The following is a 576716-nucleotide window of genomic DNA, read 5'->3' as shown; positions in this document are numbered from 1 at the left end:
CTTTGGTATTAGTTGGCATCATAGAATTAGTTAAGCAATGTTCCTTCTGATTCAATGTTTTGGAAGAGTTTAAGCAAGATTGGTGTTAGTTCTTTCTGGAATGTTTTGTAGAATTCACCTGTTAAGCCGTCTGGCCCAGGGTTCTTTTTTGTTGGGAGGTTTTTAATGACTGATTCTATCTCTTAACTTGTGATTGGTTTGTTGAGATCATCAACTTCTTCTTTTGTCAATGTAGGCTGCTTATGTGTTTCTAGGAATTTGTCCATTTCCTCTAAATTGTTTTTATGTTGGAATATAGGTTTTCAAAGTATCCTCTTGTGATAGTCTTTATTTCTGTGATATCAGTGGTGATATCTCCTTTCTCATTTCTTATTTTGTGTATTTGCATCTTCTCTCTTTTTTTCTTTGTTAGTCTAGCTAAGGGTTTGTCTATTTTATTGATCTTCTCAAAGAACCAGCTCTTGGTTTTGTTTATTTTTTCAAGTGATTTCTTATTTTCTATTTCATTTAGTTCTGCTCTGATCTTGTTATTTCTTTGATTCTTCTTCCTTTGGGGTTAGTTTGTTGTTGTTTTTTAACTAATTCTTTCAAGTGTGCATTTAGTTCTTCAACTTTAGCTCTTTTTCTTTTTTGAATTTATGAGAGTCATTCTTAAGACAATTTTTTCTTCTCCTTGGGACCTTATGGGAAGCCACCCTTTCCATGGGCTTGCCCAATACCCATTTTCTTGGTTCCACCCTCGTCAAGCATCCAGATGCCAACCATGCCCCAGCCAACACCCTCTGAGAGAGCATTGTGGTAATTGCCACACTTTACCCTATTTCTGGGTTAGAGTCTTAACTCCCTAGTACAGTGACATGAAGACAATATTCCCCCTAAAATTTGGCATAGAGGTTTAACCCTCTCAGAGCAACGAGTTGAGCACCTGGCCTTCCATAACCTTTAGCATGCAGGCTCAACCCTCTCAGAGCAACGAGTTGTCCACCTGGCTTTCCTTAATCCATGGGGAACAGGTCCATCCCTCTCAGACCTGTGGGGTGCTATCCTTAACCACCCTAATCCTTGGGGAATGTGCTACACACTCTCTGTACCCTGGAACAGCAAAACTCTCCCCAAACATTGGGCTGGAACATTCACCCTCTTTGACAACTGGGGCAAACTCTCCCTCTCTGTACAGAAGAGTGGGGTTCCTCTCTTGGCCCAAGATGATGCCTTAATTCAAGATCTCAGCTTCCATGGTTTTTCTCTTAAAATAGATTCCCCTTCAATCTCTCTTTTCCATGTCTCCTTTATTACTGGGTGACAGTGGTTTTGTTCATACTGCTCTCTCAAAAAGTCTGTTGGTTATATTGCTACAGTTAGCTTTAAGACTTTGAGGCTAAGCCTATTGTTATTTTTTTTGTCTTTATTTATTTTTTAATGTTGCATTGAAAAATATGAGGTCCCCATATACCCCTCACCCCCCTCATGCCACTTCTTCCCCCATAACAACAACCTCCCTAATTGTCGTGCGACATTAATTGCATTTGGTGAATACATCTCTGGGCACTGCTGCACTTCATGTTCAATCACATTTCCATGCTGACCACTTCACAAAATTAGATAGATATGTTGTACTAGCAAGGGAGAAATAAAAATGAAGGACATTTAAAAAAAAAAAAGTCTGTTGGTTTAGCATGCAGGAATTAGGGGTCCAAGCCATCAGACAGTAAGACTTTCCACAAGTCTTTCTGACATAACTGCATCTTCAATCTGATTTACAAGTTCCAAGTTTAGTTAAGCCCTCCAATAGGGCAATTTCTTCTGGAAGCTTGATTTCCAGAGGCTTGGAATTTCCAGAATCAGTTTCTGTTTTCTTTTTGCCCAACTGTTCAGTCCTCAGCATATCTCTCTCGTCTAGCATTCTGCTATAAGCTGCAAACAGAATTCAAGCCGCATTTTCTGGGTTTTCTTTGGAAATTTCTTCAGCTAAATGCCGAGGCTCACCATTTTCAAATTCTGCCTTCCATAAAACACTAGGAGTTAATCTTGCTAAGTTCTCTACAACATTAAAACATGGATCAACTTTCCTCCAATCTCCAATAATGGTTGCATCATTTACTTTTAAGGCATCATAAAAAGTCTCTTTAGCATCCATATTCCTACCAAGAGTCTCTGCAAAGCAATGCATGTCTTTTCTCCCAAACATCTCACATTTCCTCCAAAAAAAACACCCCTTACTCATTTATAAAACTGTTCCAGCATTTTGGTAATTGCAAAAACACTTCCCTACTCCTTGGTACCAAATTCAGTATTAGTCAGTCACCTTGGTGCTGATTCAAAATACCAGAAATCTGTTGGCTTTTATAAAGGGTATTTATTTGGCATAGGAGCTTACGGATACCACATCATAAAGCGTGTTACTTCCCTCACCAAAGTCTATTTCCACATGTTGGAGCAAGAGGGCTGCCAGCATCTGCCAGGGTTCGAGCTTCCTGGATTGCTCACTTCCCAGGGCTTGCTTCTTTCTGGGTTCAGGGTTTTTCTCTTTCCTCTGTGTGGTTACTTCCCAGGGCTCCAGCTTAAGACTTCAGCATCAAATTCTAACATTAAAGAACCCTTAAAAAAACCCTCCAACTCTGTTCCTTGCCATGTCTTTTATCTGTGAGTCCCCGAGCACCAAGCAATGGAGACTCAACACCCTACTGATGTAGCCCAATCAAAGCCCTAATCATAATTTTAACATGCCCAGTTACAGACCAATTTACAAACATAATCCAATATCTATTTTTGGAATTCATAACTATATCAAACTGCTGTACCTATCTACCTCACCAGCCTGCACACACAGAGAAAGTATTGCTTACCACACATTGAATTCTAGAAAACCTATTTATACACCTCTCTGAGGGTATTTATATTTTTGAAAAATCACAAAATGGGAAGGCAATATTCTAAAGTAAAAAAAATTAAGGATTTCAGGCATGAGGAGGGAAGATAAATTTTTTAATGAGTGGTCTTTCTAGCATTTATATTACAGAACTCTGTCCCTCCGTCTGGTGGTCCAGTTCACCCTTTTTTCCCAAGATGCCATCCTTTATCCTCTGACCAAAAAGTCCATTCATCTTATAGCACTCTACCCTTAAGGCCTACATTTCTGACCTTTGAGTAGTAGCAACCGATTGATCAGAGAAATGGGTAAACAGATCATCACAGCTGATGCATTAGCTCATGAAAAGCACTTATTTTATCCTGGAGTAGTAGCAAGATTCCCTAAGGAGCGATTTTAGTAGTGGGAATTACAAGTACAGGGGAGATTTTGGGGCTAAATATGGTTTAAGTTTTCCATTGGGCTGGAAAGAATGGCCTTGGAGCTCAGTCTCAGCTGACTTATTCCAAAGGCTTACTGGAAGAAGCGACATAGTTCCTCTGACCCTGAGAACATGACTTGACATTAACATCTTTGAGTCAAATTAGTACTATTGGCTAAATCATTTTCTAAGATAGCTTCCAGTTCTAATACCCTCAGTTTCTTCTTGAACCTCAATCATTGGCCAGGGTTAATGGACTTAACTTAAGGAGGGGGTAGAGAAGTTGAAACAGCCATGAGAGGTGAAGAAGGTACCTCCTAGCTTCTCTCACCCTGACTTGCCTGGATACTTCAATGTGGATATGGGTGAGTACACTGATTCTCTTCCTTCTCTTTTCTCCCTTGCAGAGAAGTGTTGACCAGTAAAACTATTCCAGCTATCTCTGAAGGAATAGGAAAAGAACAAGGGCCCAATTCAACCTCCATGACTCCCTGTGAAAGATAAAACCTGCCTTACTTCTCCCCAGAGGACCCCACTTCCATCCTGGACTTCTTTGAGTACAAGAAAGTAGCAACAAACTTAAGGTGTCGGGGAGTTTCCACAATTGGCATTCGGTTCTCTAAATTTTTGTTTGAGTGCTTTAGTTTCTCAACTACTAAATCAAATACAATGAGATGAGTGGCTTAAACAACAGGAATTTATTGGTTCATGGTTCTGAGGCTAGAAGTCCAAAATCAAAGCATCAGTGAAGGCTACATTTTCTCCCAGAAGACTGCCATTCTGGGACTTTCTGTCAGTGAACCTTGGTCCTTGGCTCCTCTGTCACATGGCAATGCACTTGGAGGTATTTCTGTTTTTTTCCTTCTTTTCCAGGTTCCATTGACTTCCAGCTTCTGTCTGCTCCCTGTAGCTTTTTCTCTGTTGTCTTCCCTATAAGGACTTCAGTATTAAGATTAAGATCCGTCTCTCAGACTCTGCTCAGTTGTGCATAAGGGCAATCCTTCTGACAGCCTCCAGACTCTTTTTTAGAGACTTGTAGCCATATAAACTCATTTCTCCTTTCCATTTCCCCCTTACATTAGGTTACCTGTTTAGAATGCTCGGAGGGGAGGGTCTGATGCAGGACGGGCTCCTGGGGAATGTCTAAATGCTCATTCTGCCAGAGTGGGTGACACCATGGGGTAGAAACCCAAGTAGTGAGAGTGGGGGTGGACCCACATCCTGGGGAGGACTAATGCCATCAAATAGAGGGAACTGTATCCCTTGAGAGAAAGGGTGGCTCCCAGAGCATTGGGGCAGTTGAGCAAATTAGGCCCTGAACACTATTCCATCTATCTCTGGAAGCGGCTCCTCAGGAAACGGAGGTTGGCTGTCACTGTGGGCACCAAGGTGGAAGGGAAAATGGACGTTAAATGTGTGGAACCAAGGTAAATGGGGGGTAAGAGAGGAGTTTCTTGAGAGTACACAAGGATGGATATAAAACATGTAATATTACACCATAACATATAGGAGATGACAGACTGATAATGTAAACCATAATGTAAAACATAGGATAACTAAGAATGTAAAGAACTGTGTATCCTAAAGTATGCACCATAATGTAAGCACAGATGTCACCTTGTTAGAAAGCTAATGTCTCAGACTCTGTAAATCACGTTAAGTAACTATGATGTGAATAGGGTGTAAGAGTATCGCTGTGGAAGGAAAAAGGTTTTGTGGTGGATGTATGGGAGTGCTGTATACTATATATATGCATTGCTGTGGTCTAGGACTTCTGTGAAGAGAAGCTGAATAATTAGGGGGGAAAAAAAAGATAGGATGTAGAATTTTTTCAAGTCAACATTCTTTATCTAAGTTCTTTATCTAACTTTATCCAAGTTCTTTATCTAACCTTTAAATCCATCGCTATATGCCATTCCCTAGTAAGGGACCATGACATTATATTGGGCTTCAAATTTCGGGGAGTTCTGGATCACAGAGTGTTTCAACAATGGCAATGGAGGGATACTGGTATGGGATACCAATGACAGGTGATATATGGCTGACAGGGAGCTGTACAGAACATATGTCCAGGGTGCATGGTAATGTTTGGATATACTCATAGTGGCAACAATTAAAAACCACAGCAGGGGGGGTACTGGGTTCCTGACCAGTGGTGCTCTGTCGTGGTCCCTAGGGGAGCAGCGACAGTCTCCCAGGTGCAGCGGCGGGGACCGGGAGGGAGTGAGGGTTCAACAGTGAGCCCCTGATGCTAATGACTATGCTTGTGAGCTGATAAGCCTAAAATAAGAACAAGGCCTAGAGCAACATTGTACCTGGGAATTTCCTCCTGTCAGCCTTCATGTTACTCAAATGTGGCCAGTCTCGAAGCCAAACTCAGCATGTAAATGCAATGCCTTCCCCCCAGCGTGGGACATGACACCCAGGGATGAGCCTCCCTGGCACCGAGGGACCACTATCAACTACCAACTGATGATGCAACTGGAAAATGACCTTATATGGAAGGTTCAATGCGGATCAGCAGAATATCCCTGTCTACATAAAATAACATGACTTTAAAATGCTGTTTGACCTAAAGTAAGGGGGAAATGGAAAGGAGAAATGAGTTTATATGGCTACGAGTTTCTAAAAAAGAGTCTGGAGGCTGGTAGAAGGATTGCCCTCATGCACAACTGAGCAGAGTCAGAGAGACAGATAAAAAAGCAGATACAACCCCCAGATATTGGTTCCTTTGAGGGCTAAAGAGACCCATGGGAGTTATGGTCATGGCCGATGGGGTTAACTACCAGGTCAGATGGCCCCTCTTTGGAAATGGTGTTTATGTGTGATGAATCTGGACTCAGATGGGATCTTCCTTCATAAGACTTTCATGCTAATGTGCTGGAGGTGCAGTTAATGTTGGGGTTTAAGATATATTTAGGAGATTTGAATCTCTGGACTGACAATGTGATAGCCAGGTCCTGAGCCTCAACAGACTCAAGCACCTACAATCTGATTTATTGGACTTACCACACTCAGCTAAGATGGAGTTGAAGAAGGACACCCACCACACCATGGAGCCTAGAGTGATTACAACTGAAAGTGGGAGGATTGCATCCAGCATCCATGTGGAATCTGAGCCTCCTCTTGATATAGAGGTGCAATGGACACAACCAATCCAATGTCCACATAGAAGAGGTGGCATTGGATTGGGAAAAGTGGACATGGTGGCTGATGGGTATGGGGAAAGGCAGGAAGAGATGAGAGGTGGAGGCGTCTTTGGGACATGGAGCTGCCCTGGATGGTGCTTCAGAGGCAATCACCGGACATTGTAAATCCTCACAGGGCCCACTGGATGGAATGGAGGAGAGTATGGGCCATGATGTGGACCATTGACTATGAGGTGCAGAGGTGCCCAAAGATGTACTTACCAAATCCAATGGATGTGTCATGATGATGGGAACGAGTGTTGCTGGGGGGGGGAGAGGTGGGGTGGGGTGGTGGGGTTGAATGGGACCTCACATATATATTTTTAATGTAATATTATTACAAAGTCAATAAAAAAAAAGATTAAGATCCATCCCCATTCAGTTGGGCCACACCCTAATTGAAGTAATTTCATTGAGAGATTCTATTTACAATGGGTTCACACCCAAATGAATGGATAAAGAATATGTTTTCTAGGGTACATATTTCCAAGCCACCACATTGAGATATTTCACATACCATAAAATTCTTCCTTTTAAAATGTAAAGTTCAGTGATTTGTAGTATATTCACAGTGTAATGCAACCATTATCACTACTGAATTCCAGAACTTTCTCATTATCCCCAAAAGAAACCTTGTACCCATTGGCATTCACTTCCCATTCCCTCTTCCCTTCAACCCCTAGCAACCACTGATCTACTTTCTTTGTCTATGGATTTGCCTATTCTGGACGTTTTGTAGAAATTGAATGATACGATTTGTGTCTTTTTTTTTGTCCGGATGTTTTCACTTAGCACAATGTTTTCAAAGTTCATCAATGTTGTCGCATATATGAATACTTAATTACCATTTTATAGATATACCACATTTTGTTTATTCATTTAGCTGATAGACATATGAGTTGTTACCACTTTTGGATATTATGAATAACTCTGCTATGAAATTCACATACAAGTTCACATACAAGGTTTGTGTACATAAGTTTTCAATTCTCTTGAATGTATACATACTTGATGAATCACTGGGTCACATGGTAACTCTACTTTTAATTGTTTGAGAAACTACCAGACTGTTTTCCAAAGCAGCTACACTATTTCTTATCCCTACAGTGTATGAGGGTTCCAATTTCTCCACATCTTCAACAGCACTTGCTATTGTCTTTTAGATTATAACCATTCTAGTGGTTGTGAAGTGGTACCTCATGATTTTGATTTGCACTTCCCTGATGACTAATGATGTTGTCCATCTTTTTATGTGCTTTTTTTGAGCATTTGTGTATCTTCTTTGGAGAAATGTCCATTTTTAATTGGGTTATTAATCTTTTTATTATTGAGTTGTAAGAGTTCTTTATACATTCTAGATACAAGTCTCTCATTAGATATATAACTTGTCAATATTTTCTCCCATTCTGGGTGTTGCCTTTTCACTTTCTCGATAGTGTCTTTTGAAGCACAAAAGTTTTAAATTTTGTGTTTTTGATATCATAGCTAAGAAACTGTTGCTTAATCCAAAGTTCTGAGGATTTACTCCAATGTTTTCTTCTAAGAATTTTAGAGTTTTAGTTCTTACATTTGTGTATTTGATCCTTTTTGAGTTAAGTTTTTTGTATGGTGTTAGGTAGGAATGCAACTTTATTCTTTTGCATGTGAATATCCAGTTATATCAGTACCATTTGTTCAAAAGGCTATTCTTTCCCTACTGAAATGTCTTTGCACCTTTGTGAAAAATCAGTTGACCATAAATTCCAGGGTTGGCATTCAGTTCTTTCTTTCAAAACCACTCATTATATATTTTCTTCAGGCAAAAGTAATGTATATTTATCCCAGAAAAATACATGTAAGCAAAAATGAAGATCACTTATTCCATCAGTGTCAAAGGTCACACATTCTGGCACTGTTAGCATTTTAAAAAGATCCTTCTAGATTTTTTTCTGTTTGTACACACTAATTCATGTATGGTAGTATTTTACAAAAATGGTATTATACTATAAAGCTGATCTGTATCTTGCTTTTTTTTTTAACTTTACGTTGTCCTGGATATCTTCCCATTTCAACAAATATAGATCTACATCATTGATTTTATTGTCTTCATGGTAGTCCATAGTATGGATATACCTTAATTTCCTTTATCTCATCACTTATTTTATATTAGGTAGTTTCTGATGTTTTCCCATTGTAACCTAGATGTAATGAATACCTTTAAGTGTGCATCTTTGTACACCTGTGCAGTTATTTCAGAGGTAGCAAGCTGCCAACTCACTGGCTGATTTTTATACACAGATGTGTTTTGTTGGGACAAAAAACCTTTGGGCAGCAGATCTTTTAAAAAGTAATTTTGAATTGGAATGATTTATTAGGAGAATTCCTAGAAATAGGATTGCAGGGCCTCATGGCATTTGGTTGTAATTTAGGAAGGTTCTGCTACTTGCTTGCCCCCAAATGACCACTGGGCATTGGGCATTCTCTGGACAGAGATAGCAAGGATGATATAAGGAAAGCTTTAGAATTTTTCTCTGAATTCGTTGATGACCTAGCCAAAAATGGCCACTTTAGGGAGGCAGCATACCAAACTAGAAAGAGTACTGGATTAAGCATCAGAAGACATGGATCTAGCCCTAGCTCTACTATTATGTAGCTCTGTGACTTTGGGCTAGTTAATTAACCTCTTTTGGTCTCATTTCATTATAAGATGTTAGAAGAATCAAATGAGATCTTGTGTGCCAATATATTTTGGAAAGTACAAAAACTTATACAATTATAAGGCAGTACTATTCTTCTAAATTGCCAAAATTATGTTTATGCAGGGTCAAATAGACCTAAACTTAGGATGTAAAGCATTGCAACTCCCAAAACCCTGCTTTTATAGGGGCTAGTTTCCAAGGATAGAGGTGACTTTCAGTTGCCAGGGTCTGATCTGATGCACTTCAATTCTACAATCATTTATGGATGGTTTCACATGCCAGACACTGTGGATATAAAAATGATTCTGATTAGTCCCTATCTTTGAGAAGTTCCAAATTCCACTAGAAAGAGATAAGCAGTCATTGAGTTCATTAGGAAACAGAGGGATAAGGGGTGTACTGGAAGAGTCAAGACTAGAATGCATAAGAGAAACCCTTGAGGCCTGAAAAAGAAGGGGTTTGAGGCAGGGTTCCATATATAGGTTGAGGAAGAGAAAGGACCAGGTGTATGTTTGCATGGGTATGTGTGTGTATGTATGTGTGCATGTGGTAGGCTATGCCAGTTGAGACAATCTGGAACTAGACATTAACTTAGAAACTGCATTTCTATGCATTTACATTTTCTGTTTTTAGTTTTGTGTTTCATTTCCTAGGAAAGTTCTTTTTGAAAAATGTTAACCTAGTTTTAGCTGTACTAACAGAAAAAGAGACTTGTCTACACCCATGCCAAGAAACTTGGTGAACCCATAGTGTTCTTGAAGCCAATCATGCTGGTGAAAGTAAAGAGTCCATTTGAAAACTAGGGAAGAACTTGGATGCACTCCCTCCTCCCTTGCCTGCTTCATCTTGTCTTCTTTCCAGATAATTTCCGGACCCATCACTCTCCAAACATTTGTCTACTGCCACTATGGCAGCAACAATCACAGAAAAGGCCAGGTAAACATTTCCTTGCCCCTCTTTCTATGTCATCTCTTTCCCCCAGTTTGGGTCACCTGAACTTTTAAATGCCAAAAAAACACAAACAAATCTAAATGCAATGATTATTGGAGACAGAGGAAATAAAGGATGTTGTTCTATTCTTAATGCTTATTAAATTTGGACTTAATCTTCTTCATTGTAATTAAGCCTTTAAATGAACCAATATATTTAAACGAGGTGAAATGAAAAAACTTACTGTAAGAGATGACAGGAGGTCCTTCAGGAAATTAAAATCACCAGAGATTTCCAAAGTGAGTGCTACTGAGCCAGGATGGGGAAAGAAAGAAAAGGATCTCTGGAACTTAAAAAACAGAATGCCAATTAGGCCTTGGGATTTAAAAGCTAGGTGATGTGTTATCAGTGGGAGGAAGAGTTAACCAGATCCAAGGAATTAATGAGCACACTGTTAATAGCTCCTTCTTTGATTCACTATTTTTTTAAAACTGGCTGAGTGTTTTTCTTTGTCTCAGTTTGACCTTCTGTGACATGGTGATGAGGAAATGCCTACCTGCTTGTGTTAAGATTCAAAAAAGTCTTTCCCCCATTTACCAAGTCTCAATACTGTTCTGACATCACTAAGGTCATAACTTGGGTGAGCTTCCTGCCGAGTGGCCACAGATTGAGACTATGCCATCTCCGGAAGGATACTAAAGTTACCCGATAACCCAATACAAGATTGGGCTGGAAAAATGAACTCTGTAGTACCATTTTCCTGCCGCCTTTTTAGACAGGGAGCCATTCCCTAGATGCCATTCCTTCTTTCACCTCTCCCCTGGGGCAGACCAGAAACAGCCTGAGGCATGGGAAGGAAATCTCCCAATTTGGGAGACTTTCCAAGACCCCAGTTTGATTTACTGGCACCATCTCTGGGAAGACAAATAACCCCCTCTGACTGTGCTGGTGAGATGCAGAGAAGGAAGGAAAGAAGGAGAAATAATTGGAGGAAGGCAGATTGGTAAATCAATAAATACCTGTTTGGCATTATTGATGAATTCCAAAAAGAAATACTGGATTATATCTGTAAAATGGTCTGTCTGAAGTTTAACTTTTACTTAGTTAAATTATGATTAGGGCTTTGACTGGGCCACATAAGTAGGACCTTGAGTCCCCACCCCTTGGTGGGTATGGGTTCACAGATAAAGGACAGAGTTGGAATTTTTTGAGCTGGAGTCTGGGAAGTATGCCCACAGAGAAGCAGAGCAGCTGAGCCTGGAGAGAATCAAGCCCCAGGGAGAGAGAAAGAGCCAGCTGCCAAATAGTCTACAGTTGACCGTGGGGAGAAAGGACAGCAGCTGAGCCCAGAGAGAAGTGGAACCCCAGGAAGAGAGGAACCCAAGAAGCCTAAACTCTTGGCAGATGTTGGCAGCCATCTTGCCCCAACACTTGGCAATAGACTTTGGTGAGAGAAGTAACTTATGCTTTATGGCCTGGTGACTGTAAGCTTCTGTCCCACATAAATACCCTTTATAAACGTCAACAGATTTCTGGTATTTTACATCAGCACCCCTTTGGCTGACTAATACAGAATTTGGTACCATGGAGTGGGGAAGTGCTTCTGCAATTACCAAAATGCTGGAAAAGTTTTATACAGGGGGATTTTTTTTGGAGGAATTGTGGAGGCTTGATGGAAAAGTCCTAGATTGCTTTGAAGAGACTGTTGTTAGTAATGTGGATGCTGAAGAGACTTTTTATGATGCCTTAGAAGTAAATGATGAAACTATTATTGGAAATTGGAGGAAAGGCGATCTGTGTTTTTTTTTTTAAAGATTTATTTTGTTTATTTATTTAATCCCCCTCCCCTCCCCCCGTTGTCTGTTTTCTGTGTCTTTTTGCTGCGTCTTGTTTCTTTGTCCGCTTCTGTTGTCGTGAGCGGCACAGGATGTGTGGGCGGCGCCATTCCTGGGCAGGCTGCTCCCTCCTTCGCGCTGGGCGGCTCTCCTTATGGGTGCACTCCTTGCGCGTGGGGCTCCCCTACGCGGGGAACACCCCTGCGTGGCACGGCACTCCTTGCGCGCATCAGCACTGCGCATGGGCCAGCTCCACACGGGTCAAGGAGGCCCGGGGCTTGAACCAAGGGCCTCCCATGTGGTAGACGGACGCCCTAACCACTGGGCCAAAGTCCGTTTCCCCGATCTGTGTTTTAAAGTCACAGAGAAGTTTGTAAGATTAACTCCTAGTGTTTTATGGAAGGCAGAAATTGAAAATGGCAAGGTTGGCATTTAGCTGAAGAACTTTCCAAATTAAACTCGGAAAATGCAGCTTGACTTCACCTTACAGCTATAGCAAAATACTAGATGAGAGAGATAAGTTGAGGAGTGAACTGTTGGGCACAAAGAAACCAGAAACTGATTCTGGAAATCCCAAGCCTCTGAAAATCAAGATTCCAGAAAATAGAGCCTTATTTGAAGACTTAACTAAACTTGGTACTTGTAAATCAGGATTGAATATACACTTATCTTAGAAAGACTTGTGGAAAGTCTTACTGTCTGATGGGTTGGGCCCCTGCTTCTTGCATGCTAAACCAACAAACTTTTGAGAGAGCTGTATGAATAAAACCACTGTTGGCTTGGACAAAAAATGACATCAACAAGAGAGATGGAAGGGGAAACAATTTTAAAAGGAAAGCCATGAAAGCTGAGAACGAATTAAGATATCACCTTGGGCCAGGAGAGGGACCCCACCCCTGTGTACAAAGGGGTGAGTTTGCCTCAGCAGTTGAAGAGGTGGATGTTCTTACATGAACTTGGGGGAGAGTTTTGCCACCTCAGGGTACAGAGAAGGTGGAGCACATTCTTCAAGGATTAGAGCAGTTAAGGTCACCACACCATAGGTCTGAGAGGGGTGCTCCTGTCCCCTATAGATTAGGGAAGGCCAGGTGTTCAACTCATTGCTCTGAGAGGGATGATCCTGTATGCCAAAAGTTGGAGAGAATGTTGTCTTCATGCCACTGTGCTAGGGGTTTTAAGACTTTAACCCAAAGATTGGGTAGATTGTGGCAATCACCCCAACACTCTTGAAGCATGAGGTCTGGAGCTTGGTTGCTACCCAGATGCTTGATTAGGATGGAACCAAGAAAATGGACATTGGGCAACTCTGTGGAAAGGGTGGGTTCCCATAAGGCCCCAGAAAGAAGAAACCATCATCTTAAGAATGACTCTCAGACTTTGATATCTAATGAAGTATGCCCTGCAGGTTTGCTGAACTGTAGAGGACCCATGACTCATGTTTCCCTCCCATTTTCTCCTTATGAGAATGGAAATGTTTATTCTTTGTCTGTCCATTTGTGTATTGGAAGCAGATAAATTGATTTCAGAGGTCTACAGCCAGATGGGACTTTGATCTAAGAGAAACTGCATTTTCATAATCTGATTATGATATAATTCTATATTTAACATCGTTGCTGAAATAAAGTTTTTTGAATATTGTAATGTCTTTTGTAATTCAGAGGTAGGAGTGTAGTAGCTTGGTATTATTTTTGAATTCCAAAAATAGATACTGGATTATGTTTGTAAACTGGCCTGTTTACAAATTAACTTGTATTAGATTCAGAGGTTTACTTTTACTTGATTAAATAATGATTAAGGCTTTGATTGGGCTACATCTGTGGCCCAAGGCAGAGCAGAGGAGTTAGTTGGCGTTTTGATGCTGGAGTGTTTGAGCAGGAGCCTGGGAAGTAAGCACACAGAGGAACAGAGCAGCAGAGCCCAGAGAGAATCGAGAAAGGAATCCAGGAAGCCTGAACCCTTGGCAGACATTGGTAGCCATCTTGCCCCAACGTGTGGCAACAGACTTTGGTGAGAGAAGTAACTTATGCTTTATGGCCTGGTAACTGTAAGCGTCTACCCCAAATAAATACCCTTTATAAAAGCCAACAGAATTCTGGTATTTTGCATCAGCACCCCTTTGGCTGACTAATAAAATACCCAAGGGTTATATAACAAATAAACAAACAAAAATTCCTCACAGAAAGGTGGTGGATGTCCTGAGTTGGTGATGTTGAAGTGGAAGGGTGACTTTTTTTCCTTCCTTCCTTCCTTCCTTCCTTCCTTCCTTCCTTCCTTCCTTCCTTCCTTCCTTCCTTCCTTCCTTCCTTCCTTCCTTCCTTCCTTCCTTCCTCCCTTCCTCCCTCCCTCCCTCCCTTCTTTCCTTCCTCCCTCCCTCCCTTCCTTCCTTTTTCTCTCCCTCCCTCCCTCCCTCCCACTCTCCCTCCCTCCCTCCTTTCCTTCCTTCTTTCCTTCCTTTCCCAAGGATAACCTCTTCAATTCTGGTACAAACAATACAGTATAACTCTTGCAGTTACTATGACAGTGAAAATCCCTCTCCTCTGATGTCAGCTTGCTCCCTCCTTTGTAATTCAGAAAGCCAGTTTTCTTTCTGCAATAAATGCTGCGCTTGGTTTCAAGGGCTCAATGACGAATTCATCTAATAACTCTCTGTCTCTCATGACTGTTCTAGACCCCTAAGGTCACATTCCTTTAGGGAGGAGGGAGCCTGATATGGGGGAGACTAACCAGGGCTGACAGATTGTTCCAGTTAGGCATGCATCCTATTTCTGCTGATGTCTATGCTAGTCTCTCATGTCTATGATAGCCTCCAATCAATCTCAGGTGCACACATCTTTTCCCTCCATGTTACACTTGCCCATGCTGTGGGACAAATTCAGGTCATGCCTTTAGGATAGCATGAGACCAGGGCCTGCTTTGGAGAGTATGCTGTGGCCTGTGATAAAATTTGCATTCTTCTGCTAAACATCTCTTCCCCAGTTGGCCTGCCTGAAACTCACATTACTGAAATGGTTTTTACACATGAACTCCTCAAAGGTAGCTTCCAAATGAAAGTGCTCTTTGTGTAGGGTCATAATGACTAGCTTGGAGCATCTTAGAGTAAATGAGAAAAGGAGGATTAAAGTTCTGAAGGACCAGGATATGGGACAGATCGATTTTGATGCAACAAAGTGAAAGAATAGGTTCATAACATTGGGAACTGCTCAGTAACCAATGTCTTCTCATTGTCTTCCCAAATCTATTCCCCTCTCTATTTCCGATTTCCATAAACCTGGGAGGTATTCTTGATACATTCCTTTCAGCACTTGAGTCCAATCAATCATTAATTCATACCAATTCTAACTTCTTAAAATATCTTAAATTCATCTACTTCTTTTCACCTCCAAAGCCACTACTCTAGTATAGACAACCATCAGTTCTCATCTGGGTCACCTCTAGCCACAGCAACTACTCTTTGTGGTTTCTTGAACCCATCATATTTCTGATCCTAGGGACAAGAGGCTTGCTTTCCCTGGAAAACCTTCCTATTTCCTTCCCCTCCACATAGTTTACACCTATTAGTCCTTTTTGTTTTTGAGTTAGGTGAGTAAAAAGAATTTATTGAGAAATGGAGGAAAAGAACAACAGAGCTTACTGAGAAATGGGAGAGATGTATGGAAATATGCACTGAAATTTGGGGTGGGATCCTCTAGGCAGAGAAAGGCTCTTTCTTTTTTTTTTTTTTTACATTTTTATTGCATTTTAAAAAAGACACATAGATCACAAAAATGTTATATTAAAAAATATAAGAGGTTCCCATATACCCCACACCCCACCACCTCCACTCCTCCTACATCAACAATCCCTTTCATCATTGTGGCACAGTCATTGCATTTGTTTTTTTTAAATTAAAACTAATGGGTCACAAGGAATGTTACATTAAAAAACATTAAAAAAAAGACTCAAGAGTTTCCCATATAACCCACTCCCCACCCCCACCACATCATTTTTGTAAATTGTATTTTTAAAGATATATACATCACACAGAAAACTTACACTAAAAAATATAAGAGGTTCCTTTATATGCCCCACCACCCCACCCCACTCCTCCCACACCAACAACCTCCCTCATCATTGTGGCACACTCTTCACACTCAGTGAACACATTTTGGGGCACTGCTGCACTACACAGATAATAGTTTACCTGTAGTTCGCACTCTCCCCCAGTACATTCACTGGGTTATGGCAGGATATTACGTCCAGCATCTGACCATGCAATATCATTTAAGACAACTCAAAATCCCAAAAATGCCCCCACATCACATCTCTTCTTCCCTCTCCCTGCCCTGAGCAACTACTGTGGTCACTTTCTCCACCTCGGTGCAACATTTTTTTCTATTACTAGTCACAATAGTTTTATAGTAGAATATCAGTAAATCCACTCTAGTCCATATTATATTCCTCCATTCTGTGGACCCTGGGATGGTGATGTCCTCTCCAGCTCTAGATTACAAGGGGGCTTAGATTCCACATGGATGAAGGATGCAATTCCTCTGCTTATGATTGTAGGCACTCTTGATTCCCTGGTGTGGTGGTTGACCATCTTCACCTCCCTGTTAGCTGACCTGGGTAAGACCAATGAACCAGAGAGTAGGAGTCACCACTCTACTGAGGCTCATGGTCTAGCTGGCACATGGGCAGTCCAGAGATTCAAGTCTCCTGAGTATGGACCATCCCTAGCACCAACCACAGGTCGAATAAAAGTGACAGAAGAGATATGTGTAGAAAAGTCACATTTGAGTCCATGACATGGCACAGAGCTCCAAATCCATCCGCCATGACTATATCCCTGTGGATCTCCATAGCATTCAGGAGAACCAGTACCTAGGGTTGTATCTGCTTTGACTTTTTCTGGGATCCTGCTGAGGTGTGTGTAAGCACAACCCTATGATGACCTCCTGACTCTTTTTGGGAGACTCTTAGCCATACCAACTCATTTGTCTTTGCCTTATCCCCCTTTTATTCAAGGTCAAAAAGTGGATTTTAACACTTGATTCAGCATGTAGACTAAGATATTCTGCTGGTCTGAGGTGACTCTTTTATTCGAGGTCTCTTTCCAGTTGCTTCTCCAGTTAGTGATTGGTAGTAATCCTTCAGCACCAGGGAGGCTCATCCCCAGGAGTCATGTCCCATGTTGGGGGAAAAGTAATGCATTTACATACTGAGTTTGGCTTAGAGAGTGGCCACATTTAAGCAACATGGAGGCTCTCAGGAGGTAACTCTTAGGCACCCTACAACTCTAGACCTAGTTCATATTTCAGGCACACAGGCTCTTAATCATAGTCATCAGTATCAAGGGCTCATTATTGTACTATCCTTCCTTGTTGATCTTTGCTGTTGTACTTGGGGGATTATTGTTGTTCCATTGGGGAATGTGACAGGGCTCCTCTGGGTGAGAACTCAGTACTTCCTCAGTTGACGTTTGTAACTGCAATTACTATAAAAATAGCTAACATATATCCTAACATATTTATGTTCCCTATATATATGCCCTGGAGAATTCCCCCCCCCACCCATGTGCCCCACATCAATAACATCCTACACCAGAGTTCTTCCCCTGCCATAGTTGAACTTCTCTGGTGTTCAAAACTTCTTGAACAATGAATCCTAATATATTGCCAAATTCAATTAATAGGAAATTGAAATACAGTGATAGGTTGAAAGTTTAGAAATAGAATACATAGTAATTTAGAAATACTAAAATAAAGGAAAAATAAATTGGTGTATTAATAAAATGAAAAATATTATAAAGCTTTGTTTCTAATGTTTTCCCTTTCATCACTCTAATAGGTGTTGCCCTGTATGTACAGTGGCAAGGCACTTTCTTTCATTTCTTCCTCAGTGTCTATATCCTGTCTTTTTTTTTCCAATTTTTAATTTTGTCTTCAAAAATTTTTAGATCACAGTAATTCACATACACAATATAGGGAACTCCCAGATATCCCACATCAAATGCTTTTCCCCTTTCCCCAGCAGTGATCTTTTTACATATTCATGTTATATTTGTTGCAGCTGAGGTACAAATTTTGAAACAAAGCTATCAAACATGGTTCCATATTGGTTTACATTATGATTTATATTTTAGACTGTACAAATTTCTAAATTTTTGGTTTTCTTATGTTTTAAATTATAGCTTATATTTCACGTTATAGACTTTTATACACTTTAGATGTAAGTTGACATTTCCATCATTACATGATGTTGTGGAGCACTTCCATTGTCTCCCAGTTGCCCTGCTTCCATTCATGCTATACCTCTCTCCCCCACTCCTCAGGGCACACCATGACACTCAATCTTCACTACTTGAGAAACCAGATTTTCAGGTACTGCAACAATGCTGAAGGCTTGACATACTAGACTCCTCTAACTAATTGGGAGCCAGCCAAGCCCACTCAACAGGGAGAGAATGGCCTCTTCAACAAATGGTATCTAGAGAATTGGATATCCATATGCAAAAGAAGGAAAGAGGATCACCATCTTACACCTTATACAAAAATCAACTCAAGATGGATCGAAGACCTAAATGTAAGAGGCAAGACCATAAAGACCTTGGAAAACAATGTAGGGAAGCATCTACAGGGCCTTCTAATAGGAAATGGCTTCATGAACTTCACACCCAGAGCACGAGCAGCAAAAGAACAAATAGATAAATGGGACTTCCTCAAAATTAAAGCCTTTTGCACCTCAAAGGAATTTGTCATCAAAGTGAAAAGAGAGCCTACACAATGGAAGAAAATATTTGGTAACCATATATCAGATAGGAGACTTCTACCCTACATATATAAAGAACTCCTATAACTCGAAATTAAAATGACAAACAACCTTTTTAAACAATGGGAAAAAGATCTGAACACATGCTTCTCCAAAGAAAAAATACAAATGGCTGAAAAGCACATGAAAAAAATGCTCAAAATCACGAGCTATTAGAGAAATGCAAGTCAAAACTACAATGAGATACCATCTGAATCCCATAAGACTGGCAGCTGTCAAAAAACCAGAAGTCAGTGCAATGGACACAACCAATCCAATGTCCACAGAGAAAATGTGGCATTGGTGTGGGAAAAGTGGCCATGGTGGCTGCTGGGTGCGGGGAATGGGAGGAAGAGATGAGATGTGGAGGCATTTTCAGGACTTGGAGTTGTCCTGGGTGGTGCTTCATGGACAATATATGGGACATTGTAGATCCCCTCAGGGCGCACTGGATGGAACGTGGGAGAGTATGGACTATGATGTGGACCATTGACTACGAGGTGCAGTGATGCCCAGAGATGTACTTACCAAATGCAATGGATGTGTCATGATGATGGGAGAGAGTGTTGCTGTGGGGGGAGTGGTGGGGTGGGGGCAGTGGGGTTGAATGGGACTTCATATTTTTTGAATGTAATATTTTTTTAAAAATGAATTAAAAATTTAAAAAAAAATAATTTTGAACAAACAAACAAAAAAAACAGAAGTCTACAAGTGCTGGAGAGGATGTGGAGGAAAGGGAACACTCATTCACTGCTGGTGGGAATGCAGAAAGATTAAGCCATTGTGAAGGACTGTTTGGCAATTTCTCAAAAAGTTAGCTGTAGATTTGCCCTATGATGCAGTACTTCCACTGGTGGGTATACACCCAGACGATATGAAAATAAGGACACAAACCGATATATGTACACCAATGTTCATAGCAGCATTATATATTATTCCCAAATTTGGAATCAACCCAAATGCCCATCAATGGATGCATGGATAAATAAAATGTGGTATATACATACAATGGAATACTACACAGCTATAAGAAGGAATACAGTAGAAACACATGTGATAGCATGGATGAATCTTGAGGACCTTATGTTGAGTGAAGCAAGCCAGGCATTGAAGGACAAATACTACAAGACCTCTCTGATATGAAACAAGTAAACCAAGCTGTCTCAGGGAGCTAAAGACTGGAAGGTAGGTGTAAAGGAATTTGGAGGGGAGAGGAAGGTTGTGAGCTGACGCCTACATGGGTGAGGTCTATGATAAGCTGGAGGTAAGTATTTGTACAGGGAAGGGATAAGATGGGGGCATAGGGATACGTTTGGGTGGGACTTTGTGGGCTTGGGGGTGGCTAGGGTTGGGAGGATGGGTCAGATGACCCAAGGATTTGGGGGAAGGGATGGGAGGAACCGTTGAACATGGGAGAATGTCAGGTATATTGTTGAAACTATACTGTGGAGAAAACTCTTTAGAAAATATAATAAGGAAAGATTGTATGTTTAAGGTGCCTAAGGGGGGGGGGCATCTGGTAAAGGGGCAAGCTTCTAGGAGTATGTGAGTGCTAATTTTGTCATAGTGTGTTATATCATTGGGTGGAGACCCATACAATGAGTGGTGTACCCACATTTTGGGGAGACCTGATGTTCCCAAAGAGAAGGAATTGTGTCTCTCGAGAAGATTGCTGGCTCCCAACATTCATTGCATTTGATGAATACATTTTGGAGCACTGCTGCACCACATGGATAGTAGTTTACATTGTAGTATACACTCTCGCCCAGTCCATTCAGTGGGTTATAGCAGTATATATAATGTCCAGCATCTGTCCCTGCAATATCATTTAGGACAACTCCAAGTCCTGAAAATGCCCCCACATCACATCTCTTCTTCCCTCTCCCTGCCCTCAGCAAACACTGTGGCCACTCTCTCCACATCAACCTATTACAGTGATGAAAGGCAAAACGTCAAAAGCAAAGTTTTATGATATTTTTCATTTGTTAACACCCCAATTAATTTTTACTTTGTTTTAGTTTTCCTAAATTCGTGTGTATTCTACTTCTAATCTTTCATCCTATCATTACTATTTCATTTTCCTACTATTTGAATTTGGAAATGTATTTCACTTCATTTTAAAAAATATATATTTATTTTTTTCCTTCCCTTGTTGCTTGCTTGCTGTCTGTTCTCTGTGTCCATTTGCTGTGCATTCTTCTGTGTTTGCTTGTCTCCCTTTGTTGCACCATCTTGCTGTGACAACTCTCCCTGGGCGTGGGCCGTCAGCTCTCTGCAGGTGCAGGCTAGCTTGCCTTCACAAGGAGGTCCTGGGACATGAACCCAGAGTCTCCCATATGGTAGATGGGAGATCAATTGTTTGAGCCACAGCTACTTCCCTAGGCTTCATTTTTTAAGACGTTTTGGACCACAGAGGGGTTCAACTATGGCAGGGGAGGAACATTGGTGTGGGGTGTTATTGATGGGGGACACATGGTTGGAGGGAGTTCTCCAAGGCATGTCTACAGGGTGTGTAAATGTTCAGATATTCGTTGGGTATTGTCATAGTAGGTAGAGTTACGAACGACAACTGAGGGAGTGCTGAGTTCGTAGGCAGGAGAGCTCTGTCACATTCCCCAGTGGAACAGCAGCAATCTTATTAGGCCTTTGACGTTCCGCTAATGTATCCCTGAACCCTTCCCTTTTCCTTAGTCTAGGTTAGTTGTTTTTCTCTCAAGAGTCCACAGGAATTATGCATCTCTCAGGAAATGCACTTGCCACAGTGTATTGTAATTAATTGTTGACTTATCTATATCCCAGTAAACTGTGAGTTTCATGAGGAGAAGGATTGTGTCTTATTCATCATTATATATCTAGTACCTAACACAGTGCCTGTCAATCAGCAATACTTAGTAAATATTTGCCGAATGAATGAACAGGACCCAGATGGTATGGTTAGGCTAAGAGAACAGCTGCTGTTCTTGGAAATTAGTATATTTTAAATATGGCATATCAAATCAAAAGGGAAAAGACAGATTACTCAAAAATTACATTGGACTAGCTGAATTCTCTAACTCACTCTACATCCAAATTAGTTACAGACGAATCAAAGAGTTTGTTGCAAAAAATGAAACCTTAAAAGTGCTTTAAAAAAGTATGGAAGAATTTAAATATACATAATCCTGGAAAGGGGAAGGCCTTTCTATATTCCATAAATCCAGAAACCATAAAAATTTGATAAATGTGACTAACATAAAAATTAAAACTTCTGCACAGCAAAATATATATTTTTATATGAACAAAATCAAATGACAAAAGGACAAAATGTAACAAGATATTTGCATTGATATGACCTCTCTACACATGCCTCTTCTGTCCCTTTTACTGAACCTGTGGTTGGCACTGGAGTTGGATGTTTGCTCAGGAGACTTGAATCTCTGGACTGACTACGTGCTGGCTGGGCTCTGTGCCTTAGCGGAGTTGCAGCACCTTCTCTCCAGTTTGTTGGACATGCTCATGTCAGCTAACAGGAAGGTGGGGATGGTCAATCACCACACCAGGGAACCGAGAGAGTCTACAACTGCAAGCAGGAGAATTCCACCCTACAGCCAAGTGGGATCTAAGCCTCGTCTCGCATTAGAGGATGAGTTGGCATCACCATCCCAGGGTCCTCAGGATGGAGGAATAAAATATGGATTAGGGTTGACTTACCAGTATTCTACTATAGAATTATTCTGATTCTAGCAATGGAAGAAATTATATCATTGATGTGGAGACAGTGGGCACAGGATTTGCTGAGGGCTGGGAGAGGGAAGAAGAGATGTGATATGGGGGCACTTTCAGGACTTGGAGGTGTCCTGAATGATATTGCAGTGACAGATGCATGACATTATATATCCTGCCATAACCCAGTGAATGGACTGGGGGAGAACGTAAACTACAATGTAAACTATGATCCATGCAGGTAGCAGTGCTCCAAAATATATTCATCAAATGCAATGAATGTGCCACCACACTGATGAAAGAAGTGATGTGGGAGGAGTGGTGTGGGGTGGAGAATGGGGATATATGGGATCTTCTTATGTTTTTAATGTAATATTTTGTATGACCTACGTATTTTTAGGAAAATTTTTAAAATCTATGAAAATTTTAAAAAAACAGGAAAAAACCCCATTTTCAAAGTAATTACTTTTGACACTTTTTTCCGGTTTGCAATATTATATTAAAGATTATTTTCCTCCAATGGAAAAAAAAAGAAAAAAATGTGAAAAAAGTACTAATTTCTTTAATTTCCAAAGAGCTCAAACAAATAAGAAAAAAAAAACACCAATGACCCAAAAGACAAATGAGCAAAAGGATATGGAAGAGGTAGTTAAATGATGAAGAATACAAATGGCAAATATACATATAAAAGATGTTCAGCCTTGCTCTGAAAATAATGCAAATCAAAGCAAGATGACATTTTCTTCACTAAGAATACTGGCAAATGTTAAAAAGATTGGCAATGTCCAGTGCTAATGAAGGCAGAGGGGAATAAGCATTTTGGTTACTATAATTTTAATGTACCTATCCTTGACTTAGCAGCTCCATTTACACAGCATAGTAGTTAAGAGTACAGGTTCTGAGGTCAGACTGTCTGCATTCAATTTCTATCTCTACAACTTGACTTTTTGACCTTGGGAAAGTTCCTCAACCTGTTTAAGCCTTGGTTTCCTCATTTGCAAAATGGGGATAATAATAATAACTACCTCACAGAATTGCTGTGAGAATAAAGTGAGATAGAGCATGTAAAGTGCATAACTCAATTAATGGTAGCTCTTATGATGATGATAATGATGAGATATACAAAAAGGTATTTATCAGTATTTTTTCATTGCAGTATTGTTTAAAATAGCAAAAAGCCCACAGAAACAATCTAAATATCCATCAGTAAGGTACAGTTTCATACATTATGATATACATTATACTGCTAGGCCACCACAAAGAAGAATGAGATATGATGTAGATACATCTCTAAGCTATAAACAGTATAAAACGTATGATTCCATTTGTGTAAATAAAAAAGGAAATATGTCCCATACACGCACATATACATGCGTATGTGTGTGTGTGTTTGTGTGTGTGTTCTTAAAGGTTAATTAGGATACTGAAAATAGCATTTACCTTTTGGATAGGATCTGGTGTGGATAGATGGAAGGATGAAAGAATAGAAGGGAGTTTTGTTTTTCATTTCTCTATTTTTTGCACTGTTTCATTTTTATTTTTTACTGTGTACATATATAACTTTTAAAAATTTAAAAATTTTAAAAATTTAAGAAATACCCCGGGCCTCCTTGACCCGTGTGGAGCTGGCCCATGCGCAATGCTGATGTGTGCAATGAGTGCTGGCCACGCAGGGGTGTCCCCCGCGTAGGGGAGCCCCACGTGCAAGGAGTGTGCCCCGTAAGGAGAGCTGCCCAGGGCGAAAGAAAGTGCAGCCCACCCAGGAATGGTGCCGCACACACGGAGAACTGACACAACAAGATGACACAACAAAAAGAAGCACAGTTTCCCGTGCCGCTGACAACAACAGAAGCGGACAAAGAAGACACAGCAAATAGATACGGGGGGCAAGGGGAAGGGGAGAGAAAAAAAAAAATTAAAGAAATGATCTGAACTCATATCTTCTCGCTGTTTATAACCCTCCAATGGCTTCCTACCTCCCTCTGAGTAAAAGCCAAAGTCTTTCCTTTGGCCTCCAAGGTCTTCATGATCTGACCTATTTCTCTGTCATTACCTCTCCAACCTCATCTACAGCCACGCCCTTCCTTGCTCACTCTGCTCCAATCACAACCGCTTCCACCGTTTCACAGACATGCCAGACCGAGTCTCACCTCAAGACCTTTGTCCTTACTGTTTCCTTCTACCTTTGAAGTTCTTTCCATAGTTATCCACATGAGTCACTCCTTCACAAACTTTAAGTCTTAGCTCAAATGCCACATTCTCTGTGAGGTCTTTTCTGCCCTCTAAAACCTTCCCCCCATTTAAAATTGCAACTCTTTTTTTTTAAGATTTATTTATTTATTTATTTCTCTCCCCTCCCCCCCCCCCCCCTGGTTGTCTGTTCTCTGTGTCTATTTGCTGTGTCTTCTTTGTCCTCTTCTGTTGTCAGCGGCAAGGGAATCTGTGTTTCTTTTTGTTGCATCATCTTGTTGTGTCAGCTCTCTGTGTGGGCGGCACCTTCCTGGGCAGGCTGCACTTTCTTTCATGCTGGGCGGCTCTCCTTCCGGGGTGCACTCCTTGCGCATGGGGCTCCCCTACGCGGGGGACACCCCTGCGCGGCACAGCACTCCTTGCGCGCATCAGCACTCCTTGCGCGCATCAGCACTCCTTGCGCGCATCAGCACTGCGCATGGGCCAGCTCCACATGGGTCAAGGAGGCCCAGGGTTTGAACCACGGACCTCCTATGTGCCCTAACCACTGGGCCAAGTCCATCGCCCTAAAATTGCAACTCTTGACATTCCCTATTCCCACACCCTGCTTTACTTTTTTCCACAGTGTTCATAGCAATCTAAAATACTATATATTTTCCTTATTCATTCATCATCTCTCTCTCCCTGATATCATGTAAGATCATGGGGGCATGGATTTTTGTCTGTTTTGTTCATGTTCATGACTCTATCCCTAGAACCTAGAACAGTGGTTTACAAAAAAATATTTATTGAGTGAATGAATAAATGAATGAGCTTTCCAGGCAAGAAGAAGCCTACATATTCAGCCCCTCCTTTCTCCTTATCCAAGCTCCAGTCTGGGATTCTCTCTTAATTCTTCTCTTTTAAATTTCCAAGTTCTCCTTTAACTTTGTGCTTAGGACAAAACTCAATAGATATTTGTTGAACGAGTGGATATATGTATTCATTTTGAGATATGAGTGATTGATAACTAAAGAGTAAAATCCTGGAATATTTGCGTTTTAATAAGGATCAAAATCTACAGGCAAAAGCATTAGGCAGCTTCTTGAAGGTCCTGAGATCTCAGTGTGCACCCATCAGAATCTCTAGAGACCCACCACCTCCACTTTACTCCTCCCACTTATTTAATGGCCCCCATGAGCTTAGCAGTAGCTTTAAGGTTTCTGTGTGATTTTTCACAGTTCTCAAGGTCTAAAGAGCGTATATAACAAGAAAATAAACTCAGAGTGCAAATTATGACTTTCTTATGGAAATACCCATACATAAATACATACACACATTTACATACACCAGCTGTCAAAAATATATCAGATCAATTTCTAAGCAACTTTGCAAAAATGACAGTCATATTTTATATACTTAAAACAATAAAGTCCTGTATCTCTTGGCAGCTCAGCCAGTACCCGAACCTGTGGCCACTGAAACTGTGGATTCTTCAATCTGGTGGTGCCTAGGGCCAATAAAAATGTAATCTCAGATCCAGGTACTTCCATATCACACAAAGTGGTTCATTCTTCTCCCAAAAGGCAGGCAACAGAATGAACTCTGCTGATAGAAATATACCTGGATATGGGCGAAGGCATGGCAGGGAGGAATCATGATCAACCCATTCAGTTTTATTTAGGTGGCCAACAACCATTTTGTGTGATTGTGCATGTGTGTTTTTGAGGATATCTTCTATCTTGAATAGTGGGATTATTAACCAAGAGTCCAAGGACCCTCAAGAGGCCCATGGAAAGATTTCAGGGGGTCCATGAGCTCGAAATTGAAAAAAATCAACTTATCTTTATTTTCTCTGACCTCTGACTGAAAGCTAGCATTTTCATCACTTATGAATGTATGTAATAAATCAATTACAGTAATATTCATTTCACCTGACTGACAAAGAGATCCGTGGAACAAATTAAGTTAGGCGTCCCTGGATTAGAGGATCTTAGAGTCATCTCAGCTTCCATCCAGTGTTCATACCAGACACATTTCTTTCCCCAACGCTGGCTCCAATATCTTCTGTTGGCCAGGTTGGAAATCCCTTGTGGAGATTTGTTCATTCCTGGGAGGTGGAAATGGTGGCTGCAGGGCTTAAAGTCAGATGGGAAGTTGGACCATAAGGGATACCCAGCAGGAACCCCTGGCACTAGTCCCCACCCAAAAAATTTGTGACTAGCAACAAGAACATGAAAAAGCTCAGAGAGAAGAATAGTGATGCCAAATATATTCGCTTAAAAATCAAGTTACTGGTATGAAAGAATTTCCTATTGTTCAGGCCTCAGCTTATTTGACCTATCATGGGAGATACCACTTTATATTAGGATAATGGAGGCCTAAGGAGTCACACTCATTAGAATTAGAAACTAGGGTCAAAACCCATTATGGATTCATGGATTCCCTGAGCCATACAAACAATAACGACTAATGTTTATTGAACTCTTACAGTGTGCCAGGAACTATGCTAAGTGTTCATATGAATTATCTTATTTGAAACTCCCAAGTACTGTTATTATTCACATTTTATAAATGAGAAAATGGAGACACAATGAGTTTAAGTAAAGAGACACAACCTTATTCCTTTCTTTGATTTCCAAAAGAAATCTTGGTAGGTGATACAAGGGAGTTTTGAACACAGACAGTCTCACAGTAAAGCCCAAACTTTTAACCACTGTATTACACTGTCCTCCCTGTTACGCCATTGCCTGATTCACATGAAGTTTGAAGGTAGATTTTGCTGATACATCTGTCTGCTATTTTCCCAGGAGACACACTGAAAAGTCTTGATTTTGTTTTCCTCTTCCTCAGTGATCATGGGTGGCTTACGTAGTAAAATTTGGTGACAACTTTTAGCTCTCCATGGCTCATTTTTCGTTGTATGTTTCCCTGTGTAGACAGGTTATAATCAGTACCTTCCCTCAGGCTCACATCAGCCCAGAGCTCTGGGCTGGTTATTTTCAGTGGGCCAACAGCATTTATGCATCTTGCATGCATGCAATCATCAGTAGACATCAGCTCCAGATGATAGGCTCTAGAACTTTGGATGATGGACAAAGGGCCTGCATATTTCAGTTCCCAACAATATTTGCTTTCTGTGTAGGTGGCAGCAAGTAGAGAGGAGAACCAGATGAAACAATTCCAGGAGTTGCCCAAGTCCAGATCCAATAAGAGCTTTCTTTGAAGCCCCCATTTCCCAGAAGAGAGGAGTATGGATGCCTCAAAGCCAAAAAACAAACCTTCTCTGAATATATTAAACCCTCTGCCTCAGAGGTAAAGCTCAAAACCAAAAACTGGCCAAGTAGCTCTGATGATGCAATGCCTGTCCATCCATCAGACTGACCCAAGAACTGATCAGACCACATAAAGGATGGGGAATAAATCCACATGTGTTGAATCAACTGGATCCTTAACTGTCAGAATCAAAAGTATTTTGTTTTTTTTTCTTTTTTTGAAAGATTTATTTATTTATTTAATTCCCCTCCCCTCCCCCGGTTGTCTGTTCTCTGTGTCTGTTTGCTGTGTCTTGTTTCTTTGTCCGCTTCTGTTGTCGTCAGCGGCACGGGAAGTGTGGGCGGCGCCATTCCTGGGCAGGCTGCACTTTCTTTTGCACTGGGTGGCTCTCCTTATGGGTGCACTACTTGCGAGTGGGGCTCCCCTACGCGGGGGGCACCCCTGTGTGGCACAGCACTCCTTGCACGCATCAGCACTGTGCATGGGCCATATCCACACGCGTCAAGGAGGCCCGGGGTTTGAACCGCGGACCTCCCATGTGGTAGACGGATGCCCTAACCACTGGGCCAAGAGCGTTTTCCAAAAGTATTTTGCACTACTGCTGATGGCATTAAGATAAAAAGGTACCGTGGCTTATTTATGGTGGGAATTGATATATTTGCTTAGGGATCATATACATATATGTCTTTACCTCTTCTCTGTGTGGGCATCCTCTCTTCACCATTCAATTACCCATGCAATTACTGCACCAACTCAGAAGTCTTTTGGACTAGAAGTCTGAGTGGCTTGGCCCAGCAGTAATCCTTTGTATAAAAGAAGGTTTTAGTGAGGAAAAGGAACTGGTGCTTGTTGGCCTATTAGATCTTAATAGATTTTTTTGTGGATTCAGCTGAAGATGCCTGTGCTGTGAACCCCTACTTTTTAATTTGATTGTGACTTTTAATTTCAACCTTATCTCTGCTGAACTAAGTGATGTGTCCAAAATTGGCTAGCTTAGATAGGGGAACAGTGGGTAGTCAGAGGCCAGGTGAGGGGATGGCAGCATCCAGCTCAGTTAGGATTTCAGGAAAAGCTTGCAGATGTAGAGGAAGGGCAGATGGAGTGTGGAAGACTTAGGAGGAGGAGGGAGGAGCTGAGGCTGTTGCATCCTTCCTGACAGAGTTTGCCCTTCTACTTTGATTACCCTGACAGGTATAGCTGCACTACTTAATTTTAAAATCTCAGTCCTTGCATGAAGAAATGCACCTGATTCATAGCACCCGAAAAAGGAAAGGCCAGAGGACCAGTGGGCCCTGGTCTCAAGCTCAGTGAAGCATTAGATTTTGGCTACTGCTCAGTGGCCAAATTGTGCCAGTGAGCAGGATGGGAGTCTTTTCAACATATTGATTGATCTATCTTTCACCTACCCCAACACTAGCACTAGCCAAATCTGTATGTGAAAGGATAGATCCAAGAGGCAAGGCCTCAAAATCTGAAAGTTGTATGGGTTTCATTGAGAGATTCTGAGGGCTTGTGAGGAAGCATTTAGAATATTATTGTAGGTTAGACATCTTTACAGAGAGTCGTTGTGGTTTCCTGTCTCAACTGTGCTTGAATGGAACCCAATGCTCGACCCTGTCAGCCAGCTGTTACAAGCCAGCCCTCTGCCATGTCCTTACAGCACCCTAGGACTTCCCCATGGCCTCCACCATCACTCCAGCACAATGCAGCGACCACCACCTCTCCTCAGCCACCTGCCATGATGACCGTGTTTGTGGCAGGTGCACCAGAACTACAACCAGGACTCAGAGCGCTATGCCTCTTACATCTCCCTGCCCATGTCTTACTACTTTGACCATAACGATATGGCTTTGAAAACTTTTACAAAATATTTTCTTCACCAATCTCATGAGGAGAGGGAACATGCTGAGAAATTTATGAAGCTTCATAACCAATGAGGTGGCCAAATCTTCCCTTAGCATATCAGGAAACCAGAACATGACAACTGCGAGAGCAGGCTGAATGCAATAGAGTATGCATTACACTTGGGAAAAAAGGTGAATCAGTTACTACAGGAACTGCACAAACTGGCCACTGACAAAACCAACTCCCACTTGTGTGACCCATTGAGATTCATTACCTAAATGAACAGGTGAAATCCATTGAAGACTTGGGTGACAACACAACCAACTTGTGCAAGATGGGGGCCCTGGAATCTGCCTGTGTAGAGTATCTCTTTGACAAGCACACTCTAAGAAACAGTGATGACCAGAGGGCTAAACTTTAGGTTGGCTTCCCCATAGCCATGGGGGTGACTTCCGGGGTCACCACGGCAAGGCATGCATGTTGGGTTTACCTTTACCTTTTCCATAAGTTGCATCAACATCCACAAGTTCTGTCATTTGTACCATTCATTCAAATAAAGTAATTTGGTACTCCCTCCAAAATTATTGTAGCCAAATCTGCATGTCATCTCTGTTCAAAGATATTCATTATTATGACCAAAAAAGTCCATTGAGTGTCTTCTCTTCATTGAGTAAATTAAAGTCTGTAGGCACCTTTGTATAAAAGAAAGTGTATTATAGGATCTTTTGCTTGATGCCTCTGCAGATCTCCTCTTTCAGTAGAGCTCTGGGTGTGTGTGGGTGGGTGGGTGGGGGAGAAACTTCTGAGAAGAGAGGGGATGGGATCCCAGGCTCTCTTCTTAGAAATTCCAGGTTGAGGAAATCTGATGAAGTGGATCAAAATAGACCTGACCTCAGTATCTTGTCAGGAAAGGACAATGAAAGTCCTGAAGGGATGCCCAGTGTTATGGAATGGGTGTCTGCCGTTCTAGAGAGCTTCCTTTCCCCAGGTCCCCACTCTACTTCTGGTTTTTCCATCTGCATGTGCTGTTTTTATTTCCCCGGAGTCAACAGGTATAACCTTAGTCCTTTCTTTGATTTCCAAAAGAAATCCTTTCCTATCAAGTATTTAGCAAATCTGGGTGACTTTACAGATGTTTTGGAAGAACTCTGTGCCTTCTTCCAGTCCCCTTTCACTCCTTTCTCCCTCCTCCCTTTTCTTCTCTTTTTACTCTCACAATTGTAGATTGTGTTTCCACCCCTCATGCAATTTCTTTTCCCTCTTTTAGAGCATGTAGGAGATCAACACATCAAGGCCTCAATAGAATAAAGACACTTTCTTCCATGTACCAGAAACCACCCTCTTAGAAGGAGGTTGGGATTATACATAGCTATTTATTTGTTGCTATGCCATTTATCCTCATACTTTCTCATAAAACATATGGAAAAGATGAGGTAATGGAGAGCCATTTAGCAATCCAATAGTATTGTTTAGCACCAGGCACAAGATCTCTGTATACTAGTGTAAGAAATGGAGATTAGTTTAGTTTTCACATAAAGAAATAAAATATTAATTAATGTAACCTGGCAGCCTACTTCCTCAGTCGCCCACTCCCGCGTTAAGCAGGAACGAAGGAAACCAGCTTAAGCCAGTCCTATAGCCAGTAAAAAGGATGCACAAGAAAGAGCTAAGTCAATACTAATTCAGCTCTAAATTCCCTTCCTTATTTGGCAAAAGGAGCAGGTAAAAGCTAAAACGGTTAAAATGTGATGGGTAAGTGGTTAATCAAAAACTCAAAAATTTGCATGGGAAAGTTAGACTTCTGGGATAAGCGGTAACCTCTGAAGTATCCAATCAATGGAGAAACAGAGGAAGGGCTTGCATCCTAGACTGAGGGGTATAAATTGTGTCATTTTTCTCTGTTTGGGGTGCCAGCCATGTTTTCTGGTTGTGCTTCCTTTCTTGCAAGATTGAGAATATTTTTTTTTTTCTCCACAATTGGGTGAGGCTTATTTTCTTCCAGAAGATTTTTTTCTTACACTAGTCTGGTTCTCTCTTCTCCAGAGCACTCTACCTCTTTTTTTGTGGTGGATTATCCAACTGTACATATTCTAATGGGAAATCTTTTCAGGATAGTGAATGATCTCATTGCCATCCCCTAGATTCCATGCTTCCCTAGGATCACAGGGGAATACATCCTCTATCCAGGAGTTGGAAACTCTTTGAATACAGCAAAAGACCCTTCTAAGATCTAGGAGTATGGCCTAACTTGTGTGGGGATATATTTCCACTTTTCAAAAGAACACTTCACCCTGGCTGAGAGGGAAGAAGTAAGGGGAGGGATGACTACAAAAGGCTGAGAAAAGCACTCTGCCATAGAGGTGTTTTTAAAAGCCAGATAGCTACCTGCCCCTATGGTTAAGGGAGTCAACCAAATACTGGGCCTGACCAGGAAGGCCTGTGCCTTCCCTTGCACAAAGAACAGTTGCCCCAGATTTCTGTCTATAGAGAAACAGAACAGAGCTAGGGAAGCCCCACTGAAATTCTAAATGCAGATGTGATCATGAAATCTAGGAGACTCTATCAGAACCTACTTGAGGCTTGAAAGAGGTACATTTAGACAAAGACAAATAAATGTGATTTTTATGCAACAGGAAACAAATATATGGAATTCATCATCCTTAAGAGTTAGTGTAAACTGAAAGTATGTATAAATACCTTTAATAAAAGGGGTTAAATGCATTCATAAATTTATGCATAGCTGGTTACTAAGGGCAACTAGGATGTTTTCATAGAAAGCTGGAAACAGAGGAGCCTTTAGGCAGCAGCTAATCTCTACCCTTCTAGGCCCTCTTGCCTCTGTAGTGAGGGAGGTGGGAAGAAGAGGGCCTCCTATGGCCAAAAAGGGAAATAAACTTGGATCCAGTGATTCCTAGTAAACATCTCAAGCTCCCAGGTAACACCGCACTTTTCCTTCAGAGTTAGGTTTTGAAATAGAGGGGGAGGGAGCAAACAGGCTTAAACGTCTCCAACTGTCAGCTTTGTGCCTAAAGGAGCCACAAAGTCTCTGTGTGGGGTAAGGTAGGGGAGGGCGAACAGGAAAAGATAAATAAGAAGAACTTATCCTTCCCTTGGGGAGATCACAATCTAATGAGGGAGATACATAAGTAAGCAAATATTATGAGTTTTTGTATAGCATAGGAAGGTATATGGTGGGTGTATAGTAGAGATAAGTACTGTGTGCAAAGAAGATGGGGATAAGGGCAAACTGGCCTCCAGATGTGAGAGAGAACCTGAAGAGAGTGTCAGCTTTGGTTTAAACACTTTCACGGGGAACAGTTAGCCCTAACATGGCCCAGTCAAACCTATAGAATCAGATTAGAGTCTGTGCTTATTCAGGAGCAATGTGAATGGCATCCCCCTGGAGTTTTGCATCTAAGTAGCCCTCCTCAAAAATCATCTACTACAACTCCCTCATTTCCTGATAAGAAAATGGAGGCCTGGAGTTGTGAGTGAGTTGACAACTTGGATCTTACAGTAATTTCACGTCAGAGTTTGTTTCTGCTTCACCTATTTTTTCGTTAGGTAGGTTGAGTTGAGATATCAAAGGCAGCCACTTCTGTCACAACACTTGCCTAGAGGCCCCATCATCAGGCCACAGTTAGCTAATACACATTAGAATTAATTAATTAGATTTCATTAATTAGAAACAATTCTTTCCAAGAAAAAGAAAGAGTGCATCACTTACCCCAGGCAGATTCACTTACTCAGCTGGGTGTCAATACATTGAACAATCTGCTCAATCCTATGAGGTAACCCTGCCCCTTAGGGAAGGAATTTTGGACTAAAGAGACTCTGAAGATAACCCAGGATTTCTGATTTCCTACCCAGAATGATTTAGGACTATGCTAACCTGAAAATGCCTGTGACTTATGAACCAGCAATGAAATCCCTGTGTCAAGGCATTTCCTCTGTCAGGTAGGGAGAAGAGGTTCATTGTATTTGACTGCCTAGGCCCCACCAGAATTGAAGAGGTCCCTGGAATTACAAAGTCAGAATCCTCTACTAGGAGGTACTGTTTGTTAAAACAGGCACTAAAAATGAAGTTTGGCACCACGTTTGAGAACTTCCAGCGGTGTTGAAAGAAGTTGATTCTTTTATTTTTTCAGGTAAAACTTAATTGTTATACTGTTTACTTAATAGTGTGATAAGGGAAGCGGACTTGGCCCAGTGGTTAGGGCGTCCGTCTACCACATGGGAGGTCTGCAGTTCAAACCCCGGGCCTCCTTGACCTGTGTGGAGCTGGTCCATGCGCAGTGCTGATGCGCGAAAGGAGCCCTGCCACACAGGGGTGTCCCCCCATAGAGGAGCCTCATGCACAAGGAGTGCACCCCATAACGAGAGCTGCTCAGCACGAAAGAAAGTGCAGCCTGCCCAGGAATGGCGCCGTGCACATGGAGCACTGACACACAAGATGACGCAACAAAAGGAAACACAGATTCCCATGCCGCTGACAACAACAGAAGCAGACAAAGAAGAAGGTGCAGCAAATAGACAGAGAGAACAGACAACTGGGGCGGGGGGGGGGGAGGGCAGAAGAAATAAAATAAAATAAATAAATCTTTAAAAAATAGTGAGATAATAAGTCTTATGTTTATGAACTGTCTTATGGCCTGAGGAGGGATTTCACACAACTTTACAGACTTCAAAATCTGAGAGAAACTAAACAGGGATTTCTGTCTTCTACCCCTTAAATAGCACCATCTGGGGGATGGGGAGCAAGAGTGCAGAGGAATTGGCTGAGGCAGTAGCAGTGGCTTTGCAAAAAATTCTGTCCAGGGCAGGCCCACCAAACATTTCCAGAATCAGGCCTCCTATTGACATATACAGTAAGGAAGTTTCTACAGGTGAAGGGAACCTAGCCATTTGGCAGTTTGGCCAGGATTTTGCTTGGAGAAAAGAGAAACCAGTATGAGCTAGGTTGGACAGGGTGCAGATAGGGTGCCAATTGTTTGCTGAGGTAATACAGTACCTGATCAAACTCAGAGGGGTGGACTATTTCATATCCTGTCAGTCAAAACAGGGCAAAGCTAGAAGAAAGGGACAATTCAGCTCTATTAGGGCATTTAGCAAACCTCTGGGTGCTGTAGGCAGCCTTGCCTTAGTGTTGGTAGAGAAGACAAGGGCCTGTGTACCTTGGATTCCTGACCCACTCCCTTGAAAACCCATATTTAACCTTCATCCCAGAATCTTCCTCAAACTTGACTATCAGCATCACACGGGGAACTTTTTAAAAATACAGGTTCCTGGACCCTCATCACCACACACTCTTATTCACTAGGTCTGAGGTAGAACCTAGGAATCTGCATTTTAACAAGCATTCCAAGTGATGTCAAGGTAGATATTGCTCCAACCATGTTTGGAGAAATATTGATTCTAGATTGAACAACACTCCAGGGGCTGGAACTAATCTGACCCTTAGTCTGAAATCCTGGCATGTAACTCAGCATGAAGGGAGGCTTTATCAGTCCTGCTTTGCTTTCAGGGACTAAGATTTTCCTAGTACTCCCCAGGTTGCTATGACTAGGTCCTAAATGTTTTGTGGCCAGGAGAGCTCCTTGCTGTGTAAAGTTTAATATTGAGGGTAATTGAGACTGTAGGTCCCTCTGAGTAATAAATGAAACACACCAAGTCCATTGAGGAATAGGACAATTATCACCCCTCTCCCCTCCCCTCCTACCATATGAAGCCACAACAGAGATGACTTTCCTCCCTTAGAGTCAATGAAACAGACTCTTTCTTATTGATGGCAGCCCTAAAATGTCTATATGGGTGGGGCTTGAGAGGCACTCTGATTGGAAGGGGAAGGAGGTAAGGACCTTGTATTGAAGTTGCAATGGCAAAGCAAGCGAAATGGATATTTTCAACATGATATTTTCTAAAGATGGATTGTTTACATTTAACATTAAGAGAACATGACTTGTACCTATTAAAGAATGAGGAGGGAGGAGCCAGATTATGGGTCTAAGGACCTACAGCCATGACTCTGACTGAGAATAATGCCTACTATCTGTGGATTGTGAGAACAGAATTGTGTCTCACAACTTGTCTCCCCTCTAAACCATCTGTCAGAATTGTGGGCTTTTAAACAAAAACAGAATTTTTTGAAGTTGAGCCTGTCTGTGCTCCTTCTTCTATTTTTTCTTAGTTTCCTGTGGTCCAGAAGATGAGATTGAGCACAAAGCATGGACTGAGGCCCACTGGCTTCATCGCTTACTAGTGCCCAGAGTTCTCCCACAATAATATGATTTTTAACTAATGGATGACTCTAAGAATTCCTAGGTAATAACAAATAGCTGTGATAGGAAGAATACATAGTATCAGTTGCTAAACCCACAGTGTGATTGCATTTACCATACAATGAGGCCACAGGTACATGAATCAAGAGACATGCAAGTATTCCATACTAGATGTAGATGTGCTTTACCAAAGTTAACTGTAAAATGAATTCTGGTTCTTCTTTGGTTCTCTCTCTCTCTCTCTCTCTCTCTCTCTCTCTCTGGGGTTAACTATAAAATGGAATTATTATGGAGGTAAATTCCTTTAATAGACTGAGTCAAAATGTTAGATAATATTTTACCGGGACTGGAGAAGGAGGGGAGGCTGGAAGGGCGGAAGTGTTACTGTACCTGGAACAATCTCGGGCAGGCACAGTAACACTTACTGTGTAAAGCCTGAAATGAAAGTGGGATTAAGACCAGTGGCAGAGAGAGTGTGGGCTATGATGTGGACCATTGACCATGAGGTGTTGCGGTGCTCAGAGATGTATTCACCAAATGCAATGAATGTCTCATGATGATGGAGGAGATTGTTGCTATGAGGGGAGGAGTGGAGTGAGGGGGGTGGGGGGTATATGGGGACCTCATAGTTTTTGACTGCAATATTAAAAAAATAAAGACAAAAAAAAAAAAAAGACCAGTGGCAGAGCCCAGCACGTGCTGCAGGTTTTAGGAAGAGGAGGTCTTTTGCAGCTCTTTCAGAGTCTAACTGTTCCTTTACTCTTCAAGCCCCATCTCCAAGAGCTTCTGTCTCCTCATTTGTACTTTCCAGAACAATTTTTTTTCTTTTTTTAACCTACTCATTCATTCATTAAAGATAGGTATTTAGTACCTACTATTAAAAACATTAATTTGATATCTATTTATTGACAGCCTATATATGTACCAGGTACTGTATTAGGGCTGGGGGTAGCGTAACCTTGCCTTCTTAGAACTTATATTCTAGTGAGTAAAATCAACATTGAATAAATAAATAGACACATAAAAAATTACAATTTTGGTGAGTACTAAAGAAGGAAATAGTATGCTATTATGGGGGACAACTTTAGAAAGAGTGGACCATTGGCCATGGGGTGCAGAGATGCCCAGAGATGTACTCACCAGATGCAATGGATGTGTCATGATGATGGGGGAGAGTGTTACTGTGGGGGGAGTGGTGGGGTGTGGGCGGTGGGGGTGAATGGGGACCTCATATTTTTTTAATGTAATATATTTTAAAAAAATGAATAAATAAAAAAAAAGAAAGAGTGGACAGGAAAAGCCTCTCTAAAGAGGCGACATATTAGCTGAGAACTAAAACCTAGATGGAGTCAGATTTCAGAAAAACCTAGAGAAGAACTTTCCAGGTAGATGGAACCAGATGCGCAAATATCCTTAAAACAAAGAAAAGCTCATCAAGTAGGAATAAATGAAATAAATCCAGTGTGTCCGGAGCATAGTGATCAAGGGAGACAGTAGCCTGAGGGGGTCTGAGAGGTGGGCAGGGGCTAGACTTTATAATCCATAGAGAGTAGACTGTATTTCATTCTAAATGAAATAAGAAGATTTTGAAGGGTTTTAAGCAGGATCATGGCATGATCTGATTTACATTTTGAAAAGATCACTCTGGTTTCTGTGAGGAAAATAGAATGGAAGGGAACAAGAGTGATGGCAGGGACACCAGTTAGAAGCTATTGCAGTAGTCTAGGCAGGAAGAGTTGGGTGCCTGGACTTGCTGGGGTGGGGGGCAGTGGCAGTAGAAATGGAGAGAAGTAAAAATGAAAGAAGGGAGATCTATTTTGCCAGGCACTGGGCTAGACATTTACAAGCAATCTTCATACCTCCACCCTGCCATGGATGGTTGCCTTTCTCCACTTCCAGTTTGAGGCTTTCTTTTTTTTTTTTTTTAAACAAATGAATTTTATTGATTAATAAAGCATAAATCCATCTAAAATGTATAATCAATGTTATTTGGTATAATGACACAGTCATGCATTCATCACTTCAATAATTATTAAAGCATTTTCATGATTCCAATAATAATAATAATAAACTAAAAACAGACAAAAACCTCATCACCTCTCAATCTCTCTATGCTTCCCCTGCCATACATAGCTGTTCTTCTGTTTCTGTCTCTCTAGTTTATTTGTATTTATTTTTTATAAAAAGTCATATATATGCAATATTACACATATTCATATTTCACATGAGGTTTCACTAAGTTATACAGTCCCATGTTACATTTTTCGTTTTCCTTCTATTAATATACATGTCCTTAGACTTTCCCTTTCAACCAATGTCATACCCACATAATAGCTCTGCTAGTTACAAACTATGATGTGCTGAAACCATTTCCATTATTTCCAAAGATTCACAAACAACCTTTTTACCAGTTCTTCACAGATTAACCTTCATCTTCCCATTCTCTATCCTCATTCTATTTTCTGGTGTCCCATATTATACTTATTAATGTCATGAGTTTACGCAATATATTTAGTTCATAATAGAGCAATCAAACAGTCTGGATTGTTTTGTGTCTGGATTGCTTCATTCAACATAATGTCCTCCAGGTTCATCCATGTTGTCATATGTTTCACAACTTCATTTCTTCTTACTGCTGCATGATACTCCATCACATATATACACCACAATTTGTTTTTCCATTCATCAGTTTATGGACACCTGGATTGTTTCCATCTTTTGGCAATTGTGAATAATGCCACTATGAACATCAATATGCAGATGTCTGTTTGTTTCACTGCTCTCAGTTCTTCTGGGTATATACCTAGTAATGGGTATTGATGGGTCTCATGGCAAGTCTATATTCAACTTCCTTAGGATCTGCCAAACAGTCCTCCACAGTGGCTGTACCATTCTACTTTCCCACCAACAGTCCAGACCCACTTTTGATCTCCTTGCCCGTGAAGACCTCATTTGTTTTTTTATGCCTATCTCTAAAACATCCTCTCTCATTCTCAGAGGCTTTCTTTCTCAAGAACCTCAATTGCACAGAAGCTACAAAGTCACCCCATTGGTTCCTCATTTTATCCCAGTATACTCTGGGAGTAACTATTATAGTTCCCTGAGCCTATCAATGACATATGTTTTGGGGGACCACTCTTCTGTTTCCATCCCAAACAGGTGTCTCTAAATTCTGGGCACATTCCTAGTAGTATACACCTTGAGGATCACTGTTCTCATCTCTTCCAAGTGGGTGACATTTAGAATTATTGTTTAGCAGTATTCAGGCTCCTATTAAATGGTATGACAGAAGGAAGAACTTTGACTATCAGGGTGATTAGACAGTGAAATGGATTGACAGAGGAGATTATGAAGTCTTCTTAGTCAGACAAGCTGCTGAAATAGGAAGACATTAGATATCAACGTGAGCAGCATCTTTATACTCTAAAAGTGAGTGGAGAAAGCAATTCAAGTAACAAAGGGAGTAAGGCAGAAGGACACTGTCAATGCTAGGTCATGGATGGCTGTCAAACAATCCATGTCAGGACTTACAGCTACGTTGGGCCAGCAGGTGGATAAGAAAGATAGAATGAGTGACCAGGGAGCTAGTTACAGTAAATTAAGGAGGTGAAACCAAGGTCTAATCCTGAGTGTAATGTCAAATTGGAGAATACTGACAAAGTCTGTAGTCTGAATAAATAGGCAAAAATGAACATGCAGAGGTACAAGCCAGGCAGAAGACAGTGTCAGGAGAAGCCTGATCTAAGTGGTATTGGTTTCTGGGCTGAGTTTCAATACTGGAAAAGGGAAATAAGTGGAGATAAAATCAGAGCAGGAAAAGTATCTCCTGAGTCACAACATCGAGGGTTTGGTCTACACCGTAAGTCTACCAAGGTGTGTCAGTAGATCTTGGGACGGGAACCCATCTGCCCTCTGCTCTGGTTTGAAGCTTCCTAGAGAGAGGTGAAATTTAGCAGCTTCTCCTGACTTCAATATAGGGTTAGGGGCTCAGGAATGGGGGATGGGGAGGAATCACTGGATGACCTGCTGCCTCTGTTCCTTGAATTCCTTGTTGGAAAATGGGCTGGAAGCAAAATCGAGTTCACAATATAATCACACAAAAAAAGGAAATTCTCTGTCTCTGCCTCTGCCTGCATTTGCCTCTCTTCAAAGCCATACACCAACCCAACTATTTCATTTTTTAAAAAGTTTTATTTTTTAGGAATTCCTGGGGAGGATTGAACCTGGGACCGCATACATGCGAAGCAAGTGCTCAACCACTAAACTACACCCTTTCCACACCAACTATTTCTGGGTGTCCCTGAGAGGTCTGTCACACAGATTCATTAACAGAATCCTCTCACTTCCCTGGTGACTTCCACCATTTTCTACTTTCCTTTTCTAGCTCCGGGGATGATATTCTCCTGCCAAGGCTTCTGATACCCATAACAAAGGCATTAGTGCAATGAAGTGGTTGCTGCAGCTGCTGTCACAAAGCTGCCTCCTGCTCAACTGAAACTACTAAAGCCAATGATTCTGATGGGGCCTGTATACTCAATACCTCATAGAGATTTTAGTGAAATGATCTTTTAAATTGGCACTTACTTTTACTGTGCTCTATTGAGGACTCAGGATGAGCCCTGGGTGCTGGACCAGAAGATAACCAGGGTAGTGGCTTTTGGCATGTATTATTTTATTATTGTTTCTTTGGAGGTTTTTTTGGCTATCTGTCTGCCCAGCAAGCTTTCCCACCCTGCTCCCTTTCAACTAGTTATAGACTTTACTCTTAGTCTCAGAGGTAACCATGTGATTAGGCTTAGGTGATTACAGAACATCCATTCTCCTGGCAAGAATAATTGCACCAAATGGTACACATATGACCAAGAAAGACCAACCAGATTTCCCCCATGGGATAGTTCCATTGACTCTGGGAGATAGAAATGCCCTTTGCTAAGCTATTGCTACTGGCAGCCATGTTTTCTGCCATATGGAAAAGACCAGTCTGCAATGAGAGATTGAGACAAATGGGAAAAGGGAAGCAGAGACAAGCAGAGATGAAATACAGATACAGAGAGTTCTGACAATGTTGAGTCTCCAACCCTGTTTTCTTTTGAGTATCCTACTCTCTTTCCTAGCCTTTTTTTTTTCCTTAAGCTGAATTGAATTATGTTTTTCTCACTTCTTATTTTTAAGAAAGCCCTGGCTAACTACAACCTGAGAATTATACTCAAAGTATTCCCTCCCTTTCAACCCTAAGTTCCAGGAGGAACCATATATGTCCATTATTTCTTCCCTTAAGAGGAACCTTGGGCTCCCAAATAAATAATTTCCCATTGGGCCCATCTCCTAGATTCCCTCATAGAAACACATGCCTTATGTGACTCCTAGAACAAATCCAGTTTAGGATGCCAAGTTGGGGACACTTCCACATAATTATTTACTCATTTAACCAATATTTATTTATTGAGTGCATGCTATGTGCCAGAAAGTTTTAGAAGCTGAGAATATAGAAGTGAAAAAAACACCATTTTTGCCCCCATGAAGTATACATCCTAAAGAGTAATAAATAACCAACAGTAACTTGTATAATATAATCTCATAAGTATTTTGAAGAAAAATAGAGCAGGTTTATAATAAAGAAACTAAGAGGGTACAGGTATTTTTGCCACTGTAGTATGGGAAGTCCCTTTGAGAAGTGGACAAATGAAGTGAGGGTATGAGTGATACGGATATTTTGGGGAAAGATATTATAGGTTACGGGGACAGAAAGTGCAAAGTCCTGAGATACTTAATATGCTCAAAAATAGCAAGGAGGCTAGGGTTTGTGGGGTAAGGTGAGCTAAATGAAGAGTGGTAAGTAATTAGACCAGAAAGGTAACAAAGCACCAAATCATGGAAGGCTTTGGAGGCTGGAGTAAAATGTTTGTACTTTACTCTAATTGTGCTGGGAAACCATTAGAGTGTTTTGATCTAGAGATTTCCTGTATGAGATTTACCTTTTTTATTTTACTTTTTCTTTATTTTTAAAGTAGCTTTAGATTGCAAAAATTTTACATAGAAAATAAAGAGGATAACCATTTCCCCAACCCCTCCTGTTCCCCCAGTTTCCCCTATTAACAGTATCTTTCATTAGTGTGGTACAAGTGTTACAGTTGACGAACACATATTGAAGCATTGCTACTAACCATAGTCTATAGTTTATATTATGGTTTACACTTTGCACCATGCAATTTTATAGATTTTGACAAAATGTATAATGGCTTGTATCTGTCATTGCAATGTCACACAGAACAATTCCAATGTCCCCCAAATACTCTATGTTACACCTATTCTTCCCTCTCCCACCCCTCAGAACTTCTGGTGACCACTGTGGTTTTTTTAAAGATTTATTTTATTTATTGTTCTCCCCTTTAACCCCATTGTTTGCTCTCTGTGTACATTCGCTGTGTGTCCTTCTCCATCCGCTTGCATTATCCAACGGCACTGGGAAACTGCATCTCTTTTTTGTTGCGTCATCTTGCTGTGTCAGTTCTCTGTGTGTGCAGTGCCATTCTTGGGCAGGCTGCACTTTTTTCATGTGGGGTGGCTCTCCTTTCGGGGTGCACTCCTTGCACGTGGGGCACCCCTATGCAGCGGCACCCCTGCATGGCACAGCACTCCTTGCACGTGGCAGTTCTGCGGTGTGGGCCAGCTCACCACATGGGCCAGGAGGCCTTGGGTATCGAACCCTGGACCTCCTATATGGTAGGCAGATGCTCTGTCAGTTGAGCCACATCCACTTCCCTGACCACTGTCTTAATAACAGTGTTACAAGTTATTCCATTACTAAAATAATAATGTCTACTTTAGTTGATGGTGATTTCAACTAGAGTGGTAGTAATAGAAGCATTGAAATAGTTTGATCCAGTATATGTGCAAGGGAGAGTCAAGGATGACTCCAAGTGTTTTGGCCTGAGCAACAAGGAGAGTTGGGATGCCATGTATTGTAAAGAGGAAGAATGAGGAAAACAGTTTGGGGATAGGCAAAATCAAGAGTTTAATTTGGGATATGCTAAGTTTGAGACACTTGTTAGACATCTAGGTGGAGATATCAAAAAGTCAGGAAAAAGGAAATATATGTCAAACAAACAGATGCAAAGTGTGATGATGAAAAAGAGGACCATCAGAAGCAAAGAATCACACAAACACCCACACAGGCCACATCACACAGCCAATAATCTAAGAAGAGCATATAAATTCATTTTCTCTCTTCTCAATTTCTTCCCAGCCAGGGTTTGGCAAAAACTCAAGCTATATTAATAGGATGAGGGTTTTGATACTGCAAATTAAGGCAGCTAAAGGAATAGACACTTTTTCAGCATAATAATCCAGGTAAAGCACACCAAGGGAATGTTAATATTAGCAGTGTGAACTGTCTGATTTTCTTATAGATATTCCACCCTGAGACCTGACTTTGGTGAAGGTCTCTTCTCTCCCTGACCCCACAACACATAGTATCAAAAGATTCCCCACATCTCTATCCAGAATTGAAACTGGATGGAGCAAAATGAGTAATATCCCAGTCTTAGAGACCCACATTAGAAAAAGAAGCTCCAAGATGTCCTGGAGGAGGGGGATAAGAGGCAGAAGTGGTTCCCCCACTGACTGCAAGTGCTCTAGGGAGTCTAGAATGAAGGTCTTATGCCCACTAGGAAACTGAGAATGAGTGGAATAGTAAGAGGCCACTAAAAAATCTACATGCTCCATTGCCTCCATGATTTGAACTGGGAATGAAGGACATTTTTGTACTTTCTTTTGAACTTCATGTATATATGAAAGACATATTTGCAAGTGTTAATAACCCTCTTCTTTCCACTCTGGGGTTACACAAGTATTTTTTAGTTTTTTTTTTTTTATTTTTAAAGAAGCTTTAGATTATATAAATGTTACTTCCCATATACCTCATCCCCTCCCCCTCCCATACTTTCCCCATTAACAACATCTTTCATTAGTGTGGTACATTTGTTGTAACTGATGAACACATTGAAGCATTGCTACTAACCATGGTTTATAGTCTGCATTATAGTTTACACTTTGCACGGTACAGTTTTCTAGGTTTTCACAAAATGTGTAATGGCCTCTTTCCATCATTGCAATATCATGTAGGACAATTCAAATAACCCCAAAGGATCCCATGTTGCACCTATTCTTCTCTCTCCCTCCCCTCAGAACCTCTGGTGGTCACTTCCTTTATATCCATGATACAAGTTCTTTCATTACTAGAATACTCATAAGTCTACTTAAGTCCATAGCTGCATTTCCACATTCTGTTTGTTATTTCCTCAATCTTGAGGATTTTGGTGATGCCAACTCTATTTCCCATTGAGAGGGGGCATAGATCCCATGGGACAGATGGATGGAACTGTTTTGCTTGCAGTTGTAGATACTTCTACTTTTTTGGGATGGGCATTGTCCATCATCATCCTTTTGTTAGTTGTCCTGGGTGAGTCCAATGAACAGGAGAGTAGGTATTGCAACTCTTGCTGAGATTCAGAGCTAAATCAACATATGAACAGACTAAGGATTTAAGTCTCTGGGACACATATTTAATGGGTATAATGTTAATTATAGATTCAAATAAAAGGGGCAGAAGACTTATGTGTAGGGAGATGTAAATGAGTCTAACTCTGTTACATTGCGGAGCATATATTCCAAAGTAAGGCCCTTGACAGGGTGCCAAGTTCCTGCGATTGTCTGCCCTGCCTATAGTGTCTACATGCTTCTAGAGCCCTTAGGAAACTTGCTGTTTGAGGCACTGTTTACTGTGGCAGGTCAATGAGATACTGCTGAAATGTGTACATAAGCATAACTTCTGGAATGACTTCCTGACCCACTTTGAAATCTCTTAGCCATAAAAAACTCATTATTTGATCCTCGGAGGGGGAGGGTCTGATGCACGACGGGCTCCTGGGGAATGTCTAAATGCTCATTCTGCCAGAGTGGGTGACACCATGGGGTAGAAACCCAAGTAGTGAGAGTGGGGGTGGACCCACATCCTGGGGAGGGACTAATGCCATCAAATAGAGGGAACTGTATCCCTCGAGAGAAAGGGTGGCTCCCAGGGCATTGGGGCAGTTGAGCAAGTTAGGCCCTGAACACTATTCCATCTAGCTCTGGAAGTGGCTTCTCGGGAAACGGAGGTTGGCTGTCACTGTGGGCACCAAGATGGAAGGGAAAATGGACGTTAAATGTGTGTAACCAAGGTAAATGGGGGGTAAGAGAGGAGTTTCGTGAGAGTACACAAGGATGGATATAAAACATGTAATATTACACCATAACATATAGGAGATGACAGACTGATAATGTAAACCATAATGTAAAACATAGGATAACTAAGAATTTAAAAAACTGTGTATCCTAAAGTATGCACCACAATGTAAGCACAGATGTCACCTTGTTTGAAAGCTATTGTCTCAGACTCTGTACATCACGTTAAGTGAATATGATGTGAATAGGGTGTAAGAGTATCGCTGTGGAAGGGAAAAGGTTTTGTGGTGGATGTATGGGAGTGCTGTATATTATATATATGCATTGCTGTGGTCTAGGGCTCCTGTGAAGAGAAGTCCAATAATTAGGGAAAAAAAAAAAAAGTAAAAGATAGGATGTAGAATTTTTTCCAAGTCAACACGTATTCTTTATCTAACCTTTAAACCCATCGCTATTTGCCATTTCCTAGTAAGGGACCCTGACATTATATTGGGCTTCAAATTTCAGGGAGTTCTGGATCACAGAGTGGTTCAACAATGGCAATGGAGGAATACTGGTATAGGATACCATTGACAGGTGATATATGGCTGACAGGGAGCTGTACAGAACATATGTCCAGGGTGCATGGTAATGTTTGGATATACTCATAGTGGCAACAATTAAAAACCACAGCAGGGGGGGGACTGGGCTCCTGGCTAGTGGTGTTCTGTCGTGGTCCCTAGGGGAGCAGCGACAGTCTCCCAGGTGCAGCGGCAGGGACCGGGAGGGAGTGAGGGTTCAACAGTGAGCCCCTGATGCTAATGACTATGCTTGTGAGCTGATAAGCCTAAAATAAGAACAAAGCCTAGAGCAGTATTGTGCCTGGGAATTTCCTCCTGTCAGCCTTCATGTTACTCAAATGTGACCAGTCTCGAAGCCAAACTCAGCATGTAAATGCAATGCCTTCCCCCCAGCGTGGGACATGACACCCGGGGATGAGCCTCCCTGGCAACGAGGGACCACTATCAACTACCAACTGATGATGCAACTGGAAAATGACCTTGTACGGAATGTTCAATGCGGATCAGCAGAATGTCCCTGTCTACATAAAATAACATGACTTTAAAAGGCTGTTTGACCTAATGTAAGGGGGAAATGGAAAGGAGAAATGAGTTTATATGGCTACGAGTCTCTAAAAAAGAGTCTGGAGGCTGTCAGAAGGATTGCCCTTGTGCACAACTGAGCAGAGTCTGAGAGACAGATAAAGCAGATACAACCCCCAGGTATTGGTTCCTTTGAGAGCTAAAGAGACCCATGGGAGTTATGGTCATGGCCGATGGGATTAACTACCAGGTCAGATGGCCCCTGTTTGGAACTGGTGTTTATGTGTGATGAATCTGGACTCAGATGGGATCTCTCTCCATAAGACTTTCATGCTAATGTGCTGGAGTTGTAGTTAGTTTGGGGTTTATGATATATTTAGGGGATTTGAATCTTTGGACTGACAATGTGATAGCCAGGCCCTGAGCCTCAACAGACTCCAGCACCTACAATCTGATTTATTGGACTCACCACACTCAGCTAAGATGGAGTTGAAGAAGGACAACCACCACACCATGGAGCCTAGAGTGATTACAACTGAAAGTGGGAGGATTGCTTCCAGCATCCAGGTGGAATCTGAGCCTCCTCTTGACATAGAGGTGCAATGGACACAACCAATCCAATGTCCACATAGAAAAGGTGGCATTGGATTGGGAAAAGTGGACATGGTGGCTGATGGGTATGGGGAAAGGCAGGAAGAGATGAGAGGTGGAGGTGTCTTTGGGACATAGAGCTGCCCTGGATGGTGCTTCAGGGGCAATCACCAGATATTGTAAATCCTCACTGGGCCCACTGGATGGAATGGGGGAGAGTATGGGCCATGATGTGGACCATTGACCATGAGGTGCAGAGGTGCCCAAAGATGTACTTACCAAATGCAATGGATGTGTCATGATGGTGGGAATGAGTGTTGCTGGGGGGGGGGGGGGAGAGGTGGGGTGGGGGTGGTGGGGTTGAATGGGACCTCATATATATATATATTTTTAATGTAATATTATTACAAAGTCAATAAAAAATAAATAAAAATAAAAATTAAAAAAACACACACACACACACACAAAAACCTCATTATTTGTATTTAATATTTCCCCTTTTGTTCAAGGTCTTTTTTCAGTAGCATTGCTAGTTGGCACTTGGTTATAATCCCTCAATTCCAGGGATGCTCATTCCTTGGAGTCATGTCCCACACTGGGGGGATAGTAGTATATTTATATGCTGAGTTTGATTTCAAGAGAGACCACATTTGAGCAACAAGGAGGTTTTCAGGAGGTAACTCTTAGGCAATATATAACACTAGGCTGTTTCAATTTCTCATCAATATGAAGGGCGTAGTGTAATAGTCTGTCCTTCTTCACTAGGCATTGCCCATGTACTTGGGGGATTCTTGTTGCTCCATTAGAGAATGTAACAGGACTTCCAGGATGGGAAGTCAATGTTCTTTGGTTATTGTGTGGGTCTCCACCCACCGAGACAAAACCTCATGACCACTTGAACATATTCATAAGCCATAGAGGCATGCCCCAGGTGCACCCCTTCCCACACATCCCCCCATCACTGATACCCTGCACCAGTGATTCTCCCCTGCAAAAGTTGTGACTCTTCTGCAATCCAAAAGCTCCCCAAAAACAAAGTAAAAAAATAGACAAATAAAAATAAGAAAATAAAGTAATAATAATAAATAAAATACAAAAATAAAAAGAATAAAAAATAATGCATGATAAACATTTTTTTCAGTGTTTCTTTCATCACCACAAGATCTGTTATCTTTTATGTATAGTGGCAATTTCTTCCATATGTTCCCTAAGTGTTTTACTTTTTTCACTTTATTTTCAAAGAAGCTTTAGGTTACAGAAAAGTTATATAGAAAATATAGGGGATTCCCATATACCCAACCCCCTCCCCCTCTCCCCCCTCTCCTCTCTTCCCTATTAATAACATTTTACATGTGTATGGTACATTTGTTACAATTAATGTATAAATATTGAAGTATGGCTACTAACCATGGTCGGTGGTTTAATTATGGTTTACATTTTGAACTATACACTTTTATAGATTTTGACAAAATTTGAAATGGCCTGTATCTGTCCTTGCAAGATCATGCAGAACAATTCCAGTGCCTTATGTTCCATCTATTCCAGAGGTTCTCTACTTTTTTGTTCCACAGACCCCCTTTGCTAGTCAGGTGAAAACCACGGTCGCCTTACTAAGTCCACACTATACTGTGTATTATTTAATAAATATATCACAACTGCACCAACATGCCCTCACAAGAATAATGCTTTTTTGAATTTCAATTCAAGCTCATGGACCCCTGGTTAAGAACCCCTGAATTCTATTCTTCCCTTGCTCTCCCCTCAGAATTTATGGTAACCACTAAGCTTCAAATTTTGAAGAATAAGGTTCATAGTTACATGCAATAATATTGATGGCTTGACATATGGGTCTGTTTTCTTTTATTAGGCACTGTCTATGTTCTCAAGAGATTCTTGTCCCTCTCTTTGAGAACATAGCAGGACTCCTCTGGATGGGAGTTTATATTTTCTTGTTTATTGTGTGGGCCTCCACCTACTGATACAACAGAGTATGACAAGATGAACACTTACATACTCCATAGAAGCCTGCCGTAGGTGTACCTTATCCTGCATATCTCCCCACCCCCAACACTCTACACCAGTAACCCACCCCTCCCATATTTGCTGGAAGAATATTTACACCATGGTAGTTTAAACCACAGACCTACAAATTCCCAGAGTTCACCTGCTCCTTCCTCCAGCCCTCCCCCCAGTTCCATGGAGAGCCCAACACAGTCCCTCCCACTCTACTCCCCCTCACATTTCAGCACCATCAAACCCAATCACATCACTCCACCACTCTCACTCCCATTCACTGCCCAAGCACCACCTTCCACTTTATCATAGGTTTTGCCCATACTGAGCATTGGCTATCTCCTGATATCCTGTCTTCCAGACTCTAACTCTGAGTCTGCTCAATTTGCTTGAGTCATATTGGTGAGGTCATGTAATATTTGTCCTTCAGTGACTGACTTACTTCACTCAAAATAAGGTCTTCCAGATTCATCCATGTTGTCCCATGATTACACAGTACTTAAAGCACACTGAAACATTGAACCCTTTGAGGGCAAGAACTAGCATTTAAAGTTCAGTATCTGGCACATAGTAGGCACTCAAGAAATGCTTTTTGAACTTTAAAAAATCATACTAAAAGAGTAATCCAAAGAGACTGAAGTGAGAGTCAAATCAAAGCGACTAGTAAGCCAAATAAGAGGAAAGGAGAGAAAAAATGTAATTGTGAGGGCTAAGAATTCTATGGTTTGGACTGCACGTGGGAGGATAATAAGATGCAATAAGTGCAGGAAAATATAAAAGGAAGCAAATTAGAAAAATTGAAGTTATCATTAGAAAAAGGTAGAAGTGAGCAAGCATTGGCTGCCAGATTTTCTGCCTGACTCCTGCCAACAGGGTGTGCAGCTTTGTTGATGGGGACCTTTTCTAGGCTTTGTGAAACAATAGAGCGGACACAGAAGAAATTTCATAGGTTCATATTCAGAGGTCAGAGCCAGGCAGTGGGGAAAGTAGTCAGACTTGATCAATGCAAAATTGATTTACAATTTAGTGCTTTTGTGTTTCAAAGTAAGTTACTAAAAGAGGATGACTGGGAAGCGGGCTACAAATTTCTTTTGCCAACATTGAAAAGCTAATAGGAGGAGCACGTCACTAAAAGCAAGATATACAGTACTGGGGAAGTGTGACTTGTGGAAAGGTCCTGACAAAGAAAAGGTAAAGGATAAAAGAAAGTCCAAGGACCTAAAAGAGATGATCAGGAAAGTGATGTAGAGAGAAACATTAAAGGGGAGCAAAGCCCATAAAATAAAAATTGATGGATGAGGGAATGAGCACATTAAAAAAGATCTTTAAGAGGCTTCAGGGAATGCAAGAAGGAGGGCAAAGCAGAGATGTCATGGAGAACGTTTTACATAACAAGCGCTAATGAAAGTCAATATATATAACATTATTATTGCAAAAGAGGTATTTATGTGGGGGGCGCACCCCAGCACTCCGTGTCTGAATGTACATTAAGAGAGGGAAAGCTATGACTATTGAGATAATGGGACCTTGTTAACATGAAAGAGGCTGCTATGTGCCCACTATTTTATACAGAGAAGATTCTCAGGTATTGTGATGACCAAGTATTGATTTCAACAGAGTGATATTTGTGTCTCAGTTTTGTTGTTTAAAAGTTAACTACTTTAGGCAAATTCCTTTAACTTCTGAGCCTGTTTCCTCATCTTTACGATGGGAACAAAACCCAAAAGACAGGGTTGCCATTAGGATTAGCAGTGCACGGACAGTGTCTTGCACATAAGAGGCAGTCATTAAATGGTAGATATTACTACTACTACTACTATAGTAGTAGTAATATATTTATAGTATATATTATATATAGTATATATTACTACTATACGACTACTACTTTTTCTCCTATTAAACAATGGTCTTTTTACTTAAAAGGAAAAATGAACAAACAACTGTTGAGGATAACCCCAGTCCTGATTTTAAAAATGAAACAACAACAACAACAACCCAAAAACATCTGTGTTCTCATGATAAGGAAAGAAAGTGAACCAAAAGGAGAAGGGCAAAAAGGCGTGATCTTAGATATAACAGAAGATGGCTGATGGATGTGGTTATATCAAAAAATCAGAGCAGGAATAAGTATACACTAAATAAAGGATGAGGGGGGGCAATGGACAGAGGAAGGATGAAGATTAGAGATTTGTGTGCTGAAAAAAGTGACAGTGACTATTTGTGGATAGATTTTAGTGACAGGGACTGAACTAAAAATGGGCAGAATATTCAAAATCCTTTATAATTAAAATCCCCATGAAGTGGCTTTCCTGGAGTGCTCTAAAAATTAACCTCTCATCTATCTGGCATAAAGATGTGGCTCTATGGAGAGACAGAGAGTGGAAATGGATAATCTTTTTTTTTTTTTTTTTGTTAGCATGTATCACATTTATTTCTAATCACTCCTTTTTTTTCTTTTTTTTTATTGACTTTGTAATAATATTACATTAAAAATATATATATATGTGAGGTCCCATTCAACCCCACCCCCCCACCCCCCCTCTCCCCTCCCAACAACACTCGTTCCCATCATCATGACACATCCATTGGATTTGGTAAGTACATCTTTGGGCACCTCTGCACCTCATAGACAATGGTCCACATAATGGCCCATACTCTCTTCCATTCCATCCAGTGGGCCCTGTGAGGATTTACAATGTCCGGTGATTACCTCTGAGGCACCATCCAGGGCAGCTCCATGTCCCAAAGACGCCTCCACCTCTCATCTCTTCCTGCCTTTCCCCATACCCATCGTCCACCATGTCCACTTTTCCCAATCCAATGCCACCTCTTCTATGTGGACATTGGATTGGTTGTGTCCATTGCACCTCTATGTCAAGAGGAGGCTCAGATTCCACATGGATGCTGGATGCAATCCTCCCACTTTCAGTTGTAATCACTCTAGGCTCAATGGTGTGGTGATTGTCCTTCTTCAACTCCATCTTAGCTGAGTGTGGTAAGTCCAATAAATCAGATTGTAGGTGCTGGAGTCTGTTGAGGCTCAGGACCTGGCTATCACATTGTCAGTCCAGAGATTCAAATCCCCTACATATATCTTAAACCCCAACATTAACTGCACCTCCAGCACATTAGCATGAAAGTCTTATGAAGGGAGATCCCATCTGAGTCCAGATTCATCACACATAAACACCATTTCCAAAGAGGGGCCATCTGCCCTGGTAGTTAACCCCATCGGCCATGACCATAACTCTCATGGGTCTCTTTAGCCTTCAAAGCAACCAATATCTGGGGGTTGTATCTGTTTTATCTGTCTCTCTGACTCTGCTCAGTTGTGCAAGAGGGCAATCCTTCTGCCAGCCTCCAGACTCTTTTTTAGAAACTCGTAGCCATATAAACTCATTTCTCCTTTCCATTTCCCCCTTACTTTAGGTCAAACAGCATTTTAAAGTCATGTTATTTTATGTAGACATGGATATTCTGCTGATCCGCATTGAACCTTCCGTATAAGGTCCTTCTCCAGTTGCATCATCAGTTGGTAGTTGATAGTGGTCCCTCGTTGCCAGGGAGGCTCATCCCCGGGTGTCATGTCCCACGCTGGAGGGAAGGCATTGCATTTACATGCTGAGTTTGGCTTCGAGACTGGCCACATTTGAGTAACATGAAGGCTGACAGGAGGAAATTCCCAGGCACAATGTTGCTCTAGGCCTTGTTCTTATTTTAGGTTTATCAGCTCACAAGCATAGTCATTAGCATCAGGGGCTCACTGTTGAACCCTCACTCCCTCCCGGTCCCCGCCGCTGTACCTGGGAGACTGTCGCTGCTCCCCTAGGGACCACGACAGAGCACCACTGGCCAGGAACCCAGTACCCCCCCTGCTGTGGTTTTTAATTGTTGCCACTATGAGTATATCCAATCATTACCATGCCCCCTGGACATATGTTCTGTACAGCTGCCTGTCAGCCATATATCACCTGTCATTGGTATCCCATACCAGTATCCCTCCATTGCCATTGTTGAAACACTCTGTGATCCAGAACTCCCCGTAATTTGAAGCCCAATATAATGTCATGGTCCCTTACTAGGGAATGGCATATAGCGATGGGTTTAAAGGATAGATAAAGAACTTGGATAAAGTTAGATAAAGAACTTAGATAAAGAATGTTGATTTGAAAAAATTCCACATCCTATCCTTTTTTTTTTTTCCCCCCCTAATTATTCAGCATTTCTTCACAGGAGTCCTAGACCACAGCAATGCATATATATAATATACAGCACTCCCACACATCCACCAGAAAACCTTTTCCCTTCCACAGTGATATTCTTACGCCCTATTCATATCATATTTACTTAAGGTGATGTACAGAGTCTGAGATATTAGCTTTCTAACAAGGTAACATCTGTGCTTACATTATGGTGCGTACTTTAGGATACACAGTTCTTTACATTTTTAGTTATCCTATGTTTTACATTATGATTTACATTATCAGTCTGTCATCTCCTATATGTTATGGTGTAATATTACATGTTTTATATCCATCCTTGTGTACTCTCAAGAAACTCCTCTCTTACCCCCCATTTACTTTGGTTCCACACATTTAACGTCCATTTTCCCTTCCACCTTGGTGCCCACAGTGACAGCCAACCTCCGTTTCCTGAGGAGCCACTTCCAGAGATAGATGGAATAGTATTCAGGGCCTAACTTGCTCAACTGCCCCAATGCCCTGGGAGCCACCCTTTCTCTCGAGGGATACAGTTCCCTCTATTTGATGGCATTAGTCCTCCCCAGGATGTGGGTCCACCCCCACTCTCACTACTTGGGATTCCACCCCATGGTGTCACCCACTCTGGCAGAATGAGCATTTAGACATTCCCCAGGAGCCCGTCCTGCATCAGACCCTCCCCTCCAAGCATTCTAAACAGGTAACCCTCTTTATTATATTTTGATATGATTTTCTCGGCATTTTATTCTCCACCACCTCCTGAACCTCTCCTGTGTTCGTATGCTACCCCTCCCTCCCCCCACTTTTGGGCAACGTTACCCATCCGTCCCTCCCCAGCCACCCTCAAACCCGTAAAGCCCCAACCAAAGGCAACCCCTTGCCCCCCTTTTATCTCTTCTTTGTGTTCATACTTACCACCATCTCGTCTTAAATTCCACCCCTGCAGACATCGGCTCATATCCTTCCTCCACCCTCCGATTTCCTGTAAGCCTATCGTTCAGTCTCTTGCTATCTAGGGCAGCTTGTTTATTTCATATCATTGAGGTCATGTAGTATTTGTCCTTCAATGTCTGGGTTGCTTCACTCAACATAAGGTTCTCAAGATTCATCCATGTTATCACATGTGTTTGTAGTGTGTTTGTTCTTACAGCCGAGTAGTATTCCATCGTGTGTATATACCACATTTTATTGATCCACTCATCTGTTGATGGGCATTTGGGTTGATTCCAACTTTTGGCGATAGTGAACAATGCTGCTATGAACATTGGTGTACATATATCGGTTTGTGTCCTTGTTTTCAGTTCTGCTGGGTATATACCCAGCAGTGGTATTGCTGGGTCATATGGCAAATCCATGGCTAGTTTTTTGAGAAACCGCCATACAGTCCTCCAGAATGGTTGGATCCTTCTGCATTCCCACCAGCAGTGGATGAGTGTTCCCCTTCCTTCACATCCTCTCCAGCACTTGTATTCTTCTGTTTTTTTCATAGCTGCCAATCTTATGGGTGTAAGATGGTATCTCATTGTAGTTTTGATTTGCATTTCCCTGATAGCTAGAGATTTGGAACATTTTTTCATGTGCTTTCTTGCCATTTTTATTTCTTCTTCGGAGAAGTGTCTGTTTAAGTCTTTTTCCCATTTTTTAAATGGGTTGTTTATCTTTTTATTTTCAAGATATAGGAGTTCTTTATATATGCAAGTTATAAGTTTCTTATCAGATATATGATTGCAAATATTTTCTCCCACTGTGTGGGCTCCCTTTTTACTTTCTTGACAAACTCCTTTGAGGTGCAGAAGGCTTTAATTTTGAGGAAGTCCCATTTATCTATTAGTTCTTTTGCTGCTCGTGCTTTTGGTGAGATATTCATAAATCCATTTCCTATTACAAGGTCCTGTAGATGTTTCCCTACACTGCTTTCTAAGGTTTTTATGGTCTTGGCTCTTATATTTAGGTCTTTGATCCATCTTGAGTTGATCTTTGTATAAGGTGTGAGATGGTAATCCTCTTTCATTCTTCTACATATGGCTATCCAGTTCTCCAGACACCATTTGTTGAATAGGCCACTCTCTCCCAATTGAGAGGGTTTGGTGGCTTTATCGAATATTATGTGGCTGTATATTTGAGGTTCTATATCAGAGCTTTCAATTTGATTCCATTGGTCTATGTGTCTCTCCTTATGCCAATACCATTCTGTTTTCACCACCGTAGCTTTATAGTATGTTTTGAAGTCAGGTAGTGTGATTCCTCCAATTTCGTTTTTCTTTTTCAGTATGTCTTTGGCTATTCGGGGTCTCTTTCCTTTCCAAATAAATTTCATAGTTAGTTTTTCTAGTTCCTTAAAGAAGGCTGCATTGATTTTTATTGGGATTGCATTGAATGTGTAGATCAATTTTGGTAGGATAGACATCTTAATAATGTTCAGTCTTCCTATCCATGAACAAGGAATAGTCTTCCATTTATTTAGGTCTTCTTTGATTTCCTTGAACAATCTTGTATAGTTCTCAGTGTATAAGTTCTTTACCTCTTTAGTTAAATTTATTCCTAAGTATTTGATTTTTTTATTTACTATTGTGAATGGTGTTTGTTTCCTGATTTCCTCCTGATCTTGCTCATTATTGGTGTACAGAAATGCTACTGATTTTTGCGCATTGATCTTATACCCTGCGACTTTACTAAACTCATTTATGAGTTCTAGAATCTTCGTTGTAGATCTCTCAGGGTTTTCTATGTATAGGATCATGTCATCTGCAAATAATGAAATTTTGACTTCTTCCTTTCCAATTTGAATGCCTTTTATTTCTGGTTCTTGCCTCAGTGCTCGTGCAAGTACTTCTAAGGCAATGTTAAATAGGAGCGGAGACAGTGGGCATCCTTGTCTTGTTCCTGAGTTTAGGGGGAAGGAGTCTAGGTTTTCTCCATTGTAAACAATATTGGCTTTAGGTTTTTCATATATACTCTTTATCATGTTCAAAAAATTCCCTTGTATTCCAATCTTTTGGAGTGTTTTTATCAAGAAAGGGTGCTGTATTTTGTCAAATGCTTTTTCTGCATCAATAGATATAATCATGTGATTTTTTTCCTTGAATCTGTTTATATGGTGTATTACGTTGATTGATTTTCTTATGTTGAACCATCCTTGCATACCTGGGATGAATCCCACTTGGTCGTGGTGTATAATATTTTTAATGTGTTGTTGAATACGATTAGCAAGTATTTTGTTAAGTATTTTTGCGTCTAGGTTCATTAGAGAAATTGGTCTGTAATTTTCCTTTCTTGTGATGTCTTTGTTTGGCTTTGGTATTAGGGTAATGTTGGCATCATAGAAGGAGTTGGGTAATGTTCTTTCTGTTTCGATGTTTTGGAATAGTTTCAGCAGGATTGGTGTCAGTTCTTTCCGGAATGTTTTGTAGAATTCACCTGTGAAGCCATCTGGCCCTGGGCTCTTCTTAGTTGGGAGATTTTTGATAACTGATTCTATCTCTCTGCTTGTGATTGGTTTGTTAAGATCATCAATTTCTTCTTTCGTCAATATGGGCTGCTTATGTGTTTCTAGGAATTTGTCCATTTCCTCTAGATTGTCATTTTTGTTGGAATATAGTTTTTCAAAATATCCTCTTATGATAGTCTTTATTTCTGTGGGGTCAGTGGTGATATCGCCTTTCTCATTTCTTATTTTGTGTATTTGCATCTTCTCTCTTTTTTTCTTTGTTAGTGTTGCTAAAGGTTTGTCAATTTTGTTGATCTTCTCAAAAAACCAGCTCTTGGTCTTGTTTATCTGTTCAAGTGCTTTCTTATTTTCTATTTCATTTAGTTCTGCTCTTATCTTTGTTATTTCCTTCCTTCTTCTTCCTGTTGGGTTACTTTGTTGTTGTTTTTCTAATTCCTTCAAATGTGCAGTTAGTTCTTCAATTTTTGCTCTTTATTCTTTTTTGATATATGAATTTATGGCTATAAACTTCCCTCTCAGTACTGCTTTTGCTGCATCCCATAAATTTTGGTATGTTGTGTTATCATTATCATTTGTTTCAAGGTAGTCTTTGATTTCTTTTGAGATTTCCTCTTTGACCCACTGTTTTTCTAAGAGTGTGCTGTTTAATTTCCAAATCGTGGTGTGAAATCTGGGCTTCTGTCCCTTGCAAATCTCCAGCTTGACTCCACTGTGGTCAGAGATAATGTTTTGTATGATTTCAATCTTTCTGAATTCATTCAGCCTTTCTTTGTGGCCTAGCATATGATCTATCTTGGAGAATGATCCATGTGCGCTTGAGAAAAATGTATATCCTGCTCTGTTTGGGTGTAGCGATCTATATATGTCTATTAGATCGAGCTCCTCTAATATACTATTCAGATGTTTTGTTTCTTTGGTGATTCTCTTTTGAGATGTTCTGTCCAGAGTTGATAGTGGTGTATTAAAATCCCCCACTATAATTGTAGATGTATCTATTCTTTCACTTAGTTTTTCCAGCGTTTGCCTGACGTATTTAGAGGCACCCTTGTTAGGGGCATAGATATTCATGATTGTTCGATCTTCTTGACAGATTTTCCCTTTCACTAAAATGTAGTATCCTTCTTTGTCTCTCACAATTGTTTCACATTTAAAGTCTATTTTGTCTGATATTAATATAGCTACTCCTGCCTTTTTTTGGTTATTGTTAGCTTGTATGATTGTTTTCCAGCCATTCACTTTCAATCTCCATGCGTCTCTGGGTCTAAGATGTGTCTCTTGTAGACAGCATATGGATGGGTCATATTTCCTTATCCAATGTCCCAGTCTGAATCTTTTGATAGGTGAGTTTAATCCATTGACATTCAGTGTTATTACTATCAAGGAATTATTTGTGTTAGCCATATTTTGATTGGATTTGTGTTTGTCATATTTTGTTTGTTTATTTTTTTTGTCTTTTTTGTTGTTGTTGTTGGTCTTATACTCTCCTCCAACTTTGCCTTTCCTGTTTTTTCCTTTCTTCCTGCAGCACTCCCTTTAGAATTTCTTGAAGGGGAGGTTTCTTGTTGGTATACTCTTTCAGTTTCTGTTTGTCTGTGAATATTTTGAACTCTCCATCATGTTTGAATGCTAGTTTAGCTGGATAGAGTATTCTTGGTTGGAAGTTTTTTTCCTTTAGTACCTTGACTATATCATACCACTGTCTTCTTGCCTCCATGGTTTCAGAAGAGAAATCAGCACTTAATCTAATTGAGCTTCCCTTGTATGTGATGGTTTTCTTTTCTCTTGCTGCTTTTAGGATTTTCTCTTTGTCTTGAGGCTTGGATAATTTGATAAGTATATGTCTTGGGGTGGGCCTGTTGGGGTTTATGACTTGTGGAGTGCGCTGTGCTTCTTGGATATGTACCTCTGTCTCTTTCAGTAGGTTTGGGAAGTTTTCAGCCATTATTTCCTGCAATACTCCTTCTGACCCCTTTCCCTTCTCTTCACCTTCTGGAATGCCTATAATACATATGTTTGAGCGTTTTGCATTGTCATTCAGGTCCCTAAATCCTAATTGGATTTTTTCTATCTTCTTATTGACCCCTTCTACTATCTGTTTGATTTCTGATGTACTGTCTTCCACATCACTAATTCTCTGCTCTGTCTCTTCTAGTCTGCTGATATTTGCTGCAAGTGTATTTTTGATTTCTTGAACTGTGGTGTTCATTCCCATCATATCTGTTATGTTTTTGCGTATGTCTGCAATTTCCCCTCCAAGTGATGTCTTCATGTTGTTAACCTCTTTCATTACTGCATCAAATTTGTCGGTGATAAATGTTCTGAGTTCTTTCATTGCTTGTGCCAAGTTTTGCTCCCCTTCGTGATTATTGGTTTGTTGATTGGATTCAGTCATGTTTTCCTGGTTATTGGTTTGGTTTGTAGATTTTTGTTGCTTTCTGGTCATCTCTTTATTTTGACGAATTTAATCAGTTCCTTAGCTTCTTTGTCTTCCCACCGAATTGACGTCCAGACACCTTCCAACCAGCAAAAATCCCCGAAACAGCGCGGTCCCAAAGAGCCTTCAACGCTGCCCAGCCGCCCCCTGCAGAGACATTACCAGGCAAGCTCACGCAGCCACCATCTTGCCTCTCTCCCTCGGAAATGGATAATCTTAATCCTTTTCAGGGCTTCCTCCTTTTGTTTCTTTTTTTTCTCCCAACCCAGTCCCTACCTTTATTCAACTGTCTCAGAGCCTCAGAGTTGTGTGAATCCACATATTGATAAAATGTTCACCTGGCAGAGCCTGATAGAGTCTGGGCAATTTGTTTCCTTTCTTTTCTTTTTTCTTTTTGTCATATGCCTTCTTTTAATAACAAGTGACAAGCAATGCAGGGAATTCTCAGACTGAGGGGGAAAAAGACAAGATAAATAATTCTCAAAGCTTTGGTGAAAGTGTGTTCCTGCATAAGGGATTGGGAGCACCACCCACAGAGAAATACATGTCACCTATATTTCTGAAGAGGAAAAGGAACCGTAGGTAAGGATAGAGATTGGAACAAGTCATGCAGGCAACCAAATAAAAAAGCTGCCATTAAGAAGAGCTAGGCTTTGAGCAGCTCAGCCAAGCAAAAGGATTAAAGATGTGAGCTGAGAAATGCAAAAGGTTACCTACTTCTGCACTGCAGTGTGCAGGCTGTTGGGGCTGAGGCTCTGTGGCAGAGGCTCAAAGAGGCCCTAGGTACAGAACTGACTACATAATTTGCAAGCCCCAGTGTAAATTGAAACTATGGAGTACTTTGTTCAAAAATTATTGAGAATTTTAAGACAGTAACAGCAGAGCATTAAAATAAGTAGAGGGCCCTTCTGAACACATGGCCTCCTGTGACTGCATAGGTCACATACCCATGAAGCCAGCCTTTCCTAGGACCATTTTTAAGTGGATAACAAAATGTAGGCTCACTATTTCAGTTAACAAACCAAGAAGAATGGACTAGAATGGGTTTTGTGTTATTTTATTATGAGTTTTGTTACAAGAATTTTAAAACTTTTAAAAATTATTTTCTTTAATTAATTAATTACTTATTTTTAAAGGAGCTTTAGACTGCATAAATGTTACATTAGAAATATAAGGGGCGAGAGGCGGGGCAAGATGGTGTCTGAGTGAGTGCACCTCACAGCCTCTCTTGCAAAGAAGCAGCTGAGGGGGTTGGAATCTTGCCGGAGCAGGCTGTTTCGGGGGCTTGCAAGGCAGGAGGTGTATGGACATTGAATTGGAGAGACTGTGACAGAAGTAGCGCTTGCTACAGGTAGAAGTGTGGGTTATAAGCACAGAGGTCGTGAGCTGTGGGAGGCAGGACACTTCCCCCTAGGGCTGGTGGCCGCCGTGTTCCCTGAGAACTGTTGGATGTGCGGTGGCATTCCCAAACCCTGTGATCCCCAGATGCGTGGTCCCCAAGTCTATGTCCCCTAAGCCCCCAAAGCCCACGATCCACAGACCTTCATACCCTGGGTCTTCAGTGTCCTGGACTTCCCTTTTCCCTAGTCCAGCACTCCCAGATGTCCGGGATTGCCCTAGCCCTCTGGTTTTGAACTGACTCTGTGACTGGGAGGGATTCAATGGGGGGGGGTGCAGCAGAGGGGCTGGGCAAGTGCGGGTTCAATTTTCTGGACACCCCCCCCTTTTTTTGTGCTTGGAGGGGCATACTAGCTGGCTTGGGGAGAGACTGGGAAGAAAGGAGTGGTGAATCTGCTGAGAAAGCCCAATTTACCTAAAACCCTGGGATAGGAAACTTGGTTTGGAAGAAGGTGGAGTCAGAAAATCAACTAAACTTCCAATAGCACAACTAAAAGTGAGGGACTATAGGAGGTGCTTTCCAAGCTTCCAGTTGCATACTTAGGGTTCCTGGTGAAGTGTGGGTACTCTCTCTCTGGAAATTAAGTCACTGTTTCCTGTGTGGAGCTCATTCAACAAGGACCCACTTGAATCTCCTACTGGACCTCTCAGGCAGCATTCCTATGGCCCTGGGAGAGAGGGAAGTGAGGAAGGGAAAAAGGGGGAACGTCAGATCCCTAAGCATTTTATTTAACTGCAAAAGAGATTCCTGGCTTGAAAATTTGTCTGGTATTTTGTTGGTTTGTCTTCTTGTTTTTCCTTCCTCTTTAATCGCCCAAGACCCCTTTTAGTTACTTTTCTCTTTTTCTTTTTCTTTCTTGCTTCCCCCCTCCCTTTTGTCCATTTTCTTTCATTCTTTCTCTTCCTTTAAAATTTTTTTTTATATTAGGTGCTGCAGGGAGCAAATCATCTATTTCTTATTTTCTGTGTGTATTGATTTTGGCCACCAACACTATCCTCTCTCCTTTACATCTTCCCATCCTCCATCATTTATTGTTCCTCTTACATTACACCTCTCTTTGTTTGCCCCCCTTTTTTCTGACTTTATTTCTAATACCTTTGTTCTGTTTTCTGTATTAAATTTACTCTTTGTACTACTGCCCATTCTTTTCGCTTTCCCTCTATCCTGAACACACTGGCCCTTTAATTCACACTATATTACTACCCATATTCAGCTGACTGTCTCATTATATGTACTCTACTTTTCTTACTGTTATAAGTCTACATATCTTACATGAGTCTAATATCCATTCTGCCAGATCTCATATGGTTCCTCTGTTAATATTTACTATCAATACTACTATTATTCATTTTCATTTCTTACTCCATTTGCTTTCTCTGGCCCTAATATTTTCCTTCAAGTGAACTTGGCCAACAACAAGGAAATAGAATAAGAAAAGCAAAGTGACAAAGAGAAGACTTAACATGCATGCAAAAACAACAACTAATTGAACCCCAAACTAGACAAAGAAGCTAAACAACTGATTAAACCCGTCAAGATAAAATGATGACCAGACAACAACAAAGAACTACAAACCAAAGCAATAATCAGGAAAACATGCCCCAATCCAATGAACAAACTAAACACCAGGAAGAGGAGCAGAACATTGAACGAGTAATTAAAGCTCTCAAAACATATATTAGGGACCAATTTGGTGAAGTGAAGGATGAGATTAAGAATATGAAGAAAAAATGTGAGAGAATACATAAGAAATCACAATCATACACAAAAAGAGAACAGATATGATGGTGATGAACAGCACAATTCAAGAAATCAGGAGTACACTCTCAGAAAATAACAGCAGACTCGAATAGGCAGAGGAAAGAATTAGTGATGTGGAAAACAGTACATCTGAAATCAAACAGTTAGTAGAACTGATCGATAAAAAGATATAAAAAATCCAGCAGGTACTTAGGGATATGAATGACAATGGAAAATGCACAAACATATGCATCATAGGCATCTCAGAAGGAGAAGAGAAGGATAAGGTGACAGAAGGGGTGTTGGGGGAAATAATGCCTGAAAACTTCCCAAACCTATTGAGGGAGATGTATATACATAACCAGGAAGCACAGCGCAACCCAAACAGCATAAATCCCAACAGGCCTAACCCAAGACATATACTTGTCAAATTATCCAATGCTCAAGACAAAGAGAAAATACAAAAAGCAGCAAGAGGAAAGAGAACCATCACACACAAGGGAGGCTCCATAAGATTAAGTGCTGATTTTTCATCAGAAACAATGGAGGAAATAAAGCAGTGGTTTTATATAGTCAAAGTACAAAAAGAAAAGAATTTCCAACCAAGAATACTCTATCCAGCAAAGTTAGCATTCAGAAATGCTGGAGAGTTCAAAATATTCACAGATAAACAGAAACTAAGAGAGTATACCAACAAAAATCCAGACCTTCAAGAAATACTAAAGGGAGTTCTGCAGGAAAAAAAAAAAGAGAGAGAGAGACAGAGTTGGAGGAGAGTAAAAGAGCAACTAAAAAGACAAAAACAGGAAAAAAAATCAAAGAACATATGGCAAACATAAATCCAAAGAAAATATGGCTAATATAACTAATTCTTTGAAAGTAATAATACTGAATATCAATGGATTAAACTCACATGACAAGAGACTTAGACTGGAATATTGGATAAGGCAATATGACCCATCTATATGCTGTCTACAAGAAACACATCTTAGACCCAAGGATTCAAGGAGGTTGAAAGTGAATGGCTGGAAAACAATCTTGCAAGCAAAACAGTGACCAAAAAAGGGACGGAGAAGCTATATTAATATTGGAAAAAATAGACATTAAGTGCAAAACTATTGTGAGAGGCAAAGACAGACAATACATATTAGTGAAAGGGATAATCTTTCAAGAAGAAAGAACAGTCATAAACATTCATGCTCCTAACAAGGGTGACTAAAAAATACGTGAGGCAAACACTGGAAAACCTAAGTGAAAAAATAGATGCTTCTACAATTACAGTGGGGGACTTTAATACACTACTATCAACTTTTATTTTTATGCATTTTTTACAAAATATTGCATTCAAAAAATATGAGGCCCCAATTCACACCCACCGCCCCCACCCCACCACTCCCCCCACAGCAACAATTTCCATGCTGTACCCCATGGCCAATGGTCCACACCATAGCCCACATTCTCCCACATTCCATCCAGTGGGCCATAGGAGGACGTACAATGTCTGGTAATTGTCCCTGCAGCACCACCCAGGACAACTCCAAGTCCCAAAAATGCCTCCACATCTCATCTCCTCCTCCCATTCCCCGTACCCATCAGCCATCATGGCCACTTTTTCCACACCAATGCCACATTTTCTCTATTATTAACCACAGTAGTTCATGAATAGACTATCATTAAGTCCACTCTAATCCTTACTTTATTCCTCCATCCTGTGGACCTTGGCTTGGTTGTGTCCATTCCACATCTATGTCAAGAGAGGGCTTAGATTCCACATGGATACTGGATGCAATCCTCCTGCTTTCAGTTGTAGGCACTTTAGGCTCCATAGTGTGGTGGTTGACATTCTTCAACTCCATGTTAGCTGAGTGGGGTAAGTCCAATAAATCAGAGTGTAGAAGCTAAAGTCTGTTGAGGCTCAAGGCCTGGCTATCATATTGTCAGTCCAGAGATTCAGATCCCCTAGATATATCTTAAACCCCAGCACCAACTACAATTCCAGTAAAGTAGCATGAAAGGCTTGTGAAAAGAAATCATATCTGAGTCCAGCTACATCACGCAGAAACACCAACTCCAAAGAAGTGCCAACTGACATGGCAGTGAACTCCATCTGCCATGACCATAAAACTGTGGGTCTCTTTAGCCCTCAAAAGAACCAACACCTGGGGTTGTATCTACTTTATCTGTCTCTGAGACTCTGCTCAGGTGTGCATAAGGGCAATCCTTCTGACAACCTCCAGACTCTTTTTTAGAGACTCATAGCCATATAAATTAATTTGTCCTATCCATTTTCCCTTACTTTAGGTCAAACAGCATTTTTAACTCCTGTTATTATATGTAGACAGGGATATTCTGCTGGTCCACGTTGAACCTTTAATTCAAGGTCATTTTCTAGTTACGTCATCAGCTGGTACTTGATAGTGATCCCTCGGTGCCAGGGAGGTTCATCCCCGGGTATCATGTCCCACGCTGGGGGGAAGGCTTTGCATTTACATGCTGAGTTTGGCTTTGAGACTGGCCACATTTGAGTAACACAGAGGCTGTCAGGAGGGAACTCTTAGGCACAGTGCTGCTCTAGGCCTTGTTCTTATTTCAGGTGTATAGGCTCACAAGCATAGTCATTAGTATCATGGTCTCACTGTTGGACCCTCATTCCTTCCTGGTCCTTGCCGTTGCACGCAGGGGACAGCCACTGCTCCCCTAGGGACCTTGACAGAGCCCCCCCCGGCCAGGAACCCAGTACCCCTCCAGCTGTTGTTTTTAATTGTTTCCTCTATGAGTATATCCAAACATTTCCATGCACTCTGGACACATGCCCTGTGTAACTCCCTGTCAAACATAGGTCCCCTGTCAATAACATCCCATACCAGTATTCCTCCGCTGCCATTGTTGAACCATTCTGTGATCCAAAACTTCCTGAAAAGTGAAGCCCAATATAATGCCAGGTTCCCTTAATAGTAAAATGGAATATAGCGACGAGTTTAAAGGTTAGATATAGAATACATATAGATTTGGAAAAATTCTACATCCTATCTTTTTCTTTTTTTTTTTCCTAATTATTGAGCTTTTCTTCACAAGAGCCTTAGATCACAGTAATTCATATATACAATATTCAGTACTCCCACATATCCAATATAAAATCTTTTCCCTTCCACAGCAATAATCTTTTAACATATTCATATCATATTTACTGAAACTGTTGTACAGATATTGAGACAATAGCTTTCAAACAAGGTAACATTTGTGTTTACATTGTGGTTTATACTTTAGGCTATACAATTTTCTAAATTTTTAGTTATCCTATGTTTTACATTATGATTTACATTATTAATCTGTCAGCCCCTATGTGTTTGTGGTGTAATATTACATGTTTTATATCCATCCTTGTGTACTCTTGTGAAACACTTCTATTGCCCTCACAGTTACGCTGGTTCCATCTATTCAATATCTATTTCCCCCTCCCCTTGGGGCCCACAGTGACAGTCAATCTTCATTTCTTGAGGAGCCATGTTCAGAGATACTTGCAACAGTGTTGGGGGCTTGACTTGCTCAACTGCCCTAATGCCCTGGGAGCCACCATTTCTCTTGAGAGCTACAGTTCCCTCTATTTAATGGCATTAGTCCTCCCCAGATGTGGGTCTACCTTCACTCTCATTATATGGGTCTCTACCCAATGGTGTAACTCACTCTTGCAAAATGAGCATTCAGATATTCTCTAGGAGTCTGTCCTACGTTAGATTATCCCCTTTAAGTATCTTAAACAGGTAACTTTCCTAACTATATTTTGAAAAGGTTTTCTCAGCATTATACTCTCAACCAACACCTGACAATCTCCAATGTTCGTATGTTGCCCCACCCTCCCCCCAATTTCTTGGGCAATATTACCCATCCTCCCATTCCTAGCCCCCTGAAGCCCACAAAGCCCCACCCAAAGGTAACCCTATGTCCCCATTTTATCCCTTCCTTGTACACATACCTCCAGCTTATCATAGATTTCACCCATGTAGATGTCAGCTTACATCGTTCCTCTACCCCCCGATTTCCTGTAAGCCTATCTTCCAGTCTCTAGCTCTCTGAGGCAGCTTGCTTATTTCATATCATTGAGGTCATGTAGTACTTGTCTTTCAATGCCTGGGTTGCTTCACTCAACATAAGGGTCTCAAGATTCATCCATGTTATCATGTGTGTTTGTAGTGTATTTGTTCTTAAAGCTCAGTAGTATTCCATTGTGTATATATACCACATTTTATTGATCCACTCATCTGTTGATGGGCATTTGGGTTGATTCCAACTTTTGGCGATAGTGAACAATGCTGCTATGAACATTGTTGTGCACATATCAGTTTGTGTTCTTGTTTTCAGTTCTGAAATGCTGGGTCATATGGCAAATCTATGGTTAGTTTTTTGAGAAACCACCAAACTGTCCTCCAGAATGGATGGATCCTTCTTCATTCACACCAGCAGTAGATGAGTGTTCCCATTTCTTCATATCCACTCCAGCATTTGTATTCTTCTGTTTTTTTCATAGCTGCCAATCTTATGGGAGTAAGATGGTATCTCATTGTAGTTTTGATTCGCATTTCCCTGATAGCTAGAGATTTGGAGCATTTTTCCATGTGATTTTTAGCCATTTGTATTTCTTCTTTGGAGAAGTGTCTGTTTAAATCTTTTTCCCATTTTTTAAATGGATTGTTTATCTTTTTATTTTCAAGATATAGGAGTTCTTTGTATATGCAAGTTATAAATCTCTTATCGGATATATGGGTGCCAAATATTTTCTCCCAGTGTGTAGGTTCCCTTTTTACTTTCTTGACAAACTCCTTTGAGGTGCAGAAGGCTTTAATTTTGAGGAAGTCCCATTTATCTATTTGTTCTTTTGCTGCTCATGCTTTTGGTGTGATGTTCATGAAGCCATTTCCTATTACCAGGTCTTGTAGGTGTTTCCCTACACTGCTTTCCAAGGTCTTTATGGTCTTGGCTCTTATATTTAGGTCTTTGATCCATCTTGAGTTGGTCTTTGTATAAGGTTTGAGATGGTAATCCTCTTTCATTCTTCTACATATGGATATCCAGTTCTCCAGGCACCATTTGTTGAATAGGCCATTCTCTCCCAGTTGAGAGGGTTTGGTGGCTTTATCGAATATTATATGGCTATATATATGAGGTTCTATATCAGAACTTTCAATTCGATTCCATTGTTCAGTGTGTCTATCCATGTGCCAATACCATGCCACTTTCACTACTGTAGCTTTGTAGTATGTTTTGAAGTCAGGTAGTGTGATTCCTCCATTTTCATTTTTCTTTTTTCAATATGTCTTTGGCTATGCAGGGCCTCTTTCCTTTCTAAATAAATTTCATAGGTAGTTTTTCTAGTTCCTTAAAGAATGCTGTGCTGATTTTTATTGGAATTTTATTGAATCTGTAGATCAGTTTTGGTAGGATAGACATCTTAATAATATTTAATCTTCCTATCCATGAACAGGAAATATTCTTCCATTTATTTAAGTCTTCTTTGATTTCCTTCAACAGTGTTGTGTAGTTTTCTGTGTATAAGTCTTTTACATCTTTAGTTAAATTTATTCCTAGGTATTTGATTTTTTAATTTACTATTGTAAATGGTATTTGTTTCTTTTTTTAAAGATTTATTTATTTATTTATTTCTCTCCCCTCCTCCCCCACCCTGGCTGTCTGTTCTCTGTGTCTATCTGCTGCATCTTCCTTGTCCACTTCTGTTGTCAGTGGCACGGGAATCTGTGTTTCCTTTTGTTGCTTCATCTTGTTGTGTCAGCTCTCCGTGTGTGCGGCACCATTCCTGGGCAGGCTGCACTTTCTTTCACGCTGGGCAGCTCTCCTTACGGGGTGCATTCCTTGTGCGTGGGACTCCCGTACATGGGGGACACCCCTGCATGGCAAGGCACTCCTTGCATGCATTAGTACTACACATGGGTCAGCTCCACATGGGCCAGCTCCCATGTGGTAGACGGACGTCCTAACCACTGGGCCAAGTCTGTCACCAAGGTATTTGTTCCCTGAGTTCCTTTCCAGATGGCTCATCATCAGTGTACAGAAATGTTACTGATATTTGTTTGTTGATCTTATAACCTGCCACTTTACTGAAGTAATTTATAGGTTCCAGAAGCTTTGTTGTAGACTTCTCAGGGCTTTCTCTGTATATGATCATGTCATCTTCAAATAGTGAAATTTTGACTTCTTCTCCTATTTGGATCTCTTTTCTTTCTCAGCCTTTCCTCAGTGCTCAAGCAAGTACTTCTAACATAATATTCAATATGAAGGGGTAATAGTGGGCAACCTTGTCTTCTTCCTGATCTTAGAGGGAAAAATTTAACATTTCACCATTGTAAATGATGTTAGTTGTGGGTTTTTTATATATACCCTTTATCATGGTCAGAAAGTTTCCTTCTATTCTGCTCTTTTCCAGTGGTTTTATCAGGAAAGTGTGCCATAGTTTGTCAAATGCTTTTTTGGCATCTATAGATATGACCATGTGATTTTTTTTACTTCAGTCTGTTTATGTAGTGTATTATATTAATTGATTTTCTTATGTTGAACCATCCTTGCATACCAGGAATGAAACCCACTTGGTCATGGTGTATAATTCCTTTAATGTGTCATTGAATATGATTAGCAAGTATTTTGTTGAGGATTTTTGCATGTAGATTCATTAGAGAGATTGGTTTGTAATTATCCTTTCTTGTGGTGTCTTTGTTTGGCTTTGGTATTAGGGAAATGTTGGCATCATAAAATGAGTTGACAATATTCCTTCTGTTTTGATTTTTTGGAAGAATTTAAGCAAGATTTGTGTTAGTTATTTCTCGAATGTTTGGTAGAATTGATCTGTGAAGCCATCTGGCTCAGGGCTCTTCTTAGTTGGGAAGTTTTTAAAGACTGATTCTATCTGTACTTGTGATTGGTCTGTTGAGGTCATCAATTTCTTCTTTTGTCAATGTAGGCTGCTTATGTGTTTCTAGGAATTTGTCCATTTCTTCTAAATTGTCATTCTTATTGGAATATAGTTTTTCAAAGTATCTTCTTATGATAGTACTCATTTCAGTGGGGTCAGTGGTGATATCTCCTTTCTCATTTCTTATTTTATGTATTTGCATCATCTCTCTTTTTTTCTTTGTTAGTCTAGCTAAGGTTTTTTCTATTTTATTAATGTTCTCGAAGAACCAGCTCTTTGTTTTGTTTATTTTTTCTAGTGCTTTCTTATTTTCTATTTGATTTAGTTCTTCTCTGATCTTTGTTATTTCTTTCTTTGGGGTTAGTTTGTTGTTTTTTCACTAATTCTTCCCATTGTACATTTAGTTCTTCAATTTTAGCTCTTTCTGCTTTTTTGATGCATAAATTTGTGGCTATGAATTTCTTTCTCAGTACAGCTTTTGATGCATCCCATAAGTTTTGATATGTTGTGTTATCATTTTCATTAGTTTCAAGGTAGTTATTGATTTCTGTTGAGATTTCCTTTTTTTTTCTTTAAAGATTTATTTATTTATTTAATTTCCCCCCCTCCCCTGGTTGTCTGTTCTTGGTGTCTATTTGTTGCATCTTGTTTCTTTGTCTGCTTTTGTTTCTTTGTCCGCTTCTGTTGTCGTCAGCGGCACAGGAAGTGTGGGCGGCGCCATTCCTGGGCAGGCTGCACTTTCTTTTCACGCTGGGTGGCTTTCCTCACGGGCGCACTCCTTGCGCGTGGGGGATCCCCCACGCGGGGGACACCCTTGCGTGACACGGCACTCCTTGCGCGCATCAGCACTGCACATGGCCAGCTCCACACGGGTCGAGGAGGCCCGGGGTTTGAACCGCAGACCTCCCATATGGTAGACGGACGCCCTAACCACTGGGCCAAAGTCCGTTTCCAGAGATTTCCTTCTTGACCCACTGTTTTTCTAAGTGTGTGTTGTTTAGCTTCCATATCTTGGTGTCAGATCTGGATCTCTGGCCCTTGCAGATTTCCAGCTTCATTCTCCTGTGCTCAGAGAAATTATTTTGTATTATTTGAATCTTTCTGAATTTGTTCAGGCTTTCTCTGTGGTCTAGCATGTGTTCTATCTTGGAGTATGATCCTTGGGCACTTGAGAAGAATGTATATCCTGCTGTATTTGGGTGTATTGTTCTGTACATGTCTATTAGCTTCAGAACCTCTAATATATTGTTCAATGTCTTTTTTCCTATTGATCTCTTTTGAGATGTTCTGTCCAAATTTTATAGTAGTGTGTTAAAGTCCCCCCACTATAATTGTAGAGGCATCTATTCCTTCACCTAGTTTCTGTAATGTTTTCCTCACATATTTGGAGATGCCATTTTTAGGGGCATTAATGTTTATGGTTGTTCTTTCTCCTTAAAAATTATCCCTTTCACTAATATGTAGTGTCCACCTTTGTCTCTAAAAATAGTTTTGCACTTAAAGTCTATTTTGTCCAATATTAATATAGCTATGCCTGCCTTTTTTTGGTTATTGTTTGCCTGTAAGATTGTTTTCTAGCCATTCACTTTCAATCTCCTCGAATCCCTGGGTCTAAGATGTGTTTCTTTTAGACAGCATATTGATCAGTCATATTTCCTTATCCAATCTTCCAATCTGTGTCTCTGAACAGGTGAATTTAATCCATTGACATTCAGTGCTATTACTTTCAAGGAATTACTTATATTAGCCATATTTTCTTAGATTTGTGTTTGTCATACGTTGTTTGTTTTTTTTCTTCTCTTTTTGTCATTTTAGTTGATCGTACACTCTCCTCCAACTCTGTCTCTCCTGTTTTTTTCCTTCCTTCTGCAGAACTCCTTTCAGTATTTCTTGAAGGGTTAGTTTTTGTTGGCATACTCTCTTAGTTTCTCTTTATCTGTTAATATTTTTGAACTGTCCATCATTTTTGAAGGCTAGCTTTGCTGGATAGAGTATTCTTGGTTGGAAATTCTTTCTTTTAGTACCGTGACTATGTCATACCACTGCCTTCTTGCCTCCACACTTTCAGATGAGAAATCAGTACTTAATGTTATGGAGCCTCCCTTGTATGTGATGGTTCTCTTTCCTCTTGCTGCTTTTAGTATTTTCTCTTTGTCTTGAACATTGGATAATTTGACAAGTATATGTCTTGGGGTAGGCCTGTTGAGGTTTATGCTGTTTGGGCTGCGTTGTGCTTCCTGGACATGTACATGCTTCTCCTTCAATAGGCTTTGAAGTTTTCAGCCATTATTTCCTCCAACACCTCTTGTGTCCTCTTTCTCTTCTCTTTTCCTTTTAGGGTGCCTATGATGCATGTTTGTGCATTTTGCATTGTCATTCAGGTCCCTAAGTCCTAGCTGGATTTGTTCTATTTTTTTATTGATCAATTCTACTATCTGTTAGATTTCAGATGTACTGTCTTCCACATCACTAATTCCTTCCTCTGCTTCTTCAAATCTGCTGTTATTTCCTGACAGTGTATTTTTGATTTCTTGGATTGTGCTGTTCATCCCAATCATATCTGTTATCTTTTTGTGTATGATTAAAATTTCTTCTGTATGCTCTCCAAGTATTTTCTTAATATGCTTCATCTCTTCCTTCACTTTATTGAATTGGTTCATTATACATATTTTGAGAGCTCTAATTATTTCTTCTCTTCCTGGTTTTTTTTGTTTTTTCATTGGATGGGGCCATGTTTTCTTGATTATTGGTATGGTCTGTAGTTTTTTGTTGCTGTCTGGTCATCATTTTATCATGTTGGGTTTATTCAATTGCTTAGCTTCTTTGTCTCAGGGTTTAGTTAGCTGTTGTTTTTGTGTGCATGTTAAGTCTACTCTTTGTCACTTTGTTCTTCTCATTCTATTTCCTTGTTGTGGGCTAAGTTCCCTTGAAGAAAAATATGAGGGCCAGAGAAAGCAAAAGGCATAAGAAAATAAAATATAATAGTTGTATTGATAGTGCATGTTAGCAGAAGAACCATGGGAGATCTAGGAGAATGGATATTGAACTCACATAAGCTGTGTATAGTTATAACTCTAAAAAGTGGAGTATCTATAATGAGATAGTAAACAATATGAGACAGAATATAATATGAAGTAAAAGACCAGGGAGGTCAGGAGAGAGGGAAAGACAAAAGAAAGGACAGTAATATAAAGGGTGAATAAAATATAGACAACAGATTAGAGGTATTAGAGATAAAAAGTCAGAAATACTGGGGGCTAAACAAAGAGAGATGAAATGTAAGAGAAACAATAAATGATTGAGGATAGAATGATGTAAAGGAAATGGGATAGCATTGATAGCCAAAATCAGTACACAGAGAAAAGAGAAAATTGAGGATGAAGAAGCACAGCAAATAAGAAATGTTGCCTGCACCACCTAATATAAAGAAGAAAAAAAGAAGAAGAAAAAGAGGCAAAATAAAAAAAAAAAAAAGCAGGCAAGAAAATGAGAAAGGAAAAAAAAGAAAAAAATGGGCTGTTGGGGCTATAAATCGGAAAGAAAAACAAGAAAACAAACCAGCAAAAAGGACCAGAAAAGGCCTCTTTGCAATTGAATAAACTGCTTAGGAATTTGACCTTCCACCTTTCTCCTTTCCTCACTTCCCTGTCTTCCAGGGCTGCAGAAGGCTGAATGAGGGCTCCTGTAGAATATTCAAATGGGTCCCTGGTGAACCAAGTTACCTCAGAAAATAATGTCTCTTAATTTCTTGAAAGAGAGCAGCCTCCCCTTGCCAGGAACCCTAAATATGCTATTGGAAGCCTGTGAATCTTGTCCTCCTGTCCCTCTCCCTTAGGTGTGCTACAGGGGAGTAATTAATTTTCTGACTCCACCTTCTCCCAGACCAAGTTTCCTATCCCAGGGTGTTTAGGTAAATCAGGCTCTTTCAGCAGATTTGCCTCTCCTCTCTTCCTAGGCTTTCCCCATGTCAGCTGACATGCTCCTCTAAACTCAATAAGAGCAGGGGACCAGAAAATTGAACCTGCATTCTTTGGGCCCCTTTGCACCTCCCACCTAAACTCTCCCACTCCTGGAGTTAGTCCTCGACTGGATGGGTAGGGCAATGCTGGGTTTCCGGGAGTGCTGGGCTCAGGAAACAGAGCCCCAGGAGAATGTAGATTCAGGGTATGTAGGTCTGTGCAATGTGGGTTGTGGGGGTTCAGGGAACACGGACTTGGGGTTCACACGTTTGGGGAGCATGGGGCTTGGGAACGGGGCTGCATGACTGGCAGCTCTCTGGGAGCGCTATGCCCTCAGCCCTATGGGGAACTGATTTACCTTCCCATGGCTTCCGAGTTCAGTGTTAGAAATCCGCAGTACTACCTTGAGCAAGCACTATATCTGCTGCAGTCGCTCCAGATTAACGTCCAGACAACTCCTGCCCTGTAGGTTCACAAAACAGCCCGCTCTGGCAGAATTCCATCACCACAGCTGGTCCTTTGTGGGAGAGATGATGACAGTGTACTGACTTGGACGCCATCTTGCTCCTGGAAAAGCCATTTACATTTTGAATGTGCCTTGTGTTCCCTCTAACTTCCTCTCTCTTAAGCAAACTCTCGCCATCACGTGAACCTGAATTATTAGTCGTGAGTTTCTTGAATCTCCATTTTTATTTGGCTCCTCAGGTGATTCTCAAATCTGATAACTACTGACATGAGACCTCTAAGTAATCCAGAGGAAATTAAGGATCTCACACTGCCTTTCTCTAATAGAGCCAGAAACCTGGACCTGATCAGCAGGCCAGATAAAGACCCAGGGGTCTGTGGAGGAGGGGAGGAGGAGGAGAAATTAAAGAGAGAATGGATTCCATATAACCCTCCCAGATGCCCTATGTGTGACCTGTTAGAGGACCCGACATTTTGGAAAAGTCAAGCCATTTTATATACCATCATTTGATGCCATATTTTATTTATGATTGGATGTAGAAAATACTTTCTTTGGAAGACTCACTCTTTCATATATTATAAACCTAAGTTTTTTCTGTCTTACTACAAGCTCCATGAGAGTATGGACTTTTTTTTGGCATGGCCTTCATAATGTCATGCACAGTCCTAATCATACACTTGGTGCCTAATCTTATTGATTGATTGATTTTCACTTCTAAAAGTTTTGCTGGGGAAGAAGTTATAAAATAATGAATAAAATTGATTCATCTTTCGAGTTGGCTGCAGTTGTCTCATGTACATCAAATTGACCAACTGATCAGTTATTTTCAATTCTTAATATCTATGATACTAAGGATCCATGACACATTCACTACAAAACACTATAAAACATTAAGCTGCTTGAAGTCTGAACTCTTTAACAGTTTGACATTTCCTTTAAAAGCTGTTGGAATTCCTCTCTCCAGGAAGCCCAGTCAGAAGGAGGTTAGCATTTCACTTGTCCAACTCTTTGCAGCAATGAATTAAACATTATCAAAAAGGGAGGTATCAAATCTTGTAGCATCTCCCTTTCCCATACCAAGTTGGCACGTCCCAAGAGCAAGGCAAATCAGTCTTGTCAGGGAACAACAGAGTGGACAAATGTATTGGAGAGGAGTGAAAAAACAAAGAAAACCCTTTCCTTGACAAAGAAAGTCTTTGATTTCTCAGCTCATCATCTCTGACAGAGTTGTAGAGATTGTTCCTTCAGCTCCCAGCAGCTCCACTTGACCTGTGGTGAACTGACAGGCATGAAGGCACTGTGAATGGGTGGAGGAAGCATGAGATAGATACTGCTGTCACAAGGTGAAGAGCAAAAATGCTTAGGAAAACCTGGCCCAACCCTAATAACAAACATCCATTCTGTTCACCATATTCTTTGTAGAGCACATTTACATCTATGACTTCATTTCACCCTCACAAGAACCTTAGAAAATAAGCAGGACAGGTAATAATCCCCCCTCATTTTAGATAAGGAAAAAAGCACAGAGCAATGAAGATGTGTACAGTCAAACAGTTAGTTGTTGGTAGACCTGGGACAGGAATATAGGTGTTCCAGACATGAAATTCAGGGCTCCTTCAAGTATGCAAAGCAGAATGACTCTCCTTGGGATAAGAATTAATCTAACCTTCTTGACACCCAGATTATAAATAGGGAAGAAGAGGAAAGGATTTGCACCATATACTTTTAGAATTGAAAACTAACCTTAGAAACCTTCAGAAAAGAGTACAACAATCCAGAGTAAGACCCAGAAGGTCCCTAAAGGTCTATTTCTTTCCATAATCCATATTGTAAAGCCACCTCTCCGAGCTCACCTTTCTGCTGCCTCTTCTGCAACGTCCAACTCAAAGAGGCTTCCCTACACTGAGTCCTGCTTACCTCTTTGGTTTCTTCTTCCTCTGGGCCTCTACTAGTGTCCCATGATTGAGCCAACAAGACTATGAAAAGTTCCCAGAACACGCTGGGCTGTTTTATACTTCCCAGCCTTCTTACATCTGCTTTTCTACCTCACAGAGGCCTTCAGTATCCTGATTCTTCTATTTGCCCAGCCTGTAATGCCCTTCTTAGTCACCCTTCCTTCTCTACCAAGCTATGTCTAGTGGGTGAGCACCTGAACCCTTCCCTCAGCTTTACTCTCTCCCCTTTGCTGATACCCCTAATATCTGCCACACTCACCCAAACACCCCCCAAATGTGGAACAACATAGCACACTGCAGTCTCTGCTCCCACATTTGAATAGCTAAGCCTTGCTGGAGGCAAATCCCACAACTGTAGAGACTGTTCCTGCACAGATTTCCAATCTCCAACCTCTGTTGGGTCCACAGTCCCACTCAGTAATCCTCTCAGTTGTCCTCAGATGTCAGAGGGTACAATCCCTCTCAAATTCCCCTCAATGATGTTTTCAAACTTTTCACTATCTTTCTCAAGCCCTTTACTTGGCTCTGCTTTCCTTGCTTTTGGAAGAATCCTTGGCCTCCTATATCATTGAGAAAATTGGGACAAGATGACTCTCTTTAGTTTTCCACCAACTACAGTCTCACCTCCACTTATACTCATGCCTTCTTAGTTCAAAATCTTGATAGAAGAATTCTGATTAGCAGCCCAGCTCATTTTCTCACCAGGCCATAGGTCATATGTCTCTGGTCAGTTTACAGATTGACTGTCCTTGGGTCAGGGGCCAACTCAGGTCCCATTGGCTGCAGCCAAAGAAACAAGGACAAGGAGTAGGGTGGGCTGTAGGGAAGAAGAGGTATGATGTGGGGGCATTTTCGGGACTTGTAGTTGTCCTGAATGATATTGCAGGGACAGATGCAGGACATTATATGTCCTGCCATAACCCACTGAATGGACCAGGGGAGAGTATAAACTACAATGTAAATTATAATCCATGCAATGTAGCAGTACTCCAAAATGTGTTCACCAAATGCAATGAATGTGCCACAATGATGAAAGAGGCTGTTGATGTGGGAGGAGGGGGGCGGGGTAGGGGTGGGGTATATGGGAACCTCTTAACATTTTTAAATGTAACATTTTTGTGATCTATTTATCTTTTTAAAAAAGACAATTATAATGGTTAGGCTAAAATGTCAACTTGCCAGGTAATTGTGCCCAGTTGTTTGGTCCAGCAATCACTGGGCTAACTGTAATACAAGGGCATTTAGGGGCTTTAGTCACCATTGACTTTACTGCAATGGTAAATCATAGATAGCTGGTTATAATTAGATCAATCAGGGAGATTGCCATAGGCAATGAGTGACACTTTATCCAATCAGTTGAATGCCTTAAAAGGGGAAGTGATTCCAGTATTAAGGGAGAATTTCCCAACTCGTTTTTGGACAGCCAACGTCTCCCAGAACTCATCAAGAACCTTCACTCATCTTTCACCAGAACCCCTGGCTACAGCCTGCCTGCAGAACCTGGACTTGTGCATCGCTACAGTCATGTGAGAGACTTATAAAATCACATACTATTGACAGATATCTCTTGTTGATTCTGTTTCCATAGAGAACACTGACTAATACAGTTTAGTACTGGGAATGGTTCTTGAGGTACAGAGTCTTAAACATGGTGTGTCTGAGGTGGTTCTGAAAGTTTTGCTGTTGGCTCTCTACTCTAATTGAACTCCAGGGTACTGATGACTCCCTTTCCAAAAACAAATAGGCTGCTAACAGTCCGTGGCATGGAGTGGCAATTGAGATATGCAAAATATCATCACTGGATCCCCCTACTTACACACTTATAATAAGTAAGAATCTGGGTGAGAGTATTTTCAACACTTTAACAGATTTTTGTGGAGTCAAATGGTATAATGACGTGGGCTGGCTCCTCCTAGATACTCTGGATTCTGTTACAAAAAAAAAGATGAGTTAAAGACTTCAAATTTGAAGCTTAAACAGTGCATGAATGCTGCAAAACTTTCTATGTGTGCTCTGACAGAAAATCTTGTATCAAGCGGCTCGATGTATCTGAGAACCAAAATTCAGACTCTCATTGAATGAGTACTAGAGTTACAAAGGAAACTAAAATCTCATCCCTGTAGGGTTTCTGCAGTTAAAGTGAAGGCATTGATTGGAATAGAGTGAAATCCAAAGAATCGGAATGGAGACATACGGGATGATGATAACATTATTAGAGACAACACCTTGCAACCTGTATCATACAGCCTCCAGCCTGCCCCAGGGAGTCTGAAACAATGCCCAGCCCTGAGGTGGGCACCAGCCAAACTGAAGCCTGGCCTGCCCAGCCTCTGGCTTGCCCCAGGGAGTCTTGACTTCCTCCCAGCCTTGAGGCACATACCAGCCAAATACCTGCATTGGCCAAGCCTCCTATCTGCCTAGCCTCCTGTCTTCCCTGAGGAGATTGCCTTCCAACCCCTGCCTAAAGACATTAATCCTGTCTCACCAGAAGAAAATGCAAGGGAATGCCTTGAGGTCAGGAGCTTGCAAGGTATTTCTAATCCTACTCCTTACCCATCTGCACTCCTCTCTTGTCTTTGAGACCTATTACTAGACTAAAATCACAACAAGCTCCCAAAGGTGAAATACAAAGTGTGACCTATGAGGAAGTAAGGTATACTTAGAAAGAACTGCATGAGTGTTCCAACTTATACAGACAGAAATCAGGGGAATATGTGTGGGAATGGATACCATGGGCATGGGATAATGGTGGAAGAAATATAATGGAAGGAATATAAAGTTGGATCAGGCTGAATTTATTGATATGGTCCTCTAAGCAGAAATTCTGGATTCAACACAGTAGCTCGAGGGGTTAGAAAGAGTTCTAACAGTTTGTTTGGGTGGTTGACTGAAACATGGGCCAAAGATGGCCTAACATGTCTGAGGTTGAGATGCCCGATTTGCCCTAGGATACAGTAAAAGAGGGAATTCAAAGACTTAGGGACATTGGAATAGTAGAATGGATTTTCCATCTGATAGCTGCCCAACCACTCCAGGAATGTCCAGATGACACACCATTAACCAGGATTGTAAGGAATAAATTTGTAAGACTAACTTCATCTTCCCTGAAGAGTTCTGTGGTTGCTCTTCTCTGTGGACCAGATATTACTGAAGGGAGGGCTGTGATGGAATGAGAATCCTTAAATATTATGAGGATGATCAGATGTCAGTCTGGTAAAAGTCAAGTATTGGCAGTTAATCGCCAAAGTCAGGTTGGGCGTGGCTACCACAGTGAAAGGCAGATTCAAAAAAGCACTCAAAATAGACTGAGTTATGGCCTTGGCTAATACATCATAGGGTACCTAGAAGTGAAATACATGGGCAGTCTACTAAATTTCTTCGCGATCTGTATAGACAGAAGAGTGTTAGGTTGAGTGAATGAAATCCTAACTCAGATCACAGATGCAGAGAATCACTGCCCCTTAATCAGTTCCAAGACTTGAGACAGTTTACAGACCCAAAGCCTCTTGAATGAGGAGAAGGCAGGGTCTCCTTGAGGAAGGACCCTGTCAAAGTGCCCAAAATTTATACTGCTAATCTTCCTCCCACCTTTCCCCAAGGAGATCAGTGGACTTTTACCAGAGTAAAATTGTGCATTGGGGAAAAGAAAATGATTAGATATTTTGGGGATTATTAGACACTGGCTCAGAAGTGACTTTAATTCCAGGAGACCAAAACGTCATTGTAGGCCACCAGTCAGAGTGGGAACTTACAGAGGTCAGGTGATTAATGGAGTTTTAGCTCACATCCATCTCACAGTTGGTCCAATGGATCTCAAGACCCATTCTGTGGTTATCTCCCTACTTCCAGAATGCACAAATGGAATAGACATACTCAGTAACTGGCAGAATCCCCACATTGGATCCCTGACTTGTGAAGTGTGGGCTATTATGGTTGGAAAGGCCAAGTGGAAGCCACTGGAACTGCCCCTACCTAGCAAAATAGTAAACCAAAAGCAATACCAGATTCCTGGAGGGATTGCAGAAAATAGTGCCACCATCAAGGATTTGAAGGATGCAGGGGTGGTGATTCCCAACACATTGCCATTCAACTCTCCTATTTGGCTTGTACAGAAAACAGATGGATCTTGGAGGATGACAGTAGATTATCATAAACTTAAGCAAATGGTGACTCCAATTGCAGCTGCTGTCCCTGATGTGGTATCATTGCTTGAGCAAATAAAAATGTCCCTTCTATCTGGTATGCAGCTCTTGATTTGGTGAATGCTTTTTTCTCAATTGCTATTAGTAAGGACCACCAGAAACAGTTTGCTTTCAGCTGGCAAGGCCAGCAGTATACCTTCACTCTCCTGCCTCAGGGGTATATAAACTCTCCAGTCCTATGTCATAATATTGTCTGCAGGGATCTTGATCATCTTTCCCTTCCACAAGACATCACACTGGTCCATTATATTGATGATATCATGTTGATAGGACCTAGTGAGCAAGAAGTAGCAAAGACTCTAGACTTATTAGTATGGCATTTTCATCAGAGAGGATGGGAGATAAATCCTACTAAAATACAAGGCCCTTCCACCTCAGTGAATTTTCTAGGTGTCCAGCAGTGTGGGGTATGTCGAGATATCCCTTCTAAAGTGATGGATAAGCTGCTATATCTGGCACCTCCCAGAACCAAAACTGAGGCACAATGCTTAGTTGGTCTCTTTGGATTTTGGAGACAGCACATTTCTCTTTTGGGTGTGCTACTCCAGCTGATTTACCGGGTGACCAGAAAAGCTTCTAGTTTTGATTGGGGACTGGAAGAAGAAGAGGATTTGCATCAGGAACAGGATGCTCTGCAAGATGCACTACCTCTTGGGCCATATGATCCAGCAGAGCCAATGGTGCTGGAAGTTTCAGTGGCAAATAGAGGTGCTGTTTGGAGCCTTTGGCAGGCCTCTATAAGAGAATCACAACACAGACCCTTAGGATTTTGGAGCAAAGCCTTGTCATCCTCTGCAGATAATGACTCCCCTTTTGAGAAACAGCTTTTGGCCTGCTACTGGCTTTAGTGGAGACTGAATGCTTAACCATAGGCTTTCAACTTACCATGAGAGCTGAGTTGCCTATCATGAGCTGGGTATTGTCTGACCCACCAAACCATAAAGTTGGGCATGCACAGCAGTAGTCCATAATAAAGTAGAAGTGGTATATATGAGATAGGGCTCAAGTAGGTCCTGAAGGCACAAGTAAGTTACATGAGGAAATAGCCCAAATGTCCATGGTCAGCACCCCTGCCATGTTACTTTCTTTTTCCCAGCCCATAGCTTTGGCTTCTTGCAGAGGCCCTTACAATCATTTGATTGAGGAGGAGAAACCTTGGGCTAGGTTTACAGATGTTTCTGCGCAATATGCAGGTATCACCTGAAAGTGGACAGGTGCTTCACATCAGCCCCTTTGTGGGACATACCTGAAGGACAGTGGTGAGGGCAAATCCTCCCAGTGGACAGAACTTCGAGCAGTGCACCTGGTTGTTCATTTTGCTTGGAAAAAGCAATGGCCAGAGGTGAGTTGTACACTGATTCATGGGCTGTTGCCAATGGTTTGGCTGAATGGTCAGGGAATTGGAAGGAACATGATTAAAAAATTGGTAACAAAGAGGTGTGGGGAAGAGGTATGTGGATAGACCATTTCGTGTGGGAAAAAAAAATCCATGAAAATATTTGTGTTTCATATGAATGTTCACCAGATGGTGACTTCAGCAGAGGAAGATTTTAATAATCAAGTGGATAAGATGACCTGCTCTGTGGCTCATGCTCAGCCTCTTTCCCCAGCCACTTCTGTCATTACCCAATGGGATCATGAACAAAGTGGCCATGGAGGTAGGGATGGAGGTTATGCATGGGCTCAGCAACATGGACTTCCCCTTACCAAGACTGATTTGGCTACAGCCACTGCTGAGTGCCCAATCTGCCAGCAGCAGAGACCCACACTCAGCCCCCATTATGGCACCATTCCTCGAGGTGACCAGCCTCTTACCTAGTGGCAGGTTGACTACATTGGGCCACTTCCACCATGGAAGGGGCAGCGATTTGTTTTAACTGGAATAGACACACACTCTGGATATAGGTTTGCATTTCCTGCATGCAATGCTTCTTCCAAAACTACCATCCATGGACTTACCGAATGTCTTATCTATTGCCAAGACAGTCCGCAAAACATTACTTCTGATCAAGGAACCCATTTCACAGCAAATGATGTGCAGGAATAGGCACATGCCCAAGGAATTCACTGGTCTTACCATGTTCCCCATCTTCCTGAAGCAGCTGGAATGATAGAATGGTGGAATGGTCTTTTGAAGACTCAATTATGGTGCCATGTAAGTGGCAATACCTTGCAGGGCTAGGGCAATGTTCTCCAGGAGGCTGTGTATGCTCTAATTCAGTGTGAACTGTATGGTGTTGTTTCTCCCATAACCAGGATCCATGGGTCCAGGAACCAATGGGTGGAAATGAGAGTGGCACCACTCACTATTACCCCTAATGATCCACTAGGAAAATTATTACTTCCTTTCCCAGCAACCTCAAACTCTGCTGGTCTACAAGTTTTAGTCCCAAAAGGAGGAATGCTGTCATAAGGGAACACAACAATGATTCCATTGAAGTGGAAATTAAAACTACTTCCTGGACACTTTGGACTCCTCTTACCTCCGAATCAACAGTCAACAAAGGGAATTACTGTACTGGCTGGGGTGATTGATCCTGACTATCAAGGGAAATAGGACTGCACATACATAATGGGGGTAAAGAAGAGTTTGCCTGGAATACGAAAGATCCTCTAGGGCATGTCCTAGTACTGCCATGTCCTGTAATTAAAGTCAATAGAAAATTGCAACAACCCAATCCAAGCAGGACTAATAATGGCCCAGAATCTTCAGGAATGAAAGTTTGGGTCACCCCACCAGGCAAAGGACCATGACCAGCTGAAATGTTTGCTGAGAGCAACAGAAACATGGAATGTATAGTGAAAGAGAGTAGTTATAAATACGAACATCGACCATGTGACTAGTTACAGAAAGGAGAACTGTAATGGTCAAGAATCTTTCTTCCTTTTTCATTATGATGGTGATTGTATATGTACACAAAACAAATTTGTCTTCTTCCCAAAACTTTTCCCTTATTATATAACAAGTTGCATCAGTTTCATGTCATAGTATTTGAGGATGCCAAGTTTAAGAGTGAATATTACCCAAGAACCTGCATCCCATTTTGTGTGGAATTAATACATTTCCAGTTGTATGTGGGAGAGTTCAACATTATTAGGTGGAACAAATATATATATATATATATGCATGTCTGTTATTGTTTTTACTTAGAGACCAAGTATGGTTTAAGGTAATGTGTATGGTTGCCAAGTTAACAAGGGGTGGACTGTGATGGTTAGGCAAATGTGTCAACTCAGCCAGGTAATTGTGCCCAGTTATTTGGCCCAGCAAGCACTGGGCTAACTGTAATACAAGGGCATTTATGGACTTTAGTCACCATTGACTTTACTGCAGTGGTAAATCATAGATAGCTGATCACAATTACATCAATCAGGGAGATTGCCATTAGCAATGAGTGACACTTTATCCAATCATTTCAATGCCTTAAAAGGCCAGTTGATTCCAGCATTAGGGAGAATTTCCCAGATCATTTTTGGACAACCAACATCTCCCAGAACTTGTCAAGAACCTTCATTGCACTTTCACTGGAGCCCCTGGTTGCAGCCTGCCTGCGGAACCTGGACTTCTGCATCCCCATGGTCAAGTGAGAGACTCTTATAAAATTGCATACTATTGGCAAGTATCTCTTGTTGATTCTGTTTCCCTAGAGAACCCTGACTAATACAACAATTAATAAAAATTTAAAAACAAAAACAAAAAACCATGGTTACTTGGGCAGTATAGTCAGAGGATGTGATAGATTCTCTTAGAAGTGGCGGGCCATGACTACTATCCCTACTATAATCTAAAATACAAACATTTCTAGTACAGATACTCCACAGATCTTTAAACTATCCAAAATTCCTGCTAAGTGTTTCCTCTTATATGCTGCATAAGCATCTTAAACCCAACATGTCTAAAATGGAAATTCTCCATTTTCCATCTAAATCTGCTGTCTCCTGAATTCCCTATTATAGTTGATGGCCCTACTATTCTTCTTTTTTTTTCTGGCACTACTATTCTTATTACTATTGTTTTTACTGTTATTATTATTATCTACATAGCTACCTAAGCTACTCATTACTATTTGGTGTAATTGTTGACATCTCTTTCACACATATCATCCATATCAAATTAATCACAAAACCCTGACAATTTTAATTCTTAATTTTTTTCTTAATTCAGTACTCCCCTTTGCATACACATATCTCCAATTTAAATCACCATTATCTCTCACTTGGACAGCAGAAACAGCCTCCCAACTCAGTTCCACTTTTCTTGTCTTGTCCTTCTACAGCCCATCCCTCACGCTATCAATAGAATGATCTGTATTTCCATAAACATACATGCCCATATTCTTCTCCACTGTTTTAGAACTTCCAGGAGTGAGGCAAGATGGTCGCTGAGTGAACTTGCCTTTGCGGTCTGTCCTGGGAAGAGACGGCTGGGCGTGGCTGCAGGTTCTCCAAGGCGGGGCTTTTTCAGGATTTTTGCAGGGCAGAAGTGCCTGGACATCTATTGGGTGGAAAGTTATTTTAACTCAATTATAGAATAGGTGCGGCAGGAAACACCTCACATTTGCTGGGTTTTCTCATCCTCCACTGCCTCATTTCTGTGTGAACTGATTTAGGCTACCTACACTATCCTCTTTCCCCTACATCTTGATATCCGCCACAATCTACTATCTCTCCTATATTCCACCTCCCACCTCCCTTTCTTCGATCCACGAAGGGTCTAAGTCTTAATTTCTAATACGTTTGTTTTGTTTTCTGTCTATTATCCACTCTTGAAACTATTACCTTTCTTTTCTCTTTCCCTTTCTCACGAAAACAATAGCTTTTTAGCTCATACCATATTCCTCCCATATTCAATCATCTACCTCATAATAGGTACTCTACCTACTGCTATAACTCTACACAATTTACATGAATCTAACCTCCATCCTCCCAGATCTCATAATTCTTGCTTTGTTAACATATATCACCAATACTACTTTACACTTTTCCCTTGCTTACACAATTGCCTTTCCCCAACACTAATACTTTCCTTTAAAGTGAACTTAACCAACAACAAGAAACTAGAATAAGAAGAAAAAAGTGACAAAGAGAAGATATAACACCTATGCAAAAATAACAGCTAATTAACCTCCAAGAGCAGACAAAGAAGCTAAGGAACTGATTAAATCCGTCAAGATAAAGAGATGACCAGAAAGCAACAAAAGTCTACAAACCAAACCAGTAATCAGGAAAACATGGCTGAATCCAATCAACAAACCAAAAATCACGAAGGGGAGCAAAACTTTGCACAAGCAATGAAAGATCTCAGAACATTTATCACCGACAAATTTGACAAAGTAATGAAAGAGGTTAACAACATGAAGACATCACTTGGAGGGGAAATTGCAGACAAATGCAAAAACATAACAGATATGATGGGAATGAACACCACAGTTCAAGAAATCAAAAATACACTTGCAGCAAATATCAGCAGACTAGAAGAGACAGAGCAGAGAATTAGTGATGTGGAAGACAGTACATCAGAAATCAAACAGATAGTAGAAGGGGTCAATAAGAAGATAGAAAAAATCCAGTTAGGACTTAGGGACCTGAATGACAATGCAAAATGCTCAAACATACGTATTATAGGCATTCCAGAAGGTGAAGAGAAGGGAAAGGGGTCAGAAGGAGTGTTGCAGGAAATAATGGCTGAAAACTTCCTAAATCTACTGAAAGAGACAGATGTACATATCCAAGAAGCACAGCACACTCCACTAGTCATAAACCCCAACAGGCCCACCCCAAGACATATACTTGTCAAATTATCCAATGCTCAAGACAAAGAGAAAATCCTAGAAGCAGCAAGAGAAAAGAAAACCATCACATACAAGGGAAGCTCCATTAGATTAAGTGCTGATTTCTCATCTGAAACCATGGAGGCAAGAAGGCAGTGGTATGATATAGTCAAGGTACTAAAGGAAAAAAATTTCCAACCAAGAATACTCTATCCAGCTAAACTAGCATTCAAACATGATGGAGAGTTCAAAATATTCGCAGACAAACAGAAACTGAAAGAATATACCAACAAGAAACCTCCCCTTCAAGAAATTCTAAAGGAAGTTCTGCAGGAAGAAAGGAAAAAACAGGAAAGGCAGAGATGGAGGAGACTATAAGAGCAACAACAACAAAAAAAAAGACAAAAAAAATACAAACAAAATATGACAAACACAAATCCAATCAAAATATGGCTAACACAAATAATTCCTTGAAAGTAATAACACTGAATGTCAACGGATTAAACTCACCTATCAAAAGATTCAGACTGGGACATTGGATAAGGAAATATGACCCATCCATATGCTGTCTACAAGAGACACATCTTAGACCCAGAGACGCATGGAGATTGAAAGTGAATGGCTGGAAAACAATCATACAAGCTAACAATAACCAAAAAAAGGCAGGAGTAGATATATTAATATCAGACAAAACAGACTTTAAATGTGAAACAATTGTGAGAGACAAAGAAGGATACTACATTTTAGTGAAAGGGAAAATCTGTCAAGAAGATCGAACAATCATAAATATTTATGCTCCTAACAAGGGTGCCTCTAAATACGTGAGGCAAACACTGGAAAAACTAAGTGAAAGAATAGATACATCTACAATTATAGTGGGGGATTTTAATACACCACTATCAACTCTGGACAGAACATCTCAAAAGAGAATCACCAAAAAAACAAAACATCTGAACAGTATATTAGAGGAGCTGGATCTAATAGACATATATAGATCGCTGCACCTAAACACAGCAGGATATACATTTTTCTCAAGCGCACATGGATCATTTCCCAAGATAGACCATATGCTAGGCCACAAAGAAAGGCTGAACGAATTCAGAAAGATTGAAATCATACAAAACAATATCTCTGACCACAGTGGAGTCAAGCTGGAAATTTGCAAGGGACAGAAGCCCAGATTTCACACCACAATTTGGAAATTAAACAGCACACTTTTAGAAAAACAGTGGGTCAAAGAGGAAATCTCAAAAGAAGTCAATGACTACCTTGAATCAAATGATAATGATAACACAACATACCAAAATTTATGGGATGCAGCAAAAGCAGTACTAAGAGGGAAATTTATAGCCATAAATTCATATATCAAAAAAGAACAAAGAGCAAAAATTGAAGAACTAACTGAACATTTGAAGGAATTAGAAAAACAACAACAAAGTAACCCAACAGGAAGAAGAAGGAAGGAAATAACAAAGATAAGAGCAGGACTAAATGAAATAGAAAATAAGAAAGCACTTGAAAAGATAAACAAGACCAAGAGATGGTTTTTTGAGAAGATCAACAAAATTGACAAACCTTTAGTGAGACTAACAAAGAAAAAAAGAGAGAAGATGCAAATACACAAAATAAGAAATGAGAAAGGCAATATCACCACTGACCCCACAGAAATAAAGACTATCATAAGAGGATATTTTGAAAAACTATATTCCAACAAAAATGACAATCTAGAGGAAATGGACAAATTCCTAGAAACACATAAGCAGCCCATATTGACAAAAGAAGAAATTGATGATCTTAACAAACCAATCACAAGCAGAGAGATAGAATCAGTTATTAAATATCTCCCAACTAAGAAGAGCCCAGGGCCAGATGGCTTCACAGGTGAATTCTACAAAACATTCCGGAAAGAACTGACACCAATCCTGCTGAAACTATTCCAAAAAATCGAAACAGAAAGAACATTGCCCAACTCCTTCTATGATGCCAACATTACCCTAGTACCAAAGCCAAACAAAGACATCACAAGAAAGGAAAATTACAGACCAATTTCTCTAATGAACCTAGACACAAAAATACTTAACAAAATACTTGCTAATCGTATTCAACAACACATTAAATGAATTATACACCACGACCAAGTGGGATTCATCCCAGGTATGCAAGGATGGTTCAACATAAGAAAATCAATCAACGTAATACACCATATAAACAGATTGAAGGAAAAAAATCACATGATTATATCTATAGATGCAGAAAAAGCATTTGACAAAATACAGCACCCTTTCTTGATAAAAACACTCCAAAAGATTGGAATACAAAGGGAATTTTTTGAACATGATAAAGAGTATATATGAAAAACCTAAAGCCAATATTGTTTACAATGGAGAAATCCTAGACTCCCTCCCTCTAAACTCAGGAACAAGACAAGGATGCCCACTGTCTCTGCTCCTACTTAACATTGTCTTAGAAGTACTTGCTCGAGCACTGAGGCAAGAACCAGAAATAAAAGGCATTCAAATTGGAAAGGAAGAAGTCAAAATTTCATTATTTGCAGATGACATGATCCTATACATAGAAAACCCTGAGAGATCTACAACAAAGCTTCTAGAACTCATAAATGAGTTTAGTAAAGTCACAGGTTATAAGATCAATGCGCAAAAATCAGTAGCATTTCTGTACACCAATAATGAGCAAGATCAGGAGGAAATCAAGAAACAAATACCATTCACAATAGTAAATTTAAAAAATCAAATACTTAGGAATAAATTTAACTAAAGAGGTAAAGAACTTATACACTGAGAACTATACAAGATTGTTCAAGGAAATCAAAGAAGACCTAAATAAATGGAAGACTATTCCTTTTTCATGGATAGGAAGACTGAATATTATTAAGATGTCTATCCTACCAAAACTGATCTACACATTCAATGCAATCCCAATAAAAATCAACACAGCCTTCTTTAAGGAACTAGAAAAACTAACTATGAAATTTATTTGGAAAGGAAAGAGACCCCGAATAGCCAAAGACATACTGAAAAAGAAAAACGAAATTGGAGGAATCACACTACCTGACTTCAAAACATACTACAAAGCTACGGTGGTGAAAACAGCATGGTATTGGCATAAGGAGAGACACACAGACCAATGGAGTTGAATTGAAAGCTCTGATATAGAACCTCACATATATAGCCACATAATATTCGATAAAGCCACCAAACCCTCTCAACTGGGAGAGAGTGGCCTATTCAACAATTGGTGTCTGGAGAACTGGATAGCCATATGTAGAAGAATGAAAGAGGATTGCCATCTCACACCTTATACAAAGATCAACTCAAGATGGATCAAAGACCTAAATATAAGAGCCAAGACCATAAAAACCTTAGAAAGCAGTGTAGGGAAACATCTACAGGACCTTGTAATAGGTAATGGATTTATGAATATCTCACCAAAAGCATGAGCAGCAAAAGAACTAATAGATAAATGGGACTTCCTCAAAATTAAAGCCTTCTGCACCTCAAAGGAGTTTGTCAAGAAAGTAAAAAGGGAACCCACACAGTGGGAGAAAATATTTGGCATTCATATATCTGATAAGAAACTTATAACTTGCATATATAAAGAACTCCTATATCTTGAAAATAAAAAGATAAACAACCCATTTAAAAAATGGGAAAAAGACTTAAACAGACACTTCTCCAAAGAAGAAATACAAATGGCTAAAAAGCACATGAAAAAATGTTCCAAATCTCTAGCTACCAGGGAAATGCAAATCAAAACTACAATGAGATACCATCTTACACCCATAAGATTGGCAGCTATGAAAAAAACAGAAGAATACAAGTGCTGGAGAGGATGTGAAGGAAGGGGAACACTCATCCACTGCTGGTGGGAATGCAGAAGGATCCAACCATTCTGGAGGACAGTATGGCGGTTTCTCAAAAAACTAGCCATAGATTTGCCATATGACCCAGCAATACCACTGCTGGGTATATACCCAGCAGAACTGAAAACAAGGACACAAACCGATATATGTACACCAATGTTCATAGCAGCATTGTTCACTATCGCCAAAAGTTGGAATCAACCCAAATGCCCATCAACAGATGAGTGGATCAATAAAATGTGGTATATACACACGATGGAATACTACTCGGCTGTAAGAACAAACACACTACAAACACATGTGATAACATGGATGAATCTTGAGAACCTTATGTTGAGTGAAAGCAACCCAGACATTGAAGGACAAATACTACATGACCTCAATGATATGAAATAACCAAGCTGCCCTAGATAGCAAGAGACTGAACGATAGGCTTACAGGAAATCGGAGGGTGGAGGAAGGATGTGAGCCGATGTCTGCAGGGGTGGAATTTAAGACGAGATGATGGTAAGTATGAACACAAAGAAGAGAAAAAATGGGGGCAAGGGGTTGCCTTTGGTTGGGGCTTTGCGGGTTTGAGGGTGGCTGGGTATGGGCGGATGGGTAATATTGCCCAAAAGTGGGGGGAGGGAGGGGTAGGATATGAACACAGGAGAGTGTCAGCTGTTGGTGGAGATTAAAATGCCGAGAAAATCATATCAAAATATAATTAAGAGGGTTACCTGTTTAGAATGCTCGGAGGGGAGGGTCTGATGCAGGATGGGCTCCTGGGGAATGTCTAAATGCTCATTCTGCCAGAGTGGGTGACACCATGGGGTAGAAACCCAAGTAGTGAGAGTGGAGGTGGACCCACATCCTGGGGAGGACTAATGCCATCAAATAGAGGGAACTGTATCCCTCGAGAGAAAGGGTGGCTCCCAGGGCATTGGGGCAGTTGAGCAAGTTAGGCCCTGAACACTATTCCATCTAGCTCTGGAAGTGGCTCCTCGGGAAACGGAGGTTGGCTGTCACTGTGGGCACCAAGGTGGAAGGGAAAATGGACGTTAAATGTGTGGAACCAAGGTAAATGGGGGGTAAGAGAGGAGTTTCGTGAGAGTACACGAGGATGGATATAAAACATGTAATATTACACCATAACATATAGGAGATGACAGACTGATAATGTAAACCATAATGTAAAACATAGGATAACTAAGAATTTAAAAAACTGTGTATCCTAAAGTATGCACCACAATGTAAGCACAGATGTCACCTTGTTTGAAAGCTATTGTCTCAGACTCTGTACATCACGTTAAATGAATATCATGTGAATAGGGTGTAAGAGTATCGCTGTGGAAGGGAAAAGGTTTTGTGGTGGATGTATGGGAGTGCTGTATATTATATGTATGCATTGCTGTGGTCTAGGGCTCCTGTGAAGAGAAGTTCAATAATTAGGGGAAAAAAAAAAAGAAAAAGATAGGATGTAGAATTTTTTCCAAGTCAACACATATTCTTTATCTAACCTTTAAACTCATCGCTATTTGCCATTTCCTAGTAAGGGACCCTGACATTATATTGGGCTTCAAATTTCAGGGAGTTCTGGATCACAGAGTGGTTCAACAATGGCAATGGAGGAATACTGGTATAGGATACCATTGACAGGTGATATATGGCTGACAGGGAGCTGTACAGAACATATGTCCAGGGTGCATGGTAATGTTTGGATATACTCATAGTGGCAACAATTAAAAACCACAGCAGGGGGGGTACTGGGTTCCTGGCCAGTGGTGCTCTGTTGTGGTCCCTAGGGGAGCAGCGACAGTCTCCCAGGTGCAGCGGCGGGGACTGGGAGGGAGTGAGGGTTCAACAGTGAGCCCCTGACGCTAATGACTATGCTTGTGAGCTGATAAGCCTAAAATAAGAACAAAGCCTAAAGCAGCATTGTGCCTGGGAATTTCCTCCTGTCATCCTTCATGTTACTCAAATGTGGCCAGTCTCGAAGCCAAACTCAGCATGTAAATGCAATGCCTTCCCCCCAGCGTGGGACATGACACCTGGGGATGAGCCTCCCTGGCACCGAGGGACCACTATCAACTACCAACTGATGATGCAACTGGAAAATGACCTTGTACGGAATGTTCAATGCGGATCAGCAGAATATCCCTGTCTACATATAATAACATGACTTTAAAATGCTGTTTGACCTAATGTAAGGGGGAAATGGAAAGGAGAAATGAGTTTATATGGCTACGAGTCTCTAAAAAAGAGTCTGGAGGCTGTCAGAAGGATTGCCCTTGTGCACAAATGAGCAGAGTCTGAGAGACAGATAAAGCAGATACAACCCCCAGGTATTGGTTCCTTTGAGGGCTAAAGAGACCCATGGGAGTTATGGTCATGGCAGATGGGGTTAACTACCAGGTCAGATGGCCCCTCTTTGGAAATGGTGTTTATGTGTGATGAATCTGGACTCAGATGGGATCTCTCTCCATAAGACTTTCATGCTAATGTGCTGGAGTTGCAGTTAGTGTTTGGGTTTAAGATATATTTTGGGGATTTGAATCTTTGGACTGACAATGTGATAGCCAGGCCCTGAGCCTCAACAGACTCCAGCACCTACAATCTGATTTATTGGACTCACCACACTCAGCTAAGATGGAGTTGAAGAAGGACAACCACCACACCATGGAGCCTAGAGTGATTACAACTGAAAGTGGGAGGATTGCTTCCAGCATCCAGGTGGAATCTGAGCCTCCTCTTGACATAGAGGTGCAATGGACACAACCAATCCAATGTCCACATAGAAAAGGTGGCATTGGATTGGGAAAAGTGGACATGGTGGCTGATGGGTATGGGGAAAGGCAGGAAGAGATGAGAGGTGGAGGTGTCTTTGGGACATAGAGCTGCCCTGGATGGTGCTTCAGGGGCAATCACCAGATATTGTAAATCCTCACAGGGCCCACTGGATGGAATGGGGGAGAATATGGGCCATGATGTGGACCATTGACCATGAGGTGCAGAGGTGCCCAAAGATGTACTTACCAAATGCAATGGATGTGTCATGATGATGGGAATGAGTGTTGCTGGGGGGGGGGAAAGGTGGGGTGGGGGTGGTGGGGTTGAATGGAACCTCATATATATATATTTTTAATGTAATATTATTACAAAGTCAATAAAAAAAAAGAACTTCCAGTAACTTTGTACTGTCTAGTGGATAAACACTAAGTTCTTAGAATGACATAGAATACCCAGCTTTTCCTTCTGCTCCAGCTCATTTATTGCCATGACTTGCCTTTCATTTTATACCCCAGCATTGCCACACTGCTTATTGCCTCCACACACCATGCTATTTCTCACCTCTGTGCTTTTGCTTGTGTTGACTCCTTTCTCCTTGGAATACCCTCCTCCTACTCCTTCTTCCACACCCCTCTGCCAGGATAATTCAGATTCTGTTCGGTTATAACTTCCTCCAGGACCTCTCTGTGATCCAGAACTTCTTCGAAAGTGAAGGCCAATATATTGCCAGGTTCCGTTAATAGGTAAAATGGAATATAGTGATGAGTTTAAAGGTTAGATATAGAATACATATTAAGTTAGAAAAATTAAGGTAAAAATAAATTGGGTGTGGGATGTTATTGACAGGGGACACATGGTTGGCAGGGAGTTCTCCAGGGCATATTTTCAGGGTTCATAAAAATATTTGGATATTTTCATAGTGGTTACAATTAAAAACAACAACTGAGGGAGTGCTGAGTTCCTAGCCAGGGGAGCTCTATCACAGTCCCTAAAGGAACAGCAACAATCCCCCAAGTGCAACAGCAAAGACCAAAAAAGCAGGAAGGTCCAACAATGAGTCCTTGGTACTAATGACTATGCTTGTAAGCCTGTGCACCTGAAATAAGAACAAGGCCTAGAGCTGTAGGGTGCCTAAGAGATGCCTCCTGAGAGCCTCCGTGTTGCTCAAATGTGGTCAGTCTCGAAGCCAAACTCAGCATGTAAATGTGTTGCCTTCCTCCCAGTGTGGGACATGACTCTCAGGGATGAGCCTCCCTGGCACCGAGGGATTACTATCAAGTACCAGCTGATGATGTAACTAGAAAATGACCTTGAATAGAAGGGTCAGCTCTGACCAACAAAATATCTCAGTTTACATATAATACCAGGAGTTAAAAATGCTTTTTGACCTGAACAAAAGGGGGAAATGGAAAGGAGAAATGAGTTTATATGGCTATGAGTCTCCAAAAAGAGCCGGGAGGTTATCAGAGGGGTTGCCCTTATGCACACCTCAGCAAAGTCTCAGAGACAGATAAAGTAGATACAACCCTGGGTATTGGTTCTTCTGAGGGCTACAGAGACCCAAAGGTTCTATGGTCATGGCAGATGGAGTTCAGTGCCATCTCAGTTGGCCCTACTTTGGAGTTTGTGTTTCTGTGTGATGGAGCTGGACTTAGATGTGATCTTTGTCCACAAGTCTCTCCTGTTACTTTTACCGGAACTGTAGTTGGTGTTGGGGTTTAATGTATAACCAGGGGACCTGAATCTCTGGACTGACCTTATGATAGCCAGGACCTAAGCTTCAACAGACTTGCAGCTCCTACACTCTGGTTTATTGGACTTACCCCACTCATCTAACATGGAGGTGAAGAAGGTCAACCACCACACCATGGAGCAAAGAGTGCCTACAACTGAAAGCAGGAGAATTGCATCCAACATCCATGTGAAATCTAAGCCCCCTCTTGATACAGATGTGGAGTGGAGACAACCATTCTAAGGACCACAGGATGGAGGAATAGAGTATGGATTAGAGTGGACTTACTGATATTCTATTCATGAACTGTTGTGATTAGTAATCGAAGAAAATGTGGCATTGGTGTGAAGAAAGTGGCCATAGTGGCTGCTGGGGGTAGGGAGTGGGAGGAAGAGATGTGATGTGCTGGCATTTTAGGGATTTGGAGTTGTCCTAAGTGATGCTGCAGGGACAGTTACCAGACATTGTATGTCCTCCCATGGCCCACTGGGTGGACTGTGAGAGAGTGTGGGCTATGACGTGGACCATTGACCATGAGGTGCAGCGGTACTCAGAGATGTATTCACCAAATGCAGTGAATGTCTCATGATGGTTGAGGAGGTTGTTGTTCCGGGGGGGGAGGAGTGGGGTGAGGGGAGTGGGGGATATATGGGGACCTCATATTTTTTTTAATGTAACATTAAAAAAATAGAGACAAAAAAAAAATAAGTTCCTCCAGGAGATTTTCTCTGTCTCCTCTCACTTTTCAGTTTGAATAAGGCAGTCTTCTATGTTATCGCTATGTCCTGGTCTTCTTTCTACCATTTAACATCTTTTCCATAAATATTTGGGCTCCTTAGATGACAGAACCTGTGTCTTATTCATCTCTATGTTTCCAACACCTTGCATAGGCCTGACACACTTTAGAAGTTCAATTTATGTTGAATGAATGAAAGAAAAAGGAAGCAGAAAAGAAGCTGAGGTAAAAGTAGGCAAGCTAGTGAGACATACATTGCATATAGAGAGAAAGAGCAGGAATGGGAACCACACTGGGTTGAAATCAACTTTCCTCTGATCTAACACAGAGAAACTAATCAGAGAACTGGGACCTGGCTGATCCCCTTCTTCCATCGTCTAGAATCAGAAAAGCTGGCAGAACTATGTCAAGTGTTGGGCACAAGGGACCCTGGAGGTAGTTGAAATGTGGGCTAAACTGACAGCTGAACTTTAGAATTTGGTCTGTTTTCATATTTAAACCAAAAAATAGTTATAGCCAATGCCCCCTGAGATTTTTATCTGCCATGGTATCCAATGTGAACATACCAGTGTGATGTGATAGAATGGAAAAAAGCACAATAAAAATAATTCACACACAGAAAAAAGAACTGACAGCTGTAGCCAAAGGGCAGCAGATTATAAGAGGATGAGGTCCTGCTGGGCTGCTGGAACTAGAGATAAGAGAAACATCAGTTATTAAAAGCCATACCTGAGCTGTGGGGGCCCAGAGAGGTGATAGTCTCCAATTGGTTAGGGTTCCACTACACAAATAAGCAGTTGCTTCAAACATCTGTGGGTAACGGTATAGTTCCCAGAAAGAAGCCAGAGTCCTATCATCCAACCACAAGGGCCCTGACATAGAGAAAAGACAAATGGAAAGATCTTTAAAATAAGAAACTGAAAGGCTAGAAATGAAGACAGTGTGGTCTGGTCTCAAGTAAGGCCAATACTAGTAGAAGCAGAAAGAAGGCCCTTCTCCCTTCTCGCTGAACAGGCTGCTCCTCCATCATCTTGTTACCCTCAAACTTCTTTCAAGCTAAGCTTCCCCTTTTCTGTCAAGGTTATCAACAGCCTTTCAGTCACTAGGCTCTTCCTCACCAATTATCATTACATGGTCAGGTCTAACTCATTTTTTCTTCAAAATCTCTCTCTTGCCTTTCCTCAATTAAGTTCCTATCACTTCATACTCAGGCTGACATAGTTGACTTTTATCGCCCAAAGTCTTTAGTGGCTCATACTCCTGATTCCCAGCGCTCTTTTCAATTTTGTTTCCTATCATCACCAGAATGAATGATTTATCCCTGCCAATCTGAAACTCATAATTCTCTGAACTTTCTCATGCTGTGCCATATTTGTACTTGACTTGGAGGTTCCTTCCACCTGAAATGCTCTTCACAAATCTCTTCCCCCAGTACATTGCAGTGGTAAGTACTGGTAAGTATTGGTTAGTCCATACTTGAAATCAAGTCCAGTCCTTGTCATTTATTATCAGTGTGACCTTCGACAAATTACTTTGCCTCCCCAAGCTTCAGTTTCTTCATCAGAAAAGGGGATAAAAGCAATAAAAGCATTCAGGGCTGTTGGGAAAAATACATAGTTTTTAAAAAGCATCAAAAGCTCTTCATTGCAAACAACAAAAGCCAACTCTAGTTATCCTAAGCAGAAAATGGATTTATTGAAAGGATACATGTTGTTCAGAGAATCAACTGAAAGGCTGTCTAGTCAGTTAAGAAAAGGGTTGGGGACCAGGTAAGGCTGGATAATGGGGCTCCAAATAGTGCACACCACAGACTCAATCTAGCTAAAATGCCACTGCTGATGCTACTATGCCACTGGCATCACTCCTGGAATCCTAACTCCTTTCTTTTTGATATTTCTTCAAGATTCAAAGTTCCACACAAGAATATCAGCTTGGCCAAGTGTATGACATGTGCTGTGCCCTTGGAACCAGGGAGTTATTAGAGGGACTATCTGTCCCTTCTGTTTTCAGTACATATATGTAGCCTGGATCCTGGCATATAAAATGCTCAGTAAATGGTAACTTTCATATTAAATTTTGTTGTTGCTGTTGTTGTTTAGGAGACGCCAGGGATTGAAACTGGGACCTTGTACATGAGAAGTAGGCACTCAACCACTGAGCTACACCTGCTCTCCTCATACTAAACTTTTACCATTTTTCAATGTGCAACTCAATAACAATTAACCCTACACATGGAACTTATCAGTTTACATTTCATTTAAATGTTAGCTTACTTGATCCTTCCAAGTGACTTGTCAGGTAGAAAAGTAGCCAGCTGGGACAAGATTATTAGCCTCAGGACACCTAGCTAGTAAATGACAGACTCAAGCTCAGGTCTTCTGTCTCTAAATTCTATAATAGTAAAATTTATGTGGTGACTACTCTGTGCTAAGCACTGTTCTAAGTGTTTCATCTGTGTTAACTCCTCTAATCTTCATATAACCTGATGAAGCAAGTATTATTATTTAGCCCCATTTTCAAATGGAGGAACTGAGGAGTATAGAGGTTTAGTAATTTGCCAAGGTCACATAGCTAGTAAATACCAGATTTGAATCTAGATAGTTTAGCTTTAGAGTCTATCATCTTAACTTCAACACATAAGCAGTCTGCTTTAGAGACTAAGTTTTTAACTGCTACACTATACTGCATTGCAAGTCTTGGACCCTTTTTGTCCCAGAATAATTCTCCTCCTTCACCAGCGACCAGTCACTGGTGATTGGAGTCCAATCGCTCCAGCTAGAAGTGTTGCTATATACCTGGTTCATCTCTTAACTTCCAGGATAGATAGGTATCTTCTACAAGACATTAAGTTCCTTTAGTGCAGTGTGCTGTATCCCTTGCAGCACCTCACTAACTGTTGAGTGAGTGGGTAAATGAGTAAAGGAGTAAGCAAACGAATTAAGAAACATGACAAATGAGTTCACCTATGAAGAAATGCACATCGGACTTGGGTTGAATATGGGAGAATGAGTACAGTTTTGGTCAGGCACCACGCTGGAAGCCCAGATGATTCAGGCTCAGGGTTGGATCTGAGGTTATCCCAGGTACCTTAAATCTGAACTGAAGTCCAAGGTTTGTCTTCGATTGAACCCCAACTTCCATCTTAACCTCGGCTTTCTACCACCTGAAGTAAAAGGGAAATGGATGTGGAGTGAAGTAGGCCTAGCTTCCCAGAGTGTGTTAACAAGGCCCTGTGTAACTCAGTGCTTTTATTTCTTGGCACAGAAGTGGATAGAGAGTATCTTTTGGGATTGAACTTAAGGTTAAACAGGACAATACTGCCATTTTAGTGCTTCCCTTCCAGATATATACAAAATGAAAGTTGTACCATCTGGCTTTTAATATTCCATTTGGGTGCTGTCTATTTAGTTAATAAAAGAAAACCCTAATCGCTGTCCTTTGCTAAGTGAGGTGTTGTAACATCTGTTTGAACCCCCTACTCATGTAATTAAATAAACACAGTGTCCTTTGGGAGTGAAGCAGGGAAGTCATAGCTACACTCACAAAGTTCTCCAGCTGTACAATTCCCGACATCCCAGAATGCTAGTTCATTCAGCAACTATTTACTCAGTGTCTACTATTGATCCAGTTTGGGAGAAGTGGGTGGGCATAAAGAGAGAGACGGAAAGCACAGTTCTTGCCCTTTAGGAACTCACAATCTTGGTGGTAGAGAAAGACATGTAACAATTACAAGATGCTGTGATCAGTTCTATGGCAGATGGAAACAAAGGGAGATGTGCAAACAGATGAACGACATTTCACCTGGCCTTGCAGGCCAAGAAAGGCTTCCCAGAGGAGAAGAAGATGTAATAGCTCAATCCTGAAATAGAAGTAGAAGTTAGCTAGTTATAGAGAAAAGATAGCCTGGGGTGGGAGGGGGTGACTAGATACTGCAAGCAGGGCAATTGTGTTGTACAAGTTCATGGAGTGCCTTTCATACTTTTGTCTATAATGTAAGCAGTGACTCTTAGAGTTGTGCAACTTGGCAACGTAAAAGAGTTGGCCTGCCAATTTTCCAGAAAACCTTTAAAAAGCTAGGCTATGATGTTTCTGGCATGTGGGACCACTTATCCCTCCCAATAAATCTGATAATCATATATTCCATTTATTTAAAAAATGCTGGTGGAATTCTTATTGTGATAGCATTGACTTTGTATATCAATTTGGGTAGAGTTGACATCTCAATTATATTTTGTCTTCCCATCTGTGAGTATGGAATGCTTTTCCAATTATATAGGTCTTTTAAAATTCATTTTAATAATGCATTGTACTTTTCTTAATATGAGTGCCTTACATTATTAGTTAAGTTTATTCCTAAATACTTGATTATTTTAGTCACTATTGCAAATGGAATTTTCTTTCCCGACTTTCTCCTTGGGAATCCTGCACATGTGCATGATCGTTTTAAAAGTTCACAATTTCTGTAATAAAAATACATTAAAAAAAAAAAAGCTAGACTATGGGCCATGGGCCAGATGGCTGGGGAAGGAACCGGGTGTCCCTGCTGTGAGGCCCTGGGTCTGCCTCCTGCTCAGCTCGGTCACTTTTAGAGGAACCCAAGCTGGGTCAAAACACGCCGAGAGCCACAATCACAGAGTCTGGGGTCCACCCAGGAGCAGAAGGTGGGCACCGGCAGTGAGCCAACAGTGGTTGGAGCCCTAAGTCTGGGCTGGGCACGTCAGCTCTCGGGCCTTGGCTGATGGGGCCATGCCGAATAAGGTCCCCTGAAATTGCAGCCCGTGCCCCTGGCCACCCTCACCACCACATCAGAGGCTGAGTTCCCTGCATGTGGATGGTGGCCCTGCCCCTGTGAGGGCAGGCGGTGTGTGCCTGGGGTGCAGGCGATGAGGCAGCAGCAACTCAATGCCCGTGGCCATCGGGACAGCACAGGGCCCTGACCCCACGGGGCTCCTCTGGGGGACTCAGGCCAGGCTTTGGGGCTGGAGGCGCCGGGGCCTTCCCATTGCCATGCATGCTTCTCCCTCTGGGAATATGGCCTCTGCATGGCCTCCTTGCTGCTCTTCTGCCTGGGCTGGATCTCCTACCAGCTGGGGGAGGGCACCCCCCCCACTTCCTGATGGACATGTGCCAGTACCTAGGAGACACCAGAAAAATGGGAACTCCCTTGGGGAACAAGGCACCTAATCACTTGATCCACCTCCACTCCCTGCTTGTTGTGTCTCTCATTGTGTTTCTTCATTGTGTCATCTCATGGCATCATCTTGTTGCTGCAGCTCACCACACCAACCCATCATGTCAGCTGACTGTCTTGCTCATTTTCTTTGTGTAGCACCTGGGAACTAAACCCAGGACCTTCCATGAGGTATAGGGCTGAGTCACTTTTAGCAAAGTTCCAGGTACTGGGAAAAAAAAAGACAGCTCTAAGCATGAGCCTGCCAGAGAGCTCCTGGGAGAATCAAAACAGTTAATTCAACAAATGGTACTGGAAACACTGGATATCCATCTGCAAAAGAAATAAGGAGGACCCTTATCTCACACCTTATGCAAAAATTAACTCAAAGTGGATCAAAGACCTAAATATAAAAACTACAACCATAAAACTCTTAGAAGAAACTCTATGGCAATATCTTCAAGATCTTGTGGTAACCAGTGGTTTCTTAAACCTTACACCCAAAGTATGAGCAACAAAAGAAAAAATAGATAAATGAGACCTCCTCAAACATAAACACTTTTGTGCATCAAAGAATTTTTGTCTAGGAGGTGAAAAGACAGCCTTTTCAATGGGAGAAAATATTTGGAAATCACATATCCTATTAGGGTTTGAGATCCATGTTATATAAAGAGGTCATCCCACCCAATGATAAAAAGACAAGCAACCCAATTAAAAATTGGTAAGACTGGAATAGACATTTGTCCAAAGAGGAAATACAAATGGACAAAAATCACAAGAAAAAAAAATGTTCAACATCATTAGCTATTAGGGAAATGCAGATGAAAACTACTCTGAGATATCATTTCACACCTTATAAACTGGCCATTATTTAAAAAACAGAACTACAAGTGCTGGAGAAGATGTGGAGAAACAAAAACACTCCTTCACTCTTGGTGGGAATCTAGAATGGTGCAGCCTCTGTGGAAGACCTTTTGGCAGTTCCTCGAGTAATGAATTATAGAACTGCTGTAAGATCCAACAATCCTGTTACTAGGAATATATTCAGAAGAACTGAAAGCTAGGACACAATCTGACATTTGCACACCTGTGTTCGTAGCAGCCTTATTCACAATTTCTAAAATATGAAAATAACCCAGGTAGCCATCAACTGATGAGTGAATAAACAAAATGTGGTATATACAAACAATGGAATACTATTTATCTGTAAGAAGAAATGTAATTGGGATGCGTATGACAACATGGATGAACCTTGAGGACATTATGGTGAGTGAAATGTCAGATACAAAAGGACAAGTATTGTGTGGTCTCACTAATATGAACTAAAACCATGAATAAACTCACCCAGAGGTAAACTCTAGAGTATAGGCTAATAGGAAATAGAATGTTGGTTGAGAATGGGAGCTGATGCTTAATGCATGTAGAATTTGTAATGTTTATTGTAAATGTGTGGAAATGAATAGAGTTGATGGTAAGACATTATAGTAAGTATAATTAACACTGCAGATTTATAAATGTGGTTGTGACTGGCAGGGGTAGTCTGTTGATGTAATATTTCAATTGAAAGAAAGCTAAAACTAAGGTAGGGACTAGATAACATCGATTTTGGTGGTGGATGTAGATTGTGGTTAATAGTATAATTATGAGAATATTTTTCTTTTACAAAACGTTAAGAATATGGTGATACATGGGAAAATTGCAACTAATATAACATATGGATTATAGTCTACAGTGATATTTCAATATTTTTGAGCAGGGTGTCAATAAGTAGTATGGGTTGGGGAAAAATACACCAAATGAAAGATATTGGTTATAGTTAGAAGTAGTATTTTGATGATGCTCTTTCATAGTTTATAACAATTGTTTCACAACAATGCAAGGCATTGGTGTGGAGTAATGTATGGGAGCCTGTATGACGATATGCATGTTTGTTTTGTAAGTTCACAACTTTTACTATACATTTATTATTCATGATTGCTCATGTTTGAATAATAAACTTTAATTAAAAAATAAAAAGCTAAGCTAAGAATGTGGGCAAAGTCATATGCTAAATGCAGAGAAGTGGTCTTCAGGAAGGGGGAGGAGGGAAATAGCGGGAGACATGAGGGTGGGAGGGGACTTCCAGATTCTCGCAAAGATTGAGTCTGAGCCCTTCGTTGAAATAATTTCAAAATGCCCCCAGGAGAAATCGGAACACTTTTTCACTGTTGGAGGGAATGTAGAATGGTGCAGTCTCTGTGAAAGACAGTTTGGCGGTTCCTCAGGAAGATAAATATGGAACTGCCGTATGATCCAGCAATCTCTCTACTAGGAATATATCCAGAAGAGCTGAAAACAGGGACACAAACAGACATTTGCACACTGATGCTCATAGTGACATTATTCACTATTGCAAAAAGATGGAAACAACCCCTGTCTATCAACCAATGAACAGATTTTTAAAAATTGGTGTGTATATATATATATTGTGAAATACTATGTTGCTGTAAGAAGAAATGGAATTGGGATACACCAGACAATATGGATGAACCTTGAGGACATTATGCTAAGTGAAATAAGCCAGACACAAAGGACAAATATTGTATGGCCTTACTAATATGAACTAAGTAAGAAGAATAAACACAAGGAATTAAAACCTAGAGTATAGGCTATTAGGAGATAGGATGAGGGCTAATAAGGGGTACTGATGCTTAATATATGTGGAAGTTTTGAGTGTGGAAATGGATAGAGTTGATGATAACACATTATAGTGAGTAGAACTAACACAGCTGCTTTATAAATGGAATTGTGGCTGAAGGGGGTAGTTTAGGGACATAAATGTCAATAGGAATAAAGTTAGAGAATAATCTAGGGACTGATTAACACAGGGAACCCAGTGGTAGGTGAGGATTGTGGTTAGTAGTACAAATACAAGAATGTTCTTCTATGAGCTAGAACAAAAGTACATCACTATTACAAGGCAGTAAGAATATGGTGATGCATGGGAAAATAGAATTAACATAACTCATGACTATAGTTAACAGCAATATTATGCTATTCTTGCATCAATGTCAAAGAAGTATAACAATGCTAATGGTCAATAGTAGGGAGTATGGGATTTTTTTCTTTTGAACTAAAGAAAACGTTAAAAAAATTCCTGAGTGTACACTTTGTATGGATGGATTGTTCAGGGCATAGGACTGTGTAACACAGTGAACCATCTGGTGGATGATGGACTGTGGTTAACAGTAAAATATCAGTGTTCTCTCAGGTACTATAACAAATGTACAATACCTATACATGGTGTTAATAATAGGGAAGTGTATGGAAAACATACCAAATGTAAGCTATGGACCATAGCTAGTAGTAATATATTGATGATGTTCTTTCATAATCTGTAACAAATGTTCCATAAAAATGAATGGAGTTGGTGGTGGGGTGATATATGGGAATTCTGTACCTTATACATGATTGTATAAGATCCAGGAATGCTAAGAGACATGACTGATCCCTACCGCAAACCAGGCAAAAAATTCACACGTAGTTTCATGTTTTGCAATCCGAAATTGCTAATTTTCATAAACTCAGTTTCAATAAGAGATAGCTTTGGACAAGATTGTAAAATAAAGTAATCACAATCCTGTAATTCATACAACAATGGCTAGTTTATAAAATGTTTTGTTAGTCTTTTTTTTTTCATCTGAGCCTCACAACTGTCCTATGAGGCAATCAGAATAGGGATTGCCATTCTTATATGACAAAATGAAGAAACTAAGGCCAAGAAAAGTTATTGCTCTAAACCATACAGCCCTAAATAGATCAACCAGGCTAGAATTCAGGTTTGTTGGGACCTAGCCCTTGATCTTTCCACTATACCACAGAGTGGAGCAAGTTGCTGTGTGGGGCATTGTGGGAACACAAGCTCAGGCACAACAGAAACTTTCAGCAAATGACGGCCTTATTACTTACACAGAAAAAAGGATCCAAAGATCAGGGGAAGAGATCCCATTATGGCTGGTTCCAGCAGGGAGGCCAAACTACTCAGCTTAGTGTTGGTGGATGGCAACTCTGCATGCCCCACTTTGTGTTGGAGCCAGGAGGCAAATCTGTGCTGTTTGAGTGTTGAGTATTTTTCCACCCTAAGGAGAAGAGGCCCCTGCCACTGAGTTCCTACTCTGATAAGCATATGGGGCTGCTCCTTCTTGGTTTCCAGGTTCAGACCTTTTCATTAAACTTAACATCTTTCCTGGGCTGTGAAATGGAAACAGACTAAAACATTATCACACAATAGAAGAGGAGGTGAGGGGTAGGCAAGGTCTAAGAGATGGCTGCTGAGCATATGTCTGTGCATCTCCAGAAATCTACTTTTCCACCTCTTAACCAGGCCTTGCCTCTTCCTCTGCATTAGCCCTCACAACATAAACTCTCTTCCCACCTTGGACTTGAAAGCAGAAATTGGTCAGGTCTACCGGTCATGACTTTCAACAAGATTAACAGTAAAGGTTTGGGTACACCAGTGACTACAGCCCATTAGAAGGGCTTCACCTATGTATATCATTACTCCAAGCAGTGTGATAAGGTCTGTCTGCAGTAATGGTTGCATCCATGCCCCACTAACCCTGGGAGCAGCTGAAGAGGATCAACATAGACTCTCTGTACATTTTGCTGCCAGTGGACTTGCTGTTAGATTTTAGTCATCTCCTGTTCTACTTGCTCTGAGGAGGCGGTGTTAGAAATAGCAAATTTGCCTCCTTGTTGGACTAGGAGGAAGTCTAGGTTCATGCAGTTATCAAGCACTACGTTGGCTAGAGAAGATAAACCCTGGAAGGATGCAGTCCACCCCTAGAGAGTCACTAGTCATCTTGGGAATATTAGCGGAAAGATGAACTGAGCCATTTGCCAGTTTCATTAATGGGGAGTTGTTGCATTCCATTAGGTTGTCCAGGAGTGTGAAATAGAAGAGTACACAACCAATGACTGTGCCATCACCTGCATTACAAGGTATAAATGAAGGGCTTCCTAATACTAGTTCAAACATGAAACAGGGAAAATCATCATCTTTAATGTCAATCCAGACTCAGCAAAGAAGGGAGAGGAAGCTTGAGTGAGGGGTCAGATGACAGATCCAAGATTAGTCAGGTTTCCTGATGCCAGATGGACAAAGATGTTTTCCTTCCAGGTTGCCCACAGGCCAGGGTTAGGGTTAGGGTTAGGACAGGTCAAATTTATAGAAAACAAGAGAGGGAAGCTGTAACTAGTCCTTGCGTAGTTGTTGTGCAACCACTTCTTATGGGAAGCACTTTTCTCAGCCTATTTGCAGTAACATATTTTTCTTCTAAGGCCACAAAGACTGTCTGCCCCTTTCCCATTGATCTGAATGCCTTACCCATATCTTTCAGCCCACTTCTACCCCTTCTTGGTAAATTGGAGTTTTCAGGACTCCTCAAAGGTTTCCAAGGAGACTGGGGGCCCAGCCAGGGATACGCATCACTCACTAACACCCAGTATTTGTGTGTCAAGCCCCATGGGTTCAACCCATTGGATTGTCGCCCCATGTGTGTTAAGCATTTCTAGGCCTGCTTCTGTCATTCCACCCTCTGCCTGGTAGGCCTAACCTCTCATAAAACTGGGAATCATATGAAGAGTGTAATGGGGTAAAAAATGGAATGATTTCCTGGCAGTGACTGAAAAGGACAATTACAAGTGGTGTGTCTTTTGCTCCCCTTTCAGGGCCAGTCCTTATCTTGATGAGTGTAAGGGAAGGTGCACAGCAAAGCCTTGATTCTTCCCCCAACCTTTTCCCCTTCCAGTGCTATGAAACAGGATAAGGCTGTGTTTCCCTTCTGGGAAACTGCTGAGTTCAGCTTCTAGAGGGTCCCAGTAAGGTGAACAGTCTATCCTGTAAGAGAGTTGTCAGGGTGTAGATGCTGAAGCTCCTTTTTTAGTTGGACATTAAAGTTCTACACAAGCTGGATGGCTATGGGTGGTAGGTGATGTGCAAGGCCCACCTAATTCCATAAGTCTGGGCCCATTGTTGAATGGATTGTGCAGTTAAGTGGGATCCTTGGTCAAAGGAGATGTCATTTGGGTATGCGAAGGAATGGCAAAGCTGTTTTTTCAAGATATTCCATGTTTGTATTATGTCTGCGTGATGAACTGGAAAGGGAAAGCCATAGTCTGAATAGGTGTCTACTGAAACCAAGGCATAAGACATACATTGAGATAGCAGGAGGCCGATGTAGCCCACTTTCCATAAAAAGCTTGGTGCAGCTACTCTGGGAACAGCTCCTAAATGCCTTTTCAGGCTCTGGCCTGTAGTTGACCTATCCAAAATTGTTGGGTGTGAAAAGCAGCTTGGTACATCGTTTAATGGCTACATCATTCCAATGATGTTCATCTTGATATTGGCTGTTGCCATATGCATCAACATGGATAACATAGGTGGTACTTTTCCACACTGTCAGTTGTTTCCAAAGGTCCCTTCCCCACACTTAGGGAACGTTGATTCTCCAGTTGTGTTCCCTCCATTAGCCTGACCAGACCATTAAATTGTTGGGAAAGGTCCATGAGTCAGTAAATGGTACATGGGGTTGCTGGACACTGAGTGTTCCAAGGATAACAGGACTGCTTTCAATTCAATCCACTGGGCACTTTTTCCAATGCCAGAGGTGGAATACAGTCTGCCCAAGGCAAAGGAAAAAGCACTGCTTTCCAATAGATGTCAGATGGCTTCGGCTTGGTGGATGCATCAGTAAACCAGTCTGAGTATTTGATGGGCCATCTTTGAGTCAGGGTCCCAGAATGCCATTGCAGATTGAGAAGGGTGCTCATCTGACATTGCAACAGGATTCTTGCTTAGGTGGCTTCCACCACCTGCTCATGCAAGTGTGTCACTCCCTGGAGGTCCAGGTGAATATGATCCTGAATGTGCCACTTCTAATTGATGATACTTCGTTGCTGGTCACTGCCTAGGTGAGGGTTCTGATTATGCAGGACCCAGGAAATGATGGGGATTTCTGGCCTCAGGGGGACTTGGCAGCTCTCATTTATCTTTTCCATTTCTACCAAAGCCAGGGCTCTGTGAATTCCTGTTTCTCCCTCTTTCTGCAAGAGTGACCAGTCTGGGTGGGTCCAGGCGGCAGAAATTTGTAGCTCAAACAGAGATCCAGGCTCTAAAGTTCACAGAGGCAAGATGGCTGAAACAGGAGCTTTTACCTCTTGCAGGAACTGCTTCTCCTCCATTCCCCAGTGGAAAGTACTTAATTTCCATGTCACCCTATATAGGGGTGCCAGGAGGATACCAAGATGAGGAATATGCTGGTGCCATCTGCAAATAGACCAATCAACCACTGAGCCTCCTTTTTGGAGGTGGGTGACTTCAGGGACAATAATTTGCCCACTACTGGGTCAGGGATCCAGTGCTGGGCTTTGGAACATACACTGCCTAAGAAGATGACTTGCTGGGTTGGGCCTTGTAACTTGTCAGGATTTATGGCCCATCAGAGTGTCCAAGCTCGGTTAGCAATTCATACAATCCCTGGATGGTTTGCTCCTTGCTCTGGCCCACTAATATGATGTATCAACATAATGAAACACTTGAGGAGTCCTAATAAGTAGCTTATTCAAATCCTGTCCCACTCAATGGTGGCAGATAGTGGGGGCATTTAAATACCCCTGCAGCCATACAGTGAGGGTATACTGAGGTCTTGCCACTGAAAAGCGAATTGATCCTGGTCCTCTTACCTGAGTGGGATTGTGAAAAATGCATTGCCAGGTCAACAACTGCATAACAAATGTTAGAGGAGGCCATAATGGTTTCTGTGAGAATCATAATGTCTAGGAGCACGAGTGCCAAAGGGGGCGCTTCTGCATTCAGGCCCTGGTAGTCTATGATCAGCCACCATGCTCCACTTGCCTATTTCATTATGGGCCACATTGAGCTATTAAAGGCAAAGATACTGGAATGGAGGACACCCACAGATAGAAGGTCCTTTATGAATTCAGTATTGTCCTTTTGACTACCAGAGAGGCAATATTGCTGCTGCTGAACAATGTGGTGAAGAGATGTGAATGTTCAGCCTGCCAAATCTATCACTTGTCTGTCCATAACGGCCAGAATTTGTTGGGATGGAAGAGTGTATCCTTGCAGTTCCTGCTTAGAGGTGCACTGGTGCAGGATATCAATTCCTAGAATGCATTTTTCTGGTAGGAAACATGGCCACATGGGCAGCCAAAGGCCCATAAGGACCAACCAACAGGATAGCTGTAACCTGTCCCCATACCTGTGTGGAATGCCTGAAACCTGCCAATGCAGTCTGTATTCAAAAGTACCTTAAAGTTTTGTTCACTGCCCCTAAATTGTATATGTACTGGGGCATATGGCCTTTGTTCCCTGAGAAGTTGGCAGGGCTGTTGGCTCCACCCCTAGGCCATTTTCAATTTACAAAGAGGTCTCTCCTGGAAAACAGATTCCTCAGTCAGGGCCAAAGGAAGAGGCAGGAGGTCTGCAGGATCTTCATCCTCCTCTACTGTCCACATCTGGGGGTTGTGGGGAGGTGTTTGGGCAGGAGCAGATTATTCCTGTCAATCCTGTGGCCCTTCTAGTTTATGTTTTTCCCAAAGTTCTCCATCGGAGATTCCTTCTAAAGTGTCCTTAGGGACCACTTGTCCTAGTAGCCACAAGAACAGCTCAGCAATCCATTCCATGGATCTTAGGGTTGCCCCCACTCAGGAGGTCCCTTTCTTAAAGAACTATCAATATCCTGCAGTGAAATGGGAACTGGTGGGGGTAGAATATTCATACGCCAACATATGTGATGACCATGACTTCCTCCTTGTTACTCCAAGTCTTTGTTGGAACTCAGGGAGGTCACTTAGAGTGGGATATGCTTTTCTGACTCTCTGAAGGATCCAGTCAAATAGGCTGCAGTTGTGATTGTGGCACATCTGTGGCTGCTTCATCAACTGCTCCCTCCCCACCCAAGCCTCCTTTTCACTTAACTCCAACCAAATAACGGCTCGTTGGGGGATGGGGTTGTATGTGCAGTGGCCAAGACTCCTTCTTTTAGCCTGTTTGGTGGTGGTAGTGGCACCCTCATTGCAAAGTCGGGACAGCCAAGAGAGGAGATCCTCTCCAGGTTTTTGTCTATACCTATATTTCATAATCTGTATCTCTTTCTGCTAAAAGCTCGTACTCTCGTTTTGAACTTGGGCCCCCCTTTACATTTCTACTGTACTCTCCTGAATGACTGACCTCACACTAACCTCGAGATCAGTCTGGGTGACATGACTATGGGTATGTCTGGTACCAGAATAAGAGCAGATATAAGGGGTCATGTGTCAGGGGAGTGTACACCTGCTGGTGGAAGCCCCAACCTCATAGATATCGTGTGCCAACTCCCCAGCGTTCATGGGGGATTCTCAAAATCCCATTTATCGCTGTCCTTCCCCCAGAGGACAGAGACACCATGCCCTAGATTCCACAACTGTGAATCAGTTCCTCTGTCCAGGCTAGTTAGATAGGAGTGACCCTTCATTTTAACCCACAATGCCATGAGTCCTGTGTTGCCAAAGATGCTCTGAGTAAAAAAGGAATGCTAGAGTGATGAAAAGAAGAGCCAAATAAAAAATCAACTTACTCCATACTTCCCCGTGTACCCTGCTCACTGTGCCAAAATCCGTGGAGAGAGTTGATATACAGAACATTGTGCGAATACAGGCTCAGGCACAAGCAGAAACTTTCAGCAAATGATGGCTTTATTACTTACACAGCACAAAGGGTCCAAAAGAGAAAGGATAAAAGATCCCATCATGGCTGGGCTTTCAGGGAGGTCAACTGATCGGGTCAGGATCTGTGGGTGGCAGCTCCACATGCCCCACTTGATACCACTGATGAGAGACAAATATGCAGTGTTTGAGTATTGAGTATTTATCCACCCCAGGGGGAGGGGGCTCTGCCACTGAGGATTCCTGCCCTGATAAATATCTGGGGCTGCTTATTTCTGGTTTCCAGGTTCAAGGTATAGTCAGACCTTTGCATTAGCTGTAACATTTCCCTGTGGAATGGAAATGGATTGAAACATCTGGGCACAATAGAAAAGGAAGTGGGGGTGGGGGGGGGGAGATGGCCACTGAGCATATGTCTGTGACTTCCCTAGCAAGGCTTACCTTTAACAACCTTTCCAACAGCTTCTTCCCCCATGTCTCCTGCCCTGATTTGGTGCACCACACTCCTTACATTCACCCCTGGGAAACTTCTACCTTCTGGTTTGCCCCCTCTATTCCAGGAATACATTTTTTAGGCTGCACCCTCCTAGCCTTCCTCTTATCTCCAAATATTTTCATGCAGAGGAGCTACCCCACCCCTTTTAAAAATAGTATGGTTCAAGTTCTCTGTTTACATATTTATCTTCTGTCTAGATGTTTTATCCTTTTTTTTTTTACTTCTTATTGTAGTAACAAATACATAACTTTCAGGTGTACAATTCAGTTGTATTAATTACATCCACTATATTGTGTTACCATCACCAATAACCATTACCCCAACTTCCACATCACCTCAAATAGAAACTCTGTATTCAAGAAGCAATAACTCCCTCTTCCACCCCCACCCCCAGGCCCTGGTAACCTGTAAGCTAGGAGCTCCCTTTAAGGTTCTATTCCATGCAGGAGGTGGTAGAGTTGTCTCACTAGCCTCACTTACTAATCCCTGCTCCCTGCTGAGAAATTTGGGAAATGATTGTTACTCCAATCATTTTGGGTAACAGTATACTTTAACAGAAGTTTTCAATGTTCTCAACGCCTTAGTTCAGAGCATGGTCTCCAGTGGTAGGAATTTTGGCATTTTGGCCTATTTTGAAGCAGGGGGCATTTAAAAATTTTTGTTTTGAAGAAACTTTAGATTACATAAAATATATAGGGGATTTCACTATGCCGTACTCCCTCCTCCTCTCACGCTTTCCCTCATTAACGACATCCTTCATTAGTGTGGTACATTTGTTACAATTGATGAACACATTTTGAAGCATTGTCACTAACCATGGATAATAGTTTACATTATAGTTTATACTCTGTCCCATGCAATTTTGTAAGTTATGACAAAATATATAATGGCCTGTATCCATCATTGCAATGTCATGCAGGACAATTCCAACGTCCCAAAAATGCTCCCATTTTACACCTACTTTTCCTCTCCATCCCCACTGCCTCCACAGCATTGATAAAAGTTCTTCCATTGATAGAATAACAATAAGTCTATAGTAGAATAATAGTAAATCTATTTTAGTCCATTGTTTATTCCCCACTCTTGAGGATTTTGGAATGGTGATGCCCACTCTGCCTCTGATTGAGAGGGGGCTTAGTTCCCATGAGGCAGATTGATGGATCTATCTTGCTTGCAGTTACAGACTCTTTCTGATCTGTGGGATGAGCATTGTCTATCCTCACCTCCTTGCTAGTTGTCCTGAGTAAGTCCAATGAACTGGAGAGCAGGTGTTACAACTCTGCTGAGATTCAGGGCCCAGCTGGCACATGGATAGCTCAAAGTTTTAAGTCTCTTAGACATACACCTATCAACTCTGGTACAAACTATAGGTTCAAAAAGAAGGGGCAGAAGAGCCCTGTGTAGGGAAACCACAACTAAGTACAACTCTGTCACACTGGGGAGTATAAGTTCCAAAGTAGGGCCCACTGGCAGAATGCCAAATTCCTGAGCTGCCTGCCCTGCCTATATTGTCTGGATATCTCCAAAGCCATCAGGAGCCCTGCTATTTGAGGCAATTTTTACTGTGGCAGTCAATGAGATCCTGCTGAGATGTACATAAATGTAACCTCTGGAATGACCTCCCAACTCACTTTGAAGTCTCTTAGCAATATAAACTCATTTGTATTTACCATTTCCCCCTTTTGGTCAAGGTCTTTTTCTAGGTACATTGCTAGTTGGCACTTGGTAGTAATCCCTCGATGAGCAGGGGGCATTTTGAAACATCTCAGATCATATCATGTAACAGCCACTCCCCCCCACCTGGGACCAGCTTGCCATGGGTGAATTAACAAGCTTCTCTAGCCCTTTCTGCATAGTTTAAATAAGTGTCTTCCTCCCCTGAACACTGTGTACCACAGCTGAAGACTGGCACCCGTGGCCAGCTGTCACTGAGAGGACTTCCAGTGATAGTCAGCTTTTGCTGCGATAACACACTACTGCCTGGTCTGGAGCCCTGCCCTCACTGCCACAGCTGTCCCCTGTCCTTCCCTCGAGGTGTCTAGACCTTCCCTTTTCCCTCTGAGGTACCCTGGGCTCCTTAGCAAATAGGAGCCAGGAGGCATGCTGCCCAAATTTGTCAAGTTTGGAAAACTAACTCTGAGCTGTGTGTTGAACTAAGGCACAAGTCCTGGTGCAGGCACACCCAGGGCCCCTAATAAGACCCTAGGAAGGAAAAAAGAGATAAAGAATTCATTTAAAAACAAACAAAAACCAGGGAGGAGAGTGGATTTCTCTAAGAAGGTCTTATTGCCAGCATCAAGCTGAAGACTGGCGATGCCCTGTTGCTGAGCTTAGCCACTGCCACAGACTTCCTGCTAACTGGGAAAAGGAAAGGAGCTGAATGTAGGCCTGATAGGGGCACTGGGGAAGGGTGGGAACCCTGAGAGGAGGCTCATTTCACTCTTTGTTTCTACCATCTGCCTGGGACTGGCCAGTACACAGGCTGAGCGCCAACTCCTCTCCCAGCAAGTCTATTGGCCTCCATTCTCAGGGGCACACATTTGCTCAGCTCCAGTGGAGATATCGCTCAGGCAGGGAGGGGACATCTTTTATTAGTCCATGCCACCAGCCCTTAGGCCACAGCTCAGGCCCTGATATGCCCTCTTGGCCTCCCCCAGAGCTTCTTCCAGTGCCTGGTCTCTCCTACCCAGGCCCTCAGCCAGCCCTGCTGGTTCTCCAGTCCCCTCCTTCCCCAGCTTACTTAAACCAAAGTGCTGAGTTCCCCTGTTCTCTTAGCTTTAAAGCTGCCTGACTAATTCAGCTCTCTGGCCTTGATTTCCCAGTTGAGGAGTATATATCTTCCCTCCTCCCCCTGTCCTTTCTTTTCTTCATTTATTTTCTGAAATCCTATTTGCCTTCCTTGAGTCTTCACAATTGGAAGTGAAATCAGAACTGTAATATACACAACATGCCCATGGCTGTAATGAAAATAATTTAAATGTTCCAGAAGTCCCATTAACTGTGTTGAAGCTTTTACCAGCAGCAACAAGACATTGGAGAAATAAGTATTAAATGTAAATCTAGTTTAGACCACCAACAGATCTCATTCAATATGATTGGTCAGAACAGGTAAATCATAAGAAAAGTATGCCCTTCTAGTTAGGAAAAGCAACTTTATATATTCTATCAAAATCTATTTTTCTTCTTTTTTAATTTTTGTAACATAATGAAGAATTATTTAGAGAGTGAGGAGATTGATAAAGCAAATTCACTTAACCCCACATTGTTAAAGTACTTTTCACAGTCTAGGCTTGTTCTCTTCATATAGCATGGAAATCAAACCTTTATCAAATATGTGGTTTCCAAATATTTTCTCCTCTTGAGTACGCTGACATTGTATCTTCTTGACAAAATCTTTCGAAGCACAAAATGTTTAAGTTTGAGGAGGTCCCATTTATTGACTTTTACTTTCATTGATCATGCTTTCGGTGAAAGGTTTAAGAGATTCCCACCTACCACCAGGTATACATTTTCTTCTAGGAGTTTTATGGTTCTTGCATTTATATTTGTTGTTTTTTTTTTAATTCATTATAAGGTGTGAGATAGGGTTCCTCTTTCTTTCTTTTGGGTATGGATATCCATTTCCTCCAGCACTATTCATTGAATAGACTGTTGTGCCCCAGCTACATGGGTTTGATAGCCTTCTCAAAAATCACTTGACCTTAGATGTGAGGGTCTGTTTCTGAACCATCAATTAGGTTCCATTGGTCTATGTGCCTACCCTTATGCCAGGACCATGCTATTCTTACCACAGTAGGTAGGTAGTATTATTTGAAGTCCGGAAATGAGAGTCCTCCAGCTTTGCTCTTCTTTTTAAAGAATTTTTCTGGGTATTTGGGGTCCCTTACTGTACCAAATAAATTTGATAATTGTGTTTTCCATTTCTTTTTAAAATGCTGGTGGAGTTTTATCAGGGTTGCATTGAATCTGTATATCAATTTGGGTGAAACTGACATTTTAATGACATTTAATCTTCCAATCCATGAGCACAGAAGGTTCTCCCATTTATATAGATATTTTAAAATTTCTTTTAGCAATGCATTGTAGTTTTCTGAATACAAGTGTTTCATGTCCTTGGTTAAGTTTATTCTTAAATTTTTTATTCTTTTGAAGCTATTGCATGTCGAGTTTTTTTCTTGATTTCCTCCTCAGTATGTGCATTACTAGTATTTAGAAACACTTTTTGTTTTCAGGTATTAATCCTGTATCCCACCACTCTCCTGAAATCATTTATTAGCTCTAGCAACTTTGTTGTAGATTTTTTTTAGAACTTTCTAGGTATAGGGTCATATGATCTGCAAATAGCAAAAGTTTTAATTCTTCCATTCCACCTTGGATGTCCTTTATTTCTTTTTCTTGCCTGATTGCTCCAGCTTGAAGCTCTAGCACTATATTGAACAACTGTGGTGACAGTGAGCATCCTTACCTTGTTCATGATCTCACCAGGAAAGCTTTCAGTCTTTCACCATTGAGTACAGTATTAGCTGTGGGTTTTTCATAGATAGTCCTTATCATCTTGAGAAAGTTCCCTTCAATTTTTTTCTTTTGTAATATTTTTATCAAGAAAGGATGCTGTGGGAAACGGACTTGGCCCAGTGGGTAGGGCATCCATCTACCACATGAGAGGTCCACGGTTCAAACCCTGGGCATCCTTGACCTATATGGAGCTGGCCCATGCACAGTGCTGATGCACGCAAGGAGTGCCCTGCCACACAGGGGTGTCCCCTGTGTAGGGGAGCCCCATGTGCAAGGAGTGTGCCCCATAAGGAGAGCCGCCCAACACGAAAGAAAGTGCAGCCTGCCCAGGAATGGTGCTGCCCACACTTCCCATGCTGCTGAAGACAACAGAAGCAGACAAAGAAACAAAGACGCAGCAAATAGACACAGAGAACAGACAACCGGGGGAGGGGGGGAAATTAAATAAATAAATAAATCTTTAAAAAAAAAGAAAGGATGCTGTATTTTATCAAATGCGTTTTTGTGTCAATTGATAGAGTCATGCGATTTTTCTTTTTTGATTTCTTTTATTTAATTCATTTTTTTAAAAAAATTACATTAAAAAAATATGAGGTCCCATTCAACCCCACCGCCCCCACCCCCCACTCCCCCCACAGCAACACTCTCTCCCATCATCTTTTTTTTTTTTAGATTTATTTATTTCTCTCCCCTCCCCCCCCAACCCCGGTTGTCTGTTCTCTGTGTCTGTTTGTTGCATCTTCTTTGTCCACTTCTGTTGTTGTCAGCGGCACAGGAATCTGTGTTTCTTTTTGCTGTGTCATCTTGTGTCAGGTTTCCATATGTGCGGCACCATTCCTGGGCAGGCTGCACTTGCTTTCGCACTGGGCGGCTCTCCTTATGGGGCACACTCCTTGCACCTGGGGCTCCCCTACGCGGGGGACACCCCTGCATGGCAGGGCACTCCTTGCACGCATCAGCACTGAGCATGGGTCAGCTCCACATGGGTCAAGGAGGCCCAGGGTTTGAACCGCGAACCTCCCATGTGGTGGACAGATGCCCTAACCACTGGGCCAAGTCTGCCTCCCTCTCCCGTCATCTTGACACATCCATTGCACCTGGTAAGTACATCTCTGGGCATCGCTGCATCCCATAGTCAATGGTCCACATCATAGCCCACACTCTCCCACGTTCCATCCAGTGGGCCCTGGGGGGATCTACAATGTCCCGTAGTTGTCCGTGAAGCACCACCCAAGACAACTCCAAGTCCCAAAAATGCCTCCCCATCTCATCTCTTCCTCCCATTCCCCGCACCCAGCAGCCACCATGACCATCCTTCCCACACCAATGCCACATTTTCTCTGTGGACATTGGATTGGTTGTGTCCATTGCACATCTATGTCAAGTGGGGGCTTAGATTCCACATGGATACTGGATGCAATCCTCCTGCTTTCAGTTGTAGGCACTCTAGGCTCCATGGTGTGGTGGTTGACCTTCTTCGACTCCATGTTACCTGAGTGGGGTAAGTCCAATAAATCAGAGTGTAGAAGCTGAAGTCTGTTGAGGCTCAGGGCCTGGCTATCATATTGTCAGTCCCGAGATTCAAATCCCCTAAATATATCTTAAACTCCAACACCAACTACAATTCCAGTAAAGTAGCATGAAAGTCTTGTGAAAAGAGATCCCATCTGAGTCCAGTTCCATCACGCAGAAACACCGGCTCCAAAGAAGTGCCATCTAACATGGCAGTGAACGCCATCTGCCATGACCATAGAACCTGTGGGTCTCTTTATCCCTCAAAAGAACCAATACCTGGGGTTGTATCTACTTTATCTGTCTCTTAGACTCTGCTCAGGTGTGCATAAGGGCAATCCTTCTGACAACCTCCAGACTCTTTTTCAGAGACTCGTAGCCATATAAACTCATTTCTCCTTTCCATTTCCCCCTTACATTAGGTCAAACAGCATTTTAAAGTCATGTTATTATATGTAGACAGGGATATTCTGCTGATCCGCATTGAACCTTTAATTCAAGGTCATTTTCTAGTTGCATCTTCAGCTGGTATTTGGTAATGATCCCTCGGTGCCAGGGAGGCTCATCCCCGAGTGTCATGTCCCACGCTGGGAGGAATGCACTGCATCTACATGCTGAGTTTGTCTTCGAGACTGGCCACATTTGAGTAACATGAAGGCTGACAGAAGGAAATTCCCAGGCACAAAGTTGCTCTAGGCCTTGTTCTTATTTTGGGTTTATCAGCTCACAAGCATAGTCATTAGTATCAGGGGCTCACTGTTGAACCCTCACTCCCTCCCGGTCCCCACCACTGTACCTGGGAGACTGTCGCTGCTCCCCTAGGGACCACGACAGAGCACCACTGGCCAGGAACCCAGTACCCCCCCTACTGTGGTTTTTAATTGTTGCCACTATGAGTATATCCAAACATTACCATGCACCCTGGACATATGTTCTGTACAGCTCCCTGTCAGTCATATATCACCTGTCATTGGTATCCCATACCAGTATCCCTCCATTGCCATTGTTGAAACACTCTGTGATCCAGAACTCCCCGAAATTTGAAGCCCAATATAATGTCATGGTCCCTTACTAGGGAATGGCATATAGCGATGAGTTTAAAGGATAGATAAAGAACTTGGATAAAGTTAGATAAAGAACTTAGATAAAGAATGTTGACTTGAAAAAATTCCACATCCTATTTTTTTCTTTCCCCCCCCCCCCCCAATTATTCAGCTTTTCTTCACAGGAGTCCTAGACCACAGCAATGTATATATATAATATACAGCACTCCCACACATCCACCAGAAAACCTTTTCCCTTCCACAGTGATACTCTTACGCCCTATTCATATCATATTTACTTAAAGTGATGTACAGAGTCTGAGACATTAGCTTTCTAACAAGGTGACATCTGTGCTTACATTATGGTGCATACTTTAGGATACACAGTTCTTTACATTTTTAGTTATCCTATGTTTTACATTATGGTTTACATTATCAGTCTGTCATCTCCTATATGTTATGGTGTAATATTACATGTTTTATATCCATCCTTGTGTACTCTCAAGAAACTCCTCTCTTACCCCCCATTTACTTTGGTTCCACACATTTAACGTCCATTTTCCCTTCCACCTTGGTGCTCTCAGTGATAGCCAACCTCCGTTTCCTGAGGAGCCACTTCCAGAGATAGATGGAATAGTGTTCAGGGCCTAACTTGCTCAACTGCCCCAATGCCCTGGGAGCCACCCTTTCTCTCGAGGGATACAGTTCCCTCTATTGGATGGCATTAGTCCTCCCCAGGATGTGGGTCCACCCCCACTCTCACTACTTGGGTTTCTACCCCATGGTGTCACCCACTCTGGCAGAATGAGCATTTAGACATTCCCCAGGAGCCCGTCCTGCATCAGACCCTCCCCTCCGAGCATTCTAAACAGGTAACCCTCTTTATTATATTTTGATATGATTTTCTCGGCATTTTACTCTCCACCAACACCTGACCCTCTCCTGGTTCGTATGCTACCCCTCCCTCCCCCCACTTTTGGGCAACGTTACCCACCCGTCCCTCCCCAGCCACCCTCAAACCCGCAAAGCCCCAAGCAAAGGCAACCCCTTGCCCCCCTTTTATCTCTTCTTTGTGTTCATACTTACCACCATCTCGTCTTAAATTCCACCCCTGCAGACATCGGCTCATATCCTTCCTCCACCCTCCGATTTCCTGCAAGCCTATCGTTCAGTCTCTTGCTATCTAGGGCAGCTTGTTTATTTCATATCATTGAGGTCATGTAGTATTTGTCCTTCAATGTCTGGGTTGCTTCACTCAACATAAGGTTCTCAAGATTCATCCATGTTATCACATGTGTTTGTAGTGTGTTTGTTCTTACAGCCGAGTAGTATTCCATTGTGTGTATATACCACATTTTATTGATCCACTCGTCTGTTGATGGGCATTTGGGTTGATTCCAACTTTTGGCAATAGTGAACAATGCTGCTATGAACATTGGTGTACATATATTGGTTTGTGTTCTTGTTTTCAGTTCTGCTGGGTATATTCCCAGCAGTGGTATTGCTGGGTCATATGGCAAATCTATGGCTAGTTTTTTGAGAAACCGCCATACTGTTCTCCAGAATGGTTGGATCCTTCTGCATTCCCACCAGCAGTGGATGAGTGTTCCCCTTCCTTCACATCCTCTCCAGCACTTGTATTCTTCTGTTTTTTTCATAGCTGCCAATCTTATGGGTGTAAGATGGTATCTCATTGTGGTTTTGATTTGCATTTCCCTGCTAGCTAGAGATTTGGAGCATTTTTTCATGTGCTTTCTTGCCATTTGTATTTCTTCTTCGGAGAAGTGTCTGTTTAAGTCTTTTTCCCATTTTTTAAATGGATTGTTTATCTTTTTATTTTCAAGATGTAGGAGTTCTTTATATATGCAAGTTATAAGTTTCTTATCAGATATATGATTGCCAAATATTTTCTCCCACTGTGTGGGCTCCCTTTTTACTTTCTTGACAAACTCCTTTGAGGTGCAGAAGGCTTTAATTTTGAGGAAGTCCCATTTATCTATTAGTTCTTTTGCTGCTCGTGCTTTTGGTGAGATATTCATAAATCCATTACCTATTACAAGGTCCTGTAGATGTTTCCCTACACTGCTTTCTAAGGTTTTTATGGTCTTGGCTCTTATATTTAGGTCTTTGATCCATCTTGAGTTGATCTTTGTATAAGGTGTGAGATGGTAATCCTCTTTCATTCTTCTACATATGGCTATCCAGTTCTCCAGACACCATTTGTTGAATAGGCCACTCTCTCCCAGTTGAGAGGGTTTGGTGGCTTTATCGAATATTATGTGGTTGTATATGTGAGGTTCTATATCAGAGCTTTCAATTCGATTCCATTGGTCTATATGTCTCTCCTTATGCCAATACCATGCTGTTTTCACCACCGTAGCTTTATAGTATGTTTTGAAGTCAGGTATTGTGATTCCTCCAATTTCGTTTTTCTTTTTCAGTATGTCTTTGGCTATTCGGGGTCTCTTTCCTTTCCAAATAAATTTCATAGTTAGTTTTTCTAGTTCCTTAAAGAAGGCTGCATTGATTTTTATTGGGATTGCATTGAATGTGTAGATCAATTTTGGTAGGATAGACATCTTAATAATGTTCAGTCTTCCTATCCATGAACAAGGAATAGTCTTCCATTTATTTAGGTCTTCTTTGATTTCCTTGAACAATCTTGTATAGTTCTCAGTGTATAAGTTCTTTACCTCTTTAGTTAAATTTATTCCTCAGTATTTGATTTTTTTATTTACTATTGTGAATGGTATTTGTTTCTTGATTTCCTCCTGATCTTGCTCATTATTGGTGTACAGAAATGCTACTGATTTTTGTGCATTGATCTTATAACCTGCGACTTTACTAAACTCATTTATGAGTTCTAGAATCTTCGTTGTAGATCTCTCAGGGTTTTCTATGTATAGGATCATGTCATCTGCAAATAATGAAATTTTGACTTCTTCCTTTCCAATTTGAATGCCTTTTATTTCTGGTTCTTGCCTCAGTGCTCGAGCAAGTACTTCTAAGACAATGTTAAATAGGAGCGGCGACAGTGGGCATCCTTGTCTTGTTCCTGAGTTTAGAGGGAAGGAGTCTAGGATTTCTCCATTGTAAACAATATTGGCTTTAGGTTTTTCATATATACTCTTTATCATGTTCAAAATATTTCCTTGTATTCCAATCATTTGGAGTGTTTTTATCAAGAAAGGGTGCTGTATTTTGTCAAATGCTTTTTCTGCATCAATAGATATAATCATGTGATTTTTTTCCTTCAATCTGTTTATATGGTGTATTACGTTGATTGATTTTCTTATGTTGAACCATCCTTGCATACCTGGGATGAATCCCACTTGGTCGTGGTGTATAATTCGTTTAATGTGTTGTTGAATACGATTAGCAAGTATTTTGTTAAGTATTTTTGCGTCTAGGTTCATTAGAGAAATTGGTCTGTAATTTTCCTTTCTTGTGATGTCTTTGTTTGGCTTTGGTACTAGGGTAATGTTGGCATCATAGAAGGAGTTGGGTAATGTTCTTTCGGTTTCGATGGTTTGGAATAGTTTCAGCAGGATTGGTGTCAGTTCTTTCCGGAATGTTTTATAGAATTCACCTGTGAAGCCATCTGGCCCTGGGCTCTTCTTAGTTGGGAGATTTTTAATAACTGATTCTATCTCTCTGCTTGTGATTGGTTTGTTAAGATCATCAATTTCTTCTTTTGTCAATATGGGCTGTTTATGTGTTTCTAGGAATTTGTCCATTTCCTCTAGATTGTCATTTTTGTTGGAATATAGTTTTTCAAAATATCCTCTTATGATAGTCTTTATTTCTGTGGGGTCAGTGGTGATATCGCCTTTCTCATTTCTTATTTTGTGTATTTGCATCTTCTCTCTTTTTTTCTTTGTTAGTGTTGCTAAAGGTTTGTCAATTTTGTTAATCTTCTCAAAAAACCAGCTCTTGGTCTTGTTTATCTGTTCAAGTGCTTTCTTATTTTCTATTTCATTTAGTTCTGCTCTTATCTTTGTTATTTCCTTCCTTCTTCTTCCTGTTGGGTTACTTTGTTGTTGTTTTTCTAATTCCTTCAAATGTGCAGTTAGTTCTTCAATTTTTGCTCTTTCTTCCTTTTTGATATATGAATTTATAGCTATAAACTTCCCTCTCAGTACTGCTTTTGCTGCATCCCATAAATTTTGGTATGTTGTGTTATCATTATCATTTGTTTCAAGGTAGTCATTGATTTCTTTTGAGATTTCCTCTTTGACCCACTGTTTTTCTAAGAGTGTGTTGTTTAATTTCCAAATCGTGGTGTGAAATCTGGGCTTCTTTCCCTTGCAAATCTCCAGCTTGACTCCACTGTGGTCAGAGATAATGTTTTGTATGATTTCAATCTTTCTGAATTCGTTCAGCCTTTCTTTGTGGCCTAGCATATGATCTATCTTGGAGAATGATCCATGTGCGCTTGAGAAAAATGTATATCCTGCTGTGTTTGGGTGTAGCGATCTATATATGTCTATTAGATCGAGCTCCTCTAATATACTATTCAGATGTTTTGTTTCTTTGGTGATTCTCTTTTGAGATGTTCTGTCCAGAGTTGATAGTGGTGTATTAAAATCCCCCACTATAATTGTAGATGTATCTATTCTTTCACTTAGTTTTTCCAGCGTTTGCCTGACGTATTTAGAGGCACCCTTGTTAGGGGCATAGATATTTATGATTGTTCGATCTTCTTGACAGATTTTCCCTTTGACTAAAATGTAGTATCCTTCTTTGTCTCTCACAATTGTTTCACATTTAAAGTCTATTTTGTCTGATATTAATATAGCTACTCCTGCCTTTTTTTGGTTATTGTTAGCTTGTATGATTGTTTTCCAGCCTTTCACTTTCAATCTCCATGCGTCTCTGGGTCTAAGATGTGTCTCTTGTAGACAGCATATGGATGGGTCATATTTCCTTATCCAATGTCCCAGTCTGAATCTTTTGATAGGTGAGTTTAATCCGTTGACATTCAGTGTTATTACTATCAAGGAATTATTTGTGTTAGCCATACTTTGATTGGATTTGTGTTTGTCATATTTTGTTTGTATATTTTTTTTTGTCTTTTTTGTTGTTGTTGTTGGTCTTATACTCTCCTCCAACTTTGCCTTTCCTGTTTTTTCCTTTCTTCCTGCAGCACTCCCTTTAGAATTTCTTGAAGGGGAGGTTTCTTGTTGGTATACTCTTTCAGTTTCTGTTTGTCTGCAAATATTTTGAACTCTCCATCATATTTGAATGCTAGTTTAGCTGGATAAAGTATTCTTGGTTGGAAATTTCTTTCCTTTAGTACCTTGACTATATCATACCACTGTTTTCTTGCCTCCATGGTTTCAGAAGAGAAATCAGCACTTAATCTAATTGAGCTTCCCTTGTATGTGATGGTTTTCTTTTCTCTTGCTGCTTTTAGGATTTTCTCTTTGTCTTGAGCATTGGATAATTTGACAAGTATATGTCTTGGGGTGGGCCTGTTGGGGTTTAAGACTTGTGGAGTGCGCTGTGCTTCTTGGATATGTACATCTGTCTCTTTCAGTAGATTTGGGAAGTTTTCAGCCATTATTTCCTGCAACACTCTTTCTGACCCCTTTCCCTTCTCTTCACCTTCTGGAATGCCTATAATACGTATGTTTGAGCGTTTTGCATTGTCATTCAGGTCCCTAAATCCTAATTGGATTTTTTCTATCTTCTTATTGACCCCTTCTACTATCTGTTTGATTTCTGATGTACTGTCTTCCACATCACTAATTCTCTGCTCTGTCTCTTCTAGTCTGCTGATATTTGCTGCAAGTGTATTTTTGATTTCTTGAACTGTGGTGTTCATTCCCATCATATCTGTTATGTTTTTGCGTATGTCTGCAATTTCCCCTCCAAGTGATGTCTTCATGTTGTTAACCTCTTTCATTACTGCATCAAATTTGTCGGTGATAAATGTTCTGAGATCTTTCATTGCTTGTGCCAAGTTTTGCTCCCCTTCGTGATTATTGGTTTGTTGATTGGATTCAGCCATGTTTTCCTGATTATTGGTTTGGTTCGTAGATTTTTGTTGCTTTCTGGTCATCTCTTTATTTTGACGAATTTAATCAGTTCCTTAGCTTCTTTGTCTGCTCTTGGAGGTTAATTAGTTGTTATTTTTGCACAGGTGTTATATCTTCTCTTTGTCACTTTTTTCTTCTTATTCTAGTTACTTGTTGTTGGTTAAGTTCACTTTAGAGGAAAGTATTAGTGTTGGCGAAAGGCAATTGTGTAAGCAAGGGAAAAGTGTAAAGTTGTATTGGTGATGTATGTTAATAAAGCAGGAATATGAGATCTGAAAGGATGGAGGTTAGATTCATGTAGATTGTATAGAGTTATAGCTGTAGGTAGAGTACCTTTTATGAAGTTGATGACTGAATTTGGGAGGAATATGGTATGAACTACACAGCTATTGTTTTCATGAGAGAGGGAAAAAGAAAAGAAAGGTAATAGTTTCAAGAGTGGATAATAGACAGAAAACAGAACAAAGGTATTAGAAATTAAGAGTTAGACACTTTGTGGATCAAAGAACGGGAGGTGGGGGGTGGAATATAGGAGAGGCAGTAGATGATAGTGGATATCAAGATGCAGGGGAAGGGGGATAGTGTAGGTAGCCTAAATCAGTTCACACAGAAATGAGGCAGTGGAGGATGGGAAAACCCAGCAAATGTGAGGTGTTCCCTGTAGCACCTATTGTATACTTGAATTAAAGTAAAAATAAGTGGAAGATGAGGGACAAGAGGAAAAGAGAAAACCGAAAAAAAAAAACTAATTATAATAAAGAAAAAAGAAAGGCAAGAAGAAAGGAAGAAAGAAAAAGAGGATGGGCAAACGGTGGGGAACAGATAGGGAGAAGAGAGATACAGGTACACACGTGTCACAATTGCAACACTATCTAAAACAACAACTTCCCCCCGCTTTGCCCTAAAACCCCCCGTCTGTCTGCCCAAATGGGTCTGCAAGCACCTCCCTTCCCACAAACCCCCAATAGGCCGCCCAGGGCCCACGAACTCCCCAGTACTGCAGATGCTCAAAAAAAAAAAAAAAAAAAAATTTAAGTAAAATAAATTAAAAAAAACAAAACAAAAAACAAACAAACAAACAAACAAACAAAAAAAACAGAAACCCCTCCGCAGGCCCGGCTCCGCCCGCCGCGGAGGCTTGGACCGGCTCTGCCCGGCTCCTCACGCCGCCTTGGCCTGGCCTGGCTCCGCCCAGCTCCGCTCGCTACAGCGGCCCAGCCGGCTCCGGCGTCCACCTCCGGCCACCGCGGCCTGGACCGGCCCTGCCCGGCTCCGTACCCGCCGCGGCCTGACCCGGGCCCGCCCGGCTCCAAACGCTACCGCGGCCCGCAGCCGGGGCCTGCACCGGCCCCGCCCGGCTCCAAACGCTGCCGCGGCCCGCAGCCGGGGCCTGCACCGGCCCCGCCCGGCTCCAAACGCTGCCGCGGCCCGCAGCCGGGGCCTGCACCGGCCCCGCCCGGCTCCAAGCGCTGCCGCGGCCCGCAGCCGGGGCCTGCACCGGCCCCGCCCGGCTCCAAGCGCTGCCGCGGCCCGCAGCCGGGGCCTGCACCGGCCCCGCCCGGCTCCAAGCGCTACCGCGGCCCGCAGCCGGGGCCTGCACCGGCCCCGTCCGGCTCCAAGCGCTGCCGCGGCCCGCAGCCGGGGCCTGCACCGGCCCCGCCCGGCTCCAAGCCCTACCGCGGCCCGCAGCCGGGGCCTGCACCGGCCCCGCCCGGCTCCAAGCCCTACCGCGGCCCGCAGCCGGGGCCTGCACCGGCCCCGCCCGGCTCCAAACGCTACCGCGGCCCGCAGCCGGGGCCTGCACCGGCCCCGCCCGGCTCCAAACGCTACCGCGGCCCGCAGCCGGGGCCTGCACCGGCCCCGCCCGGCTCTAAGCCCTACCGCGGCCCGCAGCCGGGGCCTGCACCGGCCCCGCCCGGCTCCAAGCGCTACCGCGGCCCGCAGCCGGGGCCTGCACCGGCCCCGCCCGGCTCCAAACGCTACCGCGGCCCGCAGCCGGGGCCTGAACCGGCCCCGCCCGGCTCCAAGCGCTACCGCGGCCCGCAGCCGGGGCCTGCACCGGCCCCGCCCGGCTCCAAGCGCTACCGCGGCCCGCAGCCGGGGCCTGCACCGGCCCCGCCCGGCTCCAAGCGCTACCGCGGCCCGCAGCCGGGGCCTGCACCGGCCCCGCCCGGCTCCAAACGCTACCGCGGCCCGGCTCGGCCTGGCTCGGCCCCGCCCGGCCCCGCTCACTGCTGGCGCAGCGTGGCCCGGCTCCGGCGTCCGCCGCTGCGGCCCGGCCTGGCTCAGCCCCACTGAGCGGGGCTAGATACCTCGTCTCCGCCTACCCAAGGAGGGAATCCTCTACAGGTAGCTGGGATCTCCGTGTATATTTCACAGACGAATCCTCTCTGTTACCTTCCCTCCAAATCGATGTCCAGACACCTCCGGACCAGCAAAAATCCCGAAACAATCCGGTCCCAAAGAGTCTCCAACGCCGCCCAGCCGATTCCCTGCAGAAGACTCTAACAGGGATGTTCACTCAGCCGCCATCTTGCCCCCTCTAGTTTATATTTTTAACTCAATTCCTGCCATTACTATTCAGAGGTAGAGTAAAATGTGTTCTCTCCCCTTTACATATGAGACAGCAAGAATGAGAGATAAGAGACTCGTCAAAATTGTATGATAAATCAGAATAACAAATGTAGTCTTAGAGCTTCTGATTTCTTTCCTTACTTTTACCTAATCTCTGAGTTGAGAACACTTCTTGATGGGCCAGGATGGTACAAAAATTACCATGGTCCTCCTAATAACCAACCAACTCATGTCAAGTTTGTCTTTCTCTATCTGAACTTCTTATGTCCCAATAGGGAGCAACTTCCTTCAAAATATAAAGAAAGACCTTCCTTTTAAAAATATATTATTTTTCAGAATTTAACAGTAATACAAGCTTATTGAAGATATTTAGAAAATGAAGATAAGCAAAAATGTAAATTACCTACAATCCTACCACTAGAGATAACCACTGTAAGTTTTGATGCATTTATTTCCTTTTTTTCTGTGTGTATAAATGTGTTTACATATTTCATAACATATTTCCTACATTCTAAGACACATATTTTTCATTTCTGAAATCAGGATGCATCTTACAATGGCAGTCAAAAGTGACTTGCAAATTGCCAGGCAAAGGAATCTACTGTGACATTGTTGTTATTGCTTATGTATGTGCAGACTTAGCTGTGCTTAGAGAGTATCTGTTCATATGATTGTCACTTCAATTGAGTTATTTGCATTGGTACCCACCACTCGTGGCTAAATTTTAACTTAAATTTGGCTTTCTCCCTAATTGTCACTTAAAACGTCTTCTAAAAATTGCACTATGATGCATCATTGAAATGAAAAAATTATTGTGTCTGTAGAAGATTGCTTGTCACAACCAGACAATGCAATTAAAGGCAGTAGAAATAGTCAAATTTCTTGGAATAGATCATAAAATTTTCAAAGTTGGGAAAGGTTGATATAACTGAATCATGCCTTGTGAGAGACTATCACTCAGGCACTAAATATCTCTCTGTCAAAAGCTTCTGGATGACTTTCAAGAAAAACTGATTGATTTCTAGCTAATGCAATTGAATTGGGAAAAAAATGAAAGGAAACAAAAGAAAAGGAAACTATGAATTTAACCAAATAGAAAAATGCAGGGAAACGGACTTGGCCCAGTGGTTAGGGCGTCCGTCTACCATATGGGAGGTCTGCGGTTCAAACCCCGGGCCCCCATGACCCGTGTGGAGCTGGCCCATGCACAGTGCTGATGCGCGCAAGGAGTGCCCTGCCATGCAGTGGTGTCCCCCGCGTAGGGGAGCCCCACGCGCAAGGAGTGTGCCCCATAAGGAGAGCCGCCCAGCGCGAAAGAAAGTGCAGCCTGCCCAGGAATGGCGCCACACTCATGGAGAGCAGACACAACAAGATGACTCAACAAAGAGAGACACAGATTCCCGTGCCGCTGACAACAACAGAAGCGGACAAAGAAACAGGATGCAGCAAATGGACACAGAGAACAGACAACCAGGGTGGAGGGGAAGGGAGATAAATAAATAAATAAATCTTAAAAAAAAAGAAAAATGCAAATGGACTTTCAGAATTCTTCTACATGCTTTGATAAGATTTTGTCATATCATTACAAGCTGGGGTTATGAAAAGCAACCGCATGCCGTATTATCACTGCCAATGACCAAAAGGAATTCAGAAGAATCTTTAGAATCTAAACTATTAAAAAAGCCAGGACTCTATTTTGATTGTGCTATTGAAGAAGAAAGTGATATATAATTGTGCAGATATACGTATGTTATTGTCAGCAATGTATTAAATATAGCATTTCTTTCTTTTCCCAAAAAGCTATGAATAAACCGATGTCTTACAATTACTTTGAAATGTAAGAAAAGAATTGGGATCATACCATATGTACACTATTATGCTTTTCCAAATTAATATTACACCATGAGCATTTTCAATGTCACTGATGATTTGAAAACATGAATTTATGGGTTGTTATATTTTATTATATGACTATACCATAATAACTTTAACCATTTCCTAATTATTGGAAAATTAGTGCTATAAATAATACTGAGACAAGCATCTTTATCTTTTTTGGGGAATTACTTAAAAAGTATGAAAATTGTTAAGGCTCTTGGTACATACTGCAATTTTGCTTCTCAGAAAGTTTATCCCAATTTACAATTCCACCTACATGGCATGAGAACATAGTCCATCAATATATGTTTTTTTTAATTAAAAAATTAGGCCTTTGTTTGACAGGCAAAAAATATAGCATCTTATTTTTATTTGCAGTTCATTTATTACTAATGAGGTTAAATGCTTAAAAATATATTAGTTGGGGCAGCAGATGTGGCTCAAGCTTTTGAGCCCCTTCTTCGCACGCGGGTGGTCACGGGTTCTGTCCCCTGTTCTCCTGAAAACAAAACAAAACAAAAAATCAAAAACACAAACAGCAAGCAGACAAACGAAAAAGTCAATTCAGGGGACCAGACACGGCTCATTGGTTGAGAGCCAACTTTTCACATATGAGGTCTGGAGTTCAATCCCCAGCCCTGGTACCTAAAAAAAAAAATTAGTTGGCCATTTGTATTTTTGTATACAATTAGTCAGTGCATGTCCTTTACTCATTTGTCTATTGAAGTCTCAAGGTCTATCATATTTGTTTCCAATAATGCATCAGATGCTATTGATGCCCCACCCCATGTTCTCTTGGCCCACCTGATTTCACCTGAAGCTGCAGTGGCAGTTGCCTGACAGTCTCTTACCTCAAGTGGATAGTCAGTCTTCTCTGCTGGAAGGCTTTCTCCAGCACAGTAGGTGTTTGGTGCTTGCTCTGCTGCAGCCAGTTGCAACCTGGATGTGCAGCATAGTTAGCACCCTTGGGGTTAAACTCCAACAAATGGAGATGGAAGTCCATGGGTAAATATCACAGATTTCCCATCCCAAATAAACTACTTGTGCCCAAATCCTTTACTCAGAGCCTGCATTTTGAGAAATGAAAGTAAGGGGCTGGGGGAACCCAACAGAACATTTTATTATCCATACACCTTGTTACAGCACTGTTTAATCTCTCTCGCATTGAACTCTTCAATACTGATGGCATATTTGAAAACAATCATAGAAGAATGAACACTATACCCATAGTAAACGTTGCAGTGCAGGACACAGCAATGTAGAGGGATCTTCAAAAATTTAGGAAATGTAAAGTTATCTGCTTCCAAAAACTTTGTAGGAGATGACTGGACTCAGTGTAGAGACAAAGCTAGCTCTCTGAAGAACTGCAACAGAATCTGAACTGAGTGAATTCAGTAAGATAAAGTCAACTTAAGCAGGCACATGCCTGATGTTTGATATATACTTTGTTTTTACAGTTGTATTAAGATACCTATATCCATCTATTCCATATATACATGATGCCAATTTATTAATTTACAAGGAGAAATACAATTGTAAAGCAGATCAGAATGCTTGAGTAGGCAGATAAGTGCATTCTTTCCCTGTAGGCAAGTTGTGTGGAGAGCCAAACACATTATTAAAAGATTGCTTGGTGAGCACAAAATCAGAACAAAGGAAGCTAGTTGATTTTAAGAGTGGTGTCTCAGTTTACACAATCTGAAGCACTCTCATCAACTACAAGGTCAGCCTTGCCAAGGAATGTATAATGCTGGTTCACTTGGCCAAGACTCAGTCTCCTAGATGGAGTTTGGCCGGTAATTGAAATTTCTTTGCTTCTAGCTGTCCAACAGCTTTCTATTCATTCCAAGCACTGTATTATATAATTAATTTGGTTTCCACTTACAAAATTGCAATCACATTCCAGTCCTAGCTCCTTAAGATTTATCCTAGTTCACCTTGAACAGAATTTTGAGAATTCCTCAAATTTCCAATCATTCATTTATAGAAAATTTCTTGGTTGATTTATACATATATGTAATTATATATCTTGTGTGTGGATTTTACTTGCTTACCTCTTAGATGACAAATTTGTTTTCATTATGTGGGAGGGGGTAGTATATACAGGAAGCACCATATAGCTACACTCTCCTATTGAGATGGGAAACACTTTCAAGTTAACAGATTTCTCCCTTTCCAGCTTCATCTGTCACATTCATCCAGTGTTCTAGTCACACCATTCAACTTGCCGTCCCCAGAACAGCTCATGCTCTTTCTCAGCCTCATGTTCCTCACAGGCTAGAAAGCCCTTCCTGCCCTCATTTCCTAATGAACTCATTCATTCTTCAATATCTAACTCAAATAGATATCTCCTTCTAAGAAGCTGTAGCAGTTTGATATTATTGATGAATTCCAAAAAGAAATACCGGATTATGTTTGCAAACTGATCTTTTCCTCTGGGTTTATTAGATTATATTGGATCCAATATGGATTAAGTAATCAAGTAAACCTCTTGTGCCAGTAGGGTGTTGAATCCCAACCCCTTGGTGTGTGGGAACTCACAGATGGAAGACATGGCAAAGGACAGAGTTGGAGGATTTCAATGTTGGAGGTTTTTTTAAAAAATAGATTTCTTAAATTTTTAAAGATACATAGATCATACAAAATGTTACATTAAAAAATATAACAGAATTTCATGTACCCCCACTCCTCCCACATCACCAAATTATTTCATAGTGTGGAAATTTGATGAATACATTTTGGAGCACTGCAACACAGCATAGGTTGTAGTTTATACTCTCTTCCAGTTCATTGAGGGGTAATGGCAGGATATATGGTGTCCAGCATCTGTTCCTGCAATATCAGTCAGGAGAACTCCAAGTCCTGAAAATGTCCCCCATATCACACCTCTTCTTCCCTCTCCCTGCCCCTCAGCAAATCCCATGGCCACTGTCTCCTAGTCAATTATACAGTTTCTTCCATCACTGGAGTCACAATAATTCTATAGTAGAATACCAGTAAGTCCACAGTAATCCATATTTTATTCATGCATCCTGAGGAATCTGGGATGGTGATGCCCACTCCACCTCTAACTCAAGAAAGGGTTTAGATCCCACAGGGTTGATGGATGGGATTCTCCTGCTTGTAGTTGTAGACTCAATCTCTTCACTGGTGTAGTGTTTGAAAATTCCCATCTCCCTGTTAACATCATGGGCACGTCCAGCAAACTGAAGAGTAGGTGCTTCAACTCTGCTGAGGCTTAGGGCCCAGCTGGCACACAGTCAGTCCAGAGATTCAAGTCTCCCAAGCATAAACCAACCCCAGCACCAACCACAGGTTCAGTAAAAGTGACAGAAAAGTCATGTTGTAGAGAGGTCACATCTGAGTCCAACTCCATCACAGTCAGGAGCACAAATTCCAAAGTAGAGCCCACTGGCAAGGAACTGAACTCCATATCCATCATGATTGTAGGACCTCAGGAGCACCACTACCTCAGGTTGAATCTACTTTGACTGTCGCTGAGATCCTGCTGAGATGTGTGTAAGTGCAATACCTCCGATGACCTCCTGACTCACTTTGAAGCCTCTTAGCCATATAAACTCATTTTTCTTTACCATTTCTCCCTTTTATTCAAGGTCTTTTTCTAGTTGTATCACAGCTGGTGTTTGGAAGAAATTCCTTGGCACCAGGAAGGCTCATTCCCGGGAGTCATGGCCCATGCTGTGGGGAAGGTACTGCAATTACATACTGAGTTTGGCTTAGAGAGTGGCCACATTTGAGCAATATGGAGGCTCTCAGGAGTTAACTTTTAGGCACTCTGAAGCTCTAGACCTAGTTGAAATTTCCAGCACACAGGTTCCTTAGCATAGTCATCAGTTTCAAGGGCCCACCATTGGACCATCCATCTTCACTGGTCTTTGCCCTTGCACTTGGGGGATTGTTGCTGCTCCATTGGGAGTGCAACAAAGTTCCCAGGAAGGGGAACTCAGCACTCCCTCGGTTGTCCTGTGAAACTCTACCTATTATGTCAATACCCAATGAACATCCAAACCTTTCTATATACCCTATATGCATGGCCTGGAGAACTCCCTCCTACCCATCTCCCATCAATGACAGCCCACATCAGTGCTCCTCCCCTGCCATATTTCAACTCCTCTGTGAAACAAAACTTCTTCAAAATTGTAATTTAATATATTGCCAAATTCAAATAATAGGAAAAGGATAGGTTTAAAGATTAGAAATAGAATACATAATAATTTAGAAAAACTAAAATAAAGTAAAAAATAAATTAGGGTGTTAAAAAATGAAAAATATCATGAAAAAAAATTTATGCTTTGCCTTTCATCACTGTAATAGGTGCTGCACAGTGGCAAGGCAATTGCTTCTATTTCTACCTCAGTGACTACATTCTTTTTGTTAATGTCTTCAAAAAAGTTTTAGGTCACAGTAAAGTCACATATAGACTGTAGGGGACTCCCATACCAGGGATGAATATACCCAGTATCAAATCCTTTTCACCCTTCCCCAGTAATGATCTTTTTACAGGTGGATGTTACACTTGCTGCAACTGATGTACAGATATTGAAATACAGCTACCAACCATGGTTCCATTATGGTTTACATTACAGGTTACATTTTAGACTGTACATTTTTATAAATTTTTGGTTACATTATGTTTTACATTATGGATTACATTTTAGACTATAAACTTTTATAAATTTTTGTTGAAGTTTAACATGGCCTGTATCCATCATTGCAGGATCACGTAGGACACCTCTATTGCTCCCCAGTTATCCCATCTTCCAACTATTCTATTCCTCTCACCTTCTCCTCCCAGAGCCCACAGTGATGCCCATGTTTTCACTGCTTGAAGGGCAAGATTGTGAGATACTTGCAACAATGCTGAGGGCTTAACACACTAGCCTGTCCTCCCCGATTGGGAGCAACCCCTGCTCTCGAGAGACACACTCCTTCTGTTTGAGAATATCAGGCCTCCCCAGGATGGGGGTACAACACCTTCCTGCTCATTGCATGGGCCTCAACCCACTGAAATAATACACTATGACACGATGAGCACTCACATACTCCCCAGAAACCTGCCTCAAGTGCACTTTGTGCTGGATGCCCCCTTCAAACACCTTAAACCAGTAATCCTTCCTTATTATATTTTCTAAAGAGTTTTCTCAACATTATAGCTTCAACCACATACCCAACAATCTCCCATGTTCACCTGATTCCCCCCAACCCTCCCACCAATTCCATGGGCCATCTGACCCGTCCTCCCAAAACTAGCCTCCCTCAAGCCTGCAAAGCCCAACCTACTAGTATCCATAAGCCCCTGTCTTCTCCCCTCACTGTACAACTACTTACCTTCACATTATCATAGATTTTGCCCATGTGGGCATTTGTTCACGTCCTTCCTCTCCCATCCCCCCCATTTCCTGTAAGCCTATCTTCCAGTGTCTGGCTCTCTGAGAAAGCTTGATTTGCTTAATTCATATCAGAGAGGTCATGTAGTATTTGTCCTTCAATGCCTGACGTGCTTCACTCAACATAAGATCCTCAAAATTCATCCATGTTATCCCATGTGTTAGTACTGTATTCCTTCTTACAGTGAGTAGTATTCCATTGTATATATATACTACATTTTGTTTATCCATTCATCTGTTGATGGGCATTTGGTCTGATCCCAACTTTTGGCAATAGTGAATAATGCTGCTATGGACATTGGCATGAATATATTGGTTTGTACCCTTGTTTTTAGTTCTTCTGGGTATATACCTAGCAGTGGAATTACTGGGTCATATGGCAAATCTATAACTATCTTTTTAAGGAACCACCAAACTCTCCTCCACAGTGGCTGGATCCTTGTACATTCCCACCAGCAGTGGATGAGTGTTCCCATTCCTCCACATTCTCTCCAAAATTTGTAGTCCACTCTTTTTCAATAGCTGTAGGTCTAATGGGTGCTTGCACAAGTACTTTAACACAATGTTAAATAGGAGCAGTGACAGTGGGCATCCTTTTCTTGTTCCTGAACTTAGAGGGAATGTTATTAGGATTTCACCATTATAAATGTTGTTAGCTGTGGGTTTTTCATATATACACTTGATTATGTTCAGAAAGTTTCCTTCTATTCCTATCATTTACAGTGTTGTTTTCTTTTTTAATCAGGAAAGGGTGCTGTGTTTTGTCAAATGCTTTCTCTGCATCTATAGATATGGTCATGTGATTTTTTTCTTTCAGTATGTTTATGTGGTATATTACATTGATTTTCTTATGTTGAAACATTCTTGCATACCAGGGATGAAATCCATTTGGTCATGGTGTATAATATGTTTGATGTGTTGTTGAATATGACTAGCAAATATTTTGTTGAGGATTTTAACATCTAGGTTCATTAGCGATACTGGTCTGTAATTTTCCTTTCTTTTATTTTCATTTTTTGGCCTTGGTATTAAGGTGATGTTGACATCATAGAATGAGTTAGGCAATGTTCCTTCTATTTCAATTTTTTGGAAGAGTTTAAGCAAGACTGGCATTAGTTCTTTCCAGAATGTTTGGTAGAATTCACCTATGAGTCCATCTGGCCCAGGACTCTACCTAGTTGGGAGGTTTTTAATGACTGATTCTCTTTACTTATGATTGGTTTGTTGAGCTTATCCATTTCTTCTTTCATCAATGTAGGTTGCTTATGTGTTTCTGGGAATTTATCCATTCCTGCTAAATTGTCATTCTTGTTGGCATATAGTTTTTGAAAATATTCTCTCATGATAGTTTTTATTTCTGTTGTTCAGTGGTAATTTCCCCTTTCTCATTTCTTATTTTGTGTATTTATATCTTCTCTCTTTTTTTGTTAGTCTAGCTAAGGGTTTGTCAATTTTATTGATGTTCTCAAAGAACCAGCTCTTTGTTTTGTTTATTTTTTCTAGTGCTTTCTTATTTTCTATTTCATGTAGTTCTTCTCTGATCTTTGTTATTTCTTTCTTTCTTCTTCCTTTGGGGTTAGTTTGGTGTTGTCTTACTAATTCCTCCAAGTGAGCAGTTAGGTCTTCGATTTTAGCTCTTTCTTCTTTTATGGAGTATGGATTTATGGCTATGAATTTCCCTCTCAGTACAGCTTTTGCTGCATCCCATAAGTTTTGATATGTTGTGTTGTCATTTTCACTAATACCAAGGTAGTTACTGATTTCTGTTGAGATTTCCTCCTTGATTCACTGTTTTTCTAAGAGTGTGTTGCTCAACTTCCATAACTTGGTGCCTAATCTGGGTCTCTGGTCCTTGCAGATTTCCAGCTTCATTCCACTGTAGTCAGAGAAATTATTTTTTATGATTTCAATCTTTCTGAATTCATTGAGACTTTCTCTTTGGCCTAACATGTGATCTAACTTGGAGAATGATTCATGCGTGCTTGAGAAAAATGTATATCCCACTGTATTTGGGTGTTGTGTTCTGTATATGTCTATTAGGTCCAGATCCTCTAGTATATTATTCAAAGCCTTTGTTTCTTTATTGATTCTCTGTTGAGATGTTCTGTTTAATGGTGATAATGGTGTATTAAAGTCTCCCACTATAATTGTAGAGGCATCTATTCCTCCACTAATTGTTTTCAGTATTTGCCTCACATATTTTGAGGTGCCCTGATTAGGTGCATAAATGTTTACAATTGTTCTTTCTTCCTGAAAGATATCCCCATTTACTGATATGTAGTGTCCATCTTTGTCTCTCAAAATAGTTTTGCATTTAAAATCCATTTTGTCTGATATTAGAGTAGCTACTTCTGCCCTTTTTTGGTTACTGTTTACTTGTAAGATTGTTTTCCAGCTGTTCACTTTCATCTTCCTTTAATCCCTGGGTCTAAGGTAGGTTTCTTGTATCCTGCATATAGGTGGATTATATTTCCTTATCCATTCTGCCAACTATGTCTCATGACATTTTACTTTAATCCATTAACTTTCAGTGTTATTACTCTCAAGGAATTACTTACATCAGCCATATTTTCTTTGCATTTGTGTATGTCATATTTTGCTTTTATTTCTCTTTTTTCTTTTTGGTTGTTCTTACACTCTCCTCCAACTTTGTCTCTCCTATTTCTTTCTTTCCTCTTGCAGTATTTTTCAAAAGGCATGTTTGTTGTTGGCATACTCTCTAGTTTCTGTTTATCTGTGAATATTTTGAACTCTTCATCATTTTTGAATGCCAGCTGTGCTGGATAGAGTATTCTTGGTCGGACATTTTTTTCTTTTAGTACCTTGACTATGTCATACCACTGCCTTCTTGCCTCAATGGTTTCAGATGAGAAATCGACATTTAATCTTATTGAGCTTCCCTTGTATGTGATGGTTCTCTTTTCTCTTGATGCTTTCAGTATTTTATCTTTGTCTTGAGCTTTGCATAATTTGACAAGTATATGTTTGTGGTAGGCATGTTGTGATTTATACTGTTTGGGGTGCACTGAGTTTCCTGGAAATGTACACTCATCTCCTTCTATAATTCTGGGAAGTTTTCAGCCATTATTTCCTCTAACACCCCTTTTGTCCCCTTCTGCTTCTTTTCTCCTTCTTGGATGCCTATAATGCATATGTTCGTGCGTTTTGTGTTGTCATTCGAATCCCTAAGTCCCTGCTGGATTTTTTCTATCTTTTAATCTGTCAATTCTAAAACGTGTTTGATTTCAGATGTATTGTCTTCCTCATCACAAATTCTTTTCTCTGCTTCTTTAAATCTGCTGGTATTTGCCAAGTATGCATTTTTGATATCCTGAATTGTGTTATTCTTCACCATCATATCGAATATTTTTTGTGTATGTTTAAAATTTCTTCAGTATGCTCTCCAAGTGTTTTCTTTTTCTTAAAGATTTATTTTATTTTTTTAAATTTATTTCTCTCCCCTTCCCCTCCCCCCAGTTGTCTGCTCTCTGTGTCCATTCACTGTGTGTTCTTCTGTGACTGCTTCTATCCTTATCAGTGGCCCTGCGAATCTGTGTTTTTTGTTGTTGCGTCATCTTGCTGTGTCAGCTCTCCGTGTGTGTGGCACCATTCTTGGGCAGGCTGCACTTTCTTTTGCGCTGGGCAGCTCCCCTTACGGGGTGGGTGCACTCCTTGCACATGGGGCTCCCCTATAAAGGGTACACCCCTGTGTGGCACAGCACTCCTTGTGCACATCAGCACTGTGCATGGGCCAGCTCCACACCGGTCAAGGAGGCCCAAGGTTTGAACCATGGACCTCCCATGTGGTAGGTGGGTGCCCTATCCACTGGGCCAAGTCCGCTTCCCTCCAAGTGTTTTCTTAATGTCCTTAATCTCTTCCTTCACTTCATTGCGTTGGTTCATGATATATATTTTGAGAACTTTGATTAGTTGTCTCATGTTCTGTTCCTCTTCCTGGTTTTTAATTTGTTAATTTGGACTGAGCCATGTCTTCCTGATTATTGGTATGGTTTATAATTTTTGTTGGTCTCTGGTCATAATTTTTTCTTGGTGGTTGTTTTCAGTTGATTAGCTTCTCCCTCCAGTCTCAGGTTTTCTTTTTTAGGTAGTGTTTTTGTGGATGTGTTAAGTTTTCTCTTTGACACTTTTTTCTTCTTATTCCATTTCTTTATTGTTGTTTAAGTTACCTTGAATGAAAAAGACTAGGACCACGGAAAGCAAAATGTTAAGAAAAGAAAAAGTGCAATAGTAATATTGGTAGTAAATGTTAGCAGAAGAACCATATAAACCTAGGAAAATAAATATTAAACTCATATAAGCAGTGTATAATTATAGAAATAAGAAAGTGGAGTACCTACAATGAAATGGGAAACTGAATATGGAGAAGAATTTAGTATGAATTCAAAGGCTATTGTGATCAGGAGAGAGGGAAAGAGAAAAGAAAGGATAATAACATAAAGAATTAATAAAAAAGATAGAAAACAGAATAGAAGTGTTAGAAATAAAAAGCCAGAAAATTTGGGGGCTAAACAAAAAGGGGTAAAATATAAGACCAATAACAGAAGGTGGAAGATAGAAAGACATAGGAAGGAAAAGAGATAGCATTGGTAGCCAAATCAGTATACACAGAAAAGAGGAATTGAGGACAAGGAAGCACAGCAAACAATAAACAAGCCGGCAGCACCTAATTGAAAAAAGAAGAAAAAAGCTGGTGGGGGAATAAAGAGGAAGGAAAGATAAGGTAACAAGAAAAAACAACAACACAAGCTCTCAAGCAAGGAGGCAACCAAACAAAAAAAAACAGACTTCCTTCTTAAGCTCTTATTTAGGGAAAATAAGAGACCCAAAAGAAGCTAATACAAGGATAATATTTATGTTTTCACAATCTCAAAGTATCAGCTAATATCCCAGTGGGTCACTACTCTAAGAGGAGCTATGAACTGAACCAGAGACCTTGCACATTCAAGGCTGAAACTCCTCCACTGAACCAAACCCTCTTTTCGGGTCAACCTGTTCCTCAAAAAAAGTCCCCTTCCCGGGACAGGATCTACTCTTTGCAATTGAATAAACTGATTAGAAATCTGTCCTTCCTGCTTTCTGCCTTTCTCATTTCCCTCTCTCTCAGGGCAGCAGGAAGCCCATGTGAGATCTACCCTCTGAAATACAAGTGGTACCCTGCTGACCCAAATCGCGATGGAAAATAATGACTGACAGTCTCTTTGAGATAGAGCACCCACCCCTTGCCAGGACCGTAAATATGCTCTTGGAAGCTTACCAAGCACTTGCTACTGTCTCCTTCCCTTAAGTGTGTTTCACAGGATTAGTTAATTGCCTGGCTTCACCTTCTCCCAGACATTCCCCAATAAGTTAGTTCAATAGGACTGCCTCAGCAGATTCGCCTCCCCCTTCTTCCTGGTTTCTCCTCAAGTCAGCTGGTATGCTCCTCAAAACTCAAAAGGGTGATCCAGACAATTGAACTTGCACTCATTGGACTCCACTCAACCTTTCACCAGAACCCTCCCAATCTCGGAGTTTTCCTTTGCTGCTGTGTGACCGACAAGGTTCAGGCAAAGCCACAGGTTCCTGCCTTGGGGGAGGGGCAGAAATCCACAGTTTTACCTCGAGCTATCACTCTTTCTGTTTTTTATTTTTCATTTCTGTTAAAGTTAATAGATCACATAGAACGTTATATTAAAAAAAAACAAAAGAGGTTCCCCTATAACCCATACCCCACTGCCCCACCCCCATCATTTTTGTAAATTGTATTTTTGAAGATACATGCATCGCAAAAAAAGATTACATTATAAAAAACTTAAGAGGTTCCCATATACCTGCATCCCCGCACCCCACTCCTCCCACACCAACAACCTCCCCGATCATTGTGTCTCACTCGATCGCAGTTGGCGAACACATTTTGGAACACTGCTGCACCACGTGGATAATAGTTTGCTCTGTAGTTCACACTCTCCCCAGGTACAGTCAGTGCGTTATGGCAGGATATAAAACGTCCAGCATCTGACCCTGCAATATCATTTAGGACAACTCCGAAGTCCCAAAAATGCCCCCTCATCACATCTCTTCTTCCCACGCTCTGCCCTCAGCAACTACTGTGGCCAATTTCTCCCCATCAATGATACAATTTTTTCTTTAATACTCACAAAAGTTTTATAGTGGAATATCAGTAAGTCCACTCTAATCCATATTTTATTCCTCCATTCTGTGGGCCCTGGAATGGTGATGTCCACTCCACCTCTATATTGAGAGGAGGTTTAGATTCCACATGGATGATGGATGCAATTCTCCTGCTTGCAGTTGTACGGACTCTCAATTCCATGGTGTGGTGATTGACCATCTTCACCTCCCTGTTAGATGACCTGCATAAGTCCAGCGAACCAGAGAGTAGGAATTTGCAACTCTGCTGAGGCTTAGGGCCCAGCTGGTAAATGGACAGTCCAGAGATTCAAGTGTCCTGAGTATACACCAATGCTAGCACAAAGCAAAGTTTCAGTAAAAGTGACAGAAGAGGCATGTGTAGAAAGGTCACATCTGAGTCAAACTCCATCACATTCAGGGATACAAATTACAAAGTAGGGCCCACTGACATGGTGCTGAGCTCTAGAGCTATCTGCCATGACCATATCCCTGTGGGCCTCTGTAGTCCTCAGGGGAACCTGTACCTGGGGTTGTATCTAATTTGGCTTTTTCTGGAGTTCTCCTAAGGTGTGCAAAAGTGTTACCCCTATGATGGCCTCCTGACTCTTTTTTGAAGACACTTAGCCATATAAACTCATTGGTCTTTGCCATTTGCCCTTTTATTCAAGGTCAAAAAGCAGTTTTTAACACCTAATATTACATGTAGGCTGAGATATTCTGCTGGTCTGAGTTGACCCTTTTATTCAAGGTCTTTTTCTATTTACATCACCAGCTGGTGCTTGCTAGTAATCCTTCAGCACCAGGAAGGCTCATTCCCTGGAGTCATGTCCCATGCTGGGGGGCGGGGGGGTGACTGTAATGCATTTACATGCTGAGTTTGGCTTAGAGAGTGACCACATTTAAACAACATAAAAGTTCTCAAGAGGTAACTCTTAGGCACCCTGCAGCTCTAGGCCTAGTTCATATTTCAGGCACACAGATTCATAAATATAGTCAGCAGTATCAAGGGCTCATTGTTGAAAAATCCTTCTTTGTTGGTCTTTACCGTTGCTCTTGGGGGATTGTTATTGTTCCATTGGGGAATGTGATAGAGCTCCCCGGGCTTGGAACTCAGCACTCAGTTGTAATTTGTAACTGTTACTCAAACATTTTTATGTCCCCTATATACATACCTAAGAGAACTCCCTCCCAACCATGTGCCTCCCCCATCAATAACACCCTAAACCAGTGTTCCTTCCCTGCCATAGTTGAATCTCTCTGTGGTCCAAAACTTCTTCAACAATGAAGCCTAATATTGCCAAATTCAGTTAATAGGAAAATGAAATACAGTGATGGGTTTAAAGATTAGAAGTATACATATTATTTTAGAAATACTAAGATAAAAAAATAAATTGGTGTATTAATAAAAAATTAACAATATTATAAAGATTTGTTTTTAATGTTTTACCTTTCATCAATGTAATAGGTGTTGTCCTGTATGTACAGTAGCAAGGCACTTTCTTTCATTTCTTCCTCAGTGTCAACATCCATTCCTTTAAAAAATTTTTTTTTCTAATTTTTAATTTTGTCATCAAAAATGTTTCAGGTCACAGGAATTCACATGTACAATATAGGGGACTCACATATATCCAATATCAAACCCTTTCCCCCTTCCCCAGCAATGATCTTTTTACGGGTCCATGTTACATTTGCTGCAGCTGATGTACAGATTTTGAAACATTTTTCAAACATAGTTGCTTTTGGGTTTATATTATGGTTTATATTTTAGACTGTACAATTTTATAAATTTTTTGTTTCCTGATGTTTTACATTATGGTTTACATTTTAGCTTACAGACTTGTATACATTTTTGGTGTACATTAACATGTCCTACATCCATTGATACATGAACTTGTGGAGCACTTCCATTGCCCACAAGTAGCCCTGCTTCCATCTATTCTTTACCTCTCTCTCCCTCTCCTCGGGGCCCACTATGTTTAGTTTTTTGAGAAACCGCCAAACTTTCCTCCAAAATGGTTGGATCCTTCTACATTCCCACCAGTAGTGGATGAGTGTTCCCATTCCTCGACATCCTCTCCAGCATTTGTATTCTTCTGTTTTTTTCATAGCTGCTAATCTTATGGGAGTAAGATGGTATCTCATTGTAGTTTTGATTTGCATTTCCCTGATAGCTAGAGATTTGGAGCATTTTTTTCATGTGCTCTTTAGCCATTTGTATTTCTTCTTTGGAGAAGTGTCTGTTTAAATCTTCTTTCTATTTTTTAAATGGGTTCTTTGTCTTTTTAATTTCAAGATATAGGATTCTTTATATATGCAGGTCATAAGTCTCCTATCAGATATATGGTTATCAAATATTTTCTCCCACTGTGTAGGCTCTCTTTTCACTTTCTTGACAAACTCCTTTGAGGTGCAGAAGGCTTTAATTTTGGGGAAGTCCCATTTATCTATTTATTCTTTTGCTGCTCGTGCTTTTGGTGTGAAGTTCATGAAGCCATTTCCTATTACAAGGTCTTGTAGGTGTTTCCCTACACTGCTTTCCAAAGTCTTTATGGTCTTGGCTCTTATATTTAGGTCTTTGATTTATCTTGAGTTGATTTTTGTATAAGGTGTGAGATGGTAATCCTCTTTCATTCTTTTACATATGGATTTTCAGTTCTCCAGACACCATTTGTTGAATAGGCCATTCTCTCCCAGTTGAGAGGTTTTGGTGACTTTATCGAATATTACTTGATTATAAATATGAGGATCTATATCAGAACTCTCAGTTCAGTTCCTTTGGTCTATGTGTCTCTCCTTGTGCCAATACCATGCTGTTTTCTCTACTGTAGCTTTGTAGTAGATTTTGAAGTCAGGTAGTGTGATTCCTCCAATTTCGTTTTTCTTTTTCAATATGTCTTTGGCTATTCAGGGCCTTTTTCCTTTACAAATAAATTTCATAGCTAGTTTTTCAAGTTCATTAAAGAATGCTGTGTTGATTTTTACTGGGATTGCATTGAATCTGTAGCTCAGTTTTGGTAGGATAGACATCTTACTAATATTTAGTATTCCTATCCATGAACAGGGAATATTCTTCCATTTATTTCGGTCTTCTTTGATTTCCTTGAACAGTCTTGTGTAGTTCTCTGTGTATAAGTTTTTTATATCTTTATATTTATTCCTAGGTATTTGATTTTTTTATTTACTATTGTAAATGGTATTTGTTTCTTGATTTCCTCCTGAGCTTGCTCATTATGGGTATACAGAAATGCTACTGATTTTTGCGCATTGATCTTATAACCTGCCACTTTACTAAACTCATTTATGAGTTCTAGAAGCTTTGTTGTAGACCTCTCAGGGTTTTCTATGAATAGGATCATGTCATCTGCAAATAATGAAATTTTGACTTCTTCCTTTCCAGTCTGAATGCCTTTTATATCTGGTTCTTGCCTCAGTGCTCGAGCAAGTACTTCTAAGACAATGTTATATAGAAGGGGTGAGAGTGGGCATCCTTGTCTTTTTCCTGATCTTAGAGGGAAGGATTTTAGGATTTCTCCATTGCAATCGATGTTGTCTGTGGGTTTTTCATATATACTATTTATCATGTTCAAAAAATTTCCTTGTTTTCCAATCTTTTGCAGTGTTTTTATCAAGAAAGGGTGTTGTATTTTGTCAAATGCTTTTTCTGCATCTATAGATATAACCATGTGATTTTTTTCCCCTTCAATCTGTTTATATGGTGTATTACATTGATTGATTTTCTTAGGTTGAACCATCCTTGCATACTCGGAATGAATCCCACTTGGTCATGGGGCATAATTCATTTAATGTGTTGTTGAATATGGTTATCAAGTATTTTGTTGAGGATTGTTGCATCTAGGTTCATTAGAGAAATTGCTCTGTAATTTTCCTTTCTTGTGGTGACTTCGTTTGGCTTTGGTACTAGGGTAAAGTTGGCATCATAGAATGAGTTAGGTAATGTTCCTTCTGTTTCGATTTTTTGAATGTTTCAGCAGGATTAGTGTTAGTTCTTTCCAGAATGTTTTGTAGAATTCACGTGTGAAGCCGTCTGGCCCTGGGATCTTCTTAGTTGGGAGGTTTTTAATGACTGTTTCTATCTCTTTACTTGTGATTGGCTTGTTGAGATCATCAATTTCTTCTTTCATCATTATAGGCTGCTTATGTGTTTCTAGGAATTTGTCCATTTCCTCTAAATAGTTATTTTTGTTGGAATATAGTTTATTAAAGTATCCTCTTATGATAGTCTTTATTCTGTGGGGTCAGTGGTGATATCTCCTTTCTCCTTTCTTATTTTGTGTATTTGCATCTTCTCTCTTTTTTTCTTTGTTAGTCTAGCTAAGGGTTTGTCAGTTTTATTGATTTTCTCAAAGAACCAGCTCTTGGTTTTCTTTATCTTTTCAAGAGCTTTTTTGTTTTTTATTTCATTTAGTTCTGCTCTTATCTTTGTTATTTCTTTTTTCTTCCTGTAGGATTACTTTGTTGTTTTTTTACTAATTCCTCCAAATGTGCAGTTAGATCTTCAAATTTGCTCTTTCTCTTTTTTGATGTATGAATTTATGGTTATAAATTTCCCTCTCAGTACTGCTTTTGCTGCATCCCATAAGTTTTGGTATGTTGTGTTATCATTTTCATTAGTTTCAAGGTAGCTATAATTTCTTTTGAGATTTCCTCTTTGACCTACTCTTTTTCTAAGAGTGTGCTGTTTAATTTCCATATCTTGGTGTGAAATATGGGTCTCTGGCCCTTGCAGATTTCCAGCTTCACTCCACTGTGGTCAGAAATATTATTTTGTATGATTTCAATTTTTTGGAATTCATTGAACCTTTCTTTGTGGCCTAGCATATGGTCTATCTTGGAGAATGATCCATGTGCACTTGAGAAAATGTATATCCTGCTGTAGTCTGGTGTAATGATCTGTATATGTCTATTAGATCCAGCTCCTCTAATATACTGTTCCAAGTTTTTGTTTCTTTAGTGATTCTCTTTTGAGATGTTCTGTCCAAAGTTGATAGTGGTGTATTAAAACCTCCCACTATAATTGTAGAGGCATTTATTCTTTCACTTAGTTTTTCCAGTGTTTGCCTCACATATTTGGAGGTGCCCTTGTTAGGAGCATAAAAATTTATGATTGTTCGTTCTTCTTGAAAGATTGTACCTTTCACTAATATGTAGTATCCTTCTTTGTCTCTCACAATTGTTTCATATTTAAAGTCTATTTTGTCTGATACTAATATAGCTACTCCTGCCTTTTTTTTGGTTACTGTTTGCTTGTAAGATTGTTTTCCAACCATTCACTTTCAATCTCCATGAATCCCTGGGTCTAAGATGTGTTTCTTGTAGACAGCATATAGATGGGTCATATTTCCTTACCCAATCTCCCAGTCTGAATCTTTTGATAGGTGAATTAAATCCATTGACATTCAGTGTTATTACTTTCAAGGAGTTATTTATGTTAGCCATATTTTGATTGGTCTTGTGTTTGTCATATTTTGTTTGTTTTATTCCTTCTCTTTTTTGTCTTTTTTGTTGCTCTTACACTCTCCTCCAACTCTGCCTCTCCTGTTTTTTCCTTTCTTCCTGCCGAACTCCCTTTAGCATTTCTTGAAGGGAAGGTTTCTTGTTGGCATACTCTTTCAATTTCTGTTTATCTGTGAATATTTTGTACTCTCCATTATTTTTTAATGCTAGTTTAGCTGGGTACAGTGTTCTTGGTTGGAATTTTTTTTCTTTGATTACCTTGATTATATTATATCACTGCCTTCTTGCCTCCCTGGTTTAAGATGAGAAATCAGTACTTAATCATATGGAGCCTCCCTTGTATGTGATGGTTTTCTTTTCTCTGACCTCCATGTCAGAAACCCAAAATTCTACCTCTCACAAGGATCTCTTCTGTCACTGTCTCACGAAATTGACATCCAGACACCTCCTCTCAGCAAGCTCCCAAAACAGCCTCCTGGGGGCACTGCTGCACTACTAAGTATTCAGGGACCACTGTGGATGGGATGCCAGCCCTAGGTGGAAGGGTTCCTCCTAGAACTTCTGACCTCTGTGTCAGAAACCCAAAATTCTACCTCTCACAAGAATCTCCTTTGTCACTGTCTCACCGCATTGACGTCCAGACACCTCCTGCCCTGCAAGCCCCTGAAACAACCCACTCAGTGCTTGGGAACTCCCCAGCACAGCAAAGCCTCCAGGAATCACCACTGCCAGGCCGCCAGCTCCAGGGGGAAGGGTCCCATGCACAACCCCAACCTCCGTGAAAGAGACCCAAAATTCTACCTCTTACAAGAATCTCCTTTGTCACTGTCCCACCAAATCGATGTGCAGACACCTCCTGCCCCACAAACACCTGAAACAGCCTGGTCCAGAAGAACTCCAACCCTACTCAGCCCCTTCTTTGCAGAGAGATTATAAGATTCACTCACTCAGATGCCATCTTGCCCCTCATCACAATTTTTTTTATTGATCTGTAGTCCATTGTATTTTTTGAGGTACGGGGCCAGGTATTGAACCCAGGACCTTGTATGTGGGAGGTGAGCACTCAACCACTGAGCCACAGAACATAGGACCTCCCATATGGGAGGCAGGTGCTCAACTGCTTGAGAAACATCTGCTCCCTGGTCCATTGTAATTTGACATGTGTCCCAAGACCATTCAATGGGGAAAGAATAGTCTTTTCCACAAATTTTGCTGGGACAATTGGATATCCACATGCAAAAGTATAACATTGGACTCTTACTACATAAAATATACAAAAATTAACTCAAAATGGATCAAAGACCTAAATGTGAGGGTTAGAACTATTGAATTCTTAGCAGAAGATATAAGGTTAAATCTTCATGGCTTTCAACTTGCCAAGGTATTCCTTAATATGACATCAAAAGCATGAACAACAATATAAAAAAATAGATTGGGCTTTGTTAAAATTTACCACTTTTGTGCATCAAAGGATTTTAACAAGGAAATGAAATGACAACCTACAGAATAGGTAAAATATTTGATAATAATGTATCTATTAAGAGTTTAACATACAGAATATATGGAGAACTCTTAGAATTCAACAACAAAAAGAACCCAATTTAAAAAATGGCAAAGGACATTTCTCTAAACACTATATACTAATGGCCAAAGAGCACATGAAAAAAAAATCTTGGCATCATTAGTGATTAGGAAAAAGTAAATCAAAATCACAATGAGATATCATTTCACATCCACTAGAATGGACATAGTCAAATAACAGAAAATGAGGAAGTGGGGCAAGATAGCATCCAAGTAAGTACACTGTCTTCATCCTGTGGTGATGGAATTCTGTCAGAGCAGGCTGTTTCATGAACCTACAGGCCAGGAGGAGTCTGGATGTCAATCTGCAGAGACTGCAGTAGCATTAGTGCTTGTTCATGGTAGAACTGCAGGTTTCTAACACTGAACTCTGAAGCTGTGGGAAGATAAATCTCTTCCCCCTAGGGCTGAGGGTATAGCATTCCTGGAGAGCTGCCAGTAGTGTGGCAGTGTTCTCATGCCTTGTTGCAATGGTTTGCTCGGTCGGTAGAGGTGGGGTCTGGCTGTGGACGAGGGGTCAGTCCAGCTCTGGACGAGGGGTCGGTCCCGCTTGGGAAGAGGGGTCGGTCCCACTTGGGACGAGGGGTCGGTCCGGCAGCAGACGAGGGATCGGTCTCACAGGGGGTGGCGGTGAGTCCGACCAGCCACCCTATTATGGGGGCAGCGGCTTGGCCTGCCGCGGCTGCTCCCCCGCCAGGCCAGCAAACCACACTTCAGCCCGAGGGGTGACTGCACCTTGTGTTTCCCAAATGCATGAATCCCAAGCCCATGTTCCCTGGACCCCCACAATCCACATTTAGCAGACCTACATACCCCGAGTCTACATTTTCCATGGCCTCGGTTTCCTAAGCCCAGTACTCCTGGAAATCCAGCATTACCTTACCCACCCAGTCTCAGACTAACCCCAGAAGTGCGAGGGTTTAGGTGGGAGGTGCAGAGGGGCACAAGGGGTGCAGTTCAATTTTCTGGTCCCCCATTTTTATCGAGTTTGGAGGAGCATATCAGCTGACTTGGGGAAAGCCTAGGAAGAGAGGAGAGGTGAACTTACAGAGAGAGCCCAATTTACCATAATGCCCTGGGATAGGAAACTTGGTCTGGGAGAAGGTGGAGTCAGAAAATTAACTAGCTCCCCTGTAACAAACCTAAGGGAGAGGGACAGTAGGACGTGCTTTGCAGGCTTCCAATAGCATAATTAGAGTTCCTGGCAAGAGCTGGGTGCTCTCTCTCAAAAAATTGAGACATTATTTTCTGAGGTGAGATGGTTCACCAGGGACCCATTTGAATTTCCTACAGGAGCCCTCACACAGCCTTCCTGCTGCCATGGGAGACAGGGAAGTGAGGAAGGGAGAAAGGGAGAAAGGGGGAAGGTTAGACTCCGAAGAAGTTTATTCAGTTGCAAAGAGGATTCCTTGCCTGAGGCCTTGTATGGTCTTTTTTCTTGTTTTTTTTTTTTGTTTGTTTGTTTTCTTTCCTCTTTATCCCCATCATGGTTCTTTTTTTCTATTTTGCCTTTCTCTTTTTCTTGCACGTGTTTTTTTCTCTTTCTTTTTCCTTTTTTTTTCTTCTATTTTCTTTTTTTATATTAGGTGCAGCAGGCAACATTTCTTATTTGCTGTGCTTCCTCATCTTCAATTTCCTCTTTTCTAGGTGTACTGATTTTTGCGACCAATGCTATCCCCTTTCCTTTTCATCATTCTACCTCCAATATGTATTGATTCTCTTACATTCCACCTCTCTTTGTTTAGCCCCCAATTTTCTGACTTTTTATCTCTAATACCTCTAATCTGCTTTCTATCTTTATTTACTCTTTATTTTACTGTCCTCTCTTTTCTATTCCCTCTCTCATGACCTCCCTGGCCTTTTCATTCATACTATATTCCTCCCCACATTCAGTTTACTATTTCATTAAGATACTCCACTTTTTAATGATTATACCTCTACACAGCTTACATAAGTTCAAAATTCATTCTTCTAGATTTCCCATGGTTCTTCTGCTAACATTCCCTATTAATACTACTATTATATTTTTCTTTTCTTACCACTTTTGCTTTCTCTGGCCCTAGTATTTTCCTTCAGGGGAACTTAGCCAACAACAAGGAAATAGAATAAGAAGAACAAAGTGACAAAGAAAAGACTTAACATGCTCACAAAAACAAAAACTAATTAAACTCCAAGATGAAGAAGCTAATCAACTGAATAAACCCAACAAGATAAAATGATGACCAGACAGCAACAAAAAACTTCAGACCATAAAAATAATCAGGAAAACATGGCCCAATTCAATGAACAAACTAAAAACCAGGAAGAGAAGTGGAACACCAAACAACTAACTAAAGCTCTCAAAATATGTATCATGGACCAATTCAATGAAGTGAAAGAAGAGATTAATAATATTAAGAAAACGCTAGGAGAGCATACAAAAGAAATTGAAATCATGCACAAAAGATAACGGATATGATGGGATCAAAAGCACAATCCAAAAAATAAAAAATACACTCAGCAATAATAGCAGATTTGAAGAGGAAGAGGAAAGTATTAGTGATGTGGAAGACAGTACATCTGAAATCAAACAGATAGTAGAAATGAATGATAAAAAGAGAAAAAATAAAGCATGGAATTAGGGACATGAATGACAATGCAAAATGCAGAAACATACACATTATAGACATTCCAGAAGGAGAAGAGAAGGGGAAGGGGACAGAAAGGGTGTTGGAGGAAATGATGGCTGAAAATTTCCCAAACATATTGAGGAAGATCCATGTACATGTCCAGGAAACACAACACACTGCAAAGAGCATAAATCAAAACAGACCTACCCCAAAACATACACTTCTCAAATTATCCAATGCTCAAGACAAAGATAAAATACTGAAAGCACCAAGAGAAAAGAGAACCATCACATACAAGGGAGGCACCATAAGATTAAGTACTGATTTCTCATCTGAAACCATGGAAACAAGAAGGTAGTGGTATGACATAGTCAAGGTACTATAAGAAAAGAATTTCCAGCCAAGAATACTCTATTCAGCAAAGCTAGTATTCAAAAATGATGGAGAGTTCAAAATTTTCACAGATAAACAGACACTAAAAGAGTATGCCAACAAGATACCTGCCCTTCAAGAAATACTAAAGGGAGTTATGCAGGAGGAAAGAAAAAAAACATGAGAGACAGAGTTGGAGGAGAGTGTAAGAACAACTAAAAGGACAAAAAAAGAAAAAAAATCATACAATATATGACAAACACAAATCCAAATAAAATATGTCTAATATAAGTAATTCCTTGAAAGTAATCCACTGAATGTCAGTGGATTAAATTTCCCTGTTAAGAGACACCGATTGCAAGATTGGATAAAGAAATATAACCCATCTATATGCTGTTTACATGAAACACATCTTAGACCCAAGGATTCAAGGACATCAAAAGTGAATGGCTGGACAGGCCCTGACTCTCAACAGACTTCAGCTTCTACACTCTGGTTTATTTGACTTACCCCACTCAGCTAACATGGAGTTGAAGAATGTCAACCACCACACCATGGAGCCTAGAGTGCCTACAACTGAAAGCAGGAGGATTGCATCCAGTATCCATGTGGAATCTAAGCCCCCTCTTGACATAGATGTGGAATGGACACAACCAAGCCAAGGTCCACAGGAAGGAGGAATACAGTAAGGATCAGAGTGGAATTAATGATATTCTATTCATGAACTATTGTGGTTAGTAATCGAGAAAATGTGGCATTGGTGTGGAAAAAGTGGCCATGGTGGCTGCTGGGTGCGGGGAATGGGAGGAAGAGATGAGATGTGGAAGCATTTTCGGGACTTGGTGTTGTCCTGGGTGATGCTGCAGGGACAATTACCAGACATTGTAGATCCTCCCATGGCCCACTGGATGGAACGTGGGAGAGTGTGGGCTATGATGTGGACCATTGACCATGAGGTGCAGCGATGCCCAGAGATGTACTCACCAAATGCAATGGATGTGTCCTGATGATGGGGGAGATTGTTGCTGTGGGGGGAGTAGTGGGGTGGGGGCTGTGGGGGTGAGCGGGGACCTCATATATTTTGAATGTAATATTTTTAAAAAATGAATTAAAAAATAAAATTTAATTTAAAAAAGGAAAGTGAATGGCTGGAAAACAATTTTCTAAGCAAACAATAATCAAAAAAGGGCAGGAGTAGCTATATTAATATTAGACAAAATACAGACCAATCTCTCTAATGAGTCTACATGCAAATATCCTCAACAAAATCCTTGCTATTCATAATCAACAACACATCAAACAAATTATGCACCATGACCAAGTGGGTTGCATTCCTGGTGTGCAAGGAAGGTTCAACATAAAAACATAAAAAAATCAATTTATGTAACACCCCACATAAACAGATTGAAGGAAAAATTCACATGATTATATCTAGAGATGCAGAAAAAACATTTGGCAAAATACAGCACCCTTTCTTGATAAAAACACTGCAAAAGATAGGAATTGAAGGAAAATTTCTGAAAATGATAAAGGGTGTATATGAAAAACCCTCAGCTAACATCATTTACAATGGTGAAATCCTAAAGTCTTTCCCTCTAAGACCAGGAAAAATAAAAGCATGCCCAGGATCACTCTTTCTATTTAACATTGTGTTAGAAGTACTTGCTTGTGCCTTGAGGTAAGAACTAGATATAAAGGGATCCAAATAGGATAGGAAGAAGTCAAAATTTCACTATTTGCATATGACATGATCCTATACATAGAAAGCCCTGAGAACTCTACAACAAAGCTTCTAGAACTTATAAATGAGTTCAGGAAAGTTGCGGGACATAAGATCAATGCAAAAAAATCAGTAGCATTTCTGTATACCAAAGATGAGCAATCTGAGGAGGAAATCAAGAAACAAATACCACTTAAAATAGTAAATTAAAAAATCAAATACCTAGGAATAATTTAGCTAAAGATGTAAAAGACTTACACACAGAAAACTACACAACACTGTTCGAGGAAATCAAAGAAGACCTAAGAAAATGGAAGAACATTCCCTGTTCATGAACTACGGATTCAATGCAATCCCAATAAAAATCAACACACCATTTTTTAATGAATTAGAAAAACTAACTATGGAATTTATTTGGAAAGGAAAGAGGTCCCCAAATAGCCAAAGACATATTGAAAAAGAAAAAGGAAAAGGAAACTGGCCGAATTACACTACTTGACTTTAAAACATACTAAAAAGCTACAATAGTGAAAATGGCATGGTTTTGGCACAAGGATAGAAACACTGAGCAATGGAACCAAATTGAGAGTTCTGATATAGATCCTCATATATACACTCATCTAATATTCGACAAGGCCACCAAGCTGACTCAACTGGGAGAGAATGGCCTCTTCAACAAATGGTGTCTAGAATATTGGATATACACATGCAAAAAAGGGAAAGAGGATTACCATCTCACACCTTATAAAGAAATCATTTCAAAATGGATCAAAGACCTAAATGTAAGAGCCTTGACCATAAAGATCTTGGAAAGCAATGTAAGGTTGTACCTACAGGATCTTGTAATAGGAAATGGCTTCATGAACTTCACACCCAAAGTATGAGCAGAAAAAGAACAAATAGATAAATGGGACTTCCTCAAAATTAAAGCCTTTTGCACCTCAAAGGAATTTGTCAAGAAAGTGAAAAAAGAGGGAAACGGACTTTGGCCCAGTGGTTAGGGCGTCCGTCTACCACATGGGAGGCCCGCGGTTCAAGCCCCGGGCCTCCTTGACCCGTGTGGAGCTGGCCCATGCGCAGTGCTGATGCGCGCAAGGAGTGCCCTGCCACGCAGGGGTGTCCCCCGCGTAGGGGAGCCCCACGTGCAAGGAGTGCACCCATAAGGAGAGCTGCCCAGTGAGAAGGAGGGAGCAGCCAGCCGAGGAATGGCACCGCCCACACTACCCGTGCCGCTGACGACAACAGAAGCGGACAAAGAAACAAGACGCAGCAAAAAGACACAGAAGACAACCGGGGGAGGGGAGGGGAATTAAATAAATAAAAATAAATCTTTAAAAAAAAAAGAAAAGAAAAGAGAGTTTGCCCAATGGGAGAAAATATTTGGCAAACATATAAGCAAATATCTGATAGGAGACTTATATCCTGCATATATAAAGAATTCCTATATCTTGAAATAAAAAGACAAATAACCCTTTTAAAAAATGGGAAAAAGATTTGAACAGATGTGTCTCTAAAGAAAAAATAGAAACGTCTGAAAATCACATGAAAAAATGCCCAAAATCAGTAGCTATTAGGGAAATGCAAGTCAAAACTACATTAAAATACCATCTGACTCCCATAATCTGGAAGTTATTAAAAAAACCAGAATACTAAAAGTGCTGGAGAGGATATGGAGGGATGGGAACACTCATCCACTGCTGATGGGAATGTAGAAGGATCCAGCCATTCTGGAGGACAACTTCGTGGTTTCGCAAAATGTTAGCTATAGATTTGTCACATGACCCAGCAATTTCCACTGCTGGGTATATACCCAGAGGAACTGAAAATAAGGACATAAACCAATATATGCACAGCAATGTTCGTAAGATCATTATTCACTATTGCCAAAAGTTGGAATCCACCCAAATGCCCATCAACAGATGAACGGATAAAATGTGGGACATACCCACAATGGAATACTACTCAGCTCTAAGAAGGAATACACTACAAACACATGTTATAACCAAGATGAATCTTGAGGACCTTATGTTGATTTAAGCAAGCCAGGCACTGAAGCACAAATACTACATGACCTCTCTGATATGAAACAAGCAAACCGAGCTGTCTCAGAGAGCTAGAGACTGGAAGATAGGCTTAAAGGAATTTGGTGGGGAAAGGATGGTTGTGAGCTGACGCCTATGTGGGTGAAGTCTATAATTAGCTGGAGGTAAGTATCTGTACAGGGAAGGTATAAGATGGGGGCATAGGAATACATTTGGGTGGGGTTTGTGAGATTGAGGGGGCTAAGGCTGGGAGAATGGGCCAGATGGCCCAAGGAATAGGGGCGAGGGCTGGGGGAAAGAGTTGACTACGGAAGAATGCCAGGTATACGTTTGAAACTATAATGCTGAGAAAACTCTTTAGAAAATATAAGGAAGGATTATGTGTTTAAGGTGCTTAAGGTTGGGGGCGGGGCGGGATCTGATACAAAGGCAAGCTTCTAGGGAGTGTGTGAGTGCTCATTTTCGTGTACTGTGTTATATCATTGGGTGGAGACTCGTACAATGAGTGTGAAGTTGTACCCATATCCTTGGGAGACCTGATGTTCCCAAATAGAGGGAATTGTGTCTCTCAAGATAATTGGTGGCTCCCATTAGATAGGGCAGTCTAGTACGTCAAGCCCTAAACATTGTTGCAGTATTTGTAAATTTCTGTCCCTCAAGTAGTGAAGATTGCTTGTCACTGTGGGTCCTGAGGGGAGAGGGAGAGAGGTATAGAATAGATGGAAGCAGGGCAACTGGGGGGGCAATGGAAGTGCTCCACAAGATAATGTAATGATGGATATAGGACATATTAACTTAAACTGAAGGTGTATAAAAGTCTATAAGTTAAAATGTAAACCATAATGAAAAACATAAGGAAACCAAAAATTTAGAAATTTGTACAGTCTAAAATATAAACCAAATAAAATGTAAACCAAAATGGAACCATGTTTGATAGCTATGTTTTAAAATCTGTACATTAGCTACAGCAAATATAACATGAACATGTGAAATGATCATTGCTGGGGGAAGGGGAAAAGAGTTTGATGTTGGATATATGGAAGTCCCCTATATTGTGTATGTGAATTACTGTGATCTAAAACTTTTTGGAAGACAAAATTAAAAATTAGGAAAAAAAAGAAAGGATATAGACACTGAGGAAGAAATGAAAGAAAGTGCCTTGCCACTGTACATACAGAGCAACACCTATTACAGTGATGAAAGGCAAAACGTTAGAAACAAGGCTTTATAATATTTTTCATTTTATTAATACACCAATTAATTTTACTCTATTTTAGTATTTCTAAATTATTATTTATTTTATTTCTAAACTTTAAGCCCATCACTATATTTCAATATCCTATTAATTGAATTTGGCAATATATTAGATTTCATTGCTGAAGAAGATTTAGACCACAAAGAGGTTCAAATATGGCAGGGAAGGAACACTGGTGTGGGGTGTTATTGATGGGGGACACATTGGTGGGGGGAATTTCTCCAAGGCATGTATATAGAGGTCATAAAAATGTTCTGATATATGTTGAGTATTTTTATGTTACTTTCAGTTACAAACGTCAACTGAGGAAATGCTGAGTTCCTACCCAGGGGAGCTTTGTCATATTCCCCAATCGAGAAACAATAATCCCCCAAGTACAAAGGCAAAGACCAACAAGGATGATTCTCCAATAATGAGCCCTTGATAATGACGACTATGCTTATGAGTCTGTGTGCCTGAAATATGAACTAGGCCTAGAGCTGCAGGGTGCCTAAGAGTTGCCTCCTGAGAGCCCCCATGTGGCTCAAATGTGGCCACTGTCTAAGCCAAACTCAGCATGTAAATACATTACCTTCCCCCTAACATGGTACATGACTCCTGGGGATGAGCCTCCCTGGCACCACGGGATTACTGCAACTCTCTAACTGGTGATGCAAGTAGAAATAGACCTTGAATAAAAGGGTGAACTCAGACCAGGAGAATACCTCAGCTTACATGTAGGATCATGTGTTAAAAAGTGCTTTCTGACCTTGAATAAAGGAGGAAGTGGCAAAGACAAATGAGTTTATATGGCTAAGAGTCATCCAAAAGAGTCGGGAGGTCATGAGATGGGTCGTGCTTATGCACCCCTCAGCAGGACCCCAGAGAGAGACAAAGTAGCTATAACCCTAGGTGCTGATTCTCCTGAAGGCTACAGAGATCCACAAGGTATATGATCATGGCAGATGGATTTGGAATTCTGTGCCATCTCAGTGGGCCCTATTTTGGAATTTGTGCCACTGAGTGTGGTGGAGTTGGACTCAGATGTGACCTTTCTACTACACATGCCTCTTCTGTTACTTTACTGAATGTGTGGTTGGTGCTAGAGATGGTGCATACTCAGGGGACTTGAATCTCTGGATTTTCCATGTTCCTGCAAGGCCCTGAGCCTCAGCAGAGTTGCAACTCCTACTCACTTGTTCATTGGACTTACCCTGGTCAGCTAACAGGGAAGTGATGATGGTCAACCACCACACCAGGGAATCAAGAGTGCCTACGACTGCAAGCAGAGGAATTTCATCCATCATCCATGTGTAATCTAAGCCCCCTCTTGATCTAGAGATGGAGAGGACATCACCATACAAGGGTCCACAGAATGGAGGAAGAGAATATGGATTACAGTGGGCTTACTAATATTCTACTATAAAACTATTGTGACTAATAATGGAAGAAATTGTAGCATTGAGGTGGAGAAAGTGGCCACCGTAGTTGCTGAGGGCAGGAAGAGGGAAGATGAGATGGATAAGAGGCATTTTTGGGACTTTGGGTTGTCCCGAGTGATACTGCAGGGTCAGATGCTGGGTTTTGTATATCCTACCATAACCCACTGAATGTACTGGGGGAGAGTGTGAACTACAGGGTAAACTATTATCCATGTGGTGCAGCAGTGCTCCAAAATGTGTTCACTGAGTGTGATGAGTGTGCCACAATCATGGGGAGGTTTGTGGTGTGGGAGGAGTGGGGTAGGGGTGTGGGGGGATTTTTTGTGTGATGTACGTGTCTTGAAAAATATACAATTTACAAAAACGATGGGGTGGGGGGTGGGGAGTGGTTTATATGGGAACCTCTTATGTCTTTTATGTTTTTTATGTTTTTTAATGTACCGTTCTTTGTGTTCTATTAACTTTAATTTAAAAAGTGTTAAAAAAATCGAAGATGACATGTGTTGTTGAATATGTGAAGAGATTGGTGCTTTCATACATTACTGGTGGAAATGTAAAACAGTGCAGCTTATTTGGAAAACAGTCTATCAGTTCTTCAAACTCTTAAACAGACTTACCATATACCCAGCATTTCCACCTCTAGGAATATACCCAAGAGAAGTGAAAACATATGTTCACTCAAAAACTTGTATATAAATGTTTATAACAGCATTATTAATAATAGCCAAAGGTGGAAACAAACCTAATGTCCATCAAGGTACAAATTTATAAACAAATTGTGGCATATTCAGAGTGGAATATTTTTCCACCATGAATAGGAATGAAATAATATTAAAACCTATAACATGGACGAACCTTGAAACCATCATGATAATTGAAAGAAACCAGGCACAAAAGGCCACATATTGTATAATTCTAGCTGTATGAAATATCCAGATTAGGCAAGTCCAGAGAGACAGAAAACAGATCAATGGTTGCCAAGGCTATGGGGGGGTGGAGGGAATGGGAAGTGGCTGCTTAAATGGTTATGGGGTTTCTTTTGGGGATGATCAAGATGTTATAGATTTAGTTATTTATGGTGGTTGCAGAGCATTATGAATATTCTTTTTTTAGGAGGTATCGGGAATTGAAACTCATATTAGCCACTCCCCAGTGAGAGCAGTTTTCTTTTTCCCATTTGTTTTTTTTTTTTTTGAGAGGCTTCAGGGATTGAACCTGGGACCTCATACATGGGAAGCAGGCACTCAACCACTTCAGCTACATCCGCTCCCCATGAATATTCTTTTAAGACATTGGATTTCACACTTTAAAATGTGTAAAATAGAAAATTTTATTTTGTGCAAATTTTAACTCAATTAAAAATTTTAAGATTCATGTAGTCTTACAGTCAAATAATAGACTTTCTGAGGATCCTTGGAAACTACATAGAGTATGTATTATCAGTTTCCAGATATGTCAGTAATCTGTGACAAGGATTGACAAATTATAGTCAAAGTCCAATTTTGGCTAGAAGCCTGTTTTTGTAAGGCTCAAGAGCTAAAAAACCATTTTTACATTTTTAAAGAGTGTTTAAAAACATCGTAACATAAGAATACGGGACAGAGGCTTTGTCTAAAATATTCAATGTCTAGTTCTTTATAGATTGTCAACTATGATCTATATTGATGATAAACAATAATCCCTTATATTTATTGAACGCTCCTCAGTTTACAAGATACATCCATTTCTCTCACCTGACTCTCAAAATAACCTTGTAAGTTAAATGAGGTGCTATTCCTCTTTATAGAGGGTGGAACTGTTGCTTGGAGAGGTTACGCTTCTCATGTCCTAGTTCCGTCACTTGATAGAACTCAGATGGTCTGAATGTTATTCATTGTTTTACTCTTACAACCCACTGCCACTCTGAACACTTCGGAAGAAAAACTGAAAGCTCAGTGAAAATGCAGTGTGATTTAGACTTGATAGATCAACCCAAGGTTGAGGATATGGCCAAGAGAACTTCAGCTAACTGTTGCTGGAATCTCTTTCTCAGCTTTTTGTCTCCTCTGGGAATGGTCATATATTTTTCTCAATTAAACTCCACCTGTATTAAAGGGTTCAGGAACTGCCAGGCCAAAATCATTCAAGTACCATAGACTTAGACAGTTTGCTGTATTTCAAGTGCATCAGGTCAAACAATATAATAAAAATTAACTTGTTCGTAATATGTTCCTTTTTTGATGTTGTGGCATTCACTCCTTCCCCTAATGTCCTGCATTCAACCTGTAGTTTCAACTGTCTTCTGGACAGTATATCATCCAGTTGTGATTCTATCTTCCTACCAATTTACCAGGTCTCAGAATTCCCTAGCCTAAATTGTCTAGGTAGGTATGAGAGGGTGGGTTGCAATTGATAGAGATATTTCCTAAAAAGTTCTTCATCCAGGACTTCAGGGCATAAGAAAAGGCCCCTGGTGCCTGTGCAGCCAATCAGCAGCTTCAAGGATGGGCTCTCCACCTTGAGGTCACTGTTTTCTCCTCCATTCTTCATCCCACATGTGCCTGGCTTGGTACAATTCCATGCACTGCTCCATACACATTTATTCTTCTCCAGACAATTTTGGATGATGGTCTCATGTGGCAGGGGAGGAAGCACCGCATGTACTGTTGATTCAGGTGCTCAGGGACTATGAAGTAAATGGCTTCCCCTACTGGAATCACTGTAATAGAAGTGTGGGGGATTTATAATTATATCCCTCCATACAATTCAGTTAATTAATCAGTCCTTCCCACACACTTCCATTAGGTCCTTCTTACTTGGTAAACCATTTTACTCACAGCATCTAGCTAGTGCTTCTGTTTAATTCTCTTTTTGCCATCCTCTTGGTATTCCTTTTCACCCCAGGTCCAGAATAGCCTTTCACTGGGTGCTACTTTTTTGTTTGCTTGTTTGTTTTGTTTTATATTTCAGGCCCTTCTTTTCTTTAGAGCCCCCAGATAGATACCAGATTACTGGTTTAAATTGTTGTATTCTTGAATTTAATCTACATGGCCTAATTCTCCCTGATTTGTTAGAAGAAAATTCAATTCTTTTACCTAACATTTCATTTGCGTCCATATAGTGTATGCTAACTTAATTTCCTCCCTCCCTTCCCTATTGCATTCCTGTTAGGGGAAAGAATTTTAAGCCCTTTTTTCACCTGCAGTGTTGGGGCCCAATACCTTTGTTTGTAACCACCTGAATTCTGAGTATCCTCTGGGAAAAAACAACACCAATATCTCCCTTCTTTCACTTAGACAGCCCCAATGCCTTGGTCTTTTTTTTTCTTCTTTCTCATGCAGAGACCTTGTCTTATCCATCATTTGTACCTCTGGCAGTCCCTTACCTTAGATTCCTGGAAGTTTACAGCATCCATGTGGACTTCCTCTGTTTTCTAAATCTCCCTTCTCTCTCTGGACTTAAGTTCCCATATGTGCATTTTCTAAGATAGGAATCATAAATCTGACTTCCTCATCCAATGCTCCTGTCTCTGAGGTGAGTAGGAGCCTGGGATTGAAATTGTCTCCATGGTTTTGTCCTCTAAAATTTATTTTCCAGTTGGTAATGTTGTTCTGTCTTCCTCAGGCTTCAGCAGAAAATAGTTTCTTGCTTCACTCTATGCAAAAAGCATCACTTCCAAACAACCATTCCAAAGCATTCCAATGGGACTCCAGACTGAAAACCTTTCTTCAAATTTCTTTGAGGGAAATTCCACATACCGAACCTAACAGGATACACAGGTTATGTTACTGTAGAATTGTAATTGCACTTATCCTGTACCTGTAATTGCACAAGACCCATACCTGGCAGGCAGAAATCACATACCTGGCAAAGAGGAGCTGAAAATAAGACCACGCTGCTGAATGGTTTCTCTGCTGTGATTTATCAGGAGTGGAAGGTAGATGCTCTGTGGACATCTTCCTGCTTAGCCCTTTTCGCTTTCAAACTCCTGAATCTTAGTTATTGAGTTTAGGAGGGGTTTTAAGCACCCTGGAAGTGCTCTGACAGTTAATTATACCTTAATGATTAAATAGGCCAGGAGACCAAAGGACTTTCTCTCCTGACTATTCTAAGCCATTCTGTGAACTACTCTTCCTTCCTCCTCTTCTAAGTATCCAGCTGGTATAGAGTTTGCATTCTTTAGACTAAAGTTTTTCTTCTTTTTTTAAAAATTTCAATATTTTATTTCCAACTCATTTATTTTTATTTTTATTTTTATTGGTCTTTATTTTTTTAATGTTGCATTCAAAAAATATGAGGTCCTCATGTACCTCCCCACCCCCCTCACCCCACTCCTTCCCCCATAACAACAACCTCCTCCATCATCATGAGACATTCATTGCATTTGGTGAATACATCTCTGAGCACCGCTGCACCTCATGGTCAATGGTCCACACCGTAGCCCACATTCTCCCACAGTGCACCCAGTGGGCCATGGAAGGACATACAATGTCCAGGAACTGTCCCTGCAGCACCACCCAGGACAACTCCAAGTCCCGAAAACGCCCGCACATCACATCTCTTCCTCCCACTCCCTACCCCCAACAGCCACCATGGCCACTTTCTCCACACCAATGCCACATTTTCTTCGATTACTAATCACAATAGTTCATAAATAGAATATTAGTAAGTCCATTCTAATCCATAGTCTATTCCTCCATCCTGTGGACCCTGGAATGGTTGTGTCCACTCCACATCTATATCAAGAGGGGGTTGAGATTCTACATGGATGCTGAATGCAATCCTCCTGCTTTTAGTTGTAGGCACTCTTGGCTCCACGGTGTGGTGGTTGACCTTCTTCCACTCCATGTTAGCTGAGTGGGGTAAGTCCAATAAACCAGAGTATAGGAGCTGAAGTCTGTTGAGACTCAGGGCCTGGCTATCATAAGGTCAGTCCAGAGATTCAGATCCCCTGGGTATATATTAAACTCCAGCACCAACTACAGTTCTGGTAAAAGTAACAGGAGAGGCTTGTGAAAAAAGATCACATCTGAGTCCAGCTCCATCACACAGAAACACAAACTCCAAAGAAGGGCCAACTGACATGGCACTGAACTCCATCTGCCATGACCATAGAACCTGTGGGTCTCTGTAGCCCTCAGAAGATCCAGTACCTGGGATTGTATCTACTTTATCTGTCTCTGGGACTCTGCTGAGGTGTGCATAAGGGCAACCCCTCTGATAACCTCCTGGCCTTTTTTGGAAAGTCATAGTTTCTTTTTAAAAGGTAAGGTTCCCATGACCTGCCCCAACCATCTGAAAAATTGGTGCCATTCTCATATAACTTTCTGTAGGAAACCTTAAATTGTTTTTTCACTACCTTATTTATCAATGCATCATTAGACTGAATGCTGCCAAAGTAGACAAATTGAGGGATAACTTCCAATTTTGTGTTGCTGGTGGGAATTGTTGTTTCTATGTGTAATTTTCTTGGGACAGACTAGTGATCATTTTTACTAGAAAGGCTGTAGGTTTACAGGAAAATCATGCAGAGAGTACAAAGTTTGCTTTTAGGTCCACCCCCCACTTGCATCACAGTTTTCTGTATTATTTATACTTTGCATTAGTGTGGTAATTTGTTACAATGGATGAAACAATACCATTATAAGTTAATATGAACTATAGTCCATAATTTACAATCGGATTCACTGTTTTTGTTGTTTGTTGTACAGTTCTGTGGTTTTTAAAAATGTTTTATTCTAATAACATATACAACCTAAACTTTCCCCTTTTAACTGCTTTCAAATATACAATTCAGTGGTATTAATTACATTCACAATGTTGTGTTACCATCACCACCATATACTACCAAAATTTGATAAGCACCACGAACAGAAACTCCGTACCAATTAAGCATTAACTCACTATTCCTTATCCCATGCCAGCCCTTGGTAACCTGTATTCTAAATTATGAATCTATGAATTTGCTTATTCTAATTATATTATATCAGGAAGATCATACAATATTTCTCCTTTTGTGTCTGGCTTTATTTCACTCAACATGATGTTTTCAAGGTTTAGCCATATTGTCACATGTATCAGAACTTCATTTCTTTTTACAGCTGAATAATAGTCCATTATTTGTATGTACAATATCTTGTTTATCCTTTCATCAGTTCACGGAAACTTTGGTTGCTTCCATCTTTTGTCAAATGTGAATAATGACACTATGAACATTGGTGTGCAAATATCTGTTTGAGTCCCTGCCTTCAATTCTTTTGTGTATATATTGGTAGTGGGATTGCCGGGTCATATGGTAGTACTATATTTAATTTTCTAAGGAACTGCCAAACTGTTTTTCAAAGAAGCTGCACTGTTTTACATTCCCATCAACAATGAATGAGTGTTCCTATTTCTTCACATCCTCAGCAACACTTGTAATTTTGGTTTTTTAAATAGTAGCTGTTCTAATGAGTGTGAAATAGTATCTCACTGTGGTTTTGATTTGCATTTCCCTAATGGCTAATGATGTTGAGCAGCTTTTCATGTGCTTTTTGGTTATTTGTTTATCTTCTTCATGCAAATGTCTATTTAAGTCTTTTGCCTACTTTTTTTTTTTTAGGTACTACTGGGGATTGAACCCAGGACCTTGTATGTGGGAAGCCCAGCACTCAACCACTAAGCCATATCAGCTCCCTTGAGATGGTTTTTTCATTTGTTTTGCTTGTCATTTTGTTTTGTTTGTTTTTTTGGAGGCACTGGGAACTGAACCTGGGTCCTCCCATGTGGAGAGCATGCGCTCAACCCCTTGAGCCACATTCTCTCCCAAGTCCACTTTTTAATTGTATTATTTCTCTTTTAGTTTTTTATTTGTAGGGGTTCTTTATATATTCTGGATGTTAAATCCTTATCTGAAATATGATTTCCAAATATTTTCTCCCATTATGTAGGTTGTCTTTTTGCTTTCATAATAAAGTTCTTTGGTGAATAAAAGCTTTTAATTTTGATAAATCCCATTTAACTATTTCTTCTTCTGTTGCTTGGGATTTGAGTGTAAAGTCTAAGAAACCATTGCCTAATACAAGATCCTGAAGATGTTTCCTATGTTTTCTTCTAGGAATTTTATAGATTTGTTTCTTATTTAGGTCTTTGAACTATTTTGAGTTAATTTTTGTATATGGTGTAAGGTAGGGGTTCACCTCCATTCTTTTGCATTTGTACATCCAATTTTCCTAGCCATTTGTTGAAAAGACTATTTTTCCCCATTGAGTGGACTTGGGGAAATTGATCTGGCCTTAGATGTGAAAGTTTATTTCTGAACTCTCAATTCAACTCCATTGATCTATATGTCTGTCCTTGTGCTAGCACTATGCTATTTTGTTTACTGTAGCTTTGTAATAGTGTTATAATCAGGAAGTGCTACCTACCAACTTTGTTCTTCTTTTCCAACATGGTTTGGCTTCAGGACCCTTCACCCTTCCATATAAATTTTCTGACTGGCTTTTTCATTTCTGCAAAGAAGGTTGTTGGAATTTTGATTATAAAAGTTGTGAACTTACAAAACAAGTATGCATTACATCATACAGGACACCCATACATCACCCCACAACAAATACCTTGCTTTGTTGACAAACATTTGTAACAAATTATGAAAGAGTATCATCAAAGTATTACTACTGACTGTAGTCCACATCTTATATTTGGTGTGTTTTCCCCCAATCCACCTTATTATTATTTTTGTGCATAAACCATATAATTTATCTAGAGATTACAATCAGTGGCATTTGACTGAAGTGATGAATGTGCAACTCAGTGATTATACCAAAGCCACTGATTGTGACAAGTTTTGTGAAGAAAATAAAGCAAGGTGATTGGCAAGTACAAAGTCCCTGAGGTAGAAACAATATTATGGCTATAAGAACAGAAAGAGTGAAAAAAAAAAAAACAAATGAAAAAATGTTTAACATCACTTGCTATTAGGGAAATGCAAATCAAAGCCAGAATGAGATATCATTTTACACCAACTAGAACGGGCACTATTAACAAAACAGAAAACTATAAGTGTTGGAGAGGATGTGGAAAGAAATAAACACTTATTCACTGCTGGTGGTTATGTAGAATGGTACAGCCACTGTCGAAGTCCGGCAGTTCCTAAGGAAGTTAGATATAGATGTACCATGTGACTTGGCAATACCACTACTAGGTATATACCCAGAACAAATGACAGCAGTGACATGAACAGTCATATGCACAGTGATGTTATTCACAATTGCCAAACGATGGAAACAACCCAGGTGTCTGGCAACTGACAGATGGATAAACAAACTATGGTATACATATTCAATGGAATATTCTTCAGCTGTAAGAAGAAATGAAGCTATGAAGCATGTGACAACATGGATGAACCTGGAGGACCTTATGTTGAAGTGAAGTAAGCCAGGAACAATAGGACATATATTGTGTGATTTCACTATTATGGACTAAATGTAATGAACAAACTTGTGGAATTAATAGCTAGAATATAAGTCACCAGAGGATAGAATGTGGTTAGAGGATGGAAAGCTGAGGTTTGATCTGTGCAGAATTGGTAAAAAGTTGTTTGGAAATGTTTGGAAATGAACAGAAATGGTGAAAGCACATTAAAGGATTTATAATTACTAAAACAAACATATGGGTATGATAGTGGGTTTGTTTATGTTGTTTCCTCTTCCCAGGTCTTGCTTCTCTCTGGGCTCAGGGTTCCTCTCTTCCCAGAGCTTACTTCTTTCCAGACTCAGGCTTCTTCTCTTCCCAGGGCTTGCTTCTCTTTCCTCTGTGTGCTTACTTCCCAGGCCTCCAGCTTAAGACTTCAGCGTCAAACTCCAACATCAAAACTCCAACATTAGGGAGGCGGGGTATCAGAGTAAGTGCAACCATATCATCACTCCTACAAAAAAATGGCTGTGTGGGGACAAAATCCTGCCTTAATGAGCTGTTTTGAGAACCCACAAAACAGAAGGCTGTTGGACATCCATCTAGAGAGATCTTGACAAAAAGAGTGATGGCACAAGAGTGGGATGGAGCACTAAAGTGGGAGCCATGGGCAAGTGGTTAGTGCAAGTCCTCAGGGCCACCTAAACCCTGCACCAGGGGCCCACTTGAATCTCCTCTGTGAGCCCTCACACATCCTGCTTCCCTGGGAGAGGGGAAGTGAGGAAGGGAGAAAGGGAGAAAGTTAGACTCCTAAGAAGTTTATTCAACTGCAAAGAGGATTCCTTCCTTGAAAACTTGTCTGGTCTTTCTTGTTGGCTTGTTTTCTTGTTTCTCCTTCCTCTTTATCCCCCCATGAACCTTTTCTTTTTTTTTTTTCCTTTCTCTTTCTCTTACTTGCATTTTTTTCCTTTTCCTTTTCCCATTTTTTTCTTTTTTCCTTCTTTTCTCTTTTCTTACTATTAGGTGTTGCAGGCAACAATTCTTATTTGCAGGGCTTCCTCTTCCTCAATTTCCTACTTCCTGCATGTACTGATTTTGGCTACCAACTCTATTCCTTTTCCTTTATACCTTTCTATTCTCCATCATTTATTGCTTCTCTTACATTCCACCTCATTTAATTTAGCCCCCAATATTTCTGAATTTTTATCTCTAATACCTGTAATTCTGTTTTCTGTTATTCACTCTTTATATTATTGTTCTTTCTTTTATCTTTACCTATCTCCAGACCACACTGGCCTTTTAAATCATACTATATTCCTCTCCACATTCAGTTTACTATCCCATTATAGGTGCTTCCCTTTTTTGACTGTTATGGCCCCACACAGCTTGCATGAGTTCAATATACATTCTCCTAGATCTCACATTGTTCTTCTGCTAATATCCACTACCAATACTACTAGTATCTTTTTGTTTTCTTACCCCATTTGCTGTTTCTGGCCCTACTATTTTCCTTCAAGGGAACTTAGCCAACAAAAAGGACATAGAATAAGAAGAACAAAGTAACAAAGGGAAGACTTAACACACACATAAAAACTAATTGAACCCTGACATGAAAAAACTAATAAACTGAATAAACCCATCAAGATATAGTGATGACCAGACAACAACAAAAAACTACAAACCATACTGAAAATCAGGAAAACATGACCCAATCCAAAGTACAAACTAAAAACCAGTAGGAGAAGTGGAACACCGAACAACTAATTAAAGCTCTCAAAACATGTATCATGGACCAATTTAATGAAATGAAGGAAGAGATTAAAGCTATTAAGAAAACACTTGGGGAGCATACAGAAAATTGAAATCATGCACAAAAAAAAAAAAGATCCAAGAAATAAAAAATACACTATCAGCAAATAGCAGATTTGAAGAGACAGAGGAAAGAATTAGTGATTTGGAAGACAGTACATCTGAAATCAAACAGATAGTAGTATTGATCTATATAAAGATAGAAAAAAATACAACAGGGACTGAGGGACCTGAATGACAATGCAAAACGTGCAAACATATGCATTATAGGCATCCCAGAAGGAGAAGAGAAGGGTAAGGGAACAGAAGGGGTGTTGGAGGAAATAATGGCTGAAAACTTCCCAAACCTACTGAGGGAGATGCATGTACATGTCCAGGAAGCACAACACATGCCAAATAGCATAAATAGCAACAGGTCTACCCCAAGACATATACTTGTCAAATTATCCAATGCAAAGATAAAGTGAAAATGCTAAAAGCAAGAGGAAAGAGCACCATCACATACAAGGAAAGCTTCACAAAAATAAGGGCTGATTTCTCATCTGAAACCATGGAGGCAAGAAGGCAGTGGTATGACATAGTCAAGGTACTAAAGGAAAATAATTTACAACCAAGACTACTCTGTCCAGCAAATCTACCCTTCAATAGTGATGAGAGTACAGAATATTCACAGATAAACAGAAACTGAGAGAGATGCCAACAAGAACCCGGCCCTTCAAGAAATACCAATGGGAGTTCTGCAGTAGGAAAGAAAAAAACAGGAGACACAGAGGTGGAGGAGAGTGTAAGAACAACTAAAACAACCAAAAGAGATGGAAAAAAATTAAACAATATATGGCAAAAACAAATCCAAAGAAAATGTGGCTGAGACAAGACATTCCTTGAAAGTAATAACACTAAATGTCAATGGATTAAACTCACCTGCTAAGGGACACAGATTGGAAGATTGGATAAGGAAATATGACCCATCCATATGCTGTCTACATGAAACACATCTTAGACCCAGGGATTCGAGGAGATTGAAAGTGGCTGGAAAACAATCTTACAGGCAAGCAATAACCAAAAAATTGCAGGAGTAGCTATATTAATATCGGACAAAATAGACTTTAAATGCAAAACTATTGTGAGAGACAAAGATGAACACTACATATTAGTGAAAGTAATACTCTTTCAAGAAGAAAGAACAATCATAAATATTTATGTCCCTAGCAAGGATGCCTCGATATATGTGAGGCAAACACTGCAAAAATTAAGAGAAGGAATAGATGCCTCAACAATTATAGTGGGGGACTTTAACACACCACTGTCACCATTGTACAGAATATCTCAAAAGAGAATCAATAAAGAAACAAAGACTTTAAACAATATGTTAGAGGATCTGGACATCATAGACATATACAGAACATTACACCCATATACAGCAAGATATACATTCTTCTCAAGTGCACACGGATCTTCTGCAAGATAGAACACATTGTAAGCCACAGAGAAAGTCTTGATGAATTCAGAAAGATTGAAATTATACAAAACCATTTCACTGAACACAGTGGAATGAAGCTGGAAATCTGCAAGGGCCAGAGACGCAGATTTGGCACCAAGGGATGGAAATTAAACAACGCAATCTTAGAAAAACAGTGGGTCAAGGAAGAAATCTCAACAGAAATCAATAACTACCTTGAAAGTAATGAAAACAATAACACAATATATTGAAACTTATGGGACACAGCAAAAGCTGTACTGGGAGAGAAATTCATAGCAATAATTTCATATCAAAAAAAAGAAGAAAGAGCTAAAATTGATGAACAAACTGCACAATTGGAGGAATTACTAAAAAAAAAGTAACCCCATAGGAAGAAGAAAGAAAGAAATGACAAAGATCAGAGCAGACCTAAATGAAATAGAAAATAAGAAAGCACTTGAAATAATAAACAAAAGAAAGAGCTGGTTCTTTCAGAAGATCAGTAAAATTGACAAACCCTTAGCTAGACTAACAAAGAAAAAAAGAGAGAAAATGCAAATACACAAAATAAGAACTGAGAAAGGGGGTATCACCACTGACCCCATTGAAATAAAGATGATCATAAGAGGATACTTTGAAAAAATATATTCCAACAAGAAAGACAATTTAGAAGAAATGGACAAATTCCTAGAAACACATAAGCAGCCAAAATTGTCAAAAGAAGATATCGATGATCTCAACAAAACCACCATAAGTAAAGAGATAGAATCAGTCATTAAAAATCTCCTAACTAGGAAGAGCCTTGGGTCAGAAGGTTTCACAGATGAATTCTCCAAAACATTCTGGAAAGAACTAACACAATCTTGCTTAAACTCTTTAAAAAAAATCAAAATGTAAGGAACATTGCCTAACTCATTTTATTATGCCAACATTACACTAATACCAAAATGAAACAAAGACACCACAAGAAAGGAAAATTACAGACTAATCTCTCCAATGAACCTAGATGTGAAAACCCCCACAAAATACTAGCTAATTGCATTCAACAACACATTAAATGAATTATACACCATGACAAAGTGGGTTTCATTCCTGGCATGCAAGGATGGTTCAACATAAGAAAATCAATTAATGTAATATACCACATAAACAGATTGAAGGGGAAAAAAAACATTGTCATCTCTATAGATGCAGAAAAAGCATTCAATAAAATACAGCATCCTTTCTTGATAAAAACACAGGAAAAGATTGGAATAAAAGGAAACTTTCTGAACATGATAAAGGGTATAAATGAAAAACCCACAGCTAACATCATTTACAATGTTGAAATCCTAAAATCTTTCCCTCTAAGATCAGGAACAAGGCAAGGATGCCCACTATCTCTCCTTCTGCTTCTCATTCTGTTAGAAGTACTTTCCTTGAGCACTGAGGCAAGAACCAGATATAAAAGGGATCCAAATAGGAAAGGAAGAAGTCAAAATTTCACTATTTGCAGATAACACGATCCTATACATAGAAAACCCTGAGAAATCTACAACAAAGCTTCCAGAACTTATAAATAAAGATTGGTAAATTTGCAGGTTATAAGTTCAATGCACAAAAATCAGTAACATTTCTGTACACTGATTATGAGCAATCTGAGGAGGAAATCAAGAAACAAATACAATTTACAATAGTAAATTAAAAAACCAAATACCTAAGAATTAATTTAACTGAAGATGTAAATGATTTATACACAGAAAACTACACAACACTGTTCAAGGAAATCAAAGAAGACCTAAATAAATGGAAGAATATTCCCTGTTCATGGATAGGAAGACCAAATATTATGAAGATGTCTATCCTTCCAAAACTGATCTACAGATTCAATGCAATTCCAATAAAAATCAATACAGTGTTTTTTAATGAACTAGAAAAATTAACTATGAAATTTATTTGGAAAGGAAAGAGGCCCCAAATAGCCTAAGACATTTGCAAAAAGAAAAATGAAATTGGAGGAATCACACTACCTCACTTCAAAACATACTACAAAGCTACAGTATTGAAAACGGCATGGTATTGGCACAGGAATAGTCAAACTGACAAATGGAACTGAATTGAGAGTTCTGATATAGATCCTCATATATTCACTCACCTGATATTCGACAAGGTCACCAAGTCCACTCAACTTGGAGAGAATGGGCTCATCTACAAATGATACCTAGAGAATTGGATATCCATATGCAAAAGAAGGAAAGAGGATTACCATCACATGCCTTATACAAAAATCAACTCAAGATGGCTGATAGACCTAAGTACAAGAGCAAAGACCATAAAGAACTTAGAAAATAATGTACAGAAGTTTCTTAAGGACCTTGTAATAGGAAATGGCTTCATGAACTTCACACACATAGCACGAGCAGCAAAAGAACAAGGAGATAAATTGGACTTCCTCAAAATTAAAACCTTGTGCACCTCAAAGGAATTTGTCATGAAAGTGAAAAGAGAGCCTACACAATTACACGATGAATGGGAGAAAATATTTGGTAATCATTTATCTGATAGGAGACTTATATTTGCATATATAAAGAACTCTTACATCTCGAAAATAAAAAGACAATGTGTATTTTTAAAATGGACAAAAGTCTTGAACAGATGCTTCTCCAAAGAAGAAATACAAATGGCTGGAAAGCACATGAAAAAATGCTTAAAATCACTAGCTATTAGGGAAATGCAAATCAAAACTACAGTGAGATACCATCTTACTCCCATAAGACTGGCAACTATCCAAAAAGACAGAAGACTACAAGTGCTGGAGAGGATGTGGAGGAATGGGAACACTTATACATTGCTGGTGGGAATGCAGAAGGATCCAGCCATTCTGGAGGACATTTTGGTGGTTTCTCAAAAAACTAGCTATAGATTTGCCATATGACCCAGCAATTCCACTGCTGGGTATATACCCAGCAAAACTGAAAACAAGGACACAAACCAATATATGCACACCAATGTTCATAGCAGCATTGTTCACTATCGCCAAAAGTTGGAATCAACCCAAATGCCCAACAACAGATGAATGGATAAATAAAATGTGGTATATACATACAATGGAATACTACTCGGCTTTAAGAACAAATACAGTACAAACACATGGGATAACATGGATGAATCTTGAGAACCTTATGTTGAGTGAAGCAACCCAGGCATTGAAGGACAAATACTACATGACCTCAGTGTTATGAAATAAGTAAACCAAGGTGCTTCAGAGAGCTAGAGACTGTATGATATGCTTATAGGAAATTGCGGGGTAGAGGAAGTATATAAGCTGACACCTACATGGGTGAAATGTATGATAAGCTGGAGGTAAGTATTTGTAAAGGAAGGGATAAAATGGTGGCATAGGGTTACCTTTGGGTGGGGCTTTGTGGGCTTGAGGGGGCCTAGGGATAGGAGGATGGGTAATATTGCCCAAGAAATTGGGGGGGAGGGTGGGGCAACATACGAACATAGGAGATTGTCAGGTATTTGGTTGAGAGTATAATGTTGAGAAAACCTTTTCAAAAATATAATAAGGAAAGTTACCTCTTTAAGATGCATAAAGGGGATAATCTGAAGTAGGACAGGCTCCAAGGGAATATGTGAATGCTCATTTTGCCATAGTGGGTTATATCATTGGATAGAGACCCATGTAACGAGAGTGAAGGTATACCCACATCCTGGGGAGGACTGATGCCATAAAATAGAGGGAACTGTATCTCTCAAGAGAAATGGTGGCTCCCAGTGCATTAGGGCAGTTGAGCATGTCAAGCCCTCAACACTTGTGCAAGTATCTCTGAACATGGTCCTTTAAGCAATGAAGATTGACTGTCACTGTGGGCCTTAAGGGGAGGGGGAAAGAGGTATTGAATAGAATGGAACCAATGCAGCTTTGTGGGCAATAGAAGTATTTCACAAGTATACACAGGGATGGATATAAGACATGTAAAATTACACCAAAAATATATAGGGGCTGATAGGCTAAAATGTAAATCATAATATAAAACAAAAGATAACTAAAAATTTAGAAAATTTTATAGTCTAAAATATAAACCACAATGTAAACACAAATGTTACCTGGACTGAAAACTATTGTCTCAATATCTGTACATCAGTTTCAGTAAATTTAGTATGAATATGTAAAAAGATTATTGCTGTGGAAGGGAAAAGGTTTTATATTGGATATGTGGGAGTACTGTATATTGTATATATGAATTACTATGATCTAAAACTCTTGTGAAGATAAGCTTAATAATCAGAAAAAATAAAAAGATAGGACGTAGACAATATTTTGATACCCCAATTTATTTTTACTGTAATTTTTCCAAATCAATATGTATTCTATACATATTATGTATTCTATATCTGACCTTCAAACTCATCACTATATTCCATTTTACTATTAAGGGAACCTGGCAATATATTGGGCTTCACTTTTCAGGAAGTTTTGGATCACAGAGAGGTTCAACAATAGCAGTGGAGGAATACTGGTGTGGGATGTTAATGACAGGTGACACATGGTTGGCAGGGAGTTCTCCAGGGCATACATCCAGGGTACATAAAAATGTTTGGATATTTTCATAGTGGATACAATTAAAAACAACAACTGAGGGAGTGCTGAGTTCCTAGCCAGGGGAGCTCTATCACAGTCCCTAAAGGAACAGCAACAATCCCCCAAGTGCAATGGCAAAGACCATAAAAGAAGGAAGTTCCAACAATGAGCCCTTGATACTAATGACTATGCTTGTGAGCCTGTGCACCTGAAATAAGAACAAGGCCTAGAGCTGCAGAGTGCCTAATAGCTACCTCCTGAGAGCCTCGGTGTTGCTCAAATGTGATCAGTCTCGAAGTGAAACGCAGCATGTAAATGCATTGTCTTCCCCCCAGCGTGGGACATGACTCCCGGGGATGAGCCTCCCTGGCAACAAGGGATTACTACCAAGTACCAGTTGATGATGTAACTAGAAAATGACCTTGAATATAAGGGTCAACTTGGACCAGCAGAATATCCCAGTCTACATATAATACCAGGAGTTAAAAATGCTTTTTGACCTGAATCAAGGGGGAAATGGAAAGGACGAATGAGTTTATATGGCTATGAGTCTCCAAAAAGAGCCGGGAGGTTATCAGAGGTGTTGCCCTTATGCACACCTCAGCAGAGTCCCAGAGACAGATAAAGTAGATGCAGTCCCGGGTATTGGTTCTTCTGAGGGCTACAGGGACACACAGGTTCTATGGTCATGGCAGATGGAGTTCAGTGCCATGTCAGTTGGCCCTTCTTTGGAGTTTGTGTTTCTGTGTGATGGAGCTGGACTCAGATGTGATCTTTTTTCACAAGCCTCTCCTGTTACTTTTACCAGAACTGTAGTTGGTACTGAGGTTTAATATATACCCAGGGGATCTGAATCTCTGGACTGACCTTATGATAGCCAGGCCCTGAGCCTCAATAGACTTCAGCTCCTACACTCTGGTTCATTGGACTTACCTCACGCAGCTAACATGGAGTTAAAGAAGGTCAACCAGCACACCATGGAGCCAAGAGTGCCTACAACTGAAAGCAGGGGGATTGCAACCAGCATCCATGTGGAATCTCAGCCCCCTCTTGATATAGATGTGGAGTGGACACAACCACTTCAGGGTCCACAGGATGGAGGAATAGAATATGGACTAGAGTGGACTTACTGATATTCTATTCATGAACTATTGTGATTAGTAATCTAAGAAAGTGTGGCATTGGTGTGGAGGTAATGGCCATTGTGGCTGCTGGTTGTGGGGAATGGGAGGAAGAGATGAGATGTTGAGGCATTTTCGGGACTCAGAGTTGTCTTGAGTGATGCTGCAGGGACAGTTACTGGATATTGTATGTCCTCCCATGGCCCACTGGATGGAACGTGGGAGAGTGTGGGCTATGATGTGGACCATTGACCATGAGATGCAGCGGTGCTCAGAGTTGTATTCACCAAATGCAATGAATGTCTCATGATGATGGTGGAGATTGTTGCTATGGGGGGAGGAGTGGGGAGAGGGGGGTGGGAGGTATATGGGGACCTCATATTTTTTGAATGTACTATTAAAAAAATAAAGACAAAAATATTAAACTATGGGTTAATTCTGCAATCTCAATTCTATTCCATTGTTCTATATGTCTAGCCTTATGTCAGTAACATACTGTTTTGATTACTTTAGCTTTGTATTAAGTTTTGAAGTCAAGAAGGGTGAGTCTTCCAACTTTGTTCTTTTTTTTTAAAAAAAAAAAAATAAAGATAATTTGGCTATTCAGCATCCCATGCAATTCCATATGAATTTTAGGAAAGGCAGTGGTCACCAGAGTTTCTGAGCGATGGGAGAAGGAAGAATAGGTGTAATATGGGGCTATTTTTGGGACATTGGAATTTTCCTGCATGACACTGCAGTGACAGATACAGATCATTGTATATTTTGTCATAACTCACAAAATTGTGGGGACAAAGTGTAAACTATAATGTAAACTGTAGTCCATGGTTAGTAGCAATGCTTCAATATGGATTCATCAAGTGTAACAAATGTACCACACTAATGAAGAATGTTGCTAATGTGGGAAAGTGTGGGAGGGGGAGGGAGTAGGGCATAAGGGAATCCCTCATATTTTTATGTAATATTTATGTAATCTAAAGCTTCTTTAAAAAGAAAAAAAGAGATTCCCCCCCCTTCATTCTATTAATATGGTATATTATATTTATTGTTGACCCACATTTGCCTTACTGGGATAAATCGTAATTGGTTATGTATAATCCTTTTAATATGCTGCTGGATTTGGTTTGCTAGTGTTTTGTTTAGGATTTTTATATCTATATTCACAAGATATATTGGTATGTAGTTTTCTTTTTAAATATCTTTGTCTGACTTTGGTATCAGAGACATGCTGGCCTCATAGAAACAGGAAGTGTAGCCTCCTTGTCTTAGTTTGCCATAGCTGCTACATGAAATACCAGAGACTGGTTGACTTAAATAATAGGAATTTTTTGCCTCACAGATTTGGAGGCAGGAAGGCCAATATCAAGGCATCAACAGGCCATAGTTTCTCCAAAGTTTGTAGCTTTCTGTTAGTGGCTTGCTGACAATCCATATCTCAATCTTTGTTTCTGTCACAGGGCAAGCTCTTTCCTTCTTTCTCCTACTGCTACTGTGTCTAATTTCCTGTACTTAAAACATCTCCAATTATGTTGGATTAAAGTCACCCTGATTCAGGGTGGACTCATCGTAATGGGATTTCTTAAGTTTCCAATTATATATAAATGGATTCACATGCACAGGACCAAAGGTAGAACTTGAACATATCTTTGTGGGAACTGAGTCAATCCATAATATTCCTCCTATTTATTTTTGGAAAAGTTTGATGAGCTTGGTGTTAACTCTTCTTTTAAAAATTGGTAGAATTTACTAGTGAATCCATTTCATCCTGGGCTTTTCTTTGGTGGATTTAATTGCCAATTCAATCTATTTACTAATTATAGGTTTATTCCAAGTTTCTATTTCTCCTTGAGTGTTAAGTCTTTTGGTGGCTTGGGATTTTCTAGGTATTTGTCAATTTTATCTGGGTTTTCTGATCTGTTGGCATAAAATTGTCCATAGTATCCTCTTAAAATGCTTATTTCTATAAGGTTGGTAGTGATGTCCCACTTTCATTCTTGATTTTAGTGATTTGAGTCTTCATTTTTGCTCTTTTTACAAAGAATCAACTTTTGTTCTTGTAGATTCAATTTATTTTCTCTTCTCTATTTTGTTTATATCTGCTCTAATCTTTATTATTTCCTTCTTTCTGCTTGTTTTTGGTTTTGTTTTCTTTTCCCAGTCCCTTACAATGGAAAGTAGGTTAATTGAGATCTTTCTTTTTTTCAATTTAGTTATTGACAGCTATAAATTTCCTTCTGCTCTTTCAATACATACCATGAGTTTTGGTATATTGTGTTTTTATTTTCAGTAATTCATAAGTATTCTTATTACCCTTGTGACTTCTTTGACAAATTGATTAAGAGTGAGATGTTTAATTTCCTCATATTTGCGAATTTTCCTTTTACCTTCTGCTATTTATTTCTAATTTCATTTCATTTTGCTCAGAGAAGATAATTTGTGTGATTTCAATCTTTTAAAATTTATTTAAATGTGTTTTGTTGCCTAACACATGGTCTGTCCTGTGCACTTGAGAAGATGGGTATTCTGTTGTCATTGGGTGGAGAGTTCTACAGATGTCTATAGGTATAGTTAGATTATAGTGCCTAATTCTATTTATTTGTTTATCTTTTATTTAATTGTTCTATTCATTATTGAAAGTGGAGTGTTGAACTCTCCAGCTATTATTTCTGAACTGTACATTTCACCATTTGATTCAGACAGATTTTGCTTTGTGTATTCTGTGGCTCTGTTGTTAGGAGCATATATGTTTATACTCATATCTCTTCTTGATATATTGACAGTTTTGTCATTATGTAATGTCCTACTTTGTCTCTTGTAATATTTTTGTCTTAAATTCCATGTATGATGCTAGTATAGCCACTCCAGTTTTCTCTTGGTTACAGTTTTCATGGAATATCTTTTTCCATCTTTTAATCTTCAGCTTATATGTGTCTTTGGCCCTAAAGTGAGTCTCTTGCAGACATCACATAATTAATTACATCATGTTATTAAATTTAAATGATTCTACCAAAATCACTGACTTTTTACTAAAGAGTTTAATTCATTTATATTTAACGTAATCACTGAAAGGGAAGGATATATTCATGACAATTTGGAATTTTCTATATGTCTTACATGTCTTTTATTCCTTAATTCCTCCTTTGCTGCTTTCATTTGCACTAGATATATATTTTCTAGTGTACCATTTTGATTCCCTCCTCCTTTCTTTTATTACATAATAATTTAGTTCAAAATAATACCAACTTAGTTTCAATATTGATGGCATACCAAAATTTTGCTCCTAGGCAGCTCCATCCTTCCCTCCATGGTGTTACTGTCATAAATTATATCTTCCTATATTTTGTATTCACCAACATAGATTTATTATTATTGTTTTAGGTAGTTTTCTTTTAAAGCATATAGGAGAAAAAAGAGAAGTTATTAACCAAAATACTTTAATGCTAATTATGTATTTATCTATTTAGTTACCATTAACAGTGTTCATTATCTCTTTGTGTCAATTTGAGTTACTGTCTCATTTCCTTTGATTTCAGCTTGAAGCAGTCCTTTTGTCATTTCTTGTAGGGAAAGCCTACTAGTGAGCACTCTCAGTTTGTGATAATATGGGAGTGTCTTAATTTCTCTTTCATTTTTGAAAGATGGCTTTACTAGCTATAGAATTCTTGGTTGACAGTTTTTTTTCTTTTAGTACCTTCTGGCCTCCATAGTTTCTCATGAGAAATCAGCTGTTAATTTATTAAAGATCTCCCATACATGCTAAGTTCCTTCTCTCTTGCTGCTTTTAAGATTCTCTCTTTATGTTTGACTTGTGAGAGTTTGATTATAATGTATCTCAGAGTGACTCTTTGAGTTTGTCCTGGAAGTTCCATCCATTATTTTCTCAAATAATCTTTCTGCCTTTTTCTTTCTCTCTTCTCCCTCTGGCAATCCCATTACGCACATTTTGGTAGTCTTGATGGCAAAGCTGTGAATCTCTGTTCATTTTCTTCCCTCTTTTCTCCCCTGCTGCTCATCAAATTAGGAAGTATCAATTTATTTATCTTCAAATTCATTGATTCTTTCTTCTGCCTGTTCAAATCTGCTGTTGAATCCCTCTAGGGAATTCTTCATTTCAGCCATAGTATTTTCCACTCTAGAATTACTATTTGGTTTCCTTTCATAATTTCTCTTTATTGATATTTTCTATTTGGTGAACTATTGTTCTAATGATTTCCTTTATATTTTTGTATATGGTTACCTTTGGCTCTTTGAGCATATTTGCAATAGTTGTTTTAAAGTCTTTGCTCAGAAAGTCAATTATCTGGGGGTTATCACACACAGTTTCCATTAATTTCTTTTTTCCCTGTGCATGGGCCATACTTTTTTGTATTCTTACATATCTCATAATCATTTTCTTCAAAACTGGACATTTTGAATATGTAATGTGACAACTCCAGAAAACATGTTGTGCCCCATCCTCAGGGGTTTTTGCTGCTTATTTTACTTGCTGTTGTTTGTATAATGAATTTTCTGAATGAATTTTGTAAAGTCTTTATTCTTGTCCTGTTTGGCCCCTAAAGTCATTGTTTACTTGGTGGAGAGACAGCAAAAACACAGCAAAGTACTTGTACCAAGATTCAGCTGCACTTTTCTTGATTTACTACTAACTGGGTTGCTGTGAAATTTTCCAGAGTTCTGAAAAAGTTGATTTGATAATTTTTGTCAATTTATTCATTGTGGAGGAATGGAACTTTGGAATTCTCTCCTTCAACAAAATCACTGAAATCACTTGAAACTTTAAATTTAAAGTGCATTATGAATCTACAAGGTTATAAAGTTTTTGGGTTTGATAAGTGACCCAAATAATATTATCATTATAACAAAGCTGGACTCACATGCTAGCTAATTTATTTAACTTGCACAATTTACTTCAACTCTTAATTTCTTCATTTGATAAGTAGAAGAATACAATTTATGCTATTAAGTTTTTAAAATTAAATAGTCCAGGACAACCACCAAGATAGTGGTGGAGTAAGGAGCCCCTAGAGTCAACTCCTGCTACAGGGCAGTTAGTAAACACCCAGAGCCATCTGGAGCTAGCAAAAGCCCCTGTTTGGGGGCTCCTGGAGAGCAGAAGATCATCCTGCAGCATCCTAGAAAAAACTGGAGGAAAGTGTGCATCTTCAGAGAATATTGGTAAGTAGAGTGCTCCACACCATGGAGATCAGTGCCAGTCCTCCACTGGAGGCACAAACTGCCTCAGGAGCTGTCCCACAGCTGGAATTGAAAGCTCCACTTCCTAAAAATGGGGGAGGAAGAGGCAGTTGGGCACCGACTTCAGTTACTGATGAGTAAATTCAGGGGGCTAAAGTAAAATCTTAACTACTGCTAAAATTTGAGCCTGTCCATGTCAGACAGAAGCCAGTAGCTTTTTAACTCAATGCCTGGTGCAAAGGGAAGCGGGACAGACTGAAAATCACAGTACTGATAGGGACCAGGTTCTTTCCATCCATATCAGACTGAAGCTCTTGCCTAGGCCCCAGCCCCACCTCTGAGAGGGAGGAAGCTGGAGGGACCTGCACCAATCTCTCCAGGAAATTACTGGCCAAGCTGTGGAGGCTCGTGATTATTCTATTCGGGCAGTGCAAGCTACCCCAGGAGCTAAACTGTGGCTGGAATTGGAAGCTCCAATTCCCAAAAACAGGGGAGGAGGAGATGTCGGCCACCTAGTTCAGTTACTGATTAGTAGACTCAGCTGCTAAGGTATAATGCTAACAACAGTTAGAGAGTGAAACTGTCCAAGTCAGAAAGAGGTTGGTGGATGCCATTTTGGCTTTGTCCCAAGCACAAAGGGAAGCCAGGCTGGCTGAAAATCACAATGACAGTAGGAACCAGTTTCTTTCACCCAGATTGGCCAGAAGCCTTAGGCAGGATTCAGCCCAACTTCTGGCAGGGAGAAAGCTGGAAGGCCCTGCACCAGCCTATAATGGGAACTGCAGGTACCTTTGGCTGGAACAGACTGAATAATCAGAAATCTACCAGGGCAACTGCAGTCATCTTAGACCTGTGCTGCCTAGATTGCTGCCCATGCCTGCAGCTGCATCCCTGCCCCAAGAAGGGGAAAAAGGGTTGTGAAGCTTATTTAGTCTCTTTGAGCAACTAGAGTCTAGGCCTGCACAATTTGGATTATCCCACACAGCTGTGTCTCTGTCCCTACCCCTGGTAAAGGAGAAAGTTGGGAGAAGCTTCATCAGTCCCTGGGGCAGTGAGGATAGCTTAAGCCTCCACAGCTTATAGCACCAACTACATCATTGGCTGCTACTGCTCAACCAGCAAGGGAGAAAGGACAGGAAGGCCTAAACTAAAGAGAAAATCTACACCAAGAATAAATACTCTAGTAAGCTATGTACCAAGACACCAATGAAAAATTACAGTCCTTACAAAGGAATAGGAAGATATGGCCCAGTTAAAGGAAAAAGATTAGCCTCCAGATGACATAAAGGAGTTGAGACAACCAATCATAGATGTTCAAACAAATCTCTTTAATAAATTCAGTGAGATGGCTAAAGAGATTAAGGATATGAAGAAGATACTGCATGAGCACAAGGAAGAATTTGAAAGCATACATAGAAAAATAGCAGATCTTATGGGAATGAAAGGTAAAATAAATGAAATTTTTAAAAAACATTGGAATCATATAATAGCAGAGTTGAGGTTGCAGAAGAATGGATTGGTGAGCTTGAAGAAATGGCTCCTGAAAGTAAATGAATAAAAGAATAGGAAAAATTGAACAGGGTCTCAGGGAACTAAAAGACAGCAAGAGACACGCAAACAAATATGTCATGGGTGTCCTAGAAGGAGAAGAGAAGGGAAAAGGGGCAGCAGGAGTATTTGAATAAATAATGGTAGGAAATTTCCCAAACCTATTGAAGGACATAAATATGCATATCCAAGAAGCACACCATATGCCCATCAAAAAAATACAAATAGACCAACTCTGAGACACATAATCATAAGAATGTCAAATGCCAAAGACAGAGAATTCTGATAACAGCAAGAGAAAAGCAATGCATAACATATAAGAGATACTCAATAAGATTAAATGCTGTTTTCTCGCCAGAAACCATGGAGGCAAGAAGACAGTGGTCTGATATATTTAAGATACTTCAAGAGAAAAACGTCCAGCCAAGAATCTTATATCCACCAAGACTGTCTTTCAAAAATGAGGGAGATGTTAGACTATTCACAGATAAACAGAAACTGAGAGAATTGTGAACCAGAGAGCAGATTTTCAGGAAATACTAAAGGAGGTACTAGAGCCTGAAAAGAAAAGACAGGATAGAGAGGTCTGGAAGAGAGTCTAGAAGTGAAGATTATATCAATAAAAGTAACTTATCAAAATATAATTAGGAGGGTTACCTGTTTAGGATGCTCAGAGGGGATGGTCTGATGCAGGACGGACTCCTGGGGAATGTCTGAATGCTCATTTTGCCAGGGTGGGTTGTACCATTGGGTAGAGACCCAAGAAGTGAGAGTTGGGGTGGACCCACATCCTGGGGAGGACTAATGCAATCAAATAGAGGGAACTGTAACTCTCGAGAGAAAGGGTGGCTCCCAGGGCATTAGGGCAGTTGAGCAAGTCAGGCCCTGAACACTGTTGCAAGTATCTCTGGACGTGGGTCCTTGGGAAATGGAGATTGGCTGTCGCTGTGGGCCCCAACGGGAGGGGAAAATGGATGTTGAATGGATGGAACCAAGGTAAATGTGGGGGCAAGAGAGGAGTTTCGCGAGAGTACACGAGGATGAATATAAAACATGTAATATTACACCAAAAACATAGGGGATGACAGACTAATAATGTAAACCATAATGTAAAGCATAGGATAACTAAAAAATTTAGAAAACTGTATATCCTAAAGTATGGACCACATTGTAAGCACAGATGTCACCTTGTTTGAAAGCTATTGTTTCAGAGTCTGTACCTCAGTTTCAGTAAATATGATATGAATAAGTTAAAAGATTATCGCTGTGGAAGGGAAAAGGTTTTATGGTGGATGTATGGGAGTACTGTATATTGTATATATGAATTACTGTGATCTAAGACTCTTGTGAAGAGAAGCTCAATAATTAGGAAAAAAGAAAAGAAAAAGTTAGGATGTAGAAATTTTTCCAAATCAATATGTACTCTAGATCTAACCTTTAAACTCATCGCTATATTCCATTTTACTAGTAAGGGAACCTGACATTATATTGGGATTCACTTTACAGGAAGTTTTGGATCACAGAGTGGTTCAACAATGGCGGCAAAGGAATACTGGTATGGGATGTTATTGACAGGCGATATATGGTTGACAGGGAGTTATACAGGGCATATGTCCAGGGTGCATGGAAATGTTTGGATATACTCATAGTGGCAACAATTAAAACAACAGCTGGGGGGGGGTACTGGGTTCCTGGCCGGGGGGGCTCTGTCATGGTCCCTAGGGGAGCAGCGGCAGTCCCCCAGGTGCAACGGTAAAAACCAGGAAGGAATGAGGGTCCAACAGTGGGCTCCTGATACTAATGACTATGCTTGTGAGCCTATACGCCTGCAATAAGAACAAGGCCTAGAGCAGCATTGTGCCTGGGAGTTTCCTCCTGACAGCCTTCATGTTACTCAAATGTGGCCAGTCTCGAAGCCAAACTCAGCATGTAGATGCAATGCATTCCCCCCCAGTGTGGGATATGACACCCAGGGATGAGCCTCCCTGGCACCGAGGGATCACTACCAAATACCAGCTGAAGATGCAACTAGAAAATGACCTTGAATTAAAGGTTCAATGCGGATCAGCAGAATATCCCTGTCTACATATAATAACATGACTTTAAAATGCTGTTTGACCTAATGTAAGGGGGAAATGGAAAGGAGAAATGAGTTTATATGGCTATGAGTCTCTAAAAAAGAGTCTGGAGGTTGTCAGAAGGATCGCCCTTATGCACACCTGAGCAGAGTCTAAGAGACAGATAAAGTAGATACAACCCCAGGTATTGGTTCTTTTCAGGGATAAAGAGACCCACGGGTTCTATGGTCATGGCAGATGGGATTCACTGCCATGTCAGATGACCCTTCTTTGGAGCTGGTGTTTCTGCGTGATGGAACTGGACTCAGATGGGATCTCTTTTCACAAGACTTTCATGATACTTTACTGGAATTGTAGTTGGTGTTGGGGTTTAAGATATATTTAGGGGATTTGAATCTCTGGACTGACAATATGATAGCCATGCCCTGAACCTCAACAGACTTCAAATCCTACACTCTGAGTTATTGGACTTACCCCACTCAGCTAACATGGAGTTGAAGAAGGTCAACCACTTTACATTTAATCCAATGTCCACATAGAAGAGGTGGCATTGGATTGGGAAAAGTAGACATAATGGACAAAGGGTATGGGGAAAGGCAGGAAGAGATGAGAGGTGGAGGCGTCTTCGGGACATGGAGCTGCCCTGGATGGTGCTTCAGAGGTAATCACCGGACATTGTAAATCCTCACAGGGCCCACTTGATGGAATAGAGGAGAGTATGGGCCATGATGTGAACCAATGTATATGAGGTGCAGAGGTGCCCAAAGATGTACTTACCAAATCCAATGGATGTGTCATGATGATGGGAACGAGTGTTGTTGGGGGGGGGGAGAGGGGGGGTGGGGGGATGGGGTTGAATGGGACCTCACATATATATTTTTAATGTAATATTATTACAAAGTCAATAAAAAATAAAAAAATTAAAAAAAAAAAAGAAGGTCAACCACCACACCATGGAGCCTAGAGTGCCTACAACTGAAAGCAGGAGGATTGCATCCAGTATCCATGTGGAATCTAAGCCCCCTCTTGACATAGATGTGCAATGGACACAACCAATCCAATGTCCACAGAGAAAATGTGGCATTGGTGTGGGAAGGGTCGCCATGGTGGCTGCTGGGTGTGGGGAATGGGAGGAAGAGATGAGATAGGGAGGCGTTTTCTGGACTTGGAGTTGTCCTGGGTGGTGCTTCACGGACAAATACGGGACGTTGTAGATCCCCCCAGGGCCCACTGTATGGAATGTGGTAGAGTGTGGGCTATGATGTGGACCATTGACTATGGGATGCAGCAATGCCCAGTGATGTACTTACCAGATGCAATGGATGTGTCATGATGATGGGAGAGAGTGTTGCTGTGGGGGGAGTGGGGGGTGGGGGCGGTGGGGTTGAATGGGACTTCATATTTTTTTAATGTAATATTTTTTAAAAAATGAATTAAATAAATAAATAAATAAAAGTAACTAAAATTGTCAAGTGAGTAATGAAAATAAAATATGACTGATGAAACTCGAATAGTCAAATAAACTTAACCAATGATATAAAGCACGTGTATTGAAAAATTGCAACTCAGTGTTAAAAGAAATCAAGAAAAGCATAAATAATTAAAGGAGCATTTCATGATCATTGATTGGAAGACTAAATATCATTAAGATTTCAATTCTATGCAAATTGACATACAGATTCAATGCAATCCCGATAATAATTACACCAGCATTTTTTTAAAATTGAAAACAGGATAATCAAATTTATTTGGAAGGGTAAGGGGTCCTGAATAGCCAGAAACATCATAAAAATGAAAAGCAAACTCTCATCTCCAGACTTTAAATCACACTACCTAGCTATAATGGTATAAACAGCATGGTACTGGCCTAAAGACAGACACATAGACCAATAGAACCAAATATATGGTTCAGAAACAGACCCTCACATGTATGTTCAAGTGATTTTTGACTAGCCTGCCAAACCAACACAGCTTGGGCAGAACAGTCCATTCAACAAATGGTGCTGAAATAACTGGATATCTATAGTGGAAAGAAGGGAAGAGGACCTCTGTCTCACACCTTATCCAAAAATTAACTCAAAATTGATTTTAAAAAACCTAAAACTAAAAGCCAGAACCATATAGTTTCTAGAAGAAATTGTAGGAAAATATCTTCAAGACCTGGTGGTTGGTGATAGATTCTTCAAGGAGATAAGAGGAGGACTGAGATGGACTACTGATGTTTAATGTATGTAGAAGTTTTAATTACTTTTACTGCAAAAGTGTGGCAATATATAGAGTGTATGGTAACAAATTGTTAGTAACAGCTTGTTTATGAATGGGGATGTTTCTGAAAATGGTAGTCTAAGTATGTAAATGCCAATTGTCAGAATGCTAGAGAATAATCCAGGAACTGAATAGCACAGTAAAATAAGAGGTGGGTGAGAATTTTGGTTGGTGGTACAGATGCAAGAATGTTCTTTGTGAGGTAGAGCAAATCTACATCACTACTGCAGGGTGGTGGGAATGTGGAGAAGCATGGGAAAAATACAACTGGAGTGACCTATAGATTGTGGGTAGCAGTAATAATATAATATTCTTGCATCTATGCAAATGATGTACTTGTTGATAATGGGGCAGTATGGAAAGTATGAGCCAAATCTACACTGTGGACATGGTAACAGACAGGTGATATTATCTTATATGTAACAAATATTCCAACCACAGTGTGGTGTGTTGATAGAGGGGTGTTGTTTGGGAATTCTGCACATATGCATGATTGTTTTATAAGTTTATAACTTCTGTCAAAAATATGTTTAAAAATAATAATAGGGTGGGTTGGGGGAAAAACGCACTGTAGCGGTTTGATATTATTAACAAATTCCAAAAAGAAATATTGGATTATGTTTGCAAACTCATCTTTTCCTCTGGGCATATTAAATTATATTGGATTCATAGGTTTACTTGATTAAGTAATTATGCAAACCCTTTGTGCCAGTAGGGCGTTGACTCCCCAACCTTTGGTGGTTGGGGACTCACAGAAAAAAGGCATGGCAAAGGACAAAGTTAAGGATTTCTAATGTTGGGGTTTTTGATATTGGAGTTTTGATGTTGGAGTTTGATGCTGAAGCCTTAAGCTGGAGCTCCTGGAAGAAAGGAATCCTAAGCCTGGAAAAAAGCAAGCCCTGGGAAGAAAAGAATCCAGGAAGCCTGAACCCTCGCAGTGCCTGTGCAAGTGAGTCATGCAGAAAGGTGAGGACACAAAAAAAGAGAGATGAAAGGGAGAGTCAAGGCAAAGTGCAGCAGAAACCAGGAACTGAGGTGGTGCAAGTGAACGGGAACCTCTCTCCACATCAGATGTCAAATCCTGGTGAATCCTAGAGTAGAAAAATGAGAAGAGAAGACAAAAAGAGAAAGAGATACAGAAGATTACACAGAAAACGGAAACAGGTAGCAAAAAACAGCAGGGGGGAGGGGAAAAAGAGAATTTTGAAAAAAATAAAAATAAAGAGTAGGACCAGGCTTGGGACTTTTTAGAAATGGTCCTAAATATGCTTCAAAGAACTAAAGGAAAACATAGGCAATGGGAAAAGAACTAAAGCATATCAGGAAAATGATAAATGAACACAAATAGTATTTCAATAGAAAGATGGAAATTATGAAAAGGATACAAAAAAGCTGAAGATCAAAGTAATGGAAGTTAAAAATTCCTTGGAGGGGTTCAAACGCAAACTGAAGCTGGCAGAAGAAAGAATCAGAATATATAAAGAGAAGACATTTGGAATCTTTCCATTCAGTCTGAGGGTCAGAAAGAATAAAGATGAAGAAACATGAACAGAGCCTGGAGAACCTATGGGACACCATCAAGTTTACCAGCATATGCATTATGGGGAACCCAGAAGGAGGAGATAAAGGGGCATAGGGATAATATTCAAAGAAATAATGGCTGATAACTTCCTAAATTTAATGAAAGACATGAATAAACACATCCAAGGTGCTCAACAAACTCCAAGCAGAATGAACCCAAATAGAACTACACCATGGCATATTATAATCAAACTGTCAAAAGTCAAAGATAAATAGAGAATTCTGAAAGCTGCAGGAGAGAAGCAACATGTCACATATAAGGGAGCCTCAATAAAATTAAGTGACAATTTTCATGGGAAATCATGCAGAGAAGAAGGCCATGGAGAAACATATTTAAAGAGCTGAAAGCAAAAAATGTCAACCAAGAATTCTGTTTCTGGAAAAGCTATCCTTAAAAAATGAGGATGACTATCTTTCTATCAATGTTGCAAGTTCTTCCATAACTACACTACTAATAAGCCTACATTTTACCATGGTTGCATTCCCCTCTTATATTTGTTCTTTCCTCAATTTTAAGGCTTTTAGGATGATGTTTCCCAACTTTTGATGTAACTTTTCTGGAATCTAAAACTTTTCTAAAAATAAAGTGTATTTTAAAAATGAAGATGAAATTAAGATATTCCCAGATAAACAGAAGCTGAGGGAGTTTGTTTTGTCATCACTAGACCAGCCCTACAAGAGATGCTGATGAGGGTTCTGCAGTTTGAAAGGAAAGGACAATAGACAATAGACCAAAGCTGTATGATGAAATAAAGAAACAAAGGTCTCCCAGTGAGGATAATGGCATGGGCAAATGGGGACTAAAGTATTTTTGATTTGTAACTCAAATCTTTACTTCTTATAGGATCTAACAGGCAAAGGCATAAAAGATAATGATAAATCATTGGTATTGAATGCATGATGTATAAATATGTAATGTGTGACAAGAACTACATAAAGGTTGGGAGGTGGAGGGGATTAAGAACATAGTTTGTATATACTATTGAAGCTAAGTTGGTATCAAAGCAAATGGCGTTGTTACAGATTTAGGATGTTAAGTTTAAGCCCCATGGTAAATAAAAAGAAAATATCAGAGAATATGCAAACTCTTGGAGACAGAAATTAGACTGCAAACTCCCAGGGTCTGGAGTCAAGTGGAATGGGGAGTTAAGGTATAATGGCTGTTTGGAGAAATGGGAAAGTTTTAGTAAGGAAGGTGTTGAGGGTACCACAACATTGTGAATGGGATTAATCCTGTTGAATGGTATGCTTGGGAGTGGTTGAGATGGGAAACTTTATGTTGTATAGATGTTCACACACACACACACACACAAAGATGAAAGAGCATCTAAAGAGACAATTAAATGCAATATATGATCCTGGATGGGATCTAGCAAGGGAGGAGAAATGGCATGATTGGGACATAAGAAAAAAACTGGAATATATACCAAAAGCTTTTTATCAATGTTAAATTTCTTGAACTTAATAACTGCACTTAAGGTGGTTGTGTAAGTGAATATCCTTGTTCTTAGGAAATGTACATGTCAAAATTAAGTAGTCAAGGAGCATGATATATAAAGTCTTCACTCGAGTATTCAGAAAATGGATTAGAATACAAGACAAACAAGATAACTGGGCAGATATATAAAATGGTATGACAAATGTGGTAAAATGTTAAAACTGGTGGATCTGGGTATCTGAGGGGTAGAAGTATATTGTAGTTCTCTGTATGTAGTTTGAATTATTTTTGTAACTGTCCTATAGTCTGAAATTGTTTCAAAGTATAAAGTTTTTTTTAAAAAAATTAATGAATTAAACAAGATAGAGAATAAAATATATTTACATGAATACAAATCATGATTCCATAGTCTTAGGGTAATATGTATTAAATTGCTTTCTAACCCAGGAACCAGATATAGCTGTGTATCTTTTTTGCTATTTTTTCTTACTTTTTGTAAGAAAGAGACAAGGCATTGCTTATTCAGAAAATGAAAATGATCTTCCCTAAATAACCCAAGAGTCACTTAAAATTCAATTTTCTTAGTTAATCTATCTTTGGGAATTTATTTCATAAAGTTTCTTCTCTTTTTATCTATTTTTAAATTTTAAAAATACTTTTGTTTCAAAATAAATTTAGAGAAGTGATTATACTTCCCCAAAATTATCTTATAATATTTATGTTTAATTACTCAACCAGTACATGAATAATTTACTTTAAAGGATTCAAGCAATGCAAGGATAAAGGCCATCCTTCCTGTTGCTGTAGTATCCTAGGCGGCTGACAGCAGATACCATGAAATGAGTTGGCTTAAACAATGGGACTTTATTAGCTTTCAGCTTGGGACTGAGAAAATGTCCAAATCAAGGTATCATCAAGGTTGCAATGGATGTGTCATGATGATGGGGGAGAGTGTTACTGTGGGGGGAGAGGTGGGGGTGAATGGGGGCCTCATAATTTTTGAATGTAATATTTTTTTAAAAATGAATAAATTGAGTAGAATTTGAAAAAAAAAAGGTAGCTTTAAAAAAAGGCAATTAAATAAAACTTTTTAAATGTTAAAAGATAAATAAATAAATAAATAAAATAAACTCTATACCCAACAACAACAACAACAACAAAAGGTACCATCAAGTTGATACTTTCTTCCTGAAGACTGGCTGTGGCGATCTTTAGCTCTTCTACCACATGGCAAAGGTCCATGGCAGTGTCTGCTGGTCTCTCCCTTCTCTTCCAGGTTTTGTTGAATTCTTTTCCTTGCTTCAGTGGCTTTCTCTCTAGTTGTCTGATTTTCATTCTCTTATAAAGGACTTCAATAATAGGAATGAGGTGGGTCACACCTTAACTGAAGTAGCCTCATCAAAAGACCCTACTTACAATGGATTTACACCCACAGGAATGGATTAAATTTAAAAACATGTTTTTCTGTAGTACATACAGCTTCAAACACCTACCCTCTTACCCATGATATTAATCTTTTCTCAAGAGATGAACACTTTTATCAGCTTGGTACATCTCCTTCCAGACTTTTTCTAAGTACATGCAAACATAATACACGTTGAAATCATAGTGTTTTTTTCCTAACAAAAATAGTATCACACTTTTCATAGCATTCTAAAACTTTTCTCCTAAACTAGTAGTTCTCAAATGTTAGCATGCATCAGAAACACTTGAGGGGTTTATTAAAACACCTGTTAAAATCACCCAGTTACTGATTCAGTTGGTTCGTGGGACCTGAGAATTTGTATTTCTAAGAAGTTCTCAGGTAATGCCGAAGCTGCTTTTTCAAGGACCACACACTTTGAAAACTGCTGCCTTAAACAATATACCTATGTGTGTGTGCGCACGCATGCATGCACACATTCTTATAACTGCTGCATATCATTCCATAGTTGCATTTTGTATGTACCTCTTCTATAGCATTTACTGTGTGGCATTATATTTGGGAATCCTGTCTGCATCATTACTGCTTCCCCCATCCCCCAAACACACACTCACAATAGATTGAGCTTTGTAAGGGGAGGGATTGTGTCTTTTGTATTTATATTCGTCATAGTTCCTGAAATGTAATATGCACCCAATAAATAAATGAAAGAATGAATGACCAACTGACTTGCAGGGTTATTTAAAATTTTTTGTGTATTTGGGTTTTGGGGGAGGTCTGGTAAGGTTTAGGGACACTACACATTCTGGACTTCTCTTTGACTCTGATGAGACATTGACATTGTATCAGTGGAAAGTGTGCTTGTGTTTGTAGGAGAGGGAATGTGTACTTAGAAATAACTTGTAAATTGATTCCCATATCTCCCCCACATCTTCATCATCCCTCTATCTGTCCCGCACCCTTTTGCCTTAAACAAAAAAGCAGTAGCTATATGAGGGAAAATGAAAGATCCTCTCTCTGCATTTAGCTGCTAATAACTTGCAGTTATGCGTTACAAGTAGAAATCACTTATCTGAGCTTTATTCTCATCTGTAAGATGGAGTGACACTGGGAAAGGATACTAGATTTATGCTTTGAATTTAGTACTTTTTTTTTGAGAATCACAAGGCATTCTTATCACTTTGGTCCTTATCTCCTCTGTCTGGGGCCTGACAGTTTGCTATCAGTGAAACCCTTAATACATTCACACAGATATCTGACATATCTCCAGTGGACTTGCAGTATATTTCTTTTAATCAGTCGTATTGTTTTATTAAGGTGTGAATTACAATCCTTTGCTCATTGAATAATGAAACTGAAATCACTTATCCATAACATTACCTGTTATATGTGTAGCATTTTGTTGAAATTCGAGGATCATAGATGAAGTTTTTATGTATTCTAATATTTTTCCATTAATACCCCTTTTCTTCTTTTCTCTTTCTTCTCTTGACAGATGCAGGGATAGGAAGCTCCCACATACATAAGACTTTTTTTTTAAGACTCTAACTTCAGAATATTTTCAATATCTGCAACATTATATTTTTAAAATATCTTTTTTCCTTATTTTTTTAAATGTTACATTAAAAAAATATGAGGTCCCTCTATACCCCCCACCCCCCTCACCCCACTCCTCCCACATCAACAACCTCTTTCATCATCATGGCACATTCATTGCATTTGGTGAATACATTTTGGAGCATTGCTGCAACACATGGATAGTGGTTTACATTGTAGTTTATACTTTCCCCCAGTCCACCCTGTGGGCCATGGCAGGACATACAATGTCCAACATCTGTCCCTACAGTACCACCCAGGACAACTCCAAGTCCTGAAAATGCCCCCACATCATATCTCTTCTTCTCTCTCCCTACCATTTTATTAGAGAAGTTGTGAGCTTGCAAAACAATCATGCATAATATACAGAATTGACATACATAGAAGAATTTTAAGGTGAGATTTCTGTTCTCAAGGTGCTTACATGTTCAGTGGTAAGATTAGATAGAAATTTATAAATGAAACATTCAAGTAGCAATACATTATGATGTACAATTAGGTGTATATATAGTATAAATCTGTGCTGTCCAATACTGTAACCAGGAGCCATCTATGGCTATTGAGCACCAGAAATGTGGCTAATCAGAATTGAGACATGTTGTTAATGTAAAATACACACCAGATTTCAAAGACTTAGTACCGAGAAAAGAATGTAAAATGCCTCATTAAGATTTTCTATGTTTATTATATGTTAAAATTGTATTTTGGATATATTGGGTTAAATAAAATAACCCAATAAATTTATTTCACCTGTTTCGTTTTGCTTTTTAAAATGTGGCTATTAGAAATTTAAAACTATATATGTGACTCACATTATCTTTCTACTGAACAGAGGCTGGTATAGATGATAAGTGTTGTAACAATTCATAGAAAGAAAAGACTAATGAACATCGATGGGACTTAAGTCAGGACTTGGTTACAAATGATGGAAACCCAACTCAGCTTAAGAAAAAAACTAAAAATGAACACACAAACAAAATGATGAGGGAATATTTTATTGTCTCAACTGAGAAGTCTATGGAATATATTTGGGACTGCATGAGGCCATCTCATCCAATATGTGAAAAGAACACAGCTGAGGGAAGTGGACTTGGCCCACTGATTAGGGCGTCCATCTACCACATGGGAGGTCCGAGATTCAAACCCCGGGCCTCCTTGACCCGTGTGGAGGTGGCCCATGTGCAGTGCTGATACGTGCAAGGAGTACCATGCCACGCAGAGGTGTCCCCCGCGTAGGGCAGTCCTACGCACAAGGAGTGCGCCCCATAAGGAAAGCCGCCCAGCGTGAAAGAAAGTGCAGCCTGCCTAAGAATGGCGCCACCCACATGGAGAGCTGACACAACAAGATGACGCAACAAAAAGAAACACAGATTCCTGTGCCGCTGACAACAGAAGCGGACAAAGAAGAAGATGCAGCAAATAGACACAGAGAACAGACAACTAGGGTGGGGGGGAGAGGGGAGAGAAATAAATAAATAAATAAATAAATCTTTTTAAAAAAAAGAACACAGTTGAGACAGACAGAGTTCCAATGATACTGTTTGATTCTCACACTCACAGTGCTCTAAGTAAGCAACCCTAGCAGGAAAAAGAGTCTCTTTTCCTCTAGGTTCTATAGAAAAGTCCTGGGGAAGATCCTGCTTGGCCCAGTCATACCTGTGTTTGGAGGAGAACAGAGCAGTGTAATGATTAGCTTTACTAGGATGACATGGAGAGGATGAAGTGTTCCCCAATAGAATCAGAAGAAGAGAATTAGGGAAAAGTATGTGAAGATAAGCTGCTGAAAGCAATATACCAGAGATGGATTGGCTTCTAAAATGGGGATTTACTAACTTACAAGCTTTAAGTTCTGAGTCTGGGAAAAATGTCCAGACCAAAGCATCAAATGATACTCCTTCTGTGAAGACTGGATGGTGGTGATCCTGGACTCTTTTGCCAAATAGGAAGGCACATGGTGGCATCTCCCTTTTCCTCCTGGTCTAATTGTTTTCATCTTCCTGGTTTCCATGGCTTCCTCTCTCAGCTTCTGTGAGTTTCTCCTGAAATCCTGTGGCATTCTTTCTCTCTCCATATTCATCCTATTTATTAAGGACTCCAGTAAGAGAATTAAGACCTACCCTGGGCCAGGCCTTACTGAAATAATCTAATCAAAATGTCCTCAAATGAAGTAACCTAAATAATAGGTTCACACCCACTGGAATGGATTAGCTCTAAGGATCTGATTTTCTGGCATCCACCTAGCTTCAAACTGTCACACCATTTTTCCACACAAGAGGTAATATAGGGTTTTCAAAATGTGGTATCTGGACTAGCAGCATCAGAAGCACCTAGGAGTTTGTTAGAAATCCAAAATCTTGGACTCCACCCCAGACCTTCTGAATGAGAGCTCTGGAGTTGGGACCCAGCAATCTGTGTGTGTGTGTTAATAATCCTTCTAGGTGACCCTGATGCATACTGAAGTTTGAGAGCCACTGGTGTAGAGAATCTGGAGTCAGATGGTTTGGGTTTAGCACCCAGCTCTACCACTTACTACCTACATGAACTTGGGCAAGCTACTTATACCCTTGTGCTTCAGTTTTCAAGTCTATAAATGGGAATAGTAGTACTTTGCTCTTGAGACACCCTCTTTTATCTGTGTGCTCTTAATTTCAGTGACACTACACTTTTCTGGTTTATCTTATATGTCACTCAACCTTCAATCTATTTTGTTGGTTCCTTGTCCTCTGCTTGACCTCTAAATGTTGGAGGACTCCAAGTCTCAATTCATATACCTCTACCTCTTTCCTATTCTATTCTCTCTATATATTATGTCATTAAATCCCAAATTTAATATCTCCAATCTGACATTATTCCAGAACTTGAGACATGTAAACTTACCTGTTTGACACTACCATTTGGAATTTTATTAGGCATCTCAATGTTAACATGCCTAAAACTGAACTCTTAGCCCCTTAGTCTCTCCACCAGCCCCTTTTCCCTGAGCCTTTTCCTTTTTAGTAAATGATCACACCATTCATCCAATTCAAGAAACCCCGGAATATCCTTTTACGCCCTACATTCAACCCATCACCAAAACCTTTTGGCCCAAAATCCAAAAAATATAAAGAATTGTCTGGTTTTCTATCTCTGCTCATTACCACCCTACTCCAAGGCACCACCAAGTCATCTCTCAGATTGTCTATTTGCAATAGTTTCCTAACTTGTTTCTCTGCTTCCACTTTCATTGTATTACAGTCTACTCTTCAAAAGCACCAAGGAAATTTTTTTAACTGTAAATTTGATTACCTCACTCTTCTGCTTAAAAACTTTCAATAGCCTCTCTACAAACTTAGAATCAAATTCAAGCCCCTGATCCAGGCCCACAATATCCCCATAACACAAACCCTGCCTGTCTCTACAATCACCTCTCACTACACTCTTACTGGTTGCTCATGACATCCCTTTCATACCAGCCTTTTCTGTATTTCTCCAAAATGCCAAGTCCCTTCCTGCCTTAGGGCTCATTTGCTAACTATTTCCCCACCTATAAAAGTTCTCCTCTGGGTATGTATACGGCAGGTTTTTATCATTTAGATACCACCTCCTCAGACAGTTGTTCCCTTACAATCCAATCAAACTTAGACCAGTCTATCTCAATCACATCACCATACTTTTTTCCCATAGCACCTAACAAAGCACCTTCCATTATATATTTCTTTATGTATTATTTTTTTTAATTATTGTGCTAACATTTATAACATAAAATTTTCCCATTTTAACCATTTTAAGTGTAAAATTTAGTGGTATAAATTGCATTCACAATGTTACACTACCATAACCACCACCAATTACCAAAACTTTTTCATTACCCCAAACGGAAAATCTGTACCCAGTAGGCAATTGCTCCCTATTCCTCACTTACACTGGCCCCTATGAACTTCTAATCTACTTTCTGTTTCAATGACTTTGCTTGGTCTAGATGTTTCGTTTTAGTAGAATCATGTGTCTTTTTTTTGGTCTGGCTTATTTCACTCTGCATAATGTTCATTCATGTTGTATCATGTATCGGAACTTCTTTGCTTTTTATGGCAGAACAATACTCAATTGTATGTTGTTTGTGTGTTTATTATGTCTTTATGCACTAGAATGTTAAGTTCCATGAGAGCAGGGATTTTGTCTATCTTACTCAGCAGTGCTAGCACTGCTGGCACATAATAGGCCCTTGATAAGTATTTGCTAAATTAATAAATCTTCTCAAATAGTATGAGAAAGAGCTCTTAGAAAGTGGATATTTCTTCATCTACTAGTTAAAACATGCCATATGAGTTCCTACATACATGTCTATATTCACACCTAACTTTGAGCTGTTTTTGCTCTGAGCAACTTATAGCATATAGAAAGGTGGTCAATATATATTCATGGAATGAATAAATGACGGACTGGACTTCTATGTACCTCTTTTCTGTCTCTCCTAGTACATAGACACAAGCAAAAGTGATGATTCTTATATATGCTTGGCTGTTATATTACCATAAAAGTACTGCCATCCAATATGTGATCTTGCCAGCCTTTATTATTGGCCACCTTTCCTAACGTTGCTACTTTACCATAGCTATCTTTGCTGAGAAGGCAAAGTAACCAAAATAGTTTTAGAAGTGGTTTTCTCTTCCAGACTCCGTGGAAATCATAGTTTGAAATTGCATATTAAAAAGAAAATAAATTGCTCACCAAAGCTCAGTCACCTCCACAAAAAAAAAAAAAATACTGCCATCCAAATGAAGGAAGAGCACTGCCTATGTGTAATAATGGAAGAAGGTAACAGTTAAAGCAGTTAGAAAAGGCAGTATCAGAGTGACAAAAAGTAGTGCCTGCTGCAGGCTGGTGATGGAGGGGGTCAGTGGGGAGTGGGGAGATGGAGTGTTTAGGCCATTGCAGTTCATAAGAAGGTAGAGATTCTCTGACACCGTAGATTTGAGGTAGGGTAACCACCCATCTCAGTTTGCCTTGAACTTCTCTGTATTTAGCACGGAAAGTCCCATGTATTGCGAAAGCCCCTCAGTCCCAGGCAAACCCAGACTATCGGTCATACAAGTTCAGAGGCAAATTGTTTTAATTCTGCTACAGGTGACCCCCGGGCCACACTTTGAGACTTATTGCAAAATGGGTAGAAGACTCTATGGCAGCCCAATTTAGCTCACCAATTCTGATCCTTACTCTGATTCCAAATAATAGGAAATAATATGGTTGCTCAGCTGCTGCTGTACTCTTTCCATCTTTAGCCTAAAAGGAACACTTTGTAAGTCTTCACTTGATTCAAGAAGATTGCAAATGCAGGGCTAAGTGATTAAACCTCTTACAGATAGAAGAACACTTAAATGCCTAAATTGCCTGAGTACTTTAAAAATAGGGAGAAATGGCCAAATTGTGTCACCTAAAAAGTTTTAAAATAATCAACTAAAAGGAACCACTCAGATTGTGAGTGGCATAATATCATTTCTTCCCAGTCTGCTAACCTTTTTACTTCAATGGTTATGGGCAGAATTAAGAGATCTTTGAAATGTTAACTTTTATATCAGGGCTGTAGATGCTGTCACCAGAATAAATTTAAATTCAATTGATGAAAGGTTGTCAAAGGACATCAATTGTTCTTTCCTCAATCATCTTCAATTCTTTCAAAGATTTTCTGCTCAGTTTTCACTGCAACTTGAAATCCATTTCAGTTTATGCACCTTAGATTTCACAGTTGAAGAGTAGACAACGTTTAGTTCCAAATAAGCCATACTGAAGAAGGCCAACTGCCTTAGTAAAGCTATAGTTTCAATTTAGATGCTATTTATGGTTTTAATTAGGTTAAAAACAATGATAACAAGAGGACTACCAATCCACACACTCACAGATTTTAAATCACTAGAGCATCCGTATGCGAAGATTAGAGATTTAAGAGAATATTTTAAAGAGATTTAATGGTGATTAGGGACCAGGTGGGTAGAAAAGAGAATGAGGAGTCTGATATTTTCAAGGTAGTGGTCAGGCAAGATTGGTAGCTTTGAAGTTTTGGATTATCTAGGTCATGGAGTACTGTATACAACAAAGATATAGAAAGGAGCAACCTCTCCATCTGTATGTTTAACAAGCCCTTCAGTTGAGTCAAGCAGGTGGTTTTTGGACCACACTTCCATAATCTACAGAGTATGTGGATAGGTAAAAGATCAGCACAAGTTTTGGTAAGTGGGAATCTGAGTGAGAAAACAAATATTTGGCAGCCTGGCAAACTTAGTGAGTTCTCAAAAAATGTGTTACATTATTGATTGATGGAAGAAAATTGTGTATAGTAGTTTATTAAATAAATTCTTATATTGCTACTTTTGAAATACTTTTTTCCTCCATCTCTGGGGAAATTGTGCCCCATCTCAAGGCCTGGCACAAATACAGCTTCCTCTGTGAAGCTTTCCTGGATTTCATGCCCCCTACCCCCAAAAGATGTCATCTCTGCTAGGACAACAGGGGGTTATGGAAAGGTATTAATGCTTGGGTTCAAGGGAGTGTTGGGAGCACTGGAAATAGCTGGCTGGGTTGGAAATGTCAGGAAGTATCCCTTTGTACTTTGAGTTTACGTACCGGAGTAGGGGCTGCTACAAAGGAAGGAAACTGATGGTCAACTAACAGCAAAATAGATGAGGCCTAGTCCTCCTGATCGGTCAGAAAAATGAATCCAAATGTCAAGTTGGAAGGAAACTGATAAACCAATGAAAAGGTAACCCAGACCTAGTCTCCTGATTGGTCTCAGTGGCAAATTCAAACCATGTAGCAACCTCCCTCTTTATCTGTTGTTAACATCCTAACCTCCTTCTAGAACATCCTTGCTTTTTGATCTTTGCCTGTGGAAATTCAGCCCTTTTCTCCAAGGTCCACCTCAAATTAAAGTCTCTTCTGTGAAGCTCTCTCTGATTTCCTATCTCCCATCTAAAACAGGAATATAAGCCTTCTCCTATCGCAAACGGGCACCAGAAAGAGGGTGTCTGTATTGTTGGAGATGCTAGGATGAGAGAGATGGGAAGAAAAGACATAAGTTTTGTATTAAGGTTTTGCACCTGAATTTGATTACTTGCATAGAGGTTGCAATAATAAAGTAACCAACTCAATCCTCTGGTGGTAAGGGCTAAGACAATAAGGCAGGGTAAGAGGGGTGAGGGCAAAGATTGGCAGTGACACCTAAGGAAAAAAGATAGAACTACTAATTAGGCAGAGTTGGGCTTTGAACCCAGGTTCTTACTCTAAACCCATGAAATTAAACTATCAGTTCCTTTCAGACTTCAGTATGTATTAGAATTACCTAGGGAGTTAGTTAAAATGCAGATCTTGGACCCAGAACCTGAGAATTTGAGTAAATAGAGGGGCCCAGGAATTGGCATTTTAATAAACTCAACAATTAATTCGAACCAGTGGTAAAAGGACCACATTCTGAGAAATTTTTCTCTATTTCCTTGGTGCCAAACCTACACCCACATTCATTATTCATAATAAGCAATGTGATAAGACACGTCATTTTAAAAATTTATGAACACCAGTAATAATATCATGTCCTTCCATTTTTACCACTCCCTATTCCAGAGAAACTCTTTCATTCTCATATTTATCATGATGTCATCTTCCTTGACTTTAACTCATTCTTTCTCTCTTTATGTGCCTCTTCCAGGCATGCAACCACTTAGGCCCCATGGTAAGTGCCTTAGTTTGTCAACCTCCCATGACAAATACCTCCACAATGGGTTGGCTTAAACATCAAGCATTTATTGTCTCAGAGTTTTGAGGCTATAAGAAGTCCAAAATCAACCTCACATATATATTTTTAATGTAATATTATTACAAAGTCAATAAAAAAAAACCTCATTTGCCATGCAAATAAATAAATAAATAAATAAATAAATAAATAAATAAATAAATAAATAAATAAAAAGAAGTCCAAAATCAAAACACTGGGAAGGCTTGCTTTCTCCTGGAGTCTGTAGGTTCTGATGCTGGCTACTGGCAATCTTTGGTATTTGTATCACTGTCTCTTGTTACATAACAATTTCCTCTCCTTTCTGCTTCTGATACTTCAAGGTTTTTATAAGGTCTCCAGTAATATGAATTAAGACCTATCCTGACTCAGTTGGCTACACCTTAACTAAAATAAAATCTACAAAAAAGTCCACTTTACAATGGTATCACACCCACAGTCATGTAGATTAAGATTAAGAATATATTTTTCTGGTGGTGCTGTGTTGGTTTGAGTCATTTCTGAATCCCCAAAAATTATGTTCTTAAATTGAACTTATTGTGAACCTTTGATTAGATTAGATAAGCCAAGGGCTATTTGATTAGATTTGTCCAGTAGGGCAAAACTCAGGGTGGGTATTAATCCTCTTACTGGAGTCCTTTATTAACAGATGAATAAGAAGCTTCAGACACAGGAGAAAAGTTGTAGTGACAGAGAGAAGCCTACAGAATTTGAAATCAATGAATCTGGGAGAGAGAAAAGCCACAGACAGAGCAGGATAAAACAGAGCTAGCAAGAGGTACAGAGGAGAGGGGAGAGACAAGTGGACATGGCCATGTGCCTGATTGCCCACAGCTGAGCTTGTGGAGAAAGTAAGCCTGGTGGAGAAGGAAGAGACCAGTGAAGCCTCCATTGTGCCTTGTCATGTGGTAGAAGTCCAAGATCAGCAGCAGCCTACCTTCAGTGAGACAGCATCCCTGATGATGCCTTGATTTGGGCATTTTAACAGCCTCAGAACTGTAAGCATTTAACCTAAAAAATTACCATTGTACAAGCCAACCTGTGATCCAAGATGGCCTCATGGGGAATGGAAGGCTGCACTCCTCCTCCAGAAACTGCAGGAAGTTGAACATGGGTAACTAAAAAGATATAGATTAAGTGGAACCAAGTGTTCAGAAAACCTTTAACACAAAACCAAACAAAAATAAAACCTTAGACTTGATAGAGAAAATAACCAACTCAAAAAGACCATTGAAATAAACAGATGCCTAGACATCAGCAAAAAATTACAAGCCATAATAAGAAACAAGAAGTCTTGACCCAGTCTAAAGAACATAATAAAAAGCAGGAAGAGATGTACAATGTGGAAACAACTAATCAAAGATGTCCAAACAAATGTCCTTAATCAACTCAATGAAATGAAGGAAGAGATAAAGTGTATCAAAAAGACACTGGAGAAACATACAGAAGAAATCGTTAACATAAATAAAAAGATAACACTTTATGGTGGTGAAAGACACAATGCAAGAAATTAAAAATACACTGGAGGGAAGCAGAAGTGGCTTGCTGATAGAGTGTCTGCCTACCATATGGGAGGGCCCAGGGTTCAATACCCAGGGTCTCCTGACCCATGTGGTGAACTGGCCCACGCGCAGAGCTGACACACGCAAGGAGTGCCCTGCCACACAGGGGTGCATCCATGTTGTGGTGCCCCATGAGCAAGGAGTGCACCCTGAAAGGAGAGCTGCCCCAGGTGAAAAAAGTGCAGCTAGGCCAGGAGTGGCACCACACACACAGAGAGCTGACTGGGCAAGATGATGCAACAAAAAAGAGATGCAGTTTCCTGATGCCACCGAGGGTGCAAGCAGACACAGAAGAGTACACAGCGAGTAAACATAGAGAGCAGACAACTGGGTGGGGGGAAGAGGAGAGAAATAAGTAAAATAAATCCTTAAAAAATACACTCAAGAAGGTAGGCAAGATGGCGTCTGAGTGAGTGCACCTCATAATCTCTCCTTCAAAGAAGCGGCTGAGTAGGGTCGGAGTCCTATTGGACCACGTTGTTTTGGGTGCTTGCAGGGCAGGAGGTGTCTGAACATCAATTTGGTGAAACAGTGACAGAAGAGATTCTTGCAAGAGGTAGAATTTTGGGTCTCTTACACAGAAGTCAGAAGTTGTGGGTGGGACACTTCCCCCTAAGGCTGGTGGCCCGACTGCAGTGATTCCTGAAATCTTTGTTGTATTGAGGTGTTCCCAAACCCTGAGCAGGCTGTTTCGGGGCTTGCAGGGCAGGAGGTGTCTGGATGTAGATTTGGTGAGATAGGACAGAAAAGATTCTTGCAAGAGGTGGAATTTTGGGTTTCTGACACAGGGGTCAGATGTTGTAGGTGGAACCTAACCCCTAGAGCTGGCGGCCTGGCCACATTGATCCCTGAAAACTTTGTTGTGCTGTGGTGTTCCCAAACCCTGTGTTAACCGGATGCATGGTTCCCAGGTCTGTATCCCCTAAACCCTGGTAGACCACACTCCAGAAACTCACACACCTTGAGTCAGCAATATCACGGACTTCCCATCCCCGAACCCACCACACCCTGAGATACATCCGAGGTCCTTGATTACCCTCGCCCTCCCCGTTTTTTGTTTTTGTTTTTTCTCCTTGAGCTTGGAGGAGTGTACCATCACCTGGGGAGAGTCTGGGAAGAAAGGAGAAGTGAATCTGCTAAGGGAGCCCAATTTACCTAAACGTCCTGAGATGGGAAACTTGGTCTGGGAGAAGGAGGAGTCAGAAAATCAATTAGACCTCCCCTAGGACACCTAAGGGGGAGGGACAGTACAACATGCTATCCAAACTTCCAATAGCATATTTGGGGTTTCTGGTGAAGTGTAGGTGCTCTCACACTGGAAATAAAGACACATAGTCTTCTGTGTTGAGCTGGTTCAACAAGGACCTACTTGAATCTCCTACTGGACCTCTCAGGAAACTTTCCTGCTGCCCTGGGAGAGAGAGAAGTGAGGGAGGGAGAAAAAGGGAAGTTCAGCTCCCTAAGCATTTTATTTAACTGCAAAGAGGATTCCTAACTTGAAACGTTGGTTCTTTTATTTTTTTATTTTTTATTTTTTTTGTTGTGGTTGCTAATATTGCATTGTCTCCTGGTCTTTTCTTCCATTTTATCCCCCAAGGTACTTTTTCATTTACTTAGCTTTTTTTGTCTTTTTCTTGCTTGTTCCCCCCCCTTTTCTTTGGCCCCCCTTTTCTCTTCTCTTTTCTTTTTCATTTCTCTCTTTTTCTTCTTTTTTATTTTATTTTCTTTACATAATAGGTGCTGCATGGAACGATTCACATTTGCTGTGTTTCCTCATCCTCCATTTCCTCTTTTCCATGCATATTGATTTTGGCCACCTACACTATCCCCTTTCACCTACATCTTTCTATCCTCCATCATCTACTGTTTCTCTTATATTCCACCTCTCTTTCTTCGGCCCCCAAATTGACTGACATTTTATTTCTAATACCTTTGTTCTCCTTTCTGTATTTTATCCACTCTTGATATCATTGTCTTTCTTTTCTATTTCCCTCTCTCATGAAAACACTGGCCTTTTAATTCATACTATATTCCTCCCCATATTCAGTTGACTGTCTCATAGGTACTCTACTTACTGCTATAACTCTACACAACTTACATGAGTCTGATATCCATTGTCCTAGATCTCACATTTTGCTCTGTTAATGTTTATTATCAATACTACTTTATACATTTTCTTTTCTTACTCATTTTGCTTTCCCAGACCCTAATATTTTCCATCAAAGTGAAATTAGCCAGCAAAAAGAAAATAGAGTAAGAAGAACAAAGTGACAAAGAGAAGACATAACATGTATGCAGGAACAGAAACTAATTAATCCCCAAGATTAGACAAAGAAGCTAAGGAACTGATTAAACCCATAACGATAAAATGATGACCAGACAGCAACAAAAAACTACAAACAAAATCAATAATCAGGAAAACATGGCCAAATCTAAGAACAAACTAAAAACCAGGAAGAGGAGCAGAACAGTGGACAAGTAATTAAAGATCTCAAAACATATATTAGAGACAACTTAATGAAGTAAAGGAAGAGATTAACAATATGAAGAAAGCAATTGGAAAGAATACAGGAGAAATTGCAGACATATCCAAAAAGATAACACATATAATGGTGATGAACACCACATTTCAAGAAATCAAAAATACACTCTCAGCAAATAGCAGCAGATTAGACGAGATAGAGGAGAGAATTAGCGATGTGGAAGACAGGACATCTGAAATGAAACAGATAGTAGACCTGATCAATAAAAAGATAGAAAAAATCCAACTGGGACTTAGGGACCTGAATGACAATGCAAAATGCACACATATGCATATTATAGGCATCCCAGAAGGAAAAGAGAAGGGAAAGGGGACAGAAGGGCTGTTGGAGGAAATAATGGCTGAAAACTTCCCAAATCTACTGAGGGAGATGGATGGATGTACATTTCCAGGAAGCCCAAAAACGCACCCCAAACATTATAAATCCCAACAGGCCGACCCCAAGACATATACTTGTCAAATTATCCAAAATTCAAGACAAAGAGAAAATTCTAAAAGCAGCAAGAGAAAAGAGAACCATCACATACAAGTGAGGCTCCATAAGATTAAGTGCTGATTTCTCATCTGAAACCATGGAGGCAAGAAGGCAGTGGCATGATATAGTCAAGGTACTAAAAGAAAAAATTTCCAATCAAGAATACTCTACCCAGCTAAGCTAGCATTCAAAAATGATGGGGAGTTCAAAAATATTCACAGATAAACAAATTAAAAGAGTATGCCAACAAGAACGTGCCCTTCAAGAAATACTAAAGGGAGTTCTGCAGGAAGAAACAAAAATACAGGAGAGGCAGAGATGGAGGACAGTGTAAGAGCAAAAAAGACAAAAAGAGAAGGAAACAAACAAAATATGACAAACCCAACTCCAAGCAAAATATGGCTAACATAAATAATTCCTTGAAAGTAATAACACTGAGTGTCAATGGATTAAACTCACCTGTCAAAAGATTCAGACTGGAAGACTGGATAAGGAAATAATACCCATCTATATGCTGTCTACAGGAAACACACCTTAGACCCAGGGAATCATGAGGTTGAAAGTGAATGGCTGGAAAACAATCTTACAGGAAATAATAACCAAAAAATGGCAGGAGTAGCTATATTAATATCAGACAAAATAGACTTTAAATGTGAAACGATTGTGAGCGACAAAGATGGATACTACATATTAGTGAAAGAGATAATCTTTCAAGAAGAATGAACAATCATAAATATTTATGCCTCTAACTAGTGTGACTCCAAATATGTGAGGCAAACACTGAAAAAACTAAGGGAAGGAATAGATGCCTCTACAATTATACTGGGCGAATTTAACACACCACTATCAACTTTGAACAGAACATCTCAAAAGAGAATCAATAAAGAAACAAAAATTTTGAACAGTATATTAGAGGAGCTGGAACTAATAGGCATATGCAGATCATTACACCCAAATACAGTAGGATATACATTTTTTCTCAAGTGCCCATGGATCATTCTCCAAGACAGACCATATGCTAGGCCATAAAGAAAGGCTCAGTGAATTCAAAAAGTTTGAAATCATACAAAATAATATCTCTGACCACAGTGGAGTGAAGCTGGAAATCTGCAAGAGACAGAGACCCAGATTTCACAAGATATGGAAATTAAACAGCACACTCTTAGAAAAACAGTGTTTCAAAGAGAAAATCTCAAAAGAAATCAATAACTACCTTGGAGCTAATGAAAACGGTAACACAACATACCAAAACTTATGGGATGCTGCAAAAGCAGTACTGAGAGGGAAATTTATAGCCATAAATTCATACTTAAAAAAAGAAGAAAGAGCAAAAATTGAAGAACTAACTGCCCATTTGGAGGAATTAGTAATAAAACAACAAAGTAATCCCACAGGAAGAAGAAAGAAAGAAAGAACAAAGCTAAGAGCAGAACTAAATGAAATAGAAAACAAGAAAGCACTTGAAAAGATAAACAAAACCAAGAGCTGGTTCTTTGAGAAGATCAGTAAAATTGACAAACCCTTAGCTAGACTAACAAAGAAAAAAAGAGAGAAGATGCAAATACACAAAATAAGAAATGAGAAAGGAGATATCACCACTGATCCCACAGAATAAAGACTATCATAAGAGGATACTTTGATAAATTATATTCCAAAAAAATGACAATTCAGAGGAAATGGACAAATTCCTAGAAACACATAAGCAGCCTATATTGATGAAAGAAGAAATGGATGATCTCAACAAACCAACCACAAGTAAAGAGATAGAATCAGTCATTAAAAACCTCCCAACTAAGAAGAGGCCAGGGCCAGAGGGCTTCACAGGTGAATTCTACAAAACATTCTGGAAAGAAATAATGCAAATCTTGCTGAAACTCTTCCAAAAAATCGAAACAGAAGGAACATTGCCTAACTCATTCTATGATGCCAACATTACCCTGGTACCAAAGCCAAACAAAGGCACCACAAGAAAGGAAAATTACAGAACAATTTCTCTAGTGAACATAGACACAAAAATCCTCAGCAAAATACTTGCTAACCGTATTCAACAACACATTAAATGAATTATACACCATGACGAAGTGGGATTCATTCTGGGTATACAAGGATGGTTCAACATAAGAAAATCAATCAATGTAATACACCATATAAACAGATTGAAGGGAAAAAATCACATGATTATATCTATAGATGCAGAAAAAGCATTTGACAAAATACAGCACCATTTCTTGATAAAAACACTGCAAAAGATTTGAATACAAGGAAATTTTCTGAACATGATAAATAGTATATATGAAAAACCCACAGCCAACATCGTTTACAATGGTGAAATCCTAAAATCTTTCCCTCTAAGATCAGGAAGAAGACAAGGATGCCTACTATCACCTCTTCTATTTAACATTGACTTAGAAATACTTGCTCGAGCACTGAGGCAAGAAACAGACATAAAAGGCATTCAAATTGGAATGGAAGAAGTCAAAAATTCATTATTTGCAGATGACATGATCCTTTACATAGAAAACCCTGAGAGATCTACAACAAAGCTTCTAGAACTCATAAATGAGTTTAGTAAAGTCACAGGTTATAAGATCAATGCACAAAAATCAGTAGCATTTCTCTACACCAATAATGAGAAAGCTCAGGAGGAAATCAAGAAAACAATACCATTTACAACAGTAAATTAAAAAAGCAAACACCTAGGAATAAATTTAACTAAAGATGTAAAAAACTTATACACAGAGAAATACACAACACTGTTCAAGGAAATCAAAGAAGACCTAAATAAATAGAAGAATATTCCCTGTTCATGGATAGGAAGACTAAATATTATTAAGATGTCTATCCTACCAAAACTGATCTACACATTCAATGCAATCCTAATAAAAATCAACAAAGCATTCTTTAATGAACTAGGAAAACTAGCTATGAAATTTATTTGGAAAGGAAAGAGGCCTCGAATAGCCAAAGATATATTGAAAAAGGAAAATGAAATTGGAGGAATCACAATACCTGACTTCAAAACATACTACAAAGCTACAGTAGTGAAAACAGCATGGTATTGGCACAAGGAGAGACACACAGATCAGTGGAACCGAATTGAGAGTTCTGATATAGAGCCTCATATATATAGTCATATAATATTCGGTAAAGCCACCAAACCCTCTCAACTGGGAGAGAATGGCCTATTCAACAAATGGTGCCTGCAGAACTGGATATCCATATGTAAAAGAATGAAAGGGGATTACCACTCACACCTTACACAAAAATCAACTCAAAATGAATCAAAGACCTAAATATAAGAGCCAAGAACATAAAGACTTTGGAAAGAAGTGTAGGGCAGCATCTACAGGTCCTTGTAATAGGAAATGGCTTCATGAACTTCACACCAAAAGCACGAGCAGAAAGAGAACAAATAGATAAATGGGACTTCCTCAAAATTAAAACCTTCTGTACCTCAAAGGAGTTTGTCAAGAAAGTGAAAAGAGAGCCTACACATTGGGAGAAAATATTTGGTAACCATATATCTGATAGGAGACTTATAACCTGCATATATAAAGAACTCCTATATCTTGAAAATAAAGACAAACAACCCATTTTTAAAAATGAGAAAAAGTTTTAAACAGACACTTCTCCAGTGAAGAAATACAAAAGGCTAAAAAGCACATGAAAAAATGCTCCAAATCTCTAGCTATCAGGGAAATGCAAATCAAAACTACCCCATTAAGATTGGCAGCTATGAAAAAAACCAGAAGACTACAAGTGCTGGAGAGGATGTGGAGGAATGGGAACACTCATCCTCTGCTGGTGGGAATGCAGAAGGATCCGGCCATTCTGCAGGACAGTTTGGCGGTTTTTCAAAAAACTAGCTATAGATTTGCCATATGACCCAGCAGTTCCACTGCTGGGTATATACCCAGTAGAACTGAAAACGAGGACACAAACCAATATCTGCACACCAATGTTCATAGCAGCATAGTTCACTATTGCCAAAGTTGGAATCAACTCAAATGCCCATTAACAGATGAATGGATAAACAAATTGTGTTATACACGTACAATGGAATACTAACTCAGCTTTAAGAACAAACACAGTACAAACACAATTGATAACATGGATGTATCTTGAGAACCTTATGTTGAGTGAAGCAAACCAGGAATTGAAGGACAAGTTCTACATGAACTCAGTGGTATGAAATAAGTAAACCGAGCTGCCTCAGAGACCTGGAGACTGGATGATAGTCATAACAAAAACTGGGGGGTAGAGGAAGGATGTAAGCTGACACCTACATGGGTGAAATCTATGAGCTGGAGGTAAGTATTTGTACAAGGAAAGGATAAAATGGGGGCATAAGGTTACCTTTGGGTGGGGCTTTGTGGGCCTCAGGGGGGCTAGGGATGGGAGGATGGGTAACATTGCCAAAGAAATTGGGGGGAAGGTGGGGTGACATATGTACATAGGAGTTTGTCAGCTATTTGGTTGATACTATAATGCTGAGAAAACTTTTTCAAAGATATAATAAGGAAGGTTACCTGTTTAAGATGCTTAAAGGTGATAATCCAATGCAAGACAGGCTTCTAGGGAGTATGTTAGTGCCATAGTGGGTTACATGGTTTTGCCATAGTGGTTTACACGATTGGATAGAGACCCATATAATGAGAGTGAAGGTATACCCACATCCTGGGGAGGACTGATGTTCTCAAATAGAGGGAATTGTATCTCTCGAGAGAAATGGTGGCTCCCAATGCATTAGGGCAGTTGAGCAGGTCAAGCCCTCAACACTGTCGCAAGTATCTCTGAACATGGCCCTTTAACCAATGAAGATTGTCTGTCACTGTGGGTTCTGAGGGGAGGGGGAAAGAGGTATTGAATAGATGGAATCAATGTAACTGTGGGCAATAGAAGTGTTCCACAGGATTACGCAAGGATGGATATAAGACATGTAAAATTACACTAAAAATGTATAGGGGCTGATAGGTAAATCATAATATAAAACATAAGATAACTAAAAATTTAGAAAATTGTTTGGTCTAAAATATAAACCACAATGTAAACCCAAATATTACCTTGTTTGAAAGCTATTGTCTCAATATCTGTACATCAGTTTCAGTAAGTAGAGTATGAACATGTACAAAGATTATTGCTGTGGAAGGGAAAAGGGTTTTATGTTGGATATGTGGGAGTACTGTATATTGTATATATGAATTACTGTGATCTAAAACTTTTGAGAAGATAAGCTTAATAATTAGGGAAAAAAAAGAAAAAGAAAGGACGTAGACATTGAGGAAAAGACAGAAGAACTTGCCTTTCCAATTTGCATACAGGGCAACAGTACTTGCAGCGATGGAAGGGAAAACATCAAAAACAAAGCTTTTGCATTTTTAAATTTTTGATACCCCATTTTATTTTTAACTTAATTTTTGTAAATTAATATGTATTCCATATCTAACCTTTAAACTCATCACTATATTCCATTTCACTATTAATGGAACCTGGCAATATATTGGGCTTCATTTTTGAAGAAGTTTTGAATCACAGAGAGGTTCAACAATGGCAGTGGAGGAATACTGGTGTGGGATATTATTGACAGGGGACATATGGTTGGCAGGGAGTTCCCCAGGGCGTATATCCAGGGTATATAAAATTGTTTGGATATTTTCATAGTGGTTACAATTTAAAAAAAAAAACTGAGGGAGTGCTGAGTTCCTAGCCAGGGGAGCTCTATCACAGTCCCTAAAGGAACAGCAACAATCCCTCAAATGCAACGGCAAAGACCAAAAAAGAAGGAAGGCCCAACAATGAGCCCTTGATACTTAATGACTATGCTTGTAAGCCTGTGCACCCGAAATAAGAACAAGGCCTAGAGCTGCAGGGTGCCTAAGAGTTACCTCCTGAAAGCCTCTGTGTTGTTCAAATGTGGCCAGTCTCAAAGCCATTCTCAGCATGTAAATGTGTTGCCTTCCCCCCCGCATGGGACATGACTCCCGGGGATGAGCCTCCATGGTGCCGAGGGATTACTGACAAGTACCAGCTGATGATGTAACTAGAAAATGACCTTGAATAAAAGGGTCAACTCGGACCAGCAGAATATCTCATTCTACATATAAAACCAGGAGTTAAAAATGCTTTTTGACCTGAATCAAGGGGGAAATGGAAAGGACAAATGAGTTTATATGGTTATGAGTCTCCAAAAGGAGCCGGGACATTATCAGAGGGGTTGCCCTTATGCACACCTCAGCAGAGTCCCAGAGACAGATAAAGTAGATACAACCCCGGGTATTGGTTCTTCTGAGGGCTACAGAGACCCGCAGGTTCTATGGCCATGGCAGATGGAGTTCCGTGCCATCTCAGTTAGCCCTACTTCGGAGTTTGTGTCTCTGTGTGATGGAGCTGGACTCAGTTGTGGTCTTTGTTCACAAGCCTCTTCTGTTACTTTTACCATAACTGTAGTTGGTGCTGGGGTTTAACATATACCCAGGGAACCTGAATCTCTGGACTGACCATGTGATAGCCAGGCCCTGGGCCTCAACAGACTTGCAGCTCCTACACTCTGGTTTATTAGACTTGCCCCACTCAGCTAACATCAAGGTGAAGAACGTCAACCACCACAGTAGGGAGCCAAGGGTGCCTACAACTGAAAGCAGGAGAATTGCATCCAGCATCCATGTGGAATCTAAGTCCCCTCTTGATGTAGATGTGGTATGGACACAACCATTCTAAGGTCCACAGAATGGAGGAATAGAGTATGGATTAGAGTGGACTTACTGATATTCTATTCATGAATTATTGTGGTTAGTAATCGAAGAAAATGTTGCATTGGTGTGGAGAAAGTGGCCATGGTGGCTGCTGGGGGTAGGGAGTGGGAGGAAGAGATGTGATGTAGGGGCATTTTCGGGGGTTGGAATTGTCCTGGGTGGTGCTTCAGGGACAGTTACCAGACATTGTATGTCCTCCCATGGCCCACTGGGTGGACTGTGGGAGAGTGTGGGCTATGGTTTGGACCATTGACCATGAGGTGCAGCAGTGCTCAAAGATGTATTCACTAAATGCAATGAATGTCTCATGATGATTGAGGAGATTGTTGTTATGGGGGGAAGAGTGGGGGGTAGATGGGAACCTCATTTTTTTAAATGTAATATTAAAAATTAGAGGCAAAATTTTTTTTTAAAAGTTGGGGTATTAGAAAATAATGAAAAATATTTAAAAAAATTTTTTTTCTTGTTTTGCCGTTCATCACTGTAATATCAGTTTTCCTGTATGTACAGTGGGATTTTCTTCCATTTCTTCCCCAGTGTCCTACTTTTTTTCCATTTTGTCTTCAAATAATTTTTAGGTCACAGTAAAGTCACATACAGAATATAGGGGACTCCCATACACCCAACATCCTCTCCCCTTTCCCTGCTCTTGAATCAACAAACTTTTTACATGTGGATGGTACACTTGCCACAACTGGTGCACCAATATTGATACATAGCTACCAACCATGGTTAATGGCTCACATATGGTTTATACTTTAGACCATACACTTTTATAAAATTTTTGATAAAATTTAACATGTCCTGTATCCATCATTGCAGGATCATGCAGAACACCTACATTGCCCTCTGTATTCCCCCGTTCCATTATCTATCAAATTTAATGCGATTGGACTAAAACTTGTAATTTAAATACAGATTCCTGTTTGGATTTTAAAATTTCAAAATTTATCTATATGCTGTTCATGAGAATCATACCTAAAATATAAGAGCATGGAAATGATGGGAAAATATACTCCAGGAAATACTAACCAAAGTTGATGTAGTGAGGTCAATACTAAGAAAAACAGATTTTAAAGCAAAATCTATTAGAGATAAAGAGTGTCCTGCCATAACCCACTGAATGTACTGGGGGAAAAGTGTAAACTACAATATAAATTATTATCCATGTGGTGCAGCAGTACTCCAAAATATATTCACCAAATGCAATGAATGTGCCACAATGATGAAAGAGGTTGTTGATGTGGAAGGAGTGGGGTGGGGGATATGGGAACCTCTTATATTTTTAATGTAACATTTTTTGTGATCTATGTATCATAAAAAATGCAATAAAATTTTTAAAAAGGAAAAAAAATGTGTCACAACATATTGATAAAAAGAATAATAACCCACCAGGAGATATAATAGTTCTAAATCTGTCTGCACCTAAAAATATACCCTCAATATACATAAAGCAAAATTGGAAAAGATTATGAGGAGAAACTGAACAAGGATATAGAGTATTTGTACAACACAATTTAAAAAGTTGAATTTATTAACATATACATAATTCTGTACCCATTAATTACAGAATACACATTCTTTACAAATCACAGTGTTGGGGATTGAAAAATGTCCCCCACAAAAGGCCCAACCCCTGGCATGTGGGTGTTAACCCATTTTTAAATAGGACCTCTGTAGATGTTATTAGCTTAGGTGTGTCCAAACTGAAAGAGGATGAGCCTTAACCAATAGGGTTGAAGTCCTTATAAGTAAAGGAATGGGACAGGAAAGAGAAGCCAAAGGGAGCAACCAGAAGCTGGCAATCAATGGAACCTGGAAGAGAAAGGAGAAGACTGCAGTGTGCATTGCCATGTGGTGGAAAAGTCAAGGAACCCCAAAGATTGCTGGCCAGCCAGAAGATACCAACCCGGGAGTAGGCAAGCCTTCTAATTTCTCAAACCATGAGCCAACAAATTCCTGTTGTTAAGTCAACCCATTGAATGATATTTATTTTAGTAGCCAAGAAATGAAAACACACGTGGATTGGTTATCATACTCTCTTATCACATGCAATAAAATTAGAATTACGAAGCAAAAGATAATAAAAGAATACATTTGTAAATTGAAAGAAAGTAGGTTATAAAACCAGTTTCTGCAATGTCCTCATTCCATTTGGGGGAAAATAATATGTATGTTATGCAGTGGGAATAAAGGGTTGGAAAAAGGCACTAATATATAAACAGTGGTTATTTATGGTTAATTGACTAAACAGGCATTTTTTAATTTATTACTTTTTATTTGTCTTTTTAAAAGATACCACAAAAAATATTACACTAAAAAATATAAGAGGCTTTCATATACCCCACACCCCACCCCACTCCACACCTCCCACATCAACAACCTCTTTCATCATTGTGGCACATTCACTGCATTTGGTGAATACATTTTGGAGCACTGCTACACCTCATGGATTATAGTTTACATTGTAGTTTACACTCTCCCCCAGTACATTCAGTGGGCTATGGCAGGATATATTACATCCTGCATCTGTCCCTGCAACATCAGTAAGGACAACTCCAAGTCCTGAAAATGCCCCCACCATCACACCTCTTCTTCCCTCTCCCTGCCCTCAGCAACTCCCACTCCCACTGTCTCCACATTAATGATACTGTTTCTTCATTGCTAGAATCACAGTAGTTTCATAGTAGAATACCAGTAAGTGTACTCTAATCCATATTTTATTCCTCCATCCTAAACAGGCATTTTGTTTTGTTTTGTTTTGAAAGAGCTTTTCTGTATTGTTAAAGTTTCCTGTGTGGGGCATATATATTTTCTAATTAGAAAAACAACAATGAATTCCTATTTGGGTAGCCTGTAGAATAATAACTTTCTAGGCTACTGTGATTGTCTCCTAATTGTTCTCCCCAGGAAGCAAGCACTTAGAAAAATCCAAATTCCTTACCTTGGACTGTAAGATTCTACATGGCATCACTCCAGCCTACATTTCCAACCTTACCTTTTCACTCTCCCAAGGCTCATTCTACACCAGCCACCAGGCATTCTTTTCCTTGATCCCTCCAAGCTTTTCCATCTTGGGTCTTCGCATTTGCTGCTCCCTTCTCCCTGACACCCTCTTTGCCTGGTTAAGTCTTTTTTTTTTTTCTTATTTATTTTTTGAATTCATTTTTTAAAATATTACATTCAAAAAATATGAGGTCCCCATGTACCCACCACCCCCCTCATCCCACTACTCCCCCCATAGCAACATTCTCCTCCATCATCAGGACACATTCATTGCATTTGGTGAATACATCTCTGAGCATCGCTGCACCTCATGGTCAATGGTCTTAATCATACTTCATGTTTCAGCTGAAATATTAAATCCATAGGGAAGCCTTTTCTGTACCCCAGATTAGGTTTTATTCCTCTGATAATTTTAAAACATCCAATCTCTTTCTTCATGGCACTAACAATAACTTGAAAATATATATGTTTGTGTTTACTGGTCCTTGTTTGTCTACCTTGCTGAACTACTCCATAAGTGTAGGGACCACATATGATTTGCTCATTGCTATATCCCTAGCACCTAACATAGTGACAGGTATGTGGTAGGTGCTCAATGGATATTTGTTCAATGAGCATAAGTGAGGGAATGAATGAATGAATGAATAAAAAAAAAACGAATGGAGATTTATGAAACAAAATATTCAGTAAAGAAGTTCACGCCTGAGAAGTGTACACAGACTAATGATATGTCATAACTTCAAGTCCTCCTGGTAATGCCTAAAATTCACTGAAAAATGCTGCCAGGATAAATTTCCCTTTGTATTCTCTTTTCTATATTTGCAAAAATGCTGCCAGGATAAATTTCCCTTTGTATTCTCTTTTCTATATTTGCTTTAGTGGACTATTCCTCTTTAAGGGAAGAAAGTCCAATAAATTAGTTTAAGAACCAAACAACTACAAAAAAGCCAAGTAGTTCTTACTTCTGAGGACAAGGACAGTGAAGTAGGATGATTTTCAGATGGGTATAAATTACAGGATCACATTTCATTGCTCTTGAAGCTCTGTTGCCTTATATAATAGATACAGAACTACATAACTAAAGCTCAATTCAAGTTGGCCTGAATATATTCTGTCTTTTCTTCCAGGGACATCTTGTACACATTCAGTCAGCTTGAATAATAATAATAACTATCTTTGAAATTAGAGCTAGTACATAGGAAAAAGAGATCATTTTCGATTGACTCACTGTTGCTCTCTAGAGAAGAAAAATATTGGTCACTGCTGAGGCTTGTCCTGGAGTTTACACCCTAGAGTGGAATCTCAAATTCTTAAAATATATCCTTAAAAAAGATGTTAAAACCAGAATGAAAGCAAAGTAGGGCAACCATTTTTTTCCTACTTTATTTATTTTAAAAAATAAAAATCTAAAAACATAAGAGGTTCCCATATAACCCACTCCCCACCCCCCACCCCATCATTTTTGTAAACTGCATTTTTTGAAGATATATACATCACACAAAAAAATGTTACATTAAAAAATATAAGCGGTTCCCATTTACCCCCATTCCCCCCACCCCACTCCTCCCACACCACAAACCTCCCCAATCATTGTGGCAAACTCTTCGCACTCAGTGAACACATTTTGTGGCACTGCTGCACTACATAGATAATAATTTACCCTGTAGTTCACGCTGTCCCCCAGTACAATCAGTGGGTTATGGCAAGATATATAAAGTCCAGCATCTGACCCTGAAATATCATTTAGGACAACTCAAAGTCCCAAAAATGCCCCACATCACATCTCTACTTCCCTCTCCCTGCCCTCAGCAAATACTATGGCCACTTTCTCCACCTCGATGCTAAAATTTCTTCTATTACTGGTCACAATAGTTATATAGTAGAATATCAGTAAGTCCACTCTAGTCCATACACTCCTTCATTCTGTGGACCCTGGTATGGTGGTGCCCTCTCCACCTCTAGGTCAAGAGGGGGCTTAGGTTCCATATGGATGATGGATGCAATTTCTCTGCTTACAGTTGTAGGCATTCTTGATTCCCTGGTGTGGTGGTTGACCATCTTCACCTTCCTGTTAGCTGACCTGGGTAAGACCAATGAATGAGAGAGTAGGAGTCGCCACTCTGCTGAGGCAACCTTTTAAACCTACAACCTCATGGTTTCAAATGCACTTATTTCTGAAATAAACTAGCTTCCTTTCTATTAATCCCACTCTCAATTCCTGACTCTACAAAACAAAGTCATGGTAGTAATTTGAAATTTAAATTCTCTACAAGAGCGTATTGTTTTAACACAGCCATTTCTTCCAAAATCTCAGTCTTTTCCTTCTATTTGATCTAGTCCCAAACTAGATGCTTGGTAGGTATCTACATAATTAACTCTAGAAAACATCTACTTAAGATTTATGTTCTTAACAGTTCACATAAAAGTGAGAGCCATCTTTTAGTTGTTCATCTCTTCTCAAAATTTACTCCCACGTAACTCCACGGTTCTATAATGATTTGTGAAGCAAAATCACACAAGCTTTAAAATATGGTTTATTCATAAACAATTCTGAAACTTATGCAATACAGTACAGAAGAGGCAGGGGGCATTGATATAATTCACAAAACTAGGTATATGTAATTAAGAAGAAGGAGAAGAAATGAGAGAGAACAGGATTTGCAAATGCATCACACTTTTCTTTATATTCTTTATAAGTGTCAAGGATTTCAACTGGCAAAAAATAAATTCAGTACCATTAAAAGCAGGACTGAGGCAGTCAAATCATCCAGTGTGTTCAAGAGTATTTCCTATTCAAATAAAATATGTGGTAGTATGGTTACATTAAATTCTTTACAATCCTTTGTTATATGTATATTCCAGAACAACAGTGAGTGCCTAAATAATGAACATAATCGTTTGTTCAAATCAATGAAAAGGGAACCAAATAAACATTTTTGAAGATAATAATGGCCAATTGCAATGCCACTGATTATATCATAATGTAATTAATCAGCTTTAGTTCTTCAGACTACTGAAATAAGTGGACCAATCATTTCTTGATCATATTTCAGTTATTTAATTGACCATGTAGTAATATAATTGATTAACCTATAAATATTCTATCCCACTCTCACTCCAAAAATGGAATAGCTCATTATTATGAGAAAACAATATTTCTTAACAGTGTAATACAAAGGACTATAAATTATCAGAATATTACTAGAATTGAATCCAGGCCCTGTCCAAAATATGCCAGAATAATAAAGAGAATATAGAAAACTTTGGCCAGTTAAATTAAAAAAAAATTTTACCAGTGACATTTTACCTCTTTTCCTCCTTATTCATGCAGTTTCAAAAAAAATTAACAAAATCCAACTCTCTTTTCAAAGCCACAGTGATTTCAAGAGTCTCAGTCTCTAGGATATAAAAAACTTTGGCACTACTGCATTCCACCGGATAGGGAAGGGTGAGCAACAGCTTCCTAAATACACAAAACAAAATTCTAGAGTCAGTTTCATAACATGATATCAAGAACATGTTATATTTAATAAAGCAATAGAAAGCAAAATATGCCATCAGAATAATGTTAGAAACCAAAAAACATTATTTATATAGTTTAAGTACTGTATCAAAAATAAGCATAAATCACACAAATACACCAGGTTTTTTCCCGTCAAAATCCAACAGTTGTTTTGAATTCTCCCACTCCTTTTTTTTCTAAATTCAACTAAATTAATTTTCCATTGTTTAACCATAGTCTCAAGCAATGTTTATGTGCATAGAAGTAGAACCATTGCAATATAAGTTGATTGGTCTGATCTGTTGACAGTCATGCTTATATGTAGATGGAATGTGAGTGACTAATACGAATCTGAAAATTGGAATGGATCTATATAATACTTCTGCTAACATAACTTTATTCTCAATCTCTACCAAGGTATAGTTATTGAAACTCAGGCCTGGAATGTGTTTCTCTCTGCTTGCAAATAGTTCTTTCTACTATACATAGATAAAAATACCCTATGATATATTACTGTTTTTTTTTTGTGGTTTATGGCTCAGTTGCTGGATAGCTGTATACTTTAGATGCATTGCTATTATGAGATACCTATAATTCTGTCATAGTGCTATGAATTTGAATTATGCATGTGGTCAGCACATGCTGGTATTTGAAGGAAATCAAATGCATGAAACACTTGTTACCTCTCATTCTCTGTAGAGAAGGCCTGAGCATCTCTATAAAAAGTGTACAGAAAAGAAAAGCTCTTCTAGAAGGTATAAGACCCAAATCAGTAAAGGAATACAGTATTTTTAGGGGCACGTATTGTGTTCTTGAATAGAGAATTAGTATTTAAAACAAAACACTTGAAAATCAATTCCCTATTTCTCATTTGAAAAGACCCAAGTTCAGGAGACTGGGTTCATTAAAAGTATTTGCTACAAATTTCTGGAACATAAAGGAGAAATTTTCTGAAACCTTTGTGCTATTCCTCTATATTTGGAGTAGGAGGAAGAGCTCCCTCCACCTGAAGTAATGAACTAGAAAATATTCTTAGTGTATGCAGCCTGTAACATTTGGCAAATCAAAACAACAACAACAAAAAAACGTGGGTGCAAAAATATTGAGTCCATCTTTTTAAAGGTGTTAATATAGGTGATGCTAAGAGTTAGATCTGTTTTATCCCTTACTCTATAAATGATAATATATTCACTATAAAACGAAAGCAGAGCTTAGTTGTGGTAGCTTCATTGCACTAAGAGACAAATATAAATCAGCTGAGGAAGGAGTTCCAATGCTAATGTGCACCTCTCTGCCCAGAGAGAAATAAATTCAAAAGAGACAGTTAGTGGCTATTGGAATGATCCATCTATCCCTGCATTTCTATCTAGTCCTTAGTAATTGGCTTCACATACAAAATTTTGAACAGAAAGTGTGAAACCTCTTTAGGCTCTTAGGAGAAGGGACATATTTTTATCTAGTCTGTTTTACTGTCTGATATCTAAACAGATATTTATATTTAAACTAAATAAAATCTACACTTACTTAGCCAAGTACAATGTTGAAGGACAGGATGGTATCGTATCTTGGTATTCTCTTAATGTCTAGCAGAAGACTTAATAAATGTTTTTTGAGTGAATAAATCAATAAATGAGAAGGAAATATCCATGTCAACACAAAATGACTTTTGAAAAATATTACTACAGATTAGTATTAGAAAATATGAATAAACATTTAAACCCAATTTTGCTACTTTTACTTTGATAATATATTTGCTTACTAAGGAATTACAGATTAAACACTGACCAAATGTTAATCCTGTGTTGATTTTCATTAGAAATTATCTAAATGCAAACATGATATGTGAAAGAATAAAACAAAAATTACCCATAGAGTTAACCCCAGTTCAGAGACTTGCATACTTACATTTATATTAGAGAGTTAAGTCAATGTTGTTTATAAGAGATTTAAATAAAGGAAACCTCTTCTATGCATATTCACATAATGCAGTTTACATTTTATGTAGTTAATAAATGATTTGATTTACATATCTGGGTTAAAATCAGACATGGACTTTTTAAGGTTTCCTGTAGGCGACATGAACTGTTTTCAAAGAAAGTGTTAAATAGCTCATGAGCAGCAATTCACTCTTCCATCTACAAAACTTTTTTCACATTAGTTTTTTTCGAACATCAGACATCTTTCAATTATCTGAATTAAAGAAATACAGTAGAGCTGTGAATAATCTGAAGTAGCACTCAACCAAAAATAAACTTGTATTTGTCTTTAGAATGTGTTTTTTATTCTCACTTTGAAGGACTACATTTATTATATTCTTAGAATTCATTTAAAAAAATATGAAACTTCATGTGAAGACAAACATCAGGAGATTCTGGGAAATTAACTAATTTCCCCTATTTTTCCTTCTTTCCACCAACTCCATGTTGGGAATGAATACACATGCCAAAACAACCAGTTGGATAAAAAAAGAAAAGAGGAATTCAGTCAACTGCTTTATTTCTTTTGATTATATAATGATAAATGCGGCGGCTTGCTCGGTCGGTAGAGGTGGGGTCTGGCTGCGGACGAGGGGTCGGTCCAGCTTGGGATGAGGGGTCGGTCCCGCTTGGGACGAGGGGTCGGTCCGGCAGCAGACAAGGGGTCGGTCTCACAGGGGTTGCATGGTTCGGCTGACGGGGTCGCCCGGCGAAGCCGGCGACGAAGGGGTCGCCCGGAGAAGCAGGCGACGAAGGGGTCGCCCGGAGAAGCAGGCGACGAACTGGGGACAAGGGAGGCCAGGCCCTTGTCGGGGGCTCTCAGGACTGGAGGGCGCATGGCAGAAAAACTACCGCGGAGACAAGGTAAACACGCAAGTCCACTTTATTGAGGGAGAGGCAACAGTTTTATAGGGGCTGGGGAAGGCTGATTGGTCAAAGCCACGCCCTGTTCTGATTGGCTGCCGGCGAAAGGTCAGTGGGCGGTACTGGACGGGGGAGGGGTGGTGGTTAGGGACTGGCTGTCGCTGTTGCTGGGGGAAGGGGCAGGGTTTAGGGATTGGTGGCTGCTGTTGCTGGGGTGGAGGGCAGACTTGAGTTTCCCGCCCACGCCTGGCTGTTGCTGCTGTCGGGGGGAGGGAAAAGGGCAGACTGGATTTTTCCACCCACGCCTGGCTGTTGCTGCTGTCGGGGAGGGGAAAAGGGCAGACTAGAATTTTCCGCCCTGCGCCTGCGCAGGGAGAAAGAAGAAGAAGGGTGCCGCCCCACAGGCATCGTGTGGCGCCATCCGGGAGGAGGGGCGGCCGCAGAAGCATGGCTGCCGAGAAGGGGAGACCCGAGGGCACTCTGCGCCCATGCCGAGCTTCCTTCAGGGGTGGCGGTGGGCCCGATCAACCACCCTATTATGGGGGCAGCGGCTTGGCCTACCGCGGCTGCTCCCCCGCCAGGCCAGCAAACCACACTTCAGCCCAAGGGGTGACCGCAGATAAATATCTACGTTTTAATTTTTTTCATTTTATTTTTATCTTTTTTTAGAGATACATAGATCATGCAAAATGTTACATTATAAATATAAGAGATTCCCATATACCCTACTCCCCACACTCCTACTCCTTCCACACTGACAACTTCATTCATTAATATTGTACATTCAATGCATTTGATGAGTACATTTTGGAGCATTGCTACACAGCATGGGTTATAGTTTACATTGTAGTTCACACTCCCTCCAAGTCCATTCAGTGGATTATGGCAGATAATGTCCTGCATCTGTCCCTGCAATATCACTGAGGACAATGCCAAGTCATGAAAATGCCCCAATATCATATCTTTCTTTCCCTCTCCCTGCCTTCAGCAACGTCCATGGCCACTGATTGAAGTGATCAAAAAAAAAATCTTTGAATATTATCGAAGACCATTCATTGAACACTATGGATATATTGGATGATTTTTAAGCAAATTTTTAATTATATATATATACTTTAAAGATACATAGATCACAAAAAATGTTACATTAAAAAGTATAAGAGGCTCCCATATACTCCACTCCTCACCCCATCCCATTCCTCCCACATCAATAACCTCTTTCATCAGTGTGGCACATTCATTGCATTTCTTGAATATATTTTGGAGCACCGCTATACTACATGGATTATAGTTTACACTCTCCCCCAGTCCATTCAGTGGGTTATGGCAGGATATATAATGTCCTGTATCTGACCCTGCAAAATCAGTAAGGACAACTCCAAGTCCTGAAAATGCTCCCATATCACAGCTCTTCTTCTCTCTATCCTCAGCAACTCACGTAGTTGCTGACTCCACATCAATGATACAGTTTCTTCCATTGCTAGAGTCACACTTGTTCTATAGTAGAATACCAGTAAGTCTACTCTAATTCATATTTTATTCCTCAATCCGGAGGATGGTGGATTGGTGATGTCTATAACACTGCTAAATCAACAGGGGGCTTAGATCCCACATGGCTGATGAATGTGAGTCTCCTGCTTGCAGTTGTAGACTCTCAGTTCCCTGCTCTGGTATTGACCATCCTCACCTCCTCCCTGTTAGCTGACCTGGGTAAGTCCAATGATCCAGAGAGTAGGTGTTGCAACTCTGCTGAGGTTCAGGGTCCAACTGCACATGGACAGTCCAAAGAGTCAAGTATCCTGAGCATACACCAACCCTAATGCCAACCACAGGTTCAGTAAAAGTGACAGAAGTGTCATGTGTAGAGAGGTCACATCTGAGTCCAACTTCATCACACTCAAGAGCACAAATTCCAAATTAGGGCCCACTGGCAAGGCACTGAACTCCAGAGCCATCTGCCATGAACAAAGAACCTGTGTGTCTCCATAGCCCCCAGGAACACCAACACCTGGAGATGTACCTTCTTTGGCTGTCTCTGGGATCCTGATGAGAGATGGGGTAAGCACGACCCCTCTGATGAACTCCTGACTCATTTTGAAGTCTCTTAGCCATTTATACTCATTTGTCTTTACCATTTCCCCTTTTCTTCAAGGTCTTTTTCTAGTAGCATCACCACCTGGTGATTGGCAATAATCCCTTGGCACCAGGGAGGCTCATTCTTGGGAGTCATGTCCCAGGCTGGGGGGAAGGTAGTGCATTTACATGATGAATTTGACTTACAGAGTGGCCACATTTGAGCAACATGGAGGCTCTCGGGAGGTAATTCTTATGCACCCTGAATCTCTAGGCCTAGTTGAAATTTCAAGCACACTAGTTCATAAGCATAGCCATCAGTATCAAAAGCGATTATTGGACCATCCTTCTTCACTGGTCTTTGCCCTTGCACTTGTGGGATTGTTGCTGTTCCATTGCGGAATGCGACAGAGCTCCCCCACCTAGGAACTCAGCACTCCCTTAGTTGTTGTGTGTAACACTACCTACTACGACAATATCCAACGAATATCTGAACATTATTATATATCCTATATAAATGACCTGGAGAAAACCCTCCCACCCATGCATTCCCCATCAATGACACACCACACCAGTGCTCCTCTCCTGCCATGGTTGAACCCTTTGTGATCCAAAACTTCTTTCAAAATGAAGCCTAATATATTGCAAAATTCAATTAGAAGGAAAAGGAAATAGTAATAATAGGTTAAAGATTATAAATAGAATACATAATAATTTAGAAAAAACTAAAATAAAGTAAAAAATAGATTGGGGTATTAAACAATGAAAAAAATCATAAAACTTTGTTTTCATCTTTTTTCCCTTTCATCATTGTAATAGGTGTTGCTGCATAGGTACAGTGGCAAGGCAATATCTTCCATTCTGTCTGCAGTGTCTACATCCATTTTTTTTAACTTTTAATTTTGTCTTCAAGAAAGTTTTAGATCACAGAAAAGTCACATATACAATAGAGGGGACTCCCATATACCCAACATCAAACCATTTTCCCCCTTCCCTAACCATGATCTATTTACATGTGGATGTTGTATTTGTTAGAGCTGATGTACAGATATTGAAACATAGCAACTAACCATGGTTCCATTTTGGTTTACATTATGGTTTACATTTTAGACTATACACTTTTATAAACTTTTGGTGAAATTTAACATTATCTGTATTCATCATTGCACAAACATGCAGAACATTTCCATTGATCCCCCAGTTACCCCCACTTCCATCTATTCTATTCTTCTCTCCCCCTCCCCTCAGGGCCCACAGTGACAACCAAGCTTCACTACTTGAAGGACAAGATTCACAGATATTTGCAACAATGCTGAGGGTTTGACTCACTAGTCTGTCCTCCCCCATTTAGGGAGCCACCCATGCTCTCAAAAGACACACTCTTCTCTGTTTGAGAACATCAGGCCTCCTCACGATGGGGGTACAACACGTTCCCGTCTCCATCCAGTGAGATAATACACTATGACAAGATGAGCACTGACACACTCCATAGAAGCCTGTCCCAGGTGCACCCTGTGCCAGAAGACCCTCATCAAACACCTTAAACAAGTAACCCTTCCTTATTCTATTTTCCAAAGAGTATTCTCAACATTACAGTTTCAGCCACATACCTGACAGTCTCCTGTGTTCACCTGCTCATGCCAAACTGTCCCCCCAATTCCCTGGACCACATGACCCATCCTCCCAACCCTAGTCCAACTCAAAGCCCCAGCCAATATTATCCGTATGCCCCTACCTTATCCTATCACTGCACAGCTACCTACCTCCACTTTATCATAGATTTCATTCATGTAGGTGTCACTTCACAACCTTCTTCTACCCCCTATTTCATGTAAGCATATTGTTCATTCTATAGGTCTCTAAGACAGCTTGATTTTCTTAATTCATATCAGAAGGTCATGTAGTGTTTGTCCTTCAATGCCTGGCTTGCTTCGCTCAACATGAGGTTCTCAAGATTCATCGATGTTATACCATGTGTTAGTACTGTATTCCTTCTTACAGCTGAGCAGTATTTCATTGTATGTATATACCACATTTTGTTTATTCATTCATCTGTTGATGGGCATTGGGTTGTTTCCAAACTTTGGCAATAGTGAATAATGCCACTATGAACATTGGTGTGCATATACTGGTTCATGTCCTTGTTTTCAGTTCTTCTGGGTATATACCCAGCAGTGGAATTGCTGGGTCATATGGCAAATCTATAGGTAGTTTTTTGAGGATCTGCCGAACTGTCCTCCACAATGGCTGGATCCTTCTACATTACCATCAGCAGTGGATGAGGTTTCCCATTCCTCCACATCCTCTTCAGCACTTGTAGTCCTCTGCTTTTTTTTAATAGCTGCCAGTTTAATGGGTGGAAGAAGCTATCTCATTGTAGTTTTGATTTGCATTTCCCTAATAGCTAGCAATTTTGAGAATCTTTTCAGGTGCTTTTTAGCCATTTGTATTTCTTCTTGGGAGAAGAGTCTGCTTAAATCTCTTGCCCATTTTTTAAATGGGTTGTTTGTCTTTTTATTTTCCAGTTATAGGATTTCCTTATATTGTTGGATATTAGTCTCCTATCAGATGTATGGTTACCAAATATTTTCTCCTACTGGGTTGGGTGTCTTTTCACTTTCTTGATAAACTCCTTTGAGGTGCAAAAAGCTTTAATTTTGAAGAAATCCCATTTATCTATTTTTTCTTTTGCTGTTTCTGCTTTGGGTGTGAAATTCTTGAAGTCATTTCCTATTAAAAGGTCTTGTGGATGCTTCCCTACATAGTCTTCCAAGGTCTTTATGGTCTTGACTCTTATATTTAGGCTTTTGATCCATCTTGAGTTAATTTTTGTATAAGGTATGAGATGGCAATCCTCTCTCATTCTTTTGCATAAGGATGTCCAATTCTCCAAGCACCATTTGTTGAAGAGGCCATTCTCTCCCAGTTGGTGGCCTTGTCAAATATCAGATGAGTGTGTATGCGATGATCTATATCAGAACTCTCAATTAGGTTTAATTGGTCAGTATTTCTATCCTTGTTCCAATACCATGCCGTTTTAAATACTATAGCTTTGTAGTATGTTTTAACGTCTTGAAGTGTGATTCTCCTGATTTCATTTTTCTTTTTCAGTATGTCTTTGGCAATTTGGGTACTCTTTTCCTTCCAAATAAATTTCATAGTTAGTTTCTCCAGTCCAGTAAAAAAAAATGCAGTGCTGATTTTTATTTGGTTTGCATTAAAAATGTAGATAATTTTGGGTATTATAGACATCTTGGCATTATTTAGTCTTCCTATCCATGAATAGGGAATATTCCTCCATTTATTTAAGACTTCTTTGATTTCCTTTAACAGTGCTGTGTAGTTTTCTGTGTAGAAGTCTTTTACATCTTTAGTTAAATTTATCACTAGGTATTTTTTTAAATTTATTATTGTAAGTGGTATTTTTTTTTCTTGATTTCCTTTCAGAATGCTCATTATTGGTGTACTGAAATGCTATGATTTTTGTGCATTGATCTTATAACCTGCCACTTTACTGAAGTCATTTATAAGTTCTAGAGTTTTGTTGAAGATGTCTTAGGGTTTTCTATGTATAGGATCGTGTCATCGGCAAATATTGATATTTTGACTTTTTCCTTTCCAGTTTGGATGCCTTTTATATCTGGTTCTTGTGTCAGCACTCAAGCAAGTACTTGTAACACAATATTAAGTAGAAGGGGTGATAGTGGGCATCCTTGTCTTGTTCCTGAGGGAAAGATTTCAGGATTTCACCATTGTAAATGATGTTAGCTGTGGGTCTTTCATATATACCCTTTATCATGTTCAGAAAGTTTCCTTCTATTCCTACCTTTTGCAGTGTTTTTATCAGGAAAGGGTGCTATATTTTGTCAAATGCTTTTTCTGCATCTATAGATATGGTAATGTGATTTTTCCTTCGATCTGTTTATGTGGTCTATCACATTGATTGATTTACTTATGTTGAACCATCCTTGCACACCAGGGATGAAATCCACTTCATCATGGTGTATGCTTCATTTGATGTGTTGTTGAATATGATTAGCAAGTATTTTGTTGAGGATTTTCATGTCTATGTTCATTAGAGAGATTGGTCTGTAATTTTCCTTGCTTGTGGTGTCTTTGTTTGGCTTTGATATTAGGGTAATTCTGGCATCATAGAATGAGTTAGGCAATGTTCCTACTATTTCAATTTTTTGGAAGAATGTAAGCAAGATTTGTGTTAGTTCTTTCTAGAATGTTTGGTAGAATTCACCTGTGGTGAATCTGTCTGGCCCAGGGCTCTTCTTAGTTGGGAGGTTTTCAATAATTGATTCTCTTTACTCGTGATTGATTTGTTGAGATCATTAATTTCTTCTTTCATCAATGTAGGCTGATTATGTGTTTCTAGGAATTTGTCCATTTCCGCTAAATTTTCCTTTTACTAGGCATATAGTTTTTCAAAGTATCCTTTTATGATAGTCTTTATTTATTTTGTTTAGTGGTTATTTCCCCTTTCTCATTTCTGATTTTGTGTTTTTCCATCTTCTCTCTTTTTTCTTTGTTAGTCTAGCTAAGGGTTTGTCAATTTTATTGATCATCACAAAGAACAACCTCTTTGTTTTGTTTATTTTTTCTAGTGCATTCTATTTTTTTAAAGATTTATTTTTTTAAATTTGTTTCTCTCCCCTTCCTCCCCTGCCCCAGTTCTCTGTTCTCTGTGCCCATTTGCTTTGTGTTCTTCTTTTGTCCACTTCTGTTGTTGTCAGTGGCACAGGAATCTCTGATTCTTTTTGTTGTGTCATCTTGCTGTGTCAGTTCTCCATGTGTGTGGTGTCATTCTTGGGCAGGCTGACTTTTCTTTCATGCTGGGTGGCTATCCTTACAGAGTGCACTCCTTGAGCATGGGACTCCCCTACATGGGGGCACCCCTGCATGGTGCAACACTCCCTGTGCACATCAGCACTCCATGTGAGCCAGCTCCACACAGGTCAAGGAGGCCCGGGGTTTGAACCGTGGACCTCCCATGTGGTAGACGGACGCCCTATCCACTGGGCCAAGTCTGCTTCCCTCTAGTGCATTCTTATTTTCTATTTGATTTAGTTCTGCTCTGATCTTTGTTATTTCTTTCTTCTTTCTTTGGGGTTAGTTTGTTGTTGTGGTGGTGGTTTTTACTAATTCCTCCAAGTCTGCAGTTAGAGCTTTGATTTTAGCTCTTTCTTCCTTTTTGATGTATGAATTTATGGCTATGAATTTCCCTCTCAGTAGAGCATTTGCAGCGTTCCATAAGTTTTGATGTTTTGTGTTGTCATTTTCATTGGTTTCAAGGTAGTTACTGATTTCTTTTGAGATTTCCTCCTTTACTCACTGTTTAAATGTGTTGCTTTACTTCCATGCCTTTGTGTCTAATCTGGTCCTCTGGCCTTTGGAAATTTCCAGCTTCATTCCACTGTGGTTAGAGAAATTATTGTGTATGATTTCAATCTTTCTGAATTCATTGAGACTTTCTCTGTGCCCTAGCTTGTGGTCTATCTGGGAGAATTAACCATGTGCACTTGAGAAAAATGTATATCCTGCTGTATTTGGTGTAGTGTTTTGTATATGTCTATTAGGTCCAGATTCTCTAACATATTATTCAAAGTCTTTGTTTCTTTATTGATTATCTTTTGAGATGTTCTGTCTAATGGTGATAGTGGTGTATTAAAGTCCTCTATTATAATTGTAGAGGCTTCTATTCCTTCATTTAATTTTTCCAGTGTTTGTCTCACATATTTGGAGGCACCCTGATTAGTTTCATAAACATTTATGATTGTTTTCTGTTCTTGAAAGATTACCCTTTTTACTAACATGTAGTGTACCTCTGTGTCTCTCACAATAATTTTGCATTTAAAGTCTATTTTGTCCAATATTAGGATATCTACCCCTGCCCTTTTTTGGTTATTGTTTGCTTGCAAGATTATTTTCCAGCCGTTCTATCAGCTTCTTTAAATCCCTGGGTCTAAGGTGGGTTTCTTGTAGACAGCATATAGAAGGGTCATATTTTCTTATCCATTCTGCCAATCTGTGTCTCTTGACAGGCGAGTTTAATCCATTAACATTCAGTTTTTTTACTCCCTAAGCATTACTTACATTAGCAATATTTTCTTTGGATTTTTTTGTTAAGGTCATATGTTGTTTTTATTTGTCTTTTTGTCTTTTTAGTTGTTCTTACACTCTCCTCCAACTCTGTCTCTCCTGTTTTTTTCTTTCCTCATGCAGAACTCCCTTTATTACTTCTTGAAGGGCAGGTTTCTTGTTGGCATACTCTCTTAGTTTCTGTTTAATTTTTTTCTCTTTATTTTTTAAAAAATATTACATTCAAAAAATACAAGATGTCCCCACATACCCCACGCCCTCCTCACCCTACTCCTCCTACATCAACAACCTCTTTCATCATCATGGGACATTCACTGCATTTGATGAATACACTTTGGAGCACTGCTGCACCACATGGATAATGGTTTACACTGTAGTTTATACTCTCCCCCAGTCCACCCAGTGGGCCATGACAGGACATACAATGTTCAGCATCTGTCCCTGCAGTACCACCCAGAACAACTCCAAGTCCTGAAAATGCCCCCACATCATATCTCTTCTTCCCTCTCCCTACTCTCAGCAGCTACCATGGCCACTTTCTCCACATCAATGCTACAATTATTTCCATTACTAATCACAACAGTTCCATAGTAGAATATCAGTAAGTTCACTCTAATCCATACTCTATTCCTCAATCCTGTGGACCCTGGGATGGTTATGTCCACTCCACCTCTGTATCGAGAGGGGGCTTAGATTCCACGTGGATGATGGATGCAATTCTCCTGCTTGCCGATGCAGGCACTCTTGGCTTCCTGGTTGACCTTCTTCACCTCCCTTTTAGCTGGCCAGGGTGCGCCCAATAAACCAGAGCATAGGAGTTGCAAATCTGCTGAGGCTCAGGGCCTGGCTGTCACATGGACAGTCCAGAGATTCAGGTCTCCTGAGTATACACCAACCCCAGCACCAACTACCGGTCCAGTAAAAGGGACAGAAGAGGCATGTGTAGAAAGATCACATCTGAGTCCAACTCCATCACACTCAGGAACTATTTGTTAATATTTTGATCTAAGTTTTATTGATAGTTATAATGCTATGGATTGGTTTAATAGGATTTGTCAATTCAGTTAAAACAATTTCACTTGTTCAGCCTTGTAGAGACATAAATAGAATGCCCTACTTTAATATTTTTTGAAGTGGGGAGTAAACATCATATTCCAGGATATCAAAGTTAGAAATTAAAGAAAGTAGATGTAAATATCAATAAACTCAAGAAACATGACATTTCTTATAATACAATTTGAGATAATAGTATGACTCCAAAGGATGCTGAAATAAGAAAAATGATTAAAAACTTTATTCTCTTTTGTCTTACGTCTTAATTAATGAAGTTTTCTTAAGGGATCATGCCTCTCTACTCTGAATTTTTAATACATAGGTACAATATGATTCAATGACCAAGTGCAGCCTACATTCTATGTGGAAAGGTGTATCTGTATAAGTCATTTGTGTTTTCTGATAAATACCTGGAATGACAGCATAGGCAGCACAGCTACCTAAAGATTGATAGAGATAGTGAAAACTGTTAGAGAAATGGAAGTTAACTCCATGGTGTATAGATATGTGTGTGCTTTTAAGAAGTGTGCAAATATCATTGATTGTTAATTTAACCAACTATCCTTGTGAAGGTTATATGGAATAATTAAATATATGTGTAATATGCAATGAAAAAGGTACAATATACCTTGAATTGAGTGGTAGGAATAGTGAATGTAATTTTTATAACATATTGCAATTTTTGTGATAACACATTTTTGAAATTTTGTAACTAATGACAAAATGCTTGATATCTAAGTATTCATCTGTGGATCATTTTGGGTTATATGTATCTACTATAAAAATCAAGGTTAAACTATGCACATTCAGTTCAAACATAGAAGTCTTTTATAAAAGGGATCTATGTTTTATTTTCTTGAAGTCCTAAGATCCACAAGGGAGAATTATATGTTCTGATAACTGAAGGAAGGGAATGTGCCAGCATTTGCCTGGTTCCTCTACCTAGTATGAAATATTCATAAGATACAAAGACAGGACCAGTGCAATCAACCAATGTGTGCTCACTGTTACCTCCAGATGAAAACTGAACAAAAGTCAGATACTTAGATATTTTGTCTAATGCACACCTAGTTCCATCAATTACCTCTTTATAGAGTTAGTTTTGAGAGACAAGATGGATTTTATCCATGTTTCAAGAGAAACTTTTCATATCAGAATTTTATTGTATGTGTTATGTTTTGGCAACATGATTTGAAGCTGTATAATAAAAATATGTTGAAAATATTATAAGGTAAAATGTTTAACTGAATTTTATCATGATCATCTGTATTGTTTAAAAATGTTTTACATACAACCTGAAGACCTAGTGGTAAATTAGTTGTTAGAATTTTTTTTAGGTATTTGATAACAAAACTTTCTGTGGATATTTTGGAGAAACATAATAAAATTTAAATTTAGACTCTGACAATATCCAGAAAGTTGAAAGATATTGTTTCTTTTATGCTATCACTCTACAGAAAACCACATGTAAGACTTATAATTAAAGGGTTTTCACCTCTATCCATTTTTTCTAACAGATAAACACATTGTATCTGAATGTCAAGAATTGTGTTTTGATGGTATCAACCCATTCCACATATCTGGACACAAAGTAGAAAAATATTTAGGCATTTCCAGATATATTGATTATATTATTTACTATACATATGTGTAGTATGCATTATGAATGTTTATTACTTAGATCAAACATCTGAATAATTTTCATTGTTATTTTCACTTTTCTACTATATTCTTTGGAACATAAAAAGGTAAATTTTATTGGATGCTGCAAAATAAAAATGTACATTTTTAAAAAGGATATTGATGGAGGAACACTCCTGAGGAAGATGGGAGAACAGCGAGCTGGAGAACTCAGTCCTTCCACCAGAAAAGCTATTAAACAGACAAGAATTGTCTGAAACAACTATTTTGAAACTCCAGAGGCAAGAAGACATTGAACAACATCCAGAGAAGAGCAGGAGCGAGAGGCAGATTCATTACAGTAAAGAATTATAAATTGTTCACCCCATGCATGGTGGCTACCAGCACCTGTCCCCCACTCTTGCAGCAGGCTCCAGGAGGGACCAATCCCTTGCTAGCTGCTACTGACAGAAAGGAACATAAAAATCCCCTTCCGTAAGAACATGGGTGTGCATGGTCTATCACTAATCATAGCTTTTGATTAGTGAATTTGGACCATTGGGTCCTGGCTCTGAGGGCCCCTACTGTTTCAACCCACCCAGGATAAAGGTAGCCACAGCCATTGTTTCAATCCTCCTTGGACAGTGTGGTGGCAGTGGAGGTTTAAAAATGCAGCACATCCTCAGGGAAGTTGGTGAGTTAGCTCAGCTTTGGGAAGCCACAGGAGAGGCTTTGGTGCCCTTCCTGACATGCTCTCCAGGGTACACTTGAGTTAGTCTCTACCCCTCTCATGGGTCCCTGGCCCTGTTTTGGCTGGAAAAACTGAAATGGGAAAGTCTTCCCCAGGGTGACCCTTCTCCCAGAATTTGCCCCCCAGGCAGAAGCAACTTGAGAAAATGAAAGGAGTATAAAAAATCTATAGAGGGGAACAGTGTGAGACAAAGGCCTCCCAGCTTCAAATACACAGGAGAGATAGTTTTGTCCCCTGGGAAACTGAAGGGACAACCAACTGCCTGTAAAAAGGGGAACTTCAAAATAACCCACAAGCAGAGGCCAAGGACAACACAGAGGCACAGAAAGGGAAAACCCTGCACACTGTATTCACCTTGGGCAAACCTTCCTCACTGGAGGGTTGAAGCTCAAGAAAATCTGTCTTATCACCAGCTGGTTAAAAAACCAAGAAAAATACATCTCAGGAAATAAATCCCAAGTTATCATTAATTTATTATGATATTAAATTAATAGTTATTATTAATTTAAAATATTAAAATGTATAGTGTGCAAAAAGAGTCCAAGACAAAAAAAGAAACAGGAAATGGTACCCTACCCAGAGGAAGAAGATAAAAATACAGAAAACAGCAATAAAGGAGGTGAGAATATGGACATACCAAACAAAGCCTTAAAAAATGATCTTAAAAATATTCAAGGAGATAAAGGGAAATACAAAGGAACAGCTAAAAGTTATCAGGAAAATAATGAATTAACAATATGAGAGTCGAAGTAAAGAGATAGAAATTCTAAAAAAGAACCAGACAGAACTACTGGAGTTGAAGATCACAATAACTGGAAAAATAAAATGCCCAGGAGGGTTTCAAGAGCAGATTGGAGTTGGTAGAAGAAAGAATCTATAAGCTTGATTTCAAGACTATTGACATTTGTGAGACTGAAAAGAAGAAAGAAAAAAGTAATATTAAAAGCAAAAATGGCCTACGGCAGGTATGGGACATCAAGTGCACCAATATACACATTATGGGAATCCCAGAAGGAGAAGAAAGAGAGAAAGGGGTCAAAGGAATAGTCTAAGATACAATGACAGAGAACTCCCCCATCTTAGCAAAATATGTGAATATTCACACCCACAATAGTTTTACAACCACAGAAATAGAATATCTTTGGGAACATACTTTTCTGGGACCACCACACCCTTCAAACCATCACACCCTGCCATACATTGATTAACTAACGAAAGGACAAGGAGAGAGTTCTGAAAGCTGCAAGAGAAAAGCAATGTGTTATGTACAAGGGAATTCCAATTAGACTGAGTGCTATCTCTCATCAGAAACCATGCAGTCAAGAAGGAAGTGTGTTGAAATACTTAGAGTACTGAAGGAAAACAACTGCCAGCCTAGAATTTTATTTCCAGTGAGACTCTTTCAAAAATGAGTGAGGGTTTGGTAGAGTTCCCTCTTGTTCAATTTTATAGAAGAGCTTGAACAAGATTGGTATTGGATCATCTCTGAATGATTGGTAGAATTCACCTGTGAAGGCATTGGTAAAAGAAATCATAGGAGACCTAAATAGAAGGAAGGACAATCCATGTTCATGGATTGGAAGTCTAAATATCATTAAGATGGCAATTCTACCCAAACTGAATTACAGACTCAAAGAAATCCCAATAAAAATCACAATGGCCTTTTTTGCAGACATGGAAAAGAAAATTATCAAATTTATTTGGAAGGATAAGGGACGCTGAACAGCCAAAAATGTCTTTTAAAAATTATAAAGTTGCCCCACCCCACCTGCTCAGTGACAGAGGCAGTTGTCTCTGCCTCGCCACCACCTCAACCCCAGCTTATTTCCCAGATGGTGGCATTGTCAGTGAAGGGGTAGTTTATAGACACCTGACTCTGCCTTGGATAAGATATCAGGTTGAGTGAATTTTGAACTTTTTTACAGATGCCTTCATAAAATATGTGGAATAGAGCTACGGTTTGAATCATAAAAGTTTTCATATTATGAGACTGTGCTTGATTTCAGGTCAATGGGAGTGGAGTATTGGACAAAAATAAATTTTGTAATCTCTGCATCATAATTTTTGGCTACTGAGTTGTGACACAGTCTCACTATGTGGGGAAAGTTCATGCTAAAAAACTGAAGCACTTAATGGGCAAATATGATCAGATTTCTCCACTGAGTTCTCAGCTTGATAAGGAGAATATGACTCTTTTCAAGACAAACTTGAATATCATATCAAAGTGCAGAAAGCCCGAGGCTTAGAGACAAAGACCCATTTCAGAAAGATGAGAGGACTATTTAGAAATGTATGGATACAAAGAAGAGGTTGACTCCAGACCCAATATAGAATGTTTGAGCAGATTCCCATCCGAAAATGTCCAGACTTATTGAAGATCATACAACATTTCATGAACAGTAGAAAACCATTTACCTCAATGGATACCAGATCATGACAACAGACTGAGACCAGATTCTCTGAGCTACTGTCAACTCCCCAGGGACTACTCAGAAAAAACAGTACCCCTGAATGTTAGTCATCAAGAATACAATTGTGGCTTATATACTGTAGAATCTGGAGTTTATAAGCACCTCTCCTTAGAAAACAGTACCAGTTCCCATCAACTCAGTCACAAACAGACACATCAGAAGAGAAAAAGGCAACAACAGGTAGAGGACAGAGAAAAACCAGAGAAGGAGCAGCCCAAGCTCCTCTATTATGAGGAAATAGATTTAGACAAACACAAGAGTATCCAAAGAAAGAAAGCAGAGATGGAAACAGTCAGTGTCAGTACAGAAAACCTTAATAATCAAAAATAGAAAAAAAAGCCGAGATGCACCTCTAAGAATGAGAAACGTAAGCATAGAAAAGAGAACAAAGAACAAGACCAAGAAAGGACGGAGGAGGAAATGCTTTGGGACTAGTCTGTCCTCAGATTTTGAAGCTATTTATTTGGTTCTCCCAAAGTTGAAATGAAAATAGTCCTTGAGGAAGTTGATTTCATGAAGTTTGTGTTCATATCACTTTTCTTATGTGAACAGGTACTTCAACCTGTAACAAAGGCCAAGTGAACAGAAAGTTTTTAATATGCCTGCTCCCCAACATGGACATTACATTCCCTCATTTTATAGAAGCATTATTACACTTCTCTTACTTACAATGTAATTTCACTTAATTAGAGTGGCTCTGCTTTTATTCATCAAATCACAATGATAGTGGAATTGTTTTCCCTTGGGAGGTCATTTATTATAAGTTGGAGGATTAATAGGCTTTTCAGAATCTATTTCTTGATTGAGTTTGTTTTAGTTTGGGTGGGGTATTTTTATATTTGTTGGCTATCTCTATGAAGCAATTTAGATATATTTTTTTTTCTTGTTAAACCTAACTTGCACTGTTTTCTAGGTTAGAAAGTGGAAAATCAGATACATTATAATAATTTTAGATTATATAGAGTTTTAAAAGTTATCTAAGAATCCTGATACAAAATTAGTTTATATTCTGAAAACATTTTAATATATTCTAATAAAAAAGTACGAAGTTGGAGGACTAGCTTCCTGACTTTAAAGCATATTACTTAGCTACAGTGGTAAAAAATAGCATAGTACTGGCATGAACATAACATATCTACCAATGGAAGCAAATCAAGAACTTAGAAATAAACCCTCACATGTATAATCAAGTGATTTTGACAAGGCTTTCAAACCCCCCAACTGGGCCAGTACACTCTATTCAACAAATGGTACTGGAAGAACTGGTTATCTATATCCAAAAGAAAGAGTACCTCTGTCTCACACCATATATAAAAAATAACTCAAAATGGATAAAGGACATAATATAAAAGCTACAACCATAAAACTCCTAGAAGAAAATATAGGGAAACATCTTCAACATCTTGTGGTAGGTGGTAGTTTCTTAAACCTTACACCCAAAGCAAGAGTAATGAAAGAAAAATAGATAAATGGGAACACCTCAAAACTAAACACTATTGTTCTTCAAAAGATTTTGTCAAGAAAGTAAAAAGGCAGCCTACTCGATGGGAGAAAATATTTGGAAACCACATATTTGATAAGGGTTTGATATCCATATTATGTAGAGATCATACAACTCAATGATAAAAAGACAGGTAACCCGATTAAAAACTGGGCAAAAGACTTGAATAGACATTTTTCCAAAGAAGAAATACAAATGGTCAAAAAGCACATGAAAAGATGCTCAACAGTATTAGTTATTTAGGGAAATGCAGATCAAAACCACAATGAGATACCACTTCACACCTTACAGAATGGCCATTATTAACAAAACATAAAACTACAAGTGTTGGAGAGGATGTGGAGAAACAGGACTACTCCTTCACTATTGGTGAGAATTACAATGGCACAGACTCTGGAAGACAGTTTGGCAGTACCTCAAGAAGCTGAATACAGAACTGCCATATGATCTGGCAATCCCTACTACAAATATATTTAGAAGAACTGAAAGCAAACACAAACTGACATTTGCACACCAATGTTCATAACAGCATTATTCACAATTGCTAAAATATGGAAAGAATCCAAGTGGTCACCAAATGATGAATGGATAAACAAAATGTGGCCTATACATACAATGGAATACTATTCAACTGTAAGAAGAAATGAAATCAGGGTGCATAAAAGAACATGGGTGAGCCTTGAGGACCTTATGTTGAGTGAATTAAGCCAAAAACAAAAGGACAAATATTGTACGATCTCATTAATATGAAATAAATATGATGAGTAAATTCATGGAGGTAAACTCTAGAGTATAGATTACTAGGAGGTAGAATGTGGGTTAAGAATGGGAGCTAATGCTTAATATATGTAGAATTTTTAATAAGGTTTATTGTAAAAGTGTGGAAATGCATAGAGTGGACAGTAACACATTCTAGTGAGTATAACTAATACTGCTTAGTTTTTAACTATGATTGTGGCTGAAAGGGATAGTCTATGTATGTAACTGTCAGCTGAAAGGAAGCCAGAGTTTAATCTCAGGACTGTATAACAGTGATTTCAGTTATGGGTAAAAATTGTTGTTAATAGTGTAAATACAAGAATGTTCAGGAAGTGGATGTGGCTCAAGTAAGAAGGTCTCTGCCTACCAGATGGGAGGACCCAGGTTTGATCCCTGGGGCCTCCTGGTGAAAAGCAAGAAGAGAAAGTGTGCCTGCGTGGCAAGCCAGTACCTGTGTCGTGAGATGAGTGCCTGTGCTGTAAGCCAATTGCCCATGCCCAAGTGCCTGCATGGCAAGCCAAGTGCCCATGTGGGGGCCTGCACAGTGAGCCAAGTTTCCACATGGTGAGCTAAGTGCCCATGCGAGTGTCCATGTGGTGAGCAGAGTGCCTGTGCAGTGAGCCAAGTGCCCGTATGAGTGCCCACATGGCAAGCTGAGTAACCATGTGGGTCCTGTACAGTGAGCCAGTGCCTGTGCTGTGAGCTGAGTGCCTGCACGAGGGCCCACATGGCAAGTCGAGTGCCCAAGTGGTGAGCCAGTGCCCATGTGGCGAACCAGTGCCCACGTGGCAAGCCAAGTACCTGCGCAGTAAGCCGAGTGCCTGCACAGTGAGCAAGTGCCTGCACAAGTGAGTCATGCAGCAAGATGATGATACAACAAAAGAGAGACAAAGGGGAGAGTCAAGGTGAAGGGCAGCAGAGACCAGGAACTGAGATGACACAATTGACAGGGAACCTCTCTCCACATAAGAGGTCTGCAGGATCGAATCCTGGTGAATCCGAGAGGAGAAAGATGAGAAGAGAAAGACAAAAAGAGAAAAATAGATACAGAAGATCACACAACAAATAGACACAGACAGCAAAAACAGCAGGACAGGGAAGGGGGAAGGGGAGGGGGTGAAGAAACAAATTTTAAAAAAAGAATGTTCTATTACAAAGTGTTAAGAATATGGTAATACAAGCGTAAATTACAACTAAAGTAACTTATGGATGACACTTAACAGTAATATTGTAATATTTTTGCAGCAGTGGCAAATAAGGTAGTATATCAATACTAAGGGTTAGTAGCAGAAGGTTTAAGGGGGTATCAGATTTTTCCTTTTGGAGTAATGAAAACGTTCTAAAATTGACTGAGGTGATGACAGCAAAATTATAATGAAAATGAGAGCCACTGAGTGTACACTTGAATGGATTGTATGTACCAAGCATGGGACTGTATAACACAGTGAATCCTGTAGTAGAAGATGGACTATGGTTAACAGAATATGAGAATGTTCTCTCATGAATTATAACAAATATGCAATACTAATACAGGGTGTTGATAATTAGGTGGGTTGGGGGAAATATACACCAAATGTAAGATATTAGCTATTAACAGTAATATTTTGACAATGCTTTTTCATAACTTGTGCTCACCCATGCAAAGTGCAGGTGGTAGGGTGGTGTATGAGAGCCCTGTATGATGATATGCATGTTTTTTTCAAAGCTCACAACTTTTACTAGACACATTTTCTATGTATGTTCACATATGAATGATATACTTCGATAAAATATTTTAAATGAAAAAAAATGAGGGAGGGATTAAAACATTGTCAGAAGCCAAAGGAGTTCATCACCACTAGACCTGCCCTACAAAGCAATGCTAAAGGAGTTCTTCAGACTGAAAAAAAAGGACATTAGACAGTGGTTCAAAGCAGCATAAAGAAACATAAAAACTGTGGTAGAGGTAATCAATTGGGCAATTATAGATGTCAGAATTATTATATTGTATTGCTCGATATGTCACTCCATTTCCAACCTCCTACAGGTGCTAAAATGCAAATGAATACAAAGTAATTATAAATCTAGGATTTTTGGACAATGTTCAAGAATAAAAGTGGTAGCAAGTTCAAAATATGGTAGGAGACAGAGGACTATAGAAAAATTATGTATGGTATTGATGTTAATTTGGTATAAAACCAAATATAATTTTTATTTTTATATATTTAGGATGTGAAATTTTAACCCCATGGTAACCACAAGGAAAAGAGATGAAAAATATATGTAGAGAGACATGAGAAGGCACTCAATATGGCACAACACAAGAAAGCAAATAAATATAAAAGTCGGCTTCAATAGAAATGAGGGACAAAAAAGGTATAAGACTGACAAAGGCTAAATAGCAAACTGGCAGAAGAAAATCCCGTATATCAGTACTGACTTTAAATGTAAATGGATCAAACTCTCTAGTCAAAGGTCAGAGATCCACAGCGTGGATAAAAAAGCATGACCCAACTCTATGCTGTCGGCAAGAGACCCACCTTAAAATCAAAGGTACATGTAGGTTGAGGGTTCAAGGATTCAACAAAATATACCATGTAAGCAGTAACCAAAAGAGAGCTGGGGTAGCTATTCTAATATTGGATATAATAGACTTTAAGTCAAAAAAAAGATACGCGGGAGAAAGGTGGTCACTACATACTGATAAAGGGGACAATTCAACAGGAAGATGTAACAATTATAAATATATATGAACCTAAAAGCAGGCCCCAAAATATGTGAAGCAAATACTGACAGATATGAAGGGAGGAATTTATAGTTCTACATTAATAGGAGGAGACTTCAATATACCACTCAGTAATGCATAGAACATCTAGTCAGAAGATCAATAATGAAGTACAGAACTTGAATGATACCCTCAACCAACTAGACCTAGCAGACATACACAGAACACTGTACCTAATGACAACAGAATATACATTTTTCTAGAGGCCACATGGATCATTATACAGAATAGAACACATGTTGGGTCACAAAACAAGTCTGAGTAAATTTTAAAATATTGAAATTAAACAAAATACATTCTCTGCCCTCAATGGAATGAAGTTAGAACAGAAGTAGAAAGGGAAAATTCAGAAATATGTGGAAATTAAACAACATAATCATAAGCAACCAACTGGTTAAAGAGGAAATCAGAAGTGAAATTAGAAAATATCTTGAAGCAAGTTAAAATGAAAATACCATATACCACAACTTTTGGGATGCAGTAAAGGCAGTGCTGAGAGGGAAATTTATACCTTTAAATGCTAACATTTAAAAAGAAGGAAGACTTCAAATCAGAGACTCACCCTCTCAACTGGAAGAATTAGAAAGAGAGAACTAAACCCAGTGCTAGGAGAAAGAAGGACACAATAAAGATTAGACTGAAGGTAAATGAAACAGAAAAAAAAAACAATAGAGAAAATCAACAAAACCAAAATTTTGTTTTTTGAAAAGATCAATAAAATTTCCAAACCATTAGCTAGATTGACAAAGGAAAAAAGAGAGGATACAAATAACTAAAATCAGAAATGAAAATGAGGGCTGTGAACTATATACCAATAAATTAGATAACCTTGCTGAAATGGACAAATTCTTAGAAACAAACTACCTACATTGGCTCAAGAAGAAATAGAAGATCTTAACAAACCCATTACTGGTAAAGAGATTGAATCAGTCATCAAAATCTTCCCAACAAAGAAAAGCTGAGAAACAGATGGCTTTACAGGGAACTCTACCAAACATTCCATGAAGAATCATCTCCAATTCTGCTCAAACACTTCCAAAAAATCGAAGAGAAGGAACACTCCCTAACTCATTCTATAAGGCCACCATCACCTTCATACTAAAGCCAGATAAAGATACCACAAGAATATAAAACTACAGACCAATATCTTTTATGTATATATATGTAAAAATCCTCAACAATATACTAGCAAACTGAACCCAACAGCTTATTTTAAAAATTATACATTATGATCAAGTGGGATTCATTCCTGGTGTTCAAGGTTGTTTCAACATAAGAAAATCAATTAATGTAATTCACTACATTAACAGAATGAAGGGAAAAAAACACATAATCATCTCAAGTGTTCATCGACCAATGAATGGGTAAATAAAATGTGTGTCTATACATAAAATGGAATATTATTTAACCACAAAAAATGAATTACTGACTCATGCAACATGGATACACCATGTTGCATGAAATGATCCAGACATAAAAGGACAAATATTGTATGAGCTCACTGATTTGAAACAGTTAGAATAAGCAAATTCATAGTCAGAATCTAAAATGTAGGTTACTAGGGAACAGGGTGGGTATTGGGAATGAGAAGCTATGGATTAAAATGTACAGGATTCCTATTTGGAATGATGGACACGTTTTAGTAATGGATGGATGGTGGTGATGGATAGCACAATGTCGTTGATGCAATTAACAGCACTGAAATATATATCTGAATGTGATTAAAATGGGGAATGTTAGATTGTATATATGGTAACAGAATAAAAAAAATTAAATACATAGAATTACACTGCACAGTGAATCCTAAATTAAACAATGGGCTTTAATTAATAGCACAATTATAAAATATGTTATCATCAATTGTAAAAATATTCAACACCAATGCAAGGTGTTAATAATAGGGTAGTATATGGGAGTCCTATATTTTATGCATATTGTTCCATAAACTCACAACTTCTCTAATAAAGAAAAAAAGAATATTGAGTAAACACTCATTAATTTTATAATAAACCATTCCATCTAAGTTTTACTTACTTATTAGGTGTACGAAGATCAAGGATCATTTCCTGGATGTCCATTTTAATTTCAGAAAGGCTTGTATTTGGTAATTTAATTTTAATCTGAAATAGCAAATTTTAAGAAAAATAGCATTGACTTGGTGTACAGAGTTAACAGCTATAAAATTTAGCCATAAAATTGAATAAGTATTGTTACATCCTACAATGTTGATGAACTTTGAAAACATTATGCTAAGTGAAAGAAGCCAGACACACAAGGATATTGTAGGACTGCATTTATATGAAATATCCAGAATACGCCAACTCTGCAGAGACAGAAAGCAGATTAGTGGTTGCCAGGGGGCTGGGAGAAGGGGAAATGGGAAGTTACTGGACACAGGGTTATTTCTTTTGGAAGAATGAAAATATTCTGGAACTAAAAAGTGGTGATGGTTCCACAAACTATGTATATACTAAATGTCACTAATGGTAAATTTTATGTTACCATGTATTTTACCAAAATTTAAAAAAAAATCTCTCCAACCTAATTCATTCTCTTTTTTAGGGAAGTTGACAATGTATAATTAATATGAAATGGCATATATTTTCCAAAAACCAACAAAAAAACAATCTAATTTCATGGTAAATGACAAACCCTACTCCAAAAGGAGCTAGAGGATTTGACATATTAGACACCTCGTGATTTCTGATTAGAATGACAGGGATGAAAGCAACAGGTTATGAGGGAAATAATATCAGATAGATAATGGGGAAAATTGGAATTCCTTGCAAGAAGCTTTAAGTGGGCAAGAGTATTTTTTGAAATATACAGTATATGGAACAATATTTTACTTTATTAAATCTGTATATAAACAAATATTTTTAAATTGTGCTCTAGATATACTACTATCTAAATACATCCTATGGTGAGTATTTACATTAACAAAGAATTTCCTCCTAACTGATGTTGTGAAAATTCATATTTTCATAATTGGAGACGTTTTAAGTAAGATAAATTGGAACATTTCTCAAAGAGACAGCTATAGACAATGTACCTCAAAGTAAATGAGCATTCTATTGGATAAAGAAAACCCTATTTTTACTGAATAACATTCTGGTCTGATAGTTGAGTTTAGATGGTCTTTAGTCACAGGATGACTCATGTCACCTTAATGAAGGGATATAAATTTTTGTTTCTTTAATCTGAAATGTTTAGATCTTTCAAGGTAAAAATTTATTTCCCCAGGGTTGATATAATGTTTTAGGAAAGAGAAGAGAATTATGACATGAAATTTATCTAACACTTTTGGGTAGAATTTTGAATTTGTTATTTAAATGATTTGCAGATCTAGTGAAGGGTAATTCGGAAACAACTAACTAATTTTACTTCTTGAGGAAATTAAAATTGTATAATAAATGGTTTCTGAGGAGGGACAGGAGAAGGGACAAATTAAGTGGAATGGTATACATTAATTCTGTACAAGATAGAAAGTTTAATGAGGAATATTAGAAAAACACCTCTTGATGCTTGAATCAGGCTTTTTCAGAAATACTTTCAATGAATATCTGTAAAATAAACAAAGCTAACTTATTGTATCAAGACTTACCTTGTCCAAAAGTAATAATACAGGACATCACTGACTAAACTATTAAAGGGATTGATGTTCCTCTCTTTAAGTAGGATGCAACTTTAATTCATTTTAAAGAAAACTTCTTTTAATAGGTAAACTAAGGAAATCTGCTAAAATTTTTCATGGGAAACTTTCAACCATTTGGGAGTTCAACCTTTGGAGTCAAAGTTGGATATGAATTCTGGTTCTGTTCTATCCATTGTGCATAATGAATTGCCCTCCAAGTTTATGGCTCAAAGGAAAGGAAACGTTTATTATCATCTATTATCTCTGTTTCCACAGGTCAAGAATTTGGGTGTAGCAAAGATAGGTGATTCAGGATATGTTTAGATCTTTCAAGATGAAAAATTATCTCCCCAGAGTCTATCATGTGAGTATAGTCAGGATATCATCTTGGGCTGTAGGCCTGGCTTGGACTAGAGGATCTTTATCCAAAACAGCTCACTCACATAGCTGTTGGCAGTAGGTTTCAGGTTTTAAACAAATGGATTTCTCCACAGGGTGACTTGAGTGTCCTCATGACACAGCAGCTATCTTCTCTCCAGAATGGATGATACAAAAGAGTAAGGCAGAAGGGGCATCTTTTTTTTACCTAGTTAATAAATTACATTCATATCTGTCCTATCCTATTAGTTATATAGGACAGGTCTATTCAGTATAGGAGGGGACTATACAGAGCGGAGACTATCAGGAGGTAAGAATCATTGGAGGTCATTTTGTAGGCTGGCTATTCCATTACTAACCATAGATCAAACCTCCATCATCTGGCTTTGTACATGTAAATTTAATAGGAAAAAAGTCCACTAATTTAAGGTTTCTTAGATGCCTTCTTTCTATCTTCAATTTTGTTTTTGTTTTTGTTTTTTTTTTTTTTTCAGTTTATTTTATTTTATTTTTTTTAATTTTTTTATTTTTTATTGAATTTGTAATAATATTACATTAAAAATATATATGTGAGGTCCCATTCAACCCCACCCCCCCACCCCCCCTCTCCCCCCCCCCCCAACAACACTCGTTCCCATCATCATGACACATCCATTGGATTTGGTAAGTACATCTTTGGGCACCTCTGCACCTCATATACATTGGTTCACATCATGGCCCATACTCTCCTCTATTCCATCATGTAGGCCCTGTGAGGATTTACAATGTCCGGTGATTACCTCTGAAGCACCATCCAGGGCAGCTCCATGTCCCTAAGACGCCTCCACCTCTCATCTCTTCCTGCCTTTCCCCATACCCTTTGTCCATTATGTCCACTTTTCCCAATCCAATGCCACCTCTTCTATGTGGACACTGGATTGGTTGTGTCCATTGCACCTTTATGTCAAGAGGAGGCTCAGTCTATCTTCAATTTTGTTTTTAGGCAAAGTTGCCAAACTATTTGGTTAGTCTCTTTCTGGGAATTCACTTTGGAGCTTTCCTGTAGAGAGGTAAAGGTAGGGAAAATTGCTTCCAAACTGTACTAATGGTTTTGTGTTTATTCTCCTGTTGTTGTAAAGACAAGGCTTAGTATACAAAGCCTTTGAGGGAAAGTTATTATTGTGAGATTGTCCCTTTGACTTTTAAAACTCCTCTTTCCTTTCTTGTTCTTATGACAAATTTATATGACAAGATGGTTCCTGAAGAGTTCATATTCCTATAATCTATTTCTAAGTAATTAATACAGGCTTTCTAACTCCTCAGATAAGTATCTATGATCATGTTACAAGATATTTGAAAACTGACATGAAGGGTCCAAATAGCAAGGGTTCCATGGAGGTCATCCATTTTAGGTTTCTTTTGAACAATCACTTTCTGGCTACCAGAAGAGGAGACTACATGAAACATATATTCTATGTAATTTGGTCAGCCTACACTATTTTTTGAAAGTGCAATGATGCTTCAGATATACAGAAGAATTTGGGTTGACAATTTGGAAGATATTCTTATTTAATTCTTTTTGAATTATTAGATACTGTAAAATATTTTTATTTAACAGAAATACAGTAACCACACCCCATATATATGATTATTAGGAAAGAAGTTGAGACTATTGAGTTTCCATTTGAAACTTAACAGCATCAAGAAATTTTGAGTAAGTCTCTCTGAATTGCTTAAATGCTTTAATTTCCCATTAGTTAACTATGGAAACATATGTGAGATATTTTTTCTACTGCAGCCATGAGCAGTGAAAATCTCTCATAAGCAATGAAAATCTGTAGGAAAATGAAAAAAAGCAATAAAGGTAATGAATCCCTATTATGACATATATATTTACCTCTGAAGAATAAAAAATATAGAGGTATGTATTCTATAGAAGTAAGGCACAAAACCAATAGATCATCTTTTTAAATTAATGGATATATTTCTACAATGTTACCATTTTGAAACATTCTACTACTATATTACCATGCCTGTTTTATAAGATCATATAAGTTTGACTCCTTTCCTTTCACAAGAGTCAAAAGTAAGCTCAGGGAAGTGGACTTGGCCCAGTGGTTAGGGCGTCTGTCTACCACATGGGAGGTCCGCGGTTCAAACACCGGGCCTCCTTGACCCGTGTGCAGCTGGCCCATGCGCAGTGCTGATGAGTGCAAGGAGTGCCGTGCCATGCAGGGGTGTTCGCCGCGGAGGGGAGCCCCGTGCGCAAGGAGTGCACCCCATAAGGAGAGCCGCCCAGCGTGAAAGAAAGTGCAGCCTGCTCAGGAATGGCGCCACACACACGGAGAGCTGACACAACAAGATGACACAACAGAAGAAACACAGATTCCTGTGCCGCTGACAACAGAAGTGGACAAAGAACACACAGCAAATAGACACAGAGAACAGACAACTGGGGCGGGGGGGGGGGGCTGGGTGTGGTGGGGAAAGGGGAGAGAAACAAATAAAAAATAAATCTTTAAAAAAATAAAATTTTTTAAAAAAGTAAGCTCAGCTCACTGTGGCATAACAACACTCATCCATGGACTTCCATATCTGGCACCCCCAAACACAAACAATCACAGCTGCTAAATTCATTATACTTTTACCTCAATCAGTAACTCCAAGAAACCTCACACTTCCAAGTCATTCCTTATCACCCTTTAATTCCCATATGGCTCTTCATATCTCCTAATCTTGTCTCTCTTTATTACCCCTCATCAATTCCTTCTATTAAGCCCTTTTATCTCATAAGACATCATCCCTTATATCCTAAGACTCTTTGAATAGTCTCTTCACCTTCTTAGTCTAATTGAAATCTGGATCTCCCTTGATGAAACACAGTTACCTCTATAGCCTTCTCAGTTGCTGCCTGTTTTTTTCTCCCACCTCCCTCATATGATTGGGCTTGCCCCTTCTCTCCAGCCTTTTTTTAAATTTAATTTTTGAATTAGAGAAGTTGTAGGTTTATAGAAAAATCATGTAAAACACATAGCACTCCCATATAGCCCCTACACTTTTCTGCTTTTTTTAACTTTATTTTGACAGAAGTTATAGACAACAGAAAAGTTCCATCAAAAATATAGGGAACTCCCATATATCCCACCACCTCCCCTTCTCACATTTTCCGCTATTAATAACATCTTATATTAGTGTGGTACATTTGTAACAATTGATGAACAAATATTGAAACATTGCTACCGGAGAGGTGGGCAAGATGGCATCTGAGTGAGTGTACTTCATAATTGCTCCCACAAAGGACTAGCAGAGTAGGGTTGGAATCTTGCTGGAGTGGGTTGTTTCGGGGGCTTGCAAGGCAGGAGGTGTTTGGACATCGATTTGGAGAGACTGCGACAGAAGTAGTGCTTGCTAAAGATAGAATTGTGGGTTTCTAGCACTGAGGTCGGAAGTTGTGGGGAGGCAGGACCCTTCCACCTAGGGTTGGTGGCTGCAGCATTCCCCGAACTGTCAGTAGTGCGATGGTGTTCCCAAGCCCTGTGTTCCCCAGAAGCGTGATCCAAAGGTATGTGACCCCTAAGCTCCCATAGCCCACGTTCCACAGACCCACATACACGGAGTCCGCAATATCCTGGACTTCCCTCTCTGAAATCCAGTGCACCCTGAGGTATGGGATTACCCTAGCCCTCCAGTTTTGGACTGACACCATGAATCAGAGGGTTTTGGTGGGAGGTGCAGAGGGGCCAAACCAGTGCGGGTTCAATTTTCTGGAGCCCCCCCCTTCTTTTTCTTTGAGCTTGGAGGAGCATACCAGCTGGCTTGGGGAGAGCCTGGAAAGAAAGGAGAGGTGACTCTGCTGAGAAAGCCCAATTTACCTAAATGCCCTGGGATAGGAAACTTGGTCTGGGAGAAGGTGGAGTCAGAAAATCAACTAGGCCTCCTGTAGCACACCTAAGGGAGAGGGACTGTATGATGTGATTTCAAAGCTGCCAATAGCATATTTGGGGTTCCTGGTGAGGTTTGGGTGCTCTCTCTTTGGAAATTAACAGTCATTGTTTTCTCTGATGATTTGGTTCACCAAGGACCCACTTGAATGTCCTACTGGATTCCTCATGCAGCTTTCCTGCTGCCCTGGGAGAGGGAAGTGAGAAAGAGAGAAAGGGTGCAGGTCAGAATCCTAAGCATTTTATTTAACTGAAAAGAGGATTCCTAGCTTGAAACTTTGTCTGGTCTTTTTTGTTGGTTTGTTTTCCTGTTTTTCCTTCCTCTTTATCCCCCCATGGTCTTTTCTTCTTCTTTTTTTTTCTTTTTCTTGCTTGCTTTCCACCCCACCCCTTTTTTCCCTTTTTTCTTTCTTTCTCTTCTTCTTTATATTTTTTTATAATAGGTGCTACAGGGAGTGCTTCAAATTTTCTGTGTATCCTCATCCTCGATTTCCTCTTTTTTTGTGTGCACTGATTTTGGCTACCAACACTATCCTCTTTCCTCTACATCTTTCTATCCTCCATCATTTATTGTATCACTTACATTCCACCCCTCTTTGTTTGGCCCCCAATTTTTCTGATGTTTTATTTCTAATACCTTTGTACCATTCTGTCTTTTATTCACTATCTATATTACTGTCCTTTCTTTTCTCTTTCCCTCTATCCTGACCACACTGGTCTTTTAATTCATACTATATTCCTCCCCATATTCAGTTTACTGTCTCATTATAGGAACTCTACTTTACTTACTGCTGTAACACTACACAGCATACATGAGTCTAATATCCATTCTTGTAGATTTCAAATGGTTCTTCCGTTAACATTTACTATCAGTACTAGTATTATCCTTTTTCTTTTCTTACTCCTTTTGCTTTCTCTTCCCTAATATATTCCTTCAAATGAACTTAGCCAAAAACAAAGAAACAGAATAAGAACAAAGTGACAAAGAGAAGATTTAACATGCACACACAAAAAACTAATTAAACCCTACGACTGGACAAATAAGCTAATCAACTGAATAAAACCACCAAGATAAAATGACTAGACAGCAACAAAAAACAACAAACCAAACCAAAAATCAGGAAAACATTGTCCAATCCAATGAACAAACTAAAAAACCAGGAAGAAGACCAGAACATTGAACAAGTAATTAAAGCGCTCAAAACATATATTAGGGACCAATTTAATGAAGTAAAGGAAGAGATTAAGAATATGAAGAAAACACTTGAAGAGAATACAGAAAGATTGCAATCATGCACAAAAAGATACTGGGTATGATGGGGATGAACAGCACAATCCAAGAAATCAAAAATACGCTCTCAGCAAATAACAGCAGATTTGAAGAGGCAGAGGAAAGAATTAGTGATGTGGAAGATAGTACATCTGAAATCAAACAGACAGTAGAATTGATCAATAAAAAGATAGAAAAAAATCCAGCTGGGACTTAGGGACATGAATGATAATAAAAAACACAAAAACATATGCATTATAGGCATCCCAGAGGGGAAGAGAAGGCAAAGAGAACAGGGGTTCCAGGGGTGTTGGAGGAAGTAATGGCTGAAAATGTCCCAAACCTATTGAGGGAGATGGATGCCCATGTCCAAGAAGCAAAACGCAACCCAAATAGCATAAATTCCAACAGGCCTACTCCAAGACATTTGGTTGCCAAATTATCCAATGCTCAAGACAAAGAGAAAATACTAAAAGCAGCAAGAGAAAAGAGAACCATCACATACACAGGAAGCTCCATAAAATTAAGTGCTGATTTCTCATCTGAAAACATGGTGGCAAGAAGGCAGTGGTATGACATAGTCAAAGTATTAAAGAAAAAAATCTCCAACCAAGAATACTCTATCCAGCTAAACTAGCATTCAGAAATGATGGAAAGTTCAAAATATTCACAGATAAACAAACTAAGAGAGTATGCCAACAAGAAACCTGCCCTTCAAGAAACACTAAAGGGAGTTCTGCAGGAGGAAAGAAAAACAGGAGAGACAGAGTTGGAGGAGAGTGTGAGAACAACTAAAAAGACAAAAAAGAAAAAGAAAAAATCAAAATATGACAAACGCAAATCCAAAGAAAATATGGTTAATATAAGTAATTTCTTGAAAGTAATAACACTGAATGTCAATGGATTAAACTCACCTGTCAAGAGACTGAGATTGGAAGATTGGATAAGGAAATATGATCCACCTGTATGCTGTCTACAAGAAACACATCTTAGACCCAGGGATTCAAGGAGGTTAAAAGTGAATGGCTGGAAAACAATCTTACAGGCAAATAATAACCAAAAAAGGGCAGGAGTAGCTATATTAATATCAGACAAAATAGACTTTAAATGCAAAGCAATTGTGAGAGACAAACATGGACACTATATATTAGTGAAAGGGATAATCCTTTAAAAAGAAAGAACAATCATAAACACTTATGCTTCTAATTGTGAGGCAAACACTGGAAAAACTAAGTGAAGGAATAGATGCCTCCACAGTTATAGTGGGGGACTATAATACAACACTATCAACTTTGGACAGAACATCTCAAAAGAAAATCAATAAAGAAACAAAGACTTTGAACAATGTATTAGAGGAGCTGGACCTAATAGACATATACAGTACATTACACAAAAATACAGCAGGATATACATTCTTTTCAAGTGTAAATGGATCATTCTCCAAGACAGACCACATGCTAGGCCACAGAGGAAGACTCAATGAATTCAGAAAGATTGAAATCACAAAAAAATAATTTCTCTGACCACAGTGGAATGAAGCTGGAAACTGCAAGGGCCCAAGACCCAGATTTGGCAACAAAATATGGAAGTTAAATAACACACTCTTAGAAAAAGATAAACCTAAAATAAGAACAAGGCCTAGAGCAACATTGTGCCTGGGAATTTCCTCCTGTCAGCCTTCATGTTACTCAAATGTGGCCAGTCTCGAAGCCAAACTCAGCATGTAAATGCAATGCCTTCCCTCCAGCGTGGGACATGACACCCGGGGATGAGCCTCCCTGGCAACGAGGGACCACTATCAAATACCAACTGATGATGCAACTGGAAAAGAACCTTATATGGAAGGTTCAATGCGGATCAGCAGAATATCCATGTCTACATAAAACAACATGACTTTAAAATGCTGTTTGACCTAAAGTAAGGGGGAAATGGAAAGGAGAAATGAGTTTATATGGCTACGAGTTTCTAAAAAAGAGTCTGGAGGCTGGCAGAAGGATTGCCCTCATGCACCACTGAGCAGAGTCAGAGAGACAGATAAAGCAGATACAACCCCCAGATATTGGTTCCTATGAAGGCTAAAGAGACCCATGAGAGTTATGGTCATGGCCGATGGGGTTTACTACCAGGGCAGATGGCCCCTCTCTGGAAATGGTGTTTATGTGTGATGAATCAGGACTCAGATGGGATCTCCCTTCATAAGACTTTCATACTAATCTGCTGGAGGTGCAGTTAACGTTGGGGTTTAAGATATAGTTAGGGGATTTGAATCTCTGGACTGATAATGTGATAGCCAGGTCCTGAGCCTCAACAGACTCCAGCACCTACAATCTGATTTATTGGACTTACCACACTCAGCTAAGATGGAGTTGAAGAAGGACAATCACCACACCATGGAGCCTAGAGTGATTACAACTGAAAATGGGAGGATGGCAGCCAGCATCCATGTGGAATCTGAGCCTCCTCTTGACATAGAGGTGCAATGGACACAACCAATCCAATGTCCACATAGAAGAGGTGGCATTGGATTGGGAAAAGTGGACATGGTGGACGATGGGTATGGGGAAGGGCAGGAAGAGATGAGAGGTGGGGGCGTATTTGGGACGTGGAGCTGCCCTGGATGGCGCCTCGGGGGTGATCACCGGACATCGTGGATCCTCACAGGGCCCACTGGATGGAATAGAGAAGAGTATGGGCCATGATGTGGACCATTGTCTATGAGGTGCAGAGGTGCCCAAAGATGTACTTACCAAATCCAATGGATGTGTCATGATGATGGGAACGAGTGTTGTTGGGGGGGGAGAGGGGGGGGTGGGGGGGTGGGGTTGAATGGGACCTCACATATATATTTTTAATGTAATATTATTACAAAGTCAATAAAAAATAAAATAAAAAAAAAAAGAGTGGGTCAAGGAGGAAATCTCAAAAGAAATCAATAACTACCTCGAAACGAATGAAAATGATAACACAACATATCAAAACTTATGGGATACAGCAAAAGCAGTACTGAGAGGGAAATTTATAGCCATAAATTCATACATCAAAAAAGAAGAAAGCTAAAATTGAAGAACTAACTGCACACTTGGAGGAATTAGTAAAAAAAAAACAAAAAAACAAAAAAAAGCAAAACAGCAAACTAAACCCAAAGGAAGAAGAAAGAAAGAAAGTACAAAGATCAGAGCTGAAAAAAATGAAATAGAAAATATGAAAGCACTAGAAAAAATAAACCAAACAAAGAGTTGGTTCTTTGAGAAGATCAATAAAATTGACAAACCCTTAGGAAAACTAACCAAAAAAAAAAGAGAGAGAGAAGATGCAAATACACAAAATAAAAATGAGAAAGGGGATATCACAACTGACCCCACTGAAATAAAGACTATCATAAAAGGATACTTTGAAAAAATATATTCCAACAAGAGAGACAATTAGGAGGAAATGGACAAATTCCTAGAAACACATAAGCAGCCTACATTGACAAAGGAAGAAACTGACGACCTCAAAAATCCAATCACAAGTAAAGAGATAGAATCAGTCATTAAAAACCTCCGAACTAAGAAGAGCCCTGGGTCAGATAGCTTCACAGGTGAATTCTACCAAACTTTCCAGAAAGAACTAAAACCAATCTTCCTTAAACTTTTCCAAAAAATTAAAATAGAAGGAACATTGTCTAACTCATTCTATGATGCAAACATTCCCCTAATACCAAAGCCAAAGAAAGTCACCACAAGAAAGGAAAATTACAGACCAATCTCTCCAATGAACCTACACACAAAAATCCTCAACAAAACACTTGCTAATCATACTAAGAAATATATTAAATGAATCTTACAGGCAAATATACACCATGACAAAGTGGGATCCATTCTTGCTGTGCAAGGATGTTTCAACATAAGAAAATCAATTAATGTAATACACCACATAAATAGACTGAAGGGAAAAAGATCACATGGTCATATCTATAGATGGAGAAAAAGCATTTGACAAATATAGCACACTTTCTTAATAAAAACACTGCAAAAGTTTGGAATAGAAGGAAACTTTCTGAATATGATAAAGGGTATATATGAAAAACTCACATCTAACATCATTTACAATGGTGAAATCCTAAAATCCTTCCCTCTAAGATAAGGAACAAGACTAAGACGCTCACTATCACCCTTCCTATTTAACATTGTGTTAGAAGTACTTGCTCGAGCACTGAGGCAAGAACCAGACATAAAAGGCATCCAAATTGGAAAGGAAGAAGTCAAAATTTCACTATTTGCAGATGATATGATCCTCTACATAGAAAATCCTGAGAAATCTACAATAAAGCTTCTATAAATTTGCAGGGTATAAGATCAATGCATAACAATCGGTAGCATTTCTGTACACCAATAATGCACAATCTGAGGAGGAAATCAAGAAACAAATAACATTTACAATAGTAAATTAAAAAATCAAATACCTAGGAATAAATTTAACTAAAGATAAAAATACTTATACACAGAAAACTACACAACACTGTTCAAGGAAATCAAAGAAGACCTAAATAAATGGAAGAATATTCACTGTTCATGGATAGGGAGAATAAATATTATTAAGATATCTATCCTACCAAAACTGATCTACACATTCAATGCTATTCCAATAAAAATCAACACAGCATTCTTTAAAGAACTAGAAAAACAGCAATGAATTTTATTTGGAAGGGAAAGAAGCCCCAAATATCATAAGACATATTGAAAAAGAAAAATGAAATTGGAGGAATCAAACTACCTGACTTCAAAACATACTACAAACTACTGTAGTGAAAATGGCACAAGGATAGACACACTGACCAATGGAACTGAACTGAAAGTTCTGATATAGATTCTCATACATACAGTCATATGATATTCGACAAGGCCACCAAACCTACTCAACTGGGAGAAAATGGTCTCTTCAGGAGAACTGGATATCCATATGTAAAAGAATGAAAGGGGATTACCACTCACACCTTTTACAAAAATCAACTCAAGATGAATCAAAGACCTAAATATAAGAGCCAAGACCATAAAGACCTTAGAAAGCAATGCAGGGAAATATCTACAGGACCTTGTAATAGGAAATGGCTTCATGAACTTCACACCCAAAGCACGAGCAGCAAAAGAACAAATAGATAAATGGGATTTCTTCAAAATTAAAGCCTTTTGCACCTCAAAGGAGTTTATCAAGAAAGTGAAAAGAGAGCCTACCCAATGGGAGAAAGTATTTGGTAACCATATATGTGATAGGAGACTAATATCCTGCATTTATAAAGAAGTTATATATCTTGATAATAAAAAGACAACCCATTTTAAAAATGGGCAAGAGATTTAAACAGACACTTCTCCAAAACAGAAGCAAAAATGGCTAAAAAGCACATGAAAACATGCTCGAATTCACTAGCTATTAGGGAAATGCAAATGAAAGCTACAATGAGATACCATCTGACTTTCATAAGACTGGCAGCTATCAAGAAATCAGAAGACTACAAGTGCTGGAGAGGATGTGGAGGAATGGGAATACTCATCCACTGCTGGTGGGAATGCAGAAGGATCCAGCCATTCTGCAGGACAGTTTGGCGGTTTCTCAAAAAGCTAGCTATAGATTTGCCATATGACCCAGAAATTCCACTGCTGGGTATATAACCAGTAGAACTGAAAACAGGGACATAAACCGATATATGCACAGCAATGTTCATAACAGCACTATTTACTATTGCCAAAAGTTGGAATCAACCCAAATGCCCACCAAGAGATGAATGGATAAATAAAATGTGGTATATGCATACAATGGAATACTACTTTAAGAAGGAATACCTTACAAACTTATGTGATCACATGGATGAATCTTGAGAACTTTATTTTGAGTGAAGCAAGCCAGGCATTGAAGGACAAATATTACATGGCGTCTCTGATATGAAATAAGTAAACTAAGCTGTCTCAGAGAGCTAGAGACTGGATGATAGCCTTACAGGAAATTAGAAGGAGAGGAAGTATGCAAGCTGACACCTACACGGGTGAAATCTATGATAAGCTGGAGGTAAGTATTTTACAGGGAACGGATAAAATAGGGGCAGAGGGGTACATTTAGGTGGAGCTTTGAGGGCTTGAGGTAGCCTAGTGATGGGAGGATGGGTCAGATGGCCCAAGAAATTGGGGGGACGGTGGAGTAACATTTGGACATAGGAGATTGTCAGGTATGTCATCGAAACTATAATGTTGAGAAAACTCATTAGGAAATATAATAAGGAAGTTTACCTGTTTAAGATGCTTTAAGGAGGACATCTGACACAGGGAAGGCTTTTAGGGAGTGTGTAAGTGCTCATTTTGTCATGGCGGGTTATGTCATTGGGTGGAAACCCATACAATGAGTGTGAAGGTATACCCACATCCTGGGGAGGACTGATGTTCTCAAACAGAAGGTAGTGTGTCTCTCAAAGAACTGGTGGCTCCCAATGGGTTAGGGAAGTCTAGTATGTCAAGACCTCAACATTGTTGCAAGTATCTCTGAATATGGTCCTTCAAGTAATGAAGACTGTTCGTCACTGTGGGTGTGGGGAGGAGGGCAGAGGTATTGAATAGAAGGAATCAGGATAACTGTGGGGCAGTGGAAGTGTTCCACAAGATCATGCAATGATGGGTATAGGACGTTGAATTATACCAAGAATGTATAAAAGTCTATAGGCTAAAATGTGAACCATAATATAAAAAATGAGATAAAAAAATTTAGAAAATTGTATAGTCAAAAAAATAAACCATAATGTAAACCAAAATGGAACATTGGTTGAAAGCTGTGTTTCAAGATCTGTACATGTTTCAAGATCTGTACATCAGCTACAGCAAATATAATATGAACCTGTAAAAATATCATTGCTGGGGAAGGGACAAAGTGTTTGATGTTGGATATGTGGGAGTACCTTATATTATATATGTGCATTACTGCGATCTAAAACTTTTTTGAAGACAAAACTAATAATTAAAAAAAATGATGTAGACACTGAGGAAGAAATGAAAGAAATTGCCTTGCCACTGTACATACAGGGCAACACCTATTGCAGTGATGAAAAGCAAAACTTCAGAAACAAAGCTTTTTCATTTTTTCATTTTTTGATACCCCAATTTATTTTTACTTTATTTAATTTTTCTAAATTAGTATGTATTTTATATCTAACCTTTAAACCCATCACTATATTCCATTTTACTATTAATGGAACCTGCCAAAACACTAGCCTTCATTTTTTAAGAAGTTTTGGACCACGGAGAGGTTCAACTATGGCAGGGGAGGAACACTGGTGTGGGGCGTAATTGATGGGGAGCACATGGTTGGGAGGGAGTTCTCCAGGGCATGTATACAGGGTACATAATAATTTTTGGATATTTTCATAATGGTTACAGTTACAAACGACAACTGAGGGTGTGCTCATTTCCTAACCAGGGGAGCTCTATCACATTCCTGAATGGAACAGCAACGATCCCCCAAGTGCAATGACAAAGACCAATAAAGACAGATGGTCCAACAATGAGCCCTTGACACTGATGACTATGCTTATGAGCCTGTGTGCCTGAAATATGAACTAGGCCTAGTGCTGCAGAGTGCCTAAGATTTACCTACTAAGAGTCTCCATGTTGCTCAAATGTGGCCACTTTCTAAGCCAAACTCAGCATGTAAATGCATTACCTTCCCCCTAGTGTGGGACATAATTCCTGGGGATGAGCCTCCCTGGCACCACGGGATTACTACCAAGCACTAGCTGATGATGTAACTAGAAAAAACCTTGAATAAAAGTATCAACTCAGACCAGCACAATATCTCAGCTTACATGTAGTATCAGGTGTTATAAACTGCTTTTTGACCTTGAATAAAAGGGGAAATTGGACAAACGAGTTTTTATGGCTATGAGTTTTCAAAAAAGTCAGGAGGTCATCAGAGGGGTAATGCTTATGCACGCCTCAGCAGGGTCCCAGAGACAGCCAAAGTAGACACAAGCCCAGGTACTTGTTTGCTGAGGGCTACAGAGACACACAGTTCTATAGTCATGGCAGACGGCTCTGGAGTTCAGTGCCATGTCAATTGGCCCTCTTTGGAGTTTGTGTTCCTGAGTGTGATGGAGTTGAGCTCAGATGTGACCTTTCTACACATGCCTCTTCTGTCACCTTTACTGGACCTGTGGTTGGTACTGGGGTTGGTGTATACTCAGGAGACCTTAATCTCTGAACTGTCCATGTGACAGCCAGGCCCTGAGCCTCAGCAGACTTGCAACTCCTACCCTATGGTTTATTGGGCTTACCATGGCCAGCTAAAAGGGAAGTGAAGAAGCTCAGCCACCACACCAGGGAACCAAGAGTGCCTATAACTGCAAGCAGGAGAATTGCATCCAGCATCCATGTGGAATCTAAGCCCCTCTTGATATAGAGGTGGAATGGGCATAACCATCCCAGGATCCACAGGATGGAGGAATAGAGTATGGATTAGAGTGAACTTACTGATATTTTACTATGGAACTATTGTGATTAGTAAGGGAAGAAATTGTGGCATCGGTGTGGAGAAAGTGGCCATGGTAGCTGCTGAGGGTAGGGAGAAGGAAGGAGAGATATGATGTGGGGGCATTTTCACAACTTGGAGTTGTCCTAGGTGGTACTGCAGGGACAAATGCTGGACATTGTATGTCCTGCCATGGCCCACTGGATGGATGGGGGAGAGTGTAAACTACAATGTAAACCATTATCCATGTGGTGCAGCAGTGCTCCAGAATGTATTCACCAAATGCAATGAATATATCATGATGATGAAAGAGGTCACTGATGTGGGAGGAGTGGGGTCAGGGGAGTACGGGGTATATGGAGACCTCTTATATTTTTTGAATGTAAGATTTTAAAAAAGAGAGAGAAAAAAAGAAACCCTGCTACTAACTATGGTCTGTAGTTTACATTTTAGTTTATACTTTGCAGTGTACAATTTTTATAGGTTTTGACAAAATGTACAATAGCCTGTATCCTTCTTTGAAATATCATGCAGAACAATTCCAATGCCCTCAAAATGCCCCATGTTCCACCTATTCTTCCCTCCCCCTTCCCTCACAACCTCTGGTAACCACTATCTATGTATCAAGTTCTTTCTTTACTACAAAAATAATGCCTACTTTGGTCCAAGGTTGCATTCCCCCTTATGTTTGTACATTCCTCAATTTTGATGGATTCCCACTCTGCTTCAGATTGAGAGGGGGCTTAGATCTTATGGGGCATGTGGAACTGTCTTACTTGCAGTTGTAGATACTGTGTTTTTGGGCTGGGCACTGTCCATCATCATAATTTTGTTTATTTGTCTTGGTCATGTCTAATGAACTGGAGAGTAGGTGTTGGCTGCAACTCTGCTGAGATTCAGGGTTCAACCAGCATATGAACAGACCGAAGATTTAAGTTTCTGGGACCTATATTTAATGAGTAAGGTGTTAATTATGGGTTCAAATAAAAAGGGTAAAAGAGTAATGTGTATGAAAATTATAAACGAGTAATCCTTGCCTAGAAGGGCTCATCCCTGGGAGTCATGGCCCATGCTGGGGGAAGGTGCAGAGTTTGGCTTAGAGAGAGGCCACATTTGAGGAACAAGGCGGTTTTCAGGAGGTAACTCTTAGGTAATAGTTATTATAAGGCTAAGTTTCAATTTTACAAGGATAAGGTTCATAAGTACAAGCATTTATATCAAAGGTTCGGTGTATTGGTCTGTTTTCTTTTATTAGACACTGCCTGTGTACTATAGAGATTCTTGCCATTCTATTAGAGAATGAGGCAGCACTCCTGTATTAGTCAGGGTTCTCTAGGTAAACAGAATCAAGAGGAGATGTCTGTAAAAAATATTAGATTTTATGAGTCTCTTACATGACCCTGGTGGTGCACAAGTCCAGGTTCTGCAGGCAGGCTGCAAACCAGGGGCTCTGATGAAAGTTCAATGAAGGTCCTTGATGAGTTTCCGGGAGACAGTGGCTGTCCAAAGATGAGCTGGGAAATTCTCTCTGAATGCTGAAATCACTTCCCCCTTTAAGGCATTCAACTGATTGGATAAAGTGTCACTCATTGCTGACGGCAATCTCTCTGGTTGATACAAATGCAATCAGCTATCTATACAGAAAAGTCACCAATGACTAAAGCCTATAAATGTCCTTGTATTACAATTAGTCCAGTGCTTGCTTGACCAAACAACTGGGCACAATTACCTGGCTGAGTTGACATACTAGCCTAACCATCACAACACCCCAGGATGGGAATTTAATATTTTGTTGGTTACTTTGTGGGTCTCTACCCACTGAGACAACAGCATTTGACCACATGAACACATTCGCATTCCATAGAGCCTCCAGTCTTTAAAAAAAAAATCTCACGTCCTCACACTTTACCCACTTGTTGGAATCATCTGCCAATTCCTGAGTTCTCTAAGATGAATTCCTGGTTCACTACTGATCTTTCTGACATTAACTCTTGTTTTAAATCTTGGTGATTTAAATATCCCTACATAGATATTCTTTCCAACATTATAGTCTTCCTCATCTCCTTCAAGTCTTTGCTCAAACAGTGCCTTTTCAGTGAAGTCTTCTCTGACCAAAATATTAAAAATTGCAGCCACCATCATCCCTAGCACTCCCTATAATTTCCCCCTGCTCTTTGATCCTTCATAGAATTTATTACCTTTTAATATACATTAAAATGTATGTATTTTGTTTATTATCTATATTTCCCACTGGAAAGTATGCTCTGTGAGGGAAGTGATTTTTCTGTTTTGTTTACTATGTTGTCCTCAGTGCCTAGAACATTTGCTGGTCATACACTAGGCCCTCAATAAATATTTGTTGAATGAATGAATGAAAGGAGGATGGTTTAATATTAAGAAATTTATTAACATAACTTACCAAATTGATAGAGCAACAGTTAAAACCATGTGATCTCTACAAATATTAAAAGGCATTGATCAAATTCATCATCCATTCTTGCCTAGAACATTTAATAAAGTCAGAACATAGAACCCAAAAGACAGTATCAGGATAACAAGGATTAGAAGTATTCTAATTAAAGGGAAAAGTAAGAAAATAATATCCAGTATTCATCACTGTTATGTAATATATTTCTAGAGGTACTAACTGATGCAATTAGATAAGAAAGAAATAAGGTAAAACTATTGGAAAGTAGGAGGTAAACTTATCTGAGGGAAGAATATTCCAGGTGGAATGAACAACAAAAAGTGAGGAAATACCTTGACATATTAAAGGATCAGATAGAAGACCAAGGTGATTAGAACATAATGAACAAGGAAGAAAATGAACCATCAGCGGCAACTAAAAAATTAAGTAGGGGCCATATCGTATAGGGGATCAGAGATCAAAATGAGGAATTTGGATTTTGTTCTAAGGGCAACAGGAAGCTATTGAAAGGATCTGAGCTAAGATGTGTCATAATATGATTTACCTTTTTTTTTTTTTGTAGGTACAATTATACCTTTTATTTATTTATTTTTTTTATTGACTTTGTAATAATATTACATCAAAAATATATATGTGAGGTCCCATTCAACCCCACTCCCCCACCCCCCCCTCTCCCCCCCAAAACACTCGTTCCCATCATCATGACACATCCATTGCATTTGGTAAGTACATCTTTGGGCACCTCTGCACCTCATAGTCAATGGTCCACATCATGGCCCATACTCTCCCCCATTCCATCCAGTGGGCCCTGTGAGGATTTACAATGTCCGGTGATTGCCTCTGAAGCACCATCCAGGGCAGCTCCATGTCCCAAAGACACCTCCACCTCTCATCTCTTCCTGCCTTTCCCCATACCCATCGTCCACCATGTCCACTTTTCTCAATCCAATACCACCTCTTCTATGTGGACATTGGATACAACCAATCCAATAATATGATTTACCTTTAAAAAGGATCTCTCTGGCCATTGTGTGGAAGAAGCTATAGGGAAGCAAGTGCTGAAGCAGGGAAATGACGTAGGAAAGAATCATAATTTTCCAGGTGAGAGATGTTGGTGGTTTGGACCAGGGTGACAGCTGTGGTGGTAATGAAAACTTAATGGACGTAGAATGTGTTTTTCTGCTTTTTTTAAAATTAGAGAAGTTGTAGGTTTACAGAAAAATCGTGCAGAAAATACAGAGTTCCCATATACCCCCTCATACATTCAGTTTTCCCTATTATTCACACTTTGAATTAGTGTGACAGCTTTGTTACAATTGATGAAACAATATTATTATAATTATATACCTATTTAGTCCATAGTTTACATTAGGTTTCATTGTTTGTGTTAAACATTTCTGATTTTTTCTTAAAATTTTATTCTAGTAACATATATACAATCTAAATTCCCCCCCCCCACAACCACACTAAAGTATAAAATTCAGTGGTGTTAACTACATTCACTACTTTGTGCTACCATCACCCCCATTCATGACCAAAACTATTCCACCAATTTGTGCTCCTGAGTGTGTCGGAGCTAGACTCAGATGTAACCTTCGTACATATGCCTCTTCTGTCACTTTTACTGAACCTGTGGTTGGTGCTAGGGATGGTGCATACTCAGGGGACTTGAATCTCTGGACTTCCCATGTGCCAGCTGGGCCCTGAGCCTCAGCAGAATTGGGATTCCTACTATCTGGTTCATTGGACTTACCCAGGTCAGCTAACAGGGAGGTGAAGATGGTCAACCACCATACCAGGGAATCAAGAGTGCCAACAACTGCAAGCAGAGGAATTGCATCCATCATCTATGTGGAATCTAAGCCCCCTCTTGATCTAGAGTTGGAGTGGATATCACCATCCCAGGGTCCACAGAATGGAGGAATAAAATATGGATTAGAGTGGGCTTACTGATATTCTACTATAAAACTATTGTGACTAGTAATAGAAGAAATTGTAGCATTGAGGAGGAGAAAGTGACCACAATAGTTGCTGAGGGCAGGTACAGGGAAGAAGAGATGTGATTTGGGGGCATTTTTGGGAATTTGAGTTGTCATAAATGATATCGCAGAGTCCCGCCTTAACCTTCTGAATGTACTGGGGATGAGTGTGAACTACAGGGTAAACTATTATCCATGTGGTGCAGCAGTGCTCCAGAATGTGTTCATCGAGTGCAGTGAGTGTGCCAAAATGAAGGAGGAAGTTGGTGTGGGAGGAGTGGGGTGGGAGAGTGGGGGGTATATGGGAACCTCATATTTTTTAATGTAACTTTTGTTGTGTGATGTATATATCTTCCAAAAAATACAATTTACAAAAATGATGGGCTGGGGGGCTGGGGAGCAGGGTATATGGGAACCTCTTATGTTTTTAATGTTTTTTTAAAAAAATTTTCATGTAATGTTCTTTATGATCTACTAACTTTAATTTTTTAAAAAGTTTAAAAAATTAATTAATTTAAAAAAGGAAAAAAAACAACTATTACATCACCCCTGAAAGAAACTCTGTAACAATTAAGCATTAACTCCCCCCTTCCTAGCACCCCTCCAGTCTCTGGTAACCTGTATTTAGTTTCTGATTTTATGAATTTGCTTGCTCTAATTATTGATATGAAATAATTAGAATAAATTTTGAAGGTGGAGCCAACAAGACTTGCTGATGAATTGAATGTGAGGTATAAAGGGAGGAGGAAAGAGAGACGATTTTGGGTTTTAGCTTGCATTGAAGAGATCACATTCCTATAATTTGTAAGTAATTAATATAGTGGATGTTATTGCTATTTACTGAGATGAAAAAGAAGGATGAGAAAGTAGCTTGGGGAAAACAATTAAAAGTTACGTTTTGGACATATTAGATTTGAGTTGACTATTAAACAAGTTGGAGATGCTAAGTAAGCAGCAGTTGGTAATATGAATTTGAAATTCATGGTAGAGGTTAGGACTAGAGAGATAAATGGTATTTAAAGACATGGAACTAAATGGGAAGAGAACAGAGGAAAAGGCACAGGTCATTTCCCTAGGGAACTCCAGGCAGAAGAAGAGTGGGTGATTTCCGAGCAAAGAATATGATGAATGCCCAGTGATTTTGGAGAAATACCAGGGCACATGGTGTTCATTAAATTAAATAGAAAAAGTGATTCAAGAAAGAGGAGCCAATAGGGTAGAATGCTATTGAGTTCTTACCCTCATATCTTTAATCTTTCTTTTTCTAATCAATATTTCTAAGCCAGGGTGGAGCACTATTAGCTTTTTGTGCAAGACAATTCTTCATTTTTCAGTTCTGTTTCTCTTATTGCAGGATTTAGAGTATCCCTGGTCCTTGAGTACTAAATGCCAATAATATCCTGCCATCAGTACGACAACCAAAAATGCCTCTACCCATTTCTAAAAGTCCCCCAAGGGTCCATACTATGACCATACTATGATTGCTTTTTTACTGTTTGTTCATCAGCACTAGTGACACACAGTAGGCACTCAACAAATATTATATAAATGAATGAGTGGAATCTTGTCATCAGCTGAAAAGCATACTAAAGTAAACCTGTCTCCTCCCCAACAACCATCTCCTATCTCTCTTCTCCTTCACTGATAAATTTCCCGAGAACAATTTATATTTGCTGCCTTCTCTTCCTCACTTCCTATTCACTTCTCAGTTTTTTTCAATTGGCATTTGGCCCTTGCCATACTACTGATGGTGCCCTATTCAAAGAACACCAAAAATTTAATTGACAAATCTAAAATTTCATCTGTATCCTAATACTGCTTTACTTCTTTACTGCAGTAGATACTATTATGCCCCCCAATCTCTGAATGTCCTCATATTCTTCTTCCTTTACCCAATCCTCAAATATTGATGTTTTCCAGGTTTAACCTGTAAATCTGCTTGCATGGATTTACAAGTTACTGCCAGTTCCAGTTCAAGGATTCTAGGCCTTGTGATTCAGATATCGTGATGAAACCTCCTCAAAATGTTATCATCAAAACGTAAAATTACTGCTTTTTATTACCGAGTATATGTATAAAACATCCTTTGCACTTATTCCATTCCTGACCCATCTCAATGGCAATCTGTCTTTCTTTTTTTCTCTCTCTCATTATGAGGGACTTTTATTTTCAGTCCTATTAATTTAGGTATTGTTTAAAATTTTAAATACATATTACTTTCATAATCAGAAATATATTAAATCTATTCAATTAGATTAGTTCTTAAGGGAGAATTCATTACTCACCACCATGATCATTATAAAAGAGTATTATGATATTAACTATAAATGTATGTATATTTCTGAGAGAACTATTACAAATTTAATTAAAGGTTTATTGTGCTGCCTGGAGCTGATAATAAGAAATCATATTACAGCTCAAATATCTTCCCTGCCACACAATCTGATATGTAACCAATCAAATAAGGTTAACATAATAAGGAACCTACAAAAAACCCACAGGTATCCATCCTCTAGAATTTTAAATGGAAAAGAGAATCCATTCCATTTTCAAGCAGCCCTATCCATGCATTCATTAAAAGTAAATGAATATGACTGTTAGAACCTTAAGGGAGAAACCAGGATTTAAGAAGCAGGCTATTATACGGAAGGTTCAATGCGGATCAGCAGAATATCCATGTCTACATAAAATACCATGACTTTAAAATGCTGTTTGACCTAAAGTAAGGGGGAAATGGAAAGGAGAAATGAGTTTATATGGCTACGAGTTTCTAAAAAAGAGTCTGGAGGCTGGCAGAAGGTTTGCCCTCATGCACAACTGAGCAGAGTCAGAGAGACAGATAAAGCAGATACAACCCCCAGATATTGGTTCCTTTGAGGGCTAAAGAGACCCATGGGAGTTATGGTCATGGCTGATGGGGTTAACTACCAGGGCAGATGGCCCCTCTTTGGAAATGGTGTTTATGTGTGATGAATCTGGACTCAGATGGGATCTCCCTTCATAAGACTTTCATGCTAATGTGCTGGAGGTGCAGTTAATGTTGGGGTTTAAGATATATTTAGGGGATTTGAATCTCTGGACTGACAATGTGATAGCCAGATCCTGAGCCTCAACAGACTCCAGCACCTACAATCTGATTTATTGGACTTACCACACTCAGCTAAGATGGAGGTGAAGAAGGACAACCACCACACCATGGAGCCTAGAGTGATTACAACTGAAAATGGGAGGATTGCATCCAGCATCCAGGTGGAATCTGAGCCTCCTCTTGACATAAAGGTGCAATGGACACAACCAATCCAGTGTCCACATAGAAGAGGTGGCATTGGATTGGGAAAAGTGGACATAATGGACAAAGGGTATGGGGAAAGGCAGGAAGAGATGAGAGGTGGAGGCATCTTCGGGACATGGAGCTGCCCTGGATGGTGCTTCAGAGGTAATCACCGGACATTGTAAATCCTCACAGGGCCTACATGATGGAATAGAGGAGAGTATGGGACATGATGTGAACCAATGTATATGAGGTGCAGAGGTGCCCAAAGATGTACTTACCAAATCCAATGGATGTGTCATGATGATGGGAACGAGTGTTGTTGGGGGGGGGGGAGAGGGGGGGTGGGGGGGTGGGGTTGAATGGGACCTCACATATATATTTTTAATGTAATATTATTACAAAGTCAATAAAAAATAAAAAAATTTAAAAAAAAAAAAAAAAAAAAAAAAGAAGCAGGCTATTCAATAAACCAGTGAATTCTCAGAGGATGAGCAGCCACTTTGCTCAGAATGACTGATAGTCCTTTCTGAGATGAATATGTGTGATAAACATGTGACTTTTGGTTGTGTCTGCTACATGGTTATTAACCCCTCTCCCATCCTTGACACTCACTTAATTCTCAGTGAAATTTAGGGATTGGGTGAGGCTCAAGTATGAGGTGGTAATGGGAAAAAATACAGAATGACTGGCTTGATTTTTAGGCCACATCAAAATGTCTGTGTATCATTATAAAGCCATCAAAGTAGGAACACCAAAATATTATGTATGCATACTAGTTCAAAAGGAGTATCAAATTATCTGCAGGCTGCCCCCATCCCAACCCACAAACAATAATGGGCCGTTTGGTGGTATATCAGTAACCCTAGCACCATTAATTTTTGGATTTTAGAGATAATCTACTGTTCAAAACCCATAAGTGGAAAATAGGGATTTACTTACCTGCCTCCCTACTGTACCCATCCCACTTCTTACCAGAAATAGTCCTATGTGAAAGCCAGTCTACCTTCCTGCATATATTTGATAACTAGAATTCTTTTTCCACCTTCCCAACTGGTATCCAAGAGGTCCAGTACTTCAGTAAGACCTGCTTCTCAGAGGCAGGCCAGTTCTCATTCTCTCCTACCCTGTTTCTAGGACAGATTCTTGACTTCCCCCATCATCTTTGTATCTTTAAAGCCAGGCCATAACCCCAACATCACTTCACTGCTTCAACTCCTCTTGGTTTTCAATACCTGACCTGGAAGGGGAATGGGAATCTACAAGGCCTCTGTTTGAACTCTGTGGTAGTTTGAGGTTTTTGTGGAACCCAGAAAATTATGTTCATAAATTAACCCATTCCTGTGGGCATGAACCTATTTTAGATGGGACCTATTGATTAGATTCACTTAAGGCCCATTTGATCAGATTACTTCAGTAGGGCATAGCCCAATTTGAGTCTTAACCCTCTTGATGGAGTCCTTTCTAATTGGAATGAATATGGAAAGACACACAGAGAGAAAAGTTCCCAGATCTCAGAGAGGAACACACAGAAACTGAGAGGGAAAGCCACAAGAGCAAGGAGTAGAAATCAGTGGAACCTGGGAGAGAGAAAGCCACAGAATGAGCAACAGAAGCTGAAAGCAACGGAGCCTGGAGGAGAAGGCAAAGACTGGCAGATGCCACCAATGTGCCCTGCCATGTGACAGGAGTACAGGATCATGGGTAACCATGTTTTCAGGGAGAGAGCTTTGCCTGATGTCTTGATTTAGACATTTTTCTCTTGAGGGTAATTGTCTGTTTCTTGTTTATCTTTATATCTTTAGTACTTAGAATAGTACTTAGTAATAGTAGTATGTGCTAAGTATTTAATGAATGAATAAATGAAGAAAAGTAAATAAAGAGAAAGAGAACAGTGTACATGTGGTCAAGTACCATAGTACCAACAAATGTTTCATTTGCTGCTGCCATTGAGTAGTGCCCATGCCTGAGACTGGGCACTTATCCAAACCATTTATTTAAGACCTAGAATTTCTCCAGAGTTTACAGCAATCCCCAATACTAGGCATCAAAAACATAATTTAACAGTAATTTAAGAGAGAAGAATTTGAAAATTACAGATAAAATCCTGGGAGCTAATTACTTCATGTAAAGTTCTCAGAAAAATGCTGGGCTCGTAACCCAGGATTTGATAAATAGAGAGAAAACCCACTTTGATAAGTTTAAGCCACAGAGCAGAGTCAGAAACCTTAACTCATTAGAGTTTGAAAAAATCTCTATAGGTACTTAAAGTCACTATTCCCGTTATATTACTTGATTCAACTGAATGTGTTAGATTTTGCTTATAAAAGAAAACCTAAAGTTCATGCAAAAGAGAGATTCCACTTACTATTTGCTTAAGGAAAATATACTCAGCATCTCCTAAAGACACCTCGCCGGTCTATAATGTAGAGTATTATAAAAGAAGGGGACATTTGGGCCCAAAGAGGTGCCCAAAGATGTACTTACCAAATCCAATGGATGTGTCATGATGATGGGAACGAGTGTTGTTGGGGGGGGGGGGAGAGGGGGGGTGGGGGGGGTGGGGTTGAATGGGACCTCACATATATATTTTTAATGTAATATTATTACAAAGTCAATAAAAAATAAAAAAATTAAAAAAAAAGAAGGGGACAAAGGTCGCTGCATTGCCCATGAACTTAATAAATGAATTTTCAACACAGAATTACTTATGAATACTGTCAAACTGAGGTGCGTTCCACTCTCCAGGCTAGGACCAGACTTTCCAACAAGATTACTATGAGGATTGAATGAACAAAAGCAAGTTGGTATCATTGGTATTGTTGGCATTGCTATTATATATTATATAGAAACACCTAAATGGCAAAGATATTCTCCAACATGCTGTAGTGTCATTCATATAAGGGAGTCAAGTAACTAAATCAGAAATCCGTATCCAAAAATTAAGAATAAAATCCCTTTTAAAATCTCCTAATATAGGCAGAAACATTAAAAGAATTATGGAAATAAGAGATAAGACAGATTCAGAAAAGAAAATATTTCATCCTGATTGCCTGACAACTCATTCAGTCCACATGCAGTTTTAATAGGATTAGAAATTGTAAATTGGGTCTATTATGTTTATTTGTAAATTTTGTTCATATATGTAAACATAGTTTACTACACGTTTGTTCATGTTTTCCAATTTAAACTGTCTATCCCATTATTACTCTAGTACCTGAAACATAGCAGTCACTATTTTTAAAGAGTATAAAGCATTGCCTACAGTAGTATATACACAAAAGTCAGTCAAATCAGCTACAATTTTGATATAGAAAATAAGGAGTGAGGAGGGCTTACCACTAGATCCTCACAACATGCTGTCGATGAGTCCTTTCTTGTCAATCCTAGGAATATATCCTCAGTTCCCACCTGCTGTTTGAATATAATCTCGTACCTGAAAAAAGCCAATATAATAGAGAACATGAGAGAGCAATTTCCTGTCACACAGCTGGAAAATAGTACATTATGAAGATATGCTATTATAAAAAAATAAAAGGATTAAACAGAGTACTTGCAGTTTTTCAGGTATATAGCAGACAGATCATAAAGGAATAGAAATCTAGGTTTTATTTCATATATGCTAATTTCATAAAAATAAATCATAGCTGTTTAGAACTACACAAATAAAATGGATTGAAGGAACTCTAATAATATTCTAACAAGGTTAAAAGTAGAAGAAAAAAAGGAAAGTCCCTGTAGCAGTTTGATATTATTGATGAACTCCAAAAAGAAATATTGGATTATGTTTGTAAACTCATCTTTTCCTTTGGGCATATTAGATTATATTGGATTCATAGGTTTCCTTGATTAAGTAATCATGTAAACCTCTTGTGCCAGTAGGCACAGATAAAAGGCATGGCAAAGGATAGGGTTGAGGGCTTTTAATGTTGGAGTTTTGATGTTGGAGTTTGATGCTGTAGCTGGAGCTCCAGGGAGAGAGAGACAGAGCCATTCACCTGATAGTATACAGCTTAACTTTTGGAGAGAGGCAAAGTCTAGAGAGCCTCAGAATCTACACCTGAGCTTGTGGAGAAAACAGAGGAGTTGAGCCCAGAGGAACCCAGGAAACCTGAACCCTCGCAGACGTTGGCAGCCATCTTGCTCCAACACATGAAATTAGACTTGGTGAGGGAAATCACTTATGCTTCATGGCCCTGGTATCTGTAAGATCCTACCCCCAAAAAATACCCTTTATAAAAAACAACCAATTTCTGGTATTTTGCATCAGCACCCCTTTGGCTGACTAATACAGTCCCTTCCTGGAAAACAGTGGCTCAGAAAAATGCTGGGCCCATAACCCAGGATTTGATGAATAGAAAGAAACCCTACTCTAATGAGTTTAAGCCACAGAACAGAGTCACGAAATTTAGGTTTAGTACTGTTTCTGTCACTAATTATGTGGCCTTGGGCAAGTCACACATTCTTAGGGCCTCAGCTTCAATATCTGTACAAGTAAGTGGGGGACGGGTGGCTGGCAAGGTTTAAACTAAATTATTTCTATGGTCCTTTCTACCTCAAAAACTCTACAATATAAAGATTGATAATGCAGCCAGTATAGCTACACTATAGTGTTTAGAAGATAGTCCTATAGAATTTTTAGTTCAATAGAAGATTTTTTTCTGGTATTTGATCTCACACATGCCAATTCACAAATCTTTTCTTTCTTCCAAGTTTGGGCCCCTAAGGAGATAATGGTTTAAAGAAGCACCCGAGTTTGTTGATGTGGGAGGGGTGGTGTGGGTGGGGTGGGGCGTATATGGGGACCTCATATTTTTTTAATGTAACATTTAAAAGAAAATAAAGAAAGAAAAAAAAAAGAAGCACCCGGCCATAACTTAACCTTTATCTCTTCAGATGGAATAAAGCAAGCAAACATTTACAAACTCTTTTTCCCTTTAGTTCTACCTTAATGAATAAATAACAAATCTCTGGACAGGAAGACTAAAGTTCTAGATTGAACTTCTGACCAATTGCAAATAGGAATGCCCAAGGGATTTTTCTGAGTTTAAACAGAAAAATAAGTAGCTCTTTGAAATGAGGTATTTTTCTCTTAATGGGCTATAACATCCACTAAGTATTTACAAAGGTGAAGTCAAGTTAGAACTGAAGAGGAGGGTATTGATCCATATGCCTGTGACTCTCAAATGGATTTACTCTACCTCCTGCTCTTGTCCTGAGCTCAAGACACAATTTTCCAACTGCCTACTATATGTTTGCCTGAACGTCCCAGGGGCTTCTCAGATCCTACTTATCCAAAGTCAAACTGCTTCTCCTCCACCTATATTTCCTATAAATTAATGTCATTGCTATTCACCCAGTCACCCAAGTTAGCAACCTCAGCATCATCTTTGATGCTTTCATTCTCATTCATTACGTCTAATCAAACATCAAATTTTCCTTCTTAGCTCATGCCCTTATTAATTTTTATGTGACTACTTATGATTCTTCCTTTGTGAACTGCCTGTTCGTGTTCTTTACTCATTTTCCTCTTTACCCATTGAGACATTGTAAATGAATTTGCATCAAGTAGAAAACAAAGATTTAAAAAATCTTACGTAACAATTTTCTTCTTACCTTGACTGGAGTTATTATTCATTTTAAACTTTCATGGATGTTCTATCTACAGAACATCAAACATCAAGAAGAAAAGGGAAAATTTACTCAAATTTGGAGCTTGCCAATATAAGGATGTTTGGCATTTGTTAGTCAATATGACAAATGAGTGACTTAATCCTTACCTTTCACATGGATATGTGGGCATCATATAAACATAGCCTGCAATTTACTCTGTTCATTGTTTAGAAGCAGATAGAAATGCTATTTTTAAATCTCCTTTGATTTTTATGAAGTTTACTTTTTTGACATTGTTTATTTGAAACCAGCATAATTTTTCTTTCACTTAATTGTCTGCTTCTATTTTCAGAACTGATGTAGAAGATAGAAGAATTGTGGTTTTCTTAAAGGACAGTTTTGTATTGAGAATTAGAAAAGTTGTCAGATCACTTGTCATAGACGTCTTCAGAATTTATAAATTACATTACAATTTAGTAAATATTGCTTTTGTTTCTCAAGCTATTCTAAATACTCAAGGTTTTATTTAAAAATACATATATGTAAAGCTTAATCTATTGAACCATTCATTTCCACTATGTATAAAACATACTTTAAAATCGTAAAAAAAAGTATGTGTATTTTAGCAGAGTGAAAGACTTTTTATGATAATGCCTCTAAATTTCATGCTTCAATATTATAGTATTGAAAAGGATACAAGGTAAACCCTGAATCCCGCTTGTAAAATATACTAAATTCTAAATACACTCCTAAAAATATCTAATAAGTCTAGGTAATAATTGATAATTAGATGGAGAACATAGCCTTTCACTGAAATTTTGGAACATTTAATAATTAAAAGCAAGTCTTTGACATGTAAATATGATATTGTAATTTACTTTGTATGAGTGATTATAATATAGGGGGCTGATTTTCTGCCACTGTTAGTTCTACATTATACAACTAACTAACATTAAATATAAATTTATGCTCACAGTGTAACAGAGTTAAACTCATTTATAGGTTTTCTATACCTGGATTTTCTGCCCATTTTATTTGAACCTATGATTAGCACTACACTTGATAAATATATGTCCCAGAGACTTAAGTCTTTGGTCTGTCCATTGGCCAGTTGAGCCCTAAATTTCAGGAGAGTTGCAACACCTACTCTCCAGTTCATTGGACTTGCTCAGGGCAACTAACAAGAAGATGATAAAGAACAGTGCCCATCCCAAGGAACAAAGAGTGTCTGCAACTGCAAGCAAGGTATCTTCAACCATCTGCCCATGGGATCTAAGCTCCCTCTCAATTAGAAGCAGAGTGGGCATCACCATCCCAAAATCCTCAAGATTGGGGAATGAACAATAAACTAAAGTAGACTTATTATTATTCTACTATCGACTTATTATTCTAGCAATGGAAGAACTTTTATCATTGATATAAAGGCAGTGGACACCAGAGGTTCTGAGGGATGGGAGAGGGAAGAATAGGTGTAATATGGAAGCATTTTTAGGACATTGGAGTTTTCCTGCATGACATTGCAGTGATGGATACAGGCCATTGTATATTTTGTCATAACCTATAAAATTGTGAGAGACAGAATGTAAACTACCATGTAAACTATAAACAATGATTAGTACCAATGCTTCAATATGTGTTCATCAATTGTAACACTAATGAAGGATGTTGTTGATGTGGGAAAGTATGGGAGGGGGAGGGAATGGGGCATATGGGAATTCCTTATATTTTTATGTGACATTTATGTAATCTAAAGCTTATTTAAAAGTAAAAAATTAATTAAAAATAAAAATATATATAAAGTGGAAATAACTGTATTTTCATGTTTTGTTAGATAATAACAGAAAGGAAGGTGCTACGTTTTATTTATTTATTGCTCTAAAGGAAAAGATTCATCAATTATACATGCCTTCTGTTTATCACTGTAATTTTATCTTTTCTGTGGTATAAGTTACTTTATGAATCTTATCAAAATATAGAATCATATCAGATGACACATCTAACTTCAACCCCTAACCACATTTCTTGCTTCATCTGACTTACTCAGGTATTTCTCTAACGTCCCAAATGTCATCATGCTCTGCTCCTTCTGTAACTTCTTCTGGCTTCCAGATGTCTTCACTATTTTCATCACTGGTCTGAGAGATGACTGTGAAGAAAGGGAAGATAAGACTGAACCTGCTGTACATGATTCACCTCCAAAATGTCCTTATACTGCTTCCCACACAGTCTGGGACAATTCAAGTAAAACCTTTTTTATTTGTAATTACTAGATTGTTTATTGGTCAAAACAAGCTAAATTAGTACCACTGACTTTAAATTTTTTCACTACAGAACTAATACAAGTTAATTGTAGAAATTTCAGAGAAGACACATAAGAAGAAGAAAATAAAATAACCTATACTCCAACTGTCCATAGATAATCATTGTTAGTATCGCAGTGTATATCTTTCCCACCTTTACTGAAATGAGTCAGGTTGAGGAGCATTAAGAAAAAAGAGGATACTCTCAAGAATGGTAGAGACTGGAGGACTCCACAAATGCTGAACTGAAGGAAGAGAAAAATAGAAGATTCCTCCAGATCGATATCCTGAAGTCTCCTGCTCTGTGGATTTCCAAAACAGCTCACTCATGTAGGATTTTGCCCCTTCTCTGCTGTTTTTCATAAAAAGGCTGGACAGTGCCTACCTACAATGACGCTATTTTCCAGGAAACTCCAGTCTTTCAATTTCAATTTATTGGTATCCTTGGGACTAAATTTATCCTACTTTCTGCTCATCTCATTGTGAGTGAAAATCCAGAGGAAGATAGATGGCCAGCTAAAGTACTGACAATGCAATCATGCAATCACAGGAGTATGTGACCTTCAAGGATGTGGCTGTAGACTTCACCCAGGAAGAGTGGGACCTGTTAGACAAATCTCTGCAAAAGCTGTTCAGAGAAGTGATGCTGGAGAATATCAATAATGTGGTCTCAGTAGGATATCAAGTCTGCAAAAGAAATGTGCTTTCCCAGCTGGAACAGGGAGAAGCATTGACTGAAGGAATAGGATTTCCTCAATACCACAGTTCAGGGAGGTAAATTGCCTTTAAAACATACGATATGATAGAAATGATAGACTACCAACCTACCTTTAGGAAAAACACTTCTAAAATCATGGCATTGGTCACAATCTTCCATTCTAATAGTCTCCTGAATAATGACTGGTCTCACACTCACCACATATTATTCTTGGAGGCCTGTTTGTAATCCTGGTTCCAGAATGAGAAGAGATATAAGCCACGAGCCAGGGACTGTATGCCAGTCATTGGAAGATTCAACCTCATTAATCTCGGGATTTAACCAGCTATCCAACTCCTTGGAATTCACAGGGGATTCTCAAAGTCCCATTGATTGATACCTTTCTTCCAGCGGATGTAGACAGCATGCCATAGGTAGCCCAACTGTAGGTCATTACCTCTACCCAGCATGGTAGACAAGAGGCAAAACCTCAGTTTAGCCCACACGCCCATCAGTCCTCTTTTGCTCAAGACACCACCATACAAATGGTATTAAATAATGATGAAAATGATTGCCAAAAATAAACAATTCCATTCTATAATTTGAAAGGTACTCTACTTGCAGCCCCAAAATCACTGGAACAAGTTGATCTGTAGTGCATCTTGGGAACAAAGGTTTAGTCACAAAAAAGCTTTTAGTAAGTGAATAGTTTATTACTTAGCATAAATCACCCAAAGAACAGGGGAAAAGATTCGAACATGGCCAATATCTCAGATACACTAACTGCTCAGGCCAGAGTTGATAGATCTCTGCTCTACATGCCCCGCTGGGAGAGGAATAACTCTGTACTCTTTTGGTGGTGAGTATTTACACACTCAGAATGAAGAGGACAATAAATCTTGACATATTTTCTCTTTCTCATTTCACAATCTGGAATGTTGCATATTGAAAAACTGGCATTATGGTAAATCACAGTCACCTTGATGGTTATTTATTACCATGAGGCCTAATTAAATGCCAGAAAAGATAGCCATTGTCCCATGCAATGATCTAACAGAATTAAAAAGATTAATATAATCTATAGACTTCGATTAGTAGCAATTGGTTCATCAATTATAACAAATTGTCAACACTAATCTAAGATGTCAATAATAGGGGTAACTCTGTGTGGGTGCAGGGATGTTGTATGGGAATTCCCTATAGTTTTATTGTGATTTTTCTGGATATGAACCTAAACTTCTCTAACTATAAAGTTTTTAAAAATAACCACATTAAAGGAAGAAAGAATAAATTAATAAAAGACTATTATGATCACTAATAAAATATGGGTGATTACAGATCTCATTTCATGTGAGGAGATGAAGTGACTTTCAGGTTTAGCTATGAAGAATTTGAATGAGGCAGCCATGCAAATTGCTAAGGAATGAGTGTTCTCATCAGCAGTCACAAGAAGGGCAAATGCCTAAAATAAGGAAAGAAATTTCCAGTTCAAGGTAGATAAAAGAGTGGGGAAAATTGGTTAGGGATGCAATTGGAGAGCTGAGAAGAAGGCAGATCACATGGGAGGACACCATAAGTTTGGATATTATTTACAGAATCTATGTGGAGAGGGGTGGGAGCAGAGCAGAAGCAGCAGGATGAGCAAGGCATGTTTCTGGGCAAGTTAACTCTTATTTGTTCTAACTTACTGTTGTAAAAAAACACAAATGAGTAAGATGTTTTTGCCTAACTTACTGAATCTACTCCAAATATTGTGTCTTAGGGAAATATACCAATCGATGGACAAGATATTAGAATAAGAAAATATTACTAGGCCTATTTCAGTTGGCCTTGACTACGTTGCTTCTCCTCTTACTCCAACAACCTTTCTCAATCCCATCAGATATCTCCTCTCCCTCTCTCTGGCTTTCACTTGGCACATAAGAATGCTCTCCCCTCTCTTTATGACTCATCCAAAACTGAGATAGCCCTACCAGTGTAAATACTGCTCCCTCACTCTCCTCTCAGAGGTATATTTCTTAGATGAGTCTTAAGCCGTTATCTGGCACCATTTACTCATTTCAAGTTAACCAGCCGTGATCTTGTCACACTTCTGCCAACTACTCAATGAAACTGCTCTTCTGAGGTTACCACTTACATTCAAGATCTCAAATGCAACAGACACATTCCTTTCATTATCTTCATCTTTCTTCCTGATTTCTCACCATTGTTTATATGTTTGATTATGTTCTTCCCTACCACCACCTAGGCTTACCCATATCATCTTTTTTTAATTCCTTCCTACCCCTAGGTTTCTTTCTTCTCAGTCTAATCTTCCTCTATTTATCCCTCTCATGTTGATGCCCCCAAGGTTCAATCTCCTGCCCATATACCCCTCGCTCTACATTCTCTCCTGAGTTTCCACATCCAAACTGTGGATTCAACTGAATCACTATGCAAGTGATCACAGTCCCTCACATCTAGTGAAAACTGTCTCCTCAGCCCCATATCTGAATTTCCAGTTGGACACTCATGGATACCTCAAACTAAAGCTCTTCCCCCAAAGTTCTGCCCCCTCTTACCTGTCAGCAAATTTTACCACAAATGCTCTAAGCCAGAAGATGGAAGATTTCCTTGTCATGTCCTGCTCCCTCATTCATTGATGGAGTTAGTGATGATGTGTCAACTCACTCCTTAAATATGTTTTCCTAGTTTCTGTTCTCCTCCATGTTCTTCCTGCCATAGACTTAGCCCTAGTCTTCATTACTTATAGCCTAGCTCTCTATCACAAGTTTCCTACTAGTTCCTCTGCTTCTAGACTGACCTCTCTCCAATTCATCATCTTTATTGTTGCTATAAAAAATATAACACCCTTATTAAAAATCTTTCAACTGCTTATGTCTGCACAGTAAAGTCCAAACATTTCAGCATTTCATACCAAAAATCTCATGGCCTGTCCACAGTTCATCTCTCCAGCCTCTCTCCCTACCATCTCATCAGAACTACATTACACTAGAGGTCAGCTTATTTTAAACAGGATTCTGAGAATTCTCAAGTTTTTAATCAAATTCTGATCAAATAATTGGAATTTGGGAAAGTGGAGAAATTGACTTAAACACAGTAATGGGCATTGAGAGTATCCAAGAAATGAAAAGAATGTAAATTTTGAGTACTGACTTCTGTTTTTCATCGAAAACCCATTAACATCTCTAGGAATTCAGTTTAGAAAATTCTACTGAAGGCATCTGGAAAAATCTTCGGTATAACTGTTCCTAGAATATGCTATGCTGCCTTGCTTCTTCACCTCTGTGTGGGGTACCATCCATTCATTCATTTACTCTTGTTTTCCATTCTAAAACATTAATTGTACATTAACTGTATACATATTAAAACTAGTAGTATGGGCATTCAGAGGGAGAATATGATCTACATGTGCCAAATTAGTAAACATGTGCTTAAAAACAGTCAGGTTGTGGGAAATGTATGTGGCTCAAGTGATTGGGCTCCCATCTACCATATAGGAGGTCCAAGGTTCTATTCCCAGTGCCTCCTGGTGAAGGCAAGCTGGCCTACACTGCAAGATGGCCTGAGTGGAGAGCTGGCCAATGTGGAGTGCTGGCCCACACAGGAGTGCTGGCCCATGCAGAAAGCTGGCACAGCAAGTTGACACAACAAAAAGAGACACAGAGGAGGAACAATAAGACCAGGGACCTGAGGTGGTGCAAGAGATTGGCACCTCTCTCCCACTCTTGAAGGTCCAGAATCAGTTCCCAGTGCCACTTAAAGAGAAGACAAACAGACACAGAAGAACACAGAGAGCAGACAATGAGTGCAAAACAACGGGGGTGGGGGAATGGGGAATAAATCTTGAAAAAACAATAAGCCTGAATGCAATGAACTTGGCAGTATAAAGTGAGAAGTACTAAATTGGGGAAGTTCATGAGACAGTAACCTTGTCTCTCACATTCTTTACAGGGCTATCTCTGAAATATGTGTCAGGTTTATTTTAGTTATTTTGAGGCTTAGATGTTAAGTATGCATGTATTTTCATTTATATTTTCTTCATGCGTTGAGTTTTCTGTTATTATGAAATATCCAGCTTTATCTCAAGTAGTATTTCTTGTAAAGCCTATTTTGTCTGATACTAATATAACTATTCTAGTTTTCTGATGGTTTCTGTTTGAATGGTATGTCTTTTCTCATCATTTTATTTTCACTCTTCTTGTATCTTTGAATCTAAAATGGACTCTTATAGACAGTACTTTGTTAGATCTTGAAATTTCATCCAGTCTGATGATCTCTAACTTTGGCTGGGCTGTTTAGGCAATCACATTCAGTGAGTTGTTGCCATTTCTGTATTTATATATCCCACAAAAGTAGTTATTTTCTATGCCTCCTATCTTGTTTGTTCTTCTCTTCCTCTTGGCTGTCTTGATTTGTGTAAGTTATTATTTATTGTACCATTTAAATTGATTTGTTTATTTTTAATGTATCCTTTTGTGATTCTAATTGAAAGATTGGAATGCATCTTATTTTATGACACTACTTCAGATCAATGCTAACTTAATTCCCAAAATACAGAAACATTGCACCAATGTACCTCAATTTCTTTCCCCTTCTCTTTAGGCTGTTATGATATATACTTTTTATGTATTATAAATGCTCCATGTAATATTATAATTACTGACTTATACAATTTTGTATCTCTTAAATTAAAACAAGAAATAAGGAAAGGTGTACCTATAGAGGCTTTTATATTATCCCACATATTTATCATTTCTTGTGCTTTTCATTGTTCCCCAAGTGGAGTAAGTTCTTTTCAGTCTGAATTACTTGCTTTCAGTTTTCTCTTAAGACATGTATGGTAGATGGAATTATTTGTTCCCAGAACTGCCCAGATCTTATTCTTAATCTCTATGACTTTGTGTATGAACTTATTTGTAAGTAGGACTGTATTCCTGGATCCTTTATAAGCAGAGTAAATTTGGGAAACATCAGCAGGAGAAAGTCATAGGCAAACACCTAGGATATCACCATATAATGAATTGCTGCTATCACCAGAATGACTGACTCCTGGGAAACTATAGCCATATTGAAATCTTGATTTTGGACTGCTAGTTTCTGAAATTGTGAGTTAATAATTGTTATTGAAGCCAACCACTTAACTATTTGGTATTTTTCTCTCTTGGATTGTCTTAAATTCATTTTCCTTTGCTTGACATAGAATTTATGCTTGACACTGTTTTCCTTTACAATGCTTTGACCCTGTAATTCCACTGATTTGTGGCCACCATCCATTAATTTTATTAATATACCACTTTGTGTAATGAGCCATCTTTCTCTTGTTGTTTTCAAGAGTTTCTCTTTGTATTTGATTTTGTTTAATTTTCTTTTTCTATCTGAATTAAACTTTGAGTAAGGGTGTCACATAATAAAGGAAGGAGGAAGACAGAATTATTATACCCAAGTAACCAACCTTTAAATGCTCTCCCTACTAAAATAATTAACATTTTGTAGGAATTATGTATACAGGATAATTTTAAATATATATGTTATGTGGGGACTGTAGCAAGGGAAGCTTCTGGTATGGCAGAATTAGTTTTGATACTAATTTTCTCATGGATCCTCACATGGCAGTGGGTATATTGTTGACTGGCAGAAGCTTCTCTGATTATCTGATGAGCTCAGAAGATGATTTGTTGGTTGAAGGATTTTTCACATGTGCTGTACTTGCAGGGCTTCTCCACTGCATGAATCTTCTGTTGCACACAGAGTTCTGATGTCTGGAAGAAACTTTTGTGACACTGGTACAAACAAATGGTATCACATTCCTGTGTCTTATCTGGTGGGGGTCTAGCTGAGAGGGATATCTAATGATCCTAGGTTAGTTCTGACACATAAGAGTGTGGGGACTGTGGATTCTTTCTTAGTTTATCCCACATCTGAATGTTCCATCATTGTTTTGGTTGGTAGGGACAGGCTTAGGTCTGGCCTGATCTGTCTTGGGGAGAAATTGTGGTTCCACCTCCATAGGGACATCTTGATAAGAGAATTGTCCTAGGAGTCCTTCCTGGGAAATGGAGAACCAAGCTCTGCTCTTCTGGAGTTATGCAGGTTCTCCCAAGAACCACTCTTCTCTTCAGGATTAGGTCAATTATCTTCCTGAATAATAATCAGAAAAGGTACTTGATTGCATCAACTAGTAGTAGTGTCATTTACTTGACTGGGCTATTACAGAAATGTTGATATCCATCTGCTTGTCCTGTTTGAAGGGGAATAACTTGGAGACCTTGGAAGGGTGTCCTCATGCTCTCTCCTCTCGGGGCCCCTGCTGGCATTTGTTCCATGAGATGAATGGCTTCTATTAAAGTCATATTCTCAGAGAAGTGGGCTTCCTGTCTCTGCTTGTGGGCATGGAGAAAATCAGGTGACTTCATGCAATCATTGGTTAGATCTTCCATGAGTTTCTCCAGGGTTCTTCCATTTGAATCCCAGTTCTCTCTTAAAGTGGGCCTGTATCTGCAGTATACATTCATCATAAACTGTTCCAGAACCAACTGAGAAATAATTTCTTCCTTGCTATGTTTTTCTTGCTACAGCCACAATATCTTAGAGACTTTTTAATTCCTTCTTTTCCATATCTTACAGTCTTTTTAGTTCCTTCTTTTCAAATAAGCCATTGTTGGTTTGATATAAGCTGAGTTGAGGGCCCCATCTCTCTTCTACACATCTTGTCTGTGGACTGGTCCTTGTATTTGGTTTTCATAGTTTGTCTGTGAGATCCAACACAAAGAGGTTGATCTCTTTGTATACATTCTAGCAGGGTTTTTTTTAACTTCCTCTATGTGGATATTTTTTCTTATTGAATCTAGTTCATTTTTGGTCATTGTTTCTTCAAATATTTTTCTCCCCCTTTCTCTCCTCGCCTTCTAGAAGTCCTTTTACATGGAAGTTGCTATAGTTAATGTCTCACAGGTGACTGAGGTTCTACTAATTTTCCCTCAGTAATTTTTAGTTGGGTTCTGGAGTGGATTATATTTATAAGTTCAAGATTCATTCTTTCACCATCTTGAGCCATCTATTGCATTCTTCCACTGTTTTTTTTTCATGAATTTTTGTTTCACCAACAATAAAATTTCCATTTTAAAATAAATTTCATTTTCCTCTTGAGAATTTCCTTTTGTTGGTTCATTGTAGTCATATTTTCTTTTCATTCATTAACTATGATCTACTTCAGTTCTTGACATATTTGTAATAGCTGTTTGATGTCTTCATTTATCAGACTTCTGGAGATAGTTATGGACCATTCCTGTTCACTGCACTTCCCACTAAATATGAATCACTTTCCTTTTCTGAAAACTGATCATTCTAAGTGATTTAATATATTTTAGCATGTCTACATTCTTGTTTATACTTGTTATGGTACTTACTGTTGCTGCTATTAATTTTTTCCTTCATATTTTTGTTTTGGTCTTGCTTGAACTAAATCTATGAATTCTCTCTCCCCTATACAATACAATATATGTCTTTCCTTGATATATGTGTGAGCATACATATACATAAACACACAAATATGAAACGTATTTTATATAGTATGTGTTATATAATTCATGCTGGCTTCCTATGCAATGCACTTGTTTCTTTGTAGATTAACTGTCAGCTAATAAATGGACAGAGGTTGTGTTCAACAACACTGGGCCACTAAGGGTTCAATCCTCTGTTCATAGGTCTATGTGGGTACAGGACTTTTGAAACTTTCCTGACTTTTTCATGTCTGCTCTGATTTTTTCTTTCTTCTGTGCCTTTTAAGTGCCCCTATGTACACGTGTAGAGCCTTAGGATCAGCTAGGAGTTTATGGATGATAGGCGTCCTATCTGCACTCTACTGCTCCTGCATGGAAACTCTTCTGAACCTGCCCTTCCCTATAACGCATCCCTAAGCCCTCTCCAATTTCCTATCTCTGAGATTGTCACTTCAACTGATTATGCTGCTAGATAGAAATGAATGTGCCCAATACTCCATATTTAATAAACCCCCCTTTTTAGGAGGTACCAGGGATTGAACCTGGGACCTCATACATGGGAGGGAGGCGCCCAACCACTGAGCTTCATATGCACACAATGAGCCCTTTTTGAATGTGTGGGAGGTGCTCCTGTTCTCATTGAAAGTCCTGCCATGGCAGCACCTCTACAATGACCAACCTGGGGTGGGGAAGGGAATGGGAGCAAACTAAGATCAGATGCAACAGACTCTGAGTCTTCTTAGAAATATAAATGGTACTAAGATTATTGTATGCCTTTGATCTCTTCTCTGAGGGTTCAAATGGTTCTTTGGTTAGAGGGTACATACCAGATTCATATTTTGGAGAGAGAATGCATGAATCTTTTTATATGACCATAGTGTGAAATTCTGGAGGTAGGCCTTTCAGTTAAAAATGCATAGGTCCTTTGGGGGGAAGGTAGATGATTTGGCACAAGAAATAAGGGATGAAAGACTAAAGAGTAGCACAAGGTGAGAAGTTGAGTGTTTGGAGAGAAGTTATCTCAGCCCAACATGACTTGTCAGCCACTTTTGGCAACTTGTGCCACGGAGTTTAAAATAGATTCCCAAATCAGCAGAAGGCATGGTTTGGAGAAGATTGAATATCACTGGAGCCATTCCAGAGGTGAGAAAAACTAGAAATGACAGGGAGAGAAAGCTGAGGGTAAGATACTGTCTAGGACCTTTCATTTAAATGGCTGGGGATTCATACAGAAAAGCAAAGAGTGACTTTATCATAAGGATAAGTTGCAACCAAATAGAGAAGATTGAGTATAGGAAAATCAATTTTTTATTTTGTATTTCAAAAGTCTGTCTCTCAGGGAAATGCTGACATCTTCCTTGAGGGCACAGCTTGTGGAATTTATGGAATATAAACTTACGTGACAGTCACCTGTGCCCTGATGCATAACTCTGGTACTTAAACAAATACCCACACATTTTCTTACCAAAGGTAGACACTACTGTGCTTACTGATAGTTTGTGAGATGGGTGGTCTGTTTTTGAATTAGACTCATGTTTTTAATGGGGTGGGTGAAAAGGAACAAACTTTAGTTCTACACCTCTAATATGTGATGTATACCCACTTTTCTTTGAAAATGCAAGAGTACTGCTCTGACAGATGACAAATATTCCTAGGGCTGAAGAGCTGGCAACCCAAACTGCTCACCTAATGGCTACCAGTTACTAGTGTACATAAACTACCTGTGTCTTATTCTGACATTTTTTTTGTATGATAAATATGGTAGGGATTTAAGGTACTTTGAGTTACTGAATAATTCAATGTTTGAAAAAACTGGAAAAATATTACAATCAAAACATGTTAAAAGGAGCAATAAAGATGTAAAAATGCAAAAAAAAAAAAAGAATTAATAAAAAGTGAAGGGAGCTTAAAGGGACCTATGGAACAACATAAAGCATACCAATATATGCATTATGGAACTCCCAGAAAGGGAAGAAAGAAAAAAGGGGGTAGAAGGAATATTTAAAGAAATAATGGCAGGAAACTTCCCAACTTTAACAAAAGACATGAACATACTCACTCAAGAAGTCCAGTGAACCCCAAACAGTATAAACTCAAAGAGAAGAATGTCGAGACACATTATGATAATACTTTTGAATGTCAAAGAAAAAGAGAATCCTGAAAATTGCAAGAGAAAAGCAATATATCATGTAAAATTGAGTCCCAAAAAGACTTTGACAATATCTCATGAGAAACCATGGTGGCAAGAAGACAGTGGGATATAATAGTTAAAGTACTGAAAGAAAACAATTGCCAACCAAGAATTTTATAACTGGTAAGACAATCTTTCAAAAATGAGGGTGAAATTAAGACATTCCCAGATAAACAGAAGTGAGTGAATTCGCCACCACTAGACCTGCCCTAAAAGCAATGCTAAAGGGAATTCTTCAGACTCAAAGGAAAGTACACTATATAGTGTATAACAGAGGCATAAAGATCTCTAGTAAAGGTGACCATATGGGTAATTACAAATGCCAGTATTATTTTATTGTATGTTTTTGTATATATTTATTGTATTTTTTTGTATATTTTACTATATATAGATTCTTAAAGACATCATGTTGAGTGAAAATAAGCCAAATACAAAAGAAAAAATATTGTATGTTCTCACTGATATGAAATAATTAGAATAAACAAACTCATAGAATGAGAATCTAAACTGTAGTTGGTGCTGGGGTTTAATGTATACGCAGGGGACCTGAATCTCTGGACTGACCATGTAATAGCCAGGCCCTGGGCCTCAACAAACTTGCAGCTCCTATACTCTGGTTTATTGGACATACCCTGGCCAGCTAACAGGGAGGTGAAGAAGGTAAACCACCACACCAGGGAGACAAGAGTGCCTACAACTGCAAGCAGGAGAATTGCATCCATCATCCATGTGGAATCTAAGCCCCCTCTTGATGTAGAGGGGGACTGGACATAACCATGCCAGGGTCCACAGGATGGAGGAATAGAGCATGGATTAGAGTGAACTTACTGATATTCTACTAAGGAACTATTGTGATTAGTAATGGAAGAAATTGTAGCACTGGTGTGGAGAAAGTGGCCATGGTTGCTGCATGGTAGGGAGAGGGAAGAAGAGATGTGATGTGGGGGCATTTTTGGGGGTTGGAGTTGTCCTGGGTGGTGCTGTAGGGACAGTTACCAGACATTGTATGTCCTCCCATGGCCCACTGGGTGGACTGTGGGAGAGTGTGGGCTATGGTGTGGACCATTGACCATGAAGTACAGCGGTGCTCAGAGATGTATTCACCAAATGCAATGAATGTCTCATGATAATGGAGGAGATTGTTGTTATGGGCAGAGGAGTGGCGTGAGGGGGTTGGGGGGTATATGGGGACCTCATATTTTTTAATGTAACATTAAAAAATAAATAAAGAGGAAAAAAAAGAATGAGAATCTAGAATATAGGTTACTGGGGAATGGGATAGAGATAGAGAATGGGAAATTAAGGCTTAAAATGCCAGGGTTCCTATTTGTAATGACACAGATGGTTTTGGTAATGGATGGTGGTGATGGTAGCAAAAAAAATGTGAACATAATCAACAGCACTGAAATATATATATCAGAATGTGGTTAAAAGGGAAAATGTTAGATTTTGCTTATGGCACCAGAATAAAATTTTTTTAAATCCATAGAACTGTTCTACAAAGTGAACCCTAAGTTAAACCATTGACTATAGTTAAAAATACAATTATATAAATGTGCTTTAATCAGTTGTTACAAATGTAAAACACCAATGCAAGGTTTTAATAGTAGGGTAGTATATGAGAATCCTGTATTTTATACATGATTGTCCTGTAAACTCACAACTTCTCTAATAAAAAAGATATAATTTGTAACAAGTACAACAAAAATGGGAGTGGAGGGATACAGAAAAGTGTTTGTATATGATATTGACATTAAGTTGTTATCAAATTAAATGTGATTATTATAAATTTTGGATGTTAAAATTAAGCCCCATGGTAATAACTAAGAAAATATATGAAAAATAGATACAGAAGGAAAGGAGAAAGGACTCAAAATGATACAATACCAAAAAAATCATGAAATATGAAAGCAGGCATTAATGGAAGAATTAAGGGAACAAAAAGGTATAAGACTTACAAAGGCCAAATAGCTAAATGTCAGAAGAAAGTCTTACATTACCAGCAGCTACTTGAAATGTATGTGGAGTAAACTCTCCAGTCAAAATGCAGTGATTGGCAGAACATATAGAAAGCCATGATTCAACTATATGCTGTTTATAAGAGACTCAACTTAAATTCAAAGACACAAGTAGGTTGAGAGTGAAAGGATGGAAAAATTCACCATGCGTATAGTAACCAAAAGAGAGAAGGCATAGCTATACTGACATTAGACAAAATATTTTAAATAAAAATCTGTTACTAGGGACAAAGAAGGTCACTATATATGGATAAAGGGGGCAGTTCAATGTGATGACATAACATACATGCATAACTTATAAATTATAAACATATATGCACTTAATGGCAGAAACCCAAAATATGTGAAGCAAATATTGACAAGATGGAAGGGAGAAACAGATGGTACCACATGAAAAGTAGGAGTCTTCAATAATACATCATTTTCAATAAGGATAGAACATCTAGACAGAAGATCAATGAAGAAATAGAAGATATGAATGAAACTACACACCAAATAAACCATAACAGATATACATAGAACCCTTCACCAAAGATCAGCACAAAACACATGACATGGGTCATTCTCTAAGATCAACCATATGTTAGGTCACAAAACAAACCTTAATACATTTAAAAAGATTGAAATCATAAAATATGGCTGAACTGAACACAATGGAATGAAGCCCTATCAATAAAAGAGTGAGAACTGGAAAATTCACAAAGATGTAGAAATTAAACCACATACTCTTAATCAATAGGTCAAAGAAGAAATTACAGAGATTAGCAAATACCTGGAAACAAATGAAAATGAAACCACAACGTTCCAAAACTTTCGGGTTGCAGCAAAGGCAATGCTGAAAGGGAAATTTATAGCTCTAGTGCTTAAATTAAAGAAGAAGAAAGAGAAGAGACCTGACCTCAAAACATGAGCATCTAGAAAAAGAAGTGCAAACTAAACCAAAAGCTAGCAGAAGGAAGGAAATAACAAAGATTAGAGTGGATGTAAATGAAATAGAGAATTTTAAAAATAGAATTAAAAAATCAACAAAACCAAAATTCGGTTCTTTGGAAAAAACAATAAATTCAACAAACCTTCAATTAGAATTACAAAAAAAGAAAGGCAGGACACAAATAACTAAAATCAGGGCGGCGGACTTGGCCCAGTGGTCAGGGCATCCGTCTACCACATGGGAGGTCCGCGGTTCAAACCCCAGGCCTCCTTGACCCATGTGGAGCTTGCCCACGTGCAGTGCTGATGTGCGCAAGGAGTGCCGTGCAGCACGGGGGCACAGGAGTGTCCCCCGCATAGGGGAGTCCCACGCACAAGGAGTGTGCCCCATAAGGAGAGCTGCCCAGTGCGAAAGAAAGTGCAGCTTGCCCAGGAATGGTGCTGCACACACGGAGAGCTGACACAATAAGATGACGCAACAAAAAGAAACACAGATTCCCGTGCCGCTCACAACAACAAAAGCAGACTAAGAAGACGCAGCAAATAGGCTCACAACAACAGAAGCGGACTAAGAAGACACAGCAAATAGACACAGAGAGCAGACAACCGGGGTGGTGGGGGGGGGGGGGGAGGGGAGAGAAATAAACAAATAAATAAAACTTTAAAAAAAACAAATAACTAAAATCAGTAATGAAAGCAGAGACATTATTACCAACCACACAGAAATAAAAGGATTATGGGCATAACTCATTTTATTGCACTTCACTCTATTGCACTTTGCAGATACTGTGTTTTGATGTGTTTTTTTGGTTTGGTTTTTTGTTGTTGTTGTTGTTGTTTTACAAATCAACTGTGGCAAATCAGTATCACGAAAGTCAACCAGCACCATTTTTTCCAACAGCATGTGCTCACTCCATGTTTGTGTCACATTTTGGTAACTATCACAATGTTTCAAACTTTTTGATTATTATATCTATTATGGTGATCTGTGATCTTTGATCTTTCTACTGTATTTGTTTTGCGACACCACGAATCATGCCTATATAAGACAATGAACTTGACGAATGTTTTGTGTGTTCTGCCTGCTCCACCAACCAGTGATTCCCCGGTCTCTCTCCCTCTTTTCAGGTCTCCCCATTTCTTGAGACACAACAATATTGAAATTAAGTCAATTAATAAGCCTACGGTGGTCTCTAAGTGTTCAAGTGAAAGGAAGAGTCATATGTCTCTCGCTTTAAATCAAAAGCTGGAAATTATTAGGCTTAGTGAGGAAGGCATGCTGACTGCTCAAATAGGCTGAAATCTAGGCCTCTTGCGCCAAACGGTTAACCAAGTTGTGATTTTAAAGGAAAATAAAAGAACATACAAATGATAAGAAAGCAAAACAGCCTTATTGCTGACATGGAGAAAGTTTTGTGGTCTGGATAGATCAAGCCAGCCACAACATTCCCTTAAAATAATGCCTAATCCAGAGCAAGGCTCTAACTCTACTCAATGAAGACTGAGAGAGGTAAGGTAGCTACAGCAGAAGACTGAAGCTAGCAGAGGTGGGTTCCTGAAGTTTTAGGAAAGAAACTAACTCTATAACATAAAAGTGCAAAATGCATCAAGTTATTCAGAATAGCTAGCTAAGATCATTGATGAAAATGGCTACACTAAACAAGAGATTTTCAATGTAGACAAAAGAGCCTTCAATTAGAAGAAGATATCATTTAGAACTTTCATAGCAAGGGAGGAAAAACCAATGCCTGACTTCAAAGCTTCAAAAATCAAGTTGACTCTCTCCTTAGGGGCTAACGCAGCTGGTGACTTTACATTGAAGCCAGTGCTCATTTGCCATTCTGAAAAGCCTTAGGACCTTAAGAATTATACTAGATCTACTTTGCCTGTTCTCTATAAATAGAACAAGGTCTGGATGACAGCATGGCTTACTGAATATTTTAAGCCCAGTGTTGATACTTACTGCTCAGAAAAAAAGATTCACTTCAAACATTACTGGTTATTGAGATGAATACTGTTTTCATGACTGTGAACACAACATTCATTCTGTAGCTCAGGGATCCAGGAATCATTTAGACTTTCAATTCTTACAATTTAAGAAACACATTTTGTAAGGCCACAGTATCACTGATAATGATTCCTCTGATGGACCTGAATAAAGTAAATTGAAAACTTCTGGAAAGGATTCACCATTTTAGATGTCATTAAGAACATTCATATGTAACATTACCCACTATGACAATACCCAATGAACATCTGAACATTACTACCAAGCACCAGCTGGTGATGCTACCAGAAAAAGACCTTGAATAAAAGAGGGAAATGATAAAGACAAATGAGTTTATATGGCTAAGATTCTTCAAAATGAATTAGGAGGTCATCAGAGGGGTCATGCTTACGCACATCTCAGCAGATCCCAGAGACAGTCAAGTAGATACAACCCCGGTTAGTAGTTCTCCTGAGGGCTACAGAGACACCCAGGTCCTACAGTCATTGCAGATGGCTCTGGAGTTTAGTGCCTTGCCAGTGGGCCCGACTTTGGAATTTGTGCTCCTGAGTGTGATGGAGTTGGACTTAGATGTGGCCTAATTATATATGTCTCTTCTGTCACTTTTACTGAAACTGTGGTTGGTGCTGGGGTTGGTTTATGCTCAAGAGACTTGAATCTTTAGATTTTCCATGTGACAGGTGCACCCTGAACCTCAGCAGAGTTATAACACCTACTCACCAGTTCGTTGGACTTACCCAGATCAGTGAACAGGGAGGTTAGGATGGTCAACCACCACACCAGGGAACCGAGAGAGTCTATAACTGCAAGCAGGAGAATCCCACCCATCAGACATGTGGGATCTAAGCCCCCTCTTGATACAGAGGTAGAGTGGATGTCACCATCCCAGGGTCTACAGGATGGAGGAATAAAATACGGATTAGAGTGGACTTACTGGTATTCTTCTATAGAACTATTGTGACTCTAGCAATGGAATAATTGTATCATTGATGTGGAGACAGTGGCCACAGTATTTGCTGAGGGGATGGAGAGGGAAGAAGATAAGTGATGTGGGGGCATTTTTGGGACAGATGCTGGACATTATATATCCTGCCATAACCCACTGAATGGACTGGGGGAGAGTGTAAACTACAGTGTAAACTATTATCTATGTGGTGCAGCAGTGCTACAAAATGTATTCACCAAATGCAATGAAAGTACCACAATGATGAAAGAGGTTGTTGAAGTGGGAGGAGTGGGGTGAGGGGGGGTGGTGAGTATATGGGAACTTCTTATATTTTTTAATGTAACATTAAAAAAAAAAAAGAGATCATAGGAAGAAAAAAAAAGCAATGTAAGAGACCACACTAGAATGGTTACTATTTTTTAAAAAAGGAAAAAGCAAGTGTTCAAGAGGATGTGGAGAAATAGGAATACTTATTCATTGTCTGGAATGTATAATGGTGTAGCACCAGTAGAAGACAGTTTGGCAGTTCCTTAGAAAGTTAACTACAGAATTACCATATGACCTGGCAATCTTACTTCTAGGTATATACACAAAAGAACTGATTACAAGAACTCGAAAACAAATTTGCAAACTGAGGTTTTAGCAGCATTAATCACTATTGTCAAAAGATGAAACAAGCCAAGTGTGCATCAGCAGATCAGATGAATGGACAAAGAAAATGTGATTTATCCATACAATGAAATATTATTCAGCTATAAAAAGGAATGAAATTCTGATACATGTGACAACATGGATGAAACCTGAAGACATCATGTTGAATGAAATAAGGCAGATACAAAAGAACAAATATTGTATGATCTCATTGATATGAAATAAGCAAATTCACAGTCAGAAACTAGAATGTAGGTTATCAGGGGTTGGGGGAGAGTAAGGAATGGGGAATTAATGTTAAGTGATGCAGAATTTCTATCTGGAGTAATGAAAAGTTTTGGTAATGGATGATGATGATGGAAGCACAACATCATGAATGTAATTACAGGACTGAATTATATATTTGAATGTGGTAAAAGGGGAAAATTTAGGTTGTATATATGTTACATGAATAAAAATATAAAAACGATACAGCAAGATGGCTGCAGAGTAAGGAGCTCCTAGAGCCAGCTGCTGTTACAGGGTAGTTAGTAACACACAGAGCTATCTAGACCTAGCTGAAGCACCTGTTTGGGGGCTCAAGGAGGCCAGAATAGCATCTGGCAACACACTTGAAGGAATGGATGGAGGAGCCTGCACATCTGCAGAGAAGATTTATAAGTAGAGTGCTCCACATGACGGAGGCTGGTTCCCATCCTCCACTGGAGGCACAAGCTGCCTCGGGAGCTGTTCTGCAGCTGGAACCGAAAGCTCCACATCCCAAAAACGTGGGAAGAAGAGATGGTTGGGAACCAACTTCAGCTACAAATGAGTAAATTCAATGGGCTAAAGTATAATCCTGAGAACACCTTAAGTTTGAACCTGTCAAAGTCAGGAAGAAGCCAGTAGTCACCATCTTAACTCTGCACCCAGCATGAGGGGAAGTGGGGCAGACTGAAAAGCACAGTGTTGGTGGGGACCAGCTTATTTCCATCCAGGTGAGATTGCAGCTCTAGCCTAGTCCCCAGTGCCACCTCCAGCAGGGAGAAAGCTGCGGGGACCTACAGAAAATTACCAACCAAGATACAGAGGCCTGTGATTATCCTACTCTTGGCGGCATGAGCCACCCAGGAGTTATTCTGTGGCTAGAATTGGAAGCTTCATTTTCCAAAAATGGGAGGAGGATATGGTTGGCCACTGATTTCAGCTACTGATTGGTAGACTAAGCTGGCTAAGATATAACCGTGGGAATAGCTGGTATGTGAATCGGCCGAAGTCAGAGAGAGCCCAGTGGCCGCCATTTTGACTCCGTCCCCAGCCTGAGGGGAAGCCAGCCTGACCGAAAATCATAGTGACAGTAGGAACTGGTTTCTTTCGCCCAGATCAGCCTGCAGCCCTAGCCTAGGCTTCAGCACCACCTCTGGCAGGGAGGAGGCTGGTGGGCCCTGCACCAGCTTATCCAGGTAACTGTAGGTAACTTCGACTGGCAGAGACTGAAAATCTGAAGTCTACTGGGGCAACTGCCGTCAACTTGGACCTTCACTGTTTAAAATACTGCCCATACCTGCAGCTCCATCCCTGCCCCAGCTCCATCCCATCCCAGGGAGAAAGGAAAATGAAGCTCCATTAGTCTCACTGGGCAACTAAAGTCTAGGCCTGTATGACCTGGGTTATTCTACACAACTGTGACTCTGTCCCTACCCCCAGCAAAGGAGAAAGTTGGAAGAAGCTTCATTGGTCCCTGGTGCAATGAGGGCAGCCTGAGTCTCTACAGCTTACACACCAACTACATGCTTGGCTTCAACTGCACAATCGGCAATGGAGAAAGGGCAGGAAGCTATAAACTAAAGAGAAAAACTGCACCCAGAATAAATACTCTAGTTAGCCAGATGCCAAGAAACCAACAAAAAAATTACAATCCACACCAAGAAACAGGAAGCTCTGGCTCAGTAAAAGGAACAAGATAAGCTTCCAGATGACATAAAGGAGTTGAGACAACTAATCAGATGTTCAAAACAAATCTCCTTAATGAATTCAATGAGATGGCTAAAGAGATTAAGGTTATTAAGAAGACACTGGATGAGCACAAAGAAGAATTTGAAAGCATGCATAGAAAAATAGCAGACTTTATGGGAATAAAAGTGGAAATAAATGAAATTAATAAAACACTGGAGTCATGTAATAGCAGATTTGAGGAGGCAGAAGAAAGGATTGGTGAGCTTGAAGAAATGGTCTCTGAAAGGGCACATACAAAACAACAGATGAAGAAAAAAATGGAAAAAGTTGGATGAGTTCTCAGGGAACTAAATGACAGCAAAAGGCATGCAAACATACCTGTCATGGGTATCCCAGAAGGAGAAGAGAAGGAAAAAGGGGCAGAATGAATATTTGAAGAAAAATAATGGAAGAAAATTTCCCAACCCTATTGAAGGACATAGATATCCATGTCCAAGAAGCACAACGTACTCCCAACCAAAAAAAATCTGAATAGACCAACTCTGAGACACATACTCATCAATGTCAAATACCAGAGATAAAGAGAGAATTCTGAGAACAGCAAGAGAAAAGCAATGCATAATATAGAAGTGATATCCAATAAGATTAAGTGCTGATTTCTCACCAGAAACCATGGAAGCAAGAAGACAGTGGTCTGATATATTTAAGATACTACAAGAGAAAAATTTCCAGCCTGAAATCTTATATCCAGCAAGACTGTCTTTCAAAAATGAGGGTGAGATTAGAATATTCACAGATAAACAGAAACAGAGAAAATTTCTAAGCAAGAGACCAAATTTTCAGGAAATACTAAAGGGTGTGCTAGAGCCTAAAAAGAAAAGACAAGAGAGAGAGACCTGGAAGATAGTCTAGAAATGAATATTATATCAATAAAAGTAACTAAAATTGTCAAAAGAGTGGTGAAAATAAAATATGACAGATAAAACTCAAATAGGAATGAATTTAACCAATGATGTAAAGCACTTGTATTCAGAAAACTGCAACTCAATGTTAAAGAAACCAAAAAAGGCCTAAATAACTGGAAGAACATTCCATGTTCATGGATTGGAAGACTAAGTATCATTAATATGTCAATTCTATTCAAATTGATATACAGATTCAATGCAATCTCAATAAAAATTTCAGCACCATTAAAAAAAATTGAAAACATGATCATCAAATTTATTTGGAAGTGTAAGGGGTCCTGAATAGCCAGAACTATTGTAATATCATCTCCAGACTTTAAATCATATTATCTAGCTATAGTGGTAAAAACAGCATGGTACTGGCCTAAAGACAGACACATAGACCAATGGAACCAAACTGATGCTTCAGAAACAGACCCTCACATGTATGGTCAAGTGATTTTTGTCTAGCCTGTCAAACCCACACAGCTCCGGCAGAACAAGCCATTCAACAAATGGTACTGAAAGAATTGGCTATCCATAGCCAAAGGAAAGAAAGAGGACCCCATCTCACACTTTTTCGAAAAATTAACTCAAAATGGATCAAAAACCTAAAAATAAAAGCAAGAACCATAAAACTTTTAGAAGAAATTGTTGTAGGAAAATATCTTCAAGCCCTGATGCTAGGTGGTGGATTCTTAAAGGAGATAGGAGGAGGACTGAGATGGACTACTGATGTTTAATGTATGTAGAAATTTTAATTAGCTTTACTGTAAAAGTGTGGAAATATATAGAGTGGATGGTAATACATAGTAATAGCTAGTTTATAAATGAGGATGTGACTGAAAATGGTAGTCTAGGTATGTAAATGCCAGTTGACACAATGCTAGAGAATAATCTAGGAAATGAATAGCACAGTAAACCAAAAGGTGGGTGAGAATTGTGGTTGATGGTACAGATGCAAGAGCATCCTTTGTGAGCTAGAGCAAATGTACATCACTACTGCAGGTGTTGGGAATATGGAGAAGCATGGGAAAAGTACAGCTGGTGTGACCTATGGACTGTGGTTAATAGTTATAATATTCTTCCATCTATGTGAAAGATGTACTGTGTTGATAATGAGGTAGTAGAGAATATGTGAGCCAAATGTACACTATGGACATGGTAACAATCAGATGATATTATCTTATCTGTAGCAAATGTTCCACCACAATGTGGTATATTGATGGAGCAGTGTTGTTTGGGAATTCTATGCATGTGCATGATTGTTTTATAAGTTTACAACTTCTGTCATAAAAAATATATTTAAAAAATAATAATAGGGTGGCTTGTGGGAAAAACACACCAAATACAAGAGGACTATGATTAGTGGTAAGATTTTGACAATACTCTTTCATAATTTTTAACAAAGGTCTCACAGCAAATCAAGGTGTTGGTGGAGGGTTGATGTATGGGACCCCTGTATGATGTTAGGCATGTTTACTTTGTAAGTTCACAACTTTTACTATACACTTAATTGTTTATGTTTGTTCATATATAAATGATATAAAGATAATAATAGGGTTGGTTGGGGAGAAATACTTCAGTTAGTAGTAATAATTTGACAATGCTCTTTAATAAACAGTTAAAAATGTTTAACAACAATGCAAGTTATTGGTGGTAGGGTGAGTTATGAGAGTCTTGTATGATGTTATATATGTTTGTTTTGTAAGTACACAATTATTATTATATACTCATTGTTTATGTATGTTTATGTATGAATCATATACTTCAATAAATTAATTTAAAAAACAAAACCACCATAGGAGTGTACAACACAAATAGTGAGCCCTAATGTAATCTATGGATTCTGGTTAATATAATTACAATAATATTGTTTTTATCAATTGTAACAAAGGTACCATTCATTACTGCAAAGTGGTAATAATGGAGAAAACTGCAAGTGTGTAAGTGGTGGGTGCAGTATATGGGAACTCTGTATTTTCTGCATGATTTTTCTGTAAACCAAACCTATAAGTAGTCTAATAAAAATGTAAATGAAAAAAGCAGGCTCTCGAAAGCATGCAAACACCTAGCTGACATGTTCTTACTATTGGGGCAACTAATGGAGACCCACATTACATGCAGCACATTACAATGAGTGCTCTCTAAACATCCCCAGAAATGCACCTGATTATCAGATTTTCATTTTTTCAAATTCTTTTGAAATGGTCTGTTTGTATATATCATGGATTAATATATACCTTTTTACATATGACTCAAAATTTAGAGACTGTTATACCCACAGTGTCAGGAATGCAGGCAGCACAGAAATGCATCCAAATATAAGCTAGTTCCCAATAGAGTGAATAACTTTCAAGTAAGACAAATAAATAGACTTTTAATAATATATAGCCATAGATGAAAATTTAAAACTATCCTCAGACCTCATTTCAGCCATTATTTTAAGTATTTTCTCAGATAAGAACTTTCCTAATCAGTGAAATTGATTGTCCATCCTCTGGTAAGTTTGATAATGACCAATAGAATTAGACTTTTATATTTTAAAGATGTGGAAATGTTCATCTCTGTGAAAATGTATAATCCAATTCTACAAAACATTCCAGAAAGAACTAACACCAATCCTGTTGAAACTATTCCAAAAAATCGAAACAGAAGGAACATTACCGAACTCCTTCTAGGAGGCCAACATTATCCTAGTACCAAAGCCAAACAAAGACACCACAAGAAAGGAAAATTACAGACCAATTTCTCTAATGAACCTAGACGCAAAAATACTTAACAAAATACTTGCTAATCGTATTCAACAACACATTAAACGAATTATACACCATGACCAAGTGGATTTATTCCAGGTATGCAAGGATGGTTCAACATAAGAAAATCAATTAATGTGATACACCATATAAACAGATTGAAGGAAAAAAATCACATGATTATATCTATAGATGCAGAAAAGGCATTTGACAAAATACAGCACCCATTCTTGATAAAAACACTCCAAAAGATCGGAATACAAGGAAACTTTTTGAACATGATAAAGAGTATATATGAAAAACCTACAGCCAACATAGTTTACAATAGCGAAATCCTGAAATCCTTTCCTCTAAACTCAGGAACAAGACAGGGATGCCCATTGTCTCCACCCCTATTTAACATTGTCTTGGAAGTACTTGCACGAGCACTGAGGCAAGAACCAGATATAAAAGGCATTCAAATTGGAAGGGAAGAAGTCAAAATTTCATTATTTGCAGATGACATGATCCTATACATAGAAAACCCTGAGAGATATACAACAAAGCTTCTAGAACTCATAAATGAGTTCAGTAAAGTCACAGGTTATAAGATCAATGTGCAAAAATCAGTAGCATTTCTGTACACCAATAATGAGCAAGATCAGGAGGAAATCAAGAAACAATTACCATTCACAATAGTAAATAAAAAATCAAATACTTAGGAATAAATTTAACTGAAGAGGTAAAAAACTTATACACCGAGAACTATACAAGACTGTTCAAGGAAATCAAAGAAGACCTAAATAAATGGAAGAATATTCTTTGTTCATGGATAGGAAGACTGAATATTATTAAGATGTCTATCCTACCAAAACTGATCTACACATTCAATGCAATCCCAAAAAAAATCAACACAGCCTTCTTTAGGGAACTAGAAAAACTAACTACGAAATTTATTTGGAAAGGAAAGAGGCCCCGGATAGCCAAAGACATATTGAAAAAGAAAAACGAAATAGGAGGAATCACACTTCCTGACTTCAAAACATACTACAAAGCTACAGTAGTGAAAACAGCATGGTATTGGCATAAGGAGAGACACACAGACCAATGGAATCGAATTGAAAGTTCAGATATAGAACCTCATATATATAGCCATATAATATTCGATAAAGCCACCAAACCCTCTCAACTGGGAGAGAATGGCCTATTCAACAAATGGTGCCTGGAGAACTGGATAGCCATATGTAGAAGAATGAAAGAGGATTACCATCTCACACCTTATACAAAGATCAACTCAAGATGGATCAAAGACCTAAATATAAGAGCCAAGACCATAAAGATCTTGGAAAGCAGTGTAGGGAAACATCTACAGGACCTTGTAATAGGAAATGGCTTCATGAATATCACACCAAAAGCACGAGCAGCAAAAGAACAAATAGATAAATAGGACTTCCTCAAAATTAAGCCTTCTGCACCTCAAAGGAGTTTGTCAAGAAAGTAAAAAGGGAACCCACACAATGGGAGAAAATATTTGGCAACCATATATCTGATAAGAGACTTATAACTTGCATATATAAAGAACTCATAAATCTTGAAAACAAAAAGATAAACAACCCATTTAAAAAATGGGAAAAACATTTAACAGACACTTCGCCAAAGAAGAAATGCAAATGGCCAAAAAACACATGAAAAAATGCCCCAAATCTCTAGGTATCAGGGAAATGCAAATCAAAACTACAGTGAGATACCATCTTACTCCCATAAGATTGGCAGCTATGAAAAAAACAGAAGAATACAAATGCTGGAGAGGATGTGAAGAAAGGGGAACACTCATCCACTGCTGGTGGGAATGCAGAAGGATCCAACCATTCTGGAGGACAGTTTGGCGGTTTCTCAAAAAACTAACCATAGATTTGCCATATGACCCAGCATTACCACTGCTGGGTATATATCCATCAGAACTGAAAACAAGGACACAAACAGATATATGTACACCAATGTTCATAGCAGCATTGTTTACTATCGCCAAAAGTTGGAATCAATCCAAATGTCCATCAACAGACGAGTGGATCAATAAAATGTGGTATATACACACAATGGAACACTACTCGGCTATTAGAACAAATACACTACAATCACACGTGATAACATGGATGAACCTTGAGAATCTTATGTTGAGTGAAGCAACCCAGGCATTGAAGGACAAATACTACATGACCTCAATGATATGAAATAAGCAAACTGCCTCAGAGAGCTAGACTCCGGAAAAGAAGCTTACAGGAAATCGGGGGGTGGAGGAAGGATGTGAGTTAGTGTCTGTAGAGGTGGAATCTGTGATGAGCTGGTGGTAAGTATGAGCACAAAGAAGGGACAAAATGGGGGCAAGGGGTTGCCTTCGGGTGGGGTTGTGGGTTTGAAGGGGGCTGGGGATGGGCAGAGGGGTAATATTGTCCAAAAATTGGGGGGAGGGAGGGGCAACATACGAACATGGGAGAGTGTCAGGTGTTTGTTGAGAATAAAATATTGAGAAAATCGTATCAAAGTATAAGTAGGAGGGTTACCTGTTTAGGATGCTCAGGGGGTATGGGCTGATGCGGGACAGACTCTGGGCGAATAGCTGAAGGCTCATTTTGCCAAGGTGGGTTGTACCATTGGGAAGAGACCCAAGAAGTGAGAGTTGGGGTGGACCCACATCCTGGGGAGGACTAATGCCGTCAAATAGAGAGAACTGTATCTCTAGTGAGAAAGGATGGCTCCCAGGGCATTAGGGCAGTTGAGAAAGTTAGGCCCTGAATACTGCTGCAAGTATCTCTGGACATGGCTTCTTGGGAAATGGAGATTGGCTGGCGTTGTGGGCCCCAAGGGGAGGGGAAAATGGATGTGGAATGGATGGAACCAAGGTAAATATGGGGGCAAGAGAGGAGTTTTGTGAGAGTACACGAAGATGAATATAAATCATATAATATTACACCAAAAACATATAGGGGACGACAGACTAATAATGCAAACCATAAGGCAAAACATAGGATAACTAAAAAATTTAAAAAACTGTACAACCTAAAGTATGGACCACATAGTAAGCACAGATGTCATCTTGTTTGAAAGCTATTGTCTCGGAATCTGTACATCAGTTCCAGGAAATATGATATGAACAAGTTAAAAGATTATCGCTGTGGAAGGGAAAAGGTTTTATGGTGAATCTGGGGAAGTACTGTATATTTTACATATGAATTTCAGTGATCTAAGACTCTTGTGAAGCTGACATTATGTTGGGTTTCACTTTACGGGAAGTTTTGGATCACAGAGTGGTTCAACAGTGGCAGCGGAGGAATACTGATATAGGATGTTATTGACAGGATATATATGGTTGACAGGGAGTTATACAGGGCATATGCCCAGGGTATATAGTAATGTCTAGATATACTCATAGTGGAAACAATTAAAAACAACAGCTGGGGGGTACTGGGCCCCTGGCTGGGGGGTCACTGTCGTGGACCCTGGGGGAGCAGCGGCAGTCCCCCAGGTGCAACGGCAAGAACCAGGAAGGAAGGAGGGCCCAACAGTGGGCTCCTGATACTAATGGCTATGCTTTTGAGCCTATACACCTGCAATAAGAATAAGGCCTAGACCCACTGGATGGAACATGGGAGAGTGCGGGCTATGATGTGGACCATTGACTAGGGGTGCAGTGATGCTCAGAGATGTACTTACCAGGTGCAATGGATGTGTCACGATGATGGGAGAGAGTGTTGCTGTGGGGGGAGTGGGGGGTGGGGGCGGGGGGGTTGAATGTGACCTCATATTTTTTTAATGTAACTTTAAAAAAAAAAATAAATAAATAAAAGAATAAGGCCTAGAGTAGCACTGTGCCTGGGAGTTTCCTCCTGACAGCCTTCATGTTACTCAAATGTGGCCACTCTCACAGCCAAACTCAGCATGTAGATGCAGTGCATTCCCCCCAGCGTGGGACATGACACCCGGGGATGAGCCTCCCTGGCACCGAGGGTGCGGTCACCCTCGGGCTGAAGTGTGGTTTGCTGGCCTGGCAGGGGAGCGGCCGCGGTAGGCCTAAATCTGCTGCCCCCATAATAGGGTGGTTGGTCGGGCCCACCGCCACCCCTGAAGGAAGCTCGGCATGGGCGCAGAGTGCCCTCGGGTCTCCCCTTCTCGGCAGCCATGCTTCCGCGGCCGCCCCTCCTCCCAGATGGCGCCACCCGATGCCTTGTGGGGCGGCACCCTTCTTCTTCCTTCTCCCTGCGCAGGCGCAGGGCAGAAAATTCCAGTCTGCCCTTTTCCCCTCCCCCGACAGCAGCAACAGACAGGTGTGGGCGGAAAAATCCAGCCCGCCCTTTTCCCCTCCCCCAACAGCAGCAACAGCCAGGTGTGGGCGGAAAAACCCAGCCCGCCCTTTTCCCTTCCCCCGACAGCAGCAACAGCCAGGCGTGGGCGGGAAACTCAAGTCTGCCCTCCACCCCAGCAACAGCAGCCACCAATCCCTAAACCCTGCCCCTTCCCCCAGCAACAGCGACAGCCAATCCCTAACCACCACCCCTCCCCCGTCCACTACCGCCCACTGACCTTTTGCCGGCAACCAATCAGAACAGGGCGTGGCTTCGACCAATCAGCCTTCCCCAGCCCCTATAAAACTGTTGCCTCTCCCTCAGTAAAGTGGACTTGCGTGTTTACCTTGTCTCCGCGGTAGTTTTTCTGCCGTGCGCCCTCCAGTCCTGAGAGCCCCCGACAAGGGCCTGGCCTCCCTTGTCCCCAGTTCGTCGCCTGCTTCTCCGGGCGACCCCTTCGTCGCCGGCTTCGCCGGGCGACCCCGTCAGCCAAACCGCGCAACCCCTTGTGAGACCGATCCCTCGTCTGCTGCCGGACCGATCCCTCGTCCCAGGTGGGACCGACCCCTCGTCCCAAGCGGGACCGACCCCTCGTCCGCAGCCAGACCCCACCTCTACCGACCGAGCAAGCCGCCGCACGAGGGATCACTACCACATACCAGCTGAAGATGCAACTAGAAAAGGACCTTGAATTAAAGGTTCAACACGGATCAGCAGAATATCCCTGTCTACATATAATAACATGACTTCAAAATGCTGTTTGACCTAATGTAAGGGGGAAATGGAAAGGAGAAATGAGAATATAAGGATGAGTCTCTAAAAAAGAGTCTGGAGGTTGTCAGAAGGAATGCCCTTATGCACAACTGAGCAGAGTCTGAGAGACAGATAAAGTAGATACAACCCCAGGTATTGGTTCTTTTGAGGAATAAAGAGACCCACGGGTTCTATGGTCATGGCAGATGGGGTTCACTGCCATGGCAGATGGCCCTTCTTTGGAGCTGGTGTTTCTGCGTGATGGAATTGGACACAGAGGGGATCTCTTTTCACAAGACTTGCATGCTACTTTATTGGAATTGTAGTTGGTGCTGGGGTTTTAGATATATTTAGGGGATTTGAATCTCTGGACTGATAATATGACACCCAGGCCCAGAGCCTCAACAGACTTCAGCTCCTACACTTTGATTTATTGGACTTACCCCACTTAGCTAACATCGAGTTGAAGAAGGTCAACCACCGCACCATGGAGCCTAGAGTGTCTACAACTGAAAGTAGGAGGAGTGCATCCAGTATCCATGTGGAATCTAAGTCCCCACTTGACATAGATGTGCAATGGACACAACCAATCCAATGTCCACAGAGAAAATGTGGAATGGGTGTGGAAAGGGTAGCCATGTGGCTGCTGGGTTTGGGAAATGGGAGGAAGAGTTGAGATGTGGAGGCGTTGTCGGGACAAGGAGATGTCCTGGGTGGTGCTTCACGGACAATTACGGGACATTGTAGATCCCCCAGGGCCCACTGGATGGAACATGGGAGAGTGTGGGCTATGATGTGGACCATTGACTATGGGGTGCAGTGATGCTCAGAGATGTACTCACCAGGTGCAATGGATGTGTCATGATGATGGGAGAGAGTGTTGCTGTGGGGGGAGTGGGGGGTGGGGGCAGTGGGGTTGAATGGGACCTCATATTTTTTGAATGTAAATTTTTAAAAATAAATAAATAATTTTTTAAAAAAAGAAACTAATAAACGTAGTTACCTTTAAAAAAAATGTATAATCCAAAATGTCAGGAAGACACTGAAATAATTTATTAATTCTAGTTTATTGGACCAATGACTTTATACGCATCCCCATAATTATTTTTATAGGTTAAACCCAGGGTTCTTAACAAGGGGTCTGTGAGCTTCAATTAAAAAAAAAACATTATTCGCATGGGGATATGTTGGTATGGGTGTGATATATTTATGAAATAATACACAGTATACTGTGGACTTAGTAAGGGATCCATGATTTTCACCTGCCTGGCAAAGGGTCCATGGAACAAAAAGGTTAAGAACCCCTGGGTTAAACATTTTAATGTTTTAGAGAAGTTTTTGGTTTACCAAACAATCATGAATAAAATACAGGATTCCCAACACCACCCCACCATCAACACCTTGCAGTGGTGTGGAACATTTGTTACAATTGATGATACCACACAATTATAATCTGCAATATTAATTAAAATCCATGGATTAACATAGGGTTCACTGTTTTGTGGAGCTCCATGGATTTTAAATTTTTAAAAATTCTGTTACCATATATACACTGTTTAACACGTCCCCTTTTAATCATATTCAGATATATATTTCAGTGCCGTTAACTGCATTAATAATGTTGTGTTACCATCATCACCATCCATTACCAAAACATGTCCATCATTCCAAATACGAATCCTGTACATTTTAAAACATAACTTTCTATTCCCTATCCCCATCCTATCCTCTGGTAAACCTACATTTTAGATTCTGACTCTATGAGTTTGCTTATTCTAATTGTTTGGAATCAGTGAGATAATAACAATATTTGTCCTTGATGTCTGGATTATTTCATGCAACATTATGTCTTCAAGGTGTATTCATGTTGCATGAATCGGGAATTCATTTCTTTTTCTGGTTGCATAATATACCACTGTATGTAAAAACCCACATTTTATTTATCCATTCATTGGTCAAAGAACACTTGGGTTGTTTCCATCTTTGGCAATTGTGAATAATGCCACTATTAACATCAGTGTGAAAATACCTGAGTCCTGCTTTCAATTTTGGGGGTTATATACCTAGTTGTGAGATTGCTGGGTGATATGGCAGTTCTATACTTAGATATCTGAGGAACTGCCAAACTGTCTTCAACAGTGGCTGAAACATTTTACATTGCCAACAACAATGAATGAGTGTTCCTAGTTCTCTGCATCCTCTCCATGCTTGCTATTTTCCTTTTTTTTTAAATAGCAGCCATTCTAAATGGTATGAAATGGTATCTCATTGTGGTTTTGACTTGCATTTCCCTGGTGGCAAATGATGTTGAGCATCTTTTTAAATGCTTTATAGCAATCAGTATATCTTCATTGGAGAGATGTCTATTCAAGTCTTTTGCCCATTTTTTACTTGAATTAATTGTCTTTTTAAGTTGAAGGATTTTTTAATATATTCTGGATATAAAACCCTTCTCATATTTTCTTCCATTGTGTAGGTCGTCATTTTACTTCCATGATTAAGGAACAAAAGATTTTAATTTTGATGGAGTATCATTTATCTATTTTCTTTTCTTGCTCATGCTTTTAGTGTAAAGTCTAAGAAACAATTGCCCAAAGCAAGAAGGCAATCCTGAAGATGCTTCCCTACATTTTCTTCTAGGAATTTGATGGTTCTAGCTCTTATATTTAGGTCTTTGGACCATTTGGGGTTGGTTTCTGTATATTGTGTAAGGTGATGGACCTCTTTCTTTTTTGTTTGCAAATGAAGATCCAGTTTTCACAGTACCATTTGTTGAAGAGACTATTCATTATTAATTGAGTGGTCTTTGCCTTCCTGTCAAAAATCAGTTGGCCATAAATGTGAAGGTTAATTTCTGAGCTCTCAATTCAATTCCATTGGTCTATATTTTGGCCCTTCTGCTTGTACCATGCTGTTTTAATTACTGTGGCTTTGTAATAAGTTTTTTTGTTGTTCAAATTTTTTAAAAAGATTTATTTATTTATTTATCTCCCTTTCCCCCCAACCCCGGTTGTCTGTTCTCTGTGTCTATTTGCTGCATCTTTTTGTCCGCTTCTGTTGTTGTCAGCAGCATGGGAATCTGTGTTTCTTTTTGCTGCATCATCTTGTTGTGTCATTTCTCTGTGTGGGTGGTGCCATTCTTAGGCAGGCTGCACTTTATTTATTTATTTATTTATTTAAAGATTTATTTGTTTATTTATTTCTCTCCCCTTCCCCCTCCCCCCACCCACCCTGGTTGTCTTTTCTCTCTGTGTCTCTTTGCTGAGTCTTCTTTTTTCTTTTTTCCCGCTTCTGTTGTTGTCAGCGGCACGGGAATCTGTTTCTTTTTAGTTGTGTCATCTTGTTGTGTGAGCTCTCCCTGTGGGCGGCACCATTCTTAGGAAGGCTGCACTTTCTTTCACGCTGGGCGGCTTACAGGGTGCACTCCCAGCGCGGGGACACCCCTGCGTGGCAGGGCACTCCTTGCGTGCATCAGCACTGTGCTTGGGCCAGCTCCACATGGGTCGAGGAGGCCCTGGGGTTTGAACTGCCCTAACCACTGGGTCAAGTCCGCCGCCCTGTAATAAGTTTTAAGATTGAGAAATATGAGTCATTCCATTTCATTTTTCTTTATCAAGATGCCTTTAGCTATTTGGGACCTCTTATACTTCTATATAAATTTGATGATTGTATTAGCCTGCCAAAGGGGTGCTGATGCAAAGTACCAGAACTCTGTTAGCTTTCATAAAGGGTATTTTTGTACATTATTTTTATTAATATATTTTTAATAAATTGTCTTTTTTAAGATACATACATCACAAAAAAATGTTACATTAAAAAGTATAAGAGGTTCCCACATACCCCACCCCCCACCCACCCAGTCCTCCCATATCAACAACCTCCCTCATCACTATGGCATGTTCATTGCATTTGATAAATACATTTTGGAGCACTGCTGAACCATATGGATTATAGTTTACATTGTAGTTTACACTCTCCCCCAGTCCATTCAGTGGGTTATGGCAGGATATATAATGTCCAGCATCTGTCCCTGCCATATCTTTAGGACAACTCCAAGTCTCAAAAATGCCCCCACATCTCATCTCCACTTCCCTCCGCCTGCCCTCAGCAACTACCTTGGCCAATTTCTCCAGATCAATGCCACAGTTTCTTCCATTATTAATCACAATAGCTCAATAGTAGAATACCAGTAAGTTCACTCTAATCCATATTTTATTCCTCCATCCTGTGGTAGAAGCTTACAGTTACAAGGCCCTAAAGAGTCCATTTCAAGGTACCATAAGAAGTACTTTCTCACCCAAAGTCTGTTGCCACATGTTGACGCAAGATGGCAGGCAAAGTCTGCAAGGGTTCAGCCTTCCACCTTGGGTCCAACTTCTTCCAATCTCAGCTGTAGGCTGACATAAGGCTTGTCTCTCTTTCCAGGGGCTCATTTCTTTCTGGGCTCTACTATTCTGGTCTTTTCACAAGGTCAGTTGCAAACTATCAGGTGAATGGCTCAACTCTCCACAGGGTTCCAGCATCAAAATCAAGTTCTCTCCTCTGCCATGACTTTTTCTGTGTATCTACTTCCTTGAAGAGTCTGTTTTATCAGCCCACCAAGGGTGTGGGAACTCATAATGAGTGGCCCTAATTATGTGGCCAAATCAAAGCACTAATCTTAACATAATTTAATCAAAGGCATCTCAGCTGAATCTAATACAATCAAAGGGAATCATGCCCAGATGAACAGACCAGTTTACAAATATAATCTATATCCCTTTTTGGAATTCATAAATAATATCAAACTGCCACACTGATTGACTTTTCCATTTCTGCAAAAAAGGTTGTTGGAATTTTGATTGGAATGCTTTGAATCTATAAATGGCTTTGGGTAGTATTGACATCTTAAAGATATTATTCTTCCATTTCAAGAATATGTAACGTCCTTCAATTTATTTGTCTTTTTAAAATTTCTTTTAGCAATATTTTATAAATTTCTCTTTATTGGTCCTTTACATCCCTGATTAGATTTATTCCTAGATATTTGATCCTTTTAGTTGTTATTGTGAAAGGATTTTTTTTTCTTCATTTCTTCTTCCAATTGGTTCATTGCTTGTGTATAGAAATACTACAGATTTTTGGGTGTTGATCTTGTAGCCTACCACATTGATGAATTCATTTATTAGCGCTAAGAGCTTTGGTTTAGATATTTTTTCAGCATTTTCTATATATAGAATCATACAATCTGCAAAATAGGGTACGTTTTACCTCTTCCTTCTCAACTCGGGTGCCTTTTATTTCTTTTACTTGCCAAAGTGCTCTGGCAAGAACGTTCTGCAAAATGTTGAATAAAAATGGTGACAGCAGGCCTCCTAGTCTTGTTCTTCATCTTAGAAGGGAAGTTTTCTGTCTTTCACCATTAAGTAGGATGTTAGCTGTGGGCTTTTCATATATGCACTTTGTCATGTTGAGTAAGTTTCCTTCTATTCCCAGTGATATAAGTGTTTTTATCATGAAGGAGTCCTTGATTTTGTCAAATGACTTTTCTGCATCAATTGAGAGGATCAAGGGCTTTTTTCCTTCATTTTGTTAAGGTAGTATAATACATTAATTGATTTTCTTATGCTGAAGCAACCTTGCACACCAGGGATAAATCCCACTTTATCATGTTGTATAATTCTTTTAATATGCTGCTGGGTTCAGTTTGCAAATATTTTGTTGAGAATTTTTCATCTAAATTTAAGGAGATATTGGCCTGTCATAGTTTTCATTTCTTGTAGTATCTTTATGTCACTTTGGTATGAAGATGATGTTGGCCTTGCAGAATAAATTAAGGAGTATTCCCTACTCTTCAATTTTTTGAAGAGTTTGAGCAGAATGGATGTTGTTTTCTTGGAATGTTCTGTACAATTCCTCTGTGAAACCATCTGCTCCTCGGTTGTTTTTTAATATACTTTTAATTTTTAATTTTCCCTCCCCCTCCTTGCAGCTTTCTTGTTGTTTGCTCTCTGTGTCCATTTGCTGTGTGCTCTTCTGTTTTGTTGTTGTTGTTTTTTACTTGTCTCCCTTTTTTCCCGCATCACCTTGCTAAGTTGGGTTTCCACAGTGCTTGCAGGCTGGCAGTACTCCACAGTGCTTGTGGGTCGGGTGGCAATCCACGTGCTCCTAGGCTTTTAAAAAATTTATTTTTTCCTCCCCCCTGGGTTGTTTGTGTTTGCTGTCTGCTCTCTGTGTCCATTCACTGTGTGTTCTTCTGTGTCTGCTTGTCTTCTCTTTTTGTCTTTCTCTTTAAGTGGCACAGAATAGATCCTGGGACTTTCCAGAGGGGGTGAAAGGTGCTCAATCGCTTGTTCCATCTCAGCTCCCTGGTCTGCAGTGTCTCTTATTGTCTCTCCTCCTTCTCTTTTTGTTGCAATGCCAGCACTTTGTGTGGGCCAACACTCTGCTCGGGCTGTACCAGTCAGCTTGCCTTTATCAGGAGGTCCCAGGAACTGAATCCTAGACCTTCTATATGGTAAACGGGAGCCCGATTGCTTGAGCCACATCCGCTTCCTCTGGGATTTTCTTTGTTGGGAGGTTACTGATTAATTGATCCAATCTCAACTAGTAATTGCTTTGTTGAGACCTATTTCTTCTTGAGTCAATATAGGAAGTTTGTGTGTTTCTAAGAATTTATCCATTTCATCCAGGTTACCAAATTTATTGGTGTACAGTTGTTTATAATATTCTCTTATAGTCCTTTTTATTTCAGTTGGGCTAGAAGTAACATCCCCCTTTTCATTTCTGATTTCCATTATTTGTATCCTCTCTATCTTTTTTAATCTGTTTAGCTAAAAGTTTGTCAGTTTCAGAGATCTCAGAACCCCATTGAGGTTTTGTTGATTCTATTTTTTTCTCTATTTCATTTATCTTCCTTCTAATCTTTGTTATTTCTGTTTTCAGTTTGCTATGGGTTTAATTTGCTCTTCTTTTTCTTGTTTTTCCAGTATTTAGGTAATGTCTCTGATCTGAGGTCTTTTTTTCTTTTTATTGTAATAAATTAGGATATAAATATCCCTTTCAGCACTGACTTTGCTGCATCCCATAAGTTTTGATATACTATATTTTCATTTTCACTTGCTTCAAGACATTTTTGATTTTTGCTTCTGATTTCCTCTTTAACCTATTGGTTGTTTAAGAGCGTGTTGTTTAATTTCCACATATTTCTGAATTTCCCCTTTTTCCTTCTGTTATTGATTTCTAGCTTTGTTTCACTGTAGTTGGAGAGTATACATTGTATTGTTTCATTATTTTTTAATTTACTTAGACTTGTTTTGTGACCCAGTATATGTCTATCCTTGAGAATAATCCATGTACACTTGAAAAGAATGTCTATTCTGTTTTCTTTGGGTGCAGTGTTCTATATATATCTGGTGGGTCTAGTTGGTTTAATGTATCATTCAAGTCCTGTACCTTCTTATTGATCTTCTGACTAGATGCTTTATATATTACTGAAAGTGATATGTTAATCTCTTACTATTAATGTTGAATTATCAATTTCTCCCTTCAAATTTGTCAATATTTGCTTCATATATTTTGAGGCTCTGCTTTTAGTTGCATATATATTTATAACTATTATATCTCCCTGTTGATTTGTCCTCTTTATCATAATGGCCATTTTTGTCCCTCATAGCTGTTTTTTACTTAAGGTCTATTTTATCTGATATTAGCATAGCCACCCCAGCTCTCTTTTGGTTACAACTTGCATGGTATATTTTCCCCATCCTTTCACCATCAACTTATCTGTATCTTTAAAGTGAATTTCTTAGAGACAGAATATCGCTGGGTTGTGACTTTAAATCCATTCTGCCAATCTCTGCCTTTTGATAGGAGAAATTAGTCCATTAACATTTAAAGTCACTACTATAATACAGGTCTTTCTTCTTCCATTTTGCTATTTAGCATTTGTAAGTCTTATACCTTTTTTTGACCCTTAATTCCATTAATGCCTACTTTTATATTTGCTTTCTTGTGTTGTTCTCACTTCTTTCTGGATATGTTTTTCATCTGTTTCCCTTGTGGTTACTGTGGTGAATAAGAAGTACAGTTACATACCAAACAATACAATACAATAACACTGGATTTTTTTTTCATATCACAAACTTTATTTTTAAAGAGGTGTTAGATTACAGAAAAGTTACATTGAAAGTATACGGGATTCCCATATACTTTCCTAAGCATTTCCCCTCCTTCATCTTCCCTATTAATAACATCTTACAATAATGTGTTTCATTTGTTACCACTAATGAATAAATATTGAAGCATTGCTACTAACCAAGATCTACAGTTTACAGTGTGTTTTACACTTAATTCCAAGTCCTAAAAATGCCTATGTTATTTTTAACATATTATTCCCTCCCTCTCCCCTCAGAACCTCAAGTAACCACTATTTTTATATCATTGTTGCACGTTCTTCCATTAATACAATGATACCTTTACTTTGTCAATGTATGCATTCCTCCCTTATGTCTGTTCATTCCTCAACCTTCTGGATTTGGGGATGGTGATGCCCACTCTGCTTCAGATTGGGAGGGGGCTTAGATCTTATGGGGCAGATTGAAGAAACTGTCTTGCTTGCAGTTGTAAATACTCTATTTTGGGGGATGGATGTTGTACATCATCATCATTTTGTTCACTTTCCTGGGTGAGTCCAATGAACTAGACAATAGGTGTTGGCTACAACTCTGCTGAGATTCACGCCTCAATTGGCATATGAACAGGCCTAAGATTTAGGTCACTGGGACATATATTTAATGGGTATAGTGGTAATTATAGGCTCAAATAAAAGAGGTAGAAGAATCATGTCCAGGGAAATTATAAAAGAGTCTAACTGTTACATTGGGGAAATTGGTTGTCATACTTTCCATGGTAAGGTCCATTAACAGGGTGCTGATTTCAATACGTTGTGTGCTTTGCTTATAGCGTCCACACATCTCTAGAGCCCTCAGGAGCACCCCTATTTGAGGCTTTATTTACTTATGCATGTCTCTGGCAGATCCCATTAATACTGGCATTTATAATTGCCCAAATGGTTACCTTCACCATAGTTCTTTATTTCTTTATGCTACTTTAAACCACTGTCTAGTTTCCTCGTTTCAGTCTGAATAACTCCTTTCAGCATTGTTTGTAGGGCAGATCTAGTAGTGATGAACTCCCTCTCCTTTTATTTATCTGAGAATGTCTTAATGTCTCCCTCATTTTTGAAAGGGAGCCTCACCTGATATAAAATTCTTGGTCAAAAATTGTTTCCCTTCAGCACTTTAAGTATTTTAACAAACTGCCTTCTTACCTGTATGTTTTCTGTCAAGAAATTGGCACTCAGTCTAACTGATACTCCCTTCTATATAATATGTTGCTTTTCTCTCACAGTTTTCAGAACTCACTTCTTGTCTTTTGTAACCAATAGTGTTATCAATATAAGATGGAGTGTATTTTTCTTGTTTATCCTGTTTGGTGGTCTCTGAGTTTCTAGGATGTGCATATTCATGCCTTTTGCTATTTTGCTTTTAGTAAGTTCTCTGTCATTATTTCTTTTAATTTTTCTTTTTATAAAGATTTACTTACTTATTTCCCCCTTCCCCTCCTCCCACTCTGCTGTTTTTATTGTCTGTGTTGTCTTCTCTTCTCATTTTCTCTCCTCTAAGATTCACCAGGATTCAATCCTGGAGACCTCTGATGGGGAGAAAGGATCCCTGTCAATTGCGCCACCTCTTCCTGATTTCTGCTATGCTTCACCTTGACTCTCTCTCCCCTTGTCTCTCTTTTGTTGCCTAATCATCTTGCTACATGACTCGCTTGTGCAGGACATTGGTTCACCACGCAGGCACTTGTGCGGGCACTGGCTTGCCATGCAGTCACACTTTTTTTCTTTTTCCTGTTCACCAGGAGGCCCCAGGGATTGAACCCAGGTCCTCCCATATGGTAGGTGGAAGTTCTGTTACTTGAGTCACATCTTCCCTGTCATTATTTCTTTGACTATTCCTTCTGTCCCTTTCTCTCTTTTCCTTCTGGGACTCTCATAACATATCAGTTGGTACTCTTTATGGTGTCCCATAGTGTAGTAGGCTATTTGGTACTCTTTATGGTGTCCCATAGTGTAGTAGACTATTTTCACTTTTAATATTTCCTTTACCTTTCTGCTCCTCAGCCTGACTCTTTTCAATTATCTTGAATTCAACTTCACTGATTCTTTCTTCTGCCAGCTCCAATCTGCTCTTGAAACCCTCCTGGGAATTTTTCTTATCATCTTGAACTCTAATAATTGTGTTTTGTTTCTTCTTAAAACTTGTTTTTTTTCTTGGACCCTCACATTATTCATTCATTGTTTGCATGATATCCTTTACTTTACTTTCCTTCATCTCCTAGAGCATTTTTAATTTTAAAAAAATTTTATTTAGTTGTCTTTTTTTAAAGATACATAGATCACAAAGAAAAGATTACATTAAAAAATATAAAAGGTTCCCATATACCCCACTCCCCTCCCCACTCCTCCCACATCAACAATCTCTTTCATCATTGTGGCACATATATTGCATTTGGTGAATATATTTTGGAGCACTGCTACACTGCATGGATTATAGTTTACATTGTAGTTTACACTCTCCCCCAGTCCATTCAGTGGGTTATGGCAGGATATATAATGCCCTGCATCTGTCCCTGCAATATAATTCAGGACAACTCCAAGTCCTGAAAATGCCCCTACATCACACATTTTCTTCCCTCTTCCTGCCCTAAGGTATGTATTCTATTTCTAACCTTTAAACCTATCATTACTATTTCATTTTTCTACTAATTGAATTGGGTAATATATTAGGCTTCATTTTTTAAGAAGTTTTGGATCACAGATGGGTTCAACTATGGCAGGGGAGGAGCCTCCTTGAGCATTTTTAAGATCATTTTTAAAGGTTGTGTTTGGTATGTACAAATTCTTCTCTTTTTCATTGGTGCTTTCTGTGCTTTTTGTCTTTTCCTTTGGATGCACGACCATTTCCTGTTTCTTTGTTTGTCTTGTACTCTTTTGTTGCACACTGTACATTTTGATATTTTAAAATGTTAACTCTGGGATTTATTCCTTGAGATTTATTTTTCTTGTTTTTGTAACCAACTGGTGATAAGATGGAAATTTCTTGTTTCAGCCCTTCTATCAGGAAGGTCTGCCCAAAGTGAATGTGGTTGCATGATTTTCTCTGTCTTTCTGGGCCTCTGTCTTGTCTTGGGTTTTTGCTTGCTAGTTATTTTGAAGTTCCCCTTTTTACAGGAGTTTGGTTGTCCCCTCTGTTTCCCAGGAGACAAACCTCCTTCTCCCAGATATATGAAGATGTCAGTCCTTTGTCTCAGACTGTCTAACTCTACAGCTTTACATTCCTTTTATTATCTCTTGCAGTTTTTACCTGGAGGGCAAATTCTGGGATGAAGGTCACCAAGATGGTCTTTCCTTGCCAAAATAGGGTAAGATGCACATGAAGGAGGCACAAACTGGTTGCAAAGTGCCCTGGGAAAGGTATCAGGAAGGGCACCAAGAGCTTCTCTGACAGCTCTCCAAATCTGAGATTTCCTTGCCTGTCCAGCAAATGTGGACCTTGAGCTATCTCCTGCAGCTCTAAGGTAGAGCATCATCTTTAAGTCTCCACTGCCACTGTGTCTGTCCTGGGCAGGGTGAAACAATGGGGGCTGATGCCTTTTTCTGGGCGGGTTGAAACAATGAGTTCCACTACCTTTATTTGGGTGGATTGATATAATGGCTTTTCCTGCTGTCCATGGAGAGTTGAAACAATTGCTGTCTTCAGATTCATGCCCCGTGATCTCAATTCATGAATAAAAAGCCATAATCAGTGTTTAGATGTGCCCATCCCTAGTCTTGGGGAAGAGGATTTTTACATTCCTTTCTGTCAACAGGGAGCTAGCCATGGGCTGGAACCTGTTGTGACCCGCAATGAGAGTGGGGTGAGGGATGGGTGCCTGTAGCGACCACACAGAGAGAGTAATTTACTCTTCTTTACCATATTTATCAGCCTCTTCTTTCTGCTGTACAGTGTTCTTCTGACCTCTGAAGGAAGTTTCAGAATAGTGTTTCAGACAGTTTCTGCCTATTTAATAGTTGTTTTGGTGGAAGTACTGAATTCTGGAGCTCTACACTCCAACACCTTCCAACTATCCAACTCTATAAACTTTTATTTATAAATATTTCAATGTAAGATAAAATTGGATACTTATTTGTGTTAGTGTCTTTGCCAAGACTATTACCTCCATGAGGGCAGGAATCCTTTCTATTTTGAACTCCATCATAGTCTCACAGACCACATTATACTGTCTGATACATAATAAATATTTATTGATTGAATGAATGAATTCTATGCAATTGCTAGAATATAGAAGGATAGAAGAAGAATAAACTAAAGATCTTGGCAACTAGGCCCTAAATAATAAAATATTATCTAACCATACATGACTTTCTTGGTCTTCCATCTCAAGAATATATACCAAAAATGTGGATAATTCTAGGCAAATTAATTTCCAGTACTAGATAAATGACTTACATGAAATAGTAGGGTGAAAAACAGCATCTTTATTTGTAAATGACTGTTCGCCATATTTACAATTATTTTAGTTCATCTTTAGTAAGTGCTAAGCTAGTGTTGGTTAATATTACACTCTCTATAATTACCTACTTACAAAAATAACATATTATATTGATCTATACACTTTATTACATAACTTACCTTTGGGCTCTTCTCTTTTTGGTGGTCCAATATTCCCAGGTCCCATGGCTCCAACAGTAGATGAATGATTTGACTGGGGAAAAAGAAAAAATAATTCTGTAGTTATTATTTGTAAAATGTAAATGACTAGTAATGATTTAAATATTATAAATTTTCCATCTAAAATCTCATAGAGCTTTCCAGTTTAATTATGTATCATTGTTATACAAGAGAGAGACAGAGAGATGTCAAGTGTTATTTTGCATATATTTTCCTGGTCCTTCCCACAAATATTCCATTTAAAAGACCCTTAGAAAGACTTGGTATTTGGTCATGCTAGATCACTCAATTCCACACTGGTGAATCATATATCCCTGGGAATAAGGAAATGAGCCACATTAATTTCTATGAAGGTTTTAAGTAAGTGTTAGTTCAAGTGCATCAACACCTTTGAGGTATTAGAGTGTATCTGGTCATAGTTAGGATGGTGGTTAAAAATTTGGGAATGTTTTATAAAAATAAAAACTAACCACTAGAGTGTAAGTATTTTGACTCTAAATGACCCATTCAAATGACTAATAACTTCTTTCTGCCACAGGTATGGAACACTTCCAAGTTCCATCACCTCATGACACTGAACTAGTGGATTTAAACAACAACCCCTAATTAATGGTCTTGAAAACATGCTGAATCACTTCAGTCTTCATACAAGTTTTATTTTGCTATCTTCTCCTGACTTGCCAGTACAAGAACAGTCTTTAATTTTTTTCACCTAAGTCCAATGTATATTACACATATAATTACTTCATTGGCCCCTCTCAGGGGTTCTTTGGTATTTCAAGGAAATCCCAATTTCTTACTAATCTTTCTTCCTGATGTCAGATTCTGCAGCTCCAATCCACTCCATTGTTGGTAGTCAAAATTTTTTTTAGCTTCTTGAATCCTGGCAAACTAGTTCCCCTCACTCTTCCTTTCTCAGGCCCTGCTATTATGTCCCATGACTTTAGACATAAACAAAATTTATAATGTCTTGCTTGGGCAAGGAGAGCTGTGTATGTCCTTGAAAGCTGGTAGAAAAGCTCACTTGGGTTTTTATTATGCTAAAGTATTCCAACAACTATAAATCAGAAATTAATCTATAACATTTCAACAGTGTCTAAGACAGTAACTATTCTTTCCCAAAAAGGTGCTTCAAAAGTGCTATGTCTGCAGTTAACATATTACAGGTATTTTTATGTGAAAATCACAAGACAGTATTCTGGAATTATTTTTTTTTCTTTTCAATAACGAAGTTCATATAAACTTGTAGTACTTTTCTTAAATTATTAATCACCAGAATACTAATAGTCAATCAGGGCAAAGCATTTTTTTTTTAACATGAGGACCTTTTGTTTTGTCAAGCACCTTCTTCCACGGAAAATTTAAAGCAGTAGAAATAGAAACTTCAACATTCCTGAAAGAATGTTATGCTCTCCATGGACAGAGATGACTGGATAAGTATGTCAGAACAGAAGGGAATTTCAATTTATTAACTTAATGAAAAAAAGAAGATGAAAAGATTAAAATTTCAAGTGAAAAATGGATTGGGATAATAAAAAACATTAACAGCCACCTAGTAATTGTTTTCTGTAAGAATATCATTTGAGTCTTTACTATGTTTCCATATCCGTTTTCTGAGGAATTTATCACTGCAATTCATGCAACTTTACAAAATGAAATGTATGTGAAGAGTTGTGAACCTTATTTCCCGCAGGCCTTAAGAGCCTCTCAGGAGTTAAAAAACAGCAAATATAACGTTGTTAATAGTTAAGTTATGGCCAAACTGAATCAGGGTGGGTCCTAAACTGTATGACTGGAGGCCTTATCAAGAGAGGAAACTGAGAAGCAGTCAGTCAGAAAAAGTCAGAAGCTAGAAGTCAATGGAAATCAGAGGAGCAGACACAAAGAGAGGGAGATTGTCATGTGACAGAGGACTGCCATCCCAGAATGCTACTGACCCTGCAAGAAAGAATGCCCTTGCTGACATCTTTATTTTGGATCTCTAGCCTTCAAAACAATGAGACAATAAATGTTTACTGTTTAAACGAACCCGTTTTGCAGTATTTGTCAGCAGCTCTGGCAAACTAAGGCACATGTCTTATTTGATTCTGTCCTTACTTTCCAAAGCTCTTCCTGGAGAGTGGAAGCATAATCCAGTATCCATCTAAGCCACTGAATTTGATGCCTAGTCAGATTATGTTTGTTTTTCTATATTAAGGCAAAAAAAATTTTTTGGATGAGTAAATTGCCATGTATGTTCATGGGAGATGGTTTATTCATGCTAAACTGAACATAATAATGAAAATTTTCCTTAAAATAATTTTATACAAATCAATATAAATCAAGAAAACTGTCCAAGTTTTCTTAGCCTTTCACATAGGCAGTCTGAAAGCAAAGGCAGTAGGAATAAGAGTAAAGAGAACAGAGAGTTACATGAAATTCTTTTGGTCATTCTGGGATATTGGCAGAAACACTGGAGTGACCAAAGGTCAGTTTAGGGGATTTTAACCATAATGAAATTCATCTTGCTATACAAGCTCCCCTAGAGTTACCCTAAATGCAACTTAACTAGTTAGACTCCATAGTTCTTCCTGAAATGTACCTAGAAGCCAATTTCTGTAGGTTCAAACTAGTTTGCCCCATTATTCTCCTCAAAATATTTTATGTAGACAAATTTAAAAAAGGGTACTGGAATTTGGGGGCCGACTGATACTGCATAATTGAAAATATTTGTTTAATAGAAATATTGCCTGGGCTTAAAAAGTGCTAGTGACTATTCTTTGCAATGGCTGTCAAGCATTCTTTAGCTATAAATATAAATGACAAGTATTTTGAATTGTGGCCATTGTTACCATAGTTACAGAAATATTTTCCTATTCAATGTTCAGGTGGTTTAGAAAAAAATGTAATTATGTTTGCTACAAATGTACTAGAGGTTATAATCTCATACATAATCAGCCCTGCAACCTCCTGTGTCTATATCAAATGACATAGCCCTGCTCCCACAGCAAGGCTGGAACAAGTTTTAAAATACCGTTTCATGACATTGTGTAAACAGAACTAATTATCTTTAAATATATGACCACCTGTTCAGAGATAAAATCATCCTCTTCTTCAGGATAAAGTAGCTTAGAGAGGGCTTGAAGAGCAGTAACTGAAGAAAGAGACTCAACTTCCTTATTTTCAGATTGCATATTTTCAATTTCCATATTTGCATTTTCCATATTTTCAGGTTCCATATTCTGAGGAAGAAGATAATTAGAACGAAGTATTTTACTTTTCTGTTTTATTTTAGACATTGAGTTTTTTTTAATTGTCCTATTTCCCTTCTTTCCCTTATTCTTCTTTGAAAGTCCTTATAAACTCTTTTAGATGTATATATTTTGCTGGTTCATAGACCTGTGGAAGCAAGTAAACTTAAACATTCATCCTGCTTTCCTAAAATTTCATACTCAGTCTATCAAGCATTTATTGAGCATCTACTACAGTGGTTCTCAAGTTTTAATGTGCTTAAGAGTCACTGGGGAGTTGGATAGAAGTGCAGATTCATGAGTCCTACCTCTCAGAGAAAGTGTATGCCAGTGACAGATTATACATCATTCTATGGGTACCTAGTTTTTTGAATTACCATCTTATCTGTTTCACATATACTGTCTAGGCTATTTATTCCACATAATGAGCTGAAAGGGCTGCTTTTTTGTGCTATCCCTCACTGAAATTTACTAATTTCACAATTATGCCTCAAGCAGACCTGTATTTTCTTCTTCATTTCAATACTTAATTAACCCCTGATCACACCTAGCATTATACGGCCATTTGAGACCTTAAATAGGTTAGTTCACTGACTTTAATGAAAATTCATACAAAATAAAATAAATGATTTTCTAACAGTAATACTGTGAAAATTAGAGGGAAATAATATATTAAAAGTAGAAAGAAAATCACAACTACTTATAATCCTACCTACTATACATCAGTCTTTAAAAATAACCTCCAGTTATATTTGGAGTAGAAATTCATGATCTCTAAAAATCTTGGAGGTGTCAGATTTTTAATGAATAACCTGAATAAAGACTGTAGAATTAGGCCTATTGTTAGTGATCTGGACATAAATATAATAGTAATCTTTGCTACCCATTTGCTGATATTTTTAAACATTATTTTATAAAAATTAACTCACTGGAAATATTTATTTCTTTTATTAAATGATCCACTAATATTTTTACATTGTGCCTAGAACAGCAATACAAAGGGATTCTCAAATTTGTGTTGATATAGTCACTGGTCAAAATCAATTTGTATACAGTTGGTATATTACAAAATCTTCTGTTTCATTATTATGTTTTACTATTATGTTGACTTTCTTCTTGAAATGGAAAATTGATCTTAATGCCTCAGGAAGATACTACCTAAATGTTAAATTGCCCTGTACATCTAACGAAGAGGTGGTATGTTTTAGTGGTTAAGAGTAAGGACTCTGAAGTCACACTGCCTGGATTTATATCCCTGATTTACTTGATAGCTTTTTTACATTCGGCATGTTAATTAAAATCTCTAGACCTCATTTTCCTTATCTTTAAAATGGAGATAATAATAGTGCTTGTTTCATAGGGTTGTTACCAAGATTAAGGCAGCTCAGTACATGTAAAAGAGCTTGAAACAGTGCCTGTGACATAGAAAACACTTGGCATATGCTAGATATTCTTAGTCCTTTAAAAGTTTGATTTTCCTGGCCATGAATATCACCTTAACAATGATGCTTAAAAGACTGATGTTAAACTCTTTACATTGGAGAAGGAGATAAAACAATCTTCTCTCACAGTATGGTCTGGTAGCCTGCTATGAAAATGAATAATTGACACCTATTAAATTAAGCAGGAAGGCTCCTGTTCATATTTTTAAGTTTTCAGTTGATTATGTGCTCACTAAATATTTATCACTGAAAGCAAAAACTTTAATGAAACATTTTCTATCTTTGACAATGAAAAGAAAGATGCATCCAGATATCAGACAAAGTGACGTAATTAGTATTTCAGGATGAGATTGTAAAACAATGAGATTTTCATAAAGCAAATATAGCAGAAACTGTTTTATTATGCCAGCACTACTTGCTTTACAAAACTGTTATGATAGTCATATTATGCAACATAAGTGAAAGAGTTTGGTAAAATATGAAAATCTACATAAAAATATCATGATTATATGGCATATAATGCTGGCACCCACAGATATTTGATCATGAAGCTTGTGAGAGCTCAATGGGGGGTGGAGAGAGGGGAATAAACTCAGACCAGTAAAGCTAACCCATAAGAAGTGTGTTTAGAAATCCTAAATATAGTATCTGTGGTAGCAATCAGAAGTGCTGTTCATAGGGTCTCATCTACTTGGCAGGTATATGGCAGCAGGCATTTCTGGACATTAGCAGAGTTTCAGGACAGAAAGGGTCAATAGCCATGGTTATAAGTAGGTATATATCCAGTGAAGTAGGAGTCTGGTCCATGGGTGGGGTGTAAAAAATTGGGTCCAGTTCTTGGGGATTATAGGGGAGCTGGCAGATAGATGAAGGTTCAGAATAGGGTATTATAGTTCAAAATTTCAGCTGGAAAAGAAAATAAACCATGTACCATATAAGATGCTTGGCACCCACAGTGGAGGTTATGAAGGAAGTTTATGTTTCAGTGGGTACACTGGATACTGGATTTGGGGAGTGAAGATTAATTTTAAATCCCCACCACTTGGGAAGAAATTATGGCCTCTTTCTCTTTAGGTGAGAGGAAGGGCAGTGTGGGCAGTATAAAGCTTTACTTTTAGGCCAAATGCCTTCAGTAACTGAAACTGGCACAATGCAGTGGATAAATACTGAATGCAGCATGATTGAATAAATTGATATGAATGTTAGATTTCAATGTAGTCAACTTGGAGCGTTATATACTGATTTAAATTATGCTATTATGTCTCAAAATATTTTGGAATTTTTCTTTTGAAATTGTCTTCATATGTATCACCAAGAAAATCAGTATCATTATGATATTACTCAGTTTGATTACACATAAGATTCGTTTCCGAGTGATTTCTAAATATACCTAGATATTACATCTACTTTCAAAATATGACAAATGTGCTACAGGCCTCAAGGCAGTTCTAAAAGGGTAGTTTCAAAAGTAATTTGAGAGCAATGGCAATATCATTAGAATAAGCAGATAGCCTCCCAAAGTGACTACTTAGAAGTAGACAACATTCCTTGGGATGTTTATGCTTGAGTATGTTTTTTAAACAAATCATTTATAATAATTTATAGTAACACTTTATATATCTGAATGATGTTGGTAATTTGACTTTTTAAATTCCAAATTATGCTGGCATAATGTGGCATAGATTCACACTATAGCTAAATTGGAGTCGAAATTTGAAATAATAAACTTTAGCACTTTAGCAAAAATTATTTTTACCATATTAAATGAAATAATAACCTGTAAACACAAAAGAATAAATTATGACAAGTGTTTCGATACTGTATTTTTAAAAACAGAAGCATCATATATTTGTGAGTAATTAATTCAAAGTATCAAAAGAAAAACAATTATATGACTAATTCCATGAAAATTGAAGATTCTACTAGTATTTTTAGAATCTAACAAATTAAGAATTTATTAAATTTTATTAAAACATTTTTTAAAGTTCCTTTGACACAATCATATCATATTTGAAAAACAGATTGAGCAAAATAACTTTTTATGAATTATAGGGTGTTATTTAGTTTGTAAGGCAATCTTTTATTTGTAAATTTGATATACAATAAGTATATCTTGAAACTGGCAACCAAGATCATTCAAGATAAAGCCCCATGTTAATATTCTGCCCTTGCCTCCTATTATTCTCCTATGTATACTCTGCATTCTGTTCAAAACTCAACTGTCCCCTAAACAGACCCCTAACTTTTCTACTTTGTACCTTGTAACATAGTATACTTACGAAGTGGAGTGGAGTGATTTTTTTTCAAAGATTCTGGAGCCACACAGTTTAGGACTGAATCTGGTGCTGCCACTTAAATAGGCTAAGAATAAATTTAAACTAAGTAAAATTTAACTAAGAGTTTCAATAAAAATAAAATATATAGCTAATTCTTTTATTCAAGATTTGGTTATTTAGAAAATTATTTTCTGGGCTTCTTGTTTCTCCTCCTCCTCTCTCTCTCTTTCTTTTGCTAAGTCAATGCCAATGGTAGCAATTTCCAGACAGAGCCTTTGATCTTCCCACATGAACCCGGCCTCTTGGGGCCCTGAAAAATAGAGTTGTACTATCTATTTTGGTACTAGGCACAACAAATAAAGAGACAAGCACTCCAGAAGAAAATCATTACCAGAACATTGGAGTCAGATGGGGAATAAACAATTTCAATCAGGATGGCTCCAGCAATACCAGTAATGTTGGAATCAAGCCATATTCTAGTTGTGCAGGCTGGGATCATGTTTTCTATTTTATTTGCTTACTTTCACAGTATTAATAGTGAAGCTATTTGATTTTTACTAATTTGGGGGACTGTCTAGTTTAAATTAGTGAAAATTCTGAATTGCAGACTATTTTAAAAGAAATGATGTTTTATTAATTCAAGTATATGTAGTAAATAAATTAGGTAAATAAAGAGTCACCAAATAGTATCCCTTAGGAATTTGTTTCAGTAAATGAGTAAAAACATATTCTTATATAAAATATTGACTGTTTATAGCTGAATGATTTCAGGCTATTCAATATCCATTTATTCTCTTAAATAATTATGGCATTTTTTCTGCGACTTTATTAACATAATGCTTTATTAGCAATTCCTATATTAAAATTCTTCTGAAAACACTAATATAAACATCATCTCTGAATTATGCCTGAATTAAATTATCATATACAGGCTGGCTAACTGTTTTCTTGTTTTTTTTGACAACTATACTCTTCCCTGCCTATTATAAATAATTCAGTTTGACTATGTGCTTTATATTAGCAAGTACAATTTCTTTCTGATTTTGCCTGGGCAGAGAAGCAGGCCATAAAATAGATAACCTCTATTCTTTTCCCAAAGGAATTGACTTCATTTGTAACAAAGCATAGAGAAGCTTAAACTAAAGAGTGCTCTCAAAAACTGGAGGTTGTGGTTTAGGGAATTGGAAGACTATGCATGAATCTAATGAAGATAAAGACAAGATGATAGGCCAGCCAGTTTGCAGAAGAGAGTCAAGGAATAAAACTTCTGGCAGGAGCCCTCTTGGGGTCAAAAATAGTTTCAAACACTGATCTCAGAAACTATTCCCTCCAAAGAGACACAATTTTATTAGATTATTTTATAGAGGAATTTATGCCCCAGGGCATTATTACAAACAGAGAACACTTAGTGAAGTTTTATAACTGGATATAGTGAGTGAAAGAGAGCCCTAACAGTACCACTGTCATCTGTAGGTGACTGTGGGCATACCTACAGCTATGTCTGCCTGAGTAACAACATCAGAAACTGAACACTTGGGGGAAGGTGGAAAGGAAATGGGCTTCACTAAAATAATTCAGTCAGTCACTAAACAAATAAATAAGCAAATATCAAGACAAGTCCTCGGGGGATGAAGACCAGCTGCTATAATACATTAGCTAAAATGTCCAGTTTCCAACAAAAAATTATGACACATGCAAAAAAAACAGGAAAGATTGACCCACATACTGAACAAACAAAGCAAGCAAGGCAAACTACCTGTAAGAGTGGCCAGATGTTGTATTTAACATAAAAAGTTCCCAGAGTAGCCATTATAAATATAGTCACAGAACTAAAGATGATTAAAGAAGTAAAGGGAGGTATAATGACAATGTTACATAAAATAGATAATATAAAGACATAGAAATTTTAAGAAAGAACCAAATGGAAAATCTGGAGTTGAAAATTACAATAACCAAAATAAAAAACTCACTAGAGGGGCTCAACTGACTTGAACTGGCAGAAAAAATATTAGTGAACTTGATGATAGGTCAAGAGATGATGCAAGCTGAAGAAGAGAGAGATAAAAGAATGAAGAAAAATGAAGAGAGCCTCAGGGAAATGTGGGATGCCATTGAGCTCACAAAAATACATGTAAATGAGAGTATCAGAAGGAAAAGAGAGGGAGAAAGGCAAAGAAAAAATATGCAAAGAAACAATGGCTGAAAACTTCCTACATTTATTGAAAAACAATAAGCTACACATACAGGAATCTCAATGAATTCCAAATAGGATAAACACAAAGAAATACACATGCAGACACATCATAGTAAAAGTGTTAAAAGTCTAAGCCAGGGAGAAAATCTTGAAAGCAACACAGGAAAAATGATGTGGCATTTACAAGGGAAGCACAATAAGATTAACAATTGACTTCTCAACTGAAATAATGAAGGCCGGAAGGCAATGGAATAAACATATTCAAAATGCTCAAAGAAAAAATTGTCAACCAAGAATCCTATACCCATCAAAGCTATCATTCAAAATGAAGGTGAAATAAAGACTTTTCCAGGTAAACAAAAAACTGACAGAATTCGTTGCTAGCAGAACCACCTTACAAGAAATACTAAAGAAGTTCTTCAGACTGAAAGCAAGTGACGCCAGATGGTAATCCAAATTCACCTGAACAATCAAGGAACACTGGTAAAGGTAATTTTGTAATTATAATAGAAAATATTAATGTATTACATACAATGAATTGTTGGACCTAAGAACAGAAATGTAATATACATGCAATATATTTGTCAATAAGAGAGAAACAGGTAGGTAGGAGCGAAGCTGGAATGGGCTAAGAAAACGATGACAGATGTAAAGTAATAATGATAACAATGTAACATTGGGTTTTTAACATTATAGATATAATTTGCATAACACTAATAACAGAAAAAGGAAAAGGAAATAGAGCTATATAGGATTAATATTTCTAGCTATTATTGGAATCAAGTTAGTATAAATCTGAACCTGATTCTGATAAATTAAGAGTATATGCTGGGGAGTGGATGTGGCTCATGCAGTTGAGTGCCCACATCCCACATGGGAGGTCCTGGGTTTGGTTCCCGATGCCTCCTGAAAATGCAAAACAAAACAAAACAAAACAAAGCAAAACGAAATAAAAAACAAATGGAAAAACCAACTCCGGGAAGCCAATGTGGATCAGTGGTTAAATGCTGGCTTCCCATATATGAGGTCCTGGGTTCAACCTCTGAACCCCAGTATCCGCCCCCCCACAAAAAAAGAGTATATGCTAAGCCTTAGAGCAACCACTTAATAAAACCCTCAAAATAAATAATCAAAAATAATTAATGACATAAAAATGCTACATTAGAAAATATTCACTCAATTGCAAAAGAAAGCAGTAAAGGAAGAACAGACGAACAAAAATAAAGATATGAGACATATGGTAAACAAAAGTAAGAAGGCAAATGTAAATCCAACTATATCAATAAAATTAAATGTGAATCAATGGATTAAGCAAGCTGATCAAAAGGCAGAGATTGTCAGACTGGATAAGAAAATATGATCCAACTATATACTCTCTATAGAAGATACACTTTAGATTCAAAGACACAAATATACTGAAAGTAAAAGGATGGAAAAAATATATAACATATGAATAAATGACGGACAACCTGGAGTGGCTATACTAATATCAGACAAGTCTTTAAAATAAAAGCTGTGGGGAAACGGACTTGGCCCAGTGGTTACGGCATCCGTCTACCACATGGGAGGTCCGCGGTTCAAACCCCGGGCCTCCTTGACCTGTGTGGAGCTGGCCCATGCGCAGTGCTGATGCACGCAAGGAGTGCCCTGCCACGCAGGGGTGTCCCCCGCGTAGGGGAGCCCCACGTGCAAGGAGTGCGCCCCGTAAGGAGAGCCGCCCAGCGGGAAAGAAAGTGCAGCCTGCCCAGGAATGGCGCTGCCCACACTTCCCGTGCCACTGACGACAACAGAAGCAGATAAAGAAACAAGACGCGGCAAATAGACACAGAGAACAGACAACCGCGGGAGGGGGGGATTAAATAAAAATAAATAAATCTTTAAAAAAATAAAAATAAAAATAAATAACAGCTAAAAGGGAAATATTTGGGATGAGGCACATTCTTTAATAAAAAATAAAATAAAATAAAATAAAAGCTGTTACAAGAAATAAATAGGGACATTTAATAATGATAAAGGGTCAATCCATCAGGAAGTATATGTGCATAAACATAAACATACATGCACCAATAACAGAGCACCAAATAAATAAATCAAAAACTGATAGAAATGAAGGGAAAAACAGACAATTCAACAATAGCAGTTGGAAACTATCAGCAGGGAAATAGAAGACTTGAGCAACACTATATACCATCTAGATCTAACAGAAATCTATAGAACACTGCACCCAATGAGAAAATATAAATTTCTCTCCAAGTGCACATGGAAATTTCTCCATGATAGACCATATGTTAGACCATAAAACAAATCTCAATAAAATTAAAATGATAGAAATAAAACAAACTGTGTACTCTGACCACAATGGAATAAAATTAGAAACAAAAAAATCCCAGAAACAAAAAAATATGTGGAAATAACACAACCCATTCATAAATAATCAATGGGTGAAGGAAGAAATCAAAAGGGAAATCAGAAAATAGTTTGAGATGAAGACACACATTCCAAAACTTATGGGATTCAGTGAAAGCAATGCTTAGAGGTAAATTTATAGCTGTGAATACCTACATTAAAAAAGAAGAAAGATCTCAAATCCATATCCTAATATTCCACATTAAGGCACTGGAAAAAGAAGAGAAAACTAAACCTAATGCAAGTAGAAAGAAGGAAAAAACAAAGATTATACCAGAAATTAATGAAATAGAATATAGAAAAACAATTGAGAAAATCAGTGTGGTGGTTTGAAACTATATGTACCTCAGAAAATCATGTTTTTAAAGCTAATCCATTCCTGTAGGTGTAAAACTATTGTAAGTAGAATCTTGAGATTAGGTTGCTTTAGTTAAGGCATGGCTCAGGACTTTCATGGGAGTCCTTTATAAAAGAATGAAATTTAGACAAGAGAGAGTAAACCACAGAAGCAAGAAGTTGAAAGCAGTGCAATTTAGAAGAGAAGGGAGAGACTAACAGACACTGCCAATGCCTTGCCATGAGGCAGAGGAGTCAAGGAAACCCTAGAAACCAGTCTTCAGGAAGAAAGCATTGTCTTAACGAAATCTTGATTTGGACATTTTTAGTGGACTCAAAACTGTAAGCCTGTAAGCTAAAAATTCCAACTGTTAAAATCAACGTATTTAATGGCATGTGCTTTGGGAAGCTTTGCAAACTAAAACAATTGATGAAACCTTAAACTGGTTCTTTGAAGAGATTAACAATATTGACAAACCTTTAGCTTGTTTAACTATGCAAAAAAGAGAAAAGACTAGAATTACTAGAATCAATAATGAACAAGTATACACTAACAAATTAGATAAGTTAGATGGCATGGAAAAATGTCTAGAAAGACAAAGTTTTAAAACGGACTCATGAATAAAGAGACAAAAAGAACCCTGGTGATGGCAACAACATGGCAACATAAGACATCCCCTGGAAAAAATCTCCCCTCAGAATTACCTAATAAAAGGACAAATTCTACCTGTTTAGAACTCTGGAGGACGACAGAGTGTGGAGAAAGACTCTACAAATGTTGAATCAAAGAAAAGCAAAAATAATGAGGTAGGAGATTTTAATTCATCTTCTAAATAGTGAATGTGACTATAAGATAAAGGAATGGCTCTCTTAAATACTGTCTTTGTTTTCCATATGCTTGTCTTGTTGCCTATACTGTCTTCATGAGTTTATGTCTAGGGCAGTGCCTCTACATACCTCTCCTAGCTGTCCTAAGCTTAAGTACTGCTATGGGAACTGGGGTTGGCAATTTATACCCAAATAAAGGAGAATTTTAATTCATAAGCTTACAGTTCAGAGGCTGAGAAAAATGTCCACATCAGGGCATTAGGTGATGCTCTCTCCCCGAAGATGGCTACCAGCAATGCTAGTGTCCTCTGTCAATTGGGAAGGCAATGGCAGCATCTCCCTTTTTTTTGGGGGGGGGGGTCTTGTTGCTTCCATCTTTCTGGTTTCCATGGCTTCTTCTCTCAGCTTCCATGGGTTTCGCAGTCTCTGTGGCTCCCTCAGTCCATATTAATCCCATTGATAAAGAACTCCATTAAGAACATTAAAACCCACTCTGAAGTAGTCTAATTGAAAGGAAGGCCCCAGCTGTAATACATTTACGCCCACAGGAATGGATTAGTTCTAAGGACATGATGTTTTCTGGGGTTCATAAGAGCCTCAAACTACCATGCTCCACTCTCTGGACCCCAAAAAGTCATGTTCTTTTCATATGCAAATACAATAATTCCATCACAATTTTTTTTAAGCCTTAAATCATTTCAGTGAGAGTATTAAGTACACATCTCACCAAAATCCGTTACAGGCATGGTCTGTCCTGGGGCAAAATTACCCTCAAGCTGTGGACAAGTAAAACTTAGAACAAGTTATCTGCTTTCAGTATACAAAGGAGGAATGTGGGCAGCGGGGCAAGATGGTGGCTGAGTGAACTTGCCTGATAGTATCTCCTGCAGGGAAGTGGTTGGGCGGTGTTGGAGCCTCTTCGGGACCAGTCTGTTTCAGAATTTTTGCGGGTCAGGAGGTATCTGGACAATGATTTGGTGGGAAGGTAACAGAGAAAATATGTCTATAAAATAAACACAGAGGTCCTGGCTGCAAGTGGAAAGTTCCCTCCTTGGGTGGGCAGTTTTTTTTTGTTTTTTGTTTTTGGAGGCTCTGCAGTACTGGGGAATTCATAAGCCCTGAGAGGCCTATTGGGGGGTTAATAGGACAGGAGGCGCTTGCAGTCCGATTTGGGGAGACAAACGGGAGTTTTATAGTAAAGCGGGGGGAATTTTTGATTGCGGACACAAACAATAGCGCTTCCGCCTAGAGCCACGCCCCCCCCAAGCCCGGCTGCCGATCTACACTGGACTTAAAGTGATAGCAATAAAGAGATGCCACCATGGTCTGGTAGGGTGGGAGACGTTTGGAAGCTGATTAGGGGAATATTTTGCGAAGCATGGGAATTTCGGGTTTGGACTCTATTATTGGCGTTTCCAGCTGGAGCCCCTCCCGAGACCTGGCTATTGATCTGAGTCATTAAATTGGCTTCAGCCTAGAGGCGCCCCCAGGTGGCCGTTCCGGGGGATCACAGGGTGGGAGGGGTCCTAAAGTCAATTGGTGATATATCCACAGAATAGACCCCAGTAAGTGAGTGAATTGTGGGGTACAGAACACAGGATAGAGCTTGTGGGTGTGACCTCACCCATAGGGCTGGCACCCAGCTGCGGGGATCCCTGAAGGCTGTGATGCACTGTGGTGCTCCCAGGCTTCCTGTTAACCGGACTTGAGGTTTTCAGGTCTGAGTCCTCTAAATCCTGGTGGACCACACCCCAGAGACTCGCACCTCTTGAGTCCTCAATATCTCAGACTTTCCATCCATGAATCCATCATGCCCTGAGGTCCATCTGAGGTCCTTGAATGTCCTAGCCCTCAACGTTTGCATTTTATCTTTTTTGTTTTCTTTTGTTTTGTTTTTATTTTTACTCTATTTTAATTTTTTATTTTATTTTTTAATGTTCTGATAGCTAACATTGCATTATCCCCTAGTCTTTTCTCCCAGTGTATCCCCCAAAGTCTTTTTTTTTCTCTCTCTCTCATCCCCCATCTTCTTCTTATTCTATTTTATCTTAACTATACAATAGGTGCTGCAGGAAACACCTCACATTTGCTGGGTTTCCTCATCCTCCACTGCCTCATTTCTGTGTGAATAGATTTTGACTATCTACACTAACCCCTTTCCCCCTACATCTTGATATCCTCCATCATCTACTATCTCTCCTATATTCCACCTCCCTTTCTTTGATCTGCAAAGTGTCTAACTCTTAATTTCTAATACCTTTGTTTTGTTTTCTGTCTGTTACCCACTCTTCAAACTATTACTTTTCTTTTCTCTTTCCCTCTCTCACAAAAACAATAGCTTTTTAGTTCATACCATATTCCTCCCATATTCAGTCGTCTACCTCATTATAGGTACTCTACCTACTGCTATAACTCTAAACAATTTACATGAATCTAACCTCCATCCTTCCAGATCTCATATTGTTGCTTTGTTAACATATATCACCAATACTACTTTACACTTTTTCCTTGCTTACACAATTGCCTTTCCTCGGCACTAATACTTCCTTTAAAGTGAACTTAACCAGCAATAAGAAATTAGAATAAGAAGAACAAAGTGACAAAGAGAAGATATAACACTTATGCAAAAAAACAACAGCTAATTAATCTCCAAGACTAGACAAAGAAGCTAAGGAACTGATTAAACCTGTCAAGGAAAAAATGATGACCAGACAGCAACAAAAATCTACAAACCAAACCAGTAATCAGGAAAACAAGGCTGAATCCAATCAACAAACTAAAAATAAGGAAGGGGAGCAGAACTTCGCCCAAGCAATGAAAGATCTCAGAACATTTATCACCGACAAATTTGATGACATAAAGGAAGAGGTTAAAAACATGAAGACAACACTTGGAGGGGAAATTGCAGACATACGCAAAAAGATAACAGATATGATGGAAATGAACACCACAGTTCAAGAAATCAAAAATACACTTGCAGCAAATATCAGCAGACTAGAAGAGGCAAAGCAGAGAATTAGTGATGTGGAAGACAGTACATGGGAAATCAAACAGATAGTAGAAGTGGTCGATAAAAAGAAAGAAAAAATCCAGGTAGGACTTAGGGACCTGAATGATAATGCAAAACGCTTAAACAAACGTATTATAGGCATTCCAGAAGGAGAAGAGAGGGAAAGGGGTCAGAAGGAGTGTTGCAGGAAATAATGGCTGAAAACTTCCCAAATCTACTGAAAGAGACAGATGTACATATCCAAGAAGCACAGTGCACTCCACTGGTCATAAACCCCAACAGGCCCACCCTAAGACATATACTTGTCAAATTATCCAATGCTCAAGACAAAGAAAAAATTCTAAAAGCAGCAAGAGAAAAGAAAACCATCACATACAAGGGAAGCTCCATAAGATTAAGTGCAGATTTCTCATCTGAAACCATGGAGGCAAGAAAGCAGTGGTATGATATAGTCAAGGTACTAAAGGAAAAAAATTTTCAACCAAGAATACTCTATCCAGCTAAACTAGCATTCAAAAATGATGGATAGTTCAAAATATTCACAGATAAACAGAAACTGAAAGAGTATACCAACAAGAAACCTCCCCTTCAAGAAATTCTAAATGGAGTTCTGCAGGAAGAAAGGAAAAAACAGGACAGGCAGAGTTGGAGGAGAGTGTAAGAGCAAAAAAAAAAGACAAAAATAGAAGGAAAAAAATACAAACAAAATATGACAAACACAAATCCAATCAAAATATGGCTAACACAAATAATTCCTTGAAAGTAGTAACACTGAATGTCACCAGATTAAACTCACCTATCAAAAGATTCAGACTGGGACATTGGATAAGGAAATATGACCCATCTATATACTGTCTACAAGAGACACATCTTAGACCCAAAGACTCATGGAGGTTGAAAGTGAATGGCTGGAAAACAATCATACAAGCAAACAATAACCAAAAAAAGGCAGGAGAAGCTATATTAATATCAGAAAAAATAGACTTTAAATGTGAAACAATTATAAGAGACAAAGAAGGATACTACATTTTAGTGAAAGGGATAATCTGTCAAGAAGATTGAACAATCATAAATATTTATGCTCCTAACAAGGGTGCCTCTAAATACATGAGGCAAACGCTGGAAAAACTAAGCGAAAAAATAGATGCATCTAGAATTATAGTGGGGGATTTTAATACACCATTATCAACTCTGGACAGAACATCTCAAAAGAGAATCACTAAAGAAACAAAACATTTGAACAGTACATTAGAAGAGCTGGATCTAATAGACATATATAGATCATTACACCCAAACACAGCAGGATATACATTTTTCTCAAGCGCAAATGGATCATTCTCCAAGATAGACCATATGCTAGGCCACAAAGAAAGGCTTAATGAATTCAGAAAGATCTAAATCATACAAAACAATATCTCTGACAACAGTGGAGTCAAGCTGGAAATTTGCAAGGGACAGAGGCCCAGATTTCACACCACGATTTGGAAGTTAAACAGCATACTCTTAGAAAAACAGTGGGTCAAATAGGAAATCTCAAAAGAAATCAATGACTACCTTGAAACAAATGATAATGATAACACAACATACCAAAATTTATGGGATGCAGCAAAAGCAGTACTGAGAGGGAAATTTATAGCCATAAATTCATATATCAAAAAAGAAGAAATAGCAAAAATTGAAGAACTGCACATTTGATGGAAATGGAAAAACAACAACAAAGTAATCCAACAGGAAGAAGAAGGAAGGAAAAAACAAAGATAAGAGCAGAACTAAATGAAATAGAAAATAAGAAAGCACTTGAAAAGATAAACAATGCCAAGAGCTGGTTTTTTGAGAAGATCAACAAAATCAACAAACCTTTAGCAAGTCTAACAAAGAAAAAAAGAGAGAAGATGCAAACACACAAAATAAGAAATGAGAAAGGCGATATCACCACTGACCCCATAGAAATAAAGACTATCATAAGAGGATACTTTGAAAAACTATACTCCAACAAAAATGACAATTTAGAGGAAATGGACAAATTCCTAGAAACACATAAGCAGCCCATATTGACGAAAGAAGAAATTGATGATCTTAACAAAACAATCACAAGGAAAGAGATAGAATCAGTCATTAAAAATCTCCCAACTAAGAAGAGCCCAGGGCCAGATGGCTACACAGGTGAATTCTACAAAACATTCCGCAAAGAACTAACACCAATCCTGCTGAAACTATTCCAAAAAATCAAAACAGAAGGAACATTGCCGAACTCCTTCTATGATGCCAACATTACCCTAGTACCAAAGCCAAACAAAGACACCACAAGAAAGGAAAATTACAGACCAATTTCTCTAATGAACCTAGACACAAAAATACTTAAAATAATTGCTAATCGTATTCAACAACACATTAAACCAATTATACACCACGACAAAGTGGGATTTATTCCAGGTATGCAAGGATGGTTCAACATAAGAAAATCAATCAATGTAATACACCATATAAACAGATTGAAGGAAAAAATCAAAATGATTATATCTATAGATGCAGAGAAAGCATTTGACAAAATACAGCACCCTTTCTTGATAAAAACACTCCAAAAGGTCAGAATACAAGGAAATTTGTTGAACATGATAAAGAGTATATATGAAAAACCTACAGCCAACATTGTTTACAATGGAGAAATCCTAAAATCCTTCCCTCTAAACTCAGGAACAAGACAAGGATGACCATTGTCTCCGCTCCTATTTAACATTGTCTTAGAAGTGCTTGCTTGAGCACTGAGGCAAGAACCAGAAATAAAAGGCATTCAAATTGGAAAGGAAGAAGTCAAAATTTCATTATTTGCAGATGACATGATCCTACACATAGAAAACCCTGAGAGATCTACAACAAAGCTTCTAGAACTCATAAATGAGTTTAGTAAAGTCACAGGTTATAAGATCAATGCGCAAAAATCAGTATCATTTCTGTACACCAATAATGAGCAAGATCAGGAGGAAATCAAGAAACAAATACCATTCACAATAGTAAATAAAAAAAAATACTTAGGAATAAATTTAACTAAAGAGGTAAAAAACTTATACACCGAGAACTATACAAGACTGTTCAAGGAAATCAAAGAAGACCTAAATAAATGGAAGAATATTCCTTGTTCATGGGTAGGAAGACTGAATATTATTAAGATGTCTATCCTACCAAAACTGATCTACACATTCAATGCAATCCCAATAAAAATCAACACAGCCTTCTTTAAGGAACTAGAAAAACTAACTATGAAATTTATTTGGAAAGGAAAGAGGCCCCAAATAGCCAAAGACATATTGAAAAAGAAAAACGAAATAGGAGGAATCACACTTCCTGACTTCAAAACATACTACAAAGCTACAGTAGTGAAAACAGCATGGTATTGGCATAAGGAGAGACACACAGACCAATGGAATCGAATTGAAAGTTCAGATATAGAACCTCATATATATAGCCATATAATATTCAATAAAGCCACCAAACCCTCTCAACTGGGAGAGAATGGCCTATTCAACAAATGGTGCCTGGAGAACTGGATAGCCATATGTAGAAGAATGAAAGAGGATTACCATCTCACACCATATACAAAGATCAACTCAAGATGGATCAAAGACCTAAATATAAGAGCCAAGACCATAAAGATCTTGGAAAGCAGTGTAGGGAAACATCTACAGGACCTTGTAATAGGAAATGGCTTGATGAATATCACACCAAAAGCACGAGCAGCAAAAGAACAAATAGATAAATGGGACTTCCTCAAAATTAAAGCCTTCTGCACCTCAAAGGAGTTTGTCAAGAAAGTAAAAAGGGAATCCACACAATGGGAGAAAATATTTGGTAACCATATATCTGATAAGAGACTTATAACTTGGGTATATAAAGAACTCCTATATCTTGAAAATAAAAAGATAAACAACCCATTTAAAAAATGGAAAAAAGATTTAAACAGACACTTCTCCAAAGAAGAAATGCAAATGGCTAAAAAGCACATGAAAAAATGCCCCAAATCTCTAGGTATCAGGGAAATGCAAATCAAAACTACAATGAGATACGATCTTACTCCCATAAGATTGGCAGCTATGAAAAAAACAGAAGAATACAAATGCTGGAGAGGATGTGAAGAAAGGGGAACACTCATCCACTGCTGGTGGGAATGCAGAAGGATCCAACCATTCTGGAGGACAGTTTGGCAGTTTCTCAAAAAACTAACCATAGATTTGCCATATGACCCAGCCATACCACTGCTGGGTATATATCCAGCAGAACTGAAAACAAGGACACAAACTGATATATGTACACCAATGTTCATAGCAGCATTGTTCACTATCACCAAAAGTTGGAATCAACCCAAATGCCCATCAACAGACGAGTGGATCAATGAAATGTGGTATATACACACAATGGAATACTACTCGGCTGTAAGAACAAATACACTACAAACACATGTGATCACATGGATGAATCCTGAGAACCTTATGTTGAGTGAAGCAACCCAGGCATTGAAGGACAAATACTACATGACCTCAATGATATGAAATAAACAAGCTGCCTCAGAGAACTAGAGACTGGAAAATAGCCTTACAGGAAATCGGGGGGTGGAGGAAGGATGTGAGCCGACGTCTGCCGGGGTGGAATCTATGATGAGCTCGCGGTAAGTATGAGCACAAAGAAGAGATAAAATGGGGGCAAGGAGTTGCCTTTGGGTGGGGCTTTGCAGGTTTGAGGGGGGCTGGGGATGGGCGGATGGGTAATATTGCCCACAAAATTGGGGGGACAGAGGGGCAACATACGAACATAGGAGAGTGTCAGGTGTTGGTTGAGAGCAAAATGCTGAGAAAATCATATCAAAATACAATTAGGAGGGTTACCTGTTTAGGATGCTTGGAGGGGATGGCCTGATGTGGGACGGACTCCTGGGGAATGTCTCAATGCTCATTTTGCCAGGGTGGGTTGTCCCATTGAGTAGACACCCAAGAAGTGAGAGTTGGGGTGGTCCCACATCCTGGGGAGGACTAATGCCATCAAATAGAGAGCACTGTATCTCTCGAGAGAAAGGGTGGCTCCCAGGGCATTAAGGCAGTTGAGCAAGTCAGGCCCTGAACGCTGTTGCAAGTATCTCTGGACGTGGCTCCTCGGGAAATGGAGATTGGCTGTCGCTGTGGGCCCCAAGGGGAGGGGAAATTTGATATTGAATAGATGGAACCAAGGTAAATGTGGGGGCAAGGGAGGAGATTCGTGAGAGTACACGAGGATGAATATAAAACATGTAATAATCCACCAAAAACATACAGGGGACAAGAGACTAATAATGTAAACCATAATGTAAAACATAGGATAACTAAAAAATTTAGAAAACTGTATATCCTAAAGTATGGACCACATTGTAAGCACAGATGTCACCTTGTTTGGAAGCTATTGTTTCGGAGTCTGTACATCAGTTTCAGTAAATATGATATGAATAAGTTAAAAGATTATCATTGTGGAAGGTAAAAGGTTTTATGGTGGGTGTGTGGGAGTACTGTATATTGTATATACGAATTACTGTGATCTAAGACTCTTGTGAAGAGAAGCTCAATAATCAGGAAAAAAGAAAAGAAAAAGACAGGATGTAGAAATTTTCCAAATCAAAATGTACTCTAGATCTAACCTTTAAACTCATCGCTATATTCCATTTTACTAGTAAGGGAACCTGACATTATATTGGGATTCACTTTACAGGAAGTTTTGGAATACAGAGTAGTTCAACAATGACGGCAGAGGAATACTGGTATGGGATGTTATTGACAGGCTATATATGGTTGTCAGGGAGTTATACAGGGCATATGTCCAGGGCACATGGTAATGTTTGGATATACTCATAGTGGAAACAATTAAAAACAACAGCTGGGGGTACTGGGTTCCTGGCCGGGGGGGCTCTGTCATAGTCCCTAGGGGAACAGCGGCAGTCCCCCAGGTGCAACAGTAAGAACCAGGAAGGAATGAGGGTCCAACAGTGGGCTCCTGATACTAATGACTATGCTTGTGAGCCTATACGCCTGCAATAAGAACAAGGCCTAGAGCAGCATTGTGCCTGGGAGTTTCCTCCTGACAGCCTTCATGTTACTCAAATGTGGCCAGTCTCGAAGCCAAACTCAGCATGTAGATGCAGTGCATTCCCCCCAGCGTGGGACATGACACCCGGGGATGAGCCTCCCTGGCACCGAGGGATCACTACCAAATACCAGCTGAAGATGCAACTAGAAAAGGACCTTGAATTAAAGGTTCAATGCGGATCAGCAGAATATCCCTGTCTACATATAATAACATGACTTTAAAATGCTGTTTGACCTAATGTAAGGGGGAAATGGAAAGGAGAAATGAGTTTATATGGCTACGAGTCTCTAAAAAAGTGTCTGGAGGTTGTCAGAAGGATTGCGCTTATGCACACCTGAGCAGGGTCTCAGAGACAGATAAAGTAGATACAACCCCAGGTATTGGTTCTTTTCAGGGATAAAGAGACCCGAGGGTTCTATGGTCATGGGAGATGGGGTTCACTGCCATGTCAGATGGCCCTTCTTTGGAGCTGGTGTTTCTGCGTGATGGAACTGGACTCAGATGGGATCTCTTTTCACAAGACTTTCATGATACTTTACTGGAATTGTAGTTGGTGTTGGGGTTTAAGATATATTTAGGGGATTTGAATCTCGGGACTGACAATATGATAGCCAGGCCCTGAGCCTCAACAGACTTCAGCTCCTACACTCTGATTTACTGGACTTACCCCACACAGCTAACATGGAGTTGAAGAAGGTCAACCACCACACCATGGAGCCTAGAGTGCCTACAACTGAAAGCAGGAGGATTGCATCCAGTATCCATGTGGAATCTAAGCCCCCACTTCACATAGATGTGCAATGGACACAACCAATCCAATGTCCACAGAGAAAATGTGGCATTGGTGTGGGAAGGGTGGCCATGGTTGCTGCTGGGTGTGGGGAATGGGAGGAAGAGATGAGATGGGGAGGCGTTTTCGGGACTTGGAGTTGTCCTGGGTGGTGCTTCACGGACAACTATGGGACATTGTAGATCCCCCCAGGGCCCACTGGATGGAACGTGGGAGAGTGTGGGCTATGATGTGGACCATTGACTATGGGGTGCAGCGATGCCCAGAGATGTACTTACCAGGTGCAATGGATGTGTCATGATGACGGGAGAGAGTGTTGCTGTGGGGGGAGTGGGGGGTGGGGGCAGTGGGGTTGAATGGGACCTCATGTTTTTTAATGTAATATTTTTTTAAAAAATGAATTAAATAAAAAAATTAAAAACAAAGGAGGAATGTCAGAGAATAAATGTTCCCATTGCCATAGGGAGAAATTGGAAGGACAACAGGTCCCAAACACTTCTGAAAACCAGCAGGGCATACTCCATTAGGCTTAAAGTCTGAGAGCCATCTATGGAACCATGGTTTCTTGTCCTCAGGGCCTGATGGAGTGGCAACCCCACCCTTTCCAAGGATGTGTCCAGCAGCCGTGTTCACAGATCTACCCTCATCAAGCATTGGTGTGGTGGCTAGGAAGCACCCTTGGAGAACACTTGGGTGATGGTCAGACTCCCCCAGTCCACCCAGTGGGCCAAGGCAGGACATACAATGTCCAGCATCTATTTCTGCAGTACCACCCAGGAGAACTCCAAGTCCTGAAAATGCCCCCACATCATATCTCTTCTTCTCTCCCTACCCTCAGTAGCTACCATGTCCACTTTTTCCACATCAATGCTACAATTTCTTCCATTACTAATCACAAAGTTCCATAGTAGGGAAGCGGACTTGGCCCAGTGGATAGGGCATTGGTCTACCACATGGGAGGTCAGTGGTTCAAACCCCAGGCCTCCTTGACCTGTGTGGAGCTGGCCCATGCACAGTGCTGATGCACGCAAGGAGTGCCATGCCACGCAGGGGTGTCCCCCATGTAGGGGAGCTCCAGTAAGGAGTCTGTCCTGTAAGGAGAGCTGCCCAGCATGAAAGGAAGTGCAGCCTGCCCAAGAATGGTGCTGCCCACAAGGAGAGCTGACACAACAAGATGATGCAACAAAAAGAAACACAGATTCCCGTGCTGCTGACAACAACAGAAGCGGACAAAAAAGAAGAACACACAGCAAAATGGACACAGAGAACAGACAACTGAGGTGGGGCAGAGTGGGGTGGGGCAGGGTGGGGCGAAGGGGAAAGAGAAAAAGAAGTTCCATAGTAGAATATTAGTAAGTCCACTCTAATCCATACTCTATTCCTCCATCCTGTGGACCCTGGGATAGTTATGCCCATTCCACCTCTATATCAAGAGGGGTTTAGATTCCACATGGATGATGGATGCAATTCTCCTGCTTGCAGTTGTAGGCACTCTTGGCTTCCTGGTGTGGTGGATGACCTTCTTCACCTCCCTGTTAGCTGGCTGGGGTAAGTCCAATAAACCAGAGGGTAGGTGTTGCAAGTCTGCTGAGGCTCAGGGCATAGCTGTCACATGGACAGTCCAGAGATTCAGGTCTCCTGAGCATATACCAATCCCAGTGCAAACCTCAGGTTCTATAAAAGTGTCAGAAGAGGCATGTGTAGAAACGTGACATCTGAGTCCAACTCCATCACACTCAGGAACACAAACCCCAAAGTAGGGGCAACTGACATGGCTCTGAACTCCAGAACCATCTGCCATGACCATAGAACCTGTGGGTCTCTGTAGCCCTCAGGAGAACCAGTACCTGGGCTTGTATCTACTTTGGTTGTCTCTGGGACACTGCTGAGGCATGCATAAGCGTGACCCCTCTGATGACCTCCCGACTCTTTTTTGGAGACTCATAGCCATATAAACTCATTTGTCTTTTCCATTTCCCCCTTTTATTCAAGGTCAAAAAACAGTTTTTAACACCTGATATCATGTGTAGGCTGTGATATTCTGCTGGTCTGAGTTGACCCTTTTATTCACGGTCTTTTCCTAGTTGCATCATCAGCTGGTGCTTGGTAGTAATCCCTCAGCACCAGGGAGGCTCATCTCTGGGAGTCATGTCCCACACAGGGGGGAAGGTAATGTATTTACATGCTGAGTTTGGCTTAGAGAATGGCCACATTTGAGCAACATGGAGGCTCTCAGGAGGTAACTCTCAGGCACCCTGCAGCTCTAGGCCTAGTTATAAAGGGTATTTATTAGGTTAAAAGATTATAGTTCTGAGGCTGTAAATTGTCCAAATCAAGGCATTACTGGGAAAGCTTTTCTGCCAGGGCTGTAGCTATGGGTGATCAAGCACATGAAGGCATCTGCTCATCCCTCCCCTGTCCTCCAGGCCTCATTGCTTAACTTTTTGGCTAAAGTGGCTTCATCTCAGCTTCTGTGTTCCATTTATTTCAGCTTCTGGCTCCTGGGGCCTTCTCTCTCAGCTTCTGGGTTTCTCTGTGTCTGAAGCTTTTTTCTGTCCCTGTAGCTTTTTATTCCTCCATTTATAAAGGACTCTGGTAAGAGGATTAAGACCCACTGTGGGTCATACAATCTAATTAAAGCCCCTTAATTGATGTAATTTAGTTAAAAGGGCCCACCTATAATAGGTTTACATGCACAGGAGTGGATTAACCCTAATATATGATTGCCTAGCATCCACAAAAGTTTCAAACTGCCAGACTCCACCCTCTGGATTTCCATATGCAAATACATTCATTCCATCACAACAATCAAAATCCTTAAATCATGTCAGAAACAATGCTAAGTACAAAATTCCATCAATATCAGTTATAGGTATTTATTCAGTCCTGTTGCAAAATTCCCCTTTGGCTGTGGACATGTGAAATTTAGAAAACAAGTTACCTGCTTCCAATATACAAAGGAGGGACAGTCATGGAATAAATATTCCCATTACCATAGAAAGAAATTGTTAGGAAAACAGGGGTCAAGGGTTCCAAACAATTCCCAAAACCGGTTAGAGCATACTCCATTAGAATTCAAAATCTAAGGGTTATCTAAAGAATCATAGTTTCTTGTTCTCAGAGCCTGATGATGCTGCAGTCTCACTCTTTCCAACTGCTTGCCCATTGGCCATGCTCTAGGCTTAACCCTCATCAAGCATCTGGGTGGCAGCCAACCTCTGGGCCTCATCCTTTGAGAACACTGGGGTGATGGCCAGATTCTCCCTAATCTCTGAGGCACAGGATCAACCCCCTCAGAACAGAGAGGTGTGGGCCAAACTCTCCCCAATCCCCAGGAAACTGGCTGCACACTCTCTGAAGATTGGAACGGCAACACTCTTTCTGAACAATGGGGTGGAAGGCTCATCCTTTCCAAGCTTCGGCGCATACTCAGTCTTTCTACACACATGGGTGGGTTTGCTCTCCGGGCCCGAGAAGATGTCTTCAGTCTTGACCTCAACTTCCATCAAGTCATTTTGTCTTCTATCTGTCCCTTTTAGTCCAAGACACCAGTGATATTTGTCATTCACACAGATCTCACAAAAAACTTCTTGGTTTCACATGCAGTAAAAATGGGTCTAAGCCAACAGACAGTAAGACTTTCCACAGATTGTTCTTGGATAATTATGTTTCCAAACTTAACTCACACTGAAATGTGTGGTTCCATGTCCATTTATATGCTCACATGGGGTACTGTTCTGTAGGGACACACTTTCCAAAAGCTTAGTATTTTCCAAACTAACAATTTCTGTTTCCTCTGTGCCCAGGAGTTCAGTTCTCAGCTTGTCCCTTTCCTCTTACATTTTACTTTAAGCTGCTAGGATAGGCCAAGCTGCACTTTCCACATTTAGTTTAGAAATCACATCAGCTAAATATGCAAGTTTGTCACTTTTATCTGACACCAGAACACAATTTTGCCAATTTCTCTGCCACTTTGAAACAAGGGTTACCTTTCTTCTAGTGTCAGTGACATATGCATCATTTCTGTCTAAGACCTCATCAGAAGTACCCTTGGAATCCATATTTCTACTAACAATCTCTTCAAAGCAATCTAGACCTTTTTTATTAAGCATCTCACTATTATTCCTTCCTCATTAACCAATTAAGAAGCCTTTTTTAAAAACTCATTTTTGGTATTTCCAATAGCAGCATCCCACTTTCCTGATATGAAAATCTATTTTAGTTTGCTAAAAGCTGCTGAAAACAATATCCCAGAAATGGGTTGGCTTTTACAATGGGGATTTGTTAAGCTATATCATTTCAAGGAAGAGAAAAATGTCAAAATTAAGGCATCAGACAATGGTCTCTCCCAGAAGACTGGCTGCTGGCAATCCCGGATTTCTCTGTCAAATGGGAAGGCAGATGGCAGCATCTTTCTTTTCCCAGTCTCACTGCTTTCAGTTTCATGGTTTTCTGTGGCTTTCTCAGCTTCTGTGGATTTCTTTCTGTCTCTGTGGCTCCCTCTCTCCATAGACATCCCATTTAAAAAGGACTCTGGTAAGTTGATCAAGACCCACCCTGGGTCATGCCAAACTGAAGTAACAATCAGAAGGAAGGTCCCAGCTGCAATAGGTTTACACCCACAGGAATGGAATAGTTCTAAGGACACTATCTTTTTTGGGATCCATAAAAGCCTCAAAGTACAAGTAGTGTGAAAAAGTGTAGCTCTTCAGTAAAGGTAACTAAAAGGATAAAAGCAACACCACCGCATAGTACTGTTGCCTCAATATACAATTCTTCTCTTTAATTCCTGTAATAGTCAATATAGAATTTAACAAGATAGGGGCATATTTCCTGATAACAGACACGTAAAATATAAAAAGGATGTATGGGTGAAAATCAATGTAAACAGGGGAAACTGAGGGATATGGGAGTGAAGAACAGGTATGCTATTGAAGCTAAGTTGGAATCTTTTCAAATTAGTAGCTTATAGATGTAGGTTGTGTAACTGCAGGGTAACTACAAAAAAGTATTTAAAAATATACGGAAACAAATATGAGAAAGGGATCAGTCAGATACTTCACAAAAGGACAACTATTCAGAAAAGGAGGTTGCAATAAAGGAAAAGAGAGACCAAAAAAATGACATATAAAAGCCAACCAACAAAATGGTTGAAGTAAGTACTGCCTTTACAATAATAACACTGAACATTAAAGGATTAACCAACCCAATCAAAAGAAACAGATTGGCAGGATGCATAAAAAAGCACAAACCAAATATATGTTGTCTATAAGAGCCTCACCTTACATCCAAAGACTAATAGATTGAAAATGAAAGGATGGAAATAGATAATCTATTAGTAGCAACACTAATATTAGACAAAATAGACATTAAGTCAAAAGTTGTGATAAGAGGAAATGAAAGACACTTATATATTAAAAGGGGCAATACACCAAGAAGAAAAAACAACCATGGATATTTATGCACCTAACCATGGTGCCCCAAAACACATGAAGCAAGCATTAGCAAAACTGAAGGGAGAAATAGATACCACTACAAAAATAGTTGGATATTTCAACTCATATAAATAGATAACACATCTAGACAGAAGACTGAGAAAGAAAGAGAGAACTAGAATAACATGATAAATGAACTAGACCTAACAGACCTATACAGAGCATTGTACTCCCAAACAACAGGATATACATTCTTTTCAAATGTACATGGATCATTCTCCAGGATTGACCACATGTTAGGTCACAAAACAAGTCTCAATAAATTTAGAAAGATTGAAATCACACATAGCAACATCTTTGAAAATAATGAAATGAAGCAGGAAATACATAACAGGCAGAGAAGTGGAAAATCCACAAGTATATGGAAGTCAAACAACCCTTTTAAACAATCAGTGGGACAAAGAAGAAATTGCAAGGGAAATGAGTAAATATATTTAGACAAATGAAAATGAGAACACAACATACCAAAACTTATGGGATGCAGCACAGGCAGGGTTGAGAGCAAAATTTATAGCCCTAAGCACTTGTATTATAAAGAAGAAAGAACTAAAACCAAAGACCTAACTGCACACCTGGAGAAAATAGAAAAAGAACAGAAAAGTAATCACTAAGCAAGTAGAAGAAATAAGAAAGATTACAGTAGAAATCAATGAAATTGATAATAAAAAAAAACAGAGAATGAACAAAACCAAAAACTGGTTCTTTGAAAAAAATCAATAAAATTGACAAACCCTGGGAAACGGACTTTGGCCCAGTGGTTAGGGCGTCCGTCTACCACATGGGAGGTCCCCGGTTCATACCCCGGGCCTCCTTGACCCGTGTGGAGCTGGCCATGCACAGTGCTGATGCGCGCAAGGAGTGCAGTGCCACGCAAGGGTGTCCCCCGCGTGGGGGAACCCCACGCGCAAGGAGTGCGCCCGTGAGGAAAGCCGCCCAGCGTGAAAAGAAAGAGCAGCCTGCCCAGGAATGGCGCCGCCCACACTTCCCGTGCCGCTGACGACAACAGAAGCGGACAAAGAAACAAGACGCAGCAAATAGACACCAAGAACAGACAACCAGGGGAGGGGGGGAAATTAAATAAATAAATAAATCTTTAAAAAAAAAAAAAAAAAATTGACAAACCCTTAGCTAGACTGACAAAGGAAAAAAGAAGACATAAATAAATAAAATCTGAATAAGATGGGGAACATTACCACTGATCCCTCAGAAATAAAAAGAATATAAGAGGATACTATCAACAACTGTATGCAAACAAGTTAAACAAATTAGATGAAATGGACAAGATCTTAAAACACATGAACCATCTAGAGAAAAAGACCTTAAGAGACCAATTATTCATAAAGAGATTTAATCAGCTATGAAAAACCTCCCCAAATTCAAAGCCCAGGACCAGATGGATTTACAAGTGAATTCCACCAATCATTCAAAGAAGAATTAATACCAATCATACTCAAACTTTTCCAAAAAATAGAAGAGGATGGAATACTACTTAACTCATCCTATGAGGCCAATATCATCATAATACTAACAGATAAAGATACTACAAGAAAAGAAAATTACAGACCAATTTCTTTTTTGAATATACATACAAAACTCATCAAAAAAGTACATACAAACTGAATCCAACTAAACATCAGAAGACTTATACAGGGATTGTGGGAAGATGGCATTGAACCAACAGGCAGAGCTCAATGCTCTCACAAAAATAATGGAGAAAGAGTCAAAAGCTGTCCTAGGGACATGCTTTGGGGATCTGCAGACCAGGACAGTGCTACACAATTCCCAGAAGGGTAAGGGACAGAGAGACAAAGAAATTGAAACAAGAAACGTGAGTTACCAAGCCCCTGCAGCACATGGAAGGACTCCACTCCCACACTCCGACGATATTAAACTGAGGTAAAACCCCGGGTTCACTGCAGCTGACTGGTAGAACAGACATCTTCCTCACTGTCAGCTGTTTCAACAGGAAAGGGAGGGGAAGGGAGTCTTTAATTCAGTGAATCCAGTCAGCAAAGCCCACTTTGAATCTCTGCTCTGGAGATTCAACACAGGAACACAGGAAACCCCAGAATGAAACACCTCCATGTAAAGGTGTGTTGACTACAGCCATCTGCTGGCCAGTCTGGAAATTGGACAAAAAGTATATGCGCCCTCTGTATCCAAACCCTGGGAAAAAATCTGCGCCCCACTAGTGAGTCCCTGGCCCAATTTTGAAAACTTAAGTGTAGCAGTTTGATATGGTTATGAATTCCAAAAATAGATATTGGATTATGTTTGTAATCTGGTCTGTACCTGGGCATGATTAAATTATGATTAGCCCTTTGATTGGGCCACATCATTAGGGCATTGAGTCCCCACCCACCAAGGGGCGGGGACTCACAGAAAAAAGGCATGGCAAAGGACAGATTTGAGGACTTTTGATGTTGGAGTTTGATGCTGAAGTCTAAAGCTGGAGCCCCAGGAAGTAAGCACACAGAGGAAAGAGAAGCAAGCCCTGGGAAGAGAGGACCTGAGCCAGGAGAACACAGAGGAATAGAGACTGCTCCTTAGACAGGACAGAAACCTCAGGGAGAGTGACAGAGCCATTCACCCGATAATCTACAGCTGAGCTTATGAAGAAAACAAAGGTGCTGAGCCCAGAGGACCAGAGGAAGCCTGAACCCTCACAGACATCAGCAGCCATCTTGCTCCAACACATGGAAATTGACTTTGGTAAGGGAAGTAACTTATGTTTTATGGCCTGGTATCTGTAACCTCCTACCCCTAATAAATACCCTTTATAAAAACCAAACAATTTCTGGTATTTTGCATCAGCACCCTTTTGGCTAATGAATACTTTAAGCCAGGCAATTTTAAAGACTGAGAATGAGTTGAACCAAATATCAAAGAAGAGCTATGGGGAAAAAAGAAAAATTAGCAATCTAAATAAATTCACCAACATATTCAGATGACTAGACATCAGCAAAAAATTATAAGCCACACTAGGAAACAGGAAGAGATAGCCCAGTAAAAAGAACAAACCAAATATCCTGATGAGATACAGGATTTAATACAATTAATCAGTGATAACCACACAACGCTCCTAAATGACTTCAAAGAATTTAAAGATAATATGATAAAGAAATAAAGTATATTAAGAAGACACTGGGAGAACATAAAGGACAAGTTGAAAGCCTGCAAAGAAAAGTAACAGAACTTATTTGAATGAAAGACACGAAGGATGAGTTTAAAAATACTTTAGAAGCACATAAGTGCAGACTTGAATTGCTCGAAGACAGAATGAGTGATTTTGGAGACAGAACATCTGAACTGGAAAACACAGGAGAACAGAAAGAGAATGGGAAAAAAAAGAACAGAGTCTCAGGTAATTGAATGATAACATGAAATGTACAAACATTCACATTATTGGTGTCCCAGAAGGAGATGAGAATGGAAAAGGAATAGAAAGAATATTTCAGGAAATAATAATCAAAAACTTCCCAACTCTTATGAAGGACATAAATATCAATATCCGAGAAGGACAATGCACCCCAAACAGAATAAACCTGAATAGATCTCTCCTGAGATACCTACTCCTCAGAATGACATACATCAGAGATAAAGAGAGGATTCTAAAAGCAGCAAGAGAAAAGCAAAGCATCACATACAAGGGAAACTTGATAAGATTGAGTGCCAACCTCTCATCAGAAACCATGGAAAAGAGAAGAAAATGGTATGCTGTATTTAAGGTACTGAAAGAGAAAAACTGCCAGCCAAGAATTCTTTATCTGGCAAAGCTGTCCTTCAAAATGACGGTGACTTCAAATTCTTCACAGACAAACAAAAACTGATAGATTATGTTACCAAAAGACCAGATTTGCAAGAGATACTAAAGGGGGTGCTGCAGCCTGAAAGGAAGAAGCAATGGTGAGAGACTTGGAGAAGTTTTCAAAATGAAGATTATTAGGAAGGTAAATTAAAGGATAAGAAGACAGACAATAGAATGATATGACAACAGAGAACTGAAGGACAAAATCAATGAAGAACATAATGTCTTTATAGTAATAACACTGAATGTTGATGGTTTGAAGTCCCCAATCAAAAGACAGAGACTGATAGAATGGATAAAAACACATGAGCTGTCTATATGTTGTCTACAAGAGACCCAACTCAGATGTAAGGATATAACCAGGTTAAAAGATAAAGGCTGAAAAAAGGTATCCCACACAAATAGCAACCAAAAAAGAGCTGGAGTAGACCAGAAAAATGTAAAATAACATTATAGTATATAAACAATAATTACTCAGTGCAACTGGCAAATTGTTCCTGTAATCAGTATTCTGTAATTTTTTTCATACAAAATAAACACTTGCTTTTAATTCAGGAGGGCTGCAGGAGAGAGATATTTTTGGATACTTCATATTTCTTTAATCGTTTCTTACTCATACTCTTTAATTAAAATAATCTATCTCGATCAATAATGATTTGGCACGACTACTCTTGAACAAGATTTTGAATTTTTCTGCCTCATAAAACTATGAGTTGGAAAATTGTTATCTGCTGTAATTCATTCCAATAAGAAGAGAAGAATTCCCAAATAGGAATTTGATTATCTGGAAAGAATAATGGCCTAAATGAAATTAAATAACTAAACCAATAATTTATTTCATTCTTAAGAGATTATTATGTCCAACAGTTAGAGCTGTAATATAAAAATTAGAATTATGTTATTATTAATTTCTATTTGAATTATTATTTACATTTATAAATGTTGCTATGCTATCTATTTTTTATAATTGATTATACTAAATCTAACCTGGCCTTGCACTCTCGTTTAAAGTTTATAATTTCTTTCAATCTATTTTTCTATTTATTTTACAATTTTACAATAAAAGACTTTTTTAAGATTTATTTTTGTCTTTATTTATTTTTTAAATATTACATTCAAAAAATATGAGGTCCCCATATACCCCCCACCCCCCTCACCCCACTCCTCCCCCTACTCCTCCCCCCATAACAACAATCTCCTCCATCATCATGAGACATTCATTGCATTTGGTGAATACATCTCTGAGCACTGCTGCACCTCATGGTCAATGGTCCACATCATAGCGCACACTTTTTTATTTATTTCTCTCCCCTTCCCCCACCCCCATTGTCTGCTCTCTGTGTCCATTCACTGTGTGTTTTTCTGTGTCCACTTGCATTTTTGTCAGCAGCACCAGGAATCTGTGTCTCTTTTCGTTGCATCATCTTGCTGCGTCAGCTGTCTGTACATGCAGTGTCACTCCTGGCAGGCTGCGCTTTTTTCACATAGGGTGGCTCTCCTTATGGGGCACACTCCTTGTGTGTTTGAACCCTGAAACTCTCATGTGGTAGGCAGTTGCTCTATCAGTAGAGCCAAACCCGATTCCCAATAAAGGACTTTTTTTTTTTTTTTTATTTTATTTTATTATTGACTTTGTAATAATATTACATTAAAAATATATATGTGAGGTCCCATTCATCCCCACCCCCCCTCCCTCTCCCCCCCCAACAACACTCGTTCCCATCATCATGACATATCCATCGGATTTGGTAAGTACATCTTTGGGCACCTCTGCACCTCATAGACAATGGTCCACATCATGGTCCATACTCGCCTCCATTCCATCCAGTGGACCCTGTGAGGATTTACAATGTCCGGTGATTACCTCTGAGGCACCATCCAGGGCAGCTCCATGACCCAAAGACGCCTCCACCTCTCATCTCTTCCTGCCTTTCCCCACACCCATCTTCCACCATGTCCACTTTTCCCAATCCAATGCCACCTCTTCTTTGTGGACATTGGATTGGTAGTGTCCATTGCACCTCTATGTCAAGAGGAGGCTCAGATTCCACATGGATGCTGGATGCAATCCTCCCATTTTCGGTTGTAATCACTTTAGGCTCCATGGTGTGGTGATTGTCCTTCTTCAACTCCATCTTAGCTGAGTGTGATAAGTCCAATAAATCAGATTGTAGGTGCTGGAGTCTGTTGAGGCTCAGGACCTGGTTGTCACATTGTCGGTCCAGAGATTCAAATCCCCTAAATCTATCTTAAACCCCAACGTTAACTGCACCTCTATCACATTAGCATGAAAGCCTTATGAAGGGAGATCCCATCTGAGAAAGGACTTTTTAATAGATGAAAAAAAGTCATTGATTATATACTTTGGATAGATCATATAGTATGTGAATATATCTCAATCAAACTGCTTAATAAAAAATAATTGGGGAAGCGGACTTGGCCCAATGGATAGGGCATCCACCTACCACATGGGAGGTCTACAGTTCAAATCCCAGGCCTCCTTGACACATGTGGAATTGGCCCACGCACAGTGCTGATGCATGCAAGGAGTGCCATGCCACATAGGGGTGTCCCCAAGTAGGGGAGCCCCACGTGCAAGGAGTGTACCCCATAAGGAGAGCCGTCCAGTGCAAAAGAAAGTTCAGCCTGGCCCGGAATGGTGCTGCCCACACAGAGAAGTGACACAACAAGATGATGCAACAAAAAGAAATACAGATTCCCGTGCTGCTGACAACAACAGAAGCAGACAAAGAAGATGCAGCAAATAGACACAGAGAACAGACAACCAGGGTGGGGGGCGGGGGAAGGAAATAAAGGGGAGAGAAATAAAGGAAATAAAAGGCATCCAGAATGTAAAGAAGTAAAACTATCTTCTTTGGTAGATGCCATGATCTTTTGTATAAAAAATTCCGAGGAGTCCACTAAAAAACAAGGGTACAGAATATAATATCATTACACAAAAATCTAAACACCTGAAATGAGCAATCTGAAAACAAAATTAAGGAAACAATTCTATTCACAATAGCATCAAAAATAATAAAAATACTTCACAAAAAAGTACAAAACATATACTCTGACAACTACAAAACAAAAATAATAAAATACTTCACCAAAGAAGTACAAAACATATACTCTGACAAGTACAAAACAATCTTGAAAGAAATTAAACAAGATCTAAACAAAGAGAAAAACACCCTCACATTCATGGATCAGAAGGCTTAACATTAAGATGGCAATACCCCCAAAGTGATCTACACATTTAATGCAATTCCAATAAAAATCCCAGCTGACGTCTATGTACAGTCATCAAGCTGATTCTAAAATTCACATGAAATTGCAGGGGGACCCAGAATAGCAAAAAAAAAAAAAAAAAATCCTGAAAATGAAGGCTAAAGTAGAATGAACACTTCTCAATTTCAAAACCTACCACAAACAATGGTAATCAAGACAGTGTGGTACTGTCACAAGGATAGACATATAGATCAATGGAGTAGAATCAACAGTCCAGAAATAAAACTATACATTTATAGTCAATTAATTTTTGACAGCCATGACAAGACTATTCAATAGGAGAAAGAATGTTCAGTAGTCTTTTCAATACACGGTGCTGGTACAACTGGGTAGCCACATGCTCTAGAATGAATTTGAATCCTTACCGCAGACCTTATATAAAAATTAAGGAAAAATGGATCAAAGACCTGGCCTTGAAATATATTATAAAGCTACAGTGGTCAAAACAGCATGGTACTGCCATAAAGATGGACACATTGATCATTGGAATAGAATTGAGAATAGGTTTTTGACAAACCTAACAAGTCCATGTTAACAGGACAAAACAGTCTCCCAGCACTCAAACAGTGCTGGGAAAACTGGATATCTATAACCAAAAGAATGAAAGAGGACCCCTATCTCACTCCCTATACAAGAATCAACTCAAAATGGATCAAAGACCAAAATATAAAAGCCAGGATCATAAAACTACTAGAAGAAAATGTAGGGAAGCATCTTCAAGACCTTGTAGTAGGTGGTGGTTTCTTGGACCTTAAATCCAAAGCACATGCAACAAAAGAAAAAATAAATGGGACCCCCTCAAAATTAAACACTTTTGCACATCACTTCTTTGTCAAAAGGGTAAAAAGGCAGCCAACTCAATGGGAGAAAATATTTGGAAATCACATGTCTGGTAAGGGTTTAATATCCAGGATTTATAAGGAGATGTTACAAATCAACAAGAAAAAGATAAGCGATCCACTTAAAAAATGGGAAAAAGATTTAAATAGACATTTGCCCAAAGAAGAAATACAAATGGCACAAAAACACATGAAAAAACGCTCAACATCACTAATGATTAGGGAAATGCAAATCAAAACCACAAGGAGATATCATTTCACACCTATCAGATTGGCCACTACTAAAAAGACAGAGAACCGAAGTGCTGGAGAGGGTGTGGAGAGAAAGGAACACTTATTCATTGTTGGTAGGAATGTAGAATGGTACTACCACTGTGGAGGACTGTTTGGCAGTTCCTAATGAAGTTGAATATAAACTTGCCACATGATCCTGCAATACCACTACTGGGTATATACCCAGAAGAACTTAGAGCAGTGACAGAAACAGACATCTGCACACCAATGTTCATAAGGGCATCATTATTCATGATTGTCAAAAGATGGAAACAACCCAGGTGTCCATCGACCAATGAATGGATAAACAAACTGTGGTGTATTCACACAATGGAATATTATGCAGCTGTAAGAAGGAATGAAGTTGTAAAACCTATGACAACATGGATGAACCTGGAGAACACTATGATGAGTGAAGCAAGCCACAGACAAAAGGACAAATACTATATGATTGCATTAGTATGAACCAAATATAATGTGTAACATCTTATATAATTCAAAAACAATTTTTATATGTATCCAGTACATTTAATTGAGAAATGTATGTTTTTATTCAACTGTGTTTTCTTTTTCTTAATTAGTTTATATTTTCAATTATTAAATGTACACAATAAATTTTTAAAAATTACAACAAACAAAGAAAAGGAACAAAGACCTAAATGTAAGAACAAAAACAATAAAAATACTTAGAAGAAAACACTGGGGTAAATCATCATGATGGATTTGGCACAGTTTTCTTAGATATGACACCAAACACATGAGCAAAAGAAAAAAAAACAGAAAGAAAAGAAAAATAGATAAATTGGAATTCATCAAGATTAAAGACTTTTCTGCCTCAAAGGGCATCATGAAAAAAGTGAAAAAACCCACAGGAAGTGAGAAAATATTTGCAAAACTCTTGTCTAATAAGTCACTTGTATGTGGAATATATAAAGAACCAGTACAATTCAATAAAAAAAATCAAGTAGCTCAGAGAGAATCAGCAAGATGGTGGTGGAGTAAGATGCTCCTAGAGTCAGCTCCTGCTATAAGGACAGTGAGTAAACACCCAGAGCTCTCTGGAGCTAGCTGAAGCACCTGTTTGGGGACTCCAGGAGGCCAGAAGAACATCCTGCAACATCCTTGAAGGAATGGAATGAGGAGACTGCCCATCTGCAGAAGACTCATGAGTAGAGCTCTCCACGCCACAGAGGCCGGTGTCCATCCTCCACTGGAGGCACAAGCCGCCTCAGGAGCTGTTCCACGGCTGGAATAGAAAGCTTCACTTCCCAAAACAGGGGAGGAAGAAACAGTTAGGCACCAAATTCAGCTACTGATGAGTAAATTCAGTAGGCTACAGCAAAATCCTGAGAACAGCTAAAGTTTAAGCCTGTCCACTTCAAAAAGAGGCTGGGAACTGCCATCTTAACTCCATGCCTGGCACGAGGGGAAGCGGGGCAGACTGAAAATTCCACTGCTGGTGGGGACCGGCTTCTTTCCATCCAGGTCAGATTGCAGGTCTAGCCTAGGCCCCAGCCCCACCTCAAGCAGGGAAGAAGCTGCAGGGACCTGCGCCAGCCTCTCCCGAAAATTACCAGCCAAGCCCTGGAGACCGGTGATCATCCTACTCTGGTGGCACGAGCTGCCCCAGGAGCTAGTCTGTGGCTGGAATTGGAAGCTCCATTTCTCAAAAACAGGGGAGGAGGAGACAGTGGGCTGCTGATTTCGACTACCGGTTGGTAGGCTCGGCTGGCTAAGGTATAACCCTGGGAATAGCTGGGCTGTGAATTCAACCCAAGTCAGAGAGAGCCCTGTGGCCACTGTTTTGACTCTGCCCCCAGCCTGAGGGGAAGCCGGGCTGACCAAAAATCACAGTGATGGTAGGAATTAGTTTCTTTCACCCAGATCGGCCTGCAGCACTAGCCTAGGCTTCCTCCCCACCTCAGACAGGGAGGAGGCTGGCAGGCCCTGCACCAGCCCATACAGGTAACTGCAGAAACACTGGCTGGCAGAGACTGGAAATCCTAAGTCTACCGGGGCAAATGCGGTCATCCTGGACCTACACTGCATAGATTGCTGCCCACACCTGTAGCTCTATCTCCGCCCCAGGCAGGGGAGAAAGAGTGAAGCTTCATTAGTCTCTCTGGGCAACTACAGTGTAGGCCTATACGACTTGGATTATTCCACACAACTGTGACTCTGTCCCTACCCCTGGCAAAGGAGAAAGTTGGAAAAAGCTTCATTAGTCCCTGGCGCAATGAGGGCAGCTTGAGGCTCCACAGCTTATAGCACCAACTACATGCTTACCTCCTACTACACAATCAGCAAGGGAGAAAGAGCAGGAAGCCCTAAACTAAAGAGAAAAACTGCACCCAGAATAAATACTCTAGTAAGCCAGATGCGAAGACACCAACAAAGAATTACAATCCACACCAAGAAACAGGAAGCTATGGCCCAGTAAAAGGAACATGATAAGCCTCCAGATGACATAAAGGAGTTGAGACAACTAATCATAGATGTTCAAACAAATCTCCTTAATAAATTCAATGAGATGGCTAAAGAGATTAAGGATATTAAGAAGACACTGGAGGAGCACAAAGAAGAATTTTAAAGCATGCATAGAAAAATAACAGAGCTTATGGGAATGAAAGGTGCAATAAATGAAATTAAAAAACATTGGAATCATATAATAGCAGATTTGAAGAGACAGAAGAAAGGATTGGTGAGCTTGAAGAAATGGCATCTGGAAGTACACATACAAAACAACAGATGAATAAAAGAATGGAAAAAAATTGAACAAGGTCGGAGGGAACTAAATGACAGCAAAAGGCATGCAAACATACGTGTCATGGGTGCCTGGAAGGAGAAGAGAAGGGAAAAGGGACAGAAGCAATATTTGAAGAAATAATGGTAGAAAATTTCCCAACTCTATTGAAAGACATAGAAATACCTGTCCAAGAAGCACAACGTATCCCCAAATGGAAAAATCTGAATAGACCAACTCTGAGACACATATTCATCAGAATGTCAAATGCCAGAGACCAAGGGAGAATTTTGAGAACAGCAAGAGAAAAGCAGTGCATAACATATAAGGGATACCTAATAAGATTCAGTGCTGATTTCTCACCAGAAACCATGGAGGCAGGAAGACAGTGGTCTCATATATTTAAGATAACAAGAGAAAAACTTCCAGCCAAGAATCTTATATCCACCAAGACTATCTTTCAAAAATGAGGGCAAGAATAGAATATTCACAGACAAATAAAAACTGAGAATTTCTAAAGAAGAGACCAGATTTTCAGGAAATACTAAAGGGTGTGCTAGAGCCTGAAAAGACAGGAGAGAGAGGCCTGGAGAGAGTCTAGAAATGAAGATTATATCAATAAAAGTAAGTAAAAATGTCAAAAGAGTGGTGAAAATAAAATATGACAGATAAAACTAAAATAGTCAGGAATAAACTTGACTAATGATGTGGGGCACTTGTATTCAGAAACCTACAACTTGGTGTTGGAAGAAATCAAAAAGGGCCTAGGTGACTGGAAGAAAATTCCATGCTCGTGGATTGGAGGACTGGGTATCATTAAGATGTCAATTCTACTCTAATTGATGTGCGGATTCAATGTAGTCCCAATGGAAATTCCACCAGCATTAAAAAAAAAACTGAAAATATGATCATTGGATTTGTTTGCAGGGGTAAGGGTTCCTGAATAGTCAGAAACATCATAAAAAGGAAAAGTAAACTCTCATCTTCAGACTTTAAATCATATTACCTAGCTATAGTGGTAAAAACAGCATGGTACTGGCCTAAAGACAGACAAACAGACCAACGGAACCAAATTGATGGTTCAGAAACAGACCCTCCCATGTATGGTCAAGTGATTTTTGACTAGCCTGCCAAACCAACACAGCTTAGACAGAACAATCCATTCAACAAATGATGCTGAAAGAATTGGACAGCCATAGCTGAAAGAAGGAAAGAGGACCCTTTTCTCACACCTTATTCAAAAAGTAACTCAAAATGGATAAAAATCCTAAAAATAAAAGCAAGAACCATAAAGCTTCTAGAAGAAATTTTAGGAAAATATCTTCAAGACCTAGTGGTAGGTGGTGGATTCTTAAAAGAGATAAGAGGAAAACTGAGATGGACATCTGATGTTTAATGTATATCGAAGTTTTAACTAGCTTTACTGTAAAAGAGTAGAAATATGTAGAGTGGATGGTAACACATAGTGAATAACAGCTGGTTTATAAATGGGGATGTGACTGAAAATGGTAGTCTAGGTATGTAAATGTCAATTGATAAAATGCTAGAGAATAATCTAGGAACTGAATAGCACAGTACACCAACAGGTGGATGAGAATTGTGGGTGATGATACAGATTCAAGAGTGTCCTTTGTGAGCTAGAGTAAATGTACATCACTACTGCAGGCTGTTGGGAATGTGGAGAAGTATGGGAAAAATGCAGCTGGAGTGACCTATGGACTGTGGTGAGCAGTAGTAATATAATATTCTTCCATCTATGCCAAAGATGTACTGTGTTGATACTGAGGCAGTATGGAAAATGTGAGCCAAATATACACTATGGACATGGCAATAATCAGATGATATTATCTGTAGCAAATGTTCCACCACAATGTGGTGTGTTGATGGAGGGGTGTTGTTTGGGAATTCTACACATATGCACGATTGTTTTATAAGTTTACAAATTCTGTCATAAAAAATATATTGAAAAAATAATAATAGGGTGAGTTGGGGGAAAACACACCAAATGTAAGATAAGGACTATGATTGGTAGTATGATTTTGACAATATTCTTTCATAATTTGTAACAAACTTCTCACAACAATGCAAGGTGTTGGTGGAGGGTTTATGTATGCGACCCCTGTATAATGTTATGCATGTTTGCTTCATAAGCTCACAACTTTTACTATACACTTAATTGTTCATGTATGTTCATATATAAATGATGTAAAGATAATATTAATAGGATTGGTTAGGGGAAAATACTTTGGATAGTAATATTTTGGCAATGCTCTTTAATAATTAGTTAAAAAGGTTTAACAACAATGCAAGTTATTGGTGGTAAAGTGAGTTATGATAGTTCTGTATGATGTTATATATGTTTGTTTTATAAGTTGACAACTATTATTATACCCTTGTTTATGTATGTTTATGTATGAGTGATATGCTTCAATAAATTAATTTAAAAGCCTAAAGTATAAATAAATTTTTAAAAATCAAGTAGCTTAGTTTAAAAAGAGGTGAAGGATCTGGTAGAAATTTCTCTAAAGGAGATATACAGATAGCCAATAAGCACGTGAAAAGATCCCCAACATCACTAATCATCAGGAAAAAAAGAATCTAAAACACAATTAGATGTCACGTCACACTCACTAGGATGGCTAGAATCAAAATGTCAGATAACAACATGTGTTGACAAGAATATGGAGAAATTGAAACATTCTTGGTGGGAATTTAAAATAGTCCAGTCACTTTGGAAAACTATTAACCATAGAGTTACCTTATGACCTAGCAATTCCATTTGTAGGCATATGCCCAAGAAAACTTATGTCCATACAGGAACTTGTACATGAATGTTTATAACAGCATTCATTATTCATAGTGCCCAAAATGTGGAAACAACCCAAATGTCTGTCAAAGGAACAGTAGGTAAACAAAATGTGGTTTATCTATACAATGGAATATTATTCACAATAGAAAGAAATATTGTACTGATACTTGCCACAGCATGGATGAACCTTGAAGAAATTATGTTATGCAAAAGAACCCAGTTACAAAACCACGAACTATATAATTTCATGCATATGAAATTTCAGAATAAGGAAATCAATAGGGACAAAAATTAGATTGTCACTTAGGCTTGGAGCTAGGGGTAACGGGTAGGCAGCATGATAGCTAAAGCATACTGGGTTTCTTACTGAGGCAGTGAAAGTGTTCTAAAATTGGACTGTGGTGTTGGTTGCTAATATCTGTGAATATACTAAAATCCATTGAATTGTACACTTAAATGGGCAAATTATTTGGTATGTGAATTATAAATCAATAAAGCTATTAAAATACAAACACCACAGCCACAAATGTACCAACTCATAAGTAACTATGGGAACTTAAGAGCTTTTGTTAAAAAAATTAAATATATTTAATGGAAGATTAAATTACCTGGAATTCTTTATAAATTGAAAGGTCAAGAAATGAGACTTTTTATTTAATATTTCCTCTGCCTATTAGTTTTTATTTTAGTCATTAATCATAAGGGGTCTCTAACATCCCAATACCTTTTGAAACATGAGATTTTATATGGAAAGGCAAATCCTTAGTTTCTAAAGAATTCATCTTGAGTTATCCAATGCTGTATAGTACATTTTAGCCGAACTTAATATACTTGTCAATTATTTTTCTTCCTATTTCTCTATCTCAGTCTCATAGTCCACTTCCACCTAAAAAGGAGTTGAGGCAGGGACTACTCTTTCAATACTTTGAAATTTTCTTCCTCAAGTCAACAGGCCTATTTTCGTCATTCTTCAGGAAACAGCCTCTGTTCAGAATCCTTATTCCCAACACAAAACTCAGGATAAATGACTTCTACCTCTCTGGTCAAACTCTGTTCTCTCCCCTCAGATTTCATTTTTGCACAATTCCTTACTTTTTTCAAAAGGTATCGGCGAATGGCATATAATACTTAATCTCTTAATCAGCCCTCCGTGAGTAACAGGTACGTACTTTGTACGCACAAGTAGTCTTTCGAACAATACTCCAGGGCTTAGTAAGTGCGGATCTCACTGTTTCCCACTCTTCAACGGGTTTGACCAAGGTCTGTTGGGGCTCTCGCCCCTCAGCGTTCATGATCTAGCACACGGGACATTGTTTAGGTAGTAAATGGCACCGTATAAATCGTTTCAGTCTGAACAGTGTTATGTTCTCTAAAGAACATATTCCAACCAAGGCATGCTGGTTCAGGATAAATCATGCCTGAGTATGTAAAACAGAAGGTACAATGCTTGTACGAAATAGCTGTAAGAAACTTAGTTTTCACTTTCAAATTAGTGATTTTTTTTAATGGGAGGGAGAACTAACAAGTGTACTGGTTTTTAGGACGGGGTAGAAAGGGAACTGGTCTCATAACTACAACTTGTGAATTTTGTGTTCTTTCTCAGAGTCTTAAGTATCTCGAGTTCTCCCTAGTTTCTCTAATAGCCACGGCATCTGAGGACCCAGTCTTTCTCCCTTCTTAAGTTCAGGTTTCCTCACCTTGGTCAGTTTTCAGGTTGCTCGCTAGGCTCCGAAAATAGACTGCGGAGGGCTCTGCGTTTTTCTGTTGCCTTGGTAACAACTGTGTCCTACTACCTTCCCCACCTCCGGGTTCTCGCTTGACTTTCCTGGCCAATCATAGGAGACTCTCCTTTGAACCAACACCAGGACTAACCAACCAGAGCGCGCTACAGTCGATTCAATGGCCGCCTTTTCCAGTTAACTAGGTCGACCCCAGTTATACCTAGGTTTGGGTTAGCGTCACTAAAGCTGGAAACTGCCTACCGACGAAGCCGCTCCTTTACCGCTGGCATAGGCCGGGGTCTGCCTCTCTGGCGGCTACGCGGTCTTGGAGGCCTGCATATTTACTTTGGGGCTGCGAGAGCATGCGGCGGCAGCGGCTGCTGCTGAGGTAAGTTTTCGTTTGTCAGGTCATCAGTAGGCTTCGCTTCCATTTACGCTTTTCCTGTGTAATTTCAGATCTGAAGACTCCATCTCCGTCTGATCCGGAGCGGCGGGGATTTAAGAGTAGGGTCGGTGGCCGGGCAGGGCTGGGGGGATTGAGAAGCCGTTTTACTAAGGCTCCACGCACTCTACTGAACGCCCAAGGAGACAACTGTTGTGGATCCTTGCAGGCTCAACTCGTGGGACAGTGTGTGTGCAGGCGGGGTGAAGAGGGTGGGATTGAGTTTGTTATTCCGTGCTGTGGGCTAGCCTCCTGGGCCCGAAGCCCAAGTGGAAGCACCCACACGTCTCACTCGCGGCTCGTGTGGGGCATGGGCTAGAACTACGCTTCGCTTCCACTCCCGGGAAAATCGCGGGGAACAGAGAGGTGCTTTTACCGCCTAGGAGTGGAGAAGCGTAGGCGCGCCGCTGTATTGACACTGTTTGGGAATCTTGATATCTTCACTTTACCCTCGTTTCTCATGAAATCCGTGGTTTGGTTTTAAACAAAGGTAAAGAAAGAGATGGCATAATAAATCTTTGGGACTGATTACCTGTGGTCGATAATAGGGCCCTGCATATAGTATTCGAGTGTCGTAAGCAAGGGCAGATAGGATGGTTTTAATGGATAGTTACTTTCGGTTATCCAGGGATTGGAATTTGATTATGGATTAGCTAGACTGCTTCCCTTTTTTCCGCTACCATGTTTTCCTTTTCTTTTCTTAGCTTCTGCCCCAGCTGGTGAAAGGGATATTGATGCTTGGGTAATTTGTCCGTTCTTCTTATTATCCATGGTTAAAACAAAGGGGAGGGGGCAGAATATTTAAGTTATTGGCTGAAATAAAGTCTGGTTTTTTTGCTAAGTTACCTATACCATGATGCCCTTATTACTATGGATTATCAGAATTATGTCTTGCATTATGTTATTCCTTTAGATACTTGTGGAGCTTAAGAAGAATCTTGAGGTTTTGTTGTATGTGTTTATGCCATCTCCTTTTTCTTGATTGCTTACTTCTATCCTGCATTACTGTCTGTTATTCTAAGTCTGCAATGCCCATTCAGTGCTTTTCAAGACTGTTTGGCTATGGCTTACGGTAAGAAGTAAATTTTATATTGTGACCCAGTACACACAAACATATATAACTTAGAACCTTTTCTCAGAAACAATACTTAATACATGCAGTGCACTCTTACTCTATTTATTTTTAAAATGTAGATCACAACTCACTATTGTATTGTCATTTGCAGTATGAAAAACATTGGCCTTAGACCTTTGGTTTTAAAACTTGAGTGTGTTTGTGAAGTTTTTTTTTTTTAAATGCAGATTTCTCTGGCTCACTCTAGGAATTGATTCTGTGGGTCTGCGGTGGATCCCAGGAAGGTGTGTTGATACAGCATAAAGATGATGTGTTTGGTACAGTGTCAGATGCATATATGTTCAATAAATTTAGTCCTCTTCTTGAGGAACAAATATCTTTAGGGGTAGAATCACCTCTTCAAAGTTTGGTCTGTCCCTGGCAAGGCAGAGTCTAATGCTAAGTACTATTTTCTCCAGGTTTTAGGAAGTAAGGAGGTAGGGAATGGGTCCAAGATCTTAGCTGAATCTTCCTGCACTTGGCTTCCATGGCGAATTTCAAAAATATGGAAACATAAGTTTGAGGGAGACAGAGAGGCTCCATGACTGACTTGCCCATAGTCATTCTGAGTGATTGGGTGGCAGAGGAGAATAGAGTTCACTTGATTTAAGTCTAATCTTGTCTACTCTGCCTTTATAGCTGTCCCCTTCCTCTCAGCAAGTCAGATCTAGAGGTAGAAGTTGAATACAAGAAGAGAGGTTCCCTGATTTGTCTATCCCTGAAGCAGAGGCAAGTCAATTTCTGGGTTTTGATTGTTAGTTTGGTTTATAGTAATGTAACTTGAGAGATCTGAAAGGTAAAAAATACATCCAAAATTTTCTGTGGTTTATAGCTATGCAAAAAAGATTTAGTTTAGCTAATTCTTTTTTAAAATATTGGTAGCATTTTATTATTTGAAAGCATTGGATAAATAATTTATTAAAACAGCATTAAAGGAAAGTAAAGATGAAATATTTCACTCAATACTATGACATTAATATAACTAATATTTCCATTCCCTTCCTATCTTTAACCCTACATAGTCATATATTTACATAATTGTAATCCTTTATGCAATTTTTTCCTCTTTTTATTTAATATGGTTTGGGGGATTTTTTTCAATATTGTAAAAAGTCTTCATGTTTTTCATCATCATCTCTAGTGAGTCGGCCATAATTTACTTAGCCTAATAATCAACAACAGAAGACTTATTTCCAGTTATTTAATGTTAGAAATAACATTGTAAAGTCTTGGTTATTTAAATCATTTATATCACTTTTGTCTACCATGACACTCAGTTCAAGAGGAAACCTAAGGAGAAGTCCAGAGATCTGGGCCTGAGCTGCGAGTTTCTGTCCTACTAGGATGTGTGGATTTTACTCTCTAGGTTTGTAAGTACTAGAGCAGCAGTGATCAACTGTATACATATGAGTTATAGTGAATGTATTTTTTTTACTAATAAGTATAGATGTTTTCAAAATGATTTACTTTAAAAATAGGTAAATCATAGCAGATGCAAGTGCCATAATAACACTCAAACTGATTAGCTTTCTTTATGCATATCTTTTCCAAAGATTGAATGTGTATTGATTTGTAATTCAAAAAATTTTATGAAGGAGCCAATTAAGTTGACAGGAAGAATAAAGGCTATAGTTGGTCTATATTAGCACATCTCCCTTTTCAAAGCACCTATATTTTCTTTTCATTCTACAGCATGAAAGTCCCTCTTTTTAAAGTTATGTAATATTTCAAACAGAAAAGTACAGAGAGCTTTATATGCCATTGTGCATGTACCCACCAAAGTTTAACAGTTATTGTTATTTTGCCATATTTTCTTTTAGATACTCTTCTTTCAAGAACTAAAACATCGCTAGTACCTCTTTGTACTCTTTCCTGGTCTCAGTTTCCTTCCCAACCCAGAGGTAGTTACTTTTCTAAGGCTGTTATATATTTTTCCAGTCTGTGTTCATACAAGCACACTGAAATGTAGATGGCCATAAATAATTTGTAATATATTGTGTGTCTTCAACATTTACATAAATGGTGCACTGTAGTTACTCTTCTGCAAGTTCTTTTGATTAATATATTGTTTTGAGATTTAGCCATATTGACAAATTTAGATGAAGTTGGTTATTTTTTATTGATATGTATTATTATTCTATTGCATGACTATACCATTCAACAGTTGTTGTTAGACATTTAGATTGTTTCAAATATTTTACTTACTATGTACCATGCCACACTTGTGCACATGTGTGAATTTCTCTGGCGTATATACCTAGAAGTGGAACCACTGCATCAAAGTATATATATACTTCTTCATTGTTACTAAATATTGCCAAATTGTCCTCCAAAGTGGTCATACCAATATATACTTCCACCAGCACTGTTCAAATCCCAGCTGTACCCTTTACAAGGTATAAGACCTTGGGCAGGCTACTTAACTTTTCTGTGCCAGTTTCCTATCTGCAAAGTGGGTAAAATGATAGTACTTACTTCATAGGGTCATATGAGGATTAAACGAGTTAATATATAAAGCACTTAGAATAGTACCGGAGAAGTACGTTTTAAGTGTTACGCTATTATTTTTGAGTGGGACAGAAAGGAGTAGGTGACAGATCAGCATAGTTATATTGTAGCCTATCTATATTGTAGTTTTAGTCCAATAATGGTGTATCTCAATAATTGTGATAATTGCAAGTTAAGAACTTGTAAATTGTGATTTATAGTTACTTCCATTTAAAAATTATTTTTATTATAAAAGTAATGCACGTTCACTATAAGAATAAGTCAAACAATATCGAATAAAGTTGAAAGTGAAATTATTACACCACATTATTTTCAGTGCCTCCTCCTAGGATTTGTCATATCAGATAATAACATGTATGATAAATCTAATTGAAGCAGTGAGGAACTGGTATAGGATAACCCCAAACTGTAAGGAAATGTTTGCAACACATATTAGCAGATGGCTAATATGCATAATGTATAATGATCCCTTACTAAGAAAAATAGACAAGGGCTATGAATAAGCATTTCGTAGGGGAAGCAGCACAAATGGCCAAAAAATACATGGAAAGATGCTCAATTTCACCAATAAATAAAAACATGATCATTTTTTACCTAATGGATTAAAATGAAAGATTGGTAATATTTATAGTTGGTGAAGTTATGGAGAATGAAGTCATACATGAAAAGATATGATGTGATGATAAGTCAAAACAATCCCTGTTGGAGTTTAATTTGGCATTATCTGTAAAAAATTAAATCTCCATACCCTATGACCAGCTGCCCCCATTTCAAGGACTCTGTCCTACAGATATTCTAACATCATTTTTCAAACATAGATATACATTGTTTGAAATAGCAGAAACTTGGAAGTAGCTAAAGGTGAGCAATAGAGGAGGGTTAAATAAATTGTGGTATATACATGTAGTAGAATACTGCATGTCTGTGAAAATAAATGGGCTAGATCTATATGTAGATGTCTGATATGTTAAGTAAAATAAATCAAGTTGCAGACAGGTATTGTGTGAACCATTTTTTGCAATATAGCATTTGTGCACTTATGTTTTGTAGGCGTAGGGAAATCTTGGGAAAGATATGCAACAGACAGATGATTACTAATAGACACTTCTGGGAAACCAGAATGGCCAGGAGGGGTTGTAGAAATGACTTTAACACATGCTTCTCTTTGTTGTTGAATTTGCTGTTATAAGTATGAATTAATAAAAATTTGTAAAAAAAATAGTAAAATGAACTTCTAATTTTCTTATTTGTAGATTTTTTAATTAAGTGCATTTGTCTCCATTTTTAGCATAAAAGGGTTCACCCTATAAATACTGATGTGTAACCTGCTCCCCTCTCCCTGACTTAGCATATCCTAAGCATCTTTTTAATGATTGTACATATAGATCTACCTTATTTTTTTTTAACTGGTTGCATAGTATGCTGTTATGTGGGATTCCCTCTTGACAGACATTTAAATTCTTTTGAGATCTCACTTAAAACATTTTTTATTCATGAGTAATTTTAAAATAAGGAATGCAAGGGTAGGTATAGAAAACGTGAGTAGTGAAGTTAGAACTGTGTTGCACATAATTGAGAATGATGTGGATATTATCTGTGTGATGGGGCAATACAACATTTACAAGTACAAAATTATAAAACTAACAACAGAGACAGTTATTATTCACTTTCCAATGGTACTTTTCACAAGAATATGTTCAATTTTTAAATTTTGTCATGATTTTTAAAATAAAAACAAAAGAATTATGCTTATTTTTAAAAAGCCATATACATTATTTCCTAATTTTTTTTGTTGAGAGAGGGTCTGAAAAAATTGAAGACTCCTTTTTAAATGATAAAATCTAATTATATTGGCCGGATTTATGTTTCCTTATAAAATGATAGTTTTTGGAAGTCTTTAAATGACTACTTTCGTTACTCACATGCTTGTAAAAGATTTTTTTATGAATACCATGTTTCAGAAGTCTCTAGTTTTGTGATCTACTTCCCCAAAATTTTGCAGGGGTAGGGCTCCTCTAAATGTGGGTCTGCCTTTGAAGTTCTTTGTTTCCTTGGCTAGTTCTTACTCTATCCCCTTTCTCCTTCCCTCCGCCCCTTAGCCCTGTTCTTCCCTCCCCAATGCTCCCCTTTCTCTTGGGTCCCTCCAAGCCCTGCCATCCAATGGGCCTCTCTGTCTTCCATGTCTACCCTCTCCTGCCACCTCCCCACACAACCTCTCTTGGTTCCTTCCCATCTGCTCTAAGATTCTCTCTCTTGAGTTCCTACTCTTAAAACCCCTCTGGTCCTGTTTTTCGTTTTTCCATTTTCAATTTTGTAAGGGCTAAAGTCATTCCCTGAGAATCGGATCTGTTCGTTGAATTAGACATGGAAATTTGCAGTCTGCTGCAATATAATACTTCTATTTTAGTATTTGGAGATTTGGTCTTAATTTGGATTTGTTTGTTTTTTTAAAAAATTTTTTCATAGCCCTTTAAGTAAGGTTTCTTACAGCTTTGAGAAGTTAGTAGGAAAAGAGAAGAAAGAACTTAGTGAAAAATAGTAAGTTATTCTAATTAAGATGTTTAATATAAACTCAAAGCCAATGTGCCATTTTCAGTACCCATCCTTATATTTTATTTTGGCGTAAAATGAAACAATCACCACTAGAGGTGTGATCCATCCCTATTTCTTTCAAGATGGCTGTGCTAATATTTCACTTCTTCCTTTTCATTTCTCTCTGGGGACTCTTAAACAGAACTAAAACATTAGTAACTCAGTTCCTCCTGCCAGAGTTGGCAGGCACAATATCAGCAACTAATAAAGTCCCTACTATGCCCTGAGACTTAGATTTTTCTACTTGCTTCTTCAGCCCTTTTTATGGAAGGCTTTATGTCTTGTGGAGCAAGGGGTTTCTTTAGTTTGTGCTTTTTCTTTGTTTCTTTGCTTCCTTAATTCAATACTTGTTATGATACAGAACCATATCTACTGTCAGAGGTTGCTATTTAATGGAATTTGTTGTTTGAATTTTCAGGCCAGATCTTTTTGTCATGATATCCTTGGGAAGGTGAAGTGCATATGTGCAACTTGATGGTTGTCAAGTAGGTAGGCACTTTAAAGGGAGTGTTTCCTCTGAGGAAGAATGGTCCATAGTGTATTTGCTTCCAAGGAAGTAGGGCATTTTAAATTAAATTATATGGCTGCGAGTCTGTGATAGCTAATATAGTGGAATAGTATCATGAATGATCAAAAAATCATTTATACTTTGTGAGAGAGAAGTCCCTAAACATTTATGCTGCCCAGGCTTGAACTTATCTTGTTTGTGGCTCTTGAGATGCAGTAGATTTATTTTTCTAATGGTTCATTTCCTAAGCTAATATTAAAATAGAAATACTGTGTACTAGCTTCTTCACTTACTAGTTATGTGACCTCAGTTTCCTTAGCTATAGCGTGGAGATCAGAATACCTTTTGATTTGTTGTAAGTAGTTAAAGAAGATAAAGGATTTTAGATTCAATAAGTGCTTCCTTTTATCTTTTCCTCTTTATATTATGTAAGAAAATAAAAAATTAGAGTGGTAATGTTGTATGTCCTGAAATGACCTACCTTCATTTATTGATTGTAGATCATATTTCCTACAATTCAGAATACTCCTAGGATTGATAAATGATGGTAAGTTTAGTATGCAGAGCAGATAATTTGCATGCTGATAAATGAGATAGAGGCATAGTAATTTTTTGAATCATAATTTGAAATCCAATTTATGTTCACTCTCTGAAACAACTAAAAGAGTGCTCCATAAATATCCCTGATTTGCCGATCCTTCACTGACAGCAAAGAGAACCCCAGCATTATATTTTAGAAAGATTTCACAAAGCACTCTACATTAAATTAAATTAGATAAGGTAATATATGAGAAGAGCCCTTTATAATGTGTGAAATGCTGTATAGATACAACTTACTTTTTAAAAAATATTTTCGTTACTTAGCAGAACTGCCAGAATTTTAGAGTTGAGGAAACAGACTCCATTGCATTTAGGCAGCTAGCACAGTCTGGTAGGCATCAGAACTCATTGAATTTTTTCCTTCTTATCTGTTGTTCAGGTCCTTTATCTAGCCCCTTTAGGTTGGACCTGCCCATTTCCAGGAGCCTTTCCCCTGAACTCTGATAATTCCTTTGGGCCTAGAGGGTTTTCTGCTGAAGCCGTTTAAGGTTTAGTGTTTCTTTCTTTGAACCTGTATGCCTGCGTTAGGGTACTGAAGACAGAACTATAAGCTGATCTCAACACAAAAAGTTGTAGCTTTGTCAACTTTAAGCTCTTACAGATAGGCAGTGTGGAAAAGGAAAGGTCCCTTAGAAGATTGATAAGAGGCTGTTTTGGAGGAACTCATCAATGATAGACACTGGTATTCCTACTCATAGTAATGAATAGAGAGTATAGACCTTCCCTCCCTTCAAAAAATATACTGATTGGCTATGATCTGCTGATAAAAATAATTGAACATTGGGTATGGGGGTAGGAGGTGGGAGGGGTATCCAGAGGAAAGCTAAAGTGTACTAAGGTGCTCCTGTTTGTTAAAAAAGATAGAGACTACTGATTAACTTTAGGCTTTGTTAAAAAAAGTAATTTGTCTTTGTGTTATAAGAAATTATTTAAGGGGAATTCATAAAAATTAATATAAATAGGCTATATAATTTCCAAGCATGTGAAAAATAAAGGGTATAAAGAAAATATCACTGATCCAAAATATGTAGAAAAAGATCAAATATATATGCAGCATGACAAATAAAAATACAAAATAAGATAGAAGAAATAAGTCGAGTTGTATCAGTAGTCACACTTAATGTAAAAGGTTAAAATCACTAAACTTACTCAAATTGGGATGAAAATTTTTCAGCTAAGCTATTTGCCAAAACCACATTTAAAATGACACAGAAAGGTTGAAAAAACAGGGATGCAATAAAATACACTAGGCAAATACCAACCGAGAGAAAACTGGTGAGGCAACATTAATGTCAGACAAAATATCATTTAATGCAATTTAGCATGAAAAGCGAAAACATTTCACATCTAGGAAAGGGAAATATCTACCAAAAGGCTATTAGTCATGAACTCTGTCCCTAACAATATAATCTTGAAATATATAAAACAAAAAGCAATGGAATTAAAAGGAGAACTTGACAGTCCATAATAATGATGGGGGACATTTCAAAACACCTTTGTCAGAAGCAATAGTTGAACAAAATAGATTTAGAAGTGAAAAAGTACCAAGATATGAAAGATTTAACATCTAAATGAGATGGAGGGGATAGAATTTTTAATTCTAAATTCCTAGTGACAAACATGGCCTTTTTATTCCAGAAAGTGATTTTTTTGGTTTTATTTCCCAAATTTCTAAGGTAAAAAAGTATTTAAAGGTGTGTTCTACAATTAATAGGAAGATCCTTAAAAATCACTTCCAAAAGATGATTAAGTCCACAAATGTGCAAGAGTACAAGATAAAAATCCACTTTTTGATGGTTACCAGGCTCTCAATGTGCTACTGATGACAATGCCTAAACCTGAAAGTATTCATCAGTTTATTACGAAGTCAAAGCCACGGTTTGACAGAAATGCTTAAGAGTTTGCCTGTCACCTTTTATAATCCTAGGAGAGTGATTCCCCTGGGATTATAGCAGTAAATAGAGCAAGTCCTCCTACTCTGCCCTGAATGCCTTCCTTTTTGGTCCCCTCTAGAACTGAGTTGTTATACTTGAAATCACTAACTGGAGCTCACATTTTTAAAGTTTTATGAAGTATATATGACTTTAAAATAAGCATATCATAAATAACACATTCAGGTAAATATTGTCCTTCAGAGTTGTTCTTGGGAGGGTGCTTCACTTATGCCCATGATATGACACTACTCAAAATGCTGTATTTCATCAATTAAAAGAGGTACATTTTAAAATAATTTCAAGATTTCTAGAGTTGGAATAAATCTTAACAGCTGACAGCATCTTAGGATCATTCTTGGCTAAGTAGCAGTTGTAACGTAATAACTGTTCTTGCATGTGCAGGTAATACCAGGATCTCTGCAATCAAAACCAATGGTTTTGAGGAGACAGTGGAGGAAGTGGTAAATCAGACTTAGTTATTGATAGTCCTAAAGCAGGAGTCATAGGTTGGCTAGGGCCATACATATTCGTAAAGCTGACTTGAGCATAGCAAAAATAGCTTTTAGTACTCTTATGAGTTCTTTTAAGAAATGCTGCTCCTGATGTAACAGATGTCAAGACATTTTAGTTGAAAAATGAACTCTGAATGTGGAATTTGGAGATACCTTAACCAAGTTACTTCACTTATGTTCTTTTTAGAGATATTAACGTATGTGTTAAATTAATATCTCTGACTATGATGAAAAGAGCTCTTTCAAGAAGTATAAAATAAAATTTTAAAGTGATAAGTAGGAATTGTGACAGATTTTTTTTTCCTTTCTTAATGGGGCATGAGGTAATGGGACTCTTAGATTTGATATAATATTTTTGGAGCTGATTTATTAGAATTGCCTTTTAGCGATAATTTGTAAAAATTGATTTTAGTTACATTTCATTTTATTATTCCTAGCTGGGATAGAACTATATTAATTTTTTCCCTTAATACTTGGAAGATATTATTCCATTGTTTTCTAATGTATATTGTAGCTAATGAAAAGCCTGCTGTCAACCTTATTGTTACTTCTTTCTAGGTAAGCCTGGTTTTTCTTTCTTGTAGCTTTCAGAATTTTATCTCTATATTTAATATTCTAGAGTTTCAATATATTGTATATAAGGGATATGTGTGTGTGTGCATTCTTGGGGAGGGGTTACCTGCTTGTACTTGGTGATCTTTTTATTTTTTTTAATTTTTTTTCATTTTTACTGTATTTTTAAAAGATACGTAGATCACAAACAATGTTACATTAAAAAATATAAGAGGTCCCCACATACCCCACACCCCACCCTGCCCACTCCTCCCTCATCAAAACCTTCTTCATCATTGTGGCACATCAATTGCATTTGGTGAATACATCTTTTTTTTTTATTAAATTTAATTTTTTTAAATTCATTTTTAAAAATATTACATTAAAAAAATATGAGGTCCCCATTCACCCCCCACCGCCCCCACCCTACCACTCCCCCCACAGCAACACTCTCCCCCATCATCATGACACATCCATTGCATTTGGTGAATACATCTCTGGACATCGCTGCACCTCATGGTCAATGGTCCACATCATAGCCCACACTCTCCCACGTTCCATCCAGTGGGCCATGGGAGGATTTGGTGATCTTTTTAATCAAGTGGACTCATTTTTCTTCAATTCTAGCAAACTCATTAATTCATTGAATATTATTTCCTTCTGGCATTCATTTTGGATGTATATTGGATCTTCTACTTTATTTTCTCCTTACCTCCTAATTTATCTTTTCTTTTCCATCACTTTATCTGCTCTGTGTTCTGGGATATTTATTATGTTCTATCATCTAGTTCACTGATTTTATTTCTCTACAAATAGCTGTGTCTAGTCTATTTAAATCTCTCACTTGATCTTTTTTATTTATACTACTAATATCCATTTCTTGGATTTCTTGGTGGTTCTTTTTCATATTCACTTGTTTGTTTTATGGATGTTATTTCTTTCTTGAGCCTCTTTGAAACAGTAAAAATATTTTTAAAGTGTCTTTCAAATTGCTCTATTTTCTCTAATTTCTTGGATAAGAATTCTCTCATTTTTAGAGAATGTAGACTACTGTTTATGGTGTTGAACCTAGATGTTTTGTAATTCTTGTTTTTGAATCAGTCTTCTGGGGACTTTTTTTATTTTTTTGGCCATGTGTAACCTAGGAAGTGGAGGCCTCCCTCTTGAGTGCTCTCATGGTTGCCTCTGCCTGAACCCTAAAAGTTTCATCAACTCCTAACCTTTTTATCCCGCACCACTAAGGCAAATTGGATTCAGGCTATCTATGCAAATCTTCTGTGCAAGCTTAGAGTTCCCACATCCCCTCATTGTCTTTGTCTTTTGTTTTGTTTTGTTTTTTAAAATTTTTATTGAAATATATCATTCATACATGAACACACATAAACAATAAGTATATAGTAAAGATTGTGAACTTACAAAATAAACATACATAACATCACACAGGGGTCTCATACATCACCCCTCCACCAACTCTTTGCATTGACACATTATAGTGAGTAGTTTCTGGTTTATAAATGGGATTGTGGCTGAAAATGGTAGTCTGGGGAAGTAAATGTCAGTAGAAAGAAAGCTAAAGAATAATCTAGGTACTGAATAACACAGTGAACCCAGAGGTGGTTGATAATTTGTGGTTAAGGGTACAAATGTGAGAGAGTTCTTCTGGGAGCCAGAGCAGATGTATATCACTATTGCAGGCTGATGGGAATATGGAGAAACACGGGAAAACTACAATTGGTGTGACCTATAGACTATGGTTAACAACAGTACTATAATATTCTTGTATTTCCTCATTGTCTTTTTACCAGAGGTCTCTGTTGCTTGAGGAGCCTGTTACTTTTTCCTCTGGCTTCAAATAGTACCCACAATCCAGCATTATATTTCATGCTGTTAAGGTATATATCTCATTCAAATCACTCCCTTGGGCTAAGCATCTTCAGCTTCTGCTCATTGATATTGAATTCCCTCTCTGTCTTGCACCTGAGAATTTGTCTTTCTCTCTTGTAGATCTCTGCTTTGCATTTCTTTTTTTTCTTTTTCTTTTTAAGATTTATTTATTTAATTAATTCCCCCCCTCCCCTGGTTGTCTGTTCTCTGTGTCTATTTGCTGCATCTTGTTTCTTTATCCGCTTCTGTTGTCATCAGCGGCATGGGAAGTGTGGGCGGCGCCATTCCTGGGCAGGCTGCAATTTCTTTCGTGCTGGGCGGCTCTCCTTACGGGTGCACTCCTTGACTCCTTGCGCGTGGGGCTCCCATACGCGGGGGACACCCCTGCATGGTGCAGCTCCTTGCGCGCATCAGCACTGCACATGGGCCAGCTCCACACGGGTCAAGGAGGCCCGGGGTTTGAACCGCGGACCTCCCATGTGGTAGACGGACGCCCGAACCACTGGGCCAAGTCCGTTTCCCTGTATTTCTTTAAAAAAGATTTTTATTCAGTGATTTTTAACTGGAATTTTTAGGAATTTGGAGTAAGAGGGAGTGATTCCATTGTGGAGCCCATCCTCTATCTCGACTTGGAGGTCTTGTTGCGATCTCTAATTTTTTTTTCTTTCATTCCTCTTTTTTATGTCCTTTTAGGGTTTGGAGTCATGAGCGGGTTTAATTTTGGAGGAACTGGTACCTCTGCAGGTGGGTTCACTTTTGGCTCTGCAAAGACAACAACCAGGTTAACTACAGGGTTTACTTTTTCTGCATCTGTGACAGGTTTTAATTTTGGGACTCCATCCCAATCAGTTGAAAGTACATCTTCTGCCAGCCTGTTTTCATTCAATAACCCAGCTCCAACTACACAGACAACAGAATTCAGCATTGGAACACCAGGTGCATCAAGTCCTGCCCCAGTGGGAACTGGATTTTCCTTAGAGTAAGAGCAATAATATTTCTGATTATTTTAGTGGTTGCAAAGGTAATATCTCTCAAAAACAAGCTTTCAGTTTAGAGCATGGAAAGGGTAAAGAGATGGTATGGCATTTTAAACTCAACTGTTTGAAATTAGCCTTTCGTTCCCAAGATAGTCTTGCAAGTTGAAGCCATCTCAGAATTGAGCCATAAGGCACATTGTATTCTGATCTAGAGTCCTCCTTATTTTATATGAGCCATATGAGGAGTGCTCACAGAGTTTTGGATATATATTATCTTGAAATTAGGCTGTTTGCTTCTTGTCTTTTCCTAGAGAGATCATTATTATTCACTATAATGACCATGAATATATATTCTTCCCTCTCAATCTCATAATTTTCAAAGGGGTATTCTTGATTGCTTTTCTTTATAAATCCAGTTGGGCCCAGCTGTTTCTTTCAGTAGCACCTAATACCTGATGAAAGCTGGGACATTAACCTTCTGGAATTCTCCCCTCTTCTATTACGGTTATCTAATAACTTGTAATTGAGTGCTAAATAATATTTCTTAGGATGGGTAACTTAAATATTGAAGTATTTTTTGTGGGTCATGAAACACATTGTAAACTTTATGATTCAGTGTCTAAAACAAAAACTTACCTTGTTTAATAAAGTCTACCATACTGATATTAATAGAGGTGTAAGTCATGTTGTCTCTACTAAAAAACAAAATTTTCCAAACTAGACTCCCTATCGAAACATTTTAAAACGTTTTTTTTATTTCGTTAGAGTGAATCACATTAGATAATCTTTGTCTGTGATGAGCAGAGATCAGTACATGTAGTCATATTAATTAGTCTGGCTATCTTTCCTTCTCTGTAGAGATGGAATAACCTATAGAAGAAAATCTAGTGAACTGTTTGTATTTAAATTTTAATTTAACAAGAGCTATGTGTTATCTAGCTGCCACTTAATTTGTCAATGAACTATTACATTGATATTTTTTCCTTTCTCTATTCAGAAAATTTCACCAAAATTAAACTTGGGCAACACTGTTTCTACACAGCCTACTGTGATTACAGGGACTTTGGGGCTGGGTACCAGCAACCTTAATAATGCTGTAACAAGCAGTACCCCATCACACCAGGTGACAGCATCTACTCCTTTTGCTTTTGGCTCTGTTACTACCTCTGCTACTCAGTCTTCAACAACCACAGGGTTCTTATTCATTGGTGGAAGTGTATCTCAGACTGGGAGTACCAGTTTCAATATAGCCTCGATGGGGAATGCAGCTCAACCAACATTTTCAGGATTACCCCTCACTCCTGCTACTCAGGCATCTATTAGAACAGTTGCTACACAGCTAGTTACTCTCTTCAGCTTTGGTGAACAGTCAATAGGTAAGGTTTAAACTCTCTTCTCTAATGAAGCATAGTATTCAAGATCAGTTTTGAAGTTCTTATTTGACTGAGTCAAATCTGAGTCGGTGACTTCTCATTTGGGAGGTTAGAGGTACTGATAAATGTGTTAGAAGTTAAAAGTTAAATACAAACTGCTCCTCTGGTTTTGCACTTTTAGATTAAAATCCACAAATATTTGTTTTTGAAAAAGTTACAACCTTCTGATAACCACCAGTCTAGATATATTAGTATTTAGGAATAATAGAATTATACTGAAATATCTTATTCAATTGTTTAATTAAATTTTGTTCATAATATATGTTTTTTTTGCCTTTTTATTTTTTTTATTTTTTTATTGACTTTGTAATAATATTACATTAAAAATATATATATATATATGAGGTCCCATTCAACCCCACCACCCTCACCCCACCTCTCCCCCCCCCCAGCAACACTCATTCCCATCATCATGACACATCCATTGCACTTGGTAAGCACATCCCTGGGCACCTCTGCACCTCATGGTCAATGGTCCACATCATGGCCCATACTCTCCCCCATTCCATCCAGTGGGCCCTGTGAGGATTTACAATGTCCGGTGACTGCCCCTGAAGCACCATCCAGGGCAGCTCCATGTCCCAAAGACGCCTCCACCTCTCATTTCCTCCCGCCTTTCCCCATACACATCAGCCACCATGTCCACTTTTCCCAATCCAGTGCCACCTTTTCTATGTGGACACTGGATTGGTTGTGTCCATTGCACCTCTATGTCAAGAGGAGGCTCAGATTCCACATGGATGCTGGATGCAATCCTCCCACTTTCAGTTGTAATCACTCTAGGCTCCATGGTGTGGTGGTTGTCCCTCTTCAACTCCATCTTAGCTGAGTGTGGTGAGTCCAATGAATCAAACTGTAGGTGCTGGAGTCTTCTGAGGCTCAGGACCTGGCTATCACACTGTCAGTCCAGAGATTCAAATCCCCCAAATATATCCCAAACCCCAACAACTGCACCTCCAGCACATTAGCATGAAAGTCCCATGAAGAGAGATCCCATCTGAGTCCAGATTCATCACACATAAACACCATTTCCAAAGAGGGGCCATCTGACCTGGTAGTTAACCCCATCAGCCATGACCATAACTCCCATGGGTCTCTTCAGCCTTCAAAGGAACCAATACCTGGAGGTTGTATCTGCTCTATCTGTCTCTCAGACCCCGCTCAGTTGTGCACAAGGGCAATCCTTCTGGCAGCCTCCAGACTCTTTTTTAGAGACTCGTAGCCATATAAACTCATTTCTCCTTTCCATTTCCCCCTTACATTAGGTCAAACAGCATTTTAAAGTCATGTTATTTTATGTAGATAGGGATATTCTGCTGATCCGCCTTGAACCTTCCGTATAAGGTCATTTTCCAGTTGCATCATCAGTTGGTAGTTGATAGTGGTCCCTCGGTGCCAGGGAGGCTCATCCCCGGGTGTCATGTCCCACGCTGCGGGGAAGGCATTGCATTTACATGCCGAGTTTGGCTTCGAGACTGGCCACATTTGAGTAACATGAAGGCTGACAGGAGGAAATTCCCAGGCACAATGCTGCTCTAGGCCTTGTTCTTATTTCAGGCCCATCAGCTCACAAGCATAGTCATTAGCGTCAGGGGCTCACTGTTGAACCCCCACTCCCCCCCGGTCCCCGCCGCTGCACCTGGGAGACTGTCGCTGCTCCCCTAGGGACCACGACAGAGCACCACTGGCCAGGAACCCAGTACCCCCCCTGCTGTGGTTTTTAATTGTTGCCACTATGAGTATATCCAAACATTACCATGCACCCTGGACATATGTTCTGTATAGCTCCCTGTCAGCCATATATCACCTGTCAATGGTATCCCATACCAGTATCCCTCCATTGCCATTGTTGAACCACTCTGTGATCCAGAACTCCCTGAAATTTGAAGCCCAATATAATGTCAGGGTCCCTTACTAGGAAATGGCATATAGCGATGAGTTTAAAGGTTAGATAAAGAATACGTGTTGACTTGGAAAAAATTCTACATCCTATCTTTTTCTTTTCTTTTCTTTTTTTTTTCCCCCTAATTATTGAGCTTCTCTTCACAGGAGTCCTAGACCACAGCAATGCATATATATAATATACAGCACTCCCATACATCCACCACAAAACCTTTTCCCTTCCACGTCGATACTCTTACACCCTATTCACATCATATTTACTTAACGTGATGTACAGAGTCTGAGACAATAGCTTTCTAACAAGGTGACATCTGTGCTTACATTGTGGTGCATACTTTAGGATACACAGTTTTTTACATTCTTAGTTATCCTATGTTTTACATTATGGTTTACATTATCAGTCTGTCATCTCCTATATGTTATGGTGTAATATTACATGTTTTATATCCATCCTTGTGTACTCTCACGAAACTCCTCTCTTACCCCCCATTTACCTTGGTTCCACACATTTAACGTCCATTTTCCTTTCCACCTTGGTGCCCACAGTGACAGCCAACCTCCGTTTCCCGAGGAGCCACTTCCAGAGCTAGATGGAATAGTGTTCAGGGCCTAACTTGCTCAACTGCCCCAATGCCCTGGGAGCCACCCTTTCTCTCGAGGGATACAGTTCCCTCTATTTGATGGCATTAGTCCTCCCCAGGATGTGGGTCCACCCCCACTCTCACTACTTGGGTTTCTACCCCATGGTGTCACCCACTCTGGCAGAATGAGCATTTAGACATTCCCCAGGAGCCTGTCCTGCATCAGACCCTCCCCTCCGAGCATTCTAAACAGGTAACCCTCTTAATTATATTTTTATATGATTAACAAAGTTTTTGAATTTTTCAGGAGGGCAATAGAACAGTAAAGTATATCTTTGAGATGGTATAATATTTTGGAGAATACTAGAATAACAATCGTAAACCAGTTCTATTACATGGTTAGAAGATGTTACTTTCTTGCTAAAATATTTTGGCTAGTTGAAACATCTTACATACGTGTGTTAACATTTTTCAGGTAATTAGGATTCAGTAAAATATATTTAATGTATATTGGACATTAATGAGAAGACATTTAGAATCTTACTAAACAACAATGCAACACTTCTAATGATTTCTGGTTTAGAGGCCATATAAACATGTTTTTTTTTAAAGGGTTTGAGCTCTTTTATATATATATATTTAAACATGGTTTTATTGTAGATACCTCAATTAGATATTTTAGAACTTGGGAAATACACTTCGTGAGATATTAATGCATTCTCCTATTTAATATATTTTATTAAATTAGATATTCATAGTCATAATTGAAGAGCTTTTAGAAACAGCCAGAAAGTAAAAATATTTTAAAATTTTAGCTAATATAGGAATAACTTACGTATAATTTGTAGTAGTGATAATAATAACTTTGGTATGGCCTTGTAGGACATAGGAGATGAAATGGAGCGTTGAAATAATTATGATGCCAGAATATTTGGTCTCCACCTTATGGGATCATCATTTTAATTGTTTACAGATGGGTTTTTGATCTTACAAATAATGTATATCTGTTATTAAAAGGAACAACTAGGAAATACATGTTTGAGTTTTGGCTCTGAGCTTGGCAAAATACTTTTAACCTCTTAATGCTCACAGTAGCAACCATCTCATAGGGTTGTTTTGAGGATTATATTAGAAGAGGTAAAATGCTTAGAACTTTGCATGGGATGTTGTAAGCATTCAATAAATGTTAGCAGTTGTCATTGATTTTCTGAAAATGTTCATTTCCCTGCAATGTTGCAAACATCGGATGTTTGTTTGTTTTTTAAGCTTTAGCAAGTTTAGCAATGAAAATGGTATCATCTCATTTACTTTTTCTTAATTGCTAGTGAGGCTGAAGTCTTTTCTAATTACTTATTGAGTAATTGTATTTTTCTCTGAGAAAGAGAAGGAATTGCCTGTTTATATCCTTCGTTCAGTTTTCTAATATGGTATGGTTTAGTTGGGTTAAACAATGGGAATTTATTACCTTATGGTTTTGTGGCTAAAAGAAAGTCAGAATCAAGGTATCGTGAAGGAGACACTTTCTCCTTGAACACTGTGGCACTCTGGGACTGGCTGCTGCTAATCCTTGGCTCTTCTATCACATGTCAAGGCACTTGGCAATATCTTTTGGTCTCCCCCTTCTGTTTTGGGTTTCCTTGATTTTATCTTCTTACTTCCTGTGGCTTTCTCTCTCTCATATCTCAATTCATTCTGCTTATAAAGGACACCAGTGATAGGATTAAGGCCTATTCTGATTGGGCTGGGCCACACACACCTTAACTGAAGTAACCTCATCAAAAGGTCCTGTTTACAAGGGGTTCACATCCATAGAAATGGATTAAATTTTAAAACATGTTTTTAGGGGTACATACAGCTTCAGACCACCATATGGTACATATCATTCTCATTGATATGCAATTGTAGTATGTTGACCCTTTGATATATGTATATGAAGTATTTTTTCCCAATTTGTTTGAATTTTTATTTTCTTACACTTTTGTAGATATCTACAGGATTTAAAATTTTAAATTAATTGAAAACTTTTGAGGTAATTGTAGATTCACACACAGTTGTGGTAAATAATGCAGAGAGATCCCCTGTGTCCTTTACGTAATTTCTCCCAATGGTAACATCTTGCAAACCATAGTACAATATCACAACCAAGATATTGATGCTGATACAGTCACTATAGAGAACATTTCCATTACCAAAAGGATACCTACTTTTTCTCCTTTGTAACCATATCTACTTCTTTCATGTTCCCATCTACTCAATCCTTGGAAACTACCAATTTCTCCTCCATTATTATAGTTTTTTCATTTCAAAAATTTATATAAATGGAATCATGCTGTATGGGTTGGCTTTTTTTCCAGACAGCATAATTCTCTAGAGATTCATCCAGATTGTTGTGTGTATCAATTGTTCATTCCTTTTCTTTGCAAGTAGTATCCTATGCTATTGATGTACCACAGCTTCTTTAGCCATTCACCTGTGGAAAGACATTTGTATTGTTTCCAGGTTTTTGCTATTACAAATTGTTATGAATATTTGTGTTTTTGTAAACAGAAACCTTTTCTCAAGGACAGATGCCCATAAGTGAAATTTCTGGGTTGTGTGATAGTTGGAGGTTTGGTTTTATAAGAAACTGCCAAAATATTTTAACAGAGTGGCATTCAGTCCCACTGTCAGTGTATGAGAGATCCAGTTTGTCCACATCCTCACCAGCATTTGGTGTTACCACTATTTTTTTTTTATCTTCTGGTAGGTATTTGGTAATATCTCATTGTGGTTTTACTTTACATTTCCATAATGGCCAAAGATGTTGGACATCTTTTCCTGTGCTTATTTGTCATATGTATATCCTCATTTCAAACAGAAATGTCTGTTTATGTCTTTTTGTCATCAGAAAAAAAAACAAACATCCAAAATAGTGATGCATTATATAGGTCCCGTTTACATAGGAATTTGAGTAATATCAGTGGATAAATTGTTATATGAAAGAAAGAAATGTTCTACTGAGATTTTTTTCTATTTTTAGATTCATATCTAAGTATTTCATTTTTATAGTGATTGTAAATGATATGGCATTTTAAATTTTGGAGTCTATGTATTCATTGATAGTATATATAAATAAAATTGTTTTTTGTGTATTTGTCTTCTGTCCTGTGACCTTGCTGAAGTCACTTATTCTAGGAAGATTTTTGTGCATTTGGGATTTTCTTAGTAGGTAGTCAAGTTATCTGCAAATTGGGACATATTTAGTTAATTCTTGTCCAGTAGGAAAGCATTTTCCTTTTCTTGCCATGGTGCAGTGGCCAGAACTTCCAGCACCATTTTGGATGAGAGTTATGAAAACAAGCATCCTTGCTTTATCCTTGATCTTAGATGGAAAACATTCAGCCTTTCACCGTTTAGTATAATATTAGCTGTCAGAATATTGTAGATGTTCTTTATCAACTTATGGAAGTTCCCTACTCTTCCGTTGTTTTCTGAGAGTTTTTATCATGCATGGGTATTGGATTTTGTCAGATGCTTTTTCTGCCTTGATTGATCTGCTCTTATTATTTTTCTTCTTCATCCTGGTAATATAGTGGATAACACGGATTCATTTCTAAATATCAAACCAACCTTGCATCACTGGAATAAATCTCACTTGATCATGGTGTACAATTCTTTTTCTATCTTTTATGGTGATTTCTATTTTCTAATGTTCTGTTAAGGATTTCTATGTTTATATTCATAAGGGGTATTGGTGTGTATTATAGTTTTCATTATTTTTATGTTGTCTTTGATTTTGGTCAAGGTGTAATACTAGCTTCATAAAATGAATTCGGAGGTGTTTCTTCTCTAGTATTTTCTGAAAGTTCTTTTTTAAACATTTCAATTCTGCAGTGAATCCATCTGGGCCTGGAATCTTTAAATTATGAATATAGCTTCCTTATTGGTAATAAGCCTAGTCAAATTATTTATTTCATAATGGTGAGATGAGGTATTTTTTTATTTTTCAAGGCATGGGCCCATTCCATCTAAATTATCAAATTTGAGGCCATAGAGTTTTCTTGTCCTTTTGACGTCTGCAGGTTTCATCATCATATCCCCTGATAGTTACAGCATGTGTCCTCTCTCTCTATTTATTTGTAAGTCTTGCTAGCAATTTGTAAAAAAAATTTTAGAAGGTACTGGGTATTGAACCTGGGACCACATACATGTGATGTGTGCATTCAACCACTAGGCTACACCCACTCCACAGGCATTTTTTAAAATTAAACCCAGAACCTAGTACATGGGAAGCAGGCACTCAATCACTGAGCTACACCCACTCCCAATATTTGTTAATTTTATTGATTTTACCAAGAACCAGATTATTCATCTTTAATCAATAATAGATTATTGATTTGAGATTTTTAACTGAGACTTATGCTTTTTTCTCATATGTGCATTTAATGTTGTAAATTTTCATGTCAGCACTGCTTTAACTGTATTCCAGAAATTTTTATATGATGAATTTTAATTTTCATCCAACTAAGTGTATTCTTTTTAAATTTCCTTTGAGGCTTCCTCTTTGATCCATGAGTTCTTTAGTGTATTGCTTTGTTTCCAAGTGTTTGTAGATTTTCCTGTTATCTTTTTGTTAGAGTTCTAGTTCGATTCCATTGTGGTTGGAGAGCACACTCTGTATGATTTCAGTTCTTTTAAATTTGTTGAAATCTGTTTTATTGCCCAGAGTATATCTTGTATATGTTCCAGAGACACTTAAAAAGAATGCATATGCTGCTATTTTTCGGGTGAAGTATTCTATAATTGCAATTAGTTCTGATTGTTAATGTTATTATTGAGATTTTCTATATCCTTGCTAATTTTCTATCAATTGGTGGGAGAGGTTGTTGAAGTCCCCAACTATAATTGTGAATTTGTCTTCTTTTAATTTTATCAGTTTTTGCTTTACATATTTTGCAGCTCTATTGTTTAGTGCATACACTTTTACAATTATGTAGTCTTCTGGAGGGAATGGCTCTTTTATCATTACATAATGTTCTTTAATTTTCTTTGCTCTGAAGTCTACTTTATCTGATATTTATAAATCCACTCTTTTTTATTAATGTTTTCATAGTATTTCTTCTTTCCATCATTTGCTTTCAACTTGCCTGTATCATTATATTAAAGTGGATTTTTCATAGACAGCATATAGTCTTATAAACCCATCTGCCAATCTTTGTATTTTAATTAGTACGTTTAGACAATTTGCATTTAATATATTAATATGTATATTAGTCAGCCAAAGGGGTCCTGATGCAGAATACCAGAAATTAGTTGGTTTTTATAAAGGGTATTTTTGGGGTAAGAGCTTACAGATAACAGGTCATAAAGCATAAGTTACTTCCCTCACCAAAGTCTGTTTTCATGTATTGGAACAAGATGGCTGCTGATGTCTGTGAGGTTTCAGGCTTCTTGGGTTCCTCTGGCTTCAGTTCTTCTGTTTTCTCTACAAGGTCAGCTATAGACTACGAGGCTCTCTAAGCTTTACCTCTCCCCACAACATCAGCTGTAGACTATCAGGCAAACGGCTCTGTCCCTTTCCCTGAGGCTCCAGCTTCAGCATCAAACTCCAACATTGAAAGCCCTCAACTCTGCCCTTTGAAACATGCCTTTTATCTGTGAGTCCCCACCCACAAGGGGTGGAGATTCAACGTCCTAATGATGTGACCCAATCAAATCCCTAGTCATAACTTAATCCCGCCCAGGTACAGAACAGATTACAAACATAATCCAGTATCTGTTTTTGGAATTCATAACCATATCAAACTGCTACACTGTGTTAGGACTTAAGTCTGCTGTTTTATTGTTTTATAATATTTTCTTTTATTTGAGACATTTTCAGTTGACAATACAATAATGTATTCCATACAGGATTGCCATACATTATGTACCCCACCATGAACACCTTACATTGTTGTGACACATTTATTACATATGATGAAAGGTCATAATATCACTGCTATCTATATTCCATAGCTTATATTTGGTGTATTTTCCCCACAAACCATCTTATTAACACGATTTATTAGTGTTATCTTTGTATATTTGTTATAGTTCATGAGAGAATGTTCTCATATTCGTACTGTTAACTACAGTCCATCATTCACCTTGGGGTTCACTCTATTACACAGTCCCCTGCTCGTTCCGTCCATCCAAAGTGTACACTCAGTGGCTCTCAGTTTCATCACAGAGATGTCCTCAGTTCTTTTAATTACTCTAAAAGGGAAAATCCCATACTGCCTTATACACCCCCATTATTGATCCTTGGCATTAATATAGTACCTTCTTTGCCATTGCTGTAAAATTTTACAATATTATTGTTAACTACAGGATATATGTTACATTATTTGTATTTTCCTATGTATCTTCATAATCGTAGCACATGTAATAGGGGAACATTCTTGTATTTGTACTATTAACCACAGTCATCATCTACCACTGAAATCACCATGCCATACAGTCCCTAGATTATCCTCTGGCATTTTTCAATTGACATTAAGCTCTCTAGACGATCCCTTTCAGCCACAATCACATTTATAAATCATGAATGTTGATTATACTCATTACGTTTTACCATCGACACTAAACATTTCCCCACATTTGCAATCCCCCTTATTAAACGTGCTACATCATTCAGCATTAGCTCCCCCTTCTCAACCTATGTTCTATCTCCTAGTAACCTATAATCTATAGTTTACCTCCTTGCATTAACTCATCATATTTAGTTCATATTAGTGAGACCATATAATATTTGTCCTTTTTTGCCTGGGTTATTTCACTCAATATAATGTCCTTTGTGTTCATCCATATTGTCTGTCATATGCATCCCAACTTACATTTCTTCTTTTTTTATATACTTTTTAATTTTTTAAAAGATACTTAGATTACATAAGTATTACATAAAAAATATAGGGGATTCCCATATATCTTGCTCCCTACCCCTCCCACATTTTCCCACATTAACAACGTCCTTCATTAGTGTGGTACATTTCTTACAATTAATGAACACATTTTAAAGCATTGCCACTAAGCGTGGATTATAGTTTACATTGTAGTTTACATGCTCTCCCGCACATTTTTGTAAAGTTATCACAAGATATATAATGGCCTGTATCTGTCATTGCAGTGTCATTCAGGACAATTCCCAAGTCCTGAAAATGCCCCCAAATTAAACCTGTTTTTCCCTCTCCCTCCCCTCAGAACCTCCAGTGGCCACTACCTCCACACCAATGATGAAAGTTCTTCCATTTGCAGAATCACAATAAGTCTACAGTAGAATAACAGTAAGTCCACTCTAGTCCATCGTTCATTCCCCAATCCGGAGGATTTCTTCTTACAGTTACAGTGTGCCATCATATACCACATTTTGTTTATCCATTTATAAGCTGATGTATACCTGGGTTGTTTCCATCTTTTAGCAATTGTAAATAATGCTGCTATGATCATTGATGTGTAAATGTCTGTTTGCATCCTTAACTTTCAGTTCTTCTGATCATATTCCTCATAGTGAGATTGCTGGGTCATGGGGCAGTTCTATATTTAGCCTCCTGAGGAACCACCAAACTGCCTTGCACAGAGGCTGCACCATTTTACATTCCCATCAACAGTGACGGAGTGTTCCTATTGCTCTGTATCCTCTCCAGTACTTGTAGTTTTATGTTTTCTAAAGAATGGCCATTGTGTAAGTAGTGAAATGATATCTCATTGTAATTTTGATCTGCACTTCCCTAATATATGCTGATTATGAACATCTTTTCATGTGCTCTTTGGCCATTTGTAGTTCTTTGGAACAATTTCTGTTCAAGTTTTTTTGTCATTTTTTAATTGAGTTTCTTGTCTTTTTATCAGTGAATTGTATGACCTCTTTATATAATATGGAGATGATTTATTTGATATGTGGTTTCCGGAAATTTTCTCCCAGTGAGTAGGCTGCCTTTTCACCTTCTAAACAAAGTCATTTGAAGCACATAAATGTTTAATTTTAATGAGGTCCTGTATAACTATTTTTTCTTTCATTGCTCATGCTTTTGGTATAAGATTTAAGAAACCATCACCTATCACAAGATCTTGAAGATGTTTCACTACATTTTCTTCCAGGAGTTTTATGGTTTTAACTTTTATATTTAGGTATCTTGTCCATTTTGTTAATTTTTGTAGAAGGTATGAGATAGGGGTCCTCTTTCTTTTAGCCATGGATATCCAATTCTGCCAGTACCATTAGTTGAATAGACTGCTCTGACCCAGCTGAATATATTTCATAGCTTTGTCAAAAATCACTTGACTATATATGTGAAGGTATATTTCTGAATCCTCAATTTGGTTCCATTAGTCAGTATGTCTATCTTTATGCCAGTACCATGCTGTTTTTACCACTATAGCTAAGTAATATGTTTTAAAGTCAGTAAATGTGAGTCCTCCAACTTCATTCTTCATTTTAAAAATGTTTCTGGCTATTTTGGGCCCCTTAATCTTCCAAATAAATTTGAAAATTGGCTTTTACATTTTTGTAAAAGAGCCCCTTGGAATTTTTATTGGGATTGCATTGAATCTGTAAATCAGTCTTGGTAGTATTGACATCTTAATGATATTTCATATTCCAATCCATGAATACGGAATGTCCTTCCATTTATTTAGGTCATCTTTGGTTTCTTTTAGCAGTATTTTATAGTTTTCTGAATACAGGTCCTTTATGTCCTCGGTTAAGTTTATTCCTAAGTATTTGATTCTTTTAGCCACTCTTATAAGTGGAGTTTTTTTCCTGACTTCCTCCTCAGATTGTTCAATACTATTGTATAGAAATGCTACTGCTTTGTGTGTATTAATCTGATAGCCCAACACTTTACTGAACTTCTCTATTTGTTCTAGTAGCTTTGTTGTGGATATTTTTGGATTTTCTAAGTACAGAATTATATCATCTGTGAATAGTAAAAGTTTTACTTCTTCCTTTCCTATTCATGTGCCTTTTATTTCTCTTTCTTGACCAATTGTTCTAGCTAGAGCTTCTAGCAAATGTTAAATAACAGTGTATGACAGTGGAAATCCTTTGTCCTTGATCTCAGCTGGAAAGCTTTCAGTCTTTCGCCATTGAGTACAATGTTAGCTGTGTGCTTTGCATATATGCACTTTACCCTGTTGTGCATATAACATACTATTCCTATCTAAATAGTTTCCTTCTATTTCTAAATAAAGATCTAGTTCATTTATCACATTATTCATGTTCTCTGTTTCCTTATTTATCCTCTGTTCAGATGTTCTATCATACCAAAGTCTCCAAATATTATTGTAGAGACATCTATTTCACCCTTCAGTTTTGCCTGTGTGTGTCTTGTGAATTTTGGGGCACTGAAGTTAGGTAAATAAATATTTATTATAGTTATTTCTTCTTGGTGAATTGCCTCTTTTATTAATACATAATGACCTTCATCTTTTATAATGACCTTCATCTCTTATAACAGTTTTGCATTTAAAATTTATTTTTCCGACATTAGTAATGCTACTTCAAATCATTTTTGGTTACTATTCACATAGAATATCATTTTCCAACCTTTCAGTTTCAGCCTGATTGTGTCCTTGCATCTAAGGTAAGTCTCTTGTAGAGAACATAGAGATGGCTCATATTTTTTAATCTATTCTATCAGTCTTTGTCTTTTGATTGAGGAGTTCAACCCATTATTGTTCAATGACATTACTTACATCATCCATTTTATCCTTTGACTTTCCACTATCATATCTTACCATTGTCTGTCTTTTACCCTTCTAGTTACCCCTGCTAATATTCTTCATTTTTGAACACTTCTTCAAGTCTCTCACCCTTGTCTTTTCCTCTTGGGCTGCAGCACTCCCTTTAGTATCTCTTGTAAATCCTGTTTTTTGGTAACAAACTCTCTCAGTTTTTGTTTGTCTTTGAAGACTTTAAACTCACCCTCATTTTTGAAGGACCATTTTCCCAGATAAAGATTTCTCAGCTGGCAGTTTTTCTCTTTCAGAACATTAAATACATCATACCTCTGCCTTCTTGTCTGTATGGTTTCTGATGAGAGATTAGTACTTAGTATTATTGAGCTTCCCTTGTATGTGATGCATTGCTTTTCTCTTGCTGCTTTCAGAATCCTCTCTTTATCTCTGGCATTTGACATTCTAAATAATAAGTGTCTCTGAGTATGGCTATTTGCATTTATTCTGTTTGGCATGCATTGCTCTTCTTGGATATTGATATTTATGTCTTTCATTAGGGTTTGGAAGTTTTTTGGCCATTATTTCCTCAAATATTTGTCTGCCCCTGTTCCATTCTGTTCTCCTTCTGGGACACCTATAATGCATATGTCTGGGTGTTTCATGTTTTCATTCAGTTCCCTGAGACGCTGTTCCATTGTTTACATTTTTTTCTGTTCTCCTGTCTTTTCATGTTCAGGTGCTCTGTCCTCCAACTCACTTATTCTGTCCTCAACCAATTCAAATCTTGTATTATATTCCTCTAATATATATTTTTTATTTTTTTATTTTTTAGGAGGTACTGAGGATTGAACCCAGGACCTTGTACATGAGAAGCAGGTGCTCAACCACTAAGTTATATTCACTCTCCTCTAATGTCTGTTTACTCTCATCCATTGTGTCTTTTATTCCCATAAGCCCTGTTACTTTTCTTTGCAGGCTTTAAAATTGTTCTTTATGGTCACCCAGTATCTTCTTAATATTCTTTACCTTTTTTAGGAGATTTGTGTAAAAATCATTGAGTTTTCTTAAATCTTGTGTCTTGTCAGGATTTTCTGTTTGATCCTTTGGCTGGGCCATATCTTCCTGTTTCTTAGTGTGGCTTGTCATTTTTATTGATGTCTGTTCATATGATTATGTTGGTGAATTTACTCTGATGGTCATTATCTCTCTCTTGCTTGCTGGTTTTGTTTCACGGTTCTGTTTTGGTTTTTGGTTCAACTTATTCTAATTATTTGGCATTTCCCACTTTATGTTATCAAAACAGAGGCAAGGACCCAATAATGAGGTTCAGACCAGATTCAATAGTGCCTGGAGATGAGAGACTCCAAAAATCGTTTTTATTTCTTGCAGTTTCCTGGCCTACCAGTAGATAGTGCTCTTTGGTGAAGTTTCTCTCCACCTCTAGATCAAGAGAGGGCTTAGATTCCACATAGATGATGGATGCAATTCCTCTGCTTGCAGTTGTTGGCACTCTTGATTCCCTGGTGTGGAAGTTGACCATCTTTGCCTCCCTATTATCTGACCTGGGTAAGTCCAATGAACCAGAGAGGAGGAGTTGCGACTCTGCTGAGGCTCAGGGCCCAGCTGGCATATGGGCAATCCTGAGTATGCACCATCCCTAGTTCCAACCACAGGTTCAGTAAAAGTGACAGAAGAGGCATAGAAAGGTCACATCTGAGTCCAGCTCCATCACACTCAGGAGCACAAATTCCAAAGCAGGGTCCCCTGACATGACACAGAATTCCAAATCCATATGCCATGACCATATACCCTTTGGATCTCCATAGCCTTCAGGAGAACCAGCACCCAGGGTTGTATCTACTTTGGCCCTCTCTGAGGTCTTGCCAAGGTGTGCATAAGCGCGATACCTGTGATGACCTGCCGGCTCTTTTTTGAAGACTCTTAGCCATATCAACTCATATGTCGTTGCCATTTCCCCCTTTAATTCAAGGACAAAAAGCAGTTTTTAACACTTGTTGCAACACGTATACTGAGATATTCTGCTGGTCTGAGTTGACCCTTTAATTCAAGGTCTCTTTCTAGTTGCATCACCAGTTAATGATTGGTAGTAATCCCTGGGTGCCAGGAAGGCTCATCCCCAGGAGTCATGTCCCACGCTGGGGGGAAGGTAATGCATTTACATGCTGAGTTTGGCTTAGAGAGTGGCCACATTTGAGCAACATGGAGGCTCTTAGGAGGTAACTCTTAGGCACCCTGCAGTTCTAGGCCTAGTTTATATTTCAGGCACACAGGCTCATAAGCATAGTCATCAGTATCAAGGAGTCTTTATTGGACCATCCTTCCTTGTTGGTCTTTGCCATTGCCCTTGGGGGATTATTGTTGTTCCATTGGGAAATGTGACAGAGCTCCCCTGGGTAGGAACTCAGCACTCCCTCAGTTGACGTTTATAACTGTGTCTACTATAAAAATACCAAACATGTCTCAGAACATTTTTATGTACCCTATTTACATGCCCTGGAGAACTTCCACCCCACCCATGTGGCCCCCATCAATAACACTCCACACCAGTGTTCCTCCCCTGCCATAGTTGAACTTCTATGTGGTTCAAAACTTCTTCAACGATGAAGCTTAATATATTGCTAAATTCAATTAATAGGAAATTGAAACTGGTTTTTCTTTATATCTTCTCTTTTTGCTGAGACTTGTTTTCCTGAGACTTCTATCTTTTTCATTTTTTCAAGTATATATAATAATTGGTACATTTTTATCATGGTTGCTTTAAAATTTTTGTCAGGTAATTTTAAGATCTCTGTCATCTTGGTGTTGCCATCTACTGATTGTCTTTTCTTGTTCAGTTTGAGATCTCCCTGGTTCTTGGTAGGATGTGTGATTTTTGTTTAAGGTGGCTTTATTTGACATCATTTTGGCTTGCTTAGAAAAGGCACTATCTTGTTGATGCCAGGTGGTATGTGTATGTGTGGAACTCCAGATTTCCCACTCAGTCTCTGTTGACACTTGATGAAGTAGAGTTTCTTGTTACTCCTGGGTAGGGGTGGGAGTTCTGGCCCCTCACATGCTCTCAACTAAAACTGTGATGAGGGAGGTTCAGTAGCACTCAGCAAGAATGAAAGATGGGGCTCTCTGATTGGCCTTCTATGACATCATCAAGGGTATTAGGGCACCTTGTTACACCCTCATGAGGATGGAAGTCTGGACTTCTCACTGAGCATTTTTTGGCATGGGTGAGGATGAGACCACAAGTTTTCTTCTATTGTGTTTGGCTATTGTAGAGTAGTTATTGTCTGAAATATTTATGTCTTGCAAGATGGTCAATTTCCTTGTCCTTTTCCTAGACAAAGCAATCTCTTGTTGCTTTATAAAATCACTACTCATTCCAGTTTTTGTATTGTCAACTTTTTGTACTTTAAGTCTGAGATAAAAGGCAACAGGAAAACCCAGGAAATTCACCTCTGTGTTGTCCATCTGGTCTCAAGATCCCTAGCTTGCCAAGGTCTGTTTTTTATATGTGTTGTTCAGTGTTTATAAATATACCTAGTAATAGGAATAGGTAAAAGTATATCTACTCCATCTTCCTAGAAGTTGAATTCCTTAAGATTTTAATTTTTACATTAAATCTTTATTTCTTCTGTGTTTCTTGATCAGGGATTGTTTATATAGGCTTTCCCACCTCGAGATTCTTTATTTGTTTTGTTCTCTTGTGGCTTATTTTTCTAAGAATCTTTTTTCCCCCTAAATGATTAGTGAATTGGAACCATTTTCTTTTGTTAAATAGCCATTCTTTTCCTTCTGCTTTGAAATGCTGCTTTCCTCATGCACAAAATTATATATGCTTGGGTCCACTTCTGGATATCCTATTCTGTTCTCTTTTCTTATTCTAGTATCACCATTGTAGTTGTTGTAGTCTGCCCTGCTATCTTGCAATGTAAGACCATCTTTCCTCATTCTGTTAAAAATCTTGGATATTTACTATGTCCAACAACTTTTTAAGATAGTTGGCATTTTCTTACTTCATGAAAGATGACTTTGGTATCCTTTTAATAATAGTTGTTGGAGGAAATTATGATAATGAGCCCTGCCTCTAGAGTAGGCACTTGTAGGCTACTTATTTGCCTCCCCTCCCTCGGGAATATTTAACAATGTCACGGGCCATTTTGGTCAAACCTGGGAAAGTGCTAGTAGGTACAAGATAGTCCCCCACAATAAATAGCTGGCCCCAAATGTCAGTAGTACCAAATCTGGGAAACCCGGGTCTAGTTCTGTCATTAGGAAAATAAGATTTTGTCTCTTAAACCCTTTCCTGTTTAACAGTAATGCTCTTTAACTTAAAGCAAATCATACTAAGTGGTATTTGTTTCCTTAGGAACCAGTGTAATTTAAAGTCAGGCCCCTGAATTTAAGCTAGTACCTAAGGTGCAAGATCAAGATTTTAGGATCTGGTCCTAATCAAGTGCAAATATAATTAGAACTAGTGAAGAGGTTTCAGTGTTATGGACAGATACAAAATAAATAATACAAATATCAATGACTTTCTCAGATATAAGCAATAATACTTCAGAATTGTAACAGAAAAAGGTCCCATTAACACTTACAACCAAAAATATAAAATGCCTAAGAATGAACTTTAAACATGTACATGACCTATATGAAAATACCCACAAAAGTTTATGTAGAAATATTAAAGAGAAAATTTTAAAAAATAAAATGAAATAAAGGAATATTAAAGAAGACTTGAATAAATGCAGACACTCACTGTGTTTCTTGAATGTGAAGACTCTGTTGTAAATGGGTATCATTTACGTCCATATTAATCTGCACATCTAATTCAATATTATTAAACTGAAATGGGAGTCTTTGAGGGTTGGGAAGAAGGGAGAGGTACGTGACAAGATTTTAAAATTCAAATGGCAGAATAAATGCATGAGACCAGCCATCATTTTTGTCTTTTAATAAAAATAATGATAAAAATATAAACAACAAAAATAAGAATTTAAAAAGTAATGATGATGAGGAAAACATATGAAAATGTATTATAAGTATATTATTCCTGGTAATTTAAAATATTATGTAATGTAAAAATAAGTGAATTCTAGTGCTACAATAATTAAAACTCTTGTGTAGAACAGGAATGGAAAGAAAAATCAGCGAAACTTTTTGAAGACCAGAATTAAACCTTTGTTTAGTTCAAATCCTTGGGAGAGAGGATGGAATAGTGAATAAATGAATTGTAATAATTGGCTAACCAGGTTCATTAGAGGGAAGAGGGGATTAATTTTTGTGAAAAAAGATTATCCAAAAGAAATCCTAGGTGAATTAAAGGTAGAAAATCAATCTATAAACATATTTTAAAGATATAGGTGAATATGAAAATATATAAATAAACTTGGGTTGTGAAGAGGACTATTCTACGTATTTTTTACTATATAATGTCACATAGTTCAAAAATAAGTCTAGGGAAGTGGATGTGGCTCAAGCAGTTGGGTGGCCACCTCCCACATGGGAGGTCCTGGTGTTCAGTTCCCAGTGCCTTCTAAAGAAGACGAGCTGGGAAGCAGACTTGGCCTAGTGGTTAGGGCGTCCGTCTACCACATGGGAGGTCCGTGGTTCAAACCCCAGGCCTCCTTGACCCAAGTGGAGCTGGCCCACATGCAATGCTGATGCACGCAAGGAGTACCCTGCCACATAAGGGTGCCCCAGGGTAGGGGAGTCCCACACGCAAGGAGTGCCTCCTGTAAGGAGAGCTGCCCAGTACGAAAGAAAGTTCAGCCTGCCCCAGGAATGGCACCGCACACACGGAGAGCTGACACAAGATAATGCAACAAAAAGAAACACAGATTCCTGTGCTACTGACAACAACAGAAGCAGACAAAGAAGAACACGCAGCAAATAGACACAGAGAACAGACAACTGGGGCAGTGGGGGGCAGGGGAGAGAAATAAATAAAATAAATAAATCTTAAAAAAAAATAAAAAATAAAGAAGACGAGCTGATATAACAAGGTGACCAACGAGTGGACACAATGAGCTGGGAGCAGATGTGGCTCAAAAAGTTGGGCACCCACCTCCCACATGGGAGGTCCTGGGTCTGGTTTCTGGTGCCTCATAAAGAAGAGGAGTAGACACAGCAAGCTGATACAACAAGCAGACACAGCAAGCAGCCAGACAAGGGATAAGTCTATAACGTTATAAGTCTATAACGTTTTTCTCTGAAAACTCTCCCATCCCTGGCCCCTCATGTGTTCTTTATTCACCCCTCTATGCACATATACATTCAGCTAACCCTTATATTATATCTCTTTCCAGAGATTCTTCATGGATTTTTTTGCAAGCAAAAAAATGTTCATTTGGCCTTCTATATTTTTTAGTTGACATAAAAAATTATATATTCTGCACATTCTACTTTGCTTCTTAAAAACTATTTTGGAATTCCTTTTGCATCATTCAATATATAGAGATCTTCCTCAGTTTTTTTATAGCAATATAGTACTTCATGGTCTGGTTTTGCTATAATTTATTTCATTCTTTGCTGGTGGGCATTTGGGTTGTTTTTCCTGATAGTAATACAAAGAATGATGTAATGGATATTTTTCATGTCATTTTACAGGAATACAAATTTATCTGTGTGCTAGTTCAAAGTATTGATAGTTCAAAAGATAAATGTAATTCCAATTTCTAAAACACTTTTTTTCTGTAGGGGTTATACCATTTTATACTTCCTCTAGCAATATGTGAGACTGCCTATTTCTTCACAATCTCCTTAACAGAGTGTCTCATCAATTTTTGGATTTCTGTCCATCTGTTAAGTAAAATATTTCTCAATATAGGTGTAAATTGTTTTCCTTTACAAATGATGTTGAGCACTTTTTCACATGTTTAATAGGGAAAACATTTTTAAGTATGAAATGGGGATATGAACCAGAAAGGAGTACATAAAAAGTATAAATAAAATGAAGAAAAATATAATATAAAATATAAATGTCCTAATGGGGGAGGGAAATATTTATAACATATGACAAATAAATATCCTTGATATAGACTTTTATTAAAATTCAGAAATAAGATAACACCTTAGTAATAAAATAACCAGATGACATGAATAAGCCATATCAAGTAAAGAAATTAAAGTAGCCATTAAATCCATATTAAAATTTCAGCCTAACTGCTAGGTAATGAAGGATAAGTTTGAAATGCCTTTGCTATAAAATTGGTTATTTCTTTAAAAGTATACATGTAATGCTTTTCCTAAATGAAACATAGGGATATTCTGTTATACACTTTGAATAGTTGGAGGTATGTAATAGTATTCTCAATTCCTTCCCATCATCTCCTTCCCGCCCTGCAGCAACGTCTTAGTTCAAATGTTGCCTTGAGGTGCTAAGCAATTTGAGGCAGACAGCAATAGGTTCAAATGCAGTTACTTATTAATAAGCACTTTGCCCTTTTGAAGAACAAATAGAATATCTATAATTATATTTTGGTATCCAAAAAAATTTGGTTCAATTCAACAGAAACATTTATTCAGCACTTATTACCATGTAACATCCTCTATAGTAAGGATGAAAAGATATGGATGGACTCTGTTTTCATGTAACTCATCATGTAACTCATTAATTTCTTTTGTGTGTTTATGTACCTAATTTCTCCAGGTTATTCTTTTATAGCCTAAATATTTTTTTTTACAAATCTACAATTTTATTTCTTTATTTTTCAATAACTCTAAATCCTTGAGGAGTATAGCATCACATGGATTTGGTATCCAATGGCCTTAGCAGGAATGTTGCTTCAGAATTTGGCAGGAACTATGCCACTGTACCCATAGGTGGAAGTTACATTCCCCAGATTATTCTGGTTTTGTTACGCTTGCCTCCGGGAGTAATTGTGTTGTTTTTTCCTTCGTACACATAAACACTTCTTTTGCCCAAATAGAATTCAGTTTCATCTCAGTCATAAACTCCTTTAACTTTTTTTTTGAAGTACCTTGGGCCAGGGATTGAATCCGGGACCTTGTGTACGGGAAGCCAGTGCTCAGCGACTGAGCCACATCGGCTTCCCTGATTTGGTTTTTTCATTTGTTTTGCTTGTTGTTTGTTTAGTTTTTTTGTTTGTTTGTTTTTTTCAGGAGGAACTAGGAAATGAACCTGGAACATCCTGTGTAGGAGGCAGCTGCTCAGTTGCTTGAACCACATCTCCTCCCTCCTTTAATTGTTTTTTTAATTTTAATTTTTTTTCTTTTTCCCCCAACCCACCCTATTAAATTTTTAAATATATTTTTTATGATGGAAGATGTAAACTTATACACTTATAAAAAAATCGTACACATGTGCAGAATTCCCAAACAACATCCATCTATCAACACACCACACTGTGGTGGAACATTTGTTACAGATAAAATAATAGCATCTGATGGTTACCACGTCCATAGTGTACATTTGGCACACATTCTCCATACTGCCCCTTTATCAACACAGTACATCTTTGGCATAGATGCAGGCATATTACATTATTACTGCTAACCACAGTCCATAGGTTCTCCAGTTTTATTTTTCTCATGGTTCTCCACATTCCCACCACCATGCAGTAGTGATGTACATTTACTCTAGCTCACAAAGGACACTCTTGCATTTGTACCATCAACCACAATTCTCATCCACCTTTTGGTTTACTGTGCTATTCAGTTCCTAGATTATTCTCGAACATTCTGTCAATTGGCATTTACATCCCTAGACTACCATTTTCAGCCACATACCCATTTATAAACTAGCTGTTACTCACTATTTGTTACCACCCACTCTATACATTTCTGCACTTTTACATTAAAGGTAATTAGAACTTCTACATATATTAAACATCAGTAGTCCATCTCAGTCCTCCTCTTATCTCCTTTAAGAATCCACCACCTACCACGAGGGCTTGAAACTATTTTCCTACAATTTCTTATAGAGGCTTTATGGTTCTTGCTTTTATATTTAGGTTTTTGATCCATTTTGAGTTAATTTTTGGATAAGGTGTCAGATAGGGGTCCTCATCCATTCTTTTGGCTATGTATATCCAGTTCTTTTAGCACCATTTGTGGAATGACTTGTTCTGTCTGAGCTGTGTGGATTTGATAGACTAGTCAAATATCACTTGATCATACACGTGAGGGTTCAGTTTCTGAACCATAAATTTGGTTCCAATGGTTTATGTGTCTGTTTTTATGCCAGTACGATACTGTTTTTGCCATTATAGATAGGTAATATAAGTCTGGGGATGAGATTTCACTTTTCCTTTTTAAGTTGTTTCAGGCTATTCAGGACCTCTTACCCTTCCAAATAAATGTGATAATTGTGTTTTCAATTTTAAAAAAAGCTGGTGGAATTTTTATCAGGATTGCAATGAATCTGTATCAATTTGAGTAGAATTGACGACTTTATGATATTTGGTTTTCCAATCCATGAGCATGGAATGTTCTTCCACTTATTTAGGCCTTTTTTTATTTCTTTTAACATCGAGTTACAGTTTTCTGAATACAAGTGCTTTACATCATTGGTTAAGTTTATTCCTATTTGAGTTTTATCTGTCATATTTTATTTTCCCCACTCTTTTGATAACTTGGGTACTTTCTTTGATATAATCTTCATTTCTAGACTCTCTTCTAGGCCTTTCTCTCAGGTCTTTTCTTTTTAGGCTGTAGCATTTCCTGAAAATCTGGTCTCTTGGTTAGAAATTCTCTCAGTTTCGGTTTATCTGTGAATATTCTAATCTCGCCCTCATTTTGATAGGCACTCTTGCCAGATATATGATTCTTGGCTGGAAGTTTTTCTCCTGTAGTATCTTCTATGTATCATACCACTGTCTTCTTGCCTCCATGGTTTCTGTTAAGAAATCAGCACCTTTCTTTATTGGGTATCATTTATATGTTATGCATTGCTTTTCTCTTGCTGTTCTCAGAATTCTCTCTTTGTCTTTAGCATTTGACATTCTGATTAGTATGTGTCTCAGAGTTGGTCTATTCACATTTTTTGTATGGGATTGCATTGTGCTTCTTGGACATGGATATCTATGTCCTTCAAAAGAGTTGGGAAATTTTTTACCATTATTTCTTCAAATATTCCTTCTGCCCCTTTTCTCTTCTCTTCTCCTTTTAGGACACCCATGACACATATGTTTGCATGCCTTTTGCTGTCATTTAGTTCCCTCAGAACTTGTTTGGTTTTTTCCAGTCTTTTCTTCATCTGTTGTTTTGTATGTGCTTTCAGATGCTATTTCTTTAAGTTCACCAATCCTTTCTTCTGCCTCTTCAAATCTGCTATTATATGAGTGCGGTCGGTACGTCCTGTCCGGTGGACGATGGGGCAGGAGAGGCCTAGGCTCCTGCGGGGGCTTGCAGGCGTGGAGGGCGCGCGGCGGAGAAACCGCCACGGAGACGAGGTGAGCACGCAGGTCTAATTTATTAAGGGAAGTACGTGTGTTTATATAGGGTTATGGGGGAGTGAGCAGGGGACTGATTGGCTGTGGCCAAAGGGGGATTGGATTGGCGGTGGCGAGCAGTTGGTGGGGGGAAGAGGCAGATTCTAGGTTGGTGAAGGGGCGGCACCGGCGGGAAAGGGGAACGGGGCTGGGAGTGATTGGTAGGGACTAGTTCCTTGCCTTTTATGGTGCGGCTTGTGCTGCGGCTTGACAGTGCGGGAGGGGGGATGTGAGCATAGGCAGCTCCTGCTGGGTATCAGCAAGCCGGTGCCCGTTGCCTGGGCGGGGCCGAGGGCAGTGCGCCCGTTCCATGGCTGAGGGCAGTTCACCCGTACCAGCCGCCCTACACCCGAGTGGTGGGCTGCGCATATCCCCCACTGGGCGCGGCTATGCTTGCCAGCCAGACTTCAGCCTGCCTCACCTCATATGAGTACAGTGTTTTTTTAAATTTCATTTATTGCAACTTTCATTCCCATAAGACCTGCTATTTTTCTATGTAAGCTTTCAAATTCTTCTTTGTGCTCCTCCAGTGTCTTCTTAATATCCTTAATCTCTTTAGCCATCTCATTGAATTTATTAAGGAGATTTGTTTGAACATCTATGATTAGTTGTCTCAACTCCTTTATGTCATCTGGAGGCTTATCTTGTTCCTTTTACTGGGCCATAGCTTCCTGTTTCTTGGTGGATTGTAATGTTTTGTTGGTGTCTTGGCATCTGGCTTACTAGAATATTTATTCTGGGTGCAGTTTTTCTCTTTTGTTTAGGCCTTCCTGCCCTTTCTTCCATGGTATTTGTGCAGTGAGCGCCAAGGATGTAGTTGGTATTGTAAGCTGTGGAGGCTCAAGCTGCCCTCATTGTTCGAGGGACTGATGAAGTTTTTCCCAACTTTCTCCTTTGCCGGGGGTAGGACAGAGTCACAACTGTGTGGAATAATCCAAGTCCTGTGTGAATAGACTGTAGTTGCCCAGAGAGACTGATGAGGCTTCACTCCCTTTTCTCCCCTGCCTGGGTGTGGGATTGAGCTGCAGGTGTTGTCAGCAATGTATGCAGTGTATGTCCAAGATGACCGCTGTTGCCCTGGTAGACTTCCAATTTTTCAGTCTGTGCCAGTTAAAGGTACCTGTAGTTACCTGGATAGGCTGCTGCAGGGCCTGCCAGCCTCCTCCCAGCCCGTGGTAGGGCTGAAGCCTAGGTTAGGGCTGCAGACTGATCTGGGTGAAAGAAGCCCATTCCTACCATCACTGTGATTTTTGGTCCTGGCTTCCCCTTAGGGTGGGTGTGGAGTCAAAATCGTGACCACTGACCTTTCTGACCTGGACAGATTCACTCCCTAGTAGTTCCTATGGTCACACCTTAGCCAGCCAAGTCCACCAATCATTAGCCAAAATCAGTGGCCAACCATCTCTTCTTCCCCTGTTTTTGGGAAATGTAATTTCCAATTCCAGCATAAAATAGCTCCTGGTGCAGCTCTACCAAAGTAGAACAATCACCAGCCTCCACAGCTTGGCCAGTAATTTCCCAGAGAGGCTAGCACAGGTCTCCCCAGCTTCCTCCCTCTGAGAGGTGGGGCTAGGGCTTAGGCTAGACCTGCAGTCTAATCTGGATGGAAAGAAGCTGGTCCCTACCAGCATTGTGATTTTCAGTATGCCCTGCTTCCCCTCGTGCCAGGCATGGAGCTAAGGTGGTGGCTACTGGCCTCTTTCTGACTTGAACAGTCTCAAACTTTAGCTGTTCTCAGGATTACACTTTAACCTCCTGAATTTACTCATCAGTAACTGCAGTTGGTACCCAACTGTCTCTTCTGCCCCTGTTTTTGGGATGTGGAGCTTTCAGTTACAGCCACGGAACAGCTCCCGAGGTGGCTTGTGCCTCACGTGGAGGATGGGCACCGGTCTCCGTGGTATGGAGCACTCTACTTACGATTCTTCTGTGCCGATCAGCAGTCTCCTTCCATTCCTTCAAGGATGTGGCAGGATGCTCTTCTGATCACCTGGAGCCCCCACACAGGTGCTCCAGGTAGCTCCAGATAGCTCTGGGTGTTTACTAACTGTGCTGTAGCAGGAGCTGACTCTAGGAGCTCCTTATTCTGCTGCCATCTTGCTGGTTGCCCCTCCCTCCTTAATTTTAAGAAGAACTGTGTGATCCCCTCTGGTTCCGGATACTCTGCTGATAGTTAGCCAAAATGGTCATGAAACTCAACCTTCTAGTTATATTTGCCATTTTAGAAGTACCATTCCCAACAGGCCTCCTCAGGCTCCAAGCTAGTGCTAAGAGCGGATTTTTAAAAATTTTAAAGCGAGGAGCAGGCATCCTGCTTTCTGAAAATTTATTTCAGACATCTATTTATTATTTTTATCACAGATCTAATACAATGCAGTTTATATACATAAAATTCACCCATTTAACGTGTGCAATTTAGTGTTTTTAGTGTGTTGACAGTTATGCAACCATCATCGTAGTCAACTTTATAACATTTTCCTCACCCTAAAAAAGAGAACCCAAAGCAATTACCAGTTAGTTGTTGCTCCCCAATCCCTCCTCTCCTCAGCTCCTGGGAGTGGTTGAGATTTGTTCTGATCTCTGGCAGGGCTTTTCTTAGTGCTCTCTTCTCTGGCAAACTAGCTAGCCTATAGCCTAGTTTGTTGCTCTCATGAAGCTACCTGCCTCCTCTTAATTGCTTACCACCAAAATCTCATCGTAGTCAACTTTATAACATTTTCCTCACCCTAAAAAAGAGAACCCAAAGCAATTACCAGTTAGTTGTTGCTCCCCAATCCCTCCTCTCCTCAGCTCCTGGGAGTGGTTGAGATTTGTTCTGATCTCTGGCAGGGCTTTTCTTAGTGCTCTCTTCTCTGGCAAACTAGCTAGCCTATAGCCTAGTTTGTTGCTCTCATGAAGCTACCTGCCTCCTCTTAATTGCTTACCACCAAAATCTCATCGTAGTCAACTTTATAACATTTTCCTCACCCTAAAAAAGAGAACCCAAAGCAATTACCAGTTAGTTGTTGCTCCCCAATCCCTCCTCTCCTCAGCTCCTGGGAGTGGTTGAGATTTGTTCTGATCTCTGGCAGGGCTTTTCTTAGTGCTCTCTTCTCTGGCAAACTAGCTAGCCTATAGCCTAGTTTGTTGCTCTCATGAAGCTACCTGCCTCCTCTTAATTGCTTACCACCAAAATCTCCATTTATTTTGGGGACTTCTCTTCAGATTGAACTACTTTACCTTCTGTTTTCAATAAAGTCGGTCCCTTTGGGGGTAGCTTGGGAGCTCTCTGTTCTTGTGGACTGCCTCTGTATCTGGGCAAAATCTTTGAACCGCTGCTGGGGATGGCTTGGGAGCTCTCTGTTCTTGTGGTCTGCCTCTATCACTGGGAAAAATCTTTGAACCACGGCTTTGGGCCCTGGGCAGTGGCAGTAGCCTCTGCTCTTCTTGCTGCTTGCTTTTTCAGGTGTCGAACCTCAGCCCTACAAGTGGGCTGGTGTGAGGTGATCATGGCAAGGGTTGGTGAGACCCTAGTATTCTCAAACTGCCATGCCAGGGGTAGAGCTTCTATCCTACAAATGAGGCCGGTGGGAGAAAGGGAGCCCACAAACTCTTGGTTGCCCTCACTAGCAATATAGCCTCTCCAACTTAGTGCTGGAGGTGATGAAAAATGCTGGCTACTAGCCCCTAATACCCATAGATAGGGTGTTGGAGGTAGAAATCTGGTCTTCCTGGCCATTCCTTATAAATTCCATAAAACTGAGTAGATGGTAACAGGAGAAAATGGATTGTGGCTCATATGCTACAGACACTAGTTGTCTTTACACAGTGTTAGTAGATTTACTTAAATGTTTCTTGTGCTTTATGCATCTACATATTTCAAATGTTTGTTTTTTATCTTTTATGATTTTTACTAGTTATGGTTGTTTCATTGGGGAATGGGTTCATGGAGGTTCTTTTTATTATTTTATTATTTTTTTTTAGAGGAGTTTTAGGTTTACAGAAAAATCATGTAGAAAATACAGAGTTCCATAAACTCCCATATCACACATATGGGTTTTTCAATTATTAGCACTTCACATGAGTGTGGTACCGTTATTACACCTGATGAAACGACACTATTATACTATTAACTATATAGTCTGTGGTTTACATGAGGGTTTACTTGTGTTGTACAGTCTTACAGTTTTTTAAAAACTTTATTCCAGTGACATATATACAACCTAAAATTTCCCCTTTAAACCATATTCAAATATATAATTCAGTGGTGTTAATTACATCCACAGTGTTGTGCTACCATCATTGCTGTCCATTACTAAAATTTTTCCATCACCCCAAAGACAAACTCTAACCAATAAAGTATTAAGTCTCCATTCCCTACTTCCATCCTGGCCCCTGGTAACTTGTACTATTAGCTGCTGAATCTATTATTAATTTGGTTATTCTAATCATTTCATATCATATGAAATATTTATCTTTTTGTTTCTAGCTTATTTTACTCAACGTGATGTCCTCAAGTTTCATCCATGTTGCCACATTTCATTCCTTTTTATGGCTGAATAATATTTCATTGGGCATATATACCACATTTTGTTTATCCATTCATTGGCTGAAGAACACTTAGGTGGCTTCATCTCTTGGCACTTGTGAATAATGCTTCTATAAACATCAGTGCAAATATTTGTTGTGCAAATATTTGTTGAGTCCCTGCTTTCAATTCTTTTGGGTATATAACTAGAAGTGGGATTACTGGGTCATATAGTAATTCTATACTTAACTTTCTGAGGATCTGCCAAACGATTTTCACAGTGGCCACACTATTTTACATTCCCACCAACAATAGACAAGTGTTCCTACTTCTCCATATCCTCTCCAACACTTGTTATTTTCTATCTTGTAAAAAAAGTAGTAGCCATTCTAGTGGGTATGAAATGATAGCTCATTGTGACTTTCCTTGGTATTTCCCTAATGTGTAATGATGTTGAACACCTTTTCATGTGCTTATTGGCTATATCTATATCTTCTTTGTAGAAATGCCATTTCAAGTCTTTTGCCCATTTTTTTAAATTGGGTTGTTTGTCTTTTTTCCATTATATATTCTGAATAGTAAGCCATTATTGGATATGTGATTTCAAAATACTTTTTCCCATTCTTTCTGCTGTCTTTGTACTTTCATGATGAACTCCTTTGATACACATAAGGTTTTTATTGTGATGAAGTCCTGTTTACCTCATGCTTTTGTAATGAAGTCTAAGAAATTGTTGCCTAACACAAAGTCCTGATGATGCTTCTCTATGTCTTCTCTAGGAGTTTCATAGTTTTGGTTGTTATATTTAGGTTTTTTTGTTGTTGTTTATTTTTTGTTTGTTTGTTTTTAAGCCAGGAAAAATAATTTATTGGGTAATGGGGAAAAGAACAGAGTTTGCTGAAAAATGGGAGAAGATGGAAATACACACTGAGATTTGATGCAGGCTCCTTTAGGCACAGAGAGTAGGATTCAGCTTGTGTGGTTACCTTTTACCCAGTTAATTAGCTCTCCCCTTGCTAATGCTTAGGGGAAGGACCCCATCTGTATCGATTACCCTGCCAATCATGGGGGCCAGTGGTGAGGCCTGTTTGGACCTCAAGGTCAAGGTCTTGGTGGGGTCTTGCAGCCATGTTGTCTGTTGGCCATGTTGTAGCTCATCTTCTCATTTCCCTGTGACTAACCTGCCTCAACTCCCCTCTCAGAGAGTTCACACCCTTACTCTTAAGGGGGTGCTGAGTCACAGTGGTCATTCTTCTGTAGTTCCTTCCTGCTATTTAGGGCAGTAGTCCCTGGCTGACAGGGCGTAAAACTCTCTGGCTATTCCATTGTGGTTGAGGGAAGATGGTTCCGGCACCCTGTTTGGAACTGGATGAAATCCCCACATAACTAATAAGGTGTTGGTTTCGTAAGAAATAAACTTAATTAGAATTTTGAAGATACGTATCCTTTTAAAATGATAAGGAAGATGGTGGTAGGCAGACCCAAAAAGGGGGCCAACCATGACATAATGGAACAGAAGAGTGAGAAATGCCAGGTGCCTTCAGAGGCTGCATCCTACCAAAGTTGGTAGAAAACAGCATTCTTCCTTGAGTTCTTTTATGCTGTTGGTTTACTAGGGAGAGACTGTGGTAGACCTGCAGAATTTGGGTATAAACTGCAAACCCCAGTTACCATAGCAGTGGTTATACTTAGGACAGCTAGGAGAGGTATGGAAAGACACTGACCTAGACATAAACTCACAAAGATAGTATCGCAAGAACAAGGCAAGTATATGGCAAAGAGAATAAAGACAGTACTTAAGAGAGCCATTCCTTTATCTTATAGGCACATTCATTAAATATTAACACATAAAAAAGGAATTAAGTTTACTAGGACTTTTAACACATTCAGTATCCCTCTGCATATGATCTAGAATAGAAAAGATATCATAATCATCAGGCATATAGGTACAGTACTTAATACTAATCAATGTATAAGTTCCACTTTGAGCTGCAGTTAATAGATCTAAGCTCCCAGTTTGCAATACCATACATGCCATCTCTCCATGGGAGCAAGCCATGATGCCAATTGTATTTGTTTAAGTTCTACTCACAATACTCTGATAATTGTTGCTCCACTTGGTATGCCCTTCACACAGCCAGCATGTTGCAGCCCCACTGACCCCAGAAAGAGACTAGGAAGGTAAGACTCCAGTGTTTTACTGGCCTGGTGCATAGTGCCCTTTAAGGCACTCTGAAACAGAGCCAGTCTCGAGGCAATGTCCATTGTGCATCTGGCCATATTGAGCCATCCCCAGCTGCTGCAGGAGTCTAAAACTGCAGCGTACTCTTCATCCACTTTAGGAGCATAACCAGAGATGTAGTAGATATCTTTATTGTTTTATGGGTCAGTGACCAACCTAGCCAATAACTCAAATGGAGAGGCACCATGCCAGGTATTTGGGCACAAAAGAGTTTGAAAGTACTGAGGTTATCTCTTTTGATTTTTATACACTTTCTAAACACTTACTGTGCAATGTATAACAAAGCAAATCAACTTAACTATTTTAGTACTTTGCTTTTTACTTCTACACTTTTATCATAATGACATTAATTAAAAGGTATTTTACTTTACCAATACAGGAAAAACTACTTTCTCAATTATTTTATGAAAACCGAAGATCCCCAATGGAGTCCAGATCATCTTTCCTTACCACTGCTTTAATATGCAGATTGAGGTGGCCTCTGACAGGTTTCCCTGTTATGAAGTTACTTTTTGTTATTATTATCAGTTTAGGTTTCTAATTAATAATAGCTTCCTGGAATTAGCCATTTAAATGCCTCAGTTTAGAAGATACTTTTACAAACTCCTTATAATTAATCATAATCACATGGACTGGTTACTTTATCTTAAAATAAGCTTATTAAATTACAATTAGCAATGATTGATACTGACTTTACCCATTTAAGAGAGGGCAGATCTACATTTCTTTCTTTAACTTAATTTTATTAGATATAAACTTATAACTTTCATCATCTTAAATATTTAATACATATAATGTTAATTTATTTACTTGGTATTTTCTAAACCTAGGGAGATTACACCCAAGCTAAATAAAATTGAAACCATTATAGTTTGTGCAAGGAATATTCTTTTTTTCTTCATTTACAGGAGACTGAAACCTCTTTTCTTTAATAAAATTCTAAAACTGGATAATCTTAAAAGCATACTGAGGGAGTGGATGTGACTCAAGTGGTTGAGCTCCTACCTCCCACATAGGAGGTCCTGGACTTGGTTCCCAGAGCCTCCTGTAAAAACAAAAGCAAACAAAGAAACCAACTCAGGGAAGCCAATGTGGCTCAGTGGTCGAGCACTGGCTTCTGATACACGAGGTCCTGGGTTCAATCCCCAGCCCCAGTACCTCAAAAAACAAAACAAAACACACTGCTAGGTTCTGGAATATATTATAATGGTTTAATTTGTTTTAATTATAACTTAGAACTTTCCATATCATTCAAGGACTTCTCTTTTACTTACTGAAATTTGGTAATAGGATTATTAACCACCCTTATTTTAAGGATGTTAGAAGGTTTAAATTTGGGAATTACAGTGCAAACTGATTCTTAATTCCCCAGCCTAGAAGATACAGTTTTAATCTGCCACACCAAAACCCTCCTTCAGAGCTCTTGCAAGAGAAGGCCCTGGGGGTTGGGTTGGGTCAAAGAGCTCAGAAAATCTTTTTCTCTTTCCCAATAGTTTCTATATTCCAATTTCTATATGACCTGTCCATCTTGCTTAGCCTAATTTGGGTTCCAGGAATATTCAGTCATATGTGTAACCACATATTTAAGTTTTAACAATTTGGAAAAAAACTTTTAAGAAATTTCATTTGTTAATTTGATATTGTCATCTGGATGTATGAAGATACACACTGAGCAAATAGACACAAATAGAGAGACACAAAAACACAGCTCACTAAAGTTACTTAAAACTTTCATTCTTTTTCAAAATAAGTTTAACTGTAAAATAATATTTAAAAGATTTCTTTGAAGGCTATTTCTAAATTCTCTTAATTTGCACTGTGAACATACAGTTTTATACAGGAATTTCAGTCCTTTTACTTATTGGCTTATAACCAAATTATCCCTAATGCTCTAAAATATAGTTTTCCTTTACTTCAGAACTTTGCTTATTTCCCATTTTGACTTTGGCACACCTTGGATGAAAAACACTAATTCCAGTATATACTCCCTAAGGTCACTGAGGCCTTAGGGAAACTGGTTTCTCTCATGAATTGCTACTTTTAGGAACATCACCACTAGAGGTGGGAGACCTCCCCTACCCTCCAGTCCTCAGAAATTAGCAGGACTCATGGGACCACTGGACTGGAAGAGTGGATGTTCAAACCCAGGGGTCAGGGCAATTTACTTAGTTCAGTACAAAGATTCTTGGGAAATGGGGGAAAAGAGGAAAGCTTGCTGAGAAATGAGAGAAAAGGACAGAAACATGCACCGAATGTGATGTGGACTCCTCTAGATGGAGAGAGCCTATATTTAGGTTTATGATTCATTTTGAGTTAATTTTTGTATATGGTGTGAGGTAGAGGTACATTTTCATTCTTCTGCATATGGCTATGCACTTTTTCCAGGACTATTTGTGAAGAGATTATTCTTTCCCCATTGAGTAGACTTGGTCCCATTGTCAAAAATTAATTGGCTGGCAAGCAGATGTAGCTCAGTGGTTGAGCATCTACTTTCGTGTACAAGGTCCCAGGTTCAATCCCCGATAATTCCTATAAAAAAAGTCAATTGGTCATAAATGTGAGGATTTATTTCTGAACTCTCAGTTCAATTTCATGGTTTATATCCCTCTCCTTGTGCCAGTACCATGTTGTTTTGATTATTGTAGCTTTGTAATAAATTTAGGGGAAATGTGACTGCTACAATTTTGTACTTGTTTCTGAATGTGATTTTGGCTATTTGGGACCCGTTACTACCCTTCCTTATAAATATGATCATTGACTTTTCCATTTCTGCAAAGGAATTGGAGTTTTGATAGGTATTTCATTGAATCTGTAAATAGCTTTTGTTAAAATTGACAACAATATTTAATACCCTAACCCATAATCATTAATATCCTTCCATTTATTTAGGTATTCTTTGCTTTCTGCTAGCCATGTTTTGCAGTTCTGCTTTCAAATCCTTTTTAGGCTTTAAATTTCTTCCTAAATATTTTATTTTTTAGGTTGGGTTTTTTTTCTTGCTTTCCTCTAGAGAGTGTTCATTACTAGTATAAAGAAAGACTACTAATTTCTGAGTGTTCATCTTGTACCCTGCCATATTGCTGAATTTGTTTAACTATAGTAGCTTTATTGTAGATTTTTCTGGATTTTCTATATATCAGGTCATGTCATTGGCAAATAGGGAAAGTTTAACATCTTCCTTTCAAATTTTAGGTGCTTTTTATTTCTTTTTTTGTCTTTATTTTTTTAATGTTACATTAAAAAAATATATGAGGTCCCACCCCCCTCACCCCACTCCTCCCCCCATAACAACAACCTCCTCCGTCATCATGGGACATTCATTGCACTTGGTGAATATATCTCTGAGAACTGCTGCACCACATGGCCAATGGTCCACATTATAGTTTACACTCTCCCCCAGTCCACCCAGTGGGTCATGGGAGGACATACAATCTTGCCTAATTTCTCCGGATAGAACTTCCAGTACAATGTTGAATAACAGTGGTGGCAGTGGCCATCTTTGTCTTGTTTCTGATCTTAAAAGGAAAGCTTTAAGTCTTTTACCATTTAGTATGATGTTAGCTGTGGATCTTTAATATATTCCCTTTATTATGTTAAGAAATTTTCCTTCTATTCCTAGTTTTCTAGTTGTTTTTATGAGGAAGGGATGCTAGATTTTGTCAGATCCTCTCTCTCTCTCTCTCTCTCTCTCTCTCTCTAACTCTCTCTCTCTCCCCACCCCCACCCCCACCCCCACCCGGGTGTCTACTTTCTGTGTCTATTTGCTGTGTCTTCTTTGTCTGTTTCTGTTGTTGTCAGTGGCATGGGAATCTGTGCTTCCTTTTGTTGCGTCATCTTGTTGTGTCAGCTCTCCATGTGTACGGCGCTATTCTTGGGCAGGCTGCACTTTCTTTTGCTCTGGGTGACTCTCCTTACCGGGCGCACTCCTTGCGTGTGGGGCTTCCCTACGTGGGGGACACCCCTTCATGGCACGGCACTCCTTGCGCGCATCAGCGCTGCACGTGGGCCAGCTCCACACGGGTCAAGGAGGCCTGGGGTTTGAACTGCAGACCTCCCATGTGGTAGATGGATGCCCTAACCACTGGGCCAAGTCCACCGCCCGTATTCCTTTTCTTATGTAGAACCACCCTTGCATATTTGCAATAAATCCCACTTGATCATGGTATGATTATTTAATGTGCTGGTGAGTTTGGTTTACTTGTATTTTGTTAACCATTTTTGTAGCTGTATTAATAATGAACATTGGTCTGTAATTTACTTTCCCTGTGTTATCTTTATTTGGCTTTGTTATTAGGGTGGTGTTGGCCTCATAGAATAGTTAATTTTTTGGAAGATTCTGAGCAGGAGTAGTGCTCATTCTTCTTGGAATGTTTGGTAAAATTCACCAGTGAATCCATCTGTTCCTGGGCTTTTCTTTGGTGGGAGATTTTTGATGACCGATTCAGTCTCTTTACTTGTAATTGTTATGTTGAGATTTTCTATTTCTTCTTGAGTTAGTATAGGTAGTTTGTGTTTTTCTTGGAATTTGCCAGTTTTATCTAGGATTTCTAATGTTGGTATGCAGTTGTTCCTCGTATCTTCTTATAATTATTTTTATTTCTGTGGGGTCAATAATAATGTTCCCCTTTCATTTCTGATTTTAGTCCTTTGTGTCCGTTCTCTTTTTTTGTCAGCTTACCTAAAGGTTTGTCAATTTCATTGATCTTTTCACAAACCAACTTTTAGTTTCATTGATTTTCTCTACATTAAAAAAAATTCTCTCTTTCATTTATCCCTGCTCTAATCTTTATTTCCTCCCTTCCATTCATTCGGATTTCATTTATTATTCTTTTTCTGTATCCTCCAGGTGTGATTTTAGGTCTCTCCTTTGAGATCTTTTTTCTTTTTTAATTTAGAGCTATAAATTTCCCTGTCACACTGCCTTACCTGAATCCCGTAAGTTTTGGTATGTTAAATTTTCATTTTCATTTCTTTTAAGGTATTTCCTATTTTCCACTGTAATTTCTTCTTTGCCCCACAGGTTGTTTAAAAGTATGTTTAATTTCCATATATTTGTGAATTTTAAAGGTCATGATTTGTTATTGACTTCTAAATTTCTTCCATTGTAGTCAGAGAAAATACACTATATGATTTCAATATTTTTAATTCATTGAAATTTGTTTTGTGACCTAATATATGGTCTATCTTGGAAATACAGGTGCACTGGAGAATAATGTATTCTGTTGCTATTGGGTGAAGTATTCTATATATGTATGTTAGGTCTCTATGGTTTATGGTTTCATTCAAGTCTTCTATTTTCTTGTTGATCTTCTGTCTAGATATTCTGTCCATTATTGGAAGTGGTTTATGAAGTTTCCTATCATTATTGTAGAATTATCTACAAATCTGTCAATATTTGATTTAGATATTTTGAGGCTCTGTCATTAGGTGCATATATATTTATAATTGTTATGTCTTCATGTTGAATTGATCCCCTTATCAGTATATAGTGACCTTCTTTGTTCCTAGTAATAGATTTTGACTTAAAGTGTATTTTATCTGATATATGCATGGCTTATTTTTTCCATCCTTTCACTTCCAAGCTGTTTGTGTCTTTGAATTTAGGGTGAGTGCCTTGTAAACAGCGTATAGTTGGGTTGTGCTTTTTTATCCATACGATCAATTTGTGCCTTGTGACTGGATAGTTTAATCCATTTCCTTTTAAAGTAAATACTGATAATGCGGGATTTCTGTCATTATTTACTTGGTCTTTGTATGTCTTATACCCTTTTTTTCTCCCTCCATTCTTCTATTAATGCCTACTTTCATATTTATTTGTTTTTTTTTTGTTAATTGTACTATTTTGGGGACCTTCTCATATTCTTTTGTATATATTTTTCATGCTTTTCTTTGTGTTTGCTACAGGGCATAAATGTTGTGTGCTGAATCTATAACAGTTACCTTTGATTTGATACCAACTTAGCTTCAATAGCATACACATACACTTTTCTTATACCACTCTACCCTCCTACCTTTTTCTTATATTTGTTAGAGATTATATCTTTGTATGTTATAGGTCCACAACCAGAGTTATCATCACTCATTACACATTTGCATTTTATTACCTTTAAGCAGTAAAATGTTTTAGTTTGCCAAAGGCTTCCGAGGCAATATAACAGAAATAGGTTGGCAACTCCTACACTCTGGTTTATTGGACTTATGCCACTCAGCTAACATGGAGGTGAGGAAGGTCAACCACCACACCAGGGAGCCAAGAGTGCCTACAACTGAAAGCAGGAGAATTGCATCCAGCATCCATGTGGAATCTAAGCCCTTTCTTGATATAGATGTGGAGTGGACACAACCATTCTAAGGTCCATGGGATGGAGGAATAGAGTATGGATTAAAGTGGACTTACTGATATTCTATTCATGAACTATTGTGATTAGTAATTGAAGAAAATGTGGCATTGGTGTGGAGAAAGTGGCCATGGTGGCTACTGGGGGTAGGGAATGGGAGGAAGAGATGTGACGTGGGGGCGTTTTCGGGATTGGAGTTGTCCTGGGTGGTGCTGCAGGGACAGTTACCGGACACTGTATGTCCTCCCATGGCCCACTGGGTGAACTGTGGGAGAGTGTGGGCTATGAGATGGACCATTGACCATGAGGTGCAGCGGTGCTCAGAGATGTATTCACCAAATGCAATGAATGTCTCATGATGATGGAGGAGGTTGTTGTTATGGGGGAAGGAGTGGGGTGAAGGGGGTGGGACCTCATTTTTTTTAATATAACATTAAAAAAATAAAGACAAAAAAATGAAATAGATTGGGTTTTAAAATGGGAATTTTTTAACCAATAAGCTTACAGTTCTGAGGCCATGAATGTGTCCAAATCAAGGCACCATCAGGAGATGCTTTCTTCATGAGCTGTAGCTGTGGGCAATCAGGCACACAGTGGCAACTGCTCATTTCTTCCCTCTCCTCCAGAAGTCATTGCTTTCAGTTTCTGGCTTCAATAGCTCCTCTCAGTTTATGTGTTCCATTGATTTCAGCTTCTAACTCCCAGACTCTTCTTTCTCAGCTTCTGGGTGTTTCTCTGTTTCTGCGGCCTCCTCTCTCCTATTCATAAAGAACTCCAACAAGAGGACCAAGACCCACTGTGGGCTATGCCTCACCAAAACAATCCACTCAAATAGTTCTCAACAGAATCGAATCCAACACAATCGAATCCAAAAGGATCCCACACCCACAGGAATGCACCAATTTAAGAGCATAATTTTCTGGGGTCCACAAAGACTCAAACTACCACGAAAGTGAAATTACATACCAAAAATATACATTACCTATATGTTGTTTTTTCATGGAAGTCTTTATTTCTTTTTTTGTTTGTTTATGTATCTATGATTGTATTTTTAAAGGTTATTTGAACATGCTAGCAAAGTTTATATTTCCTAAATATCTTTTTTTCCCTAAATATCTTTTATTTCAATTTTCTTTAACCAAAAATAGAAAACTTTACAAAAATGTTAAGGTTTCTTTACTTTTTTTCCCCTCTTAAAGCGCTAAAGCCTGGGCGATGCCACTTTGATCCACTGTCAGTGTCCTTTCCTTTCAGTGTGAAGAAATCCATTTATTATGGTTTGTAGGGCTGATCTAATGGTGATACACTCCTTCTTTCTTCTGGGAATGTCTTAATCACTGTAATTTTTAAAAGACTGTCTCATTGCATATAAAATTATAGATTGGCAGTTTTTTTTTTCTTTCACCTTTGTAAATATTTCATTTCAGTGACTTGTTTCCATGGTTTCTGATGCGAATCAACACTCAATCTTATTGGAGCTCCCTTGTGCATTACACATTGCTGTTTTCTTGCAGCTTTCAGGATTTTCTTTTTGTCCTTGGCATTCAACAGTGACAACTTTGTGTCTAGCAGTGGTTGTCTTCTGGTTTATCCTACTTGTGATTTGTTAGCCTTCTTGAATGTGCATATTCATTAAATTTGGGGAGATTCCTGCCATTATTTCTTTGAATATACTTCTGCCCCATCCTCTGTTCTCTTTCTGGGACTCCCATAATGTCTATATCTGTACACTTGATGATATCCCACAGATCTCTTAACTCTGTTTAATTTTTTAAATATTTTTTTCTGCCCCTCAGCCTGAATCATTTCAATTGTCTTGTCTTCTAGTTCACCAGATTCTTACTTTTACCAGCTCCAGTCTGGGGAATTTTTCATTTTAGTTCTTATAGTCTTCAACTCCAATATTTCCATTTTTTTAAAAAAAATTTCTGCCTCTTTATTGAGATGCTTGTATTATGCATTCATTGTTTTCCTGATATCCTTTAGTTCTTTTTTTGTATTTACCCTTATCTCCTAAAGCATATTGGGTATTTTTTTAAAGCCTTTATTCAGCATGTCCAAAGACTGGTCTTTTTCATTGATGATTTCTGGATTTTTAGCATTTTTTTCCTTTGGATGAGCCATCATTTCCTCTTTCTTTGTTTTTTTTTTTTTTTTAACTTCTGTTGCGCCCTGTACATTCTAATATTTTAGAGTGTTAACTCTGGGATTTAGTCCCTGAGCTGCCTATTTCTTAAGTTGTATTCAACTAGTGACATGACGGAAATTTCCTTGAGTACCAGGAACTAACAATGAGGGACTAGAATAGACTTGCTATTATTCTACTATAGATTTATACTTGTTCTAGTAATGGAAGAACTTTTATCATTGATGGGGAAACAGTGGCCACCAGAGGTTCTGAAGGGAGGAAGAAGGGAAAATAGGTGTAATATGGGGGCATTTTTGAAACATTGGAATTGTCCTGAATGACGTTGCAATGACAGATACAGGCCATTAAATATCTTGTCATAACTTACAAAATTATGGGGGAGGGAGTTTAAACTCTAATGTAAACTATAATCCACTCTTAGTGGCAATGCTCCAAAATGTGTTTGTTAGAGGTTTGCAATAATTAATAAGCTGTAACTCAGTTTCTCCTGATGTGCATTGGGAAAAGGCAAACCCCTCCCTCCATGTCTGAGTTCAAGGTACTTTCCCACAGGTTAAACAAAGAAACCTCATAGAGACAGGAATAAAGGGAAATAGAGATCTTGACCATCTGCATATCAGAAGGAGATGGAGATCTTCACTACCTCTGCCTGCATATTAGAGGGAAACAGAGACAGAAACCTTTACTATTTACAAACCCTTTAAAACCCTACAGATCAAAAGAAACATTTGCTCCTGCAGCATTCCAAGAAGCCATAAACTCCCTCAACCCCCTCCTATTACTTCATTTGGGCCCTCAATCCCACTCCCACTATCATTTCCCTGCCTAGGAAAGTTCTGTATAAGTTCAAGTCCCCCCCTTCCAGGAGTGGGCTGAGTCTCTCTTCACACCCCTACCATGCTGGTGGGGGGACTGAAGTCTGTTCTTCAGACCCCCTCTGTTGGGAGAGCTTCTCAATAAATACATTTTCTGCTGTGGTCAATCAGTCTCTGTGTCCTAGTGAATGCTCTTTTTCTCCGACAGTGTTCATCAATTGTAACAAATGTACCACAGTAGTGAAGGATATTGTTCATGTGGGAAAGTGTGGGAGGGGTAGGGAGTGGGGCAAATAGGAATCCCTTCCTTTTTTGATGTAACATTTATGTAATCTAATTATCTTTAAAAATTTTTTTTAAATTTAAAAAACAGCACAAACTACACTGTTGAGTCTTTGCAGATTGGCTCTGGATTGGCTGGTGCTATACTGCAGAGTTTAGCCCTCCTTATCAAGATCATCCTGAGGTAGATGGTGAATGAAAGGGTTCTCTGTCTTTTCAGAGCCTTGGTCTTATCCTGGGCTTGTGCTTGCTTGTGGCATTTGAAATTCCACTATTTATAGGAATTCAAATGCCCTCTACTCCCCTGAAATAGACTCCTTCCCATTCTCTATCCTTCCCATGCTCTATTAAAGCAGGTAATCCTTTGTTCCAAAGCACTTTGACTTAATTGTTTATTATACTGCTTTAGGTGTCTGCAAGCTGCTTTTGCCTGCAGGGCATGTTCTGGGAGGGCAAACTAGAAAGGAGTTTCCTTATTTAGTCTTTCATGCTGCTGCCTCATAGATTGGCACTGACATATGGGCACTGCAGTATGCACATAGAGGTTACTCTGTTCCTTATGGAAAAGAATCAGAGACCCATAATGGGAGCACAGGCTAGCTCTATACCACACTGGAGAAAAGTTGGATGAGGGCACCATGAAGTTCTCCTACTGTCTTATAAAGCTGCCTTTTCTTGATTTGGCACTTGCCCAGTTACTGTAACCCTTTAATTGTTTTCCATGGTTATGAGGAACATGGCTTTGCCAGTTTTTACTACTGGTTTAAAGATTCCGTAAGGCGGTGTTACCCTAGAGTGTGTTATGCTGCTATCTTGGTTGACTGGAAGCTCCTGCATAGCTTCTTATGCTGCCATTCTGGAAGTGGATCCCCCTCATCTGTATAGTAGAATTTCTTTGTCCTGATGGTGCTAGAAGGTAGGTTATCCTGAGCTGTACTGATGAATTGTTTTTTAACCTGGCTTTTACTACAATATTTATTAGGTTCCAGGGTACCCAATTTTACTGGCTTTGTTTTTATTTCTGCATAATAATGAACTTTGTTATAATGGTATTTTACTTATAAATGTATTTTTAGTCACAGTGTTTTCCTACTTGTTACTTTTACCTCTAGGTTTGACTCTAGCATCTACTGCTCCCACCACTATTATTTCAAGCACCATGTTGTTTACCTCAATATCAAATGTTTCTACCTCCACTGCTGCTATTGGGTTTTCATGTAAGTATCTTGTTCCACAGATAATACCATGATTTCCCATCATGTCACTTAAATCAGTTTGCCAATATAATAAATGGATCTTCTGCATCTCAGAAATTATCATTATGGTTGAATCCACCTATAACTTCTGATATCAGTAGTAGTTTTGCTTAAGAGCTTAATTGTCGAGGCTTAGTTTTGAAATTTTTTAACATGGTTATTATAGCTTAATGTGATAACTTTAAGCATATAATTCATTAGCATTGTGATGTTTTGAAGCTAATAGGAATAGGAAAAGTTGGGAATTTTGCTAAGGCTATCTGAAGAGAAGAAGTCTTATTATCTACGTGGATAATATAAAGTGGGAAGAAATGTTAGAACCTTGCTATAGTATAATCTTACATATAGTCCAGGCTTGTGGTCCCTCCATTTGAGCTCTTAGGAACAACTGCCTTTTCTGGACATTTCATATAAATGGATTGACCATGGTGTTTTGAAGTTTATCTAGAATTTTCTAAAGGACTCTTCAGATGATAAAGACTGTATCATCACTGAATTTTTTCTTGAAAGGGTTTTAGGTAATATTATGCTGTTTGCTGCAGTTGGTGCCCCAACAACTTCAGCTGCAACACTTGGTGGTATAAATTTGGGGTTTGGATTACAATTTCCTGGAGGAAGTGGAGCAGCTTCTACTGTATCTAGTAAGATTTTTGGAATTATTGGCGTATGTTGGGATACTCTTTGGAAATGTATTGTGTAAGAAGCAGCAAGTAGGTGGTAGTTCCATAACTTCTAGACCTCTGTAAGTTGGTTTTGACCATCTCATCAGGACATAAAAAAAGGAACATGAATGTAGATGACTCCCAAATAGTAGAATGAGACAGATACTAATGATGACATTACTGTGAGTTGACTGCAGTCAAAATTGCTATCAAATTCTTGTCAACTTTTAATTTTTGTGGGAGTAGTAGTTATTGATCATAGTATTTAAAATTGACAATATGGCAACTGGTAGTTTTTCCTCCAAAAGTCAATTGACTCGTATTGTCTATCTAAAGCTGATCCTTTTCTAAAGGTAGTAACAGGAGTTTCCCTAGACTTGTCCTATTTTTTTCCTGCCGTGTAAGGGCTAGTTAGATTGTAGATTGAAGAAATTTTGCTGGGAGGTTAGGGCTCAGTTGCCACTTATATGTGATATTTAGGTCAGACTCCATTTTAGGGAACTCTTACTTTTTTAAAAATTTATTGAAGTATATCACTCATACATAAACATACATAAACAATAAATGTATAATAGTTGTGAACTTACAAAACAAACATATATATCATCAAACAAACATATATAACATCTCACCCTACCACCAATAACTTGCATTGTTTTTAAACATTTATAACTAATGATTAAAGAGCATTGTCAAAATATTCCTACTAAACAAAGTATTTTCCCCTAACCAATCTGATTATTATTATCTTTATATCATTTATATATGAACATGCATAAACAATTAAGTGTATAGTAAAAGTTGAGAACTTATAAAGCAAACTTATAAAGCAAACATGCATAACGTCATACAGGGGTCCCATACATCAACCCTCCACCAACACCTTGCATTGTCATGAGACGTTTGTTACAAACTATGAAAGCACAATGTCAAAATGTTACTAAAAATCATAGTTCTTTTCTTACATTTGGTGTGTTTCTACCCCAACCCACCCTATTATTATCTTTTAAATATATATTTTTATGACAGAAGTTGTAGACTTATAAAACAATCATGCACGTATGCAGAATTCCCAAACAACATCCCTCCATCAACACACCACAATGAGGTGTGTCATTTGCTACAGATAGAATAATATCATCTGATTATTGCCATGTCCATAGTGTATATTTGGCTCATATTTACCATACTGCCTCAGTATCAACACAGTACATTTTTTGCATAGATGCAAGAATATTATATTATTACTACTAACCACAGTCCATAAGTCACTCGAGGTGTATTTTTCCCATGCTTCTCCACATTCCCAACACCCTGCAGTAGTGATATACATTTGTTCTAGCTAACAAAGGGCACTCTTGCATCTGTACCATCAACCACAATTCTCACCCACCTCTTGGTTTACTGTGTTATCCAGTTCCTAGATTATTCTCAAGCATTCTGTCAATTGGCATTTACATACCTAGACTACCATTTTCAGTCACATCCCCATTTATAAACTAGCTGTTACTCACTGTGCTTTACTATCCACTCTATACATTTCCACAATTTTAGAGTAAAGCTAATTAAAATTTCTACATACATTAAACATCGGTAGTCCACTCAGTCCTTCTCTTATCTCCTTTAAGAAGCTTACCACCAGGTATGGAAGATATTTTCCAGTAATTTTTTCTAGAAGTTGTATGGTTCTTGCTTTTATTTTTAGTTTTTTGATCCATTTTGAGTTAATTTTTGGATAATGTGTGAGATAGGGGTCTTCTGTCCTTTCAGCTATGGATGTCCAATTATTTCAGCACCATTTGTTGAATGGATTGCTCTGCCTGAGCTGTGTGAGTCTGACAGACTAGTCAAAAATCACTTGACCATACCTGTGAGGGTCTGTTTCTGAGCCATAAATTTGGTTCCATTGGTCTATTGTGTCTGTCTTTAGGCCAGTACCATGCTGTTTTTACCACTATAGGTAGGTATTATGATTTAAAATCTGGAGATGAGGGTTCACTTTTCCTATTTCTGATGTTTCTGGCTATTCAGGACTCCTTACCCTTCCAAATAAATTTAATGATCATGTTTTCAATTTTTTCTTTAGTGCTGGTGGAATTTTTATCAGGATTGCATTAAATCTGTATAGCAATTTGAGTAGAATTGACATCTTAATGATATTTAGTCCTCCAATCCATGAGCATGGAATGTTCTTCCAGTTATTTATGGCTTTTTAAATTTGTTTTAACATTGAGTTGCAGTTTTCTGAATACAAGTGCTTTACATCATTGGTTAAGTTTATTCCTGACTATTTGAGTTTTATCTGTCATATCTTATTTTCACCACTCTTTTGACACTTTTAGTTACTTTTATTGATATAATCTTCATTTCTAGACTCTCTTCCAGGCCTCTCTGTCCTGTCTTTTCTTTTCAGGCTCTAGCATACCCTTTAGTATGTCCTGAAAATCTGGTCTCTTGCTTAGAAATTCTCTCAGTTTCTGTTTATCTGTGGATATCTAATTTTGCCCTCATTTTTGAAAGACAGTCTTGCTGGATATAAGATTCTTGGCTTGAAGTTTTTCTCTTGTAGTATCTTAAATATATCTTACAACTGTCTTCTTGCCTCCATGGTTTCTGGTAAGAAATAAGCACTTAATCTTTTTGGATATCCCTTATATATTATGCGTTGCTTTTCTCTTGCTGCTCTCAGAATTCTCTCTTTGTCTTTGGCCTTTGACATTCTAATGAGTATGTGTCTTGAAGTTGGTCTCTTTGGATTTTTTCGATGGGAGTACATTTTGCTTCTTGGACAGGGATATCTGTGTCCATCAATAGGGTTGGTAAATTTTCTACCATTATTTCTTTAAATATTGCTTCTGCCCTTTTTTCCTTCTCTTCTCCTTCTGGGACACCCATGACATATGTTTGCATGCCTTTTGCTGTCATTTAGTTCCCTCAGACCTTGTTCAATTTTTTCCATTCATCATCTCTTCTTCTGTATGTTCACTTTCAGAGGCCATTTCTTCAAGCTCACCAATTCCTCTGCCTCCTCAAATCTGCTATTATGTGAGTACAGTGTTTTTTAATTTCATTTATTGCACCTTTCATTCCCATAAGATCTGCTATTTTTCTATGTAAGCTTTCAAATTCTTCTTTGTGCTCCTCTAGTGTCTTCTTAATATCCTTAATCTCTTTAGTCATCTCATTGAATTTATTAAGGAGTTTTGTTTGAACATCTATAATTAGTTTTCTTAACTCCTTTATGTCATCTGGAGCCTTATCTTGCTCCTTTAACTGGACCATAGCTTCCTGTTTCTTGGTGTGGATTGTAATTTTTGGTTGATGTCTTCGCATCTGGCTTACTAGAGTATTTATTCTGGGTGCAATTTTTCTCTCTAGTTTAGGGCTTCCTATCATTTCTCCCTTCCTGGTTATGCAATAGGAGCCAAGCATGTAGTTGGTACTGTAAGCTGTGGAGGCTCAAGCTGCCCTAATTGTACCAGGAACCAATGAAGCTTCTTCCAACTTTCTCCTTTGCCAGGAGTAGGGACAGAGTCACAGCTCTGTGGAGGCCACGTGCAGGCCTAGACTGTAGTTTCCCAGAGAGACTGACAGAGCTTCACATCCCTTTCTCCCTTACCTGGGTCAGGGATGGAGCTGCAGGTGTGGGCAGCAATCTATGCAGTGCGGGTCCTAAAATGACCACAGTTGCCCTGGTAGTCTTCTGATTTTCTGTCTATGCCAGCTGAAGTTCCCTGCAGTTACCTGTATAGGCTGGTGCAGGGCTCCTTAGCCTCCTCCCTGCCTGACACAGGGCTGAAGCCTAGGCTAGGGCAGCAGGCTGATCTGCATGAAAGAAACTGTCAGTCTGGCCTCCCCTCAGGCTGGGGGTGGAGTCAGAATGTTGGTTACTGGCCTCTTTCTGACTTGGGCTGGTTCTCACCCCAGCTGTTCCCAAGGTTATCTCTTAGCCAGCCGAGTCTACCAATCAGTAGCTGAAATCGGCAGCCAATGTCTCCTCCTCCCCTGTTTCTGGGAAATGGAACTTCCATTTCCTATCACAGAGTAGCTCCTGGGGGGACTTGTGCCGCCAGAGGAGGACAATCACTGGCCTCCGTGGCTTGGCCAGTAATTTCCCTGAGAGCCTGGCGCAGGTCCCTGGAGCTTCCTCCCTGCTGTAGGTGGCACTGGAGCCTAGGCTAGACCTGCAATCTGACCTGGAAGGGAAGAAGCCGGTCCCCACCATCACTGGGATTTTCAGTCCGCCCCACTTTCCCTTGTGCTAGGTGTGAGGTAAGATGGCAGCTCCCAGCCTCTTTCTGACCTGGACAAGCTCAAACCTTAGCTTTTCTCAGGATTATACTGTAGCCCACTGAATTTCCTCATCATAACTGAAATTGGTGCCCAACTGTCTCCTCCTCCCCCGTTTTGGGGAAGTGGAGCTTTCGATTCCAGCTGCGGAACAGCTACCGAGGCAGCTTGTGCCTCCAGTGGAGGAGGGGCACTGGCCTCTGTGGCTTGGAGCGCCCTACTTACGAGTCTTCTCTGCTGACGAGTAGTCTCCTCCTTCCAGTCCTCCAAGGACAGTGCAGGATGCTCCTCTGGCCTCCTGGAGCCACCAGACAGGTGCTTCAGCTAGATCCAGAGAGCTCTGGGTGTTTGCTAACTGCCCTGTAGCAGGAACTGACTCTAGGAGCTCCTTACTCCACAGCCATCTTGCTGTGCATTCCTCTCATTTGTTTTTATTTATAAAAGTTTGCTTAGGGTGAAATGAATCTTTATCAGACCTGGAAGAAATGAAAAGTCAAGCTGTTTTAAGCTTAAAGTAATTATTCCTAAGCAGAGAGGTGTACTACCTATTTATATACTCTTTTGCATGACCCAGTTTCTCATTTATACTAGACTAACTAGCCAGCCTATGACATTTGTTAAGGGTATGTCTTGAGAACTTCACAGGTTATCATATTTGAAAAAAAAACAAACAACATAGTATATAATTTCCCCCAGAAAATACCAAAATAAGAACTGATTCTATCAGTCACAGGTTGAGTCATTGAAATATGAATAGGTGGGCTCTTTGACTCTGCCAGTCCCACCCCTGACATAACTAGGTCTCCAATTCCTTCCTGCAAACTGATATCCTCACTACTAGGACATTTCTTATCACCCATTTTTTCCATTGCTTCCTTTATGTACTTAACCTCTCTCTCCATCAGATATGTCTTGACCTGATACCCCCAACCCAGGAATGTCTCCCCAACTCCCCTTTTCCTTCCCCCCAAGTGTATTTCCTTGCTCAGATACTTCATCTTACAAATGATTCTCATAGTACAACTTTAAAGTGTCTGCATCTGCAGATTTACAATTGGGATTACTCTCTGTTCTAGGTATAATCAGCAAGTTTTAAGAGAAGCTTATTTTTGAATCAATCTTATGTTTTATATGAGTCTGAAAAGTGATGGTGTCCATTCCAAGCATGGAGGAAGGTTTACAGTTGTTGATTAGGGACAGGATCAGGATAGCGTGATCTTTTAAAGGATATTTTCACTATTTTATTTATATAATGATTTTTAAAACCATGATATTTATTTAAATATAAATCCAAATTTGGTATACAATTATTTTGTATTATTTATAGACCTGTGCTTCCCTTTCTTACACAAATAATGTAGTAAAATTGACTGTATTAAGTGGTTTAGGCCAAAGTAGTAACTTACAAAATCAAACTGATAGAATCTTCACTCATAGATCTATTGCTTTTTATATTAATCAAAATAGTGTTATTTGAATATTATCTCCTATGTCAGGGCTAATTTATACCTTTTAAAAATAGCATAAAAGATGAGGAAAATGATAAATGCTGTATAACAAGTTTAAAATGATCGTATTGTTCTTTACTCCTTCGTTTGGCTGACGGGTATTTATTTCCTGACAGCATCACTCAACATGTTTGAAGAGGTGCATTGTTTGGGTGTTTCATTGTTTCTTTAGTGGTGGTGATGGGTTTTTTTAATATTTTTAAAACATACATACGTATCACTCCTTCTAGAGAGAAAAGTTTAATGTTTGTCTTTCCAACCTTTTTCCAAACATATATAAACATAAATTTATTTGGTTTACAAAAATGGGCTAATGTTATATATGTAGTCCTAGATTTTGCCCTTTTCCTCTAAGTATACATCTTTGGACATCTATCCATATCAGGAAATATCAATTACATTTTTAAAAATCATCTTTGGATGAAGGTAAGCTCCTTTATGAGAAGAACTCTCCTTTTTTAAAAAAAAATCTATTTTTCTGTCTAGAATGCAGTAGTTGTTCAGTGTTTGAAACAATGAATCAATAAAGGGGAGGGGGCCTATTGAGATTGTAATTAATTTCCAGTGTTTCTGGGGAAGGATTTCCTTTTAGATAATATTTTTATTCTTAGATGAAGTGTATAATGACATATGGCTATAAAGAATGCCGTACTAGATTAAATATGGAATTTCTCCAGTGTTCTGACTCTTAGTGACTTCAGGGATACTTAGTGATTGGGCATGGTCTTCCTCTGTGGTACTGATTTTACCCTCAAAAACGCTAACATGGAATAGGGATTTATTGAAGGGTGCTTGTGTCAAAAAAAAAAAAAAAGAAATGAATCTTGTGGAAATCTACTACAGACATTGCAGTTAACGTTGACTTTAAGGATATTAGAACTTGAGATGTTCTAAAGGCAGTTTTAGGGACCCCTTAAATCTAATTTCACATGAATGTCATTCAGCTACTCTTCCTTTGTCTGCTTTTCTCTTTTTTTCCTTCCCATAACCTATGGCTTTCTTATCTCTTTTTCTGCCTTACTGTTTTAACTTATTCATAATGTTGAACTGATCATGGCCCTTAATTCTATTTCCTCTCCATCTTTTATTGGTATTTTCAACTCCCTCTGTCTACAGTCTTAATTCTTTCTACACTCTTGGAAATATTTCCGTATTTCTGCCTAGAGCTTGATTCTTTCCGTATTTCTAAAAGTAAGAGGTAACTGTGAGTATGAGAGAAGTAGGTAATAAACATAGGGAAAGAATTTGAGCTAGGCTATGAAATATATTTAGGGTTTCAACTGTAGAAGGCAGGACATTCTAATATGGAGAAAAAGAGAAAAGGCACATAGGGCAGAAGTATGGATTGTACATAAAACTTTGAGAAGCTTTTGCCTATTAGATTGGCATAGATGCATATTTAGTATTGGCTAGGATGTAGAGAAACAGGCACTCTACCCACTGATAGGAATGTAAATTGGCAAACTATTTTTGGTTGGGCAGTTTGGCAAGATATATTAAAATATAAAGCATGCTTACCCTTTGATCTAGCAATTTCATTTCTAGGAATTAATTACACAGATATATTATTGTAAGTATGAAAATACAAAAATGTGCAAAGAATTTGTGTAAGATTGTAGTTATTCTTCCCTTGAATGTTTAGAACTTAGCGGTAAAACCATCTGAACCTGAAGTTTTCTTTAAGGGAAGATTTTGGGGATTGATTTAATTTACTTAATGATTGTAGGGCTGATTAAGTAGTAAGCTTTTATTTTTCTATGAATTTATTCAGGATTTTTTTTCCAGAAAGATTAAATCCAGATGCCTGACTTACCTTTCATCACTTCATATTAGAACAACTTGAGGTCAACTCCACAAGTACTTTAAGTTCAAATTCACATTTTAAAAATGCCTCTGTAGTTTTTAACCTTGAATGATAAGGGACTAAACATACTATTTATTTTCCAGCTACAACTTCAACCACTACAACCACTACTATCACCACTACCACCACCACCACTTCTACAACCACCAGTGATTTTGCCTTGAATCTAAAACCACTGACATCAACTGGAATTAATAATACTGTTCCAGTCAGTGTTAATTATCTACCTTCTACTTCGACAGCTAAGTAAGCCTATTTATTTGAAAATTTGCAAGAGTTTCATTTTATTTAGTATATGCAAGGCTTTATTTTCTTGTATTACTTTAGAATTTTATTTCAAAGCTAGATAAATGACTTAGAGACAAGTAAACAGTTGCTAAAAGGAATTTTGTAGCATAGGAAGTAAAGCACCCAACAGCACTCCTTTGCCTTCTGAACATCAATGTAATACAATTATTACTGTTACCAATAATAATAGCCAATATTTATTGTGCAATATGACATACACTTTATAAACATTATATCATTTAATCCTTGCAATAACCCTATAGTAGGCACTATTTTTGTTCCCATATTATAGATCAGAGAACTACTTGTTGTCATTCATTTAGTAAAGGTTGAGCCAGTATTAAAATTCAGGCAAAAAAAAAAAATTCAGGCAGTCAAAAAACTACACCAAAGCTACAAAAGCTAATAAATGAGTTCAGCATAGTGACAGGATGCAAGATTAATATGCAAAAATCAGTAATGATTCTACACACCAGTAATAAGCAATCTGAGAAGGAAGTCGGGAAAAATTCCACTTACAATAATGACTAAAAGAATTAAATATTTAGAAGTAAACTTAACCAAGAATTTAAAGGACCTATATTCAGAAAGCTATAAAGCATTGCTAAAAGAAATCAAAGATGAACTAAATAAATGGAAAGGCATTCCATGTTCATGGATTAGAAGATTAAATATCATCAGTTCTACCCAAATTGATTTACAGATTCAACACAATCCCAATTAAAATTCCAGTGGCCTTTTTTAAAGAAACTTAAATGCCAACTACCAAATTTATTTGGAAGTGTAAAGGGCCCCATATAGCTAGAAATATTTTAAAAAGGAAGAATGAAGTTAGAGGATTCTCACTTCCTGACTTTAAACCATATTACCTAACTACAGTGATGAAAACAGAATGGTACTGGCATAAAGGTAGATTTATAGACCAATGGCTCTGAATTGAGGGCTCAGAAATAGACCTTCACATCTATGGTCAAGTGATTTTGACAAGGCTACCAAGGCTATCAAGCTGGATCACAACTGGATATTAATATCCAAAAGAAAGAAAGAGGACCCCTTTCTCACAGCTGATATAAAAATCAACTCAAAATGGATCAGAGACCTAAATATAAAAGTTAGAGCCATAAAACTCCTAGATGAAAATATAGGGAATCATCTTCAAGACCTGGTTGTAGGTGGGGTTTCTTAATTATAAACTATGAGCAAGGAAAGAAAAAGTGGATAAATGGGACCTCCTCAAACTTAAATACTTTAGTGCTTCAAAGAACTTTGTCAAGAAAGTGACAAGGCAGCCTTCTCAACGGGAGAAAATATTTGAAAACTACATATCTGATAAGGGTTTGATTTCCATGCTACATAAATAGATCATACGACTCAGTGATAGAAAGGCAAGCAATCCAGTTTAAAAATGGGCAAAAGAAACAGACATTTTTCCAAAGAGGAAATACAAATGGCCAAAACGCTCATGAAAAGATACTGAATATCACTAGCTATTAGGGAAAAGCAAGTCAAAACTACAATGAGATATCACTTCATACCTTATAGAATGGCCATTATTTAAAAAACATAAAACTACAAGTGCTGGAGAGGATGTAGAGAATTAAGAACTCTCCTTCACTGTTGGTGGGAATGTAGAATGGTATACCCTCTGTGGAAGGCAGTTTGGCAGTTCCTCAGGAAGCTAAATATAGAATTGCCATATGACCCAGCTATCCCTTTTCTAGGAATATATCCAGAAAAACTGAAAACAATGATGCAAACAGATATTCGCACAAGAATGTGTATGGAAAAAATACACCAAATGTTAGCTTTCAACCATAGTTAGCAGTAATATTTTGATGATGTTCTCTCATAATTTTTACCAAATGCTTCTCAACAATGCAAGGTGTTGGTGATGGGGTGATGTATACGAATTCTTCACACTATGCATAATTGTTTTATAAGCTCACAACTTTTCTAATAAAAAAAGTTAGACAGTCAAGCTCTGGAGCCTGTTTTCTCTCTCACATCCTATTCTATGCTCCTTTCTAATATTTGCTTTTTTAAAAAATTGAACTTTTATTTTGAGATAATTGTTAATTCACATGTAGTTGTAAGAATTAATACAAAAACATCCTGTGTACCCTTTACCTAATTTCCCTCTATGATAACATTTTGCAATAGTGTAATACAATACTGCAACTAGAATATTGACATTGATACATTCAGGGTACAGAAAGTTCCATTGCTAGGAGGATCTCTTCTGTTGCCCTTTTATGGCCACACTCACCTCTCTACCTTTCCATTACCTTTCCGTGATCACTGGCAACAAATAATCTCTTCTGTATGTCTAGAATTTTGACCTTTTTGGAATGTTTTATAATGTGACCTTCTGGGACTGTTTTGTTTTGTTTTTTAATCATCACAATTCCTTGAGATCCATCCAAGTTGTTGAGTGTTTCAGAAGTTTGTCTGTGTGGAGAAAGTAGCCACAGCAGCTGCTGAGAGTAGGGAGAGGGAAGAAGAGATATGATGTGGGGGCATTTTCAGGACTTGGAGTTGTCCTGGGTGGTACTGCAAGGAGAGATGCTGGACATTGTATGTCCTGCCACAGCCCATTGGGGGGACTGGGGGAGAGTGTAAACTACAGTATAAACCATTATCCATGCGGTGCAGCAGTGCTCCAAAATGTATTCGCCAAATGCAGTGAATGTCCCACGATGATGAAAGAGGTTGTTGATGTATAAGGAGTAGGGTGAGAGGGGTGGGAGTATATGGGAACCTCACATTTTATGAATGTAACATTTTTTTTAAATAGAGAAAAAAATATATACGGGATATCCATATTTTAAAAAAAGTTTGTCTAAGTTGTGTTTCATGGTATTATGTGTGTAACATGGTTTGTTTAACCATTTACCTGTTGAAGGACATCTGGGTTGTTTCCAGTTTGGGGTTATTATGAATAAAACTGCCATGAACATCTATGTGCAGCTTTTCAGAAAATATAATTCTCATTTCTCTTAGAAAAATGCCCAAGAGTGTAATTGTTGGGTCATATGTTATTTCGTGTATAGTTTTTTTAAAGAAACTGTCAAGCTCTTTTTCAGAGTAGCTATATGTTTTACATGCCTCCTAGCAACATATGAGTGATCTAGTTCATCTGAATTTTCATCAGAATTCAATGTTTTCACTATGTTTGACTTTAACTGCTCTGATAAGTGTGTAGTGATCTCATTGTGGTATTAATTTGCATTTTACTTATGGCTCATGATATTGAAAATTTTTTCGTGTGCTTATTTTCCATCAGTATATCTTGTAAATGAAATGTCACCTTATGTCTTTTACCCTTTTTCTAATAGGAATTTGTTTTCTTTCCAACTCTTGAGTTTTGAGTTTGTTATATAGTCTATATACTAGTTCTCTATCAGATATATGTTTTATAAATATTTTCTCCAACTCTTTAGCTTGTCTTGTCATCCTGAGTCAACTGAACAAAAATATTTAATTTTTTATTATCCTTTTTTAAAAGATACATAGATCACACAAAATGTTACATTAAAAATATAAGAGGAATACCTGACTCCCCACACCCCCACTCCTCCCACATCAACAACGTCTTTCATTAATGTGGTGCATTCATTGCAATTGATGAGCATGTTTTGGAGCAATGCTACACAGCATGGATTATAGTTTATGTTGTAGTTTACACTCTAGGATAGAGGAATAAAATATGGATTAGCGTGTACTTACTGGAATTCTACTATAGAATTATTGTGACTCTAGCAATGGAAGAAATGATATCATTGATATGGAGACAGTGGCCACAGGAGTTGCTGAAGGCAGGGCAAGGGAAAAAGAGGTATGATATTGGGGCATTTTCTGGACTTGAAGTTGTCCTCAATGACATTATATAGCCTGCCATAACCCACTGAATGAAAAACAGTTTTTAATCAATGAGGTCGAATTTACCAATTTTCCCTTTAATGGTTCATGCTTTTGATTTTCTCCTATTTTTCTAAATTTTATAGTCTTGCACTTTACATTTAAGCTTGTGATCAATTTCAAGTTAATTTTTGCATAAGGTGTGATGTTTAGGTTAAAAGTCATATCTGTTTGCCTGTAGATGTCCAGTTTTTCAAACACCAGTTTTGGAAAAGCCTATCTTCCTCCACTGAGTTGCTTTTGCATCTCTGTTAAAAATCACTTAGACACATTTGTGTCAAATGTTTTCTGCCTCAACTGATATGCTCATATAAGGTTTATCTTCTTTAGCTTGTTGATATGGGACATTAGATTGATTCATTTTCAAATGTTGAACCATCTGTGTATATGTGGATTAAATTCTACTCGGTCATGTATAATTTTTAAAAATACATTTTTATTTAGTTTTTAGTATTTTTATCAAAATTCATGAGAGATATTGGTCTATACATTTTCGTTTTTCTTTTTCCCTGTCTTTGGTTTTGGTATCAGGATAATCTGGCCTTATTAAAAGACCTTGGGGAACTATTCCCTTCTCTTCTGTTTTCTAAAAGAGAATGTTTAAAATTGGTGTTAGTTTTTCTTTAAAGATTTGGTGGAATTTTCCAGTGAAATCTTTTGGGCCTGTATATTTCTTTTGGGGAGCTTTTAAGATACGAACTAATTTATTAAATGGTCCTAGGACTATTCATATTGTCTATTTCATCTTTGATGAGTTTTGGTGGTACGTCGCTTTTTAGAAATGGTTTATTTTTCCTAAGTTGTTAAATTTATGGATGTGAAATTGTTCATAATATTCCTTTATTGTCCTTTATTGACTGTAGGGAAATCCTGTTTCATTCTTGATATTGGTGATTTGTGTCTCTCTTTTATCAACTTTATCAATTTTTCCCCCAGAGAACACGTTTTTGTTTCATTGATTATTTCTTACTGTTTTTCTATTTTTAGTTTCATTGATATATAATGTATTTCTTTTTTTCTGGTAGCTTTGGGTTCACTATACTCTTCTTTTTCCAGTTTCTTGAGGTATGAACTTAACTTATTGATTAAAGGAATTCACTCTTTACTTTAAAAAAAAATTAATTGTATTTTTTTGAAGATACATAGATCACAAAAACTATTATATTAAAAAATATAAGAGCTTTCATGTACCCCCCACTCCACCCCACTCCTCCCACATCAACAACCTCTTTCATCATTGTGGCACATTCATTGCATTTGGTGAATACATTTTGGAGCACTGCTGCACCCCATGGATAATAGTTTACACTATAGTTTTCACTCTTCCCAAGTACATTCAGTGGGTTTCTAATGCAAGCATTTAGGTCTGTAAATATCCCTCTCAGTCCGGCTTTATCTGTGTCCTATATGTTGTATGTTGTATCTTCAATTTCATTCACGTCTTTGTATTTGTTCAATTTCCTTTGAGAATTCTTCTTTGACTCATGGATAATATGGAAGTATGCTGTTTATTTTACACATGTTTACAAATTTTCTTGATTTCTTTGTGTTATTGATATCTAGTTTTATTCCATCATGGTCAGAGAACATACTCTATATAATTTCAATTCTTTCGAATTTGTTCAAGTTTGTTTTATGATTCAGGGTATGATCTGTCTTGGTGAATATTCTCATGGGTACTAGAAAATTATGTTTTCTCTTTTTTGGTGGACTGTGTTATATATATATATATATTTCAATTGGGTTCTCTTGCTTCATTGTGGTTTTAGATTCTCTCTTTTTGCTGCTTTTCTATGTAGTAGTTCTATGTTATGGAGAGTGACTTGTTGAAATCTTTTAACTATAATTTGGATTTTTCCCTTCTGCTCTATGAGTTTTTGCTTCATATATCTGGAGGCTCTATTTGTTGCTTACACATTTAGGATGGTTAGATTTCATGTTGCCTTCATTCCTTTATCATTATGTAATATTTCTCTTTTTCTCTGATAGTTTTCTTTGCTCTGAAGTGTACTTTATCTGATATTAATATAGCCATTTCTTTTATAACATTAATGTTGCATGGCGTAACTATTTCTGCAGTTTTATTTTCAACCTATGTGTCCTTGTATTTGGAGAGAGCTCCTTGTAGACACCATATTGTTGGATCATGCATTTAATCCATACTGGCAATCTCTGTCATTTAATTGGCCCATTTATATTTAAAGTAATTATCGATTTCTTATTGCTTAAGCCTGCCATTTTATTATTTGTTTTGTTGTTGTTGTTGCCTCTTTTCTCATTTTTCTGGTTCTCTTTTCTTACTTTCCTCTCTGTGGATTGTTTGAACACTTTTTAGGGTTCCATCTTTTTCTACTTAAAGCATTTTGGGCTATATAGCTTTGTATAGTTTTCTTACTGCTTATTCTAAGTTTTATAATATTAAATGTAACTTATAACAATCTAGTCATATCATTGTTTTACCACTTTGTGTGAAGTATAGAAATCTTACTTCCATTTCGTTCCCTTTACTCTCCTTACCTTTTAAGTATAATTGTCTCAAGTATTTCCTGTTTGTACATTGAACATAGATAGCATTCTAAATTTTACTTTAACCATCAAATATGATTTAAGAAACTCATGAGAAATAGGATAATCTATTATATTTATTCTTGTTATTACCCATTTCTTCTATTTGTGAAGTTCCAAGTCTCCTTCTGTTTTTTTCTGCTTAGCTAATCTTCAAGGGTAGGTTTGCTAGCAATATATGCTCTTTATTTTATTTTGTATGAAATGTCTTCATTTTCGCTTCATTTCTGAAGGACATTTTAACCTGATACCTAAGTCACAGTTGACAGTATTTTTCTTTCAATAGTTGAAAAATATTATGTCTCTTCCCTCTAGTCTTCGGAGTTTCATATGACAAATCTGTCATTCCAGTTGGTGTCCCATTTTAAGTAATATAACATTTCTTGTAGGCAGCTTTCAAGATTTTTTCTTTGTGTTTAGTTTTCAGAAGTTTAATTATGATGTATGTTAGCATGGATTTCTTTTAGTTCTCTTTTGGATTTGCTCAGCTTCTTGAATCTTTGAGTATATTTCTTTTGCCAGATTTGGGACATTTCCAACCTTTATTTTTCAAATACGCTTTTAGTCCCATTCTCCTCTCCTTTGGGGTCTCTGATGATAAGAATGTTGGCTCTCTGTGTATTGTCCTCCAAATCCTTGGTACTCCTTTCATTTTTTTTCTGCCTATTTCTCTGTGTTGTTTTGTAAATTCTATTGATCTGTCCTCATGTTCACTGAGTCAGCCCTCTGTCATCACCACTCTAGTATTGAATCCTTCAAGTGAGGTTTTTACTTTGGTTATATTTTTCAGTTCTGTAATTTTTATTTAATTCTTTCTTATGACTTCTATTTCTTTGCTGAGACTCCCAATTTTTCATTTGTTTTAAGAATATTCATAATTGCTTGTTGAAGCATTTTTCTGATGGCTAAAATCCTTTAAAAAATAATTCCAGCATCTGAAACCACAAAATACAATCTGGTGATTGTATTTCTCTTTTAAGTTGTGATTTTCCTGGCTTTTATTATAATGGGTAATTTTCCGTTGTATCTTGTGCATTTTTATGTTACATTCAGAGAGTATGGATGAAATTTAAATCTTTTTTTCCCCAGAGGTAGTCCCTGCTAAGGTGTAGCATAAGGGTCGGGTGGTTTGATTGTTCATCTTCTGACTAGACACTGCCCACATCATCGCAGCAAAAGTGGAGCATTGACTCACACTCTCTCATTGCAGATGGGTAGAGTGGAAGTTGAGCTCCCCCCTCAGCCCTGCTGACTCTTTCCTCATGAGTGTTGGGCACTGAGGTACACCACTTCATTTCCTCTAGGTGGGGGTGTAAGATCACCTACCACCTGGGCCCCAATGAAAGGGTAAGTACTGAACTAACTCATATTGCTTAGTTGCAGCAGGGCAGAGGCAGATACTCAGCTCCCTACTGTGCCCCACTGAAACTGGGGTAGGGAGGAAGTGAGATGTTAGCTACTCTACTTCATACCACATCGTTCAGCCTCTGTTGATAATGGGTGAGTACTGAAACTTAGCTCTCCACCGGGTCCCATTTGCACTTGGTTCAGGAGAGGAGGAGGACAAAAGTTTTAACTACATCTACTTTGCTGAGTTCAACTCATTCAGTCTTTGTTTTTGCCAGAGGGTGTGGAGGTTAAGCTCCCTAATGGGCCTTGCTGAAACTTGATGCAGAAGAGGATCCCTTACTAGCCCCAGCTTGCCTTGATCAGTCTCAATAATGCCACATGGGGATAGAGGGTCAGCTCTCCTCAGGGCCTTAGTAACACTGGAGATGAGGGTTTGAAGCCTAATGGTGATTAGCCCTGATTCACTGCCCCATTAAATCTCATTACTGGTAGGTGGGGCTTTGGAATCACTTTGTTGCTGGAACCCACTGACACTACCCTAGTGGGGGAATAGGAATGCTGCCTGTCTCTGCCAGGTGGGGAACTGAAGATCACTCCTTACTCAGCCTCGCTGACACTGCCTCAGTAGGGGTATCAGAGTATTGCCTTGTTCCACCCAGCAAGGGATAGATGATCAGTTGCCCACTCGATCTCCTGGATACTACCTGGATGGGAATGGATCACTTCTGCTTCTGCCTAGCAGGGAATGGAAGATCACCTTTATGTTTGGTTTGCTGACACCATCAGGTACAAGAATTGGAGCACCAACCTGCTCCCACTAGATAGGAGATAGAAGATTAGCACACTGCTTGGTGCCAACAGTCCCACTTGGCAGAAGAATTGGAGTGTACCACCCACTTGGCTGGAGATGGGATGGAAGAGCCACTCCCACTAGATCCTCCTGAAACCATAGTGTGAGAGGAAGTGTGTCATTTTTCTGTTGGTGTTTGGCTAGATTAGAGTGGATATTGTCAAAAATATTTTTTCATATTTAAGTCACCCCTTTCCTAGTCCTTCTGATTAGGGAGAATAGTCTTTTCTTGGAGATATTTTTGTTCTTGTTTGTGGTTCCACGTTAGATCTGTCTGCAGAGCCCTCTCTGGGACATATTGGAGGCAATAAAGGTACCCAGAAAATGCACCACTGTGTAGTTCCTCAAGTCCCGAGTTCTCTAGTCAGTCTGCCTTCTTCTTTCTTTCTTTCAGAGTCTTTTGATGCTTCTTTTTTAGTCAAGTAAGAGAAGGGAGAATATATGCATTCATACTATTCTTTATGTAATGATAATTTATGCTGTTTTGTTCACGTGGATTCAGATTACTGTCTAGTGTCACTTGCTTCCAGGCTGAAGAACTCCCTTTAGTATTTCCTATGAGATAGACTTGCTAACAGCAAAGCATATTATCTTTTATCTAGGAATGTCTTTATTTTGCCTTCATTTTTGAAAGACTTTCACTGGATATGAGATTCTTGATTGACCACCTTTATCTTTTGAAACTTTGAATGTCATTCTACTATCTTCTGACTTATATGGTTTCTGATGAGAAGTCAGCCAATTATTTTATTGGGGTTCCCTTGTATGTGATGTGTCATTTTTCATGTGTAGCTTTCAAGACATGTTGCTTTCAAGACATGTTGCTTTCTTTGTATTTGTCATTATTTTTACTTTGATGTATCTGGGTGTGGATCCCTTTGTGTTTATTCTATTTGGAGTTCACTGAGATTCTTGGGTATAGAGATTAAGGTTTTCCATCACATATTGGATGTTTTTTGCAATATGACATGAGACAGATGAGAAATGCAGGTGCCCTCCTCTTCCTATAGAGATACCCAAGCACTTGACTGGTGGCTGGGAGGAGAGGGATTCCTTTTTACTTGTCACACACTGCCCATATTGGAGCATCCATCATGCCGAGCTAAGGGAGGGCTAGGTGAACAGGGAAGACAGTGGGTGGTGGCACAGACTCTGTTCTTATCTAGATTTAATAAATTTTCTTGAAATTATGTTTCTTCATTTAGTGTATTCCATTAGGATAATGTCTAAAGACTCTGAATGTTTGTTGCTATTTTTTTTTAAATAACTTTCACCAGTTATGGTTGTTTTGCTGGAGAGCAGGTCTGAGTCCTCATGTGCCATTTTCTTTTCAAAGTCCTCCTGGGTTCTTGGTTTTTAAATAAAAATGAGATCATACTATACACAGACCTCTGCATCCTTTTCTTTTTATAGTTGGATAACAACTCCTGTAATGACATATGATAAGCTGGAGGGTCTGATAAACAAGAGGAGTCTTGAGCTAGAGGATCAAGAGAAACACTTTCTTCACCAGGCCACCCAGGTCAATGCTTGTGACAGGACATTGATTGAAAATGGTGAACAGGTAAGAAAATATTCTTATTATTATTAATCTTCCTGCATTGTAGACATATTCTCAGATGGACAGAAGCATAGAGACCTGTTTTTATTTTTCCATTCCAGTACTGGAAATTAACTTAAAACATATTTCCTTTGATAATTAGTACCCTGATTTAGGAAATCTTTTGTATTTGAAGTATATTTTAGAAAATTTTTGTTGCTTTAAATTACAATATAAATTCAAATATTTGCAGTACTGTACTCTTATTTTTCTTTATAGATTTACTACTTTACATGGAGAGGTGGAAAAAGTGAAATTGGATCAGAAAAGGTAGAAAGTCTTAGTTACTAGATCAAATGATTAAAGATCTATCTCTCTATCTAGTTATTCTTCCTTCCTGTAGTTTGATATTTATTTCGTCACTCCAAATTCTTCCTTAGGGCATTTCTTCTGTTGAATTAATTTATTTAGGTTGGAGCAAGAATTGGATTTTATCCTGTCACAGCAAAAGAAACTAATAGATCCATCGATCCCATTAGAGGAGTCTGTGAAGGGCCAGAGTGGGTCCATCTATCTGCAGCATGCAAACAAGGAACGTGAGAGAACGTAAGTAACTGAATGAAGATAATTAATGGGGCACAACCTAGCTACCCTGACAGCATTCCAAAATGAGGGGAAAACTTGATTGGTAAGCAGGGAAGAAAAACTGGTAGAAAAGGACAAAATCTTACAGTTTGACATTTATCAACTTGTTTGAGTACTTTCTGTTTATCGTTTCTGGAAGATTAAAAATTAAGTGATCATTCTGACAATTTTGTTTTGTAGTATTTTATACAATGTTATTACTGCCAAGCTTATACATGGCCACCACAGTTTATTCTTAAATTAGAAATGCAAATTTTATGTGCATGGGATATTTATGATCTATTTATATTGACTCTTCTAGACCTAATATTCATTCCATTGCGTTAATGATAAGTCATTTGCTATTTTAAGGACAATTTGTTAATCTCGGGGGCAAACTGCTTAGCTTTCAAAAACAAAATGATTTTGGCAATGTCTTGAGCTACATGTGTTTTATTTATGTATTATTCAAAGTTTTACCTTCAGTAAATACACTGCCAGTGCTCCCTCATTTAAACCTTTCTCCGTAATTGAGATTTGTTAATCAGGCCAAATTATAAAGCATTGTATGAATATACTACATAAACTATACTGAGACTAAATCCGACTCTCTTTTATCAATGGTTTATTAGTGGGTTAAGCTTGACCTTATTTTAAACAGGCTTGCGAGTTAACTATTTTGTAGGGGCATTAAATGTATAAAAGTATGGCTTATCTATTAATCCCAGTTCTGTTTTCTGGTTCTGTGAATCTTTCTTTTCTTATAGTTTCTTTCTCTGCATTCTGTCTATTTTCTGAAACAAATAGGGTTCCACTTTTGGCAATAAGATCCTAACTGTAGTTTGAAGGCATCTTTGAAACATTAGTTCCTTTCCATTTGCTCTTTTATAGTCAAATTTTCGAGGTGATGGAATCTTTACCAGAATCTTCAAGAATTTAGGCAAATGATTTGGGTGAGAAAAGGAAGTAAATAATTTGGGATAAAAAGGTAGTAAATTGTTAATAAATCTAATTGAATCCTGTAACCTTTATAGATATTAAGGTCAAAAAAGCCTTCAGTCACTTTAGTTCTTATAAATATATTGAAAATTAAGTTTAATGTGTGTGTGTGTGTGTGTGTTTGAGTGGAAATCCAGAGACTCTTAGAACACTAACTGATTTGTTATAAATTTAGCTGCTATCAATTTACTTTGCTTTTTATGAAACTCTTTTCTTAGAACATCTTTTGTTGGCTAATGAAGTGTGTGTGTGTGTGTATATATATATATATATGGTTTTAGTTGCAAGACTTAGTAGGCAAGATCATATCCCTTATTGCACATGATGATAGCACTTATTAATTACTGCTAAAGTCTAGATAACTTCTCTTGTATATCTAAATGTCTTCTGGGTTTATTTTGACACTGAAAGAGTTTCTTTGCTTAAGAGTTCCCTGGAATATTAATCAGAAGGTACATAGTTGACAGTGAAAATAGCAAGATGGATAAAAGCCTTCACCTAATGAATTCTTTTCAGAATATGGTAATAATAAGGTCATAGATGCTACATCTATAAAAATATGGCATTAATCATGAACGAGAACCGACAAGGTAGGGTACTCGGGGAAAATCCAGTTGTCAGTATCATCTTTGTATGTCAATAACAGTACGTGGTAGAGAACACATTAATTTTTAATCCCTTTATTTTACCTGCCTTTCTAGTTACAAATTATCAGAAAATATAAATGTTCAACTGAAACGAATGGCCCAAGATCTCAAGGACATTATTGAACACCTGAATACATTTGGAAGTCCTGCCGACACTATGGACCTGGTGGGTTTTACTGCTGTATGTATTTTGACAACTAAGATTTAGTATGAAATTTAATATTTTATTAAATGAAGCTAGGATACAAAACGTTACGTAAGCTGGGGGGAAGGTAATGCATTTACATGCTGAGTTTGGCTTAGAGAGTGGTTGCAACTGAGCAACATGGAGGCTCTCAGGAGGTAGCTCTTAGGCTCCCTGCACTTCTAGGCCTAGTTGAAATTTCCAGCACACAGGCTCACAAGCATAGTCATCAGAAACAAGGACCCATCACTGGACCATCCTTCTTCACTGGTCTTTGCCCTCTTGGGGATGAGACTCCCTGGCACTAAGGAATTACTACCAAGCACCAGCTGGTGATGCAACTAGAAAAAGACATTGACTAAAAGGGGGAAATGGTAAAGACAAATGAGTTTATATGGCTAAGAAACTTCAAAGTGAGTTGGGAGGTCATCAGAGGTTCACACTTACTTACATCTCAGCAGGATCCTAGAGACAGCCAAATTAAATAAAACCCCAGGTATTGGTGCTCCTGAGGGCTATGGAGACACACAGGTTCTAATGTCATGGCAGATGGCTCTGGAGTTCAGTGCCTTGCCAGTGGGCCCCACTTTGGAATTTGTGCTCCTGAGTCTGATGGAGTTGGACTCAGGTGTGCCCTTTCTACACATGCCTCTTCTGTCACTTTTATTGAACCTATGGTTGGTGCTGGGGTTGGTGTATGCTCAGGAGACTTGTATCTCTGGGCTGTCTATGTGTCAGCTGGGCCGTGAGCCTCAGCAGAGTTTCAACGCCTACTTTCCGGTTCATTGGATATACCCAGGTCAGCTAACAGGGAGGTGAGGATGGTCAACCCTCATACCAAGGAACCAAGAGAGTCTACAGCTACAAGCAGAATTCCATCCATCAGCCATGTGGGATCTAAGCCCCATCTCGATATGGACATTGCCATCCCAGGGTCCTTAGAATGGAGGAATAAAATATGGATTAGAGTGGACTTATTGGTATTCTACTATAGAATTACTGTGACTCTAGCAATGGAAGAAATTATATCATTGATGTGGAGACAGTAGCCATGGGAGTTGCTGAGGGCAGGGAGAGAGAAGAAAAGGTGTGATATAGGGGCATTTTGGGGACTTGGAGTTGTCCTGAATGATATTGCAGGGACAGATGCAGAACATTATAAAGCCTGCCACAACCCACAGAATGGACTGGGAGAGACTGTAAACTACAACATCAACTATAATTTATGCTGTGTAGCAATGCTCCAAAATGTACTCATTAAATGCAATGAGCACACCACACTAATGAAAGAAGTCGTTGATGTGGTAGGAGTGGGGGGTGGTGGGGAGTGGGGTAAATGGGAACCTCTTATATTTTTTAATGTAACATTTTGTTTAATCTATGTATCTTTTTTTAAAAAAGATAATAAAAATGAGAGATTAAAAAACCTCTAGGCACATTCTCAATGCTGTTTTAAGCAAAAGAAGTATGTTTACTAGCATGGCAAAAATACTAGAAAAATACAACAATATATTATCAGGGTAGTGGTACTATATATGATTTAATTTTCTTTACAGATTTCCCTATTTTCCAAATTTTCTACACTGACTATGTATTAATTATCTTTATAATAAAAATATTAAGCATTTCAATTTTTCAGAACATTTTTTGACAAATCTTTCAAATTCTAGGAGGAATTGAAAACAGGAAATGAAAATGTTAGTGCACTTAAAAGCATAGTATGTAATGAAAATGACAGTGTATTTTAGTAAAACAAGCAAATAGCATTCTGTGGTTCCTTTAGCCAGTCTCTTTCTCCTGTCCTTTATAATGCTCCTTCGTTGCCTCTAGAGATGCAAAACTCTTGGGTGAGTTTAGTAGAGCAGGAAATATTTAGGGACAGAAAAGATTGTGAGTTTTTTTCTTTTTCTTTTTCTTTTTCCATTATTCCTGGGAAGGTAAAAATGGCACTTTACTCCCAAAATTTTCAGGGTTTTCTCCGAGTTCTTCACAAAATTAAATATGTCCTTACACTTAATTTCTTCTGTTCACTTAATTGTTAGCTAGTTCATTCCTCCTTTTACATGTTTATCTACATAATCATATAAATGTGAATATATACATTTGAATGTGTTAGGCATATCAAGGCAGTCCTTAATTTATGAATCAGCTGTGTCTTAGAAGTTTGATAAATCAACTGAAACCTAAAATACATTTTTCCTTAGAAAGATTGTTAAATATGGTTATTATATTTCTGCCTGACCCACAGAATTCTACTTAACTCATAATGTAAAATTATTAAATCATGGGAAAATACAGCCAAGGCTCCAGTTAAAAGGTTGAAATGTTGTGAATTAATTTGGTGGTAAGAAAGGATTGTTTTTTTTCCTTTTTTTCTATGATCTGGTTAAAAAGCATTTTTCCTCTACCTTTCCCTTATTGTCTTAGCTGCTAAATGAAGTCCCTTTTATTCTCTACTCCCACTCCCTGGCAGTAATTTTAAGAGGAATCACCTATTACGGTAGCCAGTTTTCCTTAACAAATGCTTCTGGTTGAACGTTCATTTCTTAGGGGCTGCCTCCTTCTATCAGTTGATTATAATTAGGAGTGGGGCCATGATCTGGGTAGGTGAGTGTGAAAGGTGATTCTTCTTTATTAAGCTCCTTGTCCAATTATTTGCAGACAGTTCTTTATCTACATACATATTACTAACTTTTTTATTTATTAAGAGACAGCACGGTATAGTTGAGAAACCACTGGAAAATTTTGTCTGTCACTTAGTCTCTGGGTCTTGGCTCCTTCTTTTACAAAAATGACAAGAGTGAACTTAATGATCCTTAAGTCCCTTCTGGTTATAAAAATTATGCCATTTTGTACTTGGGGTGAAGCTAAAGTTGAACAAAGCCAAATATAAATTAGTCTGGGAATACCTAAGCTACTATTGACAGAATATAGGTTTTCTTTTTAATAAAGCTTAGGTCACCATTGTAATTCCAATTTTTTTAAAAATTTATTTATTTTTTTTAAAATATTACATTCAAAAAATATGAGGTCCCATTCAACCCCACCGCCCCCACTCCCCACTCCCCCCACAGCAACACTCTCTCCCACCATCACGACACATCCACTGTACCTGGCAAGCACATCTCTGAGCATCACTGCACCCCATAGTCAACGGTCCACATCATAGCCCACACTCTCCCACGCACTCCCACGCTCCATCCAGTGGGCCCTGGGGGGATCCACAATGTCCCATAATTGTCCGTGAAACACCACCCAGGACAACTCCACGTCCCGAAAACGCCTCCCCATCTCCTCTCTTCCTCCCATTCCCCGCACCCAGCAGCCACCATGGCCACCCTTCCCACACCAATGCCACATTTTCTCTGTGGACGTTGGATTGGTTGTATCCATTGCACATCTATGTCAAGTGGGGGCTTAGATTCCACATGGATACTGGATGCAATCCTCCTGCTTTCAGTTGTAGACACTCTAGGCTCCATGGTGTGGTGGTTGACCTTCTTCAACTCGATCTTAGCTGAGTGGGGTAAGTCCAATAAATCAGAGTGTAGGAGCTGAAGTCTGTTGAGGCTCAGCGCCTGGGTATCATATTGTCAGTCCAGAGATTCAAATCCCCTAAATATATCTTAAACCCCAGCACCAACTACAATTCCAGTAAAGTAGCATGAAAGGCTTGTGAAAAGAGATCCCCTCTGAGTCCAGTTCCATCGTGCAGAAACACCAGCTCCAAAGAAGGGCCATCTGACATGGCAGTGAACCCCATCTGCCATGACCATAGAACCCGTGGGTCTCTTTTTTTTTTTTATGTCCTTTTGTGTGTTTTTGTTTTTTTTTAAAATTTATTTATTTTTATTATTGATTCTGTAAAAAATATTACATTAAAAAAATATACAAGGACCCATTCAACCCCACCACCCCCACCCCACCACTCCCCCCCAGCAACACTCATTCCCATCATCATGACGCATCATCGCATTTGGTAAGTACATCTCTGGGCACCTCTGCACCTCATGGTCAATGGTCCACATCATGGCCCATACTCTCCCCCATTCCATCCAGTGGACCCTGTCCCTCAAAAGAACCAATACCTGGGGTTGTATCTACTTTATCTGTCTCTTAGACTCTGCTCAGTTGTGCATAAGGGCATTCCTTCTGACAACCTCCAGACTCTTTTTTAGAGACTCGTAGCCATATAAACTCATTTCTCCTTTCCATTTCCCCCTTACATTAGGTCAAACAGCATTTTGAAGTCATGTTATTATATGTAGACAGGGATATTCTGCTGATCCGCATCGAACCTTTATGTAATTCCAAATTTTGAAATTGTTTTATTGTTAGAATTCCAGTGCATAGCTAGTATATGCAGATTTAAACATGAAGCAGAACTCATGTCTAATCTCTGTGATGAATTAATGTAAGAGAAGTATTCTGAATATATTAAGTAAAAGGAGACTAATAATCCTTTCCTTATCCATTTTCTTTGTTTAGCCCTGGATTGTTTTATTTTTTTTAGTAGTGGGGAGTAAATGGTCTTTTTGGTTTTGTTTTTCCTGGCAGGGGTAATTGGGATGTTTCAATGAGTGAATTAAAGGGTCATTGATGCTTGGTGGCAGGGCAAAAGAAGTACAGAGTAATCAACTTCAACTCGCTCTAAGTTCATACAGTATAAATGTTTGGGCAGGAAGAAGAGTGAACATTTGCTGAACAATAATATTCTTGTAGATAATTTATTATAACCAGATCAAAAAAGATTCACAACTATGTGCCATATGCTAAGGTAGAAAAATAACAGCTGTTTGTACTAGTATTCATGGTGATGGAATGTCTTTTCTTTTTTGTGGACAGGCAATGGAAAGGACTACCTAATATTTATCTAAAATACTTATATTAAGCAAGCCTGTATTGTGCCATTGTGATATTCAGTCAGATATTCTTAAACAAATTCATTCATTTCTACTATAAATTATATTTGTTATATTAATACACTAAATTTGTCATTTTCAGTACATACTTTTCTTTTAAGTGCACTAATATTTTCATTTCCTATTTTTAGTACTATTCTAGAATTTAGTAGATTTTTCAGAAATTATCCTAAATGATTTAAATGCTTAATACTTTTTTATTATAAAGGTAATTAATACATAGTCAATGTAGAAAATTTGGAAAATAAGGAAATAAGTAAGGAAAATTAAATCATATATATTACTGCTACCCTGCTAATATATTGGTTTATTTTTCTAGTATTTTTGCTGTGCTGATAAACATATTTCTTTTGTTTTAAACAGCATTGAGAATAGGCCTATATAGAATTTTGTATCTTGTCTTCATTTAATATTTTTCATAATCTTTTCCCAAAATCTTTGAAAACATGAGTTTTAATGGCTCTGTAATATTCAAAAGAGATTACCATTATATATTTAATAATTTTTTGATGGCAGTAGTGTTTTCCAATTTTTGGCTATTATGAAATAACACTGTAATTACCCATTATGTTTAGGTTAGATTATTTCCTCTGGCTAGTTTCCTAAAAGTAGGATACACTGAGTCAAAATCTGTGAGTATTTTAAAGACTTTTTATATATATTGTAAAACTTTACATAATGAAAGGTTGAGTCGATTTGTTTTACCACTGGTTGTTTATGAATGTACATTTTTTCCCCACACTCTTGACAAAAATTGTTGATTTGATTAACAAAAGGCACTATTAAAAATGTTTACATTAATATTTGTCTAGTGAAATAGCTCTTGATGTTCTTAATTTTGTGCTATAGTAGTAAGATTTTTACTGAATTGTATGACTCTAATTTCTGGAAGTTAAAAAATAATTAAATTGGACTAATATAGAAGTGGAATGAACATCACAAATATGAAATTGCATAAAAATCCATTAATATTTGTTATATTCTCAGTCCATTTCTTAGCCAGAAGAAATGAAATGTCACTTCCAAATCTCAGTGTGTTTTGTTTTGTTGTTGTTGTTTTATACCAAATCGGAATAAACAGAATCTGAATATTCTTGTAATTTTAGCTCCAACAGATATGCAAAATTCTGAATGCACATATGGATTCTTTGCAGTGGATTGATCAGCATTCAGGTGGGAGTTTATTTGTATATCAGGCTATACATATTGCAACTGGAAAATGTGCTATGCATCTCGTTTTGTGCTACATGACCATACTGATAAATAAAGAGTTCATTTGTGGGGATGTTGATTAGCTCATGGTATGTTTACATTAGATCTAAAGAACTGTAATTGCTTATTTTTGTAAAACAAAATATAAGAAGGTTAAAAATAAGTATACCTTTTATGTAGTTTTGATTTGGAGTCCATATAAATGTTTTATATAATCAAAAATTAAAATTAAACCAAAACTGATGGGAAATAAGACAAATCATGAAATTTCATACAAATTGAAACCAAAGAACCCTGTGTAACAAATGTGTAACATAATCATGCAGTTCAGATAACTTTGGAAAATAGTGCTCTTTACATTCCAGCCTTACTAGGATGTCTAGTCTAAAGATAAAAAGAACTGCAAAGAAATTTTAAGCTTTCTTTTTAGGGTTATTTTTAGTTGCAGAATTACAATACCAATATTACTAATCTTTTATTTATATTGTAACATAAAGCAAATGAGTAAGTATATTAATGATAATAAAAACTAGTGTTTCTATTGAAATATTGACTGTTAAAAGACAAACAGCTTATCATTCCTTTCCTTCTTTTATGCTTGTATTATAAATTTGAATTACAAATATCACCATGAATTCCTATTCCCTTGTTTTGTACACAAAAAGGTCCTAGAAGCAGTGACAAACACCTCAAGTATCAATGAGCTTACCCAGCACCCAGATATGGGTTTCTAAAGACCATTACCTGTAAAAGGAACCAAGGCTGCTTGGAGAAATACCTGATCCCGGGTCTCAGGCAGGGAAGGTACAGGATGAACTTGGGCCTTTTTGAATCAGAAAGCAAAGCAGGGATTGTTCAAAAACTAATGAGGTCGCCTCTGCAAATTATTACAAAATCAATAAAAAAAAATAGAGAAAAAAAAAAAAAAAAAAACTAATGAGGTCGTATCAAGATATAAGACCTTGTTTCAAGTGCCTTCCACTGGCCAAATTAGGACAGTTTGAGCATCAAAATGAAAAATGACAGTGAAAAAATAACAAAACTCATGAGTCCAGAGTGATACTCTTTCCCACCCCACTCCCCCCCCCAAAAAAAGAAAAAGAAAAAGAGATACAGGGAAGAGCCTTTACAGAAGCATGCCAGGTAACAATTGTAGAAGAAATGATAGAATTTGATATCTACCATTAAAATATTTTTTCAACAGAATACTTTTATTAAGCTCACTCTGACTTTGAAAACCTTCCCTCATTTATAAAATGTTTCAGTTTTCAGTCATTTCTTGGCAGAAAACATAAGCTAACATGAAAGGAACCAAATATAGACTGCAAATTATTGAATTAAATTTTTTAAAAAGTTATATTGAGGGACAAATTACATATAAAATTCAGCCATTTTAAGTATACAATTCAATAAGAAAATACCATTTTGCAGCCACAGCCTAATAATTGATTCAGCAAGGGTTACCAATGAATGCTAAAAACCACTGAGTTTAAGATTGTTGGGAACAGAATATTTACGTGATCTCAAAAGCATCAGCCTGGGGATTACTTAATAATTACAAAAGAGAAAATGTGTCTTTAGAACAGAGCTATCTGGCAAGCACCACTTTAATCAAGTGATCAAGCTTAGCATCACCAATAGTGGGGTAACTTCACATTATATGCCTCCTGATTTGATGTGATAAGAAGTATATAACATCACTTAGATAGTATTCTGACCAAATAATTAACCTGAATCTAACTAAGAAAATAATCGAGACATTGTAAGTGTGAGACTTCTGTATGGAAACAAAGAAAAATTAAAAGCAAAAAATAAATAAAAGGTCTTCCCTAGATTTAAAGAGATATAACACCCAAAGCCACCATGTTAGCTTTTATCGGATGCTAGATCATAACCAAAAGGATATTATTTAGGACAATTGGGGAAATTGACTATGGACCATATATTAATTGATGCTATGGAAGTTTGTACACTTTCTTAGGTTTGTTAGTTTCTGTGATTATGTAGGAAAACACCTCTTTACTAAGAAGATACATGCTAAATTATGTAGAGAAATGTCATGACTGAAGTTTACTTACAAGTGGTTCAGAGGAAAACATTCGTGAAAAGAAAGATCAAGCATTTTGAGACAGAATGTTGAGAGTGAATATAGATTAAAAAATCGTGTTTGATTTTACCATTGTCTAACTTTTCTGTAGATACTAAATGAAAATTTAGGGGGAAATCATTTTTATAGAATTTGCCTAAATATGGAATATGATGAGATCACAGTAATTGAAATAAATGTGAGCTATTTACCCAATCAGAGTTACTATTTTTAAAGATATGGTATTAAAATACGATAGATTTTCTTACCTGATATTCCACATTCCTCATTGTCTGCTTAATAGAGGTCATCAAACATGAACTTCTTTAGTTTCTTTCCCTTTCAGTCATACTTATATCACCATCCATCTTTACTTCCTTCTCCCCTGTGTTAGAGAAGTGTCATATCCCATGCTAAACTGTGTTTTGAATCATCAGAGAGAAGTTAAATTCTATATTGCTTTAGTATTAATTTTTAATATCTAATAGGGGAAAGGTTTCAAAAGAATTCGGAGTCAGATAGATAAGGGTTAAAATCAAGGCATTACCACTTAATGGCTGTATGACCTTCAGAGTTGCTTAATCTCTCTGAGCATGTAATCTCATTTTAAAAATGAAAGATAATGCCTATCTTGTAGGGTATTTGTAAGGATTAAAAGGAACAATGTATAACTTTCCTTGAACGGCACCTGACCCGAACCGGTTATCAGAGTTTACATTGTGAGAGAGAAAAAGAGAGAAACATACCTGCACATATACATTCATGCATACATACACACAACAAGGGTCATGTGGTTCAAAAGGTATCTATTAAATTGGGTCTAGAGAAGGCAGTTCCAAGTAGATTATCGTTGAAAACCACTTAAACTTAAACTAGAAAAGTTGTAAGAAATCTGATCTGTGGGAGAATATTAGTGGCTGGAAAACGCTAAGGAATGAGATTGAAGTTTGACCAAGTTTTCTTCCTGTCTGTTGCATATTTTTCTACAATGTGCAATGCTTTGTGGGTAGAGTTGAGTGGTGTCAAAATATAGTGAAGGCTATAAACTTATAGTGATTTTTCTTTAGGCCTGGATCCTCTGTCGTAAATGAAATCTCAAGGCTGTCAGCCCGTGTTTTCCTACTAAAAAAATAAGGTTCTTAGCATTGGAAAGGTACTTTATATAAATGAATGAACTGTGGCCCAGAGAGGTGAAATGATTTCCCTAAGAACATATAACTAATTAGTGGCAAAGCCAAGACCAGAATCCATATCTCCTAATTACCAGAATGATATTCTTCCCATCTGCTTGGTTATAAACCAATTCTAATGTAGGCCTCATTGGATTTATTTTTTTTCTCTATTTTTAAAAAAATATTACATTAAAAAAATATAAGACGTCCCCATATACCCCCGACTCCCCCACCCCACTCCTCCCACATCAACAACCTCTTTCATCATCATGGCACGTTCATTGCATTTGGCCAATACATTTTGGAGCACCACTGCACCACATGGATAATGGTTTACATTGTAGTTTACACTCTCCCTCAGTCCACACAGTGGACCATGATGGGACATACAATGTCTAGCATCTCTCCCTGCAGTACCACTGAGGACAACTCCAAGACCTGAAAATGCCCCCACATCATATCTCTTCTTCCCCCTCCCTACTTTCAGCAGCTACCATGGCCACTTTCTCCTCATCCATACTACAATTTCTTCCATTACTAATCACAATAGTTCCATAGTAGAATATCAGTAAGTCCACTCTAATCCATACTCTATTCCTCCAGCCTGTGGACCCTGGGGTGGTTATGTCTACTCCACCTCTATATTGAGGGGACTTAGATTTCACATAGATGATGGATGCAGTTCTCCTCCTTGCAGTTGTAGGCACTCTTGGCTCCCTGGTGTGGTGTTGACCTTCTTCACCTCCCTGTTAGCTGCCCAGGGTAAGTCCAATAAACCAGAGGGTAGGAGTTGCAAGTCTGCTGAGGCTCAGGGCCTGGCTGTCACCTGGACAGTCCAGAGATCTGGGTCTCCTGAGTATACACCAACCCTAACACAAAGCACAGGTTCTGTAAAAGTGTCAGAAGAGGCATGTGTAGAACGGTCACATCTGAGTCCAATTCCATCACACTCAGTAACACAAACTCCAAAGTAGGGCCCACTGACATGGCACTGAACTCCAGAGCCATTTTCCATGATCATAAAACCTGAGGGTCTCCAAAGCACTCAAGAGAACCAGTGCCTGGGGTTGTATCTTCTTTGGCTGTCTCTGGAGTCCTGCTGAGGCATGCTTAAGGATGACCCCTCTGATGACCTCCCAACTCTTTTTTGAAGACTCCTAGTCATATAAACCCAGTTGTCTTTGCCATTTCCCCCTTTTCTTCAAGGTCAAAAAGCAGTTTTTAACACATGGTATTACATGTAGACTGTGATATTCTGCTGGTCTGTGTTGACCCTTTTATTCAAGGCCTTTTTTTAATTACATCATCAGCTGGTGCTTGGTAACAATCCCTCAGTGCCAGGAAGGCTCATCCTTGGGAGTCATGTCCCATGCTGGGGGGAAGGTAATGCATTTACAAGCTGAGTTTGGATTAGAGAGTGGCCGCATTTGAGCAACATGGAGGCTCTCAGCAGGTAACTCTTAGGCATCCTGCAGCTCTAGGCCTAGTTTATATTTCAGGTGCACAGGCACATAAGCATAGTCATCAGTATCAAGAGCTCATTGTTGGACCATCCTTTTTATTGGTCTTTACCATTGCACTTGGGAGATTGTTGCTGTTCCATTGGGGAATGTGTTAGAGCTCCCCTGGCTAGGAACTCAGCACTCCCTCAGTTGTCGTTTTTAACTGAAACTGTGACGAAAATATCCAAACATTTTTATGTACCCTGTATACATGCCCTAGAGAACTCCCTCCCAACCATGTGCCCCCCATCAGTAACACCCCATACCAGTGTTCCTCCCTTGCCATAGTGGAACCTCTCTGTGGTCCAAAACTTCTTCAAAAATGAAGCCTAATTGGGAAGCAGACTTGGCCCAATGGATAGGGTGTCCGCCTACCACGTGGGAGGTCCATGGTTCAAATCCCAGGCCTCCTTGATGCATGTGGAACTGGCCCACATGCAGGGCTGCTGTGCGAAAGGAGTGCTGTGCCACACAGGGGTGTCCTCCGCATAGGGGAGCCCCATGCACAAGGAGTGCCCCCTGTAAAGAGAGCCGCCCATCGTGAAAGAAATTGCAGCCTGCCCAAGAATGGCGCCACACACACGGAGAGCTGACACAACAAGATGACGCATCAAAAAGAAACACAGATTCCTGGTGCCACTAATAAGGATAGAAGAACATACAGTGAATGGACACAGAGAGCAGACAACCGGTGGGGCGGGGGGGAGAGAAATAAATAAAAAATAAATCTTAAAAAAAAAATGAAGCCTAATATATTGCCAAATTCCATTAGTAGTAGCAAAATGGAATATAGTGATGGGTTTAAAGGTTAGATACAGAATACATACTAATTTAGAAAAATTACATAAAGTAAAAATAAATTGGGGTATCAAAAAATGGAAAAGCTTTGAAGTTTTGGCTTTCATCACTGCAATAGGTGTTGCCCTGTATGTACAGTGGCAAAGCAGTTTCTTTCATTTCTTCCTCAGTGTCTACATCCTTTCTTTTTTTTTCTAATTATTATGTTGGAATTCACAAAAGTTTTAGATCACAGTAATTCACATATACACTATAGGGTACCCCCACATATCCACCATCAAACACTTTGTCCCTTCCCCAGCAAAAATCTTAATTATTTACCTAAGTGTAGAAGGAAAGAATTTTTAATGTATGATGATAGTACTTTGGTGGGATCTAAGTTCTGGATGTTAAAGTGAAGTTCTCAGTCAACAGAGGATAAAAAAAAGTAAGATGAGTCTGGATAGTAATTACTAGGAGTTACTTTGACTGCTGAAAATTCAGGTGAGCTAGTGAGCAATGAGATTGCATATAGGTTCTCATCTGAGACAAGGGAATGGGAAGAGGTCGAAAATATCTATGCACCTAACTATGGGTGCTCCATAATACATGAGACAAACTGGAAAAACTGAAGGGAGAAAAACCAAACCAATAAGACTTAAGTGCTAATTTCTCATCAGAAACCATGGAAGCTATTTTATAAGGTACTGAAAGAGAAAAACTACCAGCCAAAAATTCTTTCTATGGCAAGATTATCCTTCAAAAATGAGGGGGAGCTGAAAATATTCTATGATAAACAGAACTGAGAGTTTGTCAACAAGTTCTGCCTTACTAGAATTTCTAAAGGGAGTTCTTCAGGTTAAAAGGAAAAGACAAGAGAAAATGACTTGGATTAATGTGAAGAATGAGGATTTAGAGAAGTTGTGTACTTTTTTTTTTTCAAATTCTACTCAATTTATTCATTTTTTAAAAAGATATTACATTAAAAAAATATGAGGTCCCCATTCAACCCCACCGCCCCCACCCCACCACTCCCCCCACAGTAACACTCTCCCCCATCATCGTGTCACATCCATTGCATCTGGTGAGTACATCTCCGGGCATCGCTGCACCCCATGTCACGTGTTCCATACCATAGCCCACACTTTCCCATGCTCCATCCAGTGGGCCATGGGAGGACATACAACATCCGGCAATTGTCCCTGGGGCACCACCCAGGACAACTCCAAGTCCCGAGAATGCCTCCACATCTCTTCTCTTCCTCCCATTCCCCGCACCCAGCAGCCACCATGGCCACTTTTTCCACATCAATGCCACATTTTCTCAATTATTAACCACAATAGTTCATGAATAGAATATCATTAAGTCCACTCTGATCCTTACTGTATTCCTCCTTCCTGTGGATCTTGGCTTGGTTGTGTCCATTCCACATCTATGTCAAGAGGGGATTTAGATTCCACATGGATATTGGATGCAATCCTCCTGCTTTCAGTTGTAGGCACTCTAGGCTCCATGGTGTGGTGGTTGACATTCTTCAACTCCATGTTAGCTGGGTGGAGTAAGTCCAATAAATCAGAGTGTAGGAGCTGAAGTCTGTTGAGGTCAGGGCCTGGCTATCATATTGTCAGTCCAGAGATTCAAATCCCCTAGATATATCTTAAACCCCAGCACCAACTACAATTCCAGTAAAGTAGCATGAAAGGCTTGTGAAAAGAGATCCCATCTGAGTCCAGCTCCATCACGCAGAAACACCAGCTCCATAGAAGGGCCAACTGGCATGGCAGTGAACCCCATCTGCCATGACCATAGAACCTGTGGGTCTCTTTAGCCCTCAAAAGGACCAATATCTGGGGTTGTATCTACTTTATCTGTCTCTGAGACTCTGCTCAGGTGTGCATAAGGGCAATCCTTCTGACAACCTCCAGACTCTTTTTTTAGAAACTCATAGCCATATGAACTCATTTGTCTTTTCCATTTCCCACTTACATTAGGTCAAACAGCATTTTTAACTCCTGTTATTATACGTAGACCGGGATATTCTGCTGGTCCGCATTGAACCTTTAATTTAAGGTCATTTTCTAGTTACGTCATCAGCTGATACTTGGTAGTGATCCCTTGGTGCCAGGGAGGCTCATCCCTGGGTGTCACGTCCCACGCTGGGGGGAAGGCATTGCATTTACATGCTGAGTTTGGCTTCGAGACTGGCCACATTTGAGTAACACGGAGGCTGTCAGGAGGGAACTCTTAGGCACGGTGCTGCTCTAGGCCTTGTTCTTATTTCAGGTGTATAGGCTCACAAGCATAGTCATTAGTATCAGGGGCTCACTGTTGGACCCTCATTCCTTCCTGGTCCTTACCGTTGCACCTGGGGGACTGCCGCTGCTCCCCTAGGGACCATGACAGAGCCCCCCCCCCCCCGGCCAGGAACCCAGTACCCCCCAGCTGTTGTTTTTAATTGTTTCCACTATGAGTATATCCAAACATTTCCATGCACCCTGGACACATGCCCTGTATAACTCCCTGTCAACCATATATCGCCTGTCAATAACATCCCATACCAGTATTCCTCTGCTGCCATTGTTGAACCACTCTGTGATCCAAAACTTCCTGAAAAGTGAAGCCCAATATAATGTCAGGTTCCCTTACTAGTAAAATGGAATATAGCGATGAGTTTAAAGGTTAGATCTAGAGTACGTATTGATTTGGAAAAATTCTACATCCTATCTTTTTCTTTTCTTTTTTCCTAATTATTGAGCTTCTCTTCACAAGAGCCTTAGATCACAGTAATTCATATATACAATATACAGTACTCCCACACATCCGCCATAAAACCTTTTCCCTTCCACAGCGATAATCTTTTAACTTATTCATATCATATTTACTGAAACTGATGTACAGACTCCGAGACAATAGCTTTCAAACAAGGTGACATCTGTGCTTACATAGTGGTCCATACTTTAGGCTATACAGTTTTCTAAATTTTTTAGTTAGCCTATGTTTTACATTATGGTTTACATTATTAGTCTGTCGTCCCCTATATGTTTTTGGTGTAATATTACATGTTTTGTATCCATTCTTGTGTACTCTCGCAAAACTCCTCTCTTGCCCCCACATTTCCTTGGTTCCATCCATTCAACATCCATTTTCCCCTCCCCTTGGGGCCCACAGTGACAGCCAATCTCCATTTCCCAAGGAGCCATGTCCAGAGATACTGGCAACATTGATCAGGGCCTGACTTGCTCAACTGCCCTAATGCCCTGGGAGCCACCCTTTCTCTTGAGAGATACAGTTCCCTCTATTTGATGGCATTAGTCCTCCCCAGGATTTGGGTCCACCCCCATTCTCACTACTTGGGTCTCTACCCAGTGGTACAACCCACCCTGACATCTTTAAGATGTTAATTCTACCCAAAATGTTTTGTAGGTTCAGTGCAATCTCAATCAAAATTCCAACAGACTACTTTTCAGAAATGGAAAAGCCAATTAAATTTATTTGGAAGGGTAAGAGACCCCAAATAGCCAAAAAACAACTTGAAATAAAAAGATCAAAATTGGAGGACTCAATCTTCCTGATTTTAAAATATATTACTAACCTACAATAGTAAAAAACAGCTTGGTACTAGCACAAGGATAGATATATTGCCCAATAGAATCAAACCAAGAGTTTAGAAATAGACATTCACATCTATGGCCAATTGATTTTTTTAATTAATTATTTTTATTTTTAAAGAAGCTTTAGGTTACATAAATGTTACTTTAAAAATATAAGGGATTCCATATGCCTCACTCCCTCCCACTCACACCACATTAACAACATCCTTCTTTAATGTGGTACATTTGTTACAATTGATGAGCACCTTTTGAAGCATTGCTGCTAACCATGGACTACAGTTTACATTATAGCTCACACTCTGTCCCACACAGTTTTGTAGGTTATGACAATACATACAATCACCTGTATCCATCACTGCAATATCATGCAGAACAAATCCAGTGCCCTGAAAATGCCCCCATATTAACACCTATTCTTCCTTCTCCCTTCCATCAGAACCTCTGATGGTATGGCCAATTGATATTTTTACAAGACGGCCAGATACACTCAGTTGGGAAAGAATATTCTTTTCAACAAATGGTGCTGGGAGAATTGGATATCTGTATACAAAGAGTGAAAGAGGACCCCTGTCTCATACTATATATAAAAACTATCCTCAAAATGGATCTAAAACCTAAATAAAAGAACCAGTACTATAAAACTCCTAGAAGAAAATGAAGGGAAGCATCTTCAGGGTTTATGTTAGTCAACGGTTTCTTGGACTTTATGCCTAAAGCACAAGCAACAAAAGAAAAATGGATAAATGGGACCTCCTCAAACTTAAAGACTCTTGTGCCTCAAAAGACATTGTCCAGTGAAGCAGATGTGGCTCAAGTGATAAGGCGTCCACCTACCATATGGGAAAACTTGGCTTTGATCTCTGGGACCTTCTGGTGAAAAGAAGTGAAAGGGTGCCTGCATGGTGAGCCAATGCCCACATGGCAAGCTGAGTGCCCATGCGAGTGCCTGCATGGAGAGCCGAATGCCTGCGTGAGTGCCCAGTGGTAAGCCGAATGCCCGCAAGTGAGTCATGCAGCAAGATGGTGATGCAGCAAAAGAGAGATGAAGGGGAGAGTGAAGATGAAGTGCAGCAGAGACCAGGAGCTGGGGTGGTGCAATTGACAGGGAACCTCTCTCCACATTAGAGGTCCCCAGGATCGAATCCCTCTGAATCCTAGAGGAGAAAGATGAGAAGAGAAGACAAAAAGAAAAATAGATACAGAAGATCACACAGTGAATGGACACAGATAGCAAAAACAGCAGGGCTGGGGAGGGGGAGGGGGAGGGGAAGGGGAAAAAAAGGACATTGTCCAATGACCCCCAGGAATGAGCCTCCCTGGCACCTAGGGATTACTACCAAGCACTGGCTGGTGATGCAATTGGAAAAAGACCTTGAATGAAAGGGGGAAATGGTAAAGGTAAATGAGTTTATATGGCTAAGAGACTTCAAAATGAATTGGGAGGTCATCAGAGAGGTAATGTTTATGCACGTCTCAGCAGGATCTCATAGACTGCCAAAGTAGATACTACCCCAAATAATGGGACTCCTGAGCACTACAGAGACACCCAGGTTCTACAGTCATGGCAGATAGCTCCAGAGTTTGGTGCCTTGCCAGTGGTTTCTACTTTGGATTTGTGCTCCCAAGTGTGACAGAGTTGAACTCAGATGTGACTTCTCTACACATGCCTCTTCTATTCCTTTTATTGAACCTATAGCTGGTGCTGGAGTTGGTGTATGCCCAGGGGACTTGAATCTCTGGGCTGTCCATGTGCCAGCTGGGCCCTGAGCCTCAGTGCTTCCACCGCCCCCCATCCCCACCCCCAAATTCTAGCCATGAGTCCAAACTCCACAGGGCAAGCTGAAAGCTAGGAATTTCAATGAAAGTTTTCAATGAATTCTCTAGAATAAGCTGGCTGGCTGAAGTAGAGATGAAAATGTTCTCTTATGACTGCTAAAATCATCACTTCTCCTTTTAAGGCCTTCAGCTAATTGGATGAGACATCTCTCATTGCTGAAGGGAACGTCCTCAGTTGATTGTAGATGTAATCAGGCATAGATGCAACCAGCAAATGTCCTCACAGTAATAATTGAGTGCTTGCGTCACCAAATAACCAGGCACCATTACCTGGTCAAGTTAACACACAGGCCTAGCCATCACAGCCTGTAAGAACAACAAATGAATTGTTTAAGAATATATGTACCTGGTAACTTTTGACTCAAGACTGATGAGTATGGAAGAAAATATTTCATCTCCCTTACCATTGTGTCTGACAACCATGGATCTAGTTTCTGTCCCTATAGTTTTGTATTTTCTAGTATATTCTATAAGTGGAATAATAGAGTATGTAACATTTTGTGTCTGGCTTCTTTCTCTTAGCATGCTTTTGAGATTTATCCATGGTATTACATATATAGGAAGTCTTTTTTTTTAATTCCTGTGTGGCAGAATTTCTTTTATAAAGTCTGACAATCACTGACTTTTGAACTGAAGTTCCTAGTCCATACGCATATGCTATATATATGTATACATATATTAGTATAATTGGTTTAATTTGCTTATCTGGATATTTATTTTTCTATGTATCCATTTATTCCTTCCCCTATTCACCCTCCCTTTTCTAGCTTTCTTTCGGATTGAGCATATTTTATTTCATTGTATCACTTACCCTTTTTTCTATTTTCAGTTATCCCTTTTTGATAGACTTTTTTGGGGTTGACTTAATGTTAAAAGATGCATCTTTAACTAAACACGTTCTACCATATGGTGATATTATATGTAATATAAGATCTTTACAACAATATACTTTTATCTCCTTGTCATTTGTGCTATTATTATAGCACATTTTACTTGTAGCTGCATTATAAATCCCACAATAATTTGTTATATCTTTAGTTAAAATCTGTTATTGCTTTAAAGATAAAATAAAATACTAAAATACTTTTAAATCAATTTAATGAACCAAAGTTTCTATATTACCACAATTTTTTCCAGTGCCCTTTATTTCTTTCTATAACTCCAAGTTTCCATGTAGTATAATTTATCTTCATTTGAAGAATTTCCTTTAACATTTCTAATAGTGAAGGTCTAATGGCAAAAAAAAATGTTCTAAGCTTTTGATTATCTGAACTGGTGTCTTATTTCACCTTTTTTTTTTGAAGGATTTTTAAAATAGAAGATTCTATAATCTGTTGCTTTTTCTTCTTTCTTTCTTTCTTTTTGACCCTTATAAGATGTCTAGCTTGAATAGTTTCTGAAGAACAGTGTATAGTCACTTTGCACCTCTGTATATCATATAACTTTTTTCTGGTTTATTTTAAGATTATCTATTTAATCATTGCTTTTGAATAATCAGTAAATAAGATGTACCTTGGTGTCTTTTTATATTTTTTCCTATTTCTTATGTTTTATTGAGATTCTTGGACTAGTGGGTTAATATTTTAATTAATGTGGAGTATTTTTTACCATTTTAAAAATAAATATTTTTATTTTGCATTCTTTTCTCTATCATCTGCTATTGCTATCATCTCTTTAATTTTGGGTCTGTTTCTATTGAGTTTTCTTCTGGTTATTTTCTTTTTAATTTTTTTTTCATTTATTTGGTTGGTTTAGGGCCTTTTGTTTCTTGGGATGTCTGGTAATTTCTTGTTGGATGCTGAATATTTAGAATGCTATGTTGATGTGGGTCTGGATTTGTTCTTCCTTTAGAGAGTACTTGATTGTATGGTCAAAGATGGTTTAGTTACTGTATCCTTTAAAGATTTGTTTCTATATTTTGCAAAGCAGATTTCTAGTAGTCTTACTCCACAGTTTGTTTTTTCCTACTATTGAGTCATGATGTTTCCTGAGTTTCCACTATCTGCCTCAAGTATTCAAAATGGTCTCCCCACGCTGGTGGTTCGTAAATCAACATCTCCATGACATGCATGAGATTAGAGAATTTTTTTTAAGTTTACAGCTCTCTAGAAACCTTTCTTTGCCTGGACTTACGGTGTTAAATACTCTGCTTGCAGCTTAAGAATTGTACAAATATTCAGGGAAATTCAAATGCAGATTTCTGAGACTCTTCACCTGCATAGCTTTTTTTTCTAGCTACTTTAGCCTCTCCAAAATGACTTTCTGTCTCCTCAACTCAACAAGGCTTCCACAGCCTGTTTGAGTTTTTCATCCCTATATCATGGTCTGGAAACTGACTCCAGGAAGAAAGGACAATTGTAAATTCACCTTAATTATTTCCTCTCTCTCAAAAATCACAATAAATTCATAGCAGTTGTCAAATATCTGAAAACAGAGAGAGTCTACAACTGCAAGCAAGAGAGTCTCACCCATTAGCCATATGGGATCGAAGCCCTCCTCTCAATTAGAGATGGAGGGGGCATCACCATCCCAGAATCCTCAGAATTGGGGATTAAAATATGGACTAGAGTGTATTTACTGATATTCTACTATAGACTTACTGTGATTCTGGCAGTGGAAGAAATTATGTCATTGATATGGAAACAATGGCCACTGGAGTTGCTGAATGTAGGGAGAGGGAAAAAGAGGTGTAATATGGGGGCACATTGGAATTGTCCTGAACGACATTGCAAAGACTAGATACAGGTCATTATATATCTTGCCATAACCTACAGAAGGAGTGGAAGAAAATGTAAACTATAATCCATGACGTGTGGCAAGTTCCCAAAATATTTTCATCAATTGCAATGAATGTACGACACTAATGAAAGAAGTTAATGTGGGAAAAGTGGGAGATATGGGGAGTTGGGTGTATGGGAATCCCTTATATTTTTTCTGCAACATTTTATGTAATCTATGTATCTTTGAAAAATAAATAGAAAATATATTTTATAAAAAGGACATTGTCAAGAAGTGAAAATACGAATGGGGACCTCATTTTTTTAAATGTAATATCTTTGAAAAAAATGAATAAATTGAGTAGAATTTGGAAAAAAAAAGAAATATATAGAAGCACTAAAAAAAAAACCACACAGCCCTTTTTTCCTACTATTATATGTATTGGATGTTTGAATTGTACCACATCGATTGCTTTCCCTTTCCTATATGGATATATTGTCATTTCCTTTTCCTGTGGGGTTAAAATGCAACATCCTAAATAATAAAATCATATTTCATTTGAAAAAAAAAAAGAAGTGAAAATACAACCTACTCAATGGGAGAAAAGATTGGGAGTCCACCTATCTGATAAGGTTTTAATATCTGGAATATAAAACAAATACTAGAACTCAACAATAAAATGAAGACCCATTTTGAAGGGCAAAAGACTTGAAAAGACCTTTCTCCAGAGGATATACAAATGGCTTAAAAGCACATGAAAACATGCTCAGCATCACTGACTATTAGGCAAATGCAAATCCAAACCACAATTAGATATTTCATACCTGCTGGAATAGTTCCTATTAAAAAAATGTGGATGTGGAGAAACTGGCACACTCATTCATTAGTGGTGGGAATGAAAAACGGTGTAGCTGCTGTGGAAGAAATTTTGGCAGTTCCTCAGGAAGCTAAGTAGAGTATTATCACATGATACAGCAATCCTGCTGGCAGATACATATCTAGAAGAATTGAATGTAGAGATTTAAATAGATATTTGCACACTGATGTTCGTTGTGGCATTATTTCCAATTGCCAAAAGATGGAAGCAATCCAAGTGTTCATAAGTCAATAAATAGATACATTTTGGTATGTACATACAAAAGAATGTTATTAAGTTGTAAAAAGAAATGAAGTCCTATTGCATATAACCACATGGATGAACCTTGAAGACATTGTGCGGAGTGAAACTGAATTTAAAAGGCAAATAGTGTATGATCTCACAGATATGAGCTTAATATAAGCATAAGTATTTCCTCTTTCTGCCTACCTCCTAGATAAACCTCCTCAGATGGGATTCAGTGTTTAAAGGAATAATCAATTATTAGCTCAATATACTACTTTTTAAACAAAATTCATTTCTCTCTCTCTCTCAAGCTCCTCAGATTTCAAGGTTGCTTCTTAACAGCCACAGCCTAACTTAACTGAGAAGTAGATACTACATTAACTCAAACCTTAAAATAGAGCATTGGCTGACCAGGCAGGCAACAAACAATGAGGAAACAATTGAAAGCTGAAAAGATGGCCAATGCCATCACGCAGGAAGGACAGGTTTGGTTAAACTGTTGTTTTACATATCTTGGAAGTGATATTATGTGCCTACTGAACTGGCAACTCTAGGGGAAAATGTTCGTCTTTTTAGTCTAATTGAAAATTGTATTGAAGTAATTGTATATTGACAGGTACTTGTAAGGCTTTATATAGAGCTCCTGTTTACCCTTTTTTTGAAAAGATTTATTTTTTAATTTATTTCTCTCCCCTTCACATCCACCCCGAGTTATCTGCTCTCTGTGTCCATTTGCTGTGTGCTCTTCTGTGTCTGCTTGTATTCTTGTCAGCAGCACAGCTTGCTGCATCAGCTCTCCGTGTGTGCAGCACCACTCCTGGACAGGCTGCACCTCTTTCACGTGGGGCAGTTCTCCTTATGGGGCAAACTCCTTATGTGTGGGGCTCCCCTGTGTGGGGGACAGCCCTGCGTGGCATGGAACTCCTTGCATTCAACAGCACTGCACGTGGGCCAGCTCACCACGCAGGTCAAAAGGCCCTGGGTTTGAACACTGGCCCTCCCATGTGGTAGGTGAACGCTCTGTCAGTTGAGCCAAATCCTCTTCCCCGTTTACCCTTTATGTAGTTTCTCTCAATACCACCTTGCAAAAGTATAGTGCATTATCACAAGCAAATATTGACATTGATATAATCCACCCATCTTGTCCAGGTTTTCCCAATTTTACTTGTGTTATGTGTGTGTGTGTGTTTCCTTTTTATAGTTTGATCATATGTGTAGGTTCATATTTCCACCACCATAGTCATGATACCGAACAGTTCCACCAACACAATTTTGCCCTTTTATAGCCGCACCTACCCCTCTCCCACCCAATTCCTCCATCTTTGTTCCTAATTCCTAGCGGCCACTAACCTGTTCTCCATTTCTAAAATCTTATCATTTCAAAGATATTATATAAATGGAATCATAGACCATATAACCTTTTGGGATGGGCTCTTTTTTCCTCAGCATAATTCCCTGAAGATCAATCTAAGTTGCTACCTGTATTAGTACTGTTTTTTTTATTGCTGAGTAGTATTCCATTATATGGATTACCACTTATTATACCATTTATTATGAATAAAACTGCTGTGGACATTCATGTACGCATTGCTATGTAAACATAAGTTTTGATTTCTTTGGGATAAATGCCCAACAGTGCAATTGCTGGGTGGTATGGTAGTTGCTGATTTTATAAGAAACTGTTAGTTTTATAAGAAACCAAACTATATTCCAGATTGGCTGGACCATTTTACATGCCCACTAGCAAAGTGTAAGTGATGCAGATTGTATCCTTACCAGGATTTTGTGTTTTCAGTATTTTTTATTTTGACCATTCTGATAGCAAATACCATATTTCATTGTGGTATTAATTTGCATTTTGCTTATGGCTAATTATGTTGAACATCTTTTCATGTGCTTATTTGCCAACAGTATATCCTCCTCTGTAAAATGTTTATTCATGTTTTTTGACCTTTTTTTGCCATTGACAAATCAGATTGTTTGTTTTTTGTTTATTTGTTTTTGTTGTTGTTTTTTAGGAGGTACCAGGGATTGAACCCAAGATGGCCCTCGTCCATGCACTAAGTTACACATGTTCCCTGTTTGCTTTTTTATACTGTTAGATTTTAGTTTTATTTTCTAGATAGTAGCTTTTTGCTGTCTATGTGGTTTGCAAATATTTTCTTGCTGGCTGTAGTTTGACTTGTCTTTTCGTCCTCTTAAGAGGATTGTTCATTGTATAAAAGTTTTTAATTTTGATGAATTCCAGTTTATAAGTTTTTCCTTCTATTGTCAAGTCTAAGAACTTTTTGCTTAGTCCTCTATCCCAATGGTTTTCTCCTGTTTATTTATAAAAGCTTTATAATTTTATACCCTACATTTAAGTCTATGATTCATTTTAATTTTGTGTAATTTGTGAGGTTTAGATGGAGGTTTGATTTTTTTGTTTCTTTTTTTTATTTTTTGCATATTTTTATTCAGTTCTAGTACCATTTGTTGATCTTCCATTTAATTGCTTTTGTACCTTAGTCAAAATCAGTTTGGCATATTTGTGAGGTCCCATTTCTGGAATCTTTATTCTATTCCATAGATTTATGTGTCTCTCCCTCCATCAGAAACACACTATCTTCAGTTCTGTAGCTGTAGAGTAAGCCTTAGTATCAGGTAGATCAATTCATCCCACTTTATTCTTCTTTGTCAAGATTGTTTTAGTTCTTCTATAGTTCCTTTGATTTTTCAGTAAAATTTTTCTAGAATGATAGGAATTGCATTAAATCTATAGATCAGTTTGGGGAGAATTGACAACTTTACTATGTCAAATCTTCCGATTTATGAACATGAAATATCTTTCCATTTGTTTAGGTAATCACTGATTTCTTTCATCAGCATTTTGTAATTTTCAGCACCTAAGTATTGTACATGATTTGTTCCTTGCATCTAAGTATTTCATTTTCTTTGTAGCTATGGTATTAAATTTTAAATTCTGGCTTCTACATGTTCATTGTTTTAGTATATAAAAATGCAGTTAATTTTTGTGCATTGATCTTGTATTTATTTAACCTTACTGAATTCATGTACTAGGTCTGGGAGGGTTGTTTTTGTTTTTGTTTTTGTTTTTGTTTTTAAGATTCCTTGAGATTTTCTACATAGATGTGTCATCTGCAAATAAGGACAGCTTTATTTTTTTCTGTTCTAATATTTATGCTATTTATATATATTTGCACTATTGCAAACTTCCAGTACTGTGTTGAATAAAAGTGGGAAGAGAAGACATCTTTGCCTTATTCCTGATGATAGTGGGGAAGCCTTTAGTCTTTCACCCTGACTATGATGTTAGCTATAGGATTTTTGTATATGCTATTTATCAAGTTGAGGCAATTCCACTCCAATCCTAACTTGCTGAGAATTTTTGTCATAACTGGGTGTTAAATTTTATCAAATGCTTTTTCTATATCAATTGATGTAATCATATAATTTTTTTTAGCTTGTTGAAAAGGTGGATTATATTGATGATTTTTTAAATGTTGAACCAGCCTTGCATATTTGAATAAGTTCTACTTGGTCATGGTTTATAATCCCTTTTATACGTTGTTGGATTCAGTTTCCTAGTATTGTGTTAAGGACTTTTTAAACTAAGTTCAAGAGTAATCTTGTACTATAGCTTACTTTTTTGGTTCTGACTTTGTCTGGTTTTGGTATGAAGGTAATATTGGCATCATAAAATGAGTTGGGAAGTGTCCCCTGTTCTGTTTGCTGAAATAGATTGTTTAAAATGGGTGTTATTTTTTCTTTAACTGTTTGGGAAAGTTTTCTAGTGAAACAATCTGGGCCTGGAGATTTCTTTTTTTGAGAGCTTTTAAATTACAAATTCAATTTCTTTAATGGTTCCAAGACTATCCAACTTACCTAAATTTTATCTTGGTTGAGTTTTCATAGCTAGTAATAGTCTAGGAATTGATACATTTCTTTTAAGCTGTTGAATTATAAGCATAAAGTTTTTAGTATTCCCTTTTTATCCTTTTTTTAATTGTTACAGGATCTGTAGTGATAATTTGTATTTCATTTGTGGTATTGGTGACTTGTGTCTTTTCTCTTTTTGTCTATTTTGATAGAGAGATTTATAAACCTTATTAATTTTTTTAAGCACCAGCTTTTTATTTCATTGATTTTCCTTATGGTGTTCCTGTTTTCGATTTTATTGAGATCTACCCTTATCTTTATTATTTCCTTCCTTCTGCTTGCTTTAGATTCATTTTGCTCTTCTGATAATTGATTTGAGAACTGTCCTTGTTTCAAATCATGTTCTCATTTAAGACCTTTCTGATTATTAGCAATTTTTTAATCTCAGTTGTCATCTCCAACAATCAGGTACACCAATGGTTCTTTTGTTATCCATTATAAAGCTCCACTTTAACAAATATCTCTACATAGATGTCCCAAAGGCACCTCAAATTCAACTTGTCTAAAACTAATCTCATTCTTTCCTGGCCTTCCCACTCTAACTTTTCCTTTTCTTTCTTTTGGCTAGCAATTACTACTATTTACTCAGTGACTTCCTTTTCCTTCATAAGTAATGATGATTATACTTATTAAATAGTTCTTGAATCTTTTCTTTTAAGCCCATTCCCACTGCCATTGCACTATTTCAGGCTTTCTTCATCTCTCACTTTTGAAATTAGTTTTATAATTTTTAGAAAACATCAGTCTTCTGCCCATACCCCATTTCTCACTCTCCAAAGATAATCACTTTCATTTATTTTTGCTTTTTTTGTTTTGTTTTGTTTTGTTGTTTATTTCCATACCTTGAAATACCATTTGTAATGTCACACTTCTTGTTTTTTTCATTTTAGGCATTCTCTACTGACTTCCAAAAAAGGGAGGTGAGGATTCATTTATTTCATACCACCATCATCGTATATATAATGCAATCACACACCCTCCCTTGTCCCAGTATAATTATATCTTAATTTTCACGTAGACCAATATTTTATATTTGAATTATTATTACATAAATGTTATTCACAGCCTGGCATATAGGTTAATATGATTATGTTTTCTTTCTTTTGCATTCTTTTTGTTTTCCTTCTGAAAATATCTTTATTTTACCCTCATACTTAATTGATAATGTTGGGTATTGAATTCTGTCTGGGAAATAATTTTCCCTTAAAAGTTTGAAGACATTCCATTGTCTTCCAGCTTTGAGGGCCATTCTGATTTCTCAGCCTTTGTGAGTGATAATGTACTTGATGTGGTTCTCTTTCATCATTGAATTGAGCTGAGTATCTGGTGATCCCTTTCAATCTAGAAACTTATGACTTTCAGTTCGGGAAATTTTTTTGAGTTAGGTTTCTGTTAATTTTCTTTCTTTCTTCCTTTCTTCCTTTCTTCTCTTTTCCTTCCTTCCTTCCTTTCCTTCCTTCTTCCCTATCCTGGTCGATTTCTTCTGCCTAAAGTACTCCACTCCTTCATTGTCTGCCTGGAAGATGTTCTCATGTCAAGTTCTAGTTTAAAAGCCATCTCTTCTATGAAACCTTCCTTAACTCACCATTCTAACAGAGTTGATTATCCCATTCTTGGTATCCATGCTGTGTTCTACATACTATATTATCAGCATTTATTATATAATATTATAGTTATTTATATACAGGTTTGTCTCCTTTTCTGGAATTTGACCTCCTTGGTGAAAGAATTTATGAACTCTATCTTTAGGACTTAGCAATGCCCAGCATGAACTTGAGGTTCACTATACAGTTTTCATTTATTTGCCCCCTGCTATTTACACAGCACACTATACTCAGCTTTTTGCTTGAGATAAAAAGCTAACATATATGAGTACGTGAACTGCTATCTCTGGTTTCTACATTTTAATGGTTATTAAATATTCTATTATATGGATATACTATAGTTTAGGTATTGGTTAATATTTCCACTTTTTTGTTATTTTAAATGTAAATGCTGCACTGAACATGAATGTAGCTAAATTTTAGAGAATATCCCTGGTTATTTGACACAGATAAAATTCTTAGAAGTTAAAATGCTGATGCAAGAGTAATCTGTTTTAAAGGCTGTCTCGGGAAGCAGACTTGGCCCAGTGGTTAGGGCGTCCGTCTACCACATGGGAGGTCCGCGGTTCAAACCCCTGGCCTCCTTGACCCGTGTGGAGCTGGCCCACGCGAAGTGCTTATGCGTGCAAGGAGTGTCCTGCCACGCAGGGGTGCCCCCCGCATAGGGGAGCCCCATGTGCAAGGAGTGCGCCCCATAAGGAGAGCCACCCAGCGTGAAAGAAAGTGCAGCCTGCCTAAGAATGGCGTGACACACACGAAGAGCTGACACAACAAGATGACGCAACAAAAAGAAACACAGATTTCTGTGCCACTGACAACAATAGAAGCGGACAAAGAAGAAGATACAGCAAATAGACACAGAGAACAGACAACTGGTGTGGGGGGGGGGAAGGGGAGAGAAATAAATAAAAAAATCTTTTTAAAAAAAGGCTTTCTCTTTGTACCCAGTACTACCACATGCATCATCATTATTCCTTGTCAAAATTTATAGGTGAAAGTAATGTTTCTTTGGTTTAATTGTCATTTCTTTTGTTACTAATGAGGTTGAGTAGTTTTTTAAGTTTGTAAATAGTTTATATTTCATTTTATAAGTTTTTGTAGTGGGTTGATTGATGCCCTCCAAAAAGATATGTCCATGTTCTAACCCCAGAACCTCGTGAATGTGCCATTGTTTGGAAACAGGGTCTTTGCACATGTCATTAAGGTAAGGACAAGATGAGATTATCCTGGATTATCTGGGTGGGCCTTAACTCCCATAACGTGTGTCCTTATGAGAGACACATCAAGGAAGGAGATGTGAAGGTAGAAGCACAGATTTGGAGTAATGTGGCCACAAGCCATGGGATGTCAACCACCACCAGAAGCTGGAAGAGAAAAGAAGGAATTCTCCCCCAGAACCTCCAGAGGGAGTATGGCCCTGGTGACACCTTGATTTTAGACTTCTGATCTCCAGAATTGTGAGAGAATAAGTTTCTGTTGTTTTAAGTCAGCTAGTTTGTGGAAATTTATTATAACAACCTCAGGAAATTAATTCAGTTGCCTATTTGTATATATTAACCATTTCGCTGTCAGGATATTTCTATCTCTTACTGCTTCAATTTTTTTTCTAGAAGGAGAATAAGAGGAACAATATAGCAATGTTTATTAGGTACATATTTTTGACAATGAATATTCATTTGAAAAAGAATATCTAAGAATATATGTATAACTTAAATTTTTAAAAATTAATTCATATTACAGTAGAAAGTGTATGTGGGTCTAATGACTAAGTCCTTCATTTTCATAATTTTTTGTCAAAACCTTTGAAACTTTGCCTAAAATATTTTCAAATACACTAAGTTGAAAATATCTGCCCCAGAACAGAATAGGGCTGGTTGGAAGCAGTTCTACTAGAATCTTTTGTGGGGGAAACGTCATTTTTTAAAACACATTTTAAACACACAGATATAACATCTTAATTAATAGCTGTTTAGCTAAGACTATAGGGTTATGCAACCATCACACAGTCCAGTTTTAGAACATTTCTATTTCCTTGGAAGGTGTCCTCTTGCCTATTCCTCCCCAAGCCCCAGGTGACCACTAATACAATCACTGCTTTTATAGATTTGACTTTTGTGGAGATTTCATATGCATGGATCATTACATGTGGCCTTTAGTGTCTGCATCTTTCACTTAGCATACTGTAATATTATATATCAGTATTTCATTCCTTTTTATTGCAGTATAACATTCCATTCTATTGGGCATACCACATTTTGTTTACCCTTTCATCAATTGATGGATTTTTGTTTTTAACAGGTTTAGTGAGATGTAATTCATACACAATTCACCCATTTATTGTGTACAATTCAGTCATTTTTAGCATGTTCACAGATATGTACAATAATCACCACAGTTTTAGACATTTAATTCACCTCAAAAAGAAATCCAAGGAAGTGGACATGGCTCAACTGATAGTGTGTCTGCCTACCATATAGGAGGTCCAGGATTCAAACCCAGGGCCTCCTGGCCCATGTAGTGAGCTGGCCCACATGCAGTGCTGCCACTCGCAAGAAATGCCATGCCACATAGGGATTCCCCTGTGTAGGGGTGGCCCACGCGCAAGAAGTACACCCTGCAAGCAGAACCGCCCTGTGCAAAAAAAGCACAGCCTGCCCAGGAGTGGCACCACACACGCAGAGCTGATGCAGCAAGATGATGCTACAAAAAGAGAGACACAGATTCCCGATGCTGTCGAGAATGCAAGCAGACACAGAACACACAGGGAATGGATACAAGAAAGCAGACAATGGTGGTGGGGCGGGGGGTGGGAATAAAAATAAATCTTAAAAAAAAAAAGAATAGAAATCCATACCCTTTAGCTATCACTCCCCTAATCTCTACCCAGCTCTCCCCCAACCCTAAGCAACCACTAATATTTTCTGCTTTTATGGATTTTCTTCTTCTGGACCTTAATATGATTGGAATCATATAATATGTGATTTTTTTAATGACTGGCTTCTTTCATTTAGCGTAATGTTTTTAGGTTCATCCAGGATGTAGCATTCATCTGTATTTCTGTACATTTGGATTTTTCAAAGTCAGTATTAGCTCTTACATGATCCATCTTGAGTTGAGGTAGCAGTTCAACTTAATGTGCATGTGGATTTCCAGTTGTCCCAGCACCATTTGTTGAAAAGACTATCTATTCGCACACTGAATTGCCTTAGCTCTTTTGTCAAAAATGAATTGATCATATAAATCTAAGATTTTATTTGTGAACTTTCTTTATGTTCCATTAATATTTATAGCTATTCTTATGCCAATACCATACTACTATGATTTTATGCTAAGTTTTAAAGTAGGTTAGTGTTAAGTCTTCCAACTTGTTGTTCTTTTTCAAGATTTCTTTGGCCCTTCTGGGTCCTCTGCCTTTCCATATAAACTTTAGATTAAGCTTGTCTATTTCTGTAATATTCAATGTAATAGGGATTACATTGAATCTGTAGATCAATTTGTGGAGAATTGCTTTCTTAACTATATTGAGTCTTACAATCCATGAATATCTCCCCAGTAGTTAGATCTTTATTTTCTCTTAGCAATGTTTCATAGTTTTCAGTGTGCAGTCTTATACTTCATTTGTTAAGTTTATTCCTAGGTGTTTTAATTCTCTTTGATGCCATCGTGAATGGAATTGTTTTCCTAATTTCATTTTCAGATTGTTAAGTACAATTATTTTTTAATGTCAAATTTTGCATGGCTTATTTTTTCCAAGTTTTGACTATTACAAGAATTTTACTTCTAGTATGATATATACTTCAAGATCCCTGCAGGAACTAATCACTGATACCTATCATGGGACAAGAACTCTAGGCATGAAATACCTACATGCAGTTTTTGCCCTTAAAGAATTAAAGTCCTTAGTCCTGGGAATTTACTCGAAGGCATTATAAAGTGTTTGTATTAAAGCTCTCAATAATGCTCATTTCTGTTTCTCCACATTTTATTTTTAAATTTTTTCATAAATGTACTCCTTTGCATTTAATACATACTAATCGGCAAATTAGTATATTGCTGACACTTCTGGCCCAAAGTTAATGGTTTTTTGTAGTGCTGCTTTTGTGCACATTTTAAAATGTGATTTAGAGATAAAAATTACACCCCATAGTTAGTTATTAAAACATAAAAGGAGATTTATTTTGCTGGGCTCAACATACACTCTTTTGCTAGCCCTTTAGTAGACAGCAGCCATCATTTAAATCACTTGTCCTTAAACCATGATCTTGCTGAATGCCTGTATGTTATAAGCTAGGATGAGTTATTATGCTTCAAAAACTAAATAACATTGGGCTTTTCCAATTGGCTGGAGAAAATGAGAATACATTGTTTTAAATTTTTAGGTTTTGTCCTATACATTTTTTCTTAAATCTTCGGCACTAGCTATTGTTCATCTAAGTTATTGCTTATCTACCAGTAAGCATTAATGGACAACAGAACAAAGGAGCAAGTTTATTTGTGCACATTAATAGAAAAACTCAGAATATCATGTTTACTTCAACAGCTTGTTTTTACTCTTAGAAAGTAACTATTTTATATGGTGAATTGATGGCATTTTGTGGTACTGTGCCCCAGAGCAAATTTAAGAACCAACAATTAAATAAATAAATCATTTGAAGTATACAGAAATGTGAACACACTCAGTGTATAAATTTGTTCATTGGTAACTAAGACCTCCAGAATCCATACCCTCAATTGACCACCCTTATGACACTTTTAGGCTATAATGAGTAAAAACCAGTTAACCCTTCTCTCACAAAACGTAAAAGTCAGGTAGACTGTTATTTAAAACAATTTCCTAATTGAAAGTTAGGAAGTGCCTAGAAAGAATAGTCTTGTCCACTGTTTGCAGTTTCCAAACAAATAAATGAATGTTTTTATCTTCTACAGTTTCTAAAATGTAAAGCTGTTAATATTGATATGTAAAATTTTATAAACCATTTGTTCAAGGGAAAATGAAAATTTATTATATTGTTGTATATTACTACCTCAGATTAATGATTGCATGACTTTTCCCCCTATAGGCTTGCTGCAAAGGAAGGTAGAAGAGGTAACACAGGTTTTTGAGGATCGTTGTTGCAAAGAGCAGGAATGCAATATCAGGATTGCTTTTGACTGAATGACAGTCTCTTCAGCATGTTGTTTTTGGATTATTCATTGCCACAAGTTCTGAGGATGTTAACTAGAATAGTATTTGCAGTTACTGTCTCATCTTTGGTTGCAATAAAAAGGGTGTGTGGGTTTATTTTTCCCATTCACATACTGTGCTGTTGAGAATTATACTGTAGTTTTGCTTCTAGTGTTAGCAAATCAAAACTATATTAGCCCTATTGATTGGGCAACAACCTATCAGATGTTGACTTGTGTGTGTAATCTGCATCTTACTCTCCTGGATTCCACATGCTACTATCAAAACACATTATCCTTTTCACTCCAAACAGATCAGGAAAAAATGTTTGCCTAAAAGTAAATGCCAACCAGTTGTTAGTGGGTGCCTGTAACATTCAATGTATAGTACTAGATATGGTACAATCTCCTCAGAGGAGTTCACTGTCTAGTTTGTGATATAATTAATGACTGTATAAAAACTGTAGACAATACAAGGAAGTATGTTATGGATTATAGATATCATACTACAGAAATTCAGAGAAGGTAAGAAAAGTTAGGGACTTGAATTGGTTTATTTAAAAAAGTGCAAGATCCAGGCACTTCAGTTACTTTTGATGTACAAATAGCCTGGTGTTTTATTTGGTTTTAGCATATGATATATAGTTGTTGGTGTTTGTGTTTTTGGTTGTTTGTTTATTTGTTTTTAAAGAAAAAGCCTTGTTCTTAGCTTCGAAAAGTCTGGTCTCTTGTGTTGTTTTTTTTTTTTTTTTGCCTTTTATTTTTATTTTTATTTATTTTTTATTGACTTTGTAATAATATTACATTAAAAATATATATATATGAGGTCCCATTCAACCCGTCCACCCCCACCCCACCTCTCCCCCCCCCCCCCCCAGCAACACTCATTCCCATCATCATGACACATCCATTGCATTTGGTAAGTACATCTGTGGGCACCTCTGCACCTCATGGTCAATGGTCCACATCATGGCCCATACTCTCCCCCATTCCATCCAGTGGGCCCTGTGAGGATTTACAATGTCCGGTGATTGCCCCTGAAGCACCATCCAGGGCAGCTCCATGTCCCAAAGACGCCTCCACCTCTCATCTCTTCCTGCCTTTCCCCATACCCATCAGCCACCATGTCCACTTTTCCCAATCCAATGCCACCTTTTCTATGTGGACATTGGATTGGTTGTGTCCATTGCACCTCTATGTCAAGAGGATGGTCTCTTGTGTTTTCTTGTTTTACCTAGGTGGTAAAAATGGTTGATGTTCTGAAAAATAAAAGTATACCACCAAAATAAACTACTTAAAAACTTTTCAGTGACTAGAACTTAGTTGCCTATAATTCCAAAGCAGAATTTCTGTTGTACTGACTGCACTTGGCCATCCTATCATGGAGTGACTTTAAGACCATACTTCTGTATATTGCTTTACAGTCACCCTATTCTTCTGAGGTATTATCCCCGTTTTGTAGATGAGAAAACTGGCCTAAACCAGAAAGAAACTTACTGAAAGCAACATACTCAACTTACTTACAACAATTTTTGTTGTACTGACTGCATCCTTAAAGGTACACATTATAGGAAGAAAATATTTTTGAAATGAGTACTAGTTATTGTCATTACTTTATCAGTAGGATGTCAGAACCTATATGACTTCTTTCTTCTTATCCAAATTTTTCAAATAAGCAGCTTATCAGGTAAGTTATGTCACCATTCAAAATTATAGAATGCAAAAGCAATCCAGAACTTATAAAGCAAACATGCATAACATCATACAGGGGTCCCATCCATCAACCCTCCACCAACACCTTGCATTGTTGTAAGACGTTTGTTACAAATTATGAAAGAATATTGTCAAAACTATACTACTAATCATAGTCCTTATCTTACATTTGGTGTGTTTTTCCCCCAACCCACCCTATTAATATTTTTTAAATATAGTTTTTATGGCAGAAGTTATAAAGTTATAAAATAATTATCCACATGTGCAGAATTCCCAAACAACACCCTGCATCAACACTCCACACTGTGGTGAAACATTTGCTACAGATAAGATAATATCATCCGATTGTTACTATGTCCGTAGTGTACATTTGGCTGACATTTTCCATACTGCCTTATTATCAGTACAGTACATCTTTGGCATATATGGAAGAATATTATATTATTACTGCTAACCACAGTCCATAGGTCACACCAGCTGTATTTTTCCCATGCTTCTCCACATTCCCAACACCCTGCAGTAGTGATATACATTTGCTCTAGTTCACAAAGGACACTCTTGCACCTTTGCAACCCCAATTCTCATCCTCCTCTTGATTTACCGTGCTATTCAGTTCCTAGATTATTCTCTGGCATTGTGTCAACTGGCATTTACATACCTAGACTACCATTTTCAGCCACATCCCTATTTATAAACTAGCCAACGCCTGTATGATGTTATGCATGTTTGCTTTATAAATTCACAACTTTTACTGTACCCTTAACTGTTTACATATGTTCTCATATAAATGATACAAAGATAATACTAGTAGGGTTGGTTAGAAAATACTTTGGTTAGTAGTAATATTTTGACAATGCTCTTTAATCATTAGTTAAAAAGGTTTAAACAACAGTACAAGTTATTGGTGGTAGGGTGAGGTATGAGAGTCCTGTATGATGTTATATATATTTGTTCTGGAAGTGCACAACTATTATTATATACTTATTGTTTATGTATGTTTATGTATGAATGATATACTTCAATAAATTAATTTTTAAAAAAGCAATCCAGAGACTGTTTAACTCTTTGAATGATTTCTGTAGGTAAACATAGCTTTTGAGAACAATATTGAGTGATCTCTAATTTTATGAGTCCAGCATTATTACTATTATACCTTAAATAAAGACATTTCTCCAAGTTGTTTTTAGAGATTTAACTCTTGAAAGAAGCCTATGCATAAGTTACACATTCAGTGAAGAGAATATAGTATATTAGAGGAAGTACTATTTATAGTCTTTTTTTTTAAAGATTTATTTATTTATTTATTTCTCTCCCCTCTCCCCCCACCCCGGTTGTCTGTTCTGTGTCTATTTGCTGCGTCTTGTTTCTTTGTCTGCTTCTATTTATGTCAGCGGCACGGAAATCTGTGTTTCTTTTTGTTGCGTCATCTTGTTGTGTCAGCTCTCCATGTGTGCGGCACCATTCCTGGGCAGGCTGCACTTTCTTTCGCGCTGGGCGGCTCTCCCTACGGGGCGCATTCCTTGCGCGTGGGGCTCCCCTACGCGGGGGACACCCCTGCGTGGCAGGGCACTCTTGCACGCATCAGCACTGCTCATGGGCCAGCTCCACACGGGTCAAGGAGGCCCAGGGTTTGAACCACAGACCTCCCATGTGTTAGATGGACGCCCTAACCACTGGGCCAAGTCCATTTCCCTGGTTATAGTCTTGTCCCTGTCTAAATGGGCAGATAATTTCATCCTGAGCGTAATTTTTGCCTATAAATAAGAGAGTTGGACATTTTTTCCATTTTCCCCACTCTTTTGTGAGAAAAAAAACAGTAGTTTTTATTTCTCTCAAGTTTTCAGATTCCTTTACATATTTTCTACTAGTAGAGCACTTAGTCTAAAGTCTCTAAGTAGTCTGAAGGAAGAGGAGGCTACATTACTGTTGTCGACGGTTGCACTGTTCACACTGGGAGTTCTAGTGCCTTTTCCAATACATAGAAGAAGCCAACAGGTGGCAACTGGTTGCCAGATCAATCCAGTAGTGCTGGTAGATCTCTGTGTACTGTCTGGAATATAGAGATTTGTACTAAATCAGCTCTAAGATTCCTTCTGACTTTGCTTCAAATGAGTATCTGAAAACCATGACATTGTTGAACAAATGTTAATGAAAAGATCAGAAATAATGTACTTTTGCCAGTAATTTCAAAGCAACATTTATATTAGGCACTGTAGTTTTATTGCCCCTGAAACATGGTTAAAGACCAGCTAAAATATTACCTGAAGGAGAATCCTTTAGTTTGTAATGTTGATACTTTCCCAGTGCTCATCTCATTTTTTGTGTGCCCTTTGAAAAAATGCTATATTCTCTATAACATTTATGAATCTCTATTGGGGAACTTGAAAGACATGCACAATTGTTTCCTCTTAATATTAGATGGATGCCATGTCTCTTTAAGAAAAAAGATTTATGATTTTAACACCTTCCATATCTGTGAATTGTAATTGCTTCCTAATATATTCGTCAGAAGTGTGCTAGGAACAGAGCACCTAAAAAGACAAACTCTGAAATTGTATTCTAAGCAGAAGCTTCTAGCTTAAACTAGATGTGTTAAATTGTCAGAAAGACAAACGAGGCATATTTGTCAGTTTGTCATACATTCTTCTAGGGGTGAATTGCAAAATTACCTCATGGTAAGATCTCTGCGTCCTTTTTAACAGCTAGAGCTCAAAGCTTTTTATACACTGTTATCTTTTTTGTTTGGGAGAGGGATGATACAGGAAACAGAATAGCTAATATTACACAGTTAATAAGTTTGGAAGGGCTAGAAATAGGCTGGTTTTCCTTCAAGTACAATATTCTCAATGTTTTATCCCTGGGTAATTACCACTTGGACTGGCGACAGTTATACACAGATGTGTAGAATACTTCTGTGACCTTGCTTTCCAATTGTAATTCCATGGCTATGTAAATATGTCTTTTAGTCATTCATTCTCCATTCATCCCTCCTAGTGAATTCATAATGCCCTGCGTATCACTTCACTTAAAATAGACTGTAGGTTTTATTTAAAATTGTGTACTCATGTGGTGTGATGGTTAGTGTAATATTTGTTCCATCTTTTCCCACTTTCCCAAGGGACAGATAACACTTAAAACCTTGATATATTTTTCTATTTCCTTATTGTTAGATCAATTCATTTGATTGAGTGCAAAATTCAGTGCCACCATCATACCAATTAAGATTTACCTGGTGCAGGCTACCTGTTTTTAACATTTTATTTCAACTTACATTCAGTCCATGTTCTGTGCCAAATCCACAAAGTGGTATATGCCACATCCCCATTTGTTCACCTTTGTGCTTCAAGGGCACAGTTATTTGCATGTGACAGGTTTGGGATAACTCTCATACTTAAAACCATGTTATTTTTCAAACCATTAGAAGTTTACAGCAAAGGAAGTACAGTGTCTTCTAGTAGTTGCTCTTTGGTATTCTGTTATGATTTGAGCATGGCAAAATAGACCAGGCTGAATAAGTTTGACCCTACCTTGGAGTATTCAATCATAGATGGCCATCCTATCATGGAGTGACTGTAAGACCATACTTCTGTATATTGCTTTACAGTTACTCTATTCTTCTGAGATATTATCCCCATTTTGTTGGTGAGGAAACTGGCCTAGACCAGAAAGAAACTTACTGAAAGTCACATACTCTAATAACTTACTTAAAGCAAAAGCTAAAGTCCAGATCATGTCCAAAACCCTACTATATTGTCAGTAACTGCAGGAGCTGAGATTCAGACCATTTGTATGATCCCTAAACCTATGATCTCTTTTTGTTGTTTTTTCTCTTTGTTATATAAGAAGTTTCCCTTTCATTAAAACTATTAACCAGGTAGTATAGTCATGTGATTCAAAACTCTAAGGGTGCAAAAAAACACACAGTGAAGGGTCTTTCTCTCACCCTTGACCCTCAGCCAACCAGTTCACCTACCCAGAGGCAGTCACTTACCACCTATTGGTATGTTCTTCCAGAGATAGTTTATGCATATCCAAGCAAATACATATATTCCTTTTTCACACAAATGATAGCATATACACACTTTTCTGGACATGGATGTATATTTAAGCTGTTTCCAATATTTTATTACAAACACTGTTGCAGTAAATTACTATGCATTTTATGCATATTATATATAATTTTGCACATTGTGGGATAAATTCAGAGAAGTTAAATTGATTTGAAGGGAATGTGCATTTTTATTTTGATAGTATCCTCAGGTTGCCCTCCATAGAGTCTGTACCAGCTTATATTCCTACTAATCATGCATTGAGAATGCCTATTTCCCCATGACCACAACAAAACAAGTGTTATCAGAGGTTCGGATCTCTATCAATTTGATAGGTGAAAAATATGTTGTTTTAGTGTACTTATAAAACAAACTTTTAAACATAGTTTTGGATTTTTTTTTACTTCTTAAAATTTTTATTTTTAAGGATACTTAGATTACATAAATGTTACACAAAAATATAGGGGATTCCCATATGCCCCACTCCCTACCCTTCCCACACTTTCCCACATTAGCAACATCCTTCATGAGTGTGGTGCATTTGTTACAATTGATAAACACATATTGGAGCACTGCCACTAAGTATGAATTATAGTTTACATCATAGTTTAAACTCTCCCCCGTACAATTTTGTAAGTTATGACAAGATAGATAATGGTCTGTATTTGTCATTGCAATGTCATTCAGGACAATTCCAATGCCCTGAAAATGTCCTCATGTTATATCTATTTTTCCCTCTTTCTGACCTCAGAACCTCCAGTGGCCACTGCCTCCATATCAATGATAAAAGTTCTTCCATTGCTAGAATAACATTAAGTCTATAGTAAAATAAGACTTACTGGAGTAGTCCGTCATTCATTCTGTAATCCTGAGAATTTGGGGATGGTGATGCTCACTCCACCTCGAATTGAGAGGGGTCTTAGATCCCATAGGGCAGATGGTTGGGACTCTCTTGCTTGCAATTGTAGACTTTCTCTGTCCCTTGGGATGGGTGTTTTAGATTTACAGAAAAGTTGCAAACAGTACAGAGTTCTGTGTACTTCCACTTAGCTTCCCCAGTTGTTAACATCTTACATTAATCTGATAAATTTGCCACAAACTGAGGAGCCAATACTGACACATTGTTATTAACTAAAGTAGGAGTTTATTCAGATTTTCCTTAAATTTTAACATAATGTCCTTTTCTGTTCCAGGTCCTTTTGGCTGTGATAGTTCCTGTCACCATGACAGTTTTGAGGAGTACTGGCCAGGCATTTTGTAGACAGTGTACTTTTAAGTTTCCATTTCACTTACACGTGAGATCAAACATCTTTTCATAATTAAGGACATTTATATTTCCACTTCTGGGAACTAAAAGCCCATGCTCTTAATTATGCCTCTCTCTTGATTCACTATAATTATCAATAAAACCTGGGCCTGAATACATAAGGATTTCTGATCCCTAATTGGAAGAACTCAGAAACCTCTCATTAATTGAAGGAAAAGCGTTGGTGGAAGTGATGTGGTCAAACTTGTGTTTGATCACTGTAGCTACATTACGAAGGTGGACTAGAGGTGCAACTGAAAACATCAGATAAATCCTTTAAAGCAGAAGCAGTGGAGATACAAAGTAACTCATCCAAGGGAAATTGGAGAACAACCAGGGGTTAACGATATGGATGAGAAAGACAAGACGTAAAAGGTGACTCTTGGGTTTATGCGCTGGATATCCTGGATGTTGCCTTTAACCTATACGAGAAATTCAGGAGGAAATATTTGAACAATTCACAACCTAACCGGTTACTCAATGTCTAGTTTCCGTTTCTTTAGCTCAGCGATACTACAATTCCCAAAGTCCCACGTTCCACCACAATCCCCTTAAAAGTCTGCCGCGCGGAGTTCTGGGACTTGAAGTCCGCGGCCTATTAACTCAAGTTAGAACTAGGGGCCCGTGGAAACATGAAGAGGTAAGGGCATGTCTGCTGAGCAGGCGGAGAGGGGAACTCTGTTCTACCGTTTCAATTTTAAAATGGGTTTTATTACTTTCTATTTTGGATGCGTCAAGTTCTCAGGATCGGTTTCTTGTGAACGCGAAGGCAAAGGGGAAGGAGGAGGGGAAACGGGCTAGAGAGGCCTGCAGAACTAAGTTCAGGAAGGGCCGCCAGGGATGCCGGTTTTCATAGGAATGCCCTCCCCGCACTGGGATATAGGCCGCGTCGCCGGCTCCTTCGCTTTTCCGACGGACCCACCCAGGCGGGAAGGTCTTGGCTGACTGATACCTTGCGCGAGAGACACCCAGGCTGTCCCCTTCTGGTCCCGCCCTACCTTCACTTCCTTCTCAGGAAGGGTCTATCCGGCGCAATTATTTGCAATTTTGTATATAAAAGAGGACTGGCTTGGGCCTTGAAAGCGTGTAGTGCTTTAAAATCTTAAGAGTCAGAAAGTGATACTTTGTTTCTTCTGATTTATAAGGAAAACACAAAACCGATTCATTGTATTTTAGAAAAACAAAGGCTTTGCTGAGCGCAGTGTCCCCTACTTGTTCTGCAGTAAATGGCATCTGTAATGGAGATGGTGTGTTGCCAGCCTGTGCCTCAAGGTTGACAGTACATACGCTTTTGAAAGGATCTTCATTATATTATTTCCTTATTCATTCTGCAATTAGAATAATCACTCTGGAATAGTGCAGCGCATTTAAAATACTTACCGGTATGCCTTTCTGCATTGGCAGTTCCTTTTTTTTTTTTGACAGTTTCTGATTTTCCTTGCCTGAAAATAACCTTCTTTTAAAAATGTACTGTATCTCATAAATGCAAAATAATGTATCTAATGTATATGTGCAGCTAAAGAATAATAGTAAACACTAGTATCCACTACAAGCTGAAGAAATAGAACATTATCAGTACCTTCTTTCAGGTCACTCTTTGATTGCTTCTCTTCCCTCCTTTCCTCCTAAGGTAACCACTGTCCTGAATTTTGCCTTATTCATTCTGTTGCTTTTCTAAAAAGAATTTACCACATATGAATGTGCGCATAAATAAAATGTTGCTCGTTTTGTCCGTTTTACAACTTCATATAAGTAAATGAAGTTTTCCATAGCTTGCATTTTTCACTTTACATTGCTTTTTTGAGATTCGTGTATACTGATGTATTTAGTTATGGTTTATTCATTTGAAAGCCGATTTAAATTTAGCAAGAACTTTTGGGATAATAAGCAATAAATTTTAAAGATTAAGATACTAAAAGGAATTTTTAAAAACTCTGTACTTAAGGATATTTTAACATTTAACAAAATAGAGCCTGGGAATCTTGTTATAGTTAAGGGGGATACTTTTTCTAGACCTCATCATAACCCCAGTAGTAAAAGGTTATCTTATAATGAATAATATTTCTTTTCCCCATGGAGTTAATTCATTTTTTTCTTTCTTTCTTTTGTAATCTGTTGCAAACTTAAATGGTCCTGCCATTTTTTTATACTCTAGGAGTTTTCATTTAGGTTTAGTTAACCCTTGTTAGCTTTGGTTTTCTACACAGTAAGACTTAGGCTATAAAATTTCATTACCCACTTCACATTTCTTTCTATTGTTTCTCATGTCTCCAGATCCTGTCAACACAGATGATTTCTAGATTTCTATGTTCAGCCACAGACGTTCATCTAGGCAACAAATCTTCTGTCTCTCAGCTTCCTTTATTCATCCTATCACCTCAGACTCAATTATTTTTTAAAGGTTTTATTTATTTATTTTATTTCTCTCCCCTCCCCCCCCCCCCACCCCAGTTGTCTGTTCTCTGTGTCTGTTTGCTGCCTGTTCTTTGTCCGCTTCTGTTATTGTCAGTGGCACAGGAATCTGTATTTCTTTTTGTTGCATCATCTTGTTGTGTCAGCTGTCCGTGTGCGGTGCCATTCCTGGGCAGGCTGAACTTTCTTTCGCGCTGGGCGGCTCTCCTTACAGGACACACCCCTTGTGCGTGGGGCTCCCCTATGCGGGGACACCCCTGCGTGGCACGGTACTCCTTGCGCACATCAGCACTCCGCGTGGGCCAGCTCCACACGGGTCAAGGAGGCCCGGGGTTTGAACCGTGGACCTCCCATGTGGTAGACGGGCGCCCTAACCATTGGGCCAAGTCCTCCTCCCCTTAATATATTTTTTATAATATACTTTTTTTTTTTAAAAAAAAAAAAGATACTAAGATAACATAAATGTTACATTAAAAATACGGGAGATTCCCATATGCCCCACTCCCTACCCCTCCCACATTTTCCCACATTAACAACATTCTTCGCTAGTGTGGTACATTTGATACAATTGATGAACCCATTTTGGAGCATTTCCACTAAGTGTGGATTATAGTTCACAGTGTAGTTTAACTCTCCTGCACAATTTTGTACGTTATGATAATATATATAAAGGCATGTATCTTGTCATTGCGTTGCTATTCAGGACAGTTCCCAAGTCCTGAAAATGCCCCCATATTGCACCTATTTTCCTCTCTCCCTCTCCTCAAAACCTCCAGCGGCTACTGCCTCCACATCAGTGATAAAAGTTCTCCCATTGCTAGAATCACAATTAGACTGTAGGCGAATATCCGTAAATCTACTCTAGGTATCCCTAATACTTCATGCCTGTGTTTCAGTCATAATAGTAGGTGACTCAGCATGGCTAAAGTAATGCTCCTTTACTTTTCCCAGACCATTTATTCTATCTGGGGTATTCTCTTTGCATCTTTGGTACTCTCAGTTACATAACCTTGAAGTTTGGATGTTATCTTTGACTTCTCACTTATCTCTACTTTGAAAAGGCTTCTCTCACCTAATCCTTCCTTTCCATCTCTACTATTACTAGTGTTGTCTGAAACTTCATCACCCTATACCTGATAACCTTCAGTTTTCCTAACTGGTTCTTTTGTTTGTTTTTTCCCTTCTATGGCATATTACAGGCACATTCATCTTCCTAAATTATTCCTTGTACTGTGTCTTCTCATACCTACAGATTAAGGTTCAGGCCTCTTATTTGGTGTATTTAAGGCCATTTACAATCTGAGTTTACCCCTCCAAGATAATCTCCCAGTCCTTATGTACATGGATGCCAATTAAATTGAACTGCCCATTATCCCCTAGTACATATTTCTATGTCTTCATACTTGCTCTACCTGTTCTCCTTTCTTTCATCCCACCCACTCCTTGAAATGTCAGTTTAAGAATTCCTTTATCATTTAGTTCCCAATTATCTCTTCTGTGAACTCCTACTGATTTGGTATATGCTGCTTTGCATCGTTATTCTCCCTGACTCTCTCTCTTTCTCTCAGTGCACACAGTTACACCCACACATCCACTCATGTGTCTCCTCTCTAGTTTGAAAGCCTTTTGAGGATAGTGACTATAACTTGAGTACCTTTGACTTCCATCAGTACATGGCACAGTGCCTTCTATGTAGCAAGCATTTAGTAAATGCTTGCAGAATGCATGATAAAGAATGGCAAATCATTAGATAATTGTCTGAACAAATAGGGTCACTAGTAGTAGATAATATAAGTAAGAACATGTTTTGAAATTGCCTGTCTCTTCTACTTTCTGTACTGTATTCTTATATCTAATCCAGAGTGAACAGTTGTGTGACGAGTGATGAGCATGTCCTGGAAGAGTTGGAAACAGAAGGGGAGAGGCAGCTGAAAAGCCTCCTTCAGAATCAACTTGATACCTCTGTCTCCATTGAAGAGTAGGTATTGATTTTCCAAACAAGGTAGAGTATCATGGACCCTCTACCTTCAGGTGACAGACCTCTCTTAAATCCTGGATGGAATAGTCCTTTCCTACCCCTCCTCACCTCCACATCTTCCCACTTAGCTTAGAAAACTTCTACTAGTCAGATTTTTGCTTCTGTGTGTCTTAGTCTAGGAAGCCTTCAGTATCCCACCTTCTGGGCTAAGTACCTGTCCTATGCCCTCCTACAGCAACACCCTATTTTTCTTCTAACACAGCACTTACAACCGAATATTATCATTGCCAATTTACTCTGTTCCACTATTCTTCTACAAAAGCAGAAACCATTTTAATCTTTTTTTTTTTACTGTTAAATCCTCAGGACTTAGCACAGTATCTGATGCATAGTAGATATTTAGTAAATATTTGTTGATTCAGTCATTTATTTGTCCTCGACAAGGGACCTATTGATGCAATCCTGGTTTGTTTAGTGCTTCAGCTTAGAAAAAAGATATGTGAGAGAAATTGCTGCTGAGTTTCATTATGCCTCTTTAATGGTGCGTCTCCATTTCTATGAATTGTGGTAAGCTTAAGATTTTCTTTCTTCCCACTTGTTTTGCAGATGTGTGTCTAAGAAAGAGAGCTTTGCTCCTGGTACTATGTACAAGCCCTTTGGAAAGGAAGCAGCTGGGACTATGACTTTGTCCCAATTCCAGACACTTCATGAGAAGGACCAGGAAACTGCTTCTCTCAGGGAACTAGGGCTCAATGAGACAGAAATATTGATCTGGAAAAGCCATGTTTCAGGTGAAAAGGTGAGTGGGGAATTTTCTTCTAGAGAATAAGAAACAGTAACTCTATTTGGAATTGAGAATCTTTGCATTTTTAGTTCTCACAAAACTGAGCTCTGTGTCTGAATCTTCTTTGGTTTGTACAAAAAAGACTTTGGTAGAAGAGAAGTTTTTCTTTGACTTCTTAGCTAATACTTCCATATAAACATTCATTTCTGGGCATGGATCTTTATCTTTCTAACTTGAGGCATGAAAATAATTTTCAAAGTTATATCTTCTGTGATAAATGCCATCTCATTTCTCTGGTTTCAGAGGACAAGACTGAGGGCAACCCCTGAAGCAATACAAAACCGTCTTCAGGATATTGAAGAAAGGATCTCAGAGCGTCAGCGCATCCTCTGCCTGCCACAAAGATTTGCAAAGAGCAAACAGCTGACCCGGCGAGAAATGGAAATAGAAAAGTCTTTATTCCAGGGGGCTGAGCGTCACTCTTTCCTTAAGGCTCTTTATTACCAAGGTATGTGATGCCCACTAACTTTAATATGTTCTTTCACTGACAGAAAGATAGAATATCAGGGAATTAAACATGAGGAGTTAGTGAAGGGAGTAGAGGAAAGACAAATAAGAAACCATCACTACTCCTGAGGAATTTGCAGTCTCATGTGAAAGACAAATATGTACATAAACATAGTTGTGAAACAAATGGAAATTGCTATTATGGTGATTTGACAAAAACCTTGAGGCACACAGAACACAGCATCTAAATCTAGTTGGGGGAATCAAGAGCTGACATATTGTCTTGAAGGATCAATAGGCATTTGATAGGTAAATAAGGAGGAGAGGGCATTGCAGATAGTGGATGAGTAGTACTATGAAAGGGCCTGGTGTGTCTAGTCAACAATGAAAAGTTCAGAGGGGCAGGAGTATAGGGTAGGGCAGAAAATGACAGGAGGTGGCAATGAAAAGGTAAATGAGGCTAAATTGTGAAAGGTCTTTAGGCTGAACTGTAAGCTAGCACAATAAATTGATAAATAGTATAAACATAGAACATTTAGTAACAATCTTAGATACAGATGTTATGTGCTGAAGCAATTCAGAGGAGGGAAAGACCACTGTGCACTGGTGTGGCTGAAGAAGGTTTCTCAGAGGACATAAGCTTAAGAGGTCTTTTAATACTGCGCATTCATTAAAAAGGAGAGAGAAAGACATTTCAATTGTGAGGGATGATGTGAGCACTATGGAGTGTCAAATGCAGATATTGAGCAGACTCAAATGCAGATATTGAGCAGACATAGTGTTCACTATGGAGAATTGAAAGAGCCAAGGTAGGCTGGCAAGTCTTATAATGAGTTAAAATTTTTGAACTTTATTTAGTGGGTAGAATAAATCTATTCAGATTTAGTTTAATCAGTTCACTAGTTAGTTTGATCATGATTGAAGGTTTTTGAGCCAGGGGTAGCATGATAAAAAGCAGTATTTGAAAGTGATTACTATGATGACCAATAAATAGGATTAGAGAACTGGAGTCAGGGAGAATGATTAGCAGGAATTACAGTCATTTAGGTATGAAGGTCTGAGCTAGCATGATGACACTGGAATTGGAAAGAAAGGTATGGTTGTAAGGGCTTTACAAAGAAAGAACAGATAAAACTTTTGTTGACTGAGAATTGAGAAGGTTCAATGGAGAAGAATGTCTCAAGGATAACGCAGATGTTTCAAGGTTATATGACTTAATTGACAAAATTAAGAAAGCTTTTATAAGAAAATTTTTAGGAAAAATGATGAGTTTGATTGTAATCATGTTGCATTTGTGGTAGTGGCAGGATCATCAAATGCAGATATTGAGCAGACAATTGGAAATGTAGCACCGAAGCTCAGGAGAGAAGTTGAACTAGAGAAAAAGAATTGGGAGTCATTGATGCTTAATGACAATTGAAGTCATGAGAATGAATGAAGTATGTTTTAGAGACAGAAACAGCATAGACTTGGAAGAGCAGTGGTGAATGAAGAAGGAAAGAATGAGTAAATGAATGGAGTTTTCTAGAGAGTATAGCACACTGATGAAGAACATAGACTCTGGAGGCAAACTGCCTGGGAAAATCTTGACTCCCCTACTTACTAGCTATGAGATGTTGATTAAGTTACTTCTCTATGGTTCAGTTACTTCATCTATAAAATGAGAATATTAATAACAGCTATATTATAAGGTTGTTAGGATTAAATGAGGTAATACATGTAAATCACTTAGAACAGTACCTGTTGTTTGGGTGGGGGGTGTATGAATCTGTTCTGTTTCCTGTCTTTGAAATTCCTTGCTTTAAACCCTCACAGCATACCACAAAAAGACAAGTGCAGACAAGTACATGACCTCAATGAAGAGGAAGATAATATTAGGCACAAAAGGCAAGTCGAGAGTTTTCTTATAGTGTTAGATTTAGGAATGTAACTTAGGATCCCAGAATTCTAAGTTAAGCACTTACTTAATTCCATATTCAGTGTATAACAATGTTTATAGGAAATGATCAAGAGAGAGCATACCATCCTGTTACAGAATATTGAAGGAAGGAGTTAGTAGAAGTTATAAAGCTTTTTACATTTAGTATTGTTGATTCTTTCTCTATACCTTTAAGTTATTGTACCAGACATAAATTGACCTTAATGAGTTTAAATCCTATTTCACAACTAATTCTCAGTACTTTTATTAAACAGTAAATTATGTCTATTGATGATGATTATGATAACAATATAATAGCTAATTTATTTTTTAAATTAATTTACAGTAAAATCATCTGGGTTTTTTTTTTTTTGGTGTACAATTCTGTGAATTATAAATCATGCATAGATTTGTGTAACCCGCACCACAATCAAGATAGGGAACAGTTTCATCACCCTAAAAAACTCCCTCATACTCTCTCTATAGTCATACCTACATCCACCCATAAATCCAGGAAACCACTGATCTATTCTCCATCTCTATAGTTTTGTCTTCTAGGGAAAGTCATATAGTATATATGGAATCATTTAATATTCAACCTTTTGAGACTGGCTTCTTTCACTTAGCATAATACCTTTGTGATTCATCCAAGTTTTTGCATGTATCAATAGTTCATTCATTTTTCTGAGTAGCATTCCATTGTACGGATGTACCAAAGTTTGTTTATCCATTCACCCTTTGAAGTATATTTGGGTGGTTTCCAGGTTTTGGCGGTTATGAATAATACTGCTATAAACATTCTTGTACAGGTTTTTGTGTGGACATAAGTTTTTATTTCTTTAAGGTAAATACCTAGGAGTGGGATTACTGAGTCATATGGTAAGTGTATGTTTAACTTTATAAGAAACTGCTAAACCATTTTCCAGAGTGGCTATACCATTTTACATTCCCACCAGCAATGTATGAGAGCTCCAGTTGCCCTGCATCTTCACCAGCACTTGGTATTGTTAGTATTTATTTTAGTTATTGTAATAGGTGTATAGTGGTTATTGTAGCTTTAATTTGCATTTCCTTAATGTCTAATGATGTTGAACATCTTTTCATGTGCTTATTTGCCATCCCTATATCCTCTGCTGTAGTGCTTATTCAAATCTTTTACCATTTGTTAATTGGGTTGTTTCTTTTCTTCCTATTGATGTTGACTTTTGAAAGTTCTTCCTATATTCTAAACACAATTCTTTGTTGGCTATGTGGTTTGTAAATTTTTTTCTCCCAGTCCATAGCTTTCTTTTCATTCTCTTATCAGTGTCTTTTGAAGAGCAAATATTTTAAATTTTAATAAAATCCAATTTATCAGTTTTTTTTTCTTTTTCTATTATGGGTTGTACTTTTTTGTCATATCTAAAAATTCTTTGCCTAACAACTAGTTATGAAAAATTTTTGTCCTATGTTTCCTACTAAAGTTTTATAGTTGTATGTTTTATATTTAGATCCATGATCCATTTTGACTTGATGTTTATATAAGGTGTGAAGTTTAGGTTAAGGTTCACTTTTTGAGTATGAGTGTCTAATTGTTCCAGCATCAGTTGTTCAGAAGACTATCCTTTCTCCATCTAGTTACTTTGCATTTTAATCAGAAATCAGTTGGCCATAATTTTATGTTAATACTTAAACATCATAATTAATGGTGAAAGACTAAAGCTTTCTCCCTAACATCAGGAATAAGACAAGGATGTCTGCTCTTGCTACTTCCCTTCACAGAGGAATGAAATAGAAATCAATAACACAAGGACATTTAGGACATCTACATATATGTGAAAATTAAACAATATCCTACTGAATCATCAATGGATCAAAAAGAAATTACAATGGAAATTAGAAAATAATTTTGTAATAAATTTTGTAAAAAATAATTTTGTTTTCTAAATGAAAACAAAAACACAACATACCAAAAATTTTGGGATGCAGTGAAAGCAGTGCTTAGAAAGAAATTTGTAGCTGTAAATGCCCATATTAACAAAAAATATCTCAAATCAATAACTAAACTATCTACCTTAATTAACTACAAAAAGAAGAGCAAACTAAACCCAAATCAAGCTGAAGGAAGGAAATAAAGATTACAGTGAAAGCAAATGAAATAGAGAATTTAAAATAGAGAAAAATAAATTAAACCAGAAGTTGGTTCTTTGAACAGATCAACAGAAGTCACAATCCTTTAGCAATACTGGCCAAGAAATAAAGAGAGAAGACTCAAATTACTGAAACCCAACTCTACTTTGCTTCCCATTTGCATGGTATATGTTTTTCCATCCTTTTGTTTTCGACCTAATGGTATTTTTTTAATCTAAAGTGTATCTCTTGTAGATAGCAAATAGTTAGATCATGCTTTTTTTAAAAAAAATCCATTCTTCCAAGCTTTGCCTTTTGAATGGAGTGTTTACTTCATTTACAGTTATTGTATTTAATTACATTTAATGTAGTTACTGATAATCTTGGCTTTACATTGCTATTTGTTCTTTATATGTCTTGTATATATTTTTGTTTCTCTATTTCTCCATTTCTTCCTTTTAGAAAATAGATTTTCCTAGTATAATATTTTAAACATTTTTTACACCCCCCTTATAATATTTTAATTAACTTGTTTCTTTTACTCTTTTTTTGAGTTATGCTCTTAGTGCTGCTCTGAGGCTCATAGTTAACATCTTAGTGTAAATAAATTAGTTCATATTAATCCCAACTTAATGTCAATAGGTTGCAAAAACTTTGTTCCTGTTTGGTTCCATTCCCTCCCCCTGCTTTGTATTATTATTATCATACAATTTACATCTTTATAATGTTTAAGCTCCAATTCATAGCTGTATAATTATTGCTTTATGCAGTTATCTCTCTTTCTTTTTTTAGGAGGTACCAGGGATTCAACTCAGGACCTCATATGTGAGAAGCAGGAGCTCTTCCACTGAGCTACATCCACTCCCCAGCAATTATCTTTTAAATCAGATAGAAGAAAATGAGTTAAAAACTAAAATACTATTATACTGTCTTTTATATTTGCCTATGTAATCAGCTTTATGGTGCTCTTTCATCATGTAGATTTGAGTTACTGTATGGTGTGCATTCATTTTAGCCTAAAGGATTCTCTTTAGTATTTCTTATACAGCAGGTCAGCTAGTGACAAATCTCTTAGTTTATGTGTATATGGGAATGTCTTAATTTCTCTTTCATTTTTAAAGTATAGTTTTGCTGGACATAGAATTTTTGGTTGGTATTCTTTTTCTTTCAGTACTTTGAATATGTCAACTCACTGCATTTTGGCCCCTATAGTTTCTAATGAGAAGCCAACTGTTAATCTTATTGAGGATCCCTTGTCTGTAATGAGTCTCTTCTCTCTTGCTCCTTTCAAGATTCTTTGTCTTTTGATTTTGACAGTTTTACTAGTATATTAATATATATCATAGTAATATATATGTGTGTATATATTAATATATATGGTCCAGATATGGATCTCTTTGAATCTGTCCCACATGCAGTCCAGTGAGCCTCTTCAAAGTGTAGATTAATGTTTTTCACCAAAGTTGGGAAATTTTCAGCCACTAATTCTTCAAATATTCTTCCTGCCTCTTTTTTTCTCTTTTTTCTGACTCTCTTATTAAGCTTAGTTTGATATTCTTGGTGGTCTCCCACAGGTCTCTGAGGCACTGTTAATTTTTCTTCATTCATTTTCTTTTGGCTACTCAGACTGGATAATCTCAACTGACCTGTCTACAAGTTGCCTGATTCTTCTGCCAGCTCACAGCATCTGTTGAGGTCCTGTACTCAATTTTTCATTTCAGTTATTGTACTTTTCACCACCAGAATTTCTATTTTGTCCCTTTTTTTTTTAATAATTTCAGTCTCTTTATTTTTATTCTTTATTTGGTAATACACCACTCTCAAACTTATTTAGACATGGTTTCCTTTAATTGGTTGAAGAACTTATAATAAATGATTTAAAGTTTTGTCTACTAAGTCCAACACCTGTACTTCTTTAGAACACTTTCTGCTGACTGCTTTTTTCCTGTGTATGGGCCAGGAAATTTAGACATTTTAACCATCATAATGTGGCGACTGTGGAAATTAGCCCCCTCCTCAGGGTTTGTTGTTTTTGCTATTTGTTTGCTTAGTAGTAGTAAATTTCCTGGACTAATTTTTCCTTTACTTCCTGCTTGCTCAGAACCTCAAGGTTAGCCAGAGGTAAGAGCTTTAGGACATTGCAAATGTTTGACCCAACTGTACAGTTAGAGGGCATATGGTCCACATAGGATTGCCCTACTTCTAATACCAATTGCAGGTTCAGGAGATTCCCAAAACCACCCTTGGGCTCAATAATTTGCTAGAAACATTCACAGAACTCACTGAAAGACTCACAGTTATGATTCCTAACAGGGAAAAGATACAGACTAAAATACGCCAAGGGAAGAGACACATAAGTCAGAATCCAGGACTAATCCAATATGAAACTTCTAGTTGTCTTCTCCCCATGAAGTCATGGGCAGTGTTAGCTCTTCCTCGTCACATATATGGTAGTATGCACTATGTATTGCTATCCAGGGAAGTTCATGCAAGCCTTGGTATCCAGAGTTTTTATTTCAACTCCATCACATAAACATGATTGATTGATTGATTGATTGCCTATGTGGTTAATCTCAGTCTCCAGGTTGACTGATACTGTATGACCCAAAGCCCCCGCCCTAAATCATATTGTTGGTCATTCTGGTGTGGCCTTTCCCCACCCTAAGACTATCAGGTATAACCAGCCTCCACCCTGAATCACATTGTTAGACTATCCAGTATGATGCAAGACCCCCAGGCAAAAAAGAGATACTCCTATCAGGCACATTATTCTAGATTCTAGATTACCTTCTAGAAGGTAATATATAAGCCAAGGGCAAAGACTAGATCTCTTTTTGGGCAAAGTTAAATTCTGTAATACACAGGCCTTCTCAGGTCTTTCCTGAGAACACAAATAGCCCTGGGCATGCACATAACCCTAAATGTTTATGTTGCCGTCTAGATTCCCAGAAAAATGTTGGAGCTTTTCAAAGTGTCCTATGGACATCTCATTCCCCAGATTTTCCTTCTAAGCTTTTTATTCTTAACTTTTTAATTTGAAATAATTTCAAACTTATAGGACAGTTGCAAAAATAATACAAAACCATACAGAGAACTCCAATACACCCCCTACCCAGATACCCAGATTTATTTTTAAAAATTTTTGTAATAAACACTTTATTTTTAGAGAAGTTTTAGATTACAGAAAAGTTACATCAAAAGTATAGGGGTTCCCATATAACTCCCTCCCCCCTCCCACACACACACACATTTCCCCCTATTAACATTTTGCATTAGTGTGGTACATTTGTTACAATTGATGAATCAGCGTTGAAGCATTGCTATTAAGCAAGGTCTGTAGTTTATATTATAGTTTGCTGTACAGTTTTATAGACTCTGACAAATATTTAGTGCCATGTATCTGTCTTTGCAGTATCACACAGAACAATTCTAATGCCCTTAAAATGCTGTGTTCTACCTATTCATCCCTTCTTCTCCCCTCAGAACCTCTAGTAACCACTCTCTTTATATCCTTGTTACAAGTTCTTCCATTACAAGATAATAACTACAATAACAATAAATCTATTTGGTCCATGGTTACACTCCCTGCCTATGTTTGTTCATACCTCAGTCTTGAGGAATTTGGCATGATGTCTGCACTGACTGCATCAGATTGAGAGGGAGCTTAGATATTATAGGGCAAATGGAAGGGACTGTTTTGCTTGCAGTTGTAGATACTCCTTCTGGCAATTTGAGATTATTTTATGAATCCCAGAAAGAGAAATATTATGTTTGTAAACTATTTCTCTGGGTATGGTTCCCCTTGCTTGCATTAAATTCAGCTGAGGGACCTTTGATTAGATTACCTGATAGGCTCGATTTAGGGCTTTTGATTGGGCTACATCAGTAAGGGGTAACTCAGGTTGGGTCTCCACCCCCTTGCTGGGTCTCATATAAATGGAAATGGAGAAAAACTGACTGAGACAGACACAGGAAGAGAAGTCTCTGTCATTTTTTTATCCTGCCATGTGAGAATGCTCAAACAGCTGAGGCCCTGGGAAGTGATGAACCATTTGTCTGATAGCTTACAGTGAATTTGGGAAGAGAGCAGAACACCATAGGCTGATATTGGAAGCCCTAAGAGACAAGCCTATGCCAGCTTGCAGCTGTAATCGGGAAGAAAGTGGAGCAGCTGGGCCTGAGAGAGGAAGCCCAGAGGGGAAGGAGAGACCAGGCAGAGATTGCCTGCCACCTTGCTTCACCACATGGCAGCTAACTTTGGTAAGAAAGCACCTCTTATGGTGCCTTGAGTTGAACTCATGGCCTTGGAACTGTAAGCTTTTATCCAAAATAAATCCCCATTAGAAAAGCCAACAGATTTCTGGTACTTTTCATCAGCAGCCCTTTGGCAGACTAATACACTCCTTGTTTTGGGGATGGGACATGTCCATCGTCATCATTTTTTTAGTTGTCCTGGGTAAATCCAAAGAACTGGAGAATAGGCATTGGCCACAAGTCTGAGATTCAGGGCTCAACTGGCATATGAATAGACTGAAAATTTAAGTCTCTGAGATATATATTTAACGGATATAGTGATAATTATAGGTTCAAATAAAATGTAGAGGAATCATGAGTAGGGAAATTATAAATTATTCTGTTATATTGGGAAAATAAATTATCATATATTCCAAAATAGGGCCCACCAAGTAAGTATTGATTTCATGAGGCTGTGCGCCTTATCTGGATGTCCCTAGAGCTCACAGGAACACTCTTGTTTGATTCTTTGTTTTCTGTGACAGTTTGTGGAATCTGCCTGAGACCTGCATAAGCATGAACTCCAGAATGACCTCCCAACTCACTTTGAAATCTCTTAGCTGTAAAAACTCTTATTTAATGTTTCCTCCTTTTGGTCAAGGTCTTTTTCCAAATGCATCACTAGTTGGCACTTGATAATAATCCCTTGATGCCAGGGAAACTCATCCCCAGGAGTTATGTCCCACATTGTGGGGAAGGTAGTGAATTATTTGCAGAGTTTTGCTTAGAGAGAGATCACATCTGAGTAACAAGGAGGTTTTTAGAAGGTAACCCTTAGGTATTAATTATAATTAGGCTAAGTTTCATTTTTACAGGAATAAGGTTCATAAATGCAAGCTTTTAGATCAAGGACTTGGTACATTGGTGTGTTTTCTTTTTTTAGATACTGCCTACATATTCCAGAGGTTTTTGCCATTTTATTATATTGAGAAAGTAGCAGGACTCTCCAGAATGGAAGTTTAATATTTTGTTGGCTACTGTGTGGGTCTTTGTTGAGAAAACATAACCTATGACAACATGAATGCATTCATATTCCATGGAGGTATGATTTAGGTGCATTTTTTCCCATATAACCTCTGCCACTATCAATATCCTCTACTACTTACACACCTTTGTTATAGATCCTGAAAGAACATTCTTGTAATTACATATATATATTTTTTTTTTCTAATAAAGAAAAGGGTGGAATTTAATTTTTATTTATAGGACATTGCAAGATACGAAATTCCACATAGAAATAAGAAATGCATTGAGAAGAGGCTCCATACAATATATACAGTTTGGAAATGTTACAGTATAGTTTCATTGTAAAAAAGTGCTACATAACAAATCACATTTAAAAAGAGTTCTTAGTAAAGAAACGGCAAGACAGACTTATATCAAACATAGTACACAAACAACTTTATACCTCAGCAGTACAATCTAAAAGCTAAAAATCTCAGGAGTGCCATCCTGAACTTGGAAGCTATAGCCTTCAGAGATAGTTTCTGGCACAACATTCTGATCATCTTCCTCTACAGAGAAATACTTCTCAGTCAAACTTAATGAAGACTTGTACACAGATTCCTTTACATGGTTTTGTAGAGCTTCAGTTTAGTCCAAGCCTCCACATTCTTCAATCATTATACTATATTTCTCAGTTTCACCTCATGTCTCAGCAGCCTGAAAGCTATCCAGAATAACCAGAATAACTGTGGTATCTTTCGCACTTAAAAGGTTCATCAGTGGTTCTATTATGCCACAATGGATGAGGTATACAATCTGTTCATCTGCTTCACCACTTGTATAGTTGGTCACAGCCACGCAGCTTCCTTTTGAGTCTTAAAGTCTGCCTTATAAAGAATGCTAACAAGGAAAGAGTCTAACCCATAATTCTCTACTTGCCATATCTGGTCCTGATAACCAGCTGTGATGTTCAACATTGTCCATGTAGCTTCCTTCTGAATATTAGTTTTGGAGTTAGTTTGCAGGGTGGGAAAGATGGGAAGTGCTCCTGCATATATTACTACCTAAGTCTATTGATCTGTTCCAGTTTCAGCATTCCTTATGACTCTTAGTGCAGGAATCACAACTGGCAATTCAGTAGCCGCTATGAACTTCACAAGCTGGGGCACAACTCGTGTTTTCACAACCATTTCAATCCTTTCATTTGGATCATGAGTAAGATAGGAAGTGGCCCAGCAGGTATCTGCTAATACTTCTGGATCATCATGATGCAGGAGACAAACTAAAGTAGGAAGAATTTGCTCAACAGCATCTAATGGGAGTACAGGATTTTTGTTTCAACAGAGGTCTGGTGGTGTCCAGGTAAGATTACATAAGTAACTACATACTACAAATGACATTTTAGGAACTGTGAGTAGAGCCAACAGAGGATTGACTGCACCGTACTTGATAACCAAGTCTCAACAAAGGAGCCATCACCTGCAATGTTTCCTAGAGCCCATACAGCTTGTTCACTGATGTGAGCAAGGGAAGATGCCAACAGAGAAATGAAAGCTGGGATAGCACCTCCATCTACTGTAGCCTTGGTCTATTCTGGTGTCCCAGAAGCAATGTTAGTGAGTGCCCAAGCAGATTCAAACTGAATGGGGAGTACAATCAATTCTGGCCAAGAAGGACACAAATTTTGTTATCACATCAGCCCAGATTATGTAAGCTATGGGGGGTTGTTTCTAAAAAGCGGTTTCCTAGCAGTTTGAGTAGGTTGGAGCTGGCTTTCCAAATTGTTGCTATTTATTGTGTCTTTGACAGTGTCATCAATAGACCAATTTACAGTGCCTTCATTGTTAAGTTTTCCTGCAGTGAAGAGGTAGAGTCATCAGGAAAAGGCTATCATTTCTCCTTTCCAGTATCTGGTCATCCTTCTTAGTTTTCCTTAAGCTTCACATTAACTCCTATGTGCTGCCACCTCATTTCTGTACTTTCCCCTTGTTCTTGAATCGTAAGTGGGCAGCTGGTAAGTCAGCGTTCTCCTTGATGGACATGGTTGTGAGACAATAGGAGAAAGCTGTGGAGCAGGGTCAGGCTTCCGCAAAAGGTGACATGGGGTTCATAGGTTGCAGATCAACTACCCTCGAAATGTCCACCACAGCTCAGTCCAAAGTCTGTGCCTATAACTGTGTTCTTAATCACAGTCTTCAGCCACCCCAGATTTCACTGAATTGTAGAGTCACCTGTTTGATCCTCTCGCTTTTGTTCTAGCATCATCGGCGCCCAAACCTTCCCCTATTCAACGCCATTCACACTCAAACTTCAGCACCATTAATTACATTCATACCACTGCACCACCATCACCTCCTTCCATTGCTAAACCGTTACCTCAACCTTATTGTATATTCTATCCAGATTATGCATCAGCTTCTCACTTTCTACTCCTGTCTCCTGGTAATCTATCTTCCAGACTTTAGCTCTGTGAGTCTGCTCAGTATCTTTGGTTCATATCAGTGAGATCATGCAATATTTGTCCATTAGTGACTGACTTACTACACGCAACATAAGGTCCTTTAGATTCTTTCATGTTGTCGCATGTGTCAGTACTTCATTCCTTCTTACCGCTGAATAAATTCCAGCATATTAGGTATATATGACATTTTGTTCATTCATCTGTTGGTGGGCACTTGGATTGCTTCCTTCTTTTGGCAATTGTGAATAATGCTATGAACATTAGTGTGCATATATTAATTTGTGTCCCTGCTTTTAATTCTTTTGGAATATACCTAGTGTATACCAGATCATATGGAATTTTTATCAACTTTTTTTAAGGATTTATTTATTTACTTCTCCCCATCCCCCTCCATGTCTGCTCTCTGTGTCCATTCACACTGTGTGTTCTTCTTTGTCTGTTTGTCTTCTCTTTAGTTAGGAGATACTGGGAACTGATCCTGGCATCTTCCAGAGTGGGAGAGAGGTGCTCGAACTACTGTGCCACCTCAGCTCTCTGATCTTCTGCATTTCTTATTGTCTCTCTTTTGTGTCCCTTTTTGTTGTGTCATTTTGCTTCACTAGCTCTCCACTCCAATCAGCTCTCCACTCTAGCCAGCTTACTGCACAGGCCAGTACTCCTGAGTAGGCCAGTACACCTGTGCGGCCCAACACTCCACATGGGCCAGCTCACCATGCGGGCCAGCTTGCCTTCACGAGAAGGCCCTGGGAATCGAATCCTGAACTTCCCATATGGTAGATGAGAGCCCAATTGCTTGAGCCACATCTGCTTCCCTGCTTTATCAACTTTTAACAGTTTGCCACATTTAGTCTTTGTCTCTCTCTCTCTCTCTCCCACCCCCAACCTTTAAGAGTAGGTTGCAAACATCATGTTCCTTTACCATTTAATACTTCCATGTATATTTCCCAAGAACAAGGATATTCACTTTAGTCTACCTAGAATTTATTTATGTATGTAATATGATGTAAGCTTCAAGTTTCTTTTTTCCCCATATAGATAGCCCTCTGTCTCAACACCATTTATTGAAAATGTTGCCCCCCCCATACTGTTATTATGCAGCTACATCTGTCATATATCAGTTGTTCATATATGCATGAGTGTTTTCTTTTTCCTTTGGTCATTTTTGGCTCTTCCACAGTCAATATCACACTGTCTTTTTAATGTCTTGGTATCTGGTACAGCAAAAGATAATTCCTCCTACCTTGTTCTTCTTCCCAAGTTTTTTGTCTACTTTTGGCACTTAGTCTTTCCCTATAAATTTTAGAATCAGCTTGTCGAGTTCCATGCACACTATCCCTTTTGTGATTTCAGTTTGGCATCCACTGAGTCTTGAAATCAATTGAGGACCATTGACATATTTATGCTATGAGTCTTAAAATATATAAATATGGTATATCTTTCCATTCACTTAATTATTCTTTAATTTCTCTCAGTATATTTTCTATTCCTTCTCACATTTTGTGAGATTGAGTAGATATTTATTTTTAAATAGTTTTAATGAGGTATATAATTCATATAACAAGAAATTCACCTATTATAAATGGACAACTTGATTTTTAGTAAACGTACAGAATTGCACAACCATCACCACAATCCAATTTTAGAACATTTCCATCACACCCCAAAATTCCCTTGAGGCTGTTTGCAGTAAATCTACACTCCCACATCTACCCCAACCCTTTTGTCTGTATAAATTTGTCTTTTCCTAAATATTTCATATAAATTGAATCTTACAATATGTGGTCTTTTGCATTTGACTTCTTTCATGTAATGTGATATTTCTGAGGTTCACCCATGTTATGGTATTTACTAGTGTTTCGTTCATTTTAATTGCTAGTTATCCATTGTATTGATGTACCACGTTTTTTTAATCTTTTCTCCACTTGATGACATTTTTGGCTATTGTGAATAATGCTCCTGTGAACATTAGTGTGCAATGTTTTATACAGACATATGGTTTCATTTCTCTTGAGTATATATGTATACCTAGAAGAATTGCTGATCATATGGTGATTCTGCATTTAATCTTTTGAGGAACTACGTAAGTATTATAAAAAATGACTGCCCCATTTTACTTTCTCACCAGCACTTGCTGATGAGAAATAAGGGTTCCTGTTTCTCCATATCCTTGCCAACACTTAATAGTGCCTGTTTTTTTAATTATAGCTCTTCTAGTGGGTGTATACTAATAATCTTGTGATTTTCATTTGAATTCCTATAATAATGGGTGATGTTGAATACCTTTTTATGCACTAAGTAGCCATTCATAGGGGGTCTTTGGTGAAATGTTTGTTCACATCTTTTGCTCATTGTTTGATTGAATTTTTGGTTTTCTTAGTATTGAATTGTAAGAGTTTTTTAAGTATTCTAAATACAAGTAATTTACCAGATATATAATTTGCAAATATTTTCTTCCAGTCTTTAGTCTGTCTTTTTCTTTTCTTCATGGTGTCTTTCAAAGAACAAAAGTTTTAAATTTTAACGAAGACCAGTTCTTTTCTGCTTTTAGTGTCATATCTAAGAAATCTTCATGAAACTCAAGATCACAAATATATTCTATATTTTCCTCTGAAATATTTATTGTATTAGCGCTTAAATTTAGACCTGTGACCTTTTTGAATTAATTTTTGAGTATGATGTCAGGCAAAGGGCCAAAGTTCACATTTTTCTATATGGATAGCCAGTTGCCCCAATACCATTTGTTATAATGATTATCCTTTCCCCTTTGAATTGTCTTGGTACCTTTGTAGAAAATCAATTGACCATGAATTCAAAGGTTTATTTTTAGACATTCAGTTCTGTTCCTTTGCTCTATATGTCTAACCACTAGTGTCTTGATTTCTGTACCTTTCTAGTAAGTTTGGAAATTGGGTGGTGTAACTTCTCCAACTTTGTTCCTCGTTTTCAAAATTGTTTTGACTATTCTAGTTCCTTTGTTTCTGTGTGAATCTAGGATCAGCTTGCCAATTATTCTGCAGAAGAGCCTGCTGGAATCTTATAGCAGTTGTGATGAATGTAAAATTCATTTGAAAAGAATTGCCATATTAACAATATTAAATCTTCCAATCCGTGAACATGTAGTGTCTCCTCCTTTATTTAGATCTTTAATGATTTCTGTCAGTGTTTTATAGTTTTCAGTTTAAAATTTTTACAATTCTTTTGTTAAATTTACTTCTAAGTATTTTATTCACTTTGATGCTCTTATGAATGAAATTGTTTTGTTTCATTTTCTGATTGTTAGTTGCAAGTATATAGAAATACAGTTTGTTTTTCTAACCTCATATCCTATAACTAGTCATTTATTAGCTCTAGTAGTTTTATTGTGTATACCTTTGGATTTCTACATATTCAAGCATGTTGTCTGTGAATAAAGACAGTTTCACCTCTTCCTTTCCAGTCCAGAAGCCTTTGTTTTTCGTATGTGTATCTTCTTGCACTGGCTGGAACCTGCAGTACAATGTTGAATGACAGTGGTGAGAGCAGATATCCTTGTTCCCAGTCTTAGTGAGAAAGCATGCAATTTTAAACCTTTAGTTCTGATCTTAGCTGTAGGATTTTTGTACATGCTCTTTAGCAGTATATTCGTTTCCTATGATTGCTGTAACAATTTACCACAAACTTAGTAGATTAAAGCATCACTGATTTATTCTCTTATAGTCCTAGAGGTTAGAAGCCCTAAAATCAAGATGTTAGCAAGGGTGTGTCCCTTATGGAGGCTCTAGGGGAGCCTTTTTCAGCTTTTAGAGGCCACCTGCATTCCTATGCTCAAGGGCCTTTCTTCACATCACTCCATTCTCTATTTCCATCATCATATATCCTGCTCTGACTCTTAATCTCCTGCCTCCCTAAGAACTCTTATGAGTACTTTGGATAATCCAGGATGATCTCCCATCTCATTATCCCTGAGTAAACCACAACGACAAAGGCCCTTTTGCCATGTGTATCATTTCCTAGGGCTGCCATAACAAATTACCACAAACTGTGTGGCTTAAAACAACAGAAATTTATCCTCTCACAGTTCTGGAGGTTAGAAGTCTGAAATCAAAGTGTTGGTAGGGCTGTGATCTCTCCTATGGCTCTGGGGAAGAAAGCATTTGGTTTTTATCCTTTAATCTATTAATACAGTATTTTATATTAATTGATTTTTAGATGTTAAAATAATCTTGCATTACTAGGATAAACCTTATTTGTTTTATATATTACTTTTTATATGTTGCTGTATTAGTTTTGCTAATATTTTGTTAAGGATTTTTATATTTGTGTTCATGAGTGATATTGGTCTGTACTTTTCTTTTCTCGTGATGTCTATACCTAGCTTTGGTATCAGTATAATACTGGCCTCATAGAGTTAGTTGGAAAGTATTCCCTCTCTTTCCTGAGAGTTTTTGCAAGATTGGTATGATTTCTTTAAATAGTTGATAGATTTAACCAGTGAAGCGAGCTGATGTATTTTTTCTTTGTGGATAGTTTCTTTATATATATGTATCTATATATTTATAAATTTATTGACATATAGTTCACAACCTTATAATTCACACCTTTTTAAACTGTACATTTCAATGTTTTTAGTATTTTTAACTTGTCTGTTCATTGTTTTTGCTCATAGTCTGCTCTTTGTCTGTTTTGCTGTTGTTTGTTTTCTTTAGTAGGCAACAGGAACCGAATCGGCCCTTCCCATGTGGGAGGCAGGTGTTTCATCTGCTTGATCCACATTTGCTCCCTGTATATATTTTTTCATTTTTTTAATTATCTTTTTTTAAAAAGATATATAGATCACAGATAATGTTACTTTAAAAAATATAAGGGATCCCCATGTACCCCATTCCCCATAACACCCACTCCTACTACATCGACACCTTCTTTCATTAGTGTGGTACATTAATTGCATTTGATGAGTACATTTTGGAGCATTGCAACACAGCATGGATTATACTTTTCGTTGTAGTTTACACTCTCTCCCAGTCCATTCAGTGGGCTATGGCAGGATATATAATGTCCTTCATCTGTCCCTGCAATATCATTCAGGTCAACTCCAAGTCCTAAAAATGCCCCCATATCACACTTCTTTTTCCCTCTCCATGCCTTCAGCAACTCCCATGGCCACTGTCTCCATATCAATGATATAATTTCTTCCATTGCTAGAGTCACAACAATTCTATAGTAGAATACCAGTAAGTCCACTCTAATCCATATTTTAGTCCTCTATCCTGGGGACTCTGGGATGGCGATGTCCATTCCACCTCTAAATTGAGAGAGGATTTAGATCCCACATGGCTGATGGATGGAATTCTCCTGCTTGTAGCTGTAGACTCTCTTGGTTCCCTGGTGTGGTTGTTGATCATCCTCACCTCCCTGTTAACTGACCTGAGTAAGTCCAATGAACTGGAAAGTAGGTGTTGCAACTCTGCTGAGGCTCAGGGCCCAGCTGGCACATGGACAGTCCGGAGATTCAAGTCTGCTGAGCATACACCAATCCCAGCACCAACCACAGGTTCAGTAAAAGTGACAGAAAAAGCATGCATAGAGAGGTCACATCTGAGTCCAACACCATCACTATCAGGAGCACAAATTCCAAAGTAGGGCCCACTGACAAGGCAATGAACTGCAGAGTCATCTGTCATGACCATAGGACCTGGGTGTCCCCATAGCCCTCAGGAGCACCCCTACCCGGGATTGTGTCTACTTTAGCTGTTTCTCAGATCCTGCTGAGCTGTGTGTAAGTGCAATGCCTCTAATGACCACCTATCTCATTTTGAAGTCTCTTAGCCATATAAACTCATTTGTCTTTACACTTCCCCCTTTTAGTCAAGGTCTTTTTCTAGTTGCATCACCAGCTGGTGCTTGGTAGCGATCCCTCAGCTCCAGGGAGGCTCATCCTCAGGAGTCATGTCCCATGCTGAGGGGAAGGTAATACCTTTACGCTGAGTTTGGCTTAGAGAGTGGCCACATTTGAGCAACATGGAGGCTCTCAGGAATTAACACTTAGGTACCCAGCAGCTCTAGGCCTAGTTGCAATTTCAAGCACTCATGCGCATAAGCATAGTCATCTGTATCAAGGGCCCATCACTGCACCATCCTTCTTCACTGTTCTTTGTCCTTGTACTTCGGATATTGTTGCTACTCCATTGGGGAGTGCAACAGAGTTTCCTGGAATGGGAACTCAGCACTTCCTCGGCTGTCATGTGAAACTCTACCCCCTATGTCAATACCCAACGAACTTCTGAACATATTTATATACCCTATATGCATGTCCTGGAGAAGTCCCTCCCACCCATGCATCCCCCATCAATGATAACCCACATCAGTGCTCCTTCCCTGGTATAGTTGAACCCCTCTGTGATCTATAAACCCCTCTGTGACTTCAAAAATGAAGTCTAATTTATTGCCAAATTCAATTAATAGGAAAATGAAATAGTAATGATATGTTTAAAGATTAGAAATATAATACACAATAATTTAGAAAACTAAAATAAAGTGAAAACTAAATTGGGGTATTAAAAAATGAAAAATATTATAAAATTTTTTGACATTTTGCCTTTCATCACTGTAATAGGTGTTGCCCTGTATGTATAGTGGCAAGGCAATCTTCCATTTCTTCTTCAGAGTCTACATCCTTTTTTTTTATGTCTTCAAAACAGTTTTAGGTCACAATAAAATCACATATAGAATATAAGGAAATCCCATACACCCAACATCAAACCCTTTTCCCCTTTCCCCAGCAATGACCTTTTTACATGTGGTATTTACATTTGCTGCAACTGATGTACAGATATAGAAACACAGCTACTAACCATGGTTCCATCATGATTTATATTATGGTTTACATTTAAGACTGTATACTTTTCTAAACTTTTAGTTACATTATGGTTTACATTATGGTTTACATTTTAGACTACACACCTTTATACATTTTTGGTGATAGTTAACATGGCCTGTATCCATCATTGTAGGATCATGCAGAATACTTCCAGTGTCCCCCAGTTACCTCCTCTTCCAGCTATTCTCTTCCTCTCTCCTCTTCCCCTCAGGGACGACAGTGACAACCAAGCTTCACTGCTTTAAGGACAAGACTCATAGATATTGCAACAATGCTGCAGGCTTGACACAATAGTCTGTGCTCCCCCATTGGGATCCACCCATGTTCTCAAGAGGCACACACCCCTCTGTTTGAACACATCAGTCCTTCCCACTCGTTGTATGGCTCTCCACCCACTAATATAACACATTATGATGTGATGAGCACTCATACACTCCCTAGAAGGCTGTCCCAGGTGCACCCTGTGCCAGATGCCCCCCATCAAACACCTTAAACTAGTAACCCTTCCTTATTATATTTTCTAAAGAATTTTCTCAACATTGTAATTTCAGCCACTTACCCGACAATCTCCTGTGTTCACTTGCTTCCCCCCAATCCTTCCCCCAATTCCTTCAGTCATCTGACCCATCCTCCCAACCCAGGCCCCGCCTGAAGCCTGCAAAGCCCAACTCAGTAGTATCCCTATACCCCCGACTTCTGTCTTCACTGCACTATTACTTACCTCCACTTTATCATACATTTCGCCCATGTGGGCATTGACTCATAACCTTCCTCTCTCCCTGTATTTCCTGTAAGCCTTTCTTCCACTCTCTGCCTCTCTGAGACAGCTTGATTTGCTTAATTCATATCAGAGAGGTCATGTAGTATTTGTCCTTCAATGTCTGGCTTGCTTCACTCAACATAAGGTCAAGATTCATCCATGTTATCCCATGTGTTAGTACCATTTTCCTTCTTATCGCTAAATAGTATTCCATGTATGTATATACCACATTTTGTTTATCCATTCATCTGTTCATGGGTGTTTGGGTTGATTACAACTTTTGGCAATAGTGCATAATACTCCTATGAATACTAGTATACATATATCAGTTCATGTCCTTATTTTCAGTTCTTCTGGATATATACCCAGCAGTGGAATTGCTGAGTCATATGGCAAATTGATAGCTCATTTATTGAGGAACTGCCAACCTGTCCTCCACAATGGCTGGATCCTTCTACATTCCAACCGGCAGTGGATGAGGGTTCCCATTACTCCACAACCTCTCCAATACTTGTGGACCTCTCTTTTTTTAGCTGCCAGTCTAATGGGTGTAAGATGGTATCTCATTGTAATTTTGATTTGCATTTCCCTAATAGCTAGTGATGTTGAGCATCTTTTCATGTGCTATTTAGCCATTTGTATTTCTTCTTTGGAGAAACGTTGGTTCAAATCTCTTGCTCATATTTTAAATGAGTTGTTTGTTTTTTTTATTTTAGAGATATAGAATTCCTTTATATATGCTGGATATTAGGCTCCTATCAGATATATGGTTACCAAATATTTTCTCTCATTGGGTAGGTTTTCTTTTCACTTTCTTTATAAACTCCTTTAAGGTGCAAAAAGCTTTAATTTTGTGGAGGTCCCACTTATCTGTTTTTTCTTTCGTTGCTCGTGCTTTGGGTGTGAATTTCATGAAGCCATTTCATATTAGAAGTTCCTATAGGTGTTTCCCTACTGTGTCTTCCAAGGTCTTTATGGCCTGGCTGTCATATTTAGATCTTTGATCCATCTTGAGTTGATTTTTATATGGATGAGAGATGGTAATCCTTTCTCATTCTTTTGCATGTGGACATCAAATTCTCCAAGTACCATTTGTTGAAGAGGCCAATCTCTCCCAGTTGAGTGGGCTTGGTGGCTTTGTGGAATATCAGCTGAATGTATATGCCAGGATCTCTATCCAAGGTTCCATTGGTCAGTATGTCTATCCATGTGCCAATACCATGCAGTTATGACCTCTATCGCTTTGTAGTATGTTTTAAAGTCAGGTAGTATGATTCCTCCAATTTCATTTTTCTTTTTCAATATGTCCTTGACTATTCAGAGCCCCTTTCCCTTCCAAGTAAATTTCATAGTTAGTTTTTCTAGTTCATTAAAAAACGCTGTGTTGATTTTTATTGGAATAGCATTAAATCTGTAGATGAGTTTGGATAGGATAGACATCTTAATGATATTTAGTCTTCCTATCCATGAACAGGTAATATTCTTCCTTTTATTTAAGTCTTCTTTGATTTATTTTACAAGATTTGTGTAGCTTTCTGTGTATAAGTCTTTTACATCTTTAGTTAAATTTATGCCTAGGTATTTGATTTTTTTAATTTACTATTGTAAATGATATTTTTTCCTTTGTTTACTCCTCAGTTTGCTCATTATTGGTGTACAGAAATGCTACTGATTTTTGTGCATTGACGTTATAACCTGTGACATTAATGAACTCATTTATAAGTTCTAGAAGCTTTGTTGCAGATTTCTCAGGGCTTTCTATGTATAGGATCATGTTGTCCGCAAATAGTGAAATTTTGACTTCTTCCTTTCCAATATGGATGCCTTTTATATCTGTTTCTTGCCTGTGTACTAGAGCAAGTATTTCTAACACAGTGTTAAATAGGAGGGGTGATTGTGGCCATCCTTGTCTTGTTCCTGATCTTAGGGGGAAATATTGTAGGATTTCACCATTGTGAATAATGTTAGCTGTGGGTTTTTCATATATATCCTTTTTCATGTTCAGAAACTTTCCTTCTATTCCTATCTTTGGCAGTGTTGTTATCAGGAAAGGGTGCTGTATTTTAAAAATCTTTTTCTGCATTCTATAGATATGATCCTGTGATTTTTTTCCTTTTGATCTGTTTATATGGTGTATTACATTGATTGATTTTCTTGTGTTCAACCATCCTTGCATACCAGCGATGAAACCCACTTGGTCCTGGTGTATAATTCATTTGATGTGTTGTTGAATAAGATTAGCAAGTATTTTGTTGAGGATTTTATCATCTAGGTTCATTAGAGAGATTGGTCTATAATTTTCCTTTTTTTGGTGTCTCTGATTGCCTTTGGTATTAGGGTAACGTTTGCATCATAGAATGAGTTAGGCAATGTTCCTTCTATTTGATTTTTTGGAAGAATTTAAGCAAGATTGGTGTTAGTTCTTTCCGGAATGTTTAGTAGAATTCACCTGTGAAGTCATCTGTCGTGGGACTCTTCTTAGTTGGGAGGATTTTAATAACTGATTCAATATCTTTACTAGTCTTTGGTTTCTTGAGATCATCTGTTTCTTCTTTCATAAATGTAGACTGCTTATGTGTTTCTAGGAATTTCTCCATTTCCACTAAATTGTCCTTCTTCTTAGCATTTAGTTTTTCAAAGTATCCTGTTATGATAATCTTTATTTCTGTGGGGTCAGTGGTGATATCCCCTTTCTCAAATCTTATTTTGTGTATTTGCATCTTCTCTCTTTTTTTTCGGTTAGTCTAGCTCATGCTTTGTCAATTTTATTGATCTTCTCAAAGAACCAGCTCTTTGTTTTGTTTAATGCTTTCTTATTTTCAATTTCACTTACTTCTGCTCTGATATTTGTTATTTCTTTCTTTCTTCTTCCTTGAGGGTTAGTTTGTTGTTTTTTTTTACTAATTCCTCCAAGTGAGCAGTTGGGTCTTCAATTTTGGATCTTCTTTTTTGATGTATGAATTTATGGCTATGAATTTCCCTTTCAGTATAGCTTTTGCTATATCCTATAAGTTCTGATATGTGGTGTTGTCATTTTCATTAGTTTCAAGGTAGTTACTGATTTCTTTTGAGATTTCCTCATTGACCCACTGTTTGACTAAAGGTATGTTGCTTAATTTCCAAATCTTTTCTCCTAATTTGATTTTCTGGTCCTTGCAGATTTCCAGCTCTATTCCATCGTGTTCAGAGAAATTATTTTCTATGATTTCAATCTTTCTGAATTCATTGAGACTCTCTGTGTGGCCTAGCATGTGGTCTATCTTGGAGAATGATCCATATGTGTTTGAGAAGTTTGTATATCCTGCTGTATTTGGGTGTAATGTTTTGTACATGTCTATTAGATCTAGTTCCTCTAATATATTATTCAAAGTGTTTCTTTATTGATTCTTTGTTGAGATGTTCTGTCTAATCATGATAATGGTGCATTAAAGTCCCCCACTATAATTGTAGAGGCATCTATTCCTCCACTTAGTTTTTCCAGTGTTGGCTCATGTATTTTGAGGCACCCTGGTTAGGAGCATAAATGTTTATAATTATTCTTTCTTCTTGAAAGATTACTCCTTGTACAAATATACAGTGTCCATCTTTATCTGTCACAGTAGTTTCGCATTTAAATGGGAGGAAGAGATGAAATGTGGAGGCATTTTTGGGACTTGGAGTTGTCCTCAGTGATGCTGCAGGGACAGTTACCGGGCATTGTATGTCCTCCCATGGCCCACTGGGTGGACTGTGGGAGAGTGTGGCCTGTGGTGTGTACCATTGACCATGAGGTACAGCGGTGCTCAGAGATGTGTTCACCAAATGCAATGAATGTCTCATGATGATGGAGGAGATTGTTGCTATGGGGGGAAGAGTGGGGTGAGGGGGGTGGGGTGTGTATGGGGACCTCATATTTTTTTAATGTAATATAAAAAAAATAAATAAAGACAAAAAAACAAAAAAAACACATGGATAAACTGAAAAAAAAAATACATTCACCTTTAAAAAAAAAGTAAAGTCTATTTTGTACAATATTAGTATAGCTACTCCTGCCCTTTTTTGGTTATTGTTTGCTTTTAAGACTTTTCTCCAGCCATTCACTTTCAACCTTCTTGAATCCCTGGGTCTAAGGTGGGTTTCTTGTAGAGAGCAAATCAATATATACATATAATCCATAGATTATATTTCTTTATCCATTCTACCAATCTGTGTCTCTTGACAGGTGAGTTTAATCCATCAACATTCAGTGTTGTTACTCTCAAGGAATTACTTACATTAACCATATTTTCTTTGGATTTGTGTATGTCATATGTTTTTATTTCTCTTTTGTCTTTTTTATTTGTTCTTAGACTCTCCTCCAACTCTGTCTCTCCTGTTTTTTTCTTTCAACATGCAGAACTCCCTATATTATTTCTTCTGTGCAGGTTTCTTATTGGCATATTCTGTTAATTTCTGTTTATCTGTGAATATTTTGAACTCTCCATCATTTTTGAACGCTAATTTAGCTGGGAAGCATATTCTTCGTTGGAAATTTTTTTCTTTCAGTACCTTGACTATGTCATACCACTGTCTTCTTATCTATCAATTCTACTATCTGTTGAATTTCAGATGTACTGTCTTACACATCACTAATTCTTTCCTCTGCCTGTTCAAATCTGCTGTTAGTTGCTAAGAGTATAGTTTTGGTTTCTCAGATTGTGCCATTCATCACCATCATCTCTATTATCTTTTTTTTATGTTTACAGTTTCTTCATTATGTTCTCCAAGTGTTTTCATAATATACTTAATCTTTTTCTTCACTTCATTAAGTTGGTGCCTGATATTTGTTTAGAGAGCTTTGATTAGTTGCTTGATGTTCTGCTCCTCTTCTTGCTTTTTAGTTTGTTCATTGGACTGTACCATGTCTTCCTGATTATTGGTATGGTTTGTAATTTTTTGTTACTATCTGGTCATCATTTTAATCTCAGTGGGTTTGTTCATTTCATTAGCTTCACCCTCTAGTCTCGGGTTTTATTTTGTTGCTGGTTTTTTTTTTCTTTTTTTAAATTTTTTTGTCTTTATTTTTTTAATACTACATTCAAAAAATATGAGGTCCCCATATACCCCCCACCTTCCTCAGCCCACTTCTCCCTCCAGAACAACAATCTCCTCCATCATCATGAGACATTCATTGCATTTGCTGAATACATCTCTGAGCACCGCTGCACCTCATGGTCAGTGGTCCACATCATAGCCCACACTCTCCCACATTCGACCCTGTGGGCCATGAAAGGATATACATTGTCCAGTAACTGTCCCTTCAGCATCACCCAGGACAACTCCGAGTCCCGAAAATGCCCCCATATCTAATCTCTTCCTCCCACTCCCTACCCCCAGCAGCCACCATGGCCACTTTCCCCACAACAATGCCACATTTTCTTTGATTACTAATCACAATAGTTCATGAATAGAATATCAGTAAATCTACTCTGATCCATACTCTATTCCTTCATCCTGTGGACCTTAGAATGGTTGTGTCCACTCCACATCTATATCAAGAGGGGGCTTAGATTCCACATGGATGCTGGATGCAATTCTCCTGCTTGCAGTTATAGGCATTCTTGGCTCCCTGGTGTGGTGGTTGACCTTCTACACCTCCATGTTAGCTGAGTGGGGTAAGTACAATAAACCAGAGTGTAGGTGCTGAAGTCTGTTGAGGCTCAGGGCCTGGCTATCACATGGTCTGTCCAGAGATTCAGGTCCCCTGGGTATACACTAAACCCCAGCACCAACTACAGATCCAGTAAAAGTAACAGTAGAGGCTTGTGGACAAAGATCACATCTGAGTCCAGCTCCATCACACAGAAACACAAACTCCGAATTAGGGCCAACTGAGATGGCACTGAACTCCATCTGCCATGACCATAGAACCTGTGGGTCTCTGTAGCCCTCACAAAAACAAATACCTGGGGTTGTATCTAATTTATCTGTCTCTGGGACTCTGCTGAGGTGTACATAAGGGCAACACCTCTGATAACCTCCCGGCTCTTTTTGGAGACTCATAGCCATAGAAACTCATTTCTCCTTTCCATTTCCCCCTTTTCTTCAGGTCAAAACGCATTTTTACCTCCTGGTATTTTATGCAGATTGAGATATTCTGCTGATCTGAGTTGACTCTTTTATTCAAGGTCATTTTCTAGTTACATCATTAGCTGCTACTTAGTAGTAATCACTCAGTGTCAGGGAGGCTTATCCCCAAGACTCATGTCCCACACTGGGGGGAAGGCAACGCATTTACATGCTGAGTTTGGCTTCGAGACTGGCGACATTTGAGCAACACGGAGGCTCTCAGGAGGTAACTCTTAGGCACTCTGCAGCTCTAAGCCTTGTTCTTATTTCAGGTGCACAGGCTCACAAGCATAGTCATTAGTATCAAGGGCTCATTGTTGGACCTTCCTTCTTTTTTGGTCTTTGCCATTGCACTTGGGGGATTGTTGCTGTTCCTTTAGGGACTTTGATAGAGCTCCCCTGGCTAGGAACTCAGCACTCCCTCAGTTGTTGTTTTTAATTGTAACCACTATGAAAATATCCAAACATTTTTATGTACCCTCGATATATGCCCTGGAGAACTCCCTGCCAACCATGTGTCCCCTGTCAATAACATCCCACACCAGTATTCCTCCCCTGCCATTATTGAACCTCTCTGTGATACAAAACTTCTTCAAAAATGAAACCCAATATATTGCCAGGTTCCATTAATAATAAAATGGAATAAAGTGATGAGTTTAAAGTTTAGAAATAGAATATATATTAATTTAGAAAAATTAAGGGGCAGCGGACTTGGCCCAGTGGTTGGGGCATCCGTTTACCACATGGGAGGTCTGCGGTTCAAAACCCGGGCCTCCTTGACCTGTTTGGAATTGGCCCATGTGCAGTGCTGATGCACGCAGGAAGTGCCATGCCACACAGGGGTGTCCTCCATGTAGGGGAGCCCCACGCGCAAGAAGTGCGCCCCATAAGGAGAGCCGCCCAGCGTGAAAGAAAGTGCAGCCTGCCTAAGAATGGTGCCACCCACACGGAGAGCTGACACAACAAGACGATGCAACAAGAAAAGACACACAGATGCCCATGCCACTGACAACAACAAAAGTGGACAAAGAAACAAGACGCGACAAATAGACACAGAGAACAGACAACCGGGGTGGGGGTGGGGGGTAAATAAATAAATAAATCTTTTTTAAAAACCTTAAAAAAGAAAAAAGAAAAAGTAAAAATAAATTGGGGTATCAAAAAATTTAAAAATGAATAAGCTTTGTTTTTGATGTTTTCCCTTCCATCACTGCAATAAGTGTTGCCCTGTATGCAAATTGGCAAGGCAACTACTTCCGTCTTTTCCTCAGTGTCTACATACTATCTTTTTCTTTCCTTTTTTCCAATTATTATGCTTATATTCACAAAAGGTTTAGATCACAGTAATTCATATACACAATATACACTACGCCCACATATCCAACATAAAACCCTTTCCCTTCCACAGCAATAATCTTTTTACATATTCATACAATATTTACTGAAACTGATGTACAGATATTGAGACAATAGCTTTCACACACAGTTACATTTGTGTTTACAATGTGGTTTATATTTTACACTATACAATTTTCTAAATTTTTAGTTATATTTTACATTAAGATTTACATTTTAGCCTATCAGCCCCTATATATTTTTGGTGTAATTTTACATGTCTCCTATCCATCCTTGCGTACTCTTGTGGGAACGCTTCTATTGTCCACATAGTTACATTGGTTCCATCTATTCAATGCCTCTTTCCCCCTCCTCTTATGGCCCACAGTGACAGTCAATCTTCATTACTTGAGGGGCCATCTTCAGAGATACTTGCAACAGCGTTGAGGGCTTGACATGCTCAACTGCCTTAATGCACTGGAAGCCACCATTTCTTTTGAGAGATACAGTTCCCTCTATTTGAGAACATAGGTCCTCCTCAGGATGTGGGTATAACTTCACTCTCATTATATGGGTCTCTATCCAATGATATAACCCACTACGGCAAAATGAGCATTCACATATTCCCTAGGAGCCTGTCCTGCATCAGATTATCCCCTTTAAGCATCTTAAACAGGTAACCTTCCTTATTATATTTCTCAAAAAGTTTTCTCAGCATTATACTCTCAACCAAATACCTAACAATCTCCTATGTTCCTATGTTGCCCTACCCTCCCCCCAATTTCTTGGGCAATATTAACCATCCTCCCATCCCTAGTCCCCCTCAAGCCCTCAAAGCTCCACCCAAAGGTAACCCTACGCCCCCATTTTATCCCTTCCTTGTTCAAATGCTTACCTCCAGTTTATCATAGATTTCACCCATGTAGATGTCAGCTTATATTCTTCTTCTACACCCCAATTTCCTTTAAGCCTATCATCCACTCTCTAGCTCTCTGAGGCAGCTTGCTTTACTTATTTCATATAATTGAGGTCATGTAATATTTGTCCTTCAGTGCCTGCGTTGCTTCACTCAACATAAGGTTCTCAAGATTCAACCATGTTATCACGTGTGTTTGTAGTGTATTCATTCTTAAAGCTGAGTAGTATTACATTGTATGTATATACTACATTTTATTTATCCATTCATCTGTTGATGGGCATTTGGGTTGATTCCAACTTTTGGCAGTAGTTAACAATGCTGCTATGAACATTGGTGTGCATGTATCAGTTTGTGTCCTCGTTTTCAGTTCTACTGGGTGTATACCTAGCTGTGGAGGTGCTGGGTCATATGGCAAATCTATGGCTAGTTTTTTGAGAAACCACCAAACTGTCCTCCAGAATGGCGGGATCCTTCTGCATTCCCACAAGCAGTGGATGAGTGTTCCTATTCCTCCACATCCTCTGCAGCATTTGTATTCTTCTGTTTTTTTCATAGCTGCCAATCTTATGGGAGTAAAATGGTATATCATTGTAGTTTTGATTTGCATTTCCCTGATAGCTAAAAATTTGGAGCATTTTTTCTTTTTTTTTTTTAAGCATGTATTTATTTATTTAATCCCTCCCCACCCCCCGGCCCGGTTGTCTGTTCTCTGTGTCTATTTGCTGCGTCTTGTTTCTTTGTCTGCTTCTGTTGTCGTCAGCGGCACGGGAAGTGTGGGCGGTGCCATTCCTGGGCAGGCTGCACTTTCTTTCGCGCTGGGCGGCTCTCCTTACGGGGTGCACTACTTGCGTGTGGGGCTCCCCTACGGGGGGGACACCCCTGCGTGGCACGGCACACCCTGCGCGCATCAGCACTGCGCATGGGCCAGCTCCATATGGGTCAAGGAGGCCCGGGGTTTGAACCACGGAACTCCCTTGTGGTAGACAGACGCCCTAACCACTGGGCCAAGTCCGTTTCCCTGGATCATTTTTTCATGTGCTTTTTAGCCATTTGTATTTCTTCTTTGGAGAAGTGTGTTTAAATCTTCTTCCCATTTTTTGAATGGGGTGTTTGTCTTTTTATTTTCGAGATATAGGAGTTCTTTATATATGCAGGTTATAAGTCTCCTATCAGATATACGGTCATCAAATATTTTCTCCCATTGTATAGGCTGTCTTTTCACTTTCTTGACAAACTCCTTGGAGGTGCAGAAGGCTTTACTTTGAGGAAGTCCCATTTATCTATTTGTTCTTTTGCTGCTCGTGCTTTCGGTGTGAATTTCATGAAGCCATTTCCTATTACAAGGTCTTGTATATGCTCCCTACACTGCTTTCCAAAGTCTTTATGGTCTTGGCTCTTATATTTAGGTCTTTGATCCATCTTGAGTTGATTTTTGTATAAGGTGTGAGATGGTAATCCTCTTTCATTCTTTTACATATGGATATCCAGTTCTCCAGACACCATTTGTTAAATAGGCCATTCCCATTTGAGAGGTTTTGGTGACTTTATCGAATATTATATGACTATATATATGAGGCTGTATATCAGAACTCTCAGTTCAGTTCCTTTGGTCTGTAAGTCTCTCCTTGTGCCAATACCATGCTTTTTCCTCTACTGTAGCTTTGTAGTAGATTTTGAAGTCAGGTAGTGTGATTCCTCCAATTTCGTTTTTCTTTTTCAATATGTCTTTGGCTATTCAGGGCCTCTTTCCTGTCCAAATAAATTTCATAGCTAGTTTTTCTAGTTCATTAAAGAATGCTGTGTTGATTTTTACTGGGATTGCATTGAATGTGTAGATCAGTTTTGGTAGGATAGACATCTTAATAATATTTAGTCTTCCTATCCATGAAAAGGGAATATTCTTCCATTTATTTAGGTCTTCTTTGATTTCCTCGAACAGTCTTGTGTAGTTCTCTGTGTATAAGTTTTTTACATCTTTAAATTTATTCCTATATATTTGATTTTTTTATTTACTATTGTAAATGGTATTTGTTTCTTGATTTCCTCCTGATCTTGCTCATTATTTTGTACAGAAATTCTACTGATTTTTGCACATTTATCTTATAACCTGCGACTGTACTAAACTCATTTATGAGTTCTAGAAGCTTTGTTGTAGACCTCTCAGGGTTTTCTATGTATAGGATTATGTCGTATGCAAATAATGAAATTTTGACTTCTTCATTTCCAATTTAAATGCCTTTTATTTCTGGTTCTTGCCTCAGTGCCCGAGCAAGGACTTCTAAGACAATGTTGAAAAGAAGTGGAGATAGGGGGCATCCTTGTCTTGTTCCTGATCTTAGAGGGAAAGATTTTAGGTTTCACCATTGTAAACCATGTTTGCTGTGGGTTTTTCATATATACTCTTTATCATGTTCAGAAAATTTACTTGTATTCAAATTTTTTGCTGTGTTTTTATCAAAAAAGGGTGCTGTTTTTTTCAAATGCTTTTTCTGCATCTATAGATATAATCATGTAATTTTTTTCCTTCAGTCTGTTTATATGGTATATTATTAATTGATTGTCTTATGTTGAACCATCCCTTGCATATCCGGAATGAATCCCACTTGTTCATGGTGTGTAATTCGTTTAATGTGTTGTTGAATATGGTTAGCAAGTATTTTCTTGAGGATTTTTGCATCTAGGTTCATTAGAGAAATTGTTCTCTAATTTTCCTTTCTTGTGGTGTCTTTCCTTGGCTTTGGTACTAAGGTAATTTTGGCATCATAGAATGAGTTACTTAATGTTCCTTCTGTTTGCATGTTTTCAAAGAATTTCAGCAAGTTTGGTGTTAGTTCTTTCTGGAATGTTTTGTAGAATTCACTTGTAAAGCCGTCTGGCCCAAGGCTTTCCTGAGATCGGATGTTTCTAATGACTGATGCTATCTTTTTACTTGTGATTGGTTTGTTGAGATCGTCGATTTCTTCTTTCATCAATACAGGCTGCTTATGTGATTCTAGGATTTTGTCCATTTCCTCTGAATTGTCATTTTCGTTGGAATATAGTTTTTCAAAATATCCTCTTATGTTAGTCTTTATTTCTGTGGGGTCAGTGGTGATATCTCCTTTCTCATTTCTTATTTTGTGTATTTGCATCTTCTCTCTTTTTTTCTTTGTTAGTCTAGCTAAGGGTTTGTCAATTTTATTGATCTTCTCAAAGAACCAGCTCTTGGTTTTGTTTATCTTTTCAAGTGCTTTCTTGTTTTCTATTTCATTTAGTTCTGCTCTTATCTTTGTTCTTTCTTTCTTTCTTCTTCCTGTGGGGTTACTTTATTGTTTTTTTACTAATTCCTCCAAATGTGCAGTTAGTTCTTCAATTTTTGCTCTTTGTCCTTTTTTGATATATGAATTTATGGCTATAAATTTCCCTCTCAGTACTGCTTTTGCTGCATCCCATAAGTTTTGGTATGTTGTGTTATCATTTTCATTAGTTTCAAGGTAGTTATAGATTTCTTTTGAGATTTCCTCTTTCACCCACTGTTTTTTTTTAGAGTGTGCTGTTTATTTTCCATATCTTGGTATGTAATCTGGCCCTCCAGCCCTTGCATATTTCCAGCTTCACTCCACTGTCATCAGAGATACTGTTTTGTATGATTTCAATCTTTCTGAATTCATTGAGCCTTTCTTTGTGGCCTAGCATATGGTCTGTCTTGGAGAATGATCCATGTGCATTTGAGAAAAATGTATAACCTGCTGTATTTGGGTGTAATGATCTGTATATGTTTATTAGATCCAGCTCCTCTAATATACTGTTCAAAGTTTTTGTTTCTTTATTGATTCTCTTTTGAGATGTTCTGTCTAAAGTTGATAGTGTTGTATTAAAGTCTCCCACTATAATTGTAGAGGCATTTATTCTTCCACTTAGTTTTTCTAGTGTTTGCCTCATGTAATAGGAGGTGCCTTTGTTAGGATCATAAATACTTATGATTGTTCATTCTTCTTGAAAGATTATCCCTTTCATTAATATGTAGTATCCATTTTTGTCTCACAATTTTTTCACATTTAAAGTCTATTATGTCTGATATTAATATAGCTGCCTTTTTTTGGTTATTGTTTGCTTGTGAGATTGTTTTCCAGCCATTCATTTTCAACCTCCTTGAATCCCTGGGTCTAAGATGTGTTTCTTGTAGACAGCATATAGATAGGTCACATTTCCTTATCCAGTCTTCCAGTCTGTATCTTTTAACAGGTGAATTTAATCCATTGATATTCAGTGTTATTAATTTCAAGGAATTATTTATGTTAGCCATGTTTTGTTTGGACTTGTGTTTGTCATATTTTGTTTGTTTGTTTTTTTCTCTTTTTGTCTTTTTTGTTGCTCTTACACTCTCTTCCAACTCTGCATCTCCTGTTTTTTTCTTTCTTCCTGCAGAACTCCCTTTAGTATTTCTTGAAGGGCAGGGTTTTTGTTGGCATACTCTTTTAATTTCTGTTTATCTGTGAATATTTTGAACTCTCCATTATTTTTGAATGCTAGTTTAGCTGGGTAGAGTATTCTTGGTTGGAAATTTTTCTCTTTTAGTACTTTGACTATGTCATACCACTGCCTTCTTGCCTCCATGGTTTCAGATGAGAAATCAGCACTTAATATTATGGAGTCTCCCTTTTATGTGAAGGTTCTCTTTTCTCTCGCTGCTTTTAAAATTTTCCCTTTGTCTTGAGCATTGGATAATTTGACAATCATATGCCTTGGGGTGGGACTTTTGGTGTTTATGGTGTTTTGGGTGCGTTTTGCTTCCTGGACATGTACATCCATCTCTCTCAGTAGTTGGGAAATTTTCAGGCTTTATTTTCTCCAACACCCCTTCTGTCCCCTTTCCCTTATCTTTTCCTTCTGGGATGTCTATAATACATATGTTTGTGCGTTTTGCATTGTCATTCAAGTCTCTAAGTCCTAGCTGGATTTTTTCTATCTTTTTATTGGTCAGTTCTACTATCTTTTTGATTCTTAGATGTACTGTCTTCCACATCGCTAAATCTCTCCTCTGCCTCTTCTAATCTGCTACTATTTGCTGAGAGTGTATTTTTTATTTCTTGAACTGTGGGGTTTATCACCGTCATATCTGTTATCTTTTTACATATGTCTGCAATTTCCTCTCGAATTGTTTTCTTCATATAGTTAATCTCTTCCTTTACTTCATTAAGTTGGTCTCTAATATATGTTTTGAGATTTTCAATTACTTGTCCAAGGTTCTGCTCCCCTTCCTGGTTTTTACTTTTTTCACTGGATTTGGCCATGTTTTCCTGATTATTGGTTTGGTTTGTAGTTTTTTGTTGCTGTCTGGTCATCATTTTGCCTTGATGGGTATAATCATTTCCTTAGCTTCTTTGTCTGGTCCTGGGGATTATTTAGTTGTTGTTCGTGCCTAAGTGTTATGTCTTCTCTTTGTCACTTTATTCTTCTTACTCTATTTTCTTGTTTTGGCTAAGTTCACTTTGAAGGAAATATTAGGGCCAGGGAAAGCAAAATGAGTAAGAAAAGAAAATGTATAAAGTAGTATTGGTAATAAATGTTAACAGAGCAACAATGTGTGATCTGGGAGAATGGATATTAGACTCATGTAAGTTGTGTAGAGTTATAGCAGTTAGTAGAGTACCTATAATGAGAAAGTGAACTGAATATGGGGAGGAATATAGTATGAATTAAAAGGCCAGTGTTTTCATGAGAGAGGGAAATAGAAAAGAAAGACAATAATATCGAGTGGATAAAAGACAGAAAACAGAACAAAGGTATTAGAAATAAAAAGTCAGACAATTTGGGAGCCAAAGAAAGGGAGGTAGAATGTAAGAGAAACAGTAGATGGTGGATGATAGAAAGATGTGTGGGAAAGGGGATAGTGTAGGTGGCCAAAATCAATACACACAGAAAAGAGGAAATGGAGGATGAGGAAACACAGCAAGTGTGAAGTACTCCCTGCAGCAGCTATTATATAAAGAAAATAAAATAAAAAGAAAAAGAGATAAAAGAAAAAAAGAGAGAAGAGAAAAAGGAGGGGCAAACAAAAGGGTGGGGGGAGAAATAATCAAGAAAAAGGAAAAGAGAAAAAAAACTAAGTAAATGAAAAAGGACCTTGGGGGATAAAATGGGAGAGAAAACCAGGAGACAATGCAATATTAGTAACCAAGACAAAAAAAAAAAAAAAAAGAACCAACGTTTCAAGCTAGGAATCCTATTTGCAGTTAAATAATACACTTAGGGTTCTGACCTTCCCCCTTTCTCCTTTCCTCACTTCTCTCTCTCCCAGGGCAGCAGGAAAGCTGCCTGAGAGGTCTGGTAGGGGATTCAAGTAGTTCCTTGTTGAACCAGCTCAACACAGAAGACTATGGCTTTTTATTTCCAGCGTGAGATCACCTACACCTCACCAGAAACCCCAAATATGCTACTGGAAGCTTGGATAGCATCTCCTACAGTCCCTCCCCCTTAGGTGTGCTAGGAGAGGTCTAATTGATTTTCTGACTCCACCTTCTCCCAGACCAAGTTTCCTATCCCAGAACATTTAGGTAAATTGGGCTTCTCAGCAGATTCACCTCTCCTTTCTTCCTAGACTCTCCCCAAGACAGCTGGTACACTCCGCCAAGTTCAAGGAGAGAGAGAGAGAAAAAAAAACACAAACACCAAGGGCTAGGGTAATCAAGGACCTCAGATGGACATCAGGGCACAGTGGATTCAGGGATGGGAAGTCTGTGATATTGCAGACTCAAGGTGTGTGAGTCTCTGGAGCGTGGGCCACCAGGGTTTAGGGGACACAGACCTGGGAACCACGCATCCTGTTAACAGGGGGCGTGGGAGCACTGTAGCACAACAAAGCCTTCAGGGATCCCCACAGCTTGGCGCCAGCCCTAGGGGCAGGGGTTCTGCCTACAACTTCTGACCTCCGTGTCAGAAACTGAAAGTTCCACCTCTTGCAAGAATCTCTTCTGTCACTGTCTCACCAAATCAACATCCAGACACTTCCTGCCCTGCAAGCCGCCGAAATAGCCCGCTCAGGGTTTGGGAACACCCCACACAACAAAGATCCCAGGGATCACTGCGGCCCAGCTGCCAGCCCTAGGCAGAGGGTCTCCACCCAGAACCTCTGACCTCCATGTCAGAAAACCAAAATTCCACCTCTCTCAAGAATCTCCTCCGTCACTGTCTCACCAAATCGACTTCCAGACACCTCCCACCGTACATGCCCCCGAAACAGCCCGCTCAGGGCTTGGGAACTCCCCAGCACAACAAAGCCTTCAGGAATCGCCGCTGCTGGGCCACCAGCCCCAGGTGGAAGGGTCCCGCCCACAACCCCAACCTCCATGAAAGAGACCCAAAATTCTACCTCTTGCAAGAATCTCCTCTGTCACCGTCACACTAAATCGACATCCAGACACCTCCTGCCTTGCAAGCACCCGAAACAGCCTGGTCCAGCAGGACTCCAACCCTACTCAGCCGCTTCTTTGCAGGAGAGATTATGAGGTACACTCACTCAGACGCCATCTTGCCCCCTTGTTGCTGTTTTTGTGTGTTTGTTAAGTGTTCTCTTTGACCCTTTGTTCTTTTTATTCTATTTCCTTGTTTTTATCATCTAAGTTCCCTTGAAGGAAAAGGCTTAGGGCCAGGGAAAGCAAAAGAGGTAAGAAAAGAAAAAATTAATAGTATTAATGACAGTAAATTTTAGTCAAAGGTCCATGTAAGACCTAAGACAATGAATATTAAACTCATGTCAGCAGTGGAGAGTTATAGGAATTAAAAAATGGAGTATCTGCAATGAAATGGGAAACTGAATATGGAGAAGAATATAGTATGAATTAAAAGGCCAGCCTGATGGGGAGAGAGAGAAAGAGAGAAAGGAAAATAACAGAAAGAGTTAATAAAAGATAGAAAACAGAATAGAAGTGTTAGAGATAAAAAGCCAGAAAATTGGGGGCTAAAGAAAGAGAGGTGGAATGTAAGAGCAACAACATAAGGTAGAAGATAGAAGGATATAGGAAGGAAAAGAGATAGGGTTGGTTGCCAAAATTAGTACACACAGAAAAGAGGAAATCAACAACAAGGAAGCACAGGAAACAGGAAACAACCAGCACCACCTAATAGAAAAAAAAAGGTGGGAGAATAAAGAAGAAGGAAAAACAAGAAAACAAACAAACAAAAAAACATATAAACCCTCAAGCAAGGAGTGAACCAAACATTAAATAAAAAATAAAGGGCCCTCTTATGCACCTGTGGAGCTTGTCAGGTTGTTGGTGTTTATCAATCAGTTACCCTGAAGCTTTCTCTCTGCAGATTTTGAATTGGGTTTCAGTGAGTAAACAAAGTTAAATTATGTAACAACAGATATCTTTTTTTTTTCCTAAACATAAGAATCCCAAGGGAAGCTAATACAAGGATATTGTGCATGTTTTCCCTGTCTCAAAGTATCAGCTAGATGTTTAATATCCTAGTGGGTCACTACCGTAAGAAGAGCCAGGAACTGAATCAGATACCTTGGACATTCAAGGCTGAAATTCCTCCACTGAGCCAAACCCTCCTTCCAGGTCAACCTGCTCCTCAAAAAGAGTCCCCTTCCCAGAGCAGGATCTACTCTTCGCAGTTGAATCAACGGATTAGGAATCTGTCCTTCCTCCTTTCTCCCTTCCTTACTTCCCTCTCTCCCAGGGCAGCAGGTAGCCGGCATGAGCTCCCCTCTGAGATTCAGATTTGACCCTGGTGGACCAACTCACCACAGAAAATGACTCTCAGTCTGACAGAGAACACCCACACCTCGTTGAGAACCCTAAATATGCTCTTGGAAGCCTACCAAGCACTTCCTACTGACCCCTCCCTTAGGTGTGTTGCACAAGACTAGTTAATTGCCTTGCTTCACCTTCCCCCAGACCAATTTACTCCATCCCAGGGCGTTTTGGTAAGTCAGGCTGTCTCAGCAGATTCGCCTCTCACCTCTTCCTAGTTTCTCCTCAAGTCAGCTGGTATGCTCCTCAAAGCTCAAAAAGGGGGGCCCAAACAAACCCACACTCATTGGACCCCTCTGCACCCTTCAGCAGAACCCTCCCACTCTCAGAGTTTGTCTGAGACAGCAGGGTTTGGGGATCCCTGAGGTTCCGGGTTTGAGGAACACCAGGTTCAGGGAATGTGGGTTCGAGGAATGCAAATTCAGGGAATGCAGTGTCAGGGAACGGGAATTGGTGATCATAGGGTTGGAGAATGCCGCCATGTGACCAGTTTGGTTCAGGAAATGCCGCTGCAGCTACCTGCCCTAAGGGAGGGGCTTAACCTTCCCACAGCTCCAGGCACAAGTACCAGAAACCTGTGGTTTTACCTTAAGCAATCACTTTTTCACACTCTCCAGATAGATGTCCAGGAGCCTCCTGCTTTGTGGGTTCAAAATCAGCTTCCTCAAGCAGGATTTTGTCCCCACTCTGTGATTTTTTTATAGGAGAGATGATGTGGGTGCACTTACTCCGTTGCCATCTTGTCCAGCCTGTGGATAGTTTCTTGATTCAACCTCTTGTTATGAAGCTATTCAGATATTCTTTTCTTGAGTCTGCTTTGACAATTTATATATTTGTATGTATTTGTCCATTTTTACCTAAGTTTTCTAATTTCTTAGCCTAATTGCTTTCAATTCTGTACTGTCATTAGGGATGCCTCCTCTTTCCTTGCTTTTGGTAATTTTTGTCTTGTCTTATTTTCTTGATCAGTCTAGCTAAGGGTTTGCTTTTTTTTATCTTTCCAAAGAATCAGATTTTTATTTTATTGATTTTTTTCTCTTTCTGTTTTCTATTACATTGATTTCTTCTCTAATATTGATTTTCTTCCTTCCACTTTTGTGTTTAATTTTTTTTCTAGTTTCTGAAGTTGGAGTTCAGGTTATAGGTTTGAATCCATTCTTTTCTGATATAGGCATTTAGAGCTATAAATTTCTCTCTGAGCATTGCTTTCACTGCATCCATAAATTTTGATATGTTGTGGTTTCATTTTCATTCAGTTCAAAATATTTTAAAATTTCTTTGGTGAGTTCTTTGACCCATGGGTTATTTAGAAGTATATTGCTGAATTTTGAAATCTTTGTCTTTTCCTAGAATTCTTTCTGTTTTGTGTCTCTAACTAATTTTTTTGTGGTTTAGAGAACATACTTTATATGATTTCAGTTTTTTAAAATTGATTGAGACATTCACCTACCTTGGAGCTCTCTGATACCTCCATGACTGATTCCCTCATTTTCTTCAAGTATTTATGTAGTGTCACCTTCTCAGTGATATGTCCCCAGACCACTATTAAAATTACAACTACCACCCTGACCACCCCCAGCACTTCCAATCACTCATAACCTTCTAACATACTATATAATTCACTTAGCTCCATGAAGGCAAAGATCTTTGTTTTATTTATTGATGTATCCCAAGAACCTAGAGCCTAAAATTGTACCTGACTGATAATAGTCAGAGAATAAATATTTTTTGAGTTTATCAGTTAGTATGTTTATCTACTTGGTCATATGTATCTGAAATTTGTTCACTCTCATTGGAATATAGTATTCAATTACATAAGTATATTTCTATCTTATAATGAGTTCTTAGATGAACATATCTATAGTTTTTCTAGTTTGGGGTTATTATAAAGAGCTCTTGTCTGAACATTCTTATTCATTTATCCTGGTGCAAATATGACCACGTTTTTCTAGGGTATATATCTAGGAGTAGAATTGGTGAGTCATATGTTGAACATATCTTCAACATTACAAGATAGTGTCATACAATTGTCACTGTTGTTGAACACTCCCATTGGCAATATATGAGAATTAGAATTGCTCTATAACCTCACTGACATATGGTTTTGTCAGATTTTTAAATTTTTGCCAATATGGCAGTTTTCTATTAGTATCTCATTCCTTTATAATGTTGCTGAGCACTTTTTCATATGTTTATTAGCCATGTGCATTTCCTATTTTGAAGTACCTTTTTTGTCTTTTGCCCATTTTTCTTAGTAGTTGTCTATTTTTTTCTTATTGATTTATAGGAGTTATTCAAATATTCCAGATTCGAGTTCTTTATCAGTTAGATATTTGTATAGAAAATGTTTCCCATTCTGTGGCTTTTCTTTTCCATCCCTTAATGATAGTTTTGATGAACAGAAGCTTTTAGTTTTAATGTATTAGAATTTATCAGTCTTTTTTCTTAATGGTTTGTACTTTTTATGCCCTAAGAAATCCTTCCATAAATACTCTTATACCTTGCTGATAGAAAGGCAAATAGTACAACTTCTACAGAGTGGAATTTAACACATATTTAAAATCACATATTCATTTACCCTTTGTCTTAGCAGGACATTTCTTGAAATCTATTACAAAGGTATCCTGGAAAATTACAGAATCATATATACCCAAGGCTGTTTGTCAGGACATTATTTGTGATAGTAAAAGACTGGATATACTACCAATGTACATTAGTAGGGAAGTATTTTAGGGTTTTCCAGAGAAACAACCCACAGGATTTATTTATTTATTATAGGAATTGGCTCATGCAGCCTGGCAAGTCTGAATTCCTTAGGGCTGGGCCATAAGCTGAAAACTCCATTAAAGGTGAAGTTGAGTTCCCCAGGGGAATCTGACTGGCTGAAGTAGAGGCAAAAATTCTTCTGATTTCTAAAATCCTCAGTTCTGGCTTTTAAGTCTTCCAGCTGATTGAATAAGGAGTTTTCCCACATTGCTCAGGATAATCTCCTTTGTTGAATATAGATGCCGTCAGCTACAGAAGCAAGCAACTGTTTTTAGATGCACATTCATCTATGAAATACCCTTAGAGTGACAATCAGGACAGTGCTTGCTTGATCAAACAACTGGACACTAACTTAGCCAAGTTGACACATGAAATTGATCATCACAGGGAGTATTTATATAAACTCTCGTACATCCACATAATGGAGTTATCTCCAGGATATATTAAGTGCAAAAAAGTAAGTTTCAAAGCTGCATTTATATTAAGTTGCCTTTTATGAAGAAGAGAGGTGTAACCAATGAATTAAAAGAAATATGTCTACACATATACAAATATATATATATGTATATGCCTATTTGCTTATATTTTCAAAAAATAAATAATGTAATGATAGGCCAGATCCAAATTAATATTATTACTTATGGGCTAGGGAGGGAACAGGATGAAGAGGACAGAGGTGGAAGTGAGACTTCTGTGAAGTTACTGTGTTATATAGTTTTAAATTTGTACCCATGTAAATGTTTTATATAATAGTAAAACAAATTTAAATCAAAAAGAGAAAAATCAATCCCTTAAGTTAAAAAACCACCTGAAACAAATGAACCTAACCATAGAGTTGGTAGCATAATCACACAGAGAAAACAGTTATATTTATTCTAAAGCATAAAGCATAATATTTGTACATTCCTAATGGGTTGTATTCTAAAGAAAACAGTAACTAGAAAGAAATATAAAACTGTATTCACTAGTTTTATCAATGGTAGTAATATAAATATTTTTATTAACATTTTAAAATTCTATAAGTATATTAAAGGGAAAAGTCTAATACATAATTTTATTAATATTACTAGGAGGCAAGATTTTAAACATCTGGGAAAAGAGACAAAAGTTGAAAATCAAGAATTTTAACTACAAACTTTGTAATTTTAAATTTGAATTGGAAATACCAGTATGAGCTTGTGATTTCTTGTTCTATTAAGAAATGTCTCCTTGACCTGTCCACTGAAAAACCATAGAAGCAGCAACAACCCCTAGCAACACACCATGCTTTCTAATTATTAATACCATTTCCTATTAAAAGCAACCAGGGGTCCTTGGAGAATGTTCTGTGTTTGAGTCAGGAAATTCACAAGCTGAGCTTGGGTCAACTTGTGCCAGAACACTGGGAAGCAATACTATAGCCAACTTGAAAAGGCTCCCAGTGGTCCTAAGTGGGATTATTTGACCATTAAAGAGAATAATGACATTTAATTGAAACACGTCAAATATGTAAAAATTCATAATCTTATAATGTTACTAAAAGTAATCATTGTACATTTCTAGGGTACTAATTCATTACTCTAATAATTAGTAGACAATGGGGGGGGACAATTTATCATATCTTTTCTGTATGAATTGTGTTTAGGGAAACAAAATAGTTGATAATGTTAAGTTCATTATAGAATTCCAGCTAATAAATGCCAAAGAAATAATAGAATTAGGAGAGTCCTCATTTTGCAACCCTTAATAAATTAATAGATCTTGGCAATATACATCAATGAATGCAAAAGCCATGAGGTGAAAGGTAAATGGGAGAATTTTATAATGGAGGGATCAGACTGACACCACCTGAATCCACCAATCACTTTCAGCTTCCATTAAAAATGGGACCACCAAATATTGTGCCTTATATGATACTATAGGAAGTACACATTAGCATCTACAAAGGATTCTTGCGTAAAAAAAATTGAACCTGAATCTAATCAAACCTCTAAAGCAGCAGCTTTCTGCATTTATATAACGAGTCTTTATCTGCTTTGTACAATTTGGTATACACTGGCCACACATGGTTGTTGGGTGCTTAAAATGTGACTAGTGTGATTGGGGAACTGATATTTTTTAAATTAATTTAACTAGCTGAATGTGACTTGGGGCTGCTATATTAGATAGCATAGCTCTAAATTTAGCTACTAGTTTACAAGAAATACAAGGATAGAAGAAGAGTTTAAACAATACCATAAAGAAAAAATCAGCCAAATCCATTTGTTCAAAGAAGAAATGACATGGTTTCTCTAATAAATCAATGGGATGAGGGAAAAACAGGCTGGGATGAGGATGAGAAGGAAGAGACACTTTCTGAGAATAAAAGAGACTTAAGAGACGTAACTGAATGCTCATTTAGATCCTGAATTGAACACCAATTATAAAAGATATCTTTGAAATAACTAGGTCAACATGAATATGAACTCAGTATTAGAAGATGCTAAGGAATTATTATTAATTTAGTAAAGTGCAATAATGCCATACTGGTTGTATTTTTAAATGTCCTTATCAGTTAGAGGTACCTGAGAGAGAATGCCTCCTTAAATATTGTGTCCTAGGTGTCTCACTTGCCTCATCATAGTCTGGGCCTTGCTTGGAATGCACTGTAATCAGTAGCTGCTATTGTCATTTGTCGCAGGTTGTAAAGACCTGTCCCATCAGAGTTTCTGTATTTGAGATCCAGGATATAATTTTTATTCATTTGTCAAAGGTTGTATTGATAGGCTTTGTAGAACTTCCTTATCTCTTTGTCTTGATCCAGATGAACCCCAAAAGAAGAACAAAGGTGATCCCATGAACAACCTGGAAAGTTTTTACCAAGAGATGATAATGAAAAAACGTCTCGAAGAGTTCCAACTTATGAGAGGTGAACCCTTTGCTTCCCACTCACTGGTCTCAGCTACATCAGTGGGAGATAGTTGCCCAGCTGAGAACCCACCATTACTCCAGGACAAGGGAAAACAGGCAGCACAGGGTAAAGGTCCCAGTCTCCATGTGGCAAAAATTATTGATTTTTCACCTGAGCAGTGTTGGACGGGGCCTAAGAAGCTGACGCAGCCAATAGAATTTGTCCCAGAAGATGAGATCCAGAGAAATCGTTTGTCAGAGGAAGAGATCCGAAAAATTCCTATGTTTTCTTCATATAATCCAGGGGAGCCAAACAAGGTATAGGCCAAATCAAGAAAAAAAATATGTATGTGGGTTGTTTTCATTTTTATTTACCTCAACCTAAAGTAATACTTTTAAATTAGCTTTGATTATACCAAAGAATCATAAAATAGACCATGGTAATTGTATTTGTACTTAACCTTGATTATTCATTCTCTGCATAGTATATAAGTAGTATAACCCCTATTGATATGCTTCATGCTTTTCTAATGTCCTCAGCTACCCTTGGAATTTAAAGAAATCTTGACAAGTCTCTGGTCTGTGTACACTAGAAGCTCTAAACAGAAGGAAAACATTTCCAATTTCCTAGGCTAGTAAGAGTAGTGTTTATAGTACTACTATTTCCAGTAGCCATGATGCCTCTGGAATTAGTCAATAAATAATTAACTGCCTGGTTCTAAGTAGGCTTTACTGTTACTACATTAGCTTTCTCCTCAGAATTCTCCACCTGTGTTTCATGTAATATAGACTTATGCTGCTGTAGCTAAGCAACAAAGCAATAAACACAGGTCCTCTAAGCTTTGAAAACTTGACAAAGATATAACTAAGTAAAGATGTAAATAATCCTTGTTTTATTGATCAGATCATTATTTCACATTAATGGCATATATTACGTCTGGAATGGTAAACTCATTTTCATGTCACCCAATGAGGCAACACAAGCCCCTGGGGCATTTACTTTGCTGTATCTAAATTAGAAAACAAAAATAAAATGTCAGTTTCTGGCTGACCCTGAATTTTTTAAAAAGGGCATTGTAGATGAGGGATATTAAATCAGCTTCATTTGAGTGACTGAGTTTTTAATATATACTTGGTGTTAGTTCAAGAGTAGCTTGATTTTTATTTATTTTTTATTATAGAATATTACTGATATACAAATTTATAGAGAATAACTATTGTATGTGTACTCAGCCAGCCAGCCAGCCATCTTTATCAATTCTTAACATTTTCCATAAGACTTCCATATATTCAATAATCCCATTCTCCTCCCTCCTTTCTAAAGGTAACCACTGTCCTAAATTTGGTATTTATCATTCCCGTGCATGTTACTATATTTTTACTCTATATGTATGCATTCATAAATAATATATAGTTTTATACATTTTAAAACTATATAAATGATACACTTACATATCCTTCTACAATTTGCTTCTTTGACTCATTATACATAATGTTTTTGAAATTTATTTCTAATGATGGATCTACATGCTATTCCATTATAGAAATATACCTTAATATGTTTATTTGTTCTCCTGTTAAAATTTTGTTCTTTCCGTTATTTTGCTATTACAGGTACTTATACAATGAGCATCATTGTACATATCTCCTGTTGTACATGTGCCCAAGTTTCTGTAGGACAATGTTTTTCAAACTTCGAGTCATAATTAGGAGGTCACAACCAGCAGTTTTTTCAATGAAATGAAATAATAGAATAGAATAGAATAAGAATAGAATAGAATAGAATAGAATAGAATAGAATAGAATAGAATAGAATAGAATAGAATAGAATAGAATAGAATAGAATAGAATAGAATAGAATAGAATAGAATAGAATAGAATAGAATAGAATAGAATAGAATAGAATAGAATAGAATAGAATGGAATAGAATAGAATAGAATAGAATATTTCAAAGTGCATTCATAGAGTAAGGGTAATTATTATTCCTTGAAACTTTTGTTTCATTTGTGTGTGTGTGTGTGAGAGAGAGAGAGAGAGAGAGAGAGAGATGTATGGTCCACGATGTTAAGTGCCTTTCTTCCTGTAGATCTCATTCAAAGCAGTTGGAAATACATTGCTCTATTGCAGTGGTTCTCAAACGATAGCATGCATCGGAATCACCTGGAGGGCTTATTAAAACAGATTGCTGAACCCCACCCACAGAATTTCTTAGTAAATCTGGGGTTAGCCCTGAGAATTTCCATTTTCAACAAGTTGCCAGGTGATGCTGATGCTGCTTGTCTGAGAGTGGCATGTTAACAATCACTGCTCTGAGGTATAGACCTAGGAGTGGAATTTATGTGATATATAGGGTATGCATGCCTTCAACTTCCAATGAGTAGAGTTTCAGAGATTGCCTTTCTTCACGTCCTTGCCAAGGCTTTGTAGTATTACCAATTATAGACTTTTTATTTTTGCCAATTTGATACATTTGAAATAGTATCTCATTGTTTTAATCTGCGTGTTCCTTATTTCCAGTGAAGTTGAGCCTGTTTTGATATGTTTGTTAACTTTTAAGAAATCTCTGAATTGCCTCTTCTTTTAGCATTATTTGATTGATTGTTTTTTCATATTTATTTAATTAAGGGTATTATTTTTAAATTCTGGATACAAATCGCTTACTGTTTATTTAGCAAACATCGTCTCCCAGTGGATGGCTTATCTTTTTAACATTGTTTCCAATGTCTTTGGTGAGCAAAAGTTTTTCATTTTAACATAAACAAATTATCAGTACTTTTCTTTGATGGTTTGTGGTTTTTAAGTCATTTTAAAGAACTCCTTCCCTACCTATTAATAATAAAAACACAAGCAATTCAATAAAAAATGGACAGAAGATATGAACAAGCATTTCACAGAGGAGAAAACATGAATGACCAATAAATGTATGAAATCTCACTAATAAGGAAATGCAAAATAAACCACAGTGAGATACCATTTAACACCTGGAGAATTGGCATATTTAAAGGTCTGACAATGCCAGGTATTGGTGAACATTAATATATGCTGCTGGGGGAATATAAACGAATACCACCACTTTCAAGAACTTTCTGACAATAGCTAGTACAATTGAAAATGCTCATATATCATATGTCAGCAACCCCACTCCTAGGTATATATTGTAAAGAACCTCTTACACATGCATATTAGGTGGCATGTTGCAAAGAGACTCATTGCAGCATTGTTTGTAAACAACATGAATGTTCATCATCTGGAAAATGGATAAGGTATGGTATATTCATGCTATAGAATACTATACAGTGGAGAAATTGAATAAAAGAGAATTAGAGGTGTCAAGAATGAAACACTCAAAAAATAAAGAATGAAAAATGCTAGTTGCAGACTTCTGGTTTCATCTGTAAAACATGTGAAGAGTGTGAAAGTCATTACTCCCCATTCACAACAAGAAAAACATCTGAACAAAGTGAAAATCAATGACTTTTCTTGGACCCAGAGAATTCAAGTCATGGGGCAAACTGCCACCCCTAAATCTGGAGAGATGGGTGATTACAGAGAATCACAGTACACATCTGCTTATCAGTAGCAGAAGCCACTGGAGTCATAAACTTGTAGGAACAGTTAAACGGTAACTTTAACAAATGACTGGAGACAGTGTGGACATAAGAAACTCCTGGACTTCAGTGTTAGGTGGCCACTGCATATTTGTAAGTTTTACCTACAGAACCCCTCCAGGTTTTTAAGGTGAAGAACTAAGAAAAACCCTCCTGTTTCTGGCAGAGAGAGGGGAAAAGTGACCATTTTCAAATGTGCCCAGCGCACGCTATATAACAAAGACCTGTCTTCTTAAGGGAAACTTTATTACTAGAACCTTATCCAAAAGACCTGGCAGAGGGTCAACTGGACAGCTACATCCCCCTGTAGCCTCCTTGTCTCAGGTAAAGGGGGGAAAAACAGACTGAGACGTGCTTCTGAAGGGTTGGGCCCACTAAAAAATCAAGATTTAACCGTAAGATAATAGAACACTTACCCTGCCAAACACATTACGACCATATCAACAGGGCTTTTTTAATAACTGCGGATTATAGCTGAAAGTGCTGCAAACGTTCAGACTGTAAGGAGTTTTTTAGGGACACCCAAAGAAACAGGGGAGACAAAAACAAGGACACTGGAGGAAATTGAAGCCTCTGACACCTACAGCTACAGCAAACATTGAACAGCCCAACTCCTTGCTAGATTAATATAAAACCTCATGCTCAAGTTCTACTTACCTCAGTTCCTGTTACCAAATACATTATGGCCAACTTTCAACAAAAAATTACCAGGCATACTAAAAAAAAAAGCACAAGCTAAAAAGACAAAGCAAGCTTCAGAAACTAGACTAAGATAAGCACAGATTTTGGAATTATCAGATATGGAATTTAAAACAACTATGATTAATATACTAGGGTTTCTAATGGAAAAAGTAGACAACATGCAAGAACAGATGAGTAATGTAAGCAGAGAGATGGAAACTCTTTAAAAAAATCAAAAGGAGGAGTGGCTACTGGAGGTTGTGAGGGCAGGGAGAGGGAAACAGTTGTAATATGGGGGCATTTTCGGGACTTGGAAATTGTCCTGAATGACATTGCTATGACAGATACAGGCCATTATATATCTAGCCATAATCTACAGAGATGGGTGGGAGAGAGTGTGAACTACAATGTAAACTGTAATCCAGACTTAGTGGCAATGCTCCAAAATGTGTTCAATTGCAATGAATGTACCACACTAATGAGGACTCTTGTTAATGTGGGATAGTGTGGGAAATATGGGGAGTGGGGCATGTGGGAATCCCCTATATTTTTTATGTAACATATGTAATCTAAGCATCTTTAAAAAATTAAAATTTAAAAAAGAATATAAAGGAAATCCTAGAAATAAAAAATAGTGTAACAGAAAAGAAGAATGCCTTTTGATGGGCTCCTTAGAATATTTGGATAAGCCCAAAGGAAGGATCCTTGCACTTGAAGATATGTCAATAAAAACTCTCCAAATTGAAATGCAAAGATCAGAATGTCCAAGAACTGTGAGACAGTTACAAAAGATGTAATATATGTGTAATAGGACTACCAGAAGGAGAAGAAGAAGAGAAAGAAACAGAAAATTGGAAGTAAAAATGGCTATCAGTTTTCCAAAATTAATGACTGACACCAAACCACAGATTCAGGAAGCTCAGAAAAAAATAAGTACTAAAAAGTCTACACCTAAGCTTTTCAGAGTGAAACTGCAGAAAATCAAAGACAGAGAAAATCCTGAAAGATATCAGAGAAAAATAACCTCTTTTTTTAGTGGAAAATAGGTAAGAATTACATTGGTCTTCTCCTTAGGAACCATCCAAGAAGAGAGTGGAGTGAAATATTTTAAATGTGGAAAAAATCATTCAACCCAGAATTCTGTAGCCAGCATAAACCTTCAAAATTGAAGGAGAAACAAAGACTTTCTTAAACAAAAACTAAAGCAATTTGTTGCTGATAGTCCTGCCTCACAAAAAAATGTTAAAATAAGTTCTTCAGAGAGAAGGAAAATGCTATAGATTAGAAATTCTATCTACATAAAGAAAGGAAGAGAGAAAAGGAATAAATCAAGGTAAAATACAATATTTTATTCTTATTTTCATATGGTCTATTAGCTTTTTGTTCAAAGTAATAAATAGTGACAATGTGTTGAGTGATTATAGCATATGGATAGGTGAAATGAATTACCTCAGTGTTATAAGGGTCAGAAGATAGTGATTGGGAATATTCTGTTGTAAGGTGTCTACCCTCATGATGTGCCATAGTGCTATTTGAGAGTGAACTTAGATTAGTTGTAAATGTACATTTCAAACTGTAAGTCAACCAATAAAAAGGTATAAACAGTATAATTGATATGCTAAGAGAGGAGAGTAAATAAAATCATATAAGATGATACCCATTGTCTACATTCTTTCCCAGAAAATAAAAGTAAAGGAAACACTTCCCAACTCATTCTATCAGTTCAGCATTAGCCTAATACCAAAACCAGATAAAATCATTACAATAAAGGAAAACTATTGACCAGTATCTGTCATAATCATAGATGCAGAAATTATCAACAAAATATTATTAAATTAAATCCATTGTATATAAACAATTGTATATCATGAGCAAATGATGTTTGTTCTTAGTATGCAAGACTGGCTCATCATTCAAAGATCAATTAATGTAATCCTCTGTGAACAAACTAAAGAAAAATCGTGTAATATCTACTGATGCAATAAAAGCATTTGAGAAAATCCAACACCCACTCATGATAAAAACTCTCAGCAAACTAGGAACAGAGAGAGACATCCTCAACCTGATTAAGAACATCTACAAAAAAACCTACAACTAACAACATATCTAATGTTGAGAAACTGGATGCTTTCCCTGCTAAGTTTGTGAACAAGGCAAGGATGTGTCCCCGTTTACCTTTCCTGTTGAGCATCGCACAGGAAGTTCTAGTTAGCACAATTAGACAAGAAAGAAAATGAAGGTACACATATTGGGAAGAAAGAATAAATGTCTTTATTCACAGGTGACATGGTTGTGTATGTAGAAAATCCAACCCCCCCCCCAAAAAAAAAAAAAACAACAGAATCTCCTTGAACTAATAAGTCATTACAGCAAAGTTGCAGGATACAAGGTTAATATACAAAAGTCCATTACTTTCCTGTGTACCAGCAATGAACAATTGAAGTTTGAAATAAAAACAGCACCATTTACAATAGCACAACAAAAATGATTGAGAAAGTATTATTTTTAAAAAATCCCCTATTCTTGAACAGAAGGCTTAATATTGTTAAGACATCAATTCTTTCCCACTTGACAATGAAAATCCCAGCAACCTATTTTGTAGATATTGACAAACTAATATTTACCTGAAAGGCAAAGACCCAGAATACCTAATAAAGTACTGAGGAAGAACAAGGTTGGAGGACTGGCACTATATGACTTCCAGACTTACTTTAAACTTACAGTAATCAAGTCAATGTGTTGTGTTTGTTGATAAGGGGGGGGGGGGGGGGGAGAAACACATAGATCAATGGAGCAGAATAGAGAGCTCAGAAATATAGAGCCACATAAATATAGTCAAACTATCTATGGCAAAGGAGCAAAGGCAATTGATTTTAGAAAAGAGAATCCTTATGCAAAAAAAAATAATAATCTAGACATAGACCTTACAACTTTCATAAAAATTAAGTCAAAATGGATCATAGACCTAAATATGTAAAACAATACTAGTAAATTACTAGAAGAAGACAATATCTGTGACATTTTGTTTGGTGGTAGGTTTTTAGATAGATTACCAAAAGCATGATTTTTGGAAGAAAAATTAATAAATTAGACTTCATTAAAAGTAAAAACTTCTCCTCTATAAAATATATTAAGAGTTTCCTAGGTGCCCCTAACCCCTGCTCCCCAAGGTTGTGTTTCATTGCCTTAAATGGTTTCGAACCAATGAAGGGTATGCCCTTACAAGATGGACAGCTCTTCCCATCAATTATAGAGTTTGTGGACAGATATATATTGGATTAATAGTGGCGTAATTCCTGCAGACTTCTGTGAGCAGCCCTAAGTTAGAGGACTGCTTTGCCTTTTGAATCAGATTCCAAAGTTCAGTAAAGAATGTCCCTTGTGTATAAGCACAAAGAAAAGTGGCAGTTTTTGGAAAGAATTTGTGAAGGTATCTGCCCTCAGATCATGAATGGCCCCTTCCATCCTCACCTCTTGGTGATGCTGCTGAACAGCAGGGACTAACATAGAGATGCCGATTCTGAAAGATCTCACCACCGAGGCCTTCTGTGACGCACAGTCCACTCAGGAGATCCATGAGAAGGTTTTAAATGAAGCGTTTGGCACCAGGATGTACCACACCATTACCCTCCCCAGGGAAGACCTGGAGAAGTGATCATGCAGATAGCAGCAGCTACTACAACGCAGACATTAAGGCTGCCAGGGAGCTTGGCATCACTATGTGCAACATCCCTGCAACAGCAGTGAAAACAGTTGCCAGTTCCACCATCTACCACATCCTCAACCTGTACCGGCAGAACACATGGCTGTACCAGGTGCTGAGGGAAGGCACACAGGTCCAGAGCATTGAGCAGATCCATGTTGTGGCCTCGGGCACAGCTCACATCTGTCGGGAGATGCTGGGCCTCATTGACTTCAGTCATGCATGGTAGGTGGTTGCTATTTGAGCCAAGGCCTTTGGATTCAGCATCCTGTTTTATGACCCCTGCTTGCAGGATGGTATAGAGCAGTCCCTGGGTGTGCAGAGGGTCTACATGCTATAAGACTTGCTGTATCAGAGCAACTGTGTCTCCTTGCACTGTAATCTCAATGAACATAATCACCACCTCATCAATGACTTTACTAGCAAACAGACGAGGTAAGGGGCATTCCTAGTGATTGTGGCCCATGGTGGATTGGTGAACAAGAAAGCCTTAGCCCAAGCCCTCAAGGAGGGAAGGATCCGAGGGGAAATCCTTGACGTGCACGAATTGGAGCCTTTTAGCTTTGCTCAGGGAACCTCTTATATTTATTAATGTAACATCTTTTGTGATTTATGTATCTTTTAAAAAAAGACCATTTATTATTAAAAAACTAAGTAAAATTTTAAAATAATAATAAAAAGAGAAAGGTGTGCCAAATCTAATCTGTACCCCTCACATAGCTTGGTATAGTGAACAAGCATCTCTGGAGATGAGGGCAGCACCTGCTACTGAGATCTAACAAGCAATCCCAGATAATGTCCCAGAAAATTTAAACTGTGTGAACATAGAATCTTTGTTACAATAGCCCCTTGGTCAATAATAGATCAGCAAGCAATTCATCCAAAACTCAACAGTGCCACATACAGATACCTACCAGGCATCATGCACTGACTCCAGGAGGCCTTCCTGTGGCCATGGAAGGGATCATCCCTGGAGACATCCTGTTGACCCATAACCTCCCCATGGTGGCACACTCTTCCCAAGCTCCTCCCAACCATCCCACAAAACACAGGGACAATCAAGAACACCGCAATGAGCAATAGCAGAGAAGGTCAAAAGGTAATCAGATAAACCTGGGACCAAGAGACAGTGAAAAATTGATGAACTAAGAGAAAAGGAATTTGATATAGTCTTTTAAACTCAGTCTGGACATAATGTGTCATTGATGTTGCAATGTTAAAACTACAAAAGAGCTAGAAGCTGAGGCATGGGAAAACTGAAGTTGTCCACTTCCAAAAGTGCTGAAAAACTAGGACATGATTTATTAAGGACCAACCTTTGTTATTGTGTGTAAAGTTTTTCACCTGGGCAGCAAATCAGAGTGAATAAATAGATGTTTTTCATTTATCAGTTCCTTGGGCATTGCAGATCCTGAATACCTTGCTCTAGAATGTTGCATAAAGAGTTCCAAATATCAAAATTTAAAAATGTAAGAGGAAACCCCCATCCTATGACTAGCCCCTTCGGTCCATAGGGACTGATTATCTCTTTTCTAATATGAATACTAAATTACTACAAAGTGGAGAGAAAACTGTTTGCCTGTGTTAGATCACTGCAAGCAAAGGATGGAAGACAGTTCAGGCTCCTGTAGAAAGGAGTGCTTCTCTAACATCTGAACTGTGTGCTGAGTGGGCAAGTTGTCTAAAGTTCAGTAGTACCCTCTGATGAAAAGAAAAAAAACTTAAGTTTCAACAAGTTGTTTGTACTCAAATATATTTTCTCAGTTTCAGAGCTTCAGCTCTTTTATTGAGTGTGAAGTCTTGAACTTAAAAGCATTCAAGCAGAATAATGTTGCATTTCCTTATGTCTCAGGAAACACTTTTTATGGTAACTTGTCCGACTGCCTACGAAAAACCTACTTTTTTAGACATTGTCTTTTCTTCAAATGATATTTTATACAAGAACATTTCAGAAATGTTACCAGATGTGACTTATTTTAACGAGTCTTATTAGATTTGTACCAGACATTTGCATGTTATAGTCAGAGTCTTTTGTGAATCATTTCCTTTTTGTTGTTTCCCATGGTGGAATGAGTTAACAATTCTGATACTGCTATACATATATTCTGGAGTAGAACAATTAAATAAATAAATGGTAGGTGGTAGGCAGGTTTCTCACTGTTGGAGAGGGACTTTATAGACAGGCAAGGGGAGGAAGGTAAAATGATCCATGTGGTAATGGATTCGAATTAGATACATGAGTACAAAGTCATGTTTAACTTAATGTCGCTACAGAAATATATACAAATATTTCTCGATATGTGAAATGTGTGTATATGCACAGGTTATAAAAACACATTTTCTTTGTCCTTTTAGCAGAGAGGGCCTAAATGAAACAACACCTCAGTAGGAACAAGCAGATCTTGGTTTCTGTTACCATTCTCCAGTAAAAGGAACCAGGACTCTTTGGAAAAATGTGTTATTCTAGGAATGGGGCAGGAAATATATACTGTCTTTCTGGAACATCTTGTAGTGCTACAAAGTAGGGAAATGATAAAAAAATAAATGAAAATTATATAGGAGCAGTATGACAAAAGAGCACAGGAGCCAAATGAAAAGAGCTTCCAGTGGTTGAAGCTGGAAAAATTTTTTCAACTAACTAGATAAATTAATACTAGATTATAACCCAAAGTATAAAATAAATATCTTTGAGGCCATACTGGTAGAATTAAATGGTTGAATAACTAAATGATGGAGAAAAGACAAATTTCCCCTGTAGAAGAATTCCAAATGATTTATGTACATACCTACCCTCAAGAAGGGGGTGCATAACTCCTCACTTAGCTGTGTGCTGCTCTTATTGACTTCCTTCCAAAGAGTACAGTGTGGAAAGCTGGGGGGTAAGATGACATTAGGCTAAAAACTAAGGAAATCTAAGTAAACTAAGGACTTTAGTTAATAATGTATCAATATTGGTTCATTAATTTTAGCAAATGTATCGTACTAATATCATGTTATCTATAGGGGAAACTAGGTGCAGCATATATGGCAGTTCTCTGTAGTATCATCTCAATTTTTCTGTAAATCTAAAACTTTAGAAAAAGAAGTTATTTTAAAGGGGGTTTATAAAGGTAGCTGCAGAAGAATGAATACAGGATAATATCATTTAAACTTCAAAATATACGAAACAGTGCTATATGCTATGTAGCAATACCAGGAAGAGCTTCATCCTTTCATCATTTGGAATGTGTTTTTCTGCTTCACAGAAATGTTTATCTTGTTTTTGAGCCTAGTTGTATCTGTGTGTATGTGCATATGTGCATATATATTACTCTATATGTAAATTGTGAAGATACATATATATGTATGTATGTGTGTATGTATCTGTGTTTTGGGAGCAGATAGGATGCATCGAAGTGAGAAATGACAGAGATATCTTGACCAGAAGTCATCTTGATTTTTTTTTAAAGGTTAATATTAAGGGGAACAATCTTAGTATGGACCTTTTCCTAGTGGGCGAGATACTTAGTATCTGTTTTCACAAACCCCTTTCTATGGTTATTTAATTTGATAATGCTTTCATAATGAATATTTGAGAGGTAGGATTCTAAATCACCTGAAGTTACTTAAGTAAATCACAAGTCAGATATTCTATACCCTTGCCTTTAATATACAATGATATTTAAATCCTAAGCATATGAATATCCAGTTTTCAAAGACTTTGGGACATAAAGATCCTACTTCTTATTACAATGTTGAATACATTATACACTTCAGTGGTTATGTCATTTAAGTCAGGTTGCTTTTTTAGCTCTTTGTTTTTGCAGCTCTCACCTGAATTCTTCCCAAGTTCCTTTCAGCTATAAAGGGTATAACTAATGGTAGCTGATATATAAGAGATTTTTTTGTTCTCTCAAATGTTCTTCTCCAGATGTATCATAATAGATACAGTATCTTCTCTTATTTCTCTAAATATATTAGTGATGGTCTTTTGATGATTTTTCTCCCTGCATGGTCTGTTTTCTCCCATTTGCATTCTTTTCTCTTTGTTTGTTCTGTTCTCTTTCATATTATCAGATGCCTGATAATACAAGTTTATACTTATAAGTATGGAACTAAAAAGCTAACTGGAAACTCTGAGCACATGGCTTCATTATAAAGTGATCTGCCTGGGCTATTTGTTGGAGAAATTCCCCATCCTGATGGTATCTTTAGATTTTTTCTCTTGGTGCTTATCATATTCCCCCCAAAAGACTTTTCCAAACTCTTGTTTGGAAGGTACTGCCAGCATTCTAGGAGCCAAATGAGGAAAAATGTCTGGGTGATCTTCAGCATTCTCTAGGCATTCTTTCTTTCAATGTCCTTGCTTTCAGAAACACTATCCACACCCTCAAGTATATTTGGCATTCCCCACTTAGCAAATGAGCCTCCAGTATTCTGCCAGGATTAGGGAGGGGCCTTCACCCAGTAACATATTGTGGGAGAGGGGATTTAAAGATCTCACTGGTTTTTAAACTGCTTTCAGCCTACCCACCTTATTTTAACCCCATCTCTTCACGTCCATTTCCAGAGATACTTGAAGTTATCAGTTCCTTGAACTGTTGGAAGATTCTTAAATGTAAATTAGGTTGGGTTTTGGCTTTTTCCACTGCTAGTTTAAGAGTCAGCTTTCTTGAGTATGCTGAGTCAGTTCATTTTCATCCAATTATTTTCTAGTTTCTGAAATATTGTTGCTATTGCCTCCTTTCCTTGTTCTTCCTGACCTTGTGAGTTTATGTTTTTTAAAAAATCCTGTTGTTTTAGAGGGATTGAAATTAGATACATGTGTTCAATCCACTATCTATCTGAAATTAATTTTAACTAAAATGAAAGAGCTGCCTTACCTTCCTCATGTGATATTTCTGTGGATCCTCATTTGCATTAGGTGTTATATCTGAAGAACCTTAGCCCTCGGGTGACTGAGAGAGATCTTGTCTCACTGTTCGCTCGGTTCCAAGAGAAAAAAGGACCTCCAATTCAATTCCGAATGATGACTGGACGCATGAGGGGCCAGGCTTTCATCACCTTTCCCAGTAAGTAACTTCATCTAGATAAATGCTCAGTTGCAGTAACAGTTCAATAGAGATTACCTATAACTTCTCTAATTTATATATAACCCTTTGATTTCTCCATACCACATGAGTCAACAGTCTTTTAAACAAGCACATGGGAAGAAGGGAAAGGAAGAAAGGAATATATGTATTTAGTGTTTTTCTTTCCCCTTTTTGTTCTTCCTCTTCTCTGTTGACAGTGTAGGACCAACTTAGCCCAGTGTCCTACTGAGGTAAGACAGATCTCAATTTTCCCCAGTCTTGGCACTTCCTTCTCACCCTATCAAAATTTACTTACCTTTTGCTGACAGTCATATTTATGGACCAAATAATAATTATATTCCTTATTAATTAATGGATTGGTGTTCTGATCAGAACATATTTTCTTGCCTTATGCCCTATTCCTTTAGGACTAAGTGACTGCAAGCTAATATGTTAATTCATTAATAATCCATAATTATTGTATTATGCAAACATGTATTGCATGTACTGAATACATACAAACACATTTGCATGTTAATATGTGGCTTCAGTGCCTTAATCTAAAGGGAAGAATAATATAGGAACTTTAGTTTCTATGACAGACCAGATAATATGTCTTTTTGGGTGGAGGCCTAGATAAGAGCTATACCTTTTGTTGTCCATTAATGCTGTCATGATTTATAAGCAGCATACTCACCTATGTGTAGACAGATGTTTTCACATATGAGTACTGCCAAACTCCCTGCTACTGTTTTCGTCTAGTCTTGTACTACCTTTCCTGTCTTAGTGAAGGTTTATGGATCCTCTACAAAATGGTTTTCAGACTTTTCAAGTAAGAGGACCTCTTTTGAAACTTAAAAAAAAATTAAAAGTGCCCCACAGAATATGATCCATTCATTGAAAAACTGTGTAATGAAAAAGGCCTTATAAATTCAATGATAATTTTTAAATGATAGTTGTTTTACTAATCAAAACAGCAGCTATATGTACTTGATAAGTTGAATACTCCTGTTAGATACATCTCACACTTCAAGCCCTATATAAGGGCTCCCACGGCCACTCTCCAATCAAAACAAAAAGTTGCAAAATGTCTTCAATGCCATAATAAGTTATTTTATTTGTGTTGCTCATTTTAGAAATGATTAGGTTCTCACATTACCTATAAGATATGATGTCAGCCAAAAGAGATGTTGATGCAAAGTACCAGAAATCTGTTGGTTTTTATAAAGGGTATTTATTAGGGGTAGAAGCTTCTGGTTACAAAGCCCTAAAGAGTCCAACTCTCAGTTACTTCCTTACCAAATTCTTGCCACATGTTGAAGCAAGATGGTAGGCAGTGTCTGCAAAGGTTCTGCCTTCTTCTTCCCTCTTAAGGTCCAGCTTCTTCCAATCTCAGCTGTAGGCTGGCATAGGGCTCATCTTTCTTCCCATGGCTCATTTCTTTCCAGGATTAACTGCTCAGGGCTCTGGTCTCTTCAGCTGTAAACTATCAGGCAAATGGCTCATCTGTCCCCAGGGTTCCAGTGTCAAAACTAAGTTCTTTCCTCTGCCATGTCTTTTCCTGTGCATCTACTTCTTCTGTCTTCTTGATTGATTATCCATTTATATATCCCACCATTGGGGGGAGACTCAACCCTGCATGCCCTAATGACATGGTTGAATCAAAGCCCTAATCTTATCATATTTATTCAAAGCCATCTCAGCTGAAACTAATAAATCAAAGGATATCATGCCCAGAGGAACAGTCCAGTTTACAAACATAATCAGATATCTCTTTTTGGTATTCATAAATAATATCAAGCTGCCACATATGATCTAAGATAAAGACTCAAGTATTATTATTATAACTTAGACTTCTTTAGCATATTGTCTATATCCTTTATTTGCCTACATCTTTGAATTAGGAGAAATCCTTAGATATCAATTTTTAAGTTTTTCGGTTTTTTGGTTGTTTTTTATTAAGGATCTGTTTTTTTTATTTCTTTTCCCACCTTATTTTTTATGCTTGCTGTCTGCTCTCTGTGTCTGTTTGTTGTGTGCTTTCTGGGTCTGCTCATCTTCTTTTTAGGAGGCACTGAGAACCAAACCCAGGACCTTCCATGTGGGAGGGAGGAGCCCAAACACTTGAGCCACCTCCACTCCCTGCTTGTTGTGACTCATTGTGTTTCCTTATTGTATTTCCTCATTGTGTCATCTCATTGCATAATCTTGTTGTGTCAGTTCGCCACACCAGCCTGCCACATCAGCTCTCTGTCTTGCTTATCTCTTTAGGAGGTACCGGGGACCAAACCTGGGACCTCCCATGTGGTAGGCAGGTGCCTAACTGCTTAAGCCACATCTGTTTCCTTTAATTTTTTATTGTGATTATTCTTGCCCATTAATTTAATATTGCTGATTTATATAAATTGGAGGTTATAGAAAAGATGGTAACTACCAAGTAACTATATGGCCTTAATGGCCTGATATTTAAGAACCTAAATTAGACTTGTAATAGAATTGAATTATTAAGCCCTATATAATTTCATGTTTTTATTTTCTCTTTTAGATAAGGAAATCGCATGGCAAGCATTGCATCTAGTAAATGGATATAAACTGTGTGGGAAAATATTGGTCATAGAGTTTGGAAAGAACAAAACACAACAGTCAGATATCCCGGCTGCTTCTCTCTTACCATGTGCTACAGATAATATGACAGAGTTCTCAGTAGCTAGAAGATAACTAGATTGTGAGTCCTCGGTTATCTTTTTACATCAGAAACTTGAATATAGGGTTTGCGTATAGATATCAATTTGTTTGCAGTTGAAGAGAAAAAATTAACTGAGAGAAGGAAAGGAAAGCAAAACTAATCAAGATAGTCCCTTTCAGGGAATCCCTTTTGGCGAAAGTTGTTAGAAAATATTTTCTATAATAAAAGAATACATAGGATAAATGTTTCACTGAGAAGGAAAGGTAGTGTACAAAGAGTATCCTTTTCTCAGGATTAATTGGAAAGATTTTTTTTTAATCTTCATAATTTTTCTGGAGTCTTCTATGTTTATCCTTAGGAATAACATTCTCTTAAAGACCACCTCCTATATAAGAACAAAAAAAAAACCCACAATTATATGTTGAGATATTTATTTACTAGAGCCCATTTGCCCCTAATTTCATCCACCAAGTAAGCAAAGGACTAAGACCCTAAGCCTAAATATAAACAAATGTTAAGTCCTGACAGTTGTAGCAGTAGAATTTCATGTCAGTCCACATACTTAATGAATGCTTCCTCAAAAAGTTATCACAAAGCTATATATTTTTCTAAAGGAATTTTTAGATCGAATTATTAGTGTTCTTCTTGCCATTTAAACTAGCTACCATTGAATAATCATTCAATTCAAAGCAATAAATACTGAATAATTGTCTAATATTTGTTCGACATTAGGTACATGAATTTAGAAGAGGAATATGCTAGCAAAAAAACACTAAAGTGGAGTGGGAAGAAAGAGTTCTCTATGAAAGGCAGCCAGTCCCAAATCCCTGAGTTGTTTGTTTGCAATTGCTGGAGAACAAAAAGACAACGTATAGAGGAAGTAGTATGAGCTTTAGGGTCAGACAGACCTGTGTTTATACCTCTCAGCCATACTTACCCCTTTGAGACCATTACAAGTCACTTAATCTGAGCCCCAGTTTTCTCACCTGTAAAATTAGGATGATTAAATGAAATGATATTACCCAACCTGAGGGACAGAAAGAAAAAAAAGAATGAAACAAAATGAACAGAGTCTCAGAGAACTGTAGGAAACCATAAGGTACACCAATGCATGCAAAATGGCAGTGCCAGAAGGAAAGCAAGAAGACAGGAGCAGAAAACAATTTACGAAGAAGATTTCAATAGCTGAAAATGTCCCAAATTTAATGAAAGACATTATGCAGACAGGAAGCTCAAAAAACCCCAAGTAGGATAAAGGCAAAGAGATTGACTGACAGGCTCATCATAATACAAATACTGAAAGACAGAAAATCTTGAAAGCAACGTGAGAAAAACGAATCATCACTTACGAGGGAATTCCAATAAGATTTCTCATCAGAAACAATAGAGGTGGCATTGTGATGATATATTCAAAATGATCAAAGAAAAAAATCTGTCAACCAAGAATTCTGTATCCACCAAGCTTTTCTTCAAAAATGAAGGTGAAATAAAGACATTCTCAGGTAATCAAAAACTAAAAATTTGTTCCTTGCAGACCCATCATGCAAGAAATACTAACTGAAGTTCTTTGGACTGAAAGAAAATGACTTCAAACAGTAATTTGAATCCATACAAAAAATAACAAAGTGCATTGACAAAGATAGTTACATAATTATGAAAGACAATTTAAATGCATATTTCTTTTCATTTCTTCTCAACTGTTTTGAAGAACAATTATATGAAACAATATGAATCTGGTTGTACTCTTGGGCATATAATGTATAGAAATGTAATATATTTGCCAATAACAACACAAAGAAATTGATGGAAATAAAATTTTATTGGAATAAGGAACAAATGAAGAAAACCAAGAATGGGGAATGAGAAGATTAATATAACAAAAGATTTTTAAAAAATATATGCTTACTCTCCTTTCTTCTCTTAGCTTAGCTTCTCTAAAAGATATAAAATTATATAAAGTAATAATTACAATAATGTACTGTTTGGTGTAACATACATAACGGTAATACCACAAAAAGAGGAAGAGAGAATAGAGTTATATAGAAATAAATTTTCTACATCTTACTGGAATTAAGTTAGTATAAATCAGAAGCCAATTCTGATAAGATGTATACGGTAAGCCCTAAAGCAACCACTAACGAAATAACTCAAAAATAAAATGAAAAATATCATTAGAGAAAGTAAATTGTAAACATTATAAATTAATGTAAAATAAAGTAGTAAAGGAGGAATAGAGGAACAAAAAAGACATGAGACATGCAAAACAGTAAAATGATTGGTATAAATCCACCTATATCCATAATACTAAATGTGAATGGATTAAACAATTCAAAAGGCAAAGATTACCAGAGTGGAAAACAGCAAAATTCAACTATATGCTGTCTAATGGAGATACATTAGATTCAACGATTTATATAGATGGAAGGTAAAATATAATATGCAAGCAGCCACCACCAGAAAACTGGAATGGCTATGCTAATATCAGGCAAAATAAACTTTAAAACAAAAATTGTTACTAAAGATAAAGAGGGATATTTTATAATGTTAAGTGTCAATCCATCATGAAGTTACAATAATTATAAAGCAACATATACCTAAGAAGAGTACCAAATTAAAAGTAAAAACTGAAAGAAATGATGTATGAAATAGACCAGTCAGTAGTAATACCTGATGTCAATATCCCATTTTCAATAATGGATAGACTAGGCAGAAGATCAACAAGGAAATAAACCAACTGGAAATAGCAGACATCTACAGAAAACTTCACCTAACAACAATAGAATACACACTCTTCTCAAGTGCACAGGGTAAAAATAGACCATTTGCTATTCTCTGAGACAGGCCATATGCTAAGCCCTAAAACAAACCTCAATAAACCTAAAAGAATTGAAATCATACAAAATTTCTTCTCTGACCACAATGTAATGAAATTACAAGTCAATAAGAGAACAAAATTTGGTAAACTCACAAATATGTGAAATTAAACACCACAAATAATCAAATGGTCAAAGAAGAAATTACAATGTAAATTAGAAAATCCTTTGGTATGAATGAAAATGAAGGCACAACACACCACCACTTATGGGATGCAGCAAAAGCTGGGCTTATAGGGAAATTTATAACTGCAAATTCCTGTATTTAAAAAGAAAGATTGTATATCAATAAGCTCTCTACCTTAAGACACTGGAAAAGAAGAGCAAATTAAAACTAGAGCAACCAAAAGGAGAAAATTAATCGAAAAGTTTGTTCTTTGAAAAGATCAAAAATATTAAAAGTTGGACCTTACCTCACACCATATACAAAGCTTAACTAAAAATTGAACAAAGACCTAATTATTAGTGTTCAATATAAAGCTCTTAGAAGAAAACAGGGGTAAATCTTCTTGACCTTGAATTTCTCACTGGATTCTTAGACATGATACCAAAAGTACATTCAAAAGAAAAAATAGATATGTTTGGACTTTATCAAAATGTTTTGCTTCAAAGGATGCTGTAAAGAAAAAGAAAAGACAGCCAACAAAATGGAAGAAAATATTTGCAAATCATACATCTGATTCAGAATATATAAAATCTCTTATAACTGAATAATAAGAGCCAAGTAACCCAATTAAAAATGGACAACGATCTGAATAGTCTTTCTCCACAGAAGATATGCAAATGACCAAAGCACCCCTGAAAAGATACTCAAACTCATTAGTCATCAGGTAAAGCAAATCAAACCACAGTGAAATACCACTTCATCTACTCCTTAGTTATAATAAAAAAGACAATAACAGTTATCCTCACAAGGATGTGAGGAAATTGGAACACTCATATAATGCTGGTGGGCATGTAAAATGGTACAACCACTTCGTAAAACAGTCTGGCAGTTCTTCAAAAAGTTAAACACAAAGTTAACATTTAACCCAACAAGTCCACCCATAGGTATCTACCCCAAAGAAAAAACATTAATGCCACAACAAAATGGCACATGAAGGTTTATAGCACCATCATTAATAATAGCCAAACATTGGAAACAACCCAATATCAATCTAATGAATGCACAAACAAAACACTATTTCTATACAATGATATATTCAGTCATAAAAAGGGATGAAGTACTTATGCATGCTTTAACATGGATGAACCTTGAAAACATACCAACAATAAGAAGCCAGTCACAAAAGACTACGTATATGATTTCATTCATAGGAATTGTCCAGAATCAGCAAATATATAGAGACAGTAGATTAGTGGTTGCATAGGGCTGGAGGGAATGGGGGAGTGGGGTGATAGCTAAAGTATATGGGATATCTTTAGGAGTTAAAAATGTTCCACAATTGATTATGGTGATGGATGCACAACCCTATGAATATACTAAAAAACATCGAATTGTACACTTACAATGGGTGCATTGTATGTGAATTACATCTTAACAAAGCTGTCACAAAAGGAAGAAGTATACAACTGAAGTGTCTACATGAGTAAAAAAGAAATCATGACACACAGTCAGTGGAATACTATGCAGCCATTTAAAAAGTGGAGTATGTCTGTCTATATATTTTGACCTGGACTACTGTCCAGGATTTTGTATTTTATTAAAAAGAAAGATGCAGAAATATTTATAGTGTTAACACATTTTTGTAAACAAAAGTGTTTGGATATGTGTGTGATATATATGTACTTGAATGTCTGAGTAAATGTAGGAAAATCATACCAAATCTAAAACATTTGAGTGGTGGAATTGCATAGACTGAAAGTGGTACTTTCACTTTATGAAATGTTTAAAGTGGTGTGATTTAGGGTGATTTTTACTTTTTTTTCAGTATTTATAGATAGATATAAAAAATACTCTGCCAATGACTTGGCTTCCTGAATATTTGTCAGGCCTGTACCGAGGATATCATCTGACTATTCTCAGGACAAACTCCTCTCCCTTTGATATACTCCTCACATAGGACTAACTCCCTAATTTGAATATAATGTTAGGGACAAGATCCTGGTATAGCCCCTTGCACATGTTACCCTAGAACATACTTCTAAGCTGAAAGTTTCTGATAGAACTTCTTCCAGTTGGGCAAGAAATCTCACCTCTGCCCTTTACTAGACCTCAACCACTAGCAATAGATAAAAATAAAAATGGAGAATGTCTCTCAACTGGTGCATGGATTACCAGACTGGTATATCTATATGATGGAATCCTACTCAGCAATAAAAACTAACACACCGTGATACATGCAACAAAATGTTTGAATCGCACATGCATTGTGCTAAGCTACCTAAGCCAAACCAAAAAGCCATTAACTGTATGATTCCATTTATTTGATATTCTGGAGAAGACAAAACTATAGGGATATAGATAAGATCAGTGGATGTCAGGTTCAAGGTGAACAGTTCAACTGCAAAGTGTCAAAGCATGAGGTTTTCTTTTTAAATAATGGAACTTTTCTGTATCTTGATTGTAGCTACATGACGGTATGCATTTGTCAAAACTCATCTGTACACCAACAGGATGAATCTTACTATGTGTATATTTTTGAATAAAGTTGATTTTTAGTAGAGAGAGAGTCATTTCTGTTGTCTAGTATTTCTATTCTGTGGTCTTTTGATTATATTTGAAGACTTAAAGCCACTTTGCTGCTTCTTGCCCAAAGGTCAGGAGAAATTGTTTGTGATTAGTAATCGAAGAAAATGTGGCATTGGTGTGGAGAAAATGGCCATGGTGGCTGCTGCAGGTAGGGAGTGGGAGGAAGAGAAGAGATGTGGGGGCGTTTTTGGGACGTGGAGTTGTCCTGGGTGGTGCTGCAGGGAAGATACCAGACATTGTATGTCCTCCCATGGCCCACTGGGTGGGCTGTGGGAGAGTGTGGGCTATGATGTGGACCATTGACCATGAGGTGCAGCGGTGCTCAGAGATGTGTTCACCAAATGCAATGAATGTCTCATGATGGAGGAGATTGTTGTTATGGGGGGAGGAGTGGGTTGAGAGGGGTGGGGGATATATGGGGACCTCATATTTTTTGAATAACATTAAAAAAATAAAGACAAAATATAATAAAAAATTCTGTAAAAAAACAAAACACCTATATATACATATATATACAAACTCACCATGTTAGAAAGTCAAAAGACAAATGGGAAAGTATATTTGCCACACACAAGATCCTCAAAATACAATGTATATAATTTTCTTAATATACAAAGGTCAACAATCCAATAGAAAGGTGGGTAAAAGAAAAAAATGTATAGAAAAGGAAATGTAAATGGCCAATTAAGAAAATTGTTCAGATTTACTAATAAAGTAATCCAAATTCAGATAATAAGCAATCTTTTTAAAGAACTTTTTAGAATTATAGAAAAGTCACAAAAATATAGAGTTCCATATACCCCTTACTCAGCTTCTTTTAATGTTAACATACATAAATGCAGTATAGTTATCAAAACCAGGAAACTAATATTAATATGGTACCATTAACTAAATTATAAACCTTATTTGAATTTTGCCAGTTGTCCCACTAATGTACTTTTTTTGTCTTTATTTTTTTAATGTTACATTAAAAAAATATGAGGTCCCCATATACCCCCACCCCCCTCACCCCACTCCTCCCATAACAACAATTTCCTCCATCATCATGGGACATTCATTGCACTTGGTGAATACTTTTATGATCCAGGTTCAAAACCAGGATTCCACATTGCATTTTTTTTTTTTTATTTTTTATTGACTTTGTAATAATATTACATTAAAAATATATATGTGAGGTCCCATTCAACCCCACCCCCCCACCCCCCCCTCTCCCCCCCCCCCAACAACACTCGTTCCCATCATCATGACACATCCATTGGATTTGGTAAGTACATCTTTGGGCACCTCTGCACCTCATATACATTGGTTCACATCATGGCCCATACTCTCCTCTATTCCATCATGTAGGCCCTGTGAGGATTTACAATGTCCGGTGATTACCTCTGAAGCACCATCCAGGGCAGCTCCATGTCCCGAAGATGCCTCCACCTCTCATCTCTTCCTGCCTTTCCCCATACCCTTTGTCCATTATGTCCACTTTTCCCAATCCAATGCCACCTCTTCTATGTGGACACTGGATTGGTTGTGTCCATTGCACCTTTATGTCAAGAGGAGGCTCAGATTCCACCTGGATGCTGGATGCAATCCTCCCATTTTCAGTTGTAATCACTCTAGGCGTCTCCATAGTATCCTCCAATCCATCATAAGTCCTCAGTCTTTGTCTTTCATGTTCTTGATAATTTTGAAAACTACTGTTCAGTTATTTTGTAGAATATCCCTAATTGGGGATTATCTGATGGTTTCTCATGATTAGATTGAGGTTATGCATTTTTTGGTAAGAATATCACAGAAGTCATATAATACCCTTCTTAGTTCATCATTCCCTGGGATTCTTCATGCTTACATTTCTTAATACTGGTGTTCTTAACCTTGATCACTTGGTTAAACTGGTGTCTGTTAGGTTTCTTCACTCTAAAAGTATTATTTTCCCCCTTTATTATTAACAAATGGCTTGTGAGAAGATATATTGAGACAATTCAAATATCAAATATGCACACTAATTTTAGCATTCAACAGTGATTTTTTTGTTCTGGCAATGCTTATTCTATTTCCTTCATTTTATATCTGTTAATTGAAATTCTTCCATAAGGAAGATGTCCCTTCTCTCTTAGTGGCTTATGTACTCAATTATATCAGCATAGGTTCATGAATATTTAATCCATAATCCATTATATTGTTACTCAGATTTTTCCAGCTTTGCCCATTGAACACTCCTTCAGGCTGGTTTCTAGGTCCTTTTTAAAAAACCTTTTTATTCTGAAATATTTTCAAATGTATAGCACAGTTGCAAAAAAATAATACAAGCACCACACAGAAAACTACAAGCATACGCCCCACACAGATACCTAGGTCTATCAATTTTTAACATTTTGCCATATTTGCCATATCATTCTATTCATCCATCCATCTATCTTCCTCTTTTCTAAACATTTGAGAGTGTTTGTATACACCATATTCCTTGAGCATTTAACATTTCCATGTACATTTCCTAAGAGCAAGGATATTTAATTTCATATAATGACCTTAAGTACATTTACCAAGTTCAAGAAATTTAACATTGATATAAAGCCTACAGTCTATACTCCCAATTTTTCATATGTCCCAATAATGTCTTTTTGGGCCTTCTCTAGCCTGGAATCATGTATTGCCTTTAGTTGTCATTGTCTCCTTAAACATTTTTTTTTTTTAATTGTGAAAATTTATATTCTACATGAACTTTCCAATCTCAACTCCTCCCTAGCATTCAGTTCAGCAAGATTAATCATAAAATGTTGTGCCACCCTCACCAATGTCCATTACCAGAACTTTCCCATGATCCCAAACAGAAACCTTCATCCATTATGCATTAATTTCCCCTTCCTCTTCTCCCGCTCCAATAACCTGTACTCTGTTGCCATGAATTTGCATATGCTAGTTATTTCATATAAGTTGAATCATGCAATATCTGTCCCCTTGGGTCTGACATTTCACTCAACATGATATTTTCAGGGTTCATCCATGTAGTTGTATGTATCAGAACTTTTCCTTTTTAAGGCTGAATAATACCCTGTTGTATGTATATAAATTTTTATTCATCTCCCAATGGATTTCTGGGTTCCTTTCACCTTTTACTTATTGAAACACTGCTGTGAATATTGGTATACAAATATCTGTCTGAGTCCCAGCTTTCAGTTCATCTGGGTATATAACTAGAAGCAGGATTTCCAGGTCATCTGGAAGTTCTATGTTTAACTTTACGAGGAACAACCAAACTGTTTTCCACAGCAGCTGCACCATTTTACATTCCCACCAACAATGTACCAAGATTCCCATTTCTCCTCATCCTTGTCTGCACTTTTTACTTTCTGGTTGTTGTTTTTTTTTTTAATTTTAGTAATAGGCATTTTAGTGGGTGTGAGGCAGAATCTCATTGTGGGTTTTGATTTGTGTTTCCCAATGGATAATGATATTGATCATGTTTTCATGTGATTCGTGGACATTTATATATCTTTGGAGAAATGTCTATTCAAGCCCTTTGCCCATTTTTGTAGTAAACCCTGTAGGATCCCTTCTCATTTCTTTCTGTGTATATTTTTACAATATTTTCTTTTTAGTTACTGTGGTTCTTAAATTTAACATCCTAAATCTATAACAATCTTGTTTGGTTAAATACCAATTTAATTTCAGTAGCATACACACACCATGTTCCTAAACCCCTTCACACACACCCCTTATGTAGTTCTTGTCACAAATTACATATTCACACAGTATGAGTGTCAAAGCATTGATTTATCATACATTTTATGCATTTGCATTTTTAGTTCCTGTCGGGAGTGAAAGGTTGAGTTACAAACGAAAAATACGATAGTACTGACATGTATATTTAACCTTTACCATAGATCTGAATTCCTTCATGTGGCTTCCATCTGTCTTGTGTCATTTCCTTTCTTTTTTAAAAAATTTTTCTCTCCTTCCTCCCACCCCCAGTTGTCTGCTCTCTGTGTCCATATGCTGTGTGTTCTTCTGTGACCTCTTCTATCCTTATCAGCGGCACCAGGAATCTGTGTTTTCTTTTTTTGTTGTGTCATCTTGCTGTGTCAGCTCTCCATGTGTGCGGCACCATTCTTGGGCAGGCTGTACTTTCTTTTGCGCTGGGCAGCTCTCCTTACGGGGCACACTCCTTGCACCCCTACACGTGGGGCTCCCCTACACGTGGGACACCCCTATGTGGCACAGCACTCCTTGTACGTATCAGCAGTGCACATGGGCCAGCTCCACATGGGTCAAGGAGGCCCGGGGTTTGAACCACGGACCTCCCATGTGGTTGGCGGATGCCCTATCCATTGGGCCAAGTCTGCTTCCCTGTCATTTCCTTTCAACCTAAAGAACTCCCTTTATCATTTCTTTTAGGGACAGTCAAAATCAAACTACATCAGATTTTCTTTATCTGGGAATTTCTTCATCTCTCCTCCACTTTTAAGAGACAGATTTCCTAGATGTAGAATTCTTGGTTAGTGATATTTTTCCTTTCAGCATTTTAAATATTTTGTCCCACTGCCTTATTGCCTTCATGATTTCCCAAGATAAATCAGCGCTTAGTCTTACTGAGGCTCCCTTGTACATGACACATTGATTCTCTTGTGATTTTCAGAATTTCTATGTCCTTTTGGTATGCCCCCATTTTTTAGCAACTCCTTACTTTCTGGCCCCACAAGATATTTCAGGTTCATATTCTATTTTCCCTAACCCAGCTCTGGAAACAATCATTTCTACAAGTAGCCCTAGTTCATATTTTTTTCTTTTTAAAAAAAATTATTGAAGTATACCACTCAAACATAAACATACATAAACAATAAGTGTATAGTAATAGTTGTGAACTTACCAAAAAAACCATATATAACATCATACAGGACTCTCATACCTCAACCTACCACCAAAACCTTGCATTTTGTTAAACATTTTTTGCTAATGATTAAAGACCTTTGTCAAAATATTACTACTAACCAAAGTATTTTTCCTCCAACTCACCTATATTAGGGTTCTGTAGGGAAACATAATCAGCAGGAGATATCTGTCAATAGTAAGAGATTTTATAAGAGTCTCTCACATGACGGTGGGGATGCACAATCCCAGGTTCCGCAGGCAGGCTGCAAACCAGGGGCTCCGATGGAAGTCCAATGAAGGTCCTTGATGAGTTTCTGGTAGATGTTGGCCATCCAGACATGAGCTGGGAAATTCTCTCTGCTGAAATCACTTCCCCTTTTAAGGCATTCGGCTGATTGGGTAAAGCATCCCTGATTGCTGACAGCAATCTCCCTAACTGATGTAAGTGTAATCCGCTTTCTATGCAGAAAAGTCACTGGTGACTAATGTCCATAAATGTTCTTGTATTACAGTTAGCCCAGTGCTTGTTCGACCAAACAACTGGGCACAATTACCTGGCTGAGTTGACACATTAGCCTAACCATCACACCACCCTATTATTATTATTATTATCATTTTCATTATATCATTGTAAATGAACATACATAAACAATAAGTATACAGTAAAAGTTGTGAATTTACAAAGCAAACATGCATAATATCATACAGGGGTTCCATACATCTACCCTCCACCAATACCTTGCATTGTTGTGAGATGTTTGTTAGAAATTATGAAAGAATATTGTCAAAATCTTAGTACTGGGAAGTGGCTGTGACTCTATCAGTTGGGCTCCTGTTTATCATATGGGAGGCCCTTGGTTCACGTCCCGGGGCCTCCTTGTGAAGGCAGGCTCACACGCACACCGCGGAGAGCCGCTGGCCTGCAAGTGCTGTGGGATGCCAGCAGCCCACAAGTGCCGTGGAGAGCCAACTCAGCAAGGTGGCACAACAAAAAAAAAGGGAGACAAGTAAAAAACACAGAAGAGCATGCAGCAAATGGACACAGAGAGCAGACAAGCAAGCCATGGGGGCGGGGGCAGGAATAAATAAAAATAAAATACAGACACATAGAAGAATGCACAGTGAATGAACACAGAGCAGACAGCAAGCAAGCCACAACTGGGAGTGGAATAAAATAAATAAAAATAAACTGTACTACTAATTATAGTCCTTACCTTACATTTGGTGTATTTTTCCATTAACCCACCCTATTATTATTTTTTAGATATATTATTATGACAGAAGTTGTAAACTTATGAAACAATCATGCACATGTGCTAAATTCTCAAACAACACCCCTTTATCAACACAGCACACTGTGGTGGAACGTTTGTTACAGATTATAAAATAATATCATCTGATTATAACAACATCCATAGTGTACATTTGGTACACATTCTCCATACTGCCCCGTTATCAACGCAGTATGTCTTTGGCATAGATGCAAGAATATTACATTATTACTGCTAGCCACAGTCCACAGGTAATTCCAGTTGTATTTTTCCCATGCATCTCCACATTCCCACCCCCCTGCAAAAGTGATGTACAATTGCTCTAACTCACAAAGGACCCTCTTGCATCTGTACCATCAACGACAATTCTCATCCACCTCTGGGCTTGCTGTGCTATTCAGTACCTAGATTATTCTCTAGCATTCTGTCAATTGTCATTTACATACCTCGACTACCGTTTTCAGCCACATCCCCATTTATAAATCAGCTGTTATTCACTCTGTGTTACCAATGAACTCTGTACATTTCCACACTTTTACAGTAAAGCTAATTAAAACTTGTACATACATTAAACATCAGATGTCCATCTCAGCCCTCCTCTTATCTCCTTTAAGAATCCACCACCTACCACCAGGTCTTGAAGATATTTTCCTACAATTTCTTCTAGAAATATTATGGTTCTTGCTTTCATTTTTAGGTTTTGATTCATTTTGAGTTAATTTTTGGATAAGGTGTAAGATAGGGGTCCTCTTCTTTCAGCTATGGATAGCAAGTTCTCTCAGCACCATTTGTTGAATGAACTGTTCTGCCCAAGCTGGGTGGGTTTGATAGGCAAGTAAAACACTTGACCATACATGTGAGGGTCTGTTTCTGAACCATAAGTTCATTTCCATTGGTCTGTGTTGTCTGTCTTTATGCCAGTACCATGCTGTTTTTACCACTATAGCTATGTAATATAAATTAACATCCAGAGATGAGAGTCTTCCAACTTCACTCTTCCTTTTTAAAATATTTCTGTCTATTCAGGACCACTTAACCTTCCAAATAAATTTAATGATCATGCTTTCAATTTTTTCTTTAGTGCTGGTGGAATTTTTATTGGGATTGCATTAAATCTGTATATCAATTTGAGTAGAATTGACATCTTAATGATATTTAGTCCTCCAATCCATGAGCATGAAATGTTCTTCCAGTTATTTATGGCTTTTTATATTTGTTTTAAGATTGAGTTGCAGTTTTCTGAAAACAAGTGCTTTACATCATTGGTTAAGTTTATTCCTGACTATTTGAGTTTTATCTGTCATATCTTATTTTCACCACTCTTTTGACACTTTTAGTTACTTTTATTGATATAATCTTCATTTCTAGACTCTCTTCCAGGCCTCTCTGTCCTGTCTTTTCTTTTCAGGCTCTAGCGCACCCTTTAGTATGTCCTGAAAATCTGGTCTCTTGCTTAGAAATTCTCTCAGATTCTGTTTATCTGTGGATATTCTAATTTTGCCCTCATTTTTGAAAGACAGTCTTGCTGGATATAAGATTCTTGGCTTGAAGTTTTTCTCTTGTAGTATCTTAAATATATCATACCAATGTCTTCTTGCCTCCATGGTTTCTGGTGGGAAATCAGCACTTAATCTTATTGTGCATACCATGTATGTAATGCATTGTTTTTCTCTTGCTATTCTCAGAATACTCTTTATCATTGGCATTTGACATTCTGATGAGTATGTGTCTTGGAGTTGGTCTATTCAGATTTTTTTCAGATGGGAATATGTTATGCTTCTTGGACATGGATATCTATGTCCTTCAATAGGTTTTGGAAATTTTCTACCATTATTTCTTCAAACATTCCTTCTCTACTTTTACCTTCTCTTCTCCTTCTCCCATTTAGTTCCCTCGGGCCTTGTTCAATTTTTCCCATTTTCTTCTTCATCCGCTCTTCTGTATGTTCTGTTTCAGAGGCCATTTCTTCTGCTTCCTCACCAATCCTTTCTTCAGCTTCCTCAAATCTGTTATATGATTCCAGTGTATTTTTAACACACACACACACACACACACACGGCTTGCTTGTTGTCTGCTCTCTTTGTCCATTTGCTGTGTGCTCTTCTGTGTTTTACTTGTCTCCCTTTTTGTTGCATCACCTTGCTGAGTCAGCTCTCCTTGGTGCCTGGGGTCTGGCAGCACTCCACAGTGCTTGTGGGCAGCAATCTGCAGTGCTAGCAGGCCAGGTGGCACTCCACAGCACTTGTGGGCTAGCATGTGGGCAAGCCTGCCTTCACAAGGAGGCCCCAGGACATGAACCCAGGCCCTCCTATATGGTAGATGGGAACCCAAATGATTGAGCCACAGCCACTTCCCCCAATGTATATTTTATTTCATTTATTGCACCTTTCATTCCCATAAGATCTGCTATTATTTCTTTGTATGCTTTCAAATTATCCAATGTTTTCTTAATATCTTTCATCTCTTTAGCCATCTCATTGAATTTTATTAAGGCAATTTGTTTGAACATCTATGATAGTTGTCTCAACTCCTTCATGTCATCTGGAAGCTTATCTTTTTCCTTTAACTGGACCATATCTTCCTGTTTCTTGTGTGAATTGTAATTTTTTATTGGTGTTTTGGCATCTGGCTTACTAGAGTATTTATTCTGGGTGCAGTTTTTCTCCTTACTTTAGGGCTTCCTACCCTTTCTCCCTTGCTGGTTGTGTAGTAGGAGCAAGGATGTAGTTGGTATTGTAAGCTGTGGAGGCTCAAGCTTCCTGCATTGCCCCAGGGACTGATGAAGCTTCTCCTAACTTTCTCCATTGCCAAGGATAGGGAAAGAATCACAGCTGTGTGAAATAATCCAAGTTGTGCAGGCCTAGACTTTAGTTGCCCAGAGAGACTGATGAAGCTTCTTGCCTCTTTCTCCCCTGCCTAGGGCAAGGATGGAGCTGAAGGTTTAGGCAGCAATATATGCAATGTGGGTCCAAGATGACCACAGTTGCCCCAGTAGACTTCCAGTTATTCAGTCTGTGCCAGCCAGATGTACCTGCAGTTACCTGGATAGGCTGGTGCAGGGCCCACCAGCTTCCTCCCTGCCACAGGGGCTTATGCCTAGGCTTGGGCTTCAGGCTAATCGATGAAAGAAACTGGTCTCTACTTTCACTGTGATTTTCACTCAGCCAAGCTTTCCCTCATGCTAGGGGCAAAGCCAAAATGGCCAATCCTGGCCTCTTTCTCACTTGGACAGGTTCAAACTTTTGCTGTTCTTAGTGTTATACTTTAGCCAGCCAAATTTACTAATCAGTAGCTGAAGTCTGTGGCCAACTCTCTTCCTCCCCTGTTTTTGTGAAATGGAGCTTCCAACTCAAGCCACAGAATATCTCCTGAGGCAACTTGGACTGCCAAAGTAGGATGATGACCATTCTCTGCAGTGTGGCCTATAATTTCCCTGAGAGGCTGGCACAGGGCCCCCAGCTTCCTCCCTGCCAAAGGTGGGGCTGCGGCTTATGCTAGAGCTACAATCCGATCTGGATGGAAAGAAGCCAGTCCCTACCAGCACTGTGAATTTCAGTCTGCCCACTTCCCCTCTTGCCAGCATCGAGTTAACATGGTGGCTACCAGCGTATTTCTGACTTGGACAGGTTCAAAATTTTGCTGTTTTTAAGATTATATTCTAGCCCACAAAATTTACTAATTAGTAGCTGAAGTTGGTGCCCAACCATCTCTTCCTCCCTCATTTTTGAGAAGTGGAGCTTACAATTCCAGCCACAGAATAGCTCCTGAGGCTGCTTGTGCCTCCAATGTAGGATGGGCACTGGCCTCCCTGGCATGGAAAGCTCTACTTATGAATTTTCTCCCAGATAGGCAGTCTTCTCTTTCCATCCTTTCTAGGATGCTTCGGGATGCTCTTCTGGTCTCTTGGAGTCCCCAAACAGGTGCTTCAGATAGCTCTGGGTATTTAGTAACTGCCCTGTAGCAGGACCTGACTCTAGGAGCTCCTTACTCCACTGCCATCTTTCTTGTTGTCCATTCAGCCCTAATTCATCTTAATGGAAAAGTATTTAGAAACCAGGATCTAGATGCTAGGTATTGAGTTATCCTTTTTAACTTGTCAGAATGCCTGATAGTATAAAGATTGATAATTCCAAATGTTGCCAAGAATGTAGAAGATAGACATTTTCACATGCTTTCAGTGGGAGTGTAAACATATATAACCATTTGTAAGAACAATTTGGAGATATCTATTAAAATTTTAAATATGCAATTCTAGAAATTCTACTTCTATAAAACCATTATACAGAAATACTAATACGTAAGTCCGACATTATGAACAAGACTAGTATTGCAACACTGTAATAGCAAAAATCTGTAAACAACTTAAATATCCCATAGGAGAATAATTCAATAATTAAATTATTGTATGGGTCAACTATAAAATAAAATTTCATGTTGTCATTAAAAGAAATTATGCAGATTTATAGATATTGATGTGGTCCTTGCCTCATACTTGATTGGCAAAATCCAAGCATTCGCATGGGAAATTCCTCATGTTTCCACCATCAAACCCATTATCTGCCAGAATTTGTACCTATACTCTAGTTTTCTTCCTGTCTACTGTGTACTGTGGCATAATGGTTAAGCATATGGGGTTTAATGCCATACTTCTTGTCTTCAAATCCTGGCCCTACCATTTACTAGCTATGTGATACTGAGTAAGTTATTTAAATTCTCTGTGCCTTAGTTTTCTCATTTGTAAAATTAGGGTGATAGTAGTGTCTACCTCATAGGGTCATTGAGAAGATTAAATGAATATATGAAAAGTGTTTACTATAGTGCCTAGCACAGAGTAAAAGCTCAATAAATGTTAAATTATTATTACAACTGATGAAGTATCCTTGTTCTTATCAAAGGAAAAGCTTATCACCTTCATCTGTGCTTTGGATTCCAGTCCCCTTATTTTTCAAGACTGTCACAGCTTTAATTGTCATCTCTGTATCATAAATCTATTATTCTCATTGGCACACAAACATTTTTCTAGCATCTCCCATTTATTAAATCTAAACTTCACATTCCCATCAAGCTATTACTCCATTTCTTTTTCCTTTTTTTCCTCTTTATTTTCTTTGAAATGTTACATTCAAAAAATATGAGGTCCCCATATACCCCCCACAGCCCCTACCCCACTCCTCCATCAACAACCTCTTCCATCATCGTGGCACATTCACTGTACCTGGTGAATACATTTTGGAGCACTGATGCACCACATGGACAGTGGTCTACATCGTGGTCTACATAGTAGTCTACACTCTCTGCCTTTCCACCCAGTGGGCCATGGCAGGACACACAATGTCCAGCATCTGTCCCTGCAGCACCAGCCAGGACAAATCCAAGTTCTGAAAATGCTCCCACCAGCATATCTCTTCTTCCCTCTCCCTACCATCAGCAGCTACTGTGGCCACTTTCTACACATCAATGCTACAATTTTTTCCATTACTAATCACAATTGTTGCACAGCAGAACACCAGTAAGTCCACTCTAATCCATATTCTATTCCTCCATCCTGTGGATCCTGGGATGGTTATGTCTAGTCCCCCTCTACATCAGGAGAGAACTTAGATTCCATATGGATGATGGATGCAATTCTCCTGCTTGCAGCTGTAGGCACTCTTGGCTCCCTGGTGTGGTGGTTGACCCTCATCACCTCCCTGTCAGCTGGCCAGGGTAAGTCCAAGAAACCAGAGGGTAGGATTTGCAAGTCTACTGAGGCTCAGGGCCTGGCTGTCACATGGACAGTCCAGAGATTCAGGTCTCCTGAGTATACACCAACCCAAACACCAACCACAGGTCCAGTAAAAGTAACAGAAGAGGCATGTGTAGAAAGGTCACATCTGAGTCCAGCTCCATCACACCCAGGGACACAAACTCCAAAGTAGGGCCAACTGACATGGCTCTGAACTCCAGAGCCATCTGCCATGACTGTAGAACCTGTGGGTCTCTGTAGCCCTCAGGAGAACCAGTACCTGGGTTTCTATCTACTTTGGCTGTCTCTAGTACGCTGCTGAGGCATGCATAAGCATTACTCCTCTGATGACCACCTGACTCTTTTTTGGAGACTCATAGGCATATAAACTCATTTGTCCTTTCCATTTCCCCCTTTTATCAAAGGTCAAAAAGCACTTTTTAACTCCTGATATTACATGTAGGCTGAGATATTCTGCTGGTCTGAGTTGACCCTTTTATTCAGGGTCTTCTTCTAGTTACATCATCAGCTGGTGCTTGGTAGTAATCCCTTAGCACCAGGGAGACTGATCCCCAGGAACCATATCCCACGCTGGGGGGATGGTAATGCATTTACATGCTGAGTTTGGCTTAGTATTGCTCCATTTCTTATTTTCCGCTGCAAAACTTCTTGAAGTTGTCTGTAGTCATTTTCTCCACCTCTGCCATTTTCTCCTCAGTTCACTTCAATAAGGCACCCCTGTTCACAAGGTCTTCAGTAATTCCTCTTTCCATCTTGCCAAATTCTTGAGGCCATTTCGGTGTCCTCAAATTTCTCAACTGCCCAGATGCATTTCATGAAGTTTGAATGCCTAAAACCCCTTCCATAACTTTATATATTACTTAGACTAAAAAGAAAACTCCTGGAGGATGAGACCTGGAAATAGTGGAGAAAGAAACTCCAGGGATCCAGCTCTCCACTAAAGCAATGATTAAGCTGGCAAAACTACTAGAACCAACATTTTTGGAACTCTGGAATCTAGTAAAAAATTTACAAGAGAACACTTAATGAATAAAAGATTGCTGTGTTTTAATAAGAGTGTTGTGGCACTTATCCTTACCCACTTATGATCCCCCAATTCCCATCTTGGACATATTCATGGGAATTGCTGCCCATGTTCCTGGTATGGCTTGCTGGTGCCCTAAGGGGGAAACACAAACTTTATTCTCAAAGAAATTCTAGTTTCCATTTTGACCTGATGACTTCCTGAGGTTCAGGTCAGGGCATTGCTTTTGTTTGATGCTCTCTGAAATCTTTCATGGTTTAAGAGGCCTTCTGAGCAGCAATTGGTGAAAGTACTTAAAGGCATATATTAACTGCATCTTTCTGTGTCAAGGGAGAATAGATAAAACAATTAGTAGCCAGACCAAAAATCCTAGAATGGAAGAGGCTAGGAAAGAAGATAGAAGGGAGGATAAGAACTTTGAAAATACCCTGTATATACTGGGGAATCTAGAGGGCCACATGCATGACTAGAGCTATACACATCCTCAGAAAATCTCGTACACCTTTGACTGATTTTAGGTCCACACAAGCAGAAAATTAATGCTAAAGCAAAGTATTAAATGACCCGGCTAAGAATTGTTGGCGTGCCCAAACTTACAGCTAATCTCCAAAGACTGAAAGTGTTTTTTCTTTGTTTGCTTGTTTGTTTTTAATTTGGCTAAAAATGTTTAAGGAAATCTCTGTCAAATCATTAGCTAACCACTAAACTATGAACAGAGCAGCTTCAATGTCCTCTTATTGACAATATCTTCACAAAAATAGTTCAGAAAAATTACCAAACAACTACAACAGCAAATGAGTAGCAACAAAAGCCATGGGGAGGAGAATCTGATCTCCAGAATTATGACATATTTCAAACAGTCCAGTTATCAACAAAATAATTTTCAGATGAGGGGAATTCTGGGAATATCACAGTGTAGAGATAAACAGGGTTCACCTCTCTTCTAAAAACAACAAGAAGAAAGCATAAATTGCCTGAAAAAGCAGTTCTAGAAGTTTGCAGACCAGGGGTGTACTATATACTTTCCAAGAGGGAGAGAGATGGAGTGATTGAGAAGCTGAAAGAAAAAGCATGGGTAAATTGCTCTTTGAGCTGGGAACAACATCCATCCCCCACTCTTGAGGAAACACCCTCATTTCTGACCAAGACTGGCTACAGCTGATCCAGAGAGATTAGTGATTCTTTCTTCTCTGAGAAAAAAGAGGGGAAGCTTTGTGATGTGAATGGTTTACAATCAGTGAGTTTGAATTGTGAGACCAAGCCCTGACTATCCAGCTTGGAAGGGGAACTCATCCAGACATTGTTTCAGCACCACTACCTGGGCGATGGTTGGAGAGAGCACATTCCCTGCTAAGGCTGAGGGGAAAGTTTTGCCAAAGAGTGCCATATGCTGGCAGGCAAGGAAAGTGCACTCTAGGAAAACAAATAAAAGAGACACTTTGGTGTCTTTAGTGTTCCCCTTCCCAAGGCCCTTGTAAACTGGTCTGCATCCCATTAGTGAATCACATGGCCCTGTTTTGTGCAAATGGGAGCAATTTTTAAAACCTAAAATAAATTGAACCAAGAATCAAAGAAGGGCTGTAACACAAATTCTTTCAGCAATAAAACCCTAGGCAAGAGAGAGAAATGGACCATCAGAATAAACTCACCATCATAATCAGATGCCTGAACATGAGCAAAAAACTACAAGACATACAAAGTCACAGGAAGATGTGGCCCAGTAAAAGGTACAAATTAAAATGACAGATGAAACACAGGATATGAAACAACTAATCAATGATGTTCAAATAAATCTCCCAAATCAATTCAAGGAATTGAAAGAAAATATGGCTAAAAAGATAAAGGATGTGAAAACAAATAATTTTAAAGGTTGAACAGAAAATTAACAGAACTTATGGTATTGAAAGACAAAGTGGATGAAATTTAAAATACATTAGAGGCACAAAACAGCATATTTGAAATGGCAGAAGAAATAATCAGTGAATTAGAGAAGAGAACACCTGAAACTGAAAACAGAGAACAGATAGAGAAAGGAATGGAACAAATTAGACAGGGGCACAGGGAATTGAATGACACTATGAACTACACCAACATACACATCATGAGTGTTCCAGAAGAAGACAAAGGAAAGGAGGGAGAAAGAATACTTGCAGAAATAATGACCAAAAATTTTACAACTCTGATGAAAAACATGAAAATATACATCCAAGAAGTGCATCATACTCCAAAAAGAATAAATCCAAACAGAGCTACACTGAGACACTTACCAGAATGTCAAATGCCAAAAGATAAAGAGAATTCTGAAAGCAGCAAAAGAAATCCATCACATAAAAGGAAAGGTTGATAAGAGTGGAGATTTCTCATCAGAAACGAGAGGCAAGAAGACATTGTTGTGATATATTTAAGATACTGAAAGAGAAAAACTGCCAGGTAAGTATTCTTTATCTGTCAAAAATATCCTTCAAAACTGAGAGTGAGTTTAATATATTCACAGATAAGTAGAAACTAAAAGGTTCATAAAAAAAGAGGCCAGATTAACTAGAATCCCTAAAGGGAGTTCTGCAGCCTGAAAGGAAAAGACAGGAGAGAGAGGTTTGGAGGAGAGTGTAGAAATGAAGATTATCTGAAAGGGTACCCCAAAGGGTAAAAATACAGTCAAAAGTAAGATATGACATATGAAAGCCAAAGGATAAAATGGTCAAATTAAGTAATGCATTTAGAGTAATAACATTGAATGTTTTTTCCATATATATTTAAACAGAACTATAAACAAATAATAAATTGTAATTCTTGTATTGTTAATTATGAAAATGTCCATACAAAGAGGAAAGTTTAAAGAAATGTAGCAGACATCTAATATTCACCATTCAGTTAACTAAGGTTTTATATGTATGCATATCATCACACACACACACACATATATATATGTAATTCAAAACCCTTTCTTAGGAAAACAGTTAAAGAAGCTATAGAGTATGGTGTACCACTCCTCTCTCCCCCAAAACACAAGTACTGGTGCCATTCCTCTCCCCCAATCCTCAAAAAAATTCACACTCATAAAATTTCTATGTATCTGTCCAGTTCATATTTTTCTATTTCTATTACATATGAATATACAAATAAAAATATTCAAATTGTATGGCTGTTCTAAAATTTATATAAATAGTATTTACAACCTTGAATGTTAATGGATTAAACTCCACAATCAAAAGACTCAGGCTGACAGAATGGATAAAATATATGAACCATCTATACGCTGTCTACAAGAGACTCATCTTAGAATCAAGGGAACAAAGGGCTGAGTGAAAGGCTGGACAAGCATAACTCATAGGAGAGACATCTGGATAGATGGCATCAAAGTATCTAGACAAGGCTCAACTTCCTCACAGAAGCAGAAGAAGGGCAAAAAGCTGTCCAAGGGAGCTGCTTTGGGGATATGCAGACCAAGAGAGTGTTGCACTTCATCCAGGAGGTTGAAGGAAAAAGAAGCAATGAAAACCTTGAGTTACTAGCCCCTACAGCCAGGAACCACACCCATCCCCCACCTTCAAGGTGAACAGATTGGATAAAACCCATGGCTCATTGCAGCCCACTGAGAGGAGAACAGATGTCTTCCTCCCTGGGAGGGTGGAGAGTGGTTTCTCTTCGGTGACTTTGGGTAGCAGAGCCCACTTTGAATCTTGGCACTGTCCAGATCAGAATCATAGGCAAGTGAAGACTGAAAGAGACACCTTCAAATGATTTGCTGATGAGCACCATCTGCTGACCTTCTAGAAAACTGCAAGGAGAAAAATTACTTTTTGGAATTTCTAGCCCCAGACCTCTTGGAGTGGAGCTGTGTCCCATTAGTGAGTCCCTTGCCCTATTCTGATAGCATTAGCTGGGCAATTTTAAAGATGTAGAATAAGTTGTAACAAAATCAAAGAAGAGGTGTAAAACAAACCAATAGGCAAGAAAGAGTTTTTGATTGTCAGAGTAAATTCACCAGCATAATCAGATGCCTAGACAGCAGGAAAAATTACAAACCAAACTAAGAAACAAGAAGAGATGACTCATCCAAAGGAACAAATCAAAACTCCTGATGAGACACAGGATTTAAGACAACTATTCAATGATAACACAAATCTTCTAAATGAATTCAAGGACTTGAGGGAAAATATGACTAAAGAGATAAAGGATATAAAGAATTCACTGGGTAAGCATGAAGAACAATTTCATAACTTGTAAAGAAAAGTAATAGAGCTTATAAGAATGAAAGACACAATAGATGAGTTTAAAAATACATTAGGGAAGTGGATTTGGCTCAATGGGTAGAGTGTCCACCTACCACATGGGAGGCCCAAGGTTCAAACCCAGGGCTTCCTGACCCATGTGATGAGCTGGCCCACATGCAGTGCTGATGTGTGCAAGGAGTGTCATGCCATGCAGGGGTGTCTGCCATGAAGGGGAGCCCCACACATAAGGAGTGTGCCACGTAAGGAGAGAAGCACAGCATGAAAAAAGTGCATCCTGCCCAGGGTGGTGCCATACACATGGAGAGTTGACGCAACAAGATGATGCAACAAAAAGAGACACAGATTGCTAGTGCCACTGACAAGAATAGAAGCAGGCACAGAAGAACACACAGTGAATGGACACAGAGAAGAGACAACTGGGGGGGTGGGGAAGGGGAGAGAAATAAAAAATAATCTGAAAAAGTACATTAGAGGGGAGTAGATGTGGCTCAAGTGGTTGAGCACATGTTTCCTACATGAGAAGTCCTGGGTTCAGTTCCCAGAGCCTCCTAAAAACAAAAACAAACAACAAGCAAACTAAATGAAGAAGTTGACTCAGGGAAGCTGATGTGGCTCAGTTGTTGGGAACCTACTTCCCACATATGAGGTCCTGGATTCAATGATCGAAAATTTCCCAACCCTTATGAAAGAAATAAATAGCAATATCCAAAAAAGACAGTGCAACCCAAAGAGAATAAATCTGCATTGATCTACTCCAAGATACCTACTAGTTAGAATGACAAATAACAGAGATAAAGAGAAAACTCTGAAAGAAGAAAAAGCAATGCACCATGTAAAGGGAAGCTCAATAAGACTCAATGCAGATCTTTCATCAGAAACCTTGTAGGCAAGAAGGAGTTAGTATGATGTATTTAAGATGCTGAATGAAAAAAAAACTGCTAGCCAAAAATGATTTATCTGGCAAAACTGTCCTTCAAAAATGAGGGTAAGTTTAAAGTCATCACAAACAAATCTAAGCGCATGCTACTAAACACTTGATCTTAGCCAAAGGGCCAAGAAGTGATTGTATGTTACTAAAAAAAACAGATTTACAAGAGATACTAAATGGAGTTTTACAGCATGAAAGGAAAAGACAAGGGTGAGAAACTAAGAGAAGAAAGTAGAAATGAAGATTATTAATAAGGGTAACTTAAAGGATAAAAAGACAGACAATAGTAAGATATGACAACAGAAAGCCAAAAGATAAAATGTATGAAGTAAGTAATGCATTTACAGTAATAACATTGAATGTTAATTAAATTTGGCAATATTTTTTGTTTCATTTTTTAATAAGTTTTGGATCACAGGGGGTCTATGGCAGGGGAGGAGTATTGGTGTGCGGTGTCATTGATGGGTGACACATGGGAGGGAGTTTTCCTGGGCAGGCATATAGGGTATATAGATATATTCGGATGTTCGGTGGATATTGCCACAATGGGTAGAGATTCATGTGACAACTGAGGGAGTGCTGAGGTCCCATCCTGGGGAGCTCTGCCACATTCTCCAATGGAACAGCAACAATCCTCCAAGTGTAGGGGCAATGACCAGTGAAAAAGGATGGTCCATTGATGGGCCCTTGATGCTGATAATCATGCTTATGAGCCTTTTGTCCTTGAGGTTTTGGCTTGGCCTGGAGTTGTGGGGTGCCTGGTAGTTTCCTCCTGACAGCCTCCATGTTGCCCAGCTGTGGCCACTTTCTAAGCCAAACTCAGCATATAAATGCATTGACTTTCCCCAGCATGGGACATGGCCCCCAGGTGTGGGGCTCCCTGGCAACAAGGGATTGCTTCCAGGTGTCAGCTGGTGATGCAATTGGAAGGAGATCTTGAATGAAGGGGGTAAATGGTAAAGGTGAATGAGTTTGTATGGCTAAGTAACTTCAAAATAAGTTGGAAGTTCATCGGAGGGGTGGTGCTTATGCACGTTTCTGTAAGATCTCATGAACAGCCAAAGTGGATATTACCCCAGGTAGTGTGCTCCTGAGGTCCTTCAGTCATGGCAAATGAGTCTGGAGTTTAGTGTCTTTCCAGTGAGCCCTACTTAGGAGTTTGTGCTCCCAAGTGTGACAGAGCTGGACTCAGATGTGACTTCTTTGCACATGTCTTTTCTGTCCCTTTTCTTGAACCTGTGGTTGGCACTGGGGTTGATGTATGTCCAGAAGACTTGAATCTCTGGGCTTTCCAGGTGCCAGCTGGGTCCTAAGCCTCAGCAGAGTTTCAACACCTACTCTCCTGTTCATTGGACTCATCCAGGACAGCGAATAAGGAAGTGAGGATGGGCAACCACCACGCCAAGGAACAGAGAGAGTCTACAGCTGCAAGCAGTAGAGTCCCATCCATTGGCTGAATGGGATCGAATCCCCCTCTCAGTTGGAGGTGGAGTGGGCATCGCCATCCCAGAATCCTCAGGACTGGGGAATAAAACGTGAGCTAGAATGGACTTACTGGTATTCTACTATAGACTTATTGTGATTCTAGCAATGGAAGAAATTGTATCACTGATGTGGAGATGGTGGCCAATGGAGTAGCTGAGGGCATGGAGAGGGAAAGAGAGATGTAATATAGGGGAATTAGGGGGGGCTTGGAGTTGTCCTGAATGATATTGCAGGGACAGATGTGGGACATTGTGTATCCTGCCATAATCTGCCGAGTGGCATTATGGTCCATGCTGTATAGCAGTGCTCCAAGGTATATTCATCAATTGCAATGAATGTAGCACACTAATGAAAGACGTTGTTGCTGTGAGAAAAGAGGGGGTGTGGGGAGTGGGGCATATGGGAATTCACTATATTTTTTAATGTAACATTTTGTGTGCTCTATGTATCTTTTAAAAATATATAAATAAATAAAAATTACCAATAGTAAAAAAAGAAGAATTGAATGTTCATAGATTAGATTCAACAATCAAGAGACCTAGACTGACAGAATGGATGAAAAATATATATGAGCCATCTATATGCTGTCTACAAGAGACTCATCTCAGAATGAAACGCTGAAAGTGAAAGTTTGGAAAAGGGTATTCCAAACAAATCATAACCAAAAAAGATCTGCAGTACTGACACTATCAGACAAAATAGATATTAAATACAAAACTATTATAAAAGATGAAGAAGGTAATTATATATTTTTTAAAGGCACAATTCCCCAAAAAGAAATAATCATAATAAATATTTATGTTCCTAATCAGGGTGCACCAAGATACATGAGATGCACACTGGCAAAACTGAAGGGAGAAATAAACATCTCAACAATAATAATTGTAGACTTCAATACACCACTATCAGTATTGGAAAGAAGATCTGAAAAGAGTATAAATAAATAAAAGAGCTTTAATGATATGATAAATGCACTAGACCTAACAGACATTTATAGAACATATACCCCCAAAACAAAAGGATATACATTCTTTTTCAAGTGCCCATGGATGCTTTTGCTGGATAGACAATAAGTTGGTCACAAGTCAGGGCTCAATAAATTTTAAAAGATTGAAATTATACAAAGTAATTTCTCTGATAATAACAGAATGAAACTGGAAAATAATTACAAACAGAAAAAGGGGAAATTCACAAATACATGGAGATTGAACAATACACGTTTCTTAAATAATCAGTCAAAAAATGCAACAGAAATCAGTAAATATCTTGAGATGAATGAAAACAAGAACACAATATATCAAAATCTGGGAAACACCACAAAGGCAGTACTGAGAGGGAAATTTACAACCCTCAATGCTTACATTAAAAGAGAAGAAAGAGCTAAAATTCAAGACCTAATTGCACACCAAAAGAAACTGGAAAAGAACAGTTAACTAATTCCAAAACAAGCAGAAGGAAAGAAATAATAAAGATCAGAGCAGAAATAAATGAAGTTGACAACAACAACAAAAACAAAAACAATAGAGAGAAACAACAAAACCAAAAGTTTGTTCTTCCAGAAGATCAACAATATCTACAAACCCTTAACTAGACTGACAAAGATAGAGAGGATGAAATAAAATGAGAAATGAGAATGGGGGCATTGTACTAACCATGCAGAAATAAAAGAGATCCTAAGAGGATACTATTAACAACTGTACTCCCAACAAACATAATATGGATGAAATGAACAAATTCTTAGGAACATACAAACAACCTAGACTGACTGTGGGAGACCGTTCACAAGTGAAGAGATTGTAATAGTCATTAAAATCCTCCCAAAAATGAAATGTCAAGGACCAGATGACTTCACAGGTGATTTTTATCAATCATTATCAATCATTCAAAGATGATCTAATACCAATCTTGCTAAAGTTCTTTTAAAAAATTGAATAGGAAGGAACACTACCAAACTCGCTCTATGAAGTCAGCATCACCCTAATACCAAAACCAGATAAAGATACTAGGAAAAGAGAAAATTACAGGCCAATTTCTCTAAAGAATATAGCTGCAAAAACCCTCAACAAAATATTTCCAAACCGAATCCAAAAGCACATTTAAAAATTATGCACCACAATCAGCTGGGTTTTATCCTAGGTATGCAACGGTGATTCAACACAAGAAAATCAACTAGTGGATTAAACCACGTTAATAGACTGAGAAGAAATACCACATGATCCTCTCAACTGATTCAGGAATGGCATTTGGCAAAATACAGCATCCTCTCTTTATCAAGAAAATCCAAAAGATAAGAAAAGAAGAATGTTTCCTCAACATGGTAAAATACATATGTGAAAACCTGACAACTAACATTGTGCTCAATGATGAAAGACTAAAAAAAGCTTTACTCCTGAGACAGGAACAAGGCAAGGATGCCCACTGTATTAGTCAGCCAAAGGGGTCCTGATGCAAAATACCAGGATTTATAAATTGTATTTATTTGGGGTAGGAGCTTACAGGTACCAGGCCATAAGCATAAGTTACTTCCCTCACCAAAGTCTATTTTCATGTGTTGGAGCAAGATAGTGCAAGGGTTCAGGCTTCCTGGGTTCATCCTTTCCAGGGTCTTGCTTCTCTCTGGGTTCAGTGTTCCTCTCTTCATGGGGTTTGCTTCTGTTACCCCTGTGAGCTTATTTCCTGGGGCTCCAATTTAAGGCTTCAGCATCAAACTCCAACATCAAAACTCCAACACCAAAACCCATAAAGTCTGTCCTTTGTCATGCCTTTTATCTATGAGTACCCAACCACCAAGGGGGGACTCCACACCCTAATGATGTGGCCCATTCAAAGCCATAATCATAACTTAATCACACCCAGGTACAGACCAGATTACAAACATAATCCAATATCTATTTTTGGAATTCATAACCATATCAAACTGCTACATTCCACCCTGTGAATTCCAAAAAGACATTACAATACTAAAAAAAAAACAAATAGTTAAATCAGTAACAATGCAAGTACTATATCATATCACAATCAATTTGAAGAAATACAGTTTGTCTTGGGACAGAGTTCCATCTGCTATAGACCTCTAAAACTTACAAAACAATTTATCTGTTTCCAATACATGAATGGACAGACAAAGGGTAAGCATTTTCATTCAGTAAGGAGAAATAAGGAGGGGAACATGAGTCACAGGTCCTCTACAGTTCAGTAAACCTGCAGGGCATCCTCTATTCAATTTCAGTTGAGAGTCATTTTTTTTAATTAATTAATTTATTTTTAAATGTATTTTTTGAAGATCCTTAGATCACAAAAATGTTAAATTAAAAAATATAGGGGACAAGGCAAGATGGTGTCTGAGTGAGTGCACCTCATAATCCCTCCTGCAAAGAAGCGGCTGAGTAGGGTTGGAGTCCTGCTGGACTGGGCTGTCTCAGGTGTTTGCAGGGCAGGAGGGGTCTGGACTTCTATTTGTTGGGTCGGAGACAGAGGAGATTCCTGCAAGAGGTGCTGCAGGGAGTGCTTCACACTTGCTGTGTTTCCTCATCCTCCATTTCCTCTTTTCTGTGTGTATTGATTTTGGCCACCTACACTTTCTCCTTTCCCCCACATCTTTCTATCCTCCATCATCTGCTGTTTCTCTTACATTCTACCTCCCTTACTTTGACCCTCAATTTGTCTGACTTTTTATTTCTAATACCTTTGTTCTGTTTTCTGTCTTTTATCCACTCTTGATATTATTGTCTTTCTTTTCTTTTTCTCGCTCTCATGAAAACACTGGCCTTTTAATTCATACTATATTCCTCCCCATATTCAGTTGAATATCTCATTATAGGTTCTCTACTTACTGCTATAACTCTACAAAACTTACATGAGCCTAATATCCATTCTCCTAGATCTTACATTGTTGCTATGTTTACATTAATTACCAATACTACACTATACATTTTCTTTTCTTACTCATTTTGCTTTCCTGGCCCTAACATTTTCCTTCAAAGTGAACTTAGCCAGCAACAAGAAAATAGAGTAAGAAGAACAAAGTGACAAAGAGAAGACATAACACTTACGCATGAACAACAACTAATTAATCCCCAAGACTAGACAAAGAAGCAAAGGAACTGATTATGCCTGTCAAGGTAAAATGATGACCAGACAGCAACAAAAAACTACAAAGCAAACCAATAATCAGGAAAACATGGCCAAATCCAATGAACAAACTAAAAACCAGGAAGGGGAGCAGAATATTGGACAAGTAATTAAAGATATCAAAACATATATTAGAGACCAACTTAATGAAGTAAAGGAAGAGATTAACAATATGAAGAAAACACTTGGAGAGGAAATTGCAGACATACACAAAAAGATAACAGATATGATGGTGATGAACACCACAGTTCAAGAAATAAAAAATACACTCTCAGCAAATAGCAGGAGATTAGAAGAAGCAGAGGAGGGAATTAGCAATGTGGAAGACAGTACATCTGAAGTCAAACAGATAGTAGAACTGATTGATAAAAAGACAGAAAAAATCCAGCTAGGACATAGGGACCTGAATGACAATGCAAAATGCACAAAAATATGTATTATAGGCATTCCAGAAGGAGAAGAGAAGGGAAAGGGGACAGAAGGGGTGTTAGAGAAAATAAAAGCTGAAAACTTCCCAAATCTACTGAGAGAGATGGATGTACATGTCCAGGAAGCACAACACACCCCTAACACCATAAATACCAACAGGTCCACCCCAAGACTATACTTGTCAAATCATCCAATGCTCGAGACAAAGAGAAAATTCTAAAAGCAGCGAGAGAAAAGAGAACCATCACATACAAGGGAGACTCCATAATATTAAGTGCTGATTTCTCATCTGAAACCATGGAGACAAGAAGGCAGTGGTATGACATAGTCAAGGTACTAAAAGAAAAATATTTCCAACCAAGAATACTCTACCCACCTAAAGTAGCATTCAAAAATAATGGAGAGTTCAAAATATTCACAGATAAACAGAAATTAAAAGAGTATGCCAACAAGAACCCTGCCCTTCAAGAAATACTAAAGGGAGTTCTGCAGGAAGAAAGAAAAAAACAGCAGAGGCAGAGTTGGAAGAGAGCATAAGAGCAACAAAAAAGACAAAAAGAGAAGGGAAAAAAACACAAATAAAATATGACAAACACAAGTCCAAACAAAATATGGCTAACATAAATAATTCCTTGAAAGTAGTAACACTGAGTGTCAATGGATTAAATTCACCTGTCTAAAGATTCAGACTGGAAGATTGGATAAGGAAATGTGACCCATCTATACGCTGTCTACAAGAAACACATCTTAGACCCAGGGATTCATGGAGGTTGAAAGTGAATGGTTGGAAAACAATCTTACAAGCAAACATTAACCATAAAAAGGCAGGAGTAGCTATATTAATATCAGACAAAATAGACTTTAAATGTGAAAAAATTGTGAGAGACAAAGAAGGATACTATATATTAGGGAAAGGGATAATATTTCAAGAAGAATGAACAATCATAAATATTTATGCTCCTAAAAAGGGCGCCTCCAAATATGTGAGGCAAACACTGGAAAAACTAAGTGGAAGAATAGATGCCTCGACAATTATAGTGGGAGAATTTAATACAACACTATCAACTTTGGACAGAACATCTCAAAAGAGAATCAATAAAGAAACAAAAACTTTGAACAGTATATTAGAGGAGCTGGATCTAATAAACATATACAGGTCATTACACCCGAACACAGCACGTTATACATTTTTCTCACGTGCACATGGATCGTTCTCCAAGATAGAGCATATGCTAGGCCACAAAAAAGGCTCAATGAATTCAGAAAGATTGAAATCATACAAAATAATATTTCTGACCACAGTGGAGTGAAGCTGGAAATATGCAAGGGCCGGAGGCCCAGATTTCACACCAAGATATGGAAAATAAACAGCACACTCTTAGAAAAACAGTGGGTGAAAGAGGAAATCTCAAAAGAAATTAATAACTACCTTGAAACTAATAAAAATGATAACACAACATACCAAAACTTATGGGATGCAGCAAAAGCAGTACTGAGAGGGAAATTTATAGCCATAAATTCATATATCAAAAAAGAACAAAGAGCAAAAATTGAAGAACTAACTGCACATTTGGAGGAATTACTAAAAAACTAACAAAGTAACCACACAGGAAGAAGAAAGAGAGAAATAACAAAGATAAGAGCAGAACTAAATGAAATAGAAAATAAGAAAGCACTTGTAAACATAAATAAAACCAAGAGCTGGTTCTCTGAGAAGATCAATAAAATTGACAAACCCTATTAGAATAACAAAGAAAAAAGAGAGAAGATGCAAATACACAAAATAAGAAGTGAGAAAGGAGATATCACCACTAACTCCACAGAAATAAAGACTATCATAAGAGAATATTTTGAAAAACTATATTCCAACAAAAATGACAATTCAGAGGAAATGGCCAAAATCCTAGAATCACATAAGCAGCCTATATTGATGAAAGAAGAAATTGATGATCTCAACAAACCAATCACAAGTAAAAAGATAGAATCAGTCATTAGAAACATCCCAACTAAGGAGAGCCCTGGGCCAGATGGCTTTACAAGTGAATTCTGCAAAACATTCTGGAAAGAACTAACACCAAACTTGCTGAAATTCTTTGAAAACATCCAAACAGAAGGAACATTGCCTAACTCATTCTATGATGCCAACATTATCCTAGTACAAAAGCCAAGGAATGACACCACAAGAAAGGAAAATTACAGACCAATTTCTCTAATGAACCTAGATGCAAAAATCCTCAACAAAATACTTGCTAACCATATTCACCAAGACATTAAACGAATTACACACCATGACCAAGTGGGATTCATTCCAAATATGCAAGGATGGTTCAACATAAGACAATCAATCAAAATAATACCATATAAGCAGACTGAAGGGAAAAAAATCACATGATTATATCTAGAGATGCAGAAAAAGCATTTGACAAAATACAGCACCAATTATTGATAAAAGCACAGCAAAAAATTTGAATACAAGTAAATTTTCTGAACATGATAAAGAGTATATATGAAAAACCCACAGCAAACATGGTTTAAAATGGTGAAACCTAATATCTTTCCCTCTAAGATCAGAAACAAGACAAGGATGCCCACTATCTCCACTTCTATTTAACATTGTTTTAGAAGTCCTTGCTCGAGCACTGAGGCAAGAATAAAAGGCATTCAAACTGGAAAGGAAGAAGTCAAAATTTCATTATTTGCATACAACATGATCCTATACATAGAAAACCCTGAGAGGTCTACAACAAAGCTTCTAGAACTCATAAATGAGTTTAGTAAAGTCGCAGGTTATAAGATCAATGTGCAAAAATCAGTAGCATTTCTGTACAACAATAATGAGCAAGATCAGGAGGAAATCAAGAAACAAATACCACTCACAATAGTAAATTAAAAAAATCAAGTATTTAGGAATAAATTTAACTAAAGATGTAAAAAACTTATACACTGAGAACTATACAATACTGTTCGAGGAAATCAAAGAAGACCTAAATAAATGGAAGAATATTCCCTGTTGATGGATAGGAAGACTACATATTATTAAGATGTCTATCCTACCAAAACTGATCTACACATTCAATGCAATCCCAGTAAAAATCAACACAGCATTCTTTAATGAACTAGAAAAACTAGCTATGAAATTTATTTGGAAAGGAAAGAGGCCCTGAATAGCCAAAGACATATTTAAAAAGAAAAACGAAATTGGAGGAATCACACTACCTGACTTCAAAATCTACTACAAAGCTACAGTAGAGAAAAAAAGCATGGTATTGGCACAAGGAGAGACTCACAGTCCAAAGGAACTGAACTGAGAGTTCCGATATAGAGCCTCATATATATAGTCATATAATATTCGATAAAGTCACCAAAACCTCTCAAATGGGAATGGCCTATTTAACAAATGGTGTCTGGAGAACTGGATATCCATATGTAAAAGAATGAAAGAGGATTACCATCTCACACCTTATACAAAAATCAACTCAAGATGGATCAAAGACCTAAATATAAGAGCCAAGACCATAAAGACTTTGGAAAGCAGTGTAGGGAAGCATCTACAAGACCTTGTAATAGGAAATGGCTTCATGAACTTCACACCAAAAGCACGAGCAGCAAAAGAACAAATAGATAAATGAGACTTCCTCAAAAGTAAACCCTTCTGCACCTCAAAGGAGTTTGTCAAGAAAGTGAAAAGAGAGCCTATGCAATGGTAGAAAATATTTGATGACCGTATATCTGATAGGAGACTTATAACCTGCATGTATAAAGAACTCCTATATCGTGAAAACAAAAAGATAAACAATCCATTTTAAAAATGGGAAAAAGATTTAAAAAGACACTTTTCCAAAGAAGAAATACAAATGGCTAAAATTCACATGAAAAAATGCTCCAAATTTTTAGCTATCAGGGAATTGCAAATCAAAACTACAATGAGATACCATCTTACTCCCATAAGATTGGCAGCTATGAAAAAAACAGAAGAATACAAATGCTGGAGAGGATGTGGACGAATGGGAACACTCACCCACTGCTGCTTGGAATGCAGAAGGATCTAGCCATTCTGGAGGACAGTTTGGCACTTTCTCAAAAAACTAGCTATAGATTTGCCATATGACCCAGCAATTCCACTGCTAGGTATATACCCAGTAGAACTGAAAACAAGGACACAAACCGATATATGCACACCAATGTTCATAGCAGCATTGTTCCCTATTGCCAAAAGTTGGAATCACCCCAAATGCCCATCAACAGATGAATGGATAAATAAAAGGTGGTATATACATACAATGGAATATTACTAAGCTTTAAGAACAAATACACTACAAACACACGTGATAACATGGATGAATCTTGAGATTCTTATGTTGAGTGAAGCAACCCAGGCATTGAAGGACAAATACTACCTGACCTAAATGATATGAAATAAGTAAAGCAAGCTGCTTCAGAGAGCTAGAGAGTAGATGATAGGCTTAAAGGAAATTGGGGTGTAGATGAAGGATGTAAGCTGACACCTACATGGGTGAAATCTATGATAAGCTGGATGTAAGTATTTGTACAAGAAAGGGATAAAATGGGGGCATAGGATTACCTTTGGGTGGGGCTTTGCAAGCTTGAGGGGGACTAGGGATGGTGGATGGATAATATTGCCCACGAAATTGGGGGGAGGGTGGGGCAACATACGAATTTAGGAGATTGTCAGGTATTTGGTTGAGAGTATAATGGTGAGAAAACTTTTTAAAAAATATAATAAGGAAGGTTACCTGTTTAAGATGCTTAAAGGGGATAATCTGATGCAGGACAGGCTCCAAGGGAATGTGTGAGTCCTCATTTTGCCATAGTGGGTTATATCATTGACTAGAGACCCATAAAATGAGAGTGAAGATATACCCACATCCTGGGGAGGACTGATGTTCTCAAATAGAAGGAATTGTATCTCTCGAGAGAAATGCTGTCTCCCAATGCATTAGGGTATTTGAGTATGTCAAGCCCTAAACACTGTTGCAAGTATCTCTGAACATGGCCCTTCAATCGATGAAGAGCCACTGTCACTGTGGGCCCTAAGGGGAGGTGGAAAGAGGTATTGAATAGATGGAATAAGTGTAACTGTGTGGGTAATAGAAGTGTTCCACAAGATTATGCAAGGATGAATATAAGACATGTTAAATTACACCGAAAATATATAGGGGCTGATAGATGAAAATATAAATCATAATGTAAAACATAAGATAGCTAAAAATTTAGAAAACTGTATAGCCTAAAATATAAACCACAATGTAAACCCAAATATTACTTTGTTTGAAAGCTATTGTCTCAATATCTGTACATGAGTTTCAGTAAATATAGTAGGAATATGTAAAAAGATTTTTGCTGTGGAAGGGAAAAGGGTTTTATGTTGGATATGTGGGAGTACTGTATATTGTATATATGAATTACTGTGATCTAAAACTTTCGTGAAGTTAAGCTTAATAATTAGGAAAAAAAGAAAAAGATAGGATGTAGACACTGAAGAAAAGACAGAAGAAGCTGCCTTCCCAATTTGCATACAGGGCAACACTTATTGCAGTGATGAAAGGCAAAATATCAAAAACAAAGCTTTTGCATCTTTTAATTTTTTGATACCCCAATTTAATTTATCTTAATTTTTCTAAATTAATATGTATTCTATATCGAACCTTTAAACTCATCACTATATTCCATTTTACTATTAATGGAACCTGGCGATATATTGGGCTTCATTTTTGAAGAAGTTTTGGATCACAGAGAGGTTCAACAAGGGCAGGGGAGAAATACTGGTTTGAGATGTTATTGACCGGGGACACATGGTTGGCAGGGAGTTCTCCAGGGCATACATCCAGGGTACATAAAAATGTTTGGATATTTTCATAATGGTTACAATTAAAAACAACAACTGAGGGAATTCTGAGCTCCTAGCCAGGGGAGCTCTATCACAGTCCCTAAAGGAACAGCAACAATTCCCTAAGTGCAATGGCAAAGACCAAAAAAGAAGGAAGGTCCAACAATGATCCCTCAATACTAATGACTATGCTTGTAAGCCTGTGCACCTGAAATAAGAACAAGGCCTAGAGCTGCAGGGTGCCTAAGAGTTACCTCCTGAGAGCCTCCATGTTGCTCAAATGTGGCCACTCTTGAAGCCAAACTCTGCATGTAAATGTGTTGCCTTCCCCCCAGTGTGGGACATGACTCCCAGGGATGAGCCTCCCTGGTGCTGAGGGATTACTACTAAGTTCCAGTTGATGATGTAACTAGAAAATGACCTTGAATACAAGGGTCAGCTTGGACCAGCAGAATATCTCAGTCTACATATAATACCAGGAGTTAAAAATGCTTTTTGATCTGAATCAAGGGGGAAATGGAAAGGACAAATGAATTTATATGGCTATGAGTCTCCAAAAAAGAGCTAGGAGGTTATCAGAGGAGTCGCCCTTATGCACACCTCAGCAGAGTCCCAGAGACAGATAAAGTAGATACAACCCCAGGTATTGGTTCTTCTGAGGGCTACAGAGACCCACAGGTTCTATGGTTATGGCAGATGGAGTTCAGTGCCATGTCAGTTGGCCCTCCTTTGGAGTTTGTGTTTCTGTGTGATGGAGCTGGACTCAGATGTGATCTTCGTGCACAAGCCTCTCCTGTCACTTTTACCAGATCTGTAGTTGTTGCTGGGGTTTAGTATATACCCAGGGGACCAGACTCTCTGGACTGACCATGTGATAGCCAGGCCCTGAGCCTCAACAGACTTGCAACTCCTAAACTCTGGTTTATTGGACTTGACTCCACTCAGCTAACATGGAGGTGAAGAAGGTCAACCACCACACCAGGGAGCCAAGAGTGCCTACAACTGCAAGCAGGAGAACTGCATCCAGCATCCATGTGGTATCTAAGCCCCCTCTTGATATAGATGTGGAGTGGACACAACCATTCTAAGGTCCACGGGATGAAGGAATAGAGTATGGATTAGAGTGGACTTAATGATATTCTATTCATGAACTATTGTTATTAGTAGTAATCAAAGAAAATGTGGCATTGCTGTGGAGAAAGTGGCCATGGTGACTGCTGGGGGCAAGGAGTGGGAAGAGATGTGATATGGGGGCATTTTGGGGGGTTGTAGTTGTCCTGGGTCGTTCTGCAGGGACAGTTCCTGGACATTGGTTGTCCTCCCATGGCCCACTGGGTGGACTGTGGGTGAGTGTGGGCTATGGTGTGGACCATTGACCATGAGGTGCTGCGGTGCTCAGAGATGTATACACCAAGTGCAATGAATGTCTCATGATGATGGAGGAGGTTATTGTTATGGGGGTAGGAGTGGGATGAGGGGGTGGAGGGTATATGGGGACCTCATATATTTTAATGTAACATTAAAAAATAAAGACAAAAAAAGATGAATAACTATATTCAGTGTCATCATAGATAATCATAAGAATTTTGTAGAAGCATTGTTTAAATGAAAATATTTAAATGGCTAGTTCTAGGAAGTCATCATTAATCAGAAAAAGAATTTATATTAATAACAAGAAGTAACTTTATAAGAGTCAGAGGTCACATCAATCTGCATATTCAAGTGGCAGTAAAGAAAGATAATCTTGGTTGCATTGGGAATCATCTATATTCATAAAATAATGGAAAAATAATTTTTCTGTATTGCTTAAGTAAAATACCTGTTAATTAATACCTTCATGGTAAGCGTGCGGAAGTAAGAAGCAAAGTACTAAAAGGTTAATTTCATTTGATTCTACACATTGCATTGGAAGTGTTTAAAAAAATGTATTAAAATCTAAAGAGATGGATTTCAACACTGTCAAACTCTCTTGTACCATGCCTTCAATACACTGCTTTTTGCCTCCCCATCCTCATTATTGTCTGGGTTGGTCACTCACTCCTAAAACAATAAAGGTATCTTCTACAAAAAATAATAATAATCCAAGTCATGCAGGCCAAGACTATCTATAGTTGCCTGGAGAGACTGTTGAAGCTTCACAACCCTTCCATCCCTGCCTGGGGTGGGAATGGAGCTGCAGATTTGGGCAGCAATATATACCATGCAATTCCAAAATGACCACAGTTGCTCAGGTAGATTGATGTAGCACTTGTCTACCCCTCCCTGCCAGGAGTGCAGAAGGACCCTCTGGACTGCCCAACAATGTAATTCATGTGGGCCAAGTGCAAATGCAGTTGCCCTGAGAGACTGAGAGAGTACTGTTTATGCCCTTTAAGGGGTGGGAATGGAACCACCAATACCCAACAATTCAGTCTGTGTAGGCCAAAAATGCATTCCATTGTCCAGAGCTGCAGAGGAAACATCAGTGCCTCCCCTAATTTATTGGGGCTGGGGTGGATCCACAGGTACACACCAGTCCAGGACATGCAGGCCAAAAGTGCCTGATGTTGCCTGGAAAGGCTGAGGAAACACAGCTCCTCTTCTACCTTACTTGGTGGCAAGGATATAGCTCTAGGTGTCCAACTATTTAGTCTGTACGGGCCGAAGTCACCTGCATTATCCCTGAGAGGCTGAGGAAGCAAACCTCCCCACTTACTCCATTGAGAGACAGGGATGGAGCTACAGGTGCCCAAGTACCCAGCCTGTATGCAATGAAAGTGCCTGAAGTTTCCCAAAGAGACTGAAGAAATCCAAGCCCCATCCTATTCTATGGGGTTTGAGGGGTGGGGATGGAATTTAGGCACTCAAAAGATCTGTCTGAGTGGGCTGAAGGTGCCTGCAGTTGCCCAGAGAGGCTGAGGAAACCCATCCTCACCTGGGGATAAAGCCCCAGGTGTCTAACTATTCACTCTGTACCATTCAAATGTACCTGCATTTGCCTGGAGAGGCTGGTACAGGTCCTGCCAGCTTCCTCCTTGCTGGAGCTGGGGCTGGAGCCTAGACTAGGGCTGCAGTCCAATCTGGGTGGAAAGAAGCCAGTCTCTACCATCACTCTGATTTTCAATCAGCCCTCCTTCCCCTCATGCCTGGGGTGGAGCCAAATGGTACCTACTGGCCTTTTCCTGACTTGGACAGGTTCACACTTCAGCTATTCTTAGTGTTATACTTTAGGCAGTCATACTTACTAATCAGTAGCTGAGGTTGGTGCCCAACAGTCTCTTCCTCCCCCATTTTTGGTAAATAGAGTTTCCAATTCCAGCCACAGAATATCTCCCATGGTGGCTTGAACCACCAGTGGAGCATGGGCACAGGTCTCTGCACTATGGAGTGCTCTACTCATGAATCTTCTCTACAGATTGGCAGTCTCCTTATTTCATTCTTTCAAGGATGTTGCAGGAGGCTCTTTTGGTCTCCTGGGACCCCCAAAAAGGTGATTTAGATAGCTCTGAGTGATTACTAACTGCCCTGTAGTATGGACTGATTCTTGTAACTCCTTACTCTGCCACTATCTTCACTGACACAATCATTTTAATGAATCCCCCCATAATGGCTCCCTCATCTGTTTGCTTGTTGTTTTTGCTCATTGTTTGTGCTTGTTATCTACTCATTAGTTTTGCTCATTGTTTGCTCATTGACTGCATTTTATTTTTTGCTTATTGTCTGCTTGTTTTCTGTTTTTTCTGTAAGAGGCACCAGGAACTGAACCAGTATCCTCCCATGTGGGAGGCAGGCACTCAATGGCTTGAGCCACATCAGCACCCTGCTCATTTGTTTTTTGCTTGTTTTCTTCTTGTTGTTTGCTTATTGTCTTGCTCATTGTTTCCCCTCATTGTCTGCTCATTTTCTTCTCATCTCTTTCTCATTGTCTGCTTGTTTTTTGCACATCATCATAAAATCATCTCCATCATCCTTACCAACCTTTTTGCAGGCAGTTATCCACTGCTCTCAGAACATGTTACATCAAAATAAAAGTCACACTAAGTCCACACTATACTGTGTATTATTTAATAAATACATCACACACACAACAAATCCACAAAAGAATAATGTTTTTAAATACATAAAATAAAATTACAAAGGAAATCAGTTGCATATCTTGAAACACAGTTACTAAAACAAAAAACATATGATATAATACTATACATATGTGCTTATTTCTTAACACAGTAAATAATAATCTAATACATCAAAAATATATGGATGTTAAAATTAAATTTTATTTTTAAAGACATGTCAATGTGCAGACTGTTGTTTATCTTTAATAAGAACATTAAATTGTGGTGCCGTATCTGACAAGGCAACAGGCATAGCATGGTGGACATCTAATTGAATTCAATTTTTTATTTTCATTGTTACAAGTGTTTTTTTTAAAGATTTATTTATTTCTCTCCCCTTTCCCCCCCGCCCCCCACCCCAGATGTCTGTTTTCTGTGTCTATTTGCTGCGTCTTCTTTTTGTCCACTTTTGTTGTCAGTGGCTCGGGAATCTGTGTTTCTTTTCGTTCGTCATCTTGTTGGGTCAGCTCTCCATGTATGTGGCACATTTCCTGGGAAGGCTACACTTTCTTTCACGCTGGGCGGCTCTCCTTATGGGGCACACTCCTTGAGAGTGGGGCTCCCCTATGCGGGGGACATCCCTGCGTGGCACGGCACTCCTTGCGCACATCGGCACTGCTCATGGGCCAGCTCCACACGGGTCAAGGAGGCCCAGGGTTTGAACGTTGGACCTCCCATGTGGTAGACGGACGCCCTAACCACAGAGCCAAGTCCGCCGCCTGTTACAAGTATTGATAATCCCGATTCTCAAAGATATATTGTTGCAAATGGAATCAAAGCTTCCTTAGCTCGCTTTATAAGACAAAGATAGGCTTCTTCCAAGGATCACCAGAATTCTCCAAGGCTCTTTGAGTTAAAGTTCAGTAGTAGCAAGTTTTGTTTGTCCTAAGATCAATGAGTTGCTCTTTGGTTAAGTCAATATCTTTGATTCAGTTTATATCAGAAAGAAAAGGATTGCGAATCCATGGTTCAATTTCCATGCGATCAAGAAAGAAATAACTTTTTAAAAGAGTTCTGCAATGTTTCCAAATGTTTGCAGATATCTCTTTTCAAAATAAATGGCAGAGAATTTTGTACTTCAACACCATCTTGATAAAGCACTTCCTCCAACATTGAAAAGTTTGCAAGAACATCAGCCTCTAGCCTCTTCTTCCATATTGGTAACTTAGCCAAGAAAGCTTGTAATATTTCAATTGCATCCATAATGGTGACTTTACAACCTAGAATGGAAAGATTTATCTCATTCATATAGTGAAAAATACCTGCCAGGTAAGCCAGCCCATGGATAAAATCCTTTCTTTCAAAAGGTTCTAAGAGTGTTTTCATTTTCTTTCAGAAAAACTTAAACTTATGCCCTTAGTTTGAATTCCAGATTTGTCCTCTTGAAAGCAAGCTCCCTTCTGTGTGGAAGAGAAGGATTTCATATTCTGCTCCCATTTCTTGAGAAAATCTTTTAGAAATATGGTGATTCAGAGAATTTTTTTATGAAGTTGATAACTTTTATGGCTGTTGACAAAACTTCTTTCAGGGTTGTTGGAAGAGTCTTTGTTCCCAGTGCATGTCTGCGTAAGAAGCAATAAGTGATGATGACTTGAGGACCTTCTTTTTTTTTTATTAAATAGCAAAACCAGATGTGTTACCAAGCATTGCAGGAGCTCCATCAGTGCAAAGAGAATGAAGTTTTTCTTTCCAATCAAAGTTTTGTTTGTGAAAAAAAAAAAACCTTTACCATTTCGAAAATGTCAATGGCTTTTGTAGCTTCTGAAAGAGACTGACAAAATAAGAATTATTTGATGGCATCAGCATGCACATAACAAACCAAATGGGAGGTCCATGGTTCAAACCCAGGGCCTCCTTGACCCATGTGGAGCTGGCCCATGCGCAGTGCTGATGCACGCGAGGAGTGCCATGCCACGCAGGGGTGTCCTCTGCGTAGGGGAGCCCCATGTGCAAGGAATGCACCCCGTAAGGAGAGCTGCCGAGCACAAAAAAATGGCAGCCTGCCCAAGAATGGCACCACACACACAAAGAGCTGACACAACAAGATGATGCAACAAAAAGAAACACAGATTACTGGTGCCACTGATAAGGATAGAAGCGGTCACAGAAGAACACACAGTGAGTGGACACAGAAGCAGACAACTGGGGGGGGGGGGAGAGAAGAGAAATAAAAACAAACAAACAAACAAGGAGCTGGCGACATTTAGACATGTCTGTAGTTTCATCCAATTGCATACTGAAGGAGAATGGCAGGGCTACCAATTTGTGGATGACCTATTTTAAAACATTAATGGGAATATCAACTATTCTAGAATGTGTTACATCATTTGACAAGGGAACTACTTCCAGTTTCTTCCTCTCTTCCAGTCCACACACCAATTCTATCATTTCCAGGGCACATGAGTTTACTAAAGTCTCTCCAATAGTGTGGGGCTTCTTTTGCTTGGCAATCCAGTAAGCAATTTTATAGGATGCGTCAAGCAGAGATTTTCGTGAAATGGCAAATCCAACTTTTAGAAGAGTCCCTGCTTTTTTGAATTGAGTTTTTTTTCGCACACACAAAAAATTGCATCTTTAGATGCTTTCTCAGCATGGACAGACACGAGATGGTCTTTCAGTTTTGCTGCCTTCATACTTTGGTTTGCATGAAATTTTCTGCACAAAAAACACTGGTTTTTGAGTTTCATCATGTTCATTATTACAAATATTAGTTTGTATTAATTCAACACATTCATTAATACAAATACAAGTAAAGCCAAATAATACATAACTTTCATCATATTTCCTCTCCTTTGACATTTCAACTTAAATTGGGGCTGTAAAATAAAATATACAATTTAATGGGCAGTTTTTAACACTCAGTATTTTGTGAGGTTTTTAAGTAATTTGTTTGATAAATATGCATATAAATACGTACTTTTTTCTTTTTTTCTTATTTTCTTTGAAATGTTACATTCAAAAAATATGAGGTCCCCATTTACCCCCCACCTGCCTCACCCTACTCCTCCCACATCAGTAACCTTTTCCATCATTGTGGCACATTCACTGCACCTGGTGAATACATTTTGGAGCACTGCTGCACCACATGGACAGTGGTCTACATTGTAGTCTACACTCTCCCCCAGTCCACCCAGTGGGCCATGGCAGGACACACAATGTCCAGCGTAACTCTTGACTAGACAAGCGGATTAGAGCAGTAGATCAGGATTTGTGTCCCTTCTGGAATTCAGTGTCTTTCCTGGAATTGTGTAAAGTTGCATAGATTTCAGAACTTATTAGAAACCTAGGGGCAAAAGAAAAATGTAAAATGCATGTGGACATTTGCAGACATTGCTAGGATCACAGATGGTTATATGCTGCAATATCAGCAACTAAAAGACATAAATGTCAATTGCATGGATCAACAAACTGACAGTGGAAGTGCCAGATTTACACTCTTAGCCATTGTGTCTATCATGTTAAAAGTAACCTACTTATGATAAGTTATGAATTCTCATTTAAACTGACCAGTTTTGTAAAATTTTAACAGTCAATGAAAAAACTTACCTACTTTCTCAGACTTTT

The 576716-nt window shown here is 38.6% G+C and overlaps 3 protein-coding genes and 3 pseudogenes across 6 annotated transcripts; 4 read left to right on the top strand and 2 right to left on the bottom strand.

The window, feature by feature from the left end:
- Window positions 1–214551: 214551 nt before the first annotated feature.
- On the bottom strand, window positions 214552–354824 carry DNAAF6 (dynein axonemal assembly factor 6). The gene is made up of 7 exons (XM_058291303.2): window positions 354753–354824; window positions 314249–314404; window positions 311145–311217; window positions 270495–270600; window positions 266181–266277; window positions 239512–239597; window positions 214552–215498 (listed from the first exon to the last, which is right to left on the bottom strand). Exons 2-7 carry the CDS (start codon window positions 314399–314401, stop codon window positions 215369–215371), a joined length of 645 nt encoding a protein of 214 aa, XP_058147286.1. The 5' UTR covers window positions 314402–314404; window positions 354753–354824; the 3' UTR covers window positions 214552–215368.
- Window positions 230547–232906, top strand: LOC139438132 (lysine-rich coiled-coil protein 1-like; annotated as a pseudogene).
- Window positions 354825–354948: 124 nt separating the features above from the next.
- On the top strand, window positions 354949–465754 carry NUP62CL (nucleoporin 62 C-terminal like). 3 transcript variants are annotated; one of them, XM_071213036.1, is made up of 9 exons: window positions 354949–355164; window positions 409920–410024; window positions 418471–418633; window positions 428772–428922; window positions 429178–429228; window positions 429370–429504; window positions 431223–431334; window positions 437381–437447; window positions 462894–465754. In XM_071213036.1, exons 4-9 carry the CDS (start codon window positions 428912–428914, stop codon window positions 462986–462988), a joined length of 471 nt encoding a protein of 156 aa, XP_071069137.1. In that variant the 5' UTR covers window positions 354949–355164; window positions 409920–410024; window positions 418471–418633; window positions 428772–428911; the 3' UTR covers window positions 462989–465754. The 3 variants fall into 3 exon arrangements, with proteins under 3 accessions (XP_071069137.1, XP_071069136.1, XP_071069138.1); XM_071213035.1 differs by having other exon boundaries at window positions 428772–428930; window positions 429187–429228; window positions 462894–463066; XM_071213037.1 differs by lacking the exons at window positions 409920–410024; window positions 418471–418633 and having other exon boundaries at window positions 355000–355164.
- Window positions 465755–470632: 4878 nt separating this feature from the next.
- RBM41 (RNA binding motif protein 41) lies at window positions 470633–539082 on the top strand. 2 transcript variants are annotated; one of them, XM_023584557.2, is made up of 8 exons: window positions 470633–470704; window positions 474338–474454; window positions 475061–475253; window positions 475542–475746; window positions 477561–477632; window positions 517718–518121; window positions 530700–530847; window positions 533393–539082. In XM_023584557.2, exons 1-8 carry the CDS (start codon window positions 470697–470699, stop codon window positions 533563–533565), a joined length of 1320 nt encoding a protein of 439 aa, XP_023440325.1. In that variant the 5' UTR covers window positions 470633–470696; the 3' UTR covers window positions 533566–539082. The 2 variants fall into 2 exon arrangements, with proteins under 2 accessions (XP_023440325.1, XP_004478224.1); XM_004478167.4 differs by lacking the exon at window positions 477561–477632 and having other exon boundaries at window positions 470641–470704; window positions 533393–535757.
- LOC101435605 (importin subunit alpha-1 pseudogene) lies at window positions 485488–487052 on the bottom strand (annotated as a pseudogene).
- On the top strand, window positions 525385–526930 carry LOC101436032 (C-terminal-binding protein 2-like; annotated as a pseudogene).
- Window positions 539083–576716: the final 37634 nt, after the last annotated feature.

The sequence above is a fragment of the Dasypus novemcinctus genome, chromosome X, assembly GCF_030445035.2.
Source record: "Dasypus novemcinctus isolate mDasNov1 chromosome X, mDasNov1.1.hap2, whole genome shotgun sequence".
Taxonomy (NCBI): Eukaryota; Metazoa; Chordata; class Mammalia; order Cingulata; family Dasypodidae; genus Dasypus; species Dasypus novemcinctus.
Note: the sequence above shows the minus strand (reverse complement) of the source record. Positions and strands in the feature narration are given on the sequence as shown.

Coding starts and splice junctions, on each gene's coding strand:
- DNAAF6 (XM_058291303.2), bottom strand. CDS start 314,401: ATGGAACCTGAAAATATGGAAAATGCAAATATGGAAATTGAAAATATG. Junction 266,278..270,494: donor GACGTTAGAGAAATACCTGA/GTAAGTCAGATG, acceptor GGCTTTTTTCAG/GTACGAGATTATATTCAAAC. Junction 215,499..239,511: donor GATCTTCGTACACCTAATAA/GTAAGTAAAACT, acceptor TTGTGTATTTAG/GAAGCTGTTGCTCACCCTTC.
- NUP62CL (XM_071213035.1), top strand. CDS start 409,967: ATGTTGTTTACCTCAATATCAAATGTTTCTACCTCCACTGCTGCTATT. Junction 410,025..418,470: donor TGCTGCTATTGGGTTTTCAT/GTAAGTATCTTG, acceptor TTTATTTTCCAG/CTACAACTTCAACCACTACA. Junction 437,448..462,893: donor GTGGATTGATCAGCATTCAG/GTGGGAGTTTAT, acceptor TTCCCCCTATAG/GCTTGCTGCAAAGGAAGGTA.
- RBM41 (XM_023584557.2), top strand. Junction 518,122..530,699: donor ATCCAGGGGAGCCAAACAAG/GTATAGGCCAAA, acceptor CATTTGCATTAG/GTGTTATATCTGAAGAACCT. Junction 530,848..533,392: donor GGCTTTCATCACCTTTCCCA/GTAAGTAACTTC, acceptor TTTCTCTTTTAG/ATAAGGAAATCGCATGGCAA.